The sequence below is a fragment of the Hemitrygon akajei genome, chromosome 3, assembly GCF_048418815.1.
Source record: "Hemitrygon akajei chromosome 3, sHemAka1.3, whole genome shotgun sequence".
Lineage (NCBI taxonomy): Eukaryota > Metazoa > Chordata > Chondrichthyes > Myliobatiformes > Dasyatidae > Hemitrygon > Hemitrygon akajei.
The window spans coordinates 79,197,288-79,774,003 of record NC_133126.1 but is presented as its reverse complement, the minus strand read 5'-3'; the positions used below and the strand labels follow the sequence as shown (position 1 = coordinate 79,774,003).

The following is a 576,716-nucleotide window of genomic DNA, read 5'->3' as shown; positions in this document are numbered from 1 at the left end:
TTCTGCAGGCACTCATAAACAAACATACAGAAAATGAAAAATCCCTAAATCTCTTTGGCCATCTGTCCGAATGGCTTGTTATTATAGCTTAATTCAACAGCACACTAAGATGGCTGCTCAATGTTTTTGACTTATAGCACTGGTGAAGTCTTTGTTTATTGAAATATTTTATTTTATACATATGTTTAGAGAAAGATATTCATGTGCTCCTTTCTCATTTGAATGTAAAAGCCATCTTCTCCAACACTGCTGATGACATCCTGCAACATGAATTTATGATTAAAACAGCAACAAATATATCATAAAGGATACAAGAAAGATATCAATCATTCATAAATCTTTAAGTCAGCGTTACTGTTACTATTACAGCAACAACTACTTTAGTGATGAATTCTATTAATGTGAAACACTGTAGCATTTGTCTTTGCAGTCTAATTTTCTGAATTTATTTTATAGGAAGCGGTTTTATCACATCTTACTTGGAGCACATTCTAAGCAATACGGTTAAGTTTTAGTTCGGTTCAAAAGTAATGTAGTTTAGTCGTCAGAGCACAGTGATAATTCAGGGAACAAATACCTTGATAGCCAGAAAAGGATTATTGCTGAAAAACCTCTCTTTTTCTTTCATAAAAATAAATCGTTATTGATGGTACATCCTGAATTCCTGGATAATTAATGTAAACCTGATTTTTTCTTCTCTTCCTACCTTTATCTATCTTTAAATCTTCACTGGCATTTCTTTCGGACTTGCTTGGTTGACTTGGTGGCAAGCTCAACTTAACTGCTTTTGAATTTTATACATACAGGAGAAATAGAGCCTAGTCTTTTGACTAAAACTTTTATTTACTCTGTTGAAGTGATAACTACATTTAATTAAATAATTTTGAATTTTCACAAATGGCCTTGAAGTTGGTACATTCTTATTAACTTTTTTTATTGGTTCGCTGGTTCCATTTATTATCAGAGAATGTACACAGTATACAGCCCGAAATCCTTACTCTTCACAGGCGTCCACCAAACAGAAGAAAAGCCCCAAACCATGAATGACAGAAAAGGTTAGAACAAGAAAGGCCCTCTCCCCATTCCCATGCACAAGCAGCGTCAAAACATCAACCTTCCCCCTGCCCCCATTTGTTGCAGCAGAAAGCATCAGCCTCCCCCCACCACCTGCCATACAAGCAATAGCAAAGCCCCAAAGAGACCATCAAAAAAACACTGTTCATCCCAACATCCCACTCACTAATGAGGGAGAGCGAGGTATCACTCCTGCCACAACAAGAGGGAAGGTCAGCAGCTCGCTGTTATATCTTATCTTTCAATATAAATTTCAAAACATGGTTGGAAGTATTTGGAAGGAGAAGAATATAACATTTTTCTGCTTAATTTCACTCAAGTGGAAGACATGAAATTAATCCAACTAAAGACTTGCCCTTCGGTAGATATGTATGTAGGAATGTAGGAATCCAGATGGTAATCTTAATATTCAGAAGTTTACACAAATAAGTCTGTTAGTTTATTTGTATCACATTTACCCATTACTGAAATGAGAACAATTTAATGATATTTAATTTTCCCGAAGTCAACATTTGAAGTTTTTTTCTAAATGTTTTGTTAAATGCTTTGGGCCAATCTTACTATTTGTGTGTTTTTTGAAAGGGTCATCACTTTTCCAAGAAACAGTGTTAATAAGATGACAAAAACATGATATCATGACTCATGTTTAAGAATTCTGTTGATTATACTTTATCATTCAAGATCTCAATATGTTTTCAATAAACTTGCTGACTGCCTAAAACTGATATAAATTGTAATTTTGCAACAGGCTAAACAAAAATGGTAACCTTGATTTAAGCAACATTCAAATTTTTTTGTTTCTACGTACATTTGGAGTGCATTTAAATTCCATGGCAATATATGTGCGCATTTCTACATTAGAATATTTATGTACTAACCGTGTCTCAGAGCAGCAGGAGGCTCCTCTGACACTGGAGATATATTTTGTTACTTTTATTTTCAATTCCAAGAAAAATGTACTTAACTATCATGGAGTATCAAATAACATGAAAACCGAATCTACTGTCTTATAGAAACATGGAAACATAGAAAATAGGTGCAGGAGTAGGCCATTCGGCCCTTTGAGCCTGCACCGCCATTCAGTATGATCATGGCTGAACATCCAACTCAAAACCCTGTACCTGCTTTCTCTCCATACCCCCGATCCCTTTAGCCACAAGGGCCATATCTAACTTCCTCTTAAATATAGCCAATGAACTGGCCTCAACTGTTTCCTGTGGCAGAGAATTCCACAGATTCACCACTCTCTGTGTGAAGAAGTTTTTCCTCATCTCGGTCCTAAAAGGCTTCCCCTTTATCCTAAACTGTGACCCCTCATTCTGGACTTCCCCAACATCGGAAACAATCTTCCTGCATCTAGCCTGTCCAATCCCTTTAGAATTTTATACGTTTCAATAAGATACCCCCTCAATCTTCTAAATTCCAGTAAGTATAAGCCTAGTCGATCCAGTCTTTCTTGATATGAAAGTCCTGCCATCCCAGGAATCAATCTGGTGAACCTTCTTTGTACTCCCTCTATGGCAAGAATGTCTTTCCTCAGATTAGGGGACCAAAACTGCACACAATACTCTAGGTGCAGTCTCACCAAGGCCTTGTACAACTGCAGTAGAACCTCCCTGCTCCTGTACTCAAATCCTTTTGTTATGAATGCCAACATACCATTTGCTTTTTTCACCGCCTGCTGTACCTGCATGCCCACCTTCAATGGCTGGTGTACAATGACACCCAGGCCTCATTGCACCTCCCCTTTTCCTAATCGGCCACCATTCAGATAATAATCTGTTTTCCTGTTCTTGCAACCAAAGTGGATAACCTCACATTTATCCACATTAAATTGCATCTGCCATGAATTTGCCCATTCACCTAACCTATCCAAGTCACCCTGTATCCTCTTAGCATCCTCCTCACAACTAACACCGCCGCCCAGCTTCATGTCATCCGCAAACTTGGAGATGCTGCATTTAATTCCCTCATCTAAATCATTAATATATATTGTAAACAACTGGGATCCCAGCACTGAGCCTTGCGGTACCCCACTAGTCACTGCCTGCCATTCTGAAAAGGTCCCATTTACTCCCACTCTTTGCTTCCTGTCTGCCAACCAATTCTCTATCCACATCAATACCATACCCCCAATACCGTGTGCTTTAAGTTTGCACACTAATCTCCTGTGTGGGACCTTGTCAAAAGCCTTTTGAAAATCTAAATATACCACATCCACTGGCTCTCCCCTATCCACTCTACTAGTTACATCTTCAAAAAATTCTATAAAATTCGTCAGACATGATTTTCCTTTCACAAATCCATGCTGACTTTGTCCGATGATTTCACCTCTTTCCAAATGTGCTGTTATCACATCTTTGATAACCGACTCTAGCATTTTCCCCACCACGGACGTCAGACTAACCAGTCTATAATTCCCCGGTTTCTCTCTCCCTCCTTTTTAAAAAAGTGGGGTTACATTAGCCACCCTCCAATCCTCAGGAACTAATCCAGAATCTAAGGAGTTTTGAAAAATTATCACTAATGCATCCACTATTTCTTGGGCTACTTCCTTAAGCACTCTGGGATGCAGACCATCTGGCCCTAGGGATTTATCTGCCTTTAATCCCTTCAATTTACCTAACACCACTTCCCTACTAACATGTATTTCCCTCAGTTCCTCCATCTCACTAGACCCTCGGTCCCTTACTATTTCCGGAAGATTATTAATGTCCTCCTTAGTGAAGACAGAACCAAAGTAGTTATTCAATTGGTCTGCCATGTCTTTGTCCCCTATGATCAATTCACCTGTTTCTGACTGTAAGGGACCTACATTTGTCTTGAGCAATCTTTTTCTTTTCACGTATGTATAAAAGCTTTTACAGCCAGTTATTTAATTATTTAATAATTATTTACACGCTTAAAGTCTGTGATTTATTGTGGTCATACAGTGGTTTGCTAACAGATGAATGTTTAGGCTGCATATTTTAAAGTTGTTATTGGGTTCCTTCTCTCATAAGTCCCTATACCCCTACTGGTGCATAGGCTGCCAACAGTAGCTCGCCACAGTCCTCTGTCCTGGGCCAGTCTTTCAGTTGTCTTCAGGTGTAGCCCATCTTCATCCCTCTCCCAGGGATGAGGTATTTAGAGCATATGTTGGTGTTTCTGTAGCACCGGGTTTTTAACGGGATGGGTTTGCTAGCCCCACGCGCAACCATCCTCGTTTCGCAGCCGGGCTTGGGACCGTCCATGGCGACATTATTCTGCTTGTTATAAATAATTTTATTTGTGCCATTTCAGGGTGTTTTTACAACATTTAAGTTGATGCATTTTCATTCTCTTTGTCTTTCAATAAATTTGATAGCATAGCTGGATGTGTCTGGAAGAGAGAACTATAAAGTTCCATTGTTTAACTTCATTCAAGTGAAGTTGTCAAGTGAACACTTCCCCATCAGTAGGTATGTCTGTAGAAATTTTATGTTGATGCATTTGAATTGCCTTTCTTATCTTTCAATATAAATTTGATGGTAATGTTGGAAGCATTTGGCATGCTGGCTTTTATAGCAAGAGGAATTGCGTATAGGAGTAAAGAGGTCCTTCTGCAGCTGTACAGGGCCCTGGTGAGACCCCACCTGGAGTATTGTGTGCAGTTTTGGTCTCCAAATTTGAGGAAGGACATTCTTGCTATTGAGGGAGTGCAGCATAGGTTCACAAGGTTAATTCCTGGAATGGCGGGACTGTCATATGTTGAAAGATTGGAGCGACTGGGCTTGTATACTCTGGAATTTAGAAGGATGAGAGGGGATCTGATTGAAACATATAAGATTATTAAGGGATTGGACACACTGGAGGCAGGAAGCATGTTCCTGCTGATGGGTGAGTCCAGAACTAGAGGCCACAGCTTAAGAATAAGGGGTGGACCATTTAGAACAGAGATGCGGAAAAACTTTTTCACCCAGAGAGTGGTGGATATGTGGAATGTTCTGCCCCAGAAGGCAGTGGAGGCCAAGTCTCTGGATGCATTCAAGAGAGAGTTAGATAGAGCTCTTATAGATAGCGGCGTCAAGGGATATGGGGAGAGGGCAGGAACGGGGTACTGATTGTGTATGATCAGCCATGATCACAGCGAATGGCGGTGCTGGCTAGAAAGGCTGAATGGCCTACTCCTGCACCTACTGTCTATTGTCTATTGAAAGAAAATAATCTTACTATTCTTTCTAATTTGATTCATGTTAATGTGAAACTGCACTAACTGTTCCAGAGTCAGAGAAGCCTCCTGCTGCTCTGAGATGTAGTTAGTACATAAATGTTCTAATGTAGAAATGCTCACACATATTAATAGTTTGTTCACATTAATAAAAAAACTAATTGCAAAGCAATAGGCATAATAAGATAATCTTTATTACAAAACTGGAAAATCCATTTGAAGCAGCAGGTACCTCAATTAGAAGGGTCTTCCTACAGTGGCGTAAAGGACATAGGTACAGGATTCCATATATGAAGACAGATGGAACAACAAAGGCAAAACAGCTCGTTTCTCTGTAGTTGTTTAATACACTAAATTGCTTCAAGTTGTTTCCCATGAGCAACGTTAATGAAAGTTTTATGCCCATTGAAAAAATGACCTTTATAGTGCATGATAATAGCCATGTATTATAAATCAAAGTGTTGTTTCCACTCAAAGTTTTAAAGCAGTATAGAAAATACAGAAATATAGAATTTGGGGACAGGATTTCAGAGATCAAAATCCATAGAGTTGAAGTCTACCACTGGTGAATTGTTTAAAAGTGGGGATGCCCAAAAGAAAAGAATTGGAGGAGTACATTGAGGGTTATTGGCTTGGAAGAAACCTTTGTAACTTTTTCTAAGCCAATAACCCTCAGTGTACCCCTCCAATCCTTTGTAAGGAGGCTTGGGGTTATGGACAGCATTAAAAGCAAGGATGAGAATTTTAAAATCAAATCATTGCTTAACACAGAGCCAATGTAGGTCAGCATCCAAGGAGATGACGTGAAGGGAGCCTGAAATGAGACAAAGTAAATGGTCAGTACATTCTATTCTAGACAAATATATATGTTTTCTAACTTGGCTTCTTCTATCAGAACTGAATTAAACCAATGATTTCAATCTGGAACACTTGAAACTTTTATACAATTATACACTATACAATTGGAACACTATACAATTATTCTTTTAGCTTAATTGCCTTTAAGCTGTGTGAAGTTCTATTATTAGAAATGCAATGAAACTTTTCCCATTTCCTTATGAATGCTCAAGGCCATTTGACGGATTGAGTTAATGCTGGGGGTTCACAGTGTCATTCCATAACTCTACTAATTTTCCTTCTGACTGATTTTCTACAGATTCTCATCAATTTTACCATCCAAGTACAGTAAGGAAATTTACAGTGACCAATTAACCTAAAACCTGCATATCTGTGGAATGTGGAAAAAGACTCGGAAGTCACAAGGAGAATTTGGAAGCAACAGAGTCAGCACTGTACCTTTGAACTAGTTAACTCTAAAACAAAATTAGCATTGTGAATCAGAAGGTCTCGTAATCTGGAATTTCCAATATGACATTATTTATTTTCTCTTCAAAGCCATTGACAAGTGGTCATACATTTCAGATCTGACCCATATGATAAGTAATATCTAGATCATACTGATATCAATTATTTTAAAGTAATAAATTAAACTTGTACAAGATTAAACCTGAAACAATCCTTTAAGGTGTGGTTGTTATGAAAGAATATGTTCAGCTTTCTGAAGGCTAAATTAAGAATAGATTGAGAGAAAGCGATTAACAGAGAGCTTGTGTTGTGAGGACAGCCAGGACAATGAACTGCAAAAAAAGAGATTAACTTCATGGTAACATATTTATTAGCAATAAAGGGCATTGAGTGTGCCATATTTTGAATACATTCATTTTGCTTTCATGGCTTGCATAGCAGAATTTACAGAACCTTGTTAATTTTACTCAAAGTAACTTTTAACCAAAAACCTTTGTAACAGTTTGGAAAATACTGTTTAGAAATTACGCTTGCACTCTGTAGGGCATATTTAACGTGTTAGTGTAAAGTTCCACTGACCTCTATTTTTAACTGGTTGATGGCCTCACGAAAATAGGACACAAAATTATAACAAATCATGGTGTTATGTACGTGTCCACTAATAAATGACTGCAATAATATTTAGGTTTCTAAATCCTTCTTCTCAAGATATTCTGTGCTCCTGCATTACACTGGCTTATTTCAAGAATCATATGAGATGGTGCTACTTCAATTTACTTGGAATCAAGTCTCCAATGATGCAGAATAAAGTCAAGCAAGTTTCATTCTACCAGTTGTAATCTGAATGTTCCTCACTGCTTTGAGTGCTTTAAGAAGTTGGTCATGAAACATATCAACTTCTGCCTGGGGAGTAACTTGCCCCACTCCAATTTGCCTACCATCACACCAGCAGTACCACAAGGCTGTGTGCTTAGCCCTCTGCTCTACTGGCTTTATATTTATGACCATGAGGGATATTGTAAGTACAGCTCCAATACCATATTTAAGTTTGCCGATGACACCAATGTTGTTGGCCGAATTAAAGTTTGTGATGAATCAGCATATGGGAAGGAATTTGGAATTCAGGTTGAATGGTGCCACAATAACAACTTCTCTCTCAAACTCAGCAAAATCTGATTTTGACTGCAATACTTCATGTCACTTCCATCAGTCTCCCCAATGGAGCTAACACATAGGATGAGTGCGAAGTTTTCAAATTCCATTACTTCTAGCCCAGGAGCAAAATCACTCCAATCTCAGTCTACAAGACCTCTGTATTCATGCACACTCAGAGACTGAGGTCCAAATAAAGTGAATTTTTTTTAAATTAAAGAAAACATATTAAAATAAAAACATTACTAAGTAAATAATTAAAAGGATTGTAACTGGATTCTTTTTCTCCCCCTTACTAGCCATAAAACACTGAGTGAAGCAAATGGATTCCAGAATATTGCACCAGCTTTTCTTCAGGGGCAAAATCTGAGAGAAGGTATCCAAAGATAATTGCAGGGTTCTTCACAGGATTTGCTGCTGAATGACATGGAATATTTCAACTGAGAAATTTACATAGAGGTGTCAAACCCACTTGTGGAATGGCAGCAACTCCATCTGGATCACTATATTGGCCAGTTCCCGTCTAATGTACAATATAAAGCTTTGATCATTAAATTGTTGCATTGGATTGAGCAACCAAGATTGGAAAAGAAAACTTGAATTTTGTCTTGAAATTTTCAGTGTTATGAAAGAGACTTCACAAAGCAGATCCAGGCAAAACATTATGGCATGAACAGCAAATAAGTGAGAATTAAAAACAAGGAAGTAACTAGCAAGAAAGGAAGTCAAGGAGATTTATTTTACAGTAAAGGAAACAGACTTGTGGTATGTGTAGCCAGGGCAAGTTCTAAAATGGATATTATATGGGAGCCAAAAGAACTATTTTTGTAGAAAGAATAGAGGGAAAAGTCAAAAAGATGGTTTTCAGAAAAATTGACTCTATCTAAAGATTGCTTCAGATTATTATGTGCAGTGCTTAATGAAGTGTTGTAGTCATGATGCATGTTTAAATTTATATAAAGAATTGTAACATAAATGATGTTACATAAATAACATTTTTACTTGAAAATTTTCCAAAAATGTTCTCGAATGTTTTTGGTTAAGTTCCTAATGAAGGTTTAGATATAATTTTACCTATTTCAAATTCAGTATTTTGTTATTACAGTTGTAACAAGATTGCAGATAGAAGACACATATTTTCCATAAAAAGACTTACCATAAAATTTTTCACATAGCAAGTAATGAAATGCAACAGATGTATGCCCTTCCCTTTATAAATGCTATATTGCTTGAAGATATGAAATTACTGTCTGAACAGTCTGCAAAGTGCAGTCAGCTAATAATTAGCTTCTGAACTAAACTAGTGTGAAATGCTGTAGGTACATTCTTTTTCTGCCTATGCCTCACCATATTTAAAATTGCAAACACTAAGGAGTAGAGTTCAACCATCAAACCAGAAAAATGCTATGTTAGATTTATGAATTTATTTATAGCTCATATTTGTATGTGTCAGGTCTACAAATCAGACAAATTCTTGAATTTATAAAAAATCAACACTTTTTGGAATAGCAACCGAATGCAGTTTCCTCATAACAGCTGGAAATAAGTTTATCAGAAGATGATGGCAATCTTAATAAGGCTGTTTGGTTATCCACCTCTGGGGCTATTTTAATTACTTGATAATATATTACCTATGCAGGACATATAATATTTCATTGGAGTACAGCAGTCAATACTTTTGTAGATTAAATACTTCTAATATCAAAAGGTTTTCAATAGTTACATAATAATGTTGATGCACCTAACAAATTCATAATTTTATGATTATTGTTGAAAGTACACAAATGATCTCAGTTAGTGGAAACATTCTGTGGTGTGACTGATTTTGTGGATGAAGCCAGCACCAGATATGATTTTTATCGTTGTGCAAAGGAGCATGGAAACTTGATCCTCACTATCCTAACTTACTTTTGCTATTTTTTAACCATTAATTTTTGTGAAATCCCAATTTAATGAATACACACTTAGTCTGACTTTGTGAATTGCCCTATAGCAACCCCAGAAAAAGCTGCAGTGAAGAAGATAATGCATGCTGGTGACTTTGATAGCATTAGTCTTTACTGCAACAATCAAACTAGCATAGTTGCAGGTTCCCTTTAGATACATCTTTTCATAGATGTCCAAAATATTGATTCTAGCCTGTAAGACCACGTGGCTAGATGAAACCACTTTATCTTCTATTCTTAAACAGGCACACTTACTTGCTTTATCTTTTCCATCAACTGTTTGCCCATCTGAACAAAGCTGCCCAAAGATGACACACAAAATGGAGGGGTGCTTAATCAAGTGAAGAAGAAAAAGCTCTGAAATTATTTAGAAAGCCACCACTCATAATCATACAAGGATCATAATTTTTAAAGAACTTGATGGGGAGTTCCCTGTTTTATTCAACTTGTGGGACTTTTAGTCATTTTGGGACTTCTGACCTGGTGAGAAACAGGTCCTATTAATATTACAGAAAGCAATTTGCATTTAATAATAAGGCTTTTACAAAGTGAAATTGGTAGCTGATGGGAATAGAAAGCAAGCAGTTTTCAAGTTTGGTATTTAATATTGTAATTGAGACTTATCACAGTTTAACAAAAGATACTCAGGTTTTCTTTCACTTAATTTCCTCTTGTGTATACCAACACAAGGATGTGGCTTTTGTACTTAACTTTAACTTACATGTGTTAAAGTTTATACGCTAATAACAACATTTGTTTCACATTTCTTGCATTCCTTCCAGAATGTTAATTAACTTCCAAAGCCTCATAACATTTTGATTGAAAAGTGTGTAAACTCTGGGTAAAATATCACCAGAGAAGGTTTATACATTCGGTACCTTTTTGAACTAATTGGTAACTTGGAAAGTCATAGTTGAAAATATAACATTTACGCCTTGGAGCAGTGAAGGCTGGGTAACATATGACACTGCAAGATACTTGATTTGTTCTAATTACAATCATATGTTCCTTCCTATTTAAAATATAATCAGAGTCTACCTTATGTGTTAGATTTAACACACAGCTGGATGCTGGACAAATATTTTCAATGTCAACTGCTCAGATGGAGGGTTCAAGGTGGGGGAAGGGGTTAGCATTTCTGCTGTCAATGTTTTTGATTTACAGTTTATAATTATTAATTAATAACTATTAATTTTAATATTACTGATGTAGCTTTAACTAGAGAAGCCTCATCTAAAGAAAGAAGACCCATTGACCTTCTCAAGCAGGAATAAATTGAAGTAATGACTAGAGATGTTCCTTCAAAACAAAAATTCCCATTAGTATTGCTATTTTAGTTCACTATGGTAGAATGTCAAATTAAATCCTGCATGTCAGGTGGAAACTGTGTTTGTTGGTGTTGGTTCAACTTGCTCCAAAGGTGTGCCTGCATTGATCCAATTGTTGCTCTCCTGCCAGGCTAATCCAATAAAAAAAATTACCAAAATTGTGTCAAAAAGGAAAGTATATCTCTTTTTCTTTTACTTTAAATGGTGGAAGAGTGTTCCTTCATGATTTACAAGAGATGCTGAGGATTTCTGGAGCAGGGTTTTCCTTTGTTCCCATGTGTAGAAGGCTCATCAGAAGTCTCTCCACAACTAGACATCCTTATTCCTGTAGTGCTCCAACATTTCCTGGCCAGTTGCTGTTTCCCTCTGGATTTGTGTAGAAGAGACTCGAGGATCTACCCACCACATCCTTTCTGAGCCCAGAAATAACTCACCCCAAGTTTAAAATCAGGATGTAGGTTTCAGAAATCTACACTGAGTTGAGGCATAGTTTTAACAACTGAAAATCATTTCATAGCTTGAATTAAATCTGAGTGTTTAATTGTAAAGAAAAAGTTTACACCAAGCCATTTAATACAATCATAACTAGAGAAGATATTTTAGGATATCATAGGCCTGAAATATTCCAAGTATGTTTTCCAGAATAACTGATTAATAATTTAAAGAGATCAAGTTTAAAGATGGTTGACTTGAGATGTTAACTTGCTTATTCACTCCACAGATGCTGCCTGACCTGCTGAATAATTTTCTGGTATTAGTTCAGATTTCTGATATCTGGATCATAGCATTTTGCTTTTGTGTAATAACAACTAGCTATACTGAGACAAGGATCATCTTTGAAGGACCTACCATGAACAAGAATGGGTCCAATTTGACAGGGACGTTTTTGCAGGTTGGGCATGTGAATGGGGCCTTAAGGTATTACAGATGGTAGTTTCAATGTGCTGGCAAATTGATATAAATGGACTTTAAAAGCTGGAAAAGTATTTAAAAATTGGGGGCTCTTGTATCGCTTACTGTTTATTAAATTTATTTATGTGCAAGGCTGTCTTAAAAAGGTATAGAAAAGTTACTTTGTAATTTGATTGTTAAATGGCCATTCACAAATGTATACAGGACTTTATGGTATAAAGACAGTAAAAATAAGAACATAAGGCATAGGAGCACAATTAGGCCAGTTGGCCAATCCATCATGACTATCCCTCTCAACCCCAATCTCCTTCCTTCTCCCTGTAACTCTTAATGTCTTAACTAATCAAGGACACATCAATATCCACTAAGTATACTGAACAGCTTAGCCTCCAGGCTGTTCATGGGGACGTGGCAATGAATTCGACAGATTCACCATGCCCTGGCTAAAGAAATTCCTCTGTTTCGTTGTTCTAAATGAATGCCCCAATATCCACTCTATTTTAGTCTTTATATAACAGAAAAAAACCTTTGGTATTCTCTTTTATATTATTGGATAGCTTACTTTTATAAATCATCTTTTCCCTCCTTTTGGTTATTTTAATAGCCACCTGTTGGTTTTTTAAAGCTTCCCAATCCTCTAACTTCCCAGTAAGTTTTGTCATATTATATGCCCTCTCTTTTGCTTTTATGCTGTCTTTGACTTCCCTTGTCAGCAATAATTTCCCTCATCCTCCCTTTACAATACTTCATCTTTGGGTTTATCTATCCTGCATCTTCTGAATTACCCCAAGAAACTCCAGCAATTGGTGTTCTGTCATCATCCCTGCTAGTCTCCCCTTCCAACAAACTTTGACCTGCTCCACTCTAATGCCTCAGCAATTCCATTGACTCCATTGTAAAACTGACACATTTGACTTGAACTTCTCCCTCCGAAACTGCAGGGTCAATTCTATCATATTATGATTATCTGCTCCTAAGGATTCCTTTACCTTAAGCTCCCTAATCAAATCAGGTCCATTACGCAACACCCAATGAGAATTGCCTTTTCCCCAGTGGGTTCAATCAGAAGTTGCTCTAAAAAACAATTTCTTAAGCATTCAACAAAATTTCTCTCTTGGGATCCAGCACCAATCTGATTTTCCCAATCTACTTGTGTATTGAAATCCCCCATGACTGTTGTAACATTGCGCTTTTTACACACCTTTTCAATGTCCCATTGTAACCTATGTCCCGCATCCCGGCAACTATTCGGAGGCTTTTATATAACTTCCATCGGTATTTTTCACCCTTTGCAGTTTCTTAACTCTACCTGCAAAGATTCTACAACTTCCAATCCTACATGATCTCTTTCTAAGGAATTTATAGCATTTTTTTTTACCAACAGAGCCTCCACACCCCCTCCACCTACCTGACTATCCTTTCCATATAATGCGTATCCTTGGATGTTAAGCTCCCAACTATGATCTCCTTTCAGCTGCAATCAGTGATGCTGACAATGTCATACTTGCCAATCTCTAACCGCATTATAAGATCATGTACCTTATTCCATATATTGTGTATATTCAAATATAACATCTTCAGTGTTGTATCCATCACCCATGTTACACTTCAACTTATCCCACTCTTGCCTGCATCTTTTCTCACTTAAGCCTGTTGAGCTAAAGCCTAACCACTTTAATACTGGCCTTACCAACGAATGACCTCTCGCGATGATTGTGAAACGGAACTCAAGGGCAGGCCACAGTGCTTGGTTTAATGAGTGGGAACTTTGATACTCATCAGTACAGCTTGTATTCTGTAGGGCAGGGAAATGGCAATAACGCTGTAGCTTCTGCATTCTCTAATCTGTAGGGGTTTATGATGAAAGCAATCATTTTGGAATACTTCGTTATTGCTAAATATCAAGATCTATAAAATTGACTTTCCATTACAACAGCCATTGCTCTCTGAAAGTTGTACATATTGAAGAGAAAGCTCATTCATATAAATGTGTATCTAGCTGTTTAGGTCTTATACTCAAAAGGTCCCTTCCCAAACCTGACTGCCTCTCCCTCCTTCATTATAATGTTTCTTAACATTTTAAATTCACTGACATTCCCTAATGTGGCTTCGTATGTATCAAATTTGCCTTGTCACTCTTGTGATTAATTTTAATATTTTTTATTTTGTTTATATCCAATACATATATAAATTGCTATTTTATAGTGACTTCAACATGATTTAGGCATCCTAGAGTCCTTAATAACCAGCGGCATGCTTTGAAATTACTGACACAGTTATAACGTAGAAAGGTCTTTGTATGCTGCAGACAGATGGCTTCACTGTAGCAGGATCTCTGCAAAACCATATCTTTATATAAAATCAAAATTCTTTTTATCTAATTTATTTTCACACTTTGTATATTTATTACTTTTAATTATTTGCTTATCATTTTTGCATTGGAGTTGCATTCAAAGTGCACACTTGGAATCGCTCTATTCACATGTGTCATACATGGATGATTGACCTTCACTTCCAACTACACCTAACCCTCAAATTCACTTGGCCCATTTCTGATGCTTCTGTCCCCTTTTTGAGCTCCCTGTCTCCATCTCCAGAGACAAATGATCCACCTACGTCATTTACAAACCCATTGACTGTCAGAGTTATCTTGACTACAACTCTTCCCGCCCTGTCACTTGCAAGTATGCTAGACCCCTCTCTCAGTTCTCCTGTCCCTGCCACATCTGTTCTCATGCTGAGGCTTTCCATTCCAAAGCATCTGAGATATCCTCTTCTATTTTCAGAAAATGGTATTTCCCCTCCACTGCTATCAATGAAAGCCTCAACCCATATGTCTGCCCTCACTCCCTTCCCCCTTGACATAAAGGGTAAAGGGTTCTCCTTGTCCTCTCCTACCACCCACAAGCCTCTACATCTAATATATCATTCTCCACAACTTCTGCCTTTTCCAATGGTGTATCCTATCACGAAATACATCTTTCCCAATCCTACTCTCTCTGCTTTCTGTAAGGATTACAGAAAGTTTGTGAACCTGCAGAATTGTCTCTATTTCTGCATAAATATGACCTAAAATCATATCAGATCTTCATGTAAGTCCTAAAACTAGATAAAGAGAATGCAATTCAATAACTAACACAAAAGCATTATATTTGTTCATTTATTTATTGAGAAAAATTACCCAACATTACATGTATTAGTTGGAAAAAGTACATGAACCTTTGCTTTCCGCAACTGAGGTGACCCCCTTGTACAGCAATAACTTCATCCAAACTTTTCCAGTAACTGTTCGTCAGTCCTGCACATCAGCTTAGAGAAATTTTAGACCATTCATCCTTACAAAACTGCATTGTCTCTGGTATATTGGTGGGCTTCCTTGCATGAACTGCATACTTCAGGTCCTTCCACAACATTTTTTAGGATTAAGTCAGGACTTTAACTCGGTCATTCCAGAACACAAACTTTCTTTTTTTTAAACCATTCTGTTGTTGATTTACTCTTGTCTTTCCGATCATTGTCTTGTTGCATTATTTAGCTTCTATTGAGCTATAGGTGACAGACTGTGACCCTAATATTGTCCTATAAACTGTCCTGATACAATTTTCAATTCATTGTTCCCTCAATGATTATAAGCTGACCAGGCCCTGAGGCAACAAAGCAGTTCCAAATCATGATGCTCCTTCCACCATGTTTCACAGCTGGGATGGGGTTTTGGCATTGGTGTGAAGTGCTCTTTTTCCTCCGAGTATAGCAATGTGCATTTCTGCCAAAATGTTCAACTTCTGGTCTCATCGGTCCACAGAGTATTGTCCCAGAAGCATCTTTGCAGGATGCCCACTCCTGGGGAGAGTAGTGACAGTACGGAGTTTCCTCCGTTTGTAAATAATTTCTCTTACTGTGGACTGATGAACACTTAGGTCTTTAGAAAAGCTTTTGTAGCCCTTTCCAGCTTCAGGCATTTCTACAATTCTTCTTCTAAGATCCTTTGTAGGTTGCTTTGATCAAGGCATGGTACACATAAACAGATCTTTCTTGAGAAGGGCAGGCTCTGAGAGTAACCTGACATTATGTCTTTTTTATAGGGCAGGGCACCTCAGCAACCCACACCTCCAATCTCATCTCGTTGATTGGAACACCTGACCCCAAATAGCTTGTGTAGAAGAGGTTCACATACTTTTTCCACCAAATATATGCAATATATATGCAATATTGGATCACCTTTCTCAATAAATAAATAAATGTTATTTATTTAATTTGGTTTCCTTTATCTAGTTTTAGGACTTGTGTAAAGATCTGATCACATTTTAGGTCAGATTTATGCAGAAGTAGAGAAAATTCTACAGGGTTCACTAACAGCCTCCTTGAAATCAGTGAGACCCAATGCAGGCTGAAGGATCACTTGATTGAGTACCTTTACTCCATCCTCCACAGCAGCCAGGATGTCCAGGTCACCAGCCACTTCAATTCCATTTCCTAACCTGCCTCTGTGACTACTGTCCAGTAGCACTTCTGTCCATTGTGATGAAGTACTTTGAGAGATTGGCGATGCAACATCTCAACACCTGCCTGAGAAGTGATTTGGATTCACTCCAATATGCCTACCATCGCAACAAAAGATGCCATTTCATTGGCTCTTTGCTCAACTCTGGAGCATCTGAACCATGAAGGTGTACACATCAGCGTGCTCTTCATTGGCTACAGCTTTGCATTCAATTCTATCACCTCTCAAAACTAATCGATAAACCCAAGACCTAGAGCTCAATACTTTCTTGTGCAACTGGATCCCCAATTTCCTCACTTGCAGACCCCAGTCAGTTCGGATTGGCATTAGCATCTGCTCCACAATCACCATCAGCACAGTTGTGCCACAAGACTGTGTGCTTATCCTCCTGCTGTGCTGGCCTTATACTGTGAGGCCAAGTACAGCTCCATTGCCATATTCTGACACCACCACTGTTACTGGCTGGATCAAAGGTGGCAATGAATCACTATACAGGAGGGAGATATAACAAGAGGAATTGAGTATAGGAGTAAAGAGGTCCTTTTGCAGCTGTACAGGGCCCTGGTGAGACCCCACCTGGAGTATTGTGTGCAGTTTTGGTCTCCAAATTTGAGGAAGGACATTCTTGCTATTGAGGGAGTGCAGCGTAGGTCCACAAGGTTAATTCCCGGAATGGCGGGACTGTCATATGTTGAAAGATTAGAGCGACTGGGCTTGTATACTCTGGAATTTAGAAGGATGAGAGGGGATCAGATTGAAACATATAAGAATACTAAGGAATTGAACACGCTGGAGGCAGGAAGCATGTTCCCGCTGATGGGTGAGTCCAGAACTAGAGGCCACAGTTTAAGATTAAGGGGTAGGCCATTTAGAACAGAGATGCGGAAAAACCTTTTCACCCAGAGAGTGGTGGATATGTGGAATGCTCTGCCCCAGAAGGCAGTGGAGGCCAAGTCTCTGGATGCTTTCAATAGAGAGTTAGATAGAGCTCTTATAGATAGCGGGATCAAGGGATATGGGGAGAGGGCAGGAACGGGGTACTGATTATGTATGATCAGCCATGATCACAGTGAATGGTGGTGCTGGCTAGAAGGGCCGAATGGTCTACTCCTGCACCTACTGTCTATTGTCTATTGAGATTGAAAATCAGGACAAATGGTGTCACAACAACATCCTCTCACTCAATGTCAGCAAAACCAAAGAAGTGCTTGTTGGCTACAGGAGGAGAAGATTGGAGGTCCATGAGCCAGTGCATATCAGGAGATCAAAGATGGAGAGTGATTTTAAATTTCTCAGTGTCATCTTTTCTGAGGATCTGTCTTGGGTCCAGCACATAAGTGCTATTACAAAGAAAGCACAGCAGCATCTCTACTTTCTTTAAATTTTACGAAGATTTGACATGTGATCTAAAACCTTGACAAACTTCTATAGATGCATGGTGGAGAGTATACTGACTGGTTGCAGCTTGGCCTGGTATGGAAGCTGCCATTGCCCAAGAACTGAAAATCCTACAAACATAATAGATACAGCCTAGTTCATCACAGGTGAAGCCCTTGCCACAGCTGAGCACATCTGCAAGGAGAGCTGTCAGAAGAAAGACCCCAAAATCCAGGCCACGCTCTCTTCTCACTGCTACTATCAGGATGGAAGTACAGGTGCCTTAGTTCCCACTCCACCAAGTTCTGGAACAGTTATTACCCCTAAACTATCAGGCTCTTGAATCAGTGTTTAACTTCACTCACCCAACACTGAACTGATTCAACAACAATGGACTCACTTTCACGTGCTCTCCAGCTCATGTTCTCGACTCAATATATACTTTCTAACTCCATCGTGCTGAGCACTGGTGCTCCCCAGTGCTGTGTGCTCAGCCTGCTGCTGTTCATGCTGCTGATGCATGACTGCATTGCTAGATCCAATTCAAACCAAATCGTCAAGTTCACTGGTGACGCAATAGTAGCTGGTCTCATCAGCCATGATGACGAGACGGTGTAGGCAGGAGGTAGAGCAGGTACGAGCATAACAACTTGAGTTGAATGTGGACAACACCTAAGAGATGATTTTGGACTTTAGGAAGGTGCAGGCTGACTACTCCTCACTGCACGCACATGGTTCCTCCATGGAGAGTTAGGAACACCACGTTTCTAGGAGTGCACATAATGGATGATCTCACCTGGTCCCTCAACACCACCTCTCTGGTCAAGATAACTCAGTAATGTCTTCACTTCCTGAGGAGATTGAGGCAAGTGAGGCTCCCCTCCCTTCCCATCCAACCAATTTTGCAGGAGCACATCAAGAGTGTTCTGACCAGCTGGGTCAGCATCCGGTATGGGAATTGCAAGCCATCTGATGGCAAGTCCCTACAATGGGTTGCAAGAAGCACTAAGAAGATCATTAGGGTCTCTTTTCCACTCATCGGAGATATTTATCAAGAGACCTGCGTATGCAAGACTCTTAGCATTCTCCCATCCATCCAACATTCTTTGACCCCCCTACCATCAGGCAGAAGGTGTGTAGCATTAGGACTAGATCTGTTAGGATGGGAAACAGCCTCTTCCCCCAGTCTGTAAGACTACTGAACTCCCTGCTAACACCCAGGTCTCATCATGCAAGAAGCACCAGTAGCACTATACTGTTTACTTTTTAACTTGTGTTGTACCCACACCTTATTATTTGTTAATTTATTAGTGGTAATATTACTTGGAGGTGGATACGATAGGGTCTTTAGAGAGACTTTTGGATAGGTATATGAAGCTTAGAAAAATAGAGGGCTATAGGTAAGCCTAGTAATTTCTGAGGTAGGGACATGTTCGGCACAACTTTGTGAGCCGAAGGGCCTGTATTGTGTTGTAGGTTTTCTATGTTTCTATGTTTATGTGTTATGTGTGTGAGTTACGTGTACTGTGTTGTGCGCCTTGGTCCAGAGGAATGTTGTTTCATTTGCCAGCAGACGTGTATGGTTGAATGACAATAAACTGAATTTGAACTTGAACTTGATTTATTACTTGTATATTTATTATCATTTTTTCTTTTTGTTATGTGCACAATTTTTTGACTTTTGCACATTAGTTGTGTCTGTCTTTGTTGTGTGTAGTTTTTCATTGATCATATTGTGTTTCTTTCTACTTACTATGAATGCTTGCAAGAAAATGAATCTCAGGGTAGTATATAGTGACATACATGGTATGTACTTTGATAATAAATTCATTTTTGAACTATTCGCACACTTAAGTGTCAGTCTATGGTTTCCTCTACTACCACATTGAGGCCAAATGCAGATTGGAAGAGCAATATGTCATATTCCATCTTAGTAGTCTCCAACCTGATGGCATCAACATTGATTTCTCCAACTTCTGGTAACCTCACCACTCTATTCCTTGCTCACCTCACCAATTTTTCCTTATCCTTGTGATCGCTATGTCCTTCTCTTCCCCTCTCCCCCTCATGATTTGCCTGTCTTCACTTTCCTCCCTCTCTTTCTCCACCTCTTTTCCTTTATTCCATCATGTACTACCCTCTCCTATTAGATTCATTTTATCTTCAGAGCTTCCACCTACCACCTCCCACTTTCTCAAATCTTTCCCCTTTTTCCCCTCCTTGCCCCATCTGCTTTTCCCAATACCCGGATTCACTGATCACCTGCTATCCTCCCCCTCCCATTATCTTTTAATCCTGGCTTTTTCCCTCTTCCTTCTCAGTCCTGATGAAGGGTCTTGGACCAAAGAATCGACTGTTTATTTCCCTTCATAGATGCTATTGTGTTCCTCCAGCAATTTCTGTGTAGGCACAAGTATCTTTAGCTTAATGACCTTCTTTGCATCATAAGGTTATAAGTTAGGATGTTTGTTGATAGTTGCACATCATTCAATTCCATTCACGGCTCCTTGGAAGATGTAGCAGCCTACACCCAGATGCAGCAAAACTTAGACAACGTTGAGGTATAGGCTGACAAGTGACATGTAAAATTTGCATCACAGGAGTGCCAGGTAATGACCATCTCCAACCATATTGTGTCTTACAACCTACCCTTGACCTTCAATAGCAAAACCTTTACCAATACCACTCAAAATTTTTGGGTTCATCATTGAACAGAACCTGGATCAATCACACAATCACCACGGCTATAAGAGCAGGTCAGGGGCTGGGTTATTCTGCAATGACACCCCAAGGCTTTTCCACCATCTATAAATCAGTAATTAAGAGTATGATAGATTACTCTCCACTTGCCTCGATGAGTGCAGCATCAGCAGTTCTCCAAAGGCCTAGCAACATCTGGGATAGTGCAGACCATTGGATCAGCACCCTATCAACTATCCTAAACATTCATTCACTCCACCACAAGCTCAAGTGGATCATTACTGAGTCTCAATGCTGTAATACCCTCCCCACCAAGATCAAGGCAACACGTCTACTGAAGGATGGTAATGGCTCACCAGCACCTTCTCAAGGGTTAATAGGGATCGGCAATAAATGCTGATCCTGCTAGCAACATTCAGATACTGAGAATGACTGTAAGAAATCATACATAGTTTATAAATAAAGAAATACAAAGTAGCAATTCGGTTTATCAATATATTTTCCTTTTCATAAAAATTTCTTCAGATTGAGAAAAAGAAGCCAAAATAGTATCACTTACATTCTGCGACAAATCAAGGATTCTATTTGCCTAACAATACTATTGTATTTCCATAGGTCTTCTAAATTTGACAAACTTCAAGTAAAGGGAACGTTTCTATTTGAGACTTTGCATTAAAAAAAACTAAAAGGACAACTCCATAAGATTTTTCATTGCAATCTGGGAAATCTATTGGTGGCAAATGTCATGTTGATCAATTGTGAGATACAGTACTCTCACCCACATCTCCATGCCTCACAGTTATGGATTATAAAATGTTACTTGAAATCCAAAAACAGAAAGAGGCATATTTGTTTAGTATCAATAGTTGGAAGACCTCAAGTAGCCAAGTAATAGAAAACTAGAAGCAGGTGGCAAGAGCTGTGCTACTGCTAATTTCAGCATTTGGTGCAGAGCCATGCAAAGTTGTAGGATATTTAATGACCTTTTCAGGACTAGTGAGGTAAGAAGAGCAAACTGCAACTTCCAAATTTGGATTCCTTGTACTTGTCTACCCACTCCAACTATTCCCCCTTCTTATGTTAGCATAAAATATGCTTTAATAGTGATGTGCCCTATAATTTCCCCAGCATTTATACGTAATTATTCCTCCACCCACAATGTACGGAATCATTTGATTTCAAGCCTTCCATGTCATGACATTGCTGCTTCAATTGCTTCACACAAGTTTTTGGGTTTTTCATCATCTCATAGTTACTCAATTTAATTTGGACCTTTAGCTTTGCTTTCTGGAGGAAGTACCAAATCTCCTGGTGACACTGAAACTTGGAGAAGGAATTTCAGGCAGCCGGAATCAGCTGTATTCTGCCTCACTTCCTTTTGTATCCCAGATGACCTGTCTGAAAATCGACCCATGAAATTCTCACGTTACTCATTCTGAAAGTGACATATGAGCTCTGCTAAAAAGCAACTTGGCATCGTTCCTCTCATTTCCCTTCTAACCATGTCAAAGGAAGAAGAAATGGTTACTATCTTTAAAACTCAATACATCTTTTATTCCATCAAATACCATTGCAAACAAATCAAAGGACTTGCTGTCTATCTGCTCTTGTCAAAAGTTCAAAGGTTAATTTTATTGTCAAAGTATGCATGTGCAATACAACTTTGATATTCATCTTCTCCAGATAGCCATGAAATACAGAAAAAAATGAGTATTGTTGAAAGAAAAGATATCAACTCCCCACCCCAGCACAAAAAAGAAAATAAACAAAACTTGCAACCTCAAGCCCTCCCTTGCAGAAGAAAACAGTGACAATAACATCAAATTCCCCCACCCCTCACCCAGAAAAGAACTACAATAGCATCAAATACTCAACCCCCTCTCTCACACAAAGACTGACATCACCCACACAGAAAAACACCAACATCTCATTTGGGAAGGATCATGTGTGAAATTCAGTATTTAGTTTTCTGCATGGAATAAAAGTTTCATTATTTCACCGTAATTTCATCATAACTTCTCACACTCTATCTCAGAATCTCCTTTACTCACTCTCCAAGATTCTGGAAATGGCTCTTTAAAATACCAGCTTTCACTATTTATGTAGCAGCTTACAGAACCAGCAAGCATTCTTACAGTTGCCTTTTGTCAAAAACTTCCTTCTGGAACATTTATTACAAACTTTGTAACATTAACATGCAATTAGTTACATTAAAGTGGTGACAGCAATTAAGGAACAACTATTTTTAACAAAACTACTCCCAACAGATCAATCCCATATTCTTATTCATTTCTCCTCATTTCCTGGCATACTTGCAACCATTTTTGTTTCACATTCCCATGAGGCCTCCTTTAATTGTTTTGCCACTCTTCTGGGTAATTTACAGTAGATAATTAACTGCCTGGCACATTTTGGGATGTAATGGAAACTGGAGGAAGTCCATATTGTCCCAGAGAGAACGTACAAACAGGAAGCACCTACATCATTGAACCTATATCCCTGGCGTTTTGAGATTGCTGCACGACCATGCTACCAATTTGAAATTCCTGGACGCCTGGATACACTAGAGACTACAGATGCTGGAATATGGAGTGAACAAAAACCCCAACAAACTCAGTGGGTTGGGCAGAATCTGTGGAGGGAATGCCCAAGTGTAGGGTCTCGATCTGAAATGTTGACTGTCTATTTCTCCCCACAGGTGCCTCCTGGCCTGTTTGTTTTTTAATTCCAAATTCCTGTTTTACACAGGCATGAAAGGTACTAAATCTAGCTGATTGGTAATGATTAAATTCTTGGATACATGTGACAATACCATTATCTGATCATTGAAATATTTTCTTGTTTTTGTGATTGAGATATGATTAAATATTGGTACAGTAACTACTATCAATTAGATGTGGCAAATTTTTTTGACAGGTAATAATGTGGACAGAAATAAGGTATAATATATCCCCATTCTGTTGAACAGTATTTACTGAGAAAACTATGTTTAAACTTTGTGAGTTTTCTCACTCTAACGAAGTATTTCCTTCCACCTACGTATCATGTAATGAAAGGATTTGACAGAATATGCAAGTACTGATTTTCTGAAGGCTCTCTCAATTCTCTCTGTTCCTACCACTGTCGAAAGTTGGCCTACAACATACTTGGCAGTTCTCTCTCAAAGTATCTTCATGTATATTACACACAGCATTTATTTAAGTATTTGCTTATTGTAAAACAGAAGATCCCTAATATTTTTTTCATAAATAAACCAATTCAACATGTTGAAGTAAGATGATTTTTCAGTGGCTCCTCAATAGCTCTGATAAGTGTATACCCCATTGGTGCCAAAACCTTTCATCAGTCTCACAGGTGTCCACTTGTTTTCAAATAACACTGGTAACTATTTTAGCTTATGTTAGACATCAAAACATTTTTACTGAACATAAGAATATGGAAAAAATGATTGGAGTCATGAAATGCTCTGCTTGTTAATCCAACAATTTGTGCTGCTTTGAAAGTACTACTTTACTTTTCCTTTTATGGTTTGGAAATCATATACTCAGCCTCGAATTAGATTCTGTTCTATTATATTCTACTCTAGTTGGTGCACAGCACAGATAATATATCACAATTTATCAGCTACAAATCAACATTGTGTCTCCTGCAAGAGAAACGTGCTGGAACATAACTTATCAAGAAATGAGGGGATATATACAGTAAATTGTAAAGTTAAAAATTGAACTTACTGCCACTCATAAAGGTTTTAGAAACACAATGTCCACAATATGTTTGACTATTTTAAAATGCCGGTAATTGAACCAATGTGGTTTGTTTCTTGATGAACTTTTGCTACAATCTCTTGTACAGAAATTGAGTTAAATTCAGAGATAATTTTAAAGTGAATTACTTTTTCTAAAAAAAAGTCTAACTTACATAATTAGCCTCAAGGTATTTAAGGAAGAAGTTGAAGCTATTGCTAGGATCAGCCTGCATTGGTTGTGTGTGAAGAGTTTTGGCATGTCGGTAGTTTACTTTGAGTTATTTTATTTGATATTCTCTTTTTACAGTTACAAACTTGTCCCTCACACCATCTGAAACATTGAGAACATCAGGAAAATTCCACTCGATATCCCCTATAGGCCTTCACAACTGCAGGTAATGCACTGGTGAAGTTCTCCGTCTTTCTAGACACAAATTCTACCAGACTATGAGATTTTGCCACATGATCTGTTGTTTATGCTTTTCTGTGTGTGCAGAATTACAGAGGCATGCTGCAGAAAAACAAGTCCACACTGATATGAAACATCCATTTTATTCTCCCCACCTATCCAGATTCTGACACGAGGGGCAGTTAATTTCCAAGCTGTACATCTTGGGGTTGAGAAGGGAAGCCAGGACACATGGAGAAAATTTACGTGGTCACAGAGAGTACACACAGACTCAAGAGCAGGAGTTTCCAACTTGGGCTCCACTGACCTCTCGGTTAAAGGTAAGGGTCCATGCATAAAAATGGTTGGGAACTCCTGCTCTGGAGATCAGGATTGAACCTGGATCATTGGAGCTAAGAGGCAGCACTTGTAATAAATGTGCCATGATATGATTGTTTATATGTTCGCACAAGCTGTATGGATGTGCAGCTTGATAATGTGAGGACATCCTTGGTGCCAGATGATTTATCTCCTTAACAATATAATTAAAGAAATGAACAGAGGACAGATTGATAAGAGGCACAGATTATATTGAATTTATTGCCTAGCTATTACAGAAAGTGAAATAAAACAAAGAACTGAAAGGGTGGATTAAAAGACAGAGGTCAATCAAAGATAGAAAGTGGAGTTATAGTTATTGTAAATGAAGATGTAGTTAAGTTAAATAATTAACATTTTACTTTTGATTCTAACCTTAATAATACTTCACTGCCCAAAAGAATAAGAACTCCAGTGACTTAAATTGTTGGCTCTTTGGGTCATATAGAGTCTGCCCTTTAGTAACCTTATCTTGCCGGCCATGTTTCCCTGTCCAAATCCACCCTCTTGTTGGAGATTTTAGATCTTGCTATTTATTAAATATCCCTAACATTGAAATTCAATGTCGTTCATAAATGATTAAAGCAAAAAATCAGTATTAAACAAAAGTTATACAGGTAGTACAAATAATTAAACATATTAAAGCAATTTTTTAAAAGAAGTAACTTACTTACTTCTAATTCGATGCTCCACAAACTTTCTCAAAATAAGTGTGATGTTGGATCTTTTGAGGTCTATGTGGTGATTCTCCATGTAATGTTTGGGATTCCCGGTACGATAAGCCTCTGCCTCTGTACTTGAAGTCTCCAGCTGACAGATGTAGCCTGCTGGATCAAAGGCTTCCACATTTGACAGCACATTCACGAAAAGCTGAATTAATTGACATTTAAGTGGTTAAGTGCTACAGTTCCATTCACACCTGCCAACTTTAGCCATCAGGATCCATGCTGTCGCATCACTGGGTTTCTAATTGCTGGGCTGAACTGTCTGTGGTGAGCTTAATGATCAACTAATGTGCAAGTGAGGCAACAACATTAAAATTGTGGGGCAGCTCATAGCAAGATGCTGTTTTCGCAGTTAATGACAGAGCAGTTCAACTAGGTACAATTCAGAAATAACAAGTCATCTCCTCTTCACTGCAGATTGCTGGATGATTTCAACATGAATTATGGTGATCACATTGAGAATAAACCTATAATTAATATCTCCAAAATTATTTCACACCTTACTCAGTTAATCAATGATTGTTGTACCTTACTCAGTTAATCAATGATTATTGTTATTTTAAAAACATGCACTTAACGTACTTATTTTCATCTGATACCTAAAGATCAAATGTTTGAACATTTGTCTACATTTTTTATAAAACAATTCTTGCTCAATACGATCTTTGGTAGCGGGGAATGCGTTTTCATTTCCAAGGTCAATGTCAGCAAAGCCAAGCACAAATTAGACTTGATCAATATTCTTTTTGGAAGACCTTCTGACTTTTTATCCTCAATAAAAATATCAATATGCCCCACAACAGCCAATCAAAACAAGCTTGCATGAGGGCAAACTGACTCCAGTTCCATGCCATTGCTAACAGAAATTGTACTGATATCTTTGAAACAAAATAAAGGGGTTACTCAGTTCACACTTTGCACTGGATTTAAATTCAAGTACAACTACTTACAGTTGATGATTAAAAATATTGAAGTGCCCTGTTGTATACAAATGCAATTCTGACTTACCAAGAGATCAGTGCCACAAAAATAATGATTGCGGATGGACTGTACTATGTTCATTCAAAGCTATGAATCCAATAGTCTGTGTTGTGCTGGAGATGACCAATGCCTCCAGTTTGCCTCCATACTGCTTCTGTGGCTACTCGGCTCCCAATCTCCTTGCAGTTTTGCTGGTGTGAGCAGCCTGTGATGGGTGAACAGGTCTCAGAGAGTATATCCTGAGGCTTTGTTCACCTGCGACCCTGACAATGTTTTGTACTGTTGGAGTTCTGTTCAACTCTCTACAAATCTTAACGGAGAAGCAAATAATATCTAATTAAAAATAATAAGAAATTAGAAACAAATGACTAAAGATAAATCAAACTTCTGTAAAGTGATTAAACTTCAAAATAAGTATCGATAGAGAACCATATAAGCTCATCCTTCACTTAACTTTTTGAAAATGGTAGGTAGCTGCATTTAAATACGTGGCGACATATTACATACTCTATAGAAGATAGAAGAGTACAACACAGGAAAAGGCCTTTGGCCTGTAATGTTGAGCTGAACCAACTAAAATGTAAATCATAAACACCGAAAAACTAATCCCTCCTACCTACATAATGTCCATATCCCTTCATCTTCCTCACATTCATATGCCTATCTAAACATCTCTTAAACACCTCTAATGTATTTTCCTCTATCATCATACCAGGCAGCGCATTCCAGGCATCCACCGCTCTCGAGTAAAAAGATTCCCCCTCACATCTCCTTTGAACCTACCCCCTCTCAACTTCAATGTTTGCCCCCTGTTATTAGACATTTCTACCCTGGGAAACAGATACTCCCTGTCTACTCTATCTATGTCTCTCATATTCTTATAAGCCTCTGTCAGGTCTCCCCTCCCATGCTGATGGATCGGAGGTGTTACAATCCCTGGACTCTGTGGTGGCAGATTGAAAGGTCACATCTGATCGCCAGTGCTCTTCAGTATTTGCATGAGTGATAGGTCCAAAATTCATGATAAAGCTGATCAGTAAGGACAGAGTCAATCTTCCCTTTATTGGTATCAAACTGGCACCAACATATAGCAGGTCAACAACTTTCTATCCCAAACACGAGGAAATCTGCAGATGCTGGAAATTCAAGCAATACACACAAAATGCTGGTGGAATGCAGCAGGTCAGGCAGCATCTATAGGGAGAAGCGCTGTCGACGTTTTGGGCTGAGACCCTTCGTCAGGACACTACCCTGACAAAGTCCTGACGAAGGGTCTTGGCCCGAAACGTCGACAGCGCTTCTCCCTATAGATGCTGCCTGACCTGCAACTTTCTATCCCATACCTCTTTAGAATGTTGGAGGGGGGAGTTGGGTGAAACTGGAGCCCCCAGAGGAAACCCACACAATCATGGGCACAATGTACAAATTCCTTACAGACAGTGGCAGGAATTGAACCCTAACCCCTGGCACTGTAAAGTGTTATCCCAACTGTTACACTACCATAAATAGTGGCAACTGCTCTTCACTCCACTAAACATCTGGACTGGATTTCTGTTTTAAAAAGGATGTGCAGAAAGGCAAATGGATAAAATGAATAACCTTCCAGTTAGCCCAGAAGAGGTAGCAAAAGGGGTCGTGTCTGTTATTGTGGAACAGTAGATGCAGAAGATGGACTCAGATGTGTCACTGAGGACACTGACTGACTAGTCCTTGTTTCCTCTCCAGTGTGCTGTTGGCCCACTTTTCACTCAGATGTGAGCAAGCAAGGAAGCATTTCAAGGCTGAAGTTCCACGGAGACACCATATTTTCTGAAAATGCTTGAGGCAGAGTGACCTACCATTACCTACGTAGTAAAAACAAATGTTGTGCTGTTCTCATACTTTGGTGAGAAGATGCCCTTTTGGCCTCAAGTGATTGGCCATTATAAATTGCAAGATCCTGAACCCACAGCGGGTTAACCCATAGTGTTTTTATTTCCATCTGGTGATGTAATTGTCCCATATATTTTTTTACATTGTCTTCATACTTTAAATGATTGCAAATCTAGAACAATGCAACATAAACTTTTAACTACTTCCTTAAATACTGGTGAAGCTAAACCTACTGACTTTCGAAAAAAGCTTTAGCGCATTGCATTGTTATAAATCTCTTGCATGGACAACATTCCATTCAAAATACTCAACACCACAGTTCAATAATGTTCAACACTATTGCATTGACATCACAGAACTTCCTTATTAAAATAAATATTTACATTCCAACTCAGCTGCCAAGAAAGTTGTATTTTGTTGTCCATCCTTGCTTATTTTTTTAATCCTGAACATTTTATTCAAATACTCTGATACTATTTAGCTTTTTCTACCAACATGATCTTTTCAGTAAATAGGAACTAATACTGAAAGAATGAGGAATGAATTACTTAATTAAAATGCTGCTCCACCAGACTTCATCAAAATTCAAAATCAATACACAATGTTTATTTGACTAGCTAACAAACTCTTAAGGTAAACAACAATGATTTCATCCCAGTAAAAAAAATGACTAGATCTTCAGTGAGAGTATTTCTCAATAAACACAACTTTCTTTGAGGTGGTAACAGAATTGACCCAAGGCATCAAATAAAATTTGATATCACACCACAGATGATCAGAAGTTGAGGCAAATAGGGAGATTTTAATGTGCATCCTTCCAGGAGAAGAGAATCAGAAGGAGTCAGAGTTATAAGGAATGAATTCTGCACCTTGAGACTGGCAGCTTAAGGCCCCATGGTGGAATTCTGAAATATGGATAATTACAAGGGGCCAGAACTGAAAGGGAAAGAGCAGTCGAGGGTTGGAGGTGGTGAGGGATGGAAGGTTATGGGGCAGATTTGGAAGCAAGGATTTTAGAACATAAATTCAGAGGACCACAAATGTATCAGCCTCTGATAAAATGTACAGGGAACCTGAGCCAATTTGTCAGCTTCTTAGTCGTGTTTCCAGGAACACAAATGTTTTATTATTAGACTATTGTTGATGGTGTATGATGCACACACAGAGAAGTATAAACATTTCCAAAGCTGTTTAAAAAGCTAAGTGCATACAATTGCAATTCTAGACTGAGGGACTCATACAATTTATTTTTAAATTTGGAATAAATTTTATGAGAAATCTGGTATGGAAATGTATTAAGCACTAATCCACAAAGTATATCAGTAACAGAATCAAGTTTAATATCACTGGCATATGCCGTAAAATTTGTTAATCCTATGGCAGCAGTACAATGCAATACATGATAAGTAGATATATAAAAAAAAACTGAATTACAGTAGGTATACATATGTCCAATAAATAGTTAGGTGCAATAAAAAACAAATAGTAAAGTAGCGAATTTGTGTTCATTGGTTCAATGTCCATTTAGAAATTGGATGCTGAGGGGAAGAAGTTGTTCCTGAAGCGCTGAGTGTGTGTCATCAGGCTTCTGTACCTCCTTCCCAATGGTAACAATGAGAGGACGGCATGCCCTGGGTGGTGGGGGTCCTTACTGATGGATGCTGCCTTCCTAAGGTACCACTCCTTGAAGATGTCTTGGATACTACAAAGGCATACCAAGTTCCAAGTTCCTGGGTATCAATATCTCTGAGGATCTAACCTGGTCCCAACATATTGATGCAGCTATAAAGAGGGCAGCTATATTTCATCAGGAGATTTGGTTTGTCACCTAAACCACTCAAAACCTTCTACAGATGTACCATGTAGAGCATTCTGACAGGCTGCATCACCGTCTGGTATGGGGAGGGGGAGGTGTGGCCACTGCACAGGATCGAATGAAGCTACAGAAAGTTGTAAAATTAATCAGCTTCATAATGGGTACTACCCTCTGTAGTATTCAAGACATCTTCGAGGAGCGGTGTCTCAGAAAGTCGGCGTCCATTGTTAAGGACCACCATCACCCAGGATTTGCCTTCTTCTCATTGTTACCATTAGGAAGGAGGAACAGAAGTCTGAAGACGCATATTTTGTAATTCATGAACAGCTTCTTCCCCCCAACATCCAATTTCTAAATGGACGTTGAACCCATGAACACTATCTCACTTCTTTGGTTATTTCATTTTTTGCACTATTATTCTAAATTTAACTATTTTATATATACACTTACTGTAGTTCATTTATATTATTTATTTTTCTATATTTATAATGTATTGCATTGTATTGCTACCGCTAAATTAACAAATTTCACGACACATGCCAGTGATATTAATCCTGATTCTGAGGCTAATACCCTTGATGGAACAGACTAATTTTACAAGTTTCGGCACTTACCTCGATCTTGTGCAGTAGCCACCCCCCCCCCCCCCCATACCAGACAGTAATGCAGTTAGTCAGAATGTTCTCCATGGTACATTTGTAAAAGTTTTTGATGTTTTGGTTGATAAACCAAATCTTCTCAAACTCCTAATGAGATATAGCCCCTGTCTTGCCTTCTTTATTGCTGCATCAATATGTTGCATTTAGTTTAGGTTCTCAGAGATCTTGACACCCAGGAACTTGAAATTGCTCACTCTCTCCACTTCTGATCACTCCATGAGGATTGGTTTGTGTTCCCTCAACTTATCCTTTCTAGTCCACTATCATCTCTTTGGTCTTGCTAATGTTGAATACAAGGTTGTTGCTTCGACACTACTCAACTAGCTGGTATATCTCACTCCTGTATGCTCTCTCATCACCATATAAGATTCTACCAACAATGATTGTATCATCAGCAAATTTATAGATGGCATTTGCACTATGCCTAGCCACACGGTCATGGGCATAGTGAGTAGAGCACCATCCCAGAGGTTCGCCAGTGTTGATTGTCAGTGAGGTGATGTTATTTCTGATCTGCAGATTGTGGTTTTCTGGTTAGAAAGTCAAGTGTCCAGTTGCAGAGGGAGGTACGGAGGCCCATGTTCTGTAGCTTTTCGATCAGAACTGTGGGAATGATGGTGTTAAATGCTGAGTTAAGGTTAATAAACAGCATCCTGATATAGGTATTTGCTTTGTTCAGGAATGCTCTTGAGATTGCGTCTGCTGTAGACCTATTGTGGCAATAGGCGAATTGTACTGGATCCAGATCCTTCCAGAGACAGGTGTTCATTCTAGCCATGACCAACTTCACAAAGCATTTCATCACCGTAGATGTGGGTGCTACTGGACAATGGTCATTAAGGCAGTTCACACTGCTCTCCTGAAAGGAATCCTACCCACAGTATATGTCTCAAATTACAGATGATTGGAAGGTTTGTTAAGACATGGCTCAGACTTAGTTATTTTCTTTTTGCTTTGTAGGGATGGTTTTGGGGACAGAGTGGGGAATTAGGGGTCAGGTTAGGGTTAATGGGGATCAGACCGGAGTCCAGTTCACAGTGCTCTGTGGTCGAAGACCAGTGATTGCTTTGGATGGAGGTCGGGTCAGCAAGCGCTGTGGACAAAGCCCAGTGATCCCTGCAGCCAACGAGCGAGGTAGGGGGCCCCATGGACAAGGGCTGGTGACCTTCAGGAGAGGGGCTTGTTTTACCATTGTGGTTTTTGTTTTGTTGCTGTGCTTGCGTTGTTCACTGAACATCATGGGCGTGTGTGGTGAACTACATATACCTGTCTGGACTGCTCCTGTGGCTCCTCCCACAGACCCCTGTATAAAGGCGATTGAGGCCTGAGCCCGGCCTCATTCTCCAGGATGTAGTGTTGTTCATTCTTCCAGTCAATAAAAGCCGATATCTCGCTTCTTATGTCTCAGAGTGAGTTATTGATGGTGCATCAATTTTATTGACTGGAAGTTAAAACATGGAAACCATTTTACGTCCGGAAAGATTGGATTTGGACCCCCAAGACCCTGAAGCAGCTCTTGCCTTTGAACTCTGGCTTGCATGCTTCCAATCATACTTGGAGGAGGTTCGTGCAACTGACCCCGCAATTAGGCACAGAATTCTCCTCTCGAGAACCATCAGCGTGCTATGTTGGTGCCTGAAGGTGTGACAACACTCGCGGGCAGCACCCAGCACATCCTTAGGTTGTGTTGGTTGTTAACACAAACAATGCATTTCACTGTATGCTTCGAATCTGAGCCTTAACCTTTCTGGTTTCTCTATTCTATGATTTCACCGTTGTAGACCTGTGTTGAGGGTAATGGTTACCTGGTTGGAGAGCATCCTGCAGGGAAAGTAATACTAGTCCATGCCTTAATGCTGCTTCTATATCTATTGTATTTTTGACTTAACTTCCCTTTATAAGTCAAACATTAAGGAGAGAATTTGAATGAAAACTCATTGATCATTATTCCCTGCAACAATCAGATTTCTGCAGAGGCTGATGGCAGTATGAGAAACTATAAAAGACAAAATAGTGTAAGTACTAACACATTCAAAGCAGACTAACTTCCATTGCATTTACTTTCAATCAATACCTCCCCACACTTCCCAATGAGCGTGCTTCATTTGGATCTGAAATAATGAAAGCATTCTTCAGCTGTATTCTTGCAACATTTTGTGCATAACTTTGAATAGGAAAATTCAATCAGTTTGGAGATTAACAATGAGGAATTTGCTAAGAAATGGAGGCAGATGAATAGCACACACCGCAATTAATTTGCAAATGGGCTAGCCCTTTTAGAGGATTAATTTGCGAGTGTTGAAACAGCATTGTATGGCATGAATGCTAACAAAGGCAGCATATAGGCATTCCTGGCAGAAGCTTGCTCTCAGCTAGGAGCGAAATGATCATGTGTTTTCCGCTTATACTTTTGGGAAGCCTGAAATACAGGCAAATATCAAAGCAGGCAGATATGTTAGTCTGCATCGGCTTCTGGGGTGTCAAAAAAGTAGATGAAATTTTCTCGCATTGAGTATAGAACTTGGATGATCTCCTTAAGGCAGTTGAGATTTGGTAGAGATCAGCTTTTATGGCCCGGAATGATCCTGAAGCTGGGAAGCTGAGAGTGGCGGAGATTTTGACATGAAGCGTGAAGGCAGTTTTTGGCATGTGCAGGAGGCTGTGAAGTTTGCAGGACGTTGCTTATCTCAGTGAAGTGTGGTCAACAAAGACATTGCTTCACAGAGAAGCCTTGAAAAGAACATGGGTTTCTGAAAATCCTTGGAAAACTAGTCAGATAATCATTCTTCATAACTAAAATTCTCCAGCCCTAGCAACATCCTCTTAAATCTGTCTCTTTCCCTGAGGCCCTTGACCTGCTCATTATCAGAACAGACTTTGAGAAAGCTAGGGCACAAATGGATTTATTGAAGTGTGCAGGAGAAAGAATAAATTAAAAAAAAAATCAAGATCTTGTGGTGTATTCTGCTTCATCAAATTCTACTCTATTATGGAATATTCAGATCTGCAAAACCGTACACGTAAGCTTCAGCTGTATGCAAGCATTCTTTTGTCAATACACAAAAAGATAAAAGCACATGATTACTATTTACTTCTGGCAGGACTCTAATGAATTCAGTTAAACAGCTTCTCAAATGCAACTGTATTTCCATTTCTGCTATTGTTTACAAAAAAAAAGAATCTTTGCTTTAATTGAAAGCATATTTTCACTGCCGGCTGTTTGTAATGGCTGGTTATACTAAGCATTCTTAGATTATGACATCAAGCACTAATTTCCTGCTCATCCAAGTCAATGATATGTTAGAATGCAATCTGTTCCATTTCATTTATTCTTTCTGAATCCTCTGGTCTCACTTTCTGGTATTCAATTCATAGTTCTGGTCCTGTCTGTTCAACAGTAGAAACTACATCAAGAGCAATAATTTCCTTTCCCATTCTGTGCTGTTACTTCTATAGTCCACAGACCTATTCCTTCTCATCACCACATGTATACTCCCCCTTGGTAATATTACCTCATAAGGTGAGATTCTGCATGACTATGATTTATTCCTAATCCATAATGACCTCTGTGCTTATGAGTTATCATCATTGTTGGGTCAAAATATCTTTCAAAATGAAAACAGTACTGGCAGCAATGCAGTGGATAGCACAGCTCTTTACGGAACCTGTGACTCGGGATCAGTTCCCACCGCTGCCCGAGAGGAGTTTGTACGTTCGCCCCGTGACTGTGTGGGATACCCCAGGGGTTCTGGTTTCCTGCCACAGTCCAAAGACGTACTGGTTGGTAGGTTAATTGGACATTGTAAATTGTCCCGTGATTGGGATGGGATTGAACCGGGGATTTCTGGGCGGCCTGGCTCAAAGGTCCGGAAGGGTCTGTTCCATGCTCTATCTCAAAAAAAAATTCTCAGATTTTGCTATAAACTGCTAATTGGGGAGTGGGGATGACTAGAAGAATTGGATCAGCCCATGATTGAGTGGCGGCGCAGACTCGAGAGGCCGAATGGCCTACTTCTGCTCCTATATCTTCTGGTCTTATTCAGGCTGAACCTGACCCCTTGCAAAAGCTGACCATACTCACCAGCTGCTTTAGACTTAGCTCACCAAAGACATTCATGTCCACTTGCACCATGCATTCATGATACCGTTAGTAAAACACTTTACAGCTCCAGTGATCTGGGTTCAAAAGGAGGTTGTAGTTCTCCCTGTGTCCGCATGGGTCCCCTCTGGGTGTTCCAGTTTTCTTCCACATCCCAAAGATGGATGGGTTCGTAGGTCAACTGGTCACATGGGTGTAATGGTGTGGTGCAGGCTCGTTGGGCCGGAAGGGCCTGTTACTGAGCTGATTCTCGAAATAAATGAAATAATTTCACCATCAATGAAACCTTACCATGCTTTTGTTATCCTTTCATATAGTTCCTGCCACGTACTTTTGGTTAACTCAGCTTCTTTGTTTAGTTACTGGATCTGCAACCTCTCAATAACCTCTATTTATTTAAAGTTCAATCCCTGATTTCCTTTCTTTTCTGAGCTTCTTTGGCTTCTTATATCCCAGTGAATTCACTGTCCTTGTTGATGAATGAATCAGTGGCTTCACACACCCCCCACCCCGTTAACACTTCCAGCACTATATCCTTTCGCAGGCCCCTCAGTCCTCTCTCTCCAGCCTTTATCATCTCCTACCCTCATACCCCTCCATCAGCATTAGCAGTTGCTGTCCTTTCTTCTGAATTCCACTCCACTTTTGAATGTACACCAGGAGCAACAGCGCTGCTGTTCCTCAAAAATGATGTGGTACTGTAGTAGGTGAACCCTCTCGACCAGCGGGGAGTATCAGGGGGCGTAGGCATACTGGGGGTTTGCATGTAGTAGGTGAACCCTCTCGACCAGCGGGGAGTATTTATTACTCCTCACATGTTTCCGGAGCAGCACTGGCCCTGGGGACATCAGCCAAACTGGTAGGGTGGTCCCAGTGGCAGACTTCCTGGGAAAAGAGAATAGGCGCTCGTGAGGGGTGGCATTGGTGGACGTACATAACAGGGAGCGGATAGACTGGAGTGTCTCAGGGAGGACCTCCTGCCATCGAGAGACCGGCAACCCTTTTGACTTAAGGGCTAAAAGTGTGGCCTTCCACACTGTGGCATTCTCCCTCTCCACCTGTCCATTTCCCCGGGGATTGTAACTCGTGGTCCGACTAGTAGCAATGCCCCTAGCCAGCAGGTACCGGCGCAGCTCGTCACTCATAAAGGAGGACCCTCTATCACTGTGGATATAGTAGGGATATCCGAACAGAGTGAAGAGCTGGCGCAGGGCTTTTATGACGGACGTGGCAGTGGTGTCGGGGCAGGGAATGGCAAAGGGGAACCGCGAGTACTCGTCGATAATATTGAGAAAATAGACATTGCGGTCAGTGGAGGGAAGGGGGCCCTTAAAGTCAACACTCAGTTGCTCAAAAGGGCGGGTGGCCTTGGCAAGTTGCGCTGTTTCAGGACGGTAGGAGTGCGGTTTCTCTCAGTCTCCAGGATGTAGTATGGTGGTCACTCACTGCTTGTTCCTTCTTCCAGTCAATAAAATTGATGCACCATCAATAAGTCACTCTGAGATGTAAAAGTGAGGTATCAGCTTTTATTGACTGGAAGAAGGAACGAGCAGTGAGTGACCACCATACTACATCCTGGAGACTGAGAGGCCGGGCTCAGACCTCCATCACCTTTATACCGGGGTCTGTGGGAGGAGCCACAGGAGCAGTCATCAGGGGGCGTGTCCAGACAGGTATATGTAGTTCACCACAGGTACGATCTTTTGCCTACAGGACCTTCAGGGAGTATCTCTCAGTGGTGAAATGTTATTGAGCCATCTGCGCCACAGTATGTGATGTCCTCCCGATGTAACTCCCACTAAATGGCCGGGCAAACACAGCATTGCTGCTGGTTGTAAGGTGATCATTATTTTGCCAGCTTGGAGTTCAGACATTTATAACGTAGAGCCGTACAGCCCTTTAGCCCATCATGCCCATGCTGAACACTTATATCAGCTTTTGTTCCAATAGACTTTCAAGGCTTGGTAATCCAACTGCTCTCCTAGATATTCCTTACCTGGTGTAAGATTACCGTTCTCCACCAACATCATGGAACAGTTTGCTATTCATTGTTCCTAAAACACCTCATTCAGGCAGAGACAACTGCACTTCGTTCACACTTCTCAGAAAGTTGCAGCCAGAGTGATCGTGTGGCTCTGCAGGCTCCTGCACCTCAGGGGGCCCTTAATCACACGAGTTCACCTCCTGGGTGCCACATGTCCCCTCGGAGTTTAACTGTGACCAATCACCATACAGTATGTGAGTAGCAAGGCCGGTGTTCCAGCCGCAATCCTGATCTGGGCATTTGGGCTTGGACAGAACCGCAGAGCAATCTCTGGGCAATGTTCCTTCAGTTATCTGCTCACAGCCCGCTTCTTGAATGTTGTATGCAACCCCTCCACAGAGGTTGTGCACATAATGGATGGCGTGTTGTCACAAACATGGCAGCAGAACGGAGGGTTGAAATGCAGCCACAACGATTCCTGTTCAGACCACTTTGGAGAAGCCTTCTGATGCACCATCAATAACTCTGAGACGTGGGTTAAGGTCGGCTTTTATTGGCTGAAAGAAAGCACAAGCAGCAAGTGACCATCACACAACATCCTGGATACTGAGGAAGGGTCTGTGGCTCCAATTGCCTTTATACCGGGGTCTGTGGGAGGAGCCACAGGAGCAGTCAGCCGGGGGGGGGGGGGGCGTATCCAGACAGGTATATGTAGTTCACCACACCTTCCTACTCATTAAAGAGGGGCTCCAGGTTTGTGAAGTAAGCTGTGTAGCCATAATATCACATGATGCAGCTGTTGAGCAGGAGAGGGTGGGGGAAAGTGGAAGAAGAGAAGGTAGGAGGGGAAGGCAAAGAACTAAACCATAGTTTCTTTCAACCTGAGCTGCTCATAACCAGCACACTGCTGTGCCACTAACAAAACATTCTGTCTAAAGACTTTGTTACCAACAGCAGATATCCTTGGTGCAACTTGAAGAATGTTTAAATATACTATTTATGAAGGGAATCTTCTTATTCACTTGGAGAATGAAGGTGTTGGCTTAGTTTGAGTTATTTTCTGAAGTCTACAGTAACAGGTTTCACAATGTATTTTGTTTCAGTGATCTCCATTGTAGAGTTCAAAGCCAGCAGATCTTCTATTTATCTTAAAGGTGGGCCTGGCCCTGACTTTGGACTCTGCACTTTTTCCAGCTGACTTTTTACAGTCCTCCTTCCCACACACACAAAAAAAAACAAAAAAAAAAAAGAAGTAAGACAGCCAGCTCTCAAACTTGGTCTGATTTTCCACCTTAAGCACCATTTTTCTGCCTTATACCCTATTCCTTGATTCGCCTGATGTCCAGAAATCCTTTGATATCACTTTTAAAGGCATTCAGTGACTGAGCTTCCACGGTCATCCACCCCCTTTAATTTAAGACTGTGACTTCAAGTTCTAAAATCTTCAACCGGGGAAATATCCTCCACGTATTTATCCTGCTGAGTCCTCTAAGATTTTTTTTTTAACATTTCATCATGTAACATCTTCTATGCTTATTCTTCTAAAGTCTGAAGAATTGAGACTCAGATGCAGGAACTTGATAGTGGAGATGACCCGAATCAAGAACGATTTCTTCCCTAGTGCTATCAGAATTCTGAACCAATGACCTTCTTTACACCCTCTTCCCAGAGATGCTGCCATATGCTCAAACCTTTATTTGACCTCATTTGTTACTGTAACCATGGCTCTTCTTCTTGCACTATACTTCTCACCATTCAGCTTTTTTGTGTGCATCACTATATTTATTATTGTACTTATTATTACCATGTATCCTGTTTATTCTTTGAGTCAGTGTATACACGAGCAGGAATTGCTTTACACCCTTTTGTATATCACCATAAAGCAATCTGAATCTGATCTCCTCAAATGACAGACTTGCCATCCCAGGAACTCGTCAGATGCACTCTCATTTTCAGGTAAGGAGATCAAAATTATATACTGCACTCTAGGTGTGATCACATCAAGGCCTGGTGTTATTGTGGCAAGGCACCATATTGTGGTCTTCTCCTCCAAGAGGAACAAGAGGACCATAACCGTGTTTTAGAGTTTAGAGGCTTGTACGCCTCATTGACCTGGAGAGCTACTTTGGCTGGAGTCAGAGCCTTGTGCTTTGGCTCTTGGTAGGATAACCCATGCCGAACAAGTCAAAGGGTAGAGGCCAGACTAAGAGTGGTCCACCAGTCCTCCAGGTTCAGGGGTTCAGCCCTGACTGGTAAAATAAAATTGTTACTGAAGCAGCATTGAAGAATCCTTCTACACCTGTGCGTGCCTATGTGGACAGGCCGAGATGGAGGGCCTGCGTTGCTGCCCTACACATCAGCAGCATAACAGGCAGTGAGTAAATAAAATACCCTAGTCTTCTGTTCAGATCCTTCAGCAATATATGCCAACATTCCTGCTGCATTCCTTGTTCCCTACCGCATGTTAGCTTTCAGTAACTTGTGTACAAGGTCGCTGGTGCATCGATGTTTCCAATCTCTTACAATTCAATTTTTTTTTTCGCTACCAAAGTGGACAACCTCTTATTTTTCCACATTCTATTCCTTCACAGTACAGCCGATAGTAGAGCTGTCCCTGAATCGTTCACTCCTGACCTCCAGTGGTCTTGCACTTTCACCTGTGACCCTTTCATTTCCTCTGGTTGCTGTGGCTTCCTCCCACGTAGAAACCCATGCTGGCTGTTGGATATTGCAGATGCACTGAGTGTGTAAGTATGAGGTAGAATCTGGGAGGATTTGATGGCAATGTGGGAGAACAAAAAAGATTAGTGTAAGAATACTGCAAGAGTACAATATACTTGATGGTTAGCACGGACAGACTCAGTGAATTTCTTTGCTGTATAATGCTATAACATCAGCCAAGCTGTTGCTCACTCATTTGTCTTGTCTTATATCCCTTTGAGACTTCTTTGCGTCCTAATCACTCCTCATATTCCTGCGCTTCGGTGATATTTGGGGAACCAGGTCAAAATTAGGGGAGCTGGCCACAAAATCATGCAATCACTGCATTAACTTGATCATTGGTTCTCTGAATCCTACCTTACAAAGGCAGGGGCCAGACACCTCCATCACAATCCCTGGGCATGTCCTGTCACAGCAGCAGGGCCATCCTACCAGAGATTCGGCAGGTATATGGGTGAGTAGGTAGGTATGTAGGAAGGCATTGAGATGCATAGATAGGTATATAGGCAGGAGGGAACAGTTCTTTGAAACCTTGAGACTGACTTCAGACTCCGTGAAGTTGTGTGGAATTCGGTCAAGCACAGACAAGAAAACCTCCAGTTGCTCCCTACTGTCCACCCTCAGCTGACAAAACATTCCTGCTCCACGTTGAGGAACACTTGGAAGAAGCACTGGAAGTAACAAGGGTGTAGAACATAGCTGGGAGGGGAACACTGGGAGTGGTTTCATTGTACCAACACTGAGAAAACTAGTTGACTCCTGAAAGACAGAGCTGCCAGACTGGGTCTCCAGTGGTTGTGACTGATGGACAAAGCTATTTGTCTTTAACGGCAATTGCTCATGGTAGAATTGGTGGAGGTGATGACCATACAATCCTGTGGACATAAAGTCCTATTTTCACATCACGAACACCTTCCATCATGTTTAGGGAATGGACGTATGGGATAGACAGAGAACAGATCTGACAACTCCGGAGTGGTTATCCATGGTGCTGTAGACCATCAGCAGTAGTGGCGACGTTCGTCACCACAATCTGTGACCTTAAGTCCTGGTATACCCCTCACCCTACTATAATCAAAACAGGAATCTAGCCCAGATCTTATGAAGAGTACGGAAAGGTTTGAGAGGATAAGAAGGAATCAAGGAATCATATGTAGAAATAAGGTGCTAGTCTAGTGTAGGCCCAACATTGAACTGCGTTTGTGCTAAACAGCAAAGCAGCATGGAACAGACAGAGCTGAGTGAACACACAACTGACAGATCAGATCAAAGATCTGTAGTCCTACCATCTTTACACATGAACGGCTGTGGCCTTTTAAACAGCTTAATAAGAGGAGGAGGAGACTCTGAGGAAATCTCCACCTTCAGCAGTGACAGACCCAGCATGTGAATGCCAAAGACAAGGCTGAAGTAATTGCATGCTTGTTCAGCAAAGATACTGAGTGGATGATTCCATTTAGCTGTCCCCCCTGAGATCCCTATCATCACAGAAGCCAGTCCGCAGCAATCCAATTCACTTCACATGCCATAAAATGGCTGAGAGCACTGAATTCAGCAAAGGCTGTGGGACCGGTCCTCATCCCGGCTGTACTATTGAAGACCGGCGCTACAGAACCAGCTGCAGCTCCAGCTAACCTGTTCCAGTACGGTTACCATACTGGCATCTGTCCATCGATGTTCACAAGAATACCAGGCAAATATAATTCAGCTAAATACCAGCCAGTCTTTCTATTTTCAATGATTAGCAGAGAGATAGCAGGTGTTGTTGAAAATGCCCATAAATTGCTATCTTCTTGCTGAAGCCCATTATGCTGTTTTGCCAGGAGCACTCTATTCCAGACGTCATCAGAGCCTTGGTCCAAAACATGAACCGGACAGCTGACTACCTGAGGTGGGGTGAGCCTGCTGCAATGGTGCCACATTGATTACGCCAGTTCAAGAAGGTGGCTCATACGTGGCCTTTTCAAGACCAGTCAGGGATGGCCAAGAAATGCTGGCATTTACAGGAATGTCCAGAGCTTGCAAACTGAATAAGTACATTTATTTACTCGCATTGTTCCAGGAAGTTCTTGGTTGTGTCTCAACTAGTCAGTAAACATGCATCTCTCCTTGTGTTATCTTGAAATAATAGTCAATTCCTTCTTTGTCATGAATCCCAACTATCTTTATAATGAAAGAGGGAACATGGTGGCAGTAGGCGGTAATGTTTAGAAGAACTCTCACTTTATTTTTGCAAACGTCTTGGAGCTGATCATATCATGTGACAGTTGCTTGAAAACTTAACAACATGCATGAATTTCAATACAGTTGCTTTAGTTTTACTCTAAATAAAAGTCCATTTCTCATCTGTAATAAATCTCAGCTGCTTTACAATTAAAAAGGAATTGATGCAAGTATGAGCATGCATGCTAAGCAGGCTGAACTTGGGTGTTAGGAATTTGAGCTCCCTCTGCAGTGTTCAGCTACTGGGTGTAATGCAAGCTGAGGCATTTACTGTTGAATCTGCAAATGTGCTAATGGTTTTCCACCACTCCTGACCATATACTGAGTGGAATGAACTCAAAACTCTAAGCAAATATACTGCCGTACTGCTTGATATTACTTGCAGGCTTTCTGACAAACCTACTAATGTATCAAACTTTTCCTATGTGCATCACCTTTCTTCTGTAACTTGATGTATTAGAGTTCACCCTGGTCCTTCTCCAAGCTCACCCTTTCTCCCTGGTCATTCACTACAATTAGATTGTGACTTTACGCCGAGCCCAGTATATAGTTGCAACAAAAAGCTTGTGAACCCTTTGCAATTACCTGTTTTTCTGCATTAATGTGGTCTGATCTTTATCTGAGTCTCAATAGCAGACGAACACAGTCTGCCTAAACCAATAACACACAAACAATTGTACTTCTCATCAATACTGAGTACACTGTTTAAACAATCACAATCTAGGTTCAAAAAAGTATGTGAACCTCTGGGGTAATGCCTTCTACAAAAGCTATTTGGAGTCAGGTGTTCCAATCAATGAGATGAGATTGGAGATGTGGTTTGTAGAGGGGCCCTGCCCTATAAGAAAGACACACAAAGTCAGGTTACTGACAGAGCCTGCTCTTCTCAAGAAAGATCTGTTCATGTGTACTGTGCCTCGATCAAAACAACTTTCAGAGGACCGTAGAAGTATTGCAGAGATGCAAGAAGCTGGAAAAGACTACAAAAGCATTTCTAAAGACCTGAGTGTTCATCAGTCCACAGTAAGAGAAATTGTCTGCAAACAGAGGAAATTCAGTACTGTTACTACTATCCCTAGGCATGGGCATCCTGCAAAGATCACACCAAGAGCACAACGTGCAATGCTGAAGGAGGTGAAAAAGACCTGCAGAACACTCTAGAACTTGTTAAATTCTCCGTTCATGCGTCCACTATAAGAAGAACACTGAAGAAGAATGGTGTTCGTGGAAAGACACCACAGAGGAAACCACTACTCTCTGAAAACAAAAATATTGCTGCATGTCTCAAGCTTGCAAAAGACCACATGGATGTTCTACAACACTTCTGGGACAATGTTCTGCAGACAGATGAGACAAAAGTTGAACTTTTTGGCAGAAGTGCACACAGTTTGTCATGGTCTGGTCCATGAAGTCTGCATTCCGGTTCACAGTCCGGTCCGTTGATTCCATTACTCTGGTTATTCCGTTTTTCCCTTGTTCCGTTGGGTGCCTTAATTGAGGCACCTGATTTCCGTTTCAGGCTGGCAACATAAATAGCTCTGGGAACCAGTGATGGTTGCTGGACTATTCCCGTCAGAACCCCGTGAGTTACCTTGTCAGCAACCTCATCTGCAACTTCGCCAGAATCCCTGTCAAGTTAACCTGCCGGAGTAAGACTGGAGCCTTGTCGCATCAAGATAAGGAACAGTCTATCATAGTGTGGTCTTGTCTCTTTGTGTCCTCGCCTCCGCTGGGTAGGTCTGGATGTTTGCTGCTACCTTGAGTGAAGATTTGTCTCTTTGTGTTCTGTGTATAAGAAGAGTCCTGGCTCTATGTCCTGTACCCAAGGAGGGGTCCTGACTCTGTGTTCCCTGTCTAAGAGGAGTCCCAGCCCCATGTCCTATATCCAAGGAGGGGTCCCGGCTCTGTGTTTCGTGATTCAGTCCAGTCCTAGTCGAGGTTTCGTGTTCCAGTCCGGTCTGAGTTGAGGCTTCCATGTTCCTCGCCTGGTCCAAGTCGAGGCTTCCGCGTTCCCCGTCTGGGTCCTGTGCTCCGAGTCCAAGTTCTAGTCCAGGCCCTGTATCCCTGTCTAATCCAGGGCCTGTGTCTGTGTCCAGCTTCGTTTCTTCCCGCTTCTGCTTTGCACTGTCCTGGATTTCCCTCTGATCAATCCTTGCTTCCCAACTTCCCTTGCATTCTTGATAAACTTTGTCCAGCTCCTAGTACTTCAGTGTCTGTGTCTTGCATTTGGGTCTGCTACCAACGCCCCCTTGCAACACTGTTATGTTTGGAGGAAAAAGGGCATTGCACTAACATCAAAACCTCATCCCAACTGTGAAGCATGGTGGGTGGAGCATCATGGTTTGGGGCTGCTTTGCTGCCTCAGGGCCTGGACAGCTTGCAATCATTGAGGAGACAATAAATTCAATATTGTATCAAGACCTTTTACAGGGGAATGTCAGGCTAGTGGTCCATCATCTGAAGCTTAATAGAAGTGGATGATACCACAAGACAATGATCCAAAACACAAGAGGAAATCAATAACAGAATAGTTTACAAAGAAAAAAAAATTGTTTTGTGTTTTGGAATGGCCAAGTCAGAGTCCAGACCTTGATCCACTTGAGATGCTGTGGCATGACCTGAAGAGGAGTGTTCTTACAAGGTATCCCAGAAATATTGATGAACTGAGACAGATTTGTATGGGAAATGGTCTAAAATTTCTCCTTGCTGTTGTGCAAGTCTGATCAGCAGCTACAGGAAATGTTTGGTGGAGGTCATTGCTGCTAAACGAGGTTCTACCAGTTATTAAATACAAGGGTTCACATACTTTCTCAAGCCTGTACTGTGAATGATTAAACAATGTGTTCAATAAAGACATGAAAAGTGCAATTGTTTGTGTGTTATTAGTTTAGGCAGAATGTGTTTGTCCGTTATTGTGTTTGCTTATTGAGAAAGTAAGGAGGCATGGGACCTAAGGGGACCTCGCTTTATGGATCCAGAACTGGCTTGCCCACAGAAGACAAAGAGTGGTTGTAGATGGGTCATATTCTGCATGGAGGTCGGTGACCAGTGGAGCGCCTCAGGGATCTGTTCTGGGACCCTTACTCTTTGTGATTCTTATAAGTGACCTAAATGAGGAAGTGGAGGGATGGATTAGTAAATTTGCTAATGACACAAAGGTTGGGGGTGTTGTGGATAGTGTGGAGGGCTGTCAGAGGTTACAGCGGGACATTGATAGGATGCAAAACTGGGCTGAGAAGTGGCAGATGAAGTTCAACCCAGATAAGTGTGAAGTGATTCATTTTTGTAGGTCAAATATGATGGCAGAATATAGTATTAATGGTAAGACCCTCGGCAGTGTGGAGGATCAGAGGGATCTTGGAGTCTAAGTCCATAAGACACTCAAATCTGCTGTGCAGGTTGACTCTGTGGTTAAGAAGGCATACCATGTATTGGCCTTCATCAACCGTGGGATTGATTTCAAGAGCTGAGAGGTAATGTTACAGCTATATAAGACCCTGTTCAGACCCCACTTGGAGTACTGTGCTCAGTTCTGGTCACCTCACTACAAGAAGGATGTAGAAACTATAGAAAGGGTGCAGAGGATATTTACAAGGATGTTGATTGGATTGGGGAACATGTCTTATGAGAATAGGTTGAGTGAACTTGGTCTTTTCATGTTGGTGCAACGGAGGATGAGAGGTGACCTGATAGAGGTGTATAAGATGATGAGAGGCATTGATTGTAAGGATAGTCAAAGGCTTTTTCCCCAGGGCTGAAATGATTAAGGGCAGTTTTAAGGTGCTTGGAAGCAGGTACAGAGGAGATGTCAGGGGTAAAAATTTTTAGGCAGAGAATAGTGAGTGCATGGAATGGGCTGCCGGTGATGGTGGTGGAGGTGGATACAATAGGTTATTTTAAGAGACTCTTGGATAGGTACACGGAGCTTAGGAAAATATAGGGCTATGGCTAACCCTGGGTAATTTCTAAAGTAAGGACATGTTTGGCACTGTTTTGTGGACTGAAGGGTCTGTAGTGTGCTATAGGTTTTCTATGTTTCTATTATTGTGATTTAGATGAATATTGGACCACATTTTATGAGTAATTAATGCAGAAAACCAGGTAATTGTAGAGATCAGAAACTTTTCCTTGCAACTGGTATATAGAGGCAACATCTTGCAAGTTAAACTAAGTGAAGGTGAACCTTCACTTGCTTCTTGATCTTTCTCTTCACGACCCAACCAAGTTAGGTTTCCTTCTGAATTTTCTCACTTCTTCTTTACTTCTCTTTAATTTGATGAACTACTTGTTGTAAAGGGATGTAACAATTCTACAAAGCCTGCACTTGTGCCAGAATTTTCCAGAACAGATTAAGGTACAAAGGAGCTTGAAGCTGATCTGGACAAGTTGAGTGACATAGTACAATACTGATTAACGTAAAATTATCTACTTTGACAGGAAAAGAAAAGTCTTATTTCAATAATGATAGGCTAAAAATCATTAATGTAAAAAAGCGTTTGGGTTTCCCCACGTAAGAAGGGATATTCTTGCCATAAAGGTATTGTGGTGAAAATTCAGGGGACTGATTGCTGGGATGGATGGTCTGTTGTTTGTGGATCAATTGGATCAGCGAAGTGTGTCCTCATTAGTGTTTAAAACAATGAAAGATCTCAATGATGTGCAGAAAATCCCAACATTATTGACAGGCTGGGTGCAGGGAGGACGCTTTCTCTGGCCGGCAAGCCCAGTAGTAGTGGTCGTAGTTCCAGGGTACAGAATATGCAAAATATTTCTTCATTCAGAGATGATAAACTTGAGGAATTCTCCGTGGAGGCCAAATCAATGAAGATCTTTAAGATACAACGATTGTTATATTAATGTTTTTTAAACCAGTGTTTCTCAGCAGATGGAATTTGATTTTAACACTAAAACTAAATAATTAAGTGAATTCAAAATTAGTATGGAAAGCAAAATACATTTGAAATATTCAACAGGTTCAGACAGCACCTGAAAACAAAGCATAATAGGGTAAATGTCTCAGTCTATAACTAGTAGAGATAAAAAGATTGATTTTACTGATAATGCATTGGTAACATTCAATGCTTATAGTCAGGACCATGTGCACTCTATATTGCTTTCCTGAGTATCACAAGCTACATCAACTGTAATTTTGACAATTGTTTCATGCTGATGTAACTTCCCGTCACCAATACATATCATTTTGTCTTATTCAGAATAGTTAACAGTGAAATTGATGCCTAATTATAATATTTTTCTCTGCTACAGCTTGCTGGGTACTGGAGGTAAATTATGACTGTCCCACTCATTAATAAAGAAAACCTTTCAACTAATTCATCTCATCTGTTCTCAAAACTCAGTACAGGAATGAAAAGCACAGTGTTCATACTCCAGCCAGTATCTATTTATTTCAAATTTGGCATTTGTTTCAATTTGTATAATCAATGGAGTACAAGTTTATTTTCATGGCGTGTGATTTTTGTATGTTCTGAGTCATGTTTTGTTTAAAATAAATCATAATTTTTTGTGGGTACTAAGTAGTATACCTCATTCATAATGAAACATTCAATTCCACTGTTCTGCGTCCATCATTCATACATGGGTGAACAGTTGTGATGCTAATCATTGTGAAATATGCATTCAGTGTTTTAACTACAATATTAATTTAAGCACATGCAACAATGAAAAAGCAGGGGCTGGGCCAAAGAAAGCATCTCTTCGTCCTGCTTTCCCGCTTCTGCATAGCTTTTGGGGATATACAATTATATGCATCTTTGATGAGGCGAACATTAATGAGGTCAGCTTGGCTGTACTTCAGGCCTGTAACAATTGAAAAGATTTTTTGCTACTTATTCAGTTGAATCTTCTATACTTTTATGGGCTGATTAATATTTTTGGTCCTTTCTCTGCCTTTTCCATGATCTCAAAGTCAACATTGGAATAATGCCATGCTCACTCCCGTATCTGCATCACGACCCTTTCAAGTAATTCACACTAAACTAGTATTGGTTGTAGTTGACATTACCACATAAGGAAATCCAGATGAAATGTCAAATTGTATCGGCTTTTCTGATGTGGTGAGTGCCACCCCTTGAGATTAATAGTAATGACCGTATCAAAAAGCACATAGCATATGTAAAATTATATATTTGCAGATTGTAAATCTACAGGTTCTGCAAACCCCCATAATAAAATATTGCATATTATCAGGTATGAATATAAGGGAAAAGCTACAAAAGTTCACCAGACTTGATTTTGTGACAAGCATGATGTTTTTCCTATGAGGAAAGTTGAAATAGACTGGGTCTATCCTCTTTTGGATTTAGAAGAATTTAGAGGTGATTCCATTGAAACACACAAAGTTGTCACAGAACTTGACAAGGTCAATGCAGAGATTGTGTTTCACCTGGCTGAAGTGTCTGGAACCAGGCTTCACCATCTCAAACTGAAGAACTGAGATAAGAATTTCCTCAACCAGACTGTAAGTAAAAATTTGGAAATCTCAACCCCAGAGGCTCAGCTGCTAAATATATCCAATACAGGGATTGATAGTTTTTGGGATATTAATCAGAAAATAAGCAGCTGGTCAATTAGCTGGTGCTGAGCTGAAGGGGTGGACATTCGCATTAAGTGGCAGAACAGGTGTGAGGGGCCAAATGGCCTATGCTTGCTTCAATAATGTTGTGTTATTTCTATTGCACCATTAGACATGTGGTTGCATTGTCGTCATTGTGACTTCATATCAGAAGTGCTGAAATTGTTACTACATGGCCCCTATATCCAATAGCATTGAAACTTTGAGATCAGCCAATTCCAACTGAGCATTTACTTTGTAGATCTCTGCGCCTCCATTTAATTATGATCATATGCTTTTGATTTGTTTATAATCAATGACAGTCACCAATCTGTGAAGCAGAGTCAGTGAGAGGAGTTAGCAGAGAGGAGATAGGATTTACAGATCAATTGAACATCATGAATCAAATTTTACGCACAAAATGAGTATGAGTTATTTAATAACAGTGACAACCTTAGAGAATGGGACTACTGGAACAATGCAACCGCTTGGAGAGATCTGGGCACAGGGTACTGGTGAAACAATATCTGGAGTGTTGAAGATCGACTCTTAATTAAAGGTGATATACTAGTTTTCAATGGTTCAGTGGTTCAATTTAATATCAGACAATGCATCGAGTATACATCCTGAAGTTCTTATTCTTTGCAGACATCCACAAAACAGAAAAAAAACAAAGAATGAATGACAGAAACGTCAGAACCCCCAACCCCTCTCCCCCTTCCTCGCACAAGCAGCAGCAAATGCATTAACTGTCCCCTCCCCCCACTTGCTCCAGCAGAAGTACTGACCCCTTCCCCCATCATGCAAGCAATAGCAAAAGCCCCCAAAGAGACCATGATTTGGAGTCCATCAAAAATCTACAGGCAGGCTCTCGTCTTTGGAATTCAATATGCCAGAGAGCTGTGGTGACTGATTCACTGACAATATTCAATGCTAAGACAAGCCAACGAGGAACTATGTTTCATTTAGCTCTACACGTGTGTATGGTTGAATGGCAATAAAATTGAACTTGAAACAGAATTTTGACCTTTACCAGAGTTCAAGGTTATGGGAGAAGAGCAGAAAAGTTGAATTGATGATCAGATTAGCTATGACCTTGTTGAGGTATTACATATTGAACGACTGAGAACTGAGCCTGAATTCACGTTGAGAACCAACAATGTAGTAAATAGGGCTCACAGCCTTTCAGATTCCTCTGGCAAATTCATGCTGAGAGAAAAATGCTTCCATATGGCTAATTTCAAAGATAATTCAATATTTCAGATGGTAACATAACTTGATTAATGTGTATTCATCCAGTTTGAAGTTCAATCACTTGGTTGAAGCCTACAAACAGAAGCTCAGAAGTAGTGCTTACTATAGACACTTCTGCAGATTTCAGAGTCTTTAGTGAAAAGTTTGGTAATAGGCAGCTGAACTTGCAGGAGTGCTAATTACAGGTGCTCACTGTAAGCTCACATGTTTATTGTTTCAGCACTTTTTAATTCATCAGTCTTTTATGTTGACTGCACTGAATTATATTTGAACTACAAACTAATGCATAAGTTATTGACAATTCTGCAGTTAAAACATTGTAAGTTTGCCTCAGGTCACACACTAGGACCAAATGTCTATTGGGTCGCCCTGGGAAAATGATTTTGTTTTCATTACATAGGTCCAAAATCATGTCTGGGCATGATGAGTTGGAGGTCTGGATAAGAGGATACACCAAATGTTGGGGATAAAACCATTAAGATTATTTATTATTTAATGAGAATTTAGCTTTAGGCTTATAAGAGAGATCAGTGTTCTCGTGAATCTTTCATTAACAAAAACCCACAGGGAGGATGGTTACAAAACAGCATCTGTACTGAAAAAACGTAACTTACTGCCAATGAATAAGTTATTGATCTATGTCAATCTTTTGAAAGATTCAAGTCAGAATTTACATATATTAATGCAATTTTTTAACAGTAAAAGAAAATGAAGGCCTGAATTTTGTGGTTAGTGACACAGTGGAGACACAGTAGTGACACATTTATCAGGAGGACTGCGGACGCAGAGCCCTTAGTATCATCAAGGATCCCACCCATCCACTCAGCATCCTCTTTGACTTCCGACCATCAGGCAAGAAGCTCCGATGCGTAAGCATAAGAACGGTCAGGATGGGAAACAATTTCTTCCCTGGAGCCACTGAACTCCCTACTGCGTTGCATTCAAAGTTAAACCAGCTAATCTATTCTGTACCTTACAATATTTTATTTATGCACTTTTCTTTGTTTATTTATGCATAATTCATTCATACTTTCCTAAATTATTGTGTGTTATGTGCACTACTGTGCTTTACGTCTTGGTCCAGAGAAATATGCTACAGCTGGTCAGTCCAGAGAAAACCTACATTCCCTGTTCTGGGCCATTTAACTCTGTTTCTTTCCAATTCGAAGGTGCTGGGTCAGTCCTGGCACCAATACACCATCACCAAGCCTGACACTAGTGTTAGGGACAGGAAAACCAAGAGCATTGTAAGAGGCTGTGTTCCCTGTTTATTGTGACTACCAATGGATGCCATTTGAGATCCAAGTGTCTGGGGTGAGCTCAAAGCAATTAACATTTCTGTACCTGCTGTTTATTTATGTACCTTAATACTGTCATTATAGGGTACTGAAGTGTTTGGTATAACTCCAGCTTTGATTTGCTTCTGCCTTCTATATTGCATACTGTCAAGAAGTAGAAGGGGAGCCCTGGGAATACCACCAGCTATCTCAATGGTATGCTTCCAATGCATCTTTGTAAAGGTAGGAAGATCACCCTCATATTCCTAACGTGTCTGTCACATTCCTCAAATTTGTAACCTCTAGAAGCCTGAATCATGTTTTATTAACAATGTGGTTTATTAAGTACAACAAACAACACCCAAATGGTATTAAAAACTATAGGTATATACAATTAAATGGGGATACCCATTTAAACTTTGAACATTCCTTTGATGATACACAAGGGCAAATGCTTGACTTAGATGCCAAGAAAACTCTGGTTTCCGAAAGATGGATTTCATCTTTATTAAATACCAGTATCTCCTGGTATAATTAACATTCATCTGTTACCAGCTTTTCCATGTCAGATCCACTGGTAAAGAAATACTTGGGGGCTTTTAGTTGTGCATTTTAACTGTTCTTATTTAGCCTAGTGCCACAGTGGTTAGAGTCTTGTCAATCAGAAAACCAGATGAAACATCAACTTGAAAAAGCCATTCAAATTCATTATAGAGCAAATTGAAATTCATTCACAGTTAATGAGTGGGCACGAAAAGGTGAACAAATGAACTTAAAGACTGAAAAGGCTGGAGATAGCGGGTAAAGCAACATCTGTGGGGGAGTGGGAGGGGGGGAGGAGAGAGAGAGAGATTGACTTCAGTTGTTTAATGCCATAATTCTGAAACCTAACTTTGTTTTCCCTCTCCAACGGTGCTGGTTGACCTACTGAGTTGCTCCAGTATTGTCTGTTTTTATATCAGATTTTTGGCATCTGCAGTCCTTTTGCATTTCCAAACAAATCAACAGAGCAAGGCAGCACTTCAGACTCCAGTAGCATCAGATTAATATAATTATGACTCATAGTCATAGAGTCTCACAGCACAGAAACAGACTTCTTGGCCCATTATTATTATGCTGCCCTTCAAACCACCTATACTATTTCCATTTACCCATGTCGTTTTCTGCTTCACCTTGCTGGTCCAGGCACTCTTCAGATTGCCTAATCTATGTCCAGTCACCTCTCTCACTCTGCGGCCAACTTCTGTTGCGTAGTCCTTTGTTGACTTCCCCTTTGATCTGTCCTTTCCTGCTGCTGGTTAGGCCATCATCCTTTTAGGTCCACTTGAGATGTATTGTGCCTTTCTGGTTCCACCCAGCCAGGTCCACAACCAGTTTGCCAGATACACCCCAACATCATTGCACTGCCTCTTCACTTCTCTTGGTCACCCCTTACCTGTGTGCCTGCAAATGGTTCACTCTGCCTTCTCAGCCTACTTTCATGCTTTCCCTCACCTGGTCCACTTACAAACCCTGTGGCTGATTACTGTTGTGCATTTCCAGGTTAGTTGCTCTTTCATTCCATCCATCTCTACCCTTGGTTCACCTTACACAGTCTGCTTGCCCAGCTCCCCTTCAGGTCTACTTGAGGACCACCTTGCCATCTTTGTTGGAATTGGAATTGCTTTATAATTGTCACATGAACAAAGATACAGTGAAAAGCTTGTCTTGCATACTGTTTGTAAAGATCAAATGACTGAGTGCATTGAGACAGAACAAAATCAAACAATAACAATGCTGAGTAAAGTGCAGTGCAACTAAACAATAAAATACAAGGCCATAACAAGGTAGATTGAGAACATAGAACTGTAGAATTGTGGTGAACTACATATACCTGTCTGGACACGCCCCCCCCCCCCCCCCCCCGCTGACTGCTCCTGTGGCTCCTCCCACAGACCGTGGCTCCTCCCAAGGACCCCGGTATAAAGGCGATTGGAGCCTGAGCCCCGGCCTCAGTCTCCAGGATGTAGTGTGGTGGTCAATTGCTGCTTGTTCTTTCTTCCAGCCAATAAAAGGCTATATCTCGCCTCTCGTCTCCGAGAGTTATTGATGGTGCATCAAGAATATAGGAGCAGAATTAGCCCAGTAAGTCCTTCGAGTCTGCTCTACCATTTTATCATGGCTGACCCAATTTTCTTCTCAACCCCAGTCTCCTGCCTTCTCCCCATATCCCTTCGTGCTCTGACCAATCAAGAATCTATCATCCTCTGCTTTAAATATACATTAAGACTTGGCCTCCACAGCTGCCTGTGGCAAGAATTCCACAGATTCCCTACTGTCTGGCTAAAGAAATTCCTTCTTCATTCTAAAAGGACACCCCTCTGTGTCCTCTGGTCTTAGGCTTTCTTGCCATAGGAAACATCCTCTCCACATCCACTCTATCAAGGACTTTTGCCATTCGATAGCTTTTAATGAAGTCACACCTCATTCTTCTAAACTCCAGTGAGTACAGGCCCAGAGCCATCGAACACTCTTCATATGACAAACCATTCAATCATGGAATCATTTTCGTGAACTTCATTTGAACCCTCTCCAGTTTTAGCACATCCTTTCTGAGATAACGGGTCAAACCTGCTCACCATACTCCAAGTGAGGCATCACCAGTGCTTTATAAGGTTTCAACATTACATCCTTGCTTCTATATTCTAGTCCTCTTGAAATGGAGGCCAATATTTTATTTGCCTTCCTCACCACAGACTCAAACTGCAAATTAGCCTTTAGGCAATCCTGCACAAGGACTCCCAAGTGTCTTTGCACGTCAGATTGTTGTATTTTCTCTCCATTTAGAAAATAGTCAAACCTTTAATTTCTTCTACCAAAGTGCATAACCATACACTTCCCGACAATTTATTCCCATGACCATTTCTTTGCCCATTCTCCTAATCTGTCTAAGTCCTTCTGTAGCCCCTTGACTTTCTCAAAACTATTTGCTCCTCCACCTATCTTCATATCATCTGCAAACTTTGTAACAAAGTCATCAATTCCATCATCCAAATCATTGACATATAATGTAAAAAGAATCAGCCCCAACACGGACCCCTGTGGAACAATGCCCGTCACTGGCAGCCCCCAGAAAAGGCTCCCTTTATTCCCACTCTTGTCTCCTGCCAACCGGCCACTGCTTTATCCATGCTAGAATCTTTCCTGTAATGCCATGGTCTTGTAGCTCATTAAGCAGCCTCATATGTGGCACCTTGTCAAAGGTCTTCTGAAAATCCAAGTACACAACATCAACCGATTCTCCTTTGTCTATCCTGTTTGTTATTTCTTCAAAGAATTCCAACAGATTTGTCAGGCAAGAATTTCCTTTGAGGCCTATTTTATCATTTGTCTCGGAGCATCTTAAGATCTCATCTTCCCAAACACTGAGGTCAGACTAACTGTTCTATAGTTTCCATTCTTCTGCCTCTCTCCCTTCTTGAAAAGTGGAGTGAAATTTACAATTTTCTGGTCTTCCAGAACCATTCCAGAATCTAGTGGTTGTTGAAAGATCATTACTAATGCCTCCACAATCTCTTCAGCCACCTCTTTCAGAACTCAAGGGTGTACACCATCTGGTCCAGGTGACTTATCTACCTTCAAACCTTTCAGTTTGCCAAGAACCTTCTCTCTAGTTGTGATATCTTCACATACTTCATGACTTCTAACACCTGGAACTTCCACCATTCTGCTAGTGTCCTCCAGAATTCAGATTAATGAAAAATACTTATTCAATTCATCCACCATTTCATTGTCCCCCATTACTACATCTCCGGCATCATTTTCCAGTGGTCCGATATCCACTCTCGCCTCTCTTTTAGACTTTATATACCCAAAGAAACTCTTGGTATCTTCTTTAATATTATTGGCTAGCTTACTTTTGTACTCCACCTTTTCCTTCTCGATGACATTTTTAGTTGCACTCTGTTGGTTTTTAAAAGCTTCCCAATCCTCTAACTTCCCACAAACTTCTGCTCTACTATATGTCCTCTTTTTGGCTTTTATGTTGGCTTTGACGTCTCTTGTTAGCCACAGACGTGTCATCTTTCCTTTAGAATACTTCTTCCACTTTGCGATGTATATATCCTGAGCCTTCCATATTGTTTCCAGAAACTTCAGCCATTGCTGCTCTGCTGTCATCCCTGTCAGTGTTCTTTCCCCATCAATTCTGGCCAAGTCCTCTCTCATGCCTCTATAATTCCCTTTCCTCCCCTGTAATACTGGTAATAACCATATAACCATATAACAATTACAGCATGGAAACAGGCCATCTTGGCCCTTCTAGTCCGTACCGAACGCTTACTCTCACCTAGTCCCACCGACCTGCACTCAGCCCATAACCCTCCATTCCTTTCCTGTCCATATATCTTTCCAATTTTTTTTTAAATGACAATATCAAACCTGCCTCTACCACTTCTACTGGAAGCTTGTTCCACACAGCTACCACTCTCTGAGTAAAGAAGTTCCCCCTCGTGTTACCCCTAAACTTTTCCCCCCTAAATCTCAACTCATGTCCTCTTGTTTGAATCTCCCCTACTCTCAATGGAAAAGGCCTATCCACGTCAACTCTATCTATCCCCCTCATAATTTTAAATACCTCTGTCAAGTCCCCCCTCAACCTTCTACGCTCCAAAGAATAAAGACCTAACTTGCTCAACCTTGCTCTGTAACTTAGGTGCTGAAACCCAGTAACATCCTAGTAAATCTCCTCTGTACTCTCTCTATTTTGTTGACATCTTTCCTATAATTCGGTGACCAGAACTGTACACAATACTCCAAATATGGCCTCACCAATGCCTTGTACAATTTTAACATTATATCCTAACCCCTATACTCAATGCTCTGATTTATAAAGGCCAGCATACGAAAAGCTTTCTTCACCACCCTATCCACATGAGATTCCACCTTCAGGGAACTTTGCACCATTATTCCTAGATCACTCTGTTCTACTGCATTCCTCAATGCCCTACCATTTACCATGTATGTCCTATTTTGATTAGTCCTACCAAAATGTAGCACCTCACACTTATCAACATTAAACTCCATCTGCCATCTTTCAGCCCGCTCTTCTAACTGGCCTAAATCTTTCTGCAAGCTTTGAAAACCTACTTCATTATCCACAATGCCATCTATCTTAGTATCATCTGCATACTTACTAATCCAATTTACCACCCCATCATCCAGATCATTAATGTATATGACAAACAACATTGGACCCAGTACAGATCCCTGAGGCACACCACTAGTCACCAGCCTCCAACCTAACAAACAGTTATCCACCACTACTCTCTGGCATCTCCCATCCAGCCACTGTTGAATCTATTTTACTATTTCAATATTAATACCTAACGATTGAACCTTCCTAACTAACCTTCCATGTGGAACCTTGTCAAAGGTCTTACTGAAGTCCATATAGACAACATCCACTGCTTTACCCTCGTCAATTTTCCTAGTAACCTCTTCAAAAAATTCATTAAGATTTGTCAAACATGACCTTCCACTCACAAATGCATGTTGACTGTTCCTAATCAGATCCTGTCTATCCAGATAATTATATATACCATTTCTAAGAATACTTTCCATTAATTTACCCACCACTGACATCAAACTTACAGGCTGATAATTGCTAGGTTCACCCTTAGAACCCTTTTTAAAGAATGGAATCACATGAGCAATACGCCAATCCTCTGGCACCATCCCCGTTTCTAATGACATTTGAAATATTTCTGTCAGAGCCCCTGCTATTTCTACACTAACTTCCCTCAAGGTCCTAGGGAATATCCTGTCAGGATCTGGAGACTTATCCACTTTTATATTCCTTAAAAGTGCCAATACTTCCTCTTCTTTAATCATCATAGTTTCCATAATTTCCCTACTTGTTTCCCTTACCTTACACAATTCAATATCCTTCTCCTTAGTGAATACTGAAGAAAAGAAATTGTTCAAACTCTCCCCCATCTCTTTTGGCTCCACACATAGCTGTCCACTCTGATTCTCTAAGGGACCAATACTGATACATCTGACCTTAGCTTCTTCTTCTCAAATTTCAGGGTGAATTTGATCATATTATGATCACTTGCCCCTAAGGGTTCTTTTACTTTAAGGTCTCTAATCAATCCTGATTCATTGCACAACACTCAAACCAGAATAGTTGATCCTCTAGTGGACTCAACCACCGGCTGCCCTAAAAAGCCATCTTGCAGGCACTCTAGAAATTCCCCCTCCTGTAATCTAGCACCAACCTGATTTTCCCAATCTATCTGCTTTTTCAAGTCCCCCATGACCTTTGAACAATGCCCTTTTGGGATGCATTTTCTATCTCCCATTGTAATTTGGTGGCCACATCCTTACTACTGTTTGGGGGTCTGTATACAACTCCCATCAGGGTCTTTTATTTTATCTTTGCAGTCCCTTAGCTCTATCCACAATGTTTCAACACCTTCTAACCCTATTTCACCCCTTTCTAATGATTTGATTTCATTTATTTACCAACAAATCAACACCACCCCCTCTGCCTTCCTGCCTATCCTTTTGAATCAATGTTTTTCCTGGATGTTAAGTTCCCAGCTATAATCTTTCGGTCGTGATTTACAACATCATACCTGCCAATCTGCAACTGTGTGCAAGTTCATCTATCTTATTCCGTATATTCACGCATTTCAGTCCTGTATTCACCCTTATTGATTTTGTTTGCTTTTATATTGCAACTCATCCAGTTGAGTGCAATTTTTCCCTATCAACAGCCTCTCCTCACTACACCTTGCCTGTAAACCAGCTACCTCATCTTCAGCACTATCACCCGCATTTCCTACGATACTTCTTGCTTTGAAATACAGGCAGCTCAGGACACTAGTCGCATCGTGCTCAATCTTTTCATTCCTAACTTTGTCTGAGGTCTCACCAACGTCTGCCTCTAGAACTTCTCCACTAACTGTTCTGGCACTCTGGTTCCCATCCTGCTGCAACTCTAGATTAATCCCCACTGTGGGCAACACAAAATCCATCTTCTTATTCTCGGGCACCATTTAATAGTCTTATAACAAAGAGGTAGAAGCTGTCCTTGAGCCAGGCGGTGGGTGCTTTCAGGGTTTTGTATCTTCTGCCCGATGGAGGAGTGAAGAGAGAATGTCTGGGGTGTGTTACGATGGCTGCCTATTGAGGCAGCAAGAATTATGGACAGAGTCCATGGAGGGGAGTGTGGTAAACTATGTATACCTGTCTGGACACGCCCCTCTGCTGACTGCTGCTGTGGCTCCTCCCACAGACCCCTGTATAAAGGCGATTGGGGCACTGCTCCTCCCTCAGTCTTCGACATGTCGTGCTCCTTTTTTGCTGTTAATAAAAGCCTATCGTTCACTTCCTGTCTCCGAGAGTTATTGATGGTGCATCAGGGAGGCTGCTTGCTGAGTTGTGTCCGCAGCTCTCCAGAGTTTCTTGTGGTCACTTGCAGAGTAGCTGCTGTACCAAGCTGTTATCCATCCAGATAGGATGCATCTGTGGTGCATGGATAAAAATCGGTATGGAGCAACATAGATGCACCGAATTTCTTTAGCCTCTGGAAGAAATAGAAGCGTTGCTGGGCTTTCTTAGCCATGGTATTGACGTTTATCTGATCTACATGAACTGCAAAATGCCATGTCCCTTCTAGGTCTGTTCCTGCTCCACTCACTCTTTTCCCTTTCAGTCCCCATATGCTCCACCACAAATCCATAAATAAAATAGACTCTTTTCTTGGTACCAGTTGCTTCTGTTCCACTGATTATTTATCAGGATTGTATGCATCCAAGCATAATAAACTCATATTTTTCACTATTATTCTGATGCCACTGTGGACCTTAATTAAAGACTTTGTTTAATGGAACTGGCTGATAAGTTTGTATCACTGACAGCCAGGGCCATTTGGAGTCTTGTTGTTTAGCTACGTGCCAGTTTTGGGACTGCTGTTTAAAGATAACTAAACGTCCTGTCTCCTGCTTTCTTTCGGATTCATTTCAATGCACTGAGTCATGAGACTTGGCGCAGGACCTCTGGGCTTTCTGTTGTGAACACAGGATGCAGGAGTGAGCAAGGTATAATCAGAGGTTACTGTAAATACCTCAGCGCAGAATGTTGACGGAGCAAGTCACTGGTGTTGGCGAGGAATCTAACACTGAAGGGAGAAAGGAGCCAGTGATGTGCAGGTACAGGCTTTTACGAAACAGGCAGCCACAGAGGAGGCAGCATGTAAAAGAAGCCTTTGTGAAAAGAAAGCTGGAAACTCCACAAGAGGGAAATGACTGTTTTCCAGGAGAGAACGTCCCATGCTTATAGCACAATGATGTCACTGTAGTACTGAATGAAAAGTAAATACTGCCAAGAGTAAATCTTTCAGATCACCACAGCTAAATTAAACTGATTTCTGCAAGTTCAGCCAGGATGTAAGACCATAAAATGATGCAATTGTGCAGAATATCCCTGTTCTCAGGAGTACTTTATGAACTGCATACACTTTATCATTAGTGAAACCCGTGTTTCTTCAGTAATTTTATTTATTTATTGAAATACAGATTGAAATAGACCCTTCCTGCCCTTCGAGCCGTGCTGCCCAGCAATCCCCAAATTAATCTGAACCTAATCATGGGACGTTACATTGATCAGTTAACCTATCCACCGGTATGCCTTTGGACTGTGGGAGGAAACCAGAGCACTTGGAGGAAACCCACCTGTCACGGGGGAGAATGTACAAACTCCTTACAGGCTGTGGTGGGAATTGAACCCATGTGCCTGTACTGTAAAGTGTTGTGCTAACCACTATGCCACTGTGCTACTCCATGAGCTTGTTGATAGAAAACAATAAATATAGGACGTTTCCTGAACATCTGCGCTCAACGCCTCTTCCTGCCTCCTTAACAGTTTCTCTTGTTCTCACCTACCACTCCATGAGCAATTGTACAATAAGCAGCTCACACAATAATAAAGCAAATAATTTCAATTAATTAATAATTTCAAAGATTTATATGATAAATATAATCTCTGTTTAAATTGGAATTTCTACCAATAAGTCACCTGATCTTAATTTAAGAATAAGACACCACTCGTTTAACAGGCAAATCCAAACAAGAATGAATATCTCCTTAAGATTACATGCCTCATGCCATCCTTCTCAGTCTGATTAATACCCCATGGAGCTTTGCCGTTTCATAGGAGGCAAATGATAACGCTCATTTCTTCACTCTGACACTATACACATTGATTTCCTAGGTTCATTAGGAAAGCATCAAATGGTGCAGAAACTGAGAAGTGAGTCCCCTCTGCGCTCCTCAGGAATCCATCCGAGCCATTGGTTTGCATGTGATGGCATCTGTCACTCAGTAAGAACTACTCTCATAGTGGGACCACATAATGGTGTTTGGGCACAGCTGATCACTGGTGATTCTTCAGGAAACAACCTGGAAGACTCGGCTCAGTATGGCTGACTCTGAAGAGGTCTAAAAAGAGGTCTAAGGAGACCTATACTGTGAGTGATCAACACTTATACCACTGGACTACAGAACTTAACGTATTTCACTTAGGGATGTGGATTGTAGCTACAAGATGTGAGGGCAGGTTTCTTGGGTACTTAAGAATGCCAATAGATAGGATGAAGTGACTTCCATGGTTCCTGACATAGCAATGCAGGCCTTGATGAAGGAGATGGAAATGGAAGAGATAGCCTTACTCCAAATGGGGATCAGTTGGTCCTTAGACATACAGTACACCACCAAGATGTAGTGATGAAATATCAAAGACAGTCAGTGCCTCTACTTTCTGAGGACAATGAAAAGTGCTGGACTATGCACATCCACACTCATATCATTCTACAGATGCGCAGCAGAGAGCATCTGTACAAGCTGCACCACTGCTTGGTACAGTAATGTCACTACAGCAGACAGGAAGGCTCCACAAAACTTCCCAAAAAGTCACCGGCACCAGCCAACTTGCTATCAAGGACATACATGCAGAAAGGCCAGAAAAGGGCTAGTAGTATCATAAAGGATCCCATACACCCTGCTCATGGGCTGTTTGCCCCACTCCCATCAGGGAGGAGGCTGTGTAGCATCTGCGCCAGGACTACCAGTCTCAAATACCGTTACGTTCCTCCTCCCATTAACTCCACTTTGTTATTTCCCATGTCACCTTATGTACAGCCTTGGGTCATTTTATGGACGTACAATCAATCTATGTGTACAAGATCTCTTACATATTTATATTTATTGTGCTTTTATTATTATTGTGTTCTTTATCTTTCATTTTTTGTGCTGCATCAGATCTAGAGAAACTATTATTTCATTCTCCCTACATCTGTGTACAAGAAATGACATTAAACAATAAAGTTAAACAATAAACAATGCCAGGTATCAAAACACCAATGACTTGGGATGAGACTACAAGAAGTTCAAAGAGTTCACATGTATAAGGTTCAAGGCCAGTGCAGAGCATTTCAAATGCCACTATGACGCTATCACAGCACGTACAGAACCATCAATGGCCAGGATAGGAAAAGGCTATAGAAAATGATGGATGCATCCCAGTCCATCATAGGCAAAGCTGTCCCCAACATTGGGGCAATGACACAGAAAGGCAGTATCTGTTATCAAAGACCACCACCATGCACTGCTGCTCACTGCAACCATTGGGTACGAGGTGCAGAAGCCTTAAGTCCCACACTGTTATTTTCAGGAATAGTTATTACCCTACAACCATCAAACTCCTTAATGGGCATGGATAATCTCATTCACCACTACTCTGAACTGATATTGTGACCTACAGACTCACTTTCAAAGACTACAACGCATGTTTTCCGTATTGTTTTTATTGCAGTCTGTCTTCTTTTGCATGTTTTTTTTTTGTCAGTCTGTCCTGATGAAGGGCCTTAGCCTGAAACGTAGACTGTTTATTCCTCTCCGTTGATGCTGCCTGACCTGCTGAGTTTCTCCAGAATTATATGTGTGTTTGTCTGTTCATGTATAGTTTTTTTTATAGCATTCTATTGTATTTCTTTGTCTCTATAAATGCCGGCAAGAAAATAAATCTCAAGGTGATGTATGGTTCCATATACTGAATGTCCTTTGCTAATAAATTTATTTTGACCTTTGGCATTGATTGATTGATTCTCAAAATGAAAATGACATCAATCTCAATCAGGCAGAATTTGTACTAACCATTAACACTATGTTCCAACAAACCCTCACACACATGTGTTTGCTGTCATAGTCTGAATCTGAATCTGAATCTGAATAAAGGGTAAGCCACATTATTGCAGTTCTTAGTTTTATTTTCTGCCCAAGTGGATGCAGTGTGCTATGATGGTGCAGCAGTTAAGCTACTGAATTTTGAGTAATTCAAAAGTCTGCAATCTGGAAACCTGAGTTCAAATCTGAATTGCCAGAGGTAAAACGATATCATGACCAAACGATGAGACTAGGTCCTGTATTCACACCACATCCAGTTATGAATGGTGATAGACAATTAAACAGCTCATGGGGAGAGCAGGATCCTGAACAGTGGTGAACCCAACAGATGAACATTAATTACTAGGCTGAAGCAATTGCTGCCTTGTTCAGCCAGGAATACTAAGTGGATGGATCATTGCAGCTTCCTCTTGAAATCACCATCATCACAAGTGCCATCCAATTTAATCTACTCCAGTGATAGTCCAGAGATACCAGGGAGCATTGGCTGTGGGACCAAGCAGTATCTCAGCTGTAGCACTGAAGTCCTCACTATCATTCACACTACAACAATCTGCCTCTTTAACCAAGCTGTTCTAGTAGAGTACATGATTGAGTCTATTTGGCAATTCTGAAAAATTGCCCGGTTATGTCCCATTTACTAAAATCTGGACAAATCCAATCTGGCAAATGACCACTCAATTAGTCTATTCTCAGTCATCAACAAATATTAAGGGATGCAAAAGATGGTGGACATAATCAATCCTTCTCAGATGGGTAGCATCAATGGCATCTCTACTACAACAGTGGTTGACACACTGCAATCTTTCCAAAACCACCTCAGCACTGGCTCAGAAGATCCACAAAAGCATTGAAGCATTGGCTTCATAGCAATGAGGTCAGTGTTGAGGTTGTGGCAGACCACAATCTTCAGTGTGGTCACCTTTGTCTAGTACTGACCCCTTGCTGCATTACTGAGGCTATGGAAAGTAAGCCAATTAATCTCCCTAAAGCAACAAGCAGATGATCTGGTTTTCAGCATCTGCACTCTCTTGTGTCCTTAATGTTTTATGTAAATCTTTGGTAGATCTACCTCCCAAATGATAGCTTATGACCCCTTCCTTCCTTTCTGACAGCTGTTCTACTCTGAATTTTCTAATCCCAGTCATCCCTTATTCGAAAACAGAATTATGCTCCCAGAACTGAAGTAATGCTTGTGAAGAACCCTGAAGTCAGGCCAAAGCCCCCTAGCATCAGCCACATCATCACTCCCAGAGGACTTTACCCACATTGAACAATTCAAGAAAGCAGCAGACCCTAGGCCAGGAATGTCAGATACAGTAGTGCTGGTGCACCATTCTATCTGTTGCTGATGTTGTTCTGCTGTGTGAGGTTAACAGAGAGCATTAAATCCACAAGGACAATGCTATCAAGTCAGCTTTCACAGGTGATGATGTAGTCTGTCTACAAGTGCCAGTATTTTTATCATAGTGGCATTGAACCTCGATGCTTTTAGTGATCTGTGGTGCCAAAGCAAAAATTCTTCTGCCTTAAAGGTGCTCCAGTATTAACTGAGCGTGCCCTACCTTGTGAATGGTAAAAGCCCAAAGCACACATATTCCTGCTGGCAAGAAAGATGAATTGGACTCCCAGGAGCACAACACAAACATCACTGAAATTGCCCTGGAACCAATTGCCCTCTTGTTTGTTGGAGGAAGTTTTCCAAGTTAGAGTTTCTCCAAAGATCAGAGAAGTGACCTCCCTGCATACTTTATCTGGACCAAGAGTCACCCTAGAAAGGTTGGGCATTGTGAATCAGGGGGACATTGTGATCAGAGATGTGTCTCAGAGAGACAGAGAGATCAACACAGTGACGGTGCCCAGGGCAAAGTAAGGTAGTTAGTATAGATGAGCTAAATCAACAATGGTGGCAATACAGCTGTATCAGTGACAGAACAAATACAGGATGATGCAAATTTGGTGTGGGTATCAGAGAATGCTGGGGCATAAATATGTCTATTAGGAAGAGTTTGGCCTTTAGGAAAAATTAAGGTCAGAGTTTGTGAGATCAGAGGATCAATTGTTTGGAATTAGGGAGAGACAGGACAGGAATTGTAAGCTTGGGAGTAGATGGTAGCAGATTTGAGGAAAAGGGTCAATCAAACCCAAGATTAAAATAGGGGTCTAGCAGGTGGTTGTAGGGTCATTAGAGGTTTATAATGGCTGGCTAAATGAAGGGTTTAATCAAAAAGCTATTGACAGCTGGATAGTCTACGATACACCAGTTGTGGTTATAGTGAGGAGCGAGTGATCTCAGGGCACTGGAAATAGTGGTGTGTGATGACCTCCGGGTGTGGGTTGGGTTCATTTCACAGGGTGGTTTGCCTAATGAATTGGGAAAAATGTTCCTGCTCCTCCTTCCGCACAGGCCATGTTGGCTTCACCCACAGTTTTGCCAGGATAATATGAATTTAAAAGAGCATCCTATTCAAATATAGTCAAGATGATTTGTTAAAATAATTTTAAAATCACCCAAAGTAAATTTAATTTCTAAGAAACTGTTGCTTTTATCACGTTATTGCAGCTTGGAATGTTCCAGAGTTCAGAGTTCAATTCCACTGCCATTCTGGACGTGTTTTTCTGCACGTCCTCCCTGTGGAATGCATGGGTTTTCCCGGGACCTCCGGTTTCCTCCCACAGTCCTGAGATGTACTGGCTAGGTTAATTGGTCACTGTAAATTGTCCCGTGATTAAATCGGGGTTGATGCTGGTCGCTGGGGCTGGAAGGGCCAACTCTGCGTTGTATCACTAAATTAAAAAAAAATAAATTGCATTGAGGTTAACCTGTTCAATGCAGCAATTACATTAACCTGTGACTTCACTCATTCCTCGCCACCACTTCTCTCCATTAAAATGCACAGAGTTGCTACACCTAAGTGGGTCTAACCTGGTGCATGTTCAGTCGGGAAGACTTTGCACTATAACTTGAATGCAAAATTACGAAATTCACGAGACCTCTAAGGAAATTCACAACTTCCACATTCACAATGAGAGCCCCTAACTTCCTGACAGTTAGGTTAGGAAGTTACAGCAGCTACATCTAGAACTGTCAACTGTTCTCAGGAAAATCCTGGCCATTGTATTATTGTTACTTAAATTCTCTTGTGTACTGACAGTGGTGAGGTGAGGCAAACTCAAAAAGAATAGATTAAGGGAAAGAAAGACCAGTGAGACAATACTTGAAATACATCTACAAGTTTCAATTTGCACTGATTAAAGCTCTGAAAATATCTGGCTCCCATAGACTCAGTTATTAATCAAACATTTTTATGCTTTTATGAAACAAATTAAATTGAAGTTCAAAGGACTATAAATATATTAAAACAAAAAACTTCAAAGGGTAAGGAACTGAGAGATATAAGTGCCTGTTTTACATAGATACTTCTCACAGTGCTGCTGCAAGGCAAATCAAAAAAAGTTTGGAAATTATTTTATTTCTGTTATTTATTGAAAACATTATAATACAATGCCTTCAGAAATATCTAAAAGCCAAGATGGTACTTTGTCACTGAAATTAAATTTCTACTCAGTTTTGAACTGAATTACCCAACATGAAGCTATCAACATTGTGGGCAATATTTCTTCAGAGGTAATTTAAATAGTTTTTGTAAACATCTCTGATATTGGCAGTTGATGTTTTTGTCCTGCTTTAACAATTACTTGCATGGGGGACCTTATCAAATGCCTTATATGAAAGATTCATTCAGCAAGTAAGGAGGCATGGGATCCAAGGAGACCTTACTTTGTGGATCCAGAATTGGCTTGCCCACAGAAGGTAAAGGGTGGCTGTAGATGGTTCATATTCTGCATGGAGGTTGGTCACCAGTGGTGTGCCTCAGGGATCTGTTCTGGGACCCCTCCTTTCTGTGATTTTTATAAATGACCAAGATGAGGAAATAGAAGGGTGTGTTAGTAGGTTTGCTGATGACACAAGAGTTGGAGGTGTTGTGGCAAGTCTGGAGAGTTGTCAGAGGTTACAGCGGATCATCAATAGGATGCAGTACTGGGCTGAGAAGTGGCAGATGGAGTTCAACTCAGATAAACGTGAAGTGGTTCATTTTGGTAGGTCAAATATGAGAATAGAATATAATATTAATGGTAAGACTCTTGGCAGTGTGGAGGATCAGTGAGATCTTGGGGTCCATGTCCATAGGACACTCTAAGCTGCTGTGCAGGTTGACAGTGTTGTTAAGAAGGCGTATAGTGTGATGGGCTTCATCAACTGTGGAAATGAGTTCAAGAGCCATGAGATAATGTTAAAGCTATATAAGAACTTGGTTAGACCCCATATGGAGAATTGTGTTCATTTCTGGTCACCTCACTACAGGAAGGATGTGGATACTATAGAGAAGGTACAGAGGAGATTTACAGGGATGTTGCCTGGATTTGACAGCATGCCTTATGAAAATAGATTGAGTGAACTTGGCCTTTTCTCCTTGGAGCGATGGAGGATGAGACGTGACCTGATAGAGGTGTATAAGGTGACGAGAGGCATTGATCATGTGGATGACCAGAAGCTTTTTCCCAGGGCTCAAGTGGCTAACATGAAGGGGCATAGTTTTAAGGTGCTTGGAAGTAGGTACAAGGTGATTAGTGGTGTTCCTCAGGGACCTGTACTGGGTCCAATGTTGTTTGTCATATACATTAATGATCTGGATGATGGGGTGGTAAATTGGATTAGTGAGTATGCAGATGATACTAAGATAGGTGGCATTGTGGATAATGAAGTAGGTTTTCAAAGCTTGCAGAGAGAATTAGGCCAGTTAGAAGAGTGGGCTGAAAGATGGCAGATGGAGTTTAATTCTGATAAGTGAGTGGCTACATTTTGGTAGGACTAATCAAAATAGGACATACATGGTAAATGGTAGGGCATTGAGGAATGCAGTAGAACAGAATGATCTAGGAATAATGGTTGTTAGTTCCCTGAAGGTGGAATCTCATGTGGATAGGGTGGTGAAGAAAGCTTTTGGTATGCTGGCCTTTATAAATCAGAGCATTGAGTATAGGAGTTAGGATGTAATGTTGAAATTGTACAAGGCATTGGTGAGGCCATATTTGGAGTATTGTGTACAGTTCTGGTCACCGAATTATGGGAAAGATGTCAACAAAATAGAGAGAGTACAGAGGAGATTTACTAGGATGTTACCTGGGTTTCAGCACCTAAGTTACAGAGCAAGGTTGAGCAAGTTAGGTCTTTATTCTTTGGAGCGTAGAAGGTTGAGGGGGGACTTGACAGAGGTATTTAAAATTATGAGGGGGATAGATAGAGTTGACGTGGATAGGCCTTTTCCATTGAGAGTAGGGGAGATTCAAACAAGAGGACATGAGTTGAGAGTTAGGGCACAAAAGTTTAGGGGTATCATGAGGGGGAACTTCTTTACTCAGAGAGTGGTAGTTGTGTGGAATGAGCTTCCAGTAGAAGTGGTAAGGCAGGTTCAATATTGTCATTTAAAGTAAAATTGGATAGGTATATGGATAGGAAAGGAATGGAAGGTTATGGGCTGAGGGCAGGTTGGTGGGATTAGGTGAGAGTAAGCGTTCGGCATGGACTAGAAGGGCTGAGGTGGCCTGTTTCCGTGCTGTAATTGTTATATGGTTATATGTTCTATGTTCTATGTTCTAGCTATTACCTTCAAGGTGGATTGAAACAACTATCAACTTTTTAGGAATAGTTTCTCACAAGAAACCAATGGCAAGTGGAAATGTATAAAGAGAGAGACTGAGAAGCAACCAGAGCAGAAAAAAGAGGATTAGTGAGAAATACCAAGGAAGATTGAGGATTATGGTAGTGAATGAAGACAGAAGAGAGTTGGGAGAGTCTGTTCAAATGCAGGATAGAGATGGTGTCTAGCAAGGGATTGTGGGTCAGGGTCCACAGTGGGTGGACCCAGCAATGACAGAGGGTTGGTGATTGCTGGATATTCACCAGCAGTCTGGTAATTATGGTCGACTAGTGAATGCGGGTTGTGGTGATCTCTGGACATCGGTTTATTTCACGGAGTAGTTTATTTAAAGGAATGAGGTATGTACTCCTTTTCCTGGCCCATAGTCAACATTGAACAAACACTAATCTGCAGAAATGTTTAATGCTTTTGCTATAGTTTCTCCTAAGCCCATTGACTCAGGTTTAGTCCTGATTTTCTGTGCTGTTTTTGTGGAGTTTGCACACTCTTGCTCCTACATTCCAAAAATGTGCAGGCTGGTAGGTTAGATGGTGAGAGTAAATTGTACCTGATGTGCTAATGGGTGGTGGAACACTGAGGAAGAATAAATGGAATTGAGGGTCTCCGTTAGTCAGGGTTGCCCATGGATATTGTGTCCTAGCTGTCTACATGATATGCCAGTCATGACAGTATGATATGGAGAGCAAACTGTTATAATGGGATTAGTGTTGGATAACTACAAATGAGTGCTTGACAGTCAGGTTGGACATAATGGGCAGAAGGGCGAGTTCATGGGCTAAGTTTGCATCCTCGTTTTCAATTGGCTTACTTCCCAAGAGCTCTTAATCTATCCTGCCTCCTGTATACTTCCAGTGATATCCAGTTGGACCGTCAGATGATGAAGCTTTCTCAAAATGCAATTTTTTTCTATTCACTGTTGTGGATGGTGTAGAAAACTGGCAAAGAATTCAGCATGATATAGATCAATTGCTGATATGGGCAGAGAAATGACAGTTGGAGTTTCACCCAGGTAAGTGTGAGGTGTTGCACCTCGCTAGGGCAAATGCAAGGAGAGAGCACTCCATTAAGGGCAAGATCCTTCCTTATCAGTGTTGCTGAGCAGAGAGATCTTGGGATCCAAGTTCATTGTTCCTTGAAGTAGTTACACAGGTTGATAAGGTGGTTAAGAAGGCTTATGGAATGCTTGTTTTTATTAGTCAAGGAATTGAGTTCAAAAGGCAGGAGATTATGTTACAACTTTATAAAACTCTGGTTAGGCCTCATCTGGAGTATTGGCCATGCCACTATTGGAAGGATATTGAGGCTTTGGGGAGGGTGCAGAAAAGGTTTATCAGGATGCTGTCTGGTTTAGAGGGTATGTGCTATCATGAGAGGCTTGTTTTCTCAGGAGTTTCGGAGGCTGAGAGGAGATCTGATAAAGGTTTACAAGATTATGAGAGGCATAGATTGAGTGGAGAGAGAGTATCTGTTTCCCAGAGTTGAAATGTCTAATAGCAGAGGGCATGCATTGAAGGTGAGAGGGGGTAGGTTCAAGGGGGGTGTGAAGGGTAAGTTTTTTATTCAGAGAGTCGTGGATGCCTGGAATGCACTGCCTACTAAGGTGGTAGAGGCAAATGCATTAGAGACTTTTAAGAGATGTTTGGATAGACACATGGTTATAAGGAAGATGGAGGGATATGGACATGGTGTAACAGGAGGGATTAGTGTTTGGATCTTTTTGATTCGCATTTTAGCTGTTTCAGCACAACATTGTGGGGTCAATGGGCTGTTCCTGTGCTGCACTGTTCCTTGTTCTATGTTCTATGTTAATTAGCTTTTGGAGTTCAGTGTGCAGTTTTGGTCAATTTGCTATTCAAAGCACTTCATTAATAGAGAGGGTGCACAAATCATTTATGAGGATGTTATTGGACTGAAGGGCTTGAATTATAAGGAGAAGCTGGATAGGCTGGGATATGTTCCCAGGAATATAAGAGGCTGGGGGGTGGGGCTGTAAATTTATTTTTAATGTACACGTATGTCACCATATACTACCCTGAGATTCATTTTCTTGTGGGCATTCACACTAAATACAAAGAAACACAATAGGATCAATGAAAAACTACACACAAAGACAGACAGACAACCAATGTTCAAAAGACAACAAATTGTGCAAATATGAAGAGAAAAACAAAATAATTATAAAATTAAATAAGTAATAAATAACATTGAGAACATGAGCCCTTAGGTTGTGGAATCAGCTCAATGTTGGGGTGCTTGAAGTTATCCATTCTGGTTCAGGAGCCTGATGATTGAGGGGTAATAACTGTTCCTGAATCTGGTAATGTGGAACCTAAGGCTCTTGTACCTCTTCCCTGATGGCAGCAGTGAGGAGACAGCATGGCTTAGATGGTGGGAGTCCTTAATGATGGATGCTGCTTTCCTCTGACTCTGTGACTCCATGATTCTAGTTAGCTCTCCTCTTCAGGCATACCGGCTACTCACGTAGATATTCCTGCTGCGGAGTCTAATGCTGGATTCTTGGCATGCTTCTGCTGCTGTTTTAGTATTTCACCTCAGAAGGAATGTGCCCTCTGCTTTGGTGTTTACTGTCCTGTTGCATGTGGTTTTAAAAATATATTCTTCACCAATATTAGATGACTTGGCTGAACCTTGTCCTGTTTCTTCCTCACATTTACCTTTCTTTCCAGAGAAGCAGCCAACAATATTTGACTTTACTTCCTCCAACTTTGATCAACAGATCTTAACCACAGACAAACCAAATACACCCCGGCTGTGCTTCAAGTTAAACAGCAACTATCAATTACATTATGTTTAAACAAACAAAATGTGTTATAAAGGGCGTACCTTAAAATTACATAGACAGTAAGTCATAGTGAAAGACTTGGAAAGAGCGGTGACAGAACTGTTGGATATAGTCATGCGTTTTTTAAGTCTGAGGAGTTAGAACGGCACAAGGAGGGTGTTCCAGTGAAGCTTACAGACTTGACTTCAAAGACTCTACAACTCCTGTTCTCAGGATTATTTTTAATTGCACAGTTTGTCTTCTTTGTTAGTCTTTGTCTATGCATATTTTTCAGAAAATTCTATTGTACTTCATTCGTTTCTGTAACTGCCTGCAAGAAAATGAATCTCAAGGTAATATAAAATGATAATAAACTTACTTTGAACTTTGAGAAATGTTGGATTTGAAGACTTTGCCACTTGAAGAGGGTGCTGAGGAGAATGTAGAGGAAGAACAAAGTCAGGGAACTGGAATGCAGAGGTTTGGGGCTGGTTGTAAATGGATGTAGTGTTGGGAGGAAATGTCAAAGAGTGACTGAGATATGGAATAATTGGAAGTATGAAGATTTTAACTTCATTCTGTTGAAAGGAGTACCATTAAAGGGAACAAAATGGAACATTGTGCATTCATTAGTAAATTCCCCCATGATGAAAAGAAGATCATTGTTTGGACTGAAGACATGGCCCTGAGGAGTTCTTGTAGTGATGCCTTGTGCTGGAAGTATTGACCTCTAACAGCCTTAGGTGTCTTCTTTAGTGCAAGGAATTACCCTGGCAACTGGGATGCTTTCTCCTAATTGCCCATTGTTTCCAATTTTACTCAAGTTCCTTGATGCTAATCTTGATCATTACATCCTCAGTGTCAAGGGCACTCACTTTCACTTTGATGGAATTCATCGCCTTTCTTCACATTTGGATCAAGACTTAATGTCACCTGAAACCATATTGATTCTGGTGAAACACGAACTGAGCATTGGTGATTTAAGTTAGAAATGCGTGAGTGCCACTTGTTAGCCTTGCTAATGAATATCGTTTACAATTGCTAACCCACTGCTGGAAGGGCAATTATGCAAAGTGGACTTCTCCTGATTGTTGTGGACAGGACACACATTGTCAAGTAGATGCCAGTATTCTGCTCTACTGAACAGTTCAGCCAGAGCTATGGCTATTTCTAGTACTTAGCATTACAGCTGGGATGTTTGTATTGGCTTTGCTGTAAGGCTATATTAGGCAATTTCCTGACCATGCTATGGGACAGCTTTCCCAATTTGATGGCTCTCCCAATTTAGACATCAGATGTGCTACAAAGCTAATTCAATAGGACATTTTTCTTCTGCCTTGGCCAAATCTGGTGCATAGTTAATACTAAATGGGTGGTCTGGGCTTTTTTATTCTTACTGTGTTTACATGTAGCTGTTTAATGGAATTGGGCAAGTCATATTGGAGTCAATTACATCACTGTATTTTTGGAGCGCATTTCAGCAAGTCCAGGTAAGAAGACATCCTTCCCTGAGGGTGTTAATGAAATTGTTGGGCTTTTAAAGCACTGTCACCTGGTGATAGTCCGTCAATGATATCTCTTTATAATAACATTACAAATCATTTTATTAACTGACTTTAAATTCTCCAACTGGGGCTTGATCTTCAGTGCTCAGATCATTTTTCTGTGCTTCCAAATTGCTAAACCAGTCACAACCAATATGCAACCATGGGCCACTCTCTTGAATTCTCTCAAATACATTGAAGTCAATTCATTTTCTGAAGCAGATGAAAATTCAATTTATCAAAAAGACTCTAAAGGTACAAAAAAGTAGAGATTTAGACCATTATTTGATTTCTTTACATAAATATAAAAATAATTCACAGAGCAGCAGCAAACTAGAATCTTTTGTTACTCTGTGCTCCACTGTCATCCTATGTTATTTGATTATGAAAACAATTTTAAAGGATAAATTTTATTTTTAAACAGGATGCTCAATCTTTTACAAATTTGTTTATAAATGCTTATAGTCTTTTATGTGTGACAAGGTGTGCAAGAAATGATAGCAAACAAGAACAAAAGTGAATGACTGGTAGGCATCTTTTTGTGAATTAACCCTCCTCATCAATAAGATGGGATCAAACCACTAAGGCGTCATTAATGTAGGATCCTCTTCTCTGGTTTAATTGAGCCTCCCACTGTGTGAAGGGAATGGAATGACGCCTAAAGCAGCAGATGTGTGAGAATATTGTCTTGCAATACAAGATGGATGACATTGAGTAGGCATGGGGATTTTGCCAACCTCTGAATCCAGAACTGATTTCATACCCACTTTCTGAACAGGTAATCCTTGTCAAACCTTCTGAGAAAATCCTCAGGATCACACTTAACTCATTTCCCAAGTGTACATATACCTTACAATGTGCCTATAATTATCAAATTGCTGAGATAAATAAACACTTCAACCTCAGCATCACCGACGACAATGCATCCCTTCACTGCGAGCTTAATGCATTCTATACATGCTCTGAACAGAAGGCAATTGAAATGTTACCACCCACCCCCACAGCTTCCAGTGTACCTGAACCGACAGTCACCACTGCAGACGTAAAACTAGTCGGCCGGAGAGTAAACCCAGCAAAGAATCTGGCTCAGACAGTGTCTCTGGCTGCATGCTTAACTTCTGCGCAGATCAGCTGCTGGAGATGTTTGCAGGCATTCTTAATTTTCCTGTTACAATATGAGGGTTCTGCCTGCTTTATGAAGACCATTATCATTCCAGTATCTAACATGCCTTAATGGCTACCACCGGTAGCTCTGACATCTACCATCATGAGGTTCTTTGGGAGGCTGGTCATAGTTTGCATTAACACCAGCCTCCCACACAACCTCAATCCACTGCAACTTGTCTGCTGCTGAAACAGGTCCACAGCAGACACTACTTCCCTAGCCCTATACTCCCCACTGGACAGCAAAGACACCTTTGTTAGATTTTTGATTATTATCTACAGCTGTGCCTTCTATACTATAATTCCAATCAAACTCATCTCCAAACTGCTAGTCATGGGAGTCAATGTCTCCCCTTGCAACTTTGAGCTTAAGAGCTGAGAGGTAATGTTGTGGCTATATGGGACCCTGGTCAGACCCCACTTGGAGTACTGTGCTCAGTTCTGGTCGCCTCACTACAGGAAGGATGTGGAAACCATAGAAAGGGTGCAGAGGAGATTTAAAAGGATGTTGCCTGGATTGGGGAGCATGCCTTATGAGGATAGGTTGAGTGAACTCGGCCTTTTCTTCTTGGAGTGATGGAGGACTGGAGGTGACCTGATAGAGGTGTACAAGATAATGAGAGGCATTGATCATGTGGCTAGTCAGAGGCATTTTTCCGGGGCTTTAATGGCTAGCATGAGAGGGCATAGTTTTAAGGTGCTGGGGCGTAGGTACAGAGGAGATGTCAGGGGTAAGTTTTTTACGCAGAGAGTGGTGAGTGTGTGGAATGGGCTGCCGGCAGTGGTGATGGAGGCGGAAACGATAGGGTCTTTTAGGAGACTCCTGGATGGCTACGTGGAGCTTAGAAAAATAGAGGGCTATGGGTTAAGCCTAGGTAGTTCTAAGGTAGGGACATGTTCGGCACAGCTTTGTGGGCCGAAGGGCCTGTATTGTGTTGTATGTTTTCTATGTTTCTATGCTTCTAACTAGGAAAATTAACTTTCTGATCAATATACCACAATCAGCAAGAATTAGCAGCAACACGTCTGCCATGATTATTCTCAACACTGGTGTCCCATTGAGCTCCCTGCTCCCTGCTCCCTGTACACTTCTGACTGTATAGTTGGATTCAGCTCCACCTCTGTCTCCAAGTTTGCAGATGATACTCCCATAGTGGGCCATATCGCAAATAGAGATGAATAGGAGGGCTCAAGGAATGTTGTTGCCTTGAACACAACCATTCCCTGAATGTAAGGAAAAGAAAGCAGCTGGTCATTGAATTCAGGAAGTGGGGAGGGGGCGCACATGGTCCTGTTAGCTGTGCTGAGGCTCAGAGTGATTTGAGCTTCAAGTTCCTTGGAGTGGACATCACCAAGAGCCTGCTCTATTCCAAACATGTCTAGTCAGTAGTCAAGAAAGCTCACAGTGCTTCTACTTCCTCAGAAGGCTGAAGAAATTTGGCATGTCCCCTTTGAACCTCTTCAGTTCTTAACCATGCACCATTGAAAGCATCCTATCTGAATGCATCACAGCTGATAATGGCAACGGCTCCAGCCATGACCACAAGAAACTGAAGTGAGTTGTGGACACAGGTCAGCACATCATGAAAACTAGTCTCTCTTCCATGGACTCTATCTACATCTCTTGCTGCCTTGGGAAGACAGTCAACATAATCAAAGATCTCACCCACTCTGAACATCCTCTCTTTTTCCCATCCTTCCCATCAGGTAGAAGATGCAAAAGCCCAAATGCACATACCACCAGGCTCAAGGACAGCTTCAACACCACTGTTACAAGATTATTGAATGGTCCCCTAGTATGATAAGATGGAATTTTGACCTTTCAATCGTACCTTGATTTGGCCTTGCACCTATTGTCTACCTGCACTGAAACAGTAACATTTTATTCTGCATTGTGTTATTGTTTTTACCTCGAATTACCTCAGCGAACTTTTGCAATAAAATGGGTGGCACACAAAACAGTTCAGTACATGTAACAATAATGAACAATAAGCCAATAACAAAGCAATACGCACAAGGTCACACATGTGTCCAGTAAGAGAGCATTTCCCTGCCAGGGTAGTGTTTGCACTGTTCCCCAGTCATTCACACCTACAGCTTATTGTTGTAAGTGACTGCAATTGAATTTTAGATACTCTGTTTAACTAATCACATTTTTAAGGAGAATTCATTTTCCTTTTACAAAGATAGCTCTTGCACTGTCAGTCAGGAGTTCTGTATGCAGTAGCTAGTGGACTTTCTATAAACAGATTCTGTAGACTGTTTGTTGTAGCACCTTATCTGAACATGTACAAACAAATAAATATTTGCTGTAAAGTATATTGTTTATACTATATCTGGTTGCAAATTCTGCCCTGCCTTCAATTTATTGACTGACATACCAGTGGCCTATAGATTCCCTGCCAACATATTCTCCTATGGTTGATGGCCAGTTCTTGCCTGTTTGAAAATGAAACAGCTTAGAGTGAGGACTTGTGTCTCTTTCGTGCAGGACCTTTGCGGACATCTTCAAATGAGCACAATGTACAATGGGCTGGATGTGCATATGCCATCAATCCTGCATCTTCTACAAACATTCAGATGTCATCTGCCTCCATGTTGGGAGCTTTTAAAGCAAGGAATTGCCCAGAGAGGCAGAGGAGCCAATTTATGACAGCTTTGATGAGGTCACATTGACTCCATAAACGTATCATACTTCTGATGTTGAAGCAAACAAGACCATTTTTGATGTAACCAGACCCTGCCACCTTGAAAAACGCATCAATAATGACAAAAGTAGAAATGGGCCCTTACAGTTATACTGCATCCTGCCTCATCTCTCCTCATTTAAATTCCACACTGTCATTTTGAGCTATTTTATACATTGTAATATGACACAGCAATGGCAGTGAAATATTGCATCCATCAGCATTTGTGCAAAGGTGGATCATTCACCTGGAAAACTGATATAATCTGTGGTGTGTGAGTGGCAGATAAATTGATCCCACTTTGATAGTTCCAGCTCAAGAAATCTCTTTTCTTGGATTGAAAATTCATGCCCATTTTTGCCTTTTGATAATTTAGTAAATGATGAGAGAGAGAAAAAACAATTTTATGCTTGAAATTATTTCTCAGTGAATAATATGCTACGTTATATTTTACAGTTTTACTGTTTTGCCAAAAAATTAACAAACATAGAAGTACAGATGTTAACAAGTATTTTTAAAAATAAATGTTGGATTTCACCAAATCTAATTTTATTGGATAGTTAGTGTAAAAAGCATGTAAATTTACAATTGTAATCCCCTCCTTTGACTCCCTTCCAAAAGTGCCCAGAAAATAGACATTACTTTTTATTTTTTTCTATTCTATGGTAATAGCTTCAAGCAATTGCACTGTGTAACACAGTGGTTAGCGTGCACCGTTACAGCTTGTGATGTTGCAGTTTGGAGTTCAGTTCTGATGTCATCTGTAAGGAGTCTATAAGTTCTCCCTGTGAAATGTGTGGGTTTCTCTGGCTCGTCCAGTTTCCTCCGACAACCCAAAGTAGCTGATTGTAAATTGCCCTGTGGTGAGGCTAGGGTTAAATTTGGGGTTGCTGGGTGGTGTAGTTCAAAGTGCTGGAAGGGCCTGTCTCAAACTCAAAATCAATCAATCAATCAATAAATTAATTAATTAAATTGTCTACCTTGCCTCAAGCAATAGAAGCACAATTGGATGTGTCTTTCAAACATATAGATAATCTGGAAATAACTAGACTGGCTTGTGGTTATCCTTCCCATTGCTTGTATGTTGTAACTATCGATTCTGAGTGAAGAGCTCGGAGGTTTGCTTCACTCTAGAACTTGCTTTGTGTGTTTTAAGGGAATGTTACATTGCTAAAAGTTAAGTCGTTTGGTTGAGATCGTAGATTTCTGTGATTCTATGATTCTATCTAGTCTGAATTTCTGCAGAATCATTCTTAAAAAAAACATCCCATTTACCTTGCAAAGATGTTAAGTGACATTAATTTGGGCTTGTTTGTGAAAATGGCATCAAATCAAGTTCTATACTTGGGAGCAAATACAAATACTGGCTCTATCAGATGAAATGCATCTTATTAATGTATGAATATTACCAAGGAGAGGAAGTTTTTCTGTATCGGAAGTGTGATGTCATATTTATTTATTAACTCATTTCACACATTCCAATCTACAATCCTAGGCTATACTGTGACAACAAAGGAAAGTGAAAGGAACTTACCATCAAAAAGCTGGCAAATGTCTTTTTCATGTGAATGATTATTAATCCACCAAAATACTTTTCACAGGATGTTCTAAAGTCTGCATTGCTTTGAACTGGTCATGGCTGTCATTGGTTTTCTGAAGTTACTAGAGCCCATTTCTGGATGCATGTGATTGTGGACATTGTTCTGGAATCAAGATAACATGAGCAACCAAATTGTTTTGGTTACTACCATTGGGAAGAAGGTCCAGGAGTCTGAAGACCCACACTCAATATTTTAGAAACAGCTTCTTCTCAGCCACCATCAGCTTTCTGAATGCTGCTTGAACCCATAATCACTAACTTGTTTTTTTCTTTTCTCTGACTATTTATTAATTTAGTAATTTACAGTAAATTGTATATCTTTGCACTGCACTGTTACCGCAAAACAACAAATTTTACTTTATCTATGTCAGTGATAGTAAACCTGATTCTGATTCTGGGATACTTGGCAGTCAGGTCTTGTAGACATACACAATCAATTGGGAGAGTGGGAAAGCATGGACAGTTGGAGTTTAATGGAATTTAGCTCAGACAAGTGTAAAGTAATGCATTTTGGGAAGTTAAACTTGGACAGGACATTCACAGTGAATGGCAGTAGTCCCAGGAATTTTTGGAGAACAAATACATGCAACACAACTAGGCAGGGTGCCAATGAAGGCATACTGCCTTCATCAGTTGAGTGCTGAGTACAAGATTTGGGATGTAGTGTTGCATCTGTAACATTACTAATTGTTGCAGGTGTAACATTGTTCGAAATCAACTTGAGGTATTATGTATAGTCCTGACTGTCTAGCTATGGACAGAATGTGATCAAGCTGGTGAGTCTGGCAAACAAAAGGTATTTACAAGAATGACAGAATCAGAAATGGAATCAGATTTACTGTCACTGACTTAAATGAGATGAATCTTGATTTTTTTTTGTAGCAACGGTACAGTTCAGATATATAAAAATCCTATAAATAACAAAAAATAAATAAATCATGCAAAAGGAGGATTAATGGGACAGTGTTCATGTCTTCATGGACTTGCTAGGTATGGAGGATTGAGTTGTAAGGACAGACTGGATAGACTGGGACTAGTTTCCTTGAATGTAGGAGGCTGAAGGTTGTCCTTTGATGTTTACTAAATCATGAGGAACACAGATAGCTGGAACGCCACAGTCTTTTCATGAGTAGGGGAGTCTAAAACTAGAGAGCATAATTTGTAGGTGAGAGGGGAAAGGTGTAAAGGGAACCTAAAGGGCAATATTTTCACACAGAGAGAGGTGGGTATCTGTAACAAGCTGGAAGAAAAAGTGCTAGAGGCAGGTACAATTACAATACTTAAAAGGCATTTGGACAGCTGCATGTACAGGTATAAGAAAGCTTTAGGGGGATATTATCTAAACAAGAAAATGGGACTGACTGAGGTAGGCACTTTGGTTAGTATGGATGAGAAGGGCCTATTTTTGTGCTGTACAGATCTGCAACTCTATGACTCCACAACTTCATTTATGTAGCTCATAGATGCATGATGTTGTGCCAACCTGGAGGGATTAATCTATCCCTTCTCTCCTACACACCCCATAACCCTCCATCTTTATTTATATCTATGTACCTATTCTTTTGTTCTTTGAAATAGTTAAATCAGTTATTACCACCACCCCTGGCAGTATGTTCCAGGTGTAAAAACCCCTAAAGTTTCCTCCACTTAACTTAAAGGGATGCCCTCTGTTAACGCCACTACCGCTCTGGGAGAAGGCACTGGTTGTCTACTTTGTTTCCATTACAATATCCAGCCACCAGTTGCCACAGTGGAAAGCTCTGGAAATTTAGTTAGGCATGTGAACAATGTGTCTTGGCCAATGCAACTGGACGTGTTTATCATGATCTTAATTCCAGTCATATTATGGAGTCTCATACATTAGCCATAGGCATTTCACTCAAGTCAAAAAGAACATAAATTGAAATAGTTGTCAGATGATGAGACTGTGGCTGAAGATTCATGCCTTCAATACATATGTTAGGGTGATAAAGGTAACAAATACATAAAACATTTTGTTAGGAGATCTGATCAATGCTTTTGTTGGTGAGAGCTTTGATTATTTTTATCTGTGAGGAACTGTTGCTAGATAATGATTCTCAACCAGGATTATAACTGATAAGTTAATGACTGTAACTAGAGGGGGAAAGTGCATTTACAGTTGTATAGCAGTTAATTATATTTTCTTTTATGTCCAATTAGATTATATGATCTGCACTGTTTGAATAAAGCAATTCAAGGAGCAAGAAAACCGCGAGTGAATGACTAAGGATTTCTGGAGTGAAGGCATTTTACTACTCGAGGTTAAAAAGAGGCAAGACTGCGCAGGCGCGTGATGTCAGCCAGTAGAGCAGGAAAGGTTTACAAAGAAGACCACCATATCCAGCGGGCAGCAGAGTGAGAAGTGACAGAGTGATAGGGCTTTGGCTCTTGGGCTTAGGCGGTAACAAGGCGAGGTAGGTCTACCTCTGATAATTGCGGAAAGGAGGTAGTATGTGTGTGAGGCCGGTGTTCTGTGCTCGGTGTCAGATGTGGGAGGTCCTGGAGTCTCCCAGCCTCCTGGACGGCCATATCTGCACCCGGTATGTCGAGCTGCAGCTCCTGAGGGACTACATTAGGGAACAGGAAATGCAGCTCGATGACCTTTGTCTGGTCAGGGAGAGCAAGGAGGTGATAGAAAGGAGTTATAGGCAGGTGGTCACACCGGGGCCACGGGAGACAGACAAGTGGGTCACGGTCAGGAGAGGGAAGGGGAAGAGTCAAGTACTAGAGAGTACCCCTGTGGTTGTTCCCCTTGACAATAAGTACTCCTGTTTGAGTACTGTTGGGAGTGGGGGATAGCCTACCTGGGGGAAGCAACAGTGGCTGTGCCTCTGGCACAGAGTCTGGCACTGTGGCTCAGAAAGGTAGGGAAAGTTACCCTAGAAAGGGGCACGAGACAGGGTTGTGCATGGTCACCACTACTCCGCATTATATCTGGAACCATTAGCTCAATACATCAGACAAAATGAAGATATCAGGGGAATTACTATTAAAGGGACAGAACATAAATTGGCTTGTTATGCGGATGACATTTTGATCTATCTAGGGCAACCAACATACCTTTTACCTAAATTGATGCAATCCTTTGAACAATATGGTCAATTATCAGGATACAAGATCAACATAGATGAAACCCAATTACTTTCATATTACTGTAACCCACCAAGAGAAATTGAAAGTCGATACCCCTGGGCATGGCACACAGAATCTTTCAAATATTTGGGCATCATTATGCCCAAAGATTTGGCAAAATTATCAGAATGTAATTATCAGCCTTTATAAAAAAAAATTAAGGAAGATGTGGCAAGATGGATCCTGATTCCTTTTTTTAGTCTCAGTTCAAGGATTGAGTCTATTAAAATGAATATACTGCCCAGACTGTTATATCTCTTTCAGACCCTACCAATGTAGATTAATCAAAATCAATTCAATGAATGGAACAAGATACTATCAAGGTATATTTGGCAGGGTAAAAGGCCTAGAGTTTGTCTCAAAACTTTGCAATTAGCAAAGGAAAAGGGGGGATGGGGCTTGCCTTCTCTTAGAGATTATTATTTTGCAGCACAGTTGAGAGCTGTGATATGTTGTTGTAACCCATCATATGACATTCAATGGAAAAACATTGAGGAGTGGGTACTTCCCATCCCCATAGAAGCAATTTTGACTGATAACAACCTGCAAAGGTACATAAATACTATTGATAACCCATGGGTGAAATTGACTCTTAAAATATGGAAAACCACTATAAAAGAATATAATCTAGAGAGAGATATTGCAATTCTTAAATGGTGTGCATATGACTCAGATTTTACACCAAATAAATTGGATGCTAGATTTAAGGACTGGACAGCTAAAGGAGTAACAGTTCTTTGCAACATAATGAAAGAAGGAACACTGTTCAGTTTTGAAATGCTTAAAGAGAAACACTTATTAGAAAAACAAGATTTTTATCAGTATTTACAGATGCGACAATATGATAATAAGACGCTTAAAAATGTAACCAAGGCAAGTACATGCTTGATAGAGCTCTTTAGAAAAGCATATAATTCAGATAATGGTAGTAGAATCATTTCAAGTATGTATAAGGGGTTGTCAAATCTTAAAACAAATTCGACTTCATACATTAAAACAAAATGGGAGAAGGAAGGAGGGATAATTATATCTGAGGAAGAATGGACAATAATATGGAGGTATCAATGGAAGTGTACCAGTTCACAGAAATGGAGGGAGTTTGGATGGAAAAACTTGATAAGATATTTTATTACATCCTCTCAGAAATCCCATTATGATAGTAACCTCCGTGTTTTCTGGAGAAATTGTGGAAATTAAAATGCAAATCATTATCATATTTTTCAGGACTACCCTGTTATCAAAAACTATTAGAGGGAGATACACAATGCCCTATAAGACATCTTTAAATGTGAAATACCCTTAGAGAGTAAAACCATATATTTTGGATATATACCTCAAGAATGGTTTAAAAGAGATGAATATTTAATGAATATACTGTTGGTGGCTGGTAAAAAGACTCTTACTAGGAAATGGTTATCACAGGAGAGCCCAACTTTAAATACATGGATGGAAATTACAATGGACATTTACAAAATGAAGAAGATAACAGCATCTGTTAATCATAAGCTGGAACAATTTGATTCATACTGGGAAAAATGGTTTAACTACATAATGCCTCATAGGCCTGATTTTATTCTCACAAATCAATGAATCTGTTGTCAAAAAAATCACTCCCTACTTGTACTCCCTACTTTTTTCCTTTTGCTTGTTTTTTTCTTTCCACTCTTTTCTATAAGTGTATACCTCAGATAAATACTTTGTGGAGATTTGTGACATATATGATTATATGATATTTATGTACAATGTCTGAAATACATCTTATGGAAATATTTGTTTGATGATGAACTTCAATAAAAAATAAATTACAAAAAAAAGAAAGGTAGGGAAAGGCAGAGGAAGGCAGTAGTGATAGGGGACTCTATAGTTAGGGGGTCAGACAGACGATTCTATGGACGCAGGAAAGAAACTCGGATGGTAATTTGCCTCCCAGGTGCCAGGGTCCAGGATGTTTCAGATCACGTCCATGATATCCTGCAGTGGGAGGGAGAGCAGCCGGAGGTACAAGTGACATAGGTGGGAAAAGGGAAGAGGTCCTGAAAACAGACTACAGGGAGTCAGGAAGGAAGTTGAGAAGCAGGACCGCAAATATAGTAATCTCGGGATTACTGCCTGTGCCATGTGACAGTGAGTACAGGAATAAAATGAGGTGGAGGATAAATGTGTGGCTGAGGGATTGGAGCAGGGGGCAGGGATTCAGATTTCTGGATCATTGGGACCTCTTTTGGGGCAGGTGTGACCAGTACAAAAAGGACGGGTTGCACTTGAATCCCAGGGGGACCAATATCCTGGCGGGGAGGTTTGTTAAGGCTACTGGGGAGAGTTTAAACTAGAATTGTTGGGGGGTGTGAACCAAACTGAAGAGACTGGGGAAGAGGGGGTTGGCTCACAAATAGAGAAAGCTTGGAGACAGTGCGAGAGGGAGGATAGGCAGGTGATAGAGAAGGGACGCACTCAGACTGAAGGTTTGAGATGTGTCCATTTTAACGCAAGGAGTATTGTGAACAAAGCGGATGAGCTTAGAGCATAGATCAGTACTTGGAGCTATGATGTGGTGGCCATTACAGACACTTGGATGGCTCAGGGACAGGAATGGTTAATTCAAGTGCCGTGTTTTAGATGTTTCAGAAAGGACAGGGAGGGAGGCAAAAGAGGTGGGGGTGTGGCACTGTTGATCAGAGATACTGTCACAGCTGCAGAAAAGGTGGACGCCATGGAGGGATTGTCTATGGAGTCTCTGTGGGTGGAGGTTAGGAACAGGAAGGGGTCAATAACTTTACTGGGTGTTTTTTATAGGCCGCCCAATAGTAACAGGGATATCAAGGAGCAGATAGGGGAACAGATCCTGGAAAGGTGTAATAATAACAAAATTGTGATGGTGGGAAATTTTTATTTCCCAAATATCAATTGGCATCTCTCTAGAGCAAGGGGTTTAGATGGGATGGAGTTTGTTAGGTGTGTTCAGGAAGGTTTCTTGACACAATATGTAGATAAGCCTGTACTAGAAGAGAGGCTGTACTTGATTTGGTATTGGGAAATGAACCTGGTCCGGTGTCAGATCACTCAGAGGGAAAGCATTTTGGAGATAGTGATTATAATTCTATCTCCTTTACAATAGCATTGGAGAGAGATAGGAACAGACAAGTTAGAAAAGTGTTTAGCTGGTGTAAGGGGAATTATGAGGCTATCAGGCAGGAAATTGGAAGCTTAAATTGGGAACAGATGTTCTCAGGGAAACATACAGAAGAAATGTGGCAAATGTTCAGGGGATATTTGTGTGGAGTTCTACATAGGTACGTTCCAATGAGACAGGGAAGTTATGGTAAGGTACAGGAACTGTGGTGTACAAAGGATGTAGTAAATCTAGTCAAGGAGAAAGGAGAAGCTTACAAAAGGTTCAGAGAGCCAGGTAATGTTAGAGATCTAGAAGATTATAAGGCCAACAGGAAGGAGCTTAAAAAGGAAATTAGGAGAGCCAGAGGGACCATGAGAATGCCTTGGTGAGCAGGATTAAGGAAAACCACAAGGCATTCTACAAGTATGTGAAGAGCAAGAGGATAAGACGTGAAAGAATAGGACCTATCAAGTGTGACAGTGGGAAAGTGTGTATGGAACCAGAGGAAATAGCAGAGGTACTTAATGAATACTTTACTTCAGTATTCACTATGGAAAAGGATCTTGGTGATTGTAGTGGTGACTTGCAGCAGACTGAAAAGCTTGAGCATGTAGATATTATGAAAGAAGCTGGAGCTTTTTGAAAAGCATCAAGTTAGATAAGTTAGTTAAGTCATCAGGACTGGATGAGATGTACCCCAGGCTACTGTGGGAGGCGAGGGAGGAGATTGCTGAGCCTCTGGTGATGATCTTTGCATCATCAATGAGGATGGGAGAGTTTCCGGAGGATTGGAGGGTTGCGGATGTTGTTCCTTTAGTCAAGAAAGGGAGTAGAGATAGCCCAGGAAATTATAGACCAGTGAGTCTTACTTCTATGGTTGGTAAGTTGATGGAGAAGATCCTGAGAGGGAGGATTTATGAACATTTGGAGAGGTATAATATGATTAGGAATAGTCAGCATGGCTTTGTCAAAGGCAGGTTGTGCCTTACGAGCCTGATTGAATATTTTGAGGATGTGAATCAAACAGATTGATGAAGGAAGAGCAGTAAATGTAGTGTATATAGATTTCAGCAAGGCATTTGATAAGCAACCCCATGCCAGGCTTATTGAGCCAGTAAGGAGGCATGGGATCCAAGGGGACATTGCTTTGTGGATCCAGAACTGGCTTACCCACAGAAGGCGAAGAGTGGTTGTAGATGGGTCATATTCTGCATGGAGGTTGGTCATCAGTGGAGTGCCTCAGGGATCTGTTCTGGGACCCTTACCCTTTTGTGATTTTTAGAAATGACCTGGATGAGGAAGTGGAGGGATGGGTTAGTAAGTTTGCTGATGACACAAAGGTTGGGGGTGTTGTGGATAGTGTGGAGGGCTGTCAGAGGTTACAGCGGGACATTGATAGAATGCAAAACTGGGCTGAGAAGTGGCAGATGGAGTTCAACCAGATAAGTGTGAAGTGGTTCATTTTGGTAGGTCAAATATGCTGGCAGAATGTAGTATTAATGGTAAGACTCCTGACAGTGTGGAGGATCAGAGGGATCTTGGAGTCCAAGTCCATAGTACGCTCAGAGCAGCTGCGTAGGTTGACTCTGTGATTAAGAAGGCATATGGTGTATTGGCCTTCATCAATCGTGGAATTGAATTGAATTTAGGAGCTGAGAGGTAATGTTGCATCTATATAGGATCCTGGTCAGACCCCACTTAGAGTACTGTGCTCAGTTCTGGTTGCCATATGGAAAGATATGGAAACCATAGAAAGGGTGCAGAGGAGATTTACAAAGATGTTGCCTGGATTGGGGAACACGCCTTATGAAAACAAGTTGAGTGAACTTGGCCTTTTCTCCTTGGAGAAAAGGATGAGAGGTGATCTGATAGAGGTGTACAAGATAATGAGAGGCATTGATCATGTGGATAGTAAGAGGCTTTTTCCCAGGGCTGAAATGGTTGCCATAGGAGGGCACAGGTTTAAGGTGCTGGGGAATAGGTACAGAGGAGATGTCAGGGGTAAGTTTTTTAGAGGGCTATGGGTAAGCCTAGTAATTTCTAAGGTAGGGACATGTTCAGCAAAACTTTGTGGGCCAAAAGGGCCTGCATTGTGCTGTAGGTTTTCTGTTTCTATTACTTTATTGTTACTTAAGTTCTCTTGTGTACTGACAGTAGTAAGGTGAGGCAAATTCTAAGTTTCTATGTAAAGGAGACAGCAACATTACTGTTAAAGGCATGTACTGTCTGTGGGATCAGTTTTGTACTTCCTTTAGTAACTTGGCTAAGACATACAAAACTTATATGAACCCACCGATATTGCACATGATTCACTGAACTGAATACTTTGTCTGAGAGAGTCATTGAACAGTGAAACAGACCAGTCAGTCTAACTGCCCTGTGGTAATCTCCTTGCCAGCCTTCCAAATTAATTCAAACCTATCAGCATAACCTTGTGTAACAACCTACTTCACAATGTTATCCAGCTTTTTCCTAAAACCCTCTATGCTATTCCTCTAAATCACTCCTTTTGGTGACAAGTTCCCCACTATAACCACTATTGGCTTCGTCTATAATCTCTAAAAGATTTAGGACTGGTTATCTTCTATTTGTGATTAGAACCAGGATTCCATTGCACTTCAACTTCAAAATGGCAGCTGGTTGCCATATACCTGTGGCCCTTCTGCAGATCCAATGACTGTCTATATCTTAAATCAGTATCTATTGCAGCCTGATACATCTCCATCAAGTTATTACTCAGTCTTCTCTTTTCCACACAGAAGAAATATGTTCTATTTTCCTTGATGAGCACAGCTTCTCAGTATTGGTATCATGTGATAAATATTGTTCGCTCCAAATCTAGACTAGAATACCACAGTGTATATAAAGTGCAGTCTAACCAATACTGTCTACCGGTTGAATATATATTTCAATTGCGTCCCTCAATGAATGAACACCATGGTATTGTATCTGAATTGGCCTGTGCTGCAGCTTATAATGACTGGTGTATCTATAGCCCTCCACCTCTGTACTATACCAGCTTCCTTATTCTCATTTTCTGAAGAGTATACAGTACTGCCTCCTTTCCCTTCTGTCAAAAATTTCAACTTTTCTAAAGTGAAATTAATTTGCCATTTATAAGCTTATTAAGATTTTGTGTTACTGTCCTCAGGTTAATTAACCTTTTTCAATTTTGCTATCCATAAACCTTGGATTTTTTTCTGCTTCTAGAGTCCAAATCATTTATAGATAAAAGAGGCTAATTGTGGAAACTCATTGCCCACTTTAATAAACTATCTTTAGTCCCACAATGTCTACTTAATCTCTCTTCATTTAGCAAATGCAACTTTCCTGGAACCATTCTGCTAAATCTCTTCTGCACTCCCTTTTATGGCAAGTGCATCTTTTCTTAGGGAAGGGGACCAAAGATGTGCTTAATATTCCTTTTACTAAACTTCCTTCCTCTGTATTAAAATCCTCGTATAATAACATAGCTCACTCATTTAATTATTCACAGAACTTGTATCCTGCCTTCCATCATAAAATGTTTACAAACATGCATTTGAACATCAGCACAATTCATTTGTCATATTTAACAAATGCTCTGCTTTTCTGTTCTGTGCACTGGTGGTTGACTTCAGATTTTTCCATGCTGTTTTCCATATTCTTGCACACTCACTTAGCATGTCTATATCCCATTGAAGATTCTTTACATACTCCCCTGTACTGAAAACCCTACCTAGGTTGGTTTGATCACCAAACTAGGAAACAAGATACTTCACTCCCTCAGCCAAACCATTGATATAGATTGTGAAAAGCTGGGCCCAAGCAACAACTCCTGCAACACCCAAACTGTTAATCTGCCAATCCAAGAACAATCAATTTATCCCCACCATTTTGCTTTCTTCCCAATAATTAATTCTTATTATATAACTTTCCAATTCCATGCTCTCTAACCTTAAAGGCCTCATTGAAGGCCTTCTGACCATTGCCACATTCAATCGGTCCCTCAATCTATTCTACTTGTCACACCTTCTAAAAATTCCAGTATATCAGTGAAACTTGATTTTCCTTTCATAAATCCATGTTGGCTCTGCTCAATTATATTATTCTTCTCCTGGTATTCTATTACTATGTCCTTCATTAAAGACTTCAATGTTTTCCTTATCTCCGATATTGAACGAACAGGGCAGTTTCCTGGGTTTTTTTCTCGGGCTCTTAAATAGTAGTGTCACATTTGATACTCTTAAAATAGCAATACCAGTTCCAGAATATATACAGAAGTTCAGAAGATGACAACTAATACATTCACTACTTCTAAAGCCTCCTCTTGCAAAAGTCTGGATGGAATGTTAATATTTGTATCTTTGGTCCTTGGGATTTATCACTAAGTTCTTGCTAGAAATTTCTTGATGAATACTTTAATTTTTAAAAATTCCTTATTTGTGCTAGAAACTTGATTTACTAACTTATCTATCAATTTGTATCCATGAAGGTAGGCACTAAGGAAATGTTTACTTCTTCTGCCATAGATCCCAAGGAGAATACCTATCCTGATAAGCATAAACTAGCAGTCAAAGCCCTTGCACTAACCTGCACAGCATAGAGAAAAAAATTATGTGCAATGACTAGTCAGCCAAAGAAATATAATACACTTCTGAAACAAAATAAAGGATGCCAGGGCCAAGAGGATAAACTGGTTAACTGGCCAAATGGAACAGTTACGTACTAGAACCTTTATATCCCTCTGCAATATCTGAACAGCATGTTGCTATTAAATCTGCAAAGCCAGTTTGCTGTCCAGCCTGGAAATGTTCAAATTCTAAATGATGATCAATCAAATATCAGTTGGAGAAGCTGATGGGTTTAACATGGTGATGTCTTTAGTGACTGATTTCTGAGAAAGCAAAACAGCCACTGTCAATTTTCATTAAGTTAGCAACTGACACATTAATAAACTTTGAAAATTAAGAGATCACTCACTGCATTTAATCTGCACCTTCCCATGGCCTAACCTCAATTTATATTCGTTGGCACAGTCCTTCATGTACAGTAGATAAATGTCCAGGGGGCAATCTACCAGACTTCCAGGTAAAACTTCTGTAAAACATCTCACTTACCTTATCCTCTTTGAGCTAAATGCCATATTTCAAGAGGCAAATTTATGTCAGACAATATAGTGTTTCTATTTAAATTTAATAACAACTTGAAGCTATGTGCAATTAAATTTCACAGAGAATACTGCAAAATTTCTGTGTCTCAGTTGAAGGACTTGCATGCAAAGCACTTCAAAGGTCATTAACAGTTAAAAGAGATAGCTAAAATACACATGATACTGTGATACTGAATCATATGGTTGGTACTATTGCGTTACAATTTTCTATGTAATGAGATATCAGGTTATGAATCAACAATTAATAAAATTTGCAGTCAATGATGATTGTACATAACTTCTCATTTCGTGAAGAAAATATGTAGTTCTTCTCACTCATTTGGAATCATAATTAAATGATTTATCAGAAATATACCTCTAAATTATAAAGTTTCACTCCTGTCATTCAAAAGCAAATCCAAACTGCCAAAAAAATGAAATCATGGATATCATATTCATTATTTTAAAAAATCATACCTAATAGGAATATTTAATAATTATTTCCCATTTATGACATCTTCATTAAATCATATGTGATGTCTTGGTATATCAGCTTAAACCCCAAAACCTGATAATTGTTTACCTTGTTTTGCTAATTTTCTCTTATCAATAACATTTGCTCAGCAACTCAAAACTAATTTAGAGAAAAGAAAACCTTTTGCCAGCTTGAAAGAAGTTTGGATCCAAGTATATACAAATAGAGCTTGTGTATGAAACTAGATTAAAATACTTGCTCACTTCTTGTCCCACAGAACATGCCAATGTGTTTATCTGACTTGCCATTTGATACTCTTTGGGACAGGTTTAGTTTACAGAATAGGTGTAATGTAAATAGTAGATTGGACTTAGTCCAATTGAACGTAGTCTAAACAGTGACTTGAGCCTTCGAGACGACTGACCTAGATATCACAATGTTGTCTGTGTGAACCTGTCAAGAATAAAAATAAGGTAACTTGCTCATGTAAAATATGAGGGAAACATTCCCAAAGCTCATGGTTTGTGGATGATTATTTGAAAATGCATGATTTGCTGCCCACAACTGAATTTATTCCCATATGTTGGAGGAGGATTATTATAGGTAGTCAGGTAAATTTCTTCTACTAATTTGTGTGGTATCAGATGGAGCATATTCTGCCTGGTGCAGAATATGCTAGTGGTGATCAGCAGGGATCTGTTCTGTTTGAAATTTTTATAAGTAACTTAGATGAGGAAGTGGAAGAGTGGGCAAGTAAGTTTGCAGATGACACAAAGGGTGGTGGAAAGTATAGAAGATTGTCATAGGTTACAATGGGACATTGATACAATGCAGATCTGGGCTGATAAATGGCAGACTGGGAGACTGTTTCGCTGAACACCTATGCTCTGTCCACCAGAGAAAGGAGGATCTCCCAGTGGCCACACATTTTAATTCCACGGCCCATTCCCATTCTGATATGTCTATCCATGGCCTCCTCTACTGTCAAAATGAAGCCACACTCAGGTTGGAGGAACACCTTATATTCCGTCTGGGTAGCCTCCAACTTAATGCTCTTCCTCCCCTTCTTACCCCAGCCCTTATTTATCTATCTATCTATCTATTTATTTATCCCTTCCCCCCTTTTCACTCCTTTTTTCTCTCTCTGTCCCTCTCACAATCACTCCTTGCGCCTGCTCTCCATCTCCTTCTGGTGCTCCCCTCCCCCTTTCTTTCTCCCTAGGCCTCCCGTCCCATGATCCTTTCCCTTCTCCAGCTCTGTATCCCTTTGGCCAATCACCTTTCCAGCTCTTAGCTTCACCCCTCCCCCTCCTGTCTTCTCCTATCATTTTGCATTTCCCCCTCCCCCTCCCGCTTTCAAATCTCTTACTATCTTTCCTTTCATTTAGTCCTGACGAAGGGTCTCGGCCCGAAACGTCGACAGTGCTTCTCCTTGTAGATGCTGCCTGGCCTGCTGTGTTCCACCAGCACTTTGTGTGTGTTGCGAGAAATGGTAGATGAAGCTCAATCTGGAAAAGTATGAAGTGATTCGCTTTGGAAGGCGCAATACAGAGTTAATGACAAGATTCTTAGCAATGTAAAAGACCAGAGGGATCTCGAGGTCACTTGCTTCTATCCCTGAAAGTTACCGCGCAAGTTGATAGCATAATTAAGAAGGCATATGGTGTTTTGGCTGGGAGATAATGTTGCAGCTCTATAAAACTCTGGTTAAACCACATTTGGAGTATTGTGTTCCATTCTCATCGTCTCATAGGAAGGTTGTGGAAGTTTTAGAGAGGGTGCAGAGGAAATTTACCAGAACGCTGCTTGGATTAGAGAACATGCCTTTTGTGGAAATATTGAGTGAGCTAGCGTTTTGCTCTTTGGAGTGAAGGAGGATGAGAGGTGACCTGATAGAGATATATAAGATGATAAGAGACATAATAGACTGGACTGCCAGTGCCTTTTTGGAGTTGCCATGTGACTGGAGGAAAGTTTAGAGGGAATGTCAGAGGTAGCTTTTTTTTCCACACAGAGTGGAAAGCGTGTGGAACGAGTTGCTAGGAGCAGTGATCGAGGCAGATACATTAGGGACGTTTAAAGGACTTTTAGACATGGATGTAAGCAAAATAAAGGGCTGTAGGGGTGGGAAGATTAGACTGATCTTGGAGTAGGTTAAAAGGTCAGCACTATATTGTGGGCCAAAAGGCCTGTAACGTGCTGTACTATTTTATGTTCTATGTAAATCTTATGATTTATTTCTATCAATAATGCTCATTCCATATTTTCAAGATGGTCCACAGGTTTTACAAAATAAATTAGTAAGCATGAAACAATCTCTCTGCATAATTCTGTCATAATTTATAAGTAAACCAGTTCAGTAAACATAATGTAAAATTAAAAAAGGAAATTTAACAATGCATCTAAATTTTTGAAGGCTGTTGTTAACTAGTATAAAGCTAATATTTGAAGTGTACTTTTTATTCCCCTAAAGAGAAGCCTATGTGTGAGGGCGATGATGGGAAAGGTATACTCAAAATGATAATGACGCAAGCAGTGAATTTGGAAATATTGAAGGTAAAATGAGGAAAAGTGGAACAAATTCAGAAAATTTACTTAAAGCCCAACACTTGAACTCGGCCCGAAACGTCGACAGTGCTTCTCCCTATAGATGCTGCCTGGCCTGCTGCGTTCCACCAGCATTTTGTGTGTGTCACTTGAACTAAATCAATTCAACTTGTTGTCATGGCTCCAAAGGATTGCAGTACCTAGTCTTTTCTGCTGCACCGTACCTCTGGCAAGGATTTGGTGAACAAAAGGTTTGCTTCAGTTGAAAATACACAGCAGGCTGAAAGTATATTACACACACATATCTCAACTTAATAAAATGTTACAATTTAATATATATGTATGATATCTATTATGTGTAGTAGCACATCAGAAGATTTAAGGTAGTCATTAAACAGCAAAGTCACAACCATCACACGCTTGCTAAGGTACCTCCCAACCCATGAGCTTGCTGATTCCATTGCACCTGCTTCTATAATTGAAAGTATGACTAATTATAAGGGTTCTAATGTTTCCCTCCCAGTTACTGATCAGTTTACAAAAACAGACAGTAAAGTTTCAATCCAGATGTAAGCATACTTTCTGATTTTAATGTTTCAGAGGTGCACTATGATTATTAGATATAAAGGTTTTGGAATTGAGGACCGCTGTTTGAAGTAGATGTGGTCCTTCTGCGAATCCAAATAAAAGTGGAGGCCTTTCACTTTAATATGGATGTGCCTAGAAAGTGCTGTTGTAGAGCCGTACTCGTAAAGAAATACAACACGGAAAATCTTGGTCCACCTAGTCCTCCCTGACTGTCACCACACATTACACCAATATTACACTAAGCCCATTCTATTCTCTTGGCATTCCCATCAACTTCACCTAGATTCTACATATGGGACAATTTACAACAGTTAATTAATCTATCTAACTGAGATGTGGAATGGAACCAGAGCATCCAGGGTAAACCTATGTATTCATAGTGAGGATGTGTAGGGAAGGATTGAACCTGGGTCTTTGGAACTGCAAGGCTGTGGCTCCACTAGCTGTGTCACTGTGCCACCCTGAATTGGCATTTGACTTTTTATTGGCGTGCTAAAAGTGTACTAAGTATAGCAAAGGGACCATTTGTGGGCCCCACACATAATCGTGAAGTTGGCTCAAAGTACCTGGGAACAAAGCTTTCACAGGACAGTCAGATAAAAGATGACACAGTCTTCATGGGTTAGATTATGTTAGATTAGATTGTCATCTACACCAGGCCGCATGAAGCTGACAGTGTGAACAGCATACATTGTAAACTAACAGAAGTAAATTCCATGGTGAGTGCTGAAGAGCAGAGTGGAAGATAGACTGTGGTGCAAAAATAAGTGATAAAATGGTAATGATGGAAATCTAAGAGAGGTAGAGTTAAGATAATGAGATTGAGGTAGCACCACTGGGAAGGTGATGTGAAGGAGGTGATTGGCTCAGAAGTCGTTAGCAGTGGGGAAGAAATGGTTCTTAAATCTGGATGTACAAGCTCTTCTGTCTTCACCTAGGTCATAGAAGACAGAAAAGAGAATGGCCAGGGTACCTTGATGATACATCCAGCCTTCGAAGAACATACCATGAAGATGGTCTGGCTGATAGAAAGTGACAAGCCTGTCAAGTATTTTATATGGTTCATCGGTAGAAGTCTGGCAGAAATCTTGCGGCCATACCAAATCTTCTCAAATGCCTAAAGAAGTCTATACAGTGATATGCCCTATTGATCACCATATCCATGTAAAGGAACTCGGTGAGATTGCAGGTCACGTGAATGGCAAGTAACCTGAAGCCATTCACAATCTCCACAGCAGAGTGTGCATCCCACCCCAGCTCCCTTAACGTCAACACTATGAAGACACGGGAAGAGGGAGGAAATGGTAGTTTTTTATGCTGTACGTGTGGGCACTACCTGCCGTGATAAAACTCTGTGCCATGAGTGGCCCCATGTCAATACAAGGTGCTGGATGATCAGCATGCCAGAATATTAACACTAATATCCATCATATAAAACAGCTGTGATCAACAATGGTACAAACAGTGATGAGTGCCCTGAGAATTGTAAACTGGGGTCAGCAGGTGCCAAGACCAAGATATCAATGTGAAAATGGAAACCGGATCACCCAGAGGAAACCCATGCGGAGAACGTATAAACTCCTTACAGGTAGCAGTGGGAATTGAACCTGAGTTGCCTGCACTGTAAAGTGTTGTGCTAACCACTGTGCTACCATGCTGCCCATTTTAATGATGTTGATCTTGAGAAACTTCCAGTTTTGAAATCACGTCAGCCTATTGCAGCTCTTTGTAGTGTGTGGAAGACTCGGCACTGAATTCAACAATAATGCTAGAAAATACTGGAAGTGCTCAACCTGCTTTTTCACCTTTACGGATACTGTCTTCCTGGGCTTTCCTGATATTGTCTGTTATTTCAGATTACCAGCAACTGTAGTGTATCTCATAGTTCAATCTTGTTTCACTTCTTCTCTCTCCTTTTAATCCATTCACCTTGCTCTATTTACATCCCCTCCCATGGGATCATCTACAATTCATAAACCTTCATCACACCCTCTCAGCCAGTACAACCATTGCTTACACCACTGTCTCTACTGGTCTTCACCTATTGTACACCATCTCCACCTTCTCTGAAACTTTCCTCTTCTTTAAGACATGCTTGCTTTCTGACTGCCTAGTATGGATGAAGTGTCAGCTCTGTTTTTCTCTTTACAGAGGCTCCTTGATCTGCTGTATATTTCCTGCATTACCTGCCTTTATTTGAATTGTAAATACACTTTACAATGGAGGTTCTATGGATTTACAATGCAGTTTCTATATAAGAAAAGCTATGCTTACGGGTTTGGCAATCTACAGTATACCTTCTATTCGGGAGGAAAGAATATTTTGGGAATCCACACTTCTGTACGTTAACCAGGATGTTACGATTAGTGCTTACATGTTACATCAGGTTATATTAACATATATTGCACCTGATTGCAGATTATGATTCCTGTAACATTTAATTTTTGTATTTACATTGATTTTTAGCCATGAACACCCAGGTTGAAAATTTCAGGTCTAGATCTTGATGCTTTTTGATTGGTTGATTGCAGTTGGCACCACTATGATTCCAAAAGGGCATCTAATGGTCTATTAATAGCAAGAATAATACTGAATGTCATATTGGTGAGGCAGTTAGTATATATCTGGATCAAACTGCTTGGAATAATGCAGAATACTCATGCCACATCATTTTAGAGCTACACATCCTAACTACAGTAGTCTCTCATTTATCTACTATTTATGCCTTTGGACTTCTCAAGCAACATCTGAAAATTCCCAAGAATTAAATTTTTTCAATAATGTATATTTGAATTTTACACACCAGGCTCTAATGCAGTTTTGCTGACCTACAGACTCCCATTGCATACAGCTTGTCAGTCCTCACCTCTCTCCTTAGTCCTTTATGTCTAATATTGGAACTGTTGACTCCTCAACAATTGACAAAATAAGACTTTGCATTTCATGATTTAAAGAGTTCTTCCTGACCTCAAAGAGTGATAAAAGTGTTGAAAGGTGCCAGATGGTACATGGATTGATGCTTGATGACTTTGATCACACTTTATATGACTGGCTTTCCTTAAAGATTCCAGGGTGTAATATTAGAGGGCCATTGCTAGTGGTAAAAGTGAAGATTTGATGAAAAAATGTTAATCATAGAGAAGTGTGTGCCGTTTCTCAAGGATATCTCATTTACTTCCCATTCTAAATAAATATGAAAAGACATTTTCAGCTGATATACATTCCAACATAAGAGCATTGAAATTGCAGGCTGATGAGAAGCAACATCGTCTTTGAAGATTTGGCACTTTATGTGATGGTGAGTACTGAAGTCCATTTAATTTATTTTCACTACATTTTACAATAATATTGTTTAGTCTTAAAATATAGAATTCCTGTGTAAAATATTGCTATTTAAAAAGGAGAGGAGATAACATAGTTTGGCATTTAAAGGTCTGCATTGAATACCAGTACACAAGATATTCTGCAGATGCTGGAAATCTTGAGCAACACACAAATGAACAGTTGATGTTTTGGGCCCAGACCCTTATCTGCCTGAGCTGTTGAGTTCCTCCAGTATTTTGTGTGTTGCTGAGTACTAGTGTGCAATGCATAGCAGTGATTTTTTTGAACAATTATCATGGAGTTGGCATATTCATGCAGCTGACATCATTAATCCCCATGGTTTAAGGTGACTGAGAGCCTACTATCCTACTAAATCCCCTGTAGAGGAACATGCTTTCATCAAGTGAAGAAGCTTCTACAGGTACTTATTGAATATCTCACTAAATATTGTTATGTTAGTTGATAATTGATTTCTATTGGCTTCTGCCATGAATTTTGGTCTTCTAGTGTTCTGTAGGAATGGTGGGAATGCTGAGAAGAAATTTGTCTGAGGTCAAGCCTTTTGCACAGTCCATTTGCTATCAGACAATGAAAGACTTGTACAATATTTCTTACAATACACTTCAGATGGGCTAGTGAATTGAGGGAGCACAAGACTGTATGGATTGGAAATAGTATCTATTCCTTGCTGACATTCAAAACCAGTGCACCTTAAGGATGCATGCTTAACCCACTGCTCTACTCTCTCTGCACCCATGACTGTGTGACTCACACAGGTGAAATGCCATCTCTAAAGCTGCCAATGACACAACTATTGTTGGCAGAATTTCAGATTGTGATGAGGAGGCGTACAGGAGTGAGATAGATCAGCTGGATGAGTGGTGTTGTAACAACAACTTTGCGCTCAACGTTAGTAAGACCATGTAATTGATTGTGGACTTCATTGAGGGAAAGTTGAGGGAACACAGACCAGTCCTCATCGAGGGATCAGCGGTGGAAAGAGTGAGCAGTTTAAGATCTATCCGAGACCCAACATATTGATACAATTACAAAGAAGACATATTTAATTTGGAGTTTGAGGAGATGATATGTTACCAAAGCCACTCTCAAAATTCTACAGATGTACATTCTAACTGTTTGCATCACTATCAGGTATGGAGCGGCCACTGCACAGGATTGGAAAAAGCTGCAGAAAGTACTAAACACAACCAGCTCCATCATGGACACTAGTCTGCCCATCATTGAAAATACATTCAAAAGGTGATGCCTCAAAAAGGCAGCATCCATCATTAAGGTCTCAAATCACCCAGGACATGCCCTCTTCTCATTGCTACCATCCTGGAGGAGGTAGAGGAGTCTGAAGACATACACACAACATTTCAGAAATAGCTTCTTTCCCTCTGCCATCAGATTTCTGAATGGACAATGAATCCATGAATACCTCACTATTTTTTCCTCTCTTTTGCACTACTTATTTAATTGTTTTTGTATCACAATTTATAGTTTTTAAATGATTATGTATTGCAATGTACTGCTGCCTCAAAACAACAGATTTTATGATATATGTCAGTGATATTAAACCTGGCTCTGATTCTGATTTCGACAGTCTGCCAGGAAATAGAAGCAGAGGAGGTGGAAGGCTCCCAAGACAAGGCCACGAAATCTCTTCAGGGAACAATTCCACCTGAATCTCATTCAGATGAGAGCAGTTTAAAACCTGCAATGGATTTCCACTTTAAGAAGTGCAGGGTAACATTACGAGATGCCCACACATAGTGCCGTGACCCGTAGTGAGACGTGCAGACAATTGATCTGTGTTGGCTTCACTCCAATATCATGTTAAGTAGCAGTCTGCACAAAGTTAGCACACTGTCTGCACTGGAATTATTGGCAGATTTAGTTCCCTCTTTGCAATTTTCATGATTGTTTACAGAATAAATAGAATTTAGCTTCCATTTACTGAAATAAGCTCATGAAAATACCTGTCATGACATGTCAGATCTGTAAATGGGAGTACATCGGGTCAATTTAGATATCTCTATCAGATTATAGTAACTGTGTCATGATTTCAATGTTGACAGGTTATTTTTCATACATAGTATAACTTGCTTTGGGTCGGAAAAGGTCTTGGTATACTGTAAGTTTACACTGATTTCATTACTTCCTACGCACCAGTGAATTTTTTTCCATTGAATAAAAAGGCGAACACTTCATTTAAAATGTTAAGTATCTCAGGAATGCCCCGTGAGGAGAATTTTAAGTCCATGTAGTTGGAAGTCAACCACCACATCACCAAGTTACTGCAGCAAGCATTCCAAAGGAAAGTATCCTCATCTGAACCACCTTTGCCTATTTATCAATGATCTCTGTGTTTATAAGACGGGGATCTGTTGGCGGAATTAAATTATACACATAGCTCCTCCAAAGCGAATCATGCCACCGTCCATTAGTACCTTGACAAACAGCAGTTAAGTCCCTACCACACAAGTGACAGCTAAAGACCATTTCCAATATGAAAAGTCTCAACTATACCAAGATAGCTTATTGTTATCAAAGGAATTCTTATTGCTGGAATCCACCCTGTGAATCACAACTATTCTGAGTTTTAACAAAACTGACCAGATCAATAACTTGCTTGCAAAGGCTGGACAGAGACATTGTATGACGTGGAGAGTGGTTCAGGTTACAAGCATGGGAGCTTCAATGTAGTCCAAGCCATTCAGAATATGATTCTTGATGGTTTGAACTCCGCCACAGTAACATAGCGGTTAGGCGACATTATTACAGCTCAGGGCACTGGAGTTCAGCGTCCAGTTCCAGCACCAACTTTGAGGAGTTGAAGTGACCGCCCCATGGGTGCTTCAGTTTCCTCCCACAGTCTTGAGACACACCGGGCAAGTAAATTGTCCTGTGATTAGGTTAGGATTAAATTGCGGTTATCAAGGGTTTCAGGGGTGCCGTGGCTCGAAGGGCTGGAAGGCCCATTCCACATTGTATCCCTAAGTAAATATATATATGAAGATATTTGTATGTTTATTGCACTGGAAGGGTGATGTTAGAAAACTCCTCAAGGATTTCAACCCCATTCTAGAGGAATTTACTTTGGACTCACATTCACCCCATCTCGTGCTGGCGTATCATGGATGAAGTAAAGACTACTCACTATATGTATTACTCTGTCAACACCCTCCAGGCTCACGATCTTTATGTCAGGGAAGACAAGTTAGATCAATTATAGTGACATGCTGGTCAACATTCTGACTTGGACAACTACTCTCCTTCCTTCATAATATCCCGGCTTAACGCAGTGCAGTAAAAATGTCGGAACAATGTTTGCAGCAGTCAAGGGAAAGGGACTTCTTGATGCAACAAGAGTATCTCTTTTTATGAATGCCTCTTTATATCTGATCATAAAGGTGAAGAATGTTTTTCATTGGAAGAGCAGCATATTTTCATCCCTTCCAAAAAATATCCTCCACACCAGAGAAAACAAGTAATTATTTCTTTACTTGATGTTCCAAATAAATAAACTCAGGAAATCTTTCTTCTGAGGGAAATGATTTTCTAAAGGAATTCTCTTTGATCTTGATTTCCAGGTGTGAGACTCTAAAGAATTTGTTTTCATATTTTAAAACATACCAACATTTAGAGACTTGCTTCAACTTACTAACTCCACCTTAAATAATTTGATTTCAGCCGGCTCCATTTGTCTTCCTCATGTTTGCTCAGCTACATTTTAAAATGGTAGTTTCTATAAGAGAACCCCATTGTTTCCAACATGCCATTTCACTCCTGTTTCATTGAATAATAACACCCCCAGCAGACAACACCTACTGAATGGGCAGCTAGGAAAGATGGCTTATTTCTCACTCATTAAGTGCAATATCCATTTTAACTCTGTCGAGTAACATCTTTGAATCTTGCTCCTTCTGGAATTTAGCTGTGATATATCATTTGAAAATTCTTTGAAGATTTGATCACATTAGTGGATCGCAAAATGTCTATCAATATTCTTTATGTGGATTCCTAGAATGAATTTGGTCAAGCTTCTTTTGCGATAGTATGAGCTGAAGGCAAAAGTTGTGTACTTTGAGGCAATTGTGAGTCAGAAGGCAGATAGAAGAGAAAATGGGGAAACATCTTAATTGATGAGACATGACTGACTATCTTTCCTTTGGATCTGTGATTAGGGTGCAGCAATTGTCAATAGCATTTAAGAACAATTCATGACAAAAAAACCACACAGAATAAGTTTGGTGATAACATAAGAAGCAGTGTGAGCCATGGGCTTCCAACCTGCGGTTCACGGACTGATGCACCATCAATAACTCTCGGAGACGTGAGGCGAGAGATAGGCTTTTATTAGCTGGAAGAGAGCAATCAGCAGCAAGAGACCATCACACAACATCCTGGAGACTGAGGGAGGAGCAGTGCCTCCAATCGCCTTTACACAGGAGTCTGTGGGAGGAGCCACAGGAGCAGTCAGCGGGGGGGGGGGGGGGGGGGGCATGTCCAGACAGGTATATGTAGTTCACCACACAGACCCCACTGTTAATGGTAGGGATTGGCAGCCCCTGGTGTAAGCAATGCAGATGAGAACATTGTATCATAGAATTGTTCACAGATTAAGACAACCATCAAAAATGGTAAAAATGGATTTCTGCATGAGTGATGTCGTCCAGTTTGTATTGAAGAAGGAGAAAACTAAAAGTTATCTAAATGGTGAAAAGCTAGGCATGAAATGGCAGGACATAGCAGGCAGGAGAAGCATAAATGCAGGGTGGTGAAAATATTTTAAAAGGCTAATGAGATGTTGGCCTTTATAATTTTGAATACAGACTCTAATGTAATTCAAAGATAACCTTATTTTAGTTTTTCAGTTCTGATGAAGGGTCTTTGAGTTCAAACTTTATCATTCTCATGCTGCACATTTCCAGCATTTTTGTGGCTTTCATTAGAGCGATAACTGAAAACTAATGCTAAACCATGAGAAGAGTATCCCCTGCAGTTTGAAAGGTTAAGCAGGTTAATATAGAGTCCTGCTGAAGGGTTTTGGGCCAAAATGTCAGCTGTACTCTTTTCCACAGATGCTGCTTGGCCTGCTGAGTTCCTTTAGCATTTTGTGTGTGCTGCTTGGATTTCCAGCATCTGCAGATTTTCTCTTGTTTGTAATACAAGGTTGCTTGATTTTGTTTCTAAGATAGTAAGGAGAAAAATGCGGAGAAAATTATTGTGGCAAGTTGGAAGGTCCCTTACTGTAAGACATTGTCTAACAATTACAGTATGGCTTTTCGCACAAGAACTGCAGAGGCATCTCTACACACACAGCAAGGTAATTTTTTGTAAATAACAATTCACACAAGGTCAAGTTTAGATTTTAAATCTGAGATTATTAATATTTTTATAATCTGAGGGAATTAACAGGTTCACAGATTTAGATCACAGGCCAGCCATTAGCTCAGTGTATAGGCCTGCAGATTAAATAGTCAATTCTTGGTTCAATATTCCTACAGTTTTCCAACTTTTCTATGAAATCCATTTATCTCTAATGGATCGAAAGGGAACAAGTTGCAGAATGATCAGTCTGCTAACTTTGTCACCCTCAGTTATCCAATTGTAACGTATCAAAATTTGCCAAAACTTTCACCATTCATTTAACATCTTTTTGGAAAGCAATGGACAAGTGCTTAATTGACTAACTCTACCAGCTTATTAAACCTAATTTCTTTTAGTTGTTCCAGTTAGTAGTTTATCCCTTTTTAATCAGAAATTTTGTGTAGGCGAGTTGCCAGCAAATCCTTTCCAGACATTCCATGCCTTGATATAGCAAAACACATGTACAGAAACATTTATAAACTCAAGTGAAATATTAAGATCCTGCTGGTGTGAAGAGCAAAGCTATATTTTAAAGTCCTGTAGATTCTAATATTACCAATTATTTGGAGCTCTAGATGAATTTTCTATGTATGCTGTATGTATGTTTGTACTTCTTCGAATTGTCATAACACAATAGTTTTGAAGTATAGTATCTTAACAAATATAATGGTTAATACCACCTACATTCACGTTGTGCAAAAATGTACACTGAATGCCAATCTCATTTATAACATGAATTTCAAATAGCTGCTGGATTGTCTCAGGTTTGAATCTCACCAATATTAAACTGGAAACCCTCCATGAAGAAGTTTCAAGTAGTTCAGATTTGTTTTAGGGTGTGACAAGACATATTTCCTGTTCTAAATCGTTCTTCAGTCTTGCAGTGCAGAATACACTAAGTTTAGTATGGACTAATGAATGAATAAGCCATTTTCCATTACATACAAGGGTGAGTCATCATTCCTACCTTCTGCTTCAGGACACTCTTGATTCAGTTGCTCATATACTTCCAATATTTAGCTGGAAGGATTCTATTGTGTATTTTATTTTTGGCTAGACTTTGTCTGACTCTATTTCCTCTCTTCATGTTTGCAGAACATTGCAATCGTAATAAGAAAGGTCTTCAGTGCATAAAAGCAAAACATGACAAAACTTGGTCAAAGCAAACTCTTGGTATACTTAACTGCTGTTTAGGAACATGTTCACTTCTTGCTTGACTTGAAGGAAGATACCTGTTGCTCCGTTGTTTTGATACATGATTTAAACATGGCACAATTACTATTCACCTCCAAGAGAAGAGTCAGTGAATTTGCACCTGAAAACAGTGACTGTTGTTTGCCATGAACCAGCCATTGTCAAGAGATTATCTTGATCATAGTCTCATTGAAAAAATGGTATCATAGGATTGGTATGGTATCTGGAACAGAATATGAATATCAAATGGTGGAACCTGAAAGAAAGATGAATAGAATCCTTTTTTTCATATAATTTTCAAATTATTTTAGTTTGAACTTCAGCTAAAAATTAGATGCAATTCCATCTGATCATTTTAAAATTCAAAGCACATTTATTATCAATGAATGTAGGCAGTATACAACTGAAGTATGTATGTGGTATACAACCTTGAGATACATCTTCCCACAGACAGCCATGAAGCAAAGAAACACCATAGAACCCATTCAAAGAAAACATTGAACACCAAACATGAAAAAGAACAAATTGCACAAAAATGATCCATCTCTACGGAGGTATTTTCTACCTCTTCTCTATTTTTCTATTGCTCTCTGTTTCTAATTCCATTTGTCAATCTATTGTCACTTTCTTTCCATTTCTTTTCCTTTTTTTTGACTGCTCAAAGATTTTTTTACACACTAAGCTGCCTGAAGTGGCAGGATATGCTGATGGGATAAGGTGAAGGGGGTGGGAGGAGGCTAGTGTGGAGAGGAATTTTCTGGTTTGAGTGATCAGTTTGTGTGCTTTTGGGTCTTGAAGTTCTACATAGTCCAGGGGGACTTGAGAGGCAATATTTCTTCCACATAGAGTGTGGTTGGTAAATGGAACGAGCTTGCCAAAGGAAGTGTTAGTAGTAGACACAATCACAATGCTTAAACAACAGTAGCACAGGTTTTTGGCAAGGAAAGCTTTGGAGCGATATGGGCCAACTTCAGGCAAATAGGACCAGCTCAGGGAGGTCAGAGTCAGAAGGTTGCAATCAGAGACCCACCAAGCTTAAATGATGAGCAGAACAGTAACTGGAACACATCTCTGACTATTCCCATGTCCAGGGCATTGATCTTTCTCTCCCTTTCATTTTCTTCAGCTCGCTATGCTTGAGAAGCCTACTTGCTTTGTGATATGCCACAGAAACCCCTATTAAATCACACTTTCAAGCCTCAACTGAAACAAAACTTGTTTGAATGCTGATTGCCTTGAACTCTCAAGCCTTATTAAACCAAAATTCTACCTCTAATCCTTAGACTGTCATCAGCTAAGACTGAAGCAGATACCTTGATATCCCATCATCTGATTATAGTGAGAACAAATATGTTACAGTTACTCCTGAGTTCTATGTTTTGTCTGCATGATATGGTTGATTGGTATCCCTTCCTGATCTTGATGCTGTTGGACTTTGAAATAGGACTTTTATCAAGATGAGTGGCATCATCGCCACGAGGCAATCATCTCAATCCAACCAACCTGAAGAAATTCTCTCAATCTTTCTTTGCATTGCTGCATTTTATGCTAAATTGAAAGAGCACAGATTCGCAGCCTTGTTCCCAATGCAGCAAATAACTGTTGACTTATTATCTGCAAAAATGGGACAATGGCAAAATTAAGTGCTGATGTTCTCACCACTGTTACAGTGAAGGCATTGCCTTTGGTGGATTTCATTTGTCACAGCATTTCATCAGCCTGCCTATTCCCATGAAACATTAAGTAGAAAACATAATCTTCTTGTTCTCTGGCTCAAATAAAGCAATGAAACTTCTTCTGTGGCAAGTCAGGAATTGCCTAGCTACATTCTTTCCTCCTCATTTGCCTTTGCTGTGCACAGGAACAATGGAATCTCCAGAGAGAAGTCACTTTCTTCAGTGTGCAATTTCCTCTAATTTCATAAAGCAATTAACTTCTGAGAAAGCTATGGATTCAGGGTAACAGAATCGACTTCCATTGTTGTAGAAGTGAACACTGCTGCAACACTTTTCATCTACTGTGGGCACTAAGATTCAGCTCTGGCTCCCCTGCTGACTGGCGCTCATCGATATAACTATGGTCAACGTGAACACAGAAATACTGATTAAAAATACAGAACAGAAGAGCAGGAGTGGGCTTCTCAGCTGTTAAAGCCTGCTCGGCAATATTTATAATCATGTCTAATAATACAAAATCATTTCTCCTGTTTTTTTTCTCATAACCCTGAATATCCATATCCTTTATAATAGCACCTAACTCTTCTTTGAATAAATTAATTGATAATGGCTCAACAATTACACAATTTTGCCATCTTTGAGTGAAGAAATTTCTCCTCATTGTAATCCAAATCCTACATCCTGAGGCTGTAACCCTTGATCTTGGATTACCCTCCCAATGGAAACATTCTTTCTACTTTACACTGCACTGCAGATGCTGGGGTCAAAGCAACACGTACAACATGCTGGAGGAACTCAGCAGGTCGAACAGCATCCGTGGAAACCTGACGAAGGGTCTCGGCCTGAAATGCTGACTGCTTGTTTCCACGGATACTGTCCGACCTGCTGAGTTCCTCCAGCGTGTTGTACGTGTTGTTTCTGCTTTACATGTCTTTACATGTCTCTTAAAGCCAGCTCCACCATTTATTAAAACTGATTATAAAACTCTGTATTCCTCAAACCTACAGTAATCTTCCATCCTTTGTTTATCAAGCATTCATCCCTCTATCCCTGCCTCGGAAATATTCCAAGATTCTGCTTCTACGGCCTTTTGAGGAAGAGTTCAAAAGATTCTCAGCCTCCTGAAAGAACAAGAGTCCCCGTTAATCTACCTTGGATATGATTTAGTGCAGTGTGTTTCAGTGACACTATGGTGCTGTTTTCCAAGATATACATATTTCATGTCTTAACAGAATTTGTAAAGTTGATCGTAAGTGAAGGAAACGTTATGACAAAGAATAAATTGGCCTTCCCTTTCCCTCCAAATGATAAATAGCTGTTGATTCTTTTTATAGATTGATATAAAAAGCAAAAGCGAAACCATACAAGTCCATCATCTCTCAGAGGAAAAGTCCTGAGGTTATCAAAATATATTTGCTGATTAGGGCTAACATTTTAATCTGATCTGCATTCCCCACACTGTTAATTATGAAACATGCTTGCTGGAAAGAGAGACAAAACAACAGTTTAATTTGATAGCTTCAAAATAAAATTAAAGATTTACTGCAGAACCTTGTGCACGCAGAATTGAAGAAAAATGGCAGAAAATGCCCATACTACCTGCCCCACCTATGACACAATCCTTGGATTCATAAACATTTCAGGACTTAGGGAACTGAAATGAAAGCAAGTTTCCCTCGATCCTGAGTCACAGTCTTGGAAGAAGAGGCACCACGTGTGTGGCACCGTGGCAGGACACAGCAACACCTTACTTACTTTAAACAAAAACAGAAAATGCTGCAAATACTCAGCGGGTCAGGTGACATCTGTGGGGAAGAGAAACAGAGTCAATATTTCAGCCTGAAGACCGTTCATCAGAACTTGATGAGGGTGACTTTGTCTTTTCACTGAAGTTGAGTTTATGCACGGGGCGATGAAAAACCTACTCGTGGTAGCATCCCAGGCACAGAGCGTCAGGTGCACTTGGAGTTTGGTACCTGATTTAGTGGTCTGGAGGTAAAGTAACAAAATAGGAAGTATAATCCCACCTTAACAGCAGGGGAATTAAATTAACCAGATCAATTTAGAATTTAAAAAAAGGTGAAATCAAAATAAAGGTGCTGCAGCCATCAACCTGAATAAAACCAGAAAGCATTCTGCATCTGTGAAAATGCAAAAATACTTCAGGCTGAAGATCCTTCATCAAAATTGAGGAAGAGACAAATTGATTTTAAACTGTAGAGAAAGTGAGAGGATGAGGAAAGGAGGGAGAAAGGGGATATTTTAATTTGACAACTGCAGATAAGTAGCCTTTCCAATTTGCAACATAACTGGACAAGTTTGAATCTAAGGTCATCAACCTCCAACATTAACTGTTTTTATCTCCATATTGCTTGACCTGTTGGCTTGTTCCAAAATTCTGTTTTATTTCAAGTTTACAGCAACTACTTTGTTCCTCATGACATGGCTCTGCCATTGTTTGTGTTTATCCCCGCTCTCCATCCCATTCATTAAACTGCAATCTCTGGATTCACACTTAAGCAATAACAGCAAAAGGTGCTGCAGTATCAGCAGATTCAGCATTAAGTAAGCAATTTGTCCTTTGGTTTAATGGACTGAGAAATTGAGGTGTGATTATTTTCAGTGCATGAACACCCAGTATACCCAGTATTCAGTATTTCAGGAGTACTGCATTGAAACAATTAAAAAATGTCACATCTAAATTTAAGAGGTTTGGAAGTCCAAAGATGGCAATTAAATAATTCTGCAACTTCAGCATTGTTGTAAATATAACGTTATGATCCTCTGTGGCCCTGAACAGTCTGGTAATCCAAAATTTAATAAACAGGCAATTACCCCCTCACAACCTCTCTGCATGATGCTGTGAGAGTCTGCTCACTAAAAGCTTCAGATTGAAGCTAAGCCTTCCAGATATGATTACAAGTCAACTTCATAGTGTCCTTTGACTCCCATTTATAGGAGAGTTTTTTTGTTTACAAGGGAATAGGCTTTTTAAAGAGGCTTTGATACTGATCTAGAACACATGTAGTGAAGCGCTGGTCACAAAGTGACTGTTAAATTATGCTGTTTTAATTTGAGGCTCTTTCTAAGAATGGGACCAGAAATAGCGTACTGAATATCCTAACAGGAGAATGCAATGTCAGCATGTATTTGTGCAAGTGCATTTCATGTTTATTTATGACGTAATTTTAAAAACTATGATTAACGTACTCACCTCTTCACTTCTCTGCATAAGTTCTTTCTTTATGACCCCAAGACTTTGGACTAAGTTTTAATACAACTGTCAGCTTTTGACTGCCACTTAAAAGCTTCACAGCTTGCATTAGCATTCCTGAATTTCTGACACATACCAAAAGCATCTGGTTTCATGGTATATATGTTTTGGGTGACTGATCAGGGGTTAGGTTATAAGAGGTTTTTGTACAAAATTGATATGTTAACGATGGATTCCAGCAGCGAAGGCTTCTTGATGAAAATATTGCTAAAAAGATTAGTTGCATAATTAGTTGCAAACACGAGACTTTTTTTCTGAGGAACTTTCTACACCTGAAGAAAAATGTGTTCATGAACTAGAAGCTGGAGTATCAGCAGGTGCAGAGAACTACACTACCAATGAACGATGACAAACAACAGTCAAGAAACAGACAAAATATTTCAGTTAGTTCAGTTCTGTATTTACTAATGTTGAAGATACAGAATCAGCACTGCGGTTTCTAAGGGGAAACTCTTGCCTCTTTGTGAAATATTTAGGAAGAACCACGAATCAATAATCAGGCTTCAGAGAAATGGAACTCTACACAAAGCAGCAATTTTATTTAATTATGGAAATGATGCTTGTGTGCATACTATGGGACTACCCCCAAATGAAAAATATCGTACTCAGTAACCGTGTCTGCATGGCAGGTACTCAGTATTCCATTTTAATGCAGGTGTATGCACAGGAATTTAAACCTGGCAAGATTCTTATTTTTGTGGATGAACGTAAAGGGACAATATCCCTGTTTTTCACTTTTAAGCATACCTTATTTGAGCATCACTTCCCAATACCATTGGAATACCTGCCACAGGGAAGGTCATTTGGGACACATTCTATAATGGGCTAAAAGGAGTCAAAGAGGCTGATAATGGTAAAAACAGAACTCTTTCACTCCTTAACAAATGTCACCTGGTAGCCAACTCACCTTACTTTTTCTGATTTAAAATCTGCTTCTCTGCTTTCATAGGTCATGCAAAAGAACTTGCCCTAACCTGCAATCAACAATCAATGTAATGCTTGTTTCAAGGAGAAATTGTAAAGTGTCTCAGAAGTGATTCAGATTCAGATTTATTTATCTATTTGTCACATGTACATTGAAACATATGGTAAAATGCGTTGTTTATATCGACAACTAACGTACCCAAGGATACGCAGGGGGCAGGCCACACGTGTCACCACACGTTCCAGCACCAGCATAGCATGCCCACAATATTTAACACAACAACAGCACAACATAACACAACACACAATGCTGAACAACACCGGCACCAGCAACAACAATAACAACAACAACAACAAGACAAAACAGCAACATCAAAGCTGACAGGCCGCCTCTGGTCTCTCAATCTCACTGCTTCCAGTCTCTATCCTCCACGCCCAGGATAGCAGACGTTGTTGGGTCTCCAACCTCCAGGCTCTCACTCAGATCTGTCCTCTACCTCTGGACTCACCAGATCTGGTTTTTGACCTTTCAGGCTTTCGATCTCCAGACTCTCCAAGCTTTGAACTTTGACCTTTGGCTTTGTCCTTCAGATTTTACTGACCTGTGAGTATCAACCACAGGACTTACTGGTCATGGGTTTGACCTTTGAGACTTGACCTATAGGATCTTTGATCTCCAGTCACAGAGCACCTCTGTCCTTGACTTCTTGACTCGCACAGACCGATCCTGGTGAATTGGGGAGTCACTGCTCCTCGTGTCTTGGAATCCCATTAGCAAGCCTACATATTGAGAATGGAAGCAAATATTTTCTTTTTAACTATAAGTGCAAAGCAAATTTATTATCAAAGTACATAAAGAAGAGGGACGCCTCACGTCTTAATAAGCTGGTAAGGAAGGCGGGCTCTGTCGTGGGCAAAGTACTGGAGAGTATAACATCGGTAGCAGAGCGAAGGGCGCTGAGTAGGCTACGGTCAATTATGGAAAACCCTGAACATCCTCTACATAGCACCATCCAGAGACAGAGAAGCAGTTTCAGCGACAGGTTGCTATCGATGCAATGCTCCTCAGACAGGATGAAGAGATCAATACTCCCCAATGCCATTCGGCTTTACAATTCAAACGCCAGGAGTAAGATATGTTAAAGTGCCGGGGTTAGGACTCAATGTATTTAAGTAAACTACCTAGGAACTTTTTAAAAGCTATTATTAATGCTTTTTGAGAGGGTGATTTTAGATGCATATCATAGTTTTACTGAGTTAAGTATTGTATGTAATTAGTTTTGCTACAATAAGTGTATGGGACATTGGAAAAAATGTTGAATTTCCCCATGGAGATGAATAAAGTATCTATCTATCTATCTATCTATCTAAATGTCACCACATACTACCCTGAGGTTCATTTTCTTGTGGGCATTCATAGTAAGTGCAAAGAAACACAATATAATCAATGAAGAACAGCACATAACAAAGACGGACAAGCAGCCAATGTGCAAAAGACAACAAATTATGGAAATACAATAAAGAACCAATAAATAAATATTGAAAACATGAGTTGTGGAGTGTTTGAAAATGAATCTCTAGGTTGTGGAATCAGTTCAATGTTGGGTTGAGTGAACTCATCCACCCTGGTTCAGAGGCCTAATGCTTGAGGGGCAATAGCTGCTCCTGACCTGGTAGCGTGGGTTTGAGGCTCCTGTACTCCCTTCCTGATGGCAGCAGCAAGAAGAGAGCATGGCCTGGATGCTGCTTTCCTGCAACAGCGCTCCTTGTGATCATAAGACATAGGAACAGAAGTAGGCCATTCGGCCCATTGAGACTATTCCACCATTCCATCATGGCTGATTCATTATCCCTCTCAACCCCATTCTGTCTTCTCCCAGTAACTTTTGTTACCCTGACTAATCAAGAATCTATCAACCTTCGCTTTAAATATAGTTAATGACTTGGCCTGCACAGACTCATCACCTCTGGCTAAAGATATTCCTCCTTATCTCTGTTCTAAATGGGCATCCCTCTATTCTGAGTCTGTGACCTCTGGTCCTAGACTCCCCCACTATTGAAAACACCCTCACCACCTCCACTCTATCTAAGCCTTTCAATACTTGATTGGTGATGCACTGGGCTGTATGCACTATTTTTTGTAGGTATTTCCATTCAAGGGCATTGGTGTTTCCATACCAGGCCATGACACACCAAGTCAATATACTCTCCACTGCACATCTATAGAAGTTTGTCAGTGTTTTAGATGACATGCCAAGTCTTCGCAAGCTTGTGTTTGTATGGCACTTGTGTGCTGGCTCCAGGACAGGTCCTCTGAAATGATAGGACCGAATACTCTAAAGTTGCTGACCTTTACCATTTTTGATCCCCTATTGATGACTGGCTCATGAACTTCCAGTTTTCTCTTCCTGTACTAAATAATCAGCTCTTTGTTTGTGTTGACATTAAGTGAGAGGTTTTTGCTGTGGCACATTCAGGCAGATTTTCAATTTCAATTTCCCTCCTCTATGCTATACTGTATATTGTCACTATCTTTAATTTGACCAATGACAGTGGTGCCATCATCAAACCCAAATATGGCATTGGAGCTGAATGTAGACTCTTGTTCATAGGGATAAAGTGAGTAGAGCAGGAGGCTAAGCACACAGGCATGTGGTGCACCTGTGCTGATGGTGATGGTGGAAGAGATATTGCTGGCAATTCAAACTGACTGGGATCTGCAATTGAGGAGATCAAGGATCCAGTTACACAAGGAGGCATTGAGGCCTAGGTCTTGGAATCTATTGATGAGTTTTGAGGCGATGATAGTGTAGTCAATAAAGAGCATCCTAATGTATGCATCTTCACTGCCCGAGTGTTCCTGGGTTGAATGTAGAGCCAGTGAAATGGCAACGGCTGAGGACCTGTTGTGATGGTAGGCAAATTGGAGCAGATCCAAGTCATCCCTCAGGCAGGAGTTAATCTGTTTCATCACTAACTCTCAAAGCACTTTACAGGGGATGTAAGTGCAACTGGGTGAAGCCAATGAGGCAGGTTACCATGGTTTTCTTAGGCACCAGTATACAGAGCAGGTGGGTACGTTAGACTACTGAAGGGAGAGGTGAAAGATATCAGTGAACATTCCAGCCAGTTGATTAGCACTGGTGCTCAATACTCATCCAGATATACCCATTGTAATTAGGATGAGCTCAGCCAACGAAGGGTGACTTCAAATGAATTTTAGAATGCTGGTTTAAAAAATTAGACTGAGAAAGAAAGAGCTCCTTTTCCAAATTTTGTTTTGGATTTTCTTGACCGCTTTGACTAACAGCTCATTTTAGGACTATCAACTGCCTCTTTCAACCAGCATCATTAACTGAGTGGATCACTTCTCCACATGAGTGCAGTGGAGAATCTGACCTAGTGTCCATAGACATAGATTTAGCATCTTGGCTGGAAATTATGTCTCCTGTATTTATTCTCCTTGTTACTATTGATTAGGCTGGTGTAGGATGGACATATATGAAATATGGATTAATAATATGTTGGATACACCTAAGCACGTAGCACAATCTCACATTTTTTTGTGGAATTAACCTACTAAATTTTTTATTCAGTTTATATAAGGTACAATATCAGAGAGGAAAAAAAAGCATCTCACAGCTGTAGTTTAAATCAGCAGAATTCTTATTCCCAAATTCTGGATTAAGAATCTGATCCAATGCTTTAGAGTGGAATTGGGACCGTGTGTGTCCTTTGTTTCATGGAATCCTGGTTAACCCCTTCCATACCAGATGCAGCGATCCAGATCAACAGGTTTACTATGCACCGTCAGGATAGATCTATAGAGTCTCTCAAAAGCAGATGTGGAGGAGTGTGCCTCATGATCAACTCTTCTAGGTGCACAAATATATCAGTGCTGTCCCAATTCTGCTCACCAGACCTGGAATATCCGGCAGTAAAGTACCGTCCTTTTTATCTACCACGGGAGGTCTCTAGGGTCATTTTGGTAGCAGTTTACAATCCACCTCAGGCCAACGTCAAGCAGGCTTTAGATGATCTGAGTAATGGGATCGACATGCACGAAACAGCGCACTCTAATGCCTTCACCATTGTTTTGGGAGATTTTAGCCAGGCAATCTGAAAAAATCACTAAGCAACTACCATCAACAGATCACTTGCAACACCAGAGGAAACAACACACAGGATCATTGCTACACCACCATCAAGAATGCCTACCGTGCTATTCCATGCCCTCACTTCGGGAAGTCTGATCACCTGGCTGTACTTCTACTCCCTGAGTATAGGCAGAGACTGAAGACTGCAGCACCAGTAGTGAGGACCAAGAAGGAACGGACAAGAGAAGCACAGGACTGCTTTGAATCGGTGGACTGGACTGGATTCAGGGATTCATCTTCAAACCTGGATGAGTATGCTGCAGTTGTTACCAACTTCATTAAAACCTGTGTGGATGAGTGTGTGCCTACAAAGACTTACTGTACATTCCCAAACCAAGAGTTGTGGATGATCCAGGAAGTTTGTCGTCTGCTGAGGGCTAGATCTGTGGCATTCAAGTCTGGTGACCCAGGCCTGTACCAGAAAACCAGGTATGATTTGCAGAGGGCTATTTCAAGGGTGAAGAGACAACTTTGAATGAGGTTGGAGGTCACCTCAGATGCACAGCAACTCTGGCAGGGTCTGCAAGACATTACTTCCTACAAAACGAAACCCAATAGCTTGAATGGCAGCAATGCTTCACTACCAGATGAACTCAATGCCTTCTATGCCTGCTTTGAAAGGGAGAACACAACTACAGCTGTGAAGATCCCTGCTGCACCTGATGACTCTGTGATCTCTGTCTCAGAGGCCGATATTAGACTGTCTTTAAAGATAGTGAACCCTCACAAGGTGGAAGGTCCCAATGGAGTATCTGGTAAGGCTCTGAAAACCTGGGCCAACCAACTAGTGAGAGTATTCAAGGACATTTTCAACCTCTCACTTCTACGGGTGGAAATTCCCACTTGTTTCAAAAAGGCACCAATTATACCAGTGCCTAAGAAGAATAATGTGGACTGCCTTAATGATTATCGCCTGGTGGCACTCACATTGACAGTGATGAAATGCTTTGAGAGGTTGGTTATGACTAGCCTGAGCTCCTGCTCAGCAAGGACCTGGATCCATTGCAATTTGCCTATCGCCACAATAGGTCAATGGCAGACCCAATCTCAATGGCTCTTCACATAGCTTTAGACCACCTGGATAACACAAACACCTATGTCAGGATGCTGTTCATTGACTATAGTTCAGCATTTAATACAATCATTCCCACAAACCTGATTGAGAAATTGCAGAACCTGAGCCTCTGTACCTCGCTCTGTAATTGAATCCTCGACTTCCGAACCAGAAGACCACAATCTGTGTGGACTGGTGATACCATATCCTCCTCGCTGATGATCAACACTGGTGCACCTCAGGGTTGTGTGTTTAGCCCACTGCTCTACTCTCTGTATACACATGACTGTGTGGCTAAGCATAGCTCAAATTCCATCTATAAATTTGCTGACAATACAACTATTGCTGGTAGAATCTCAGGTGGTGATGAGAGGGTGTACAGGGGTGAGATATGCCAACTAGTGGAATGGTGCCGCAGCAACAACCTGGCACTCAACGTCAGTAAGATGAAAGAGCTGATTGTGGACTTCAGGAAGGGTAAGACGAAGGAGCACATACTAATCCTTATAGAGGGATCAGAGTGGAGAGAGTGAGCAGTTTCAAGTTACTGGGTGTCAAGATCTCTGAGGATCTAACCTGGTGCCAACATATCAATGTAGTTATAAAAAAGGCAAGACAGCAGCTATACTTTATTAGGAGTTTGAAGAGATTTGGCATGTCAACAAATACACTCAAAAACTTTTATAGTTGTGCCGTGGAGAGCATTCTGACAGGCTGCATCACTGTCTGGTATGGAGGGGCTACTGCACAGGACTGAAAGAAGCTGCAGAAAGTTGTAGGTCCAGTCAGCTCCATCTTGGGCACTAGCCTACAAAGTACCCAGGACATCTTCAGGGATGTGGTGAACTACATATACCTGTCTGGACACGCCCCCTGCTGACTGCTCCTGTGGCCCCTCCCACTGACCATGGCTCCTCCCACAGACCCCGGTATAAAGGCGATTGAGGCCTGAGCCCAGCCCTCAGTCTCCAGGATGTCGTATGGTGGTCAACTACTGCTTGTTCTTTCTTCCAGTCAATAAAAGCTGATATCTCGCCTTCACGTCTCAGAGAGAGTTATTGATGGTGCATCAAGGGAGCGGTGTCTCAGAAAGGCAGCGTCCATTATTAAATTCCTCCAGCACCCAGGACATGCCCTTTTCTCACTGTTACCATCAGGGAGGAGATACAGAAGCCTGAAGGCACACAGTCAACAATTCAGGAACAGCTTCTTCCCCTCTGCCATCTGATTCCTAAATGGACATTGAATCTTTCAACACTACCTCACTTTTTTTTAAATATACAGTATTTCTGTTTTTGCACATTCTTTTAATCTATTCAATACTCATAATTGATTTACAGTACTTGTTTATTTATTATTATTTTTATTTTATTTATTTTTTTCCTCTGCTAGATTATGTTTCGCATTGAACTGCTGCTGCTAAGTTAACACACCGGTGATAATAAACCTGATTCTGAATCGGGGGAGTGACGTGCGTGGGTGTTGTTATCTGCTGAATGTGATATTAAAACATGGTCCTACGTGCTCTGAGATGAACATGATGGGTCCTTTTGCAGTATTTGAGGAGTTATTCATGCCGTCAGAGACAGCAGCTATCCCTTCTTTCTTTCTTGGAAGAAAGTCTGGCCATTATTAAATTGTGGTTTGTGGGGAGCTTCTGCTTGCATACAGACATATATTCCCAAAATTACGAAAGTAACTGCATTTCTCAAGTCCTTAATAAGTTGTAAACTGCTTAGGGATATTCTGAAAGAGATGTGAAACACATTAAATGATTGGAAATATTTCTAAGTATACACTCTTCTAAGAAACCTAATCTCTCAAACCATTTTTATTGTGTGTCTGTGCACACAATGTTCCTCAGAGGCCTTTCATAGCCTTTCAACAGGATACTTTGTTTTAAGTTAAGGTAGTTACAGCTAATTGGAACTAATTGAGCTGTAGGGTGTGCAGGCACTTATTCAAAACGTATGTTAATTATAACATGTGGAAGATCAGTTCCATATGGGTGAACTAGTAATGTGAAATATGTATGCTTGATTTTATTTTGAAAAAGTAGCTTCTCCAGGCAGTCCTTTGGGGTTGACAATTGCAGCATGGTGATTTTGCATGAGTTCTAAGCAGATATTGCCACAGTCGGGTGTGTGGAACTTGATGTGACAGGAGGGTGGGTTGATTGGAATGTTGTGTATTTCCACTGTTGGCTCCTGATGGAGAATCTATGTGCCCAATGCCTTCCTATTTGATTCTCCGACAGTTTTCTGGGCACTGGGCCACAGATTCCCTGCAGTTGTTGCGAATGATAGCTATTTTGAAGGGCATTTTGAGAAAATCCTTCATATATATTTTTCTTTTCCTCCTGGGAACTGGTCGCCATGGAAAGAGCCCAGAATCAACCACCTGACCTCGGGCATGCGGTTGACGTGACCTGTCCAATTCATCTGGTTGAGTGGGATTATAAGCTTGTTGCTAGGGAATGTTGGCTGCAGAGAGGTCGCTATCAGTGGGTTTGGCTGAGTTTGCAGAGACAAAGAATATCGCCAGGAACCATTTTATATCCCCTTCCAGTCCAAAAAGCCCAAGGCAAACGCATTACCCTTGGTTTTCTGTCCATTTCATTAGGCACTCGGTTAAATGTGGTGCTGGTATAATCACTAAATTATTCTTCATTGGCATTCTCACAAAAACACAATGTTTTCTTTCAGCAAGACTTGCTGGTCCATTTCCATCTTATTGATTACCTTAAGCAACAAGACACCCGCTGGTTTTCTAATGTGACAAACTATTGACATGATAACCAATTACTTCCATTATGCAAATTACTGACTTAATGAAATAATGATTATAAATTAAACATACTCTCTAGTTTCACCCTGTGCACTCAAAATAATCACTGTTCTTAAATAATATTCAGTGCATGCATGTTTAAATTGTGATTAATATTTTAATGTCACCAGATAGCTTTTAATAATAAATTTCACATAATAAAAATATTTCTGTATACAGTTCAAGAAGATTATGAATTTTAAAACTGATTTCTGCCTGAATATTGCCCTCTAAAAACATCAATACATTGTCAGAGATAATATGTGGATATTGTAAGTTAGTCTTAGGGGTCAAAAAGACTCACTGCATGCGTTGTACTGTTACTGCCAAACCAGTTTTGCAATATTCTGCTGAGAAAACAACTATGCAAATTCCACATTATGATAAAAAGTAGAACATTTTGCCTATATTTTCATGATGGCTTCTCATACCTAGAGATTTTAGTTATATATCAGCTAATTGCTTGTACGTTCATGTTGTATGGGAAATAATATCTGTTAGATTCAGTTCTCCATCAAAGTGCAGATCATCTACAACTACACACTTACTGTTGCTGTGGTATAATCCTTTTCACTCAGTAGTTGGAGATTTTGCTTTACCTGGATGAGCAAATTGTTTCCTCAAAAGGATGAAAAAATGGACTCAATCATCACAGATCATCCACAAGTATTTTGTTTACATAATACCCAATGTTCTAATACCCTACTGAAAATAACTTACTCAGCAGCATGCTTTTAAAGCATTTTTTTTCTTTTAAGCATAACTTAAATATAGCAGTCATTCTTTTGGCTGACCATATGCCATAAACAGTAGTCAGATAAAGGACAGGTCAGTTCAGGAAAGGAGAGACAGAAAGCAGAAAACATATTTGAGCCTATGGTATATGTGGGTCAATCAACCTAAAATATATGACTGTGAACTGCTGGAATCCATTATTATGGAGGTAATGGCAGGGTGCTTGGAAAGCCATGGGGCAATCAAGCAGTTTAGTGAAAAGCAAGCCATTTTTGACAAATTTGCAAGAGTTCTTTGAGGATGCAAAAAAAATAGGGTGCACAAAGGGGAGTAGCAGATGTAATGTATAAAGCCATTTATCCCAGCACATTATAGAACTGTTGATATTTCAAATCAGCTTCTTCCCTTCCTTCTTCATCCAGTTCCATCATCAAATCCTTACATCTTTCGCTCTAATTGTCAAATGCATGAACTGCTTGACATTCTGTAATATCTATAGCATTTATAACAGAGAGAAACAAAGTCAAAAGTAGAGTGAAGTTCTCAGGGGCATCTTTTGCAATTCCCTTGTGCAAAGAGGAAATCAGTCTGTTGGTCTATCAAGTATTTTTTTACTGAAAGGAGAGAACGTGGGAGATAACAGTGTCTGATATTCATTACAACTAACTGCTGGACTGGTCTTTCTATCAGATAGTCAGATACAGAAAAGCAATGGTAAAGTCCTGACCCGGGAATTAATGATATTCAACATCTTTATGGAGTCAATACATTCTTTGTATCCTATAAAGTATTTGTGGGAACTAATATTTGGACTCTACAGCAACATAAAAAAGCTGATGACTAGTTTAATGGCATTAGCTGAAGAATAATTGGTAGGTTACCAGAAACAAATATGCCTGTTCTCTTTTAAAATAGTTCCACTGGATTCTATGCTCACCTGAGAGAGCAGATATGGCTGTGTTTTAAAGTCAGCTCCTATAACAGTTCAGCTTCCCTTAGAGCACTACCAACTGAGAAGGTAGCATCTACTTACTTGAGAAAAAATTGGAGTCTTGTGTGGAAATACCAGGAGTTTGTACGTCAGTTGAGGGGAACTTTGGGAAAAATTTGGCAAAAATATAAGAATTTCTCAGCACATTCACTAAGGAATTTGGTTGAAGAACTATTTCTAGTGAATGAAGGCCATCTCCAAGAGGATCCTACCACCAAGCGCATCTTTCCCACCCCCACTTTCTGCTTTTGCAGCGATCGCTCCCTGTGCAACTCCCTTGTCCATTCATCCCTCCCCACTGATCTCCCTCCTGGCACTCAACCTTGCAAACTGAATAAGTGCTACACCTCCTCCCTCGCTACCATGCAGGGCCCTAAACAGTCCTTGCAGGTGAGGTGACACTTCACCTGTGAGTCTGTTGGGGTCAGCTACTGTATCTGGTGCTCCTGATGCAGCCTCCTGTATATTGGTGAGACCTGCCGTAGATTGGGAGACCACTTCGCCGAGCACCTACACTCTGTCTACCAGTAAAAGTGGGATCTCCCAGTGGCCACCCATTTCAATTCTACTTCCCATTCCCATTCTGATACGTCTGTCCATAAGCCTCCCCTACTACCGTGATGAGACTGCACTCAGGTTGGAGGAGAAACACCTTGTATTCCGTCTGGATAACCTCCAAACTGATGGCATGAACATTGACTTCTTGAACTTCTGGTAATTGACCCCCAACCTTTTCCTTCTCTATTTCCCATTCCCATCTCTCACCTTATCTGCTTACCTGCCCAACACCTCTCTCTGGTGCTTCTCTCCCTTCCCTTTCTTCCACGGCTTTCTGTCCTCTCCTATCAGATTCCCCCTTCTCCAGCCCTTTATTTCTTTCAGCAATCGACCTACCAGCTCTTAACTTCACCCTCTCCTCTTCTCCCGGTTTCATCTATCATATAATACCTTGGGCTTCTTCCTCCCCTCCCCCCACTTTCTTACTCTGACTTCTCATCTCTTTTTTTCCAGTCCTGATGAAGGGTCTCGGCCTGAATCATCGACTGTTTACTCTTTTCCGTAGATGCTACCTGGCCTGCTGAATTCCTCTAGCTTTTTGTGGTTATTTTCAGCATCTGCAGATTTTCTTTAATTTGTGAAGAACCATTTATTTGACATATTTGTTAAATTCCTGGACAAGAATCCAACTGCTTGAGTTATTGATCTAAGGATATTAATGTAAATCCCAGTATAAATAGCCAGGGAATTCAAATAGAAATAACTAAATACATATGAAAGTAAATGGCAGATATCAGTAATGGCTAGAAAATAATGGATAGTCATAATAATCCATCTTGTTCATTGAAGCCCTTGAAGGAAGAAACACTGCCAAACTTACCAAGTCCGATCTGTATGAGACTCTATGCTGACTAACTTGGTTTACTCTTCTTGTCTCTTTTAGAAAACCGTGTAGTTGAAAGTGCAAATAGTGCATCCCCTACCCTCTCTACACATACACCAGCTCCTATCCCAGTAATGTCACGTGTACGAGGAAAAGATGAAGAAGAAAGGCTGTAAAGGATGAGAATATTCTTAGATTTTCTTTAATCAAGTTCATTTAAAATGTTTGTGGTTTGTTATCTTTTCAAAATCTCAAAGCAACTTTCAAAACTTGTGAGTTTTCAATATTTGTTGAATGTCAAACCCATTTGGAAACTTAATTTTTTTTTTGCCAGCTTTGATGGTTGGCTAATTAAAATGTTTTCCTGGTTTTTGTTGGTGAACTTTGTTCATATCCCATCATGTTGCCAAGGGCCCTAGTGACATATGGACTCAGTTTAAAAATTGAGCGTAATCTATTCTTTAGATCAATTTCTTGTTGTGTGAAAAATCTATGGTATTTATTGTCTTCTTTTGTAGCTCAGTAACAAAGGCATATGGTTTGCTGTTGTCTGCATTGATTCCCACTTCTAATCTAGTATTACAGCTTAGACTGTTCATTTCCATAAGGTTTTCAACAATTTTGTCTGTTTCAAATCAATATGGAAGAAACATTTCGATGTAATTTTCCCGTTTCTGCTCTTTTCTCCTGCTGACTTTTGCCCTTAGCTGCATTTATGTAGCAGAAATTCAAACACAGACTATGCCTATTGAAACTGAATTTCATCTTCACAGATCTCAAGATTATGATATCCTGAGGATGTAAATGTGGAAAGACTCAATGTTGAAAAGAATGAGATCTCTCATAATATCTACCAAAAAATGATTGCGTTAGATGTTCCCTGCAGCTAATGGTCAGGACTCTGACCGCCACCACTGCTACAGTTCCCTCAACAACCTATTAGCTAGATGGCCCAGTAAATGCTGGAGTCACCTAGAAAGCCATAGACTCCCCTATTGGAGATATTTCCTATGTCCTATCCACCTATCCCCTAAGCTCTGTCGATAAAAAGCTAAGTAGATTTTTCGTTGTGCCAGTCCCAATGGAAGGCTGATGATCTGAAACACTACCTCCATTTCTCTTTCCACACCCACTGCCTTACTTGTTAAGTACTTTATTGCATTTTCTGATTTACCTGATGAGTTTTAAGAATGTTCCTACTGAAAGAGTGAAAACAATAATTTCTAAATTATGCAGGATCAGTGGCAGATTTCGAAAGATAGGTTTCTCTGAGTAGAATTGCAGTTACGTGTAAGGAGAGAGCTTTGTTCTGATGTATACACTATATCATGAAGTCATAGAGAAGTACAACACAGAAACATTCTCTTCAGCCCATCTAGTCCATGCCAAAACCATTTACACTGCTATTCCCATGTGTGAAGCATGAAAGTCCCCGTAAAATTTAATGGTGAAAGGGCACATTTAAATTCAAATCCATTGAGGCAGAAATATCCGTTGATAATATGAAACAGTTTAGCAGTTAGAAATATGTAAAATGTCCAAATACAAATAAAGAAGGAGGAGAATGAATCCTATAACACCAGATTTAGAGCCAACAGATTGGTTCAGCTTCTTTTGTCTTTCCAGCTCACTGTTGAACGTGCTATTAGGTTCTCTTCCAGCAGCACTCTACATGCAGGGTACTCTCGATCAAAACTATTGTCTGCGTTAAAAAATGTTTCATCTTCCTCTGGATTTTATTGTATTTCATTTTATGAAACAGGTGAAAAATGACCCTCTGGACGGTGTTTTTCCTTATTTATTGTTTCAAATCTCTTCATAACTTCGAATATAGACAATAGACAATAGGTGCAGAAGTAGACCATTCGGCCCTTCGAGCCTGCACTGCCATTTTGAGATCATGGCTGATCAATTCCTATCAATACCCGGTTCCTGCCTTGTCCCCATATCCCTTGATTCCCCTATCCATAAGATACCTATCTAGCTCCTTCTTGAAAGCATCCAGAGAATTGGCCTCCACTACCTTCCGAGGCAGTGCATTCCAGACCCCCACAACTCTCTGGGAGAAGAAGTTTTTCCTTAACTCTGTCCTAAATGACCTACCCCTTATTCTCAAACCATGCCCTCTGGTACTGGACTCTCCCAGCATCTGGAACATATTTCCTGCCTCTATCTTGTCCAATCCCTTAATAATCTTATATGTTTCAATCAGATCCCCTCTCAATCTCCTTAATTCCAGCATGTACAAGCCCAGTCTCTCTAACCTCTCTGCGTAAGACAGTCCAGACATCCCAGGAATTAACCTTGTGAATCTACGCTGCACTTCCTCTACAGCCAGGATGTCCTTCCTTAACCCTGGAGACCAAAACTGTACACAATACTCCAGGTGTGGTCTCACCAGGGCTCTGTACAAATGCAAAAGGATTTCCTTGCTCTTGTACTCAATTCCCTTTGTAATAAAGGCCAACATTCCATTAGCCTTCTTCACTGCCTGCTGCACTTGCTCATTCACCTTCAGTGACTGATGAACAAGGACTCCTAGATCTCTTTGTATTTCTCCCTTACCTAACTCTACACCATTCAGATAATAATCTGTCTTCCTGTTCTTACTCCCAAAGTGGATAACCTCACACTTATTCACATTAAACGTCATCTGCCAAGTATCTGCCCACTCACCCAGCCTATCCAAGTCACCCTGAATTCTCCTAACATTCTCATCACATGTCACACTGCCACCCAGCTTAGTATCATCAGCAAATTTGCTGATGTTATTCTCAATGCCTTCATCTAAATCGTTGACGTAAATGGTAAACAGCTGTGGTCCCAATACCGAGCCCTGTGGCACCCCACTAGTCACCACCTGCCATTCCGAGAAACACCCATTCACCGCTACCCTTTGCTTTCTATCTGCCAACCAGTTTTCTATCCATGTCAATACCTTCCCCCCGATGCCCTGAGCTTTGATTTTACCCCACCAATCTTCTATGTGGGACCTTATCAAATGCCTTCTGAAAATTGAGGTACACTACATCCACTGGATCTCCCCCGTCTAACTTCCTGGTTACATCCTCGAAAAACTCCAACAGATTAGTCAAGCATGATTTACCCTTGGTAAATCCATGCTGGCTCGGCCCAATCCTATCACTGCTATCTGGATATGCCATTATTTCATCCTTAATAATGGACTCTAGCATCTTTCCCACCACCGATGTCAGGCTGACAGGTCGATAGTTCTCTGTTTTCTCCCTCCCTTCTTTCTTAAAAAGTGGGATAACATTAGCCATTCTCCAATCCTCAGGAACTGATCCTGAATCTAAGGAACACTGGAAAATGATTACCAATGCATCCGCAGTTTCCAGGGCCACCTCCTTTAGTACCCTAGGGTGCAGACCATCTGGACCTGGGGATTTGTCAGCCTTCAGTCCCATCAGTCTTCTCATCACCGTTTCCTTCCGAATGTCAATCTGTTTCATTTCCTCTGTTACCCTATGTCCTTGGCCCATCCATACATCTGGGAGACTGCTTGTGTCTTCCTTAGTGAAAACAGATCTAAAGTACTCATTAAATTCTTCTGCCATTTCTCTGTTTCCCATAACAATTTCACCCAATTCATTCTTCAAGGGCCCAACATTGTTCTTAACTATCTTCTTTCTCTTCACATACCTAAAAAAAAGCTTTTGCTATCTTCCTTTATATTCCTGGCTAGCTTGCGTTCATACCTCATTTTTTCTCCCCATATTGTCTTTTTAGTTAAGTTCTGTTGTTCCTTAAAAACTTCCCAATCATCTGTCCTCCCACTCACCTTAGCTCTATCATATTTCCTTTTTTTTTAATGCTATGCAGTCTCGGACTTCCTTTGTCAACCACTGAGGCCCCTTACCCCCCTTTGAATCCTTCCTTCTCTGGGGGATGAACTGATTTTGCACCTTGTGCATTATTCCCAAGAATACCTGTCATTGCTGTTCCACTGTCTTTTCTGCTAGGCTATCCATCCAGTCAACTTTGGCCAGCTCCTCCCTCATGGCTCCATAGTTTCCCCTGTTCAACTGCAACACTGACACCTCCGAGCTGCCCTTATCCTTCTCAAATTGCAGATAAAAGCTTATCATATTGTGATCACTACCTCCTAATGGCTCCTTTACTGCAAGATCGCTTATCAAATCCTGTTCATTACATAACACTAAATCCAGAATAGTCTTGTCCCTGGTCAGCTCTCATACAAGCTGTTCCAAGAATGCATCCCGTAGGCACTCTACAAACTCCCTATCCTGTGGTCCAGCACCAACCTGATTCTCCCAGTTCACCTGCATGTTGAAATCCCCCATAACTACTGCGACATTACCTTTGTCACATGCCAATGTTAACTCCCTATTCAACTTGCACTCAATATCCATGCTACTGTTTGGTGGCTGTAGACAGCACCCATTTGGGTCCCTTTTGCCCTTACTGTTCCTCAGTTCTATCCACACAGACTCTACTTCTCCTGACCCTATGTCCCCCCTTGCAAAGGACTGAATCTCATTCCTCACCAACAGGGCCACCCCACCATCTCTGCCCACATTTCTGTCCCTACGATAGCACGTATACCCTTGTACATTCATTTCCCAGGTCTGATCTCCCTGCAGCCATGTCTCCGTTATCCCAACAACATCATAGTTACCCATTCGCACCTGGGCTTCAAGCTCATCCGCCTTATTCCTGACACTTCGTGCATTCAGATATAGAATTTTTAACCCATTTCTCCTCTCTCTGTTTGAATCGCTGTCTATTGTGCTAAACCCAGCTCCCCGAACTTTCATCGGGCTATACGCCCCTAGAATTTTGTTGTCCTTCCTACATTTACTTATTCTTTCAACACATTTAACTCCATGTTCCGTCAGACCATCCCTCTGTACACGAGTCCTCCTTATCACTTGTTCCGCCTCACCTTTCTCTACTACACACTTAATATTCCGGAACCGTGTAGTCCCCACCTGTCCTTTATTCTTCCTCTCGCTATCCTCTCTCACATTCTGGATCCCCGCCCCCTGCAAATTTAGTTTAAACCCCCCCAAGAAGCTCTAGCAAACTTCCCTGCAAGAATGTTAGTACTGCTCCAGTTCAGGTGTAAACCGTCCCTTCGGAACAGATCCCACCTTCCCTGGAAAAAGGCCCAATTACTTCTACTAATCTCACTTGTGCAGTCGCTGTCTTGGGAACTTATCCCATTTATCTAGTTTTATACCCTGAAATGCTATTGTAAGCTTTACCTATTTATTAGGAGGCCATTCAGCCTGTCAGATCAATGCTGACCCCCCAGCATTGCCACTCTCCACATCTCCCCTCTGAAACCTATTCTCTCCCATCCACTCTGGTTTGAATTTTTTTTGTTGTAGCCTAAATTAATGGATAATTTGCCATTGCCATTTAATCTATTGACACATCTTGGGACTTGAGAAGAAATGGGAGCAGCCAGAGGAAACTCATGTAGTCATTGAGAGAATGTGCATGAGTCAAGATCAGAATTACAGCAAGCCCCTTAACTGCCGTGTTACTGTGCACCATTTTACTGGGCATCGTCAGTACCTTACAGAAATTGCAAGAACTTTTAAAATTGCAGCTAATTTGATTCCAACATATGCCCTGTCCTTTAATAATCACCAAAATGTAATTAAATTTCTGAAGTCTGAACCGCTTGTCTAGGTATGTGCTCACCTCCCGTCTTATTTGATTCATAAGTGGTGCATAGGTAAGGTCTTTGAGGATGCAGTTACCTCAGTTTTACAGGGTCATTTTAAAAAATAAGCATAAGTTCTATTCCTCCCCACATATAATGGAGCAATCTTTACCAGGTGGTGTAATGTGACCCTGCATTAAATGGTCTCAGGTGAAATGGTGTTTAAATAACTGGTGCCAACTGTCAAAAGGAGGGGGATTTGTTTAACCAGAGAGAAAGCTGTCTGATTACTGGTTGCTCTGCTTGGTTGACACCAGGAAAAAAAGCTCCTTAAGATTTTGACTGGTCTGAAGCCTTATAATCTACATCCAGATTTGTATGAGCTTGCAAGGAATGACAGGTGGTTGAAGAGGCACGCAAACAATACCACAGACTGTAGACAGGATTCTTCTGTAATTGATGGGTGGCAAAAAAATCTTTTAAAACAGGAAAAAAGTATTAGAATACTGGAATGTCAATGTCTGTGAGCTAGCCTTGGGTGCCGCCTATGTGTGGTTGGATGGGTTTCACCCCCCACCTTCTCCCAAGTACTGCAGTTGCATCCCAAAGATCTGTCATTTGGTTACTTGGCCAATGTGAATCACCTTTTGTGTCTCAGGGTGGGTAGACCATCTGGGTAGCTTCCAACATGATGGCATGAATATTGATTTCTCCTTCCGGTAAAAAAAATCCTTCCCTCTCCTCTCTTCTATTCCCCACTCTGGCCTATTACTCTTCTCACTTGCCTATCACTTCCCCTGGGTCCCCTCCTCCTTCCCTTTCTCCCATTATCCACTCTCCTCTCCTATCATACTCCTTTCATTTCAGCCGTTTACCTTTCCCACCCACCTGGCTTCACCTATCACCTTCTAGCTCTCCTCCGCCACCATCCCCCACACCACCACCTTTTTTATTCTGGTATCTTTCCCGTTCATTTCCAGTCCTGAAGAAGGGTCCTGGCTTGAATCGTCGATTATTTATTCATTTCCATAGACATTACCTGACTTGCTGAATTCCTCCAGCAGAATGTAAGTGTGAGTGTGAGTGTGAGTGTGAGTGTGAGTGTGAGTGTGAGTGTGAGTGTGAGTGTGTGTGTGTGCGCGTGCGTGCGCATCTTTTATGTCGAAGGCTGGCAGAAGAACCAGGGCAAGCAGAAGGGAGGTGAAAGAGAACCTGGAAAGGGATTAATGGGCCAGATAGCCTCTTTTGACATTAAACTTGAGGCAAGAATCCACCATCTTGATCTCTGACCTGTCTCAATATCTACCTTGCCTGCTCTCAAGGGAAATCCATGGGAACTCCAAGGGAAGCTCCAAAACCAATTTTGTGAAAACTGCTCCCAATCAGCATTCACACTAAATATGCAGTTTCTGTTCTCATAACTAGAGGCATAAAAATCATTGTAATCGCCGATCAGTCTCAACATTGTAGGCTTTTCACAGTTCTGTCTTGTTAGCACAGAATTAATTTAAGTACTGCTTTACATTCTCTCCTCCCTATGGTTGATAAGCAGAAAGTGGATGTAAAGGAAAATAAACTGTGGACACTTCTGTCTGAGACCCTACATCATGAAGATACTGATGAAGGGTCTCAGCTCGAAGAGTCCACTATTTGTTTCCCACCAGGGATACTGCCTCACCTGCTGAGTTCCTCCAGAATGTTGCTCAGAACAACAAACACAATCTTTAACAAAGTAAACCAATCCTCAGCACTTAAAACAGTACATGCTGCATTTCAGAAATCCTTTTGAATTTGCATATCCAAAATTAGATCCAGTTAGTGCATCTCATTAGGACATCAGCTAGCATTGCATAAAGTTCATACTGTGACTGTCATAAAATGTGTGATTATCTACTCTAGCATACAGATAATTTCCAATTAGAAGTATTCATTAACATATTATCCTTAATAACACACTCTGAAGCTTCAGAAAACCAGGTTTTGGGGATTTATGGTTATTATATGTAGCAAGAGTGGAATTGCCAATTCCCAGATATACGAAAGGGATGGGCAGTGAAGTGGGAGGTGGTATTTCATGAGGTGTGGGGCTGCAGTAACAACAAGATAAATAATTCTGTGACCTAGACTAGGTTTTGAGTTCAAACCCTAGCCTTGCAGATGGAAAACTTAAATTCAAAACTTCAATTTTTTTTTGAATTGTAAAGCCAGCATCAGTAATAGTGAAGTTAAACTGTTGCACCTAATTCACTGATACCTTTTTGAGAATAAATTATCTTTACCTTGTCTGACCTATTTATGTGAATTCAAAGGGAACTTGTGCATGAAATTACACAGACATTTGTTGAGATTTTATTAATGAAATAAAATCTGGTCTGAGTAAAAGCTTTGTTTTATAGTCCTGATTAAGAAAAGTATTACGAGGGCAGGAAGGTTTGATTTATTCTCTCATTAGGGCTCTTATTTTCTTGACAATGGCTTTCAGGAGTAAGAAACCATCTGCTCTGGAATGCATGAGAGAAGGCTGCATTCAGTGCTGTACAAGGAAGTGATAAATTATTGCAGGGGTGATAAGACCATTTGACCCATCAGGTCTGGTCCTCCATTTTATCTTGACTGATCCATTTCCCTCTCAATCCCATTCTCCTGTCTTCTCCCTGTAATCTTTCATGCCCTGACTAATCAGGAACCTATCAACCTCTGCTTTAAGTAAATCCAATGCCCTGGCATCAGATATGGCTGACAGGCAGGAGGCAGTGAGTGCGAATATAGGGGACCTTTTCTGGTTGGTGTTCCTCAGGAGTCAGTATTGGGACCACCACTTTTCACATTGGCTGTCAGTGATTTGAATAATGGAATTGGTGGCTTTGTGGCAAAGTCTGCGGATGATACGAAGATAGGTGGAGGGGTAGGTGGTGCTGAGGAAGCAATGCGATTGTAGCATGACTTAGGCAAATTGGAAGAATGGGCAAAAAAGTGGCAGATGGAATACAGTGTTGGGAAATATATGATAAGGTATTTTGGTAAAAGGAACAATAGTGCTGACTATTATCTAAATGGGAAGAAGGTTCAAGCATCAGAGGTGCAGAGGGATTTAGGAGTCCTTGTGCAAGACTCCCAGAAAGTTAATTTGCAGTTGACTCTGTGGTAAAGAAGGCAAATGAAATGTTGGCAGTTATTTCAAGGGGAAAAGAATATAATAGCAAGGAGATAATGCTGAACCTTTATAAGACAATAGTCAGGCCACACTTAGAGTATTATCAACAATTTTAGGCTCCATATCTCAAAAGATGTGTTGTAATTGGACAGAGTCCAGAGGAAGTTCACGAGGATGATTCTGGGAATGAGTGGGTTAACATATGAGGAGCATTTGGCAGCTTTGGGCCTGTGCTCACTGGAATTTAGAAGAATGTGTGAGGATCTCATTGAAACCTACTGAATGTTGAAAGGACTATATAGGGTGGTTGTGGAGAGGATGTTTCTTATGGTGGGGTTATCCAGAACTAGAGGGCACAGCCTCAAAATTGAGGGGCAACCCTTTAGAATGGAAGTAAGGAGGAATTTTTTTCGCCAGAGAGTGGTGAATCTGATGAATGCTCTGCCACAGAATGCAGTGGATGCCAATTTCATGGGTATATTTAAGGCAGAAATTGATAGTTTCCTGATTGGTCAGGGCATCAAAGGATATGGTGAGAAGGCAGGTGAATGGGGTTGAGCGGGATTCAGGTTCGAGCTGGATTCGGGATCAGCCATGATAGAATGGAGCAGCAGACTCAATGGGCTGAATAGCCTAATTCTACTCCTATGTTTTATGGTCTTATATAAATAAATAGAGTCTTTCGGCCTGATTGGGCATTTGCACAACACTGGTACAAAGCTTCTCCAAATATCCTGACAAGTATTTCTTTCTCAATTACACTGTAATATCATCTAAAGCCATTTTACTTTTGTTTACACCATTGCTAACTGTTGGTTCTTGCTGGAAACAGAATAGCAATAATATTTGGCAGCATTAAAACAATGATCACATGAAAACATTGTCCACATTGCAACATCTTTTTCTTTGGTACGTGTTTTGGGACATGATCATAATGTGAAAGGCTTTCATTAAGTACAATGTTCTATTTGTATTACAAACATTTATTCTCACAAATAATCAATATTGAAGCTATATTTTACCTGCTTATCTGGGTTCATTTTGGCATTTGTAAAGAATTATCATTGGCTAGTTATCCATCAATGCCTAAACTTTGCAGGCTTTTGTGATACTTTGTCTTCCTTTCATAGACAACATAGAAACATAGAAAACCTACAGCACAATACAGGCCCTTCAGCCCACAAAGTTGTGCCGAACATGTCCCCACCTCAGAAATTACTAGACTTCCCTATAGCCCTCTAAGCTCCATGTACATATCCAAAAGTCTCTTAAAAGACCCTGTTGTATCCGCCTCCACCACTGTTGCTGGCAGCCCATTCCACGCACTCACCACTCTCTGAGTAAAAAACTTACCCTGACATCTCCTCTGTACCTACTCCCCAGCACCTCAAACCTGTGTCCTCTTGTGGCAACCATTTCAGCCCTGGGAAAAAGCCTCTGACTATCCACACGATCAATGCCTCTCATCATCTTATACACCTCTATCAGGTCACTCTCATCCTCCATCACTCCAAGGAGAAAAGGCCAGGTTCATTCAACCTATTCTCATAAGCATGCTCCCCAATCCAGGCAACATCCTTGTAAATCTCTTCTGTACCTTTTCTATGGCTTCCACATCCTTCCTGTAGTGAGGCAACCAGAACTGAACACAATACTCCAAGTGGGGTCTGACCAGGGTCCTATGTAGCTGTAACATTACCTCTCGCCTCCTAAATTAATTTCCATGATTAATGAAAGCCAATACACCATATGTCTTCTTAACCACAGCATCAACCTGTGCAGCAGCTTTGAGCGTCCTATGGACTCAGATCCCAAGATCCCTCTGATCCTGCACACTGCCAAGAGTCTTACCATTAATACTATCTTCATATCATAAATGTTGGTCTCTGGGCTGTTTTGCTGCTTTGGACGCCTCACGTCTTAATAAGCTGGTAAGGAAGGCGGGCTCTGTCGTGTGCAAAGTACTGGAGAGTTTAACATCGGTAGCTGAGCGAAGGGCGCTGAGTAGGCTACGGTCAATTATGGATAACTCTGAACATCCTCTACATAGCACCATCCAGAGACAGAGAAGCAGTTTCAGCGACAGGTTACTATCGATGCAATGCTCCTCAGACAGGATGAAGAGGTCAATACTCCCCAATGCCATTAGGCTTTACAATTCTACCGCCAGGACTTAAGAACTTTTTAAAAGCTATTATTAATGCTTTTTGAGATAGTGATTTAGATGCATATCATATTTTTACTAAGTTAAGTATTGTATGTAATTAGTTTTGCTACAACAAGTGTATGGGACATTGGAAAAAAGTTGAATTTCCCCAAGGGGATGAATAAAGTATCTATCTATCTATTGTAGTACTTGAACCTAAGCACCTTTCAATACCTCATAAAATTGATCTATGCAGGTGAATAGATTAATAAACTTTGATAGTGAGGCTTTCCCATCACTCCCCCGCCCTTCTCTTCAACTTAAAACTTACTTGTTTTCTCCCTTTTCTACTTCTGACTAAGGGTCTTTTTCATTAACTCTGCTTCATTTTTCACAGTTGCTGCCTAACCATAACTTGCATTTGCTGCATTTATTCTGGATTTCCATCATCTGTAGTTCTTCAGTTTTTTAATAAAACTTGTTATTAATATATACTATGCACTATGAGTGACAGAATGTGCAAGCTGATTGCTATATTTGCTCTGCGCTCAGTAGTTAGTTACTTCCTGTTACACCACTGGCATTTAGCGCAGCACCGTTTCTGCAACAATTTTTTTTTGACGCATTAGGTTTGTTAGCCCTGAGCTGAACCCCCGAACCACCGAACCAGGGCCACTCGTTTGACCTGTTTGGTATGGGTCAAGAGCCAAGAGTCAAAGATCAAGGCCAGGACTCCAGCTGATATAGATCTCAGAATCAGAATCAGGATCAGAATCACCAGCACATGTTGTGAAATCTGTTAACTTAGCAGCAGCAGTTCAATAATACAGTATTAGTGCAGCACTATTTCTAAGGCACACAAGCCTCCAAACCCTACGACAAGGTTGTGTTCCACCTGGACGTCTGCACTCAGTGTTGAATGAAAATTAATTACAATTATTATGCTCATCTGCAATAACATCATTTGTATTTCGTTACAAATGTTTTTCATTGCTTTGATTCTCACTAATTGGAACCAGAACGTCGTATAACATGATCTGTTTACTTTTAGACTTTTTGAGGCTCTGAGGTCACGGTATCCAAGGACAGTTTTATTAGTAATTGATATCATTGTCTGAGCAATATTCCACATGAAGCCTCGATTAGAATTTGACATTTTACATTATCACATACGATATATACTGTATTTAATTGATGCACCTGTCCTTAATGATTCTATGCCAATCTAAGACATTTCACGGTTCATCTGATAAAGAATTATTATAGAAGGAAATCAGTGCGGAAGTCCAAAATGTAGAATATGAACAAAAAATGTGGGAAATATTCAGTGGGGCAAGCAACATCTGTGAAAAGAAAAACAGTTAACTTTACTGGTCAGTGATAACACAGTAATGTCATGCTGTATCTCAAATTAATGTAGAACAATATACTGTGCTTCACAATTCCGAGCTATCATAGAATTATACGTAGGACATGAAAAGATGGTAAAATAAATAAAATAGGAAATTAAAGAATGCGTGAGGCATCTTTTTCTTTGTAAGACAAATTACAGAGCAATAGGAAATTTAACTTTATTGGTCTGAGGCAAACAAAATTGTCCATTTATTTTGTCATGGACAATTGCACCAGGGAAAGTGAAAGTCTTCACTATCACATTGACCTCCATTGAGAGTCTACTAAGGGCTGGTTGTTAACTTCAGCAGAAGGCTAAATCCAATAGTGTCAAGTTTCAATTCTGTTAAGTGCTGAAAAGCTGACAGATCTGAAGAAGCAAAGTAGCACTCTGTCAAGTTCTGGCAAATAAGTTGATACGTGAAGAAACCTCTGCCTAATATGAATTAGAAGAGTATCTATTTTATTACCAAAATGCTGCCAGCTCTACCAGGGTTGGGTCTCTCATTTTGTGTTGCGACAACCTGGGAGCCAGTCTGCAATGATGAAAGTTGGGCTTGTATTTCTTGTATTGCCTGCCCACATAAATACCCAAAGAGTTTGGGGGCATTAAAGCAATGTTAATCTGCAGAGGTGGATCACTGCATGGTCATAGGATACAGCAGAAAATTCCCATTTTTACAGAGTTTCTAAGTTGATCATCAATGGAGCAAACATAAAAGATGAATAAAATATGAATGGGAGCCAAACATTCTTATTAACAATTGGCAAATCTTCAGCTTTACTCTTGTTATAATGCACAGTTCAGCTATTGTTTTAGTGGACTCAGACACAGCCAGTAGTTTCTGGTTCTTATCTAGTGCTATATTGAAATAAACAGACATTTGTGAGTTTGGCATGTCACACTTTTATGACTAGTACCATTTAATTAACTTCTAAATCATTCCTCTAGTTAGTTTGAATAGCCAGTTGTAACTCGAGCAAGTTAATGAATTCCACCATGTAGAATGATGTAAATGATAGGCCCACCAATCTATGATTAATTACAGCAAAATATAATGTTTTAAATACACATATTTCTCAACTCTTCCAGCATTCTTATCCCCCCTTACCCCCACCCCCCCCCCCCAAGATCACAGGACTCAGCCTTTATCATCAATCCTGGTTGAATCCAAAGCAAACCTCCCACTGATCCCTTGCATAGAACTCTAGCTCACTTCACACACCGGACAGACAACTTAATACTTCCTGGAATACGAACAAACTTGGGACAGGCCTCATTATAAACTGTGATTCACTCTGAAAGCTATCTCAGCCTGAGCCAATGAAGATGGACATATAAATGGGAGCTCAGGTTATTCTGCAATGGCTGGGAGCAAACAGTACTGAAAGTTGACTGGTTTATTCAATTGACTGTTCAAAATGTTAAGTTATGAGCAAATGAGTAAACTATTTAAATGACTATCCATTGTGGAGATATTTAGAAAGTAGAAATAGTTGGAACACACCAAGGAGAAAGTGACTATTTTGAAAATATGTGAGGTTCCTGATCCCCCTGTGTAATTAGTTTTGGGGCTGCAACCCAAATAATAAATAATAACCAAATCAACCCAAACAGGTTCTCATGAAGCAGGCACTTTTCACTTTCCTAGTTGCTTTGTAGCAGTGCTAGAGTCAATTGTTACTCAATATTGTAAAGTCCCAAGAAGATATTCGTACCCTTAGTTAAAAGCTACTTTTAAGTGATACAATTAAATTAATGTTATTCCTCTTTATTCTCACATAAACCATTTCAATGCTTTATGTAGTGTGGTGAAGAGGAATTACAAGGTTGCTGCCATGAGTCAACCCTTGACAGCAATGACTGTTGAGAGTAGGTGCAACAGAAACTCAATCATAAATTTTAAGGTACCTTTCTGATATTAGGTAAATTGGAACCTTTGAGCATGGTCTGAATGTTTTCCAATCTCCCACACTAAGTTATTTCTAATCTCCAAACTGCAAACTCAAGTCCTTAAGAACTAAAAATGGAAATGATCTGTGGCAACAGTGACAGCATTACAGAGGAGCTCCTGCTCCCAGTCACGCATAGCAACTAACAGCCAATCACATGCCTCTGTCTAAGAAATGAGGAGCTGTTGATCCATCATGGCTTCAATTTGGACTATACATAACCTGGGAACAGAAACAGCATCATATTTTAATGATATCTAAAATTAGAGTATGCAGAAGTAGAAGCATAGGGCACAAAGAGACAGATTAAAAAGGTTAACACTCTCATTCCCTGAGGTTTATCGCAGCAAAGAGAAAATTTCTCATTGAAACCAATTCTCTCCATGTTTCAGGTCTGCTTTGCATGTTGTTGGCTGCACAGATGATATCCTTTCCAGTAGGTGAACTGAATATCTTAAGCCTAATATCTAACAGTACAATTGTGCTACTCAGAGAGTAAAAAAAAATTGATACTCCATGATCAGAAATAAGGTTTTTACATCAAACTTTTACAGTAAACCGGCCTAAATAGCAAGGAACATTCCAGGTGACGTAAACAACCCCGGCTGCAGATTCCCTTGAAAAGTATGGTGGGTAGTGAGAGGAGCAAGGAATGATAAAATTTTGTGCCTACTTCATGCTGTGAGGTCTTCCACTTTGTATAACTTCTAATTGAAAGATCTTGCCCGTAATATTTTTAGCTCTATGAACTGGGCCAAAAATTATTGCCTAAACATTTTAAAACCTTTCTGCTATATGAAGCTGAATCGTCCCTTGGCCTCTGATGATGGGAGGCTGAGGTTCTGTTCTTGTCACCTTCCTTGGCAGGGATTTGCCAGCACCTGTCAATCAAACCAACTCCCTCTCTCCCAGGAATATACTGTCAATAGAAACCATGCCACACACATAAATCCTCACGATGTAGAATGTTGTTTTCTCTTGGCTGTCTCTGGAAGTCTGACAAATTACTTCATAGCTCTCATCATCCGAGTTACTCAGACTGAGAGAAGCCAAAGATAGTTTTCAGGTTAGTTTGAAGCATATTGTGGATTGTGACATTAATGAATAATCTTCAAACGTATAGTCTCTTAAAACATTTGTGAATTAATTTAGTTTTAAAACATAATCCTCAAATATAATTCAGTCCCTAAACTGTTTATGTGAAGAAAATATTCATGGCATGAGATCTCTCCTCTATTGAAGAGACTAGCTGGATTAGTTTTACGGGCAACATGTTCAAAAAGACCTCACAACAGGTGTTAACCTGGTGGACAGTGACTACATGAGAAACCTCCTCTATGAAGTCAGAGTCTCAGTTTTATTCCAAAGCTCAGGTACCCTTAGTTTTGCTAGTTTAGCCAGGTATTTTACTGCCTCGAGATTTCTTGTGTTTTGCTGGGGAACCAAGATTACAACTTATATGGAGTTGTACTTAAGAACTGTAGTCTGTCCCTATTACAGCATTAACTCTTTAATGCACCCAAAGTCATTCAATGGTGGAGTTAAGTGATCAGGCATTTCATTTGAGTGGTATTTGTTCAGAAGTACTGTAGGTGTTCACAGGATCCTCCAGAAAACTATTCTGTATTGCAGGATATTTCATTTCTATCTGAGGGGGCAGATGTGGCCTCCATTAAACAACCTAACTGAAATACTAGATGTTGATGCAACTGCCTTAGCATTGGCCTGAGGTGCAAAGCTTGATGATGACTCTGGTGTGGGATTCGAACTCAGGGCCTTTTGGTTCAAAGGTGCTCTCTCCAGCCCAGCGTTACAGGCAGTCAATTTCAATGTAAAATAAAGGTGAGAGTGCCTGGTGGCAGTGGTCCAGTCACACTACTCTTCTCCACAGCTACATGGCCAGTTGTTGTCTGAATAGATTTCTGAAGCTGTTTCAGTGAACCGGCCAACTTGAAGCTAATTAAGCAGAGGATTTTTTTAAAATATTAATTACTTAGACTAGAAAGTAAGACCATTTCTGGAACATATCCCACAAAGGAAACATATTATTTAATTTACTTTCCAAAGAAAATGTAAAACCATGACACCCCTCTAATACGATACATTACTTTCTATTTTTCCCAGTGTTGAGTGACTTTTCTTCAGATGTTTAAATGAAGTGCCTATATACAGTAAAATTCTGCTAATATATTACTCAACTATTCATAAATCTCATGCTCCCTTTTGCTCTTGTTCCTGAGCCCCCTTTAAACTCACTATGGCCTTGGTTGCCCTGCTCTTAATAAGTTCACTGGGGGCCTGATTACTGTGGTCCTTGAAAGTCACTATTTCCAGTCTGTGCATTTCAAAGTCATTGTGCCCAATTCCAACACTACCTTGAGATTCACCTGGTTCTCTTACTGCCATGCCATTAAAACTCATCAGGACTCCAGGGACAGTGCTCTCTTTAAACTTACTGAAATTACTAGAATATTTATGATTCTGCCGTATAACATTTAAAGAAAATAGAATTAACTGTGTATTGGAGTGTAAATAGAAAACATCCTATATCCATGAAAATCTGTTGGTCCAGCACTGAGAAAGTCCAAAGTATATTTGATTAATACAGTTTTATTGTAGTTGAAAGCCACAGTTGACGGCTTGTCTTTCAAGAGCAAAATACTGCAGATGGAGACACCTTGTTAAAAACGGAAAATGATCGAAACACTCAGCAGTTTAAGCAACGTCAGTGAGGAGAGAAACTGAATTAATATTTTGAATTGTTTCCCTCTGGTTAAATGCTACCTAACTGAATAGAACATACTGTTTTTATTTCTCATAATGACGGAGGCTGCACCTACAATGATACACAATAGCTAATAATTCTGCAATAACAAGCCTCTGCAGTATAGACGAGATCATCTAACCTGCTCTGTGCTCCCTCCTGCTCACTCCCAATTTTTCTGACCTCCACCTCAGCTGTGCCTGGGCTCTCTCACTTCCCTCTTGGTCACTCTTGTGGTTTGCCTTCTAAACCCAGACTCCATCATCACCTGCTTCTGTAACAGACCCCATGAACTAAACCAGTCAAGGCCCTGGAAGGAAGCAATAAACTTCAATAAAACAAGGATAAATTAAACAGTTACCGAGGTAAAATAAAATACTGAAATTATTTAATGATCCAATTTAAATATTTTAAAGTATGGATATTGACTTTGTACTTTAAGCTGTAGTTTTCCTCAAAAATTATTGAATTATTACAATTAAGACAGTAAATATTTCCTCTCTGCAATTTTGATTACACTGTCCACAGGTCAGCTACGGTTTTATTTAAAGCTCAGCCCACAATTTAGGTACAACCTGATTTAGTACTGGATGTATCATTGAGTAACTTGATAAATTATGTCCGTTATTTCAGGACCTGGTGGCTTTCGCCCTGATTAATGCTCCTCTTGCAGATACACAATTAACCACGTTTCATTGGGAATTGCAAGGGAGCTGGAGGCTATAACATTGAAATACCAGGGACAGTTACTACTGGAAGAATCTAACTGAAAGTATCCAGAATGTCCAAGGAGAACTCAAATGAAAGATAAATCTAACCAACAACTGCTAGTTCTCCAACCTAACCTGGGGTATTCAAAAACATCTCTCCATATCAATTTCCCAAGTCACCAGATGTTTTATTGCCATTGCAGATGTGAATTTTTTTTAAATGTTTGATCAACTGTAGCACAAGATATAAAAACAAAGATAGTCCATTCATCTCCTCATACCTGCTCTTTCATTCAATATAATCACAGCTGATTTTAACTTCAGAGCCACTTTCCTTCCCTTATCCCTATAATCCCCTAAATACGTAGATGTTTATCAATATCTTTTTGCATATTTCTGTATTTGAAACATGACAGGAAAGGATGTTATCTAACTGACGTTCCATCATGCTGGATACTGATTGAGCATGGCATTACAGCAAGTATCCCTCAAATGGATGTGAGCATCCCAGAGTGGCTCATCTGGGGTATGTTTTCAAAAATTGTATCACTTGGACTCAAGAGATCTCAAGTCTAGGTACTGATTTCATCTCATCTCTGGCTTACTGGCTGTAATTGAGTTAGGGTTTGTTTCCGTTGAATGTTGCCCATTGCTAGAAATGTAGATGAGTGAAGATTAACGGTGAGCTTAGGTTGTCTTCACACTATATAACATAAGACACACTATATGGTTTCCCCACTGAAACAAAGATGCAGCCGAGAACTGTGCTAAGTAGTTGGCCCCATCATAAAGCATTTTTTTTCCAGTGGTAATATTTTGCATGAGATGGTTTTGTTTTCTCCATATTTAAAACAGGAGTGTAAAAGTCATAAGAAAAAATGGAGACACGATACGATAATGAAAATTTGTCTGAGCGTCAATGTTGCTCTATTCATCTTTCCCCCACTTTCCCACACCACTCCCGCCACACTACCTGCCAACCATCCTTACTGAAAAGTGAAGAAGTAATTTACAGAAGTCAATGATCTAAGTGTAGAGAAAATCTGAAACGTCAGATGTCAAAATGTATGTCACGCCTGCCGGTGTGTATTGGCATCAGCACTGGACCTTGAGGTGAGTGTTCCTGGGTTCGAATCTAGCCGGCCCCTTGCATGCTTTCCATCCGTGCTGGGTTGAGCATCAAGCTAACAACTCGACCTCGTAAAAAACAGACAAAACGCTGAAGAAACAGCAAGGATGTTGCCCAATGTGCCACAAGGCGCGAAGGGGAATAACAACAACAAACAAAATGTACATCAGCCAGTGGCTTGCAGTCATGGGGAAGGCTACATTTACTCAAGTGGGGATAACCATGAGGTTATGGGATGTAATGTGTGGGGAATCTGGCCTGTGGACCTCCACAGGATGTGCAACGCTTTGTCTAATATGTTCTCATACTGGTTTAGAACCCACAATGCATCAGCTTTTCAACCTGTGACTAGTTATAAATCTGAAATAAAAACAGCTTAGCCTTTATCAACACAAGAAATTCTGCAGATGCTGGAAATCCAAAGCAACACACACGAAATGCTGGAGGAACTCGACAGTTTCAGACAGCATCTATGGAAATGAAAGCCTTCTTAGTCCTGAAGCCCAAAATGTCGACTGTCTATTCACTTTAAGAGGAGAAATCCAGTGCATTCTTATCCTCTACCAATATCCCTCTTTATGTTTCACTTTACTAACGACAGCTCAGTGCATCATGAAAACCAGCTTTCTCTCCATGAACTCTGTCTACACTTCATCAGCTTGGTCAAACAGCCGAAAGAATCCAACATTTCACCACCTCGAGCATGCTTTATTCCCCCCCCCCCCCCCCAATGGGGCAGAAAAGCTTGAAAGCATTTTGCACCAGGTTCGAGGGCAGCTTCTACGCCACTGTTCTAAGACTATGACACCTCATCTCCTAGCTTGCAACAGCCTTGCGCCTTGTTATCTGCCTGCACTAACTTTCTCCGTCACTGTAATACTTTATTCTGCATTCTATCATTGTTTTCCCTTGTACTAGTGTTGTAATGTAACATGCAAAACCCATGTTTTCACTGTCCTTCAGTACACCTGATGATGATAAACTAACTCACCTATTTACCATCATAAATTACATCCCCCTGTTAAGTGGAGTGCTCTAATTTTTTTTGATTACTCTTTTATAAGCATGGGGAATTAACATAAGCCTGTAACACAAATCATAAGTAGTCCAATGTACAGACACAGCAAACTACACAAGCCCTGATATGTTGCCCCTCCCTCACCACCCAACTACTTACCCATCCTCACGAGCACAAATTAGCCAACAGGCTACCCTGCATTGCACAGCCGCATACTGTAATGAAATCATAAATTTGAGAAGTCTAAAATTACTTACTTAAATTGAATAGACCTCACAAAGAAGGCCATCCTGATTTTTACTTGCAAAACTAGCTAAGTTCACCGGTGGATTGAAACCAGTTCCTCCACTCTCACCAGGGAGCATTCTTTAATCAGTAAGGAACAAGGAAAGCTTGATCTAAAGGTACAGCTCCACAAACTTCTTTTGTGGGCAATTTAAAGCTGCAGTTGTTTAAAAGATGTTTTAACATTTGCATTAACTCTTGTTGATTACAATCTAAATAAACACAAACAATAGATTTCAAACTTGTTCAAAATCAATTGAAGGAGAACAGAATTCCTTTAGCAACCTCAGTACTGCAGTCAGATTTGTAGAATCTGACAAGCTCTGATTTGGTGTGTCAGGTAACAGGTGTAGATGTAGTAGCGGAGGGTGGACGTGCCACAAACCCCTTGGACCAGTAAAAGGTGGTGGCAGGTCTCGACGCACCTGAATGACATTTTTTTTTAGTTCTGTGCTTCTCGTGACTCCTTTTATTTGAATACAGTTTCCTTATGCTTCTCATGAGACGTGAAACGGCAGTGGCCAGTGACTGTGGCTGGAAACTGAAGGGAGGAAGAAGAAACTGCTTCATAAACAAAAGAGACAATGCTAAAGAGGTCTTGAATTTAAAAGTTCACATACATAGCCTGCACGGTGAATTAGGTTTGAAATGTTCAAGTTAAACAGCTTGAAAATACCTGTTTTAGAAATCGTTTTATTTTATGTTTACACAATAGATAGAGTAGTTCTAAGGCTAAGTGATAGGCTGAAACAATAGAAGAATGGATGGAAAAACAGATTGTTACATTCAACAAAGCATAGACTGTGCTACTACGTCAGACAAATCAAAAGTAATGCGCCTCTCGAAGAGCCAGGGTGGATTTATGGAAAGCTATACAAACCCATTCGGAACCCATCACATAGAACACATGTTCACGTTCCACAACTGCAAAGGGGTTCATGAAATACACTTCAATCGGGTCATTTTTGCTTTTCCTTTAATTAGTAATTGGAAACAGATGTGTATCTAGAGAAAGGTGTAAATCTCTACGGAAAAAAATTGAACACATCTGATTGTTGGAAAGTAACAACTGCTTTTTGGAAATAACTTTTATCAGGAACAAATATTAGAATGAATGAAAGACCTCGGGCTGTTCTACAAGAACTGTAAAACTCAGTGATGGAACTGAAGGATATGCGGAGACTAACTGAAACAGCAGCTGGCTCGGATGATTGTGGCAACTGAAAATAGGAGTTTAGCCTGCTGGTCAGACTATAACAACAAAGGAAACCTGACATTATTAGTGAAAAGACAATCGGCCTTTAATAGAGCATCTGTTGTTATATTTATGTTGTGTTGAGGGGACAAAATGTGGCAGCTTCTGCCATCTGGACTCAATAAGCACCTGCTAGGATAGCCTGTTGGGGTAATCCCCAAAGAACTTAGTCAGGGTTTCATCAAATATTAAATTGGTGCGACTCAAAGAGGAACCATACAGATAATAACTCTTCTTGTTCCTCCAGCATTCTGTGTGTGGAATAAACTCCATCACTTCTTACTGATGAAATCAGCATTTTTTTAAACAAAATGATCCAAAATTCTAAATGTTTTCATATTCAGTGAAAAGGAAAAAGCATTGGTTCACAGAAGGGCAACAGCTTGGATTTTTGGCTAATGAATTTGATAATAAAGTTTGTTTATGCTGAACTTGATCAGCAATTGTTTTCCATTTAGTTGACTCAGTTGTTGTTTATTAATCAATTCAAGGCAATATATAGAAGCATGGATTTGCACAACACAGAAACAATCCCTTCAGCGTTGAACCATTAAACACACATTACACTTCTTCTCCATCAATACCTCTTTATTACTCCTCACAGTCCTATCAGATTCTCCTCTTCACTTATACAGCAGGAGCAATTTAAAGTGGACAATTATTCTACTTGCCACATATCTTTCAGGTGTGGGGAGAAACCAGAGCACCCAGAAGAAACACAGGGAGAATGGTAGACCACTCTGGTGGTACCACAGCTCAGTATTGAACAGGTCTGAAAAACTTTAAATGATAGAGAAAACTTTTTCTTCAGTTGCCATTACAGCTGAACTAATGGTTGATTTGATGTAATTTTGTTCTTTCATAGGATGCAGGAGAGGTGGACACTTTTGCCTGATTCCTCATTGTCCTTGAAGTGGTGGATGTCACCTTGAACAGCTTATGGGAAAGGTGCTCTCACTGTGCAATTGAGTCAGGACTCTTCGTGCTTGGACCCAATGATGGTGACAGATCAGTGATATATTTCCAAGTCAGGGCAGTGTGTGACATGGAAGGAAATTTGCCGTTGGTGCTTTTTCCATGTGGTCACCATATGGGAGAAAAGACTCATGGGGTGGTTATTGACCAGGTAGGAGTCATCCTGTTTTTCCCACACGAGGTATAGCAGGGTAATTTTCCACTTTGTGGAAAAGTGCCAGCATTTTAAATGTATTTTATAATTTAGAAATTACTTTGTGCTAAAACATCATAAATCTTGTCAGCACAATTTTGTTGTTGCATCAATGAAAATGAATGTCTTCGTAAAACGTGCTTGTGAACGTTTATAGGGCAGACAAATAATATTAGTGCAAGCCAAGCTGCATTCTTCACGGCCTGCAACAGAAATGAGATTGCAGATACAACAGAAATGAGATTGCAGATAACCATATACCACAGTACATTGCCAAAATGTGGTCAACCATTAATATTGTCATGTACAGTTAGAGAGAAGTACAGACACGGAGGTCTCTGCACTCTGTAAGTAGCCTATTCCTATTACAGCACACCTCACAGAAGCTCTCAGATTTTGCAATTCATTAAAAAAATTTGCTCAGTTTCTAGCTGGACTGGATGAAGTGTATATAATTCAGATCCTTTACGAGCTTCTGGTAATTAAGTATTACCAGTGGTGCTGGTGGTAAATCACCATCCCTTTCCCTGATATAAAGTGCAATACTTGACTCCTGATGGTTCACTGAACCTACTGTTTTGAAGATGCCTGGCTGGGCCACATCGGTTTCAGATATAGCTGATTTTTACAGTCACCCCACCATCATGTGAAAGCAATGGCTTCGACATATGGCTCATGCTCTTTGACTGTCTTTTCCCCAACATTTGGGTTTGTCATACAAAGGAATACTGAACATAAAATCAATTCCAGATTAGGGACAATGTTGTACTTGGTTAAGGGGTTCTTCCACATAAGTTGGTTTATTCCAAAATGCATCTCAATAAGAATAACAAAATGTAACTGAAGAGTTGCTGCAATGTGTTACTTCAGCTGGTGGACCATTTAATGCTCAGATCAGGAACAGCCAACAGAAACTATGCTTCACTTCTGACATCTGCCCCGAAGTAATCCAATTCAGAAATGTCACTTTTTTTTCCGAATCATCAAGAAGGTAAGCTCAATAGACAACTAAGAAACACCAAGGAAAAAATTCATTTGTTATGTCTTACAGTTACAAAAATTAAAAAAAGGTAATCCTTATCACAGCTTCCCAGCTCTTGGAAAGAGGAATATTCACAGTTTGCCTCTGAGACCATATACAAGTCCACTAGATTCCTTTGATGCTAGTCTTGGTTCAGCAACTTACCCTGAATCATTCTGTTCAAGCTATTTCTCAGCCACATTCAGGCTTAGCCATCAATTGTGATCACCTTTCTCAATAATGTTTTCGCTGCTACATAGACAAAAATTCAACTGATGGCCTTTTCTTTTGTGTCACTGTACGTGCTCACAGGACTGGACCCAAGTTCGGAGGAATGGCAGACTCCCTCTGTCACAGCAGTTGCTGACACCGATTGTATCAGTTGATGAGGGGCATTGATCGTGTGGATAGTCAGAGGCTTTATCCCAGGGCTGAAATGGCTAACACGAGAGGGCACAGTTTTAAAGTGCTTGGAAGTAGGTACAGAGGAGATGTCAGGGGTAATTTTTTTTATGCAGAGTGTGTGGAATGGGCTGCTGGCGACAGTGGTGGAGGTGGATACAGTAGGGTCTTTTAAGAGACTCCTGGATAGGTACATGGAGCTTAGAAAAATAGAGGGATATGGGAAACCGGGGTAAGTTCCTGTTTGGCACAGTATTGTGGGTCGAAGAGCCTGTGTTGTGCTGTAGGTTTTCTATGTTTCCAACCCAGGTGCGGTGGAAGGCTGCGAGAAGTGCTGGCAATTACTCAACCCCAGGAGCAGAGAATGGCAGATTCCCCAACAAAGAGATGGAAACAAGAAGATAGACACAGGAACACCAACAGAGCCGTGGAGGAATGACTGAGCGACACCACGGGACAAATCATTCTCTCCAACACAATAACTCCATTAAGGCACTAATTGAAAGTCCTCCTTAAATAACTATAGAATATGGGGAAAAGATTAACTTGACAAGATTAAACCCAAAACACAAGGACGTAATGGCTCTAGTTAAGATAGCAATTAGTAAATACAGGTACTTGAGAACCCTAGAAGCTCAACAAGCAAGCCGAGAGCTCCTGACATTTTGAACATTGTATATGTTTTGAGTCTTCGCCTCCTCTTTCATGTTAAGCTGCATTTGGATACCCCTGTTGAACTGGAAAAGGATCCCCATTACTCCATGAAAACGTGCAGAAATCTGCTAGTGTGACCTTCTTCCTACTGGAATCGTTCAATCCAAGCTTTGAAACCAGCCTCAGCTGCAAACTTTGGCTCTTGATTTTAATTACTGATAACATTTTCACCTAATTTTTGTATTTTTTCTAGAACCATTGTAATTTGCAAGAGTTAAGTATAGTTGTCCAGAAATTAAAAAAACCATTTTAACGAACTTCATTCTTGTTACATAGTCATTTTCCAAATCCATTTATGATAGTTTTGATGACATCATGGTCCAATTAAGAGTGACTCGTAATACTCACTATCCAGGTAGGAGGCTCAGTAAAATTCTTGCAGAGGACCCTGAATATTTTAAACCATATAACCATATAACAATTACGGCATGGAAACAGGCCATCTCGGTCCTTCTAGTCCGTGCAGAACACTTACTCTCACCTAGTCCCACTGACCCGCACTCAGCACATAACCTTCTATTCCTTTCCTGTCCATATACCTATCCAATTTTACTTTAAATGACAATACTGAACCTGCCTCTACCACTTCTACTGGAAGCTTGTTCCAAAGAGCTACGACTCCCTGAGTAAAGAAATTCCTCCTCGTGTTACCCTTAAACTTTTGCCCCCTAACTCTCAACTCGTGTCCTCTTGTTTGAATCTCCCCTACTCTCAATGGAAAAAGCTTATCCACGTCAACTCTATCTATCCCCCTCATAATTTTAAATACCTCTATCAAGACCCCCCCTCAATCTTCTACGCTCCAAAGAATAAAGGTCTAACTTGTTCAACCTTTCCCTGTAACTTAGATGCCGAAACCCAGATAATATTCTAGTAAATCTTCTCTGTAGATCCAGTAAATTTTCTTTCTTTTCTGCTGATACCTTTCACTGTGACAGTCTGACCTTTCACATTCCTACACCAATGCAACAGTATCTTCAGGCTTTTAGCAACTTTAGCTACATTGCCTGATTTCATACGGTTCCTACTGAAACTTTGGGTCAGGATGATTATTATTTTTATTGCAGGTCCAACGTGGTTGAGTGAATTTATCCAAACTGGAGCTGAATGGGCTCCTTGGTATGCCTGGTAAAGGTCTTCACCCCAAGCACTACTTTTTACATCTGGTAGACTCCAAATGATGATTTCTTCAGTACTGAAACTTCCTTCAAACGTTAGACATAGTGATCTCTTACTGCATCAATGAAAATCATTTGTGACACATATTTCAAATAATTTTCCTCTGTTTAGCCACAAGTTGAAATATTTTGATTGTCCTTTTGCCTCCTGTGATTAAACTTTACCTATTCAGCAATAAATTAGTCACAAATCCATTTTGTTCATGTGGATGTAATCTTAAATTTATCTTGAAATAAACAGGAACAATGTTTAATTAATGTCTAGTTTGCATTTGTCTCTAGTCCAATGATAGAAAAATGGACAATTTCTCTTTCTGGATCTCTACTACAAGTTCATTTAATTACATAATTAGATAATTATCAAATAATGTAATCAAATAATTACATTTCTCACATACTTCCTTTAACTCTACTCCAGATAACATGTTGACTTCTCTAAATAATTCCAATCAAGAGTCAAAGATCAACTTTATTTGCCATATAGGTTTACATGATTTAGAATTTGCTGTGGTGTAGTGGCACAACATTCAACAAAAATCAACAACATTCAACAATGAGAAAGAATAAAGAATTATATAAAATAAAATTAAAGGTTAAAGTACAGATATGAAATAAAATGTACATCAATACCATAAATACCATGAGGTTTTTGTTTTAATGGTCCTACAGCACTTTGTAGAATGGAGCTTTGGAAAAAGCAGTTTGCTGGGCGGGTGGGGTCTGCAATGATGTTTCCTGGACCCATACAAGTCCTATAGTGGTGGTAGACTGCAGTCCTTACTGCTGTCCTGACAGTTTGCTGTAGTTTCCCTGTATTGTGAGAGGACGCTGAACCAAACCAGACAGTAATGGCTGATGTGAGGATGCTCTCTGTGATGGCAGCATGGAAGATGCAATTTTATCAACTGCTGCAAGGAGTAGATCCTCAGCTGAGCCTTTTTGTTCATGAAGGAGATACGGTTCTGCCACATGAGGTTCTGTGAAACTATCATACCCAGGAACCTGAATGTTGAGACAGTGCTGAGGGAGATATGGTTCTCCCACATGAGATCCTGTGAAATAATGATACCCAGGAAACTGAATGTTGAGGCGGTGCTAACTGTAGAATTATTGATGATGCGTGGGTAGAGACCTGACATGCTTTTCCTGAAGTCGATATGCATCTCCACTTGTTTGAGGATGTTCAGCTCCAACTTACTGTGATTGCACCAGGACACGAGCTTATTTTCTTGCTGGTGATACCTGGATTTGTGCCTTCTGGTGACCAGTCCAATGATAGTGGTGTATTCTGCAAACTTTATCAGTTTAACTGATAGATCACTGGAAATGCAGTTATTGGTGTACAGAGATAATAAGAGAGGGGAGAGAACATACCCCTGTGGTGCACCAGTGCTGACTGAGTGGGATGTGGGCATGTGCTTGCCGCATCTCATATACTGCTTCCTGTCAGAGAGGAAGTTTGTGATCCACCTGCAGATGGGACCTGATACATTACATTTGCAGAGTTTTGGGGATAATGGTGGCAGTACTGGAATCGGCAAAGAGAACCCTGACATATGTACCCAGAGAGTTGAGATGCTCAAATATGAAGTCCAGATTGATGCTAACTGCATCATTTAGAAAACATAGAAAACCTACAGCACAATACAGGCCCTTCGGCCCACAAAGTTGTGTCGAACATGTCCCTACCTTAGAACTACCTAGGCTTACCCATAGCCCTCTATTTTGCTAAGCTCCATGTAGTCTCTTAAAAGACCCTATCGTTTCTGCCTCCACCACAGTTGCCAGCAACCCATTCCACGCACTCACCATTCTCTGTGTAAAAAAACTTACCCCTGACATCTCCTCTGTACCTGCTTCCAAGCACCTTAAACCTGTGTTCTCTCATGCTAGCCATTTCAACACTGGGGAAAAGCCTCTGACTATCCACACGATCAATGCCTCTCATTATCTTGTACACCTCTATCAGGACACCTCTCATCCTCCATCACTCCAAGGAGAAAGGCCGAATTTACTCAACCTATTCTCATAAGGCATGCTCCCCAATCCAGGCAAATTCCTTGTAGATCTCCTCTGCACCCTTTCTATGGTTTCTATGTCCTTCCTGTAGTGAGCCAACCAGAAATGGGCACAATACTCCAAGTGGGGTCTGACTAGAGTCCTATATAGCTGCAACATTACCTCTTAACTTTTAAACTCAGTCCCACGATTGATGAAGGCCAACTCAGGGTATACCTTCTTAACCACAGTGTCAACCTGCTTAGCAGCTTTGAGTGTCCTATGGACTCGGACCCCAAGATCCCTCTGATCCTCCACACTGTCAAGAGTCTTACCATTAATGCTATACTCTGCCATCATATTTGACCTACCAAAATGAACCACCTCACACTTATCTGGTTGAACTCCATCTGCCACTTCTCAGCCCAGTTTTGCATCCTATCAATGTCCCGCTGTGATCTCCGACAGTCCTCCACACTATCCTCAACACCCCCAACCTTTGTGTCATCAGCAAATTTACTAACCCATCCCTCCACTTCCTCATCCAGGTCACTTACAAAAATCACAAAGAGTAGGTGTCCCAGAACAGATCCCTGAGGCACACCACTGGTCACCAACCTCCATGCAGAATATGACCCGTCTACAACCACTCTTTGCCTTCTGTGGGCAAGCCAGTTCTTGATCCACAAAGCAATGTCCCCTTGGATCCCATGCTTCCTTACTTTCTCAATAAGCCTTGCATGGGGTATCTTATCAAATGCCTTGCTGAAATCCATGTACACTACATCTACTGCTCTACCTTCATCAATGTGTTTAGTCACATCCTGAAAAATTCAATCAGGCTTGTAAGACATGACCTGCCTTTGACAAAGCCATGCTGACTATTCCTAATCATATTATGCCTCTCCAAATGTTCATAAATCCTGCCTCTCAGGATCTTCTCCATCAACTTACCAACCACTGAAGTAAGACTCACTGGCCTATAATTTCCTGGGCTATCCCTACTCCCCTTTTTGAATAAGGAAACAACATCCGCAACCCTCCATTCCTCCGGTACCTCTCCCATCCTCATTGATGATGCAAATATCATTGCCAGAAGCTCAGCAATCTCCTCCATCGCTTCCCACAGTAGCCTGGGATACATCCCATCCAGTCCAGGTGACAATTTATCAAGCTATTGGCTGTGTAGGTGAACTGCAATAGATACAGAAAATTTTGAATTATGTATTTGATAAAAGACATGACCAGCCTTTCATAGGACTTCAGTCAATGTGATAAAAATTTAGAGGCAACGTGGCTGATGAACAAGGGTGACAATGGTGATGAGCCAATGTGTTTAATTATAAAAAATAAAACTTTTAGCATAAGCAGTTATATTACTGTAGGGAATAATTAAATACATTTATTTCCAATACACTCTAGAATTCTCTTGTCAACAAAAATAATGATAGGGAAAGTATAATTTTTTAAGCTCATAGTCCTAATTGGGAAGTATTTACTCTTCATCCAATAATATCCATGTCTAATACATACCAGAGCGCGATTTCCGCGTTAATATTGAAGTTCATGAAGCAATATGATACTAACCAATCAATAAAAGGATATACTCATCCAAAGGTGCAGGAGAGATGGTAGTGAAGAATCCGTAGTAATTCTTCACCTGCACTTTATTACAGTTTTGTGAAAGTATCTGATACTCATGCATTGACGGTTATTACAAAACTTGGTGAAATAATAAAGAATGCTCACGTATAATATAGAATAATAAAGAATAATAAAGAGATACTAGCACAAGGAGTGACAGTTAAGGACCAAATCTCTTCTTCCCCAAAGTAATAATTTATTCCAACCTTTTGTTTCCGCAACAACACACACAAAATGCTGGAGGAACTCAGCAGGCCAGGCAGCATCTGTGGAAAAGGGTAAATAGTCGACATTTTGGGCCAAGACCCCTCATGAGGATTGGGAAAAATGAGGAGAAGTCAGAATGAGAAGGTGGGGGTCGGGGAGGAAGAAGTACAAGGTGGGAGGTGATATGTGAAGCCAGGAGAGGGGGAGTGGGTGAGGAAAAGATTTGAAAAGTTGCTTGGTGAAAGAGAAAAAGGGCATGAGAAGGGGAATCTGAGAGACGATGACAGAAGACCATGGACGAAAAGGAAGGGGGAGGAGCAGCAGAGGAGATGAGGCGAGAGAGGGAAAGGGGAATGGAGAATGGTGAAGGGGGGGCAGGAGCAATTACTGGAAGTTTGAGAAATTGATATTCATGTCGTCAGTTTTGAGGCTACTCAGATGGAATATAAGGTGCTACTCCTCCACCCTGCGTGTGGCCTCCTCGAGAAGGTCGTGGCCTCACATGTCGGAATCGGAATGGGTAGCCGGGGGAGATCCTGCTTTTTCTGGCAGACAGAGTGAAGGTGCTCGGAGAAGCGATCTGCCAATTTACATCGGGTCTCACCGATATACAGGAGGCCACACCGGGACTCGCAGGTGAAGTGGCATCCACCTCCCCTGCCCATCACCTACCTCTGGTGTTCCTCCCCCTTCTCTTTCTTCCATGGTGCCCTGTCCTCTCCTATCAGATTCCTCCCTCTCCAGCTCCTTACTTCACCCCCCTCCCCTTCTCTTGGCTTCACCTAACACCTCGTACTTCTTCCTCCCCTCCCTCCACCTTTTTACTCTGTCTTCTCCCCTTCCTTTCCAGTCCTGATGAAGGGTCTCAGCCCAAAATGTCAACTGTTTACTCTTTTCCATAGGTGCTGCCTGGCCTGCTGAGTTCCTCCAGCATTTTGTGTATGTGGCTTGGGTCTTCAGCATCTATAGATTTTCTTTTGTGTTTGTGGTTTTGTTTCTGCAGTAGCATCAGATTTCACTGACTATTCATGTCCTTTAAAAGTGTTCGATTAAACGTGAAGCATTTCCCTTCGTGGTGAATAAATACACCGATGCTACTGAGTTTATACTGAAATCATTCATCTCAGCTTAAAAGAAAACAGCATCAATTCCCATGCAAAAGAGGGGCTTGTCTTCATAAAGTGCCTTTCCCAGCTCACAGATGTTCTGAAGAACTTATGAAACGTAATCACTGTGATAGGACATGTGGCAGCGGTGAGGTACAATGTCAAAACAGCGCTGGTGAACCATGGCAATGTTCCGTAGGCTGCTAACAAAACTTCTAAGTATACCTCTTCTGAATTATTCTCACTGCAATTTGCAGCGTGTAATTTCTCCTTAGGCAATGTACTTTTGAACTGACTTATCTGCGGATTTCAGTCTTCTGAAGGACTCAGGAGGACTTAACTCTAAAGCAAGCAGGTACGACACCATTAAGTAGATGAAGGTTCATTGCCACGGCTGGCGGTGAGGCAGGAGAGGGAGACTCCAAGCCAGGCTGAAATGCAGAGGGATGAGGCCCCCTCTACCCAGCAATTTAGAAACATAGCAAATGTTGCAGTGACTGGGAAACAAGATAGAGGACCTGAGGGCAAGATTGCTGTATCATAGGGAAATGAGGAATTGCTGTGTTCTGTGTTTTACTGAGGTGTGGCCTACTCCGAGCACACCGGACATGAAGGCTTCTGAATACACAGGATGGACCGAACTGCTGACTCAGAAAAGGCAGAAGGTGGGAGTGTGTGTTTCATGATAAACTCTCTGCGTGCTCCAATGATTTAGTATGATGGGTGTGATTTGGTAGCCATTACAGAAATGTGGTTGCAGGGTGGAGAGAATTGGGAATTAAATATCCAAGGATATCAGGTAATACAGAAAGATAGGCAGGAAGGTAAGGGAGGTGGGGTATCTTAATGAAGGATGAGATCAGGGTGACAGTGAGAGATGATATAAGATCTGAGGAGCAGAGTGTTGAATCCATCTGGGTAGAGTTTAAGAACAGAAAAGGGAAACAGATCACTGGTGGGAGTTGTCTATAGATCACCAAATAATAACTTTACAAGTGGCACAGGCAATAAACTGAGACTGAGGTGTGTAAGAATGGAACAGCAGTTATTGTGCATGTAGATTGGGTGAATCAAGTTGGACAAGGCAGTCTTGAGGAGGACTTCATAGAGTGCATGTGTGATAGCTTTCTTGAACAGCGTGTTACTGAACTTACAAGGGAACATGCTATCTTGGATCTGGTCCTGTGCAATGAGACAGGTAAAATTAGCAATCTTGTAGTCAGGGATCCTCTTGGAAAGAGTGATCACAGTATGACTGAGTTTCTCATACAAATGGAGGGTGCAATAGTTCAATCCAAAATCAGTGTAATATGCCTAAACAAGGGAGACTACAATGGGATGAGGGAGGAGTTGGATAGGATAGACTGGGAACACAGGCCATATGGTGGGATGGTTGAGGAACACCAGAAGACTTTCAAAGTGATTTTTCGTGGTGCTCAACAAAAGTATATTCCAGTTAAAAGCAAGGACATCAGGGCGGGGAGAGCCAGCCTTGGATAACTAAGGAAATAAAGGAAGGCATCAAACTAAAAGTTCATGCGTACAAAATCACCAAGAGTAGTGGGAAACTGGAAGAATGGGAACAAGGAACTACTAAGTGAGCAATAAAGAAATGGAAGATAGATTATGAAAATACACTAGCAAAAATATAAAAATGGAGAGTAAAAGTTTTTACAATTATATAAGGTGGAAAAGGGTGGCCAAAGTGAACACAGGTCTCTTGGAAGACAAGAAGGGAGAATTGATATTGGGTAATGAAGAAATGGTCAAGGCTTTGAATAACTATTTTGTGTCAGTCTTCACGGTGGAGACAATGGCTAACATGCCGAAGAGAGATGATATGGATGTGATGGGAGGTGAGGATCTCGATACAATAGCTATTGCAAAAGAGGTTGTGCTGAACAAACTTGTCGGCCTAAAGATAGACAAGTCCCCTGGTCTTGTTCAAATGCATCTCAGGGTACTGAAAGAAATGGCAGAGGTTATAATAGAGACTTTGGTGATAATTTACCAAAACTCTCTTGACTCTGGGCAGGTCCTGGCACATTGGAAGATGGTGAATGTCACATCTCTGTTCAAAAAAGGATGCAGGGAAAAGGCAGGTAACAATAAGCCAATTACTTTAACATCTGTAGTTGGGAAAATGCTTGAGGCTATCATTAAAGAAGAAATAATGAGGCTTCTGGAAAGAAATAGATCTATCAGGCAGACACAGCATGGATTCAACAAAGGTAGGCCCTGTTTGATGAATTTACTGGAGCACTTTGAGGATATAACAAGCGCAAAGGATAGAGGGGAACAGATGGATGTTATTTATTTGGATTTCCAGAAGGTGTTCGATAAGATGCCACATAAAAAACTTATCCATGAGATAAGGATGCATTAGAGTTGGGGGTGATGCATTAGCATGGATAGAGGATTGGTTAACTAATAGAACACAGAGAGTTGGGATACATGGGTGTTACTCTGGTTGGCAATCAGCGGTGAGTGGTGTGCCACAGGGTCGGTGCTGGGCCCGCAACTGTCAATGACATACGTTAATGATCTGGAAGAGGGGACCATATGTGGTTTATCTAAGTTTGCTGATGATACTAAATTGAATGGAAAAGCAAATTGTGCGAAGTATACGGAGAGTCTGCTGAGAGATACAGATAGGTTAAGTGAATGGGCAAGTGTCTGGCAGATGGAGTACAGTGTTGGTAAATGTGAGGTCATCCACTTTGGAAGGAAAAATGGAAGATCAGATTATTTAAATGGTAAAAAATTGCAGCATGCTGCTGTGTAGAGGGACTTGGGAGTGCTTGTGCATGAATTGCAAAAGGTTGGTTTGCAAGTGCAGCAGGCTATCAAGAAGGCAAATGGAATGCAGGCCTAGAGGGATTGAATTTATAGCAGGGAGATAATGCTGCAACTGTGCAGGGTGCTGGTGAGGCCGCACTTGGAGTACTGCATGCAGTTCTGGTCTCCTGACTTGAGGAAGGACGTACTGGCTTTGGAGGCACTGTAGAGGAGTTTCACCAGGTTGATTCCAGAGATTAGGGTGTTAGACTATGAGGAAAGATTGAGTTGCCTGGGACTGTGCTCATTGGAATTCAGAAGGATGAGAGGAGATCTTATAGAAACATATAACATTATGAAAGGGGTAGATGAGATAGAGGCAGGAAAGTTGCTTCCACTGGTAGGTGAGACTAGGACTAGGGACATAGCCTCAAGATTCGGGGGAGTAGATTTAGAATGGAGATAAGGAACTGCTTTTCCCAGAGAGTGGAGAATCTGTGGAATTCTCTGCCCAATGAAGCAGTGGAGGCTACCTCAGTAAATATATTTAAGACAAGGCTGGGTAGATTTTTGCATAGTAAGGGAATTAAGGGTAATGGGGAAAAGGCAGGTAGGTGGAGGTGAGTCCATTGTCAGATCAGACATGATTTTATTGAATGGCGGAGCAGGATCAACGGGCCAGATGACCTACTCCTGCTCCTATTTCTTTTGTTCTTATGTTCTTGTGTTGGCGCGTGGCCAAGTGGTTAGGGCGTTCGTCTAGTGATCTGAAGGTCGCTAGTTCGAGCCTTGGCTGAGGCTGCGTGTGTGTCCTTGAGCAAGGCACTTAACCACACATTGCTCTGCGACGACACTGGTGCCAAGCTGTATGAGTCCTAATGCCCTTTCCTTGGAAAACATCGGTGGTGTGGAGAGGGGAGACTTGCAGCTTGGGCAACTGCTGGTCTTCCATAAAAAAAACCTTGCCCAGGCTTGTGCCCTGGAAACTTTCCAAGGCACAAATCCATGGTCTATCGAGACTAACGGAGGCCTACCTACCTTATGTAATGCAGCAGTTTTGTTGTACTCACGTTCCTCTAACCTGGGACACCTAATGATCAAACACATCATTGTATTTACCAAGATAGTTCTCCTCCATGATCCTGACTGCAATTTACATACCAGCATTGGCCAAATATAATCAAGCATTTGAGATACTGCATGATGCTGTCTCCAAACAAGAAACAAGTCTATCCTGATGTATTCAAAATCTTAGTCGAGGACTTCAACCAGGCTTGATTGAAGAAAACCCTGCCCAATTAGCATCAGCATACAACCTTTAGCATCAGAGGTCCCAACACACTAGACTACTGCTATGCTCTGATAAAGAATGCCTATCTTCCATGCCGAGACTGTATTTTAGGAGATCTGATCACTTGGCTGTCCATCTCCTACCTGAATACAGGCAGAACTTAAAGAGCAAGGGTGTGGAGAGTAGGACAACAAAGGGGTGGTCGTGGGAGACCGAGGAGCGGCTTAAGAATTGTTTTGAGTCAGTGAACTGGGCCGTGTTCAAGGGTTCATCAGTGAATCTGAATGAATACACCATGGCTGGCACCCACAAAATCATTCAGTCTTCCCCAACCAGAAGCCGCTCGTGAACCATGAGATCCACAATCTGCTGAGGGCCAGATCAGAGGCATTCAGGTCTGGTGACCAAGGAAGATACAAGAGGTCCAGGTATGATCCCCAGAAAGTCATCTCATGGTCAAAGTGACAATTATGGACTAAACTTGAATCAACAAAGGATACTGACAGCTGTGGCAGGGCTTGAATGATATTATAACCATATAACAATTACAGCACAGAAACAGGTCATCTCGGCCCTTCTAGTCCGTGCCGAACTCTTTTAGAAAGTGAAGTCAAGTGAAAAGGTGACAACAGGACTTCACTTCCAATGAGCTCAATGCTCACTTTGACTGTCAAAATATAGAATAACCTTCACTAACTACCACAGCCCCCGATGATCCTGTGATTTTGGTCTCTGAGGCCGATGTGAGTGCATTCTTCAGGAGGGTAAACCCACAGAAAGTTCTGGCCCAGACGGGATACCTGGCTGAGTACTAAACACTGTGCTGATCAACTGGCTGGAGTGTTCAGCAATAGTTTTAATGTCTCACTTTGGCATTCTGAAGTACCCACCTGTTTAAAGCAGGCTTCAATTACACCAGAGCCCAAGTAGAATGTGGTGACTTCCCTCACTGTCTATTGTCCGCTGTGGTAAAGTATTTCGAGAGGTTGGAGATGAAGCACATCAACCCCTGCATGAGAAGTGAGTTGAAGCATCCTGAAGAAGGGTCTTAACCTGAATTGTCGACAGTCTATTCACTTCCACGGATGCTGCCTGACCTGCTGTGTTCCTCCTGCATTTTGCCACAGCAACAACCTCTCACTCAATTTCAGCAAGACCAAAGAGCTGATTACCAACTTAAGGAGGAGGAAACAAGAGGTCCATAAACCAAAGGTCCTTTGGGGGATCAGAGGTGGAGAGGGTCAGCAACTGTAAGTTCCTCGGTGTTATCATTTCAGAGAACCTGTCCTGGACCCAGCACGTAAGTACATTTATGAAGAAAGCATGGCATTGCTTCCACTTCCTTAGAAGTTTGCAAAGATACAGCATGACATCTAAAACTTCAATGAACTTCCAAGAACTATGTGGTGGAGAGTATATTGACTGGTTGCATCACAGCCTGGTTTGGAGACACCAATGAAAACAGACTACAGGGAGTTAGGAAGGAAGCTAAGAAACTGGACTTCAAGGGTAGAAATCTTCGGATTGCTGCCTGTGTCATGCAACAGTGAGGATAGGAATAGAACGAAGTGACCGATAAATGCGTGGCTGATGAATTGGAGCAACGGGCAGGGATTCAGATTTCTGGATAATTGGGACCTTTCCTGGGGCAAGTGTGAATTGTACAAAAGGAATGGGTTGCATTTGAATCTGAGGGGGGCGATATTCTTGTGGGCAGGTTTACTAGAGCTTTTGGGAGTGGTTTAAACTAATATCACAGGGGGATGAGAACCAGGATGATAGAGTTGAGGATGAGCCAGCAGGTAACATGGATAGGTGTAACATGGATGTAAGAAATTACAAGCCAATGATTGGATACGAATGCAGACAGAGCAAAGAGTTAAACTGTATCACAGAGGCAAAATTCAAAAGGTCGAAGAATGCGGGACTGAAGTAGCTGTACTTAAATGCGAGTAGCTTTCAGAATAAGGTGGACAAACTCGTGGTGCAATTAGAGATTGGTGGGTATAATGTTGTGGGCATCACTGAATCATTGCTGAAAGAACGCTATAGTTGGGAGCTTAACTTCAAAGGATATACTTTGTGTTGTATCAAAAGTACAGACAGGAAGACATAGGTGGTCGTGTGGCTCTGTTCGTAAGAGATAGAATTACATCTTTAGAAAAAGGGGACATAGGGTCAGAGAAACCTGCTGAAGGATCTCAGCCTGAAATGTCAGCTGTACTCTTTTCCATAGATGCTGCCCTGCTTGCTGAGTTCTTTCAGCATTTTGTGTGTGTTGCTTGAAATTTCAGCATCTGCAGATTTTTCCTAGTTTGTGATAGGGTCAGAGAATGTTGATTCTTTGCGGGGAGAGTTAAGAAACTGCAAAAGTACAAAAAAAATGTATAGGAATCATATATAGGCCTCCAAATAGTAGCCAAGATGTGGGGTTGAGGTTGCAAAGGGAGCTGGAAAAGGCATGTAATAAGGGTAACGTCACATTTGTAATGGGGGACTTCAATATGCAAGGGGATTGGAAAAATCAGGTTGGTGTTAGATCACAGAAGAGAGCATTTGTTGAATGCCTACAAGGTGGGCTTTTCAGAACAGCTTGTGCTTGAGCCTGCTAGGGGAAAGGCTATCTTAAATGGGTGTCAGATCTTATTAGGGAGCTTAACATAAAGGAACCCTTAGGAGGCAGAGATCATAATATGATTGAATTCATCCTGCATTTTGAGAGGGAGGAGCATAAGTCACATGTATCAGTATTGCAGTGGAATAAAAGGAATTACAGAGGCATGAGAGAGGAGCTTGCCCAGGTGGATTGGAGAAGGATTCTGGTGGGGATGACTACAGAACAGAGATGGCTGAAGTTTCTGGAATAGTTCACAAAGCACAGAAGAAAAAGTTCTTAAGTGGCAGGGGTAGGCAACTGTGGCTGACAAGGGAAGTTAAGGACTGCATAAAAGCCAAGAAAAGGGCATATAAGGTAGCAAAAGTGAATGGGAAGTTGGATGATTGGGAAGCTTTTAAAATCCAACAAAACACAACTAAGAAAGGTATAAGAAGGGAATAGATGAAATATGAGGGTAAACTAGACAATAATATAAAACAGGATACTAAAAGCTTTTTCAGTTATATAAAAAATAAAAGGGAGGAGAGAGTTGATATTGGACCATTGGAAAATTTTGCTGGTGTGATAGTAATAGGGAACGACGAAATGACAGATGAACTTAATGAATACTTTGCATCAGTCTTCACTGTGGAAGACACTAGCAGTATGCCAGAGGTCCATGGGTGTCAGGAGCAGGAGTGAGTGCCATTGCTATTACAAAGGAAAAAGTGCTAGGCAAGCTGAAAGGTCCTAAGGTGGATAAGTCCCCTGGACCAGATGGACAACATCCCAGAGTCCTGAGAGAGGTTGCTGCAGAGATAATGGATGCATTGGTCATGACCTTGCAAGAATCTCTTGATTCTGGCATGGTCCTGGAAGACTGGAAAATTGCAAATGTCACTCCGCACTTTCAGAAGAGAGGAAGGCAAAAGAAAGGAAATTATAGACCAGTCAGCCTGACCTCAGTGGTCAGGAAAGTGTTGGAGTCTATTGCTAAGGATGTTGTTTTTGGGCTACTTGGAGACTAATGATAAAATAAGTCAAAGTCAGCATGGTTTCTGTCACAAGAAATCTTGCCTGACAAATCTGTTAGAGTTCTTTGAGAAAGTAACAAGCAGAGTGGACAAAGGAGAGGCAGTGGATGTCATTTACTTGGATTTTCATTTGATAAGGTGTCACACATGAGGCTGCTTATCAAGATAAAATCCCAAGGCATTACAGGAAAGATGCTGACATAGATAGAGGAATGACTGACAGGCAGGAGGCAGTGAGTGGGAATAAAGGGAGCCTTTTCTGGTTGGCTGCCGGTGACTAGTGATGTACCTCAGGGGTCAATATTGGGACCACTACTTTTTACATTGTTTGTCAGTGATTTAGATAATGGAATTGATGGCTTTGTGGCAAAGTTTGTGGATGATACAAAGATAGGTGGAGGGATAGGTATTACTGAGGAAGCAAGGCGATTGTAACAGGACTTAGACAAATTGGAAGAATGGGTAAAAAAAGTGGCAGATGGAATACAGTGTTCAGGGAAATGTATGATAATGCATTTGGGTACAATGAACAGTAGTTCAGACTATTATCTAAATGGGGAGAAAATTCAGACATCAGGGTTGCAAAGGGACTTAGGAGTCCTCGTGTAAGGTTCCCTGAAGGTTAATTTACAGGTTGAGTCTGTAGCAAAGAAGGCAAATGCAATATTGACAATTATTTCAATGGAAATAGAATATAAAAACACTAGTCAGGCCACACTTGGAGTATTGTCAACAGTTTTGGGCCCCATATTTAGGAAAGGATGTGTTGTTGTTGGACAGAGTCCTGAGGAGGTTCACAGGGATGATTCTGAGAATGAAGTGGTTAACATATAGGGAGCGTTTTGCAGCTTTGGACCTGTACTCACTGAAATTAAAGAATGTGAGGGGGAGGGATCTCATTGAACCCTACTGAATGCTGAAAGGACTAGAAAGGGTGGGTGTGGAGAGGATGCTTCCTCTGGTGGGGGTATTCAGAACCAGAAAGTGCAGCCTCAGAATTTAGGGGCCACCTTGTAGAACAGAGGTAAGGAGGAATTTTTTTTACCCGAGGAGTATTGAATCTGTGGAATGCTCTTCCACAAACTGTGGTAGAGGCCAAGTCCATGGGTATATTTAAAGCGGAAATGTATAGTTTCCTGATTGGTCAGGCATTAAAGGATATGGTGAAAAGGTATGTGTATGGGGTTAAGTGGGATCTGGGATCAGCCAATCAGCCATAATGGAATGGTGGAGCAGGCTCAATGGGCTGAATGGCCTAATTCTGCTCCTATGTTTTATGGTCTTGTGTCCTTGAATGGAAAATCCTACAAAAAAGTAGTGGATACAGTCAATTCTATAAAGCCCTCCCCATCACTGAGCACATTGATGCAGCATTGTCCCAGGAAATCAGCGTCCACCATCAAGGCCCCCACCACACAGGTCATGCTGTCTTCTTGCTGCTGCCATCAGAAATGTGACACAGGAGCCTCAGGACTCACACCGCCAGGTTCATGAACAGTTATTACCCCTCAACCATCAGGCTCTTGAACCAGAGGGGATGACTTCAGTTATATTCACCTCCCTCATCACTGAAACATTCCCACAACCTGTGGGCTCACTTTCAAGAACATATCTGATGCTCTTGATATTGATTGCTTCTATATTTATTGTTATTATTATTATTGTTATTATTTATTTTTTATTTTGCATTTGCACATCTTGTCTTTTGCACATTGGTTGTTTGCCTGTTCTGTTTGGCAAGGTCTTTCATTGATTTTTATGATCATTCTTAGATATACTGAGTCTGCTGCACGAAAACGCGTCTCAGGGTTGTATATCGTGACATATTTGTACTTTGATAATAACTTTACTTTGAACTTTAAACAAAAAGCAGCAAAGAACCTCTTAAATGTGTTCTTATACACTGACACAAAGATTTCAGAATTCAGATTCCATGAAAATGATCATTCCAGACACATGATCATATATATTCTAGAATGTTTTTGCATAATTGTTTTGTTTTAATAGTTGAAAGCAGACAGTGAAGCATGCTGATAAGAGTTTCTAACTGATGTCTTTCCCGGGGACATCTGGGATTTGAAATGCTGAATTCCATTGCACAATTAATGAGGATGGTGTTGATGCCCGAACATGACCTTCAAATTACAATGCTAACATTGAGACTAACCTTCATTTCAACATGTCAGACATGCCTCACTGAACGCACCAAATGATTGCTGATTGTTAGGAAATGCAAATTTAGCAAAACAACTTTCTTGAGCAGTCACGAAGACCATTCTTTTCTGCATTGCTACTACTGGAGAACAAGAAAGGGATAATGTTAATGACAATGCAGATTTGAAGCTGGCAGCAAAACAGACAAAATGCGAAATGTGCTCAGAAAAATAACATTATCATGTCAGCAACAATTGATGCATTTAGCTTGAGGCTGAAGTTCAACAGGTGTAGTCTGGCTATTTTGATGTTTTTGCATATAAAACGGGGTCACATTTAGCCTGGAGTTACAACATCTGGCTTGAAAACATTCTTCTGACCAAGCTTTGCAAAACAGAACAAAACTATTAACAGCTTAATTGTCCCTTGACATATCACAAGAATACCTCTGACAGAGCTGCCTGATAAATGGCAAGGTGCCCTCCAAGGGCTTGTTGGTACCTGCAACTACGCTGCATTTAGATAAACAAAAATAACTTAGTATGTTATCACAAATGGAGTTAAGGTAGAAAAGGTGAAATTAGTTACCTTCAAGAACAAAAATCAAATATAAATGCATTTTATAAACTACATATTGATTATAGTTCAATGCGTTATAATGACCAGAAGATATTAAATGGGTTTGGAATGGGTATATTATACAGCAAGCAGACAATCAATATCATGAGGGATACCTGACCAACTCATTGATTTAGGCAAACTATTTTAAACTATTTAAAACTGGTGGGGTAGGAGCTTCAGGGATGTGATTAGTATGTCTGAAATCTTTAAGCCTCATTCATTGGGTGCAATCTATTCCTTCCCAGTGGGTTTGTGTGGATGAACACTGGCCATCTTGACATAAAGCTCCCGAATTTAACAGAAGCTAATATCTTCCCTGTTTGTGGAGCCTATAATGCCACATTTGAAGCAAAGGGTTAACAACAGCACTCTTGAAAGAGATGGGAAATATCCCTGAAGAGTTGTTAAGGTCAACAGCTGAAAAAGGACTGGAAAGTGAAGTTGCTAGTCAGCATCTGGGAACAAAGTTAGAAGAGAAAGAGTCAGGTCTCACAGACTAAAGGTGATAGGTGAAAGAACCCACACCATCTTATTCCTTGAGCCACCTGTTTGGTTTCTGCCAACATTTTTGACCTAGGCTTTAACTCCTGAATGTGAGCTCAGGCTTGGTATAGTGAGAGTGAAATGTTGCTTTCTTTCAGCTGTGAAATGAGCTTTTTAATCTCCCATTGGTCATCTGCCAGGACCACATTCTTCTCCAGCCACGTGTCCTTGCCCACAGCTCAGTTGCTCTGACTCTAGCCTATTGCTCCACCAGAGGATGATCTCTCAGCCACTGTTCCTTGTTCTCTGAAATTCCGTCCCAAACCATTTGGCTTCGCACCCTTCCCTCAAACATCCTCTTTCCTGACTTGGTACTTATCAATCCCCTTTCAAAGGGCTCTGAGACATTCCTTTATGTGGGGACACTACATAAACACAAGTAATTGCAGTGGGATTGAAAATCAAGCTATGTGTTTTTTTTAAGTCTAAACACACCTGAGGCATTTATTTATCTGTCTTTGTGGCTTGAAGATCTGAACCTCAGCCTACACTGCCATCTATGGATCATTTCTATAAATTAAAAGACAAATTGGGAGTACACTATTCCATCCTTCTCAAGTGCTGAAAATAGTTTTCAATTCTCCTTTTCTGCATTTTTCTGGAAATTTAAAATGTTGTAAAATTGTGTATCTTGCCATCAACCACCTTAGGCACTAATTTCTAATCGATAACAACGGTGCTGCTCCACTCTCATTCTCTGGGTCTGAAATTCCTGATGAGGCCAATGTGGGAACTACAGACTCTACCACAGATGGAGAGGACATTGTTGGCAGGGTGTGGGTGGGGAATTTTGTAAGGTGATTTATTCCTCTTGCTGTTTATGTGGGGTCTACATGCTTTCAATGCATAGTCTTATGTTTTTCAACACCATTCCAAAATATTCTTCTCCACTTTGAGTGATCATGAGCCAGAGATTCCCAGACATTAGTGGAGATGCTGCACATTTTCCAAAAAAAAAAGACTTTACAAGCATCCTTCTCTGTCTTCTTAATAATCCTCTGCATGGCCAGAGTACAGAGCCCACAGGCTCTTTTGGCCTGTTCATCAGAACTGGGTGAATGATGATGCTGGAGATGTTGGCTTGCAATTGGAGGTCAGCACAGGTTCACCTCTGGATTTAGAGAACATTGCAGTAATGACCATGACTACTCCAGTGCCTTCATGTGTTGACTGTGGGTGGTCCACATCTCCAAAGCAAGAAGATCAGTGATCACTACTACCTGATGGACAATGAGCATTATGCTGGGTTGAGATCATTACCTTTGAACCTACTTTCCTCTCATGGCCACTGGTTGTGTTGGTACATTGGAGGTAGTGATAGATATCATCACAAATGTCAGTATTCACTAGAAAATGGCTCCCAAGAAATAAAGTGTAATTCATATTGTTCAAAAGTCAAAGTAAATTTACTATCAAAGTATGTACATGTTATCATATACTAACTTGAGATTCATTTTCTTGGGGGCATTTACAGGAAAGTAAAGTAATACAACAGAATTTATAAAAATATACATAAACACAGACTAACAAACAACCTATGTGCTAAAGAAGACAGATAGTGCAAATAAAAATAGATATAGTATATAAATAAATCAATAATACTGAGAACAAGAGTTACTGAGTCCTTGAAAGTGAATTCAAAGTTGAGGTGAGTGAAGTTATCCACATTTGTTCCGGAGCCTGATGATTGTAGAGCAATAACTTCTTCTGAACATAGTGCTGTGGGACCTAAGGCCCCGTTACCTCTTGCACGATGGTAGTAATGAGAAGAATGCATGGCCTGGATGGTGGGGGTCCTTGATGATGGATGCTGCTTTCTTGTGACAGCACTCCTTGTAGATGGGCTCAATGGTGAGGACAGTTATGTCTGTGATAGAGTAGGCTGTATACATCAGTTTCTGTTGACATTTTTCATCTAGGGTGTCGGTGTTTCTTTAACAGGTCATGATGCAACTAGTCAGGATACTACACACTCCATCCACAGAAGTTTGTCAAAGTTTTAGTTGACATGCTGAATCTATGTAAACTTATAAGGAAGTAGTGGTGCTTGTGTGCCCTCTTTGTTATGGCATTTGCCTGCTGGTCCCAGGATGAATCCTCTGATATGATAATGCCCATGATTTTAAAGTTACTGACCCTCTCCACCTCCAGTCCCCTAATGAGGAAAGGCTTCTTCCTCCTATAGTCGAGAAATAGCTCTTTGGTTATGCTGACATTGAGTGAGAGATTGTTGTTGTTTCGATCTCCCTCCTGTTTGCCAGTTAGACTCTACCTTTGGTTTGGCCACAACAGTGATGTCATCAGCAAACTTAAATATGACATTAGTGCTATACTTAGACACACAATTGAAGGATTAAAATGGGTAGAGGAGGAGGCTAGGCACCCAGCTTCATGGTGCACCTGTGCTGATGGTGAGTGTGGAGGGGATGTTGTTACCAATCCTTACTGACTGGGATCTGCACGTGAGGAAATTGAGGAAACCAGTTGTACGGGGAAGTATTGAGGCCTAGGGCCTGGAGCTTAGTGATTAGCTTTGAGGGGATGATAGCATTGAATGTTGAGCTGTAGTCAATGATGAAGCCAAATGGCTGTGGCATATTTATTTGAGATTTGAAGCCCTGAATGTGTTTCTGTCCACTGATGTAAAGCAGTCCTGTAAGTGCTTCTCTCCATCTCTTGTCTATTCCTTGACTGTCCTTACTCTTGCTACTGCAGTCCTCAATCTCTGCCTACTCGCTGGGGGTAGAAGTAGAATCAGATGGTCAGACTTGCCAAAGTGAAAGATCCATAGCAGGCTGAGTTCACATCTATTATACAAACTCAGCAACTACAAACCACGGAATGAACTTTAGTGGTAAAATTAATAGGAAGATACCATTTACATGCAGCTAATTGGGACTGCAACTCAGAAAACAACTTTCTGATATTGGCCTCCTATCCAATGTGTGCCTCTCACCTGAAGTTGCTGTACCACTGAGCCCCATTAACCTCACTATTATTTGGACTATAAAACCTGGCCGCTGGTTTCATGGAACTTAATGGGCAGGTTTTTACAGCCTTATCAACTAACGCAAACCAGCTGTTAGTAATGGTACACATTTAGGGAGCTTAACAACATCCTTTACTGCCAATTAGAGGCATATTCTTTTAATGGCCTTTACTTTGAAATGCTCAGATAAAGGGAACATTTTGCTTACCATAGGGCTGTTTACATTCAGTGCTTCAAATATGTGGCTGCAGCAAGGAGCAATCGGAAAAAGTTTAGCATTCAGAAATGAAATTCCTTTTGCCCAAGAGGCTGGCAGAATATGATTCTGGTGTAGGCTTCAAAGCAACATTTTTACAAGAGATTTTAAAGGGATGAAACTTTAACAGCAACATATGGAACTGGATCTCTTCAAAGAGGCAGACTAAGGTACAGATTGATTAAAATTACACCCATGTTGTTCTTACGAAAGAGCATTATATATATATATATTTCTAAATGGTTTGCTTAATATGAAAACTGGCTGTACCGTGCCCCAAATGGACTTCTAAGTAAAGTATAATTTTGTATTAAGAAAAGTAAAATACTAAGGGGTAAACAAAATTTTGTCCTTAAAATTTCCTGCCAATATTCTGCATAACTTTATTATTTCCTTGGATCATTCATATTTGGTTTGCACACTCCTAGACTGTGCGATTGTTCGTTTTGCTTGCGTGTCCTCAGCCACACTATTAGCGCACAGTTAGTTACAAGTAGAAACCGAAAAAGTGAGAGCTAGATCTTGTGTCATTTTGAGCTGTGACTGTCATTGACAATTGCTTGGTGGTGGTAGTTATGCAAATGAGCTTTTCTTCTTCAAGCCATCCACCTATGTGAATGTCTACTTCTACCCCCAGCTATGTTGAATGTCACATAGCTAGTGCAAGACTCTCCATGCAGTTTTTGGAGGTATACATTGAGTTTCAATTTCATGTGGGTGCTGATTGTAAATGACAGAAATCCAATAAAGTTTTGCTTGTTTCAAAGAATTGGCAACATTCCCTAACTATTCAAACAATTTCCTGCAAAGAAGCTATTTAAGTAGGGATTCACTTTGGTCTGGAATGCATATGTAGGGACAATTGTTTTAACATTTAGCAGAAACGTTGAGGGCTTGAGGAAAGTAACAAGACATAATTTCCAGTTAATAAAAATTTATTCCAGTTGAAATATCCTGAACAGATAACAGATCACTGGTTCATTCTTTTGCTTCATCAATCTGTTTGAAGTATTTTCTACCGATTTAACCCAGGCAACCTGTTCATATTCTATACCTTCACAGTATGGTCCGGGTCAATTTTGACCCAGCCCAAGAATTCCCTCATTACAAGTGTCTATACTAAATTTTGAACCACAGATCTATTTAGAATATATAAATAGCCTATCTGACATTAATAAATGGGTAATTAATCCTTAATTTATGTTTCAAAATCCATTTCAATAGATTCCGGTCAAATTTGACCCGGAACAGACTCAATGTAAAAAAATTTGTAGCACCTGTACAAATGTATAAAATGTTTAAATATTCTCATTTTTGCATGTTTTGGGTCACTTTAAGAAAGTCATCAAATTTTGGCTAAAAAAATGGCATTAAGGGTGTTTTTACTGCTGTCAAATGTCAAAACGGGTCAAATTTGAACTGAATAGTATGTAAGGGTTAAAAATGTTTTTTGATTTTTTTTTGAAAGCAGTGAAAATGTTAAAACACTTTTCTTGAATCAGTCAAAAATTGCATCAATTTGTTAACCACTTTTATTCCTGTGGTTTTCATATAAAGACTAATTAGTTCCTAACAAGGAACACCTTCACTTTCAGTTCAGAAATCTAACAAATCTATCCTTCGCAGTCAACGTATTCTGTACATTTAAGGTACTGGTGCCCAATATCCCATCTGATCAGTGAGGCCTTTATTTCAGGCCAGATCAAAGAAGCAAAAAGGCTAACAGACTGTTGGTCTTGCCACAAGGTGACTGAAATGATCTCGTATTACATAAAGCTGTAGTCAGTATTGGGCTGAAAGTGCTCTAAATGATACGTTATGAGATGATCTAATTCAGGTAATTACAGGGAGATGGTGGAAATGTGTTTCCTCTGGTTGGGAAAAAAACGCAAAATTAGAACTAGTCAGTTCTGAGCTACGTTAAAAGGTGTTGAGTTGTAAATTTTTAAAAAGATTGAGGTAATCTATTTCTTAAAGATATGAATAAAAATGAAATACTTGATTAAAATTCTGATTTATTCTTTTTGATAGAGATACAGTGTGGAATAGGCTCTTCCACCCCTTTGAGACATGACGCCCAGCAATCCCCCGATTTAACCCTCACCTAACCATGGGACAATTTACAATGACAAATTAACCTACCAACCGATACGTCTTTGGACTGTGGGAAGAGACCAGAGTACCTAGAAGAAACTCACACAGTCATGGGGAGAACTCCTTGCAGGCAGTGGTAAAAATTGAACATGGGTCTCTGGTAGTAAAACATTGTGCTAGCCGCTACACTCCTGTGCTGAATTATAAAAAGACTTGAGGATCTGACTGATTTACAGCTGAATCAATGTTCCTATAGAGATACAGAAATGCTGCTTATTAATAATTATTTTATTAATTTCAATATATATAATATATTTTCATGGAGACAGAAATCTCTGAAATAACATCTCATTGACAATATTAGATACTATATCGGAGTAGTTAAATCCTTGGGAGGATAAATGATGACAGGATGAATAAAGATGAATGTTATCATCTTAAAGCATATCACACTCATTAGCTGACTCTATGAACACGTAATATTCCATTACTGTATAAATAATTATGATTTATCTTGAACTTAGTAAATGACTAATGTTGTCTAATTATTTGGTATTACCTGCATAGTGAGTGATCTATCTTGTGATACATATGGTGACATCAGCTTGTTTGACTAAAGGCTTTCTTCTCTCAGACGTAATGCAATTTAGGAAAGGAAGATCAATATTATAATAGTCACAAGAAGGATATGCATTCTCGTGAATGTTCCATCAACCGATCTATGAGTATTTTGATACCAAACATTTTTTTTCAGAAATTCATTAAAATACACTCAGTGGCCACTTTAGTAGGTATCATCTGTTCTTAATAAAGTGGCCACTGAAGGTGTGTTCATGGTCTTCTGCTGCTGTAGCTCATCCACTTCGAAGTTCGACGTGTTGTGTATTTGGAGATCCTCTTCTGCACACCAATGTTGTGACACACGCTTATTTGAGTTGCTGTCTCTTTCCTGTCACTTTGAACCAATCTGCCCATCTCCTCTGACATATCTCGTTAACAAGGTGTTTTTGACCAAGGAACTGTCATATTCCCTTGATGTTTCCTTTTGGTTGTATTTTGCACCTTTCTCTGTAAACTTAAGAATGCTGGGTGTTTTGTTTTTTTAAATCCCAGATCAGTAATTTCTGAGATATTCAACCCACTTGGTGTGGCACCAAGAATCATTCCATGGTCAAATGGAATCACATTTCTTCCCCATTCGGATGTTTGGTCTGACAACAACTGAACCTCTTGACCATGTCTGCATGCTTTTATGCATTGAGTTGCTACCACATGATTGGCTGATTAGATGTTTGCAGGGGATACAGCTGCACCTAATAAAGTGGCCACTGAAAGCACATCTAAGGGCCTTCATAGTTAATTTCCATTAAAAATCATTCAGAAATACTCTTTGTTCACCCATTGGCCTGTATCATAACACACCACTTTCTTTCAAGTGATTTATACACAAATGTCTGGTTAAATAATAATATAATTTCCAAGCTGTTAGCTGGACACCTGTCTACCATTTTTTTAAAAAAACATATGAAACTACCTTCATGAGAAATATGGCTGAGCAATTGATTAAACCAGCCCTGGAAATATTGGGTCCAAGGATATACCCATTGACACATTACTTGGCAGAGAACTTTTCTAACCATTTTATCAAGGCTCTACATAAGCCCAATGTTAAACTAATTTAATCGTCAACGCAGCTTTAATTGAACAGAATTAAAATATAGCAAACTAATAAAATCTCACATCTCCTCCTCTGTGATCCTTGCTGCTCTCTGACTCTTTGACCATGTGCTTACCCAGACCCACTACCACAGCCATCTATCCTTCCTGGGAACATGTCTTCTCTGCCAGCTTGCACCATACGGTTTCCAGGTTCATTTTCAAGCTTCTTGATTTGGACCCTTCGAGGACTCTAGGTACTCACATTCAATTGACTGCTTCTCTCACCGCATTCTACACACCACGCTTTCCACCATCAGGAAATACTTGATGTCCCTATCTTAGTCACATCCACAACTCCAGGATTCTCACTCTGCCACCGGGATTTTCTTTCTGCCGCCTGTCCGCCACTTTGTCCTCCGCTGGATCCACGTTTTCAGTCACCAGTTCTTTGACTTTCTCATGTTAGCAAGGATTGAAAGGTCGCCTGTCTACAGACCACAGAATCTGCTGACTCCAACACCGGTAGGCCCGGATGTCTCCAGACCATGACCCCTGCTACCGAGCTCAGTGGCTGAAATGATCCCAAGCAGATTCAAAACCCAGACTCCACAGATACAAGTTGTGGGTTCCAATGAGCTTGGACATCTCCAAAATGCCGATTGCACAACCTCCAACTCCAGCTCCGGCCTTGACCACCAGCCCGGGTCTTCACATGCGTCTCCTCTTCCTCCACCACCATTCCACAATCCAGTCTCTCTCAGGGCACATCGTCACTCTTGGGCCCTCGGAGATTCCATCTTCCTCTCACCCCACCTTCCCTGAACACCCCAAACCGCCCTTCTCCTCAGAAACTACCAACTCCCTTTCCCCCCCCCCCCCCTTTGATCCCAGTTCTCTTTCATGCCAGGTCTTTACCATTCCTTTTGATCTTCCCCTCTCTGAAGCAGAATGTTCTGTCCTCCGTTAGGGCCTCACCTTTGTCCCCCTTGCACTCACACCTCAGCAAGTTCTGCACCCGCCATGATGCTGAGCTCTTCTCCGCTGCCTCCAGCTCCAAGGAATCTCCACCCTGCACCGATGATTCCTTCTCCTGTCTTCAACTCTCCTCCTCTTCCTAGACGCACCCTCCTGGTCTTCTGCCTGGCTCTGGAATTTTTCATTGCCAACTGCTGACTGACTTCAACCATCTAGACTTCAACACTCCTCTCTCCTATTCCAACCTCACCCCTTCCAAATGGTCTGCTCTCCTCTCCCTCTGCACTAATCCTGACCTCACCATCAAACCTGCAGATAAGGGGGTGCTGTATTAGTCTGGCGTACTGACCTCTGCCTTGCTGAGGCCAGGTGGCGAATCTCAGACACCTCCTCTTACTTGCCCCTTGAATAGGACCCCACTAAGGAGCACCAGGCCATTGTTTCCCATACCATCACCAACCTTATTGGCTCTGGTGATCTCCCATCCACTGCCACCAACCTCCTGTTTCTACATCCTACCCAAGATCCACAAACCTGCTTGTCCAGGTAGACACATTGTTTCAGTTTGTACCTGCCCCACTAAACTCATATCTGCATACCTGGGCTCTGTCTTGTCCCCTGGGTTCAGTCCCTTCTTACCTACATCTGTAACATCTCACACGCTCTGGATCTTTTCAATGATTTCAAATTCCCTGGCCTCAAGCATGTTATTTTAACTATGAATGTCCTGTTCATATACACCCCCCCCCCCCCCAACAGGAAGGCCTCAAAGCCCTCCATTTCTTTCTGGACACTAGACTCAACCAGTTCCCCCCACCGCCACTCTCCTCTGTCTAGTGGAATTTGTTCTCAATATTAATAATTTCTCCTTTGGCTTCTCCCACTTCCTTCAAGCAAAAGGTGTAGCCATGAGCACTCACATGGGTGCCAGCTATGCCTTCCTTCTTGTCAGCTACGTGGAACAGTCAATGTTCCAAGCCTACACTGGCGTCCATCCCCCACTTTTCCTCTGTTACATCGTTGACTGCATTGGTGCTGCTTCCTGCACCCGTGTGGAACTCGTCAACTTCATTAACTTTGCCTAAAACTTCCACCCTGCCTTCAAAATTTACCTGGTCTATTTAACACCTCTCTCCCCTTTCTGGATCTCGCTGTCTCTATCTCTGGAGACAGCTTATTTACTGATGTCTGTTATAAACCCACTGACTCTCACAGCTACCTGGACTATACCTCCTCCCACCCTGTTACTTGTAAAAACGCCATCCCCTTCTCTCAATTCCTTCATCTCTGCAACAACTGCTCTCAAGATGAGGCTTTTCATTCTAGAATGAAGGAGGTGTCCTCCTTTTTAAAAGAAAGAGGCTTCCCTTCCTCCACCATCGATGCTGCCCTCAACCGTATCTCTTCCATTTCACACACATAGAAAACCTACAGCACAGTACAGGCCCTTCAGCCCACAAAGTTGTGCCAAACATGTCCCTACCTCAGAAATTACTAGGCTTACCTATAGCCCTCTATTTTACTAAGCTCCACATACCTATCTAAAAGCCTCTTAAAAGACCCTATCGTATCCGCCTCCACCACTGTTACCGGCAGCCCATTCCATGCACTCACCACTCTCTGAGTAAAATAACTTACCCCGACATCTCCTCTGTACCTACTCCCCAGCACGTCTGCTCTTATCCCATCCTCTCACCACCCTACCAGGGATAGGGTTCCTCTTGTCCTCATCTACAATCCCACCAGCCTCTGCATCCAGTAAATAATTCCTCAGAATTTCTGCCATCTGCAACGGGATCCCACCACCAAGCACATCTTTCCCTCCCCCTCCAATTTTCTGCTTTCCTCAGGGATCGCTCCCTATGCGACTCCCTTGTCTATTTGTCCCTCCCCACTAATATCCCTCCTGGCACTTATCCTTGCAAGTGGAACAAGTGCTACACCTGCCCCTATACCTTCTCTCTCACTACCACTCAGGGGCCCCAAACTGTCCTTTCGGGTGAGGCGACACTTCACCTGTGAGCCTGTTGAGGTCATTACTGTGTCCAATGCTCCCAATATTGCCTCCTGTGGATCAGTGAGACTCAACATAGATTGGGAGACTATTTTCCTGAGCACCTGCGCTCCATTTGCCAGAAGAATCAGGATCTCCCAGTGGTCACCCATTTTAACTCCACTTCCCATTCCAATATGTCCATCCATGGCCTCCTCTACAGTCTCGATGGGGCCACATTCAGGTTGGAGGAACAACGCCTTATATTCTGTCTGGGTAGCTTCCAACATGATGGCATGAATATCAATTTCTCGAACTTCCGGTAATGACCCCCCTCTCACTGCCCTCTCCTTCACCAGTCCCTCTGGTGCTCCTGTCCCCTTTTCTTTCTTCCATGGCCTTCTAATCTCACCGATCAGACTCCTCCTTCTCCAACCTTGTATCTCTTTCACCAATCAACTTCCCAGCTATTTACTTCATCCCTCCCCCTACCAGTTTCACATATCACCTTGTTTTTCTCTCTCCCCTTCCCCATCTTTTATATCTGCTCCTCTTTTTTTCTCCAGTCCTGCCGAAGGGTCTAGGCCTGAAACGTTGACTGTACTTTTTTTCCCAGAGTCGCTGCCTGGCCTGCTGAGTTCCTCTAGCATTTTGTGTGTATTGTTTAAATGGAATGTTTTGGAAGTTTTATATATGTATAATTTTGACGATGTGTTTGGTCAGGATGCAAGGTTTTGATATCCAACCTTGGGATACAAATCGCATCATGAAATTTGATCACCTTGAGTTTTTAAATTCTGACTAGTGTAGATGGCAGCAAAATATCACAGTACAATCAGATTTCCTGCCTTGAAGTCAGGATTTTCTATTCTCAGTCTTTGATGTTTTAATGTATTTTTATTGCTGATTGTTATATTTTAAATTTAAATATCCTTTAATGGCAAAAAATAAAATTTAATAATAGCATTCTATTATCTTGTGATGTGCATAGCTGGTTGTGACTTTCTACCTAGTTTACCACCGAATAATGCCTCTAAACATATGTGTTGCATTGTTGTCCACAATTTTATTCAGATTTAAAATCAATTAATGTACTTCTATAACCAAATGATACAAACAATATATAAGTTGCACAGATCATTTGTGAAATCAGTAAACACATTTTACATAAATTTAATCTGATTAAAATCTGAAGGCTAAAACTGTCATTCACATGTGATTTATATAGAATATATTCCTATGATAATATTCTGTGATGTAGTATACAGAGTTGGACCATATAATATAAATGCTTGTAAATTTAGAACTCTAACAACAGATCAGACATATACAATGCATGAGAATTCTGCAAAAACTAAATTTATCTACCAGTAGTATAAGGAGTTTTGATGAAAGCAATATTTATTCTGAATTCCCAATCTTAAGCATCCACGTTTGAAAATGGAAAATGTTACATCATGCTATTCCTTCCTTAAGCAAGTTTTTATCATGAATACGAGAGTTACAGCACTTCAGGAATTTGTAAGTAAATTGCTGTATTTAACTTGTATGATTCACAATCAAATAGCAGCACAGGTTATTCATTGACCATTAGCCATCACAGAGTCGATTTGAGGTTTAAAAATACTGCTTATGATTGAATCAATTTTTCTTTCTCAATACATGGAAAAACAAGAATGGCTGACTTTCAGATGATCACATCTGAAAGTGATCACATTCCTGAACTCGCATCTCAGCAAACAAAAGTACAAGAAAATCACTCGAGCATATTCACTTTCACACAGAAATGGAGAAATGTAGAAGCAATAGGTGAAAAATAAATATTGACAAATGAACTGTGATCGTGGCATTACAGAACATGTTTTATTCTATCAATGGCTGTTACACCAATTTACACATCAGTAAAACATAGAATCAATACATGGCCTGCCTCAAAAACAATCAAATTCTTTCCTGTCTACATCTTTTATTCAATAAAACTGAGTAACATTTTTGATCAGAAGTTGGATTTTGGAGAAGTAAATGTGACGTTGCAAAATGTACACATGTGCAATATAGTATAAATGAAGTGAATGGAACAATATTTTCTGTCTGAATAAGAGGACTTAAAGTCGATTAAGTTATGTTTGACTATAAACATTTATGAACAGTATGCCTTATTCAGCTGTTATAATTTAAATGTATGAATTACTTCGAATTTTTATGACATCAATCTTCAAAGGCAAACATGTATGATACTAATTCCATTATTTTATTTTTATTTGAGATTCAGTGCAGAGTAGGGTCTTCTGACCTGTCGAGTTGTGCTGCACAGAAATCTCGTGATTTAACCCCAGCCTAATTATGGGACAATCTACAATTACCAATTAACCTGGAAACCTGTACGTCTTTGGACTGTAGGAAGAAACCAGAGCACCTGGAAGAAACTCTCAAGGTCACAGGGAGAACATTCAAATTTCTTACAGGCAGTGGTGGGAATTGGACTCAGGTTGCCTGTACTGTAACATGGTGTGCTAACCACTACGCTACCATGCCACCCCCACTAATTTCAAACCCTCCTCTTCAGAGAATTCAAATGCATCTTGCTATAAAATGAACCCTGCCTTTTTTTTTAAAGAGAGGAGCCTTTCCATTGTATTGAAGCATTCAGCTTACAATAGTTTTTATTCATTAATGCATTTTGCTTAATGGTCCATTCAATTAAACCTTTTTCTATTGGGCCACGATAAATATTAAAAGTTCATTGCAATTATGAAGGTTATTATATCTTGTAGAATTACATTACAGGAGGAGGCCATTCACATGCCTCAGGATGTCTATAGCACAGAGATATATGACACATAATTGTGAAATTCTCCTGGACCTCATGAAAATGAAATTAAAGGAAGCAAATAAGGAACATAAACCACTAGAATTGTCCTGCTGTCTTCCATATTTGCAACATACTAATTTTGCTGGCTTGTTTTTTATATGTAAGAAGGGTCTTTCATTATTACATATTAATTATTTAGGAGTCTCTGGCCCAAACTTTGGCTTTGATATCGACAAATAAAATTGCTATCAATCTGACTCATCTTGGAGCTAATACCTGTTGAGTACTTTGGCTTCATTTAAATATTACTATTGCAGACAACGGGCTGCCATGTTGGTTCGTATACTGCCTTCGCTCCAGAAGCTGGATTGGATATTGAGTAAACAGATGGGATAAAATGCCTGGCTGCAATTCCCTGGGAATGCATATCCTGATTTGGAGCAGCTCTGGGATTCAAAGATATTCATTATTTGAGTCAAATTTATAAAAGAACTCATGAATGTCTGGTATAGAAATCGGAAAAGAGCAAAGGAAGCTTGTTCATATGATAGGTTGATAATATTCACTTGAGTTTCTGGTATGGGTTCAAATTTAACTACTGTTTGTTAATCAAAGTTTTCGTACTTACTATAAATAATATTTTTGAAGATAGCCTCACCCAGTTCCACCTGGGTTAAAAATAGAAAATAGAAAACTTCCTATAATTTGGCACTAAAGTGGCAAACTCAATTTGCCATAAAGGTGTGGAAAGTGAAGGAAAAAATCATCTGGGTATATAATAAAGTGCTCTTTGAAGTTTGGGTTAAGGCACATTCTTTGGGCAGTGTAGAGGAAGAACTAATTTCAGACAGTGATGAAACTGACCAAGGATAAAGCTAATTGCTGCCTTATTAAATACTAGAGAAAATAAGAGTTAAATTTTCTAGTATTGATAGATTTCACTAAGGCAAGCAGAAAATTCCATGCACCAGAATATCTGAATATTTTAAAAAGTGCCTGATAACCAGTGCTACCCACTAACATGGGAGAACATTTACTTTTGTTTCTCAATTTCATTTTATACAGAAAGCCGAATATAAATATTGCTTTATCCAAGAACTGGGCACTGGCACATTACAGCCCCTTGCATTATTTGATCATAAACCATCCAAAAAACCTCTCCTCACCTGACCATTTTAATTAAATTTGCATCATAATATTTTGTTTAAATTCCCTGCCTGACTAATTATTCTGCTTAGGAAATAAGAGAATGATCTTCTACCCTGCTTACAATCTGCACTTCCATTTAACACTTAAGTTTATGCCAGAAAAGTGTGAAAAAATTCTGCTAGCTCCTGAACACCTCTGGTATTGGCTACCACTCTGTGGCAATAGATAACATTACATAGAAGCCCAGAAAGCTCTGGTGAGATGCATCTGAACATTTGTTAGAGACAGAGAACACATTCACTGCTTAAATTTTAAATAGGTTAGTTGGGTCAATAGCAGAAGCCAACTTTCTATAGGCTTCTCTTTGCAAGTGTGACATCAGTTAAACAGACTACAGCAACCAAACTGCAACTGCTGCTTCCTTGAAAATCAAAGGAATATGCCTTAGATCTAGTCGTACCTCATTATGTCAAAGTGCCTCTACCATTATCATTTTGTTTTGTTCTGGACAAAGTTATCTTAATGACCACAACACCAGGGTGAACATTTGATGACAGTCTCAGCATTATAATATTAGTTCATGTTTGATCTGACTTTGAAGGACCAGAAATTTTAAAGATTGCTGAGAATCAGTAAATAGGTCCTGCTTACAGTAAGTCTATAAATGAATGGGAAAGATCGCAACAAGTATTGATCTATACTTGGACTGTAAAATCAAAGTAATAATGACCTAAACAAATCTTTGTTAAGAAATTTATAAGATTAATCTATAGATTTGTTGAATTTGATAGAATGATAGACTAGACAATGCAATATTCACAACAAAAGTACAATTCAACCTAAAAATTAAAAATCATCGCATGCCACATTTGGTTTTGAAAAAGACTTTTAAAAAAAATTCAAACCAGTAAAATATCAAATAGAATGGAGTGTACAATTGAAGAAAAATTAAAACAGAACATTTTTGTACATTTTTTTTCTCAACTGCTTCCGGTATGTGTAATTGAACTAACATACTGAGTGGACTTCGACATTGCGTAGTCCAAGAGCACCTGGTTGGAAATGTTTAATAGTTTGAAAACAAAAGTCAGTTATGCTTTTTTTTAATGAAATATAAATGCTGTTTTAAAGCGACTACTTTGCTAGCAATAGCTGGTAGCAAAAAAAACACTATTTATAAAATAAATTGGCAATACTTTCTCCAGTCACTGTGTGTTGACATTGTGCATGTTGAAGATCTTCTGGAAGATATTTGATTATGCCATTAATAAGGAACAGATAAGATCTATAAATAGTTTATGCAATAAACGGTGGCTCAAAGTACTTCTGTACCATGAAGGCAGTAGAGCAAAAAAAATCAGTGACAAAATGCTTAATTTGCTAAGAACATAATGTACATGGCAATACTATAGAAATACATGCCAAAATGTACATACTTGCCTCCAACTGTTGATCTTCCAGTACAAATTTGGCAATTTTAACCATTTCCAAGATGAAACTATAATATTTATCAATCTTACATGGTTATTTGTTGAATAATATTGTAATTTATTTTAATTTTGAAAAATTGGCCTTTACATATAATTATTATATAGTTTTTTTAAAAAAATATTCTTTGGTGATGACAATTTGGTTTAAATATAGTGTACTTATAATTGTTTCAAAGTATGTTTGAGTGACCATGCCAGCAGGAGAACAAATACTAACACATGATGGCTTAAAGTGGCTGATCGCATACCTCACTGTGATCTTAAAGCTCTACCTAATCTAAATCTGCATTTCTCAGCCATTAGCAAGGGCTATATGAATTTGGCATGGTACATGTTATAGTTTTTGCCGAAGTCTGTGAAGAATCAAAATCATCCCAAAAATAATTTTCATGTGGGAAGATGCACATGGTTTCAGTAAATTAATAAAACGTGTTACTCTCTTTACACACTCTATAAAGATTAATTATGTATTTACACTTGCAGAAACTAGCATTATCTCAGTGGTGTAGATTAAACACTGCCACCTCTTTGTAAATTAGGCACTACAACATTTTTTTCCTGGTTTTAATGATAATCATTTCTTTTTTGCAAAAATGTTGAATCTTTTTTCTTTGTCCTTTTTGCCGGGACTCGTTTCTTGACCAGTCACAGAGGGGAGAGGGAGGGTATGTCCCCTGACATCTCCCTGATATGGACTCTGTGACTTTTTATGTTCTGCAATTGCTACATTGAGATTGTGGATCCAGTTGTGCATCTCCTCCTGCAAAAGTAAAAGAAATTTCCATCAGTGCACCACTCAACTTTGTTATCTGTGATACGTGAGAGAATCAGTTGTGGGATTTCATCCATGCCAATGGACCAGATGTTGCTTGATCCAGCGTGTGCCTTGTGGTCCATCCTCAAACTAATCTTTCAGCAACTTGTGTTTTAAATCAAACCCTAAGTCTTGTTGCTTCAGTGAAGCTGTGGAGTGGTCGGTGAGCAGTGTCTGGGCAACAGGCAGCAGACCTGCATCCCCATTGCCTCTGGTGCTATTGCTATCAGGGGGTTGATGACTGCTTGTCAATGTATCTGATGTTCACAGAGACTTAAAAACAGTTTGCAAGGATTGAATTAATAAGGTATGTAACTTAAAAATAATTTTATTTAAAACATACTTAAGTGATAATAATGTTTGAAAATCCTGCGCTCTTGAGGCTTGTGTGCCTCAATGACCCAGAGAGCTATATTGGCTGCAATCAAGGCATTATGCTTTGGCTCTTGGCAGGGTCACCCTTGCCAAACAGGTCAAAGGGTAGAGGCCAGACTAAGAGTGGTCCACTGGTCCTCCGGATTCAGGGGGCTCAGCTCAGGGCCAACAACCCTGACTGGTAAACCAATGATGTTAAGAAAACAGCAATGAAGAATCCTTCTACATCTGAGTGCAATCGTATTCCTGAGTCTCCACCTGGGACTTGTATGACTGAAACTAGTGAAAACCGAGTAAGCTACTGACATGATGAAGGAAGCCCTGACCACCACCAGAGAAGGAGGACCTTCATTGCTGTCCTAAATGCCAGTGGTATAATGGACAGTAACAATGTTTGGAAATAATTTATAAGTAAAAGAAATAACTTCCCTGCATTTAAAACTATGGGTCCAAATATGACGTGTCCAACCTTCATCTCAGTAGTATATCTTATCCCTCAGCTCAATACAATGCAGCTCTGCCACTGGACTCAGGATTGGGTCTACTGGCAGACTGGAAGTTCAGTTGCTGGCCTACAGCATGCTTATGATTTCCACAGGCTTGAGATTCTAGACACAATGACCAGCGGCTTCTATGAAACCACCACAAACACAAGAGAGTCTGTAGCTGCTGGAAGTCTTGAGCAACACATACAAACTGCTAAAAAGTTCAGCATGTCTGGTAGCATCTTTGGAGGGGAATAAACAATCAACGTCTTGGGCCAAGACCCTTCATCAGATCCAGAAAGAAAGGGAGCAGAACCCGGAATAAGATGACATGGGAAGGGGAAAGAGTACAGTTAGCAGGTGAGAGGTGAAATCAGCTGAGGGGGAAGAGGGATGAACTCATAAACTGGGAGGTGATTGGTGAAAGAGGTTAAGGGCTGATGAAAGGGAACCTAATAGGAGCAGACAGTGGACCATGGAAAAAAGGGAAGGATGTGGGAAGCAGAGAGGGAGGTGATGGGCAGTTGAGAAGCTAGCCAGGAATATAAAGGAAGATAGCAAAAGCTTTTTTAGGTATGTGAAGAGAAAGAAGATAGTTAAGAACAATGTTGGGCCCTTGAAGAATGAATTGGGTGAAATTGTTATGGGAAACAGAGAAATGGCAGAAGAATTTAATGAGTACTTTAGATCTGTTTTCACTAAGGAAGACACAAGCAGTCTCCCAGATGTATGGATGGGCCAAGGACATAGGGTAACAGAGGAAATGAAACAGATTGACATTCGGAAGGAAACGGTGATGAGAAGACTGATGGGACTGAAGGCTGACAAATCCCCAGGTCCAAATGGTCTGCACCCTAGGGTACTAAAGGAGGTGGCCCTGGAAATTGCGGATGCATTGGTAATCATTTTCCAATGTTCCTTAGATTCAGGATCAGTTCCTGAGGATTGGAGAATGGCTAATGTTATCCCACTTTTTAAGAAAGGAGGGAGGGAGAAAACAGAGAACTATCGACCTGTTAGCCTGACATCGGTGGTGGGAAAGATGCTAGAGTCCATTATTAAGGATGAAATAGTGGCATATCTAGATAACAGTGATAGGATTGGGCCGAGCCAGCGTGGATTTACCAAGGGTAAATCATGTTTGACTAATCTGTTGGAGTTTTTCGAGGATGTAACCAGGAAGTTAGACGGGGGAGATCCAGTGGATGTAGTGTACCTCGATTTCCAGAAGGCATTTGATAAGGTCCCACATAGAAGATTGGTGGGTAAAATCAAAGCTCAGGGCATCAGGGGGAAGGCATTGACATGGATAGAAAACTGGTTGGCAGATAGAAAGTAAAGGGTAGCGGTGAATGGGTGTTTCTCGGAATGGCAGGTGGTGACTAGTGGGGTGCCACAGGGCTCGGTATTGGGACCACAGCTGTTTACCATTTACGTTAACGATTTGGATGAAGGCATAGAAAATAACATCAGCAAATTTGCTGATGATACTAAGCTGGGTGGCAGTGTGACATGTGATGAGGATGTTAGGAGAATTCAGGGTGACTTGGATAGGCTGGGTGAGTGGGCAGATACTTGGCAGATGGCGTTTAATGTGAATAAGTGTGAGGTTATCCACTTTGGGAGTAAGGACAGGAAGGCAGATTATTATCTGAACGGTATAGAGTTGGGTAAGGGTGTAATACAAAGAGATCTCGGAGTCCTTGTTCATCAGTCACTGAAGGTGAATGAGCAAGTGCAGCAGGCAGTGAAGAAGGCTAATGGAATGTTGGCCTTTATTACAAAGGGAATTGAGTACAAGAGCAAGGAAATCCTCTTGCATTTGTACAGAGCCCTGGTGAGACCACACCTGGAGTATTGTGTACAGTTTTGGTCTCCAGGGTTAAGGAAGGACATCCTGGCTGTAGAGGAAGTGCAGCGTAGATTCACGAGGTTAATTCCTGGGATGTCTGGACTGTCTTACGCAGAGAGGTTTGAGAGACTGGGCTTGTACACGCTGGAATTAAGGAGATTGAGAGGGGATCTGATTGAAACATATAAGATTATTAAGGGATTGGCCAAGATAGAGGCAGGAAATATGTTCCAGATGCTGGGAGAGTCCAGTACCAGAGGGCATGGTTTGAGAATAAGGGGTAGGTCATTTAGGACAGAGTTAAGGAAAAACTTCTTCTCCCAGAGAGTTGTGGGGGTCTGGAATGCATTGCCTCGGAAGGTAGTGGAGGCCATTTCTCTGGATGCTTTCAAGAAGGAGCTAGATAGGTATCTTATGGATAGGGGAATCAAGGGATATGGGGACAAGGCAGGGACCAGGTATTGATAGTAATTGATCAGCCATGATCTCAAAATGGCGGTGCAGGCTCGAAGGGCCGAATGGTCTACTTCTGCACCTATTGTCTATTGATTGTGAGGGTAACCAGAATGGGAAATGGAAAAAGGGAGAAACAGGGAAGGTGAGTAATTAACAGATGTTCAAAAATGGATACTTATGCGATCAGTTTGGAAGTTGTCCAAACAGAATATGGGGTGTTGCTCCTCCAACATGAGTGTAGCCTCATTATGGCAGTAGAGGTAGCCATGGATATGCATGTCAGAATGGGAATGGGAAGTCAAGTTGAAACTCGTAGCCACTGTGAGATCCTGCCTTTCGTGGCAGACAGAGGAAAGGCACTTGACAAGGCAGTGCCCCAATCTGCATTGGGCCTCACAGATGTCAGTAGGAGAGGAGGCTACACTGGGAGCATCGGTTACAATAGATGACCCAGAGACACTCGCAGGGCGAACCGTTGCCTCACTTGGAAGGACTGCTGAGAGCCCTGAATGGTGATGACAGAGGAGGCATGTAAGTGCCAGGAGGGTGATCCGTGGGGAGTGCTGAGTGGACAAGGGAGTCACATAAGGAATGATCCCTAAAACTGGCGGGGGTTGGGGGCCTTCATCCTACAATGTCTATGTTGACTGTCAAGAACCTATCTGTACTAATCTTATTTACCAGAATTTTGTCCATAGCTTGCTATGCCATGATGTTTCAAATGCTCTTCTAGATAATTCTTCAATGTTGTGAGACTATCCACTTTTACCACCTTCTGTGGCAGTGCGCTCCAGACTTCAACTAAAATCAGGCTGACTATTTTCTCCACCAGATCCACTCTGAACCTGCACTTATCTAAAACCTATGCACTCTGGTCTTGGATGCTTCCACTCTATTTATACCTCTTATAGAATCGAGTATAACAATAATCATTTTATTCACCTGCCACCTCCCTGTACCACTGCTTTCACTCAGCAAGTGAGCACTAGCCATGTGTGCAATAAAATGTTAGCAGCTTTGACTTGTGCTCATTTGTGAAATTCCTTGCACTTATCATGCTTTTCAAGTACGGCACAGAACATAAGTGAACCAGCGTGAGCTTTCCCACAAAATGTGCCAAGATATTAAACTGCATATTACTGTTTTTTTTCACATCATGTAAATGAAAGAACTTTTTTCCTGGAGAGCGGTAGAATAACTACTGGCTCCGGGTCATTTAGCTCCACCCTGAAGAGTCAACTGGCCATGAGTTGCCCTTGGACTGCCCAATGCATGGGATGAAGTATTAAAGTGACAGGCAACTAGCGGCTCAGGGTTCATTGAAGATTGAACTCAAGATTTAATGAATCAATACTTCTATCTGAAAAAGTACTTTGGTCCTCAGATGGTGGAAAGTGGTGAGGTAAAATTTCCATTTTCATGGTCCCTACCAGCTCTATTTCAATTGGCTGAACTTACTTTCACATTCAGCAACTTCTTAAAGTCCATAACTTTCTCCAGATCATAAGTGTGGCTATGAGAACTTGTTAACTGGTGCATAAAGGCAATCATGAAGAAGGCATGTTGGTGGTTTGATTTTCACTGGGAGCTTGAGAAGTTTTGGTACATCACCAAAGACTCTTAGAAATTTCTGCAATGTACAGTGGAGAGCATTATGAGTATTTGTGCCACATCCTGGTATGGGGCCTTTGAAACACAAGGGACGCAGAGGATGTAGACTGAAATGACCTGGGCACAACTCTATCCACCACTGAGGCCATCTTCATGAGGCAGGGCCTCAAGAAGGCAGCATCCATCATTAAAGACCCTCTCCATTCAGGGCATAGCCACTTCATGTTGTTACCATTGGGCAAGGAGGTACGGGAGCCTAGAGGCCCACACTCGATATTTTAAGAACAGCTTCTTCTGCTCTGCCATCAGATTTCTAAGAAGTCCATGAACTCTATCTAACCTGCTGTTGGTCTTTTGCACTATTTATTTTGTAACTTACAATCATTTGATGCCTCTCACTGTACTGCTCCTGCAAGACAATACATTTCACGATACAGATCAATGATAATGCACCTACTTCTGTTAAGGCTGCCACATTGTGGGATACAAAGGTTAATTCTTGTTTCAGTGATACTCAGCCCTCCCGCCTCACCTCTCTATCTAGTGCACGGATAACTGCATTGGGCCCCATTCAGAGTTGAAAATTTTATCACCTTTATTGTCAATTTAAAATTCAGTTTTACTTTCACATGGTCCATTTCTGACAGTTCGCTTTAGAATCCCACAGTCCGTCACAGATACTTGGCAATACTTTTTCTACTCTTCACTCTGTAAGGACTCCACACCACTCCCTTATTTTCCCTGCTCTGTCAAGTTCGTTTTGAGCCCAACACCATCCACTCCAGTGCTTCTGGGATGACTTCTGATTGCCTTAATCACAGTTTCCTTTCTCCACCAATAATGACACCACTCCCAGCTGCTTCTATGTCATTTCCCATAGTTCTCCTTCCTCACTCCTGAGACCAAAATCTTGTATAGCATTTCTCCTATTATCATGCAACTGCAGGAGATTCAAACTTGCCCTTTTACTCTTTGCCTTCCACCATCCAGGGACCAATCTTTACTTCATCAGCTACTACATCCATTTCCACAATATCTGCCACATTTAACATAACCAGAAACATGTTCCCAATTCCTCCTGGCAACCCAATGATTCCCGTCTCAAATGTCTTGCTCTTTCATCTTTGCTAAAACCCACTCACCACTTAGACTACTTTCCCACGCAAGCTGGAAGATGCAGGCTTGCCCGTTAACTTCTCTCAACATTCAGGCACCCAAACCTCTTCCAAGTGAAGCAGGGATTTGCTTGTACTTATTCCATTTTAGCATCGAGCATTCAATGCTCACAATATTATTGCCTCTTCAGTGGAGTGTCCTCTACAACAAAGAAACCAGATGTAGATTGGGTAGCTTTTGTACAGAACTGTTCTAATATTATAAACAAAGTGGTAACCCTGAACTTTCAGTTGCCTGTGAGTTTAATTGTCCATACTTTAGACTCCACACTGTTCCAACCAAGCCTCACACAAGCTCAAGGAGAAGCCGCTCATCCTTCATTCAGGCTCATTGCAATCCTTCGGAATCAGTATTGAATTCAACTATTTCAAGCAGCCAGACTTTCCAATTCATTATCAGCATTAGCTAGTTCTGATGAAGGTCACCAACCTGTAATATTGACCAATGCCTGCCTGTCTCTCTCCTGCCTGACCAGACCAATGTTCCAGAGTGCTAGTTTACTTTGGATTTGCAGAAAGTTCAATATTTTGTATCTCTCAGTACCCTTCATGTTTTACTCTCCTCAATTTTATATTCATCACCTTCTATCTACACCTCCTTCAGATATTCACCACCCTCTCTCAGCCAACACCACAACCTTCTGTGTCATCAGTCTCTGTAAGCCTCCGCCCCACCACAGACATCCTTCATTTTCCCCAATCCATCACTTCCTTTGCTTCTTAAATGTTTTTAGTTTCTTTTATTTTTTTTTGGTGAAATGTCATCAACCTGCAATGCAAACAGATGTTTCCTGATATGCTGAATCATTCTGCCATTTTTAAAAATTTTTATTTTATGTTTATTATTTTGTTCTGAAACCTATGATGCCTCCTTAAAATGATTGTGAAATCAGTATGAAGGCTGTGAGTGGATTTGTAACCATAAATAGCCTGAACATGACTAAACGCCATGTTCAGTCCGCTTAAAGGATTATTTAATGAGCCAGTAAAAGATATTTGCAAATATCTTATATTCTCTACGTATATATTTGGAAATATCTTATGAAATATCACATATATTAGGAGATCTAGGCCTCATATGGAGCCAGTGATCATTAATGGAGAATGTGTGGAGCAGGTTAAGACCTACAAGTATCTGGGAGTACAGTTGGACGAGAAGCTAGACTGGACTGCCAACACAGATGCCTTGTGCAGGAAGGCACAGAGTCGACTGTACTTCCTTAGAAGGTTGGCGTCATTCAATGTCTGCAGTGAGATGCTGAAGATGTTCTATAGGTCAGTTGTTGAGAGCGCCCTCTTCTTTGTGGTGGCGTGTTGGGGAGGAAGCATTAAGAAGAAGGACGCCTCACGTCTTAATAAGCTGATAAGGAAGGCGGGCTCTGTCGTGGGCAAAGTACTGGAGAGTTTAACATCGGTAGCTGAGCGAAGGGCGCTGAGTAGGCTACGGTCAATTATGGAAAACCCTGAACATCCTCTACATAGCACCATCCAGAAACAGAGAAGCAGTTTCAGCGACAGGTTACTGTCGATGCAATGCTCCTCAGACAGGATGAAGAGGTCAATACTCCCCAATGCCATTAGGCTTTACAATTCAACTGTCAGGACTTAAGAACTTTTTTAAAGCTATTATTAATGCTTTTTGAGTTAGTGATTTAGATGCATATCATATTATTACTGAGTTAAGTATTGTATGTAATGAGTTTTTGCTACAACAAGTGTATGGGACATTGGAAAAAATGTTGAATTTCCCCATGGGGATGAATAAAGTATCTATCTATCTATCTATCTATCTATCATATATACACTACACATTTAGTCTGAGAGTTTTTAATGAGGTAACGTTTGAGCATGCTGCCACCAACCAAAGCTTGTGGGAGCTGCATCAGATCTGTCACCACTTGGGGAATGAGATTAGCAGGAGCAAATTACAGACTGGTGACTGTGTTTCTCCTCACAAAGAACATAACAAGGCCTTATCAGTTTCCAAATCAAGCCCAATAGTTACAGACCGTTGTCTGGAATTTCCTCAGTAATAGTAATGGTATATGCCACAAACCAGAACCTGGTAGATCTTGTTCTACTGTTTGCAAATTCGACAACTCCTGATGACAAAGTATCAGGCATTACAGAATTATCCCCACGTGAAGAAATGCCTTTTATGTCCTTTTCTGCGCTTGTGCAGTGTGCAAAGACCATCGTGAATGTGTAGGGTTGTAGCCGGTTGTGGGGGTGTTGTGGAGACGCGGTCAGCTGTATTCTCTCGGTTTTCCTACCTTTTCCTGTGCTATTGCTCAATGAGTAAGCAACAGAGTAAACATTACTCCACAATTGAATATTGAAAAAAATTACAATGGTGCCCATAATTTTTTAAATCTCACTGTCATTACAATGAAGTCAGCTACGAGATCTTTGAGTTTAACATCTGAACATTTGAATCCCACCAGATCAACTTAATTGATGATTAAAGACACAACTAATACCTACACACAGCCCCCACAACCCTGCATCTTACCTGTCTTATTCTCTTGAAACCTAATAAACTCTCCCAGCTCAAATCATTCCCCATTTCCCCAGCTATTCACCCACTCTCAATTTCCCCTGGTGTTTGTTATCATTCTATTTTAAATAACTATTTATTTATTTAGAGATTCAGTGTGGAATAGATCAATAGATTCTTTGAGCCATGCCGTTGAGCAACTCGCCAACAATGCTGATTTAACCTTAACCTAACCATGGTGCTGGAGGCGTGTATCCTGTGCTGTGCATTTATTCACCTTTTTATGGTAACTAATCACATTACTGGGGGCATCGTAAAAGCAGGCAAATAAATTACGTATTTCATGGTGGTTTGTAGCTTGGGGCTGGCAGAGTTCATGTCTTTGTTGACCACTGAGGTAACGTTCAATAATGGTTCATTGCATGTTTGCTAATCACTAATAAAGGATCTAAGTAGTGAATTTGATGCTTTGGAGCAATCATTCGAGCTGTGGGTGCCTCATGCAAATATAACAACTCCATCTGGGGTCGCAGGAGGCGACAATTTTGTCTAGATTTTGGATCAATTTTGCCACAACACACGGGATAATTTAGAATGACTGATTAGTCTACCCATATGTTTTTAGACTGCGGGAGGAAGCTGGTGCGCCCAGTGAAACCCGTGCATTCCACGGAGAAGATGCACCAACTCCTTACAGAGGATGCCAGGATTGAACTCTGAACTCTGACGTCCTGAGCTGTAATAGCATCGTGCTAACCATAACTTTACTGTGGTGTCCATATGGACACCAAAATATTCGTCATCGACACACTCATTACAGGAATTGTTGAAAATGGATGGATAAAACAAATGAACTCCAAAAATATACAAGATCATTCCAGTGAAAAATTATATTGATTTGTTAATCATCACTGGTGAAGAATTATTTCAATATTGCCAAAGGAATACTTGTTCTGAAGTGAATAGTTGAGGGTCAATATGACTTACCTCATCTCTGCCATGGAATAGGTACTCACACCCGTTGTTCAACCTGAAACAAGCCCAAACACACATTGTTTAAAATGGGTACTTTCCTGTAAAAGGACGTTGGTGGAACATCATCAACAAATACTCTACTTTTAGTTCTGCATTGATAATAGATAATTGGAAGGACTTTAAAGGCTGTAACATAAACTGGAATCACAAAATGTACATAACCATCACAAGCTTTTCTGTCCTGGCTCCTAATGTTGTTGCCTATTTTAAAACTTTGCAAATCCATCAGTTTTACTCCATAACAGAATCAGTTGTCTCTCATTAGAAAAGTTACCAAATATGTGTGGACTTAGAAGAAAGAGAGGCAACCTATAAGGGGAACCAAAAGAATTATTTTTCCCATCACTGACAAATATTGAGCATGAAAGAGTGAGTGAGGCCTCTGTCAGTCAGGGTCGCCCATGGACGTTGCATCCTAGCTGTCTAGATATGCAGGCCTGGCAGTACAATAGGGTGAGCCAGCTGTTGCCCGTGTAGCAAGTTCCCTCTCTCCATGCATCTGATGAGCCCAAAGGAATGGCAGAGCTGCATCGCAGGAGTTGCCAATCAGCGTTGAACTCAACATAGGGCTGCCTTAGGGACTCCAGCTCCGGAATCTTCCCTCAGGGTTTACTCCTGAAGCCCTACCCATGAATGGGTGCAGCTGCAGGGCAGCTGAGGTTTGAGATCAGAGTTTTCCTTCTCCTAGGTAAGCTGCCAACCACAGCTGACAAGCTCCATCTGCCCAGAGCCCTGGTTCTATGGCACCAGTAACACACCTTTTCCCCTTTTCCCGTCAGTAGAAACGTTTCCACCAGGCTGATTAGCTAAACCATACATGTAGATCAGGATCTGGTCTTGGTTGCCAGGGGCCATTTGAGGTGCACAGTATGAACACTGCCAGTGCTAACGGGCCACGGTAATTTCCTTTCTGTTCAGGATTGCTGAAAAAAGAATGGATCCAGGCACTGATTGTTGTCCTTTCCCTGATGACCAGTGTCTTTAAGAAGCTCTCAAAATATACTTTCTGACAAGAATGTGGCAGAAACACACAGATTAACCATACCACATATATATATGCTTTGGAATAATTAAATGATGCCAAGGAAGAGTTGAAGACCTCTTTCCAAATAAAAACTATACTTCTGAATCATAGTTATCAATGATTTTAAGAAATGTGTTGTGTAAGTTTTGTAAGACATGACACTTCAGTAGAAAATATGACTGGGTTCCTAGGTCATATGTAAGTGGATGATATATCAGCAATATCATGCAAGACTGTAGACTACCTTCAGTGCTTATCGTGGAATACAAAATACTTATGCAATCAATTATTTTGAGTTTTATACTTATAATTAATTTAGGTCACTCTGTAGAGATCTGTTTTCTCCTTGACACGAATGAGTCCTTTTCTGTTATAAAACTAAATCCACTGTGATTCAATGTTGTAAAACAATAAAACATGAAAACTCTGTCTATAATTTTTGCTGTCTCAATACAGCAAATACAGTGTGTATGAGCAATGATCCTACCCACCATGGGCATACTGTCTTCTCCCCTCTCCCATCAGGCAGAAGATAAAGGGCTGAAGCATGTACCACGAGGCTTAAGGACCGCTTCTGTCTCACTGTTACCTTGAGCAAACTACTGATACTATAATGTCGACTCTTGGCCTCACAAACTAACCAGTTATGATCTTGCACTTTATTGTTTCCCTGCGCACATCTTCAGTTGCTTTTACACTTTATACTGCATTACTATTGTTTTGCCGTATTCTGGCTCAATGCACTGTGGCATGACTTGATCTGTACGGACAGTATGAAAGGCAGGGTTTTCACAGTCTCTTGGCACGTGTCACAATAATAAACCAATACCAATAATGAGTACATAGCAAGGTCCCACAAACAGCAATTCATGAATGCTTTATGAGGTGAGGGATGTATGTTGTCCAGAGCACCAGGATTAAACTCTTTGCTCTCTTTCAGATGAGCTACATCAAATCTATTACTTGCACTGAGGAAACCAGGCAGGTCGCCTCATTATTAATCATCTGAATGATGGCTCCTCCAACTTAACTGCATTGGAGTTTATGTGCTCAAATCTCTATCATGGGATTATACCCACAATCTTCAGACTTGAAGACTACAAATAAAGCCATGTCTGAAACAGATACAGCAGTGGTGATACAAAAGATAATCGTGTTTATATTTAGATTTTAGATTATGAGGACACTCAGTCCTCGTTTATTGTCATTTAGAAATGCATACATGCGTTTAAAAAAAAAATGATACAATGTTCCTCTGGAGTGATGTGTTCTGTACTGAAAACAGGATTATGTTTAATATACATCTGCAAAGTCAAAATTCAATACATCAAGTGTATGCTCCAGCCAAATATTGCAACGCTTTTGGAGTATGGGTGGAAGATATTAGTAAGACAGACAGGAGATGCAAAATTTTGTTAAGTGCTGTGACAAATTTGTTTAAGATTTTACAGTTATCAAATGCAATTAGTTATCTAATATGCTTGAAATAATACTTGCTGGTTGACTTCCATTTGAACTTTTATTTGGCACAGAGAAACATATCCTATTTTGATGATGCCCATTTGCCAACACCTATACATTCCAGGAGCATAATGGCCTAGGAATGTTGTTTGGTATTTTTTTCCCATTGCCTCACATTGACATTACTATTGTGGACTATTGTCCCACTTTGGGAGCTTAGCTGAATATTTCCGTTAGTGATTTGTTTTTTATGATCTAATTCTGTTTCAACCATATGAGGAAAAAAAATCTTAACTACCATCCAACAACACAAAATCAGCACAAAAACTTACATGAAGTGATCACTCACCGCAGTTTAAATACATGCTTTTTCTTCTTGTAATCAGCAGCCACTTCACAAATAGCATCTTTCAGATTCAGTGGCTCCTCTCCGTGGTATGTTACACCCGCACTATAATTCTTTGTGTCTTTGTAGAAGTAAAATTCACCACTCTTCAGGGCACAGTACAAGGTGATCCATGACCTAAGTTCCACAAACATTAAGAAAAAATGTTCTCTTTCATTAATAATCAGGCCATTCAATGCCAATTACTTCTGTGCTAAAATACGAAATGATGCTAAGTATAATTTTAATTGATTTCAACGGTTCCATTTTTTTTTAAAAAAAGGGCATTCTTCACCTGCAAACCTTACAATTGATGTTGCATGCATATAGTATTTCTGGAAAAGGATTTAAACTGGTATTGTTATCTTTGTACATGAACTTTCCATCAGCTGTCAGTAAGAAAGGAAGCGTGTCAACTCTGCCCCGGGGTACTGGGACTACGTGTATCCTTCACTCCCATTCAGGCTATTACAGAGAGCATAAACAAGATGTCATTAATCTTCCCTGCTTGGACATTTCAGCACCAAGTAGTGCAGGAAAGGAGTAATTGAACCTGCAAGTGATAAAGATCTTCCTAAATGTTCAACATTGGAAGAACTGACATAGGTAATACTGTGAAAGTGGAATTAAAACAGTTTTGGTGATAGATGAAATTTGGGTTTGTAGTTCTGCTCAGGGACAAAGAGGACATCTGACTGATGCTCTGCGGGAAAAAAATGAAAGGATTAAAATTAGGGATGACTGGTTCATGGGTAGACATTAAAGGCTTCTGAATTTTCAAGGTTGAGTTAAAAGACAACTTTGAATTGAACAAGTTATCAAGTAATCAATAAAAACAGACAAATAAAACTGATATAAACAGCTGAGAATTTATTCTGGGAGCTACACAAGGAAAGATGTGCATCATTTTAAATCAAATGAGTTTCCAGTCAAAGTGAGTGTTTATTAGAGAATGCAGCATAGTTTAAACTTTGAGATTCTAGTATTAACGTAGCGCGCCAAAGGTTTAAAAGAAAGACCCCCATATACAGCGGCCATCATCGGAGAGGACTGAGGCAGAGTGGGTCAGCTTTGGCTCAATCAGGCTTCGGCGAGAACAGGCAGAGGTGAGGCTGAACGGGGCACGACTGCGCAAGTGCGTGAAAGTCGGTCTCTGAGATCAGCGGGGGAATTTAAAAAGCGAGCAGAGGCCGAGTACGAGCTTCATTCCAGGTGAGGTAAGGCCAGGTAAGCTCCTTTAATTAATCTAATTAGCTTAGGAGTAGGTAATGGAGGCAGCAGTTAGGGCAGTTGAGTGCTCCGTTTGCAGTATGTGGGAAGTCAGGGTGAGCACTGTTGTCCCTGATGACTACACCTGCAAAAGGTGCATCCAGCTGCAGCTCCTGACAAACCGAGTTAGGGAACTGGAGCTGGAGCTGGATGAACTTCGGATCATTCGGGAGGCAGAGACAGAAATAGACAGGAGTTTCAGGGAGATAGTCACCCCTAGGAGTCAGGAGACAGGTAGTTGGGTGACTGTCAGGAGGCGGATGGGGAATAGACAGGAAGAGCAGAGCACCCCTGTGGCCGTTCCCATCAACAATAAGTATACCGTTTTGGATACTGTTGGTGGGGACGACCTACCAGGGACACGTTGCAGTGGTTGCGTCTCTGGCACCGAGACTGGACCCTCAGCTCAGAAGGGAAGGAGGGAAAAGAGGAGAGCATAGTGATAGGGGATTCGATAGTTAGGGGGACAAATAGGAGGTTCTGTGGAAGAGATCGAGAATCCCAGATGGTCTGTTGCCTCCCTGGTGCCAGGGTCTGTGATATCATGGATCGAGTTCTCAGTATTCTCAAGAGGGAGGGTGAGCAGCTGGATGTCATGGTCCATGTAGGGACCAATGACGTGGGTAGGCAGAGTGAGGAGGTCCTGAAAGGTGAGTTTAGGGAGCTAGGTGCCAAGTTAAAGGACAGGACCTCCAGGATAGCAATCTCAGGATTGTTACCAGTGCCACGTGCAGGTGGGTTTAGAACTAGTAAGATAGTGCAGATCAACACGTGGCTGAAGACATGGTGCAGGAGGGAGGGCTTCACATTTATAGATAATTGGGCAGTTTTCCAGGAAAGGTGGGACAGTTTACATCTGAACTGGAGGGGGACAAATATTCTTGCAGGTAGGTTTGCTAGAGAGGCTCCAGTGGATTTAAACTAGATATGAGGGGGAAGGGGAACCAGAGTGTAGGAACAGATGTATGGGAGAAGAAAGAAAAAGACAGTAATGTTCTTTGTACTGTTAGAGATAAACAGAGGAAGAGGTGGAGAATTTCTTAAATGCATTTATTTTAATGCTAGGAGCATTGTAAGAAAGCTGGATGAGCTTAGAGCATGGATTGATACCTGGAAATATGATGTTGTAGCTATTAGTGAAACATGGTTGCAGGAGGGGTGTGATTGGGAACTAAATATTCCTGGATTTCATTGCTTCAGGTGTGATAGAATTGGAGGGACAAGAGGGGGAGGTGTTGCGTTGCTTGTCAGAGAAAATATTACAGCAGTGCTCTGGCAGGATAGATTAGAGGGCTCGTCTAGGGAGACTATTTGGGTGGAATTGAGGAATGGGAAAGGTGTAGTAACACTTATAGGGGTGTATCATAGACTACCTAATGGGGAGCGAGAATTGGAGGAGCAAATTTGCAAGGAGATAGCAGTTATTTGTAGTAAGCACAGGGTTATGATGGTGGGAGATTTTAATTTTCCACACATAGACTGGGAAGCCCATACTGTAAAAGGGATGGATGGTTTGGAGTTTGTAAAATGTGTGCAGGATAGTTTTTTGCAGCAATACATAGAGGTACCGACTAGAGAAGGGGCAGTGTTGGATCTTCTGTTAGGGAATGAAATAGGTCAGGTGACGGAGGTATGTGTTGGGGAGCACTTTGGGTCCTGTGATCACAATGTCATTAGTTTCAATATAATTATGGAGAAGGATAGGACTGGACCCAGGGTTGAGATTTTCGATTGGAGAAAGGCTAACTTTGAGGAGATGTGAAAGGATTTAGAAGGAGTGGATTGGGACAATTTGTTTTGTGGGAAGGATGTAATAGAGAAATGGAGTTTATTTAAAGGTTAAATTTTGAGGGTACAGAATCTTTATGTTCCTGTTAGGTTGAAAGGAAAGGTTAAAAGTTTGAGTGAACCATGGTTTTCAAGGGATATTGGAAACTTGGTTAGGAAAAAGAGAGATATCTACAATAAATATAGGCAGCATGGAGTAAATGAGGAGCTTGAGGAATATAAAGAATGTAAGAATAATCTTAAGAAAGAAATTAGAAAAGCTAAAAGAAGATACGCGGTTGCTTTGGCAAGTAAGGTGAAAATAAATCCGAAGGGTTTCTACAGATATATTAATAGCAAAAGGATAGTGAGGGATAAAATTGTTCCCTTAGAGAATCAGAGTGGACAGCTATGTGTGGAGCCGAAAGAAATGGGGGAGATCTTGAACAATTTCTTTTCTTCAGTATTCACTAAGGAGAAGGATATTGAATTGTGTGAGGTAAGGGAAACAAGTAGGGAAGTTATGAAAACTATGATGATTAAAGAAGAGGAAGTACTGGTGCTTTTAAGGAATATAAAAGTGGATAAATCTCCGGATCCTGACAGGATATTCCCTAGGACCTTGAGGGAAGTTAGTGTAGAAATGGCAAGGGCTCTGACAGAAATATTTCAAATGTCATTAGAAACGGGGATGGTGCCAGAGAATTAGCGTATTGCTCATGTGGTTCCATAGTTTAAAAAGGGTTTTAAGAGTAAACCTAGCAATTATAGGCCTGTCAGTTTGACGTCAATGGTGGGTAAATTAATGGAAAGTATTCTTAGAGATGGTATATATAATTATCTGGATAGACAGAGTCTGATTAGGAACAGTCAGCATGGATTTGTGCGTGGAAGGTCATGTTTGACAAATCTTATTGAATTTTTTGAAGAGGTTATGAGGAAAGTTGATGAGGGTAAAGCAGTGAATGTTGACTAGATGGACTTCAGTAAAGCCTTTGACAAGGTTCCACATGGAAGGTTAGTTAGGAAGGTTCAATCGTTAGGTATTAATATCGAAGTAGTGAAATGGATTCAACAGTGGCTGGATGGGAGATGCCAGAGAGTAGTGGTGGATAACTGTTTGTCAGGTTGGAGGTTGGTGACTAGTGGTGTGCCTCAGGGATCTGTACTGGGTCCAATGTTATTTGTCATATACATTAATGATCTGGATGATGGGGTGGTAAATTGGATTAATAAGTATGCAGATGATACTAAGGTAGGTGGCATTGTGGGTAATGAAGTAGGTTTTCAAAGCTTGCAGAGAGATTTAGGCCAGCTAGAAGAGTGGGCTGAAAAATGGCAGATGGAGTTTAATGCTGATAAGTGTGAGGTGCTACATTTTGGTAGGAATAATCCAAATAGGACATACATGGTAAATGGTAGGGCATTGAAGAATGCAGTAGAACAGAGTGATCTCGGAATAAGGATGCATAGTTCCTTGAAGGTGGAATCTCATGTGGATAGCGTGGTGAAGAAAGCTTTTGGTATGCTGGCCTTTATAAATCAGAGCACTGAATATAGGAGTTGGGATGTAATGTTGAAATTGTGCAAGGCATTGGTAAGGCCGAATTTGGAGTATTGTGTACAGTTCTGGTCACTGAATTATAGGAAAGATGTCAACAAAATAGAGAGAGTACAGAGAAGATTTACTGGAATGTTAACCTGGGTTTCAGCACCTAAGTTACAGGGAAAGGTTGAACAAGTTAGGTCTTTATTCTTTGGAGCGTAGAAGGTTGAGGGGGGACTTGATAGAGGTATTTAAAATTATGAGGGGGATAGATAGAGTTGACGTGGATAGGCTTTTTCCATTGAGAGTAGGGGAGATTCAAACAAGAGGACATGAGTTGAGAGTTAGGGGGCAAAAGTTTAAGGGTAACACAAGGGGGAATTTCTTTACTCAGAGTGGTAGCTGTGTGGAACGAGCTTCCAGAAGAAGTGGTAGAGGCAGGTTCGGTATTGTAATTTAAAGTAAAATTGGATAGGTATATGGACAGGAAAGGAAAGGCGTGTTATGGGCTGAGTGCGGGCCAGTGGGACTAGGTGAGAGTAAGTGTTCGGCACAGACTAGAAGGGCCGAGAAGGCCTGTTTCCGTGCTGTAATTGTTATATGGTTTATATGGTCATTGGGCTTATTCAAGGTGAGATGGGTGAGGGTGGGGTGAGATTTTATCAACACATTATGAAATGAAACTGGCAATTGGTTTATGATTTAATTAACATATAACCAAAAAGAAATCTTTCCTTAGTGCATCTAAAGGATATCTTTGAAATGCACAGTTTGTGTGTTACAATAATTGCCCCTATAGCTTCTCAGAATTAACCTAGTACTACTTTACGGGTAGGTAAATGGTATGTGAAATCGTGAACATCAGTTCACACGAGTTACTTACAGTTGAAGACAAAAGATCTGAAATATATTCCTACTTAGATCATAAGGGTGAAAATTTAAAGCTTTAAAAACTCACCTGTTTGATGCCTTCTTGTTAGGTCCTTCCAGTTCATGTTTACGTCCCAGATATCCCTCCAGCTGGGCAATTTCTTCTCTTGTGGTAAAACTGGGAAGTGTAGCTGATGTTCTGGGCTTGTCTATTTCCATTGCAGGCAATATCAGAGGTTGAAGCTTGGAGGACCTTTCATAAGACTGCTCTTCAAACTCTAATTTTTCTTCACTCTCCAAAGTTTTATCTTCTGGGCTGTCAGTACCATTTACCATGTTGGACAAATCCTCGGATGTAGTTATCTACGGAGGGTGCAGATAACATCAGAGACTGAAACACCAAGGACTTTTTTTTTTAAAAAAAAGTTATGACCTCTATTGTTTTTGAATTAACTCAATAACTCTGATTTGGTGATCAAAAAGCAACCATCAGAGATCCACATAATCAAGAAAATATCCTGGAATTGTATATTTTCAGCTCACGGTTAGCTTTACCAAAGTGCAACCAAACCAACAAAATATCAAATAGTTCTCACATCAGCAACTATTGATCTTAGTGTTAATATGTCAGCATGGCATTTCTTTGTTTATTAAATGAACTGCATTTTAATCATTTTAAATGAAAATGTATTTACTGAAAATAGGAAGAGAGCATTGTGTGTTTAGAGAGTAACAGCGAATATGGAAATTTCACTTAATATGTCTGAAGGAAAGTGATCCTCTAAAATTGCCCATGGTCTTCATTCCCTTTTGATCCTCCTGCCTCACACATTTCTCAATGGCTCTGTGCTCTAGTGTTCACTTAAGTCAAAATTAGCACAAAGGAACGCCCACCTCGCGGCATTACATTTTAATTTCAGCTCTAGCTGTCACCCCCACATCTGCTGCAACACCACCACCACTACTTAACCTTGGAAATTCCTGCACTTAGATGTCAGGAAATCAGTGGAATCAAGGAAACGAACTTTAGTTTCTATGTTTAGTAGTGACCAAATATCAGAGAGGTTTGTTTGCAAAGAGCGTTTCTAATTTTAAGCGTGGTGTTATGCTGTTGCATGTGTAACCAGCCAACAAAGAAAATACAGTTGGTAATATTAGCAAGCATTTAATAAATTGCCTCCTACATTAGCACAGGCATTTAAAATATTAGCAAGCTGATAAATGTGTTAAAATATACACAAGGTAAACATGTTGGAGTTTCTTTGTAAATATTACTGAAAGTAACCTCTGGGTTATTTATTAGTTCTGATTTCTTGTTGCAAATATCACAAATTTTTGGTAAATGGAAAATACAATGATTTTATTTTTGTTAGTGCTGCTAAAAGGTTATGTGAGTGCCTGAAAAAATTGTTAACAGACTTCTCAAATCATGAAATGAGATTATCTAGGGGTTTTTAATATGAGTCTTGGATCACAGAATAATTTGAAATCTCAAAGTCTGCTCCTTCTGTGGAGAAAATGTGCAAACTTCCCCTTGTTTCTTATGTTGATTCATAAAAATTGGAATCAACTCGGTCCAAATCTTTGCATTTCTTTTCATGACCTTCTTGCTGTTCCAAATAGAAATGCATCCTCCGGATTACTTCAGTCTGCTGTCACAGGAAATCTATTAATTCAAGGGAAACATATCAGGTTCACATAACAGTTCAGTTCACCATTGATTTTATGCTTTATGTCATGATACAGCATCTGTTGACAAATTACAGGCAGGTGCGGTCTGCTGAATGAAAGTGAAAGGAGACTAAGTTCAGTAGACTCGTTGTTCTTTATTTAAGGGCTGGCATTTAAAAGAAAACATTATTTCCTTTTATCCTCCTTGCACTTGCAACTCAGAATGCAAAAGGATGCCATCACTAAGAATTTCTGCAATATTTCTTCCCAGTTTAATTAGAAGAACTAAAAAACTTACCTGTTTTCCTGTCAGGGCTACCCACCTTCGTAAGTCCATGGCAGGGTTTTCCAGGGTTGGGGTTTACCATTGATCGACGCATGTAGTTTCTTCTATAAAGATTTTAGCTTTTATTTATCAAGCACGCGGAGAAAATCCACCCATTCCAGAGTGCGGATGTACAGACTCCTTACAGAGGACGCTGGGACTGACTCTGAACTCCAATACCCCAAGCTGTAATAGTGTCACGTTAACTGCTACACCATCATGGCCCCCTTAATGCTTTCCCTCCCCTCTAAGCCTTTAAGGAGTTCTGAACTAGAAATTGTTAACAACAAATTTCATGACATCTGCTGGTGATATTATACCTGATTCTGATTAATAAAATTAAATCTGTCATTGTGCATTGCAGTGATAATACTTAAAATCCCAGCTAAGCATCTTGCCTTGCTTGGTTTAGTTTCATGACAGGGTAAAGGGAGGACTGGAAGAGAATAGCTACTGAAGCAGCAGTGTTGGAACGTGGAGCAGCTTCAACACTTTGGACCCAGGGAAGGGGCAGTGAGAGGGGGAAGCTCCTGGAGGAAGAACAGAATAAGAGGATATTGGTCTAGCTGTATTGTGGTATATTCTCAAGATACAAAAGGACATAGGGAGTGTAGAGAAACCAGTAATCAATATAAAATGGACAAGAACTGTGTGAGGAAAGATCGGTTAATAATATGAAAGAGGGACCCATTTGAAATAATCACATCAATCAAAAGTAAAGAAAGAGTAATAGGGTTAATTTAAATCAAAAAAGAAAAACTTCAGAGAGTAAACAAAACCAAAATACTTTACATCCATCTTCACAGAATTGAATATCTTCGATGTCAGAGCAGAGGAAGAAAGCATTGAGATAAAAATAGATTAAAGGGAGGCCTTAAATAGATTAGCTTCACTCAAAGGTAATGTGACCCTGTCCGGATGGGTCACATCTCGGCCAGCTCAAATGGATCTAGGAAACTTTCTGTCCATAGCCTTTCAAGTACTAACAGAAAGGGAAGGCTGCAACAATAGGCAATCAATTTAATGGCAATGGTGGAAAGCTCCTTGAGACCATTTCTGAGGGAAGCATTGACTAAGAAGTATGGATGTTCTAGAGGGTCGGTAAACTTTGACAATCCTGATTGAGTCTTGGATGCAATTAACAGGGAAGGTTGGTGAAAAATGTTGCATTAATATTCTTTCAAGAAGAATTTGGGGAAACTGCCTCATTTTTGTTGAACGTAGTAGGAGAGATTTAAAAGGAGTCGTTAAACTATCTTTGTAAAGAGGTGTGTTTCACACAAAAACAAAGAGATGATAGTCTCTGAGCAGGCCTTAGTGAGGATGTACAATTCAAGCTCTGTATTTCGGGAACGGCAATCAGGCGCTGGAGAGGGTGCAGAGGCGGTTTACCAGGACGATATCAGGGAAGAGAAGCTGAAGAACCTGTCAATGCCCGCTTGCACAGTTAACGCTGGTGAGAGCTACAAAGCTGCCCAGAAATTGTAAGATGCTTCAACACAGCAAACAGTGAGAAGCTATTTCCTCTGTGATAATCAGAGCTGATAGACATAAAAAATATTTTAAAAGACAGTGGGGAAAAGAGCAGTTATTTTATTACCCTGAAAAATCTTCAGATCTGATCTAATAGTGCAATGAGATTCAAAGGGAATGTTTTAATCATAATTGGACACATTTGAGAAGAAGATTAATCTGCATCTTTAGGGGAAAATGTGAGAGTATGGAACAATGTTGAAAAGACCTTTCAAAGAGATGGCTTGTGCATGATCCTGTTTGGTTCATGATTCTATAAAGCCATTTACAAAGAACAGGATTATTTGGCAGATGAATGTGGGCTGAAGTATTGTTGTAGAGGGCAGAGTTTTAGATTTTTAGATCCATGGGGTCTCTTCTGGGGAAGGTTGAATTGTGTCTATTTTAATGTGAGAAATATGAGAAATAAGGGTGATGTACATGGGGCTACAAAATTGTGGCCCTTTCATGGGTGTTGAAAGGGCAGGAACAGCTGCTGGGACTTACTATTTTCTAAAGTAACGGACAGAGGTTAAAGAGATGAGAGAGTGGCATTGCTAATCATGGATAAAGCAGCTGCAGAAAGGGTGCATGTCCAGGAGAGATTGTCTACTGAATCAGTGTGAGTGGATGTCAGAAATGGGAAGGGAGCACTCACTGGATTGGGAATATTCAATAGACCACCCCCACCCCCCACTCCCTTAACAACAGAGGAGCAGATTGGGGGTCACATTTTGAAAGGATGCAAGAATGTTGTCACGAGTGACTTCAACTTTCCAAATATTGATTGGCATGTCCTCAGGGAAAAAAGATTAAATGGCGGAATTTGTGAGCTGTGCTCAGGAAGGATTCCTTTTAGAGTATGTAGACAGGCCAAGTGGAGGAGAGGCCATGCTGGATTTGGTACCAGGCAATGTATCTGGTCAGGTGACAGATCTCTTGGTGGGTGAACATTTCAGAGATGGTAACCACAAGTCCTTGATGATGATTACCTGCCTTGGACAGGGATAGGAGCAGATGGTATGGGAAAGTATTTAATTGGAGGAGGGCAAATTATGATGCTATTAGACAGGAAATTAGGAGTGTAAATTGTGAACGGATGTTCTCAAGGAAATATACAATGGAAATGCACGACCGAAATGTGGGGGTTGTAGATGCTGTTGACTGAAGTGTGGCGGGAGACTGAAACATTGAGACAGCAGACGGTGTGCGCTGCTGTCGGAAGAAGACCCTGTAGTCGAGTGATTCCCCCTCTCTCTCTTTGGTGAGTGAGAGCCTGTCGGACCTCAAGTCAGGGGGCTAAGAGGAGCAAGGTGGAAGATTGTAACAGCGGAACAGCGACCCTCTTGTTGCAGGAGTGATCTCTCTCTCCCTCACTGGTGAGCGAGTGCCTCTCTGAGATACCAAAGTGTTGGGTTGTGGACTGTAGATTTTTAATGGACTCTAGATCAAGGTCTCTTTGGAAGCTTTTGCTACTGCTTGCATGATGGTGGGTAGGAGGTTCGGTGCTTTTGCTGGTGCAAGTGGGGGTTGGAGGAGTAGGGTCATGCTTGTGCATGAAAGGGAGGGGGTCTTTGTGGTTCTGGTGTTTCTCTCATTCGTTCTTCGGGGTTTCTTTTTGTTTCATGGATATAAGACCATAAGATATAGGAGAAGTAGGTCATTTGGCCCATTGAGTCTGCTCCGCCATTCAACATCTGCAAAGAGTAAGTGTTTCAGGTTGTATACTGTATACATTCTCTGATATTAAATTGAACCATTTATTTTGGGAATACTTGCATGGAGTTCTGGATAGGTTTGTGCCATTGGGGCAGGGAAAGGTTGGTAGGGTGAAGGAACCATGGCTGACAAGAAATGTGGAACATCTGGTCAAGATGAAGGAAGAAGCATACTCAAGGTTTAGGAAGCAAGGATCAGATAGAGGGTCTCAACATTTACAGGGTAGCCTTAGTGGCGCTGAAGATTGGACTTAGGAAAGCTAGAAGAGGCATAGGAAGACCTTGGTGAGTAGGATTAAGAAAAAAAAAACAATGCATTCTACATATATGTGAAGAGCCGGAGGATGGCCAAAATTTAAGTTAGATCAGAGATAGAAGAGGAAATGTATACCTGGAATGGGAGGAGGGAGGGGAGGTCCTTAATGAATATTGTGCGTCTGTATTCCCCAGTTACAGGGGTTCCCAACCTTCTTGATGCCATGGACTGTTACCATTTACTGAAGGGTCTGTAAACGCCAGGTTGGGATCAACCTGATGAATATGAACAGGCTGAAATCCTGGAACATGATGACATCTAGAAAGAGGATGTACTTGAACTTTTGGAAAACATTAGGATAGACAAGTCCCCGGAGCCAGAAGGGATATACTAGATGTTATGACAGGAAGTGAGGGAGGAGATTGCTGCATCTTTGGCAAAGATCTTTGCATCCTCACTGGCTTAGGAGTAGTACCAGAGGACTGACAGATGACAAATGTTATTCCTTTGTTCAAGAAAGGTAATGGGGATAATTTAGGATTTATAGACCACTGAGTCTTACATCAGTGCTGGGCAAACTATTGGAGCGGATTCCTAAAGACAGGAGCATTTGGAGAAGCATAGTCTGATGAGGGATAGTCAGCATATTTTTGTGAGTGGCAGGTCATGCCTCACAAGTCTGACTGAATTCTTTGAGGAAGCGAAAAAATAAATGTTGATGAAGGCAGAGCAGTGGATGTGGTCTATTTTAGTAAGGCATTTGACAAGGTTCCCTATGGTAGACATATTCAAAATGTCAGGATGCACTGGATGCAGGGACACTTGTCTGTGTGGATACGGAATTGGCTAGCCCATGGTTGGTAGAATAGGATAGCAGATGGAGAGTATTCTACCAAAGTAATTTTATAAATTACTTTGAGGAAGTGGAAGGGTAGTTTAGCAACTTTGCATATGACCCAAAGGTTGGTGGAGTTGTGGATAGGATAGGAGGTTGTCATAGGTTACAACATAACATTGTTAGGATGCAGAGCTGAGCTGAGAAGTGGCAGACGGCAGTTCAATCTGAAACATGTGAAGAAGACTGGGTTAATGGCAGGATTCTTACCAGTGTGGAGAACAAAGTTCCTTAGTGTTCATATCCATAAATTCCTCAAAGTTCATTGCAGAGTACTGCAGGCAGTGGTGTGTCGGCCTTTGTTGGTAGGGGCATTGAGTTCAAGAGCCACAAAGTGATGTTGCAGCTCTGTAAAACTCTGGTTAGACCACACGTGGAATATTGTGTTCGGTTCTGGCCGTCACATTATAGGAAGGAAGTGGAAGCTTTTGAGTGGCGCTGGGGAGATTTACCATGACAATGACTGGATTAGAGAGCATGTCCTATGAGGATAGGTTGAGTGAGCTAGGGTGTTTCTCTTAAGAGAGGAGGAGGAGGAGGATGAGAGGTGACTTGAGAGGGGTGTAGAAAATGATAGGAGGCATAGATCAAGTGGGTATCCAGAGAGTTTTCCCCAGAGTAGAAATGGCTAATACAAGGGGACAATAGAATATCTACAGATGCTGGAAATTCAACTGACACACACAAAGTTCTGGAGGAACTCAGCAGGCTGGGCAGTATCTACGGAAAAGAGTGAACAGTCAATGTATCAGGCCGAGCCCCTTCATCAGTACTCGAGGGGTCTGCATTATTGACGGGAATACAGGGGGATATAACTTCAAGGAGAATGTAGGGAAGAGGTCATAGGCAGATTTTTTTTTAAAACACACTGGTGAAGACAGTGTGCACTGCCATTGGTGGTGGTAGAGGCAGATACATTAGGGACATACAAGAGATCTTAGATAGGCATGTGGATGACAGAAAAATGTAGGGCTATGTGGAAGTGAAGGGTCAGATTATATGGTTGACACAACAATGTTGGCCAAAAAGCCTGTAGTGTGCACACTCTATGTGACTATTCATTCACAGAGTCTTTAACTGCCTAATTACTGAATACAAAATAATTAATAACTAAATTGCTGTATATTTTTACAGCAGCAAAGACAATCAGAATAGAAAGAGTTTCCCTGTGCTTCCGTTGAAATGTTCGTATCAGACAGCCGTGAAGAAAAATGCCTGAAATCGGTAACAAAAATGAAATAGTAGAAAATTTTGATAGGTCTGGCAGCATCTGTGGAATGAGAAGCATCGTTAGTAATTTACGCAAACGACTTTGATCTCTTTCCACACATGATGCCCGACCAGTTGAGCATATCCAGCATTTTTTTTGTTTCGCTTGAAGGGCTGTGACTTGTTCAAGTATTTTATTCATTTCTTTTGAAGATTTGCTTGAGGAGATAGGACAATGATTGTATGCAACACTAGAATATCAATCTTTTGTTTTCCTGGATGCTTCATTCATGTAAATTGGCTTTATTTTCTCTCTGTTGGCAACAGCTAGATTTACAAGGCATGGGAATGAGAAAATTCAGGGGATCATTGTTGCTGATGGGATTTAACATTGGAAAGGACATTAAAATTGAAAGATTACTTTGGACTACTTTAATGACATTACATTATCCTAGCCATTTCACTCACACATCCATAATCACATCATTGAACATTCAAGAAAATGTCAAGAGCTGATTCACTTAGAATGATTTGTTGGTTTTTTAAAAAGAAAAACAGGCATGAAGAAATTGCAAAGATCAATTTAAACCCTGAAAAGAACAGAGATACGTTATATTATTTATTTCAGTTTGATTCATTTGGTAGCTCTCTTACCATTGGGTTCTTAATTTTGGATTGGTTTGGATAATCTGTGTGTGATATCTTGATCACATGCAGATAATGTCATGAGTAAATGCTGTATTGTTGGAAGAGCAATACTGAGGGTGTGCTGCTTTAGGCAGGGGACTGGTATTCTATTACCTTAGAGGAGTAGTTTTGGGGCAGTCTGCATTGTTGATAGGGCAGTATGAAAGAATGAAGAGTGAGGAAAGCAGTACAGAAGGTGGGCTGCACTCTCAGTAGTTCTGAAGAAATGCTCCATTATTGGGATTTATTAAGAGTTATTAGGCCCTTCAAAGGAAAAATCTCTATTTCTTTTGACTTCAGTCCATGTTCAGGACATCCACACAGGAACTTTACACCACATAGTTCTCTGGGATTCTTGTACACAAATCAGGAGCAAGTGCAATACAATAGTAGATTGTGTTTACATAACGAACTTCGATCCTGCACTCATAAGTTTCCGCTAAACCGTAGTTGTCTGGATACTGAACTTCACTTTTTGTTGCACTTCAAGATTGCTGTGCTTAGCATTGAAGCCAAACTGATCACCCCCAAAAGACAATGAAAACAGCTTTAACTGGTGCATAGCAGCATGAATATAGTTTCCACCCAAAAAACGTGGTTTAAGTTACAAGTTGCATGGGTCCCAATGGGATAATTTAAAATTTGCTGCAGAGCAGAGAACAGTGTCAGCTCTTAAAGGCAGACTCCTCATGAATGACAGCAGCAAACTGTATGCTACCATGGAGGAGATAACTGGAGAAAGAACCAGTTTTCTTTGTAAGGCATTGAATAAGTTACATTCCAGGAGGGAACAAGACACACCAGAAGGGATAAAGATGAAGCAATGCCAGAAGAAAATATGAGGACATCTCTCAAGATGTCAAGGTGACCTTTACAACACTGGCTATTCAATGCAATAAATAGCAATTATAATTTAACACTGCCATTCACACTCACAGGTAGACAGGCATGCACACATCTTCATAATTTACTCCTATAGTTTCCTATATATTGAGTTTTATAGGATGTTTATATTGTGTTTTCTTTAATTATGTTCTTTATGCTTAAGCAACACAGCCAGAGTAATAATCATTTTATTCTTCTTTCAGATACTTTCAGGAATAGGGGGAAGAATACTAGATGGGAATAGGCTTCTTTTGAAAATGCAGCACCTCGCTAAGCTCAAAGACAGAGAGACCGTGAGTCACACATTAAATGAGTCCAAATGAGGCACCCACAAAATAACATTCTCAAACAAAAAAAATACACATTGCTAGTTCTAACAAACACTGAATATGTTGGATTGCGTGTCACAAGTCTGAAATTGCCTTGTGAGTTGCTCTGGTGTGAACCAAGTAGTTGTTTTAAACAGCATCTAAATATAAGTTTCAGCAGCTTTTCATCATGTCATTTGTGCTGACAAATGGTGACCGTTTTTGGACCCAGGATCTGCTGTTTAAACTAGAATGCTTCAGATATGCATTCCAGAGCAACTGATTTCATTAGGTGGACACTTGATGCTGTGGATCCTAGCAGCATGTGGCCCAATTTCAGCTGGAAATGATCCTAACGGAATTTAGTTGATGTCTTTAGGAAAAAATATGAAGGTGTAAGAGAGGGTGCAGGTGAGATTTATCAAAATGACTCAGATTGCAATGATTGCATGTCACTGGAAAAGAAGGTCCAATGTAACCCAATTTTGTTAGCAAGTGAGTGCTGTTATCCTCAGAATTGTTTTCATACTCTATTTTGCACGGTTAACCATAGATCAATTTGTACTTTTTATTGGACAGGTCAGTTTCCCTCTGAGAAATCTCATTCTTAGCCTTTAAACCTTCTCAGTTTTCTGATGTAGATGAAAACAAGGGTCATCGATTTTAAAATACCAGTTCTATTTCTTACTTTACTAATGCTGCCTGACTTGTTGAGCATTTCTGGCATTTTCTGATTTATTTCAGATTTCCAGTATCTGCAGTGTTTTTTTTCAATCTCACTTTTCTTTTACTGCATCATCTTTTCCACTGCCCTGTCTTTTTACATTGATGAGATGGGAATAGTCAAAGCCCAGCTTCATCACAATAATTATTAACATCCTACTATTAATAAAAAACTAGAAAGATTGCTCAAATAAATGACAGCAAAGATCAATAATTTACAGATACAGAAGCAAAACCATTTATGTACTGTAGTAAATCACATGCACAAGAAAATCCAAATATGCTGGAAATCCAAAGCAACATGCACTAAGTGCTGGAGGAACTCAGCAGGTCAGGCAGCATCTATGGAAATGAATAAATTGTTGACATTTCGGGCCCAAGTCCTGAAGAAGGGTCTCGGCCCGAAACATCGACTATTTACTCTTTTCCAAAAGTGCTGCCTGACCTGCTGAGTTCCTCCAGCATTTTGTGTGTTGCTTTGTACAACAGCGACTTCATTTCAAGTTTCCCACTTTATTAATCTCTGCATTTTTATCATGCTCCATCTCATTTCCTCGGTGGCTCTCCCGTCTAATTTTCTCCATTCATGTATGCTTCATTCACTATTCCTAAGTCTGCCTCTATCTCTAGTTAATAGTCTGAATTAAAGTTAATATAAAAATTAAAATAGGAAAATGGTTAAGCATTCACGACTGACAAGACATTGTCTTCTTTCCATGCACAAATGCATTCTGAGAGCTTCTGCCACTATAGAGAATGAGCAGCCAAACATTGTACACAATCATTGCAATATGTGTTAAATGACATGTACCCTAACTGGAATTATATTACTGTGATGAGAGTTTGGTATCATGTGCATCATATAAACTTAACATCCTGCAAAGAATATTAATGTAAATAGTTTTCAATTGTGAGAACAATTTTCCACAAACAAATTCTGAGAATGGCAGGACATTAAAAGGCCTGACCAAGACATTAATGGAAAGCATTTGCTGAAAACAGGAAGCATTAAAAATGAGAGCATACTTTTAGCCAAATGGCTCATATCCCAAATAAACAAACAAATGGGAGGACAGAACATAATCCAGTACAAAATTATTAGCATAAAGTATAAATGCCAAAAATACAGAGAAACAAAATCCATTATGTCTGTCACATTTTCACTCCTGCTTTTAAGTTCTGGGGAAGATTTATACTGCACTACAACATTTTCTTAAATTTACTTCACATATAGCCAGCAATTATCTCAATTAGACATCTGTTCCTTTCTTTGTGCTGATAATGCTACAGTTTTGTCGAAGTTCTTCAATGCTTTTACATCAAAAACACATTTCTCTCCAGTAGAAATCTTATGACTTGCTCCTCTCCTCTTTAGATCTAATGACACACTCCCATGAGGCTATTTTTCTGGTCTTTACCTTGATTCTAAGCCATGCCCCGAAAGACAATAGACAATAGGTGCAGGAGTAGGCCATTCAGCCCTTCTAGCCAGCACCACCATTCACTGCGATCATGGCTGATCATACACAATCAGTACCCCGTTCCTGCCCTCTCCCCATATCCCTTGACCCCGCTATCTATAAGAGCTCTATCTAACTCTCTCTTGAATGCATCCAGAGACTTGGCCTCCACTGCCTTCTGGGGCAGAGCATTCCACATATCCACCACTCTCTGGGTGAAAAAGTTTTTCCGCATCTCAGTTCTAAATGGCCTACCCCTTATTCTTAAACTGTGGCCTCTAGTTCTGGACTCACCCATCAGTGGGAACATGCTTCCTGCCTCTAGCGTGTCCAATCCATTAATAATCTTATATGTCTCAATCAGATCCCCTCTCATCCTTCTAAATTCCAGTGTATATAAGCCCAGTTGCTCCAATCTTTCAACATATGACAGTCCCACCATTCCGGGAATTAACCTTGTGAACCTACGCTGCACTCCCTCAATAGCAAGAATGTCCTTCCTCAAATTTGGAGACCAAAACTGCACACAATACTCCAGGTGGGGTCTCACCAGGGCCCTGTACAGCTGCAGAAGGACCTCTTTACTCCTATACTCAATTCCTCTTATTATAAAAGTCAGCATGCCATTAGCTTTCTTCACTGCCTGCTGTACCTGCATGCTTGCTTTCATTGACTGATGTACAAGAACACCTAGATCTCATTGTGCTTCCCCTTTTCCTAACTTGACTCCATTTAGATAGTAATCTGCCTTCCTGTTCTTGCCACCAAAGTGGATAACCTCACATTTATCCACATTAAACTGCATCTGCCATACATTTGCCCATTCACCCAACCTGTCCAAGTCACCCTGCATTCTCATAACATCTTCCTGACATTTCACACTACCACCCAGCTTTGTGTCATCAGCAAATTTGCTAATGTTACTTTTAATCCCTTCATCTAAATCATTAATGTATATTGTAAACAGCTGCGATCCCAGCACCGAACCTTGCGGTACCCCACTGGTCACAGCCTGCCACTCCGAAAGGGACCCGTTAATCGCTACCCTTTATTTCCTGTCAGCCAGCCAATTTTCAATCCATGTCAGTACTCTGCCCCAATGCCATGTGCCCTAATTTTGCCCACTAATCTCCTATGTGGGACTTTATCAAAAGCTTTCTGGAAGTCCAGGTACACTACATCCACTGGCTCTCCCTTGTCCATTTTCATTTTCATAGAAAGCTCCAGATACCCACATTGAAATAATCAGCTCAAACCGTGTAACATCATAAGCTGAGAGAAAGAAATAACAGAGACAAGCTAAGGAATCACAATGAGTTTGCTCAGAGCTGACATTTGATGAAATTTGTTCTTTTTACAGCAGCAATACATAATCAATAACAATTAGAAATACATATCTAAAACAAATAAATAAATGGAGCTAAAAGAGAGGAAAATATTGTCCATGGGTTTACGGATCGTTCATGGATAGTGGAGGGGAAGTAGTTGTTCCTAAAATGTTGATTGTACGTCTTCAAGCTCCTCCCCTTTGGTAGCAGTGATAACGGGTATGTCCTGGATGGCGAAGGTCTCTAATGGTGGATGTATTAAGGCATTGCCTTTTGAAGTCATCCTGGACGGTGGGAGACTAAGCACCATGATGAAGCTGGCTGAGCCTACAAGCCTCAGCAGCTTTTTTTTTCAATTCTGTGCATTGGAGCCTCCATGCCTTAGTGATATAACCAGCCAGAATACTCTCCACGCTACATCTGCAGAAATTTGTTAGAGTATTTGGTAATATACTGAGTCCAGGGCAGATCATTGGAGATACTGACGCTTAGGAACTTGAATCTGCTCACCCTTTCCAGTGCTGATCCCTCAGTAAGGGCTAGTGTGCATTCTCCTGACTTCCTTTTCTTGAAGTCCATGATCGATTCCTCAGTCTTACTGACATCAAGTACTTTGAGTTGTGCCACCACTCAACCAGTCAATCTCACTTCCGTATGCCTCCTTGTCACTGATCAACAACAGTTGTGTCATCGTTGAATTTATAGATTGTGTTTGAGCTGTGCCTAGCTACACAGCCATGAGTGTAGAGAGAGTAGAGTGGTGGGCTAATTATGTATCTTTGAGGTGTGCCTGCGTTGATTGCAGTGAGGAGGTTATTTTTGATCCTATCGACTGTGATCTCCTGATGAGGAAGTCAAGGATCCAGTTGCAGAATGAGGTACAATTTGTTGATTGGTGCTGAGGGGATGATGGTGTTGAATGCTGAACTGTAATCAAATATCAGCAACCTAACATAAATATTATTGTCCTGGTGATCCAAGGCTGAGAGAAGGACCAATGAAATTGAATCTGCTGTAGACCTGTTGAAGTGGTAGGCAAATTGCAGCAGTTCAGGTCCTGGCTCAGGCGGGAGTTCATTGAAGCCACAATCAACCTGTCATAGTACTTCATCACAGTAGATGTGATGCCACCAAGTGATAGTTGTTGAGGCAGCTCTCTCTGTACTACTTGGCCACCAGTATGACTGATGCCCTTTTGAAGCAGGTGGAAACCTCTGACTGCAGGCAGCAGTGAGAATTGCAGATGTCCCTGAACACTCCAGCCAATTTGTTGGGACAGGATTTCAGTACCCTGCTGGGTAACACCATCAAATCTTGTGTGTGTTCACCTTCTTGAGATATGTTCTGTTGTTGGCCTCAGAAACAGATGGCCAGGTGCTCATTGGGGATCACAGACATTATGATGTTAGGCTTCACCTTAAGGGAAGTAATGGCATGCAAACCTTGCCACAGTTGATGTGCATCCAATTGCATCTCTAACTTGATTTCGGATTGCTTTTTCACTCTTACAACACTGCACCTCGTACCTGGACTTTTGTAGAGTTCTGGATCACCGGTCTTGAACATTACATTTGAGAGAATAACTTAAAATCAAAGTTGGAAAGATTAAATGTAGGTACCCTGAGTTGCACAATTGTTATAGCAGGGAAGGAGTTCCTTTGGCCTGTTTTATATATCTCTCTATATCTCTAAAATTCAGCAAGCTACCTTACCCTTTGCCTTTTGCTTTTGGACCCTTAGTAGTTGCTCTTTGAAATATGCCTTCACTATTATCAGTGGCAGTGCATTCCAGACTTAAACCACCTGCTGGTTCTCCTCTCATGTCATATTTAATAGATGAAGAATGTTAATGAATCTGATTGTCATTTATCAATCACCTTCATTCTTGTTCTCGACACCCTCCCCCCACCCCCATGGGAACAATTTCTCACAATCTACTGCCTCCATACACTTAATGATTTTAAATGTCTTTGTTCTAATTTCCTCACAGTCTCTGCCCCAAGGAGAACAATCCCAGCTCCTGCAGTCTCTCTATGTAGTTGAAGCTCCTCGGCCAAAGAATCATTTTGGTAAATCTTATCTGTATCTGCTCCAAAGATTCTATATCTTTGTTAAAGAGAGATGCCCAAGAACTGGCCACAATCTTGCTGAAAAACTGTTTAATAAAGGTTCATAATACCTTCTTGTACTTTGTATATATAATCCCTACAATATCATATACTTTTGTAAACAATTGAAACTTTTCACTTTCAACAAACAATGAACATTTTCTCCAAGATGTCTTTCCTTGCATCTCTTTCAAAATTGTGTTTACCAGCTAATATTGCCTCTTTTCATTCTTCCTACCACAATATAACATTTCAAAATTGTCAGTATTATATTTCATTTGCCATCTATCTGTTCATTCTACCAGCTTTTTTACTTCCTTGAAACCTAGTACCATTGTTCATTAAGCCTCCATGTTCTGTATCATCTGTATATTTGGAAACTGTGCCCTATTTACCAAGTCCAGATCAGCATAAGGAAATCAATGGTCCCATCATTCCACTGTGCAACGCCACCTTCTTCAACTAAATTTCACTCCTTTCTTTGTTTTCTGCCAATTGTCTAACTGCCATCTATTTTTTTGCATCAGTAGCAACATGAGATTTTAGAAATAATCAGGAGAAAAAATTATCTAGCACTTGAAGGTGTTTTGGTTGTTAAGTTGAGCCAGGAACAGATTTGTAAAAGGCAAATTGCATTTGACAAACCAAAGTTTTTGATGAAGCTACTGAGAACATACTTGAGGAGAATGCAGTAGATGGTATGTTGTCCATATGGATTTTGAGAAAACATTTCAGAAGGCACTATATTTCTTACTGGCAAACAAAATTGTTTCCTATAGCATAACAAGGTCAAAGTCATCTTGATACAGTGGAAAGAACTAATAAGTTTTAAGCCTGTTGAGTTAAGCAGTCCATGGCAGGCTTGGTACCTGAGTGTTATTTACTTGAGAAATTTTGGAACATCAATTGGTAAATATTTTAACATTCTTAGTTTCACATGGCAGACTCTGCATTTTTGCTGATGAGAAATGTTTAAGGAGGCAGGTGAAGTGGATGCTTGTAGTTCCATGCCTATGGCACTGTTGAAAAACACCTATGGTCTTGATGTACACAGCAGAGAAGCTGAACTATGTGGAGCAACTGCATTGCCATCTCTGACACTTCAAATTTCACAGTGCAGAATTTAGGGCTGGAACAAAGTTGCTGCAAAAGGCTGTCTGTGTGAGAGTGAGAAGTTGCCAATATAAATTTATGATCTCTGTTTGAGCAGAAAGCAAGAGGGAGACCCAAGATTCCTGGCAGTTGAACCAGATTGGGAGCTGCCAGCAACCTTTGTAGGCCAGATGTGGCTAAAGTTCTCCACTTCAGCATGGAGGAGAGCCTCTGGTCTCACTTACTCTTGGATGTGATTGCACTGGAAGGGATGTTTCAGGATATTATCAGGATTTCTACTGTGAGAGAGAATGTTTCCTTTGAAAATGGAGAGGGTGACCTGATTAAGATATACAGACAGAAGGAGGATGTAGATCAGGAAAAAACATTTCCCCTTCACGTGGAGATCTACAGCTATACATGAGGGGCCAGATTTAAGGTGAGTGTAGGAACTTTAGTGGGGATTTGAGGAAGAATGTTTCCCCACTCAAAGCATGGTTGAAACCTGGAATACTATAGATAACAGATAATATATTAATATTTAAGTATTAAAATGAACAAGATAAAGTTAGCTATGGGCTGAACACTAAAAAATAAGACTAGTTAAGTACCTGTTGGGCAGAATAACACTGGGGGCATACTTCCACATACTTCTTCTTTGTCAACCCAAGCCCAAGTCTGATCTCTACCCTCATTTACTTGGACTTCATTCTCTTTCATTAAAGGTTGATTTCTAACCTTGTTGGCCTCAGCATAGATAATGAGCGACTATTTTGCCCTACATTGGCAAAATTATCATGAATAGAGAATAGAATGATTGTGACTCCTTCAACAAGTGGAAGAATCTGGGGGAGCACGAACAATGCCACTCAGAAATGTTAGGATAGGGTCTGTGCATGAGTATTTGAATGAAAAAGTTGAAAGCATAAGGCTGGAAGCATTCTGATAAAAAGCTCTGTAAGCTGCTTGAATCAGTGTTTCCTGAATATTAAACAAATTTTTAACCACTGCTCCAAAATAGGATGGAAGAAAGAGCAATTGACTGACATATAGATTTTTCCTCTGATCCACAGGTAGTATCGAAAAGCGAGCTAAACAAAATTTGGGAATCAGTAAAGAATTTACAACTTTCAATTTGCATAATCTTTCAGATTTACTCATTGCTCGTTGGTTGGAATATATTTATATTCATGTATTTTTTCCTCATCATCGCTATTCCTTTGTTTTTATGTTTTCCTCTGAAAGGAAGCTTGGCACTGGAACACAATATAACATTGAATACTTGGTCCAAGTAAAAACCAGCAGCTTTTTCTTCCCATCCAAATCCATTTAAAAATCATGAAATGTGGAATTATCATAAAATTCAATAAACCCAATGAACTTTGGAACGAAAATCAGCAGCAATCTATATCAAATCACTGAGGGCCTTAAAAAAATAAAACACAATTTGGCACAGACACACAACTTCACATCCTCAGTGGACAAATACAACACATACCAGAAATTTCCTTTTAACCTTTCTGTCCCTGTCCCTTCCTTCCCGATATTAATTCTTAATTTTTTGTAGAGACAACAAAAGTAAATAAGATTAAAATCTACATTCATTCTGACATTTTTTTCTAGGTATATCAAATCTAACAATTTAGTTTAAATGAAGCAATGTAAGAGCTTTTATGAGGAAGGTCGTTATTCACCAAGGATATGATTGTGAAACACAACATTTAATCAGGTGTCAGCTTGAAAAGAGGATATGTCTGAACTATACTTTTGAAGGATCTTTAATAATGCTGGGAACATATAAAACAAAATCAGTTTTAAAGACATTTAATGTGTATAAGCCAGGACCAATTTCACTAGCAGTCCCTCTGAATTATTTCTTCCATCTGAAGACATGAATTTGATGCAACTTTTTTCTAAATTAGCATTTATCAACCAAAGAAAAAAATATTTGATCAAATTCAAGACAGCTTTCCTTTCCTCCAACCCAGTGAAGAAATCTATTACAATGTTACACATTGTGCAAGTAATACAAACATTATCCTTTATCATGCCTTCAAAATCTTTAAGTTATGATTTACGAAAAAATCAAGAGTCACAAACTTCGATAGGAGAAAAGACGTACACCTGATTTGGTAGAATTATTCTTCCTGTTATGAGAATCGATGTTTCAATATTCATTCTAAACTGGAGATAATTTTAATTTTACTTGAACATAAATGCATCGTTTCCTTCTCTTAAACACTGAAATGTGTAGCTCTCTGTGTTTTTACAGTTTTAATCATGCATGCTAATTGCAAGCTTTATTTTATTTTAGTTTCAAATCTAGAGGTGTTATGTTTAAACATCTTACAGAATAAGTACTAGTAGATGATCTACTGCTTAGATGACTTGTAAGTGGACTCTTGATTTTTGTAATTGATATGCCCAAAGACAGCCCCTCCAGAAATATTTCCCAGAAATATAAATTGGACCATTTCTTTCCAAAAAAAATAATTTTGATCATGAGGCTGCTCAGATATTGGACCCCTTTTTCAGATACAACAGCAGTAATAGATTTTATGGTTTGCTCCTTCATTATTTATTGAGCAAGTCAAGGTGCCTTCCATTGTAATCAACACAGGAGATTACTTGTTTATTGACTGCTAATTGATCTTACTGTACATCAAAGGTATTATTTTGTGTTTTTTTTAGCAGTTATGTGGCCACAATGCCTTATCTCAACTCGTATCATAGGCCATATTCCATGTTATTTAAAATTTAGTTGTCAATTTCATTCATATTAAAAACTTACCAGTTTTGCTTCATGATAGACACTTTTCAACTTCAGTTACCTCTGCAAAGGCAAGGTGTTCCAGCATATCTTCATCTGGGTGTTTCAAACAAAATAGGGCCCACACTTATGGTCTTCCTTCCCGAGTGCTGAAGACCAGTGAGCATTGGTGATGCATTTGAAAACTTGTGCCTTTAGGTCTGTGAGTTGGGTGGGTTGAGGGCTGTATTCAATGGTCAACACCACATCAAAGTTAACACTATTCAGACAATGCAAAGGAAGTTTTTTTTGGTAATAAGTTTTAAACGAGTTTTGAAAATTTAAATCGGGATACCTGGATTTCTTAACTTTTCAGTATTCAAGAAGTCCTAATCCTTTAATCTTATAATATCAGATTCAAATTGGAACATCAGTGAAATATAGAAATACCTTCTTACACAAAAGGTACTGAAAATGTTGAGGTCTTTTGAAGCCTTGGATGCACAATCAAGGAAATTTTCAAGAAACAAATGAAGTTTTTGTATATAAGGGATATCAATGGGAATAAATCTAAGCAGATAAATGGAGTTAAGCCAAGAGCAGCCATTATCTATCGAATTGTGGCAGGACAAGCTCAAGCAGCTGAAAGATCCATTCCTGTTCCTAAGTTCTTAACTGTGTGGTTTAATTTCATAAACCGTCACAGTTCAAAGAGAATGGGTTGTTTCTCTGATAATCATAAACTCTTGACCAACTGCTTACTCTGCAGAAACTGATCTGAAGAAAGTTTTAAAATCTGTTGCATCAGATATCTGCCTGATTGGATAAGGTAATTGAGGATAATGCAATCTACCTGAAAGTTAAGACTGCCCACGACATTGTAAACGAAACTATTCTTCTTGCAACACCAAGTCGGAATTTGACTTTTTTTTTTAATGCTTTTTAGCTGTATCTATTTGCTGCTAACATTAGCTTTAGATGTAGCTTGATTACCTCATACGTTTATCACATATACCACAAATAAGTCTTATTTTTCCTTTTTATCTGCTCAAACTGCTGTAATCATTGGAACAGTCTACTGATTGCATAGGATCACTATACATACATGCTGAAATATGAAGATTCATTTAGTCCATTGGAAAGTTGCATCTACAATATGTCTGATTCCAGAAGTAACTCAGATGTCATTAAGTCAAACAAGGTTGTCTGAAATGATATAGACCTAAGCACTGGGTACTTTTCAAAACTCAGCAGAACAAAATGATAAACAAATGCAAGATTGCATAGTAAACTACCAAGTAACATTAAAAAATTAACTGAGTGCGCTTTGGTAGCATATTAAAAGGAAAAGACAAGCAAGGATAAATACTGAAATTACTTGCAGACGGAATTGGGGAGAATTTATAATATATCATCCTTTTGCTTTAAGTCTTGCTGCTATTTAGTTACATATTTGTTCTTTGAAATGCACTGACTATTTGGAGCCAAATAGTATAGTCTCATCTAAGAGACCAGTACTCCCACGTCAGGAACTGATTTCATGCATTTCACTGCATGTTTCAATGTTTTCGATGCACACGTGATAAATAAAGCTAATCTTCGAAAAATTTCCCCTGCAATGTCCTAAAAAAAAGAGCATTTCACAGCAAACAGCATAATTTTCATACATGCCTGAACTAAACCTGTTTCCCATGTGCAAGTTCCATTCATGTTGGAGTGTAGTTGATCAAACTTCTGAAGAAGTGCAAAACGTTCTGCTGGTCATCATTGTGTTTCAAGCCATGTTGAGTCAAGGAGCGTGAATCAAAACAGCAATCCAATTTCTCAGAACAATATTTCCCAAAGACTTCTGTCCCTGAATATCAGAATTTTAAAATATGTATTTATAGAAACGTGGATGCTGCCAGTTTACTGTCCACCTTCATGGCCCTGAATTGAGCATCTTGCCAGGCTATGTCACAGGACTTGAAAGTCAACCGAATTGGTAGGTTGTCAGACAAAAAAATAGTGGTCTAATAGCCATAATTCTGGGTATCTGATCTGAGAATATCAGTTAAAATTCAATGGAAATATGGATAGCATAGATAATAGCCAACATTTCCCGTCAGCTGAATCTAGAGGATGTAGACTGAAGGTAAGGGGTAAGAGATTGAAGTAAGAACATTTTCACTCAAGGTGACTGTGGAGGAATATACTTCCATGGCATTTCAAGTAACTGGACTTAAATCATCAACACACAAAAAGGGCACAGATCAACTACTGGTATAGATAGGTACCTGATGGTAGCCATTGACATGATGGGCTGAAAGGTCTGTTTCTGTAATGTAAAGCCCTGTGACAAATGGATCAGGACTTGATATGGATGGCAGATCTCTGTCCCTGAAGGACATTAGTGAATCAGTTGAATATTCACAATTATCCAGTCGTTTCAGTGCTTTAAAAAATCCCAGCAGTTCAAGATCAACAATATAGACTAGTGGCTAGAAATCCAGAAATTTACCCACAAGATTAAACTGACTGTTTTGAAAAGTAGCTTATATCTGGCATGTATATAAGCTGCCATATACTGGGTGCCATATTCACGTTAAGTTAAACGAGTAGCACCACTCTAGGTGCAAGTATTGTTCTTCCAGGTTCTCTCTTCCTCATGTCAAGTGTCCAGAGATACAATGGACAACAGTGAGGACAAAGTGAGTCTTTCCAGATTGACTTCTATCTTTAATTTTCCACAATTTATTTTAGATTTAAAATTTAGAACTGCATTTGCTTGCTTGGCAGTATTTATACAATTTATTTTCTGTAATCTTCTTTTGCTTTTTGAATTGTTGTGCAACTTCATTTTCTACACAATAGTCAATGAAGAATGAACCATGCCGATGTAAATTGAAGGAAATGGCAAGTGACAAAATTAGGTTTTCAACAGCAGAGCAGCGGATCAAAATAAAAAGGCAAGCAACACAAACACATTTTCAACAAAAATCATGTCAAGGAGCAAGACTTTTATTTAAAATCTCTGGAGGAAAAACTGAACAGGAACATTTTTAAGAGAACATTGTGGCTGGATTGAAAATACATTTATATCAGAATGCAAGGAAGGGAAAGTAATTGGGAAAAATACCAAAAAATACAAAGAGCACAGCAGAATGAATAACAAAATCATAAGCAATTCAGGAGAGAAAACTGAACAGTGCGAATACATGTGTATGTGCAACCAAGTCGGGCTCTGGCAGCCATAACTAATAACAGAATATATTAGAAATAGTCAGCATATCAGGCAGAAACTGTAGAGAGCGAAAGAGTAAATATTTAAGGTTAATGACTTTGTTTTGATCATTTCTGATTGGGGGGAAAAGTCATTAACCTGAAATAGCCACTCTGTTTCTCTTGCCACAGATGCTGCCTGACCTGCTGAGTATATTTCCAGCAGTTTCTGTTTGTATTTCAGTTTTTCAGCATCTATAGTTTTCTTTTTGTTTACAACTGTTAAAATCAGAGAATAAGTTTGAAAACGCTATCTGGATGAGTTTATACCCTCAGTTCCCAGGCAATATTACAGTCTGCAATGCAGTCAGCAGGATAATTTTGTGTTGTATTAATGTTTTGTGTTAAACACAGCTTGCTATGAAGCTCACATTAGTGTTTCAACATGGGAGGAATTTCTGTTCTTCCATTCACACTCAGTGAGGAGAATAAAAGTACTAAGCCCATTTAATTAATATTCCATAATTAATCAAGTCACTCACTTCTGGAATTAAGAAATCTAAGACCAAAGGCTAATACTAGAAAACAGACTAGACAACAACACGGTGATAAGAAAAGGAGAAGGGTGGTTAAATAATTTGTGATTGAGGACACTGACCAAAGTCAAAGTTAACAAGCCTTAGTAACAAGCTGATAACTCCACATATAAAAATTTTATTCTTATAGTTAGACTTTCAAGATGCAGAGACTATTTACATAATCCCATTTCTGTAATTTCATTAGGGTTAAAATGCCGACAATAATTAAAGAAAAAGCACAATTTCATTGATGCATTGCTTCTTGATATTTTTCTTTCAAATCTGATTGTGAAGCAAAGTAAAAGTTTAAAAAACACACACACACCTCAATCGACCCACAACCAATTCCTTGTAAGAAAACCTTGTCTTTTTTGCATCACTGCCAAAATTAGGCTTTGTTGTACTACCATCTACTGGTTGATGAGGAACTATCAAATATTTTAATTTTGGCCAAGGAATTTTGCCCTCAGGAAATGTAAAACAATAATGGCAAACTTTCAGTTTTCCTTTGAATATTTTTGAAGCTGGTAGCTGAATAAATGCTTTACTTGTTTTTGTCTGTTTATTCCACTATTTATATATGAATTAACATTATAAGTAGTTCTGTATGTATCAAAAGTAATAGAGATATTGAAAAGTAAGGCTGTAAAATCATGAAAGACACAATGGAGTTAAAAACCATCATTTGAATCCCAGACTCAGTCTACACCACATTTGTTCATCTCATCATAAATTTGTACATAAAGATTGTGATCTGAGAGAAATTCCTGTCCCAATGTCATTTTATCTATCTGTACTGAAAAGATGAAGACCAGTGTTGATAGTAATGAAGGATTGTGGTGGTAATCCATGCATTTATATTTAGTGATAACCAAGAAATAATTATCAGACCATTTATCTAACTCTAAATTGAATAAGATTTAATTTAACAGTGAATATACAGTATTTCATTTGCAACTTTCTATGTACCTTTCTAATCACGGCTGGATTGCAGAATGCTCATATATGGGGAATTTTCTATTGCTGTATTTAGTTTAGAGATTCAGAGTATTAATTGATACTTCAGCTGAGAAAAGCATACATGGAACACAGACACTGCCAGATTGGCCTGTATCTGTACGGTAAATCCCACTGTGATTAGCAGCTGTTGTGGAAGTTAAGGTCTGATCAAGACTTTGCTGAATAAGCTGATTCAGCCTGAGCTACGTTACCCACGGAGAGAGAAACTGAGCTGTAAAAAAGAAAAGCTTTCTACGCTTGGTTATGCTGTCATTTGGTGAACAGTTTGGATATAAACCTATATGGACACTGGTTAAATCAGGATCATGTTTGGCTTCAATTCCTTTTGTCCTATCAAACATCCAGTTTGATGTACTTGAGTAAGGATGCCAGCAAGGAATCATTTACTGGAAATTCACACCCCTTCAGTAAACTCATGATATTTTAAAAGCTACATACTCTTCACTTCTGAAATCTGGTTTTATTGACAACCATATATTGCTACCAACTAGCAATACATTTTAAGCACAATATTAAAATGTATGGGGAAATAAAGTGCATTGAATTAAAGAACTGCAAAAAGATTGGATTTGAGTTCATTTTTCCATTTTTTTAAACTAAGAAATTGGGACCACATTTCTTTACATGGATCTCTCACAGTAAATTTCCATCTAGCAGATGACCTTTGGACAATTGACCACTTTCATGGCATTAGCTTTAATACAGGTTATTATCAATCATCACACCATTTCTACAGGCTTGTGTGTCTCATTGTGGTGAACTATAAATAAAGTGAAGTAAAATCAACCTTTATAAAATGGATTTAGACAGGGTTGGATAACCTCGATTCATTTCCCTTATGACACACAACAGGTTCTGTCTACAATTTAGCACAACTGAAAGATCAATAGTAAATGAGTGAGCTGGAGGTACAAGAAATCACAAATCAGAGAAACCACAAAATCACATTCAGGACACTTTTTTAGCTGGCAGATCAACTTTAATCCAGCCTGACAGATGGAAATTGCTCAGGAAGGCAATTGGAATTGATCAGCAAGTAATTTACCTCCCAATGTCCTGCCTTAATCCCTCTGTCTACAAGGTAGCAGAGACACCAATCCTCCTTCATTTCTGCAGGATGCACATCTGTTTAAACTAACATGCTCCAAATCCAATCTTAACTCCTCACTGGGAGGAAGGAACTGTGATTTTCACACAAGCTGAAGACAACACAAAGAGAAACCTAGACTTGGAGCAGAAGTAGCCAAAGTATGATTTTTACTTTCTTCTTTGCCTGTGGAAAAGCTGAAGTGCTCCTCCGTAGAGATCATTAAGAGCACCAAATTTCTTGGTGTTCACCTGACGGAGAATTCTCACCTGGTCCCTCAACACCAGCTCCATAGCAAAGAAAGCCCAGCAGCATCTCTACTTCCTGCGAAGGCTGAGAAAAGTCTATCTCCCACCCTCCATCTTCACCACATTCTACAGAGGTTGTATTGAGAGCATCCTGAACAGCTGCATCACTGCCTGGTTCGGAAATTGCACCATCTCGGATCGCAAGACTCTGCAGCGAATAGTGAGATCAGCTGAGAAGATCATCGGGGTCTCTCTTCCCGCCATTACAGACAGTTACACCACACGCTGCATCCGCAAAGCAATCAACATTATGAAGGACCCCATGCACCCCTCATACAAACTCTTCTCCCTCCTGCCATCTGGGAAAAGGCACCGAAGCATTCAGGATTTCACGACCAGACTATGTAACAGTTTCTTCCCCCAAGCTATCAGACTCCTCAGTACCCAGAGCCTGGACTGACACCAACCTACTGTCCTCTACTGTGCCTATTGTCTTTATTGTACTGCCTGCACTGTTTTGTGCCCTTTATGCAGTCCTGGGTAGGTCTATAGTCTAGTGTAGTTTTTGTGCTGGTTTACATGGTTCAGTGTAGTTTTTGTACTGTTTCATGTAGCACCATGGTCCTGAAAAACATTGTCTCGTTTTTACTGTGTACTGTACCAGCCGTTATGGTCGAAATGACAATAAAAAGTGACTTGACTTGACTTGACTTGACTACAGATTCTAGCTTCTTCTGCCCATATCCCCTATACACACCAGTGTATGTATATACACACACACGCACACACACACTCACTCATATGTGTATCATTACATTTTTCCACTTATTTACTGGCATTCATTTCAAACTGAGGTGTCCGATGAAGCCAATGTGGGAACAGTAGAATCTACCACAGTTTGGAAGTGATGTATTCCAAAGAATAAAACAAAATTCTCAGCACCATCATGAGTGCTTCTCCTCCAGTCTGAGCAGTCATGGGTCAGAGATTTCCACAAGCTGGTGGGGATGTTACACTTCCTTGAGGTGGTTTTGAGAGCATCCTTAAATGTTTCCTAAGTCCAGCTGGTAATCTCTTCCCATGACTGTCAGAATAAAGTATCTGTGCCAGGGTCTAGTGATGGGCAGGGAAATGACATGATTTGCCCAACTGATTTGACTGAGTTTAATCAGGATGTGGAACACAGAAATGTTGACCTGGGAAGGATATTGACTATGCTTTCCTTATTCTGCCAGTGGATTTAGAAGATTTTGCAGAGATAGTGATATGGTACCTTTCTGGTGATTTGAGATGCCTGCAGTAGGTAGTTCATTTCTCAGAAACATATTGAGGGATTAGGTAACTGCTGGTCATACGACCATGAGCTATTGTGCCAGGTTTCAAGTCTTAATCTTTAGACACACTTTTCCTTAGTTGATGCAATGGTGAATTTCATCATCAATGTCTGTCTCCATTGAGAGGTGGCTCCTGTGTCAGGAGAAGTAGCCCACGGGTTCCAAATCTCATCCTGGACCTTCATTATCTGGCAGCCGTGTTGTTTAATAGATGCAGGCTGGTTGAGCATGTTGTTTTGCTGTGGTCCTTCACTTCTGTCCATGAATGAGGCAGTAATGACTTGATCTTGGTCCCTGAACATTCATATAACGGCATTATTATGCCACTTGATGAATGAAATTGGAGTGATCTTGGAACTGAAGTTGAAGTTGATGTGATTAGGTTTAGCAATTTCCTATTTGCCCAATAGATGAGTTCCCCTAGTACAGCATATTGACAAAGAAGTTTGATTGGAATATTGGACCGATGATGCAGTTTTGCATGATACCAGTCTGAACTTAAATTGGTCTGTTGTGATCATAGCTTGCAAAACCAGCAAATGTCAAATGAAGTCATATTTGCTGACATGGAGGCAAGATCTTGGAGTTAAAACAGCCCGAGATCACATTATTAACTCTAGGCATCCCTGATGCTTGTCTCAAAAGCACCCATTTGAATCTTGTTGCTGGTTATAACTTGTCCTTGGATGCTATTGTTATTTCTCTTGAAGCAAGGTAGACAGTACAGTATATGAAATCCCAAATGTTTCTCTATGGATCAAAGGCTTTTTTTAAACTGGGTTTAAGGAACTATTCTGCTGAGTGATGGAAAACAGGCTGAAGAATGTTTACAGAAGTTTAATACCCATTACTCTTTTGAAGAGCATGCCTTTCCCTCTTTCAGTTTCATAGCTGAAACATCAATTTTGATTGTGTACTCTGCTTCTACTGTTGAAACTTAGTATGCTCGTTGTAAAAAAGAGAACATCTACAGCATGCATACTTGCCTCAGCCTCATCCCATCATATTGCTTCATGCTCCCAAAATGTAAAATGGCACATTAAGCGATCCTGCAGTTCTGTGGGTTCCCACCTTAAAGCCAGTGGGCATTGTGGATTACTGCTTCAATATCACACCTCTTTCTTTGATGACTGACTTCCTCACTAGAGTGCATTTCATAGATCTTAGGAAGAGCAGAATGCTGCACTTCCATGATCTCTGAATTAGTGACAGACTATTAATTTCTCAAAAGGCCAGAATTCCTGAACTTGTATATCCAAAAATTATTGCGATCCATCCCTGAAAATCTTTAAAGCAAAGTATAAACGTGCATCACATTTGTATTACTGAGGAACAGCTAAGCAAGTCTGCATCTGATGGTTTGTAAAGGCAGAAGGTTAATGAATACAAATAACATTGTAATTATTATTAATTTCCCAAATAACCACCAGATTCTTGTTCCAATAACTCTTGCACTAAGTCTGTGTGAAATAAACAAACAGGAGTGCCAGGCAAAGCCGTTTCTCCAAAATCTTCATTGTTCCTTGTCATATTATAAAAATACAAGCAGAGCCAGCGATGATAATGTTACTTGGTTAATCTGGAGCAAAAGCCATCCCAAAACAATAGATTGTTATGCAAGACAAAGCAAGGCAGACTGAGAGCAGGAAACCAAAGGGTACTGATTCAACAGGAACTGTGGTTGCTATGACAAGTCTCATTACCAAATATGAAGCTGTTTCCATCATGGTGTACAAACGATTAAAAAAAATCTACACTTGGCAATCACTCTATCACACCTATTTGTACCTACCGATTCAATCAACCACTTTGGTGTACTATCAAAAGCATTTCATCTGCATGAAGTACAGTACATTGATCAGCATTGGGTTTGGAATGGAACAATTTTCCATAATATCTTGCAGGAATCACTAATTTAGTTGTGTTAACAAAAATATCCCACAGACAAGTTTCACAGAGAGGAAAAATAAATCTTCTTGGACTCAAGTAACCTTTAAAGCTGCAGTATCATTTCCCCTTCCCCTCAATCAATGACATCTTCAACAAAGCAAGCCCAGAGTGGTAATGGAAATTTCCTCTGGTTGCTCTGAACCAGTGAAGACAGAAACAGAATTTGATTGATTCATTTTGACATAATATCAACAGAACTGACAAAATGTGAAATTTTCAAGCTGCATTCATAACGTCACTAATGCACAGCAACCAAAAGTAACTTTGCTCCCTCTCCCCATTTATTAAAGTCATATATATATATATTTCCATTCAGACAGGAATCGCTTGTACTTGGCCCAGTTTTAAAGTAACACCACAAAGATCACCATCATCATTCTTAGATATTTCAGATATATCATTGGAAATTAAACAACAAAACATGAAAGGGTACTGAAAGCTTTAGTTGTGTAAATGTACCTATGGAAACACTACTCCAGTACCCAATCCCAGAAAAATGAATACTGCAACTTTAATCAGCTGTACACCTCTTTTTTTTTTTTAGCAAATTGATTACCAATCTGCTCTTAAAGAATCTCATAGTTTGACCTCCACTTTGTGGACACTACCAAATTTTGGATTAAAAAGATGCTGAGCATTGCAGAATTCTTATTGAAATAGAATTATAAAAATATGACATAAATGCTCTTGACAGGTTTTGATTGGTCTCCCTCAGTTAATGCCAGAACTCTGTTATATCCATGAGGCACTGTCCCATGTGGATTTATAACTATAGTCAGTTGCTGCGTCCTTTAAGTGGAAATTCCTGCTTCATCATTAATATTACTTGTGAAAGCTATTATTTTCAGTTGAGGTAGCAGTGAAGGTGGGGCTAGTGTCCATATTTTTCTTTCTCTGCCACATAAGCAAAATGCAAAATTCACCTCCATTCAACCACGCGCCAGGCTGACTGTCTGGTGTGACACGCTAAAAGAAAAACCCTCCATTCAAGCAAGACACAGTGCTTTTATATTCCATTGTTTTATACAATGTCCAGAACTCCAAATAGAGACATTCATAACTCATCGGCATTCCTTAACTTCACTCTGCATGAGTGAGAGCAGTCTGCATTTCTGAGGGTGCCCACGCTAATATAGAAATCCAGGAGACACAGTTTATGGTTCCGTGCTTAGGAGCAAACTTCATGGAGATCAGATTGGGAGGCTGTTCCTGGAAAGAAATTGTTTTTGTTTCCCCTTGGCTTTATGGTTACAAAAGTCTGAGGTATTTTTCTCAGCATGAACGTTTAGTTGATAAGCTCTTGGTGTAAAAATACTTTTCAATGAACTCTTGGTAAAACTATGCATGAAAGGGTATGGGAAGAAGGCAGGAGGATGGTTGAGAGTCGATGGGCTGAATGGCCTAATTCTGCTCCAACGTCTTATGGTCTAATTGGTGAAACACTATTGCAGCTATTTTACTTAAAATTTACGTTTTACAGTTCCACTTTAGTCAAAGGAATGGGATGAACTTCAAGATTTTTTTCAAAATTATTACTAAGTGATGAAATGTGTTTAAAGTGAGTTGAAGAGCTTAGCAGGTCTTTTATTCATAGATTTTCAGTTGTAATTTTGTTTCTTGTATTTTAAAATTTGTTCTACATTTTTACTGTAAGTGGGTTTGTACATTTACATGATATAAATAATATCATAGTTTAGAAACAATTAGCTTGACAACAGCCAAACAGCTTAGAAGTATTTTCAGTATTTGGCTACTATGTCAGAGAATGGTAGAAGGTCTGGACTTAGCTGGCTGCAGTCTTTTTCTCCTTCCTTTGGGGGGGGTGCTTGGTCCAGCCATGCACCTTTATCCCCTCTGAATGGAGCTCCCCCTTGCCACAAGGTTTGAAACTGAGAATCCTGCATTTGGGGGAACATTGTTTTCAGCAGCACAGCTGAAGTGGGAAAGCCTGGTCTTGGGAGACCAGCCATAGTGATCACTGAGACTCTCCCATCAGGTCATGTGCTGGGCATCACCACCAAGCATTTCTAGCAGCAGTTTTTGGAAATTCCCTGTAGGAGGACAGTGAAATTAATGGCAGCAGTATTTCAAAGGTTAACAAACTAAAGTCACAAATCCTGCCAGATTTTATTGATGGCTTCACTAAATTAGGAACACGCCTAAGATGCTTTCTGCAAGCTGTTTTATAAATTAAGGGCAACTGCTTAGCACAACAGTAGAGACAAAGTGCCCTGTTGCCCAAACAGGTACTGTATGGTGTCACACCCGTGACTATTGACATGCTATAAGCTGGTGCAAAAGAGGGCTGCTGTCCAATGAGCTTTCTTGTGAAAGGGGGTAAATAGAGATAATTTACAGTGGACATTTCCTCCCTCATTCACGGACTTCGGTTAAAACCCAACTGATTGGCAGATATTTTCCTGCCATTATTGTAGGTAAAGTAAAAAGATGAATTATGGAAATTGATTTACAAAAGTAAAAATCCACACAGAGCAATAAAGATCTAAATGCCTCATGGATATAACACAGGCACCACACTTCGTGACCGTTATATAGAATTAACTCAAATTTTATAACCTCTGTGCATTCTCATATGCATATATGAAATGGAATAAGATACATGTCACGTATATGAGAAGGCTATGCATTTGACTAGAGCTGCTCTAGGTTATGTTTCCACAATGATGCAATTTACTGATGATATTGTAAATTTCTTGGGGGGTGCGTTAACTTTATTATTCATCATACCCCCAACTTCAATGGGTGGAAATTCACCTTGGATGGTAAATTAAAGCAGGCAAGAATGGAACTGAATATTAGACAGAGAACATAATGGACAGCTAGGGCTTTGGCTACCAACCAAGACAAATTCTTGTTCTGAAGGCATCAGTGTCCAATTCAGAGAATCATTCTTATTTATTTTCATTTTTAATTTTTATCACTGCATGGTCATCATCTTTTCTTTAAATTTTAAAACACTTTTGTAGCTGAGGAAAATAGGTGAAGGATTAAAATAAAGGAAAAACCGGCAAAACAAGAGGGGCTGAGAGAGGATGACGGTTGGCACTCTAGGTTGCCTTGAAACGATGAGAACTATGACAGAATTTAGATTGGTAACTGACCAGTGATGGTTCTTCTGTTACGTGAGGGGTTATTTCTGCTGCCTCCTGAACTTCCATGTTCCACCCCTCTTTCTGTGCCCTAAGGGAAAGGAGAAAGCATTATCAACATGGCTCTGGCACATTTCTATTCTGCGTTTTTTGTCTGAAAAGAAAATAAAGAAAATTAATTTCAAAAGGTTAAGTGCTTAACATCTAAATACAGTAGAATTGATCAGATTTTAGGAAAAGTTCTAATTCAGGCAATTGGGATTGGTGTACATGGACAATAATATTGGCACGGCCATGGTAATTGACAGGGACACTTCTGTGCTTTACAACACTATGACTTGCTTTAGTGACATAGTCTTATAGAATACTGCCGGAGGGAAACAGGCCCTTTGGCCCATCTAGTCTGTGTTGAACTGTTATACTGCCTAATCCCATCAATCCGCACCTGGACTATAACCTTCAATACCACCCTCATCCATGTACCCATCCAAACTTCTCTTAAATGTTGTAATCAAACCCCATCCCCTACTTCTGCTGGCAGATCATTCCACATTCTCACCATCCTCTGAGCGAAGAAGTTCCTCCTCAGGCTGCCCTTAAATATTTCATCTTTCACACTAAACCTATGAACTCTAGTTCAACTCTCTCCCAATCTCAGTGAAAAAAAGCCTGCTTGCATTTATTCTATCACTATCTCTCATAGTTCTGTCAAATTTCCCCTTATTTTCCTCTTCTCTAGGGAATAAAGTCCTAAACTTGTGGCGACCCACTTCCCAGCACACTCGAACCGGCTCACAAAGTGGCGCGCGCCGGCATTGAGGCCGGTCCCAAAGAGGGCGCCAAGCCTGCTTCACCAGCAAGGGGAAAAGCCCGCGCGCGGGATGGGACTGTGAATACATGCCCCCTACAGCATTCCCGCCCGGGGAGGGCGGGATCAGGAAGGCTTCAAAGCGAGGCCGCGAAGTTTGAATAAATCTCTTTCGCAACTGCAACTCACCGACTGCATGTCGTTATTTCAGCGCTGCGTGTAGCACACCGCTACAATTGGTGACCCCGACGGCCCAAATAATATTTGGACCGGAGATGAACGACGCCGCATCTGTTCATGCAGTTTTGTTAAAACTGCCAAGCTTCTGGATGCTGCGACCTCACCTATGGTTCCAGCAAGCAGAAGCCCAATTCCACGTTCGGCAGATAACCTCGGATGCCACATGTTACTACTACGTGGTGAGCTCCCTCGACCAGGAGACGGCTGCCCAGGTTGAGGAGTTCATACAGTCGCCGACGCGGATTTCAGTGACCCCCGGAAGGTGGCGGCCCGGGCAGACGTGCTGTGGAAAGCCAAGAAGGAGAGTGGGGTGTCCGTCGCACAGATCACCAGGCCACGCTCCCAGCAGCAAACCAGACGAAGCCCGGCTGCAGAGCCCGCTCACCCCAGAGGCAGGAGTGAGAAGACCAATGAACAATGGTGTTTCTACCACCAGCGGTGGGGCGCAGAAGCCCGCCGCTGTCGCCCGCCTTGCAAGTTCCCGGGAAACACCAGGGCCAGTCGTCGCTGATGGCTATGGCGGCTGGCCATCGGGATAGCCTCCTGTATGTCTGGGACAAGCAATTGGGACGCCGCTTTTTGGTCGACACCGGAGCCAAGATCAGCGTCTTACCTCCGACGAGTTACGACACCCGCAACAGAGAACCAGGTTCCACCCTGAGGGCTGTGATCGGCAGCACAGTAAGGACCTACGTCACCCGTACGGTGCGGCTACAGTTCGTCTCCAGCTGGTTCATGTGGGACTTCACACTGGCTGCCATAGCCCAACCACTCCTGGGGGCGGATTATTTGCGAGCTCACAGCCTACTGGTCGACCTGTCCAGGAAGAGACTGGTTCACGCCGAGACCTTTCAAACGTTCTCCCTGGGTGAAGCCCAGTTGCCGGCCCCACACCTAGACTCCATCACCCTGTCCGACAACAACTTCACCAGAGTCCTGGCGGATTTCCCATCGGTTCTGGCACTGCAGTTCACGGCAGCCATGCCCAGACACGGTGTACAGAACCACATCCCGACCCAAGGACCACCCCTCCACGCCCATGCTCGAAGGCTTCCCCCGGACAAGCTCCAACTGGCGAAGGAGGAGTTCAAGAGGATGGAGGAATTGGGGATCATACGGCAGTCTGACAGCCCATGGGCCTCCCCCCTGCACATGGTGCCCAAAGCAGCCGGGGGTTGGAGACCATGCAGCAACTTCCGCAGGCTGAACGAGGCTACAACACCGGACCGCTACCCTGTGCCACACATTCAGGACTTTGCAACAAACCTGCACGGTGCACAGATCTTCTCCATGGTAGACCTCGTCCGGGGATACCATCAAATCCCGATGAATCTGGACGACGTCCCCAAATTGGCAGTCATCACCCCGTTTGGCCGTTTTGAGTTCCTCTGCATGCCGTTCAGCCTAAAGAATGCTGCACAGACGTTCCAGCGGTTAATGGACGTGGTGGGACGCGACCTGGACTTCGCTTTCATCTATTTGGATGATATCCTCATAGCCAGCAGTAGTCGTCAGGAACATCTGTCCCACCTCCGTCAACTCTACGCCCGACTGAATGAATACGGCCTAACAATCAACCCGGCCAAATGCCAGTTCGGGCTCGACACCATCGACTTCCTGGGCCACAGGATTACTAAAGACGGGGCAACCCCTCTGCCCGCTAAGGTAGACACGGCCCACCACTTCCCCCGACCCAACACAATCAAAGGCCTGCAGGAATTCGTGGGTATGGTGAATTTCTACCACCGCTTCCTCCCCTCAGCAGCCCAAATCATACGCCCCCTGTTCGCCCTGATGTCGGGTAAGGGCAAGGAAATTACCTGGGACGAGGAGTCCACAGCTGCTTTCGTTAAAATCAAAGAAGCCTTGGCAAATGCCGCGATGCTAGTGCACCCCAGAACGGACGTCCCTATCGCCCTCACAGTGGACGCATCCAACACGGCGGTCGGTGGGGTGCTGGAACAACTCATTGAGGGTCGCTAGCAACCCCTGACGTTCTTCAGCAAACACCTATGACCAGCCGAGCTCAAATACAGTGCTTTCGACCAGGAGCTGTTGGCATTATACCTGGCAATCCGGCACTTCAGGTACTTCTTAGAAGGTAGGCCCTTCACCGCGTTCACAGACCACAAACTGCTTACCTTTGCTTTCACGAAGGCATCCGACCCCTGGTCGCCCCACCAGCAGCGACATCTGTCCTACATCTCTGAATACACAACGGATGTCCGGCATGTCTCGGGAAAGGACAATGTCGTGGCGGACGCTCTCTCCAGACCTAACATTCAAGCTGGGGGGTAGACTATGAAGCTTTGGCGGAGGCGCAGCAGGCAGACGAGGAGATCCCAAGTTACAGAACCGCAGGCTCCGGTTTGCAGCTCCAGGACCTCCCCGTAGGCCCAGGTGAGAGGACCCTACTCTGTGACGTTGCCACCGGCCAGCCCCGTCCCATTGTCTTGGCAGCCTGGCGGCAGTGTGTTTTCAACTCCATTCACAACTTAGCGCACCCCTCCATCAGGTCAACCATCTGGACGGTAGCCAACAGGTTCATTTGGCACGGACTCTGCAAGCAGGTCAGTGAATGGGCCAGAACATGCATGCACTGCCAAACAGCCAAGGTGCAGCGGCACACCAAAGCCCTGCTGCAGCAGTTCCACCCCACCCGCCAGCGTTTCGACCACATTCATGGTGGGGGGGTTATGTGGCGACCCACTTCCCAGCGCACTCGAACCGGCTCACAAAGTGGCGCGCTCGGTGTAAAGCCTCCACGTTCTTCCTATAATAAGGTAGACTGAACTGAACATAATATTCCAAGTGTGGTCTAACCAGGATTTATAGAGTTGTAACATTAACTCGCAGCTCTTGAACTCAATCCATTGAAGGGCAACACACCATAACAACCCTATCAACTAATGTGGAAACTTTGAGGGATCAATGGATATGGACCTCAAGATCTGTTCCACCAGACTGCTAAAGATCCTGATATTAACCCTGAATTTTGCTTTCAAATTTGACCTTCCAATGTGAATCACTTCACGCTCTGCAATGTAAAGGATGCGCCTCCTTGAAGCTACTTTATACAAGTGACATTATCCAGAAAGAGATGGGCTCATTCAGCTGGTGGGCAGTAAACCTACATTGATCCATTTTTGACAGGAGGAGGCAAGTCAAAAGTCATGATTTGGTTTAGAAATGTCATCCTCAATAGAGCTACAACCAATTTTCCATACCTAATCCTTTCTCTACATTCCGTGACATCAATTTCTACAGAAACTACAAAGTTGTCACCCGAAATATTAACACTCACTTCTCTTCATGAGTTGCATCAGGTGTTTTTTGCTCATGAACTAGTTGTGCCTCAGGCTGGGCTTGGGCTTTCTGGCTCTGCCTGGCAGCTTCTTGTCTTTTCCGAATCTCCAGTAACTCCAACTATAAGACAGAAACAGCATAAGTGTATATCATATTGAATGTTCTGCAATGTCACAAAAGAACTGATTATGATTCAAGAAAAATACCAAAGGCAGGAAATTCTTTGGTATAAAATTATTTTCATTATTTTACACTGGACAACAAATATTTTGGGTATTTATCATATGGATTTTAGGTTGCTGATCATGAAATTTCACTATCACACACCATTTCTTTTTTTGAACTCACCTATATTTGTTATTTTAATTCATAATTCAAGTCAATTATAATCTTGACTGCAATGTATGTTGAAGAGTTTTCCATCTTGTCCAGGCATGCTTAGGCAGGGTAAATGATGCATGGTAGGACAGGTTATAAGAAAGGCTATAAAATTCCACGAAGGATTTCAATAGCTGTTTCCCAGAATAACTGATGCCAAAACTAAGGAAGCCATCTTTGTCAGTCCACAAATGAAACAGGTCATCAATGATAAGCAATTTGAATAACTTCTAGTGGAAATGGAGAAAATCAAATGGAAGCCATTCAAGGATACTGTTGAAAATTTTCTTGCCAATTACAGTGCATCAAACTACATGCGGCTGGATGATGACATGCTTCAAGCATACTAAACCATGAGTGCAACATGTCACTAAAGATTCATTCCCTGCATTCCCATTTAGACTTCTTCCCAGCATTGAGTTTGTGGAGAAACTGTATCAGGGCAACTAGAATCCATCAATACTGGCTGATTATTGTTGGACACTTAAGCAAGAAGTCTCAGATACTGAGCACAAATGAAAATCATCAAAAAAAAACATTTTGGCTTTGTTGAACTATTGCAAAGTGTCAGCACCATTATGCAATTAAACACATTATATCCAATAAAAGTAAATTTCTTGTTTCTCAAAATTCCTAAATGATACGAGTAGTCTGAAATTATGTTTGTGTTCAGCTTCAAATGGTCTACCAGAAACAAAGAAATGTTGAAGAAACAAGATTTCTGAAAAAAATGTTTGTAATTGGTATAATAGAATTGTTGACGAGTTCTCAGCCAACCGACAGATAACCACTATTTAAAAAGGCTAATTCACTCCTTGTGAGGTCATTGTAACTCAAATGATTTAATCCCAACAAACATGTATCAACTCTCAAGAGGGAGAGAAAGAGTAAAGTAGAAGAATTAGAAATAAAGAAGCATCGACTGTATTCTTTTCCATAAATGGCTGCTTGGCCTGCTGAGTTCCTCCAGCATTTTGTGTGTGTTGTTTGGATTTCCAGCATCTGCAGATTTTCTCTTGTTTCCAATTCTCTTAGGTACACTGTTATGCAGTTTTATAAGAAAATCGGTCAGTCGGTTGTTCCAAGCATCTTGAAGAACTTGCTACAGTTCTTCTGCAGACTTTGGCTATCTCACTGGCTTGTCTCTCCAGGTAATCCCAGAAAGCCACGATGATGTTGAGATCAGGGCCCCATGGAGGCCATACCATCTGAAACCCATATCAAAAAAATCTAAGGTGCCGAAGACTCTTGCACAGCACTGCACAGTCTGGTGAACTGCATAAGCATAATCTCCAGTAAATATCGACCAGGTGATTATGGAAGCCAGCAGCAAGTTGGAGGAATTAAAGGAAACAAGTACATTTAAAGAAAGTTATGGACTTACAGCTATGTAATTGTCTATAAAACCAAAGCAATATCTAGAACAGGGATTCCCAACCAGGTGTCCATAGACATTTGGATCTCTAACTAGCAATACATGCATTTAAGCTTTTTTTAATATAGCAGAATGTCTCAAGGCACTATTATATCACAACATTTGACAGTAACCTACAAACAAGAGCAGCTTGGTGAAAGAATTAAGAGTGTTGTAAAATACAGAAAGAACAGTGGAGTGTGCAGAGTTTTAGGAAAGGAATACTCAAGCCAAGACCCTGGCAGCTATAAAAGGCAAGGCTACAGAAGTTGGAGAAATTAAACTTACAGATGATCAACAGGCCACAATTACAGGAAAACAAGGGGACGACTCTGTGTCATGTCTCCCACAGCACAGATGAAGCTGGCCAAAGAAATCAATGCCAGAAGTGAGTCATTCAGGAGCTCAGAGCAATACTGTAAAAATTTCCATGACCCCACGGTTTTACAGGAAAGATTCTAGCATGAATAAAACAGTGGCTGATTGGCAGGAGGCAAGGAGAGGGAATAAAGGGACCCTTTTCTGGTTGGCTGCTGGTGACCAGTGATGTTCCACAGGGGTCTGTGTTGAGACCAATTTTTTTACATTATATGTCAATGATTTTGATGATGAAATTGTTGGCTTTGTTGCAAAGATTACAGATGATATGAAGATAGTTGGAAGGGCAGGTAGTTTTGAGGAAGTAGGCTACAGAAGGACTTAGACAAATTAGGAGAATGGGCTAAGAAGTGGCAGACAGAATACAGTGTTGGTCTTGCACTTTGGTAGAAGAAATGAAAGGGCTGACTATTTTCTACATCGAGAGAAAATACAAAAAACTGAGGTGCAATGGGATTTGCAGAATTTGCAGAATTTGCAGAATTTCCTAAAGATTAATTTGTAGGTTGGGTCTGTGGTGAGGAAGGCAAATATGATGTTAACATTCATTTCAAGAGGAAGAATATAAATATAGAAACAAAGAAAACCTACAGCACAATACAGGCCCTTCAGCCCACAAAGCTGTGTCGAACATGTCGTTACCCTAGAACTACCTAGGCTTACCCATAACCCTCTATTTTTCGAAGCTCCATGTATCCAACCAGGAGTCTCTTAAAAGACCCTATCGTTTCCGCCTCCACCACCGCCGCCGGCAGCCCATTCCACGCATTCACCACTGTGTGTGTAAAAACTTACCCCTGACATCTTCTCTGTACCTACTACCAAGCACCTTAAAACTATGCCCTCTCGTGCTAGCCATTTCAGCCCTGGGAAAAAGCCTCTGACTATCCACACAATCAATGCCTCTCATTATCTTATACACCTCTATCAGGTCACCTCTCATCCTCCGATGCTCCAAGGAGAAAAGGCCAAGTTCATTTAACCTATTCTCATGAGGCATGCTCCCCAATCCAGGCAACATCCTTGTAAATCTCCTCTGCACCCTTTCTGTGGTTTCCACACCCTTCCTGTAGTGAGGCGACCAGAATTCAGCAGAATACTCCAAGTGGGGTCTGATCAGGGTCCAATATAGCTGCAACATTACCTCTCGGCTCTTAAACTCAATCCCATGATTGATGAAGGCCAATGCTCCATTTGCCTTCTTAACCACAGAGTCAACCTGCGTAGCAGCTTTGAGTATCCTATGGACTTGGACCCCAAGATCCCTCTGATCCTCCACACTGCCAAGAGTCTTGCCATTAATGCTATATTCTGCCATCATATTTGACCTACCAAAATGAACCACCTCACACCTATCTGGGTTGAACTCCATCTGCCACTTCTTAGCCCAGTTTTTCAACCTATCAATGTCCCACTGTAACCTCTGACAGCCCTCCATACTATCCACAACGCGCCCAACCTTTGTGTCATCAGCAAATTTATTAACCCATCCCTCCACTTCTTCGTCCAAGTTATTTATAAAAACTCAATAAGAGTAGGGGTCCCAGAACAGATCCCTGAGGCACACCACTGGTCACCGGCCTCCATGCAGAATATGACCCATCTACAACCACTCTTTGCCTTCTGTGGGCAAGGCAAGTCTGGATCCACAAAGCAATGTCCCCTTGGATCCCATGCCTCCTTACTTTCCAAATAAGCCTTGCATGGGGTACCTTATCAAATGCCTTGCAAAAATCCATATACACTATATCTACTGCTCTACCTTCATCAATGTGTTTAGTCACATCCTGAAAAATTCATTCAGGCTCGTAAGGCACAACCTGCCTTTGACAAAGCCATGCTGACTATACCCAATCATATTATGCTCATAAATCCTATCTCTCAGGATCTTCTCCATCAACTTACCAACCACTGAAGTAAGACTCACTGGCCTATAATTTCCTAGGCTATCCCTACTCCCTTTCTTGAATAAGGGAACAACATCACCAATGCTCCAATCCTCCGGTACCTCTCCTGCCCTCATTGATGATGCAAAGATCATCAACAGAGACTCAGCAATCTCCTCCCTCACTTCCCACAGTAGCCTGGGGTATATACTGTCCTGTCCTGGTGACTTATCCAACTTGATGCTTTTCAAAAGCTTAAGCACATCCTCTTCCTTAATATCTACATGCTCAAACTTTTCAGTCTGCTGCAAGTCATCCCTACAATCACCAATATCCTTTTCTCTACTGAATACTGAAGCAAAGTATTCATTAAGTACCTCTGCTATCTCCTTTGGTTCCATACACACTTTTCCACTGTCACACTTGATTGGTCCTATTCTCTCACGTCTTATCCTCTTGCTCTTCACATACTTGTAGAATGCCTTGGGGTTTTCCTTAATCCTGTCCACCAAGACCTTCTCATGGCCCCTTCTGGCTCTCCTAATTTCATTCTTAAGCTCCTTCCTGCTAGCCTTATATTTTTCGAGATCTCTATCATTTCCGAGTTTTTTTGAACCTTTTGGAAGCTCTTCTTTTCTTCTTGACTAAATTTACAACGGCCTTTGTACACCACGGTTCCTGCACCCTACTATTCTTTCCATGTCTCTTTGGAACGTACCTATGCAGAACCCCACGCAAATATCTCCTGAACATTTGCCACATTTCTTCTATACGTTTCCCTGAGAACATCTGTTTCCAATTTATGCTTCCAAGTTCCTGCCTGATAGCCTCACATTTCCCCTCACTCTAATTAAACATTTCCCTAACTTGTCTGTTCCTATCCCTCTTCAATGCTATGGTAAAGGAGATAGAATTGTGATCACTATCTCCAAAATGTTCTCCCACTGAGAGACCTGACACGGTTCATTTCTCAATACCAGATCAAGTACAACCTCTCCTCTTGTAGGCTTATCTACATATTGAATCAAGAAACCTTCCTGAACACACCCAACAAACTCCATCCCATCTAAACCCCTCACTCAAGGGAGATGCCAATCAATATTTGGGAAATTAAAATCTCCCACCACAACAACCTTGTTAGTATTACTCCTTTCCAGAATCTTTCTCCCTATTTACTTCTTGATGTCCCTGTTACTATTGGGGTATCTATAAAAAACACCCAGTAGAATTATTGACCCCTTCCTATTCCTAACTTCCTCCCACAGAGACTCTGTAGATAATCCCTCCACGCCTTTCTCCTTTTCTACAGCTGTGACACTATCTCTGATCAACAGTGCCACACCCCCACCTCTTTTGCTTCCCTCCCTGTCCTTTCTGAAACATCTAAAGCCTGGCACTTGAAGTAGCCATTCCTGCCCCTGCACCATCCAAGTCCCTGTAATGGCCACAACATCATACCTCAAGTACGGATCCACGCTCTAACCTCACCCATTTTATTCATAATACTCCTCGTATTAAAATAGATACATCTCAAACCATCGGTCTGAGTGCGTCCCTTCTCTATCACCTGCCTATCCTCCCTTTCCCACTGTCTCCAAGCTTTCTCTATTTGTGAGCCAACCTCCCTTTCCTCCATCACTTCAGTTCATTTCTCACCCCCCAGCAATTCTAGTTTACACTCTCCCCAATAGGCTTTGCAAACCTCCCCGCCAGGACTCAGATTCAAGTGCAACCCGTCCCAGAAGAGGTCCCAGTGATCCCTGCCCCCTGCTCCAATCCCTCAGCCATGCATTTATCCTCCACCTCACTCTATTTCTATACTCACTGTCACATGGCACACACAGTAATCCCTAGACTACTACCTTTAAGGTCCTGCTTCTCAACTTCCTTCCTAACTCCCTGTAGTCTGTTTTCAGGACCTCCTCCCTTTTCCTACCTATTGGTACCAACAACATATGTACCACAACCTCTGGCTGTTCTCCTTCCCACTCAAGATATAATGGACGTGATCAGAAACATCCCGGACCCTGGCACCTGGGAGGCAAACTACCATCCGCGTTTCTTTCCTGCATCCACACAATCGGCTATCTGACCCCCTAACTATAGAGACCCTAGGACTGCTGCCATCCTCTTCCTTTCCCTACCCTTCTGAGCCACAGGACCAGACTCTGGGCCAGAGGCATGGCCACTGTTGCTTCCCCCAGGTTGGCCGTCTCCCCCAACCATACACAAACAGGAGTACTTATGGTCTAGGGGTACTGCCACTGGGGTACTCTCTAGCATCTGCTTTTTGTCCTGCTCTCTCCTGACTGTTACCCACTTATCTGTCTGCCCAGGCCACAGAGTGACTACCTGCCTATAGCTTCTCTTTATCATCTCCTCACTCTCCCTGACCAGATGAAGGTCATCGAGCTGCAGCTCCAGTTCCCTAACGTGGTCCCTAAGGAGCTGCAGCTCGATGTACCTGGTACAGATGTGGCTGTCCGGGGAGGCTGGGAGTCTCCAGGACCTCCCATATCTGACACCGAGCACAGAAAACCAGCCTCACACACATACTTTCTGTCTGTATTCTAAACAGATAACCTACCACGCCTCGACCCTTTATTGCTGAAGGCCTGTTGAGCCAAAGCCTTCTTACTCTGTCTCCCACTACTCTGATGCCCGCTCCTCCGATGCCCGCTCTGTACCCGCTCTGTAAAGCTGTCTTCTTTTTAAACTCTTCCTGCTGTTCTCACTGGCTGACCTTGCGCAGTCATGCCCTGTTCAAGCCGCTGAAGAAATAACCATCACCTTTTCAACTCTGTTCGCTTTTAAACTAGAATATAAAAGCAAGGATGTAATGTTGGGCTTTATAAAGCATGGGTGAGGCCTCAATTGGAGTATTGTGAACAGCTTTGGGCCCCTTATCTTAGAAAGGATGTTCTGAAAGTGGAGGGGATTCAGAGGTGGTTTACGAAAATATTTCCAGGATTGAATGGCTTGGCATGTGAAGAACATTTGTTGGCTCAGGGCCTGTATTCACAATTTCAGAAGAATGAGGAGTGATTTATAGAAACCTGTTGAATGGTGAAAAGTCCTGATAGAGTGGATGTGGAGAGGATGTTTTCTATGATGGGAGAGTCTCAGACCAGAAGACACAGCCCCAGAATAGAGGGGCATCCTTTTAAAATGCAGATAGGAGAAATTTCTTTAGCCAGAGTGGTGAATCTATGGAATTCTTTGCCACAGGCAGCTGTGGAGGTCAAGTCTTTATCTACAAAGTTTGTATATTTAAGGCAGAGGTTAATAGATTCTTGATTGATTAGGGCATGAAGGGATATGGGGAGAAGGCAGGAGACTGGGGCTGAGAGGAAAATTAGATCAAGTAGATAGTAGATATTAGCACTTTAGTCCAAACAAAAGGTAGCAATGCTTTCATCACTGCAGAACGCCACTTTCATAATCAATCCTCATGCATCAAAATGAACTGCCAGGGAACTATTACTAGACTGTGCAAGGTAGATAAAAGCATTTGGGTGAAGCTGAGTGCACCTTCTAGTTTTTACTTACAGTGGTGAGTCTTTCCAGTGCAGCAAACCTCTCATCCCACGTAGCCGTTGATTTTTCAAAGGCCTCATGTCTCTTGATCAGTTTTTCAACTGCATCCACACTGTTGCCAATATCACGGCTGATGAGATAGGACTCCTGAGAAATCAGCCATGATTCAGCAACTGAAGCATCCCTTGCAAACTGACATACCTCTTGTACTAAAAAGGGGAAAAAAAACAAAAGTTTATCATCAGTTAACATAGGGATAGCCGCATGCATGATAATTTTCAGAATATTTATTTGTTCATGAACGTGGAGTTTCGGGAGCATAGCAGGTATGTCACCGGAGCAGTTTACAAGGGATTTGATACTATCCCATGCATGAGTCCAGACCCAGAGCAACTTAAAACAGGAACAGAATGTTTGTCCACTATGTTATGCCAAACTAATTAAACTGGTAATTAAATGGCTAACCAAACTAATTTCTTTTGTCTACACATGCTCCATATCCCTCCATTCTTAGCAGATTTATATGCTGATCTCTGAACATCTCTCTCAAAATATCTCTGTCACATCTGCCTCCACTACCAACTCCGTTTAAAAAAATTTTGCCCCACACATTTCTTTTGAACTTATTCCTTTCATCTTAAATACTTTCCCTCCAATATTAGATGTTTCAACCCTTAGATAAAGATATCTACTCTGTCTCTCACAATCTTATAAAGATCTTCCCTCAGCCCCTGCTGCTCCAGAGAAAGCAATCCAAGTTTGTCCAACCTATCCTTAAAATCATCATCATCATCATTATCACGTGCTGTGTTGTATGATGTGGGCGATCATTGTCTTCAATCTGAGAATTCTAATAAGCTCATCAAAACCTCTGCTTGTGCATCCCTTGATGTAATTCATGAATGGCAGGTGCTGTCAACCATCACTCCTTCCTTTAGTTTTTACCGTCTCTGCAAGATGTTTGAGCTTCTCCTTCCTCTGTATAGAAATTCCATCCGCTATTTCCTAATCGACAATTTCAGCTCTCTTCTTATTCCAACTTTTTGCAATACTTCCTCATTTGTTACTCTGTCCTTCCAAAATATTTTTATCATTCTTCTCAAAAACCACATGTCTGCAGTTTTGAGTCTTCCCTCATTTTGTTTTGATATTGTTGAAGTTTCACTTCCATACGTTACCGTGGATTGAACATAGCTCTGCAACACTGAGTTTTGTACCCATAGAAAGTATGTACAGATTTCCTCCGCTATCTGAAGGTAGAGCGTTCCTATGAAACCATTTGTAAGCTGAAATGCCGTAAAGCGAAGAAGCAATTACCAATAATTTATATGGGAAAAATTTTTGAGCATTCCCAGACCCAAAAAATAACCTACCAAATCAAACCAAATAACACATAAAACAACTCGAACATATAGTAAAAGCAGGAATGATATGATAAATATACAGCCTATATAAAGTAGAAATATTGTATGTACGGTGTAGTATCACTTATCGAAATTGGGTAGACAGCGAGCCGAAATCGATTTGTAGGGAAAAAAAATCGGCATGTACGCGCATACGCACGTACACGCATGCGCCCACAACTGCCCGCACAAGGCTTCACAGTCATGGTAGTCTTTCTCGGGGTAAACACACGTATAAAGCGGGTGTCTTTTTTTCATAAAAGTGAAAATCCTCTTTGGTTAGGGAAACCAGGTACTAATGTAGGTCTTTCGTAACAGCGAGCTGTCGTAAAGCAAATGTTCAAAAAACGGGGGCCACCTGTATATTCTTTAGTATCTTGCTCAAACGTGCATTTAGCAATCTCAATCCTTCTAATTTCAACATCCTTATAGTATATGCATCTAATGCAGGCAGCATCCTGATAAATGCCTTCTGCATCTTCTCCAAAGCCTTGAAGTGGGTCCTTAAATACCCTTGACAATAGCCCAGCAAGTCACACAGTTCAAAGTTTAATTAGAAATGGAGAAAAAATACAGCCTTTGACAGCCATACTCACTGCAGTTAAGTATGTAAAGCATAATCAGCCAATCACAAGCCAGACAAACTGTAAATGGATTTATCGGTCATTAGTTACCACTTGGTAAAGTCAAAGTAAATTTTATTTTCAAAGTGCAGATATGTGTCACCTCATTCAACCCTGAGATTCATTTTCCTGCAGGTGTATTCAGCAAAACTACAAAATAGTAACAGGATCAAAGAAAGATCAACCGACGTGCAGAAGAAAACAAATGGAAATACAAATAAATAGCAATAAATAATTAGAAATAACAAGATAAAGAATCCTTAAAGTGAGATCACTGGTTGTGGGAACATCTGAATGGATGGGCAAGTGAATGTAATTACCCCTTTTGTTCAAGAGCCTGATGGTTGAGGGGTAGTACCTGTCCTTGAACCTGGTGATGTGAGACCTTCGGCTCGTGTAGCTTCTACCTGATGGCAGCGGCAAGAAAAGAGCATGGCCTGGGTGGTGAGCATCTCTGCTTATGGATGCTGTTTTTTGCTTTCTTATGACAGTGTTTCATGTGGACATGCCCTATAGTTGGAAGGGCCTTACCCATGGTGTACTGGGCTGAATCCACTACCTTTTGTAGGATTTTCCGCTCAAGGGCACTGGTGTTTCTATACCAGGCCACGATGCAGCCAATCAATACACTCTCACTACACATCTATGGAAGCTTGTCAAAGATTTAGATGCCATGCCGAACCTCCGCAGACTCCTAAGGAAGTAGAAGCAGCACCATGCTTTCTTTACAATCACACTTAAGTCCTCTGAAATGGCAACATCCAGGAATTTAAAGTTGCTAACCTTCTCCACCTCTGATCCTTCAATGAGGATGACTCATGGACCTCTGGTTTCCCTCTCCTGAAGTCCACAGTCAACTCCTTGGTCTTGCTGACATTGAGTGAGAGGTTGTGGTTATGACACAACTCAGTCAAATTTTTTAATCTCCCTCCTGCATGCTATTCATCACCACTTTTGACATGATTCACAACAGTACTGTCATCAACAAACTTGTATATGGTGTTGGGGCTGTGCTTAGCCACACAGTCATAGATGTAAAGTGAGTAGGGCAGGGGGCTAAGTACACAGACCTATGGTGCATCTGTGCTGATGGAGATTGTGGAGGAGATATTTTTGCCAATCTGAACTGACTGGGGTCTGCAAGTGAGGAAGTCCAGGATCCAATTGTATAAGGAGGTATTGAGGTAAGGACTTGGAGGTTATTGATTAGTTTTGAGGGGATTATGGTATTGAATGCTGAACTGTAGTCAATAAAGAGTATCCTGATGTATACACCTTTGGTGTCTAGATGTTTCAGGATTGAGTAAAGAGCCATTGAGATTGCATCTGCTGTGGACCTGTCGCTCTGGTTGGCAAATTGGAGCGGATCCAAGTCATCTCTCAGGCAGGAGGGGATATGTTTCATCACCAGCCTCTCGAAACACTGTGCATGTAAGTGCAACTGGATGATACACATTGAGGCAGGTCACCACGCTCTTCTTGGGCATCAGTATAATTGATGCCTACTTGAACCAGTTGGGTACCACTCACTGCTAAAGCAAGAGGTTAAATGCAGCAGTGAAAACAGCAGCCAGTTGGTCAGCACAGGTCTATAGTATATGGCCAGGTACGCCGTCCAGTTGAGATCCTTTCCTTGGATTCACCCTCTGAAGGCGGCCCGTACGTCAGCTTCAGATACTGAGGTTAAAGGGTCATCAGGAGATGTGGAGGTTCACAATGGTTCCTCCATATTCTGCCAGTCAAAGCAAGCATGGAAGGCATTGAGCTCAACTGGAAGCAAAGCTGTACTGTCCTCTATGTCGCTTGATTTAACTTTGTAGGAGGTTATAGCATTCAGACTCTGCCATGGTTGTCAAGCAACTCTCATTGATTTCAGTCTAGTCTGGAATCTCCACTTCACCTGTGAAATGGCTTTCCAGAGATCATACCTGCACCATTTGTAGCATTCTCGGTCTCCAGACTTGAATGCTGATCTGGCCTGAGCAAATTTCATCCAGGGCTTCTGATTGGGGAAGCCTCTGGATAATTAGTGGGGACACACTCATCTAACAGCTGTATTAAGTCCATCACAGCCCTGGTGTATTCATTCGGAACTGTAGCTGAGTGCTTAAACACAGTCCAGTCCACTGATCCAAAGAAATCCTATAATTGTTCCTCTGTCTCCTGCGACTACCTCTTAGTTGTCCTAATCTCTGGAGCCTATATTCACAGCTGAAACACAGTCTTGGGGTTGGTGGCTTCTTGTGATGCAAAACCAGTCTGCACCAAATTAAATTTCTAAACAGATTGAAATTGAAAGCATTTTGGAAAATCTGCTTCAATCATTTATAAAGTTCTCTGAAGTTATTTACAAATCTAATTGAATTTGCCTCCCCCTGATTGGGCTTGCCTTCTCTTAGAGATTATTATTTTGCAGCACAGTTGAGAGCTGTGATATGTTGGTGCAACCCATCATATGACGTTCAATGGAAAAACATTGAGGAGCAGGTACTTCCCATCCCCATACAAGCAATTTTGGCTGATAACAACCTGCAAAGGTACATAAATACTATTGATAACCCATGGGTGAAATTGACTCTTAAAATAAGGAAAACTACTATAAAAGAATATAATCTAGAGGGAGATACTGCAATTCTTAAATGGTGTGCATATGACTTGGATTTTACACCAAATAAATTGGATGCTAGATTTAAGGACTGGACAACTAAAGGAATAACAGTTCTTTGCAACATAATGAAAGAAGGAACACTGTTCAGTTTTGTAATACTTAAAGAGAAACACTTATTAGAAAAACAAGATTTTTATCTGTATTTACAGATGCGACAATATGTTAATAAGACACTTAAAAATGTAACCAAGGCAAATACATGCTTGATAGAGCTCTTTAGAAAAGCATATAATTCAGATAATGGTAGTAGAATCATTTCAAGCATGTATAAGGGGTTGTCAAATCTTAAAACATATTCGACTCCATACATTAAAACGAAATGGGAGAAGGAAGGAGGGATAATTATATCTGAGGAAGAATGGACAATATGGAAGTGTACCAGTTCACAGAAATAGAGGGAGTTTGGATGGAAAAACTTGATAAGATATTTTATTACACCCTCTCAGAAATCCCATTATGATAGTAACCTCCCTGTTTGCTGGAGAAATTGTGGAAATCAAAATGCAAATCATTATCATATTTTTTGGGACTGCCCTGTTATCAAAAACTATTGGAGGGAGATACACAATGCCCTACAAGACATCTTTAAATGTGAAATACCCTTGGAGAGTAAGACCATATATTTTGGATATATACCTCAAGAATGGCTGAAAAGAGATAAATATTTAATGAATATACTGTTGGTGGCTGGTAAAAAGACTCTTACTAGGAAATGGTTATCACAGGAGAGCCCAACTTTAAATACATGGATGGAAATTACAATGGACATTTACAAAATGGAGAAGATAACAGCATCTGTTAATCATTAGCTGGAACAATTTGATTCATACTGGGGGAAAAATGGTCTAACTACATAATGCCTCATAGGCCTGATTTTATACTCACAAATCAATGAATCTGTTGTAAAAAAAAAGATCACTCCCTAGTTGTACATAGTTCTTTCCTTTTGCTTGTTTTTTCTTTCCACTCTTTTCTATAAGTGTATACCCCAGATAACTACTTTGTGGAGATTTTGTGATATATATGATTATATGATGTATATGTACAATGTCTGAAATACATCTTATGGAAATGTTTGTTTGATGAACTTCAATAAAAAAAATTACAAAAAAAAAGTATTTGCCTCCCCTACTACCTTGTATTAGATTCAACAGTTGATTTATTAATGAATTTATTATTTCTGCCACTTGTTCCCTTGCAGTGGATAAAGGTTGACAGAGGACCCCGGCAATTTGCATGGCAAAACAGGGCTTTAGTTTACTACTCATTCCGCAGAGCTGTGCAAATATGGTTAATTGTCCCAGCAACGGGGGATATCCTTTGCTAGGAAATAATCCCTCCAAAAGAGAACTTTGAAATTTATTAAAATTCTGGATCAGTTCAAGTAATGTCAATTTGTGAGTAAGTGATAATCCTTCCCCTTCCCTCCTCCCCAAGACCGGAAACAATTTAACGCTCAAAAAAGTCATGCACACTGCTACTGGGGTGATTCTGAAATTCAGGTAATCCAGATCCTTCAGTTCAAACAAAAGCAAACACTTTTGGGGTGCAAACCAGGCTGCCATGTTGGGAAGTATGGCGGATAGGCACGGAGCTCAAGCTTTGATGATCTAATTACCTGATATTCAGTTTTAGTGATAACTGAAGGATTAGTACTGACTGGAACTCAGAGAAAACTCCTTTGCTGTTCCTTATTATAGTGCCCTGAAAGCTATTATATCCACCTGAGAACATACACAAGCCCTAGCTTAACATTTCATCCAAAAGTCAGCACACTCAACAATGAAGCAATCCCTCAGCATTGCATCAATATGGCAAAAAACATAGATCTGAGAGTCATTCACTTACAAAGGTCTAACCACTTCCAGCGTTCATCCCACTTATCCATCATCAATTTTCTGTTCTCCGTGAGTTGTACCAGCTTCTCCTTAATCTAAAATGATGAACATTTGTCTACGTCAGTGTACATATTTGATATGTTGAATTTTTACAGAAAGTTTTGAAGATGACATATTATGAGACAAAAGAGGATAAGACATCAAGTTGACCAGTTAGGAATGTTCCAGAAGAACAAAGAATCAGCCACTAATTACATTTTATAAATTATATACAGAACAGTAAAGTCTAGGCACAGAACAAGTGTGCTTTAAATAACACACACAAAATACTGGAGGAACTCAGCAGGTCAGGCACCATCGATGGAACTTAACAAGCGGTTGATGTTTAGCTGTTGAACCTCACCACAGAATCAAGCTTGAATAAATCTTAGCTTGCAGGATGGTGAGGATGGTGCAAAAAGTCAGTGAAATGTAATAGGCATCTTCAAAAAATAAATACTTCCTGCTGCATTATCCATCTAGCAGCTTTGCAGACACACTTTCAGCTCAGGTACATTCCTTGCATTCTTAGCATTGCACTCTTGTGATTTGAATATGGCACAGACCTCATAGCAGATTAAGAGCATGAACGTAGGAGCAGAAAACTGGCTCATCCAATTTTCCTCTCAGCCCTAATCTCCTGCCTTCTCCCTCATGCCCTGACCAATCAAGAACCTATTAGCCTCAGCTTCAAATATGCATGAAGGCTTGACCTCCACTGCTGCCCGTGGCAAAGAATATCATAGATTCATCACTCCCCAGCTAAAGAAATTCTTCCTCATCTCCATTCTAAAGGGACACCCTCTATTCTGAGGCTGTGTCATCTGGTCTTCGACTCTCCCACCATAGGAAACATCCACTCTATCAAGACCTTTCACCATTCAATAGGTTTTAGTTCACCCATCAGTCTTCTGAATTCTAGTGAGTACAGGCCCAGAGTCATTCAGTGTTCTTCATGTGACAAGCTATTCAACCCTGGAATCATTTTTGTGAACCTCCTTTGAACCCTGTCCAGTTTCATCATATCCTTTGTAAGATAAGAGCCCAGAACTGCTCATAATACTCTGAAGTGAGGCCTCACCAGTGCTTTATAAATTCTCAGATACCCTGCATGGCAGCAAACAAGGAAGTTACTAATTTATTTTGGACGCCGGAATTTTGTTTTGCTTCTATTTTAGAATTGTTTTAATACGTATTGAAATACTCATTTCAAAGTGGGTGATAAGCATAATAATCTGACAGGTAAAGGGTTAAAAACAAGATGCTGAGGGCACCTATAATGCACGGATCAGGCCAACATGTAACTATAACCTAGAACACAAATCAGCCTGTGTTTAAAAAAAGTACCATTCTGTAATCTACAACGTTTGTTCATGCTCACTGTATATTTTACTCCAGACAACAGTCTATCAATTAAATGTGTTTGTTACCATGATAACCATCAATGCATATCAGCAAATTATTTTCTAACACGTCAAAAGTGGATGATGAATTCACCAGAAGTACAGAATACAAAAGTTTACTGTAATGTGTTAGCTTATGACTACCAAACATACAAGTCTTCTGCATGCAGATTTTATTTCCGTTCAGCAATAAACAAACATCACTTTATTTCATTCAGCTTTAAGAGATCTAATGTTGGAAGCCAATCCACTGTGCATCAAAAAAAGGAAAGCAAGCTTAAAAGCCATGATAACATCTTCCTCATCCTCACCTCTTCAGAAGCATGATGTTTGCGGGCTAACATCATCTTGCCCAAGTCAATACAGGACACAAAATTTCTGTTTCTGGCATCAATTTCTGCTCTGATTCCTTGATGGTACTTCTTCAGTAGCTCCACAGAACAGACATCACTGTGATCAAACATAACGTTTAATTTAGCTGGAAGTATTGCCAAAGCGATAGATAATTGACTAATGGTATATATCCTAAGGTTAACTGTAAAATGAAGACTGGGAAATTATCTGTTAACAAAAAGACCAGAAGTATATTGGGCCAGAGAAGTTTTCATGTATTCAGTGATTTTAAATGACAGATTTTCTGGGTGAATTATATGCAAGCCTTTCTCTGTACATGATGCTAATGTCAATTGCACTGTATTTTTGTGTGCATATGAGGCTCACAAAAACATAAGCCATTCATATCCAAACTACGAGTGGTGAGGCCTGCTTTTGCATTGATTTAAGAGGTCTCAGCTTACTGGTATGTGATGTGTTAGGCATCTGTTGTTTTGCTGTCAACAACTGTCCTCAATGCCATTTTCTACACTGACCAATTAGCCTGCTAACTGCTATGTCCTTGAAATGTGGGAGGAAAACAGAGCACCCAGAGGAAACCGGTTTCCTCCCTCAATCCAAAGGCATACAAGTTAGTAGGTTAATTGGTATTTGCATAGCGTCCTGTGATTAGGCTATGGTTAAATAGGGCAGCACAGCTCATTGAGCTGGAAGGGGCTGTTCCCTGCTGTATCTCTAAATAAATAAATACAGATGCTGATGGCAACTCCAACTAAAGTATTACCACGTCAGATTTGTTTTGAATTTTGAGTATTGTTTTTGTAACTCTGAGTCCTTATATTTGCACTATTCCAAATCTGAATTTCATACTGAATTGAATTATCTTTATTTCTTACATCCTTCACATACATGAAGAGTACAAATCTTTATGTTACGTCTCCATCTAAATGTGCAATGTACAATCATAGCAATTTATAATGAATAAAACAGTCAATGCAATATAGAGAGCACTCAAGTCAGCGTGAGTTCATCAGTCCGATGGCCTGGTGAAAGAAGCTGTCCCGGAGCCTGTTGGCCCTGGCTTCTATGCTGTGGTATCACTTCCCGGATGGTAGCAGCTGGAATAGATTGTGGTTGGGATGGCCCGGGGTCCTCAATGATCCTACGGGCCCTTTTTACACACCTGTCCTTGTAAATGTCCTGAATCATGGGTAGTTCACAACTATAAGTGCGCTGGGCTGTCTGTACCACTCTCTGCAGAGTCCTGCGATTTAGGGAGGTACAGTTCCCATACCAGGCAGTGATGCAGCCAGTCAGGATGCTCTCAATTGTGCCCCTGTAGAAAGTTCTTAGGATTTGGGTGCCCATACCAAACTTCCTCAATTGTCTGAGGTGAAAGAGACACTTGTTGTGCCTTTTTCACCACACAGCTGGTGTGTACAGACCACACGAGGTCCTCACTGATGTGGATGCCAAGGAACCTGAAGCTGTTTACCCTCTCAACCCCAGATCCATTGATGTCAATAGGGGTTAGCCCATCTCCATCCCTCCTGTAATCCTGCTGTAATGTTTTTGCGATATTGAGGGAGAGGTTGTTTTCTTGACTTTTTCTATTACTATGTATTGCCACAAAACAACAAATTTCTCAACATATGCTGGTGATATTAAAACTGGTTCTAATTCCCTTTACCCAGCCTGAGAGGAGGGGTGTTCCCATTGTTCTGTTGCTAAACATCCGTCATCAATGCTTTCAGGGCTGATGAAGCAAGGGTGATCAGTTAAATCAATTGCAATCTTCCGAAAATAATATTTTTGAACAGCCAAGACATACAGTAATGGCCATTTTGAGGCGTGAGATTACATGGCTAAGTGTCTGTACAATACATATATTCCAATCACGAACAGTTGAGCTGAAGTAAGGGGGGGTGGGGTGGGGAGTGGCATTGCTAATCAGGGATAGTACCACAGCTGCAGAAAGGGAGGATGCAGTGGAGGGATTGTCTACTGAGTCAGTGTGGGTGGATGTCAGAAACAGGAATGGGGGCATTCATTCTATTGAGAGTATTCAGTAGACCTCCCAGTAGCAACAGAGACACTGAGGAACAGATTGGGAGGCAGATTCTGGAAAAATGCAAGTATAACACTGTTGTTGTCATGGGTGACTTCAACTTCCCTAATATTGATTGGCACCTCCTTGGTGCTAAAGGATTAGATGGGGTGGAATTTGTTACCTGTGTCCAAGAAGGATTCCTGACACAATTTGTAGACAGGCTGAATACAGAGGACATACTGGATCTTGGAATCAGAATCAGAATCAGGTTTATTATCACTGGCATGTGTCATGAAACTTGTTAACTTAGCAGCAGCAGTTCAATCCAATACATAATATAGAAGAAAGAAAAATAATAAAAATAATAAATAAGTAAATCAATTATAGTATACTTTTTTATTGAATAGATTAAAAATCGTGCAAAAAACAGAAATATATATTTAAAAAAGTGAGGTTCAATGCCCATTTAGGATTCGAATGGCAGAGGGAAAGAAGCTGTTTCTGAATCACTGACAAGAGATGTGGAATAGCTTGCCAAGATGAAGAAGTAAGCTTACTTATGGCTTAGGAAGCAAGAATCGGACAGGGCTTATGAGAGTTACAACGTAGCTAGGAAGAAGCTGAAGAATGGATTTAGGAGAGCTCGAAGGGGGCATGAGAAGGCCTTGGTGAGTAGGATCAAAGAACAGGAAGATGGCTAGAGAGAGGGTAGGATCAATCAAGGATAAAAGAGGAAATATGTGCTTGGAGTCAGAGGAAGTAGGGGAGGTCCTTAATGAATACTTTATGAATACTACCACAAAACCGGTTGATATGCCAGAATATGTTGCCATTCATAAAGAGGAAATGCTGGATCTTTTATAAAACATTAAGACAATCCCCAGGGTCAGACAGGAAGTATGCCAGGTTACTATGGGAAGTGAGGGAAGAGATTGCTGCAGCTTTGGTGATGATCTCTGTATCCTCATTGACCAAAGCAATAGGACCAGATGATTGGAGGGTGGCAAATGTTATTCCTTTGTTCAAGAGTGGGAGTAGGGATAACCCTGGGAATTACAAACTAGTGAGTCTTACTTCAGTTGGTGGACAAATTATTGGAGCAGAGCCTTAGAGACAGGATTTATGAGAATCTGGTGAAGCATAGTCAGATTAGGGATAAGCAGCATGGCTTTCTGAGGGGAAAGTCATGTCTCCTGAGGCTGATTGAATTCTTTGAGGATGTGACAAAGCATCTGGATTAAGGATTAAGGTCGAGCAGTGAATATAGCGTATTGGGATTTTAGAAGGGGTCTGACATGGTGGGCTCATTCAGAAGGTCAAGAGACATGGGATCCAGGGAAATATGGCTGTGCAGATGCAGAATTGGCTTCCCCATAGAAGGCAGAGTGTGGCTGTAGATGGAGCATGCTCTACCGGGGTGGGGGGATGGGTCAGTAGGGTTCTGCTGGGAGCTATTCTGGGACACCTGCTCTTTGTGATTTAACTTGGACAAGGAAGGGTTAGTGTGGGTTAGTAAGTTTACAGATGACACAAAGGTTAGTGGATATGTGGATCATGTGGAAGTTTGTCATAGGTTACAATGGAAGACTGACAGAATCCAGAGCTGGGCTGAGAATTGGCTGATGCAGTTCAACCCGGAGAAGTGTGAATCAATTCTCTTTGGAAGGTAGAATTTGAAGTCAGAATACCAAGTTAATGAAATGATCCTCGGCAGTTTGGAATAACAGAGGGATCTTGGTGTGTGGGCCTTCGTTCGTTAGGGGACTGAGTTCAAGAGATGCTGCAATTCTATACTTGGAATATAGTTCTGGTCATCTCAATATAGGAAGGATGTGGAAGCTTTAGAGAGAGTGCAGAAAAGATTTACCAGGAATCTGCCTGGATTAGAGAGCATGTCTTGCGTAGATAGGTTGAAGGAGCTGAGGACTTTCTCTTTAGAGTGAAGGAGAATGAGAGGCAACTTGATAGAGATGTGCGAGAAGATTAGAGGCATAAATCAAGTAGATAGCCAGAGACCTTTTCCCCAACGTGGAAATTGAAAATACAAGGGAGCATAATCTTAAGGTGATAGGAGGAAAGTTTAAGGGGGATGTCAGAGGTAATTTTTTTTTAAAGCAGAGTTCACGGAAAGTACTGCCAGGCGTGGTGGTAGAGAGAGATATGTTATGAGCATTTAAGAAATGCTTAGAGAACTGGTTCCATTTAAAACTGTCTGCCCTGTTTTCACAAGAAATGCAGTTTTTCATTTTAGTCACGTATGCACTGGACTGTAACAGTGCATGTCAGAAAACATAAACAAACAACACTAGGGTGTAAATTACTTGAAGTTAACAACAAATTATTTCAGAGCAAATATAGAAAAAAAATCAACAACTTTGCTCTCACATTTGCCCCAAAAGCTCCATGAATATCACTTCATGTGCACGTTTAATCTCCGGGCTAAATGTCTGCTGGCACAGAATACACAATTTTCCTCAGTCTAGTTAATTAATTTTATGATCCAAAGCAGGGGGTGTCAGTTGGACTTTGATTTTACAATAGATTTAACTAATCTATTCAACTCTTTGCATATAAATTAATTTCTTACCTCAGAAGGCTACTTGCTGCAGCATAACCAAATCATTTAATATCATTTTAATCATTGAATAGCTTCAGACTGTATTTTAGACCTACTTAATCATGTATGGGATCTGACCCCTGTCCTCAGCCCTGAATTAATTTCTCATCCCTCTGTGCCCTTAAGAAGATGGTGTTGTTGCTTGGGACTAGTGCAGATCTTCAGTTGAAGGCATGCAACTCTGATATTTACAGAAAGCAAGTTATAGCTTCATGATATACTTAAATGATAGCAAAGATTTCACTTAGAACATAGAACAGTACTGCACAGCACAGGCTCTTCTGCCCTTGATGAGGTGCCAACTTTTAACCCTTACAATATTGTTCATATTCTATACTCTCACAGTATGGTCCGGTCAATTTTGACCCAGCCCAAGAATCCCCTCATAAGTGTCTATACCAAATTTTGAACCACAGATCTATTTAGAATATATAAATAACCTATCTGACATTAATAAATGGGTAATTAATCCTTAATTAATGTTTCAGAGATCTAAAATCCATTTCAATAGATACGGGTCAAATTTGACCCAGAGCAGCCTCAATGTAGCACCTGTACAAAAGTATAAAATTTTTAAATATTTTCAATGTTTGTGTATTTTGGGCCACTTTAGGAAAAGTCATCAAATTTTGACTAAAAAATGACATTTATGGTGTTTTTACTGCTGCCAAATGTCAAAACGGGTCAAATTTGACCCAAACAGTATGTAAGGGTTAGCCTATTCTAAGGTCAATCCAATTCTTCCTTCCTACACAAACCTCTGTTTTTCTACCATCCATGCAAGTGACAGCCTCGGGATCAGTGAGAAAGAAATTCCAAATTACCGTGGTTTTTCTTCTGTTTCGATCAGCCTTACGATACTCTCCATCCACGACATCAAATCCCGGACCATACTGAAAAAGCGGAACTTATCAGCGGTATCAATTAACTGGGTGCGCCGACCATCGCAAGCATCCAGAAGTGCCTTCCAGGCCTCTACCACCTCTTGCTCTTGTTTCTGGATTGCTGCAGCTTTATCCCCTGCGTAAGCCGCTTGCAAACGTCCTGCATCATCTTGGAACTGCTGAACCTATTAAAACAAAGGCCCATTGTTATGTTAAGACATGATGTTTTGCTTATCCTGCTTTTTTTCCCTAACTCTAACTGGACATCCAAGTTTAATCACATATGTTCTAAAGAGATGCTGGTTATCATCTTCCTACTGTCCTTAAGGTATATAATAACTTTTCATTAAATGAATCTATACTAATGACAACAAAATTACACCAGAGCGCAACATAAGTGAGAGCCTATTGTTCACTATGTAAGGCATCAATTAATTTCTAAATTATAAGTTAATGGGGTTAGCAATGAAGCCAGCTCAGAGCTAAAATTTCAGGATGTTTTCATTAAAGAATAATATTCTGCTGGGTTTCTGATTTGCGCAGAGTCATCACAACAGAACACAAAATAAACCATAATACAAGTGTGTGCAAGTTGTCCTTTATGATTCAAAATATAAATATGTGCTAAAAAAATTACCCTCTGGTGTACAAGGCGACGTACACCTTTATCGCGATGTATAGGAAAATAAGAAAGAGTAAACAAAAGTAAAAGCAAATTCAACCTGGTTTGTAATCAGACTACTAGACTAATGGAGTTGTTGACTTATAACTATCAACCATTCTCAAATAGGCTATAACAGACCCAACTATGAGATGTTCAAACCATCAAATGGCAGCAAGCTGAGAGAAATAGGGCCTGTCTAGGCCTGTCACACTTACCATAAATTATATCACAAATTACTTCAATATGGTTTTATCAGATAAATGAAACTAATATCATTTTCACAAGGTCACTTTATTTCTATTTAACTGAGCTTATGTATTCATTTCTATCACAGTAACAATATGCAGTACCTGTATTCCCAGGGAATGAATGTCACGTTCAAATGCATTGTGCATCCTGTGGAAAGACTCTGCCGTGTTCGCATCGCGGCCAAGCTCCTCTGGCAACTCCTTGTGCTTTTCCTGGATCAGGCTCAGGAGCTCTTTACCATCATAGAAATATTTGTGGAGTTCATAGGAGGCAGCCAGCAGCTGTGTCCTCGTGTCTATCAGTTCCAGCAGATCAGCCCAGGCTTCGTTCAGGCTGTCCTTCCACTCTGCAATGTCAGCCGCCTCGGAGTGACCCGCGTCAATGAGGTCATCGATCAGATTGTTCACGTTGTCCACTCTTTCCTGACCAATTGACCCTGTTTTCCGGGCAAACTCACGGAACCTTTCCCTCAGCATCTGAAAGTGAAAAGTAGAACAAGGTGAGCCAGCAGATGTTTTATTACTAAATAAAACCCGGTTCTCTTTAACATCACGGACCCGGATTCTTCACAAGTTCTGAAAATACTGTTGTGATTTTATAACCAGAATCTGCAGTCGTCACTTTAACTGATCACTTCATTAACTTTCTCTAACCAAATGGAGTTAATATCACAAATTTATGAGATTGATTTTTAAAATTTTGTTATGGACTAACTTTATTAGAAGTAAAGGTTGTGCCATTTCTGTACAAAATATTTTATTTTTCCCTTGCTTCACCAACATTATTACTTTTTGTTTTCTACATTGCTTGTTCTGGTATCAACTTGGGTGCACCCGATATCCATAAAAGGAAATAAAATAAAATAGAACTTCTCTCAGTAAATTGACTGCAGGCTTAGCTTGAAAGCTTACAGTTTGATACACTTTATTAAGGTGTCTTTATTGATGCTGCCAACTAATTAAGAAATACTCACTGTAACTTGATCAAAGTCTTGTCCTAGCTCCTGTGAAGACGCTGCTAGATCTCCTTCTGCAATCCATTGCTCCAGGTCCGTTACCTCACGGTTCAACTGGAAGAGATTGTGCATATCCTCCAATTTTTTGTTACGCTCACTTGCTAGATCTCTGAGTCCTGCATACAGCTTGTCCACCTGCCCCTGACGCCTAATGATCTGTTCACTGTAAGTGAATCAAACTATCAATTATTATTGATTCCAAAAATACTTTGTGATTTATATCATATTGATAAAATAAAGATGCTTCATTTGGTATGTCAACAAAACACTCAAAAACTTCTATAGATGTACCGTGGAGAGCATTCTGACAGGCTGCATCACTGTCTGGTATGGATGGGGGTGGGAAGCTACTGCACAGGACTGAAAGAAGCTGCAGAGGGTTGTAAACTTACTTGGCTTCATCTTGGGCACTAGTCTACAAAGTACCCAGGACATCTTCAAGGAACGATGTCTCAGGAAGGCAGCGTCCATTATTAAGGACCTCCAGCACCCAGGACATGCCCTTTTCTCACTGTTACCATCAGGTAGGAGGTACAGAAGCCTGAAGGCACACACTCAGCGATTCAGGAACAGCTTCTTCCCCTCTGTCATCTGATTCCTAAATGGTCACTGAACCTCACTTTTTAATATATATTATCTCTGTTTTTGCACAATTTAAATCTATTCAATATACATATACTGTAATCGATTTATTTATGTATTTATTTATTTTCTATATTATGTATTGCATTGAACTGCTGCTGCTAAGTTAACAAATTTCACGACACGTGCTGGTGATAATAAACCCGATTCTGATTATTGTCTGGAAAATCCAGGTGAAGAGACTCCTGAGTATTGAGTAACCGAGTGCAATTAACTTTGAAGATAATTTGAATCTAAGGGCTTTAGAACTGGAATAGCAGCTATCAATCTGATCAATAAATTTTAATCATTAACCCCTTAGCAATTAGTATGACAGAGCTAATAGACCTGTGGGGTGTGACCCTTGCTTAAATATTCTTTCTCTAAGTGAGGATATCTAGAAACATCTCCAAATGAAAACAGATTTTAAAAATGTGCAGAAGGAATGAAAAAGATAGAGAAAGAACACATCATTCTGGAAAGGAAGTCCTAATGAAAGACCACACCCTTAAAAATTCAGCCATATCACACAAAAATACATCTTGGAAATAAAAACACAAAATGGTGGAAATACTCAGCAGGTCAGGCATCATCAATGGGAAGAGAAGCAACTAATGTTTCAGGTCAAAGACCCCCTCATCAGAACTGGGAAGATGTGAAAATAAGCTTCTTAAGCTCTGGGAAGTATGGGGTGGGGGAAGTGCCTAGAAAGGGGTCGACCATGGGGATAAGCAGTAAACAATGTTACCTTGTCAGTGAGTGAATGGGAGCAGTAAGAGAGTGTGAACATTAAAGCAAAATCAGGTTCATTCTCTCTGACATGTATCATAAAACTTGTTGTTTAGTGGCAGCATACAGTGCAATACATTAAAAAATTACTTTAACTCACAACAAGCTACATAAAAATAATTAATAAGCTGTGCAAAAAGAGAGCAAGAAGTGAGGTCATGTTCATGGGCTCATGGTCTGTTCAGAAATCTGATAGTGGAGAGGAAGAAGCTGTTCCTGAAACATTGAATGCGTGTCTTTGGGCTCCTGTACCTCCTCCCTGAAGGTAGCAACGAGAAGAGGACATGCCCTGGGTGGTGAGGGTCCCTGATGATGGATGCAACCTTCTTGAGGAATTGCCTATTAAAAATGTTCTCAATGGTGAGGAGGCTTACTCCCATGGCTGAGTTTACAATCTTCTGCAGCTTTTCCCAGTCCTATACATACCAGATTGTGATGCAACCAGTTAGCAAGCTGAGCCAATATCTCAGAGGGACAACGGATGGCAGATATCAAGTTACTTGAAGCTATAGAATTCAATATCAAGGCTGCAACATGTTTGTATGGAAGATGAATTGTTCTTCAAAGCTGCATTGGGTCTCATTGTAACAATGCAGAAAACCACAAACCAGTAGTTCAGAATGGCAGTGGGATGGAGAATAACAATATCAGGTAACAAGAAGCTCGGTACCACCGCAAACTTAATGTAGGTGATCCACAAAGAGTTTACCGAATTTTCCTCTATTGTAGAAAAGACAGCTTTGTGAACGTTGAATGCAGTACATTAAATTGGAAAAAGGCAGCTTCACCTGGAAAATCTGTTTTGATCCTGGGATGGTGAGAAGGGAAGAGGTGAAAGGACAGGAGGTGCTTCATTTGCTGTTGCAAGAGAGATCTCAGCAGAGTGGGGAACATAAGAGTTAACCAGAGTCACCAAAGGTGATAATCCATGTGAAATGCTGAAAGGGAAAGAGAGGAAGATGTGTCTGGTAGTGGAATTTCTTTGAAAGTGGGAAAAATTATGGAGAATTACCTGTTGAATGTGATGGCTGGGAAGAAAGAAGAGGACAAGGGGAGCTCTACCCTTATGTGTCCTGGTTGAGAGAGTGTGTACAAGAAGATAGACACTGCTACAGAAATCTTCATGGTTGGAGCAAATGTGATGAAGACAATGGAACTGGAAGAATAGAATACAGTCCTTACAGGATGCAGGGTTGGGTGAAGAGTAGCCTAAATAGCTGTGAGAACCAGTCAGCTTGTAATGAATGACAATACCTAGCCTATCTCCTGAGACAGAGAATGAGAGATCCAGAAAAATTCAGATGTGGAGATGAGGGCTGGATGGAAATTGACCACAAAAGTAATGAAATTGACAAGTACTGCATCAGTAGAGGATGCAGCACCAATAAAAACATTAATGTACTGAAAAATGTGCTGAGGGTTGGACTGAAACAACAACCGTTGCTCAGATCCCTTAAAAAGGCAGGTGTAACTTGGGCCTGTAAGAAAGTTCATAGCTATATCTTTGATCAGGAAGAAGTGAATGGTGAAGAAGTTGTATAAACAAGTTCGGTAGGCAAATTAGCATTTGATGAAGAAGTCTATCAACATGTTGGTAGAATTGGTTGGGGTTCTGCTCCAGGAAGAAGTGGAGGGCCTCCTGCGATGGTGATGTAAAGGACTGTATTTGGTACAGATAACACTGTTGGAATCAGGCAACTGGAAATAGTCAAAATGGGGCTGGAACGCAAAGGTATCGCAGATATAAGTGGGAAGGGACTGAACCAGAAGGGAAAGAAAGCTTTGAGTCAATGTAGGCACAAATAAATTTTGGGGGGCAATGACAGACTGAAACAATGGGAGAAAGGGAGTGATTGTGGGAGTGGGGGTGTGGTGGGGAGCTATACTGCATGCCACTCCAAATCCTCATCTTGTACAGACCCCGGATGAAGATGCTTGTAGAAATACTGAGGTAGACTATTAAAACAATTGTAGGGCTATTAGGCTACATAACCTGTTGCTGTGATGCAGACTCATTGTGCTTGGATATTACTCAGGGGTGGAGGGTCTTACAAAGAGTCTTTGATTTGAAACATTCACTCTCTTTCTCCTTCCACAGATGCTGCCTGAACTGCTGAGCGTCTCCGGCATCTGCTTCTACTTTAACTTGAGCAAACACAGCAAATATAGTGTGGAAGCAAGGGCAGACAAATGGGAGTTCGTCACTGCTAAAAATAATACAGCTGGCTCAATGCACAAAACAGGATATTTCCGTTCCTCTGTTTACACTTTGATAACCAGGTCACTACAGGATTCATTCAGGTATTTTAGCTATGCAGTTAACGGCAGGCACAGTGGGGTAGATGGAAAAACAAACAAAACATGCCTTCAAGTCAACAGCATTCCTAACTCAAGGTCAATGATGTCATTAGCCCTCTGTTTGACCAGAATATCGTAACAGCACTCTTGAGTACAAAATGTTAACTGTATGTACTTTGTTAAATTGAAGCTAATGGCTCTTCGTTTTTCTATTGGTTGACTAAATGTCCTTCAACAATGAAAATCAGATCCTATTATTTCTCCTGACTCACTGGTGTCACCCACCCCCGTTCATGGTTAATCATCTGAGACCCCACCCACAGATTCCCCAGATTCACTCTACTGGCATCTATTAGCCCATTGCAAAGTGTTCTTGCCTGGGGATCAAACACCTAATCCTATCCTCGCATACTCTATCACATGATAATAGCTCTTTGTCCACCCTCCACCCATTACTGCACAGAACCCAATTGCAGATCCTATCTCAACTACCCATTCTCCCAACCAGTGATTTCCAGTATTCCAAACTCCACCTTCACACTTACTCCAGTGGCTATAAGGCCTGGCCCCATTTACCTTCATGCACCCTTCACTGTACAACCAAAGATAACAACTTCCCTGACATAAACCTGATACCTTGAGCCTCAAGCTCACAGCCAAGTTTTTAGGGTGGAACTGCAAAGGTGTGCATCAAAAAACTGCAACCCTGTCACAACACAGGTCTCACATTTTCCAAAAACAGGACAGTGATTAACCAGGTCTTTAATTTACATGTGGACCCCTGATGGATGACAACTCTTCAAACAGAAACATGCAGAAAGGAGTTCCTTTTAAAAGTATAATTACTTTTCTCCCCCCTCCCCCCCCCCCCCCCCCCCATATTTCCTCAAGAAACCCAGTTTTCATTCTACACCAATGACATGTTGGAAAATGTGATTCTTTGTGCTGGATCCAAGGAAAGTTACACCAATGTCCACCAGACAATTACTTTACTCCCTTCTGATCATTTCTAGTCTACAAACATCAACAATAAAACATCTAAATCACTGGCACAATTTTGGCAATAATAGACATAAATAATCAAATATTTTGGTAGACCTTTGAAGATCTGGTAGACTTTTTAAGATTTAAGACCATTACAGCATGGCTACTCACCCCTCTGGGTGGTCTTCAGCAAGAAGCTTCTGGGCCCTGTCAGCAAGCTCCTGAATAGTCTTTCCATAATCCATTATAGCCTGCTGCACGGTCATGTGTTTCTTCAACATTGAAGTTGCGCTGGCTTCATCCTGGAGAAAAGATAAATAGTGGACATGCCTTGGACGTTTCTAGCTTGGATGAGAACGTTCAAATGTTACATGTCAGTGGAAGATTTTTCAGGCTTCTCTGACTGGTGATTACTGCAAGCTACCCTATCCAAAAGACGAGTTTAATTGAGCCGAGTAAGGTTTAACGAGCACATCAAATATGGACATAGAAATAGCTGAAGAATGCAAGTTGATACTACGACACCATATGGGTATGAAAACCATACAGCTATGTGGTTCCAGACTGGCCTGTTAGATGGAGTAGTTCATGGAAATGCAAAGTCAGGTTGTTCATTCACCCAGCATTCAACAACAATACTTACGAGGGGTCTGTAAACAACAAGTTATATCCCAGCCGGTTCAAGTAAACAGCCAGGGAATAAACCAGGATTTTCACTGGAAAAATCTTTTCATGCTACACTATATTAACTAAAGCTAATTATCCATTCCTCCAAGTTATAACTTCAGCGAGTGTAACATGACCTTTAAATATATAACTATATTTAGATTTAGTGACTTCCAAAAATAATATAATTTATGGATTAAATATAATGATAGCTACTTAAATCTCAAATGACATAATTTATACAAGATGCTGGATGCAATGCCCATTTTTAAAGATCAGGTTGGAAACCCTGTAAGAAAGATCAACCAGATCGAGTCTTATGGCTACTCTTACCTGTGAGGGTTATTGAATCTATTTGCAACTTTCTCAGTAATCTTTATGAATTTTACTCAGATATTCACAGTGTTTTATTTGTTGGTGACTGCCAACCAATTGGATATTTGGATGAAATAATGATAAGGAACTGATGAGTAAATTACTTGCCTACTTTCTTTAGTAAAACAAATTTATGTACAAATGGGCGACCCGAAAGTGTGTCCTAAATGCATCTTTCCGATCTGTCTCTGTAATGCCAGTGCATATATAATATAAAACTAACCTGAGGGACCAGGGATAAAAGTTGAAAGTAAATTTATTATCAAAGTACATTTATACAACCCCCGAAAATTCTTTTTCTTGCAGGTATACACAGCAGCAAGGAGAGAGCATGGCCTGGATGGTGGGGGTCCTAGATAACGGATGCTGCTTTCGTGCAACAGCGCTCAGTGTAGATGTGCTCAGTGGTGGGGAGGGTTTTGCCTGTGATTGACAGGGCCGTATCCACTACTTTATGTAGGGTTTTCCATTCAAGGGCATTGGTGTTTGCATGCTAGGCGGTGATGCAACCAATCGAAATACTACACATCTATAGAAATTTTAGATGTCATGCCGAATCTTCATAAGCTTCTAAGGAAGTACAGGTGTTGCTGTGCATTCTTCATAACTGCGCTTACGTGCTGAAATGAAATGAACACCAAGGAATTTAAAGTTGCTGACCCTCTCCACCTCTAATCTCCCAATGAGGATTCATGGACCTCCACTATCCTCCTCCTGTTTTGGTCAATGGTGTTAGTGTGCTCAGCAAACAAAGGGGATGGTCTCCTTGTGGTGATTTACACCACTTTATGACCAGTGGAAGTCAAGTCATCCCTCCTGATATTCTGAGGGGAGGGTAGCATGAGACCAATTCAAGAAAACATGATTTAGATGAAAAAAGAACCATAGTTTTCAACATTTCTGAAGATAAACCAGAAGCTTTGTGTATAGTTGGGCCAACACTTGGGCTAAGAATTAGTAAAACAGGTTTTAACAACAAGTGCTAAGGTATTTGACCTCCTACTCCATCACTGAGCTCTCTGTTGGGTCGAGTAGCAGAGCTCTAATGTGACGAAAGGGGCAAGCTTCACTTCACATCAGGTTCCTCGTTTCTGGATTTGGATATGGATATCTGTGCCAAGCTGGCTCGTTTGAATGGAGTGGCCAGCACTGTGGAAAAGTCTAGGTAGGTGTTTGCGTTAATTTAACTCAAAGTTTGCAATTATTTTCAGCATTTTAGCATCTGTTCTGATTATATATACCTAATCCTTTTTATTTTTCTAAACATACTAATCATTTAGAGATCAGCTATATCTATTTGCAGTTTTCATAGAACATAGAAATCTACAGCACATTACAGGCCTTTTGGCCCACAATGTTGTGCTGACTGTGTAACCTACTCTAGAAACTGCCTAGAATCTCCCTACCACATAGCCCTCTATTTTTCTAAGCTCCATGTACCTATTTAAGTGACCCCATTGCATCCACCTCTACCACCGTCGCTGGCAGTGCATTCCACGCACCCACCACTCTCTGTGGGAAAAATTTACCTCCAACATCCCCCCATGTACCTACTTCCAAGCATCCTGAAACTATGCCCCCTTATGGTAGCCATTTTTCAATAACTTTGTCCACCAGAAACATTTTAAAACACTTTGAAATCCTTCGACATTGATGAGCCACCCAAATCCATCATAGTATCCTGATGATGGACTCAGAAATACAAAACCTTACTTTTGATATTTTTTTCATGTTATAGGAAGAGGCTATTCATCCCATCAGGTCTGTGCTGGCTCTCAGAGCACTCCCGTCAGTCCCATTCCCCTTTGATGTACTGCCATCTTTCATCTCTCATATGTTCATGAACTCTGATCAGATTCTCCTGCTACTCACCCAGTTGATGAGCTAAGTTACTTACAATAGCCAATTAACCCACCAATCAGCTCGTCTCTGGAGCGTAGGGGGAATCTGAGGCACCCACAATCACAGGGAGAATGAATAAAATCTGCATAGGCTTCACCAGCTATCAGGATAACTGGAACTGGGAAGCAGCATCAGTAACTGCAGCACTGAGGTCCACATAGCGCTCATTCTACTCTGCCCCACTTGATGCCTCTTGGAGGAGAGTCTGAGCCTTTTCAGATCCTTACATGGAGAGAAATTCTGAGCAGGAAGGTGGTGAGTCCAGGAGGCACATGAAGTCCAGGCTGATAAAGCCCGTTGTGTTTATATCAAAGATGCATAACACAGATAAGACGCATGAGATAACTGTGCCCCAAAACCTTTGAAGGTAGTTTATTCACGCAAAGAATTATAAATGATTTCAATTTCTTTACTCATAAGTTTCCTGGCTTGAATATAGAGAACATAAACAGGAATAGAACCTTTAGCCCACAATGTTGTGCCAAACCAATTATATTAGTAATCTAAAGGTTATCTAAACTAATTTCTTCGGACTACACAATGTCCATATCCTTCCATTTTCCTCACAATATCTCTTAAAAGTCTCTAACGTTTCTGCCTCTATCACCACCCCAGGCAGAACTTTCCAGGCACCCACCATTCTCTGTGTAAAAAAAACTTGCCCCTCACATCTCCAGTGAAATTACCCTCTCTCACCTTAAATGCATGCCTGCGGGACAAAGACACTGTTTGTCTACTCTGTCTAGGCTTCTCATAATTTTATAGATCTCTATCAGTTCTCCCCTCAGTCTCTGCTCTAGAGAAAACAAACCAAGTTTGTCCAACATTTTGTGATAGCACATGCCCTCTAAACCAGGCAACATCCTGCTAAACCTCCTCTGCACCCTCTCCAAAGCCTCGACATCCTTCCTACAATGGGGCGACCAGAACTGTGTGCAATACTCCAGATGCGGCCTAATTAGAGTTTTATAAAGTTGCAACATAACTTTCTGACTTTTGCACTCAATGTCTAGTCTAATAAAGGCAAACGTGCCATATGCTTTCTTAACCACCCTATCAACTTCTTTCAGGCACCTCTGCTAATCAGTTTTGTGAAGAATCTCGCCCTTAACAGTGCACTACCTCATTGCATTTGACCTACCAAGGTGCAACACTTCACATTTAGCCTGGTTAAACTCCATCTACCATTTCTCAGCTCGTATCTACAAATGATCTAGATTGTCCTGTCTTCTTTTTCAGTCTTCTACTCTTTCTGCAACACTGCCAACCTTCGCATCATCTGCAAACTTCCTAACCCATCCATCTACATTTTCATCCAGACCATTTATATACAACATAAACAGCAGAGGTCCCAGTACAGATCCCTGCGAGACACCACTAATCACAGACCTCCAACCAGAATAAGTTCCTTCAACTACCACCCCCCGTCTTCCCTGGGTAAGCCAGTTCAGAATCCAAACCATTGATCCTGTGCATTTTAATCTTCTGGATGAGCCCACCACGTGGGATCTGCAGCTCGATCTTCATCAATTACCCTCATCATTATCTCATCAAAAAATCAAACTAGTAAGACACGACATGCTCTCCCTAATTAAGCCATAGTTTTCCAAAAGCTCATAAATCCTATCCCTAAGAATTCCTTCCAGTAACATCTCGACCACTGACCAGTCTATAATTTCCAGGGTTATCCCTGGTTCCCTTCTTGAATAATGGAACATTAGCTATTTGCCAGTCCTTCAGGATCTTGCCTCTGGCTAGAGAGAACATGAAGATATTGATCAAAGCCCCAGCAATATCATCTCTTGTCTCTCTCAATAACCTGGGGTATTTACCATCAGTCCCTGGGGACCTATCCATCTTAATGCTCTTTAGGAGACCCAACACTATAACCTCCTTTACCTCAAAAAGCCCCAGTATATCAATATCCTCAGAACTAATCTTCCTATCCTCCACACCCTTCTCCTGATATAATATAGAAACCTCATCCACATCCTCCGCTTCCAAGCAAACGTTCCTTCTTTTATCCTTGAGTGGTCCCACCATCTCCCTAGTTATCCTCTTGCTACTGATGTATCTATAGAATGCCCTGGGATTCTCTTTAAATCCTACTTGCCAAGGACTTTTCATGGGCCCTCCTGGCTTTTCTAAAGTTTTTTCTGGCTTCTTTGTGATCCTCAAGGGCCTCAATTCAACTCTAGTTTCCTAAGCTTTACATATATTTCCTATTTCTTCTAGACTCCATTCATCAAGTCTGTCGACATCCAAGGTTCTCTTACCCTGCAATCTTTGCACAACATTCTGACAGGAACATACCTGTTCTCTACTCTGTGCAGTTGGTCTTTATACACCCTCCACATGTCAGCTGTGGGCTTACCCAAAAACAGCTGTTTCCAATTAACTCTGCCTAGTTACTGCCTAATACCTTTGCAATTTGCCCTGCTCTAACTTAATCGTCACTCGCAAGGTTTATCTTTATCTATAGCTATCTTAAACTTAAGGAGTTGTGGTCGCAGTTCCCTAACTGTTCACCCATTGAAAAGTCAGTCACCTGGCCAGGTTCATTACCCAACACCAGGTCCAGATCAGCCCCTCCTGTTGTTGGACTATCTACATAATGATTTAAGGAACCCTCCTGAACGTACCTAACAAACTCTGCCACATATGACCCTCTTACACTCAGAAGGTCCAAGTTAATATTATGGAATTCCTTCTTCTCCTGCCCTTTTACCTTTCCCACCCACCTGGCTTCATCTATCACTTTCTAGATGTCCTCTTTCCCCTCCCCCTACCTTTCTATTCTGTCGTCTTCCCCCTTCCTTTTCAGTCCTGAAGAAGTGTCTCAGCCCGAAACGTCGACTGTTTATTCCTTTCTATAGATGCTGCCTGGCCTGCTGAGATCCTCCAGCATTTTGCATGTGTGGCTTTGGATTTCCAGCCTCTGTAGACTTTCTTATGCCTATATTATGGAAGTTGAAGTCCCACATGACAACAACCCTATTGATTTTACAGCTTTCCTTAATTTGTATGCATATCTGTTCCTCAATGCCATAGTGGCTGTTGGGGGGATAATATGTCTGAATTGTTTTAATCAATGATTTGATTACTAATCATTTTAAATTTAATATTTAACACCCATATTTAAAAGATCATTCTTTGTTTGATCCCAGGGCTGAAGATCAGCCATGCTTGATGCCATTACTTTCATTTGTTTCCTTTCATAAATATTCCTTTACATAAGACAGGTTTTGTTTTTATTTTCAGGATGTTTCCAAGTCCTCCAATTTATGCTGGATGCACGTTTTAGCGAAACAATTGAAATCCGACTATGAACACTTTAGCAACCGACTCCCCTTGGGTACCCAGAATGCAACAGTAAGACAACAGGCAAAAGTTAAACGGGTACCTTTGGTTTATCATCAGAGATCATGTAGAGTTCCTGTTCACTCATCCAAACTTCAGCTTCTGCAGCATCAAGATAATATTGCTGGGCTTCATTTGTTCCTTCCAGACGCTTTTGCCTTTTCTCTGCTTCTTCCTGTAGTTTTTCCCACAATCCTTTCAACTCTTCCAACTGCTCTTCAATAGTAGCTGCATCGGGTCTTTGATCTGCAATCATCTTTTCTCCCCTTTCTAACACATCATCTATACGTGGCTGATGCCCTTGAATCTCCTTCTGCAAAGTCTGTGGAAACAAAAGAGAAGTCATGGTAGCAACATAATGGAGGTAACCAAGTGGACTTCTGAAGCCCAAATAACCATAAACTTTAATTTGCTATCAATTATTCTCCCAGAAGAAGGAAAGACAAACAAAATCAGGCGTATTGTGTTTTGAAGTTTTTGCTTAAGTGGAACAGTAATATTAATTGTTCACACTGCAAATTTTCATCAAGCGCAGGCTCAAATCTTTCTATAGACATCCCACACTCCCGCACTCTCTCACAGTTGATTTCCCTGGACAACAAAGATTTTGCTTCCTGAATACTTTTGGCTGTAATTTTTCGGTTGCTAACCATGAAAATGAATGTGAAATTTTCCTATCACACACCATTTTTTTGAAATTGTTTACATTTGTTATTTCAATTCATAATTCAAGAGGGAAGGCAGTTTTTTGGTCCACAAATCAAACAGGTCATCAATGACAAGAAAGATGAAGAATTTCTAGTGGGTTCAAACAAAATCATATAGAAGGTATTCAAGGATGTTGTAGAAATTTTTCTTGGCAACTACAGAGCACCAAACTATGTGCAGCTGGTTGACAACATGCTTCAAGCATACAAAACCATGAAGTGCAACATGTCAGTAAAGATTCATTTTCTGCATTCCCGTTTAGACTCCTTCCCTGCAAATCTTGGTTCATGGTGAAAGGCTTCACCAGGACATTGTAGTCATGGAGAAATGCAGGGCAACTGCAAACCATCAATGCTGGCTGATAATTGTTGGGGCGTTTAAGCAAGAAGCCCCAGACACTGAGTACAAATGAAAAATATCAACAAAACATTTTTAGCTTAGTTGAAGTATTGCAAAGCATCAGCACCATTATGCAATTAAACTCATTATATTCAACAAAAGTTAATTTCTTGTTTCTCCACATTCTAATGTGATACAAGTAGTCTGAAATGATATTTGTGTTCAGCTCTATGCGGTCTATGAAGAAGAAGAAGAAAGCCTTTAACTCCGAGTGAAGTCATGTACAACTGCAAGAATCCTGTGGGTGGTGTGCTGGGCGTTGCCAACCACCTTAGATCTGGTTTACCTGTAGGGACATGTTTGGCACAACTTTGTGGGCTGAAGGGCCTGTATTGTGCTGTAGGTTTTCTATGTTCTATTGTGAGATGTCTGTGGAAATTTCAGTGGATTTAATCTACAGGAATGAGTGTTATGGTATGATCATAAAGGAAAAGACTTCCCATCACTTAATTCTCTGCCTAAATTACCCTACAGCAAGTATAACTAACAAGGAATTATGATGAAAACCATACTGCTTCAAAGTCCTTTACATGATGATTTAAAAGCAGTAGTGGGATACAGGTGGCCCCCATTTTTCGAACGTTTGCTTTACAACACTTCGCTGTTACGAAAGACCTACGTTAGTTACCTGTTTTCGCTAATGCAGTGTCCGCCCAGAGCAGCCGAGCTCCTCCCCCGGAACTGCATTCTAGCCACCATAGCTTAAAAACTTGCCTGTGAGCATCTGTGCTTTATGTCGATTTATTTTGTGCATCCGTTAGCAAGATGAGATCTAAGGTATCGGAAGAGCCTAAAAGAGCTCGTAAGGCTGTTACACTTAGCGTAAAACTAGACATAATTAAGCGTTTCGATTGTGGTGAATGAAGTAATGACATCATCCGCACGTTGAACCATTCACACTATTTATACGCAGAGAGAAAGAATCTTGAAAGCTGCCGATGTTACTGCTGGTTCTGCTCGTAGCACAGTGGTCTCTCTTAGTCAGCATCCAATAATGGATAAAATGGAAAGTCAATTGCTTGAGTGGATTGATGGGTGTACAAAGCGTGGTGTTCCATTAAGTTACCTTATACTCAATAAACTGAAACAGAAAGCACTGGACGATGATGATGAAAGTGTTGCAAAAGTGGAATTTAAAGGTAGTCATGGGTGGATTGATCGGTTTCTGAGGCGAGGGCAGCTTCATAGCTTAAAGTTTACTGGAGAGAGGCTGATACTGAAGCTGCTAAAAAGTTCCCAGCAGAACTGAAGGAAATAATTAAAGGTGGTTATTCATATAAGCCAGTGTTTAACTGTGACGAAACTTCAATTTATCGGAAAAAATTGCTGAGCACCCCAACCTCCGACAACTCAGCCTAACACACCATCATCAGTGTGCTCGCTGTCTTCCCGATTCCGGTAAGTGAAACTACACTGTACATACATTATTTCTACTTTATATAGGCTGTGCATTTTATGTGTTATTTGGTATGATTTGGCAGCTTCATAGCTTAAAGGTTACTGGAGAGACTGCTTCCGCTATGTAGTGAGATTTTTGCTATGCTAGACAGTGCTGCAATGATTACAAAAAAGTATTTCTACTTTATATTTCTACTGTGTATTTATCATATCGTTCCTGCTTTTATTATATGTTACTGTTACTTTAGGTTTTATGTGTTATTTGGCATGATTTTGTAGGTTATTTTTTGGGTCTGGGAACACTTACAAATTTTTCCCATATTAATAAATGGTAATTGCTTATTCACTTTACGACATTCCAGCTTACGAACTGTTTCATAGGAATGCTCTACCTTCAGATAGCAGGGGAAACCTGTATCAGACTCTACCCTGAGGTAATTTGTAATATGAAACAACTCAAACATAATGATGAAATAAAATAGACCTTAGCTCTGGCCAGTCTAGTGTCTAAACTTCTAGTCAAATATACGTTAATTAAAATTATCATTTTAAAAGCAACTGACAAATAAAGGTTATTCTTTGAGTTCAATTTTCCATGTACAGAACTTCATTGAAATGCTTGATGGAAGTTTTCAATTAATATGACCTACCTTATTCTTTTTCATTAGGAGCTGCACTGCCTGTAGATTGTGGCCATGGTCTGTGCTCGTTGCTAAGGGCATTCGTTCCTTCACCCAAAGCTAAGAGAGAACACGTGGAGGGTATAAATATTCAAAAATGACTTTAATCAATATCTGTGCAATTTATGACTTTAGTTAATCTGTCTGAAAAAAATTACTGTTACTTCTTACAGATTCGTCTTCCAGATCCCGAAAAAACTGAAAACTCCTCTTTGATGAGAGAAGACTTTGACGCCGTTTCTGCAGTGGGCTCATCAGCTGTAAGAACCTCTTCTCTATTTTCTTTTCCTTCCCATCAGTCTCCAATTGTCTTTCTTGGGAGAGAATTGTGGCCTGACTTAGAAGATCCTCCACCTCTTTCTGTCGCACTTCCACTTGATTCTCCGTCATCTGTTCACAAGTAAAACAATCCATTCATACATTTAATTGGAAATAAGACCAAGACTGCTGGCCAATGGTTAGACATCACTTCACACGTTTGGTTGATGACAAATCAGGTTTTATCACATCCCATATTCTGGTGTCTTTATGTGAAAGTCATCAGCTCTTCCATAATTTGAAATGAAATTTTAAAAATTGGCAAAAAGACAGAAATAACAGATAGGGCTGAAGGACTTTCAGAGAAGAAAACTTGAGAGCTACAAAATTACTTTGGAAATAATGTTTTTGAATCATTCTTAAATATAATAATGGATATGTTACATAATTTAAAAATTAGTGTGATCACCAACAAAAGGCCAAGTGGAGTTTAATTCAGCAGTTCATGACTATCAGTTCCTGAAATACTTTTCTAAATCTAGGTGAGCAAAATCAAGAGAGAATATTTTTAGGTTATAATAAATTGTTCTTATTTGAATAGGACACTGTCTAATATCCAAATGTTATGAAGCAATGCAGATCATAGACATACATCAACTCAATGTACTCTCAGCAAATTCATATTGCTGGAATTTTCATAATGAGTGCCATAGCAAATGAGGACTGATTATGTACCAATGAATCTGGATTCTTTCCTTTTGCTTGTTTTTTCTTTCCACTCTTTTCTATAAGTGTATACCCCAGATAACTACTTTGTGGAGATTTTGTGATATATATGATTATATGATGTATATGTACAATGTCTGAAATACATCTTATGGAAATGTTTGTTTGATGAACTTCAATAAAAATATAAATTACAAAAAAATATTAAGCATAAACACCTGAGAGGGGATTGAAAAATAATTATTCTACTTAAGTATAACTCCAATGCATAAATACGATAATCTTTAAACTATTTTTGATTGTGTGCACAGTTTGTCCACTAGTGGGTGCTGTTTGAAGTAGCAAGTGAGAGAGTGTCATTGCTGCAAAGTTGCACCCATTTGAAAAGAACAAGTCTTGTCAGGAGTGAGTTTTATTTGCACCAATAAAAAGAGAGGAGGTGTATGTGGTGTGACCATTGCTGGAGCAGGACAGTATTAGATGGGAGGCTTTGGCTCAATAGACTTGGGTAAAAACAGTCGGAGGTTCTAAATTAGTTTCTAATAATTTGTCTTTCTTTGTCTATCAGTATATAGCTAGTGGGCAGAGAATGGGTACAGAGTTAGTGATATGTTAATTGTGTGAGATATGGGAAGACTGGGAGACCTTCAGTCTCCCTGATATCAGCATCTGCACTAAATGCATTGAGCTGGAGATTCTTAGTGACCACATTAAGAACCTGGAGCTGCAATCTGGGACCTTTGGCTCATATGGGAAAATGAGGAGATGATTGATAGGAGCTACAGGGAGGTAGTTACTCATAAGCTGCAGGAGGCAGGTACCTGGGTAACTGAGGGGGACAGGGAATAGGCAGCCAGTGCAGGGTACCCCTACAGCTGTTACCCTCAATAATAAGTATACTATTTTGGATACTGTTGGGGTGGTGGTGAGGAGTTGATCTGCCAGGGAGAAACTGCAGCCCGCAGGTCTCCAGCGCTGAGTCTGGCTCAGAAGGGAAGGGAGGAGGAGAGGAGTGATAGGGGATTCCATGGTTAGAGGAGCAGACAGGGGATTCTGGGGGTGTGAAGAAGAAACCCAGATGGTACTTTGCCTCCCAGGTGCCAGGGTAATTTATTGATTGCTTCTGTTTACATTAACATTTCAGAGTTGAAGGCTTAAATCAGTTGAAGAATTAAATAATTGATATTTAAATCTGAGATTGATAAGTTTTATTAATTGCAATGCCTGATGGAAGGAGTTGGGTCACGGTTATGCTCATCTTTGAACGGTAAACAAGAGAAAATCTGCAGACGCTGGAAATCTGAGCAACGCACACAAAATGCTGGAGGAACTCAGTAGGCCAGGCAGCATGTATGGAGAAAAGTACCGTCAACGTCTCGGGCCGAAACCCTTCGGCAGGACTCTGAATGGTAATGTCTTTTTAGCGAGCAAATTGGCCCATCCTCTTTCCTATGTGAAGCTTCAATTTAGCCATGAAGATAATTTAGGGAGAGATATGCCAATGCTTTTTCCAGTCAGGAAAGAGAAGAAAATCAATTGTTTAGCTGCACTTGTCATTAATTTCAAATCCACTTACAAAACATCCAGTGGAACCTAGTTGAACTAGCCAGTTACACTAGTTTACATACAAACAAGAAATGCAGGTCAGGAACCATCCATGTAGAGAGAGAAATAGTAAATAGAGTCATAACCTGTAGCTTTTTCAGCAGGATATTGACACTGGTCAAGTCCTTTCCAAAGTCTTCAGAATGCAGCTGTGACTCCAGGTCATCCATCCACTTGTTCAAGTCTTCACAGCCCTGTGAGAAAAGCTCTGATCGATTTGCTTGGAACAGCCGGTGTGCCTTGTCTTTAGTGGTGGAATCCAGGATTTCCCACTGATCATGCAGTTCCTTCAGTTTTTCGGAGACAACCGGTTTAAAATCTGGCTTCTCATCCATCAGCTGCTTTCCTTCCTGATAATGGTACAGCAGAAAAGAAAATGTGTTATGATAAATACAAGCAATCCTGCAGATGTTGGAAATCCAGAGCATCACACACAAAATTCTGGAGGGATTCAGCAGATCCCAGCCTGAAATGTTGACTCTTTATTCCCCTCCATAGATGCTGTCTGACCTGCTGAGTTCCTTCAGCATTTTGTGTGTGTTACTCTATATGTCTAATGAAAAGTGCATTGAAATCACTTCTGAGTCAATCTCTCTCCTATTATATTAATAGCCAAATATAATTCAGAGGCAGTCAAATTCTTCCTTGGTGTGTGGACATGTCAGAAGAAATTCCTTAACATTCAGCCTAGCCCTGGATTGGGATAAGAGCAGACAGTATAGGTAAGTATTTAATTGGAGAAGGGCTAATTAAGATGCCATCAGGCAGGAAATTGGCAGTATATCGGAAATAGCTGTTCTCAAGGAAATGTACAATAGAAATTTAAAGGTTGTTTAGGGAGTACTTACATAGGGTTCTGGATAGTTTTGTTCCATTAAGACAGGGAAAAGATGGTAGGGTGAAGGAATCATGGTTGACAAGAGATGTGGAACATCTAGTCAAGCAGAAGGAGGAAGCATCTTAAGGTTTAAGAAGCAAAGAGCTCTCAGGGCTCCTGAGAGTTATAAGGTAGCCAGGATGGAGATTAATAAGGGACTTAGGAGAATTAGAAGGGGACAGGAGAATGGATAAAAGAAGAAACGTACCTGGAGTCAGACAAGTTATGAGAGGTCCCAAATGAATACTTTGCAGCAGTGAGAGGGACCTTGATGAATATGAAGTCAGCGTAGTACAGGCTAATATACTGAAACATGTTGAGGTTAAGAAAGAGGATGTGTTGGAAATTTAGAAAAACATGACAATAGGTAAGTCCCTGGGGAGAGATGGGATATACGCCAGGTTACAACGGAAGCAAGGGAAAAGACTGCTGTCCGACTGGCATCTTCACTGACAGCAAGAGAAGTACCAGAAGATTGGAAGTTGGCAACAGTTATTCTTTTGTTCAAGAAAGGTAATAGGATAATCCTAGGTATTAGAGACCAGTGAGTCTTACATCAATGCTGGGCAAACTATTGGAGAGGATTCTTAGAGACAAGACTAACAAGCGTTTGGTGAAGCATAATCTGATTAAGGATGGTCAGCATGGCTGTGTCATGCCTCACGAGCCTGACTGACCCTTCTTGAGGAAGTGAAAAAACAATTTTAAGGAGGAAGAGCGGTGGATGTGACATATATGGATTTTAGTAAGGCTTTCTACAAGGTTCCCCATGGTAGGCACATTCAGAAGGACAGAGGACATGGGATCCAGGGAAACTAGGATGCATGGATTCAGAATTGGCAAGCCCACAGAAGGCAGAGGGTGGTCATAGTTGGAGCACATTCTGACTGGAGGTCAGTGACTAGTGGTGTTCCACGGTGATCTGTTCTGCAAACCTGCTCTTTTGATATTTATAAATGATTTGAATGAGGAAGAGGAGGGATGGGTTAGTATGTTTGTAGGCTGGTGGTGTTGTGGATAGTGTAAAATCAAAGTTAGAGGAAGGGGTCTGTTTGATCTTGGAGTAGGTTAAAATGTTGGCACAACTTTGTGGGCTGAAAGGATAGTACTGTGCTGTACAATTCTATGTTATATTTTAAATGGGGAAAGAAATACATTATTAGCACTGCTAGAATATTACTGGAGGTGTAATTTATTATAGCAAAAGTTGAATGCAGATGTGACTAAAGCCAATAACATAAAATTTTATTAATTTGATCAGGCCGACTTGGAACTGTGAAAGCAATCTCAAACCCAAATGAGAAGAATTCCTAAATATCCTACACTAATCTTAAAATATTTACATGCTGCACTACTTAGAGATCTTTTAAATTGTTTTTAATGTGAATATAGGATTAAGAAGATTAAATCCACTATTTGTCTTTAGTATATATATCATTTGCTTAGATCATCTACAATTTCCAACTGAAGTTGCTGTGTTTTTTTCCTTAAAGATAAGCAAAAGAAAGACAAATTATGTAAATAAGTGTGTAAATACATCATAAGAATTGGTGGGATTTTACTTATAATTATCAAAAGGATAATTAATGAAACTGAAGATTGAAGTTAAGTTGTGGATGATGTCAGAAATGAAAGATGAAATGTTACTCGGCTACTTGACATACTGTACCTTATATAATTTGGATATAAAGTAAGTCACTAAAAACAATTTGCATTCCATTTAAAATGCAAACGGATTAGCACATTGGAGAATGATTTCCACATGATTTAAAAGAATTGCATTATTATTTTGACTGGATGGAAATATTTACTCTGTGGATAATGGATAATAAACTATTGGCAGCCTCCATTAAGTTTATAAAACACAGGTTCTCAAAATCTATTTACAGCAAAAATTACTTCTGTTTTATGTTGCACTTCTTTTCATGTAGTATAAACTTTCTTGCCACTTGAAAAGCCATTTATTAAGAAATTTTGGTAGTGACCTACACAAGAGTAAATGACTAAACATTATTGTACAAGGTAGAGATATTGAGAAATGTCTTAAAGGTGGAGACAAAAGACAGCGGTTCAGCAGGAAACTCCAAAAAGTAAGGCCACGAGTGTTGAAAGTACATCTACCAAGGGCAAACACGGGCCAAAGGTGAGAGTTGGAGGAACACAGGTATCTCAAAATGTTATAGAACTAGAAGAACAATGAGAAAGACAGGGGTGGGAAACATCAGAATGAGTTTTAAAATTGAACTGTTACTGAACACAAAATTAATTTTGATCATCTATCTACCAACATAACAAGGAGAAGAAATTTTCTAAAACAGCTCATCAAAATAGAAAGAGTTTCAGCAAAACCTAGGCAAAATACATGATTTAACAACCTTATCTGATTTTTCCGTGTGATTTTTCTGAGATTATTGATTATGAACAATCTAGAAAATCTTGTCCATATATTATTATGTCTAAGTACAATGGTGTTTAAATGCCCTGTGTTATGTCCTACTAAGTAGGGATTTATTCCCAGGAAAAGACATGACATAAAAACCAGCACTGACAATATTTGAACAAGATATTTAAGTACATAGTACAGTCGGCCCTCCTTATCTGTGGGGGATTGGTTCCGGATACCAAAAATGCGGATGCTCAAGTCCCTTATATAAAATGGCGTAGTATTTGCATATAACCTACGCACATCCTCCCGTATATTTTAAATCATCTCTAGGTTACTTATAATACCTAATACAATGTAAATGCTATGCAAACAGTTGTTACACTGTATTGTTTAGGGAATAACGACAAGAAAAAAGACTGTACATGTTCAGTACAGACGCAACCATCGTAGCTCTTTTGGGAACGCTGATGCCGCCTCAGCATCAGCCGATCCCGATTCTCCAGTGATCTTTAAGTTCTTGAGGCTATAGCGCCTTGACATAACTAGCCAGCCATCCGTTACTAGCCTTAAACTCCTTCCTCTCGCTCAGAACACAAGTAGCGAACGAACGAGACGAGAGGCGAACAATGCTGAACGGCTGGGTTTTCCCGATCCGCGGTTGGTTGAATCTGCGCATGCGGAACCCGCGGGTAAGGAGGGCCGACTGTAACTCAGTAACAACACGAGGAGGAGGAAATGGAGAACAGGAAAGTTGCTCTATTAGGCACATTGTCACAAGTCTTTCGTACGTATTTACATCCCTCAGCCTCGCTTCACCTCGTCAATTTTGTCCAGCCATTCCTTGTTTGATGCCAGCTCAGCCATAAATGCTTGATGTTTCTGCCATTTTGTGTGGAGATTGCGAGCCTCGTCATAAGTAGTGTCCTGGGCTGTTAGCATCTTCTCATTGATCCAAAAAGTAAGCTGGAAGGAAAAACAGGTAAAACAATTTCTATATTAATTACAGCTTGAAAGATCACAGCACAATAAGAGGTTGGATGCTGAATTTTGTCTTGTTCGTTCATTCGTTATGTATCGTGTCGGTATGACATGGGCAATCATGGCCTTTCCGTGACCATGATTCCTCTTAGGAATTTTTTTCTACAGAAGTGGTTTGTCTTCTTCTGGGCAGCACCTTTACAAGACGAGTAAACCCAGCCGTTATCAATACACTTCATCGATTGCCTGGCATCTGTGGTCACATAACCAGGATTTGTGATACGAACCGGCTGCTTATACCACCATCTACCACCTGCTCCCATGGCTTCATGTGACCCTGATCGGGGGGATAAACACCCTGCCCAAGTTTGACCTGCAGGCTATCGGAGGAAGGAACACCTTACACTGCCTTTGGTAGAGACGTATCTCCACCCCACCACCCAATTCATCTAATTGGTAATGTCAATTGCTTAAACATTGTTTTAAAGACTATATTCTAGTTTGACTCATGCAGAGATGATCACACTGCTTACTCTAGACCTATCAGATTTAATTTAATTGCTTAATTAAACTATATTCATTGGATTCAGGAGCAAAAAGAGCTGTGATTTTCTTCTTCCTATCTCACAGCATGAACCATTGGCAAGAATATTAAATGGTTTCTTGGTTATTAATGGAGTAGGGCATTGAATGCACGTTTGCTAAATGACACAGCTTCAGAATGATAAGCTGATAGAGATGATTGAACAGTCTGTGACAGCATTAGTCCAGATATAATGATCATTGCTGAATGATGCTCTAATCGGCTGGATTGCTTTTTACACAGGGTTTAGGAAAAACCAGAAAACGCTGATGAGATGACGAACATGAAACATTACCTATTTCACTCCACAAATGTTGCCAGACCTTCCAAATATTTCCAGCAATTTTATTTTTGATTTCAAAGAGCTTTATTCTTGGTTCAGTGGCATTAGAGTCACAGAGTTGTAATTCCGTGCGGTGTAGAAACAAGGCCCTTTGACCCACTGAATCTATGCAGATCATCATGTCTATCTATACTAATTCCACTAGCCTAAAATAATTCAATATGCCTTAATGCCTTTGTCTTTCAATACCTGTCCGGATGCCTCTTAAATATTTTAATTGTTGCAGCCTCCATCACCTCCATTCCAGACGTAGATGACTCTGTGTAAAAAATTTACCCCACAGAATTCTACTAAATCTTCTCCCTCACACATTCAACTCAAGTCCCCTAGCTTAGATATCAGTAGCTTGGGAAATAAAGACCCTAGTTATCTACCCCATTCTATGGCTCTCATCACTTTATACACTTCTGTTATTTCACTGCCCAGCCTCCCTTGCTCCTGGGAAAATGAACCCAGTCTATTCACTATATCCTTATGACTCAAGCCTTCCAATCCAGGACCCAACATTATGAATCACTTCCTCTAGTTTAATCACATGTTTGCTGTAGTACGGCAACCAGAACTGCACACGATGCTCCAAGAGTCGTCTAACCAAAACTTTTGTACTACTGTAAAATAATTCCCCAGCTCTTATACTCTGTGCCTCAGTTGATGAAGACAGGCATACCATATGCCTTCTTCACTATCCTACTACTATGTTCAGGCAGCTATGCAAGTACTCCAAGGTTTCTCTGTTCACCAATGTTCTCCAGAGCCCTTCCATTTGCTGCGTATGTTCTGCCCAGATTTAACATCTCAAAATGCATCATTTCACACTTGACTGAGTTAAATTCCATCCACCATTCCTTGTTCACTTTCTTAGTTGATCAACACCTAGTTGTAACTTCAAACAACTTGCTTCACTGCTCAACAATACTGGTGTCATCTGCAAACTAACTAATCAAGCTACTTACATTCTCATCCAAATCATTACTATACAGTTGATTGCAGTTAATTGGGCCTTTGGTTAATTGGGGCAGCACTGATCTGGGACAACTCCTTAAGAACAAAAACTAATCAAGAAAATATTTGGGATTCCCCTTGCTATTTCGGACACTATGCTACTTAATTGTTATGGGAAAAAGTTGCCAAGCAGTTTGCAGCTAGCATAAGACATTTCAAAACTGTTTTGCTCACTGTGGTTTCAAGCATTCAGGCTTGAAGATATCAGAAACAGCCGAGAGTGAAAATGAAATGATTTCACTTCAACAAGCTGGGAACTATGAAGAATTTGAAGGTTTCTTGAATGTTGCAATTCTGGAATATTACATCTTGAATGAAATTCTGGAATTTTAATAAAAATAAAGATTTGGAGGATACAATCATTGAAATTATTATATCAAAACACCAAGGCAGGAAATATGAAGATGAGGAAAGTGATGAAGATGATGCATCTGAACTTGATCTAGTGACAACACAGAGTCAGGAAATTTACTATTGGATTACAACATTACTTCATACAGGAAGGCAATGAGTACAGTCTATTTTCTGCACTAGGTGACTGTGCTGATTTTGTTTGTATACAAGTCAATCAAAAGAACACAACAGCGTATACAGGATGAATTACTCTATTGATAACGAATAGGAACTAATACACAGATTTATAGTACTGTAGTAGATTGATAGTATTCTGATTTGTCTGTATTTCATTTAAATACATAATTTGTTACTCAGTTAATTGCTAGTTTATCTTTTTTATACCTTTTTAACAATGTCCATGAAACATTGGCTAATTGGGCAGCAATTTAATTGGGCCAAAATATACTGGTACTCGACATCCACTGTATCCACTGAATCCACTGTATAGACATATAACAAAAACACAGCACCAATCCCTACAGCACACAATTGGTCATAGGCCTGTAATATGAATAACAACCCCCCGCCCCCATCACCTTCTACTTTCTTCCACCAAGCAAATTTTGTACCAAAAAGCTCGCTCTGGGAGAGAGTGAGCAGCTTCAGGTTCCTGGGTGTCAAGATCTCTGAGGATCTAACCTGGTCCCAACATATTTATGTAGTCATAAAGAAGGCAAGACAGTGGCTATACTTTATTAGGAGTTTGAAGAGATTTGGCATGTCAACAAATGGACTCAAAAATTTCTATAGTTGTACTGTGGAGAGCATTCTGACAGGCTGCATCACTGTCTGGTATGGAGAGGGCTACTGCACAGGACTGAAAGAAGCTGCAGAAGGTTGTAAATCTAGTCAGCTCTATCTTGGGCACTATCCTACAAAGTACCCAGGATATCTTTAGGGAGCGGTGCCTCAGAAAGGCAGCGTCCATTATTAAGGACTTCCAGCACCCAGAGCATGCCCTTTTCTCACTGTTACCATCTGGTAGGAGATACAGAAGCCTGAAGGCACACACTCAGTGTTTCAAGAACAGCTTCTTCCCCTCCGCCATCCGATTCCTAAATGGACATTGAAGCTTTGGACACTACCTCACTTTTTAATATATGGTATTTCTGTTTTTGCATATTTAAAAAATATCTATTCAATATACCTAATTGATTTACTTGTTTATTTATTATCATGTTTTATTTTATTTTTTTTCTCTCTGCTAGATTATGTATTTCATTGAACTGTTGCTGCCAGGTAAACAAATTTCACATCACATGCCGGTGATAATAAACCTGAATCTGATTCTGATCTGTTCAGGGTGGCATGGTAGCTTTGCAGTTAGTGTATCACTTTACAACACCAGTGATTAATTCCCACCACTGTCCGTAAGGAGTTTATACTTCCTTTCCATGGGTGCCCGGTTCCTTCCCACCTTCCAAAGATGTGCATAATTAGGATCAGTGAATTGTCGCCATGCTACGTCAGTGCTAGAAGCATTGTGTCAGTTGTGGGCTGTCCCCAGCACAACCCTTGGACTGTGTTGGTCATTGATGCAAAAAAGATGCATTTCAATGTGTTTCAATGTTTTAATGTACACGTGACAAACAAAGCTAATCTCTTAACGATCTTCTGGAGCAGACAATCACATGGGACCTTAGCAACCTTGCAATTAGCCTGTCTTTCTTAATTCTCTTAGCCACCTCCTCAAAAAATTCAATTAAGTTTGTGAGATATTATTTCCTATGCACAAAGCCATGTTGGTTATCCATGCTTGTGTTTCCAAATGCAAATAAATCCTGTCACTTAGAATCCCTTTCAATAACTGCCCCACCACTGACATGAGGTTCAGAGGCCTATGCTTTATCCTTGCTGCCTTTCTTAAATAAATTCACAACAGTAGCCATCCTCCAGCCTTCCAGTACCTTACTTGCATCTAATGAAGTTACGAGAACACAGGAAAATGCCGCCTCTAAACTCTTCTTATCTCATTTTTAAAGGCCTCCCACTTGCCAGACATCCCTTCTGTGCAAACAGCCTCTCACAATCAATAATGAAAAGCTCCTGTCTGATACCAATTTCGGACTTTAAATTGAAGACCAGTCATAACTTTTTCTATGACTATCTTGAAGTTGATAGAATTGCAATCACTGATTCCAAAGTACACACCGTGACCTCACTGTTGCTATTTTGCCTCACTTCTATAGACTGTGTCCATCTCCCAGGTAAATACAGATGCAAAAAATCCAATTAAGAAATCTCCTATCTCTTTAGGCTCCATGCTAATGTTCAAGGATGACCAATTTTGTTTTTTGAGATCCTTTTGTTCTTAGTACATCTGTAGAAGCCTTGGGATTCTCCTTCACCTTGTCTGCTAGAGCAGCCTCATGCCTTCTTTCAGCCCTCCTCATTTCCTTCATAAGTATTCTTATTCTCAAGTACCTCATTTGTTCCTTCCTGCCTGTACCTGCTATGGCTCCTTCTTAACCAGGGTCTATCTCTTTAAAACCAAGGTTTTCTAAGCTTGTTAGAGTCACAGAGAAGTTCAGCATAGAACCCGGCCCATCCTGTCCATGTTGAAACCATTTAAACTGCCTACTCCTATCAGCCTGCACTGGGACCATTGTCCTCCATACCCCTACCATCTATGTACCTATTCAGACTTCTCTTAAACATTGAAATTGAGATCACATATGCACACTTGTGCTGGCAGCTCATTCCACACTCCCTTGACCCTCTGAGTGAAGAAGTTTCCTTGCCTTTTAATTCTGACAGGAACATACATATTTTGTATTCTCAAAATTTCACTTCTGAAGGCCTCCCACTTACCGAGTACACCTTTGCCTGAAAACAACCTGCCCCAATCCATACTCACCAGATCCTTTCAATAGCATCAAAATTGTCCTTTTTCCCATTTAGAATTTCAACCCAAATACCAGACCTACCCTTGTCCATAATTATATTGAAACTAACAGCATTATGATTACTAGATGTAAGTGTTTCCCTAAACAAAGTTCTGTCACCAGCCTGTCTCATTCCCATAGGAGGTCTAGTATCACACTCTCTCTAGTTGGGACTTCCATGCATTGATTAAGGAAACTTTCCTGAACACATTTGACAAGCTCTCCCATCCAGCCATTTCATGGTACGGGAGTCCCAATCAATATATGCTAAGTTTAAAATCACCTACTATCACAACATTATGTTTTCTTTGCAGAAGTCTGCAATCTCTATACAAATTTGCTCCACTAAATCTGCTGACTATTGGGTAGTCTATAACATAATCCCATTAACGTGGTCATCCCTTTCTTATTCAGAGTTCCACCCATATAGCCTCACTAAACAAGATCTCAAGTTTGTCCTGTCTGAGCATTGCTGTAACATTTTCTCTAATAATGCTACCCCTCCCCCTTTAATCCCTCCTGCTATATCACACTAAAACAATGGAATCCCAGAACAGTGAGCTGCCAGTCCTGCCCCTCCTGCAACCAAATCTCACCAATGGATATAGTGTCATAATTTCATGTGCTGATCCATGTCCTAAGCTCATTTGCCTTTCCTACAATTCTCTTTGCATTGAAGTATACACAACTTAGAACATTCTTCTCACCATGCTCAATCTTTTGCTTCCTGATTTTGTACACAGGCTTAACAACATCTTTCCCTATAAACACTTTATTATCTGCTCTGACTCTTGTTCCCAACCCCATGCAACTCTAGTTAAAACCCACCTACCCCCGTACGGTGCTAGCAAACCTTCCCACAAGGATATTACTTCCCCTCCAGTTTAGGTGCAAACCATCCTGCTTGCACAGGTCCTACCTTCCCTGGAAGAGAGCCCAAAAATCCAAAACTCTGAAGCCCTCCCTCCTGCACCATCTGCTTAGCCATGTGTTAAACTGTATTATCTTCCTATTTCTGGCCACATCTGCACATGGCACAGGTAGAAATCCTGAGATCACAGTCCTGCAACTTAGCACCTAAGTCCCTGAAGCCACTTTGCAGGACCTCGTCATCCTTTCCACCCATGTCATTGGTACCAACATAGACCACGACCTCGGGATACCCACCTGCATACTAAAAAAAGAATGTGGACTTGATTTATGATGTCCCTGACTCTGGCACCAGCAGACAACGTACTATCTGGGAAGCTTGTTGTCCTCCACAGAACCTCCAGTCTGTTCCCCTAACCATTGAATCACCTATCACTACAGCTCTCCTCTTCTTCCCCCTTCATTTCTCAGCTATAGAGCCAAACTCAGTGCCAGAGACCTGCTGGGTCATCCCCTCCAGCAGTATCCAAAGTGGTACACCTGTTATTGAGGGGATCAGACACAGGAGTACGAAGCACTGGCTGCCAATCCCCTTTTCCCCTTCCTGACAGACACCCTGTGTCCTGCACCTTGAGTGTAACTACCTCTCTATATATCCTGTCAATCAGCCTCTCAGCCTCCCTAATGATCCACAGTTCATCCAGCTCAAACTCCAGTTCTTTATCACGGCATGTAAGGAGCTGCAGCTGGATGCACTTCTTGCAGATGCCGTCACCAAGGACACTGAAGGTCTCCCTGCCTTCCCACATCCTGCAAGAGGAGCGCTCCACCTTTCAGCCGGGCATCCCCACTGCTCTAACCGTGCAAGAAAGAAAGAAAGAAAAATTAAATGGAAAAAGATAATTAATTAAATTAATTTTTCATTTAATGAAAAATTAAATGAAAAAGATCTACCTGCAGTCTCCACCTCTCTTTGCTGAAGCTTCTAGGAGCCACAGCCTGAACTCCCCACTCTAAAACTGGCTCACTCACACGATGGCCATTCCATATAAACCTCATTTCTTTTTATTGGAGTTTACCAATAGAATTATGCACACTCCAAAGTCTCCTAGTTGACCCGACTGCCCCCTTTTGAAATCTCTCTCTAGCTACACACACTCCAATGTCTCCTAGTGATGTGTGATGCACAGAATCTCCTGACTCACTCCTTTTGAAATCTAAAAGTGCTTGAATTAAACTGTACGAATTGTGATGAAAAGTTACAGGCATAATTTGTTCTAATCACAAACCTCTTGGCAGTTCTGTAGGAAATGCTGAAGATCTCGGTTATCTTTAAGATGTGCAGTCACCTCTTCAGCTTGCTTCTTATTATTTTTGTACCTAGAGCAACGATGGTATCATATTAGAAACAGGATACCAAAATGCATCTTGTTATTGAATCTCAGCTATTGCTTTAACAAATTCACCTGTTTTCTAAAAGTTTACTTACCTTTCATTGATTGATTTGACCTTGTCAACCACCTTGTCTTTAAAAGTATTTCCATCTTTAATGAGCTTTTCTCCTTCATCAATTGTCCCAATGATTTTGTCTTCATTGGCATCCATGCTTGTCATAAAACCCTCTTGCTTTTTTAAAGCATCTTCAGCTGCCTCCAAGGTTTTTGGCATTTCAACATGCATTAAGCTGTACTCCTATTGGAAATATTATAGTTTACTCAAAAATACTTCTTGAAACCTTTAGGAATAGCTATCATCGTTTCACACTCATAAGCTTTCTCCTTCCTTCATTTTCAATTTCTTTCCCAAGTCACAGTGTATTATGCACAATTATGAAACTAGTAAGCTATCTAACTTCAGGTCTTGCCATTGTCACACTCTAACCAACTGATAAAAAGCACATAACTGCTGCAGGAAACTGGTCAATGACATCCCTCAAAATCTAGATCATGGGGCTGGACATATATATTAATTATTATTGTGGTGATTTTCTCTACTTAAATGCTTACAACTCTAACACCACTTGCATTGTGTACTGCTACATTATGTAATCATTTATTCTGAATATTAGCATTCTCAGATTTCATATGTATAAACAGTTTCTTTAAAATAATTGCTGTTTAGTCAATGGTATATAATCAAAAACATTATCGGATTATGCAATGAATGTCATAAAATTATTTTCATTTGCCGCTACTTAGGACTGTATTCACTTTTAGCTCTGAGGCTAAAACCTACGTTGCAGAATGGAATAAAATCAAAATGGTTGAAATATTTAAATAACTAAATCAATGAATAAAGGATTTCAGATAGATTCCCAGGTTAAGGTCCAAAACCTTATGATTCTAGTGTTTTTTCAGTTAAACTTACCATGGAATAACTTATAGAATGCAATATCCTGGAAGGATATTTTGTAATTAGAAGCAGAATATATTATCAATGCATTCCCAAAGTTTGCTCTGATAGAAAAGTAATAAAATACAGTCAGTGCCCACTTTATTAGGTATACCTGCTCATTATTGCAAATATCTAATCAGCCAATCATGTGGCAGCAACTCAATGCATAAAAGTGTGCAGACATGGTCAAGAGGTTCAGTTGTTGTTCAGACCAAACATCAGAATGGGGAAGAAATATGATCCAAGTGACTTTGACTGTGAAATGATTGTTGGCATCACACAGGGTGGTTTTAGTTTCTCAGAAACTGCTGATCTCCTGGGATTTTTCCATGCAATAGTCTTTAGAGTTTTAAGAGAATGATGCAAAAAACAAACAAAAAAATCTGTGAGTGGTAGTTCTGTGAATGAAAATGTCTTGTTAATCAGGGAGGTTAGATCCAGACTGGTTCAAGCTGACAGGAAGGTGACAGTAACTCAATTAACCATGCATTACAACAGTAGTGTGCAGAAGAGTATCTCTGAATGCACAACACGTTGAACCTTGAAGTGGATGGGCTACAGCAGTGGTGGACCAGACTGTGTTGAGTTCTAACCTATAAAGTAGACACTGTGTATATATACACTAAAACCTTAGCAGAGATGGTCACTTTACAAATACCCTATTTGTACAAGTGTGGTAGTATTCTCAGCTTGAGACAAAAACTAAGCAGAATGAAACTTCCTAATTTTGTTTTGTGTCATAACCACTTGTACTATTATTTTTTTTTTTACAGGTGATTTCCACCACGTTTAATATTTGCATTAATGTTAAGTCTATAGGTGTATTACAAATTATGATAATAAAATACCTGATTGGTGAGAATGGTGTCTGCTTGTTTGCTGTCCCTGAGGAACTGCTGATATCCATGAGACTGAGAGAGAAGATCTTTTCTGTTTTCCCACATCTGTTGAAGCTCTTTCCAACCAGTCTCCAATCCCTTCAATCGTTGTTCTAATATTTCAAACTGTGGGTCTGTTTCTTCCCGAGTTATGATATTTCCACTATCTCTGATCCTTTGGTAATCTTCCTCATAGCGCTCTACTTCATTTTTAATGGCATTGTGTTGCCTGAGGAGCATTTCTGCTTCAGGTAAGGAGTTTGGCTCTTCCTGAGAAGCAATAGCTTTTTGTGTTTTGGATAACCACAGCTGAAAGTCATCTAAGTCTTGCAGAAATTTCTGCAATTTGCTTGCCTCGCCAAGTGATTCCTCATGACCTTGAACAGTGTGTTTCAACTCATCCCAAACATCATTGATTTCCTTAAGCCTTTTCAGGATTTCAGGAGCATGATTGGGATATTCATCTGCCAATGTATGAGCTACTTTCTGCAATTCTGGGAGTCTGGAATCAATGGCAGCCAAGTCCCTCTCAATCCCACTCAATTTCCTTTGAATAGTCATAACACTAGCCAAGTCAGTTCCCAGATCCAGAGTTGATTCAATGAGCTTGTTTTTCTCACAGATCCAAACTTTTGTCTCATCACACTCAAGATAATAATTCTGAAGGCTTAATGCAGAGTTCACATTGCTCTTCTTCATTCCAAATAACTTCTGGAATATCATCCATCTGTAAAGAATATTAACAAGAATCTTATAAAAGATGCATGCAGCTCCTTCATGTCAGAGAATCTATTAGTACTGAAGGAGACCATAAGAGATTCACCAGGTCGGTCCCTGTGATTAGAGGGGTGCCCTATCATAAACAGCCAAATATGTTAGACCTGTATTATTCAGAGTTTATGAAACATACAAGGTCCCATGACATGGTAAATGTTGAGATAGTTTCCATTAGTGAGATCTGAAAAAGATCACTCATTTAAAATTGAGGTATTCATAGGAATTGCTTCTCATGGAAGGTGATAAATCTCTAGAATTCTCTTCTGCAGAGGGTTGTGGAGTTTGGATCACTGGAAGTACTTAATAAGGAGACAAGAATTGCAGCCCCCCTGGTGCTGAGGACCATTTTGATCCATTTCCCAAGACGGCAGGGTCTGTTTGATGAATCCTGAGATTCAGTTGTGAACTTGTGCTTGGTCATGTGCCGGAGAAGCGGCTCAATGACTTTCACTTGTGGTTGAATTTGGTGGTCAGTTACATCAATGGCACTGGTTGATTTCAACTGTGATTTAAAACGCATGAAACTAACTTGTGCTTTACACAATCTAATATGATAATGAATGTGATTTGCATTTCAAACATGCATACTCTTTCACTCAAGGTATGTGCACAAAGATTGCAAACCAACCACATTTGGACAAAGAGGCATACTTTGTAGAGCAGGGTATTTAATGCATATTTTATGAGCATATGAATTTCCAGTACAAGAGGCTTAATGAGATTTGAGTTTTGAATTGGAATATTAACCAAGAGATAGTATATTTACACAGAATTTTACAATTTCCTGATGTGTAGAAATGAGTTCAAATCTCACCTATGTCAACAGGGCAATTGAAGGCATAGTGTTAAACTGCTGCTGCTCTGGTATCCTGGGTTGAATCCTCTCTTTGGGTACTGTATGGAGTTTGCAAATTCTCCCTGTGAAACATGGGTTTGCCCTAGGTTCTCCATTCTCCTCCCTCATCCCAAACACATGGTGGTAGGTTAGTTGGCTACTATAATGTACCCCCTAATGTAGGTCAGTGGCAGGAAAGCTGGAGGAACTGATGAGCCTAGGATAGAGGTCACTGGGAAATAAGCGGGTGAATGACGCAATTGTGTTAATTATGCCAACAGTAACCACTACTATTCCACGTTGATAGAGTGGTTAAGAAGGTTGGCCTTCATTCAGAGGGGGTTGAGATGCAGCACTATAAAACTTGACCACACTTGGAATATTGTGTTCTGTTCTCATTATAGGAAGGATGTGGAAGCTCTAGGGAGGGTGTAGAGGAGATTTACCGGGATGATGCCTGGATTAGTCAGCATGTCTTATGAGCTTAGGATCAGTAAACTGGGCTTTTCCCTTTAGAGTGAAGGAGGATAGACGATAAGAGGATTGTAGATGATAAGAGTCATCAACGGAGTGGACAGCCAACACCGCTTAGCCAGGGCAGCAATGGATAGTGTGAGAGGGGATAACTTTAAGGTGATTGCAGGAAAATATAGGGGGAGTCAGAAGTAGGTTTTTTATACGTACAGAGAGTGGCAAGTATTGAAGGGTGGTGGTAGAGGCAGATACATTAGGAGTGCTTAAGAGACTCAAAGAGAATTGGAGGGAGGGAGGGGCTAAGTCGATCTTGGAGTAGGTTAAAGGGCCAGCATAACATCTTGGGCCAAATGATCTGCACTGTACTATGTTCATGTCAGACGCTTTGATATTGAAATCAGAATATCTCCAGTCAGGTAGTAAACTGGAAAATCTCTAGCCCTACAATCAAATGCCTTTTTTTTTGCACTTGGCTGCAGTGTGAAGCTGCAATGCCTAAACATATTGGGACCAACCATTATCAGTGAATAAGTGTTCACGTTATTCAAAGCTCTGAATGCCAGCAAGAAAAATGAAGCAGAGTTAACGTGCAACAATTATTTTGTTGCAGGCAGCACACCAACTTCATATAGCCCAGCCAGCTTCATGCAATTGACATTATGCTCTGCCTGCATCAAGTTCTTCTGGGGGATATGTACTGTGCACATAATAATCTCTCACTCTTCCTTGCATCGTTTTTAAAATTGAGCTCAAAACAAAAACAAAGTTGAATCAGATCAACCAGGAAGCTGCTATAATATATATTGAGAAAGGTTTTGAATTTAGAGAGACGTTTGATTTATATCCATAAGGAACTGTAAGTTAGAAAAGTGGTGGCAGATGAGTTTCAACCTCAGAAGAATCAAGTTATTAAAAATGTTGAAAATCTTCCCTTTTTCCCATGGCCTTCAGTCCTTTCCAATCAGATTCCCCCTTCTCCAGCACTTTATCTTTTTCACCAATCGACTTCCCAGCTCTTTACTTCACCACTCCCCTTCTCCTAGTTTCACCTAGTACCTACTAGCTTGTACTTCTTCCATCCTCTCCCCTCATCTCCTTACCCTGACTTCTCATCTCTTTTTTCCAATCCTGAAGAAAGGTGTCGGCCTGAATCATCAACTGTTTTCTCTTTTCCACAGAGACTGCCTGGCCTGCTGAGTACCTTTAGCATTTTGTGTGTGTTACCTTGATTTCCAGCATCTGCAGATTGTTTCTTATTGTAAATCTATGTAGTTTATAAAATCTAAATAAAAGCCTTATACTTGGCCCAAATTAGTGCCAACTCACACCTCCATACTTAGGCAAATGCTGGCAGTCAACTGCTTCCAGATACAGCCGAGCATTATAGTGATGCTGGCAATCCCCAAATTAAATCCCTTTACTTGTACAACCTTGGGCATGGGGGTTCACCGACCTCCCCAAATAAAGAGTTAAAAGAAAGCTACAAGATGAAAATAAGGAGCTACGAAGAGTGGCCTCATTGAAAACTAATGAATGTTGAAAGACCTTGATAGAGTGAGTGTGAAGCGAATCTTTCTGATGGTAGGGAGTCTAAGACCAGAGGACATACCCTCAGTGTAGAGGGATGTCATTTTAGAATGGGGATGAGAAAGAATTTCTTCTGCCAGTGAGTGGTGAATCTGTGGAATTCACTGCCACAGGCAGCTGTTGAGGCCAAGTCATTGGGCATATTTAAGGCAGAGGTTGGATTAGTCGGAGTATGAAAGGATATGAGGAGAAGGGAGGAGAATGGGGCTGAGAGAGAAAATGGAACGGTCATGATGAAATGGTGGATCAGATTCGATGGGCCAAATAGCCTAATCCTGCTTGTAAATCTTATGATCTTATCGTCTAAAATAAATCACAGAGGAACTCAGTAGTTCAGGCAAAATTTGTGGTGTTTAATGTACAATCAATGTTTTGGGTTGGGAACCTTTATCTGGATCAGGGTGAAAATAAGCGAATTTCTCACACAGTTCACGAGTCAAAAACAGCAACTATGTGGAGATCCCCGAGATCAAACATCAGTTGTGAATCAGCAATCTCCACTGACCATCTCATTGCTCAAGACTAAGCCACCACGGCATTTCCAGCAACAGTGTCTCTACTGAGTTTCCCATGCAGGACTCTCTCCATTGCCAATACAACCAATCCTGTCAATGATGGACTCTAGGCACTCCTTCCCTTACAGGAAGATCCAAGATAGAATGGCTATTCCAAAGCTGTGTGTCACAGGTTTGTTAAGTCAAATTTCCCTTCGAGTTCCACTGCATAATGCCACCTTTTTCAGCAGTGTCATACCGGTACTTGCTAATGACCATTTCTGATGGTTACTCTGAAAATTCAAACAACTTTTACTGGCTTTAATCACCTTGTGCCACTGATGTCATTTCTGAAATGAGGTAGTTTCCCCATTCACTCTCTTTATGGAGCACTGGAGGGGAACTTGGACCACGTTGCCCAAGAAGTGCCTAACTTTGGGCAGTTCCCAGAGCACAAGGTCTTCCCATCATGGTACTATCATGAGAAGCCTACAGGGCAAAGAAAATATTGAAATATTGACCTCCATCCAATCTCAAGTACTGGCCTTCCACCTCCTACCAGATGTATCCACTCCCTGAATATCTGTCATTCCTCGGCCTCTTCCCTCCACAAATCAAATCATACAATATCTGACTTAGCGGTGTTGTGGATAGTTCAGAAGTTTGTTGTAGGCTATAAAGGGATGTGGATAGGGTGCAGAGCTGGGCTGAGAAGTGGCAGATGGAATTCAATTTGAAAATGTGTGGAGTGTTTCACTTTGGGAGATCAAACTTGAAGGTAGAATACAGGATTAATGACAGGATTCCTAACAGGGTGGAGGATCAGAAAGCTCTTATGGTTCATGTCCATAGATCCCTCAGTTGATTGAGTGGTTAAGGTGACATATGGCACGTTGTTCTTTGTTGGTCAGGAGTTTGAGTTCAAGAGCTGTGAGGTAACGTTGCAGCTGCATCAAATTCTGGTTAGACCACATTTGGAGCATTGTGTTCCATTTGGTCACCTCATTATGGGAAGGATGTGAATCTCTAAAAAGGTATAGAGTCTTACCAGAATGCTGCCTAGTATAGCGGGCATGTCTTATGAAGATAGGTTCAGTGAGCTAGGGCTTTCTCTTTGGAGAGGAGGATGAGAGGTGACTTGATAAGAGGCATAGATAGGATGGAGAGCCAATGATTTTTTCCCCCTTGGCGGCATTGGCAAATGTGAGAGGGCATAATTTTAAAGTGATTAGAGGAAAATTGGATTGGGTGTCAAAGGGAGTTTTATTTTAGACAGAGACTGGTAGGTGCCTGGAAAACACTTCCGGGGAAGTTGTAGAGGCCAGAAATATAAGGGATATTTAAGAGAATTTTGGACAGGCACATGGATGATAGAAAATAGAGCTTTATAAAGGAGGGAAGGGCGAGATTGATTTTGGAGTAGGTTAAAAATTCAGCACAACATCACGGGCTGAAGGACCTGGACTAGGTAACACTGTTCTATGTTCTAAGTCCTGGTGCTTCTACCCTTCCCAATCATTGTCCAATGGTCTTTCCATAAATGTTACCTATTCTGCTGAGAACTTGTAGAACTTTCTGTTTTATCTCAAATTTCCAGCAACCACAGGATTTTGCTTATATACTTAGATAACCATCTGCCTACTGTGACAAGGTAAATATCCTGTGAAAAAAATGTACAGCTATTCAATAAATGTGATGAATTCATGCTTGCTGAAGAATACAAAAGATAAAGGGAAAGATCCATTGAAAAGAAGAAGTTAGGCACCAAATGCGGAAGGAGAAATAATCTGTGCGCATCTCTCAAGTAGAGTTAAATAGGATAAATAATCTTTCCACTTATTTTTTGAGGCTTGGAACATTCTTTCTCAGGTCAAAAAAATACTTCAGAGCCTATCTTCTGCAACTGAAAAGAAATTAAAGAGGTACCTTTGGTTCACATGATCCTGACATGTTTTAACTTCCTGAGTGCTGGGATGACCACTCTCTATCAGATGGTTTGCTGCCTTATTTACTTCATTGATCCGAGACTCCAGATTGTTCATTTCTTGTCCCAGTGTTTCAAATCTAAAAGCAGTATGGAACAGCGTTAATATAGATTACAGCATCCTTTTAAAATCACAACAAACAAAAGTGCACTTTCATGGAAATGCATAATACAATACCATTAGTGTTTTATCAATTATATTATGCCACGGAGATGTTGAATAACACTGAATTAACTTGCTGTGAAAGCAGTTCATCATAAACATAAGAGATACTGCAGATGCTGGAAATCTTGAACAACACACACAAAATACTGGAGGAACTCAGCAAGTCAGGCAGCATCGATGGAGGGGAATAAATTGTATATTCCCCTTCATAGATGCTTCCTGACTTGCTGAGTTCCTCCATCATTTTAAGTGTGTTGTGAAAGCAGCTTACTATGTCATCTGTCAGTAGTAAACTACCCTTCATAATGGTCAACCTGTAAAAGTGACTGAGTGCCATATAGCTGTAATATCCTCCTTTGATAATCTTTCAGACCACTGACTGTCTATGTGATAATTGTTAAAGCTCCTGGAACAATTGAAATCCCTAAGTACCCCGGAGGCTTACATAACTTGCACTGCATGTAGGCAGCAGAACAACTTTAGTTAAATCTATATTCAACATGGAATAATTTATACCCAATCAACAAATATTTAAGGAGGTCATCATCATCGCCATCATTATGAGCCGTGTTGTATGATGTGGGCGATCATGGTCAATGACCATGATTGATCTTGGCAAATGTTTCTGCAGTAGTGCTTTGCCATTGCCTTCTTCTTGGCAGCGTCCTCACAAGACAGGTGACCTCAGCCATTATCTATACTCTTCAGATATTGTCTGCCTGCCAAAGGTACACACCTGCTGCTCATGGGACCATCCACCACCTGTTGCTATGGTTTCATGTCACCCTGATGGGGTTGTTTTGTGGGGGGGGGGGGACTAAGCAGGTGCTACAGCTTGCCTGAGAATGACCTGCCGGCTAGCGGAGAGAAGGAATGCCTTACACACCTCTTTTGGTATCGGTGTAAGGATGTAGGATCTCTAAAACTTAAATTTTAAAAGAATTTGCCTTCATATAGAGCAACTGAACCCAATGCACCCATGAGAAAATGGATGAAACCGGGTATAACGCCATCCTTAAGTCCTAGTTGATTTTGTTCCAATTCAAGTAAATGGGGAGTCATATTGAGTGGAGAGGAAAACGTGCTGGTTCCCCATCAGGTGAGTTAGCCTAAAATACCCATATTGTGCTTTTTCAATAGAAGCTCTGCGGTTAAATCTACTTTATCCTTGCAGCCTTTCAAATGCATTCTTTCCAAATGTTTATCCAGTTTCATTTTAAATTGCTTCTCTATAAAAGCATTTTGAGGCAAAATATTCCAATAAGTGGAAATAATGTTTCACTATTTATCCTTCCACGTCATAATTTTGAAAATCTCTTTTTGTTCCCTTCTTAACCATTCATATTCCAGAGATGATGTTACTGACACAGAAATGCTTTCTGAAGAGCCCATGTGTTGCTTTATCTGCACTTGGCAAATATTCAGGACTTTAAAATGTGTCATTTAAATGACTGTGAGACTGGGAGTCAGCGGGAGACGCTCATGGAGTGAGTACTGTTTCAGATCCGCTCCATAATCTTTACTTATTTTAACCTTTGATCACCCTTATTCAACTTATTGTTACCTACACCAAAAGACTTTTGCTACTTTCTCGGGCTTATTGTTAAGATTTTATCGTGAATTTTGGAAGATATGCAAACAGAAATGGCTCTTAGATCCAAAGGACGAGAACCGGGGCGAAACCCGAACGGTAATGGAAAGAAGCCAGCTCAACCTCAACGCACTGAGTTAACTTATGAACTGCTTATGGAGCTTTTGGATAAAAAATTTGAGGAACAACGTCAGGCTTTTCAACGAGACATAAAGGTTTTTCAAGATTATATGGTTAAGACGGATTCAGTAATTAACCAGCAGCAAGCGCTTATCTCATTGCTGCAAGAGGAAGCGCGGAAACGAGATTCGACAATTGAAAAATTGCAACAGGATCTAATTTCGACTATTAAATTGGTGGAGACACTTAAAGCCAAGAGTGTCGATTTGGAGAATCGGTCCAGAAGACAGAACCTACGCATACTTGGTCTCCCAGACGGCATAGAACAAGGCGATCCTTCGAAATACTTTGCTCAATTTCTAAAAGATGCGTTTCCGTCGGTTTTTCCAGTAAACCCTCCGCTACTTGACCGAGCACATAGAATTTGGAGTCGATCACCGACGGTTTCAGATAAGCCCCCGGTGGTAATCGTCCGATTTCATTACGTACACGATAAAGAACAACTCATTCGTGAAGCTCGAAGGGCTGGGATGATTAAATTTCGTGATTATTGTTTTCGCTTGGTCCAGGATTTTAGCCCAGAAATCATGAGAAAAAGGCTGCTTTTTAAACCTCTGATGTCTGAATGTTATGAGAAAAATCTAAAACCTGCGCTCTTATACCCGGTGAAGCTCAGGATCTCCCCCCCGAATGCTCCGCGTAAAGTATTTTTGTCTACCTTTGAAGCGAAAAAGTATTTGGAAGAGAACTTCCCTACTGATACAGTTACTACTCTCCAGTAAATGAGTGATTCTGATCGTGAAAGATGGTTTTTGATTTTTTAAACCAGGGTTAGTCTCTGGTTATTGGTGTAGGTTTATCCTATACTTCATATTTAAGTTAAAGTGTGTTTTCGTTATATTAATCGCTCTGTCTTATACACTTTAACTACTATACTATATTTTTGTCTACTATTTTTGTTCCCTTGAAGGTATATTTTTAACCTTTCGAAGTGAATTTTTTGTTTAATATCAAGATAATGGTTTTTTGTAAAGTATTGGTTTAGTTTAAGATGGCGTTATTGCTTCTTTTTTCGTCTTCTTCCTATAATGCATCGCTTATCATAGTTTAAATACTTCTTGATTTGTTTGGGTTATAACCCGATTTATAAACTTTTAATGATTTTATTCCCTTTTTCTTTACAACTCAGCATATTAAGAAGCGTAGTTTTTAGTACTGTGATCATAATTCTTAAAGTTCGGGTGGTTTTTTATATATATCCGTTAAACACGGAGTGGTCTGCCGCTGATATGGGGTTAGAGTTAGTTTCATTTTTTCTTTTTTCTAGCCATATTTTGGCTTTTTTTCCTTTTCATATGGGGGTGGGGGTTGGTCTGTTCTCCTTTTTAATTTTTTTCTTATCAATTTGTTTTAGTTTTTTTACTTGGGCTGTTCATGAACTACAAATATGTCTATGATGTCGTCACTTCTGGGTCCGCTCTTTATTTTTGTCCCTCTTCCGGATGCATGAGTTTATAACATGGTTAACCCTTTATATACCAAAGGGATGACTTTGGAAACATGGTTCAAACCATTAACTTTGTGTCTTGGAATACTAATGGATTAAACCATCCGATTAAACGAAAGAAGATTTTCAAAGTATTCCAAAGACTTAATGCTCATATTATTTTTGTACAAGAAACTCATGTGAGGAAGGAGGACAAATATCGCTTTTTTAGGTCTTGGCGGGGTCAACAATATCATTCGAATTCGAATGCCAAAGTTAAGGGAGTTTCAATTTTTATTGACTCCTCTATTACATTTGTTCAACACGATATTCTTTCGGATCCGAATGGTAGATTTTTGTTAATTACGGGTTTACTCGGTAATAAAAAGGTTGCTGTGGTTAATGTTTATGCCCCAAATGTGGATTGTCCTGACTTTTTTAAGTCCTTATTTACTTCTTTACCTAATTTAAATGAATATAAATTAATAATGGGTGGTGACTTTAATTGTTGTTTAATTCCTTTGATGGACAAATCTACAACTATTCAGACTCTACCCAATAAGTCGGCCACTTGTATTAACTCCTTTTTGACTGATAATGGAGTTTTTGATATTTGGAGATTTCGTCATCCTAATGACAAAGAGTTTTCTTTTTTCTCACATGTTTATCACTCCTATTCGAGAATTGATTATTTTTTTTATTGACTCTTGTTTTATTCCATCGGTAATTGGTTGTAATTATGATATTATAGCTATTTCTGACCATGCTCCATTAAAACTTTCTATTAATTTTACGGATACAGCTTTAAATGCTAGACAATGGCGATTTGACTCTACCTTATTGCAAGAACCGGACTTTATTAAATTTATGAAGGAACAGATTGATTTCTTCTTTTCAACTAATTCCACGGAGGATATCACATGCGGAACACTTTGGGACACTTTAAAAGCGTATATACGTGGACAGATTATCTCGTATTCTGCTGGTCTGAGAAAACGCACTAAGAAGGAAACTCTTTTACTGGTTGATAAAATTTAAGAGATTGACAGGAAATATTCGACTACTCCTAGCATGGAACTTTATAAACAAAGGGTTGAACTTCAAATGGAACATAGTTTATTCCTTACATCTCCGATAGAAAATCAATTAATGAAAACCAAATCTGATTTCTATATACATAGTGATAAATCAGGAAAACTGTTAGCTAGTCAGCTGAAGAATGTTTCAGTTAAACGCCAGATTACTAAGGTTCGACAGCAGAATGGGGATTTGACAGTTAACCATGATGACATAAATAAGTCTTTTCAAGACTTTTATACCTCCCTGTATAAATCTGAATTCCCTCAGGATCATAATACCATGTGTGATTTTCTCGGGAAATTGAATTTTCCAAAACTATCATCTGATGATATTTCAGTAATAGATACTCCGTTTACAGATGTGGAAATTAAAGGGGTTATTTCCTCAATGAACTCTGGGAAAGCACCAGGTCCAGATGGGTTTACAGTAGAATTTTTAAAATGTTTTTCTGATACTCTATCTCCTTGGCTATGCAAGGTGTTTGAAGAAGCAATTAGATTGGGGAAGTTGCCACAATCTTTTTATAGAGCTTCCATTTCTTTAATACTGAAGAAAGATAAAGACCCTATTGATTGTGCATCCTACAGACCAATATCTTTATTGAATGTGGATTCTAAGATTTTTTCCAAGTTGCTGGCTTCTAGGTTGGAGAAGGTATTACCCCAAATTATTTCGGAAGATCAAACCGGTTTTATTAAAAATCGCTATTCTTTTTTCAATGTTAGGAGATTATTGAATATTGTTTATACTCCTTCACATAATACTTCAGAATGTGTTATATCATTAGATGCGGAAAAAGCATTTGATAGAGTTGAATGGCCCTACTTATTTTATGTGTTGGAGAAGTTTAATTTTAGTCCGACCTTCATTTCTTGGATTAAACTGATATATCAAACTCCAGTAGCCTCGGTGTTTACTAATAATCAAAGATCTCCATTTTTTCGTTTATTTCGGGGCACTAGACAAGGTTGTCCTCTTAGTCCATTACTTTTTAACATCGCCTTAGAACCTTTGGCAATTGCCATCAGAGAATCACATGATATTTTGGGTATTAATCGTGGAACAGATATTCATAAGGTATCTTTATATGCAGACGATTTATTATTATTCATCTCTAATCCTGAGAAATCTATTCCAGCAGTCTTATCATTGTTGGCTCAATTTAGTGAGTTTTCTGGGTATAAGTTAAATCTTAATAAGAGTGAATTGTTTCCTCTGAATAAACAGGTCCCAAATTATGGTATTTTACCTTTTAAATTAGCTAACGATTCTTTTACTTATTTAGGGATTAAAATTACCAAAAACCATAAAGAATTATTTTGGTTTAATTTTTTACCCTTAATTGATCAGATTAAAGGTTTGTTTACTAAGTGGTCACCATTATCTTTATCTCTGATAGGTAGGATTACTGCTATTAAGATGGTTATTTTACCTAAATTTTTATATGTTTTTCAAGCGGTACCAATTTTTATTCCGAAATCCTTTTTTACTAATGTTGATTCAAAAATTTCTTCATATATATGGCAGAATAAAAATCCCAGGTTAGGTAAAATATACTTACAGAAGACAAAGAAGGATGGTGGGTTGGCATTACCCAATTTCAGATTTTATTATTGGGCAGTTAATATTAGATATTTGATATGTTGGTTGAAAGAATGGGATGGTCCTTTTGGCCCTCATTGGGTGAGTTTGGAAACCAAATCGGTTTCTGCTTATGCTCTGGGTTCTATCTTAGGGACATCTCTCCCTTTTGCTCTTTCTAAATTGCCGAAGCGAATTGACAACCCGATAGTTAAATATACCTTACGTATATGGTTTCAATTTCGGAAATTTTTCGGGTTGACTCAATTCATGTTAAATAGTCCTATTATATCTAATTGTTTTTTCCATCCCTCAATTATAGATCATGCTTTTTTGGCTTGGAAAACTAAGGGATTATTAAGATTTTCCGACTTATTTTTGGACAACTGTTTTATGTCCTTTGAGCAACTAGCTAATAAATATAATTTGCCTAGATCTCATTTTTTAAGATACTTACAGGTTAGGCATTTTTTAAGTACGGTACTTCCTTCGTTCCCAAATTCTCTGTCTTCAGATACTTTGGAAAGTTTGTTTGAACTAAACCCTTTTCAAAAAGGGCTTATATCAAAACTTTATAATATAATTATGAAGATACGTTCAGTGCCCTTTGATAAGACCAAAAATGATTGGGAAAGAGAACTTAATCTTATTATTCCTATTGAGAATTGGGATAGAATTCTTAAATTAGTTAATACATCATCTATATGTGCCAAACATTCATTATTACAATTTAAGGTTGTACATAGGGCCCATATGTCCAAGGATAAATTAGCTCATTTTTATTCTCATATAAACCCTATTTGTGACAGATGTCATTTAGAAATCGCTTCTTTAACTCATATGTTTTGGTCATGTCCACTTTTGAGAAAATATCAGAAAGATATTTTTGATATTATTTCGGCGGTATTGAACACTGATTTACAACCCCATCCTATTACCGCAATTTTTGGTTTACCGATGATGGACTTACTTCACTTATCTCCTTCCGCCTGTCGAATGATTGCTTTTCTCACTTTGATGGCTAGAAGATCTATTTTGTTGAATTGGAAGGAAATTAATCCTCCCACGGTATTTCATTGGCTTTCTCAAACTATGTTATGTCTAAATTTAGAAAAAATTAGAAGTGCTGTATTTGATACTTCTATTAAATTTGAAAAGATATGGAGACCATTTATTCAATATTTTCATATGATGTAATGGCCCTGTGCCGGGCTTATTGGTTTTTTTTTCAGCTTTAATCGTATGTATGTTGAGAGGATCGGAGTTGACGTCATTGATGTTTATGTATACTCGTGAGATACTATGAACAGCCCTTTTTTTTTCTCTTTTTAAAAGTTTTTTTTATTTTTTTTTCTTCTTTGTTTTTTTTTCTTTTTCTTGATACTAGATTAGTAGATTAGCTAACTTCCTTAGATAGATTTTTTTTTCTCTTTTTTACACTATATATTATGAAATATCTAAACTTACCTTGTTCATATATATACTATACGGTTTATGTTTTGGGAAACTTACTTATGCTCTATTCATTGTTTATGTAATACTTTATGTATAATGGGAGTCTATATATTTGTAATCCCTTACCATTATTTGAATTGTATCTCATTCATAATATTCTAAATATTAATAAAAAGATTGAAAGAGAGACTGTGAGACTGATATATTTGATCTGAACAGTCTTACTGAAAGTACAAGATAAATAATCAGCTTGTACCTGTGTTGTACCACTTCCAAATCCTCTATTTTATTTGGAATCTCGATTCCCTCCAGCCACTTCTCTTTCTCAGTCATCCACAAATCACATGCATCAGCTTCACGAAACATCACATAGAGAGCGAGAGCATCCTGGAGCTGCTGCCTCCGTAGATCTGAAAGGGCCACCAGGTCTGTATAGAGCTCCTTTATCTCCCTCTGTCGGTCCACTATCTCTGGTAATTTTCTGAATTCGTCTGGGAGGCTCTGAAGCTGTTTATTTAGACCATCAATTGCTGTCGCATACTTCATGATTTCATCTGTAAGGTCTCTTTGTTTCTTCACCAATGTCTGTGTTGAAAATTCGTCATGGCCGACATCATCTGAAGACATAATACGGTAAGTGTCCTGTAACCAGGTTTTGAGATCATCTGCATCCACTTGATACTGGAAGAAGCTTTGAGCATGCAGAAGATTTTGCCTGCGGAAAGCCGCCAATTCCTCCAAGTCCGTCCACATCGCAAGAACTTCCTCAATGCGTTTCTTGATCTTAGGTGAAGCAAAGTGGTTCTCTGTAATCATATCATTGCCCAGTTTAATTGTTTGCTGCAGTTGAGTCCTGAGACCAGCTAATTCATCTTCCAGTGTTTTATGTTTGTTTTGCAGAATCATAATGCTGGTAATATCTTTCCCATAATCTTGTGATGAGAAGATCTGCTCTCTTTCTCGAATCCAGCTCTCAGTTTCAGCCATCTCCCAGAAGAATGTCCAAAAACGGCGCGATTGCTCAAGGCGGGCTTTCCTTTCGGCTGCCAATGTACAAAGCTCCTCATAGCACAGTTCCAGATGATTGACACGATCCTTGATTATATTGGGATCACAGGGTGTGTAACCTAGAAAAAGAAAATCTTCGGTAATCAGTGGCTTTATTGTTGAAAATGCACTGGCATTATCTTAATTTGGTCAGATCTGAGAAATACATTTAGGTAGATACAACCTCCTCTAAACTGTAATCACCAAATGAGATAATATCGTAATATAATGTTATAACACAGTGGAAAGGTACTAAATAATGCAATAGCTGTACTTAATGCACAGGCCATGTTTCAGTAATAAGCATGTCAGTATAGAGAGAGAGAGAGAGAGAGAGAGAAGAAAGAGAGAGAAATTGCCTTTCAACTCACGAGAGAGCATAGGCCATCAACTTTTTTGCTGCTGATGTTTTTGTAGCAGGCAATTACTTTTTTACGAGGTCGAGTTGCTCAACCCAACACGGATGGGAACCGGCTGGAATCGAACTCAGGACCTTCCGCCCCAAAGTCCAGCACTGATGCCACTATGCCACCAGCCGGCACATATCAATAGAGAGAAACATGAGAAAATCTGTAGATGCTGGAAATCCAAAGCAACACACACAAGATGCTGGAGGAAATCAGTAGGTCAGGCAGCATCTACAGAAAAGAGTGAACAGTCGACACTTCAGGGTGAGACCCTTCATACTCTTTTCCATAGATGCTGCCTGACCTGCTGAGTTCCTCCAACAACAGTGTTGTCAGAGTCTCTCTACATAATGGACTGGATTCTGCCAAAAGGATGGTCATAAACATACGGTGTTCTCTATGGTCATTCTGTGAAACTGACATCAATTTCAGGACCTCCATTACATCTACTTCAACACAGGAGTTGCAGCATTGCATTAACCATTCAGAATATTCCATGCAGACTGCTCTGATTTTGTGAGCTCTGAGGTGGCTGATGTTGCAATGTGGAAACTGCCAGCTGTTCCACGGATGGGTCAGACGGGGCCTGACAGGACAGCGGAACGGGCAGTTTGTGTCATAGTCTGCAGGAGGAACACGGCCTTTTTGTGCTCCCCAAAAGCTTCTCACGGCCACCTCAATTATTCCTTCTCCACTTTACGTGGTCATGTGTAAGAGATTCACAGCAATCAATGGGAATGTTGTATTTTTTACCCCCAAAGAGACTTTGAAGTATGGCTAAATTATTCCATTTGTTCCCCCAGTAATATTTAGCCATGAAAAAGCCTGGCAGAGAGTATCTGTTAAGACCTGAGTTTCGGACACGTCATGTTATTCACACATACGCAAAGAGACACACACAACAGGCAAAGTCATGTAAGTATAAAATCAACGCTTGTGTCAATTACTTGAGAAGTTTTTTTTTAATCCGTTCAGGCTGATTACAATAAGGCTAAACAGTATGTGCAAGGTGATGCAGAGGAGGGGTGGACAGTACAGGAAATTAAAATTCACCTTCTCCTTCAGTAAACTTGAGTGCTCCTGCGTTGATGATTTTCATTCTATCTGCTTGAACCACAATGTCAGCTTCCTGCAGTGCATGTTTCTGGAGCAAGTCCTCTACACCCATCAAATGTTTACCACAATCCTCTGATAAAAGTCGTATCTGGAAGAAGAAATATTCATTAGCTTTCTAAAACAACTTGCCATTACAATGGGTACAATATTTTTTAATATCAGAATTTTCATTGTTTCTAAAAGCAGCATGGAATAGAGCCTTCAAGTCCTTTGACCGCACTGCCAACAACACTGCAACGCCTGATTTAATGCTAGCTTCATCACGGGACTACTTACAATGACCAGTTAATCTGCTAACCGGTATGCCTTTGGAGTGTGGGAGGAAACCAAGGCATCCAGAGGAAACCCACAGGATATACGAACTCCTTACAGAGGAAGACAGAATTAAACTCTGAATTTCAAACCCCCAAGCTATAATACCATCGCTCTAACCACTACGCTACTGTGGCACCCCAAAATGTATTATTTAACTAACCTATATTTACAAAGATCTTCAGACTTCTGAGTAGCTAATTATTTTTACATACTATTGTTCTGACGTGCTACAAATATTGCTGAGCAATACTTTAGTTAGTTTAATTTATCTGCTTCCCTGTCACATTTGCTGATTGAACAATGTGGCTCGATTCATTTATTTATCTCATCCTCATATTTAGATTCTGATTCTTCCAAAAATAGGCTGCTAAATTGAAATGGTTCACAAATGTTTTAAATAAGACAAGTGTCAGAATCAGAATTAATATTGCTGTCATGAAGTGTGCTGTTTTGTGGCAATACGTAACAAAATTACTATAACTTATAACAGGAAACACAAAAAAAAGTGCAAAAAGAGAACAAACTAGTGAGGTAGTCTTCATGGGTTTGTGAGCCATTCAAAAATCTGATGGTGGTGGGAAAGAAGCCATTCAGAAAACATTGAGTGTGTGCCTTCAGGCTCTGGTACCTCCCCCCTGATGGCAATCATTAAAAGAGGGCATGTCCTGGGTGATGAATGTCCTTCATAATGACTGTCACCTTCTTCAGGCATCATCTATTGAAGATCTCTTTGGTGGCTGCAATGATGGAGCTGGCTGAGTTTATAATCCTCTGCAACTTTTCCGATCCTGTGCATTGGTAGCCTCCAAACCAGAGGGTGTTGCAACTAGACAGTATGCTCTCTATGGTCCATCTTTAGAAACGTGCTAGCTTCTGGTGACATACCAAATCTCCTCAAACTCTGAATGAAATATAGCCCTCTGTAATTGCATCCGGGATGCTGACAACCTGGAAATTGAAGGTGCTCACCTTTTCCACTGCTGACCACTCAATGAGGACTGTTGTGTGTATGCTACACCACTGACCTCCCCCTCCTGAAGTCCACAATCAATCCCTTAATCTACTGGCTTTGAGTGCGAGGTTGCAACCAAACTCAATCCCACTCCTCGACACCGCCTTTTAACTACCGGATATTATGCCAACAACAGTTGTGACATCGGTGAATTTATAGATGGCGTTTGAGCCGTGCTGAGCCGCTCAATCACGAGGGCAGAGAGAGTAGAGTCGCGAGTTAAGCAAGCGCCCTTGAGGTGCGTCTGTGTTGATTGTCAGTGAGGCGGAGATGTTGTTTCTGATCTGCTCCGACTATAGTCCCTTGATGGACAGATCAAGGATTGAACTGCAGAGGCCTGGGTTTTGAAGCTTGTCGGTTAGTACTGGGGATATGATGGTGCTGAATCCTGAGCTGTAATTAATGAACAGCAGCATGACAAAGACAGTGTCCAGGTGATCCTTGGCCAAGAGGACAGCCAGTTAGATTGCATCCACTGTAGACCTAATGTGGTGCTAAGCAAATTGCAGTGGGTGCACGTGCTTGCTTGGGCAGGAATTAACTGTAGCTATGATAAACTTCTCAAGGCACTTCATCACAGCAGATTGCAAGTGCTCCTCTTAGGCAATGGTATGATTAATGTTCTGTTCAAGCACGTGGGAACCTTTTGACTTCAGTATGGAGAGTGTCCTTGAACACTCCAGCCAGTTGTTTGGGACAGGCTTTCAGTATCTGCCAGATGCACCACAGGTAGAAGTAGTCACTAAGATGCACATTTTTGAAGTACAATGCTTCTTCTGTTTAAAAAATCAAGCTTACTCTAAGACAGCAGAAAAGATTTTGGAATTACCTAGATATGACATCAGGTCTGAATGGGAAATGGTAAGAAAGAAATGAGTTGCATTTCAAAGTGTAGGTGTAACAACTATTAATTGAATTCTGCTAATACTGTTACTAACTGCCGTGCTCTAGCTCCGTCTTGGACAACAGAAGAATCATTTTACATAGAATACTAACACAAGGGAAGACGGCTGCTCAGCACAATAAGCCCATGCTGTCTTTTCATGAAGAATCCAGTCATTTCCATTCATGGACTCTTCCTGTGTCCTTACAAACTTGCTTTCTTCAAGTACCAATCCAGATTGTTGAGGAAGTCGGTACTGATCAACTTGCTACATCCTTTCAGGCAGTGAATTCCAGGGTCAGAACTACTTGGTTCATGAAAATAAAAGTTTTTTCCTCAAACCTTCTTTGGATCTTTTTCTAATCACTTGAACTCTAAGTAACCCGGTTATTAATGCTTCTGCCAATGCAAATATTTCACTTTATTTAACAACAGTATAGGAAGCAGGGTCTCCATGAACTGAACATTGTAGGAGATTGAAGTTCAGTGTATTTGAAGAAAAATCCAGTAAAATTCACTGAGGGAAGTAAAATAGTAAGTAATTCATAGAAAGATTTTTTAAGTCATTTGTTATTGGTTAACCTCAAACAAGCATGGCAGGATGTCTCCGATCTAAGGAATTCAAATTCTGAGCCTTGTGGGAACTCATTTGATGCTGCAGTGTCATCAAATGGAGGAGCACTTTTTATGCTTAAGAGGATCCAGACAAAAAAAAAGGAACAGACAAACACAAGAAAATCTGAAGATGCTGGAAATCCAAAGCAACACGCACAAAATGCTTGGGGAACTCAGCAGGCCAGGTAGCATCTATGGAAATGAGTAAATAGTCAACGTTTCAAGCTGAGACCCTTCATCAGGACCAAAAGCGGAATGGATATTTACTGTGTGGACAAAAAAGACCAGGCAGGTAGCTTTGGAGACCAGAGGGTATTTTGCTTTTAACCAGAATTAGTTTTGTGGGTACTGCAGTTGGAGTAAACACTACAGCACCCTATTAGTTCAAGTGTACGGGGTGGTGGGTGGGTCGGAGGGGGAAGCAGATGAGATGCAGCTATCTGAGACTATAACCTTGGAAGCATTAAACATTTCTGTGATGAGAGGATGGTATGTTGTCTCCCTGGTATCAGGATCAACGAAACCAACAAGCTGCAGGAGAACATTTCAAGGGAGGAGGGTGAAGAACCAGACTGATAAATTGATACTTATGGCATAGGGAGAAAAAGGGACGATGTCCTTGGGTAGATTTTACAGAGTTAAGAAAGTGATTAAGAACCAAAACCTCAAAAGTAGTAATCTGTGGATAATTTCCCAAGTTATGTGCCAGTGACCATAAAAGATGGACAGTACTGTTGATGGCAAGAGCAGTGGAGCTTGAAGATGAACTTTAAAGTCTTGGGGACCAGTTGAGAGTGGTTCAGAGAAAATGGGATCAGACGCAACCAGGCAAGTTCCACCTCAAAAGAATCAGGACTAAAGTCCTGACGAGCAGGATCGTTCGTGCTGTATGGAGGTTTGAATAAATTGGATTGGAGGGTAACAAGAAGCTGAGCAAGCATTCAGAAGGAAGAAAAGCCAATGTAAAAAACTAAAGCAAAAAAAAGGAGAGAATTTGGAAGGCAAAGCAAACAGACACCCCTTGGAAAATGGTAATTGAAAGGAGACTGCATGTGCTCATGGATGATGGTGTTATATACCTCAGGGGCATGAATAGTAGCTTGATATTCCTAATTACACAATGTTTAGTTGGACAAAAATGAGAGTCCATCGATAAAGAAGAATCAAGTTGTTCAGAATAAATTTGCTTTCACAAAAAACAATAGGATTGTCGAATCCAAAACTCACTGGATATCTAGGTTCATGGGAGGGCTTGGCCTTGCCAGGGAACAGCATTATTATAACACAGACACTCTGAGAGTGCTGAGTAATGGGAAATAATCTACACACAGCATCGAACAGTGTTACTTGTAAAAATTTCTCAACCACTGAATTTACTGCATGCAGTGCTTTGAAGCATAAAAGCAATTGTAATGTAAATAATATTTTAAAAAAACAAACAGGTGCAATGGAAGTTTATTTTTGATAAACGTTGTTGGTAAAACTCTGATAATCTCCACCCATAGGACTTTGGCAACATGTAAAAATAGTTCAAAGGGAAAGGTAAATATACAGACACTGTGGACACCAATTCACAGTTGCAAAACTATTCAACATTCCAGACTCCAGCCACAGTTCCAGTCACAAACCAAGCCTACAGTCTGGACTCCAAACTCACTGCATTCAATCTCCCTGGCTCTGGTGACATACTCCATTAACAGTCCAAATTCCATGGTTCACATTCAGTGCTAAGGGAGTCAGCTGTGATCAGAATTTCCAACTAGTAGGATGCTGGATTACACTGGACGACAAAGATATTGCTGCCTGAATACTTTTGGGTGTGACTTATGGATTTTGGGCTGCTGATCATGAAAATCATCATGATTATCACCATTATTTTGAAATTGCCTATATTGGTTATTTCAACTTATAATTCAAGTCAATTAAAATGTTGCCCACAATGTAAGCTGAAAAGTTTTCTATCTTGTCCATGCATGCCTGGATATGCTTAGGCAGGACAGATGCTGCATGGCAGGACAGATTTTAGAAAGGCTGTGAATTTCCATGAAGGATCTTAATATTTGAGACAGATGGTTCTCAGAATAACTGGTGCCAAGATTAAGGAAGGTATTTTTGTTGGTCCACAAATCAAACAGGTCATCGATGACAGGCGACATGAAGAACTTCTAGTGGGAACCAGAGAAAATCAAATGGAAGGCATTCAAAGATGTTGAAAATTTCCTTGGCAAATACAAGGCACCAAACTACATGCAACTGGTTGACAACATGCTTCAAGCATATAAAACTATGAAGTGCAATATGTCACTAAAGATACATTTCTGCATTCTCATTTAGACTTCTTCCCTGAAAATCTTGGCACTGTCAGCGGTAAATACAGTAGAAGGTTTCATCATGATATTGCGGTCTTGGAGAAACAGTACCAGGGCAACTGAATCCATCAATGCTGGATGATTATCACTGGACATCTATGCAAGAAGCCTCAGACACCGAGTTCAAATGAAAATCATCAAAACATTTTAGCTTAGTTGCAAAGCGTCAGCACCATTATCCAATTAAATGCATTATATTCAATAAAAGTTAATTTCTTGTTTCTCCAAAGATGATACAAGTCATCTGAAATTATATTTGTGTTCAGCTTCAAGTAGTCTATCATAACCAAAAAAATATTTCTGAGGAAGCAACGCTTTCGAAAAAATTGTTCTCCAGTGTTATTGCTGTTTTACTATTTTGAAATAGAATCACAGTGAATACAGCAAGAAAACAGGCCCTTTAGTCTAACTCGTCCAAGAAGACTAAGATGCCTATCTTGGTTAGTCCCATATTCCCATATCTGGCCTACATCCCTCCATTCCTCTACATTTCCTATTCATACTCCTGTCCATAAAATTTTCCTAAATGTATACTAAGAACTTTCTATAGGAGCACGATTGAGAGCATCCTGACTGGCTGCATCACTGCCTGGTATGGGAACTGTACTTCCCTCAATCGCAGGACTCTGCAGAGAGTGGTGCGGACAGCCCTGCTCATCTGTAGATGTGAACTTCCCACTAATTCAGGACATTTACAAAGACAGGTGTGCAAAAAGGGCCCGAAGGATCAATGGAGACACGAGTCACCCCAACCACAAACTGCTCCAGCTACTATCATCCAGGAAGCAGTACCACAGCATAAAAGCCAGGACCAACAGGCTCTGGGGCAGCTTCTTCCACCAGGCCATCAGACTGATTAACTCATGCTAATGCTACTGTATTTCTATGTTATAGTGATTATCCTGTTGTACATACTATTCATTATAAATTACTATAAATTGCACATTTCAACAGAGACGTAATATAAAGACTTTTACTCCTCATGTATATGACGGATGTAAGTAATAAGGTGAATTCAATTCAATTCATAAATCTCTCCTGCCTTTATATTTTGTCTTCATTTTGCTCTAAAAATAACAAAATCACATGTTACAGAAACATAAAAGACCGGTATTTTTACATACTTTCATTTCATCCATCCAGTCAATAATATGAAGCATCTCCTGGAAAATCTTCTGAAGGGCTAAATTCATTTCCAGCCTTGCTCGCCGAGCATTAAGCAGCTCCAAAAGATACTCCCATAGGCGCATGATGTTTTCTTTTCTGGCATTAATACGTGTGATGTCATGATAATTCTCAGCCTCCAGCTCCTGAGATACATCCACAAGGGTTTGCACACGTTCCTCATAGGCAGCGATATCTGTCTCAATTGCTTCATGCTTCTTCATTGCTGCTTCCACAGCTGGAAGATCATAGCCAAAATTATCCTGTGGATAAATTGTACAAAGCAAACAATAAATACATAAGTGACTGCAAGAACTCGGGGACGAGTCACATTCCAATGACAGCATCTTACTGGAGAAAGCAGGCATGTACATGGACTATGGGAACTTTTCAGGCAAGGAGAAAGATGCTTGGAAGGCAATATATCGGAAACATGCTTGGTGCTATCGTACAATGACAAGAATCTTAAACACTTGTCCATTACTTTTGGTTCTAATTTTATAATAACATGCAAGAGCAAGACATTAGAAGCCAGAAACATCAGCAGACTGAAACAGCCATTAGAAGTAATTGGCTAAAGAAAGAACTCAGCACAGCTATGAAACACAACACCAACTACAAGATGAGAATATTTTAAAAAGCGAAGTTTTTCTAAACCAAAATACATACTTTCCAGACCTGAATAATTGAATATATGCATTTAGTACCTCAGCCAATGTAATGAAAGTAAAATAAACACAAAGCACCTTTATCCAGGTTATAGGGTCTGAATGAACAGATTCTGTAGTGACAACAGGAAGGACAACTGATCGGTGCATTGTTCAACACCCAAATGTCATGATCAGCTCCAGATCCTGGACCAGAACTGAACTTATATCCAGACAATATAACCTCTAGTAGATAGTTGTATTAGAATGTTTTTATTGCTATTTGGAATCTGAAAAGTTTCTTTAATGTCATAAGAGTTTAAAAGGCATTTTAAAAGCACAAAGGGCCAGATATTGCTGGAAAAGTAACATATTTAACAGCAGATGCTAGAATATTAAAATGAAAAGTAGCTAGTGAATTCACAGAACTCAGCCTGGGTAATGTACTGAATATCTGTATAACTTGACCATTCATTAGCTTCATCTCAGAAAGTTAAGCTAATATTCAACAGCACTCTTTAGACAATGTGATCTCTGTTAGTGCAAGTCAAAACTATTCTTGCCAAAAAGGAAACAATTTAACTTGTTCAATTTCATTCCTGTATTCTCCTTCCAGTAGCTGGTTTGACTCTAATTCAGTCACCCAACTCCATTACCCTGTATTCCTCTGCTTCCTATTCGGTTTTTTAAAATTCACTGTTAGGGAGATATATAGAGAAATAAGAAGGAAAGGAATATGGGATCAGGATGGAGAAAAGAGAATAAAAATAGCTTAATGAAAAATTAATGATTTTGGCAGTGGCATGCATGAGAATATAAATTTGACATTTTTTGCAGGGCATACTAAAATACACAATGTAATGTGCACATGTACATACTTGTACATTCTTAATGGTTATTGGGAGTGAGCCAAACACATGCTCTTCACTCCACTACTGCACGCATCCAGCTGAACTTTTATTGGGATCCAAGATGACCTTTTGTCTTACAACAGCCTTAACAACTCATGTGTTCTATGTAAGCCTGCATTCAACTGAAAGTTGCAGGACAAGTGTAATTAGTGACATGCATCACATTATGCCGTGGTCCAGCAAGATCTAGCCAATTATACTAAATTATATGACTCATGTTAGGAATGCAACCTATAGACCCAGTCAGATTAGTAAATTCCAATCAACTACCTACTAGTGTAAAGCAAAACACAGCTTCATTTAAAACTGACAAAGAACTTTATTAATACTTTGCCTTCACCATCCTGAATTGCTGCTACACAAAATAATATTTATTGTGAAAAAATCTCTGGGTAAGGACAAAGAGTTAGAGACAAGACAATAATACAGAATTCAATATTAAAGGTATTCGCTATTAATGTAAATCCAAGCTAATGCAACAAATATATTGAAGTTTAATCATGTTGACAACCTCCACAGTCTGAATGGTTGCAATACAATTTATGACGAGCAAATCACATTGTTCAGCAACGGCAAGACAGAACAGAAGTAGCAGCTGATCTGCTCCTTGGTTCTGTTCCACATGTTCACCTTCCTATTCCTCATCAAAACAGTCACAGACATTCGATAACAAGAAGGCAAGACTGGTCAGTGTCGGAAAATGGTTAGAAAACAAAACAGAAGAACATTGATAATACATTTCCTTCAAATAGCTGACTCTAAGGTCCTTTGTGAAAATTTTGCACTCATCTGCACTTAACAGTTTTGTATGAATAACTGCTCCACAGCCAAAGCAAAACATTTTTCCAGAACATATATAGCAAGCTAAGGATGTCTGCAATTTGTCAGCCAAGTGTATTAATTTTGTTTGAAGCACATCATGCATAGTACAGCTTTCTCTAAATGTCTTTGTATTGGGAAGAATGCATTATTCCACTACTTTTACTTCTCTCTCTCTCTCTTTCAATCTTTTTATTAATATTTAGAATATTATGAATGAGATACAATTCAAATAATGGTAAGGGATTACAAATATATAGACTCCCATTATACATAAAGTATTACATAAACAATGAATAGAGCATAAGTAAGTTTCCCAAAACATAAACCGTATAGTATATATATGAACAAGGTAAGTTTAGATATTTCATAATATATAGTGTAAAAAAGAGAAAAAAAAATCTATCTAAGGAAGTTAGCTAATCTACTAATCTAGTATCAAGAAAAAGAAAAAAAAAACAAAGAAGAAAAAAAAATAAAAAAAACTTTTAAAAAGAGAGAAAAAAAAGGGCTGTTCATAGTATCTCACGAGTATACATAAACATCAATGACGTCAACTCCGATCCTCTCAACATACATACGATTAAAGCTGAAAAAAAAAACAATAAGCCCGGCACAGGGCCATTACATCATATGAAAATATTGAATAAATGGTCTCCATATCTTTTCAAATTTAATAGAAGTATCAAATACAGCACTTCTAATTTTTTCTAAATTTAGACATAACATAGTTTGAGAAAGCCAATGAAATACCGTGGGAGGATTAATTTCCTTCCAATTCAACAAAATAGATCTTCTAGCCATCAAAGTGAGAAAAGCAATCATTCGACAGGCGGAAGGAGATAAGTGAAGTAAGTCCATCATCGGTAAACCAAAAATTGCGGTAATAGGATGGGGTTGTAAATCAGTGTTCAATACCGCCGAAATAATATCAAAAATATCTTTCTGATATTTTCTCAAAAGTGGACATGACCAAAACATATGAGTTAAAGAAGCGATTTCTAAATGACATCTGTCACAAATAGGGTTTATATGAGAATAAAAATGAGCTAATTTATCCTTGGACATATGGGCCCTATGTACAACCTTAAATTGTAATAATGAATGTTTGGCACATATAGATGATGTATTAACTAATTTAAGAATTCTATCCCAATTCTCAATAGGAATAATAAGATTAAGTTCTCTTTCCCAATCATTTTTGGTCTTATCAAAGGGCACTGAACGTATCTTCATAATTATATTATAAAGTTTTGATATAAGCCCTTTTTGAAAAGGGTTTAGTTCAAACAAACTTTCCAAAGTATCTGAAGACAGAGAATTTGGGAACGAAGGAAGTACCGTACTTAAAAAATGCCTAACCTGTAAGTATCTTAAAAAATGAGATCTAGGCAAATTATATTTATTAGCTAGTTGCTCAAAGGACATAAAACAGTTGTCCAAAAATAAGTCGGAAAATCTTAATAATCCCTTAGTTTTCCAAGCCAAAAAAGCATGATCTATAATTGAGGGATGGAAAAAACAATTAGATACAATAGGACTATTTAACATGAATTGAGTCAACCCGAAAAATTTCCGAAATTGAAACCATATACGTAAGGTATGTTTAACTATCGGGTTGTCAATTCGCTTCGGCAATTTAGAAAGAGCAAAAGGGAGAGATGTCCCTAAGATAGAACTCAGAGCATAAGCAGAAACCGATTTGGTTTCCAAACTCACCCAATGAAGGCCAAAAGGACCATCCCATTCTTTCAACCAACATATCAAATATCTAATATTAACTGCCCAATAATAAAATCTGAAATTGGGTAATGCCAACCCACCATCCTTCTTTGTCTTCTGTAAGTATATTTTACCTAACCTGGGATTTTTATTCTGCCATATATATGAAGAAATTTTTGAATCAACATTAGTAAAAAAGGATTTCGGAATAAAAATTGGTACCGCTTGAAAAACATATAAAAATTTAGGTAAAATAACCATCTTAATAGCATTAATCCTACCTATCAGAGATAAAGATAATGGTGACCACTTAGTAAACAAACCTTTAATCTGATCAATTAAGGGTAAAAAATTAAACCGAAATAATTCTTTATGGTTTTTGGTAATTTTAATCCCTAAATAAGTAAAAGAATCGTTAGCTAACTTAAAAGGTAAAATACCATAATTTGGGACCTGTTTATTCAGAGGAAACAATTCACTCTTATTAAGATTTAACTTATACCCAGAAAACTCACTAAATTGAGCCAACAATGATAAGACTGCTGGAATAGATTTCTCAGGATTAGAGATGAATAATAATAAATCGTCTACATATAAAGATACCTTATGAATATCTGTTCCACGATTAATACCCAAAATATCATGTGATTCTCTGATGGCAATTGCCAAAGGTTCTAAGGCGATGTTAAAAAGTAATGGACTAAGAGGACAACCTTGTCTAGTGCCCCGAAATAAACGAAAAAATGGAGATCTTTGATTATTAGTAAACACCGAGGCTACTGGAGTTTGATATATCAGTTTAATCCAAGAAATGAAGGTCGGACTAAAATTAAACTTCTCCAACACATAAAATAAGTAGGGCCATTCAACTCTATCAAATGCTTTTTCCGCATCTAATGATATAACACATTCTGAAGTATTATGTGAAGGAGTATAAACAATATTCAATAATCTCCTAACATTGAAAAAAGAATAGCGATTTTTAATAAAACCGGTTTGATCTTCCGAAATAATTTGGGGTAATACCTTCTCCAACCTAGAAGCCAGCAACTTGGAAAAAATCTTAGAATCCACATTCAATAAAGATATTGGTCTGTAGGATGCACAATCAGTAGGGTCTTTATCTTTCATCAGTATTAAAGAAATGGAAGCTCTATAAAAAGATTGTGGCAACTTCCCCAATCTAATTGCTTCTTCAAACACCTTGCATAGCCAAGGAGATAGAGTATCAGAAAAACATTTAAAAAATTCTACTGTAAACCCATCTGGACCTGGTGCTTTCCCAGAGTTCATTGAGGAAATAACCCCTTTAATTTCCGCATCTGTAAACGGAGTATCTATTACTGAAATATCATCAGATGATAGTTTTGGAAAATTCAATTTCCCGAGAAAATCACACATGGTATTATGATCCTGAGGGAATTCAGATTTATACAGGGAGGTATAAAAGTCTTGAAAAGACTTATTTATGTCATCATGGTTAACTGTCAAATCCCCATTCTGCTGTCGAACCTTAGTAATCTGGCGTTTAACTGAAACATTCTTCAGCTGACTAGCTAACAGTTTTCCTGATTTATCACTATGTATATAGAAATCAGATTTGGTTTTCATTAATTGATTTTCTATCGGAGATGTAAGGAATAAACTATGTTCCATTTGAAGTTCAACCCTTTGTTTATAAAGTTCCATGCTAGGAGTAGTCGAATATTTCTTGTCAATCTCTTTAATTTTATCAACCAGTAAAAGAGTTTCCTTCTTAATGCGTTTTCTCAGACCAGCAGAATACGAGATAATCTGTCCACGTATATACGCTTTTAAAGTGTCCCAAAGTGTTCCGCATGTGATATCCTCCGTGGAATTAGTTGAAAAGAAGAAATCAATCTGTTCCTTCATAAATTTAATAAAGTCCGGTTCTTGCAATAAGGTAGAGTCAAATCGCCATTGTCTAGCATTTAAAGCTGTATCCGTAAAATTAATAGAAAGTTTTAATGGAGCATGGTCAGAAATAGCTATAATATCATAATTACAACCAATTACCGATGGAATAAAACAAGAGTCAATAAAAAAATAATCAATTCTCGAATAGGAGTGATAAACATGTGAGAAAAAAGAAAACTCTTTGTCATTAGGATGACGAAATCTCCAAATATCAAAAACTCCATTATCAGTCAAAAAGGAGTTAATACAAGTGGCCGACTTATTGGGTAGAGTCTGAATAGTTGTAGATTTGTCCATCAAAGGAATTAAACAACAATTAAAGTCACCACCCATTATTAATTTATATTCATTTAAATTAGGTAAAGAAGTAAATAAGGACTTAAAAAAGTCAGGACAATCCACATTTGGGGCATAAACATTAACCACAGCAACCTTTTTATTACCGAGTAAACCCGTAATTAACAAAAATCTACCATTCGGATCCGAAAGAATATCGTGTTGAACAAATGTAATAGAGGAGTCAATAAAAATTGAAACTCCCTTAACTTTGGCATTCGAATTCGAATGATATTGTTGACCCCGCCAAGACCTAAAAAAGCGATATTTGTCCTCCTTCCTCACATGAGTTTCTTGTACAAAAATAATATGAGCATTAAGTCTTTGGAATACTTTGAAAATCTTCTTTCGTTTAATCGGATGGTTTAATCCATTAGTATTCCAAGACACAAAGTTAATGGTTTGAACCATGTTTCCAAAGTCATCCCTTTGGTATATAAAGGGTTAACCATGTTATAAACTCATGCATCCGGAAGAGGGACAAAAATAAAGAGCGGACCCGGAAGTGACGACATCATAGACATATTTGTAGTTCATGAACAGCCCAAGTAAAAAAACTAAAACAAATTGATAAGAAAAAAATTAAAAAGGAGAACAGACCAACCCCCACCCCCATATGAAAAGGAAAAAAAGCCAAAATATGGCTAGAAAAAAGAAAAAATGAAACTAACTCTAACCCCATATCAGCGGCAGACCACTCCGTGTTTAACGGATATATATAAAAAACCACCCGAACTTTAAGAATTATGATCACAGTACTAAAAACTACGCTTCTTAATATGCTGAGTTGTAAAGAAAAAGGGAATAAAATCATTAAAAGTTTATAAATCGGGTTATAACCCAAACAAATCAAGAAGTATTTAAACTATGATAAGCGATGCATTATAGGAAGAAGACGAAAAAAGAAGCAATAACGCCATCTTAAACTAAACCAATACTTTACAAAAAACCATTATCTTGATATTAAACAAAAAATTCACTTCGAAAGGTTAAAAATATACCTTCAAGGGAACAAAAATAGTAGACAAAAATATAGTATAGTAGTTAAAGTGTATAAGACAGAGCGATTAATATAACGAAAACACACTTTAACTTAAATATGAAGTATAGGATAAACCTACACCAATAACCAGAGACTAACCCTGGTTTAAAAAATCAAAAACCATCTTTCACGATCAGAATCACTCATTTACTGGAGAGTAGTAACTGTATCAGTAGGGAAGTTCTCTTCCAAATACTTTTTCGCTTCAAAGGTAGACAAAAATACTTTACGCGGAGCATTCGGGGGGGAGATCCTGAGCTTCGCCGGGTATAAGAGCGCAGGTTTTAGATTTTTCTCATAACATTCAGACATCAGAGGTTTAAAAAGCAGCCTTTTTCTCATGATTTCTGGGCTAAAATCCTGGACCAAGCGAAAACAATAATCACGAAATTTAATCATCCCAGCCCTTCGAGCTTCACGAATGAGTTGTTCTTTATCGTGTACGTAATGAAATCGGACGATTACCACCGGGGGCTTATCTGAAACCGTCGGTGATCGACTCCAAATTCTATGTGCTCGGTCAAGTAGCGGAGGGTTTACTGGAAAAACCGACGGAAACGCATCTTTTAGAAATTGAGCAAAGTATTTCGAAGGATCGCCTTGTTCTATGCCGTCTGGGAGACCAAGTATGCGTAGGTTCTGTCTTCTGGACCGATTCTCCAAATCGACACTCTTGGCTTTAAGTGTCTCCACCAATTTAATAGTCGAAATTAGATCCTGTTGCAATTTTTCAATTGTCGAATCTCGTTTCCGCGCTTCCTCTTGCAGCAATGAGATAAGCGCTTGCTGCTGGTTAATTACTGAATCCGTCTTAACCATATAATCTTGAAAAACCTTTATGTCTCGTTGAAAAGCCTGACGTTGTTCCTCAAATTTTTTATCCAAAAGCTCCATAAGCAGTTCATAAGTTAACTCAGTGCGTTGAGGTTGAGCTGGCTTCTTTCCATTACCGTTCGGGTTTCGCCCCGGTTCTCGTCCTTTGGATCTAAGAGCCATTTCTGTTTGCATATCTTCCAAAATTCACGATAAAATCTTAACAATAAGCCCGAGAAAGTAGCAAAAGTCTTTTGGTGTAGGTAACAATAAGTTGAATAAGGGTGATCAAAGGTTAAAATAAGTAAAGATTATGGAGCGGATCTGAAACAGTACTCACTCCATGAGCGTCTCCCGCTGACACTTTTACTTCTTAAGGTCTGAAGAAATATTTGTCAATATTAGAAAAATATTAACTACAGATGACAAAATCTTCTTGGCTTAACTATTATCTCCCTCAGAGTGAGCTATTTGATGAAGGGAGGTTTTGACTAATGCCACAAAGCACTCTTTAAGACAACATAATTTATTTAGAGGTACTTCTGCAAATAGTGTGTTTGAAAATAGAACTAGCTACACACACAAAATGCTGGAGAAACTCAGCAGACCAGGCAGCATCTAAGAAAAAGACTAAACAATCGACATTTTGGTCCAAGACCCTTCATCAGGACTGGGAAACAAAAGATGAGATGTTAGAGCAAGAGGAAGTAGTACAAGGTAGCAGGTGATAGGTGAAACCGGGAGAGGGGGAGGGGTGGAGTAAAGAGCTGGGAACTCAATTGGTGAAAGAGGTGAAGGGCCGGAAAAGGGGGAATCTGATAGGAGAGGATAGAAGGCCATGGAAGAAAGGGAAGGAGGAGGGTGTATCCGGAGGGGTTGATGATGCAGGTAAGGAGATAAGATGGGGGGTGCGGAGAAGCGGGAGTGGAGAATGTTGGGGGGGGTGGGCGGCAATTACTGGAGGTTTGAGAAATCGATGTTCATGTCATCAGGTTGGAAGGTACACAGACAGTTTATAAGGTATTGCTCCTCTGACCTGAGTGCAGCCTCTTCGCGGCAGTAGTGGAGGGCATGGACTGGCATACCAGAATGGGAATGGGAAGTAGAATTGAAATGGGTGGCTACTCGGAGACCCTGCTTTTTCTGTCGGTGCTTGGCACAGTGGTTTCCCAATCAACGTTGGCTCTCACCAACATACAAGAGGCCACACTGGGAGCACTGGATACGGTAGATGACACCAACAGATCCACAGATGAAGTGTTGCTTCACCTGGAAGGTCTAATGGGGGTCATGAGTGAAAGTGAGGGGGGAGGTGTAGGGGCAGCTGTAGCACTTGTTCCGCTTGCAAGGATAAGTGCCAGGAGGGAAATCAGTGGGGAGGAAAGAATGGACAAGGGAGTTGTGTAGAGAGCAATCCTAATGGAAAGCGGAAAGTGGGGTGGGGGTTGGGGGAAGGGAAAGAGGTGATTGGTGGTGGGATCCCATTGGAGATGGCAGAAGTTATGGAGAATTATGAGCTGGACGTAGAAGCTAATGGGCTGGCAAGTGAGGACAGATGGGCAGCGTTGATGGTAGGAGGAGGAAAACCCATTTCTTTGAAGGAGGAGGACATCTCATTAATTCTGGAATGAAAAGCCTCATCCTGGGAGCAGATGTGGAGAGGAAGAGGAACTGAGAGACAGGGCTAGCATTTTCACAAGCGACAGAATGGGGAAGATGAATAGTCCAGGCACCTGTGAGAATCAATGGGTTTATAAAGGGTATCTAGATAAACTGTCTCCAGAGGTAGAGACAGGGAGACTGAGAAATGGGAGGGAGGTGTTGGAAATGGACCAGGTAAATTTGAGAGCAGGGTGGAAGTTGGAGGCAAAGTTGATGAAGTTGACGAGCTCAGCAAGGGTGCAGGAAGCAGGACAATGAAGTCGTTGTTGGAGCATAGGGAAAGTTGAGGAGTGATACCATTGTGGGCTTGGAATGTAGACAGTTCCACGTAGCTCACAAAACGGCAGACATAGTGTGAGTGCCCATGTGAGATGTAGCCATTCAAGTACTTGCAGCTACACCTTTTGTTTGAAGGAAATGGGAGGAGCCTAAGGAGAAATTATTGAGAGTGAGGACAAGTTCCACCAGATGGAGTAGAGTGGTGAAGGAGGGAAACAGGTGGGGTCTGTTGTCTAGAAAGAAACTGAGAGCTTTAAGGCCCTCCTGGTGGGGGATGGAAGTGTATAAGGACTGGACATCCATGGTGAAAATAAGACGATCAGGGCCAGGGAGTTTGAAGTAATTGAAAAGATCTAGAACATGTGAAGTTCATAGATGTAGGTATGAAAGGACTGAACCAACGGGGATAAAACAGAGTCAAAAAATGCAGATATACATTTGGTGGGGCAGGAACAAGCAGAAACAAGGGGTTTACCTGGACAGGTAGTTCTGTGAATCTTGAGTAGGAAATAGAAACGGGGTGCGGGAACTGTGAAGTTGGTGGCAGTGAATGGGAGATCCCTAGAGCCAATAAGGTCAGTGATGGTGTGGGAGTCAATGGCCTGCTGCTCCTTAACGGGGTCCTGTTCAAGGGGTCAGTAAGGGCAGGGTCTGAGAGTCGCCAGACTACGACAGAACCCCCCCCCCCACCTTACCTGTGGGTTTGATGGTGAGGTTAGGATTAGTGCGGAGAGAGTGGAGAACAGCGCATTCAGAGGGAGTGAGGTTTGAATTGGAGAGAGGAGTGGTAAAGTTGAGACAGTTGATGTCTCATTGGCAGTTAGCAATGAAATGATCCAGGGCAGGCAGAAGACCAGGGTGTGGTGTCCAGGAAGAGGAGGAAGGTTGAAGATGGGGGAAGGGATCATTGGTACAGGGTGGAGAGTCCTCGCCAAAGAAGTAGGCATGGAGACAGAGGCGACAGAGGAAGAGCTCAGCGTCATGGTGGGCACAGAACTCGCTGAGGTGTGGGTGCAGGGGGAGAAAGGTGAGGCCCTTACTGAGGATAGAATGTTTTGCCTTACAGAGGGGAAGGTCAGATGCAATTGTGAAAATCCAGCACAGATGAGAGTTGGGATCAGAGGGGGAAGGGGGTTAGTAGTCTCTGAGGAGAGGGGATGGTTGGGGTTTTCAAGGAAGGTGGGGTGGGAGGACCCAAGAGCTGATGGTGGGGCCTGAGACACACAGAACTGTAAATTGGTGGTGGGGGAAGGGGAGACTGTGATTACTAGAACTAGATTGCTGGTATTTACAGCATGGGCAGAGATGTGTTGATGGCAGTTTGCCCAGTAAATATTTTGCCTGAGGAGAGGCACTGATTTACAATTTTGGAAGTAAGCGACATGTGCGAGTTCTGTGTGTATTGTAATTCTTGGTTTGGAACCACACAGGAACTTTGGCCTAAAAGTTAAACTATTTCTCTTTCCACAGTTACTGCCTAATCTGCTTGTCACTTTTACAATTTTCTGCTTTCAGTTTAGATTTCCAGCATCACTCCTTTGTTTTTATTTTCATATTTCAAATCTGATTTTGTATATGTTAATATTTCAGTGTTGTAGGGAATTCACAATTTGTACCATTGTCAGAACAGGATGCGAATTGCAAAGTACAGTAAGGTTAAGAGAGAGCACAATCATAAGAATAGATTTCATACTATAATTAGACAGAGGGAGAGGTCATTATAAAAAATTTAATTTCCCTGTCTTATACAATTTGAAAATATAACATATTTAATGTATGCTTTTCTCATGAATGTTGTGTCTCTAATCTTACATGCTTGTGATGCTACAGCAGGTAAGATTTTCATTGCACCCCTGCATACACATGTGCGGATGACAATAAGCTTGAAATGAGCTGAAGAGGCATCTTTGAACATTATTGATAAGGCTGCACTAGTTACTGACTCCTGCTTATGCATGCACATTTCTGTAACATCATGGATTTCTGCTTTACCTGCGACACCAGTCGTTGATTCTCATACAGCCAGGTCTCCCTCATAAAGGCCTTGCGATCAAAACGGCGGGCTAGCTGCTCCAGTTTCTCCTGCCTGATCAGTTCATTCCTGAGGACCAGCTCACGTTCGTGCTCTGCCTTCTCCAGTCTTTCCCAGCCCTATCCAAAAATCACAGGCAATGACACATTGAGATTAATTTTATTGAAAAGGATTTGCTTTCTCTATATGGCTCTGATTTTATTCATGGGGTGCAAGTCTTTAGCCTAGTTGGACAGCACTTTCATGATTTTTGTGAAATAAGCAAGCAGGAGCAAAATTGAAGCGTGTTGTGCTGCAGGCCCATCATTGATTGATCGGCTGGGGAAAAAATGGCCACTTTACTTCCCTTCCTCTCAGTTCATTACGATCATTGAGGAAAATTCCCAATTGCACAGCTTAAACAAGCTGCTGTAGAGCAACACAGGCTTCTAACTTTATAAATAAACTGTAAAAGTACATAAGTATTCAGGATAATCCAAACATTTTCTTTTAATAGTTATTGTGACTGTGTGTAATTTCATGTTCAATTTACTTGTTTTTTCAAACATAAAAGTAAACCAAAATCTCCTGTGCTGTTCAATTACATCAGGACTTAAAGTTGGTAATCAAAACATTATCTAGGTTCCTGTTTCTCTGTATTACCTATGGTGTGCCTAATTAACGATGTTCTAAAGTTGTTCATGAAATGTCCTCACAATGACTGGTTAACCTTATAAATAGCATCATAGAGTCATAGAGGAGTGTAGCACAGAAACAGGCCTTTCAGTCCATCTAGTCCATAGAGAACTATTTAATTGCCTACTCCCATTGACCTCCACACCGCTACCATCCATGTACCTATCCAAAGTTCTCTTAAACATTGAAATTGAGCTCGCATGCACCACTTGTGCTGACAACTCATTCCACACTGTCACGACCCACTGAGTGAAGAAGTTCCCCCTCACGTTCCCTGAAACCTTTCACCTTGCACCTTCAACCCATGACCTCTAGTTGTAGTCCCACCCACCCTCAATGGTAAAAATGACATAGCATGCAAAACGGAAGTTTTACGTGAAGCACTGCTGAATGGTTCATTAATCTCTGAGCTGCACATGGGGAGGAGTAGTAAAGGCTCTCGCAGGATGTTCACTTAAATCAACTACAAAAAGGCCACCGATTGCTGTGTCATAAACCCTCTGCAAATAAAAACACTTCATCCAGAACAACAGAAGACATATATATCCAACAGTTAAACTGGGTTAAAGCCCATTGAATTTATTAAGCAGAGAGAATTAACTTCTTACTCTATTAATGTCCGAGATAAGTTTGCCCTCATGCGGTGTGTACACTTTCTGGTTGTTTGCCCTCATCCTGCTCTGGATGGAGAACAGCAGCACTTCAAGGTTCCCCTTCTCCTGGAATCTGTCGAGAGATCGCAACTTCAATAGCTGCTTTACAATTTAAACAGAGCTGCTTCTGAAATTTGGCATTGGCAATACGATTGTGAAAAGCGTGCTGTGCACTGGAAACTAAGCACTGTCAGCGTTGCGTAGAAGAAAGTCACAAAGCATAGAAAGAGATGCCGCAGATGCCAAAGCAATGCCGTGCAGCTCCACCAGCTTGGCTTTGTTATTATTAAAAATCTATTTTTAGGTCATTGTAAGTTACGTTCAAGATTCCACTGACAGGTACTTTAACTAATATTAAAAATACAAGCCAGCATCAACAACTATTTAATCAAACAGAGTTAGAAATTAGCAATGATATGATTTAAGTTTTGTTTTTAACTATTTGTTCTTGGAATGTGACCTACAATATATGATGCTGAGAGAGGTCATTTGGCCTACTGAGTCAAGAATGGCTGTGAGAACATCCCATTTCCCCACTAATCTTCCTGTAACCCTGTATCACTAGGCCTATCAATAGCCTGATTCTCATATCACCCACCTACACGCAGGGCATCTTACAGTGTCCAGTTTACTTACAAATTGGCACACCATTTGGGATATGAGTGGAAACTGGTGCATCTGGGGAAATGCATGCAGTCACAGGTGGAATGTTCAGACTCCACTGAGATAGCACTGGAGGTCACAATCAAACCTTTTTCTGTGCTTCTTCCTCTCAAATTGCAGGGTGAATTCTATCATATTATAATCACCGTCTCCTAACGGTTCCTTTACCTTAAGCTACCTAATCAAATCTGGTTCATTACACAACACCAAAATCCAGAATTGCATTTTCTCTAGTGGGCTCAACCACAAACTGCCCTAAAAAACCATCTCATAGGCATTCTACAAATTCCTTGTATTGGTATCTGGTACCAACCTGACATTTCCAACCTACCTGCATAGTGGAATCCCCCATAACTAATGTAACATTATCCTTCTTGCTTGCCTTTTCTATCTCCCATTGTAATTTGTACCCCACATCCTGGCTACTATTTAGAGGCCTGTCCATGATTCCCATCAGGGTCTTTTTACTCTTGCATTTTCTTAACTTTGCCCACAAGAATTCTACACCTTCTGATCTTATGTCTCTTCTTGCAAAGGATTTCATTTTATTTTCTACCAACAGGGACAACCCACCCACTCTGCCCATCTCCATCTCTTCTATAAGATATGTATCCTTGGGTATTCAGTATCTAGCTGGGTTCTTCTTTCACTATGACTCTGTGATGCCCAAAACATCATATTGTAGCCTATCCCATTGAAACAGCTCCCTCCTTCCCCAATACGGGTGACAATATCCCACAAATTCGAACACATTTCTCCTACACCAATCTCTGAGTTATGCATTTAACTCTCTGATCTTATTAACCCTGTGTCAATTTGTACATGCCTCAGATAACAAACCAGGAATTATTCACTTTTAGATTCTGCATTTTAATTTAGTTCCTAGCTGCACAAATTCCCACAGCAGAACCCTCTTTCCTTGTTCTGACAGCCATATGGATTGCAATGACTAGATCTTTCCTCTCCCACCCCAAACACTTCTGCAAGTCAGGTGAGCGGTCTCCACCCTGGGCACAGCTTTTGGGACCTTCAATCCTTGCAACAGAGAGTTGTGTTATTCCCCTGCCAATACTAACCCCGATTACAACTATAATTTTCTTCTCTCCCTGAATCACAGTTCAGTTGCTTATCCTTCCTACAGGTCCCACTCCCATCTGCACAGGGAATAAGAATCTCAATCTGTTGGACAAGTTCCAGGACTAAGATCTACCTCTCAGGATACCCCTACCTGCTTCACTCAGAGTCAAAAGCTCTTGCCCCTGACTACAGTCTGATTGTGAAACACCTGGCCCTCTCAAGCTTGCTCAATCATTTAATGATCATGGCTGATCTATGCTGACCTCAATTCCCCTTCTCTTCTCTATACACAGTTCCATCATAAATACTTCCACAAGTCTAAATTCCACAATCTTCTGGGACAGTGAATTCTAGAGATTCACCACCCGCTACAAAAATAAATTTCCATTTTAAATGGCCAGACACTTATCTCGTAGCTACATCCACTTGCTTGATACTCTCCTACTGGGGAAAGCATTTTCACACCGACTCAGTCACTTTATTTATTTGTTGAGATACAGTTCGGAATAGGCCTTTCTGGCCCTTCGAGCTGTGCTATCCTGCAATTACTGATTTAATCCTACCCAATCATGGGAAAATTTACAATGACCAATTGGCCTACTAACCGGTAGTCCTTTGGACCATGGGAGGAAACCGGAGCACCCAAAGGAAATCCACATGGTCACAGGGAGAACGTACAAATTCCTTACAGGCAGTGGCGGGGATTGAACCCGGATGTCCAGTGCCATAAAGTGCTGTGCTAACCACTATGTTACTGAGCCACCCTTGGGATTTTATATATCTCAATAAGGACACCCCTTACTCTCTAAATTCCAAAGAATATAATTCCAATCTGTTAAACCTCTCTTGTTAGGTCAGCTCTGTCATACCAGGAATTAACTTGGTGAATCTATGATCTATGAATCACTCAATCTGTGATTATCTAATGCAGAGGTGCCATTCTCAAACAATGCATATTCAATAACTCCACAGCATGATCATAGGTCGATAATGATCCCCTTCAGTGAGATATAAGAAAGCGTGTAAAAATGGTAGCTGTAAGTGAAAACATTTAACATCCCAATTCTACAACTGACTTTGAAGGTTTTTCCACTGTGCGGTAAGTGTTAAAGGCCTGTAGCTGCTGCTGCACTCCGGTCAGTGAGTTGGCAAACTTCCGACTGTTGAGGACAATGATGGTTTGCTCGATCCACGTTAGCAGGTCAGATGCCAACTCTTCATATTTCTCAATCATTTTCTGGGTTTCAATTGCATTGTCCAGCACCTAAGAAAAGTACAATGTCTGGGTAAACATACACTTCTCAACATTTTCTTCCCCTCCATCATCAGATTTCTGAATCGACAATGGACACTACTTCAGTAATTTTTCAGTAATTTTTCCTCTCTTTTTGCACTTTTTTTTATATATACTTGTAATTTATAATTTTTTATTATTTATTGCAATGTACTGCTGCACTAAACAAATTTCATGACATGTGCTAATGATATTAAACCAGACTCTGATTCTTCACATACTATGAGCTCACAGAGAAATATTTACTCATAATAGCATAAGGGTTAGCTTCAATTGAGATAAAAAGTAGTCAAGTGAATTTCTATCTTCCGGACCTGTATGACCTTGTCTGGGAAAAAGGTAACTCAGAGGGAAAGAAGCAATCCTTTCAAGATGCCTCAGTGCTGCCAAGATACCTACCTCCTGCTGCAATTTGATTGACTGCAAGATGTACAATATATCCACACTGTGCTGGAAAAACAGGCTTCTGCAAGCTACTGTTCTACAAAAAACCTCACTTTTGTTACTGGCAGTTACATGGCATGTACGGGGTCGTATGGACTGTTTTTAGGGCAGCTCCAGTATTCGGTACGTCACCAAGGACTCCTGCAAGATTCTGGCTGGTTGATCACAGCCTGGTACGAAGGCTCCAATGCATAGGATTGCAAGAGGCTGCAGAGGATTGTAGACACCCCCAGGCTCCATCATACACACTGCCCTCCCTACTGCGAAGAATATCTTCGTGAGACAGTACCTCGAAGAAGGCAGCATCCATCACTTTTAAAATGTTGTTAAGGTGCCTTGTAAACAGTTTTGGCATTACAGGATTGTTTTCCGATTACAAACAGCATCCATCGCTAAGGACCCTCACTAGTTGGGACAAGCCATTGTCTTGTTACTACCATCAGGGAGGAGATACAAGAGCAGTTAATAATTTAAGAACAGCTGGTTTAAAACTGCTCCTGATACTTGTATTGGTCTACAAGAGATTTAAGGTAGCCAGATATGATTTAGCTTTGGCTTGTGTAGAGGCATAAACCACATGTACACAAAAACGACAGGTTACAAACTTCAATTAATGCTTTGTTCTAATACCCCTGCAGTCTTGGTCTAATATCCAAAAAGAGGCAAAGTAAAGGGCAAAATTCATTGGTGTCATTGCATCTGGTACAAGCTATCTGTTTCCACAAGGCTACCAGGTTGGTTAGAGCTAATTCAGCAGAAGATAAATTGCATTTGGAGGTTTTGTCTGTGTGATTCAATGATTCACTAGTCATTTGAGTCACCAGGCCATAAATATGTTCTACAAAGCTTTCTGTATCATTGGGATATAGAAACCATGGTCAGGAGTGTTGCTGTGAAGAGTGCTCAATGTGAGATTATTTTGAGACCAGAAGGCCTGAAAGCAGTTTTTTTTCTCAAGTAGGAGTTCCTTCCAGTTTTTGCTTTCCACTGCTGGCTTTGTGCTTGCAAACCTAATGGGTCAGGGCCATCAAGTGGCAACGTCCATAGCTCAATGCAGTAACCTGGAAAGTTTGCTATGGGAGGTGCAGAGGGGTTAGAAAGAATCGTGGGGTACCTAATTATTGGGGTGAGGGGGGTGGATGGTGAACAGGTCATGGTTTCAATGATAGTCTTTGGAGCAGGCTGAAGGGAAAAGGTGATGGGGAATCCCTTTCCTGCTCAACAATGCTCCAGGGTACTTGAGGGAACAGATGGTCAGATTTGTCCAGAGGTGGGCAGGGGATGGGGAAAATGAGAGGTAGTTCATCCTGTAGGAATCACTCTTGGCTTACTTTCCATACGAACTGCATTATGAAGGACTTAGCTCATTCAACCTACTCTTTGCTACTGTGTATTCTAAGACCTGGGAGGTATATCCAATAATTGAAAAAAGGAAGAACTACTATACTGAATGCACGAGTACGAGGGGTGATTGATAAGTTTGTGGCCTAAGGTAGAAGGAGTCAATTTTAGAAAACCTAGCGTATTTATTTTTCAACATAGTCAGAGGTGATTGATAAGCTCGTGGCCTAAAGTAGGAGATGAGTTATACAGCTCTCGTTACATGCATGTGCAGTTCAACTCTGAGTGATTAGGCAGAAAGTTTGAAATTAATAACTCATCATAAGGCCATGAACTTATCCATCACCCCTCGTATCTCCCACACAGGAGATTAGTGTGCAAACTTAAAGAACACGGTATTGGGGGTATGGTATTGATGTAGATAGAGAATTGGTTGACAGACAGGAAGCAAAGAGTGGGAGTAAACGGGACCTTTTCAGAATGGCAGGCAGTGACTAGTGGGGTACCGCAAGGCTCAGTGCTGGGACCCCAGTTGTTTACAATATATATTAATGATTTAGACGAGGGAATTAAATGCAGCATCTCCAAGTTTGCGGATGACTCGAAGTTGGGCGGCAGTGTTAGTTGTGAGGAGGATGTTAAGAGGATGCAGGGTGACTTGGATAGGTTAGGTGAGTGGGCAAATTCATGGTAGATGCAATTTAATGTGGATAAATGTGAGGTTATCCACTTTGGTTACAAGAACAGAAAAACAGATTGTTATCTGAATGGTGGCTGATTAGGAAAAGGGGAGGTGCAACGAGACCTGGGTGTCATTGTACACCAGTCATTGAAGGTGAGCATGCAGGTACAGCAGGCAGTGAAAAAGGCAAATGGTATGTTGGCATTCATAGCAAAAGGATTTGAGTACAGGAGCAGGGAGGTTCTACTGCAGTTGTACAAGGCCTTGGTGAGACTGCACCTAGAGTATTGTGTGCAGTTTTGGTCCCCTAATCTGAGGAAAGACATTCTTGCCATAGAGGGAGTACAAAGAAGGTTCACCAGATTGATTCCTTGGATGGCAGGACTTTCATATGAAGAAAGACTGGATCGACTAGGCTTATACTCGCTGGAATTTAGAAGATTGAGGGGGGATCTTATTGAAACGTATAAAATTCTAAAGGGATTGGACAGGCTAGATGCAGGAAGATTGTTTCCGATGTTGGGGAAGTCCAGAACAGGGGGGTCACAGTTTAAGGATAAAGGGGAAGCCTTTTAGGACCGAGATGAGGAAAAACTTCTTCACACAGAGTGGTGAATCTGTGGAATTCTCTGCCACAGGAAACAGTTGAGGCCAGTTCATTGGCTATATTTAAGAGGAAGTTAGATATGGCCCTTGTGACTAACGGGATCAGGGGGTATGGAGAGAAAGCAGGTACAGGGTTCTGAGTTGGATGATCAGCCATGATCATACTGAATGGCGGTGCAGGCTCGAAGGGCCGAATGGCCTACTCCTGCATCTATTTTCTATGTTTCTATGTATGAATACAATAACCGATTGCATCAATTGAGGCTTTGCATTTCTCATCCAAAGCTTAGTTGAGAATAATTTCTGCTGAAGTGACACTAAATTTGTTCTACAGTTCTGAACAGTGGAAGCAAAGGACACAAAACCTGAATCTTCTAGCCACAATGTTTGAGCACCAATGATATCAAATATACAGTCATACATGCTTGAATACTGTTGTGTCACAGCCTGATACTAAACAGATGAGAAAATGGACTTGCACAGCTACTGATCTCCGAAATATAGCAAAAGCAGGTAGACCGTGACCCCAAATCACCAATTCAATACTGACTTGATGTCAGCACTAACAGCTACCAGCTGAGCTGTTTTTATAAAAATGCTTGATTATAGTTACTAATTCTTGATCATATTTCCTACTTCATAACCTCCATCCCCCCCGAATGAAAAAAAAGTGAGCTTGTGACCATCAGAAGAAATGTGTGTTGAAACTTCGCTCTGTTTATAATGATGCAGCAAATTGTTGGTATGGAATCTGTACAGAAATCATCCAGATTAGTTCCTCTACCATCTTTAAACAGTTCCCCTTTTTTTTTTCTTTTATAGCTATTGCTCCAATTATTTTTGAAAATTACCACTTCTTCCATTGCCAGTTCAGGTTATGCATTCTAGATCTCAACTCCCTGCATTGGAAGAGGTCCTGCCCCTCTTTGACCATTCTTTCAGTGGAAGTAAGTTCTGTTTATTCTCCTCTTACCAAAACAGCATTGTATTGAACAGCTTTACTTTTTCACTGCTCTCAGGAACAAAAAATAAATCCCATTTTCTTGAGTGCTCTCTGACTAGCATCTTAAACAGTAAGAGTTTTCCAGGAAAAGGCAAAAATGGCAACTCTCAAGAATTTCTCACAGGTAATGGGAGATCAATCTTCTCGTCAGTATACCAGAATTGTATTCTGCTACCATTACTTTATTGGATGAAGCCTGTTACCTAAGCATAGAACCATGGAACATTACAGCACAGAAACAGGCCTTTTGGCCCTTCTTGGCTGTGCCAAACCATTTCCCTGCCTGGTCCCACAGACACTCTTTACGACACAAACCTTGCCAATCCTTTTCCCCTCCACTGCTAATGCCTTCATCTTGGAGAAATAATGGTAAAATGCCACCACGTAGGTAATGATTGATTTTTCATCTGGATTCTCTGTAAAGACATCTGGGAGGGGAAAGAAATAGGAAAAAAAAGAATGCTTACTTTTTCTTCAAGATCAGTCAATAAAAGGGAAAATGCACTTTGATCACAACAATGAGATGTTATTCAATCAATCATGCAAATTGCACTATCTGAATTGGATCAAAAAGATTAGCTAAAATAAAAACCTAAACACATTACCTAAAAAGTTGAATAAAGCCTTTGAATTCCGTGGTCATTGAGGAAAAGAAAGCCAATCAGAGTTTTGCAAAAAGGCAAAACTAGGGTTTTTTTGAACAATAGGATGTGTTGTTCTGAGAAATGCCCACATTTACTGTGCTTTCCTAACTGCCCCTGAAGTGAGTAGGCAGTTATGAATATTCATGTGCTCATTTCAAGGGCACTTAGGAATGGGTCTGTACTCATACTTAGGATGGAGTAAAGATGGCAGATATCCTTTGAAGGACATCTCAATGAAAATGGTGGAGTTTTAACTATAATCTGGTGGTTTTGTAATTACCATTACTAAGGCTTCCTTTATATTTTTAAATTACCTATCTACTTAGTTACTTGAATGGTGGAAATCAAATTCATGCCCTTGTATTAATGCCAAGAATTTTGGCAGCATCCAGAAACTTATTATTAACATATTAGATTACTTACATTATGCTACTGTTGCCACCCATAAATTTTACATTTGGTAGTTTTACTCACAAAGCATTCAGACAAAAGGCTGCTAATGTCACATTACTTCAACTTTGTAAATACAAACAAATTTAAAGCAATCCTAGCCTAACAGTCAGAGAATTGGGGCTTCTAAATATTGCTTCCCCTTCAATGTGATGTGTGTTCTGAACACCTGAAATGGAACATATTTTACAGCCCACTGATCATGGAAGCCTATTTGGCTATATACACCCATAATTGTCTGGCAAGTTTTTCATGAAACTTACCCTCAGGATCCAGCAGTTTGGTCACATTCAGATGCCTCTCGGAGACATCAAAGGCATTCTGTAAGTTGTGCATGGCATTAGACTTTTTCAGTTTGTCAAACTCAATCAAATCAGGCCTGATGAAGAAAAACACATTGTAAGTATTTCTGATTTTCTATTTGTTGTTATTGTCGAATAAAACTAAGCATGAATTTTCATAGTGTCCTGACATTTTTGCCAAAATGCCCAATAGACAATCCAGATCCATTTTAAAACTACCTTACTGTGTTGTCCACACAATTTCAAAAGCCGGCTCCTAAAACTAAAAGTTATGCACCCCACTGGCAACAGTGACTTATTGTAAGTGGTTTAAACCAAGTTTGAACCCAAATGCTCCTCTTTCCTTTGTTATAGCACAGGTTCGAACATGAGCATAAAATCTAAATAATTCAATTAAATAAATGAATGAGACTCTGGCACGAGTGGCGTTTTTTCTACTTAGTATATATGTTATCACTGATGACACAGGAGGATAGAACGCTTAGCCCACTGACAGTACTTATCGGTTCAGCATGGGTGGCCGCTACAGTTTATGGCATTATCTAAAACACAAAATCTTTGGTTTAAAAATCAGGGTACCATTATACCAATAAAAATGCTATGATGATTTTGCATCAGGTACTTGGGCCAGAGTTGGACAGCACTGAACAGGAGAAAATCCACTGGGCACACAAAGATAGATTAATCAAGCAGAAATTATATTTGACAGGAAATTTAAGATATAGATATTATTTCTTGAGATAATATTAAGTCTCACTTTTAAAAGGGTTCTTAAAATTATTATGTAATGCCCTGGTTCATATTTTTCCCCGTTATGCTGTATGTATTTTATTTAGTAGTTCTGTAAGACCAGCCTGTTCTGTTTTCATACTTGTTTGGGCTATTGTCGAAGATGAGAGATGAGGAGAATGTGTGCCATCTAATTAGGATGGTCGGATTGAGGGGAGGTTTCTCTGGTGAGGGACACTAAGGTTGGGCTTGGAGCTTTTGTTCGAGAGGAGATGGAGAGGGAAGACATAAGAGAGAAGAGGTCGTAGGATTTGACCCAGAGTGGGACTGTGATTTGACGAAGCCAGGGGCATTGAGGAGCATCGACTGTGGACAAACTTCGAGCTCCAACTTGCGCACATTTGACTGTTTCATTAAAATGGCCCCTTTTCTTTTCCTTGTTGCTCTTTTCCTTATCAACCCTTTAGTTGAATTAAGATTCATAAATATAATCTTTAAATCGTAGGCGGTGTATTGTCTGCTATTTCGTGGCACTGATGTGTAACAGGGTAGCAACGTACACGGCATCCACACAAACAGGGGTTTGGGGTGGGAGAGCGCCTCAGTCTCATGAGCCTGTCGAGGCTGGAGGTTGTCTTCCCTGGACTTACGCAGCCAAGGAAACCAGGGCTTTCAATGATGATAGAAAAAGATGATTTCCTCTGTTTAGACAAATTCATGTCATCTCCTATGAGATGTTTTCTGAAAATCCCAGCTATATTACTTCTGCATCTTCTAAATTCAACAAATGCAAGTTAACTTTGATAGATTTTTCCTTGATTATCCCACATAGCTGAACCTTTGCTCATGTGCTAAGCTTTATACAATGGAGACACAAAAGATGCTGGAACCTGGAGCTATAGACAATCTGCTGGAGGATCTCAGTGATCAAGCAGTATTTGTGAAGCAAAAGGAATTAAGTTTCAGAGTGAAGAAGCCTTGCATCAGGACAGGTTCTAAGTGTTACTTATTTTCTCTTTTCCTTCCCATTGAACTCCTGTCCTCATCCAAGTGTACATTTGTTTCCCTCTTCATATGTGAAGAGAATGTAGATCAGAGAAATGAAGCTGCTCGTGCCTGCCTCCCTCTCAATGTGTTGTGAAAACCAGAATGGGCAATTCAGCTTCGCAGTCCTTTATTTCATTACAAGCTCCACATCCTTAAAGTTCATTTAGCTCTAAGTAATTTTCCTCCTGTTCCAAAGACGTACCAGTTGGTAGGTTAATTGGTCTTTGCAAATTGTTCCATGATTACACTAGGGTTAAATCGGGGATTGCTGGGCAGCACGGCTTGAAGGGCTGGAAGAGCCTACTCTGTGCTGTATCTCAATGAATAATAAATCCTGATGAATCAGTTTCTCATCTTTAGTGACCTCCAACAATTGCTCCCTGACTAAAGTTAGTTACATCCTCCTAACTAGTGATAGACAAAGCCACACATTACCTGTGTTTGTGGATAAGGGCATTAAATGCTAAGCCATCTTTCCAACTTGATGTGAAGTTTCTGATGTTTACATTAGGGTATCTAGGTATTATAAAAAAAGAAAAAAAGAAATTTAATTTGAGATCATTTTACATTTCATCTTTGATGGAAGTTCAGATCAAAGTTTGCAGGTGTTTGCATTAAAGGTTGGGTCCACTGTAAGCTTCACACAAAGCAGCAGAAGTAACTCACTCTGCTGTTTTCATCTGACACCAAAGGAGAAGTGCGTCCTTTGCTGACCGAGTCTCACTATAGTCATCAGTTTCCACGGTGATATCCTGGATCTGAAATGACAGATTAATCAACAGCCTTTTTTAAAAAAAAAATTAGAATGACATTTGAACTGCATTCACAAGAACTATAGTAAGAACAATTGAAGTGGAAAATACATTTGTAGTCCAATCTCCATTTAAAACTCTGGAAAATTAAAACAAATCTAATTTTTACAGTGTTGCAAACTGAAGGTCAAACTGTCTAGGAAGTCAACAACTTAAAAATTATGAAGAGAATGAAAGAAAACAGCAAGTGAGGGAGAAGGGTAACGAACTGAGGGAAAGTGGAAAGGGTTAGTGGGTGTAATGTATTATGTGAGTATTCGTAGGTCAGAGTGCGTATGACGTCAGAACACGGGGTTTTGTAAAATGGAAGTCTGGTGAATAAACGTGTGTGTTTAATACTGCGGTGTCCGAGTCACATTAACGCTACATGGTGTCAGAAGTGGGATTCAAACCCATGCCTCCATTTGGAGACCAGAAACACCATATCCAGATTAATCCAATTGTTGCACCAGTCGTGCATGCTCCAAGGAAGGTTCCTGTAGCTCTCGGGGATCGAGTAGTGGAGGAGCTACACAGAATGGAACAGATGAGAGTCATAACGAGAGAAATAGAACCGACCGACAGGGTGAATAGTATGGTGACAGTGGTCACAGAGAAAAAGATTAGGATTTGCATGGATCCACAAGATCTCAACCGAGCCATCAAAAGAGAGCACTATCCGTTGCTCACAGTTGAAGAGGTTGTCTCCCGCATGCCTAATGCAAAATACTTTTCAGTATTGGATGCAAATCAAGGTTTCTGGCAGATCAAGCTGGATGAAGAAAGTTCCAAATTATGCACTTTCAACACGCCCATAGGGAGATATCGTTTCCTGCGTCTACCCCTTGGGATTTCTTCTGCATTAGAGGTAGTCCAGAGGTCAGTGGCACAAATGATTGAAGGCCTGGATGGAGTGGTCAGTATCATTGATAATTTGCTGATATGGGGTGACACCATTGAAGAGCATGATCAGAGATTGAGGAAGCTTCTGGAGAGAGCACGTGAGTACAACCTAAAACTGAACAAATGTAAATATAGGATCAGAACTACAGAGGTCAAATACATAGGTCACGTACTCAGCGCTGATGGGCTAAAACCAGATAATGAAAAGGTCAGGGCTGTGGTACAGCTACCACCACCCGAAGACAAGCAAGGACTTTTGAGGTTCATGGGCATGATACAGTATCTTGCTAAGTTCATTCCCAACTTATCAGAGGTCAGTGCTCCACTTCGAAAGCTACTAGAGAGCAACACCGAATGGCATTGGGAAGATGAACAAAAGAAAAGTTTTGACACATTGAAGCAGTTGGTTACCAATGCACCAGCACTCAAGTTCTATGATGTCAATGAACCGGTGACAATGTCTGTGGATGCCAGTTCGGAAGGAATAGGAGCTGTTATACTGCAGGATGGGAGGCCTGCGGCGTATGGATCACGAGCACTTACAGACTGTCAATGCCGATATGCTCAAATCGAGAAGGAATTACTTGCCATAGTTTATGGGTGTGAGAAGTTCCACCAGTATGTATATGGCAAAGAAATCCAGGTTGAGAGTGATCACAAACCACTTGGGAGCATCTTCAAAAAGCCCCTTCACCAAGCTCCTATGAGGCTGCAAAGGATGCTTCTCAGGCTACAGAGGTACACTCTCACAGTCACCTATAAGCCAGGAAAAGAACCGTACATCGCTGATGCTCTGAGCCGTGCTTACCTCAAAGAGCAAAAGGAAGAGTTGCTAGGAAGAGAGCTGGAGGTCAGCTGGGTTACACCTCAGCTACCTATTTCTGAGGAGAACAGATATCACGAATACAAATGGAAATGCAGACACAGAGGTTACTCGAGAGACTGACTCTGAAGGACAAGCACAGTCACAGTTCTATCGCACAAGGTCTGGGAGACAAGTCAAACTTCCAGCTAGATACAGAGACTAGATCTACCTACAGTCTCGCACAGTTTGAGACAAAATCACACATGTTATAAGTTCCAAGGTGTGAAATAAAAGGTTTATTAGTCTATGTTAGTAAAAGAAAATATACTGCTGTTAGTATTGTAAGATACAATGTAGAATACAGTATAAGAAGTTAAGATTTTTATTAGTTTATGTCATGGCTGTTGTAATGTTAGAAAGTCATACCTAGAGGCATTGTTTTGGTAATTCACAGTATTGTAAAAAAAACTTGAGAAGGGGGATGCAATGTATTATGTGAGTATTTGTAGGTCAGAGTGCGTATGACGTCAGAATGCGGGGTTTTGTAAAATGGAAGTCTGGTGAATAAACGTGTGTGTTTAATACTGCGGTGTCCGAGTCACATTAACGCTACAGTGGGTATAGAAAATGAGGAAAGGGAAATTTCAGTATGAGGGCTTGGAGGAAAAGTGGATGAGGAAGGTAGCCTGGAGAGGTGAAGAAGGAAACAGTGAATGGAAGAGTGGGAAGTGGAGGGTAGAGGAGAGGGATAAAGGAATTTAGCGAAGAGAGGACATTAATAAGAGGAAATCATGTGGAGAAGGTAATGAATTGAAAGGAGAAGGAAAATGAAGTGAAGGGAAGAAACAAAGGAGTGAGGAAAAATGGTAAATGGAGATCAGGGAAGTGGAAAATCTGAGGGTGGAAAAAAGGAGGAAGGACTGAGAAAAAGCACAAGAATAGAATATTGGGGAGCAATTTGATAAAAGGAAAATCAGAGCTGCAAATATCTGTGTCAATAGTAAAGATTTATCATTAGCATTCTAGTCTCCCATCATCCACGAGGATATGATGAATGGTTGAGACTGTAGCATGGATCTCAATCTCCTTGAAATAAGCACTGTGGGAAGAACAGCTGACTTACAATTGGCATTGCTTTAAATCTTTCTTCTAAGATGCAAATATCGGAGCTCAGGAAGCAAATACAGTATTGGAAAATACTCACTGACAGCAGGTCAGTTAGATATCCCATCCCACAGATACATTTTCCCAGAATAATCCCCATTTTTAACATTCCCAGTTACCTGGAAGCGAAGAATGATGGTCCAAATAAGTCCGAGTGTCAGTCGGTGGCTCCCATCAACAATATCGTGTGACCCCATATTTTCCAGGTGCACCTTCTGTTCCTTGAGAAACTGGAGAGCCTTGTCAACATTTTCCAAGCAATGGATTCGCATCCGACCTCTCGTTGGCTTTGGCTGATCAGGTAGAAAAGAACATTTTCAGTGCAAAGAAATATTCACCGCTGTCTGCTATCAAATTAAAGGAAAGCTGTATAAAGACCAGTGGTTATTAAATGAAGTCCATCTCCTTGCCATCGTATACAAAACCGAGCTTTCAATCCCCTTCTCATCATTCAACCTCCCATCCCCTAACCACCAACCACTTAGACTACTTCATGCCTCTGTCACTTCTCAAGGCAGTATTCTCTACCGCCAAGTTTTTGTTCTTACTGTTTCAACTGTACAAAGAGGGTATGAATTGTATTTCCCCTCACCATGATAAATACTCCTCCCAACAGCATACAGGGAAAGACCAAGTGATGGGAAATTTTTAAATGCGACCCCTTACTCAACTCAATGTGAGTGTCTGCTGTCAGTTTTATGGTTTGTGTGTTTTATGCATGATCCTACATCCTACTATAAACAATTCATTAATACATTTAATTCAGTACTGAATGTAATTGGGAGCCTTATTTAAAATTCATATTTAGTAATGTGATTTCTCAAAGCACAGGAAACCCATGTATGAAAGGCAAATAAGAGTTGTTGGAGCAAGATGGTTAGAGAATTCTGCAGCATTCTCTAATGCCTCCATCTTTGCCAGGTCCACACCTCTTACTTGTCCGCTTCCTACCAGCTTCTGCAGAGGACTCCCGAGGTATGTTTTCCTGCCAGGACAGTGAACAGCCAAGTTAGCTGGCTGCTGTACTTCAAATGTAACAAGAATCTTAATCTGACATTAAAGTGTGCTGGATGTCTGTATCCTGAGCACTGACAAACATGCAACATCCACTCTGCCAATGCTTAAACTCTGGGGCCAAATATTTTCATGACCATTCATTGGTTGGAACTTTATACTTCGTGAAGATAAGACTGAAGCAATTAAGCAACATGTAAGGTGAATAGATAGAGCTGTTCTATTATCAAGTATATATTTTCAGAGCTAATTTTTCACAATTCTGAAGCATAGTTGTATAAAACCACTTAATTTTCATGCGTTTTTGGAAAGCAACACAGATTATAAATGCTTGCAGAGATATTCGGAACTTAATTATTCCATGTCAAAATCAATCCTCAACACTCCATTACAGTCAAAACCATAAACCATGAATTCCATTAGAGTGGAGAACGTACCAGTAGCTCCCCTGAAAGAACCTCCAGCAGTTTAATGAGCATGCGGCCATCCCGAAGATCGGTGTACAAGTCAGTAATGCGGCAAGTCACACGTGCCAAATGAGAGTTCACCCATTTGGTGAAGGTCTTCTTCTGCACAACTTCACGTTCATCTGCAAAATGACCAATCAAATCAATTTCCTGCGTGCCATCTTTGTATTTGGCTCCTACACTTATTTACTGCTGGTACCTGGTCACAGTTTGGACTGCATATTATTGGCGACAGGAATAAATAGTTCAAATTCAAGTGATTATTACACCAGACAGAAAATATCATAAAGCAGTTCATTATTTCTCTCCAAGCCTTCAGCCAGCTGCAAAAAATCAAACTAAGTTGATCAGTTTTATATTTAAAGTTGCAAGAGCCATTGTTCCTGATGATGTAGTGAAGCCCGTGGAGCACAAACCAACCTGGTGAGTGGGCTGTCAAAATGTGTGCTGTTGTTTGCATGCTCTGCCACTGTTGGTTGGATTATCTCAGAACACCAAGTGACTACACCGTGAGCTTAACCAGTCTGGAAATGGTTAAGAAGCTCTCGTTGTGATGCAGCAGATCAGTTCCTGATGGCTGAAAAACTAATGATCTGAGACAAGGAACAATTTGCTGGTTTACATCAGGTACCAGCCTTCCTGCCAAAAGTCCCCTGCTATTACATCCGAGCAGCATTGTGCACAGAAGGTGCTGAAATGCAAGCTGTACAGCTGCTGGGCGGCAAACATCAATGGACAGAGGCACGCTTGAATTGGCAAATGCCTTCTTAATTGCAGGAGGAAAGGAGATGGGAAGGTGATCGCTTATTGACATCCAATTATTTAAGGATTATGCTGTTCTAAAGAAAAATTATTGTGGAAATGCTGAATTACAAAATGTGGTGCTCAAAGTTGTGATCTTTGCTTCAAATACAAAGAATCCATTAAATGTTGTCAATTCATATCAGAATATAATTACCCATATAGATCCTGAACTCAGCCATGTAACATATTGATGGCAAAAGCTTTATCTGGATATCTATCAGCCAAATATCATGCTTAAAAGTTCACTTGATAATGCCGAAGAACCAGACACTTTGTATAGCTTTGAGAGCATAAAGATAATGAAATTGATATTTTTAATAATATTGGAGTTTGTATTAATACAAACATATTGAAGTTATTTACAGAGAAAAGGCACCAGGAATTAATCTTTGCTAAACTGGAATTAAAACAATGTTGATTTCTATCAGCTGCAGAAGCTGGATATCATAGTTCTATTCATTTCCCTTTTACAATGACGGCCAGAAATTGTCTCAAAAATTTAATTTTTCAGTTTATCAGAATCAGGTTTAATATCACTCGCATATGTTGTAAAATTTGTGCTTTGCAGCAGCAGTACTTGCAATACATAATAATGATAGACTATAAATTACAATAAATGTGTATATATATATATAAATAAATTAAATAAGTAGTGCACAAGAAGAGGAAATAGTTGTTTGTTAGTGTTCATGAGTTCACTGTCCATTTAGAAATCTGATGGTGGAGGAGAAGAAGTTATTCCAAAACATTGGGTGTGTGCCTTCAGACTCCTGTATCTCCTCTTTGACGGTAACAATGAGAAGAGAGCATGTCCTACGTGATGGGGGTCCTTAATGACAGATGCTGCATTTTTGAGGCATCACCTTTTGAAGGTATCCTCGATACTATGGAGTCTAAACCACATGATGGAGCTGGCAGAGTTTACAACTTCCTGCAGCTTTTTCCAATCCATTGTAGTGGCTACTCCATACCAGAGAGTGATGTAACCAGTTACAATACTCACTAAGGTACATCTGTAGAAATCTGTGAGTCTCTTTGATGACATACCATGCCTCTACAAACTCCTAATGAAATATAGCCACTGCCATGCCTTCTTTCTAATTGCATCAATACATTCAGCCCAGGATAGATCCTCAGAAATGTTGACACCCAGCAACTTGAAACCATTCACTCTTTCTACTACTGATCCCTTGATGAGGACTGGTGTGTGTTCCTTCGAGTTCCCCTTCCTGAAGTCCACAATTAATTCCTTGGTCTTACGGACGTTGAGTGCAAAGTTGTTGTTGTGACAGCACTCAACTAGCTGGTATACCTCGCTCCTGTACGCCTCCTCATCACCATCTGAAATTCTGCCAACAATGGTTGTGTCATCAGCAAATTTATAGATGGCATTTAACCTGTGCCTAGCCCAACATTCATAGGTGTAGAGGGATTAGAGCAGTGGGCTAAACACACATCCTTGAAGTGCACCAGTGTTGATTGTCAGCGAGGAGGAGATGCTACCTCCAATCCGTACAGACTGTGGTCTCCCATTGAGGAAGTCAAGAAACTTTTTTGCAGAGGGAGGTACAGAAGCCCAGGTTTTGCAGCTTGTAATGTAATGACCCCGAACTTGAAATTAACATGGTCCATTAAGTCCTGATATAAGTATCTCACATAATTGTACGTACACTATTATTACAGCAAAGGCTGGTGTACAGATTGGCTAATTTTCAATCATGTCATTCAACATTTATTAACATTTAAATAGGTTTTAAGATATTCCATTAATTCTACATACATCTCCTATGTTCCTTGCAAATTTTCTAATTTCCATTCTCAACATATTCATATCTTACCAATTAGGATGTAATGATGCCTTAACTTTTCCAGAGTTTCAATATTAACTGTATTTCAAAGATACAATTTAGAGTTGAATATCCTGGAGGCATTAAAGTGTTTGTCTTTCACTTCTCATGATAGAGCAGATAAATTTTGTTTTATAACATCTGAAGTGTTACATTATGTAATATATATTACATCATTATACAAATGTTAGATCTCTCCCATGGCATGAATGACACAGGAAATTGAGACCAATTTCAGCTTTCAGGGTAAGGATAAAGAAGCCAGAAATCTGAACTGGAAATGAGGGTTAACAGTGTAGCGAGTGTTGAGGAAAATGAGGCAAAATCCTGCATGCCCCAACAGGATATTTGACTAATGTGGAGTTTGTGATTCAGTTGTGATGGGAAAGAGAGAAGTGGAAAAGTGAGAAAGTATTTTGCAGAACTGAATGAAGAACAAAGTTTCAATTGCAAACTTCCCCTCTACATCTTCTATCCACCATTACATCTGAAGTTGTTAAGCAAAGTAAAATCTAACCCATATACCGTATCAAAATCAGAATCAGGTTTATTATCACCGGTATGTGTCGTGAAATTTGTTAACTTAGCAGCAGTTGTTTAATGCAATACATAATATAAAAGAAAAAAATAATTAATAAATAAGTAAATCAATTACAGTACAATATACATATATTGAATAAATTAAAAATTGTGCAAAAAACAGAAATAATGTATACAGTCGGCCCTCCATATCCATGAGTTTTGTATCCGAATAACCTACCAAATAACACATTAAACTTAAAATAACAACATATAGTAAAAGCAGGAATGATATGATAAATGCACAGCCTATATAAAGTAGAAATAATGTATGCACAGTGTAGTTTCACTCACCAGAATCAGGAAGACAGCGAGCACACTGGAAGGTTCACGCATTTTTCTATCATACAGTTCTTTGTAAGCACTCAAAACATCCTGCAATCCTGCCCTAAACCTAAGTGCCCTTTCAAAATTAAAGTCATACTTTTCTGCAATCATTGCAGCGTTGTCAATCGTAGTGAAAATCTCATGCAGTTCAAAGCCATGGCGGCTTGATGCTGAGATGCTGAGTGTTTGTTTTGCTGAGAGCAAGACAAACGCTGAACGCTATTTTCACTTTTCGCCACTCTCGCTGCTCGGGGTGCACGCTGCCTCTATAACAGCTTGCTGCAGAACAAACGCTGAACGCTATTTTCGATTTTTGCCACTCTCGCTGCTCGGGGTGCACGGAAGAGCTACAATGGTTGCGTCTGTACTGAACATGTACAATCTTTTTTTCTTGTCATTATTCCCTATACAATGTAGTATAACAACTATTTACATGGCATTTACATTGCATTAGGTATTATAAGTAACCTAGAGATGATTTAAAGTATATGGGAGGATGTGTGTAGGTTATATGCAAATACTACGCCTTTTTATATAAAGGACTTGAGCATCCACGAATTTTGGTATCCACGGGGGGTCTCAGAACCAAACCCCCATGGATACAGAGGGCCGAATGTATTAAAAAAGTGAGGTAGTGTTCAAGGGTTCAATGTCCATTTAGAAATTGAATGGCAGAGGGGAAGAAGCTGTTCCTGAATCACTGAGTTTATGCCTTCAGGTTTCTGTACCTCCTACCTGATGGTAACAGTGAGAAAAGGACATGCCCTGGGTGCTGGTGGTCCTTAATAATGGACGCTGCCTTTCTGAGACACCACTCCTTGAAGTTGTCCTGGGCACTTTGTAGGCTAGTACCCAAGATGGAGCTGACTAGATTTACAACCCTCTGCAGCTTCTTTTGGTCCTGTACAGTAGCTTCCCACCCCCATCCCCACGTACTAGTGATGCAGCCTGTCAGAATGCTCTCCACACTACATCTTATAGAAGTTTTTGAGTGTATTTGTTGACATATCAAATCTCCTCAAACTCCTAATGAAGCATAGTTGCTGCCTTGCCTTCTTTATAACTGCTTCGATATGTTTGGATCAGGTTAGTTCCCCAGCGATCTTGACACCCAACTCGATTCAATATTAAATACTCTGAGATACCAGAAAGTCTTCCTTTCAAGATAAACAAATAGGATTTTGCTTCTTTTTTCAAGGCAGATTTTAAGCTTACAAGGTATTGATAAATAAGCCTGCACTAGATCAACTAATCTGTTAGTGTCATAAGGGGACGTGAGACTGGACCCAAGTGCAGGACACAGGCACTGAAGTACTAGGGGCAGGACGGGACAACTAAACGATAGACAAGATGTGGAGACCGTGGCATGTGTGAGGGACATGGCATTCAAGGTGATGCTGGGGTTCAGAGAGAGAGTCACAGAGTTCAGGCAGGATCTAGAAGTTCTCTGGGCAGGGCCCAAACCTCCCAGGCAGGAACACGGGGGGCCTGGGCAAGTCACAGGGCACCTGTGCAGGTTGCGGGCACAACCCATCGGCAACAAAGGATAGAAAGGGTCAGAATCCTCTGGGCAGGCCGCATAAAACCTGGGCAGGGCCCGGACCTCCCAGACAGGAACACAGGGGGCCCGGGCAAGTCACAGGGCACCTCAGCAGGTTGCAGGGCACAACCCATTGGCAGCAAAGGATAGGACAGGGCAGAGTCCCCCACTGGGCAACGGCAGTCCAGCCTGGCTTACCCGACAGAGGCAAGGAATAGGAAGGGGCAGAGTCTTCCACTGGGCAACAGCAATCTGGCCTAGCTTACCCAATGGAAGCAAGGGATAGGAAGGGGCAGAGCCCTCTGCCAGGCAACAGCAGTCCACCCAACAGAGGCAAGGGATAAGAAGGGAGCTCAGTCCAGGGTGGCTGCCAGACTTACAGAACTCATCTTGACAGTGGGTGCTCCAAGCCAGTAAGAGCAAGACTACCCCACCCCCAACTATGCTCAGTCCCAGAGCCCTTTATATATACCGTCAGCCGATAGGCATCAGGTGCGTCTCCTTGAGCCAAAATGATCCTCAGGTGACTAATTGGGCTCAAGGATGAAACGAGGGATGGCTACAAGACCCAGAGTCCGGAGTCCGCAGACCGGATCAGGATCTGGAATGCGGGCTCCGGACCGGACCATAACAGTTAGCCTCTCTGATAGATCAGAATCATGTTTAATATCACTGGCATATGTCATGAAATGTGTTGTGACAGCAGTACATTGCAATACATAATAATACAAAAACTATAATTTACAATAAGAAATACATATAGAATTAGATTAAATAAGCAGTGCAGAAAGAGAACAGAAAAAAGCGACTTAGTGTACAACGGTTCACAGTCCATTCAGAATTCTGATGACAGTTGGAAGGATCTGTTCCTGAAATGTTGAGTATGTGTTTCTGGCTCCTGCAGATCAATATATGTAACAGAATTATGAATCAAAAACTATGAAATTGTGTCCATTAATGTAATATATGTCAGCCAGACAATGCCAGCTAAAAGTGCACAGAGTCTGAAATTGCTGCAGTAGACAAATGACATAACTTGGGCACATTAATCCAACAGAAACTGTCTGCTTCTGTCTTTAGTTCAATGGGAAAAAATACCTTTTCTGCTTTCTGTCTGAAAATCTTCTTGAGTTGCAACTGTAGCTCCGTAAGAAATTTTTGTTTCCATTGTCTTATTGCAGACATATAAATACAAACTAAAGTGACAGTAACTCAGTACGAAAGGATTGTTGCACTTTAGGGGTGAAGGAGAAGAAAGAGCAGTGTCGAATGTTGGATGAGATGTTAATCCAATGGTTTCATTTATCCTTCAGGTGGACACAATGGATCCAATGGTGACAGTCAAAGAACTGAGAGAAAGGTCTTCCAGGTTGCTTGGTGAATACTTATCCCTCCACAGATAGACTCAACACGAGGAAATCTGCAGATGCTGGAAATTCAAACAACATACACAAAGTGCTGGTGGAACACAGCAGGCCAGGCAGCATCTATAAGGAGAAGCACTGTTGACGTTTCGGGCCAAGACCCTTCGTCAGGACTAACCGAAAGGAAAGATAGTAAGAGATTTGAAAGTAGTAAGGGGAGGGGGAAATGCAAAATGATAGGAGAAGACCGGAGGGGGTGGGATGAAGCTAAGAGCTGGAAAGGTGATTGGCGAAAGTGATCCAGAGCTAGAGAGGGAAAAGGATCATGGGATGGGAGGCCTCGGGAGAAAGAAAGGGGGAGGGGGAGCACCAGAGGGAGATGGAGAACAGGCAGAGTGATGGGCAGAGAGGGAGAAAAAACAACAACTAAATATGTCAGGGATGGGGTAAGAAGGGGAGGAGGGGCATTAACGGAAGTTAGAGAAGTCAATGTTCATGCCATCAGGTTGGAGGCTACCCAGCCGGTATATAAGATGTTGTTCCTCCAACCTGAGTGTGGATTCATCTTGACAGATAGACTTAAACAGTTTATCTGGTAATTTATATAATCTATGCTCGTGCAACCCTACTGTGTGCAATCTCCTTCATTACAACAGCTAAAGCCATTCATGACCTCAAATGCACTTTGTATTGATCTGTAAACTATAGAAATAACTATGAGACACACAAAATGCTGGTGGAACACAGCAGGCCAGGCAGCATCTATAGGGAGAAGCACTGTCAACGTTTCGGGCTGAGACCCTTCATCAGGACTAACTGAAAGAAAAGATAGTAAGAGATTTGAAAGTGGGAGGGGGAGGGGGAAATCCGAAATGATAGGAGGAGACAGGAGGGGGAGGGGTGAAGCTAAGAGCTGGAAAGGTGATTGGCAAAAGGGACAGGAGGGGGTGGGGTGAAGCTAAGAGCTGGAAAAGTGATCATTTTGGATATCCCCCCCTCCCCCTCCTACTTTCAAATCTCTTACTATCTTTTCTTTTAGCTAGTCCCGAAGAAGGGTTTTGGCCTGAAACGTCATCAGATATTTGCATATTACACGTGGCATCATTTCTTAAAACAAAACAAAACAATTGGCCCCAAGGCACAGACCAACTAACATATGTTGAGGCAAATTCCAAGATAAGATGTGTTACTGAAACATCGGTAGACATCATGTTACACACAAGAGTAATTCATTACAGAAGTACCAACAGAAATATTTGCAATTATTTTTGTATAACAATTGGGAGTTCAAATGGATCAACTGAAATTGATTATGTCATAGGTTACTTATTATTACACCACACCCATTTTAGACTGTGGTGTAATGATTAAGTACATCTGTTTAATAGTCAGTGATCTCAGATTATTGATCTGTGGCTGAGATCCTTCAAGATCCATTGGCATTGTGAACTAATCAATAATCCTAGAGATGAACCCAAGGAAATTATTACGAAAGGAAGATTCAGTGGAGGCCACATGGTTCCTAATGATTTATTCACAATACTGGTCTAGTAGCACAAAGGTCAGACACTCAAAACAAGTCCATCAATTTGTTAGCTGCCACGGGAAATGGCCACTTATAGTCACTAAATAATAAAATCAACCATTCCTAATCAATCCAGTCAACGTGTGGCTACTGTTCCATACAGATAGGATTATTTTTAATGCATGGTGCCATTAGCAATGGAAAAAATATTGCCTTTTTTGAATGCCACCTGCAATCCAAGGAGATATTTGTTTTAAAGCTATGAACACATATTTATGTCATCATTGATACAGACCACATATTAAAAATAATCCGAGCAAACAATTGAATTGTGACCCCGAAAGTGTCAATACCAACACTCTAGACAAGTCAAAATGTTGTACTGAAAGCAGGCAGATAAAGTGCAAAGATCTGTTGAAAAATATTGAATCCGCCTACATTTTTGTTTGGAGGGCAGTACGTTGTGGAAGGATATGCAAAGACTCAAATAGTGGGAGGACTGCAATGCTCCACTAACTACCTGCCTGCCCATTTCGTCAGGCAACTCCTGTCCCATGTCCAGAGTTCCCACATTGATCATCAGTTACCTCCGAGCACACAAAACTAGAGTGGGGCAAACTATCCTTGATCCCGAGGGCTTGCCAAATGTGTATGCAGTGCAACATGTGGCATTAATAAACAGAATACACCAATAACAAACAATAAACAAGCTAACAGATACGCAGTATATTTAAGTGCCTTAGCACAGGTATCTATCTCAAAATAATGATGGTCTTGGTTTACATTATTTCAATGTACTACCTTTTTTTACATATTTAAAACAATTAGAACATATTTAGAATTTTTTTTGAGAATTCTGTAAGAACTAATGTAATTTTACAAGGACTTTTTATATAGTTGTTATTTTGTTTGGCAATTTTTCAGCTCAATCCCCACTCTTTCCTATCTGGACATGGTTTGTTGTTTCCATGTAATAAAGTGGGACAGTTGCTGATATCAAATGTAACATGTTGTAATGTTTCACTGCTGATGTAATGGTTTCTCTGTAGCAGCAATGTTTAGGTTATAACTAGAGATAATGGGGCTTTGGAATGTGGGGGTTATCCAATGAGAGAAATGTTGTTCTTTCTTGTGAGTCTGGAAGAGAGATTTTCACGGTCTTTTGCTGGGGAGAGATGAGGAGAGAAGACACAAATGGAGAGAGCAGGTAGACCGCTGGACGAGGTGGACTGAGGAGGTAGGTCCAAAGGTCAGCAACAATCGGAGGAGGTCAATGGTGGACGAATGACCTTATCAGTGAGCTCCAACCTTGTGCATTAGACTGTTTCATGAGAATGGGCCCTTTTCCTTTTTTTGTTTTCTTTACTAACCATATAGTCAAATTAAGAATTATAAAGCTCAACTGTTTAATCGCATATTGTGTACTGTTTGTTATTTCACGGTACTGATTTGTAACAGGGACACATAACGTAGCATCCACCCAAATGAGATTTCTTAAGTTTGGCTGGGCCAGGGGGGCTATCATCCCCTATATTAAGTCGTTAGCTGAACCAAGAGTTACACAAAATAGAACTTTTACAGCTGACATTGGAGCTGACTTCCTGTTTGATCACAATGACTTTTGCTACAGAAAAAAGGACCGTGTAAGTAAAAGGCAGAAGCTGCTAACTTGAGAGACCCCAGAAGAACTGCATTATTTGTTACCACTTTGTTATTTTCTGTTTATTCATGGAGAGATTCGAGACTGATAACTAAAATACAATCCAATGAACTCTAAGTTCAATGGTACAAGGCCCTGGGGTCAAGACCATAAGATATAGGAGCAGAATTAGGCCATCTGGCCCATCGAGTCTGCTCCACCATTCAATCATGACTGATCCTTTTTCTTTTCTCCTCTTCAACCCCAGTTCCCGGCCTTCTCCCCGCAACCTTTGATGGCATGTCCAATCAAGAACCTATCCATCTCTGCCTTAAATACACCCAATTACCTGGCCTCCATAGCTGCATGTGGCAACAAATTCCACAAATTTACCACCCTTTGGCTAAAGAAATTTCTCTGCATCTCTGTTTTGAAAGAGCGCCCCTCTATCCAGAGGCTGGGCCCTCTTGTCCTAGACTCTCCTACCATGGGAAAATTCCTTTCCACTTCTACTCTGTCTAAGGTCTTTCAACATTTGAAAGGTTTCAGTGAGATCCCCCCTCATCCTTCTAAATTCCAGCGAGTACAGACCCAGAGCCATCAAACATTCCTCATATGATAACCCTTTCATTCCTGGAATCATCCTAGTGAACCTCCTCTGGACCCTCTCCAATGCCAGCACACTTCTTCTAAGATGAGGAACCCAAAACTGTACACAATACTCAAGGTGAGGCCTCACCAGTTCCTTATAATTCCTCAGCATCACATCCCTGTTCTTTTATTCTAGACCTCTTGAAACAAATGCTAACATGGCATTTGCCTTCCTCGCCACAGACTCAACCTGCAAGTCAACCTTTAGAATGTTCTGCACAAGGACTCCCAGGTCCCTTTGCATTTCAGATTTTTGGATTTTCTCCCATTTAGAAAATAGTCTGCACATTTATTTCTACTACCAAAGTGCATGACCATGCATTTTCCAGCATTATATTTCATTTGTCACTTTCTTGCCCATTCTCCTAATCTAAGTCCTTCCGCATCCTACCTGTTTCTCAACACTACCTGCCCCTCCACCAACCTTCATATCATCTGCAAACTTGACAACAAAGCCTTCTATTTCATCATCTAAATCATTTATATACAGCATAAAAATAAGTGGTCCCAACACCGATCCCTGCGGAACACCACTAGTCACTGGCAGCCAACCAGAAAAGAATCTTTTTATTCCCACTCGCTGCCTTCTTCCAATCAGCCAATGCTCTGACCATGTTAGTCATGTTCCTGTAATACTATGGGCTCTTAACTTGGTAAGCAGCCTCAAGTGTGGCACCCTGTCAAAGGCCTCCTGAAATTCCAAATATACAGCATCTCCTGCATCCCCTTTTATCTGTCCTACTTGCAATCTCCTCAATGAATTCCAACAGGCTTGTCAGGCAGGATTTTACCTGAGGGAAACCATGCTGACTTCGTAGTATCACCAAGTACTCCATCAACTCATCCTTAACAATTGACTCTAACATCTTCCCAACCACTGAGGTCAGGCTAACTGGTCTATAATTTCCTTTCTGAAGATGGTATGGATCATTATTTGAGCAGTGGGTAGTGGACAGTCCTTTAACGACCAAGCCAAAATCCATTGGCATAGATTAACTGTATTACCATTAAAAGGCACTTGTATGGCTGTAATAAACAGTAGAATTAAAAAACAGCTTTTGTTCAAGCTGAAGGTAACAAAATATGTGAACAAATGAAATAACTTACCTATTGCATTATCATGTCATTTCTACAGGAAGAATGCACAATTTTAAAAAAAATCTGAATGCATCCAAACACTTCTGAGATTTAGACTTAACATTGCTTTTTGAACAACACAATGCAAAATGGTCAGTCATTTATTCAGAGAATAATGTACAAAAATTACTTCTTGTACACACACATACATATATAATTATATAATATAGTCTTGAGACAATTTAGAAAAAAAAGACACTATCTGGTATACTTTTCCTGTGTCAGATAGGCTAGGAGAAGCAGTAATCAAATAGTTACAAAGGATCTGTACTATAATGAGTAATGAGAAACCTGGATCCTAATAATCATGTATTTAAGTATACACAAGTATACTGTACTTAAACAATGTGTGTTTAAGCATAAAAAGGACCAGCACAGACTCAGTGGAGAAAATCTCTCCTTCAGTGTCACTCTAAGGGACTGGATATTTAAGTATTTGGATAGACAGGGATAGTCAACAAGGCTTTGTGTGTGGTATGTCTAACCAATGTTTTAGAGTTTTTCAAGGAAGTTACCAGGAAAGTTGATGAAAGCAAAGAAGCAGATGTTGTCTACATGGACTACAGCAAGGCCTTTGACAAGGTCCCACGTAGGCGGTAGGTTCAGTTGCTTGCATTCAAGATGAGCTAGTAAATGGGATCAGATATTGACTTCAGCTGGTTGCCTCTCTGACCGGAAGCCTGAGACCAGCGCTGTGCCACAGATATCGGTGCTGGGTCCATTGTTGTTTGTTATCTATATCAACCACCCTGGATGATGGTGTGGTAAACTGCATCATCAGATTTGCAGATAATACCAATATTTGGGGTATAGTGGACAGCGAGGAAGACTATCAAAACTTGTAGCAGGATTTGCATCAGCCTGAAAAATGACAGGTGGGATTTAATGCTGACAAGTGTGAAGTGTTGCACTTTGGGAGGACAAACCAGGGTGGGACTTCAAAGGTGAATGCTAGAGAGGAGTGCAGGAAAACAGAGGAATCTAAGAATGCAATTACTTGAAAATGTCATCACAGATCAAAGTATTGAGTACAGGAGTCCGGATTGCATGTTGAAGTTATATAAGACATTGATAAGGTTTAATTTGGAGAATTATGTGCAGTTCTGGTAACCTATCTATAGGAAAGATGTCAATAAGATTGAAAGCGTACTGAGAAAATTTACAAGGATGTTCCCAAGACTTGAGGACCTGAGTTAAAGGGAAAGGTTGAATAGGTTAGGACTTTATTCCCTAGAGCGTAAAAGAATGGTGGGAGATTTGTTAGAGGTATACAAAATCATGAGAGGTATAGAGAGGCTTTATACAAAATCGTGAGAGGCTTTTTCTACTGAGATTGGGTGAGTCTAGAACCAGAGGTCATGCATTAAGGGTGAAAGGTGAAATGTTTAAGGGGAACATGAGGGGGAACTTCTTCACTCAGAGGATGGGGAGACTGGTGGAATGAGCTGCCAATGCATGTAGTGGATGTGGGTTAGATTTCAACATTTAAGAGGGATTTGGATAGGTGCATGGATGTGAGCGGTACAGAGGGCTAGGGTCTGGGTGCAGGTCAAAGGGACTAGGCAGATTAATAGTTTAGCACAGAATAGATGGGCCAAAGGGCTTGTTTATGTGCTGTAGTGTTCTCTGACTCTAACCAAATCTTTGTTTTCATATGTATATGTTAAATAACCCCTCCACAAACAGTTAAATCTAAATCCACCTGCATGCCATTGCCAGTTATTTGTTGTTTCCATATCTTCACAGCCTTTCCACGAGGGAGTGGGACATGTTGTCGGCAGATGGATTTGCTGCTCAGAAGGGTCTAACCAACAACCACAAGTTACCACGGAGGCAACAACTGGAAATTCAGAGCCTCCGTGGTAACTTCTGGCTCTCGTGCAGCACATCCATCTGATGACACTTCCTGCCACTCCTTCACCCTTCCATCCAGCAGTGGGCTTTCTACCACATTGTCCCTAAATTAACAACTGAATTGCCACTGCAAAGCCAATGCACACCGTGATGCAGAGATAGCTTTATAAATAGACAGAAGTTCAATAAAGGATAACCAAGAAACCTATAACTGGTGACCATTTTGACTAAGATAAATTTCCAAGCATTGATTCACTTATCATTTTTCTAATTTTCGAAAGTGCTTGAAAATGGGTGTTAAAGCTGTCAATGAACCCTTTCACCAATCCTAATAATTTGGGGAACTTTTGTTCTTGAGGAGAGGAGAGTGCTAGAGGGTCAATCACCATGCATTTCTTATGCCCAATGGTATTGTTGTCTTGGAGGTAGGAATGTGCAGCAAGGGCCATCAGTTGAAGAGATCACATCACCTCAGGCGAAAGCCTGCTTCAACTTTCAAGGCTCATGCCATTGCTATACATGTAGATGCGCTGTAAAAATTTTCATGCATGTGGCATCAGATGCATGACACGCAACTGACAGTGTTTCATAGGTCATCTACCCCTGTGATTTTCTGTTCCATGCATATGACAAAGCTTGGCTAGGGCTTTGAGGGAAGAATAAATTACCCAACGAGGTAATTTTACCTGAAACAACGAGGTATGGGATGGAAATGTGACGGGGACATGTAAAGTTACTGAAATGCTGTGCAGCAGCCGAAAATAGACTACGAAAATAGACTGTACATGAAAAAACACTTAAGTGGAAATCCACGTGACATTATAAACATTTGATGTCTAAATAGCACTGAACTGGTGAATAGACAATGGAATGGGAAAGGAAAACTAGTTAAATTCCCATGTTATCAGTAACCAATAAGACTGGGATGGAATTGAGGTGGATCATTTCTCTGCTTTTGTGTTAAATGGTTGAATTTAACCATTATTTATGGGATTGTCCTGCATATAAAGCTGAAAGTAAATGCCAGGAGATATGAAACATTGTGACATCTCACAAATTCCCTGAGGATCTTCAGTATATGAAAGCATAATAAGACAATGTATCTAAACAAGGGATAGGTAGATATACATCTCACAGTCATTTCCCATTCCAGTATTATGTTCAGCCAGTGATGTTCCTTTCAGTGAATGCTGTGGCATTATTAGCCCTAGCTATATGAAATACTTATGCCCAAGACCTTGCAACTATAGTAGATTTTAACTAATTCCTTACTTTAATTATTAGTTGTATTTTTAAAAATCGCATGCAAAGACACTCAAAGATGAGTATTGTCCAAAACACTATTTGAAATAAAACTTGGAGTCCAAGGTAGAATGAATGTTAATATTTAGTAGTATTCCCTGGACAGGACATTGATGGAGCAAACATAGATAGAAAGTGATAGGTTCTTGATTGGACACGGCATTAAAGGCTTTGGGAAGAAGGCCAGTGTGTGGAGCTGAGAAAGGAAGGATCAGCCATGAATGAATGGCAGAGCAAACTTGATGGGCCAAATGGCCTAATTCTGCTCCTTTGTCCTATGGTCTTACGCAATGGAACATCGAAATAAAATGGTGAAGGAAGCCTGATCCTGGTGACTTACAAAATTATCCGAGTCCCCAGGTTACAAAAAGGTTCCTGTTCTGAGAATTGTTGATAACCCAAGCTGTTTGTGAGTTTAAAAGAACAAAGAACATTGTGTGGGAGAGCACCACAGAAACGGCTGCAATGGGAGAGTGAGTAGGCACAGGAAAAGCGGCTGCCAGCTGGCCTCAGTGACCCAGCAAGTGAGCCTGTTTACCATCCCCAGCTCTGCTGGGCTTGACCCTGATCCCGAAAGTTGTGGCTCAGAGACGTGGTGGGGATGGGGGAGAAGGCAGGCAGAAGTGGCCCATTCCCACCTGGTAGATGATGTTTGCAACTAATCCATCACCATCCATCCTGTTGGTCTGGCAAACACTCCTTCAAATGTACAGGCTGTCCATTCGTAACCAGTAAAATTAAATTAAAGATTAATGGCTTCCTTTATGGAGATTGGTGAGGCCTCTTTAATGGAAACCAATTAAGTGAGAAAATACTTCTTTCACAAAAAGAAATTAACATGTGTCCTTTTCTTCATTACCATAGGAAAGCAAGCTTTTGAAATGTATGGCCATGGAAGGGCTTTTTGGTGAATTGCCCATCATTTTGAAGAATGAAAGATGCCATATCATGACTAAGCTCCTCTGCAGGTCACAAATGTAGACAGGATCATGGCAGAGAATGGAGATGGTTACACAGAGCTAAGACCAACCAGTCCAATTAGGAATTCCTTCCACTCTTTCTGAATTGCCACAAGCCTTCCCTTCCCTCCTTTGCTTGATGTGTGCAAATTGCAGCGGGGAGTGATTTCCTGACCACCACTTCCAACAGATATCGTACAGAATAGTGGTACAGCCCACAGAGTTGTCTTTTTAAAAAATAATTGTAAGATCTAAAACCAACATTTATTACCCATTGCAAATTATCCTCATGACTACTGGTCTCCTACAGTGGGGAGCGCTAGGGTCAGAGCAGAATCAGAAACAGTTTTAATATCACTGGCATACAGTACATGGAGGCCTGACGAAGGGTCTCGGCCCAAAACGTCGACAGCACTTCTCCCTATAGATGCTGCCTAGCCTGCTGCGTTCCACCAGCATTTTGTGTGTGATGGTGAAATTTGTTGTTTTGAAGCAGAAGTACAGTGCAATTACATAATAGAAAACTATAAATTACAATTAAATATACAGAATATATAATTAAATTTAATGTCATGCAAAAAGAGAGAGGAAAAATTAGACAGTTTACATCGGTCCATTGTCCATTCAGAAATATGATGGCGGAGCGGAAGAAGCTGTTCCTAAAACACTGACTGTGTGTCTTCGCACTCCTGTATCTCCTCCTTGATGAGGAGCGGACAGCAGTATACTTTCAAATCACAAAGGCATATGTCTTAAATGGGAAGTTAGGGAGTAGTAAGGAATCTGACCCAGGCCACATGACAATCTCCTCCGCCATACAGCCACCCCAGCACTCAGCTAGTCAAATCCTCCAATATGGCGAGAGTCTGTGTAAAATGCTGATGGCTGGCTTTCATTTTGGCAAAGTCCCTACAATTTATGAGGATAGGAAATGAGATAGTATAGTCAATGTGCCATAGCTCAACCATCCATTATTAACTTTCATTTACCACGGGGTGGCGTGGTAGTGTAGTGGTTAGCACAACGCTTTACGGTACAGGCGACCCGGGTTTCATCCCGCCACTGCCTGCAAGGTGTTTTACATTGTCCTGATGACCACATGGGTTTCTTCTGGCTACTCCAGTTTCCTCCCGCAGTCCAAAGACCTCCCAGTTGGTAGGACTCTGATTAGGCTAGGATTAAATTGGGACTGCTCTCATCCAAAAAAGCAACTCAATTTTATTAAAGCATGCCGACAAAATTCTAACCCTAGGAAACATTCATATCTTTCCCTGTAATATGGAACTTCCTGCAGCAGTGCCAGGCATGTACTGTGCATAGCTCCAGTCACAATTCTATAAGAAAGATTTACGTCCACATGAGGTGAGGGACCCGAGCTTTTTGTTCATATGACACATTAAATTGAGGTCCCTCTGCTCTCAAATAAATGGAAAAGGTCTCAAGGCACTCTTCTGAAAATCAGATGCATTATTAAAGTCCTGGCCGACATTCAACCTTCATTCAGCATTACTGAAATAAATTACCTGATCATCACCACATCCCTGTTTATGAGAGCTTGCTCTGCTCCAACTGCTGCACCATTTCCTACACTTTAAAATTACTTCAATGTCCACAATCTGCCAAGCGACATTCTCAAAAGGATGTCAAGATGTCATTCTGAATAATGATTCCAATATCAGACACATATACCATCTTCAGGATGAGTCAAATCGAAAAAAAGAATTACCAGGAAAGAGAAGAAACCCAGATAATTTATTCTAGCTTGTTCCAAAGCAGAACAGTAAATACAAAGAACCCAGGATTTCTGGAAAATGGGATTCTATGGCTGGACCACTAACAGCTCAAGGCTGATATAGATATTCAGCTGGTGTCAATGGCTATACACTGATCTGCTGTCAGTGCTAAGCAGCACAGTGCACGGTCCAAAGTACTCATGGTGCTGACAATCCTGGTACACAACTCGCCAAAGCTCTACTTATTTAATTTTTGAAATGCATGTTGTTCAGCCTAAGACTGCTACTCAGATGAAAGAATTGCGTCCAGTCTCAGAGTGATTTATGTAGTTCTTCACCCTGCAATCTGTGACACATCCCATTTTGCATTTTTGTTAAACTTGCTTTGGAAGTCTCACTACCTCTTATGTATAAATTCTAGTCCTTAGAAACATCACTTGCTAATTTTTAAAAAATGTATCTCAGAAATGCTTTATGCTCAAGTACAGTTAACACTTACTTACAAGCCAAGCCATTGATTAAAGCTGACAATTCCTTTCAATGTATTTTCAGAATGTGTTGCAAACAAGCTCTGTACCACCTTCCCAAGTCCTGAGGATATTATGAACATCGTTTTTTCCTCTTTCATTTTACTATAAGATATAGGTTACAATCAAAGCAGTGAACACAGCACATAGAGTACCTTGCAATTTTTTGAAACGCCCATCCATGATATTATAAGGCTTCTGATGAGATGCAATGCAACCAGAAGGTATTCCTGACAGGGCAGACATGAGTAGAGAAATTCAGTCACCAGTACAGAGAGGAATATTGCCTTGTACACTCCTGATGAGGTATGTAGGTGAACTGGACAGACTGATTTTCGCAGGCTGTTCAGCGGAATGTAAGATGCACTTCCACAGCACTGCTGGGTGGAGCCTCTGGCTTGATCTGTAATTCCTCTCTCCCAGGTTAAAAGTGTTCCAGCTTTGCTTGAATGAATCCCACCGTGGTCAAAATAATCCTCCAAGCTGACTCAGTTCAGTGCAGAGGCCCCATTATCAGCTCAGCCCTACTCAGTGCATGCACTAGGAAAAGTTACACATGAATCAGGCTTTTATTTTATCCTAGCCCAATGGTAATAATCGGCCTAAGTGATGTCACTTTCTGTTTGCTCACAGAGGCGTGTAGGGGTAAAAAAAATGTAATGCTCCAAAAACACCAAATGGAATACTACAGTGCAAATATTACAGTCTGCATCCCCTTCCTTTGTTTAAACAAATCACATGTATAATCTTTTAATGTAGCAATCAAAAAGTGATACAGTTTAGTATAAAACAATGATTATCACTGTAGGCAGGAAAGTAAAGTATATTCAATCATTCTTGCATCTATCATACAACTCCTCTGGCGACTTTCAAAAATTTAACATTAAATCACATTACGAGACAATGTTTTGAGCTTCTATATTTTGGAACAAAGCGAGCAGACAAGAAACAAAAAGAAATGTTTTTAAAATAAGGGCATCGGGGTTCTGAGTTCTTTTTAAAATATATAGCAGAGATATTTTTCAACTTACTTAAAGGGATTTTAGCTTTCACACATTTTGAGTCCAGGGTGTTATTTTAGTGTACCTGCAAGGACAGCGGTTGCCTTGCAGAAGATTGTAAGGCATTTTACTTGTGCTCCAATAACTCAGAACTTATGGATGCTCAGTAAATGTTTTATAACACTGGCAGCACGATGAAAAGGGATTTTTAGCTGATATAATGATGTGGTGGCTACAGTCCTAAGGCCAGCTTAACCAGTGGAACACCCTTGATACTGCAACAGTATTTTGTCATAAATTGGAAATTACAATAAGTCACTTGGTATGCTAACTTCACCTTCACAATATTGTAAAAGTGTTCATGTTAATTATTCTCATCAACATCAATTAATTACTTCCTCTTACCCAGTTACAATGTTACAGAATTGGTATGCCTCACATTCTGTGTCTGCAGTTGATGGCTGTCACATTGTTTAAGAGGGTATCATTGCAACGGTATCAAAAGAAGTGATTGCTTTTCAATTTCCAAAGCAAATCTCTTAAGTGGCCTCCCATGGTGAAACTGGGAGCCTGTGTTCTCAGGAGACCATGGGGTCTGATTACACAAAAACAGGGCTTTCTTCACACCCCACCAGACTGATTTGTATTCAAACTTCAAGATAAGTATTGGAGTTTGTTGATACGCAATGATAAACACAATGTTCAATACGTTCGTTGATAAGGCAGTCGTAATCCAGGGTGGGCCTGTAATGAACATCTACAGATTAAGCAGAACAATTTGTTTTCAGGTTCTTCCTGATCTTACAAACTTTCTGGTTGAATTCTGTTTCGATCAACATGGTTCAGGATCTAAACTCAGTGAAGGTTTATTTCTTTGGCAGACTTGCTTTGGTATTTTACTTCCTGAAGTTGGCACTGACAGATCTTGGTGGCTAAGTGGTTCACCATCCTGATTAGGCTCATGTCTCATGAAGATTGTTTCATTTGTCTGAACATGTCAGATTTTTATCAACTATTATCATCCATAGCTCTTGGTTCTGCAGATTGGGGCAAAATTTTTGCTACCTCCAATTCTATGAGTTTGATTTGCTGTGTTGTTAAAGGAAATACACATTCTTTTGTCTGTTAGCTATTTTACTTGGCTGTTTCTGTCTAATACAGAGTGAACTTTCATTGAAAAAGACTCCAAGCCTGGTTGCAGTCTTCACTTAGGTGTTCACCAGGAATAGACCCTCCATTAATTTGCAGAATTGTTCTGTATTTAAGCAAGAAGTTAGGCAAGCAGATTTTATGCTGTGCTGGAATTCTCTTGCTCACCTTCCATTTGAAGCAGCAAGAGGAGATCTGATCCATTACATCTCAAAACAAATATGGACTTCAAGATGCTAAAAGAAAAGAAAATGCTGTACTTCCAAAATAAATGCAGAAAGTACTTTAGTCTCCACATGGCCTTGGATCACCTGGATAACAGCAATATCTACATCAGGCTGCTGTTTATAGGTTATAGCTCCGCGTCCAACACTATCATGCCCTCAGTACCAATCAACAGGCTTCAAAATCTCCCTCGGTAACTGGATCCTTGACTTCCTTGAGAGACCACAGTCAGTGCAGATTGGAAACAACATCTCGTCCTTGCTGACAATCAGCACTGGCGCATCTCAAGGATTCATGCTTAGCCCACTGCTCTACTCTCTCTATACCCATGACTGCATGACTAGACACAGCTCAAACACCATTTATAAATTTGCTAATGGCACAACTGTTATTGGCAGAATTTCAAATAGTGTCAAGGAGGTATACAGGAGTGAGATATAATAGCTGGTTGAGTAGTATTGTAACAAAACCTTGCACTGGAAGACAGTGAGACCAAAGAATTGACTGTGGACTTCAGGAAGGGGAAAGCAAGGGAACACACACCAGTTCTCAGAGGGATTAGAAGTGGGAAGGATGAGCAGTTTCAAGTTCCTGGTTGCCAATATTTCTGAAAATCTATTTTGCACAACATTTTTATACAATTACAAAGGAGTCATGACAGCAGCTATATTTCATCAGGAATTTGAGGAGATCTGTATGTCACTGAAGAGACTCGCAAATTTCGACAGATGTAATGTGGAGAACATTCTAACTGGTTGCATTGCTCTCAGGTATGGAGAGGCCACTGCACAGTACTGGAAAAAGCTGCAGAAAGTTGAAAACTCAACCCCATCACAGGCCCTAGCCTTCTCAGCAACATCTTCAAAACGTGATGCCTCAAGAAGGCGGCACCAATCGTTAAAGACTCTCATCACGCAGGACATGCCTCCTTCTCACCTTTTCATGGCTACCACCTAGGTGGTGGTACAGGAGCCTGGAGACACACTCTCAATGTTTTAGGAACAGCTCCTTCCCCTTCACCATCAGATTTCTGAATGGACACTACCTCAGTGGTTAATCAAACACCGAAGAAAAGAGGGACCCAATAAAAGAACAGGCTGGCATTTTGGAGAGGATACGTTCCAATCAGTGTATCAAAAAAAATACCAAAATGCAAAACATTATTCCTGAAAGTTTAGTGGGACCAGGCTCTGATGTATCGATAAGGATTGAAGGTGCTTATATTAGAGCCACACTGGACACAGATTCTCATCACTTAGCTGTATAGATCCTTTTGATGCATTCACCATTGACAATGGTCGGTTCCCTTGAGAGTCAAGGACTTAATACTGATGAGTACCCAAGCGGTGGTTACTTGTTGTTGAAACTGGAGTTTTTGGAAGCAGATGTTGGAGTAACTGAGGCTATTGACACACCAGTGTTGATCTACCCAGATCTAGTCAAAAATGATGGAGCTTCTATTATTGTGAGAACAAATACTGCTGTTGTGAGAATACTCATGGGAGAATGCAAGGAGAGAAATGAAGAGAACTTTTTGCAAACCTTGTCCATTCACCCTGTGTTCAGAGCTGCTTTTGAGAAGGTGCAAGTTCCTCCTAATCAGGATGATGAGCAGAAACGAGGAACTGTGTGGCACACCTAGTCTAAACCTTTCATGTTATGTCATGTAGCTCAAGTGATGGGAACCCCCAAATTTTCCAGAATGCTCAATGCCATAGCCATCCAGGTTGATGCCCCCTCCCCTATCGTTTACCAAGTTACTCAGAGAAGTTAGAGAGGAGGAAAACGTAATTGAGAAGCTGGACATTTTCAAAAGCCATGCAGTGTCTTCAGTGGGAGCCTCTGTTGCTAACGTAGCCCCTGATGCCATGGAGACAGAGCTTCTGAGGAATGAGGTGGAAAACCTTCAAGCTGAGCTGATACATTGGATGTCTGCTGATGTTTCAGCAAAACATGATACATCCCAATGTCCCACAGGACATGGGGAAACCCAATCCACCTGTAGGACTTACAACACAGCAGACTGCTGCTGTAAATGGTCTCTTGACGAGAGAGGAGACTGTTTTTTTCTGTCAGGAGACCAGTCACAAAGGTGGCTGAAGCACACATGTACATGTCTAATCTTTTGGGCATAGGGAAAAGAGGCAGACTTGAAATGTCGAATATGAGGTCAAAATATTGCTGATGGCAGAATCTGAATGAAAAGTGGGAAATGCTAGACATCCAGATTGTTTGGAAGAAACTGTCCAAAGATAGTTAAGGTTACAAGGTCTTTAACTGGAAATGGAGAAGAAAATCCTTTAAATAAAAACAGAGACGTAGTTGGAAGTGTTATACTATACAGCATTGCAAATAAGGATGAAAACAACCAGTCAACATACTGTGATTTACAACCATGAGCGTACTACTGTCGTGATTCTGAGAAATTCTTTGAACTAAAAACACAATGATTTATTTTCTGGTTAAGAGCCTGTAATTTGTTCTCCATTTACATTCTATTATTACAGGAGTTCTGATGACCAGCTAAAATTGATACCTCCACAAATTGACATCTCCACTAACAAACTTATAAGAATACTGAATTTTTATAAAGAAAGTAATAGTGTATGATCTACAACAAATTTAGGTTCACAAAATATGACACTTCCCATATAATCTACTTATAGACAGTATTTAAAAGGGAAATTTCCACTAGATTAGTTGACTGCTGCTAATTTTCATGGATGGTATTATGTAATATAATCATCAATATTCACAGAGACAACCACACAAAGTAATATTCACATATCAACTCCACCTCAAATGGTTACAGATGACTAAGATTTTCTAACTAGACAATGGTTTACTTTGAAAAATATATGACAATATTATTGCTGATGATGGATTTGTGTTGCTTACATCAACTTAGTGATTTATTTGTCTTTCATTGTGTAACTGCAATTACTCAGTCCCCTTTCACCACCATGAACATGCTTCTAAAGCTGCAGATATAAAGTATAAAGTTACTGCAAGTGCATACCACTGTAATCAACCCCATCACCTTAATCTACCAAATGATAAGAAATGTAGTCAGAGCCACACAGTACTGAAAGTCACCCCTTAGCCTTTTGCTTTGAAACTTGCCCTATAGATCATCAAGCACCCACTTACATTAATCCTACACCAATCATGTTTTATTCTTTCCACATCTTCATCAATTCCCTCAAGAATCAATCACTTACCTATACACTAGAGGCAATCTAGAGTGGCCAATTCACATAGCTATACACACCCTTGGGATGTGGGAGGGAACTGGATTGCCTGAGAGAAACCAATACAAGGGAACTTGAAAACTCCACACAAACAGCACTGGAGGTGAGGATTAAACCCATTCAATACAAGAGGACTTGGAAACTTCACACAAACAACACTGGGTGTCAGGATTAAACCCATTCAATACAAGAGAACTTGGGAACTCCACACAAACAGCACTGGGTGTCAGGATTAAACTCATTTCACTGGACCTGTGAGTCAGTTGCATCATTATGTCATGAGACAGTTTACTTCGATTTATTTTGGGTTTTTTTTAAATTTTACAATGTCTTTTGTTTTATTAAAAAGATTGCTCTACAAAAGAAATATCACTGTGTGATATTCTCTTGCATTATGGCAGGGCCAGCACATTAACAAAATCAAACTTGCTTTGCTATGTCATTTTCTATCTAAGCAATCATCAGTAGGTACATATTATAGCTTATAGACAGACAATCCACAAAATGCTAGAGGGACTCAGCAGATCAGCCAGCATCAATGGAAATGAATTTGGGCCAAGACTTTATCAAGACTGGAAAAGAAGGGGAAAGATGCCAGGATAAGAAGGTGGGGGGAGGGGACGGAAGACAAGCTAGAAGGTAATAGGTGAAATCAGGTGGGTGGGGGGAGGGGAAATGAAGTAAGAAGCAGGGAGATGATAGGTGGAAAAGGTACAGGGCTGGAGAAGAAGGAATCTGATAGGAGAGGAGAGTGGATCATGAGAGAAAGGAAAGGAGAAGGGGCACCAGGAGAGGTAATAGGCAGGCAAGGAGAAGATATAAGAGGGAAGGAAGAAGGAAGCCGAGGGGAAAAAATTAACAGATTGGAGAAATTGATGTTCATGGCATTTGGTTGGTGGCTGCCTGGGTAGAATATGAATGGAGATAAGGATTAAAAGGGTTGGCTGCTGGAATATTTCAGCAAATGGGGCAGAGGTACTCAACAAAGCAGTTCCCCAATGTAGAGGATGCCGCATCAGGAGCAGACTCTAGGTGGGCACCCACATGGGCCCTAGCCACTCCTGCCTTTTTGTTGACTAAATGAAACAGTCCATTATTGAACCCTTCACCGATAATGCTCCTGAACTCTTCCTCTCCCACATTGACAACTGCATTGATACTGCTTCATGCACCCATGCTGAGCTTGTCAATTTCATCAACTTTGCCTCCAACTTCCACCCTGCCCTTAAATTCACTTGGTCCATTTCTGACACCCCCCTCCCCTTTCTCAGTCTCTCTGGAAACAAACTGTCAACCAACATGTTTAATAAACCTACCGATTCCCACTCTTATCTTGACAATACCTCTTGCCACCCTGTGTCCTGTAAAAATGCTATTCCCTTTTCTCAGTTCCTTCATCTCCACCACATCTGTTCCCAGGATAAATCTTTCCTTTCCAGGTTATCAGAGTCATCCTCCTTCATCAAAGAGCGGGACTTCACTTCCTCCACTATTGATGTTGCCCTCGCCCGCACCTCCTCCATTTTCCAGACATCCATGCTCACCCCATCTTCCCGCCACCTTAACATGGATAGAATTCCTCTTGTCCTCACCTAGCACCCCCCACCCCCGTCCTGCATGAGTCTCCGCATCTAACACATCGTTCTCTGCGACTTCCACCATCTTCAATGGAGTCCTACGTCAAACACATCTTTACCTCTTTCTCACTCTCCACTTTCCACAGGGATCACTCCTTCTATGATTCCCTTGACCATTCCCTTTACCCTCCCCCCACCCCAATCCCCACTAATCTCCCTCCTGGCACTTATCCCTTCAAATGGCAGAAGTGCTACACCTGCCCATTTACCTCCATTCAGGGCCCCAAACTGCCCTTTCAGTTGTAGCAACACTTCACTTGTGAACCTGCTGGGGTCATCTATTGTACACGGTGCTCTGCATTGGTGAGACCCAGTGTAGATCAGGGGACTCCTTTGTTGAGAACCTCAGCTGTATTTGCAAAAAGCTGAGTTTTCTGGTGGTTAACACGAAGAAATCTGCAGATGCTGGAAATTCAAGCAACACATACAAAATGCTGGTGGAACGCAACAGGTCAGGCAGCATCTATAGGGAGAAACGCTGTTGACGTTTCGGGCCGAGACCCTTCGTCAGGACTTCTCTGGTGATTGATCGTTTCAATTCCTATCCCCATTCTCTTTCATCCATGGCCTCCTCTTCTGCCAAGATGAGGTCACTCTCAGGTTGGAGGAGCAACACCTCATATTCCGTTCAGGTAGCCTCCAACCTGATGGCATGAACATCGATTTCACCTCCCTTCAATAATTCCTTCCCTCCCCCTTCCCTCTTTTTTTTTCCCCAGTCTGGTTTCTTAACCCCTCTCTTCACTGCTTATCACCTTCTAGGTTGTCCTCCTCCTCCTCCTCCTCCTCCCAACTTCGTATTCTGGCATCTTCCCCCTTTCTTTCCAGTCCTGATGAAGGTTCTCTGTCCAAAATGTTGACTGGTTATTCATTTTCATTGTTGCCTGGCCTGCTGAGTTGTTCTAACGTTTTGTGGTGTGTTGTTTTGGGTTTCCAGCACCTGCAGAATCTCTTATGTACAGAGATGTTTCATTCTGTTTCATGCAAAAGCTTTCAAACGTTAATCAAACATTTGAAGTTCGGCATTTTTTTCTTTTATATTTTAATACTGCAGTATTGCTACTGGTTTACTTCAAATATTTTCTTTTGGAAACAAAGATTCAAAGTACATTTATTTTCAAAGTATCTATGTATCATAACCAAATGTCAATGAGCAAGCTTCCACAACAGATCAGGGTTGATCATTCAAAATAGTCAGCACCCTATTAAAAAGGAAAACTCCCTTCAGCTCAGTTCTAAACGCTTTACCTTTTATTCAGAGACCATGAACTATGTTTTCATAGTTCTATGCCAGGGCAAACATCCTCTCATATCCAGCCAGTCAAGGCCTGTTAGAATTATGTTAAGTTTTGTTGAGATCAATTCTCAATTTTCTAAATTCTAGAGTGTAGACCTGGTTTACTCAATCTTTCTTCATAATGATATTCCAACATCCAAAGAACCGTTGAAGGTGAAGCTTTGTTGCATTCTTTGAATGGCAAATGTGCCTTCTCTTAATGGCAAACAATACTCTAGGCACAGTCTCATCAAGGATCTACATGAATTCAGTGATCCATCTTTACTCCTGCACTCAAATCTTCTCAGAATGAAAGCCAACATGCCATTTACAACAAAGTGTACAACAAAAGTGAATGGGTGCACATTGGAAGAAGGTCAACATCAGGTTGAGTAACATCTCCACGGGATGTAGTGGTCAGAAAGCGGGTTAGAATAATTTCAAATAGAGAAGATGAGTCAGAACTTGGCAAGATGCTCTCAAAGCAGCTAATATTTTTCTTACTTTCCATTTCATGCCTTGAATTCTGTCCTGCACACATGAAAATCTGATGCCACTCTGTACTGTCATGTATTTGCCTTCTCAAACCATGTTATTTTGTTCAGTTTCTAACTCTCTCTCTCAAGTAGAAAGCCCAGTTGTACAAATGACCAGGAGGATGGAATTACTGAAGGTGCACCACCACAAATTTTAAGCCAACTGTACTGTGGAGCAAGTTTCATTTAAGGCCAAGCAGTTTAAAATTTATTTGCAACTGTGAAAAACAAATAAAATATGTTTTAAAAATCTCTTCTAAAGTAAATTTAATGATTAATAGTGCTTTTTTGAGTAGTGGTGTAGTTGCATGTTACACCAGTAACACTTACATTGATGGAATTCGAACCCTCTTTTTCCACATGAGAACGAATGCTTATATCATGACATAATTTCTGTGGATACAGGCTTTAACGTTGTCTGGACTAGGTGCTAATTAACAGTACGTGTTCATAGCTCAAACCTATACCATCACAGTTAGTCAGTAGATTCTTGGGTTAATGCAATAATCACAGCTATTTGTTGACACATAAAATATCTCACCAGCACCTTCAAATATATGAAAGAACTTGCATGTTCCTTCCTTATTGTGTCCCAGAAAGAGAGAAAATACGTACATTATAACGTGACTGAATATTGTGCTTGGCAAGCAGTACTCATGTACTTAGCTGCTGCTACATTTCTAACGCTTATGCTCTGGCACTCTGGAGATTTTAGCTTTTATTAACTTTGAGGTCAATATATTCACTTCTACAACAACATTTTCTGATCATATTTTTTCTTTAGGAGAAAAAAGGCAGACAGAGATTGGTTAAAACTAACCAAAATGCTTGAAATCTAGTGCCCGAAATTCAGAAGTGTAGATGTGATATCAGGCTGCTGAAACAGCCAGCTTATACATCATTGATCTGTTTTGTTCCAATTTTCTTATCTATTCATAAATTTATGTATATCTGCAGAATTCAGAACTCAGCAACAGAAGCACTTGGGTATAAAATGAAACCAAAGTATCACTATTGAAAGAAACACTACAATTAAGCACAATAACTTGAAGAAGAATAAATAAGTTTATGCTAAAAACTGTTTTATTTAGTATTTTTAATGTGGGAGCCAGATCTTTTCAAGTTCGATAAAGATCTATGAAAATAATACTTTGCAACAAAATTAACTTTAAGGGGGAAGAAATTGCAGGAATGCAATAGCTAAAAACTTATACCCATAATGGCAAATTTCACAGTTCAGCTCTATTTTAGTTTACAAATGGTTCATTCCAAAAATTTACATGTTGAGAAATATTTCACTCTATTGAAGTCAATATAAGCACCTTATAAACTATTAGCTTTTGCATTAGAAATTTAGCACAATGGGAAAAAGCTTAATGGCGTCATCACACCGGAGAGATAAGTATTTATATCGCTATGATTATCTTAATGGCAACAGCATTGCTTCTGTTGTTGATATTTATTACACATTTAGTTCCTTAATTTTCATTTTAACTCAGTTGTACTAAACATAAACAGAATTACATGTCAGTTTTGCAGGAAAGGCTAGCAGTTCCATGGAGAATAATCAATTTTTTCCATGTAAATGTAGTCAATTTTGGGATTACATATATGCTCACAAGGGCTGAACTTTCTAGCCAGACGTTGGCAACCTTTACTAAACTGGGGTCCAGCTCCTGAGTGGGAAGTTGACAGCAATTCCCCAGTACGTGAACTACAGAAGATCTATATCCACAAGATCTGTTTCATGTTGAACCCAGCATTTAAAACAAATCACCTTCATGCACTTGGCCAGAGAGGTACAGCTGCAAGGGACTGTAATTCACAAATAATTTAATTGTTTGATCTTCAGTAAGTATAGAATAATTCAAATGTTTCTGCATGTCAGTGGCCTTTGTGATTTTTGAGTGATTGCTCTGTTCGAAGTAATTTCACAGCTCTCTCAATAGCAGGGCGTATTCTAACAGTCACATCTTGAATTCCCCACTGATCCAACACAACAGCTAACCTACAACATGGGAGGCTTTACGAAGCAGCACGTTGCCATCATGTTATTAAAAATCAGGAAAGTACTCCACATGAAGTTTTAAATAAGAACAAACTTACAGTGTAGCTCAGCTTATGTGTGCAACATGAGTTTTGGGCCAGATTAAACTGCAAAAAAAATGCAATTTTTAGTAATTCTGGAATGAGAACAAATGTCAAATATTGTTGCTACACTCAGAATAATTTCTTTTTGGCAAAGCTTCTCTGAATTCATTGGGTTGTCTTTCAAGAGAAAGACGCATCCATTAGGTTGACTACTTCAAATTGGGTCTGTGGCCAGGGACAAGAGGATGTGGCTGCAAGTGGGAGATCCGAGAGATAGCACTGGAGGAGTCTCAGCCCTGAGCTTGCCTAACAGGTCTGAAGTGTTTGCTCCCTGAGAGGATGAGAGTGGTGATGAAGGGAAAGGTAAACTTAGGTAGAGGGGTAGGTAGATGGGGGAATGGATTAAGGGGTATGGCGCTATTGCATTGGGTCGATCCGCCTTTGACAGTGTGGGCTGTAGGAAGAATCTGCAACTAAATGGTTCAGAGGGGAGAGAGAAGGGAAATGTAACTGTAATTGGGAATATTATAGTTAGGGGTATTATGGTCAGGGGAATAGACACAATTCTCTGTTCCAAAGAGTGAGAGTCCAACAGGCTGTTTTATCTGGGTTCAGGACATCTCACCTGATCTGTATTTGTCTAAATTTTATGTGCGAGGGGAAGATTCAGATATTGTGGTCCACATGGGTACTAACAACATAGAAAGACCAAGCAAAGAAGTTCTGCTAAAGAAATTTGAGCAGCTAAGGACTAAGTTACACTGCAGAATCAAATGGTAACAATCCTTGGATTGTTATCTGATTCATGTGCAAATTGGGACAGTGCAAACAAAATCAGAGGGTTAAATGCATGGCTCAAATATTGGTATGGAAGAAGTGGATTCAAATTTAAGAGATATTGCCATCAGCATTGGAGAATGAAGCTGTTCTGATGGAATGAGCTCCACTTGAACCTAGCTGGCAGCAGGGTCATGGTGAATCACATAATTGAGACTGTTGATAGGGCTTTTACTAAATAGTAGGGATGGTGGGTGGGTTCAGGAGCTTGGAAAAGTTTGGATAAAGTAAAAGGGAAGGAGAGTGCAAGAGTGGTTGCTGAAATCTCAGGAATAAAGAATAAGACAGAAAGTTTAGAAAGTGATAAGAACTTAACTTCAAGCAACAGCGACACAAAACTGAGAAGAAGGATGGTGAATAGAGGACGGAAGGTGGTACAGTATATTTGAATGCAGGTAGTATACAAAATAACGTGGATGATCTTATACTGCAGTTATAAGTTGTCAGGTATGCTGTGTTGGCATCATAGATGTGATTGAAAGAAGATCACAGCTGGACCTTAACATATTGATATTGAACATATAGATGTTGATATTGTCATTTAAAGTAAAATTGGATAGGTATATAGACAGGAAAGGAATGGAGGGTTACGGGCTTGGTGGGACTAGGTGAGAGTAAGCGTTCGGCATGCACTAGAAGGCCAAGATGTCCTGTTTTCGTGCTGTAGTTGTTATATGGTTATCAATAATACACATCGTATCAAAAGTGCTGGCAGATGGGCAAAGGGTGTGATGGCTTCATCGGTAATAAATGAAATCAAATGCTTAGAAAGAAATGACATGGGATGAGAAGATGTAGAATCCTTCGTGGCAGAATTTAAAAAACTACAAGGGTAAAAAAGACCCTGATTGGAATTATACACAAGTTTCTGAACATTAGACAGGATGTGGGGTACAAATTACAAAGGGAGATAGAAAAGGCATGTAAAAAGAGCAATGTTACAATAGTCATGGAGGATTTCAATTTGCAGTAGATTGGGATAATCAGGTTGGTGCTGGATTCCAAGAAAGGGAATATGTAGAGTGCCTCTGTGGTGAGTTTACGGAGCATCTAGTGGACTGAGCCCAGGAGAGCAAAGACAATTCTGGATTGGGTGTTATGTAATGAACCAGATTTGATCAGGGAGCTTACGATAAAGGAAGCTTTAATCATAATATGATAGAATCACACTGCAGTTTGAGATGCAGAAGCTAAAATTGGATGTATCGGTATTACAGTTGAGTAAAGTAACCACAAAGGCGTAAGAGAGGGGCTGACAAAAGTTGATTGGAAGGAGGCACTAGCGGTGATGACGGTAGAGCAGCAATAGTTGGAGTTTCCTGAAACAATTTAGAAGATTCAGGAACTGTTCACCCCAAAGAAGTAGTAGAATTCTAAAGGGAGGATGAGGCAACCATGGCTGAGAAGGGAAGTCAAAGTAGCATAAAAGCAAAAGAAAGAGCACATAGTAGAGCAAGAATTATTGGGAAGCTGAGGACTGAAGCTCTTGAAAACCAACAGAAGGCAACTAAAAGATGAAATATGAAGGTAATACTGGACAAAAAAAATTTCCAATAGTGTTGCTACTCAGAATTTTTTTTGTTTACGTAGACAGCTTGAAGCTGAACACACATATAATTTTAGACTACTTGTATCATGTAGGAGCAAGAAATTAACTTTTATTGAAAATAATGCTTTCAATTGCATAATGGTGCTGACACTTTGCAATTGATCAATTAAGCTAAAAATGTTTTGTTCACGATTTTCATTTGTACTCAGTGTCTGAGGCTTCTTGCTTAAGTGTCCAACAATAATCAGCCAGCATTGATGGATTCCAGTTGCCCTGATACCACTTCTCCATGACCGCAATGTTCTGGTGAAACCTTTCATCATGCTCTGCACGGAAATCACCAAGATTCGCAGGGAAGAAGCTGAAGTGGGAATGCAGCGTATGAGTCTCCAGTGACAAGTTGTACCACATGGTTGTGTATGCTTGAAGCATGTTGTCAACCAGCTGCACGTAGTTAGGTGCTCTGCAGTTTTCAACAACATCCTTGAATGATCTTCCATGTGATTTTTTGCCAGTCCCACTAGAAGTTTTTCAAATTGCCTGGCATTGATGACCTGTTTGATTTCTTGACCAACAAAAATGCCTTCCTTAATCTTGGCACCACTTATTCTGATCTGAATTATGAATTGAAATAGCAAATAGAGGTGATTTCAAATAAATGTTTTTGATAGGGAAATTTCTTGGAGATGTTCATGATCAGGAGCCCAAAATCCATAAGATACATTCTAAAGTATTCAGGAAGCAAAACCTTTGTTGTCCAGTGTAGGCAATTCAATAATATAAGATACAAAAGACTTTTCAGATAGAACATAGAACAATATAGTATAAGTGTTTCAGTCCAGGATGCTGTGCCGACACTTTAACCTCCTCTAAGATCAAACTAACTCTTCCTTCCCACATAGCATCTAATTTTCTTTCATCCATGTGCCTAAGTTTCCTTAATGTATCTTCTTCTAACACCGCACCTAGCAACCACGCTCTACGTAAAAACCTGCCTCTGACATTCCCCTTTCTGTTCCTCCCAACATCTTAAAGTTGTGCACCTTTGTATTAGCCATTTTAGTGTGATAAAGTCTGTGATTCAATCAATGCCACTTATCATCTCGTACACTTAAGACCATAAGACATAGGAGCACAATTAGGCCACTCAGCCCATCGAGTTTGCTCCACCATTCCATTATTATTATTGCTCTCAACCCCATTCTCCTGCCTTCTCCCTGTAACCTTTGACGCCCTGACTAACCAAGAACTTATCAACCTCCTCTTTAAATATATTCAATGCCTTGGCCTCCAAAGTCATCAGTGGCAATGAATACTACAGATTCACTACCATCTGGCTAAAGATATTCCTCCCCATCTCTACTCTAAATGGATGCTCCTCAGTTTTAAGGCTGTGCCCTCTGGTCCTAGACACCCACTACTGGAAAGATCCTCTCCACATCGATTCTGTATTTGCCTTTCAATATTTGAGAGGTTCCAATGAGCACCCTCCCCCTCTTTCTAAATTCCAACAAGTACAAACCCAGAGCCATCAAACGCTCCTCATATATTAGCGATTTCATTCCTGGAATCATTCTTGCGAACCTCCTCTGGACCCTCTCCAATGCCAGCACATCTTTTCTAAGATAAGGGGCCCAGAACTGCTCACAATACTCCAAGTGTGGTCTGACACTTATGAAGTTCTTATGAAGTCATCCTCCTCTCTAAGGAGAAAAGCCATAGCTCAGTCAACCTTTATTTATAAGGTGCTTTCTAATCCATGCATTATCCTGGTAAATCTTCTCTGCATCCTCTCTAAAGGTTTCAAAGGTACATTTAATGTCAGAGAAATGTATACAATACACATCCGGAAATGCTTTTTCATTTCAAACATCCACGGAAACAGAGGAGTGCCCTCAAAGAATGAACAACAGTTAAATGTTAGAACCCCAAAGTCCCCCCCAGCTCCCATCCCTCCTGCGTGAAAGCAGCAGCAAGCAACAATCCCCCCTTCCCCCGACCGGTAAAAAAAAGCATTGGCACCCACCACTGAGCATTCAAGCGTGAGCAAAGCAATAGCAAAGACACAGACTTGCAGTTACCCCAAAGACTACCTGTTCACCTGGTATTCAACATACCACAGGCTGTCTCTCTCTCTCTCTCCCCCCCCCCCCCCCAATAAGGGAGAAAGAGATGTCTCCATTTCACAGTGAGAGGGGAGACATAACAAACAACTCGCTGGTTTAAAGCATCCAAATCCTTTGTCTAAAGAGGCAACCAGAATTGAACATAATACTCCAAGCATGATATAACCCCTCAGATATACAAAGAGCAAAAGAGAGGCAAGAGTTGACATTGGATTACTGGAAAATGATGCTGGAGAGGTCGTAATGGGGAACAAAGAAATGGTGGATGAACTGACTAAGTCTTTGGTGTCGGTCTTCACTGTGGAAGATATCAGCAGCATGCCAGAAATTTGAGAGTGTCAGGGGACAGAAGTGGGTGAAGTTGCTATTACTGAGGAAAAGGTGCTTGGGAAGCAGAAGGGTCTGAAGGCAGATCAGTCACCTGGACCAACTTGTCTACACCCCAGGATTCTGAAAGAGATAGCCAAAGATATTATGGAGGCATTAATAGGAATCCTTCAAAATCCCTGGAATCTGGAATGGTTCCAGAGGACTGGAAAATAGTGTATATCACTCCATTCTTCAAGAAGGGAGGGGGGCAATAGACAGTAAATCATTGGCCTTTGCCATGACATTGATGGTTAGCAAGATGTTAGAATGCAGGTTTCAGGGAATTGTAGGTACACAATAAAACAGGGTGAAGACAGCATGGTTTCCCTCATGGGAACTCTTGTCAACAAATCTGTTGGAATTCCTTAAAGAAATGACAGGCAGCATGGGCAAAAGAGCATCATTGGATGTTGTGCACTTGGAGTTTCAGAATGCTTTTGACATGGTACCACACATGAGGCTGCTAAACAAGATAAGAGCCCATGGCATTGCAGGAAGGATACTAGAATGGACAGAAATTTGGCTGATTGGGAGGAAGAAAAGAGTGGGGAAAAGGGGGCCCGTGGAGTAGTGGTGTTCCACAGGGAACTCTACTTTTCACATTATATGTTAATGAACTGGATGACAGGATTGCTGGTTTTGTGGCCATGTTTGAGGGAGATACAAAGATAGGTGGGGGGCAGGTAGTGTTGAAGAAGTAGGGAGTTGGCAAAAGAACTTGGAGAGTTTAGGAGAAAGGGGAAAAGAAGTGACAGATGAAATTGAAGGGTATGGTTATACACTTCGGTAGAAGGAATAAAGGTGTAGATTATTTCCAAAAAGGGGAACAAATTCAGAAATCAGAGGTACAAGGGGACTGAGAAGTCTTAGTGCAGATTTCCCTACAGGTTGAGTTGGCAGTAGGGAAGGCAAATGCAATGCAAACAACGTTACTACGGGTAACATTCTCCAGATGGTCCACAAAAGTATTTATTTGTCTTCAATTATGGCTTCTTTTTCTTTCAAAGATGATTCCAGTACTGCTGCAGCCAGCAATCTACTGTTTGGTAGTGCGTTTTCAGGCTGATTGAGCGACCTGTCACTTTACTGTCTCTGAGAATGTTCCGGGAGGTGAGCAGCCTTGAGGCCAGTAAGTTTAGAGACGGGGCGCAACTCCATGATTGACTCCATTTCTTGCTGATTTCACCGATTGAAATGTTGAAGGAGGTTGAAACATCGAGGTGAGTGCGTAAAGTGAACGAGTGTTCAGTGCTGTCGACCAGCCTCTCACTCGCTGCTGCTGGAGGAAGGTGTCTGCGTGTGATGGACTCTCTCCCTCTCACTCACTGCTCCTGAGGGAAGGTGCCTGCATTCAAGTGGTCCCTCTCTCTCTCTCCCCCTCAATGCTGTCGGAAAATGGTACTGAAGTTCTGGGTCTGCAGTTTGTGGATTGGACTGAGTTCCTGGCCACTCCTTTATCTGTAGCTATTTTGCTGTTTTTGGCAACTTTGAATCAAGGTGGCCTGCAGATAATGAACACTGGGCTGAACTGAATACGGACTCTTTCAATGTTGTTTTTTATATTTTGTGTTCTCACTTGTGCTTACATATTGCCCTTTGTGTAATTTGCTTTTTTTTTGCACGTGGGGACGTTGATGTTCTTGATGCTGTTTGTGCTATTTGTTTTATTGTGCGTGGGGAGGGGTTGTTGTTCTTCTTTGAACTTGTTCTATGGTTTTCTTTGTTTCGTGGCTGTCTGTGGAGATGGTGAGTATCGGGGCTGTTATGTACTTTGATAATGAATGTACTTTGAATCCTTTGCATATTAGCATTCATTTCGAGAGGACTGAAATATAAATAAGGAGGTCATGCTGAGGCTTTATAAAGCATTGGTCAAACAACATTCGGTGTCCCCTGAGCAGGTGTGGTGTCCCCTGTCTAAGAAAGGATGTACTGACGTTGGAGACGTTCCAGAGGCAGTTTACAAGAATGAGCCCAGGAATGAATAGGTTAATATATGAGGAGTGTTTGATGGCTCTGGGCCTGTACTCACTAGAAATTAGAAAAATGAGGGGGATCTCATTGAATCTTACCAAATATTGAAAGGTCTAGATAGCATGGATGTGAAGAGGATGTTACCAATAGTGGGAGAATCTGGGACTAGAGGGCATAGACTCAGAATACAATGACATCCCTTTAAAACCATAATGAGAAGGAATATCTTTCGCCAGAGGAAGGTGAACCCGTGAATCTGTGGTATTCACTGTCACCACTAGCTGTGGAAACCAAGTCATTGGGTATACTTAAAACAGAAGCTGATAAGTTATTGATTAGTAAGGGTGTCAAATGTTACAGGGAGAAACAGGAGAATAGAGTTTAGAGGGAAAATCAAATCAGCTATCATTGAATGGCAGAACCAACTCAACGGGCAAATTGCTTTAATTTGTTCCTATGGCTTATTGTCGGATCATCTTTTTTAAGGGCATAAAAGCAGAGAAGGCAAGTACAGTACATTTCTGGAGAAAATATGGCCACTGTAGATTTCATCAGATCTTCTTTTGTGGTTTCTATGATCACAACTGTAAATATCTGCTACCTGGGTGGATTTGGAAAGTTCTCCTGATGACCACGTGGTTCTTCCAAGGTGCTCCACTTTCGTCCACTTCCCAAAGGTCTCTTAGTTGATTAATTGGTTACTGTGAATTACTGCTCAGTGTAGACAGATGTTGGGTGTTTTGGTTGGAGTTAATGGGCATGAGAGAGGTTACAGGGGTATTTGTGGGATGTTGGAAATGCTGTGAGAACTTGCATAGACTCAATGGGCTGAGTAGCCTCCTTCTATGTCTTAGTCTTTAAATTGTTAGCTCTGAAGTTACTTAGATGCTAATCACATTTATGTTAGAAATCTTAGATACACAGAAATCAGGCATGTTTCACTGAACGTAAGAAAGTTCTAACATAATTTAAAGCATCCTGTATAAGTGCTGCATCCCTTCCATTCTCCAACACCCTGACAGTCTCACAGTGCACAGTTTGCTAGTGTGTTATGCTCACTTTCAAAATTAGTAATGTAAATGTCCCACTATTAATAGCTATTGTGATGATAATGCAATAACAATGTTCTAAAGAGCAGCTCGGAAACAAAGAGCAGCTACCATAACTTTGGAACTGCAGATAGTACTACTCAGCATTCCTTCTGAAATTCTGTAAATAAAAATTCACACAGGCCACTAGAAGCAGGAGATTAGAAAATCAAAAGTCATAGATGTGATTAAGTTAATTGGACTTTGAACATCAACTCAAATGTGAACAAGTACATTTCACCATAGCAACAAAATTTGAGAGTGAAAGCCAATTAATGGGCAAAATGGATTAAGCCATGAAAGCGGGATCCAGGTTTCCACACCTTGTGTAATCAGAATACTGCCCCCATCTGTAAACAGAACCAAAATCAAATCCTGTTACTTGTTTTTAACATGAAAGAACACAGGGAAAGAAAACTTAGTAAAATTCATACATTTGTTTTTGTACAAATCTAAGATTAGTCAACTCCATCATTAAAAAGATCAGTGATTAAAAAGATCCACAACCTTATTAACTCATAGCAACCCTTCATACCACTGCTTGTTTATGAACAATCTATCTTCCTCTGCCTTAAAAAAATTCCAAAATTCTACTTCCTCTGCCTTCAGAGAGAGAAAAAAAATCACGACTTCTCTAAATTAAAGGGAAGCCTGTTATTTTTAATCAGTGGCCCACAGTTCTAAATTCTCTGATTAGAAGATGCATTCTCTCTACAACCACAATGCCAAGATGCCTCAGAATTCAGTATGTTGCAATCATGTTGCCTCTCTCTTTAAAACTCCAGCAGAAATAAGCCTAGTCTGTCGAACCTTTGCTTCTCTGAACTGCTTCCAACACATCAATGTCCTTCCTTAAGGAGACTAGTAAATTACGCAGCTCTTTAAATGTTGACTCACTGGTGCCCACATAGTAGAGCCTCTCTGAATTTATTTTCAATTCTCCTTACATTCTGTTAGCTTGCTTTACCTGCATACTAGCCTTCAGTGCTTTGGGACACCCAGAACTCTTTCATCTTTAACCATTCTGATTTAACGTTTCTTTTTCATTTTGTGCCAAAATGGATGATTACCCATTTTCCTGTTTCATATCACATTTGCCAGATGTTTGTTAACTCACAACCTAACTCTATCCATTTATAGTTTCCTTATTCCCTCTTCAACGTTCAAAGTAAAGTTATTATCAGAATATATGTACGCCACTGAATACAACCCTGAGGTTTGATTTCTTGCTGGCATGCTCAGAAGGTCTCAGAAACATAATAGAATCAATGAAAGAATACCCCCAACAGGACAGACAAATGACCAATGCGCAAAAGACAACAAACTGTGCAAGTGCAAAAGAAAAAGGAAATAAATAATAATAATAATAATAATAATAATAATAATAATAATAATAATAAATAAGCAATAAATATCAAGAACATGAGATGAAGAGTCCTTGAAAGTGAATCCATAAGTTGTGGGAAAAGTTCAGTGATGGGCCAAGTGAAGTTGCGAGGTTACTCCCACTGATTCACGAGCTTGATGGTTAAGCAGTAAAAACTGTTCCTGAAAGTGGAGGTTTGGGTCCCGAGGTTCCTGTACCTTCTTCCTGATGGCAGCAGTAAGAAGAGAGCATAGTCAAGGAGGTGGAGTGATTGATGATGGATGTTGCTTACCTGCTTTCTGCAATCCGTGTAGGCGTGGTCATTGGTGAGGAGGGTTTTACCCTTCGTTGACTGGGCTGTACCCATTACTTTTTGTAGGATTTCACATTCAAGGTAATTTGCGTTTCCATACCAGGCCATGATGCAATCAATATACTCTCTACTGCACATCCATAGAAATTTGCCAACATTTTAAATACCCTGCTGAATCTTAGCAAGCTTCTAAGGAAGCAGATGTGCTGCTGTGCTTTCTTCAAAATTACACTTACGTGCGGGACCCAGGAAAGATCCTCTGAAATGATAACATTGAGGAATTTAAAGTTTTCCTCTAATCCCCTGATGTGGAGTGGCTCATTGTCCTCTGGAAGTCTACATACAGCTCCTTGATCTTGCTGACATTGAGTGAACTGTTGCTGCTATGGCACCGCTCAGCCAGATTTTCAATATCTATCCTATATGCTAATTTATACCACCTTTGATTTGGCCAATAGCAAGGGTGTTGTCAGCAAATTTAAACATACCTTTGGAGCTGTGCTTAGCCTCACAGTCATAAGTATAATGCAAGCAGAGCAGGAGGCTAAACACCAGCCTCATGGTGCACCTGTGCTGATGGAGATTGTGGAGGAGATGTTGTTGCCAATATGAACTGACTGGGGTCTGCAAGTGAGGAAATCAAGGATCCAATTGCACAAAGGGGTATTGATGTCCAGTTCTTGAAGCTTATTGATTAGTTTTGAGGGGATAATAGTATTCGATGCCAAGCTGTAGTTAATAAAAAAACATCCTGATATACTTAACTTTGCTGGCCAGATGTTCCAGTGCTGAGTGAAGAGCCAATGAAATGGCATCTGCTGTGGACCTGTTGTGCCTGTAGGCAAATTGGAGTGAATCCAAGTCACTTCTCAGGCAGTAGTTGATATGTTTCATCAATCTCTCAAAGTACTTTATCATTGTGGATGTGCAGTGCTACTGGATGATAGTCATTGGGGTAGATTATCACGTTCTTATTAGGCATTGGTATAATTGAAGCTTGCTTGATACAGGTGGGTACTTCAGATGTTGAAGTGAGAGGTTAAAATCAATTAACACACTAGCAGTTGATTAGCATAGGTCTTTAGTACTCAGCCATCTGGGCCAGATGTTTTCAGCGGGTTCACCCTCCTGAGGGATGCTCTGATGTCATCCTCAGAGACTGAAATTATAGGGTCATCAAGGGTCATGAGAGTTTGTGAAGGTTCCTCCATGTTCACAGCCAGGCTATCAAGGATACCCTTTTGGGTATCTTTCAGTCATTAGCATATTTAGCAACCAGTATCTTGGGTCCTTGTATCATTCACAGAAATTGAAAGGAAGTTGAGTTCCCAGTTCCCAATCCCTGTGACAAACTGCCCTCTTTATGATTGGCCAACTTCAAAATGACCAAATCTGTTGCCTGTTTGTCAGTCAATCTTCTCTCCATATTACCTCTTCCACCATAGCATTTATTTTTCCCAATAAGCTTTGACATACTACCTTAACAAATACCTAATAGAGAGCCAAGCATAGTGTGTACCTGCCTCTCATTTATCCACAGTATGCATTATTGCCTTGCCAACACAATTTGTTAAAGTATTGTTTCATAATTAGCACAGTAATGATAGCCAGAACCTTTAACAATAGGTTTGGATTAAATATTTGTTGATTGTTAAAGGCACTTCCCGACACTGTGAGGTGCAGCCTGGCCACAATAAACTTTGTACTTAAAAATTCCAAATAGGTGCCACAGCCCAGTTTTCTGGAACCACCCTCAACAAATCAATGTTCAAAAAATACAGAACTGGGAGTAGATCCCCTGTTGCCATTTGAGGTGGTGAATTTAAGAATGAACCTGATGTAGCACAGGAGAATCATAGCAGTTCAGTGATTTAATAATGGCTCACTTTCTCCGGTGTGACTGGGCAGCTAATTACTAAGTGGTGGGTTAAAAGTAGCAGCCCATACTATAGGAGAATCAACTGGAATTCAAGTGTAGTGTATATAAGTGTATGTGCCTCTTTAACGGCAAAATATATCATGTAACATGACCTTGATGCCTTGAACCAAACACTGCTTATCTAGTAAGATTTGCTTCCTTCACTAAAAAGATGCTTCACTTCATGTGCTTATGCAAACAACAGCCCAAAAGAAGCAATTGATACTGCATAGAGGTTATAGAAAGACAAAGCCCATGCAGGAGCTATCATGCAAAGATATCAAGAAGAAAAGAGAGGATTTAGAGTGAGAAAATTGGTCAAAGTTTGATTATCATTTTTCCCCAAGAATTAATAGCTTGACAAGGACTGCATGATAAGCAGCTATAAAGACAAAGAAAGACTACAACTAAATCTCCATGATTGATGATTAGTTGCCTACAGAAGCCAGTAATTTTTATCACTAGTAATTGTTTTATTGAAGACAAGCTGCCAACAGAAGTAGTAGTGGTTGTTAGGCATCCATCTGTCTCAAAGGACCATGGGTGATAGTCATCTTCATCACAAGCCTGACTGGATGGTATGGAGACCCTGAGATGCCCTGTCATCAAGATCCCTCTCTCGGCCTCACCAGTGTAGTCCAAAGGAAAGCTTATGAAGCAATAAGTTTGGCACGAGCTTGGCTACAGGAGCTGCTGGAAGGATGTTCGATGATGTCCAGCTGCCTTAGAGACTCTGCTCCGGATTTGCCGTCTGAGTTTACTCATGTAGCCTTCGTCTCTCCCAAGGCTGCCCACAACAGAAGTAGTCATCCTCAAGAAAAAGCTCTGAGTTCTAGGAATCAATAAAACTTGAGCTTTGATGACCCTGTATGCTTTTTAAAGTCTGGAAAGCAGGAGATAGGCCACACATTCAGAGTACAAGGCCAAATATGTCTTCCTACTTAACCCTCTGATACTCTAATTTCCCAGTCCACTGACCTTCCATCAACTTGACCATCAAATCACCTACAAGCTCCCCACTTTTCCAATGTGCCTAGCCACTCATTAACCTCCAGCGGCCTTGAGTCTTTCATTGGACTCTCTATCCCTCCCAACCCTCTTTATCCTTTGCCCATTCAAAACAACAGTCCCAATCCTCTACCTATTCCCCACCCCACCAATACACACACTTCAAACCCAGTGCATACAACCAAAATTATCACACACAGGCTAATGCAACACCCATGTAGTTCAGGGGTAAGTTTTTCACACGGAGAGTGGTGGGCGTGTGGAATGCACTGCCAGCGAAGCTGGTGAAAGTGGATACAATCGGGTCTTTGTAGAGACTCTTAGATAGGTACAAGGAGCTTAGGAAAATAGAGGGCTATGTGCTAGGGAAATTCTAGTCCGTTTCTAGAGTAGGTTACATGGTCGGCACAACATTGTGGGCCGAAGGGCCTGTAATGTGCTGTAAATTTCTATGTTCTCTGTTCTATCTTAAGAGTTCACAAATAATCAACAACTGCTTTAAAAATACCAGGCCATGGAGGTCAAATCTATATTCAAAGGCGGCCACATCAATTTCTATTTCCCCCTTGAAAGAACATCTCAGAATTAATATCAAATAATTGGCAATATTTTGTCACAGACTCATGCCAATTTTGAACTTATTTGCTACTCAGAATTCATAGCATTTAATGCCCCGACAATTGATGCAAAGGTAAATGCCACCTAGATCACTGAAAAAAATCATATCCAGGCCATGATGATGGAATGGCATTATTAAAAGCCACTCTATTACTTAGTTCTTGGACACAGCTCTTTTACTGCTGCCAGTTTTTACATGGATAAGTGATTTATTTTAGTGAAGTGTCCTTGAGCAAAGGAAATCTACCTTCCTTATTCATTATGGTCTTTGTGACACCAGATGCACAGAAAAGAGGTTGGCTCTTAATTGCCTTTAGAAATGGCATACTTGACTCTTGACCCACTTGAGCAAGACTCGTCTGTTGCAGAGAAATTCATCTGCAGTCGGCAGTGAGTGACAGCTTCCAGTAGCGGTAGGGCATTGGGCTCTGACTGCAAAATTGCTTTCAGAGGCTAGTGAGAGCATGACAATGGAATATGTTGACTTTCCAACAGGGATGAGTCATCAATCGATATCCATTGTCTAAACATCTTTAAGTTTTGTACACAGTGAAAAATAGAGGAGATCATTTGATTTCTGCCTCCATCAGTCAATATAAGGATTAGAACAGATGGATTACCCAATATTAACCTTGAAAATACAAAAAACAAGGGTACAGTCCAGTAAAAACTTCAAAGTCTTTCTAATGTATATATATCTGGGAATTAATGCCAGAACCGGAAGTGTTATCCTCTAGCTTAATCAAGCAACAGCCAAACATAATCACCAATACAGCTAATTTTGCAAATACACCTTATTCTCTTATGAGGGCAGACCCACTAGGCATGATGCCAATTTGAGGAGCAGAAGTTCTAGAAATCCTCAATATTTCAGAGTTGTGCATCTTGATAATAAATCAACCTTTGATATTGATTCCAGTCACCTTGAAGCCACATAGTGTTGGGTCAAATGCTTACGAAGAAACCTCCTGCTGATTACATTCTACTGCTCTCTTTCAGCTGCTGAATCATCACTCCCCCAGTTTGATACCAATTGTAAGTTGCCAAGGCATAGAATGTACTCCGGGAAAGAGCTATCAATATCCATCACTCTCAAGCTGGCCGAACTCTGAAGGACAAAGTCAACCAAAGGCAATGATGTGATCCATTGTAAAGGGTAGATAGGATTTGTGACCAGGGCATCCATGAGCAAATTGTCCCATTCCATAACACAACCTTGATGAGTGTTAAAGGCATAACTAGTTCCGGACAGTAAGACTTCCATACCTCAGCCAGAACTTTGCCTTCTCCACTAGGTTTTGCTCAATCCAGTGTTGTCAGCAGTTTCTTGATGTGGAACTACTTTGGTTAAATACTGCTTTCTGTAAAGTTTGGGACTTCAGAAAGAAGGTAAGATAAATGATCCACACAAACATCTGACCTAACATGGATGTGAAAGGTTCTAACTTGTCTTTAAAGCCTATATACTGGCCTCTGCCATCAAGCATGAACATATTTTTGAAGCCTTCCTCTTCTCTTCTTATCACTTCTATGATCAAGTACTTTGAGAGGATGGTCATGGCTATAATTAACTCATGCCTAAGCAAGGGCCTGGATCTTGAAGAGTATTTCTGAATGCACATGTCGAACCCTGAAGTGGATGGACTACAGCAACAGAAGACTATATGGGGTTCCACTCCTGTACCTAATAAAGTGGCCACTGGGTGTATAAGAGCAAGGTAATTGTGCTATTGCTTTGTAAAACATTTGCGATCAGAAATGAAATACTGGATGCAGTTTTGGATGTCTCATAAAGAAAGGACATGATTGAGCTGGAGGAGATGCAGAGGAAATTCACCAGGATTTTACCTGAAATTTGAGTGCCTCATTTATAAAGTGAGGCTTCTGGAGATTAGTAGACTCTGTTTGTTTTCCTTGGAGTTGGGAAGGCCGAGAGTGGGCTTAAGAGAGATACACAAATGTTGACGGTCATAGATCGGATGGACAGCAGTCAGCTGTTCCCTATAGCAGATGTGCTGTATCTGTAATGTATAAGTTTAAAGTATGGAGGTTCAGAGGGGAGATGAACCTAGAGAATGGTTGGAGTTTTGAATCTATTGCCTGAGAGGGTGGTGGAGGCAGGGGCTCACACAACAAGCTCTTGAATTGCCAGTGCTAAAGCTATGCTGTGTTGAAGACCAGGAATAGATGAATACTTGATGATTGGCTGAAGACTCCGTGCCTTTGCGATATGATTCAATAGATGAAATCACTTTGTAGCAAAATCACTGCCGCAAAGTTAACATAACATAAAATGAATGGCTCTGATTAGTTCTCCTGTTCACTCCCACAGAACTAGGTGTTTTTATATTTAAATATGATATGTGCTTTTTCCTTATACTAGGTTTTACTGAAACTTGGATAATACAATTTAAAATGACATTATTCTACCAACATTCTGTGTAAAGTACAACATTGGTGACAAAGTTAGCTCCTGCTGTTGTAACATTAGCAGTAGTTTTGCATCACTGCTCATTCAACACACAAACTGAGCGATTTGGATTCCCAGCATGAGAACAGAAACAGTTAAAGTTACTGTTGCTGTAGCCAAAACAAGATGCATCGAACAGTATAACATCTCAGCATCGTGGTAATATGACATCAACTAAAATCAATATGTATTAATGGCCTGAGTTCATTTGTTGGGGTTCCGGAGCCACACTACACAACAATTTTTTGCAATATTTGCTCCCAGGAGGGAGCTTTGCCACTGGTCACACACGTCAATAAGTTATGGTCAAGCTGTCCATCATTTTCTTTCCAGTTACGAATGAGAAATGTGGTCAATGTGCCTGAATGTGTCAGGTGTATGTGCTTGGTGAGTGAATCTTCATGTAAAACCATTAAGATGAGCCTTAGTGACACTATCTTCAGTTTATATAGCAACATACCTTTCATGGGCCTAAGTTCTCAAATTAACAAGGGATTTCTTATGAACAGTATTGAAAGATCTTCACTCTAATTGTACTCATACTGAGCCTAAATTGATGATTTTCCTGTTACGTGTTGATTATAACATTATATATATTCTTTTGGAAACCTTTCACTATTGATCTTCCTTTGGGTTGCCTAGGTGTCTTTTTTGTTTTATCTTAACTGTTCATTGATATTTTAGACTTGGAGAACCGGTGCGAATGCAACCTTATCATTCCTGCAAAATACCTCTCTGACCAAGATCAGTACTTTTCATTTCTAGAGCAAGTAACAGCTACTATTCTGGATCTCTCCAAATACAACAAATCTTACTGAAGAATTGTCTCCTTTACTTCCCAAAATAAAAAAAAACTCAGTTAAATCAATCCATAACCAAAAGAATGCCACTCTGATTAATTTTGTATACTGAAACTTTCAACCTTTCTATATATGCAAATCATAGTTTCCACATGATCTGTTTCTGGACATCCAAATACTGGAAATCCAAACCCCCTTTGGATAATTATCAAGCTTTGGATTCTCCTTTCTGTTAGTACACTTTCAATAAATCATGCAAGCTTATGGCTGCAGAAAAAGGCTTGCATTCATTACAAAAGAAATTACGAATATCCATTCACTATAAAATGGCCATCTCACCATCCCATAGTTTCAAAATCATTCAATAACTTCAGAGTTCTTATCAATAATGAACAATGGATTCCATTTGCTCTATATTCTAATTTTAAGGTCTACGACTTTAAATGCAGTGCATTGAGTATTCATTACCCAGAACCTAAGCAATTGGGCAGCCAGCATTAAAACTACAAATGTCCACAAGTAGCATGTAAGATATTGAAGCACTAGAAAGTAACATGATTGCATTCACAATAACAGTAGTTTCCCATTTATTTCTGTAGCATCGTCTCCTTTCAAATGGATTACATTTGGTCATTTCATTTCATTAGACATTTAGTCTATGTTATTAATCCCCCATTAACAATGTCAAGTTAGGCAGCAAATGCCTCAGACTTAATTAATCTTATTTGTTGTTACACGTTTCTGTTCGATATGAGGTTAGTGCAAGCAAAAGGAATTCTTCCCATTCAAGGAATCCTTTAATCTACTACTGTACCATGTCTGAAATATAAAATCAGAAAAGGAACTTTCATTGTACTTTGTAGTTTTTTTCCTCTTTTCTCCATCCACGTTTTCACTCAATCTCTCCCAGAAAAAACACCCATTAAATTGGGGATAATTTTTATTGCTGTCCCATTTCTGATAAAAACTGACTGAAGATTGTATTAATTTATTTATACTGTGCTCATTGAAGCAAAAGGCTTTCATCCCATTTATTTGGCTAAGATTATTTGTTTAACGTAAGTCCTAATTCACCTCTCTATTCAAGAATAAGATGTAATATCATCTGTAGAAAATGGTCTACTTAACATCAAGTGTAAATTACTGCTTCAGAAACAAAGGTATAGCCATAAGTGGGATCTCTGAATATGAACATATTTTAATGATAGAAAATTAATTTTTGATTCAAGGAAACAGTATTTATTTGAAGGGGGAAGTATTTATTGGTTTTTACTGAATTAAAAAGCAGCAGGAGATGAGTTTCAGTTTGATTTTTTTAATGCCTTCTGGTTCAACAATATTGAATCAACAGTAATTAAAATAATCAAACTGAACCAGAACAGAGATTAAACAGTCTGAAGGTCACTTGAATGAATTTCCAATGCCCAGAGATAAACCTGTGGAAATTGTTTAGTGGTGGAGGTCACGTGGGCTGATACATGGGGAGAACCAGGCCAGGTAGGATAAGCTTAGCAGGTCAGTGTTAAAGTGCCAATGAAAGTGTTGCAAGAACACACACCAGTGATGTTTTATTTCCTCACTGAACACCTGACTGTTTGCAGGGTTAAATCTTTCATCAAGTGAAAATTGGACACAACACATTATATAAAACTGAACTGGGAAACTTCAAGGTTCAGACTGTTCAGCTAACCAGTTTGAAATGTAATACATGAGAACATATTGAAGATCCAATATTGTTTAACCTTTCCAGTATGCAAGTAGGCAAACAAAATAATTGTTACTCTGGATCCAATGCAGCACAATAAAAACTACAATAAGATAAAGAACACAATAATTTTAAAAACACAAAAAATATAAATATATAAGATAGCTCATGATAGATTGATTGTATGTACATTAAGTAATGCTAAGCACAGGAGCTTCTACACGTAAGGTGACTCCAACAGGAAATGATAAATTAGTGCTGGTGGGTGAAAGTGCTGATCAGCCTTACTCCTTAGGGAAAGCAACTGTTTATGAGTCTGGTGGTCTTGGTGTGGATGCTAGATAGCATCCTCCCTGATGGGAGTGGAACAAACAGTCCATGAGCAGGGTGTGTGGGATCCTTCATGATGTTACCGGCTCTTCTCTGGTACCTTGATGCTGGGTAGGCTGGTGCCAGTGATGCATTGGCAGTGTTGACTACCTGTTGCAGAGCCTTTCTTCTGTCGCAGTGCAGCTTCCATACCGTGCAGTGATGCAGCTTGTCGGAATGCTTTCTACTGTGCATGTGTAGGTGGTGGGGAGTATTAATGTGCAAAGTCTGGCTCTCTTCAGCATCCTCAGAAAACAGAGGTGTTGGTGAGCTTTCTTGATTGTATGGGATGTGTCCTGGGACCAGGAGAGGTTGTACAAGGTGTGCACCCCTAGAAGTTTGAACCTGCCACTGATGTAAAGAGGCATGCAACTCGTGTGAGTGTTCCTGAAATCAAGAACAATCTTCTTTGCCCTGTTGACATTGAGGAAGAGGTTGCTTGCCTGGTACCAGGCCTTGAGCTCTTCCACCTCCTCTCTGCAGGCCTTCTCATCACTGACATGCCATCGGCAAACTTGATGATGTGATTGCTCTGGTGTTTGACCACGCAGTCAGGTGTGAGCAATGGGGTCATCACATAGCACTGGGGTGGGGGGAGGGCACCCGCACTGAGGATGATGGAGAGGGAGGAGCGGTTGTGCACCCTGACCATCTGAGGTCTGCTGGTTAGGAAGTCCACAGTGCTGTAGTTAGACTGAGGAGTAGGAGTTTGTTCACCAAGGTCTGTGGGACAATAGTGTTGAATGTTGAAATGGAATCCAGAGACAGTGTTATTGAAGTATGCTTTGTTTTCTGGTGCGTCAAGGCCAGGTGCATGGCAGGTACTATAGCACCTGTCGTAGAGGGTTCTGCTGGTAAGGATAATTAACTGGGTGATATATAAAAATATTGGTGGGGTCAATGAAAAACACTGCTTCAAACATAACTTCCTACAGGTGATGTAAATCTATTTGAGAAATGATGGAAGTGATGACCTTTACTCCTAAGTGTAACAGCAAGAATAAACACTAGATCAGCAACAGTGAAATTTATCACTTTCATTTGCTTTGGGCAGCATGGCATCGTACAAGAAGCCTTATAACTTTCAAATTCCCTGCAACCTGAAAAAAGGTGGTTTCGATTGATTGTACGGCAACAAAGTTTTTTTTTGTTCTGTCACATACACAGCCTAAGGTGGTGAATGGCCTCCCTGAAGCAAACCCCACACCACTTTAGAAAACAAATGCATCTCACAACTAGCTCATTATTTGCCCAAAAGAGTTCAAGGGGTTAGATTTGGGGTCAGGGGAGAGTGGTGGTTTGGGTGATTTTGATGTTTTTTGTAGGGCAAGATAAGGAAGTGAAGGTTAAAAGGCAAGGTGAGTCTAGTAAAATTATTGAGAAGAGCATGAAGACTTTAAGAGGTTGGATCAGGGTACGAGGGTCAGAATCCTGATGGATTGGCGCAGGAGGTTAGGTTTGTGATGATATTTGTCCAGCTGCTTCGTCAAAGGCGACATGGTTAGGCTGGCATAATTCAGCCTTATAGATCAATAATGTCTAATTTCATTAGTAATCACCATGTTACTTGACATACATATGCTGGAACAACTGCAAAGCTACAAATATTCACGATGGCTCTGAAGGTACTGTGGGACATGTTGTGGGACCAAGACAAGTCATGAGTTCACACATGCAAAAAAATCTCACTTATCCCAGGATCTCCCAAATATATTGAGTTTTCTCACCCAGAGGTTCTTATCTTGACCTTATACTCAAATAACATTTTGCTTGCTGTACTCTACAGACCCCTGTAGAGTCATTGTTCTGCACTAGGAAAGCTGCTTCCAATTGCTTTTGACTGAAATGTCTATGTGTAAGTGATGGGTGAGAGTCAGACTGGACATAGGTGGGATATCTGATGCAGGTGAATAGCATGCAAATTAACTCACAGACTGGAGTTCTGTGTCACAGTTTATTTTAATGACACCAATACGCATGCTCCCAAGAAGAATCAAAAGCCGATATTAAAGGAATAGACACAGGTAGGTATCATAACTTTGCCGATCTGGGTGAAGTGAATAGTCCAGATACTTTCAGTCCCAAATATACAGGCAGAGCAAAAGCATAATAAAAAAAACTTACCTTTTGCATGTCACTCAAAAATTGCTTTTGTAAATGATGACAGGAGCTTGCAAAACTTCTTGCAGGATTTGAATTACTACTAATCATGCAGAAAACTAATCATTCAAAGCAATTTTAAGTATGAATGCTGAAGTATAATATACGTAAATCTTTTTTATTTTTCTCTCAGGAGGGATTTTCTTTTCTTATTAACTACTACTCATTTACTGAAAGAAATTACCTCCCTGTAGATGAAGGATATTCATCAAATAATTAAAAGATACGGAACATGAACCAAAATAGCTGAGAACATGAGCAATATCCAAACAAATTCTCAGAAAAGAAACTGGAGTTCAGACACCTTACCCGCAAGAGCTTTGATCCTGGAACGTTCAAACAATCTCGCCGAGCTGTTGTCATTATCGAGTTCACCTTCATCAGAGAGTTCCCACCGAGCATTGACGTGGCTATACTGCTGTTGAATCTCTACATTATCAAAATCTGTGGCCGATGTCATTGTGTTGCTTTTGCTGTCGTTCTCCTCTCTTTCTCATAAGGCCTATCTGTAAGGAAAAAAAGAATCCACTGTAACACATGAGAAGGGTTTCTTGAGAAAAGAAATCTAGCAGCAGGTTATGGGCTACATTTTGATCCCTACTACTTTGGGTAGCTTTGGCCAAAGATGGTACATTTCTTTTGACTGGAGACGTTCAGCTGTTGTGATAATAATGCACCAAGAATGGTGCAAGCGTCTCTGGATATTTCACAACACACTCTGTCCAGTAGATGGAGGTCTTGCATGATCATATATACTGTAAATTAGTGTCTAGCTATCAAATCAGCAATGTTCAACAGAGATATCACAGATAAACTGGTACATACAACAAGCTATTAATTGTCGAGTATAGTCAAGCAAGTAAACAGAAGCTCTCCTCACTGCTATGTTTGTCAAAGTTTTATAAAATAATTAGTCTCAAAATTTATTTTCAGAGGATTTGTTTGAAGCTCAAGACTTGATCAAGATTAATTGATTCACAGCTGCGGAACAATATATTGTAGTTGCTAGGGTGACTTGCTCATCTGCATTTGTGCATCAAAATAAACTCATGGCACACATGTATTCTGACTGCTTGTAAAACACCAGCTGCACTGGTCACGTGAGCTCACTGGTTTTGCTGTACTGGCCGCATGTGACTGTCACCTGACCACTACATTTAGACACAGTGCCAGATGATGTACTTCCAGTGCTGAAAATGTCTTCAAGAAGAGGGCAGCAGCAGCATTTTATTAAATAACTCAAGTTCTGTTTCAGAATAGAACTAATCACAGCACAACAATTTTAATTTCAGTACTGTAAAATAAAATAGGAAACACTGAGGTGACTAGAACATAATCATTTACTTCTGCGCTTATTGGCTCAAAGTTGAGTTTCTACTACTGAAAAGTTTGATGTCAAAGTTGCCAGATTAGTGTAAGGTAATCAAGTTTCATTCTCATTTTGACAGAAATGAAAGGCTGTGATGCAGAACTACTCATTCAACACTATAGTGAAATACTTTTGGTGACACCTTGGAAAGTCATCTACTCTTCCCAACTGCAGTAAGTTCATCTGGAGGAATTACCAGAAAGAAATTTAGGAAAGAACTCTGAAGTAAAATGATATTGCTAGTCAAAAATATAATGTTTAAACTTTGCTTAGTGTTGCCAAGTCCTCCAACTGAAGTCAAATTTCTTAAATTAATTATGACTCAGCACTTATTCCAGGAGATGATTCACTGAATCCATTCTTGTCACTTTATAAGGAGCTTGACTGAAAACATCATCAATTGACAGCAAAACAGCTATCAGGTGCTCAGCCCAGCTTTTACAGTTTGCTGCTCACTGTTCAGAGGGCAGTTACAAAGCACAGTGCTCAAACCTACAAGTTAATCATAGCACTGGGAGAAATTGGATCTTTGTAGGAATCTATACAACACCCATTCAGAGCTCCACTGGGCAAATAATGATCCAGTGTACAACTATCTTCTCAGTGGCATCTTGAAACATGAGTATTTCTTTCATTTCTTTATCCAATTTTCACTGCCACACTGAGACAAAGGTGAACTGTAATGTTTTCCTAGATTATTTGGGAGTACAGGAGCAACAGTCCTAGTAATAGAAATGTATTTTGTTGAATTAACATTGGTGAATTTTGAAAGCTGCAAAGCCAGGCTGCATCCTCTTTATAAAGGGAATAATGTTGATTGAATTAGATTAAGGAAAAAGGAGGGAAGATACAAGTAGTCAACTATACAAATCAAAGTTGGCAACATAGACTGTAAACTGTAACTTAGACAATACTTTTTATATTCTAATCAAGGATGAATTTTAATTTCTTGATTTAAAAGTTAATCATTAAAATTCTCCTACAATAGCCTACCTTTGCAGTATATGATGGGACAGTTAATTTGTTTCCTTTGAAGGTATAATTGGTGATTACATTGTTTAAAATATCCACTGAAAGCAAGTTATGGTTCATTTGCACTGCAATGTTTGTGAACACAATAGAAGAAAGGCAAACACGAGGAAGTCTGCAGATGCTGGAAATTCAAGCAACACACACAAAATGCTGGTGGAACGCAGCAGGTCAGGCAGCATCTATAGGGAGAAGCACTGTCGATGTTTCGGGCCGAGACCCTTCGTCAGGACTAACTGAAAGAAGAGATAGTAACAGATTTGAAAGTGAGGGGGGGGAGATCCAAAATGATAGGAGAAGACAGGAGGGGGAGGCATGAAGCTAAGAGCTGGGCAGTTGATTGGCAAAAGGGGTATAAGGCTAAAGAAAATTGGCAAAAGAGATACAAGGCATTGAAGGTGTCATTTCCAACCCTTCAGTTAACAGAATTAAAGCAGAACTGAAAGCTAGAGCAAATAAGTAAATAAAATAAAGGCAAGACTCTTCCCAAATTTTTTTTGGCACTGAGGCATTATCCTCCCATTTCCAACCATACCGCACAAGAACTCGTGTGGGAATGTTCCTGCATATCACCTCCAGCCCTTTCCATACATCTGCGATGATTAGATATACAAGTCAGTATGCACTGACATATACACTGCAGATAATCAATGGCTCAGTACAGAACAATGGGCTAACCAGCCACATATCCCATTCTACTTGTTAATGTGGTGCTCTCCAAGACTCCTTTGCATGAGTAGATTTCTCTCAAAAGGTCCACTGCATGGGTCAGATTTCTCTTGGATGCACCCAAAGGGGTTTGGAAGTGCATGAAATAACAACTGCTGGTCACGGCAAGGCAAGCAGGTACACGTACTGCCAGAAGGCCAACAGGTTTCAACCAGACCAAGGGGGCTTTTTCATACGTTCATGGTCGTCCAGCAGAGGGGATGTTTTATTTTCAATCAGCACCCCTGGGAACTGCCTGTGGAGCACAGAGTTCTGCTGTTTCAAACCACTAGAACAATTCTCTCCACACCTTCCATACACTGGTGTCTTGGAGCAGGAGGTGTGGGAGGGTCTCTGACCATTTACAGCTTTGAGCTCAGAATGCAATAGCAGGACCACACAGATTGGACTTCTTTTGCCATTATCAAAGTTGCTTATTGGTGCCAAGACACTTTACCAAATGGCTGTGTGGTCAATGAAAAAAAACAAATCAGATCCAGTATTTGCTGGACCAAAAGCTACTGTTATCTCATCAGGTAACTGAAGAGAGTACGCTGGTGTGTGTCGCAAGTTTAGAGAAGTTAAATGGAGGAGAAAGTGATGGATGAAATTCAAGCAACACACACACAAGATGCTGGTGGAACGCAGCAGGCCAGGCAGCATCTATAGGAAGAAGTACAGTCGACATTTCAGGCCGAGACCCTTCGTCAGGACTAACTGAAAGAAGAGATACTAAGAGATTTGAAAGTGGAAGGGGGAGGAAGAGATAGGAAAAGACAGGAGGGGGTGGGGTGAAGCTGAGAGCTGGAAAGGTGATTGGCAAAAGGGATACACAGCTGGAGAAGGGAGAGGATCATGGGACGGGAGGCTTAGGGAGAAAGCATGGGGAAGGGGAGCACCAAAAGGAGATGGAGAACAGGCAAGGAGTGATTGTTAGAGGGACAGAGAGAGAAAAAAGGAAAAAATAACAAACAAACAAATAAATAAATAAGGGATGGGGTAAGAAGGGGAGGAGGGGCATTAACAGAAGTTAGAGAAATCATTGTTCATGCCATCAGGTTGCAGGCTACCTAGACGGAATGAAATGATGACCACTTTTAAACAGAGCATACAGTCTAGGAGGAAGACGATGATTTCCGTTGCTCAAAGCTAATCTGTCCATTACAGACGCTATTCATTGCTGTCACTCTCCCCCAACCTCTCTCACTGCTTACTGCATTCTCCTACACCATGCCCTGTTCTCCTATCTCCACAGGCACTGAGCCTTGATCACTTCTGATTGCTGAGAACTCCACTCTACGTCCAGCTTTAACAAGCCACTGAAATTTTCATTATGCCTTCTGACAGTTCAATAAACTGATTTAACCTTGCAGCTCAGCCCTCTATTTGTTTGCTTATTGGTGTCTAATTTGCAGTAACTTATTTATTCTTTCTTCTTTCTCTTGTAATATTTGTATATCTGTGCACTTGTAATGTTACTGTGACACTGTAATTTCCTTTGGGATTAATGAAGTATCTGTCTATACTTTATTGACATAGTAAGTGACAAATTGATTGTTACCATCTATTAGCTCTATATCATAACTGAGTAATTACAATTATTAATTATTTTAATTCTAAAAAGCAGTACCATGGAATGAATATATATATATATATATATATATATATATATATATATATATATATATATATACACACATACATACATACATACACACACACACACATACACGCACTTCATATTGCATTACTCAATTGAAAGGTAGTAAAATAATTATCTTCAGAGGATGCAGAATAATTAAAATTCTTCTAATTTCTGCAATAGTCATGCAACTTGGAATGATTTAAATATTATTATAACTTTAAAATGCACACATTTTAAAAATATCTCTTCTTATAAATGACTAGTAAGGTCTACCTTGTAAAAGTAGTGATGAATGAAATTCCAGGATTAGAGGAGGATTGCAACACATTCCTATTGCCGGCATAGAGAAAGAGATATTGAAACCGTTCAAACTACGTGGGATGGTTTGAATTCCTGAAGCAAAATTTCATTGGTAATTTTTATAATAGGGCGGGACATACTAGGCAGCTTAGTAAATATATCTGGTATATCGCAAGTACTGACTGCAAAAGATAATTACCCAAAGAATTATGTCAGGCAACTACTTTTGCATTAAATGTCCCTTCCAAATGTTTATAAATGCACTGATGTGAAATAAAATAATAATAAACCACCAAGGAGCTGTCATAAATTATATACTTTACCTTTATGTAAAAAGGTAAAGTTCTAAAATGGCTCCCATGACGAACAGCTATCGTAGGTTGATAATTATGCATTCTAGAACTAAAGTGTGTAGGAGTAAAGTAGTTCAGGGTTTCTAAGAAAGTGCTTAGAGGCGTGGTTCATTGATAAGAGTATCACTGAACTAACTGCCAATACACAATATCTGAAGTGACCAGCTGCTAAAGGATCACCACAGTCCCAGCACACTGTTAGAGTTGCATAGAAAGAAGACTGATTTCCACATAGCTCCAACTCCTTCCAGTCTGAGAATTAGGGGTAGACTGATGGTGTCACACCAGCTGCGGAATTCCTGCCTCCTGACTTTAAATATCACACTTACTGCCATGTCAGCAACAGCTGCTAACTATCTCGGTCCTTGAACGTCAAACAGGGAAAGTCAACGTTGGAACATTCATTCACTTGGTCACTCTCTAACTATGCAATGATTCACGCCTTGGTCATTTGCTTTCAGCAGTGGAGTTGGTAGAGTGTTATGTACCAATTTTACAAATCCACCTTAAAACAGCAAAACACCTCCACTTCTTCAAAATTAATGAAAAGCTACTATTGCACTTCAGAGTCTAAAATATTGGGGTTTTCAGTTCTTAATACTTGATCTCTAAACAGATTTGCAATATCTACCACACACCTTTAATTGAAGGAAAACAAAGTGTCTTTGTTCACATATACACAGTAGGAAATGGACACTGGGGTGTTCTTAATACTCAAATGAAGGTAACCACTGCAGGGGTTTGTCTCATCAAATCTGATGGGAACTGGTGAAAAAAGTTACTCTCAGTGGGCCAATCTGTGAAAAGAGAATCCAAGGAATCATCAGGATAAAGACCATCAAGACTTTCCATTTTTGGCAAAATATCACCGGCATATTTTGTGAAATCTGATGTTTTGTGGTGGAAGTACATAATATATAAAAATATTAAATAAGTGGTGAAAAAGAGAGGAAAAATAGTGTTCATGGATTCATTGTCCATTCAGAAATCTGATGGTGGAGGGGAAGAAGTTGTTCCTGAAACATTGAGTGTGTGCCTCCTTTGCGATAAAGCAATGAGAAGGGTATGTAATGGCTGATGGGGTCCTTAATGATGGATGCTGCCTTTGTAAGGCATCGCCTTTTGAAGATGTCCTCAATGCTGGGGAGGCTGGTGCCCGTGATGGAGCTGGCAGAGTTTGCAATTTTCTGCAGCTTATTTTAATCCTATGCAGTAGCCCCTCCATACCAGACAGATATGCAACTAGTTAGAATGTTCTCTATGGTATATCTGTAGAAATCTTCTAGAGTCTTTGGTGATGTAGCAAATCTCAAAATCCAGCTGTGGTCATGCCTTCTTTGTAAGTGTAACAATATGTTGGGACTAGGACAGAGCTTAAGAGATGCTGACACCCAGGAACTTGAAAATGCTCACCCTTTCTATTGCTGATCCCACGATGAGGACTGGTGTGTGTTCCATCGACTTCTCCTTCCTTAAGTCCACAATCAATTCCTTGCTCTTACTGACATTGGGTGCAAGATTGTTATTATGACACCACTCCACCAGCCGATCTATCTTGTTCCTGTACTCCTCCTTGTCGCTATCTGAAATTTTGCCAACAATAGTTGTGTCATCTGCAAACTTATAGATGGTGTTTGATCTCTGCCTAGTCACACAGTCATGGTGTAGAGAAAACAGCGATGGGATAAGGTGTGCACCCTTGAGGTGTGCCAGTGTTGACTGTCAGCAAGGAGGAGACATTATTTCTGATCTGCATTGACTGTGGTCTCTCGGTGAGAAAGTTAAGGATCTAGTTGCAGAGAGAGGTACAGAGGCCCATGATTTGGAGCTTGTTGATTAGAACTGAGGGTATGATGGTGTTGAATGCTGAGCTGTAGTCAGTAAACAGCAGCCTGGTGTAGGTATTGGTCTTGTCCAGGTGATCCGAGTGTATCCAGAGATACCGGCCACGTGACAGATGCACTGCCACCTGGCTGGTCGGAGGACACACCACATGCCAATCAACATTTGGTCCCTCCCAACTAATCAATGCACACCTAAATTATTGGTCACCTTAATTGGATTATCTCACCCAGCCCCATGCTATAAAAGGTGAGACATGTGCCTGGCTTGGTCTCTCTTACAGACCACCTCACTGAAGGTAAGTGCATTGATTTATGTTTGGGAAGGTGATGCACCATCAATAACTCTTAGAGACATGAGGCAAGATATAGGCTTTTATTGGCTGGAAGAAAGAACAAGCAGCAATTGACCACCACACTGCATCCTGGAGACTGAGGCCGGGGCGGTGTCTCCAATTGCCTTTATACCGGTGTCTGTGGGAGGAGCCACGGTCAGTGGGAGGAGCCACAGGAACAGTCAGCAGGGGGGGGTGTGTCCAGACAGGTATATGTAGTTCACCACAGAAGGTTTATCGTTGGTCCTGGTAAGGGAGCCACAGCTATCCAAGGTCAAGGGGGATAGCTGTCGTAGTGCTTTTCCCTTGTTCTTTATATGTGTAACTGTACCCTGTCCCCACACCTCTTTCTGTGTATTGTACAGCCAAACTGACCTTCCCCACACGCGTTAACCCTAAACGTTTTTTTGTTAGAATATTGTAGTTGCTTGTGTTGACCCGACTTCCCCTTGTAAATAAATTCCTTATTATTAAAACTGTGTGTGTCCAGGCCTCTACTGTTGAGACTCAAAGAACCAGTTATTTTCCATCACAACACCGAGGCTGAGTGGGAAGCCAGTGAGATTACATCCACTGTAAACCTATTGTGGCAATAGGTAGATTGCAGCAGGACCAGGTCCTTGCTTAAGGAGGAGTTGTTCCTAGCCATGACCAACCTCTCAATACACCCTGTCACAATAGATATGTGTCACTGGGTGAGGCCATTCACCCTGCTCTTCTTGTGCACTGGTACAATTGTCACCCTTTTGAGGCAGGTGGTAACCTTTGACTGTAGCTGTAAGAGATTGAAGATGTCCTTGAACACTCCCATCAGTTGGTTGGCAAAGGTTTTCAGAGCCCTACCAGGTACACTATCGGGGCCTGATGGCTTGTGAGGGTTCATCCCCTTGAAAGATGTTCTGATGTCAGCCTCTGAGACAGAAATCACAGGGTCACCAGATGCTACAGGGATTCACACAGGTGTAGTTTTATTCTCCCTTTCAAAGCGTACATAAAAAGTATTGTGCTCATCTGGGAGTGAAGAACCACTGCCATTCATTTGCGTTTTAGGAAGTAATGATCTGCAAATCCAGACACATCTGCTGTGCATTGGATTTATCTCTAACAGCAATTGGAATTGTTTTTACACTCTTAACATAGCCTTCCATAGGTCATACCTGGACTTCATGTAGAGTTCTAGATTGCATAGTCATTGATTGCAGCAGATTTTTAAATTTTATTTATTATTCTCTAGGTCAGTGCTCTGGATGTACCTGTTTTTGGATTAGTTATAACTTACTAGTCATCCCTGTGAAAATGAACTTCTTTCTTGTTTAACAAAGCAATTAACTTGGTTTTATTTAGTTCTACCAATCTGAGACAAATATGTGGCTTACTAAGCCACTTCAGAGGGCAATAAATATTCAGAAGGTAACTGCTGTGGTACTGGAGTTAATATACAAGTCAGACCAGGTAGAGATGGTAGGCTTCCTTTGCAAACAACCTTTCTTTATACCACGAACCTCTACCATTAACTGGTTGGAAACCCCTGACCTCGAGTGTTCCAGGCTTTTACAACTGAACTGCTTTAATGCTCCCTCAGAATTGTCATTCCAGATATTTTAAATATAATATTTCAAATAACCATGATAAGACTTAAATTCACCTTCCCTGAATTGATCCTTCCATGAGTAGGGATTATTGTACAGTTGTGGTCATTGCTGTAAAATAAACTTGTCATGGGCTATCATAAGCTGTCACCTGAAATCATGGACAATAGATTTACTGAATCTGAAGGGAATCTAATGACAGCACCAATCTAAAAAAAAAGCTGCTTACATTGAAAGATGAGGCTTTGCAGAACGAACATGCATTGATGTGCTTAGTATCTAAAATACTCATGACTCACAAAGGTTATTCATCCTGGTGTACTTCATCCATAATATGCTTTTTTTTAAATCATTCTATCACCTTTAGCAGCCTACTTCAAGTCCTGAGTTTTCTCCCTGGGAAGACTTGCACCCTAAAGTTAACTTTTAGTAGTTTGAACCTCTTCTTTTCATCAACCAATAAACTTTGCAACCTGGGTATTTGTGCAATGAAAAATTGTTGCTCAGATTTTGAAGACCAAAACTCATAAGCTGTGTCTGCTGTAATCCTACCAATCATTAACTAAATGACAGAAATCAAGTGATATGTGTGTGTCAAGCCAGCATTTTGTATTCACACACATTAAGAAGAAGAGTTAAATAATTTTGTATTGTTTCATGGTTATTTTGGATCTTCTCTGCTTCCTTTTCTCGGTCCATTCATCTTGGTGATGCACGTGAAGAGTGCACCGTTCTTGGATGAGAAACCGAAATGCCAGTTTGTTTTTGAGCTCCTTGCAATACCAGCCTGTAACAACTGCCAAAGAAAGTCAAGGAGAAGCATCCAAAACCCTGCTGTGTGTTACAAGCAACACACACAAAAAGCTGGTAGAACACAGCAGGCCGGGCAGCATCTATGGGAAGAAGTACAGTTGACGTTTCAGAACAAGACCCTTCGTCAGGTCTAACTGAAAGAAGAGATAGTAAGAGATTTGAAAGTGGGAGGGGGAGATCCCAAAATGATAGGATAAATGAGAGAGAGTGATGAAGCTAAGAGCTGGAAAGTTGATTGGCAAAAGGGATGCATAGCTGGAGAAGGGAAAGGATCATGGGATGGGAGGTCTAGGAAGAAAGAAAGGGGGAGGGGAGCACCAGAGGGAGATGCAGAGCAGGCAAGGAGTGATTGTGAGAGGGACAGAGAGAGAAAAAAGAGAGAAAAGAAAAAAGGGAGAGGGCGAGAAGGGGAGGAAGGTCATTAACGGAAGTTAGAGAAATCAATGTTCATGCCATCAGGTTGGAGGCTACCCAGACGGAATAAGGTGTTGTTCCTCTGACCTGAGTGTGGCTTCATCTTGACAGTAGAGGAGGCCATGGATAGACATATTCCCTTCCCACCAATCTCCCTCCCAGCACTTACCCTTGTAAGTGGAACAAGTGCTACACCTGCCCTTACACTTCCCTCCCTCACTACCATTCAGGGCCCCACACAGTCCTTCCAGGTGAGGCGACATTTCACCTGTGAGTCAGCCGGTGTGGTATACTGCGTCTGGTGCTCCCATTGTGGCCTTTTATATATTGGTGAGACCCAACGCTGACTGGGAGACCATTTCGCTGAACACCTACGCTCTGTCCGCCAGAGAAAGCAGGATCTCCCAGTGGCCACACATTTTAATTCCACTTCCCATTCCCATTCTGATATGTCTATCCATGGCCTCCTCTACTGTCCAACCTGATGGCATGAACATTGATTTCTTTAACTTTCATTAATGCTCTTCCTCCCCTTCTTATCCACTCCCTTTTTTCTTTTCTCTGTTTTTTCTCTCTCTGTCCCTCTCACAATCACTCCTTGCCTACTCTGCATCCCCTTCTGGTGCTCTCCTCCCCCTTTCTTTCTCCCTAGGCCTCCCATCCCATGATCCTTTCTCTTCTCCAGTTCTGTATCCCTTTTGTCAATCAAATTTCCAGCTCTTAGCTTCACCCCTCTCCCTCCTGTCTTCTCCTATCATTTTGATTCTCCCCCTCCCTCTCTCAAATCTCTTATCTCTTCTTTCAAGTTAGTCCTGACAAAGGGTCTCGGCCTGAAACGTTGACCGTGCTCCTTCCCATAGATGCTGCCTGGCCTTTTGTGTTCCACCGGCATTTTGTATGCGTTGCTTGAATTTCCAGCATCTGCAGATTTCCTCGTGTCTGTGTGTTACAATCTTCTTTACGTGACCAGTCAACTGGCCTGCATCACTACCTTCCTTGCCCTTTAATCCCACCAGCTTTGCACACACTTTTAGTGGTTTTGAGCCAACTACTTGAAACTACAGCATTGACAAGATGTCAAAAGACTTTTAATGGTTTTTGAATGAATTATAGTTTGATGAATATTCCAGTAAAAGTGTCTAGTTATTTCATAAGCAGAAGTTTTTAAAAAAAATAACTGATTAACCAAAACTCATTTTTGAATAAAAACCCAAATAATGCAAAAGACTATTTTTCTGTAGATTGCACAGTTAACTTTGATCCATGTTAATTTGTGCATTACAGTGCTGAACCTTTCCATGAAAAAAAACCTCAAATGCACCTATTTTAGCACAGGTGCTGATTCGTAACTGGAGAAAGAGCAGGAATTTTGTATCTCAGGTGAACCTGTAGCTTCTGGAGAGTTGATAACAGCTGGCTTCATTTCAATGTTGAAGGCAAGATTTCTATCCATGCCTAATTGAAAACTTACCTCACAAATGTGTGGAAGTGGGACTGTTGAAGACAGGAGGTATCTGTTGTGTATTTAATATATCAGTAATATTTGAGTAATATTATAAAAATATTGTTTGATTAAGCATTCTTGTTCATTTAAATAAGTCATTATGAGTTATATGTAAAAGTATGTGAATGACATATGTCATAATGCCACGATGTTATATGTGCAGGTATTGCTTAAAGTAAAAATGAAACTTAAGACTCGCATTCTGGACCCTCCGTGTTCTTCTTTCAATTATTTTGATGTTTTGGAGTTGTGAATCATGAAAATTGTCATAAGGGAACAATGGTAAAAGGCAAACGTAGTGATTATGGAGACAGTTGTATGTGGAGGGTGTTGTCAGGAAGACAATATGGATTCTGAAACTGAAAGGCCCAGAACAGGAAAGGTCTTGACTTTCCCTACTGGACTCACAGCAGCATAATTGGAACAAAATTACAATATGTATCTGCTTCCTTTAGCCTTTCCAGACATACGGAGTGTTTCCCAGCCAGACAGTTCTCATTTGAGCTTATGCTGGTTAAACTGGCATATCCATGAGAAAGTCAGACACCTGGAGCCAGCACTCCCGTTGTCCCTTGGTAGGGTCGGGTGGCAGAAAGTATAAGTTTATTTTTAAGCCCCCCATCCCTATTTCTTTTTTCCATTGTGGAAATTGTTAAAATAAGGGCTAAAATGTTTTCATCATTATGTGTGAACCAAGCATATAGTAAGGATTGGAGCTAAACAACTCGCACACTGCTATTTTTTCCAAATAAACAAGAGTAATAATGAAATGAAGTATGCTGTACAGTGCCAGCTGGGAAGTAAATCATATATTTGTTTGATGTGCAGAATTAAGGCGTGTATACCCAAGTAAATGCTGGCATTTATCAAAGGCTGCACAGAATACTCTGTTGATTGCAGTCAACTGTGGTGCCAGTTAATACCATGGCCTCACGCTGCCTTTCACACTGACACACGGACAGGCAAAAGGACATCTTTTCCTAGTGCTCAGATCCAAAAGTAGGAGCACAGACTGAGGTGGAGAGAAGATGTCAGTTTTCTGCCCGTATTATTTAGCAACTGAGACAAAGCACCATCAGCACTTCCCTCCTTCACAGATGGACTCAAGAGCAATGCTTTATTTAGAGCCTTTCACATTGCTCCCTGGATAATTTTCCATGAATATTTGCCAAGAAAGTTTTAATGCTGAGCTGATTTTTGAATGTTGAAGCACTTTTATGCTGAATTTCCCCAGAGATTCAAATAATTTAGCATCAAGCAGGCGAGAGAAAAAAAAACATTTAGATGAATAATAATACAAACTTCTCAATCAGGCAACATTTATGCCAACAACATCTTTCAATTCTTACACCTATTCTGAGTCATCACATTAGCATTCAAAAATGGGAGAACAAATAAAGGTATAAGGATTTATGAGTTGTTTAGATTTGTAAGAAACATATCTAAGACTGGTGAGCATAGGTTTAAGATGAGGAATAAGATATTTAAAGGGGGTACGAGGAAGAATATTTTCCACTTATATGAAAGTGCTGTCAGAAAATCCGGTGGACAGGGGCACTGTCACAACATTCAAGTGTCTGGACCATCAATTGAATCATCAAAGCGTGGTACACTTCAGACCAATGGGAGAAGTACAAAAACATTTGTTAATAAGAATAGACATAGTGGGCTAAAGAGTCTGTTTCTGTTCAGTGAGTCTCTGAATGAGAGAAGAAGGGTAGTTAAAATAATTACCAGAAATAGTTATAACAATAAATTTAAAAATTAACAGGTCCATACCACCACGTGCCTCTCACCTCAATTATTCTTTAATGGCCTCCTTTCCCTAATTTGATATCTTCTGCTTTCCTTTTTCCTTTGTTCCATGATAATTTTTGGTTTTACTTCACAGTCCAGTTTTTCTGTGGTATAAACCTGCTAATTTACGAACTGCCCCTGTCCCCTCAAGCATTTACCTCAGACTGTCCATATTTTGGAATACATGCTATTTCAAATAATCATGTGTTTTCTGGATGCACTGCCACCCTGTTCAACTGCATAATAGAAAATTAGCATTAGTGAAACAGTATAACTAGGAAGCACATTTATAAAATGACTCTGAACCATCAGAATTCCTAATAGGACAACAATACAACATGATTGCAAAGGCAATGTACAATAAAACAAAAAAAAATCCTGAATGAGATAGCGGTGCAGTGATTTTGAATGAGTTAGTAACTGCTTTAGCCGTGCTGTGATTATGAATGGGATAGCAGTGTTGTGATTACAACTAGGTTAGCAGTGTGGCAATTATGAATGAATTAATAATATACTGATTTTGACTAGGATAAGAGAGTGTAGATTATTTCTAGGTTACCAGTACACTGATAAAGATTGAGATAGAAGGACAGTGATTATGAGAAGTTTAATGATTATAAATGTAATAGCAGCACAGTGTAATAAGTGAAGAGCTTATGAGCAAGTTAACGTGCAAGAAAGCAATGCAGTGATTAAGAACAGGGCAGCAGCACAATAATCAGGAATCCAATAGCAGTAAAGTGATTACGAATGGAAAAGCTTTTTAAAAATAGAGTCAGAGTGCTCTAGCACAGAATCAGGCCTTTTAGCCTGTCTAGTCCATGCCTTCCTAGTTCCAATAAACTGTACCTGCTCCATAGTCCTCCATATCCCTCCCATCCACTTACTTTCTCTTCAAAGTTGCAATTGAACCCATGTTCACCATTTCCAGAGGCAACTCGATCCCCACTTGACCACCCTCTGAATGAAAATGATCCCCCCTCAGGTCCCTTAAATATTTCACCTTACACCCTTAACCTTTAACCTCTAGTTCTAACCTCACCTAGCTTGCATTTACCTTAACTGTACTACTCACAATTTTGTATATACTATCAAATCTCCCTTTATTCCCTTACGTTCCTAGCCTTTTCAACCTCTCTCAAGTCCTGATAGCATTCTATCTGTTACTTTTCAGTTCATTTTTCAGCTGGTCCAGATCCTGCTACAGGCTTTCATAGCCTTGCCTCGTTGCCCACTACACCCCCAATCTTGGTGTCAACTGTGTACTTGCAGATCCAGTTTGCCACATTAGCATCCAAATAATTAACACAGATGACAAACAAATATGGATGCAGCACCAATTCCTACTGCACACCACTAGTCACAAACCTCCACTCAGAGAGCAAACAATCTGCTATCACTCTCTGGCTTCTCCCACTTAGTCAATGTTGAATCCAGTCTATGACCTTATTCTGAATGCCAAGTGACACAACCTTCTTGACCAACCTACCATGAGGGACATTGTCAAAAGCCTTGCTAAAATCCACGTAGACAATGTCCACTGCCTTTCGTTTGACAACTTTCCTTGTAAACTCATTGGAAAAACTTTAGATTGGTTAGACACAACCTACCACGCACAAAGCCATATTGACTATCCTTATTCAGGCCCTGTCTATCCAAATGCTTACATATTCTGTCCCTTAGAATACCTTCCAATAATCCACTATTGATATCTGGCTCACGAGCCTACAGTTTTCCATTTTTTCTTAGAGCTAATCCTGAACAACAGAACAACTCTCCTCCTCAACATCAGCTGTATCTAAGGATCTTATTCATACCTCTGCCAAGGCCCTGCAAGATTTGCAGTAGCTTCTCACATAATCTGAGGGGATATCTTCTCAGACCTTGGGCACTTATTTGCCATAATTTGCCTCAAGACATCAAACACTTCCTCTTCTATAAGCCAGATACGGTCCAAGACCTCACTACTGTTTTGGTTTGGAAGTGGAGATGTGTTCATCTCCCAAGTAAATATAAATGCAAAAAAAAATCCATTTAAGATCTCTCCCATCTCTTTCAACTTCATTTATACATGCCCATGCTGATCTTCAGGTGGACCAATTTTGTCCCTCGCTATTCTTTGGCCTAATGTATCTGTGGAAGTCCTTGGGCTTCTCTTTCACCTTGTCTGCTATAGCAACCTCATGCCTTCTTTTAGCTTTCCTGACTTCCTTCTCAAGTGTTCTCTTCATTTCTTATTCTCCTTAAGCTACTCACTTGTCTCTTGCTGCCTATACCTGCCATGCATCTGCTTCTTCTTAACCAGGCCCTTAACATCCATTGAAAACCAAGGTACCCTAAACCTATAAGTCTTGCCTTTTATTCTACAGAAACATACCAGTTCTATACTCTCAACATTTAACTTTAGAAGGCATCTCATTTATCAAGCATCCCTTCACTAAAAACAACCTATCCCAAACACAATCGTGGTGCCATCAAAACTGTGCTTTCTCCAATTCAGAATCTCAACTTGAGGACCAGACCTATTTTTCCTCCATAATTATCTGAAACTATTGGAATTATAATCATTAGATCCAAGATCACCTCCTATCACAACCTTATTTTTCTTGCAAATGTCTGTCACCTCTCTACAAATTTGCCCCTCTAAATTCCACTGACTATTGGGTGGTCTATAATATAATCACATTGATGAGGTCATCCCCTGCTTATTCCTCAGCTCCGCCCATATAGCTTCAGTAGACCAGCTCTCCAGTCTGTCGTGTCTGAGTACTGTGTGACAATTTCCCTGATAAGTAATGCCACCCCTCCTCCTCCATCATGTCTAAAACAACAGAATCCTCAAACATTAAGCTGACAATCCTGCCCCTCCTGCAACCAAGTCTCACTATTGGCTACAATGTCATAATTGCATGTGCTTATCCATGCCCTAGGCTCATCTGCCTTTCCTATAATACTCCTTGTACGGAAATAGACACAACTCAGAACATTAGTCTCACCCAGCTCAGCCTTTCGGGTTCTGTCTTTGTATGTAGGCTTAACATCTGCTTTCTCCATAACCACTCCACTAGCTACCCTCACACTCTGCTTCCTATCCCCTTGAAACTGTAGTTTAAACTTCCCAGAGCTGCGCTAGCAAACCTTCCCGCGAGGATATTGGTCTCCATCCAGCTCAGGTGTTCACCGGTCCCATTCGTTCAGATCCCACCTTCCCTGGAAGAGAGCCCAATGACACAAAAATATGAAGCTCTTCTCTCCTACACCATCTCCTTAGCCACATTTTAAACTACATTATCTTCCTATTTTGTTCCTCAGTAGTATGTGGCACTGGTATCAATACTGAGATCACTGCCGTGGAGACCCTGTCTTTTAATTTAGCACCTACTTCTCTGAACTCACTTTGCAGATCTTTTTCATCCTTTCTGCCCTTGTCACTGGTACTGACATGGACCACAACCTGTGGATTCGATTCATGATGTCCCTGATCCTGGTCATCTGGGAATCAGCTGTGACCACCCAGGAATCTCATCTTCATCCACAGAACCTCCTGTCTGTTTCCCTATCAGCTCCCCTCTTCCCCCTGCCCCACCCTTTCCCTTCTGACCCACAGAGACAGGCTCAGTACCAGAGATCTGGCTGTTGCAGCTTTCTGCTGGAAGGTAATCCTCCACCATCAAAAGTATCTAGAACAGTATAGTTGTTGAGGGGAATCGCTGCACTACCTGCCTATTCCCTTTCCTTCTCCTGACAGCCGCCCAGCTACCTACCCTCCTGTAACTTAGGTGCAACCACTTCCCTGTATTTGATATTGTAGTTGAATAGCAGGAGAATCAGAAACAAGAGAACACCTGCAGTTGCTGGAAATCCAAGCCACACAAAAAAACGCTGGAGGAACTAAGCAGGCCAGGCGGCACCTGTAGAAAAGAGTACAGTCGACGTTTCGAGCCGAGACCCTCCAGCGGGACTGGAGAATAAAAGGTGAGGAGTAGATTTAGAAGGTGGGGAGAGGGGAGGGAGAAACACCAGGTGATAGATGAAACCGGGAGGTGGAGGAGTGAAGCAAAGAGTTGGGAAGTTGATTGGTGAAAGCGATTCAGAGCTGGAAAGGGGAATCTAATAGGAGAGAACAGAAGGCCATGAAAGAAAGAAAAGGGGGGAGAAGCACCGGAGGGAGGCAGAGGGCAGGCAAAGAGATGAGGTGAGAAAGCAAATGGGGAATGATGAAGGAGAGGGGTGGAGGGGAAGGCATTACTAGAAGTTTGAGAAATCTATGTTCATAACATCAGGTTGGAGGCTACCAAGATGGAATATAAGGTATTTTTCCTCCAAACTGAGTGAAGGCCTCATCACAACAGTAGAGGAGGCTATGGACTGACATATCCATATATGGAATTAAAATGGTCACCACTGGGAGATCCCACTTCTTCTTGCAGATGGAGCATAGGTGCTCAGTGAAGCAGTCTCCTAATCTACATTGGGTTTCACCAATGTACAGGAGGCCACACTGGGAGCACCAGACACAGTACATGACACCAACAGACTCACAGGTGAAGTGTCCCCTCACTGTTTGCGGCCCTGGATGATGGTGAGGGAGTAGGTGTAGGGGCAGGTGTAGCATTTGTTCCACTTGCAAGGGTAAATGCCAGAAGGGAGATCAGTGGGGAGGGATGAATGGACAAGGGAGTGATCTCTGCGGAAAGCAGAAAGTGGAGGGGGGTGTGATGGGAAGATGTGCTTGGTGGTTGGATCCCCTGGGAGATGGCAGAAGTTATGGAGAATTGTGTGCTGGAGACAGAGGCTGGTGGAGTGGTAGGCGAGGATGAGAGGAACCCTATCCCTGGTAGGGTGGCGGGAGGATAGGGTGAGAGAAGACGCGCGTGAAATGGAAGAGATGCAGTTGAGGGCAGCATTAATGGTGGAGGAACGGAAGCCCTTTTCTTTGTAAAAGGTGAATCAGAGGCAAGTTGATGGACATGTAAAAGATAATAGATTGCTCACAAGTGTGGAGGTAATTTATGCAATTTGTGGTATTATCCCAAATCTGCTATAGACTTGCCAAAGTTGTAAGGAAATATGAAATATGCAATTGCTCAAAACCCTTAAAGATTCAAATGGCTGGGTTCCAGGTAAAAAGTTATCCACCCACATAATATGCTCTTTAAAAAAAATCACATTTCTGAATATTGTCAGAAAAGATCAATCAAATAAGTACCATAAATGGGCTCTACAGAGCAATGGGTTGAGTCAATGTAAGGACAGGTGGTTTGGTATCAAGATTAATCTACAAAAAAAAGGCATGTTTATCTCACATACCCATCAGTTCCAGAGGAGTCCATCTGTTCCATTATTAAATGCCTTCCAATTTATTCGCACTGATTTTATTGAGATTAATGTATTTTTCAGTGAGATGAAAATCATGGATTGACAATAATGTATTTAACATGTGCCTCAACCATTTCACAAAGCAAGAATTAACCTATCTGTGTTAGTTAACAGATAGAAAATGATAAAGCCAGTCTGCACTGCCAGTTGTGTTGGCGCGTGGCCTAGTGGGCAAGGCATCAGATTAGTAACCTGAAGGTCACTGGTTCAAGCCTTAGCTGAGGCAGCGTGTTTGTTTCCTTGAGCAAGGCACTTGACAACACATTGCTCTGCGATGTCACCGGTGCCAAGCTGCATGGGTCCTAGTGCCCTTCCCTTGGACAACATCGGTGGCATGGAGAGGGGAAGGCCTGCAGCTTGGGCAACTGCCGGTCTCCCATACAACCCTGCCCAGGCCTGCGCCCCGGAAACTCTCGAGACCGACTGATGCCACCACTGCCAGCATAAAACCCAGGTTACAAACTAAAATCTGTTTTAGACAAGGGACTGAAGGAGTAAGGTGTTAATCATTTACTAAACTTCACTTTAAGTGTAAGGAGCAGCTGAGTCACTGGGACGGGACAGCTGTCAGTAGAGTATTTGTCTGCTTCATAAATTGGTGTTAAGAATGAACAGCTGTTACCTGTGAAATGAAGAAACATGATTAGCTGCTGTTGTCATTCTCTGAGATGGACCCATTCATACATTATGATTAAACAAACTGGTGTTACGCTTTGCTCCGAAAGATGGAAAGCCTTTTGGAATGGGTCTAATAGCCCTTTGGTAAAATCTTTGACATAATGGTCATTACATTCACTTCATTAGTTTCAATGAAAGAACTTCAATTAAAAGTTAATATAATAGACTCCTTATATTCCATTTGGGTAGCCTCCAACCTAATGGCATGAACATTGATTTCTTCAACTTCTGGGAATTACTCTCCCCTCCCCCATTCTGCATTCTGGATTCTGGATTACCTCTTACCCATTCTTTTCTCCTCACATGCCTATCACCTCGTCCCTACTCCTTCCCTTTCACCCATGGGCCACTCTCCTCTCCTATCTGATTCCCTCTTAATCAGCCTGTTACCTTCTCCATCTATTACCTCATGCTTCTCACTTTATCCTTTCTTGCTCACCTGGCTTCACTCATCTCCTTCCAGCACGTACAACTTCCCTTCCCCCCACCTTCTTATTCTGGCTTTTTCTCCCCATCCTTTCTGGTCCTGGGCCAAAATGTCAACTCTTTATTTCTCTCCATAGATGCTGCCGATATCGACTCTTTATTCCTTCCCATAGATGTTGTTCCTCCAGCATTTTTTGTGCATTACCAAATGTTTCTGACACTCCAGTCAGTTGATCAATCACAGGATATGATAAGAAGCAGAGGAGAACAGTTTCAGTTCCAATGAGCCATTCTTGGTGCTAATTGGAAAGGATAAATGTATAGATGAACGAAGATCGAATGTCAAAGGATTCAGAATTTCTAACTTCTCATTCAGATCAAGGTAGAATGATCCCAGAAGAACGGTTCAAAAAGTCGCATGCAAGAAATTAATTCAATAGCGTCAAGTTCATTTTGAAGTTACCATTTAAAGAATTTCTGCTTGTAAACTATTAAGGTAGTTAGCTGTTGAGTAAATTGAAGTGAGATATTTTGCATAAACTCTTAAAAATAATTTATTAGAAAAGGATTGCAAGTCAGTGCACTTGTCAAAACTGTTAATACAATTTCCATTACTCAATCTGTGTCAATTTCTCCAAAGTCTTACTGGCATTAAGGTGACATGACATGGATTCCTTTCTGCCATGTAATTGATCAAATGCTATTTAATATGATGATGCTATTTTAGTTTCTGGGTTACTATACATCAGTGCAAATGTTGACTGGCAGCAACAGAAGGGCTTCTGTTCTCTGAACACAAAGGAAATACTTTTGAGAACCTTTATAGGCTCTTTTCATATGTCGAAACAATACAGGACAACGTGGAATTTTGTAAGTACTATAGTAAATACCAGAAGCATTGATATTTCAATTTATACTTTACTTTGCTTCTGCAGCCCTTAGAACCATAACCAATTTCAGTCTTCATTCAAATACTATGGATAGAAGAGTAGAATTAGTATTCTAACCATGAAGTAGAAATGCTGTTCTGTTATCAGAGCATACAAATAATCCTCTCTGTTTCTGCTGACTCCTCCTGCCACATACCACCGTTCCATAAATAAGTACACTTGAGAAGCTATCATGGGAATAAGGCCGCCATGGGAATAGAGGGAAAGGCAGCAGGCAGACAGCAGGACAACTGGTGCAGGCAATATTTCCAACAAATCATAAGTCACAGGTATATAGAAAATGTGCACCAGCTCCCTCAGATCTGACCTTACACCCACCACAAAGCATGTCAGACCTTCTGTATCATACACAACTTGCTTTTTTTAAGTTTCATGTTGATACTAATGGTTTAGTGTTAGTTTGTGTTCAGTTATAATTGGTCAAGAAAGTTGAAGTAAACCTGCAAGAATGGGGCTGAGATGTCAATTCATTTTTGGCGCTGTTGAAAAAGTCAGTCATTGTTGGCCATCTACAATTGGAATCGAGAGGAAATGATGAGCCACTTCGTGAAACAACAACAGACCAAGTGATGAAAGAATTCCTACAAAACTATTATGAGGGGAGTATATGGATTTTAAACCAGCAGCAATAAAAGATTGTATAGAAATCTCCAAGAAATGCAGGCATGTACTAACTACAAATGGCACTGTGGTTATTTACCCAGATTCACGGACAGCATCTCCTAAACATGAAATCTCTTCCAAAGTTGTCCTCTAAATCACTCACTATCCTGACTTGGTCCTTCATTGCCCAAATCCTGGAATTCCTGGCCCAAACCTCAGTTGAAGGAAACAAAATTTAGAGAGGATTTGAGAAAAAAAATGTTCACTCGGATGGAGATTGAAGCCTGAGTATGGTTGTAGATATTCTGACAACATTTAAGTGTATAGACAAACAGCTATAATGCTGGTATAAAAGGCTAAGAGCCAAGAGCAGGAAAATGGAGTTGCAAAGATAGGCAGTTGATGGCAGCAAGGTCACTGTGGGCAAAGGGCCTGTTTCTCTTCTGTCTGACTCCAAGCTGGCTGAGTGACTCACTACCATCTTCACAAGGGCCTTTAGGGATGAGCAACAAATCTAGCCTTTCCAGTGACATTCTGTTCCCAAAGTCAATTATGAGAAGTTTGTTACTTGGTGAGAGTTCACAGGTTCCTGGGTCCTGTTTGTCTTTTTTCCTTCCAACTGGTGGAGATGGAGATTTTGAATGAGACATTGTGGCAGGTGATAATTCTTGGATATGACCTGATACCAACTGAGTTCCTGAAGGAACCCTGATGCCAAGTATTTACCAATGTATCATCAGCTTTGGTAAGCTTTGTCTTGATGCTGACAGAGGAGTCTGGTGCACAGCTTGAAATGTATAGTTCTAGAATGATTTTGTTGTTGACCAGGGAACAGCTCACCCAATTTCGGTAGAGGTTTTGAAATGTACTCAAAGGTGAATTTGTATGAATGACTGGGCAAGATGTACCTTTGTCATATCGAAATCCAGTGCTCAGTGAATTCCAGTCAGTCTGCTGAATTTAGTTTTTATTTTATGGTTGTCTCCAAGAACAGATTGTAATAAGCAACATCTACATAGACCTGGAGATGTACAGAGGCCAGATTGGTATAAGGGAATCTGGCAGCTTATGACCATCAGGTAGATAGATAGATAGATAGATAGATAGATACTTTATTCATCCCCATGGGGAAATTCAACTTTTTTTCCAATGTCCCATACACTTGTTGTAGCAAAACTAATTACATACAATACTTAACTCAGTAAAAAATATGATATGCATCTAAATCACTATCTCAAAAAGCATTAATAATAGCTTTTAAAAAGTTCTTAAGTCCTGGCGGTAGAATTGTAAAGCCTAATGGCATTGGGGAGTATTGACCTCTTCATCCTGTCTGAGGAGCATTGCATCGATAGTAACCTGTCGCTGAAACTGCTTCTCTGTCTCTGGATGGTGCTATGTAGAGGATGTTCAGAGTTATCCATAATTGACCGTAGCCTACTCAGCGCCCTTCGCTCAGCTACCGATATTAAACCCTCCAGTACTTTGCCCACGACAGAGCCCGCCTTCCTTACCAGCTTATTAAGACGTGAGGCGTCCCTCTTCTTAATGCTTCCTCCCCAACACGCCACCACAAAGAAGAGGGCGCTCTCCACAACTGACCTATAGAACATCTTCAGCATCTCACTACAGACATTGAATGACGCCAACCTTCTTAGGAAGTACAGTCGACTCTGTGCCTTCCTGCACAAGGCATCTGTGTTGCCTTCATCAACATTATTGAGTCAAGTTTGAATCTAGCTTAGTATTATTTAATTATTCTAATGCAAAAGATTAAACATTTTAAGAAGATTAATTTCAGTAAAATCTCCTAATCACTTTAATGAGGTGAAAATTAAACACTGTTCTGCTGCTGCTGGAAAAAGTCTTTAATGATACAGACGACAACACAGGAGTTACATCACTGGTGAATTGTGTTAAATAATGCAAAATACAGACAAGAGTACAATAGGAACAGAGAGGATGTTACCCTATGTCCGGGCAACATAAAATCAATGGAATTGGAAAATTAAACAATAAAACAATCTTGTGACTAGTTCTTCATTTAAAACAGTTTAAGGACAGGGTTAACACAGTAAGAATGTCACAATCAGTAGAAGTAGAAACTTCACTCCAAAGAATGTGAAACTGCTATATCAAAATGGTAATGGTAACGATGGGAGATTTCATTCATACAGTGTTAAGGATTTGTCCCTGGAAAGCAGTGCCACAACTAAACATTTCAGAGTCTCATACTTGATGTTTTTTTTAAGTCAGCAAAACTGTGAACTTTTCAGCCTCAGTAGGATGTTATTGAGATGATTGTAAGGTAGCAAGCCTATTACAAAAGTTCAATGCAATAAGGTGTAACAAACTGAAATGAAAAGATATTGCAATGGAATGTGGTGTCGAACTGGAGTCATAGATCCATAGAAAAATACAGCACAGAAACAGGCCCTTTGGCCCATCTAGTCTAGGCCAAACTGCATACTCCCATCGATCTACACTGGGACCATATAACCCTCTGTATCTCTGTCATACATGTGCCTATTGATGCACCATCAATAACTCTCGGAGATATGAGGCGAGATATAGGCTTTTATTGGCTGGAAGAAAGAACAAGCAGCAATTGACCACCACACTACATCCTGGAGACTGAGGCCGGGGCTGTGTCTCCAACTGCCTTTATACCGGGGTTCGTGGGAGGAGCCACAGGAGCAGTCAGCGGGGGGGGGGGGGGGGGGGGCATGTCCAGACCGGTATATGTAGTTCACCACACCTATCCAAACTACTCTTAAATGTTAAAATTGAGCTTGCATGCATCACTTGTGCTGGCAGCACATTCCATACTCACATGACCCTCTGAGTGAAGAAGTTTTCCCTCACATTCCCCTTAAACTTTTCACCTTTCACACTTAACCCATGACCTCTGGTTGTAGTCCCACTCAACCTCAGTGGAAAAAGCCTGCTTGCATTTATTCTGTCTATACCCCTCATAACTTTGTATACTTCTATCAAATCACCCCTCAATTTTCTACAATCCAATGAATAAAATCCTAAGCAAGTCAATGTTTCCTAACTCAGGTCCTCCAGACCTGGCAACATCCTTTAAATTTTTCCCTGTATTCTTTCAATCTTATTTATATCTTTCCAATAGGTAGGTGACCAAAACTACACACAATACTCCATATTAGGCCTCACCAGTGTCTTGTACAACTTCAACCCAACATCCCACCTCCTCTGCTCAATACATTGATTTAAAAAGGCTAATGTGCCAAAAGCTTTCTTTACGATCCTGTCTACCTGTATCACCATTTTTAATGAATTATGGATCTGTAGCCCAGATCCCTTTGTTCTGCCACACTGCTCGTGTCCTACTGTGTAAGACCTTCCTCTGTTTGGTCCTACCAAAGTACAACACCTCACACTTGTCTGTATTAAATTCTATCTGCATTTTCAGCCCAATTTTCTATGTCCAGATCCCACTGCAAGCTCTGATAGTCTTCTTTGCTGTCCACCACACACCTAATCTTGATGGCATCTGCAAACTTGCTGATCTAGCTAATCACATCATCCAGAAGATATAGATGATAGACAAACAACAATGGACCCAGCACCAATCCCTACAATACTCCACTAGTCTCAGGCCTCCAGTCAGAGATGCAGCCGTCTACTACCGCTCCCTGGCTTCTCCCACAAAGCCAATGCCTAATTCAATGTATTACCTCATTTTGAATGCTGAGTGATTGAACCTTCTTGACCAACCTCCCATGCAGGACCTTGTCTAATGCCTTGCTAAAGTGCATCTAGACAACATCCACTTCATCAGCTTTTCTGGTAACTTCCTTGATGAACTCTATAAGGTTGGTTAGACATGACCTACCATGCTTAGACATGCTGACTATTCCTAATGAGTTCATGTCCCTCCAAATACTCATATATTCGGTTCCTCAGAATACTTTCCAATAACGTTCCCACTACTGATGTACTGAGTAGTGTTCCCACTACTACTCTCCGGCCTATAATTTTCTGGCTTATTCTTTGAGCCTTTTTTAAACATTAGCTACTCTTCAATCCTCCTGCACCTCAGCCATGGCTAATATCTCTGCTGGGGCCTCTACAATTTCTGCACCTTCCTCTCAGTGTCCAAGGGAACGTCCTGAGGATTTATCTACCCTAATTTGTCTCAAGATAGCAAACATCTCCTGCTCTGTGATCTGTATAGGGTCCATGACCTTGCTCCTGCTTGGCCTTATTACTGTAGACTCTATGTGCATCTCCTGAGTAAACACATGCAAAGAATCTAGTTCAAGACCTTCACCGTCTCTTTTGGCTCCATTTTGATTTTCTAGAGGACCAATTTTGTCCCCTGCAATCCTTTTTCTCTTAACATATCTATAGAGTCCCTTAGGATTCTCCTTCACCTTTGTCTGCTAGGGCAACCTCATGCCTTCTCTTAACCCTCCTGATTTATTTCTCAAGTATTATCTTGTATTTCTTATACTCCATAAATACCTCATTTGTCCCTTCCTGCCTATACTAACTATGCACCATTTTTTCCTTAACTAGGGCCTCAACATCTCTTGAAAACCAAGGTTCCCTAAACCTGTTATCTTTACCTATTATTCTGACTGACACATACAAGCTTGGTACTCTCAAAATTTCACTTTTGAAAGCCTCCCACTTACAAAGTACACCTTTGCCAGATAACAGCCTGTCCCAATACACATTTGCCAGATCCTTTTTATACCATCAAAATTGGCCTGTCTCCAATTTAGAATCTCAACCTGCGGACCAGACCTATCTTTTTCTATTCTTACTTTGAAACTAATGGCATTATGATCACTGGATGCAAAATGTTCCCCTACACAAACTTCTGTCACCTGCCCTGTCTCATTCCTTAGCAGATCAAGCATTGCACACTCTCTCACTGGGACTTCTATGAACTGATTAAAGAAACTTCCCTGAATACATTTGACAAACTCTATCCCATCTAATCCTTTTACAGTATGGGAGTCCCACACTGTGTGCAAAGTTAAAAATCACCTACTATAACAACCCTGTGTTTCTTGCAATGGTCTATGATCTCTCTGCAAATTTGTCACATTAAATTCCTGGACTGTCGGGTGGTCTATAATATAGACCCGTTAATGTGGTCACACCTTTCTTATTTCACAGTTCCACTCATAACGTCTCACTAGATAAGTTCTCCAGTCTGTCCTGATGGAGCACTGCCATGATATTTACTCTGACTAGTAACACCACCCCTTCCCTTTTAATTCCTCCCACTCTGTTGCATCTAAAACAGCAGAACCCTGGAATGTTGAGCTGCCAGTCCTGCCCTTCCAGCAACCAAGTCTCACTAATGCCTACAATATCATAATTCCAGGTGTTGATCCATGCCCAAGCTCAACTGCCTTTCACACAATAGTTCATGCATTGAAACAACTCAAGACATTAGTTGCACCATGATGAACCGCTTGATTCTTGACTTTGCGGTCTTAACAACATCTGACTCCACAACCTGTCCACCATCTGATCTGGCACTCTGGTTCCCAACCCCCTGAAACTCTGGTTTAAACCATGTCCACCCCCACCACCATCCATGCAATTCTACCAAACCTTCCTGCTAGGATATTAGTCCCCCTCCATTTCAGGTGCAAACAGTCTCTTCTGTGCAGGTCCCACCTTTGCTGAAAGTGAGCCCACTCATCCAACTATATGTCCTCCCTTCCACACCAGCCCCTTAGCCAATTGTAAGAATCTTCCTTCTTCTGGCCTCACCAGCACTTGGCATGGCTAGCAATGCAGATATCACAGCCTGCAAGATCCTACCCTTTAATTTAGCATCTAAGTCTCTGAACTCACTTTGCAGAACCTCGGCACTCTTCCTACCTATGTCATTGGACTACAATAGGTGCAGGAGTAGGCCATTTGGCCCTTCGATCCAGCACCGCCATTCAATGTGATCATGGCTGATCATCCACAATCAGTACCCCATTCTTGCCTTTTCCCCATATCCTTTGACTCCGCTATCTTTAAGAGCTCTATCTAACTCTTTCTTGAAAACATCCAAAGAATTGACCTCCACTGCCTTCTGAGGCACAGCATTCCATAGATCCACAACCCTCTGGGTGAATTTTTTTTTCCTGAACTCCGTTCTAAATGGCCTACCCCTTATTCTTAAACTGTGGCCTCTGGTTCTGGACTCCCCCAACTACGACCCCTGGCTACTCGTCCTCCCACTTAAGAATGCTGATTTGATCTGAGACATCCCGTACTCTGGCATCCAGGAGGCAACATACCATCTGGGAATTTTGTTCTCATCCACAGAACTTCTTTTCTGTTCCCCTAACTAATGAATCTCCTTTCACAAGAGCTTGCCTCTTCTTCCCCGCTTCCCTTCTGAGTCACAGAGCCAGACTCAGTGCCAGAGACCAGACCACTGTGATCTTGCTCTGCTTGATGATCCCCTCTCTACAGTATCCAAAATGGTACAACCTCTCATTGAGAGGGATGGCCTCAGGGGTACACTGCATGGCTGTTTAACCCCTTTCCCCTTCCTGACTGTCACGCAGTCTCGTGTGTCCTGCCACTTCAGTGTAAATACCCCTCTCTATGTCCTATCTATCATTCCCTCAGCCTCCCAAATGATTTGGAGTTCATCCATTTACAGTTCCAAATCCTTAACACAGAGTGTTAGAAGCTTCTCACAGGTGAAGTCATCAGGGACACGAGTTTCCCTGCCTTCCCACATCCTACAAAAGGGAAGCAAGGAAAGAAAAGTTTGTGACTGATAATAGAGAGCTCTTTGCATACTAAAGAAGTTAATAGTCAGATTAGTGAAGGATAGTGATGGAGTTGTTTAAAAGTAGAACAGTGCATAGTGATAGTCAGAGAATGGACATGACAAGTGCATTTTTCTTTTGGGTTGGAATTTGTCTGACTCATGAACTAAAGTAAAACTTCTTTGCAATCGGTGACATTTCTGTGAAATTCTAAAATCATACCAAGAAGGAATGAATGATTTGAAAAATAAATTAAGTGCCTTGTTGGTAACTTGGCAGAGTTTTCAGACCTCTTGAGTTTATCTTATTGAAATCGGAGGTAAAAGACAAGGTTTCCAAGCCATGATGATAAGCTCACCAACAAATTTAAAAGCTATACAAAGTATATCAACTTCTGTACTTTGAAGGTGCATTGATTTTCAATGAACAACATTTTTAACAAAGACTACATAAAGGATCAAGGCTCGCAGTGAAGATAAATTATCTGTGTGAGACAGCAAAAGGTAAATTAAATGAGGAAATAACTTCAGCAATGGCAAATTTGAATATTAAATTCTGTACTGCAACATTCTGATTGTTTTAGTATTCTGAGAAATTATGATTGGAGTAGGAGAAGGATAACGAGCTTTAGTGGTGCAGGGAGGATATTTAATACAAGTTGCAGCAAATTGAGGATATTACTCAAAATGTTACTCAGAAGTTAATCATTTTCAAAGTAATTAAATGATACACTAAGCTGTAAGCACATCTATCAGAGACATAAAGCAACTTTCTGGTAAAAATAACAGAAATGAACATAGGAAGAGTTATTTAAATACAATAACAGGTAAACAGTATTAATCTTAAAGTTGACATGAAAACAGTGCATTTTTCTTTTGAGATGGGTCCTAAAGGTACTGGAATCTTTCCATTCTAGTCAATGAAACCAAAATAATTTGTTATCTGATCTTTTATTTATTCATTCTTTATTTTTGATCAAGGCAGCACTGGTGGGACCAACATTTATTTCTTATATTCTACTGCCTTTGATGAGCCAACTTCTTGAACTACAATTATCCCCTACAGTGAAGAACCATTTGGGTCAGGAGTTTCAGAATTTACACCCACTGACGATGAAGGAATGGAAATATATTTCCAAGTTAAAATGTAATGTTTACCGTGATGATGTTCATATTGGTGGAGGGGTTACGGATTTGGGAGGTGCTGTTAGACTATTCTTGGTGAGTGGTTATAAAGCATTTTGCATTCTAGTCACGAAATGCTTGTGGTAGGGAATTAATGTTTAGGGTGATTCTTGAAGACCATTCAAGCAGGTTGCTTTGTCATGGATAGATCTGAGCTTCCTATGGATTTTTTGGGGCAGCATTTACCCAGGCAAGTGTTCTATGGCAGACACAATCTCAATGGCCCTTCACAAGGCCTGAGATCACCTGGGCAATACAAACACCTGTCAGGATGCTGTTCATTGACTATAGCTCAGTTTCTTAACACCACCATTCCCACAGTTCTGATTGAAAAAATACAGAATCTGGGCCTCTGTACCTCCCCCTGCAAATGGATCCTTGACTTCCTCACCAGAAGACCACAATCTTTGCAAATTAGTAATAACATCTGCTCCTCACTGACAACTAAAACTGGTGTACCTCAGGGATGTATGCTTCACCCACTGATCTACTCTCTCTGTACTCATGACTGTGTGGACAGGCATAGGTCACGTGCCATCTATAAATTTGCTGATGATATTAAGTTGTTGGCAGAACCTCAGATGGAGATGAGAGGTCATACAGGAGCAAGATATATCAGCTGGTTGAGTGGTGTCACAGCAACAACCTCGAGTTCAATGTTAGCAAGACCAAAGCACTGATTGTAGACTTCAGAAAGGGTGAGAAGAAGGAACATAAACCAATCCTCAAAGAGGGATCAGAAGAGGAGCAAATGAGCAAGTTCAAGTTCCTGGGTGTCAATATCTCTGAGGATCTAACCTGGTCCCAACATATTGATGCAGCTACAAAGGAGGCCAGACAGCATCTATATTTCATTAGGACTTTGAGGAGATTTAATTTGTCACTTAAAACACTTGAAAACTTCTACAGATAGACCATGGAGAGCATTCTGACAGGCTATAAGACTGCATCGGTGTTTGGTATGGGAGATGGGGATGCTGCTGTGCAGGATTGAAAGAAGCTAAAGAAAGTGGTAAAATTAGTCAGGTCCATCATGGGTACTAGCCTCTGTAGTATCCAAGACTTCTTTAAGGAGTGGTGCATCAGAATGGTGGTGTCCATTATTAAGGAGCCCATCACCCAGGATATGCCCTCTACTCACTGTTACCATCAGGAAGGAGGTACAGAAGCCTGAAGGCACACACTCAGTGATTCAGGAACAGCTTCTTCCCTGCTGACATCAGACTTCTAAATGGACATTAGGCCCATGAACATGACTTCACTTTTTAAAATTATTTCTGTTCTTGCACTATTTTTGATTTAACTATTTAGTATACATATTTAGTTACTGGAATTGACTTTTTTAAAAATATTTATCTTGTATTGCACTGCACTGCTGCCACTAACTTAATGAGTTTCACAACATAGGCTGGTAATATTAAACCTGATTCTGATTCTGAAGTGAAAAATCCATTACACACCTACCTGGTGCCTTTCTGATGGTGAAAATGCTCTGGAGTGTCAGAAGACCAGTCACTAGACACAGAATACTCGGTCTCTGACCTGCTCTTGTAACCACACTATGTGGCTCCTTCATTCCGTCCCTAGTCACTGATGACTTCCCCATGACGGGTTGGGGACACTGGTGATTCTAATGCCATTGCATGTCAAGGATAGGTGGTTGGACTCACTGCTGTTGGAGATTTATTTACTTATTGAGATACTGTGTGGAGTAGGCCTTTTCGGCCCTTTGAGCCACGCGGCCCAACACCCCACCAATGCAACACTAGCCTAATCAAGAGACAATTCACAATGACCAATTAACCTAACAACTGGTATGTCTTTGGACTGTGGGAGAAAACCAGAGCACCCAGAGGAAACCCACGTGGTCACGGGGAGAACGTATAAACTCCTTACAGGCGGTGTGAGGAATTGAACCCAGGTCACCTGTACTGTAAAGCGTTGTGCTAACCACTACACTACCATGCCACCCATGGGATGGTCAATGACGGTCAGATCTTGGCTCAAATTTTACTTTCCACTTGTCAGCCCAGACCTGAATGTTATCTCATTTCTGTTGTTCGCAGGTATGGATTATTTCATTTGCTGAGGTGAGTGAAATTTAACATTTATTAACAAATATCCTGACCTTTTAATATAGAAGGAAAATCATTTATGAGGCTGATAAAGATGTACGGGCCAAGGACACTGCCTAGAGAAAACCTTGAGGCTATAATGATTTACCTCCTACAAGTGCAACTATTTTCCTTTGCGCAAAGTATGATTTCAGCCATTGGAATAGTTTTGATGATTGATAGGACTGACTAAATCAGTCTGATCATACTTGATCTGCCTTTCTGTGAACAAGGCTCACCTGGGCAATTTTTCACACTTTTGGGGAGGTGTCTGTGTTGCAAAGGAAAAGCCAGGCTGGAGTTTCAGAGAGTTTTGGTTCACGAGTTATCACTGCTACAGCTGAGATGCTACCTAGTGTCAGACTTTCTTTCATCCTGTACTCTCAGCTGTTGCTTGATATAACAGAATTAAATCAATTGGCTGAAGAATGGGTTCTGTGATGAAGTGCATCTCAGAATTAAACCAAGATTGCTTCAACACTGCAATACTTCACCTTTGAGATAATTAGAGATTATGCTAAAATCTATGGAAATTTTTTATTAAGAGTGAATTAAAACAGTACTTTGATCATTACTTAATAAATACATGACTTTTTAAAAAATATTATTTTGCAGGGGCAAACAAGTAACTTCAAGTAAGTGAGTGGATAACTTCACTCACCTCAGCTCTTAACTGATTCCACAACCTATGGACTCATTTTCAAAGACAACTCATGGTCTCTATTATTTATTTATATTATTACTTGTATTCTCACAGGTAGTCTTCTTTTGTACACTGTTGGTTGTCAAAAAAAAGTAGCAAGGTAGTGTTCAGGGATTCAATGCCCATTTAGAAATCGGATGGCAGAGGGAAAGAAGCTGTTCCTGAATTACTGAGTGTGTGCCTTCAGCTTCTGTACCTCCTACCTGATGGTAACAGGAAGAAGAGGGCATGCCCTGGGTAGTGGGGTTCCTTGATGATGGAAGCCACTTTTTTGAGGCACCACTCCTTGAAAATGTTTTGGATTCACCACCTTATCCAAGATGGTGGTGCGACACAGCTTGCAGCGGCCACTCCGGAACTGATTATCTGTTATTTGTGAAGTGGGGTGCCGTGCACAATCATAATCGATTGAAAACGAACGTGGGAGCACGGAGGAACATCGGGAAATCTCCAGGAAGACCTTCTTAGTTGCTGCTGCTGTGAGGTCCAGGACTCTGCTGGGAAGAACAGGCCCTCAGTCCTTGGGGTCGCGTTGCCAATGGCCGTTGGCGGGGCCGTCTTAATACGCTCGGCAGAGGATGGTGCTCGGAGAAGCTGTGCCAGAGGGGATGGTCGGAGTCCACTGCGGTCAGGACACTTTTGGTGTGTGTGTCTGCGAGGCTGGGTTCGACGGAGCTTTCACTGTGTGCTGCGTCTGCGAGGCTGAGACGGGTGGCGCTGTGGAAGTCCATAGCAGGGGTACTCCCTTCTGCCGCCGGCGTGGGATGGCGAGTCTGTCGGGACCCTGGGGACTTGTGGAAACTGTGTGGTGATTTCTTTTGAACTTGCGGTCCTTTAACATCTTTGGACTATTTTTACTGTGCCCATGGTCTGTTTTTTATCAATTATGCTATTGTTTGCACTGTTGTAACTATATATTGTAACTATGTGGTTTTGTGCAGGTCTTGTAGCTTTAGTTTTTGGTCTTGTTTGTCTGGGGATTTGGAGCTCCTTTTTGGGGAACGCACTAAGACGGTAGCGCAATATTAATACGCAGCAGCCTCTCCGGACTCTGGATTGGGGATTGCCAAACTTAATGTGGATTTTGTAGTGTAGTCTGTTTTGTCATATGCTTTTGTGATATCATTCTGGAGGAACGTTGTCTCATTTTTTAACTGCATTGCATTTGTGATTTCTAAATGACAATAAACTGAATCTGAATCTTTTCAAGCACTATTCTCCAGATTATAATGCCTCAGTAGGGAAAAGAATATTTCCCAATAGCTTCAAATGCTTTGATTATTGACAGATGAAATAGATTATCACTACTTCGTCTACCAGAGCTCTGAATTATGTATTCCCCTACTAAATCTCACATAAATATTCATTGTTCAATGGAGAATGATTCCAATTTGTCATATCTTTTTGCTGAAGTCCCTCAACTTGATTCCATTCCGGTAAACTTCCGTTGAATTATCCCCAAGCCCTTCACATCCTACCTTTGTCACACAATGCTGGACACCATTGAAGATTTATGAAGTACAACATAATTTAATTCCTTTTATACTCTTTGGAGTGGACAACTTTAACTCCCATCCTCACACCCACTACACTCACTCTTAAGAGCAGAACAATCACATCGTCATGCTTACTGATGACACAACAGTGGTGGGGTTCAACAACAACAATGATGAAATGGCCTACACAGAGGAGGTGGGAGAGCTTGAGGCCTGATGCCAGGCAGATAACCTCTTCCTTAATGTCAGCAAGACAAAGGAGAAGGTTTTCATCTTCAAGAGATCTCGTACCCCCTTTAGATCAGTGGCGAAGTGGAAACTGCAAGCAGTTTTAAACCCCTGGGAGTGCACATTACATACAGCCTCTCAAAGCTGAAGAACATATCCTACACAGTCAAGAAAGCTCAGCAACGCCTCTACTTTCTGAGGAGACTGATGAGAGAGCTGGACTTTGTGCATCTGTACTCGCGTCATTCTACAGGAGCACAGTAGAGACCACCCTGACAAGCTGCTTGGACCTGAACTGCACTGGGATGGGTGAAAAGGCTCCATAATGGATTGTCAAAACTGCCCAAAACATCACCAGCACCAGCCTACCCATCATTAAGAACAGTTGTACAGAAAGATGCCAGAAAAGAGTCAGTAACATCATGAAAGATCCCACACGCCCTGCTCAAGGACTGTTTGTCCCACTCCAGTAAGGGAGGAAGCAGTGTAGCACCTGCAGCAAGACCACCAGACTCAAAATCAGCTAACTTCCTTAAGCAGTAAGACTGATCAACACCTCCACCCTCTAACTCCACCACTACATTGTTATTTCCCGTCAGTCACTTTGTGTACAGCCTAGTGTCACTTTATGGGCATACAATCAATGTATATAAGCTATCTTACCTATTTCTATTTATTGTGTGTTTTTGGAATTATTATGTTCTTCATCTTTTATGGATGTTTCTGTGCTGCATCAGATCGAGAGTAACAACTAATTTGTTCTCTTTACATTTGCGTACAGGAAGTGACATTAAACAATCTTGAATCTTGAAATGCATAAAGGGAGAATAAAGTTAAATTAATAAAAATGAAAAATGGAATACCTTTCAGAGGCAAAATTCCATCCATTTTCCATTTTCTGACTTGGGAGCCAGAGCTTCTTATTGCCTGTAACTTTGCCACCCAGCTCCCCCTCTAACCTATAGGTCTGAGGCATCCTGCACTGCTACAACAAAGACCAATGCAAGCTAGAACAGCACCTTATCTTCCATCTGGCCACAGTACAGCCATCAGGAGTCAATGTTGAATTCTATAATGGAAACTGCAAATGATAGAAAATGGAGCAAAAAAAAAGAACGAACTGCTGGAGGAAACCTGGGGGTCAAACAGCAGACAGTATGTGCATCTGTTTTTGCTTATTTTTGCATTGGATTCTACAACCTTGGATAATTCCTCTGTGTGAGTTCTCCTTCTGTGATATTGGTTCAGCTTTTATACTCCTTTTCCCCCTCTGGGAAAGGAGGCTGCGCCCAGCCTAACCTACCAGGCATGTTTTCCTGCTCTTCCTATATGTTTCTGAGAACTAAAGCACCTCAAGGCACTGGAAAAATAACATCATTGCTGGTTACAAAGAAGAAATGTGCAGCGTGGTATAGAGTTGCTTCCTCCATCAGTAGCCACATAGAATGCTGTGAAATATTTCAGTGTTATTCGTATCATGTTGCCTGCAAACCAGTAAATAACAGGACAGTTAGTCCTGTCCTGTGATGAGCATGTTCATGGTCATTAATGAGCCAATAACCTGAGGTGGAACTACACAGCTGGCATTTATGTCTACTCATCATTACAGGTAGAGTAACAACATTTAAAAGACATTTGGATTGATACACGGATAGGAATGGTTCAGAGCGACATGGGCTGAATGAGGGCAAATGGAACTAGCTTAGATAGGCATTTTGGTCGGCATAGGCACGTTGGGCTCAAGGGCCTGTCTCCATGTTGTATGACTATTAACTGGTATCATATGAAATTGTACAATTTTACAAATTTGCAATAAATACACTGCTTTTTAGCACTTTCTTTCTTCAACCCTGAATTTACTCAAAGTTCAAAATAATCCCACAGTATTTTATTAATGAATTAATTCTGATGAGTAATTCAATCCAAAAACTTTAAGTCAGCTTTTAACTAGAAGTAAACTTCCACAGGTCCATGACTCATGATAGAGGCTGATAACTATCAGCAATTATTTTAATAGTTATTATTGGAAATCCACTATGCTATGGCATTGAGCTTTCAATACAGACTAATTGAACAAAACAGAATGCATGACAAATTACATGATGTCAAGTTAGACATCTTTTGAAGGTTAACATCAATATGAATTAATCCAGCTTGGTTCTACTATAACTTTCATAACACAGACTCATTATTGTCCAACCATGGATCTGAATCTGAAATTGGTTGGGGCTACATCATTAAGTCAACTTAAAAGACAGGCCGAAGATACATATTAACTGCATGATATACATTGAGTATCTTGAAGGACTTAAACCATAAGACATAGAAGCAAAATTAGGCCATCCAGCCCATTATATCTACTCCGTGCTATTCAATCACATCCAATTTATTTTTTTCTTTCAACCTTATACTCCTGCTTTCTCTCTGTAACTTTTGACATCCTTACTAAAGAATCAACTTTTGTTTTAACTATGACTTGGCTTCCACAGCACTCTGTAGCAATAAATTCCATAGATTTGATACTCTCTGGCTAAAGAACTTCTTCCTCACCTACCCTTCTATTCTGAAGTGTGCCCTCTGGTCTTGGACACTCCTACAGCCTCTGCATGTCCACTCTATCCAGACCTTTCAATATTTGATAGGTTTCAATGAAATCCATCCTCATCCTTACAAAGTCCAATATATACGGGCCCAGAGGCATCAAACACTCTTCCTTTGTCAACCCTTTTATCTCTGAGATAATTCTTGTAAACCTCCTCTGGACCCTCTCCAACACCAGCTCATCCTTTCTTTGATATGGGGCGCATACTCTACACACAACACTCCAAATATGATCTGACCATTGCTTCATAAAGCCTCAGCATTACATTTTTGCTTTTAAGTTCTAGTTCTCTCAAAATGAATGCTAACATTGCATTTTCCTTTCTTGCTGCTGACTCCATCTACAAGTTCACCTTTAGGGCATCTTGCCCTAGGACTTCCAAATCCCTTTGCATCTTTAATTTCAGAAATCTGTCCCCATTTAGAAAATGGTTCAGTCCTTTATTCCTTCTACCAAAGAGCATGACCATACCCTTCCCAACACTGTATTCAAACTGTCATTTTTTGCCCATTCCTCAATACTACTTGGTCTTCCACCTACTTTGCATCATTGCAAGCTTATCCACAAATCCGTCAATTCTGTCATCCAGATCATTGACACATGACATGAAAAATAGCACAGTTAACCCCAACCCTTCCAGATAATCACTAGTAACTGGCAGCCACACAGAAAAGGCACCCCTTTATTCCCAATTGTCAATCTACGATCAGGCAATCGCCTAACCATGCTAGTAACTTTGTAGTAAACGAGCCTGTTTTGCAGCCTCATGTGGGGTACCTTGTCAAAGACCTGCTGAAAATCCAAGCAAACAATACCCTCTGGCTCTCCTTTGTCGATCCTACCTGTTACTTCTTCAAAGAATTCCACTCTTAAGTGACATTTGTGATTTTCCAGTCCTGGAACCATATGTTTCTTGAAAGATCACTACTAATACCTTCACAACCTTATCAGCTATCTCTTTCAGAACTATTTGCTGCATTCCATCTGGTCCAGGTGATGTATCCACCTTTAGAACTTCCAGCTTCCCAAGTACCTTCTCCTTACTTACATTGACCACCCTCACTTCTGCCCTCAACTCCCGGATTCCTGGTATACTGTTGGCATTTTCCACAGTGAAGATTAATGCAAAGAACTTATTCATTTCATCCACCCTTTCATTTTTGCTCGTTGCTACTTCTCCAGCATCATTTTCTAGCAGTCCACTTTTTATATATCTGTAAAAACATTGTATCTTCTTTTTTGTACATTATTTACTAGCTTGCCTTCATATTTCCTCTTTATTGCCTTCTAAGTTGCCTTTTATTGGTTTTTAAAAGCCTCCCAATTCTATAATTTCCTACTAACTTTTACTATATTGTATACCCTCTCTTGGACCTTTATGCTGTCTTTGACTTCCCTTGTCAGCCACAGTATCACCTTTCCTTTTTAGAATGCTTCAGAAGGTGAGCAGTTAATAGTATGTTGCACAGAATCACTATCGCGAACAGATAGCTCTCACCAACACACCTGATCAGGTATATTATCAGATCCCGCAGGCTTTATGTGGGTTGATGTGGCTAGGGTCATCATCACATCAGCTGTGGCCAGACAGAGTGCCTGCTCATTGGGTGGGGGGGGGGCAGGGCAGGGGGAAGAGGTACATTCCTTGCCAGCACATCAAACCAAATGGAAAAGACATTCAGCCTATCAGGAAGAGAAACATCACTGTCATTGATGCACAGGATAGTCCATTCTGATCTGAATGTCCTGCCACATGGCCTCATATCTCCAGTGTCACAGAAATGCCTCTATATTCTCTTGTGAATAAACCTGTTCTGCCTTCCTGATGGCATGGGAAAGCACAGCTCTTGCTGACCCAAAAGCAGTCCCAATCTGAAGGCAGAATCCCGATCTCTCAGCCGTACTCGGACCTCCGCTGTCAACCATGGTTTCTGATTTGCCCTCTCGTTGATGTGGTTAATGATGATGACATCCTCAATTAACTTCTCTATGTAGCCAGTCACAGATTTCACATATTCATTGATGTTACATCTCCTCTGTGCCTACTTCAAGCACCTTAAAACTGTGCCCTCTCGTGCTAGCCATTCCAGCTGTGGGGAAAAAGCCTCTGACTATCCACACGATCAGTGCCTCTCATCATCAAGTCACCTCATCCTCTGTCGCTCCAAGAAAAAAAGACCAAGTTCACTCAGCCTATTCTCATAAGGCATGCTCCCCAATCCAGGCACCATCCTTGTAAGTCTCCTGTGCACCCTTTCTATAGTTTCCACCTTCTTCCTGTAGTGAGGCAACCAGAACTGAGCACAGTACTCCAAGGGGGGTCTGACCAGGGTCATATATAGCTGCAACATAGCCTCAGCTCCTAAACTCAATCCCACGATTGCTGAATGCCAATACACTATATGCTTTCTTAACCACAAAGTCAACCTGCGCAGCAGCTTTGAGTGTCCTAAGAACTCGGACCCCAAGGTGCATCTGATCCTCTCCTCTCCTGTCAAGAGTCTTACTGTTAATACTATATTCTGCCATCATATTTGACCTACCAAAATGAACCACTTCACACTTATCTGGGTTGAACTTCATCTGCCACTACTCAGCCCAGTTTTGCATCCTATCAATGTCCCGCTGTAACCTCTGACAGCCCTCCACACTATCCACAACACTCCAACCTTTGTGTCATCAGCAAATTTACTAACCCATCCCTCCACTTCCTCATCCAGGTCATTCATAAAAATCAGGAAGAGTAGGGGTCCCAGAACAGATCCCTGAGGCACTCCACTGGTGACCGATCTCCATGAAGAATATGACCCCTGTGCAACCACTCTTTGTCTTCTGTGGGCAAGCCAGTTCTGGATCCACAAAGCAATGTCCCCTTGGATCTCATGCCTCCTTACATTCTCAATAAGCCTTGCATGGGGTACCTTGTCAAATGCCTTGCTGAAATCCATATACACTACATCTACTACTCTTCCTTCATCAATGTGTGCAGTCACATCCTCCAAAAAAATGCTTTCCAAAAGCTTCAGCATATCCTCTTCATTAATATCTACATGCTCAAGCTTTTCAATCTGCTGTAAGTCATCCCTACAATCGCCAAGATCCTTTTCCATAGTGAATACTGAAGCAAAGTACTCATTAGCTACCTCTGCTATCTCCTCCGGTTCCATACACTTTCCCACTGTCACACTTCATTGGTCCTATTCTCTCATGTCATATCCTCTTGCTCTTCACATACTTGTAGAATGCCTTGGGGTCTTCCTTAATCCTGTCTGCCAAGGCCTTCTCTTGGCCGCTTCTGGCTCTCCTAATTTCATTCTTAAGCTCCTTCCTGCTAGCCTTATAATCTTCTAGATCTCTATCATTACCTAGTTTTTTGAATCTTTTGTAAGCTTTTCTTTTTTTCTTGACCAGATTTACAACAGCCTTTGTATACCATAGTTCCTGTACCCTACCATCCTTTCCATGTCTCATTGGAACGTACCTAATCGGAGCTCCACGCAAATATCCCCTGAACATTTGCCACATTTCTTCCGTACATTTCCCTGAGAACATCTGGTCCCAATTTATGCTTCCAAGTTCCTGCCTGATAGCCTCATATTTCCTCTTACTCCAATTAAATGCTTTCCTAACTTGTCTGTTCCTATCCCTCTCCAATGCTATGGTAAAGGAGATACACCTTCACTGTGAATCTTGCCAGAGATAGCAGGAATTCTGTCGGCCTGAAAAGAGAGGAGACCCTCTATCTGGATAATCGCTTCAGGGGTGGTCTCCTGGAGCTACGTTTCTGTCAGGATGAGCATGCAGCTGTCCTTTGTCTCACATTGCACCAATCTAGTTTATTTTCTAGCGATCATATGCTTGAACACAGAATTGACGAGAGAGCTGGCCTGAAGGGTTTTGCCTTCAGCCTTGCATGAATACCAGTGCACTTTCCTCGCTTTTGTTTCTTTGCATGCTGCTTCTGTCTCCCCTGGGTGGCTGTTGCTGGCGATGACATGGTGCTCAATAAGCCCACGTTGCAGAGCTCAACTGCTATCCAACAACTTGCTAGTTTGGTACGCTTGCAGTTTTTTTGTGTTCTTAATATCCAGAAGGGCCTTGTGATCATAAGAAAAGCATAAAGGATGAACATTACAACATGAGCTGGGACTGGAGTGACTGCTGTGACTGGACACATCACCATCTTGGACACCACTATCTGCAGTCTCTTTTTGTCTTCTCTTAGGTCAAATTCGTGATAGTGCTTTCTCATTATCTAGTAACTAGTAACGAGAAGCTAGACTGGACTGCCAACACAGATGCCTTGTGCAGGAAGGCACAGAGTCAACTGTACTTCCTTAGAAGGTTGGCGTCATTCAAAGTCTGTAGTGAGATGCTGAAGATGTTCTATAGGTCAGTTGTGGAGAGCGCCCTCTTCTTCGTGGTGGCGTGTTGGGGAGGAAGCATTAAGAAGAGGGACGCCTCACGTCTTAATAAGCTGGTAAGGAAGGCGGGCTCTGTCGTGGGCAAAGTACTGGAGAGTTTAACATCGGTAGCTGAGCGAAGGGCGCTGAGTAGGCTACGGTCAATTATGGATAACTCTGAACATCCTCTACATAGCACCATCCAGAGACAGAGAAGCAGTTTCAGCGACAGGTTACTATCGATGCAATGCTCCTCAGACAGGATGAAGAGGTCAATACTCCCCAATGCCATTAGGCTTTACAATTCAACCGCCAGGACTTAAGAACTTTTTAAAAGCTATTATTAATGCTTTTTGAGATAGTGATTTAGATGCATATCATATTTTTTTACTGAGTTAAGTATTGTATGTAATTAGTTTTGCTACAACATGTTCCATGTGTATGGGACATTGGAAAAAAAGTTGAATTTCCCCATGGGGATGAATAAAGTATCTATCTATCTATCTATCAGATGAACAGAAGTTTCCAGTGTTAGACAGACAAAGGCTCATATACTTGGTTTCAGCCCATCACCATTTCCAAGCCACCAACTTTGTCTATCGGAAGAGAGGATTTAAAAAATGGGTTCAGCCGCCCATTATCTAACTACATTACCTTCTATTCTCACACCACCCTTGCACTCACAAGTACACACTGACTTCCCATTTAGCAATAACACAATTCTAAAATTGCTTGTAACCGAAGACGGAATTCTGTCTTTGCTCAGGACATCTGGATTGGGATGCTGGGTGGGGTGGGGGGTGGAGTTAAGGGTGAGAGCAGAAGTGTGGAAAGTAAATGAGATGACTTGAAAAGGAATCTGTCAACTGTGGCTATTTCCTGCGACAGTCATTCCAGGAGGAGCAAGGTCAGAGTTCTTCTGCTCCTCAGTTTCCAACCAAAGATTTTCCTCCAACAGTCATCCTTCACATTTTAGAAACATAGAAAACCTACAGCACAATATAGGTTCTTCGGCCTACAAAGCTGTGCTGAACATGCCCTTACTTTAGAACTGCCTAGGCTTACCCATAACCCTCTATTTTTCTAAGCTCCATGTATCCATCAAGGAGTCTCTTAAAAGACCCTATCGTTTCCGCCTCCACCGCCGCTGCCTTCTCCAGGATTCCACCATCACAAACCTTCTTCCCTCCCCTTTCATCAGTCAAATTAATTAATCTGCCTCTTATTCCCACAGCGATCCCTGCCTCAACCTACATTCCTCTTTTAGTATCCATCCCTCCCCTACAAGTTAAAACTAACTTGATATCCCTCTTTTCCAGTTCCTGCAAAAGGTACTTTGAAAAGGTACTCTATTTTTCTCTCTCTCTAGAAGCTAGCTGACCTGCTGAGTGTTTCAGGCATTTTTAGATTTCATTTTAGACTTTTGGCAACTGCAGTTTTTGATTTTCTTGTTTATTTAACTATTTGAGCTATCTTGCTGTCATCATGTTTCATGACTCCTGTGTACAACACAGACACACATGAGCAACACAAACAACAATTCACAAGGTGTTATATTACAGATGGCAGAGCAGACCATGAAGATGACTCTACCGGTCAGACTACTCTACCTAGGAGGTACAGTAGCCTGTAGACCCACATCATCAGGTTCAAGACTCAGGAAGGTGAGAAGTTAATAGTATGTTGCACAGAATCACTATCATGTGCAGATAGCTCTCACCAATAGCAGTATGACAAGCAAAGGAGCAGAAAAATGAGGAGAAGGAAAATGAAAAAGGGAGAAGACAATATAGGAATGTCTATTCCATCCAGCTTTCTAAGCTGAAGACCAGATCCGTAACTCTCATTTCTGTTCAACAATAGTCCACGACTTTCCTTTCTATCAATAATATCATAGCATCATTTCACCAAACCAAACATTGTAGCCCTAGTAAAATAAATATTTGTGTCCATATTTCACATTGAAAATATTCCAATTAACAGAACTAATCCTTCGATGCTGTGATTTCCGTGTGCATATGTTGAACCTATTCCTCCTACTCAAAGCTAACCAAGAGGCTGGCGGATGGTTACTGAATTTCAACCAAGACAGCTCCAAGTGACCTTGCAGAATGACTCTGAGCATATGTGGACCTGGATGCCTCAGCTCCAGACTGCAGCGTCTCAGCGTGTGCAAGACCAAACCAGGCTAAGCAAGGACATTGCCACACTGGCAGGGGTCAGAGGATGAAGGACATCATGAAGGAATACTGTTGTGTGTGGACCAGGCATGCCGGAATACTTTTCAGACATCATCAAATGGATGCCAGTCTACGGCTGCACTGAATTAGTTGGCCTGCAAATCCAAATAGTCCCACTTTGGTCATGAGTCTATATTATACCCAGCACAATATCCTTGCCTAAACGTTTCATATTTTCATAATTTTTCTCATGATAGAAGGTAAGAAAGCATCATCTCTCAAAGATCCCACCATCCAGGCCAGGCCATCTTTATGCAGCTACTATCAGACAGGAGGTACAGAAACCTGAAGTCCCACGCCATCAGGTTCAAGAATAATTACCTCCCTTCAACTACGCAGCTCTTGAACCAACTGGCACAACTCTAATCACTACACCATGAATACTTTGACAACTTTGCGCTAAAGTGGACTTTGCTTTTTATATTCCATTTGTGTTTACTTGTATAATTTATGTTTATTTTGCAAATTTTGTTATATGATGTTATGTGCCTGTGATACAACTGAAAGTTCTTCATTGCATCGCTACTTACATGTACAGTACAATAACTCAACTTTGACTTCAAATGATTGGATAATATTAATCAAATATAGCCTTCTTTTCTTAAATCCATGCCAATCTATCTTTCTTCAATATTTTTGATTAAAATACTATATTTTCTATGGTACTCATCTTAAGCTAACTAATTTAAACTCCCCTGGAATTATTGGAGTGGATTACTGAATAAGGAAAATTCTAAATCTTTTTCTGGATCAACAAACAGTGGTATTAAACAAATCATGGTACCATTTAAAGATGTTCGTTCATCAATAAGCAGTCTTATTACCTTAAACACCCACCAACACTAAAAGGCCACGTTCAGGTTTCAAAAAGGCACCTGGATGGAGGAAAGCCACTGTAGTGAAAAAAACATATACAGGTGTTTCCCCCCCCCCCCCTTTACAAAGGTAGAGCGATCCTATGAAACCTTTCTTAAGCCGAAATGGTGTAAAGCGAAGAACCATTAACTTATATGGGAAAAATTTTCATAAAAGCGAAAATCCTCTTTGTAATGCAAAAACAGGTTACTAATGTAGGTCTTTTGTAAAAGCGAAGTGGCGTAAAGTGAACATTCATAAAGCGGGGGAGACCTGTATTATCCAGATATTAAAATGGTGGAATCTTTTCATCTTGATAAATGCACATCAATTGTAGTATTACCTTCACTTAAGTGGAGTCTTACTGTGAAATGACCATCTTAAATCAATAATCACACTAGCTTTTGTAATAATACTCTTGTCAATGTAGACAATAATTGTGCCTATTTGTCTCCCAAATGTATCATACTATAATAGATATTTACCCAAAACACTGATGCTACCCTATCACTGAATTTCTATATTCAGGGAAGCACCCTTCTAGAGTAATACAGTTCTGTTGTGGCATGTAAAAGTCATACTGTAATATACTATTATTGAAAAGATTGCAGTTTAATTGATGTTTTTGTGGATCTCATGAGATTAGCTGTATACATGCTATGTTGAACACTGGAAAACATAATTGTGTTAGTTTCTTTGCATAGTGCTTTGCAAAGAATTTCTAACAGAAGTAGCTTTCATATATGTAATCTCAGGATCTTCAAAAATTAAATTGGATTGAACGAGAAAGCAGGAACTCAAAAGTTCGAAGTAAATTTATTATCAAAGTACATATACTCGATGTCAGCGTACAATACCCTGAAATTCATTTTCTTGCAGGTAATCACAGTAGAGCAAAGAAATACAATAGAATCAACAAAAAACTACACGCAAAGAATGACAAGCAACCAGTGTGCAAAAGAACTGGCAGCAAACCAAAATTAGTCACGCCTACCTAGCTCAGGATAAGATGGACACAAAACTCGTGCACAAAGCTCGCAGCCATGATTGCTTGCCCTGGCTGGTCAGCATATCAACAGAAGGCTGAGGCCTTCTTTAAAGGCTGATACAGACTCAAAGTAGCTAGTACAGATTTAAAGCAGTCGACATCCCTTAAAGTAGTTTTTGTGTCCCTGAATAGAGAATGTGAGATCACTCTCTAACCTTGGGGCAGTGACTCCATTGCAAGAGAGTGACAGTGAAGGTCGCCATCGCTCAATCTGACACCCACAGCACCATTTTGTAGAAGGTGAATCTGTACATAAATAAATAGTGGCATGCCGGCAAGTTAGAAGGGGGAATACTTATTTATTTTGACACAAGAGGGGGACAGTAGCCTGAGATGGCTCCCAATAAAGCAATCTCCTTTGTACTTTTATCTTCCTCACTGCCCTACTGCCCTTTGATTCATTTTTCATTTACCTGCTCCAATGTTAAGTTACAGCAGCTACTTTACCCACTGACACACCTTGGGATGGGGGAAGTGGCTGGCAGCACGCATGGTCAATGGAAGAACGTGGAAAGCTTCACACAGATATCACCCGAGTTCAGAATCAAACCCGGGTCCCTGTGAGGCAGCTGTGAGGCAGCTGTGTAGACTGCTGTGCCAGCAGCCTCAGAATCAGGACCAGGTTTATTACCGTATTCTTATAGGGCATGAAATTTGGTGCTTTGTGGCCGCAGTACAGTGCAAAGACACAAAAAAAATCATTATAGATGAAAAAATAAACAATGCAGAAAAAAGGAAGAATGGAGTAATGCTCACGGAATATTAGAAACCTGATGGCAGAAGGGGAGGAATTGTTCCTGAATTGTTTCCAGAGGACGAGGATGCACCGGTCTTCAAACGAGTACCTAAGTGAGGACTTTGACAGAGCAGAGATGCGTACAAACCAAAATGCTGGACCCATTGGCAGACCTGCCTGGAATTGCATGTACAACGGCAAGGAGCAGGAGGGAGCGCCCCATCAGCTTAGCATGGGATTTTGTGGACAGAATACGGTACACGTCAATGAACATGTTCACTGAGAACTGCTCCTTCAGTAATGGCAGCAATGCTCTTCCTTTTCTTCTTCATTGCCATTTGGTTGATTGGATCTGCCTAAGGCCTATTATCTCCAAATTCTTCCTCCTAACAGGTTACCCTGTTCTTTGGGTGCTCTCCTCACTCACTCCCATCATATATAACCCAAGGAAATGCATCACCAAGGACTCTACCGCTGGAAGTAACATGGCTTAGAGGAAGCCTAATAGGTCAGGACATAATTTAAGCCTTTGACACAGTTCCCTAAAATTGACAACGTCTGCAAACAAAAACTGGTGGCACTTGACAACCACTGACATTTCAATCGTCACCTACACATAACTGAGAGTTCTTTAAATAGTGTTTCTATGGATAGATGGTGCTGGACAGTGGGGGGGGGGGGTGCGGTATGGCTTGTCACTGCTAAATATTGGGATCTCTGTGTCATTTGAACAAATGGCATGAGAAGCGCTGCTTATATCCAGTTTTGGCAATGCTGGAATCAAATTAGCATTGTACAAGCATTGCAATCATGATCTGCCTGCTCTGCATAGCTTTGGTCTATATAAACACTCCCAGTGATACCACCCTGAGCAGTCAAGCAACTGGCAGTGAACATGTTGTGTCTTTGTACCTTGTTCAAAATATCCAAAGGATATCAACACCCAGAGCATTTAAACAATTGGCACTACAAAGCCAGATTTCATGGCTTATAAATATATCACAGATTCTTCATGTCAGTACAAATACAGTGAGATAATAGACATGATGTTTTGCATCAAATAGCCTTCTTGTCATTTACTGTGCTAATTCTATAGAACTCATTGGTACTTTATACTTAATAAGATGCTATTAACACCCATGGAAGTGATGTTTGATAGATACACACAAATGAGAATTAGTCATTCACTCCTTCTACCCTCCACTACCAACCCGAAATGCTGCCCCAACCCCACTCTCAAACCTTCCCCACCATCACCATCCCACCTCCCCCATTCCACTTGTTATGTCACGTCATGAAAGTTACGTCTTACACCAATTGAAATGAAGTGCCATCTATTTTGGATCAACAATTGTATTCAATTCCAGCTTTGAGATACAACATTTTCTGCACCTGTCCTCAATTCCATAACAGCCTCTGTTGTTTTTATACTAAGATGTCAGTTTAATATTGTGACACATTATTTATCCAAGTACATCAGGCTCTGGATCAAGATCACACAGCTCACTTCATAAATTATCACAACAGCCGGGGGAGATTTTCACCGCCTCATTCCATGTAGATACCGTGCCAGTGCCAGGTACACCGAACCATCTGCTTTCTGGAGATCAAGGTTATCAGTTGCACAATTGCAATGACTGCTTAACTAACCAACCTCAGTTCAGAACCTCTGCTTTATGAAGGCTAAATCTCAGCTTAGGTCTATGCTGAGCCTTATCATGCGTGACTGGACACACTGATATAAAAATAAGGGAGCTACTAACTACTATCTTTCTTTTATTGCTCGATTTGCATACAATGTGTAGGGAACTGAGGCTGAGGCTCTGGGCCTGCTCTGGGCATTGCGTCTATGGACTCACTTGAGTTCTGAATGCCGTTGTTTGCTTTTATTGTTTACATGATTTGTGTTTTTTTCTCTCTGTGTTCTAGGTGTGGGTTAGTCTTTTTTTATGGGTTCCGTTGGGTTTCTAGTTTTGTGGCTGCCTGTGAGGAGACGAATCTCAAGCTTGTATAATTTATACATACTTAGATAATAAATGTGCTTTGAACTTTGGAGGAACTCAGTCTGCACGCAGGGAAAACGTAAGGTTATCATGTGGACTCGACTCTCTGATTTGTGCGTACAAGCAAAATAAAACAGGACAGCAAAACATGCCTGTTAAGGAGATAGGTCCCACAAACCAAGATTAAAGCTGTCTCAGGATTCAGTTTAACAATAAAAACTTACTAGTGTTGAAAGTAATCTGTTGCTTTGCATTTCGCAACGTTCCAAAAGTCAAAATTATCCTCATTTGGTTGCCCTGAAGGTGCCCTCCAACCTTACGCCTCAAGTCCAGTATTGACTGTCAAAAAGCAAAGAAAGGGTCAGCTGATTTGTATATACCCTGCTAATGACAGTGTAAAAGACAGGATTGCTGTGTCAGTGGGGAAGTGGTAGGAATGGCCGAGAGCAGTTTAAAAGGTGGCCTTTAAAGATTGGAAATCACTGTAAGCTGTTGACAGCAGGCTTCAGAAACAGTAGGTGCATGGTGAGTCATCACCAGTCTACAGGATATGAGAATCATTGAAATCAAACATCTCATGTTTACTTTAAAGTATGTCTTCTACTGCAAAGAAGGGATCAGCTAACACAATAAGAACTAATGAAAAAGCATTATTGAGTCTGACCATCTACAGCTGAAATTCAGCAAAAGCGAGACTGTAGGAAATTAAGGCTTGGAAACAGCTGGGTGTAGGACAGTCAGAGCCTGGCTGTCAGGTCAATGGGGACTGTTCATGCAGCTGTTGCTCTTGAGCTTTCGAAATCTAAAAGCAGGTGGAAGACAAGCCCTCTCATAATCAGTGGATGAACTGAGCTGAGCGCAAGGGGAAAGGCACCATCTAGGATCATTTTGCAGCGATGGGGGGCTCTTTCTCAGTAGACTGATAAATATTAGGGAGCCAGCCTAGTGGTGCAACTCTATTACAGCTCAGGGCGACAGAGCTCGGAGATCAATCCTGGTGTCCTCTAAAGGGCCTGTATGGTCTCCCTGTGGATTGCGTGGGTTTTCTCTGGGCTCTCTCTTGGGTAGTGCTCCCACAAGTCCAAAGATGTACCAGTGACTAGGCTAATTGGTCATTGCAATGTGTTCTACGATTAGGTTAGGGTTAAATTGGCAGCACTACCCGAAGGGCTGTAAAGGCCTAGTCCGCACTGTATCTCTAAATAAAAACAAAGTCAGGGCATCTTCTGAATTCCAGGCAAATGATCCCGATTACAGCATGTGGCCTGCCCTTCCCTACAACCAAGGGCAGACATGTGGTTCCCAGTGGCTCAGAATGCAGACACACAGTGCCAGCTTTACAAAGTATTGGCCCCATTTTATCTTTGATTTTACAGAAATTAGAAGTAGTTCAACAGAAGTATGACTTCATAGAATGACAATGCATAGAAACAGGTCACTCCTCCCTGTCATATCTATGCTGTTTCCTTATAAGATCCTATCTAATTAATTGCAGTTCCTTGGTTTTTTTTTATCTCCATCACCATGGAAATATTGCCTCAAATGCTTAAGAAATGTCTCTTGATAAAGTATTTGTTTTCACTGCCTTCAAAGCAATGTCCTCCAGTGCATCATTACCCGCTGCAAGAAAATATTCTATTCTCCCCTTCCACTGGAAATATTTTCATCGAAACATAACCAAAAACCTCTATAATTCTGAACAAGTCCAACAAAGCTTTCTGAAAATCTATAATTTATGGAAGAAAGAGAATAGCAGCAGCTTTTCTGGTCTTTCCAGGGTTGTCATGTGCACCATGAGTAGTGCTGGAATTTCGGTGTCTCTTGACCTGCAAAATCTTAAATGTCATACTTTTGGAATGACATCTCAGGGTCTTACAGAAGAAAAACAATGCTGAGGGGTTTGCTGCACTCAGAAGGGAATATTGTAGAACAACACTTTACTAAAGTTATTTCCAATTTATTTTATTTATAATCTCATAAATTTAGATTGTGATTGCAAACGATCCCCTGTAATTTTCCAACATGTGATACCATATAAAAAAATCAAGATTGCCAACTTAGCAAAACCTTTGTTCTCTGTGCACTCAGATGCATGAAATGCTGCAGTTGTGTTAAAGGTATTGATAACTCCAATCCTACAATAACTACCACAAAATCACTACTGCAGATTCTATAAATAATCAACAAATCAGAATACGGTGAATTCCAGTTAATTGGGACACATTGACCCAATGAAGTGGCTGCTCATGGAAATACTTGGGAAGGTATAAAAAAGACTGAGTAACAAATTATGTATTTAAATAAAATACAGAAAAAATTAGAACACCGCCAATACCACTGAAGTACTATAAAACTATATTCGTTGCTAATACTTACTGATTTATCTACATTGTGTTCATTAGACTGTAGATGAACAAAATCAATGCAGGCACCTAGTGCCTTCACAAAATGCTGACAACAATTGCATCCTCCAAATCTTCATTTTCATTGTAACATTCAAGATGATTGTTGATACCTTCAAATTCGTTGTAGTTTCTAACTTGTTGAATTTGTGAAATTGATTCCTTTTCATTCCCAACCATTTCAGGCATCTCCAAGTCTAAATGCTTGAAACTGCAGTAAGCAAAACATTTCTAAATTGTCTTATTTCTCACCAACTATTAGTAACAAAAATCACTGCTTTTTGAACACAAACATGACTAACGCTAGTTAGAAACTGTTCAGCAACAGTCTCCTGCCCCAATTAAGCGGCACAGTGTCCCAAATAAATGAAGGGAATCCTGCCTATTTTCTCAATTAGTTTTTGGTCTTCAAGGTTTGTTCCAAACAAGCGGCTTTCCAGATTAACCAACAGCCCAATGAACCATAATCCACTGTATCAAAAATGCTGGCTACAAAGATGCTGCCTTATTCAGAAATAACTGTTGTTTCTTTTGAAGAAAATCACCTTTACAGATTAATTACTTAAAATACTGCTTGTGCAATTTATGACTAATTTACAAGCTCTGGCTGAGAATCAAGTGACCTCAAAACTTTTCTGCATCAAGAACTAAAATAATAATGCAAGTGAAAAAGGAAGGGAATGACAAAAAATGAAAGAAACGGGACATGAAATGCCATTGTAGTAAATTATTAACGAGCACTCAGTCAATGTCTGGGAATGAACAGAATCGCAAAAATGAGAAGAGCAGCTGCAACACATTATAGTGGGAAGGTAAGCTGGGAGCTACCATTGTAAGACAAGCTTCTAGTGAGATGCACTATAGGCAGTTTTGCATTCCAGTGAAGTTAGAATCAAGAATGAAGCAACTGCTTTGACTGGGGGATGGAATACACATGAAATTAAAATTAATGAAATAGGGAGGAAGCTTTTCATCTCCAAGAACAATTAACGGAGACAATCAGTACTTAAAAACCTAAAAGAATTTACGATGTTAGCAGGTGTGAAACTCAAGTTTTATTTGTTGATATGTTGTATACTGCTCTTTGATGTTGCCTCTTCTACCTTCTCCTGTATGTTTCTTGTCTGAAGAGCATGCACCCAACTTTCATTCCCTCCTAGGTTATGAAATGCACAGCACATCATCACTGCTTTTGACACACTAATAGGAGCGTACAGAAGATCTTTCAGAGTGATCAAAAATCCTATAATCGCAGCAACAACTCCAGTAGGTTGCTGTGTAACATGGTGTGGAGAACAGCTTCAGTGGCCCCACACTTTCACTGGGGTTAGGGACCAGAATTCCAATGGATAATTTTTGTCTCCCATTTGTTACTTCCCAAAGATGATTGGAGAGTTGGATCCATGGGCCATGGGCCACATAAAATACAGGAAACATGAAAGCTCACTAGGTCTTTGACACACACCTGGAGAAACATCTTAATGTGGTTGTAAACCAACTTCATGCTAATGGAAACCACTCTAAATTACGAAAATTCCAGCATGACAGAAATCGCCACGTGTAATCCAGCTTTGGAAATTCATTTGGAGCAGCAAACCGATTTGCCCCCTCGTCCTGGCTGGAGTCACAGGGTCAGTGAGAGATACAACACAGAAACAGGCTCTTCTCCTCACAAGGTTTATTCCTGTGCATTTACTCATGACACTTATCACTCTCTACTCTATACAATTCTTCCAGCCACAACCCTAATGTGCCTTGCACATAGTTCATTCAATAATCCAGATATTATTGCTATGTTTTGTAACTCCCAAAGCTGATCGATAGGAAAACATGGGAGTCTGGGAAAACATGGCTACTTTATTTTACTTTAGTGAGATGCTCACATATATGACGTGGAGGAGTAACGATATATGCTATTCACATACATCTTACATATAACCTATAAACAATTATGTAACTGAAGAAAGCTTAATCAAAATATATATATATATATATATATATACAATAATACTCAGACACAACTGAAATATTAAATACACAACTATTATAATTATTGAAATGTGCTTTTTAATGTAGGTCCTACCTTATCAAATTCTCCACTCAACACCTCTTGCCTGCTCCTTCCAGTGCTGTCAGTCTCAACATGAACCACAATGTGCTGATCTTACCCCACCCACTCCAATACCTAATCAAACTGGTTCAAGATTTTTCTTACCCAGTCATCTGATGAGCAATATGTTATGTAAGCTTCTTGACCCAATTTACAAAGGATATTCACAGTTAAATCATGCAAAACTGCCATATGAGCAAGCCCCTTCCTTCTGTGCATCCTCAGTACCCATCTCACTTTGTGCATTGTTGGTCTACCAATCCTGTTCTTGTATTTCTGTACAAGATCTGGGGTCAAGGTGCATCTCCACCAACCCCCCCCCCCCACTTCCCCCCTCCCCACAGTACCAATTCCAACTCAGTAACCCTGCAGGAAATATTCAAGGCAGGGGTATCAACTATAAACATATGTGTTACGGATAGGCTCAACTGACACAATCTTCAACCTACTGCAGTCTCATACAGAAAATGTGTTCATAGATCAAGATTATGGCCATTTATTTCTACTGCACTAAGTGCTAAAACAAAAAGTTTGACTGTCTCAAGTTTACCCAAACCATTACAGCAGCACAGGCTAAAGGCAACCCCTCTTTCCTGTTTGCACCAAATTTCCACTCAGTTTCGCACTGTGAATGATCCTAAATGTTTAATTGTTCTGCATCACCACTTTTTGATATAATTATTTAGAGGTATCAATCAAACAAATAGAGCAAAGGGTAAAAAGTAAACACAAGTAGTAAAACGTTTCCAAAAATTAGTGTAATTTGTGATATAGCTAGACTGCATCCAAGTTTAGCCTTTTTCTTGTTAAATTCTGCAAAAATATTGCCCAAAGTCTTTATAGATCAGTAAAATCCTGAAAGTCAGTGCTGATTGTGCTATGGTTAACTATACTCCAAATATTATAAACTTGAACAGAAGGTTGAACATAAAAATGCTGATACTTTTAAAACCCCTGATATCTCCAGGCATTACATCTGGGCACATGAATAGACAATGCTGTACAGGGGAAAATATGGCCACAAGCTTAAACAGCCATCTGGCACAGGTCACAAGCAGAAACAAAACGTTCCGGTTAAGATCAGAAAGAATGCATAAGCGTTGAGCTAACTTACATCATTGTCACATATACACTGGCAGCCATTTAAATGTTAGCAATGGGAAAAGACAGAAGTTAACTAACCACCTTCTCAATCATCAGCTAGCTCACAATGCAGTTGAAACTAAAATGGTAACAGAGAATACAACCAAATGAAAGGAAAGAAATACATTAAGACATAAACTTAAATTTGTTGAAGCTATAACATCTAAATTCCACTAAGTCAGACTGGTGAACTTCACTATGCACAGCTTTTATGCTTTCTAAAATCAATTAATTAACACAAATAAGTAACTAAAACAACAGTGCTCTCATAATTAATGAAGAAATTTGAATTACATACATTTAACTGATGAAAATTGTAAAATATTCCTTCCCAATGTTTCCAGTGACTGTAAAATCCTCTGCCCGTTCCTTTTGTGTGCATGTGTGTGGTGTGCGAATGTGCGTGTGTGACTGCTGTGATGACCCACGAAGTAACATTCACATTAATATCACCAGGAGGAGGGTTTGGGTGTTGACTGGGAGTGATCAGTTGGCCTTTGCTTCAAACAGCTGCTGGTAAATGTTAAAACGGCTGGGATGAAGTGCCATAGTCATTATCAGTCAGCAAAGAAGCTCTAATTACTAATATGGATCTTAAGAAGTAAATGCAATACAGAGGCTTTGACTGTCAAGACTTGAATAAGAACTCATTGTCAGTATAAAAATGCAGCAGTTTCATATTGACCTATTTAAAACTTGCTTTCCACTGCAAATACAGTTTGCATAAACAAGTTTCTTTCAATGGCATTGTAGTTATGATTATGACATCATTACTGGGTCAATAATTTGTTCTTCTATTAAAATACATGAGTATGTCAAGATTTTCTGACTACCACAACTATGTAGAGTTCAGAAAGATGCTGGAGTTCAGATATTTTCCATTCATTGCCCCACTTCATGCTATCCACAGATGGTCCATTCATTTCAGTTCACCAAAAACTAACTTAACTTGTTTAATCTTTCTTCAGAGTGCAGCCCACTCATCCTAGTCGTCAGCTTAGTAAACTTCCTCTAAACTACATCCGATGTATTGACATTCTTAAATAGGGAAATTAATACTGTGTGTAAAACCCCAGAAATGGTATAACTCAAACATAACTGCTCAACTGAGCAACAATAAGGCAAATTCCACCCACTTGACTCAATCCATATTTCACCTTGAAAAGTAGGAATATAGATTACAGTTGTTTTTCAACTATGTACAGAACTTCATTGTAGTTCAATTGCACATAATCAAAAAAGTCTAATTTCCAAATGCTTATCTTTTCCAAATCATGCAAAAGCTCAGATTTATCTGTACTATGACCAATTCACAAAGTCAGCTTTATGAATCAAAATCTACATTTTGGTATCCTGCATCTTATATTATAATCCTCTCCTATTTTTGACATTTTTCCTATTGAATTACAAAGTTCAATCACTTCTAATAGTATTGAATTGCAAGCAGATACATACCAGGCAATTGATGGGATTCTGCTCTTTCAGAATTTTGGCCCAAGAACAGCTTTAGTCCCACTTCCCCTTGTTAAAAACCTGATTATTTATCTGTCCCTTTCTGCTGCACTACCTCAGAATCATGATGCTGACTTAATCCCTTCATCATAACTAATGCAACCAATTCATCTAATTTTCCCACTCATTCCATCACTTTAACTTTCGACAACTTGTGTTAAAAGAGCAAACCCTGCTATTTTCATTACTGAAAACAAATCATCAATTCAAAAGTAATTGGAATGACACAAAATGTAGCAGCTCTAATATTCTTTATATTACATGGCACAACTTGCTTCCACAATACCTGCAGATTCTTCCGGAAGTTACATACAAATTCCAAAGCCCATTCACAAAGAAAACAGAAGTCAAAAGAATCTACTAAACAACAACTACTGGGAGTATGCCTACACATCCCGAAAATAATCCATCGTAGGTTCTTGCGTTATCAATTTCCCTATGAATTATCCTCCTATATAATTTGTACAGCAGTTTTTTTTAATGTCAAAAGGAACATTCCAACAAAGCAACCCCTTACAGCTTTTAAATGGAACAGGAGAGTTCTTTCTGAGCAATCTATACATGAAGCATATGAATAAGCAGATAAATGCTTTCTCTTTTAGCAATCTAGAATCATTTGTCGTTCAGATACACACGGGGAGAAACACTTGGCACTTGTTCTGTATCATGGTTCACCTCTAAATCTACTCTCACTCCCCATTTCAAGGAAAATATCCATTTCTGTCCTGCATTTAGATATTTTGAAATTTAATTTTCAATAATCTCCAGCTATAGTTTTGTTTACACAAAGAAACTTCTATATAAATCTGAATCAATAATATATAAAAATCATGTCAATATAATAGGGTTATAAAAATATAACCTAGTTCTTCCTTGATTATACATTACATTGATAATATAATCTGTACTATTACTATAGATTACATTGATAAAATTGATTATATTCTATAGCCTTTAATTAGACAGTAAATCACTGTAAAATCATAGATGAGTTTCTATATTTAAAATGCTTGATTTGACTTATAAATCAGGTAATTACACCATGAGGTAATCTATGAACATTTACTTCATAAGTGCCAAATAAATGGGCATATTATTAATTTTATGTGACTTAATATCACAATCTGAAAGCAGATAAAGTAATTTGATATCCATGCCTTAGATATTCTTCCATAAACGTGCAACAGCATAATTTTCAGCGCTCTGGCTCAATTAACTTTTAATTCTGGCAACTAATTTGACTTTCAACAAACTATTAATCATTCACTACATGCAACTAATCAGAAATCCAGATGTGGCTAATTACATTTTTGATTAATTGGTGATGCAAAGAATACAAGGTTAGAAGCATGGAGAGAGATCAATGAAGATCAGTAAGGTTATAAGCAGTTTGATTCAGCCTTGGATAATGGCTGTGGACAAAGACCAATTCAGTGTGGCAAAGTAACATAATTTATTCCATAACTTTGAAGGTGATGATGATACTGCTTAACACTATTCAGTTACTTCAGTTCTCAGTGTACAATACTTCGACAAACAAATGATAGATGTGCTCTAATCCAAAACCACATTAACAATTAGAGAATTGATTTGAACCAGCCACGAAGAACAGGATTTTGTTTCTACACCATAACAACAAAAAGGACAGTTTGCAGCCAAAATGTTACAGCAAAATAATTCACTTCTGTACAAGTGGTGTATGGCTCGATGCAAGAGAGATGCAGCTCTAGTAGGCAGATGTAGAAAACTGCAAGCCGACTGTGCATAGAAGCCATATACGGGTAGAACCTTGCTGCTGGAGGTCAGTGGTTGAGATCATCCACTCATTCTATGGTCCCTTTCTCTAGACTCCACAGAATCACAGCATGACCTGACACCCTGCTTCACTGGGGCTTTTCCAGCAACAAGAGGAAGAAGGCTGCTTCTGATTTTAAATTTTGCTACTATTGAAATAATTTTAAAAATGTTATGTTTTAATTATTATTTGTAAAACAAAGAAATGCATTTTACCCATTCAGTTAAATGTTGCAAATTATTAAAAGTGTGCATGAGAAAGACGTTTAAAAGCTTAAAATCCCTCAGAGGCTTGACAGACAGCATTGCTCCTTCCTTCCCTAGCTTTGCTTTCCATCTGGATTGCTGTGGAGACACCAGATCTGTACCAAAGGGAGCAAAAGGCCAGTGAGATTATTCTTCTGGATGCTGCTCGACTGAGAGTGGCTGCATGAAGAATGCAGTCTGCCACTTCCAAAGTCCTGAGAGCTCTGCGCCTTTAGTGAAGCTCCGTCACATTTACACCAACATCATACTTCAAAGCCATCATCATTCATTTTGTGTTTCTTTTAGTGCAAAATAGCCAAGACCCTTATTCATTCTCAATATAGGGGTGCTTTGAGAAGCCCAGCTTTTAATGACCATCTCAAATTGCTCTTGACAAGTGACTACCTGAAACACAGCAGTTTAAGTGTTAAAGGAATTCAAACAGTGCTGTTTTTAGGCATTCTGAGATCTTAATTTGGTTATAATGACATCAAGTTAATACCGTCTGTGATTGGGTGGGGAAGGGGGTGGTGGGTGTTAATTTGCAAATGGTGTTGTTCCCATGGGCCATGGTACTTCCTCCAATGCAGAAGTCATGAAGTTAGGATACGCTGAAGAGGAAAAACATTGGCAAATGGCTGGTACAAAGTTCAGCCATAGGGATGAACAGGGTGAACATTTAAAGAAATGATTGCTATGCCAGTCAAGCAGGACGTTTTGTTCTTGATGTTGCCTAACTTTGCGGGAGCTGTTGGAGCTACAATTATCCAAGTTAGCGGAGACTTAGCTGGAATAGATCCCTCTCCTCCACTTTCTTTCTAAGATGAATGTAAGAATTTCCCTTGCTTTATTAACAGATCAGAGGAAAAAAATCTTTGTGGCATCAAAGGCAATATCTATCCTCAGACACTACCACTGAACAGGTTATTGAGATATTATCATACAGTTCTTCACAGCGGCTTGTTGTGGGTGAACATACTTGTGGGTTATCGTTCAACATGATTAATACAGACAATGTCTCAGTATTGAAGTTACTTGTGAAATATGCAGAAGACTCTGAAACCATGAATGCTTTACTCGCGGCTTACAGATCACATGCCGTGCCACTGAGTATCAGTCCCAAAATGCCCTGGCTCAGTATTTATACAGTGCAGGCAACCAAGCATCTCCCGAGGCCAGAAATGCAATATCATATTTTTAGGAGGTTGCAAGTCTCTAATTATAGCTCCATTTTAAATTTCAGACTGGTTGGCTGAACGTCAGTGTTACAGAAAACCAGGGAGTTGAAAAAAGGTGTGAATAGTGGAGAGAACATTTCAGTGTCTTTCAGCACAACCAGTTGCCCAAATAAAGGGTGCTTGCTTCCTTTCAGACCCTCACCATTAGTCTGCCCACAAGATTTCATATGATATGAAGATTAAGTAGCAGTCCAACCCCCATCCCTCCTCATATCTCCTCTTAGTGTCCAATACTTTCCAATACCTGCTACTGTCCTGTCCCCAATCTTAGCTGAAGTGACAGGCTTACTCCACACAATATATAGCTGGCCTCAATCATTAATAATAAAAAACAGATCAGTGTTAGTTGTTATACATAACTTATCAATGTAGATTAATACCAGATGTTAAGTAATGAAAAATCTTAGAGATACTGAGGAGGAACGTCAACATCTGTTGGAAGGGAAACAGAGTTAGCTTGTCAGGTTGGTGACCATTCATATGAGCCGGTGAATATTTCCAGCAAATTCGGAACTGATTTCAGATTTCAGTATTGGTAGTATTTTACGAGAACAGAGGGAAACAAAACATTAAAGGACTCCTATAATTCAAGGTGCCCTGCAATATTGCAGTTTCATCCACCCATTTTAATTTATGTTCCTCAACCAAATCCACGTGTAAACAAGGTCAGTTAATAAACAGCAAAGCTGTAAATCTACAAGCCAGTTTATGCAGTTTTAAAATCCAGTTTGAGCTTGTTTAAAAGTGATATTTCTTTTTCTCCTTGCGCTACTCAGTATTTTAATATGCATGGTAAATTGTGTGGCGTGATGTAAATAAGTAGGCCTATCATCTGGCTGAAGGTTAGAACACTTCTGGGTCAGCTCTATGACAAGCACAGTGCTGGTACCAGGTTCACTTTTACTTTATCTTGCTCGAAGCATTGTCAACAGATACTGTGAGCAGCCATGATGAATTAACAATTCTCCCCCCTCTGTACCCCACCATCAACCCTCCGCCCCAAATGACAGATGCTGTGCAACCCGCTGAGATATTCCAGCAGATTGTTTTTTTTGTTCCACGTTCTAGCATCTGAAGAATCTTTGTTTCCAAGTCAACATCTCCATCTGCCAAACATTGTTGGCTACAGAATGTGTACAGTTCACTGATCATTTCAGTCAAGATCTTAGGCCTGATCAGATATAAATAGACACGAGTACCCTCACTAAGGGAAGATTACACTGTAACTACTCAAAGACAAGTTTACTTCCCTCTTTATTCTCCACGGCAAGTTTTAGCTGCCAATGCCCACTACTTGAATAGTGGGTCCCTCCTTCCTACCAAGGAGAAGATACTTCCAGCTGACAAAGTAGTTGTAAATTTATTTATACTGATACACTTTTAAATCCACTTTTCAAACACTTTGAAAACTCAGAGGATTTCTATCGTAAGGGTTTATTTCCCAATTACAAAGCATTTCAAAGTTCAAAGTAAATTAATTATCAAAGTACATATATGTCACTATATACAACCCTGAGATTTATTTTCTTGCAGGCATACTTAAAAATCTATAATAAAATAATAACCATAACAGAATCTTTCTTTCTTTCTCAATCTTTTTATTATTGTTATTAATATCAACAAAATAAAATTAAAATTAATACAAAGATAATGGGATTACAAACATACACATTTCGACTAAACATGAAAGAATACATAAGCAATGATCACAGTATAAATGAGTATTCCCAAATCATGAATGATACAATATACAAATAAACAAAGCAAACCTAGGTATATCATAGTATATATTTTAAAAAACAGAAAAAAGAAAAAGAAAAAAAATATGCAAAAGAAAACTAATCTAATAATCTAATAACTAATAAAGAAAAAAAGAAAAAAGAAAAATAGAAAAAATGGGAAAAAAGGCTTTTTATAATATCTCACAAAAATACAAAATCATCAGTGTCGTCAACTCCGATCCTCTCAACATATATAAAATCGAAACTGGAAAAACAAATAGGCTTGGAACAGGGTCATATTACATAATATTGAAAATATTGAATAAATGGTCTCCATATCTTTTCAAATTTAATAGAAAACCATAACAGAATCAATGAAAGAGCACACCAACTTGGGTGTTCAACCAATGTGCAAAAGACAACCAGCTTTCCAATATAATAAAGGAAAGAAATAATAATAACAAATAAATGATCAATAAATATTGAGAACATAAGATGAGTTCATAGATTGTGGAAACATTTCAATGATGGGGCAGATGAAGTTATCCCCTTTGGTTCGAGAGCCTGATGGTTGAGGGGTAGTACCTGCTCCTGAACCTGATGGTGAGAGTCCTGAGGCTCCTGTGCCACCTTCTCGATGGCAGCAGTGAAAAGAGGGCATGACCTAGGTGGTGGGGGTCCTTGGTGATGGATGTTGCTTTCTTGCAACAATGCTTCATGTAGATATACATAATAGCTTTATCCATGATGGATTGGGCCGTATCCACTACTTTCTGTAGGACTTTCCATAAAACACCATTAGTATTTCCATACCAGGCAGTGATGCAGCCAGTCAATATACTCTCCACCACACATCTATACAAGTTTGTCAAAGTTTTAGATGTCATGCTGAATCTTTGCAGACACCTAAGGAAGTAGAGGCTCTGCAGTGCTTTCGTCATAATTGTAATTAAGTGCTAGGCCCAAGGTAGGTCTTCTAAAATAGTAACATTAAGGAATTTAAAGTTAGTGATTTATTCCACTTCTGAGCTTTTGAGTATCCAAACACAAAGCTTATTCCTATAAGCTAAAATATCATATCATGATGTGGATGAGGTAGTCATCCATCACAGAAACCAAAGCTAGAAGAATGGATTCTATTCACCCCACCTTCCTATCATTCCTTGTGATATTCTTCTACAGCTCTTAATAATCCTGAACTGCTCTCTACACTTATATCCTTTTTCTACTACTTCAGTGACTTCATACACATTTCATATTTCCGCAGATGTCTTTTCAACTCAGTCTAAAAGTATTTTGGAGACATGGTCCTTCATCTACCTACCATTAATGCTGTAAAACTGTGAAGCTAGCTAAGTTGAGCACATGAAAGCTTCCTACTGTAAACACACCACAGTGATATGATGCTATCCATCTGTTCTGCAAGCTTCCTTGAACAAAACAACCCAAGAGTCAGCACATCTGTTTGAAACAACCTGAATTAAACAACCCATTCTCTTATACTGCATCTTGAGCAGGTGTAGTGAGCTAAACCTTGCTACTTCCAGGCAGAACGTCTACTATCCACAAAATTTGTTTGCAAAGCAAGTCTTTAGACAATACTTGCTTTAACCTCAGTGTGATTAATGCTTACTATTTACATTTCAATAACAGAAGACTGACATTCCTTTATGACTACAAGTCAAATAACTATTAGCTGGAAATTTACTTACATCTGTTTGCAATCTTACAAGTGGCAGGTGTTACATTTAGAAAGCAAGAATAGCAAACAACCTAGAAAGAGGCCTAGTAGCCAAGAAGTGAATATCCATCACATGTATGGTGATAAACATCCAGGGAAACAAATATATCTGAATTAGGGATAAACTCTTGCGCCAAATTTATTTAAAAGTAAAAAGAAATGGTCAGTAAATCCTTGATCAGTGGTGCATGTAGACTCTGACCTAACACTTATTGTCTTAAAACGTGTGATAGGATTTTATAAATACTCCATCCTGCAGCCTTCCTTTGCTAAATACAGCATTAATTACCCTCGTTGAAAAGTAATTGATCAGGTTGGTGGGCCGGCTGGTGGTGTAGTGGCATCAACACTCTGAACTTCAAGGCAGATGGTCCAGAGCTCAAACACAGCTGGGTCCCTACCTGGGCAGCAGCAGTGTCTGCGTGGAAGAAAGGCCTGGCAATCTACTTCCATATCTTGCCATGAAAACCCTATGGACTATGAGATCACGAAGAATCAGACTCAACAACAAAATATTTTAATTTCAAAAATTAATGAATTCATAAGTTATATAAACATTGAATACAGAACTTGGGACACTATGATGGCCCAATTCATGTAGACAATTATCAGTTGAGTTCATGAATGTTCAGTTTCCTGATCCCCCATTGAAGGCTCAGTTCCATTATAACATACAGGGTGTATTTGAATCATCCATGATCATAGTAAGTGCTGTAAGAACATCATACAATTGTGAAATACATCATGATAAAATTGCTTAAATGGTTTCCCTTTAATATTAGTGATTTTCAGGTAGTATTTATATCTGTAGACTGGGTAATAACTCTCTAGCTTTGGTTCTGAAGTCAGAAGGGAAATAGCATCAGTTCATTTGGAAGCAGTGACAAGACATTCTATTGTTCCATGATCAGTTGTTCTGTTTTCATCACTCATTCCTATCTCAAAAATTTAAATTCAATAGTTTAAATGTATAAATACACCCAAACCTAACACGCCCATAATTTTAACAATGCTTAAAGTAACTATAATTAGATATCTACCTCTTAACACAAAATGCTCAAAGCAAAAAAAAAATCACACTTGGTGTGTTTTTACATTTTAATTCTATATGGAAAAACATACAGAGAACACAAACATGTTTAAAAGTTTTCAGAAACTGTACTTCTGGGCTCTTTACAAATCATGGCCTTTTACTTAATGCATGCTAAAAGCATTAGTTATGTGCTTGCATGATGAAGATGGCGCTAAACAACTGAAAGAGCAACAGATCAAATCAATACTCCGAAGCCCTGCCCCATCCAGCCATTAACTGTAGTGGACAATTAAACAGTTACTATGATGAGAAGGGTTCACGTACACCCCAATCCACAGTAATGATTCAGCCCAAAGTACAAGACAAGACTGAAATTTTGCAAATGTCTTTTGTCAGAAAGTACAATGTGGATGATTCCGCTCAGCCTCTAATCTAGGTTGACATCATCTGAGGCCAGCGGATTTTTTCCGTGATTACAAGTAGTACCAGAATCAAGGATGCTTCTGATTGGCTGCAGAAAATTCTTGAGGGGGAAGGTGAAAAGCCAAAGGTCATTGTAAATGTTGCTACAGGTGACATAGGTAGAATGAGGGGTGAGATCCCGTAGAATGAGTACAGGGAGTTAGGCAAGTTATTTCTTCCAGTGCCATGTACAATGAGGTCAGAAATAAAAGAATATGACCATAAATTCATGGCTGAGCAGGGGGCAGAGATTCAGGTTCTTGGACCATTAGGATCTCTTCTAAGGTAGGGACAATCTGTACAAGAGGGACAGTTGCACTTAAAATCATTTCGGCCTCATCAGGGGATCGGTGGTGGAGAGAGTCAATAACTTAACATTCCTCAGTCACCATATCAGAGGACCAGAGCACAAGTACCATCACAGAGAAGGCACAAGAGTGCCTCTACTTTCTTAGAACTTTGTATAAATTGACAAACTTCTATAGATGCTGTGCAGAATATCCTAACTAGTTGCACTACAGCCTGAAATGGAAACACCAATCCCCAGAAACGAAAAAGTCCACAAAAAAGTGGTGGATACAGCCGTCCACAACAGGCAAAACCTATCCCATCACTGAAGACATTTACAAGGAGCGCAATCACAAGAAGGCAGCATCTATCAAAGACCCCAATCATTCAGGCGACACAGTCTCCTTGTTACTACCATTGGGCAGGAGCTACAGGAGCCTTAGATTCTAGACCACTAGGCTCAGGAATAGTTACTACCCTACAATCAGGCTCCTACACCAGCATGGGTTACTGCACTCAACTCAATGCTGAACTGGCTCCACAACCAATGCACTCTCTTTCAAAGCTCATCAAGTCATCTTCTCAGTATTATTATTTACTTTAATTATTTACATAATTTCTCTTCTTTTGCACATTGGTTGTTTGTCAGTCTTTGCTATTTACAATTTTTCATAAATTGTGTTGTATTTTTTTATTTTCCTGCAATTGCCTGGAAAAATAATCTCAAGGTCATATATAAGGATAGCAAATGTACTTTGAACTCTGAATCACAGAGGGACCAATATCCTTGCAGGGAAATTTGGTGATGCTGCACAAGAAGGTTTATAATAGATGGGCGAGGGAGTGTAGTCTAAATAGGAGCAAGCAACGGGATAAAGCAGTGGTCAGCAAGAACAAGTTCAGTAATCACCATAGTCAGGGACAGAGTAAAGGCAGGGAAATAAATACTTATTAAACTACATTTATTTCAATGCTCAAAGTATAAGAGCAAATTCCACGCATGGTTGGGCCCTGAGGACTGGGATGGAATAGCCATCACAGAAACATGGCTGAGAGAAGGGCGGGACTGGTAGCCCAGTATTCCGAGATACAGGTGCAACAGTCATGACAAATGTGCAAGTATGTGAGAAGGATGTGTTGCCTTTTTCATAAGGGAGCATATAACAGCAATCTGTAGAGATGTCATCCCTGGGGGATCATCAGTGAGGCCACATGGGTGGAATTCAGAAACAATAATGAGAGAGTCATTCTAATGGTGCTTTATTATAGACCTTCCAGTGGTTAGCTGGAACTTGAGGGGCAGGTATAGAAACATAGAAAACCTACAGCACTATACAGGTCCTTCAGCCCACAAAACTGTGCCAAACATGTCCTTACCTTAGAAATTACCTAGTATTACCCATAGACCTCTATATTTCTGAGCTGTATGTACCTGTCCAGGAGTCTCTTAAAAGGCCCTATCGTATCCGCCTCCACCACCGTTGCTGGTAGCCCATTCCACCTCCTCACCACTCTCTGAGTAAAAAACTTACCCCTGACATCTCCACTGTACCTACTCCCCAGCACCTTAAACCTGTGTCCTCTTCTGGCAACCATTTCAGCCCTGGGAAAAAGCCTCTGACTATCCACACGATCAATGCCTCTCATCATCTTGTACAGCTTTATCAGGTCACCTCTCATCCTCCATCACTCCAAAGAGAAAAGGCTGAGTTCACTCAGCCTGTTCTCATAAGCATGCTCCCCAATCCAGGCAACATCCTTGTAAATCTCCTCTGCACCCTTTCGATGGTTTCCACATCCTTCCTGTAGTGACGTGACCAGAACTGAGCACAGTACTCCAAGTGGGGTCTGACCAGCATCCTATATAGCTGCAACATTACCTCTCGGCTCCTAAACTCAATCCCATGATTGATGAAGGCCAATGAACTGTATGCTTTCTTAACCACAGAGTCAACCTGTGCAGCAGCTTTGAGTGTCCTATGGACTCAGACCCCAATATCCCTCTGATCCTCCACACTGCCATGAGTCTTACCATTAATACTATAATCTGTCATCATGTGTGTACAGAAATTACTCATAGTTGCAAGATTAATAGGGCTGTGTTGGTGAGAGATTTTAACATCCCCAGTATTGGCTTGACCATTCAAAGTGTTAAGGGCCCGTGTTGACCAGAAGAAACTACAGTCTACAATTAGTGGATTTGATGAATCAAGGACAGGGGAAGCTGACAAACCAGTTGTCTTTGTTCCCCCACCCCCACCCCCCCCCCCCCCCCGCCACCCCCGTTTGGTGGACTCTGAACTAATTCTTGCTTTGGGATAATCTAATCAGAGCAATTGAATGTGGACACAAGGAGCTGTTAACCCTGAGACCATTCTCAGATGAGTAGTGACTTATGTAAAATGCCAGATCTACGAAAGATGCAATCTAATCTTGTTAGACTATGTCTGGGCCACCTCAGTTAACTGGTTTGGACCTGTTGGGGTTGAAAGACACAAATTCACAAGGCTGGGTTGGGAAGAACCATGAAACAATGTTGGTTGTAGCCCTGGACTCAGTAAGGTTGTGAGCCAGGTAGTTCAGGTGCCCTTGAGGCAATGGGATGGACATCCACCAGTTCAACTGATTAGGAACACTGTAAGAGTCAGGAGCTCCAAATATGTAGGAGTGATAACTCGCCAACGACCAGTGATCAAACATTGTGGATAAGGAGAACCCAATAGACACATGGAGGTCCGGAGCACAAGGAACACCTGGCCAGCATAGAGTCTTTTCTTGGGTAATATGTTTTCTCTTCATTGACTGTTCATGGAGAGTCAGGGATTAGAGTCGAGTGCACACAGGTAGTTAGTTTGTGAACCTACTAGCTTTTTAGTTTTGATAATAAAAATAACTTGTCAGTAAATACAGATTCTCTGTGCCTCACTAATCATTAACACAACGGGTGATTCTTGTAACACCCGGAAGGGAATTTGTGAAATATATCCAGTAAAGTTTCCTTTGACAATACATAGAGTGTCTTACTAGTGAGGATGCAAAGCTGGATGTCTTCAAAGGAAAGGAGGCAGGCCAGGTAACTGAAATGACATCCAGGGAGGACTTTGGCTCTAGTAACCTTAATTCTATCAGTTTTAAGATAGTGATGGAAAAGGATAGGACAGGTCCACACGATAGGGCCCTAAATTGGAGCACGGTTAATTTTGGGGGAACTAGATAGGATCCAACAGAGATCGATCAGGGGAGCCTATTTGAACAGAAAGGATTGAATAGCAAGTGGGAAGCTCTTTAATCAGAATCAGGTTTACTATCACCGGCATGTGATGTGAAATTTGTAAAGTGTGTGACGTCAAGAGTCCAAGAGCAACATGTTCCTGTTAGGATGAAGGGAAAACCTGGCAAACTTAGCGAACTTTGGCTGATGAGAGGTATTGAGACTCTGGTCAAAAACAGGAGCATAAATTGTCTTTAGGATTAGGTCAAGATCAAGCTAATGCCTCAAGGACTGTAAAAAGATTCAGAGTACTCTGAAGAGGTAAATCTGGAGGGCAAAGAACAGGTACGAGTTGGATCTGGCAGTAAGCGTTAAGGAAAATCCCAAGAGGTTTTAAGTAAAAGGGTGGAAAGAAAGAGAGGAGGTTGCCTTAGAGATCAGCAGAGACACCTTTGTCTTGAGCTGCAAAAACTAGGTGGGAATTTTAACAAATATTTCTCTACAGTGTCTACAGAGGACAAAATCGTGGTTTTTCCAAGGGATAAGGGAAACAAGAGAAGATGCTATGGAGGACATTCACATTACTAGGAGTCAAACACAGCATAAACAAAGCCTGAAAGGAAGATAACTGTATTATCCTCCAGTTTTAGTGCTGGACTGCAGAATTAATTTGTGCAGATTATAAAATGGAAAAGCATTAAAGGATTTGTATCTAGTGTATCATTTGATCACTTTGGTAAAAGTCAGTAGCTGTCCTTCAACCTCTCCACTCACTTATAAAAACGGATTGCATGTTTTTTTGTGCAGATCTCTTGAGGCAAACTTGTTGGTTGAAGCAAGAGCCAAGCTCAGTGAAAAGACCCTCTGTTAATTCATTGCAATTTTCAATTCTTCTTGAACCTTTTGAGCATTGAAGGAATCCAAACTCCAATAATTTCAACCAAATCAGCTCATTTGACACTTATCAGTTAAATTGGGAGTTCCCAGTGATTTCAGTTTCAACAAGGTTATTTAATGTCACACTTGGTCATGCATACAGCTCTCATCTTAACTTTCATATTCTGATCTGTGATCCATGCTTAGACCAGGCTAGTCCAAGGTTGGGAGGAACATATAACGACCACCATGCAAGGGGGGGGTGCAATAAGGCAGACCATCGTCCTCTGAAACAGCAGCTGGCTGAGTCATGCAACATGGCAAACTGGTAAAAATTAATTAAAATAGTCACCTTTTAAATGATAAGAAATTACACAAAATCCCTTAAATAAACTCAAAAACCTTAAAACAATTTTTTTTTTAATGAAAGTTAACCACAGGTAGCCTTGGTTCCTCACAGACATTACTTTCTATTTTAATAGATGGAGACAAAGATTCTCGCTTAACCTCGCACAGGTTGTTTGAACCTGAAGAGGCAGTAATAGAGAATATCAAAAACATGCTGGCAATTACCAAAAAGTTGAGGACATCCACATTCGTAGGCACCCCTAACTTATTTGCACGTGAAAGGGCAAATGCTGACATGTTCACTCAAATTCCATGTCAATATAGCAGACAAAATATCAATTATATTTTTATTTTTATGTGCTATATTTGTTGGACTTCCTTAAGGAAATAACAGACAGATAGACAAAGGGGAGTCAGTAGATGTTGTACTCTTGCTTTTTCAGAAGGTCTTTGACAATGAGCCACTCATGAGGCTGCTTAACATAAGCGCCCATGGTGTTATGGGAAAAATACTAGCATGGATGGAAAATTGGTTGACTAGCAGGAGGCAAAGAGTGGGAATAAGGGGTCCGTTTCTGGTTGGCTGCTGGCGACTGGAGGTGTTACACAGGGGTCAGTGTTGTGGTTGTTTCTTTTCATGTTATAGGTCAATGATTTGGACGAAGGCTCTGTGGCCAAGTTTGGGGACAACACAAAGATATGCAGAGGGGCAGGTAGCGTTGAGGAGGCTGGGAGTCTGCGGAAGGACTTGGACAGATTAGAAGAATAGGCAAGGAAGTGGCAAATGGAATATAGTGTAGGGAAGTGTATGATCATGCACGCCGGTAGAAGGAATAAAGGTGTAGACTATTTTCTAAAGAAAATTCAAAAATCAAAAGGTGCAAAGAGACTTGGGAGTATTTGTGCAGGATTCCCAAAAGTTTAACTTGCAGGTTGAGTCAGTGGCATGGAAGGCTAATGCAATGTTAGCATTCATTTCGAGAGAACTAGAATAAAAATAAAGGATGTAATGCTAAGGCTTTATAAGGCATTAGTCAGACTGTACCTGAGGGTATTGAGAGCAGTTTTGGACCCCTTATTTAAGAAAGGATGTGTTGGCATTGGAGAGGGTCCAGAGGGGGGTTCATAAGAATTAATCTGGGAATGAAAGGGTTAATATATGAGGAGTTTTTGATGGTTCTAGGCCCGTACTCACTGGAGTTTACAAGAATAGGAGGTATCTCATAGAAACCCATCAAATATTGAAAGGCCTAGATAGAGATGATGTGGAGAGCATGCTTTCCATAGTGGGTGTGTCTAGAACCAAGGAGCACAGCTTCTCAATAGAGGCACATCCATTTAGAACAGAGGAGGAGGAAATACTTCAGCCAGAGGGTGGAGAATCCGTAGAATTCATTGCCCAGACTGCCGTGGAGGCCAAGTCAGTGGGTATATTATGTGAACATTGATAGGTTCTTGATTAGTCAGGGTGGCAAAAATTACAGGGAGGGGCAGGAGATTTGGGGCTGAGAGGGATAAGAAATTAGCCATGCTGGAATGGTGGAGCAGACTTAATCGGCAGAATGGCCTAATTTTTCTCTGATGTCTGATATTTTTAAAAGCAACTTCTACTGTTTTTGAGTCATACAGAAGGTACACATTTATGCAAATATTACTTAAATATTTTTGACAGCAATTATGTGATAAATACCTTGACAAATTGATAATCTGTTTAAGATCTTACCTGAAGTTACTGTACCCATGTTCATTATCAAAATAAATAACTTACATTAATTGTAATTTTTATAATAACTGTTAGATATTATGCAATTAACCTGGAGAATGAGGTGTAAAGTTACTTCATGAGGAAACCTATTATAACCCACTCCATTCATATCTGGACATCCTGTAACTCTGTTGTTTAATTAATTCAAAAATTAGTAGATTCACATAGAATAGAGTCAATCCTTTAGCTCCTCTTGTCTATAATGACCACCAAGTATTTTTATGTTAAACTGGTAATCAAATGATAAATTATGTGTAAGCTAAAATACATAGCAATCAATTATTAAATTACTTTGAGACACTTTCATTGTTGGAATTTGGGAAGTAACTACTTAAATTGAATGAATCTGAGACTTCGCTAATAAATCCTTTGCATTTGATAAAGTACGAATGGGTACAAAAATCTATCACCGGAGAATGACATAAAGCTATGTGGCTTGAGAATACTTTTTTATTTAAATTATATAAATCTTCTGGAAATGAGACAAATTTTTTTTCCATGTTTACATTTCCATTCTTTTTGTTGAACTTTCCTGTTTCCTCTTGCTGCAGACATTCCATTGTTCTGAATTCAATGACTGGGTATGACGTATACAAGAATATTCAAAAAGCATGCAGAAAATTACCAGCCTTGCAAGGAGAGCCAAATCTTTTTCAGAGCAGGATTACCATAATACTGTGTGGATTCAACATTTGTAATTCACAGGAAATGAAATGACCACTTCAATCTAAAATGGGTCAAATGAGGTGAATGTTGAAATGGACCATAAATACCTGACAGGACTGACAAATTACATAAAGTTCTAGATTTTTTTAAAATGGTGGCATTTCTTTTAGCACTAAAGACTTCAATGTATGGAGGCTTGCAACAAAGCAGGACTTTGGCATAGCTGTCTATAGAACTCAGGTTCATTTTAGACCATAAGACAGGAGCAGAATTAGGCCATTTAGCCCATCGAGTCTGCTCCACCATTCAATCATGGCTGATCCTTTCTCCCCTCCACAGCCGCACTCCCTGGCCTTCTCCCCATTACTATTGATGCCGCGATCAATCCAGAACCTATCAATCTCCACCTTAAATATGACCAATGACCTGGCCTCCACAGCTGCCTGTGGTAACAAATTCCACCAATTCACCACCCTCTGGCTAAAGAAATTTCTCCATATCTTTGTTTTGAATGGATGCCCCTCTATCCTGAGGCTGTGCCAACTTGTCCCAGACTCCCCCATCATCCTTTTCACTGATTCTCTGTCTAGCCCTTTCAACATTCGAAAGGTTTCAATGAGATTCCCCCCCTCATCCTTCTAATTCCAGTGAGTACAGACCCAGAGCCATCAAACTTTCCTCAAATGATAACCCTTTCATTGCCAGAATCATCCTTGTGAACCTTCTTTGAACCCTCTTCAATGCCAGCACAGCTTTTCTTAGATGAGGAGCCCAAAACTGTTCACAATACTCAAGGTGAGGCCTCACCAGTGCCTTATAAAGCCTCAGCATCACATCCCTACTCTTGTATTCTAGTCCTCTTGAAATGAATGCTAACATTGCATTTGCCTTCCTCACCAACAACTCAACCTGCAAGTTATCCTTTAAGGACTACATAAGGACTCCCAAGTTCCTTTGCATCTCAGATTTTTGGATTTTCTTCCTGTTTAGAAAATAGTCTGCACATTTATTTCTTCTACCAAAGTGTATGACCATGCATTTTCCAACATTGTATTTCATTTGCCACTTTCCTGCCCATTCTCCTAATTGGTTTAAGTCCTTCTGCAACCTTCCCGTTTCCTCAACACTACCTGTCCCTCAACCAATTTTCATATCATCTGCAAACTTGGCAACAAAGCTATCTATCTATTCCATCACCTAAATCATTGATATACACCATAAAAAGCGGTCCCAACACCGACCCCAGCAGAACACCACTAATCACAGGTAGCTCCAGAAAAGGATCATTTTATTCCCACTCACTGCCTCTTACCAGTCAGCCAATGCCCTAACCATGCCAAGAACTTTCTGGTAATGTCAAGGACTCTTAAGTTGGTAAGCAGCCTCATGTGTGGCACCTTGTCAAAGGCCTTCTGAAAATCCAAATATACAACATCCACTACATGCCGTTTATCTATCCTACTTGTAATCTCCTCGAATTCCAACAGGTTTGTCAGGCAAGATTTTCCCTTAAGGAAATCACGTTGACTTTGTCCTATCTTGTTCTGTGTCACCAGGTACTCCATAACCTCATCCTTAACAATCGACTCCAACATCTGCTCAACCAGAACTAACTGGACTGTAAGTTCCTTTATGCTGCCTCCCCCCTTTCTTAAAGAATGGAGTAACTGCAATTTTCCAGTCCTCAAGAACCATGTCAGAGTCAAATGATTCTTGAAAAATATTTTTTAATATCTCCACAATCTCCAGAGCTACCGCTTTCAAAACACTAGGGTGCAGTTAATCTGGTCCGGGTGACTTATGTATCTTTAGGTCTTTCAGCTTTTTGAGCACCTTCTCCCTTGTAATAGTAACTGCACCCAATTCTCTTCCCTCACACCCTTCAACACTTGGCACACTGCTAGTCTCTTCCGCAGTGGAGACTGATGCAAAATACTCATTTAGTTCATCTGCTATCTCCTTGCCCCCAGTTATTATTTCTCCCGGCCTCATTTTCTAGTGGTCCTATATCCACTCATCTCTCTCTTATTTTTTATATACTTGAAAAAGCTTTTTCTATCCACCTTCATATTGTTTGCTAGCTTGCTTTCATATTTCATCTTCTCCCTCCTAATGATTCCTTTAGTTGCTTTCTGAAGATAGATTTCCCAATCTATCTTTCTGCCAATTTTTACTTTGTTGTATGCCTTCTCTTTTGCTTTTACATCAGCTTTGACTTCCCTTGTCAGCCATGGTGTACTGTTTTAGCATTTGAGTATTCCTTTGTGTTTGGAATACATCTATTCTTCACCTTCCTTATTTCTCCCAGAAGCTCAAGGCATTGCTGCTGTGCTTTCATCCCTGCCAGCATCTCCTTCCAATTTACTCTGGCCAACTCCTCTCACATACCACCGTAATTTCCTTGACTCCACTGAAATACTGCTACATCAGACATCACTTTCTCCCTATCAAATTTCATTTCATTTTTCAATCTTTTTATTGATTTTCAAATAAAGAATATACAAATCAGAGGAGTTTAGCAAACAGATATTATAAAAGACATATAAACAGCAATAATAAAAACAGAAAGTATATAATGTCAAAATCAAATAGGTAAAATATTATGCTGTTATATATACAATGGTAAAAAAAAACTACAACTCCTCATAGCAATCATAAAAAAAAAGATTGGAAATTTTATTGATAAAGGAAAAAACCCTACTAACTAAACTGAAACAAAAAAAGAGAAAGAAAAAAAGAAAGAAAAAGAAAGATTGGGCGGTCCAATTGAGGATAAAATTTAAAAAGAGGAAAAAAACATCCTTCCAGTCATCTTCGAACCTTCATGGATAAGGATTTTCCCCAAAGAGAATAAAGAAAAATAAATAAATAAAAATAAATTAAATCATGTGAAACTATTGAATAAAGGGTCACCAGACTTGTTCAAAATTAAAGGATGTCTCAAATGTCCGGCTTCTAATTTTCTCCAAGCTTAGACATGACATAATGGAGGAGAGCCAATAAAAAACAGTAGGTGGGTAAGATTCTTTCCAGTGTAACAAAATAGCTCTCCTAGCCAGTAAAGTTGAAAAAGCTATCACATGTTGAGCGGAAGCAGACACTTTGCTTGCTTCTTCTGGAATAATCCCAAAAATTGCCGTAAGTGGATTAGGTTGAACATCCACATCTATAACTTTAGATAATATTCCAAACACATCCCTCCAAAAATTGTTTAAACTTACACATGACCAAAACATATGAGTTAGAGTAGCCACTTCTGCGTTACATCTGTCACAAATAGGGCTTATATTAGGAAAAATATGCGCCAATTTATCTTTGGACATATGGGCCCTGTGTACTATCTTAAACTGAATTAAGATAATGGCGTGCGCAGATAGATGACTTATTGACTAAATAATAAATTTTACTCCATTGATTATCTGAAAGTGAATGTTGAAGTTCTACTTCCCAGGTGCGTTGAACCCTATCATTAGGTGACATGTGAGCATTCATTAACTGTTTATAAATGATAGCTATTAATCGTTTTTGAAAAGGTTTAAACTGAAAAATAGCATAAGCCAAATTTAAAGAGCAGGCCGAGAGGTAGTTCGGTAAAAAATCATGTAAAAAATTCCTAACCTGTAAATAGCTGAAAAAGTGTATTAGAGATATCATATTTATCCACTAACTGTGAAAAAGACATTAAACAGTCTTGTAAAAACAAATCTAAAAAAGTTTTTATTCCCTTAATTTTCCATGTTAAAAAAAGCCTTATCCAAAGTTGGTTTAAAAAAGAAATTAGAATAAATATTACTAGAAAGTAGAAAATCATTTAATTCAAAAAATCTATGAAATTGAAACCAAGTTTTTAAAGTATGTTTAATAATAGAGTTGAGAGCTTGTCTACCTATTCTGGAAAACGGAAGGGGAGCTCCTAATAAAGAAGCTAACGAAAGCCCCATTACTGAATTTTCCTCCAACTGTAACCACGAAAGGCGATCTTGGTCATTTATCAAATTTCAAATTGAGTTCAATCATATTGTGATCACTGTCCCCAAAGGGTTCCTTTACCTTAAGCACCCAAAGTACCTCTGGTTCATTATGTAACACCCAATCCAATATGGCTTATCTGCTCTAAAAATCCATCTTGTAGGCATTCAACAAATTTACTCACTTGAGATCCATTATCAACCTGATTTTTCAGAATCAGATTTATTATCACTAGCATGGGTCATGAATTTTGTTAACTCAGCAGCAGCAGCAGTTCAATGCAATACATAATATAGAAGAAAAATAATAAATAAAATAATAATAATAAATAAGTCAATTACAATAATATATATTATATATAATATTTAATATAGTATATATATTTAAAATCATACAAAAACAGAAATAATATATTAATAAGTGAGATAGTTTTCACGTGCTCAATGTCCATTTAGAAAATCGGATGATAGAGGGGAAGAAGCTGTTCCTGAATCGCTGAGTGTGTGCCTTCAGGTTTCTGTTCCTCCTACCTGATGGTAACAGTGAGAAAAGGGCATGCCCTGGGTGCTGGAAGTCATTAACTGCAGACACCACTCCTTGAAGATGTCCTGGGTACTCTGTAGGCTAGTACCTAAAATGGAGCCAACTAAATTTACAACCCTCTGCAGCTTCTTTTGGTCCTATGCAGTAGCACATCCATCCTCCCCCAACCCCCGCACCACCAGATGATGCAGCCTGTCAGAATGCTCTCCACGGTACATCTATAGAAGTTTTTGAGTGTATTTGTTGACATACCAAATCACTTCAAAATCCTAATGAAGTATAGTCGCTGTCTTGCCTTCTTTATAACTACATCGATATGTTAGGACCAGGTTAAGTCCTCAGAGATCTTGACACCCAGGAGCTTGAAGCTGCTCACTCTCTCCACTTCTGATCCCTCTATGAGGATTGGTATGTGTTCCTTCATCTTACCTTTCCAGAAGTCCACAATCAGCTCTTTTGTCTTACTGACGTTGCAAGGTTGTTGCTGCGACACCACTCCACTAGTTGGCATATCTCACTCCTGTACACCCTCTCATCTCCATTTGAGATTCGACCAACAATGGTTGAATCATCAGCAAATTTATAGATGGTATTTGAGCTATGCCTAGCCACACAGTCATGGGTATAGAGAGAGTAGAGCAGTGGGCTAAGCACACACCCCAGAGGTGCAACAGTGTTGATTGTCAGCAAGAAGGAGATGTTATCACCAATCTGCACAGATTATGTTCTTCCGGTTAGGAAGTCGAGGATCCAATTCCAATTTACCTGCATGTTAAAATCTCCCATGACCATCAAACATTGCCCTTTTAACACGCCTTTTCTACTTCCCCATTGTAATCTGTCATCCACATCCCAGCTACTGTTGAGAGGCTTGTATAACGGCCAACAACGTTCTTTTACCCTTGCAGTTTCTTAACCCACGAGGATTCAACATCTTCCAGTCCCATGTCACATCTTTCGACTGATTTCATGCCATTCTTTACCAGCAGAGCCATGTACACCCTCTGCCTGGCTTCCTATCCCCCAATAAAATGTTTAAGCATGGACAGTCAGCTCCTGAATACAACCATCCTTCAGCCATGATTCAATGATGGCCACAACATCATACCCAACAATCTGTAAAAGTGCAACAAGATCATCTATCTTATTTCTTATACTCCCGGCATTGAGATATAACACTTTGTATTTGCCACCCTTTTTGATTCTGCATCCCTAATGCACTGATACTCACCCTGCTGGCTGCAATTTTGTCCCATCACCTGCCTGCCCTTCCTGACAGTCTGACTGCATGCTATCTTTGCTTTTTTACCATCCATCCTATCCTGAGACCCTTCTCTCCAGTTCCCATCCTCCTGCCAAATTAGTTTAAACCCTCCCCAACAGCTCAAACAATCCTGTCCGTAAAAATATTGGTTCCCCTCGGGTTCAGGTGCAACCCGTCACTTTTGAACAGGTCATACCTTCCCCAGAAGAGATCCCAATAATCCAAGAACCTGAAGCCCTGCCCCCTGCACCAGCTTCTCAGCCACGCATTTATCTGCCAAATCCTGTTTTTACCCTCACATGCATGTGGCACAGGTAGCAATCCAAAAATTTCTACTCTGGAGGTCCTGCTTCTCAGCTTTCTGCCTAGATGCTAAGTTCTCTCTTCAGGACCTCTTTGCTTTTTCTTCCTGTCATTGGTACCAATATGTACCAAGACATCTGGTTGCTCTCCCTCTGCCTCCAAAATGCTGTGGACACAATCAGTAATATCCCTGACCCTAGCACCCGGCAGGCAACATACCATCCAGGTGTCCTGTTCATGTCCACAGAATCTCCTCTCTATTCATCTGACTACTGAGTCCCCTATCACTACCAGTCCCGTTCTCCCTCTTTCCCTTCTACACCACAGGCCATGCTCAGTGCCAGTAACCTGGTCTCTGTGGCATTCCTCTGGGAGGTCATCCCCCACAACAGTATACAGTACTTATTGAGGTGAATGGTCACAGGGGTGCTCTGTGCTAACTGCCTATTAGGTAGTGATAGGTTCATCTCTTCACCTACCACAATACAAGGCCCATCAATGGATCGCTTTCACAAATATCATGCCTTTTTCAAAAAAAATGCGTATTTTAAGGAATTGGTTACATAACAGCACAGACTACATCAGCTCCTAAGACATTTTACAGGTTATTTGACTCATCAACACCAAGAACATTAAAACATACAGGAGGAAAACTTGTCCTTTGGCCCATCAAGTCATTCTAACCATCAGAACCTATTTACATCACAGCTATATGCTAATGCCATTTTATCCTCCCCACATTCCCATCATGTCCCTTGGGGTTCTACCACTCACTTACAGGTGAGGGGCAATGTACAGTGGCCAATTAACCCACCAGTCTGCATGTCCAAGTGATATTTGAAGAAATTGGAGGAAACCGATGTGGTCACATGGAAAACATGCAAATTCTACAAGGACAGCACTGGAGATCAATGTTATAACCAGGTTACTGCAGCTGTTGTGTCTGTACCAGCATGCTGTCTCAGGGCACAGGATTCATCTACTGCAATATTTTGAACTGCGGGTTCTACCACTGTTTGTGGACCCAAGTGTACATAGAACATAGAATAGTACAGTACATTACAGGCCCTTCGGCCCACAATGTTGCGCCGACTCTCAAAACCTGCCTCCTATATAACCCCCCACCTTAAATTCCTCCATATACCTGTCTAGTAGTCTCTTAAACTTCACTAGTGTATCTGCCTCCACCACTGACTCAGGCAGTGCATTCCACGCACCAACCACTCTCTGAGTAAAAAACCTTCCTCTAATATCCCCCTTGAACTTCCCTCCTCTTACCTTAAAGCCATGTCCTCTTGTACTGAGCAGTGGCGCCCTGGGGAAGAGGCGCTGGCTGTCCATTCTATCTATTCCTCTTAATATCTTGTACACCTCTAACATGTCTCCTCTCATCCTCCTTCTCTCCAAAGAGTAAAGCCCTAGCTCCCTTAATCTCTGATCACAATCCATTCTCTCTAAACCAGGCAGCATGCTGGTAAATCTCCTCTGTACCCTTTCCAATGCTTCCACATCCTTCCTATACTGAGGCGACCAGAACTGGACACAGTACTCCAAGTGTGGCCTAATTAGAGTTTTATAGAGCTGCATTATTACATCGCGTCTCTTAAACTCTATCCCTCGACTTATGAAAGCTAACACCCCATAAGCTTTCTTAACTACCCTATCTACTTGTGAGGCAACTTTCAGGGATCTGTGGACATGTATCCCCAGATCCCTCTGTTCCTCCACACTATCAAGTATCCTACCATTTACTTTGTACTCTGCCTTGGAGTTTGTCCTTCCAAAGTGTACTACCTCACACTTCTCCAGGTTGAACTCCATCTGCCACTTCCCAGCCCACTTCTGCATCCTATCAATGTCTCTCTGCAACCTTCGACAATCCTCTACACTACCTACAACACCACCAACCTTTGTGTCATCTGCAAACTTGCCAACCCACCCTTCCACCCCCACATCCAGGTCGTTAATAAAAATCACAAAAAGTAGAAGCCCCAGAACAGATCCTTGTGGGACAGCACTAGTCACAACCCTCCAATCCGAATGTACTCCCTCCACCATGACCCTCTGCCTTCTGCAGGCAAACCAATTCTGAATCCACCTGGCCAAACTTCCCTGGATCCCATGCCTTCTGACTTTCTGAATAAGCCCACCATGTGGAACCTTGTCAAATGCCTTACTAAAATCCATGTAGATCACATCCACTGCACTACCCTCATCTATATGCCTGGTCACCTCCTCAAAGAACTCTATCAGACTTGGTAGGCACAATCTGCCCTTCACAAAGCCATGCTGACTGTCCCTGATCTGACAATGATTCTCTAAATGCCCATAGATCCATAGTGTAAACGTTCTACGTTCTGAAAGTTCACCTGCTCACTTTGGACTTCCACATTCAATTGAGCACTCCCAGAGATCCAAGATGAAAAAACTGACAGCTGCCAGTCCTGCTTTGGAACAGTTTGCCACTCAGCTAGTTTTAATCCCTTTCACCGTGGAGGAAATCAGCATATTCTGAAAATGTATAAAACAAAACCAGGGTAAGCAAACTAAGATGTCACCAAACCACCATTAATGGAACAATGGCTGTTTTTTCAGCTCAGTCCTGGTATTACTTCCTTTTAAATAATTTAAAGTGAAATTGCTCTGCAAGTCTACCAATGTTTACAACTTCAGATCACTCAGGGAGTTTGTGAATGAATGACATCGCAGCCCCAGCAGCTGCAGGGCCAGAGCCGGTTTGAACTGACAGAAGTTTCATCTAAAGAATGAAAAGATTCAAATATTTTTATAAATTCATTTTCTTCATTTTATATTCATTCAATTACAAAAAGAAATTCTGTTCTTAGCAGAAGCTTCAGCAGCAATTATCTCAAAGATAATTTTCGTTACACAATTTTAGACTATTTGTCAGCAACATAAAAATACCAAATAATGTTGCTCTGACAGATGGAACATTTCTTAACACAATTCATACAAAATAATCATATTTGCTTAAATTGTTTTTCCACACAATGTTACTTTTCTGTTTAACAAATGATCACTTAATTCTACTCTTGAAGATTTAATTTGAGGTTGGGACAAATGTGAAATGGATTCAGAGCTGTCATGAAATATTATAACAACTGCATAGCTTGATAAATAACACTGTTATTCTGTTTGTGTTCGAAACAGAAATATAGATAAACTATACCCACCATTTTTTTCTAAGCTCATGTACCTATCCAGGAGTCTCTTAAAAGATTCTATCGTATCTGCCTCCACCACCATCAGCAGAAGCCCATTCCACGTACTCACCACTCTCTGCGTGAAAACTTAACCCTGACGTCTCCTCTGTACCTACTTCCAAGCACCTTAGAACTATGCCCTCTCGTGTTAGCCATTTCAGCCCTGGGAAAAAGCCTCTGACTATCCACACAATCAATGCCTCTCATCATCTTATACAGCTCTATCAGGTCACCTCTCATCCTCCGTCGCTCCAAGGAGAAAAGACCGAGTTCACTCAACCTATTCTCATAAGGCATGCTCCCCAATCCAGGCAACATCATTGTAAATCTCCTCTGCACCCTTTCAATAGTTTCCACTTCCTTCCTGTGGTGAGGTGACCAGAATGGAGTGCAGTACTCCCAGTGGGGTCTGACCAGGGTCCGATATAGCTGCAACATTACCTCTTGGCTCTTAAACTCAATCCCATGATTGATGAGGATCAATGCACTGTATGCTTTCGTAATCACGGAGTCAACCTGCGCAGCAGTTTTGAGTGTCCTATGGACTCGAACCCCAAGATCCCTCTGATCCTCCACACTATCAAGAGTCTTACCATTAATTCTATAATCTGCCATCATATTTGACCTACCAAAATAAACCACCTCACACTTATCTGGGTTGAACTCCATCTGCCACTTCTCAGCCTAGTTTTGCATCTTATCAGTGTCCCACTGTAACCTCTGACAGCCCTCCACACTATCCACAACACCCCCAACCTTTGTGTCATCAGCAAATTTACTAACCCATCCCTCCACTTGCTCATCCAGGTCATTTACAAAAATCACAAACAGTAGGGGTCCCAGAACAGATCCCCGAAGGACACCACTGGTGACCAATCTCCATGCAGAATATGACCCGTCTACAACCACTCATTGCCTTCTGTGGGCAAGCCAGTTCTGGATCCACAAAGCAATGTCCTCTTGGATCCCATGCCTCCTTACTCTCTCAATAAACCTTGCATGGGGTACCTTGTCAAATGCCTTGCTGAAATCCATATACACTACATCTACTGTTCTACCTTCAATGTGTTTAGTCACATCCTCAAAAAATTCAATCAGGCTCGTAAGGCATGACCTGCCTTTGACAAAGCCATGCTGACTATTCCTAATCATATTATACCTCTCCAAATGTTCATGTCCTGCCTCTCAGGATCTTCTCCATTAACTTACCAACTACTGAAGTAGGACTCACTGGTCTATAATTTTCTAGGCTATCTCTACTCCCTTTCTTGAATAAGCGAACAACATCTGAAACCCTCCAATCCTCTAGAACCTCCCCTGTCCCCAGTGATGATGCAAAGATCATTGCCAGAAGCTCAGGAATCTCTTTCCTCAGCTCCCACAGTAGACTGGGGTACATCTTGTCCAGTCCCAGAGACTTACTAACTTGATGCTTTCCAAAAGCTCCAGTACATCCTCTTTCTTAATGTCTATATGCTCAGGCTTTTCAATCTGCTGGCAGTCATTCCTATAATTGCCAAGATCCTTTTCTGTAGTGAATACTGAAGCAAAGTATTCATTCAGTACCCTCAGCTAACTCCTCCAGTTCCATACACACTTCTCCACTTGATTTGTCCTATTCTCACACGTCGTATCCTCTTGCTCTTCACATACTTGCAGAATGCCTTGTGATTTTCCTTAATCCTGTCCACCAAGGCCTTCTCATGGCCCCTTCTGGCTCCCCTAATGTCATTCTTAAGCTCTTTCCTGCTAGCTTTATAATCTTCTAGATCTCTATCATTACCTAGTTTTTTGAACGTTTCGAATGCTTTTCTTTTCTTGACTAGATTTTCAACAGCCTTTGTACACCATGGTTCCTGTACCCTACCATCCTTTCCCTGTCTCATTGGAATGTACCTATGCAGAACACCATGCAAATATCCCCTGAACATTTGCCACATTTCTGCCGTAAATTTCCCTGAGAACATCTGTTCCGAATTTATGCTTCCAAGTTCCTGACTGATAGCTTCATATTTCCCCTTACTCCAATTAAACGTTTTCCTAGCTTGTCCGTTCCTATCCCTCTCCCATGTTATAGTAAAGGAGATAGAATTGTGATCACTATCTCCAAAATTCTCTCCCACTGAGAGATCTGACACCTGACCAGGTTCACTTCCCAATAGCAGATCAAGTACAGCCTCTCTTCTTGCAGGCTTACCTACATACTGTGCCAAGAAAGCATCCTGAACACACCTAACAATCTGCACCCCTTCTAAACTCCTTGCTCTAGGGAGATGCCAATCAATATTTGGGAAATTGAAATCTCCCACCATGACAACCCTGTTATTATTACATCTTCCCAGAATCTGTCTCCCTGTCTGCTCCTCGATGTCCTTGTTACTATTGGGTGGTCTATTAAAAACACCCAGTGGAGTTATTGACCCTTTCCTCTTTCTAACTTCCACCTACAGAGACTCACTAGACAATCCTGCCATCATTTCCTCCTTTTCTGCAGCTGTGACGTTATCTCTGATCAGCAGTGCCACGCCCCCACCTTATTTGCCTCCCTCCCTACCCTTTCTGAAACACCCAAAGCCTGGCACTCGAAATAACCGTTCCTGCCCCTGAGCCATCCAGCTGTCTGGGTCTTACACGGAGAAAAGAAAAATATTGAAGGAGGCAATAATTGGATTTATGCAGCACCTTGCACAACCTCTGGATGTCCCAAAGAACTTAATGTCCATTAGATAAATAGTTTTAAATTCTTCAGCTTTTGCTTTTAAAGCTCCCAACAGGAGTTAGTCTTCATTTGGGAGCTTTAAATGTACAATGCAGTAGTAGCTGCACCTTCATTTCCAGGTTCACACTTAAATCATAAAAGTCCTGACGAAGGGTCTCGGCCCAAAACGTCGACAGTGCTTCTCCCTATAGACGCTGCCTGGCCTGCTGTGTTCCACCAGCATTTTGTGTGTGTTTCATAAAATCAAATCTTGGAAAGGAACACAATGACTACTATTCAACTACATTTTGCACTTACTGACTATGGACAACCACACTGCTGTTTAAAACCAGCCCATGCATTATCTCTGTGATAGACTGGACAACAAGAGTTGTCAAGACTGTGATAGACTGGACAAGAAGAGTTTGCTTCTTGATAGCTTTTGGGTGTATCTTATGGATCTTGGCAGCTGATCACAGAGGGAAAACTCTGATTACAAACGTCCGCTGCCTTGCGGCCATACCTACTTATGGGAAAGGCTTTGGGAGTAAACCCTGAGGACAAATCCAGAGCTGGAGTCCCTAAGGCAGTCCGACGTTGTCTTCAACCTCACTCTGGAATGCCTGCGATGTCACTGGTGTCAAGCTGTATTGGACAACGTCGGTGGCATGGAGAGGGGAGACTTGCTGCTTGGGAAACTGCCAGTCTTCCATACAATCTTGCCCAGTCCTGTGCCTTGGAGAGGCTTAAACAAGACTTTCCAGGCACAGATCCACGGTCTCGCGAGATTAGCAGATGCCATCCTATCCTATCCTATTTGATAATTCAATTCATAATTCAAGTCAATTAAAACATTGCCCACAATGTAAGCTGAAAAGTTTTCTATTTTGTCCATGCATGCCTGGATATGCTTAGGCAGGATAGATGCTGCATGGCAGCACAGGTTTCAGAAAGGCTGTGAATTTCCATGAAGGATCTTAATATTTGAGACAGATGGTTCCCAGAATAACTGGTGCCAAGATTAAGGATTTTTGTTGGTCCACAAATTAAACAGATCATTAATAACAGGCATTTCAATGATCTTGAAGCGGGACTGGAGAAAATTGCACGGAAGACTGTTCAAAATTTTCTTGTTAACTTCAGAGCACCAAACTATGTACAGCAGGTTGACAACATGCTTCACACATACAAGACCATGAAGTGCAACATATCACTAAAGATTCATTTTCTGCATTTCCATTTAGATCTTCTGCCCTGAAAACCTTGGCATTGTCAGTGACGAGCATGGTGAGCACGGGACATTGCAGTCATGGAGAAACTGTATCAGGGCCACTGGAATCCATCAATGCTGGCTAATTATTGTTCAGCACTGAAATAAGAAGCTTCAGACACTGAGTACAGATGAAAATCAACAACAAAACATTTTTAGCTCAGTTGTACTCTTGCAAAGTGTCAGACCATTATGCAATTAAACTCATTATACTCAATAAAAGTTAATTTCTTGTTTCTCCAAATGCCTGTGATACAAGTAATCTGACATTATATTTGTATTCAGCTTCAAGCAGTATATCATAAACAAAAAAACATTTTTGAAAAAGTTTGTTGTCCAGTGATATCTGCAGTCACCTCCCCTGTGAACTACGATGAAAATATTGCTTTAACTGACTTACTAATTTCCTGTTATTAATTCTCCCATCTCACCTTCCAAAGGTCTCAAATTTAACCAGTTTATCCCCTTCCTTTCTATACTGTATAGCAGTAGATTTCCTGTTGTTTGTTTCAATACAACTTTCCAGTTTTCTCTCTCAATCAGCTTTTTACTCTCTCACTGCTGGACTTGTCTAAAATTCCCACTCTTCTGGTCTACCAGTCGCATTTGGCTATTTTTAGAATTGGTGTTGGAGTATTGTTATCAAACAGATCATAGAAGAGTAAAGTACAGTGTGGGCCCTTCTGCCCATGGTGTTGTGCTGACCTAATGGAGAATGTGTGGAGCAGGTTAAGACCTACAAGTATCTGGGAGTACAGTTAGACGAGAAGCTAGACTGGACTGCCAACACAGATGCCTTGTGCAGGAAGGCACAGAGTCGACTGTACTTCCTAAGAAGGTTGGCGTCATTCAATGTCTGTAGTGAGATGCTGAAGATGTTCTATAGGTCAGTTGTGGAGAGTGCCCTCTTCTTTGTGGTGGCGTGTTGGGGAGGAAGCATTAAGAAGAGGGACGCCTCACGTCTTAATAAGCTGGTAAGGAAGGCGGGCTCTGTCGTGGGTAAAGTACTGGAGAGTTTAACATCGGTAGCTGAGCGAAGGGCGCTGAGTAGGCTACGGTCAATTATGGATAACTCTGAACATCCTCTACATAGCACCATCCAGAGACAGAGAAGCAGTTTCAGCAACAGGTTACTATCGATGCAATGCTCCTCAGACAGGATGAAGAGGTCAATACTCCCCAATGCCATTAGGCTTTACAATTCTACCGCCAGGACTTAAGAACTTTTTAAAAGCTATTATTACTGCTTTTTGAGATAGTGATTTAGATAGATAGATAGATAGATAGATAGATAGATAGATAGATAGATAGATAGATAGATACTTTATTCATCCCCATGGGGAAATTCAACTTTTTTCCAATGTCCCATACACTTGTTGTAGCAAAACTAATTACATACAATACTTAACTCAGTAAAAAAAATATGATATGCGTCAAGGCAGATGGTCTGGAGTTCAAACCCAGCCAAGTCCCAAGCTGGGCAGCAGCAGTATCTGCGCAAAAGAAAGGCCTGGCAATCTACTTTCGTATCTTGCCAAGAAAACCCTATGGACCCTATGGTCCATAAGGTCACAAAGCGTCGGACTCGACTAAACAACAACACACTAAGTGTGGTCAAACCAGAATTTTAGACAGCTGCAACATAACCTCACAACTCCTGAACTCAGCCTGTTGACAAAGGAAGGCCAGCACACCTTATGCCTACTTAATGACCCTATTAACTTTTGCAGCAATTTAGAGAGATCTGTGGACTTGAACTCCAAGATGCATCTGTTCTTCCATACTGCAATTGACCTTGTACTCCAACTTCACCTTCGATCTTCCAAAGTATATGACCTCATCCGTTTCTGGATTGGGCGCCATCTGCCACTCTCCAACCAAGTTTGCATCCTGTGGTGACCTATGACATCCAACCTCCATGTCATCAGCAAACTGAATAATCCTCCCCTCCTCTTCGTCATCCAAGTCATTTATAAAAATCAATCATGTATAAAATTTTAAATTTGATCAAATTATTAACAAATTATTCAAAATCCAATTCCTTTTCAATAATGATAGCTAACCTGCATTAAACCAAATTTAAACAAGCACAGTTCAACTACAAATAAATCTCATTCATAGATAGATGTAATTCAGAATGAAGGTGGTTTAATTCTGGTTTCTTTTTCCAGAAAACCATGTAAAATACCTCAAAAATTTTCGTATTGCAAACAGACACCTTTTTCTTTCATCCAGCTTCTTCATTACTTCCATGAAGGATGCCCAACACTAATATATAGACTTACGGGAGCACCTAACATTTACAGTATATCTGATCTTCATATCTAGACCTACAGAAGTGGGAACCTTGATTAATATTTTCCCCTCCTCCTCTTGAAATTCCTAAACCAATGCTCACCAGCCAAGAATAGCTCAGTATAGACCCCAAGTCAAAAGGGTTATAAGCAACTTATGTGTACAAACTATCCTTTCCTCACTCTATTTCAATGCAGAAACTATCCAGCTTTTACTATGAGTAGCAGCAGTATGTATCTTCTGCTCATTATGTGGTCTGTTGACTAAACAAAATTGGTTTTATTTGCAGTAAAACCAACAGTTTGCTATGGTAATGACATTAAATGACACTAAGGTGCTTTGACTCATTTTGGGTTAACATGCTCATAACATGTCAGCTGAGTGGCACCAATGGTTACTAGTTATATCCCATCCCAACTCTGGACTGTGTCTAATTCTTGCTGTAAACAGACACGGGCTACTACATTACATGAGGAACTAAGAATGGAACTGAACACTTCCTGATCCTCAGTGAATATTCTTTTTCCGACCTTTTTGGCAACAATGCCCACTCAACAAAACACTAGAAGCTCAGTGGTTCCACAGCACTGCCATGACATTGTGCATGGCACCTTCACGTTGACTTAATCCCAGTGTGGACAGTGGAAAAATACTTTTATTGAGTGAAGGATGCAAATTTCAAACAAGATTGCAAAGGTGACTTTGGGCTACATGTAAGCATTTTGCATTATTATTCATCACTGGAAGGAAAGAAATGTTCACCAGTCAAGGAAAGTTCAAAGCCTAAAAAGTAAGTGCCAATTGGCCCCAGATAAGCTTAATGTGACCAATGCAGTGACACCATGGTAAGTATAATATGTCACTTGTCCTGAGAATGTGAATTATTGAAACCAATTTGTCACTCTATAGAAGAGTTCTTTCATAGATTAAAATTTGTATTAATTACTAGTTGCAGACAGTGATACACCCCTAAGTGTGCTGTTTGCAAACCTTTGTGGTTTAAACACAATTGAAACAGCGTACTCCATTGTTGTAGGCTTCCCTTGTTCTTCATTTCAATAAAACAAAGGAGGCAAGCTGTTTCAGTTTTGCTTTGCCTTTGAATCCAGGCATCATACACTGATTAACTGCATGCACCAACAATACCTTTACAAGGAAGCTTGAGCTGCAGAGTCCCGAACGATTGTTCTTCCAGTTCTCTCAGGTCCTTTATAATTAATCTGTGTTCAACTACTGACCAGTAGAATAACTCTGCAAAGATGTAGACATCTCATTATTTGTTCCCTGTTGCTATTTTCAGTTTCCAGCTGAAAGGGGGTCCATTTTAATAATTTTCCAATATTAGGAGAAGGTACTCAGTGTGTAACCGAAAGTTCTCCAAAACAAAACGGATTATCTGATGATGTATTTCATCTGCCATAAGGTCTTTATGAGTACATGTACCATTTTCAGTAAAACAAAATTAATTTTACTTTTCACTGTTTACATTGGCTTCAGTTATAACCAGATTAGTATTCAGACTTGGGACTACTGAGTTAGCAACACAAGTTCAATTGGCTTGTGTCAGCTGGGACTATTAACTCAGTTAATCAAATAACATGGAAGTAAATAAGGAATAAGCATTAGCAATACCATCATGAAACTACTGAACTGTTAGTGGAATCCAATTTCATTATGTCCTTTAACTTGCCATTCATACTTACAGCTGATTCCAAACTTAAGCACTGTATTTGACATTTCACCGAATTCTGAAGCAGCTTTGCTGGTGGTAGAGCAGATTGAAATGTCAACAATCCCCACATCCAAAGAATGAATTTTTAAAAAGGGGATGGCGATATCACTTCACTGGCCATCAATGATTTTTGAACTGGTGGCTAGCTGCCTTCTCATGTCACCGTTATTAGAAAACAGAACTGTACACAGCACAGTTCGAACCCTATGGTCCACAATGTTGTACTGACCTATACAAATCTGCTCCATGATCAATCTAACCCTTCCCTCCTACATAGCCCGCCATCCTCCATTTTTCTTTCATCCATGCATGTATCCAAGTGTGTTGTAAATGCTCCTATTACATCAACTCTACCACCACACTGAGCAGTGCACTCCAGACACCCACCACTCTGAAAAGAAAACACGTTCCTCCACTCACTTTGAATTCGGCATCGTCTTCCTGGGAAAAAGATGCTGGCTGTCTACTCCATTTATGCCTCTCAATCTTATACAGCTCTATCAAGTTGCCTCGCATCCTCCATCTGTGCAAAGAAAAAAATCCTAGCTCGCTTGCCCTTTCCCCATAAGTCATGTTCTCCAATCCTGGTAAATCTACTCTTCAACCTCTCTAAAGTTTTTACACTCTTCCTATAATGAGGTGACCAGAAATGAACACAATAGCATTTGTCTATACTTAGTCATCTAACCAGAGGTTTGAACTCAGTCCCCAACTAATAAAGGCCACCACATCATACACCTTCTCATCCACCCTATCAACTTGCACAGCAACTTTGAGGGATCTATGGACATGGACCCCAAAATCCCTCTGTTCCTTAAAAGTTCTAAGAATCCTGCTGTTAACCTCATAGTCCATCTTCAGGTTTGATCTTCCAAAGTGAATGACGTACTTCAGACTTTTCTAGACTGATCTCCATCTGCCACTTCTCTGCCCAGCTCTGCATTCTGACTATATCCCCTTGTAACATAAGACAGCCTTCTGCACGATCCACAACATGTCCAACCTTCATGTTATCAGCAAACTTTCCAAACCACCTCCCCCCTTTCACTTTCGCACCCAAGTCATTTATAAAACTCACAATGAGCAGAGGCCCCAGAATAGATCCCTGCGGAGCACCTCTGAGGCAGAATACTACCCTTCGTCTTCTGTAAGCAAACCAGTTCTGAATCCATGCAGCCAAGTGTCCCTGGATCCCTTGCATCCTAATTTTCTTAATGAGCAGAGCATGGAGAATCTTTGGAACACCTTACTAAAATCTATATCCACCACATAAATATCTTTTATCAACTTGTTTTATCCCCTTCTCAAAAAAACTCAATTAGACTCATGAGGCACGAAATAACACTCACAAAGCCAATGCTGACTAGCCCGAATAAGACTAGGTATCTCCAAATACAGGGCATTCCAGTTAATTGGGACACATAGGGTCCAGTACTTATTGCCCCAATTAAGCTGAGGCCCCAATTCATTTACATTTCATGGAAATAGTTTAAAAAATATAAAAAAGACAAACTATCATTTAACAGAGTAATAAATTGTGTATTTAAGTACAATACAGAAACAAATTAGAACATTTCATTGACTGTAAATGAACAAAATCATCACAGGCACCTAGTGCAGATAATAGACTGCCTTCATACAATGCTTCCAATGATTGCATCTTCCAAACCTTCATTTCCATTCTAACATTCAGGATAATTGTCCATACCTTCAAATTTTTCATAGTTCATAATGTTGAAGTAATAAAATCATTTCATTTTCACTCTGGACTGTTTCTGGCATCTCCAAGACTGAATGCTTGAAACCACAGTGAGCAAACCATTCGGAATTGTCTTACAGTTTATTTCTCAGTAACTATCAGTGACAAAAATCACGGCTTTTGAACACAAACAAATGAAACTGATGCTATTTAAAAACTGTTTGCTCTAAGTACGGTGTTGTGTCTAAAGGCCATGCTAGCGCACATGACAGACGCTATTTACAAACTGTTTAGCAACACTGTCCTGTCCCAATTAAGTAGCACAGTGTCCCAAATAAGTGAAAGAACTCCCAGCTATTTTCTAATCTATACAGATCCACGCCTCACTTCATCACACTCATTCTTAATACTTGTCATCTTTAAGTAGATTCTGTACACTTCAACCCATCCAGCTGATTGCATTTATGCCCTATACACTGCCTGTCCTTTCTCACTGTCTCTCTGCACGCATTGCGCTAACTTTACATCAACTGCTCCATCATCTGACCTAACATTCCAATTCCAATTTCCTACCAACCTAGTTTAAATCCTCCTCAACAGCTCAAGCAAACTTACCTGCATGAATATTAGTCCCTTGAGCTTCAGGCGTAATCTTCCTTTTTGTACAAGTCATACTTTCCCCAAAAGAAATCTCAATGATCCACAAATCTGAAACCCCACACCTTGCACCAACTCTTCTGCCATGATATCCTGTTCTTACCCTCATTGGTGCATGGCACACACACCAATCCAGAGATTACTACCCGTGAGGTCCTTCTAACTCCCAAATCTATAAGGAAAAGGAAGATACATTGCCAAAGTCATTTAAGTAAGCATGTTTAGTGGAAGCTGGCCACATTCAAATCAACTTTGGATTCCATTTTCTCTGCACTAAAATACCTTATTTGCAAAGAGAAATCTTACTTTTCTAACTTTGCAAAGTAACTGTATTGGCTCCTTCTGATGACCAACTCACACTTTTCCTTTGTCCATCTGCCTCAATGGTTCAGTACTGCATCTACCTCTTACTTACCATGCTGAACCTTTGTCTTATTATTCCTTAACACAAGAACATAAGTAAACAGAGACAGGAATTGGACATTCACCCATTTAATAAGATTATGCCTGAGACATCAGTGTCTCATTCCTGAACTAAAAATTGATCAATCTTTCTCTTAGATGTACACATTAACTGAGCCTCCTCATGCTTCTCACCTTCTATAGCCTTCACAGGTAGAGAGTTCCAAACATTCACTACCCTCATCTATGTTCTGAATGGCCATCCCCTTATTTTGAGACTACAATCCTTGGTCTGAAACATCACAATCATCATCAATTTTGCATCTATGATGTCAGGTTCCTGGAAATATTTCGTACTGTTTGAATTATATCACTTTCATTCTGAACTCAAGCGATGTTCTCATTCTGCTCTGCTCAATTTCACCTTCATATTTCTTTTGAGTATTTTTCCAAAGTGTCCTACTACTCTACCTTCCAGACCCTTTCACAAAAGCTTTATTATCTACAAAAATGTAGCAAGAAGAACTAAACCCACCAACGATACACAAACAGCAGTAATACGTTATGAAATAAACTGTTCTGATGATACTGGTGAGGAGACAAATTTTGGTTAGAGACTAAAGAATTCTACTGCTCTATGAAATTGGTGTTCATGTTTATTACGGGAAAGATTCTAGCATGAATAAAGCAATGGCTGATTGGCAGGAGGCAAAGAGCAGGAAGAAAGGGAGCCTCTTCTGGTTGGCTGCCGGTGAATAGTGATATTCCACAGCTGGCTATGTTGGGACCAATTCTTTTTACGTTATATGTTAATACTTTAGATGATGAAATTGATGGGTTTGTTGCAAAGTTTGAAGACAGGTGGAGGGGCTGGTACTTTTGTGGAAGTAGAGAGGCTACAGAAGAACTTAAGCAGATTGGGAGAATTATCAAAGAAATGGCAGATGAAACACAGTGTCAGGAAGTCTACGGTCACAAGCTTTGATAGAAGAAAGGAAAGTGTTGGATATTTTACTAAATGAGGGGAAATACAAAACCTGAGGGGCAAAGGGGCTTGGGAATCCTTGTGCAAGATTCCCTAAAGGTTCATGAGCAGATTGAGTCTGTGATGAGGAAGACAAATGCAGTATTGCTAATTCCTTTCAAGAGGACTAGAATATAAAAGCAAGGATGTAATGTTCAGAATTATTGTGAGCAATTTTGGGTCCCTTTTCTAAGAAAGGATGTGCTGAAACTGGAGAGGGTTCAAAGGTGGTTCAGGAGAATGATTCCAGGATTGAACGGCTTGTCATATGAAGAGCATTTCATGCCTGTGGCCGTATATTCACTGGGGTTCAGAAGAATGAGGAGTAACCTCATTGAAAGCTATCAAATGGTGAAAGGCCTTGATAGAGTGGATGTGAAGATGATGGTTCCTATTTTGGGGGAGTCTAAGACCAAAGGAGATGGCCTCAGAATAGAGAGGCTCACTTTTAGAATGGAGATGAGGAAGAACTTCTTTAGCCAAAGAGTGGTGAGTATGTGGCCTTCTTTGCATCTGGCAGCTGTGGAGGCTAAGCCTTTATGTATATTAAAGGCAGTTGCTGATAGATTCTTGATTGGTTAGGGCATGAAGGGATATGGGGAGAAGGCAGGAGACTGGAGCTGAGAGGAAAGTTGCATTAACCACGATGAAATGGTGGAGCAGACTCGATGAGCCAAATGACTTAATTCTGCTCCCATATCTCATGATCTTATAGCCAGGTCCTCTGATCATGCACCACTCCCTCAGTAGTAACTTGGCCAGCCAAGATTACACTTTCAACTCTTCAGAATGGAACATGAATTCACAACCATCTAACTTAGAAAAAATTACTACCAGTGAACCAAGACCAAAACTAAAACATTGTTAAATTATTCCTGGTACTTCTCAGTCTCACAGTGTCTCACTGTGTCTTCTATAACCTTTATATACCTACTTTGCTTCCAATTATTAATTCCTGACTAAACATTTTTTTTATCCCAATGGATATTATTTTAAAATCTTCTGCAATTCCAGACTTACAGTGGTAACAAGACCATTTTAAATTTGGAAATGCTGCTCCAAAACCTTGAACTGATTACAGATCACAAAACAGAAATATACCTAAAAATATACAATATCCACTGAATCATAACTGGCAGTTTCTTCAGTATAGCAGCACTAAGCAGATATAATATTTAATATTTGGTATCACCAATTCTGGAAGAGACAGTTTGAAAATCTGGATACCTATTAAACCAAATATATTTTCTCCACTAAAAATATTTAATTCCATTTCCTTCTTTTCTGCTGTTAGTCTTGGTTCAAATATCTACCACATTACATTCCCTAATTTTAGAAACATAGAAAAGCTACAGCACTATACAGGCCTTTCAGCCCACAAAGTTGTGCCAAACATGTCCCTACCTCAGAAATTACTAGGCTTCCCCATAGCCCTCTATTTTAGTAAGCTCCGTGTACCTATCCAAAAGTCTCTTAAAAGACCCTACCATATTCGCCTCCACCACCGTTGCCAGCAGCCCATTTCACGCACTCACCACTCTCTGCATAAAAACTTACCCCTGACATCTCCTCTATAGCTCCTCCTCAGCACCTTAAACCTGTGTCCTCTTGACTTTTTTTTGGTTTTTTGACCTCTCCAGTGCATTCAACACCATCCGCCCTGCTCCGCTGGGTGAGAAGCTGACAGTGATGCAGGTGGATGCTTCCCTGGTGTCATGGATTATTGATTACCTGACTGGCAGACCACAGTACATGCGCTTGCAACACTGTGTGTCAGACAGAGTGGTCAGCAGCACTGGGGCTCCACAGGGGACTGTCCTGTCTCCCTTTCTCTTCACCATCTACACCTCGGACTTCAACTACTGCACAGAGTCTTGTCATTTTCAGAAGTTTTCTGATGACTCTGCCATAGTTGGAAGCATCAGCAAGGGAGATGAGGCTGAGTACAGGGCTACAGTGGGAAACTTTGTCACGTGGTGTGAGCAGAATCATCTGCAGCTTAATGTGAAAAAGACTAAGGAGCTGGTGGTGGACCTGAGGAGGGCTAAGGCACCGGTGACCCCTGTTTCCATCCAAGGGGTCAGTGTGGACATGGTGGAGGATTACAAATACCTGGGGAAACGAATTGACAATAAACTGGACTGGTCAAAGAACACGGAGGCTGTCTACAAGAAGGGTCAGAGCCGTCTCTACTTCCTGAGGAGACTGAGGTCCTTTAACATCTGCCGTACGATGTTGAGGATGTTCTACGAGTCTGTGATGGCCAGTGCTATCATGTTTGCTGTTGTGTGCTGGGGCAGCAGGCTGAGGGTAGCAGACACCAACAGAATCAACAAACTCATTCGTAAGGCCAGTGATGTTGTGGGGGTGGAACTGGACTCTCTGACGGTGGTGTCTGAAAAGAGGATGCTGTCCAAGTTGCACGCCATCTTGGACAATGTCTCCCATCCACTCCACAATGTACTGGTTAGGCACAGGAGTACCTTCAGCCAGAGACTCATTCCACCGAGATGCAACACTGAGCGTCATAGGAAGTCATTCCTGCCTGTGGCCATCAAACTTTACAACTCCTCCCTTGGAGTGTCAGACACCCTGAGCCAATAGGCTGGTCCTGGACTTATTTCCACTTGGAATAATTACTTCTAATTATTTAATTATTTATGGTTTAATATTGCTATATTTCTACACTATTCTTGGTTGGTGCGACTGTAACAAAACCCAATTTCCCCTCGGGATCAATAAAGTATGTCTGTCTGTCTGTTTTGTGGCAACCATTTCAGCCCTGAGAAAAAGTCGCTGACTATCCACACGATCAATGCGCCTCATCATCTTATACACCTCTATCAGGTCACCTCTCATCTTCCATCGCTCCGAGGAGAAAAGGCCGAGTTCACTCAATCTATTCTTATAAGGCATGCTCCCCAATCCAGGCAACATCCTTGTAAATCTCCTCTGCACCCTTTCTATGACTTCCACATCCTTCCTGTAGTGAGGCGACCAGAACTGAGCACAGTACGCCAAGTGGGGTCTGACCAGGGTCCTATATAGCTGCAACATTACCTCTCGGCTCCAAAATTAATTTCCACGATTGATGAAGGTCAGTACACCGTACGCCTTCTTAACCACAGAGTCAACCTGCGCAGCTGCTTTGAGTGTCCTATGGACTAGGACCCCAAAATCCCTCTGATCCTCCACACTGCCAAGAATCTTATTCTTTCTTTTATTTTATTAATTTTATTCTTTATTCATAATTTAGCTAGTCAATTGCATCAGTGAGTCTTAATTCTTACAATAATCATCCTTTTGCAAATACTTTACTTTTAGAAAATGTGAATTATCTCAATGACAGGACAAATATGCTCGTGGAATATAAAGAATGTAAAAGGAATCTTAAGAAAGAAAATAGAAAAGCTAAAAGAAGATATGAAGTTGCTTTGGCAAGTAAGGTGAAAATAAATCCAAAGGGTTTCTACAGTTATATTAATAGCAAAAGGATAGTGAGGGATAAAATTGGTCCCTTAGAGAATCAGAGTGGACAGCTATGTGTGAAGCCGAAAGAGATGGGGGAGATTTTGAACAATTTCTTTTCTTCGGTATTCACTAAGGAGAAGGATATTGAATTGTGTAAGGTAAGAAAAACAAATAGGGTAGTTATGGAAACTATGATGATTAAAGAAGAGGAAGCACTAGAGCTTTTAAAGAATATAAAAGAGGATAAGTGTCCAGGTCCTGACAGGATATTCCCTAGGACCTTGAGGGAAGTTAGTGTAAAAATAGCAGGGGTTCTGACAGAAATATTTCAAATGTCATTAGAAACAGGGATGGTGCCAGAGGATTGGCGTATTGCTCACATGATTCCATTGTTTAAAAAGGGTTCTAAGAGTAAACCTAGCAATTATCGGCCTTTAATTTTGATGTCAGTGGTGGGTAAGTTAATGGAAAGTATTCTTAGAGATGGTATATATAATTATCTGGATAGACAGGGTCTGATTAGAAGCAGTCAACATGGATTTGTGCGTGGAAGGTCATGTTTGACAAATCTTATTGAATTTTTTGAAGAGGTTACTAGGAAAGTTGACAAGGGTAAAGCAGTGGATGTTGTCTATATGGACTTCAGTAAGGCCTTTGACAAGGTTCCACACGGAAGGTTAGTTAGGAAGGTTCAATCGTTAGGTATTAATATCGAAGTAGTGAAATGGATTCAACAGTGGCTGGATGGGAGATGCCAGAGAGTAGTGGCGGATAACTGTTTGTCAGGTTGGAGTCCAGTGACTAGTGGTGTGCCTCAGGGAGCTGTACTGGGTCCAATGTTGTTTGTCATATACATTAATGATCTGGATGATGGGGTGGTAAATTGGATTAGTAAGTATGCAGATGATACTAAGATAGGTGGTGTCGTGGATAATGAAGTAGGTTTTCAAAGCTTGCAGAGAGATTTAGGCCAGTTAGAACAGTGGGCTGAAAGATGGCAGATGGCATGTGGGAGCCCTCCAATATCCAGGCATTCCTTTTTTTCTCTCTCTTATTTTTTTTTAATAGGAATGTTAGGGGGGAGGGGTTAAGGGGAGGGGGGCTGGGTAACACATTTTTTTATACACATTTATTCTGTAACTATTTGAAAACAATAAAAAAAGTTTTTTAAAAAAAGATGGCAGATGGAGTTTAATGCTGATAAGTGTGAGGTGCTACATTTTGGTAGGAATAATCAAAATAAGACATACATGGTAAACAGTAGGGCATTGAGGACTGCAGTAGAACAGAGTGATCTAGGAATAATGGTGCATAGTTCCCTGAAGGTGGGATCTCATGTGGATAGGGTGGTGAAGAAAGCTTTTGGTATGCTGGCCTTTATAAATCAGAGCATTGAGTATAGGAGTTGGGATGTAATGTTAAAATTGTACAAGGCATTGGTGAGGCCAAATTTGGAGTATTGTGTACAGTTCTGGTCACCGAATTATAGGAAAGATGTCAACAAAATAGAGAGAGTACAGAGGAGATTTACTAGAATGTTACCTGGGTTTCAGCACCTAAGTTACAGAGAAAGGTTGAACAAGTTAGTTCTTTATTCTTTGGAGCATAGAAGGTTGAGGGGGGACTTGATAGAGGTATTTAAAATTATGAGGGGGATAGATAGAGTTGACATGGATAGGCTTTTTCCATTGAGAGTAGGGGAGATTCAAACAAGAGGACATGAGATGAGAGTTAAGGGGCAAAAGTTTAGGGGTAACACAAGGGGGAACTTCTTTACTCAGAGAGTGGTAGCTGTGTGGAACAAGCTTCCAGTAGAAGTGGTAGAGGCAAGTTCGATTTTATCATTTAAAAAAAAATAGGATAGGTATATGGACAGGAGAGGAATGGAAGGTTATGGGCTGAGTGCAGGTAAGTGGGACTAGGTGAGAGTAAGTGTTCGGCACAGATTAGAAGGGCTGAGATGGCCTGTTTCCATGCTGTATTTGTTATATGGTTATATGTTATAAAAATGGCCCCCAAACTTGTGTGTGATGATACCTCCCCTGATTTAAAATCCATTAATTACTGCCCTTTGTGTGCAGCAACAGCCTTGTTATGAATTAGATAAAGGACCTCTTGTCTGCAGAACTCTGACTTCAGCTCAGGGTTTTTGTAAAGTTAGGACATCGTTTATTTAAGACTTGCCAATATGGTTAGCTGTTCAAAATCAAATGCTGTGTACTTTGGAATTACTATTATTATTTGAAATACCCCCAGGAAGATATGTGGGTGTCAGGGTGGGGATACTGTACGTCTCTACCAAAGGAGGTGTAAGGTGCTCCTTCTCTCTGCTAACCTGCGAGTAACCCTTATGCAAGGTGTGGTACCCGCTCAGATCCCCTCCCAGCCTGATCAGAGAGATGGCTTCGTGTGAAGCCATGGGAACAGGAGGTAGGTGGTTGTCTGAGCAGCTGGTACTTATCACAAATCCTAGTTATTTGACCACTGACACCAGGCAGACAATCTCTGAAGAGTAGTGTAATAGATGAAGTCACCCGTCTTGTTGGGACACCGCCCAGAAGGCAATAATGGCAAACCACTTCTGTAGAAAAATTTGCCAAGAATGATCATGGTCATGGAGAGATCACAATCATTCACATCATATGACACAGCACATGATGATGATGATGATGATGAAGGAGGTTTTATGTGAGAGTCCAAAGTTATGCAAGATAAACTGAAACAGATTTTATAAGATAATTGATGATCAATTACCTATTTCTGCCAGCACAGAAAATGGTATCCATGACTTTTAACGTATTATAATAGTTGCTCGTTTAAAAATTTTGGATATTGCTGCAAAAGTGTTCTTTGTTTCCTTTTATATTTTTACTACTTTTGCTCTTTTTTAAAAAACATACCAGTGCCCAAGAAGAACATGGTAATGCACCTCAACTATCATCCAGTAGCATTTACCGTATATACACAGTGACGAAGTTTTTGAGAAGCTGGTGATGAAACATATCAACTCCTGCCTGAGAAGAACAACAGGTCCATAGCAAATGTCATTTCATTAGCTCTTCACTCAATCCTCAAACAATTTTAGCTAGATTCACATTTGGATTTCAGGTGTCACTGCCTTCAACCCCTCAACATACATCAGAATGCTATTTATTGGCTACAGCTCAACCTTCAATATTACCATCCCTTCAAAACTAATCAATAAGCTCCAAGACCTTGGCCTCAATATCTCCTTGTGCAATTAGATTCTCGATTTCCTCTCTCGCAGACCCTAGTCAAATCATATTGGCAACAACATCTCCTCCACAATCTCCATTAGCACAGATGCACCACAATGCTGTGTGCTTAGCCCCCCGATCTGCTCGCTTTACACTTCTGACTGTGTGGCTAAATGCAGCTCCAATGCCATATTCAAGTTTGCGGATGACACCATTCTTGAAGACCAAATCAATGGCGGTTTTTTTCTGCATTTGCGCAGTTTGTTGTCATCTGCACACTGGTTGAACCCTCTGGCTGGGTGGTCTTTCATTGATCCTGTTATACTTACTCTATAGGTCTATTGAGTATGCCCAGAAGAAAATGAATCTCAGGGTTTGACATATACAATTTGCTTAGAACTTTAAATGATGGTCATAATTTTCAGTTATTTTCATTGGTTTTACTTTTTAAAATATTCGTTTGGCTAAGGTTCTTCTATACACTTGCTTAATATTGAACCACTTTTAACACTTCATTTTGGAAGCAGATAAAGTCACGACTCTGAACCAGAGCAGCGATACTTTACAGTTAGTTGATTTTAATTATTCCACGGGACCCTGCAACAATTAGAAAGTGCTTGATAGGTTGAAATGCAATGCAGTTAAATCAGTCAAAACAAATAAGCAGTGATGATTTAATTGCACAGTGACAGCGAGAACAATTAATTTTCAGATTTGGATTGCGGGTGTCACTGCCTTCAACCCCTCAGCAAATTAACAACAGGAAACATACTCCCCAAGTGATTTACTGTATCATATGAGCATGAACAATTTCATTCAACCTTTATTTACAACCTGAAAAGATAAATGGCACCACTTTGCTCAGATAAACATTATTATGCAAGATCATTACTCACAAATCTTTCTACTCAGGACCTACTTCACAATATTGTTGTAAATGCATATCAAGCAAGTTAAACTGCCACATTTCTAGCATCAGACCTTTGAATAAGTGGCATGCGAATCATTTTTTAAATTCCACTGGCCACAGTTTTAACGAGCTGTAATGCATTTACTTTAAACAGGCTAGTGTACCTGCTTATATCACTAAAGATTTCCGATCAACATCCAATGCCAATGATCCATGATATAATTTTGCAAATGATGTGTTTATTACTTACATTAAGGTAAGCTGGGAACAATGTCAGTTATCCAAGTTAGAATTGATAAATGTTTGTATCATTTCCTTCTGAGCGCAATAGCTAAAGTTGTGGAGATTGCATCAGCCAGTCACCAAAAAGTAATTCCGAGATGGAAGTGTAGAGTAATTCACCACTTCTGTCGATGTCATTACAGAAAGCTGTGCTTCTTGATAAGATGGGAGGTCCACAATTGCATGATGATAAGAAGACTGAAGAAGTGACCGTTGGCAATTTCTGTTCTGACTCCAGAGAAAGGAGTTGCAATATAAAAACCAAAATAATTTATTGATATTTAACTGGCATAGGAGGAACTTAAGGATCTAGGGCATAAAGACCTGGCTTTAAATCTTGGGTTAACCATGCCAGCAAAATCAAGATTGAGAAACATATTTAAATTACTGTAAATTGCACTCTTATATACGAAGTTCAGAATTATACAACAGAAACTGCTCCCTCTCTCCCATTTTTAAAACTGTTTTTTGGAGTTACATTTCTGATAGGGGAGAGTGCCACCCATCTCAAATAAAACAAAATGTTCTTGTGTGTTTGTTTCTTTAAGAAAAGGTCTAATTTTAAATAGAAAGAAAAGCAAAACCATGCCTTTCTGTCAGAGAACCAATTCCCACTTTGCATGTTGCAATTGTTACTTTCACCTAGCCACTAAAGCACACTCAGCAAAAAAAAAACAAATTTGCTTTGCTCAGCTGACAGACAAATAAAAAAAATTCAAGGAATAAAACTTTCTTATACACCTTCATAAACACAAGAGATTCTGCAGGTGCTGGAAACCTTGAGCAAAACACAAAACACTGGAGGAGTTCAGGAAATCATGCAGCATTTATGGAGGAGAATAAACAGATGACATTTTGTGATGCAAAACTATGACTGATTATTCCCTCCATAGATGCTGCCCGACTTGCTGAGTTCCTATCCTACAGCATTTTGTGTGCTGTCCTTACACTAGTTGACAAGCTGAAATGTAACACGGCCAAAAAGGTCAAAATAAATAGCGGTTTTTTTTTAATTGTACAGTGAAACAATTGTGGGCTGCCACTTGTTACTTCTGAAAAAGTGGGAGAAATTACATTCCTTTTTGTGATCACTTCAGCAATCCGAGTGCAGAAGAGCCTTCAGTTTTGTTTACAAGCTAATGCAGTGCACAATTTCAGTGCTAATTGCAGAAAACAGAAATTGGGCAGAATTGATGACATCCATGTGAAATGCAGATTTGATGCCTGGTTTGCCAAACTGGCAATGTACTTCATAATCATGCCTCTTCATTTAAAAACACAGAAAACACCCACACTTTATTTCCATAACATTTTCATTCCTATCCAGCAAAGACAAAGACCAGCAACAAATATAATCATCATGTCCCTGCAGTTTCTCCATCTATTCAATCACTGGACCTGGGTAATCGTGGCTAGCCCAACATTTTGTTCATTCCTAACTGCCCTTGGAGAACACTTATAAGAACTAAGATCCTGCAGATGTTGGAAACTGGGCAATAATCTACTGTAGAAATTCAGCTGGCTGAGCAGCATCTACAGCGGGGGTGAGTGGCAAGTTAGGATCTGTTGACATTTCAGCTTGGAGCTCTGCATCCGGTCAGAGAGTGGAAGGGGAGATGGCCAGTATAAAGAGGAAAGGGGCAACAGTGCTAAACTCAATGATGATTCAAGATCTATCTGTATTCATCTCAGCTAAGCACTGATATTTGCTATAAACCCACTGACTCCCACAGTTACTTAAACAACAACTCTCCCCACCACATCTCTTATAAGGATGCCAACCCTCTCTCCCAATTTCTCCATCACTACAGTATCTGCTGTCAAGGTGAAGCCTTCCACTTTAGGACATCTGAAATAGAAACACAGAAAACCAACAGCTCAATACACGCCCTTCGGCCCACAAAGCTGTGCTGAACATGTACTTACCTGAGAAAATACCTCGGGTTACCATAGCTCTCTATTTTTCTGAGCTCCATATACCTGTCGAGGAGTCACCTAGAGCACCCTATCGTATCTGCCTCCACCACCGTCACCAGCAGCCCATTCCACGCACTCACCACTCTGAGTAAAAAACTTACCCTGACATCTCCTCTGTACCCACTTCCAAGCACCTTAAAACTGTGTCCTCTCATGCTAACCATTCAGTACTGGGGAAAAGCCTCTGACTATCCACATGATCAATGCCTCTCATCCTCCATCGTTCCAAGGAGAAAAGACCAAGTTCACTCAACCTACTCTCATAAGGTATACTCCCCAATCCAGGCAACATCCTTGTAAATCTCCTCTGCACCTTTTCTATTGTTTCCACATCCTTCCTGTAGTGAGGTGACCAGAACTGAGCACAGTACGCCAAGTGGGGTCTGACCAGGATCCTATATAGCTGCAACATTACCTCTTGGCTCCTAAATGCAATCCCACGATTGATGAAGGCCAATGCATCATATCCCTTCTTAACCACAGAGTCAACCTACGCAGCAGCTTTGAGTGTCCTATGGATTTGGACCCCAAGATCCCTCTGATCCTCCACACTGCCAAGAGTCTTACCATTAATACTATATTCTGCCATTATATTTGACCTACCAAAATGAACCACCTCACACTTATCTGGGTCGAACTCTACCTGCCACTTCTCAGCCCAGTTTTGCATCCCATCAATGTCCCGCTGTAACCTCTGACAGCCCTCCACACTATCCACAACACCCTTAACCTTTGTGTCATCAGGAATTTTACTAACCCATCTCTCCACTTCCTTATCCAGGTCATTTATAAAAATCACAAAGAGTAAGGGTCCCATAACAGATCCCTGGGGCCCACCACTGGTCACCAACCTCCATGCAGAATACGACCCATCTACAACCACTTTCAAGCCAGTCCTGGATCCACAGAGCAATGTCCCCTTAGATCCCACGCCTCCTTACTTTCTCAATAAGACTTGCATGGGTACCTTATCAAATGCCTTGCTGAAATCCAAAAACAATACATCTGCTGCTCTACCTTCATCAATGTGTTTAGTCACATCCTCAAAAAATTCAATCAGGCTCGTAAGATTGCTTTTTCAAGATTTGTTGCTTCCTTTCTGCTGTGGTTGATTAAGAACACTCACACACCTCCTCTGTTTTTCACCTTACCTTCCTCCAGACCAAACAGTGGTTAAAAATCCCCTAGTCCTCTCCCTTTACTCCACGAGCTTCACATCCAGAACATCATCATTCATTATTTCCATCAGCTACAACAATATCCCACAATGTCTTCTCCTCACTCCAGCTTTCCTCCTTCTGCAGGGACCACTCTCTCTGTGACTCCCTGGTCCACACAGCCCTCCCCACCCACATATCCCTGACCCCTGGGACTTGCTCTTACACTCCTCCCTCACTACATCCAAATGAGGCAAAGATTCATGAACATCTCCTCCCTCACCTCAGCTACTGCATTTATTGCTCCTGATGTGGCCTCCTCTACACTGGTGAGACCAAGTGTAGATTTTTGAGCAACCATTTTTCAGAGCATTTCTACTTTCCAAAATGGCTATCCCAAGCTCCCAGCTGCATGCCATTTCAATTCTCTTTCCCAGTCTTTCACAAACGTGTCCATCCTTACACTTCTCCACTACCGTGGTGAGGCCTGACATATACCAGGGGAATACCACCTCATATTCTGGCAATGGCGTGAATATTTTCCAACTTTAACGTTCAATAAGATCATCACTGATTGGAACTGAGCTTCAGCACTTTCCTGCCTGCCCTCAACTTCCCTGTAATACAAAAATAATTTGATCACAACCTTCCACCTATTCAGTGATTCAATGCCTTCAGCTCTCTGGAGTAGATTCGTGACCTCTAAGAGAAAAAAATCTTCCACATTTCTGTCTTAAACAGAAGACACCTTACTCTGAAAGATGTCCAAGGTTATTGGTCCTCTCAAAAAGAAATTTGCTGACGATACAACTATTGTTGGTAGAATCTCAGGTGGTTACGAGAGGGCGTACAGGAGTGAGATATGCCAACTAGTGGAGTGGTGCTGCAGCAACAACCTGGCACTCAATGTCAGAAAGACAAGAGCTGATTGTGGACTTCAGGAAAGGTAAGATGAAGGAACACATACCAATCCTCAGAGGGATCAGCAGTGGAGAGAGTTGAGTAGCTTCAAGTTCCTGGGTGTCAAGATCTCTGAATATCTAACCTGGTCCCAACACATCGATGTGGTTATAAAGAAGGCAAGACAGCGACTATACTTTATTAGGAGTTTGAAGGGATTTGGCATGTCAACAAATAAACTCCAAAACTTCTGTAGTTGTACCGTGGAGAGCATTCTGACTGGCTGCATCACTGTCTGGTATGGAGGGGCTACTGCACAGGACCGAAAGAAGCTGCAGAAGGTTGTAAATCTAGTCAGCTCCATCTTGGGCACTCGCATACAAAGTACTCAGGACAGCTTTAGGGAGCGTTGTCTCAGAAAGGCAGTGTCCATTATTAACGACTTCTGGCACCCAGGACATGCCCTTTTCTCACTGTTACCATCAGGTAGGAGATACAGAAGCCTGAAGGCACACACTCAGCGATTCAGGAACAGCTTCTTCCCCTCTGCCATCCAATTCCTGAATGGACTTGAAAACTTTGGATACTACCTCACTTTTTAAAAAATTACACATTATTTCTGTTTCTGCACATCTTTTTAATCTATTCAATATGCGTAATTGACTTACTCATTTATTTGTTTTTTAATTTATTATTTTTTAAATTTTTTTATTATTTTTTTTCTCTCTGCTGGATTATGTATTGCATTGAACTGTTGCTGCCAGGTTAACAAATTTTGCGTCACATGCCGGTGATAATAAACCTGATTCTGATCCTGAATAAAACACTCTCAGCATCAATTATATCAAGTCCCCTAAGAATCTTTTGTTACTGTAAAATCACACCTCATTCTTCCAAAATCAAATGAGTATAGACCTAATCTTGCCATTACAATTAATAAGACAACCTCTTCATCCCAGGAATCAACTTAGGGAACCCTCCTTACAAATCATTCAGTCCAATTGTTTTCAGTTTTGGTAAGGAGACCAAAACTTAATGATTTATCCTGATGCAGGCTCACAAGTGCATTCTCGATTCTGTACTCCACCTCACCTTGCCATGAAAATCAACATTCAAGTTACTTTCTTCATTCCTTGTATCTACAAAATGGCCTTCTGAGTTTCATATGCAGAGACACCCGGATCTCTCTGTACTGCAGCATTCTCCAGTTTTTCTCCATTTAAACAATAAACTGCTTCCCTATGCCATGCCTCAATAACATCATATTTTACAACACAACAAACGAAGTGTTTGTCCACTTAGCCAATCTAATGATATCCCATAGCAGTATCTACAGTGCTGTGCAAAAGTCTTAGGCATGTATACTTAGCTATGGTGCCTAAGACTTTTGCACAGTACTGTAGTAATTTTATGTATTGCACTGTACTGCTGCCACAAAAAATAAATAAATTTCATGACTTATGTGAGTGATAATAAACCTGATTTTAATAGAACATTAGAAAGTTTTTGATGAGAACAGGCCATTTGGCCCAAAAAAGCTTGCCAAATTCCTATTCACATAGTGTGATAAAATAATTATTGGGTTTAGGTTTCAAAGTCTCTGAGGTACTACTCTCAACTGTAAAACTAGGTACTTTATTCCATGTGTCCACAACATGCTGTGTAAAGAAATGCTTCCTGATGTTAGTCTGAAATCTTTTAGACAGTCTTCACCTATGGCCCCATGTCCTTGATGATGGAATTTTGAAATAGAAGCTGGAATTCAAACACTTCTATCAAGACTCCTCTCACTCTATGTCTACCTAGGCTAAAAAGATTTAATTCTTTCAATCGTTCTTCATAGCTCATATCCTGCAGACCTGGAGTGTGTCTCGTCACCTTTCTTTGAACTCTCTCCAGTGTCCTTACATCCCTCACAAAATATGAAAACCAACATCATACACAGTGTTCAAGGTGTGACCTCACAAATGCATTATACAGCTTAAAGAGAACGTCTCTAGACTTGAATGCCACTGAGTGCATTATATAACCCAACATTTATTAGCCTTCCTAATGGCATCTAAGCATTGTCCAGATGTTGACAGTGATGAGTCTACCAGGACACCCAAATCCTTCTCATACAGTGCACTTTCTAACTCAAGACCACCCACTGTATAATTATATCTCATATTTCTACTCCCTGTGTGTAATATTTTACATTTACTTACATAAAATTTCACCTGCCATTTATCCCCTCACATCTGGATTTTGTTTAGATCTAACAGTATTGATTCTGCTGTCAGAATGTTATCAGCCTATCCCCCTAATTTTGCATCATCTGCAAATTTTATATGGGTCTCTATTGTGGATTGAGAGGGGGAAGGGGGCAGGGAGAGGGGAAATCATAGTTGGGAAAAGGGGAAGGGAGAGGGGAGGGAGAGGAAAGCACCAGAGAGACATTCTGTAGATTGGAATCAAATGACCTTGCCTGATGTCTCCGGGCTAGGTGAGTCTGCATTCAAACCAGACCCTGCCCTGGCATTCCTTCTCTGCCACCTGCCCCACAGCGCTCCACCCTCATCATTCCCAACATCCTGCCAGATTTGCAAATTCACTCTCCACTACACATTGACAAAGATAGTACTGTACAAAAGTTTTAGGCACCCTAGCTATGTGTACATATGTATTTCTAAGATTTTTGCACAATACTGTATGTCTTCACAAATTACTTTCCTACCCAACTGCAAACTGTCAGCAAGCTATTTACAGTACATGGTTCCCTCAACTACTATATAGATTGAAAACAGGTGCATCCCTATGATAATCCCTGTAGCAACCCAATAATTGCAACCTGCAATCTGGAAACGATCTATTTATTCTGACTGTTCTCAATTAGTTAGCCAATACACTGCCAACTCTAATAAATCACCCCCATTGCCTTGAGATCTTAGCTTGTACTCTTTGATGTGGCATCTTATCGAATACCTTTTGCAAATCTAAACTCAGTATATTTACTCCTTTATACATCAATGAGCTCCATTAAAATGGAGATAATGTTGTCAAACACCACTTCCAAAACATGGACTCTTGCATGGGTCCAGCTATGCCAACCTTTTATCCTTTTCGTCAGCTACATGGGAGAGTCTACACCGACATCACTCCCCAATTCTTCCTACACTACATCGTCAAATGCATTGATGCTACTTCATCCACCCATGCTGAGCTTCAATTTCAAATCATTGCCTTCAACTTCCACCCTATCCTCAAATTTACTTTGTCCGCTTCCAACACCTCTCTCCCCTTTCTCAATCTGTCTCCAACTCTGGTTGATATATTGATATATTTTGCAAACCCACTGACTCTCATAGCTATTTGGACAACACCTCTTCCCACCCTGTCACTTGTAAAAAAAAAATGCCATTCCCTTTTCTTAGCTCCTCCATCTCTGCCACATATGCTCTCAGGATGAGGCTTTTCATTCCAGAACAACTGAGATGTTCTGCTTCTCATACAAATGGAGGGTGCAATAGTTTGATCTAAAACCAGTGTATTATGCCTGAACAAGGGGACTACAGTGGAGGAGTTCAGTAGGGTAGACTGGGAGCACAGGCTATATGGTGGGATAGTTGCAGAACAGTGGAAGACTTTCAAAGAGACTTTTCATGGGGCTCACCAAAAGTATATTCCAGTTAAAAGCAAGGACAGTAAAGGTAGGCAACTAAGAAAATAAAGGAAGGCATCAAACTAAAAGCTTGTGCGAACAAAGCTGCCAAGAGTAGTGGGATACGGGAAGGTTGGGAAAACTTTAAAATACAACAAAGAACCAGTAAACGAGCAATAAAGAAAGGGAAGATAGATTATGAAAATAACTAGCACAAAATATAGAAACGATAGTAAGAGTTTTTATAATTACATAAACTGGAAAAGAGTGGCCAAAGTGAACATTGGTCCCTTGGGAGACAAGCAGGGGGAATTGATGTTGGGTAATGAGGAAGTGGGCAAGGCTTTGAATGACTATTGTGTTGGTGTTCATGGTGGAGTGCATGCTGAAGAGAGATGATATGGACGCGATGGGAGGTGAGGACCTCAATATCACTAAAGAAGTAGTGCTGAGCAAGCTTCTGGGTCTAAAGATAGACAAGTCCCCTGGTCCTGATGGAATGTATCCCAGGGTACTGAAAGAAATGGCAGTGGTTGTAGTTGAGGCTTTGGTGATAATTTTCCAAAATTCTCAGGACTCTGGGCAGGTCCCGGCAGATTGGAAGGCAGCAAATGTCACACCAGTGTTCAAAAAATGATGTAGGCAAAAGGCAGGTAACTATAGGCCAGTTAGTTTAACACCTGTAGTTGGGAAAATGCTTGAGGCTATCATTAAAGAAGAAATAGCGAAGCATCTGGAAAGAAATGGATCCATCAGGCAGACACAGCATGGATTCAGCAAAGGCAGGTCCTGTTTGACAAACTTACTGGAGTTCTTTGAGCACATAACAAGTGCAGTGTATAGAGGAGAACAGATGGACATTATCTACTTGGATCTCCAGAAGCCGTTCGATAAAGACGTAAAAGACAAAATCCATAAGATAAGGATGCAGAGAGTTGGAATGATGTATTAGTATATTAGAGGATTGGTTAACCAATAGAAAGCAGAGAGTTGGGTTACATGGGTGTTACTCTGGTTGGCAATCAGTGGTGAGTGGTGTGCCACAGGGGTCAGTGCTGGGCCTGCAACTGTTCACAAATTACAAATGTTTGTACATTAACGATCTGGAAGAGCGGACCGACTGTAGTGTATCTAAATTTGTTGATGACACTAAATTGAGTTGGAAAGCAAATTGTGCAGAGAGATATAGATAGGTTAAGTGAGTGGGCAAGAGCCTGGCAGATGGAGTACGACATTGGTAAATGTGAGGTCATCTACTTTGGAGGGAAAAATAGAAGAAGATAATTATTTAAATAGTAAAAAATTGCAGCATTCTGTTGTGCATAAGTACTTGGGAGTGCTTGTGCATGAATCACAAAAGGCTGGTTTTCAGGTGCAGCAGGCTATCAAGAAGGCAAATGGAATGTTGGCCTTCATTGCTAGAGGTGTTGAATATAGGAGCAGGGAGGTTATGCTGCAACTATACAGGGTACTGGTGAGGCTGCGCCTGGAGTACTGTGTGCAGTTCTGGTCTCCTTACTTGAGGAGGGATACACCAGCTTTTGAGGCAGTGCAGAGGTGGTTCACCAGGTTGATTCCAGAGATGAGGGGGGGTCAGACTATGAGGAGAGATTAAGTCACCTGGGACTGTACTCAATGAATTCAGAAGGACAAGAGGAGATCTTGTAGAAACATAAAATTATGAAAGGGATGGATAAGGTAGAGACAGGAAAGTTGTTTCCACTGGTAGGTGAGACTAGAACTAGGGGACATAGCTTCAAGGTTCAGGGGAATAAATTTAATACAGAGATGAGGAAGAACTGCTTTTCCCAAAGAGTGGTGAATCTGTGGATTCTCTGCCAATGAAGCAGTGGAGGCTACCACAGTAAATATTTTTAAGACAAGGATAGATATTTTCATAGTAGGAGAATTAAGGATTATGGGGGAAAGGCAGGTAGGTGGAGATGAGTCCATGGTCAGATCAGCTATGATCTTATTGAATGGTGGATCAGGCTTGATGGGCCAGATGGCGTCAGGAGTGCTTTGGAAAGTCATAATGCATTCGCCATCTCTGCAGCCTTTTCTTTTAACTATGAGGGCCATCAGTTCCTGGATTTTGGGGGGGTACCTTTAGTCTGCCTCATATTTTACTTCTGATGAAAGTTGCTCACATTCCTTCATCACATCAAAGTTATGAGCAGTCCTTTAAACTTCACAGGTGCAAAGGAAACAGTACAAAGCAAACCCTTCAGTGGTGACTAATAAGAAAGGAGCTTCTGGAAAAATGTAAATAAAATTAATTCAAAAGTGAAAAATTGATGTCACATAGATGGGCCAGTATGACTAAGAAAGGCACTTCTGAGACAGTACAAAGAGCTAGGATTGGAATTACAAGAAGAACCATAAAGGTTATATTTTTAGAGTATCATCTGAGGCACATGCAGATTAGTTTAGGTTCGACATGATCAAAGAGTTGAATGTATGGCACAAAGATTGATGATGGAGAATTTAATTTTTCCAATGCACGGGTCACTAGAGAAAGTCCTGGGGAAGGAAGGAACTATTCTTTTGGGACAGGCTCCACTTGAACTGACCAGAGTGAAATGGATCTTGTATTGCTTAAAGAACTTTCAGCAATATCATAGGGTTGGGAGAGGATTCAGGTGTTCCTTCTTCTTTCACTCTCCCTCTCCAGCCCTATGAAAATATGCTTAAACCGGTACTGAACAGGCAGTGTGGTTTCCTGGATTCACACTTCCAGCTGTAAAGTGATTGCCTTGATTATAATGTGCTCTATCACGGCTGCATTCCTCTTCCCTCATCTACCAATTCGAATGACCTCATCCATCCCTCACATGTAGTTGCACCCTCCTGTATCTAATCACTCCTAAATTGACAGTACAAAACCTAAGGGGTTGACTAAAGTGTTCAGGTAACTTTCTCCCTCCCTGATACAGCATGTCCAAAGCTCAGTTTCAAGATCGAAGCGAGTGAAATCTCCCTGATCTGCAAGCACCTACTGCTGATGTAGAAGTATAGCGCAGTGATGTGGTCGGACAGCCCCAAGTACTACATCTTCATCGTATCATCATCATCATCATCATGTGCCGTGTCATAAGACCTGGGTGATCATGGTCTTTGAACATGATTGTTCTTGGCACTTCAACATATGGTCTCTGAATTATTAAGTAAATCAATTATGTTTCGCAATTTATATTTTCATTCAGCTAGATTATGTTTCTGGAGGGCTGTCATTATTATTGTGACCTTTTTCAAGGTGTGTGGGAGGAGGGGGCAGGGGAGGAACAATCCATAATCAACAGGTAATTCTTGCCCTCTCCCACTTCACACTTGTTTTCCAATCTTTTGATTTAGATTTTTCCTTTCTTTTGTGTCTGTTCTCCTGATCAGCCACCAGACTGGACTGCAGTCAGTGGAATAAAGTTCAGTACCATTTCAGCCACCAAACATCACCCCTTTAAAAGGGCACAAACCTCAGACTGGTTATTTTTGTTGCTATCCACTCCAGGCTAGTAATTGCCCAGGCAGTGATGCATAGCTGCTGCAACATGGTAAACTGCACAAGGTTTTCCTGCAATCTCTAATGTTTTCAGATGCACGGGGACCACCAATTACACAACGTCCATCCATGTCCCCCAGGTCTTAAACTCAGAATTTATTTTAATGTAAGCCAACTGTCAAAAGAATAATGGTGCATTTATACAGATAATTCTAGAGGAAAGAAAATAAATAAAAGCTATCTAATATTGGGTATAAACAACTGCAAAGATAATGCAATGTGCCTGTATGCTGAAATCTTTACACAATGTGGTGTTATACTAACATCTGAAAGCGGGAGCTGAAAGAGAGTTCAGAGAAGAGGAAAATCTTGCCCTGCTCCAGGGGTAAGTCACACTCTTGCCTCCAAAAATCATGATTCCAAATCAGAGCAACAATGTTAACTTAACGCACAATTTATAACTCAAATTATGTAGCTCAGTATGTACAATAGTACGGTTTCTTAGCTGATCTCTGTTGGGAGTTGAAAACTGATCACCCATTTGAATTCACTCTTTGAACAGAACATACTTGAAAAAAAGCTTTTCAGAAAAATAATTTTATCTTATTTTGTCATTTCAAATATTTGAATTAAAATATGCTACAATATAATCACAGAGCTTTAAAAAATTTTTAAAATTGCTTTGAACAGAAAGGGCAGTTCACTCTAAGATTCGAATATCAAATGAACATGAGAAAAAATGATAATATTTATAGACATAATAGGAAATAAACAGATTCTGCAGTAGAGCTTAAGACAGCTGTTGACAATTTTTTTTACTTCAGCTTGGGAATCAATTTCTGATCTAAATTTATAAAGTACCAGGCAAATTTTTAATTAACTGATTTTTAAAAAACTTTATCAAAAGCATTTTCCCATCCCCCCCCCCCCCCCCCCCCCAAATGAGCTGTCCAGCAATACGAAGCTTCTAAACCCAGCATGATGGCCTGATTAGGGTGCAGCAGAGACATAACAATTACCTAAACAAGGCAAGGGATCAAGGAACATCAGCTGAAGACGGTGGAGCCTTGGCGGTGGTGGCCCTATTCACAGATGAAATCACCCAATGCCTTTCAAAAGTCTGTCTTCTAATGGGGGGGATACAAAAACTACTCTAATATTTAAATATGCAAATAACTCAATGAGAAACTAGGATATCATCATGTAGTTCAAAACTGATCAAGTCCAATGAAAAATTCATATCTGCAATTTCTAACTTCTAACAGAAAATAAATGCATTATGCTGCAGAGCTTCAGACAGCTCAAGGCAGAGTATTAATAAATAGTGCAGCTCTGCACATTTTGTTATTTTTCCAGTTCTCTGCATATCATTATGTGGAAACCAACAGATATTATAACTTTTTTTTAAGTTCTGTGCCATGTTTGTTTTCATACCATATTAGATAAGGACAACTAAAGAAATTCTAAAAATTGTTGGATCAGCACTTACATTGCTATTTTAAATTCTGCTTTATTACTTTATCACCTATTAAACAGCATTTATTTGTGCTGCAATAGCATTCTTAGACTTCATTATCCAAGCTAAGACACATCAAAATGTCTCTCCTGAGGTAGGCACTTGGAATTACCGGAACATCTGGTTATGTGCAACTTGGAATTACTTGAGTGTGACAGCAAGAACTAAATTAATTTTTTTTACATAATTAGTACCCCAATTTGCTTCAATGGGATATATAGTAGACACCTTCATAGTTTATAAAAGGGATGATGTTTCCCTGAGCTAAGTAGTCTGGAATCAAGTCTCAAGTCTGGATACAGAAATCAATTCCAAAAGCAGTGCCTTTTTGGAATTCTCTACCAAGAGAGCTGAAGAGGCAGAGAACAGTAAATTGTTAGATAAAAGGGAACAAGAGATGTGAGGTTAGTGTAGGAAAGTGGCACTGAGATAAAAGATCAGTCATGGTTCTGTTAACTGGCACAAAAGACTCAAAGTGCTACATGAACAACCCTGCTATGTCCTTGTGAAGGACTTTAATTTTGTGGATAGAGTGGAGAAGTCAGGGCTGTTCTCCTTGCAAATGAGGTCATCCATGAAGGACCTAGTAGAGGTATTTAAAATCATGAAAGATTTGGACAGAATATGTAGAGAAGAACTGTTTCCATTCATTAAGAACCAGAAAGTAGGGAATGGAGGTGACAAAGAAATAAAAAGTTGGGTGGCAAGTAATAGGAACCAGAATTAACGGCAGAGGCAGCATCAACAGGGACCTTAATAAGGAAATTATTTTCAAGTTTATGTGGAAAGGTCGGGGGAGCAGAACTAACTAGATTGCTGTAATATAGAGACAATATATACATACTCAACAGACTGAATGACGTCCATCAAAGCCCTAATGATTCCAATGACAACTAAAGACTTGACCTATAAATGAGATCTGGAAAAACAGTGATTCTTTACACACTAAATGGCAAAGTAGGCTCATAATAAACAGGCAGGGTTATGCCAGAGAAAGGCAGAGAATTACAGGTTAGCTCCCTGAACATGACTTCAGCCGGATGAATTTTAGTAGATTCAGCCATGTGTTTTCCAGGTATTGTTTCATTCTGAATTAATGATGATTGCTGAATTCCAATATCTCCTTTTGTGGTCCTGTTCCATTTCTTTTAATAATATCTGTGCAAAACAACTGTAGAATTTTGCCATTTTCAAAGCCTTTCCTGTATGGAACATAATAGTGTTTTTGAATGGGGCTCAATGACATTTTTGTGTCAAAGACAGTATTTTAGATTTCTCTGGCAACTAGACACTCTGCTTATGTAATTTGCTCAGCGGCCTGCAGAGTATTAAACAATGCAACTTTCCCAAAGGTCAGCAATCCAATTATTTGAGAAAACAGCTGAGCAGGATTCACCATACATATGTACACTGTGGAACACTTTCTGTTGATCACACAATTCAATTTCTTTTCATACATGCTAAAATTGGGCAACAAAGTTAAACCATCACTAAGTTTTATTTTCTACTCATACACCAAATAGGTAGGAGCATTAGTACACAATTTGACCCTTTGTGCCGGCTCCATCTTTCAGTGCAATAGTACTATCTATCACTATTACCCAGTCATGCCTTTTGTATCAAGAAATCTTTGTCCTCTTCTTAAATATGTTCGGCAACTTGGCCATTCTAGCCTTTTTGTGGTTGAAAATTCAAAAGGTTCGCCACACTCTTGGTGAAGAGGTTCTTCCTTACCTCAGTTACAAATGACTTTTTGCTTTTCCTGAAACTGTGACTCCTTATTCTGGTGTTCTCCAAGGGAAGCACCCTTTCTGCATCTAGCATGTGTGTTTCAATGAAATCTCTCATTCTAAATTCTAGTGAATATAGGCATAGTCAATCCACTCCCTCCTCGTATCACTTCATGAGTTAAAGTAAGATATCCTTGCTCTTTAACTCCAAACCTCTTGTACTGAGAGTCATCATAACATCCATCTTCATCACTTTGGCATCTGCCTTCAGTGAATGGGGTACAAGGACCACATTGTCGGTACGTCAATTTGCCTGATTTATCACAATTTAAATAATATTTCATTTTCTGTTTTTATTATGTATTTAGAGAAATAAGATAAATCTAGATAAATGTAAATACATGCATTTACTATGTATTTAGTCATTCACTCAACTTGACAAAATCACCTTAAAGCCTTTTTACATTCACCACACAAATCACAATCCACACAAGTGTTGTCATAAGGCTTTGAATTTATTACCTTGGGTTTCACATTTGAATCATTCATTCATACTTTGAATAGATGGGACTCGAGGACTGATCCCTGTCTTCCATGTCAATTCCTACTTATCCTCAAAAGGTGGTGATGAGCTAACTTCTTGAATCAATGTTGTCTTTGTGGTCATAGGGCTCCCACAATGGTCAAAAATTTGACCTAGCAACAGTAAAGTCTGGTGATACATTTTTAATTCCAGAAAGAGAGATGATAGGTGAAGCCAGGTGGGTAGAAAAGGTAAAGGGCTGGAGATGAAAGAATCTGATAGGTGAGGAGAGTGGACCATGGGAGAAAGGGAAGGATGAGGGGCACCAGGGGGAGATCATAAAGAGGTGAGAAGCGGTAAATTTTATTTTAGTGGAAGGAGACATTGATGTTCATGCCATCTAGTTGGAGGCTACCCAGAGGGAATATGAAGAGTTGCTCCTCCACTCATAGTGGTACAAGAGGAGGCCATGGACCAACATGTCAGAATGGGAATGGGAATTGGAATTAAAATGTTAGGCCACTGGGACATTCCACTTTTGGTGGAGGGAGCAGAGGTGCTCGATGAGGCGATTCCCTAATTTACAACAGGTCTCACCAGTGTAGGCAAGACCACATTGGGAGCACTGGATACAGTAGACGACCCCAGCAGATTCACAGGTGAAGCGTTGCCTCAACTAGAAGGACTGTTTGGCACCCTGAATAGAAGTGAGGGAGGAAGTGAATGGGCTGCTTGCAGGAGAGACATTAACAGGGAGGGACAAATGGATAAGGGAATCATGGAGAGATCAATACCTGCAAAAAGCGGAGAGTAAGGGGGGGGGGGGGAAGAGATGTGTTTGTAAAGATGTGTGTAACACCCTGGGAAAGGTTTCACTGCTAACGTCTTTCTGTAGAAGCAGTGTTTGGGTTATGGTTAGAGATGACGGATGCTTTGGAATGTGAGCTGGGTCTTTTGCTCGGTGAGAGATGGAGAGACGATGCTGGAGAGAACCGGGCACAGGATACGACCGGGTGGCGAGATTGTGATTTGATGGAGTCAAACGGTGAGATCAACTGAGGATCAGTGAATTGAGCTCCCACTGGTGCACATTTGACTAATTATAATGGGCCCTTCTTGTTTTCTCTTTCCTTTCTTTACTAACCCTTTTGTTAAGATTCATAAATATAATTCCTTTAATCATATGCAGTGCGCTGTCTGTTATTTCTTGGCACCAAATTGCGCAGCATCCATACAAACCTGGGTCTGCGGTGAGACAGCCATCTCAATCTCACCGGTTTGGCGGACCCGGAGTGTGTCCTCCCTGGACTTACGAAGCCAAGGAGACTAGCAGGGTTTTGCGTGTTTGGTGGTAGCATCCCTTCGGACATGGTGGAAGTTGCAGAGAACAATGGGTGCAAGCGGAGACTCATGGGGAGGCAGGTGTATCACTGTTAAGGCAGTGGGAAGATGGGGTACGTGTGGACGCCTGGGGAATGGAAGAGATGAGAGTGAGGGCAGCACCAATGGTGGAGGAAGAGAAACCCCGCTCTTTGAAGGAGGACGACATCTCTGATATCCTGGAAAGGAAAACGGCATCCTGGGAACAGATGCGATGGAGATGAAAAGGGAATAGCATTTTTGCATGAGACGGGGTACGAAAAGGTATAATCAAAATAGTCACAGGAATGGGTAGGTTTATAAAAGATGTTGCTCAACAGATTGTCTCCAGAGATGGAGAAAGAGAGACCTGGAAGGGGAGTCAGAAATGGAAAAAGTGAATTTAAGGGCAGAATGGAAGTTGGAGGCGAAGTTGATGAAATTGATGAGCTCAGCATGGATGCATGAAGAAGCACCAATACAGTCGTCAATGTAGCAGAGGAAGAGTTGGGGAGCATTACAGGGAATGACGTCCTCCTATCCTTACCTAACACCCCACGGATATCCGCATCCAACACATCATTGTCCACAACTTCCACCATTTCCGAAGAGATCCTACCACCAAACACGTACTTACCCTCTCCCCCCTTTACTCTCCACTTTCCCCAGGTTCTGATCCCTCCATGATTCCCTTATCCATTCATCCCTCCTGCTACTTGCCCCTGCAAGTAGCCAAAGAGCTACATCTGCCCCATTCACCTCCTGCCTCCTTTCCATTCAGGGCCCAGACAGTCCTTCCAGGTGCGGCAACACTCCACCTGTAAATCTGCCGGGATCACGTATTGCATCCAGTTCTCCCGATGTCGCCTCCTCTGCAATGTGAGACCCGTCGTAAATTCGGGGACCACTTCATCGAGCACCTCCACTCTATCCGTCAAAACCAGAACGTCCTGATGGCCCAGCATTTTAATTATGATTCCCATTCCGACATGCCCCCTCAAGGTGGAGGAAGAACACCTCATATTCCATCTATGTAGCCTCCAATCCAAGACCATGAATATCGATTTCTCATTCTGGTTAAAACATTTTCCCACCCCCTGCCCTCCGCTCTTCTTCTTTTCCCCACTGTGGCTTCTTACCCTTTCTTGCCTGCCTATTACCTCCCTCTGGGTCCCTTCCTTCCCCCCCCCCCCCCTCTGCTGTAGTTCACTCTCCTCTCCTGTCAGATCTATTCATCTCCAGCCCTTTACCTTTTCCAACTATGACCTTCTCGCTATCCTTCTTCCCCTCCACCCTCCCCATCTTTTTATTCGGCCGCTCTCTCTCTGTCTCTTTCTCCCCCTCCCTTTCCTGCCCTGATGAAGGGTCTCAGCAGGAAATGTTCATTCCATGGATGCTGCCTGATCTGCCGAGTCCTTCCAGCATTTTGTGAATGTAACTTTGCGAGGTGTTGTTAAGGAAGCTGTGACAGGTTACTCCAGTGCTTTTTAAAGATAATAAAAGCTGAGAGCGTGGTGTGGCAGAAGGGCAGTGAGTGAATATTAAGAACAATAATTGCGAAATAGTTAAATAAGCTATTTTATCCTGGATTCACTTCTGAAGTGCTGCTGAAGTTCCACTCAGCAACTGGGAAATCTTTGAGAAGTCAAGAAATGAATCACTCACACTGTGCAAACGTACTTACGCCACATCTGAATGTTGTCTAGGTCATGCCCGCACAACTATGGTCTACAGTATTTCATTATTTGTGGAGTTGCAGATGGAATCGATTATCATACAAACAAATATAGATCAGTTTTGAGGGCAGGCGATATATCATTTGCAGTCAATTGTAAATTATTCCTCTATATTTAAAGGTTACTGTCAGCTTAACGACCCAACACATGGATTTTTAAGCAGTTTCATTTCAACAAAAGTCAAGAGCTCTCCTCTGGATTCAAACTAAGGAATAAATGTTCGGAGAAGGTGAGATTGACAGGAAAATACTGAAAGAGGTTTCTAAAATTAGCTCTGAAACTATTATTGTGCCCCCGTAAAAAGATAACTTACCGACGTCAATCCGAGCAGCAAATTCAACAAAGCCACCTTACTTTCTCTTTTCACACAACGATAGTCTAATATTACTGCAATTACATTAATTTATACCACAGTCTTCAGACAAGCAATCGTATTTAGCGCTTAAACAATCAGCGGATTCAAAGACTGCATTTGTCAAACTGTTACAAATAAAACGTGTGTCAATTAATTCCTACCTTTCCTGGCGAGTGAAGTCAGTTTTCTACTCAAATTGAAAAACGTTGGGAAGGTAGGCAAGGAGTTTCTCTTTTCCCTGTCCTTCAAACAGCTTGGTGTACGCAGAGTGCTTTACAGAGATTGGGAAGGTGCTGCTGCCTCCCAACCCAGACCGAGTCCGTTCGAGCAATGAAGCAAAACTGAGCATCAGTCTCGTCCAGTCCCAATGTCACCCACCGATCGGACGCGGCACTCAATGCGCGCCGCCGGCACCAATGCCGCCAGTCTCCTCTAAAGGCGTCTGAGCCCGACCGGATGTAGACCGGGAGTGCGTATGCCCGTTAACTGGAGAGTTCCAAAAGCTCTTAATCACTCAGGTATTAACGATTGCCAGCATAATGATGCCGTGACCTCCCTTCACTTCCAATAGGCACCCAACAGTATTCCTAACAGCCCATATATTACCTGATCTAAGTGGTTTGGCGATTGAGTGAAAAGAGGTCTCACAGAAAAGACGAAGCTACTGCTTGCTGGAATACCGATGTTCTCTCACTTCCAGTACCCGTCTCTTAGCTTCTCTGCATCTCCGAGCTCAGCTTTGTGCACTGTTCAAAGGTACAATTTAATGTCAGAGAAATGTATACAATATACATCCTGAAATGTTACAAAGAAGCTGAGCGTAAGTTCCCCAAACAATGCCTTCCAAGTAAGCAACTGCGACCTTCCAGATCTAACATTGGATGAAACAACGTGAGAAATTAGACCAAGTAGTAATTCTTGAATTAGCTGCGCTAATAAATGACTGATAATGATAATGATCATGGCTGATAATGATACTGGCCTCAGCTCCACGTTCCTGCCTCCACTCTCCAGCGGAGCAAAACGTCCATCTGACTCTGCCCTGAAAATGTTCAATGTTTCAGCCTACGCAGCTCCCTGTGGTAGAGAATAACGAAGATTCGTGAACCTCTGAGGTGAATGATCCTCCTCAAATCTATCCTAACATGATGACAAATTATTCTGAATATGTATTGCTAAGTTCTAGATTCCCCCAGAAGAAAACGTTTTCTCAGCATCTACCCAGTCTAGCCCTTCAGGATTATGTAACTTCCCAGAAGATCAGCTCTGGTTCTAAACTCCAGTGTGGGGACCCAATTTTGTCTCCAATCAATCACTTCATCATATAGTGATGCTATTGAGAACTTGCAATGTAGGTACATCCCTACTTAAGGGAGGAAATAAATACTGCTGTCATGGTCCTGGTTCTGATTCTACACTTGCTAAGGAGATTCAGCCTCCTGATCCTGCCTCCCTGTTGGAGTCCTGCACTTGGGTCTGTTTTCCTGCCACGTCTGTGTCACAACTGCCTGTTACATTACAGGTATGGTCCCTGTATTTGTATGTGCCAACCACTTTGTAATAAAGGCTAACAAAATCAATCATTTTAAGTTGCAAACCTACCATTCCTATTTCCACTTTTGCTAAATCCATTTTTGCTTCGTTATATTTCCCACCATAGTCTGCTTTTGATTTAGACCACTGTGACTTCCAATCACTTGCTCTCTCCTGGTTTCTGCCCTGAAGTTGCACTTGGGTTTGTTCTTCCTCCCACCATCTTCCTGACCCCCTCATCAAACTTTCACTTCACAACTTAATATTTGTCAGCAATGTTTTCCTATACAAATGGAGGATGATCAACCAGAATAATTTTAACTTGATTTCTTCCTCCACACATGCTGATTTGACTGCTGAATATTACCTTTTTTTGTATTCAGTTTTAACCTGCATTTGAAAGTTTAAAAGATTACTTTTTATGTACAGTTGCAGTAGAAGTCAATAAATTTAAATACAGTTTGTGCAGCAGTTACATTACAATGTGTTCAAACCCTGCTGTGGTAATGTCTGGGTGTCTAACAAATTTTCACTTTGCTTCCCTTGGTAATAATGAGAACAGAAACTAACTAATGTTTTCCATTGCAAAAATCGTAAGCACCCATCATTTACAGGGTAAAAATTACAAACATTATTAGAGTCCATGCTAAATATTGCACACACCAAAGGAGAGTAGCTAATAAATGTGTGCCGCCTCCTATAGTTAATAAAATGTGAGAGGAAACTCAATCATCTATTTCCCAAACAGAAAGGAAATACAAATGAGATGGAGAGGCTCAGAGAATCAACTTCCAGTTCTTTACACTGAACTTGAGGAAAGAAAATTACTCATTGTGTTAAAGAGTGTTACAACCACCAACATATTAAATTTAATCATTCAAAACAGAATCAGACTGAGATTCAGCAAGGAAGATATGGTTCAAAATTAGGAACGGGGCCAGAAATATTCCTGAAGCAGGGCTCCTGACGGATGAGTTCTTGTGTCCCAAATGGAGGTAGCTTCTCAGGAAGACCTATGGTGCTCAGCGTGAAAAGCCAGCTGCTGTACCTCCAAGACCACATGCCAGTTTTTACCAAATGTCTGACAACTATCATTCAATAGTCTTGAACTAACAAAATAAAAGTTTGATAGCAAGCTGCAACCATTTGTGGGAAGATACTTTCAACAAACATTTTGTGAAGTGCAATACTGATGATCTAAATTGCACTATTTTGAACTACAATCAGTACATTCCGCTACATCATGCATGCCAAGCTTTTGCTTTTAACCTAATCCTTAAATGTCAGGATAATCTCCAGTGTTGTTGAGGCAGGTCACTGAAAGGTTGAAGCCAGTTTGCACCTAAGGTGTTTTTACTTCCGAAGAAAATCTTAAGCAAGACCAAGACGTAAAAGAAAATATCCCATAATCTAAACTTAATCTGGAAATTATTTTCTTCATTCAGTTTCAATTGGAGTAAAGGGTTTCAGCTTAAAGTCTGAACAAAATGCTTCAGTGCTGGCCAGCCCCAGTTTTCCAAATATATTGCATCAAACATTCAAAACTAAACTTGTTATGTGGGCAGAAGGGAGTTGTTACATTGATCTGTAAGGAGTTGTTGATAATACCTGTCTCCTAATCAACAGCTGTATACACAGGGTGGAGGAGCTTCATTTCTCAACTGAGGCTTCTTTTAATAGTGCACTACATCAAATTAATTTTCACCTTGAGAAGATATGGTAGACATTATGAATTCTGACAAAATAAGAGGATGCCAGGTTAATTACCAGACTCAGTTGGAGAGTTCCAAAATTTAGCATAAAAATCTAGGTTGGTGCTTCAGCATACCACTGAGGGAGATGCTTTCTTTCAGATGAGATATTAGAATGTCAGCTTTCTTACATATCTGAGTCCCATGGGCACTAATCCAAAGAAGAACAAGGAAGTTATCTCTAATCTCGAGTAATATTTTGACCTCAATCAAACTTACTCAAGCAATTTTTTTATTAAACAATATATACTTTATTCAAAAATAAAATGATGTACAATAAACCATTCAATGACTCTCAGTCCTTTACAAATGTTTCCATTACAGTCTTTACATTCCCACACTTTTGCCACCCACGTGACATTCTGTTATTCCATATTTACATACACTTGTTCAGGGGTATACACCCTGCCCCCCTACCCCTCAAACTCCCACGGGAGAAGAACCCTAGACTGTGGTTCTTCCCCACTGGGCCCTTGCGGTGGCTGCACCAAGTTTGAATGCGTCCCTCAGCACGTACTCCTGCAGCCGAGAATGTGCCAGTCGGCAGCATTCCCCCACGGACATCTCCATGTGCTGGTAGACCATCAAGTTTGAATCAAAAATGGTTAAAATCTTATAACTTTTGTGGGACCTCCTGCAAATTTGCTGCACATTTGCAGCGACTACACTTCAATATTAGGGGATATTGCAAGATGGTGAAAGTTTATTATAAATTGTATACATTTTTCAAAGTTAAAATTCTCCACTACATGCATAGTATGCATGTATTTGTGTGTCAGAATAGGGTGGTACATGTGACATGTACGTATGTGTGTGTGAATGCAAGTGAATTTTTCTGATGGAGGTGGGGTGGTAACAGGAACAGGTCACATGAGGCACTCCATACAAACACCTCTATCAAACACCCTTCAAAGGAAAGCTGTCAGCATACCATAGTTAGATAATTTCTCAGTTCTCTCCTGGGATGTGGCTCAGAGAGTCTGTAAAACAAAAATCAGGGAAAAACAGTTCTAATTTTCTAAATATTGCATACAGCACAAAATGCCTGTCCTTCAAATCTTGAGGACTCATAGGGATATAACTTACACACGCTTAGAAAAACATCACCTAATTAGGGATCATCAGTGTGATTATGTTTGATTGATTTCTTTGAGGAAATGACAAAGATAATTGATCAGGGTAGGGCAGTGGATAATGTCTATATGGACCTTAGTATGGCATTTCACAACGTCACTCATGATAGGCTAATCCAGAAGATTAAGGTGCACGGGATTCATGATGACTTGATAGACTGAAATCAAAACCGTTTTGGCCATAGAAGACAGAGGGTGGTGGTGAAGGGGTGTTATTCCTACTGGAGGACTGTGATTTGTGTTGTTCCACAAGGATCAGAGGTGGGAGCACTGTTAATTATGAAATATAGAGTCTTGGAGCACTACAGCAGTGAAACAGGCTCCTTGGCCTATCTAGTCCATACCAACCTGTTTTTCTGCTTATCCCATCTAGCAGCACCCACACCATTGCCCTCCATATCACCCTCATCCATGGAACTAATATATAAAGGAGTTAAATGAAAATGCAGGTGGGCTGATAAGTAAATTTGCAGACAACATTAAAATTGGCGAATTGTAGATAGTGAAGAACATCTGTCAAAATACGCAATGGATTATAGATCAGTCCTAGATAGGGAGCAGAGAAATGGCAGATCAAGTTTAGTCTTCTCAAATCTGAGGGGTTGCACTTTGGGAGGTCAAATATCAGGGGAAAATGAAACCGGCAGGACCCTTAACAGTACTGATATACAGAAAAGTTTGGGAGTGAAGGCTATAGCTCCCTGAAAATGGCAAGGAAAGCACCTGGCATACTTACCTTCATCAGTTGGAGCATTGAGCATGAGTCAGAAAGTCACGTTGCAGCTATGTAAAACTTTAGTTGGGCTGCATTTGAAGTATTGTGCTCAGTTCTGATCACCCCACTGGAAGAAGAATGCGGAGGGCTTTGGAGAGGGTGTAAAAGAGGTTCACTGGGTTGCTGCCTAGTTTAGCTGCAAGGGGAGACTAGCCACAATTGGACTGTCTTCTCTAGGGTGTTGGAAACTGAAGGGGGATCTGATAGATACTTTTTTAAAAATTGAGAGGCACAGACTGAATGGGCAGTCGTGGCCATTTTCCCAAATGTCAAGTTCTAGAGGACACAGTTTTAAGGTGACAAGAGGAAAATTTAAAGGAGATATGTGCGGCAAGTTTTTTACAGAGTGGTTGGTGTCTGAAATGTGCTGCCTGGGGTAGTGATGGAAGCTGACACTACTGTGGTGTTTAAGAGACATTTAAAAACAATAGGCATATGAACACTTAGGGAATGGACGGATATAGATCATGTGCAGGCAGATGGGGTTAGATTAATTTGGCATCATTGTCAGAACAGGCACTGTGGGTCGAAGGGCCTGTTCAGCAAAAAAAAACATATATCTGAAAATACTGGAAATCTGAAATAAAATCAAAGAATGATGGAAGCATTCAGCAGCTCAGGTAGCATCCATGGAGAGAGAAACAAGACTTAATGATTCAGCTTCATGATCTTTCATCAGAAGATCAGATCAGGTCATCTTTGTACAGATTCAGATTTAATTTTATGGAATTTATCTAAAAACATCGTCTGATCCCTTGAGCTAAGTTATGGTGTTTTATCAATGTGACTCATATTTTGTATCTTTTTCTGACAAATGGTCTCCTTTAACTTCATTCAAATGCTTTTTTTAATGGGTTAGTTTAATCCCCACCAACAAGTCATCAATCAGTCACTAGGAAAGGATAATAACTCACTGAAATATCAGATGACAGATAAATGACATCTAGGAAACAGTGCGCTAGTCTGAGGATTACTGAACTAAATATAAATTATTATTTATAAAACTCACAAGTACAATGATTAATGATGTAATACTTGTGGGCTATTGTGTCCTTCTAAAATAGTCTCTGGTAGGAATAAGCGTAATTATTTCCTTTGAAATAATTTCCATAGAGCATTGCTTCTGTGAATAAAGGATTATACATTGTAATGTATAAAGAATGTTCCTGCCATTGCAACTTATTTTATGCATAAAATATTGCCTGCCAAGAAGTATTTGATCAGAGGCTGGGAATGTGGAGAATTGCAGAAAGCCAATGTAAGAATGATGATATGCATTTTGTTACATTAAACTCTTCAGTACTGACCAATATTAAACATTGAAATTGTTCTGCGGTTGTGAGATCAAACTCGATTTCTAGGTGAGGTGTAAACATTGGATATCAAGAAAAGAAACCTGTACTTGTATACTATATTTCACATTTCTTTCGGGACCTTAAGGTGATTTATAGCAAATCTGGTTGTTTGAATTGTAATTGCTATTGAAATGTAGGGAATAGCACAGCTAATTTGATCTCACATTAATAATATAATGATGAATAAACAGGGATTGGTACTACCAGGGTAATGGTTGGATTTATGTTAAAACATGCCAGGCTCCTGTGTTGCACCAGGGTAATCCATCATTTATCATTGTAATCCTATTTATTGCATGTTCCTGTTGCAAAGATGATTTGTTTTCCTGTGCCCATATTAGGAGACTCAGACTGTTCTGCTCACCTCACCACTTTCTATGTGGAAGCCATAGAAAGGGTGCAGAGGAGATTTACAAGGATGTTGCCTGCATTGGGGAGCATGCCTTATGAGGATAGGTTGAGTGAACTCAGCCTTTTCTCCTTGGGGTGCTGGAGGATGAGAGGTGACCTGACAGTGGTGTGTAAGATGATGAGAGGCATTGATCATGTGGATAGTCAGAGGCTTTTCCCCAGGACTGAAGTGACTAACACGAGAGGCATAGTTACAAGGTGCTTGGCAGTAGGTACAGGGGAGATGTCAGGAGTAGGTTTTTTATGCAGAGAGTGGTGAGTGTGTGGAATGGGCTGCCAGCGACGGTGGTGGAGGCGGATACGATAGGGTCTTTTAAGAGACTCCTGGATAGGTACACGGAGCTTAGAAAAATAGAGGGATATGGGTTAACCTAGGTAATTTCTAAAGTAAGTACATGGTTGGCACAGCATTGTGGGCCGAATGGCCTGTATTGTGCTGTAGGTTTTCTGTGTTCCTATGAGTGACCGGGCAGTAAGCAAGTCCATACAGAACGGCCGTTAAGGACCACTTGCTTATCATTCCCCCTTCTTCTATTACTCTGCTCAGAGCAAGACCTATGTTTAAAGCACACAATAATAAAGCAGGAGACTCTCTCACTTGTGCTCCAGAGCTCCTCCTCGAGTGTCTCCTGTACCACAACCCCCATATGCATATTTCTTACATGGACAGCAAACTTCAGTGACCAGCTGTGTGCCTCAGAATAAATGAATGCCGTAAGTCCCACAGGTAAGTACTGAGCCAGGAATATTTTCCGACTGTGTTATATGTTTGCTTGGATAGACGGGGTGAAGTAGATCATTCTGTTGATAAATGAGGCTGGGTTCACACATGGAGGACTCAGCAGAGCATGTGTGCAGCCTATTCGTTCCTGAGCCTACAGTTCAGAAAAATCCTCATGTCCAAACTGAAGTAGAGTGCACGGTAAAAAGTTTTCACCTCCCCCCCCCTTGGAAGTTTTCATGTTTTATTGTTTTACAACATTGTATCACAGTGGATTTAGTTTGACTTTTTTGATACCGATCAACAGAAAAGATTCTTTCATGTCAACATAGAAACAAATTTCTACAAATTGGTCTAAATTTATTACAGTTATTAAACACAAAATAATTGATTGCATAATTACTCACCCCCTTCAAGTCAGTGTTTAGTAGATTCACCTTTGGCAGCAATTACAGCCTTGAGTCCGTGTGGATAGGTCTCAATAAGTTTTGCACATCTGGACACTGCAATTTCCCCCCCATTCTTCTTTACAGAACTGCACAAGCTCTGTCAGATTGCATGGGGATCATGAGTGAACAGCCCTTTTCAAGTCCAGCCACAAATTCTCAATTGGATTGAGGCCACTCCAGAGCATTAACTTTGTTGTTTTTAAGCCATTCCTGTGCAGCTTCGGCTTTATGCTTGGGGTCATTTTCTTGCTGGAAAGCAAATCTTTTCCCAAGTTGCAGTTCTCTTGAAGACTACATCAGGGTTCCCCTGTATTTTGCTGCATTCATTTTACCTTCTACCTTCACAAGCCTTCCAGGGCCTGCTGTAGTGAAGCATCCCACAGCATAATGCAGCCACCACCATACTCCATGGTAGGGATGGTGTGTTTTTGATGATGTTCAGTGTCTGGCTTATACCAAACATAATGTTTAGTCTGATGGCCAAAAACTCAATTTTGGCTTCATCAGACCATAGAACCATTTTAAAGCTGACTTCAGAGTCTCCTGCATGCCTTCTGGCAAACTCTAGTCGAGATTTCATGTGAGTTTTTTCAACAGTGGCTTTCTCTTTGCCACTCTCCCATAAAGCTGTGACTGGTGAAGCACCTGGGCAACAGTTGTTGTCTGCACTGTCTCACCCATCTCAGGTATTGAAGCTTGTAACTCCTCCAGAGATGTCATAGGTCTCTTGGTGGTTTCCCTCACTAGTCCCCTTTTTGCAAGATCACTCAGTTTTTGAGGATGTCCTGCTCCAGACAGATTGATGATTGACAACTGTACTCCAAGGGATATTTAGTAACTTGGAAATTTTCTTTTATCCTTTTCCTAACTTGTGCCTTTCAGTAACCTTTATACGGAGTTGCTTGAAGTGTTCTTTTGTCTTCATAGTTTTATTTTCTGCCAGGATACTGATTCACCAGCAGTTGGACCTCCAGGCACAGGGGTACTTTTACTACAATCAATTGAAACACCTTGACTGCACACAGGTCTCAAAAACAGATATCCATTTAACTAATTATGTTACTTTAAAATCAATTTGCTGCACCAGTGATGGTTTGGTGTGTCATATTAAAGGGGGAGAATACTTGTGCAATCAATTATTTTGTGTTTTATATTTGTGATTAATTTAGATCATTGTGTTTTCACTTTAACACAAAAGTCTTTTTCTGTTGATTCAATGTTGTAAAAATTAATCTACTGTCAGTAATCTCACAGAATGTCCCACAGGAGTGTTAATAAATGAAATTTGACACAGTTACATGAGATATCACATCAAATAAGAATGCTAATGAGGGCATTATTTTGGACATTGAGAAAAATGTTCATTAAAAGCAATGTCAGGTAAGAAAAGAATTACAAAATATTTTGACTGTATGCTGAAACGTAGTGACTAGTCTGTGCAATGATTTAAAATTATATCTCGGTATATTTTAAACAAGTGCTGGTGTGGGTGAGAGTGGCTGTTTTCCTGTGAATCCTACTATCATTTCAAGGAAAGGAAAGTTTTAAAAAGTATAGACTCAAGAGATACTGCAGATGCTGGAAATCCAGAGCAATGCCCACAATGTGCTGGAGGAGCTCAGCAGGTTCGGCAGCATCTATGGATGGGAATAGCCAGTTGACGTTTTAGGGCAAGACCCTTCATCAGGACTGGAAAGGAAGGGGGAAGTCAAATAAAAGAAACAAGCCATGAATCAGACGTGAACTCCGTGTGCTAAATATGCTTATTTATTTTCAGGATATTTGCGTCACTGGCAAGATCAGCATTTATTGACGTCCCCTCATGGTCTTGAGAAGTTGGTGGTGAGCTGTCATCATGTACACTGCAGCCCTTCTGATGTTGCAGTTATAGTGACGATGGTGGCACAGAGAAATGTTTTCAGTGTAGATTGGAATAAAACTTTATGTGAACCTGATGTTCCCATCAAAATGCTGGCTTTGTGCTCCTCCAAAACAGATTGTGGATTTGAGAGGTGATGTCAAAAACGTCTAACTAAGTAAGTGCTGTGCATTTTGTTAACACTGCACAATACAGACAGTGTATGCCAGTGGTGTGCAGAATAGATGTTTGGGATGGTTGATGGGAGCTAATCAAGTGGGTTATTTTGTCCTCGAGCTCTTTGAGTGTTATTAGAACTGTCCTTATGCAGGAAAATGGATAAGATAATCCCATCAGAAGTAATACAATTTATAATAATTACAATCCCTAAACCAAGTTTAAGAGGCCTTCTCATATTCAGACATGAACTTTAACTCTGTACATTACAGTGCCACCCAATGGCCAGGCTAAAAACCTCTAAACTGCAAGGACCAGATTTTGAAATGAAGTAATGGTTAAAACTGAATCCATGTGTCACAGCAACAACTGCAGAAATAATGGCTGTTACAAGGAATTGTGGACACGGTTGGAATGATCAGTCAACATAGAGCATTTATTTTCAAAAACTAGTGGTTGGCATCATGCTATTACAGAGCCAGTAACCCAGGTTCAATTCCGTCGCTGTTGTGACCACCTAGTTTTTCTTCGGCAGCTCCAAAGACTCATAGATTAGAAGGTTAACTGGTCACACTGGTGTAACTGGGAGGCACACTCAATGGGCCAAAGGTGTCTGTTACCATGCTGCTTTGCTAAAGAAAAAGTGAACAACATTAGGAGGCGTAGGCCACTCGTCCCTCCCGTCTGCAACTCCACATTCCTGCCTACCGCAGCTAACCTTTCACTCACTTGCCTATCAAGAATCTAATCAACTCTGCCTTAGAAATATTCTAAGTTACTGCTTTCATATGCCTTTTGAGGAAGAGCTTCAAAGACTCTTGAGTCTCTGAGAGAAAGTAAAGTTCCCATTTCTGTCTTACAGAGGCAACCATTTATTTTTAAACTGTTCTAGATTCTCTCATAAGGAAACATCTTTCTCACATCCATCTTGAGGAGGCCCTCTTAATCACAGATGTTCCAATTACATGGCTTCTCTTTCAAATCCAGCAGGTACAAGCCTGCACTGACCAAACTTTCCTCATTAGAATGCACACAAGTTCCCAGTGGTAGTCTGGTAACTCCTTCCAATGCATTCTCTGCAGTCTTTCACCTTTCAGATAACATGCATCTTTTTAAATTTTTCTCAACAAAGGTAACACACCTACTGTTTTTAGAAACTAAAGGAAAATACATTCTCAGAACTCTTTCCCAACTCTGAAACGGAAAATGTGTGCCAATCAACATCCCAGAGACATAAAGTCATAGAGCTTTAGAGTCATAGAGTAAAAGAGAAGTACAGCACAGAAACAGGCCCTTCAGCCCATCTGGTCCATGTCAAAACCATTTAAACTACCTATTCACATTGACCTGCACCGGGACCATAGTCCTCCATGCCTCTACTATCCATGTACCTACCCAAACTTCTCTTAAATGTTGAAATCAAGCTCGCATGCACCACTTGTGCTGGTTGCTGATTCCACACTCTCATGACTTTCTGATATTCCCCTTAAACTTTTCCCCTTTCACCCTTTACCCATGACCTCTAGTTGTAGTCCCACCCAACCCAGTGGAAAAAGCCTTCTTGCATTTACCCTATCTACACCCCACATACGTTTTGTATACTTCCATCAAATCTCCTCTCTGTATTCTATGTTCTAAAGAATACAGTCCTAACCTTTTCAACCTTTCCTTATAACTCAGGTCCGCCAGATCCGGCAACATCCTTGTAAATGTTCTCTGGGCTCTTTGTTTACATCTTTTATGTAGGTAGGTGACACAATACTCCAAATTAGGCCTCATCAACATCTTATACAACTTCAACATAACATCTCATCTTCTGTACTCAGTACATTGATTTATAAAGGTCAATGTGTCAAAAGCTTTCTTTGCGACCCTATCTACCTGTGACACCACTTTCAATGAATAATGTACCTGTATTCCTAGATCCCTCTGTCCTACCACACTGCTGTTCACTGTGTAAGAACTAACTTAATTGTCCTACCAAAGTGCAAAACTTTGCTCTTGCCTGCATTAAATTCCATCTGTCTTTATTCAGCCCAATTTTCCAACTGATGCAGATCTCTTTGCAAGCCCTGATAGCCTTCCTCACTGTCCAGCACATCCCCAATCTTGGTGTCATCTGCAAATTTACTGATCCAGTTCACCACATTATCATCCAGATCATTGATGTAGATGACAAACAACAAAGGACCAAACATCGATCCCTGCAACACTCCACTCATCACAAGCTTCCACTCAGAGTGGCAATCCTCTACTACCACTCTCTGGCTTCTCCCACAAAGCTGATGTCTCATCCAGTTTACTACCTCATCCTGAATACCGAGTGACTGAACCTTCTTGCAGGACCTTGACAAATGCCTTACTAAAGTCCTTGCAGACAACATTCACTTTCTTGGTAACTTCCTCAAAAAACTCTAAGATTGTTTAGACATGACCTACCACACACAAAGCCATGCTGAATATCCTTAATAAGTCCATGTCTATCCAAATACATATATATCGTTTTGCTTAGAATACTTTCCAATAACTTTTCCACAACTTTTGCAGAAGTTGTTAAGACCTCAGACAAAGTCAGGTGTCAAAAGGTTGAGCATGGTGCGACTAGTGTCCTGAGCTGTGTATATTTCGATGCAAGAAGTATCGTAGGAAAGGCAATGAGCTCAGGGCATGGATCAACAACTGAGGCCATAAGTGAGACTTGGCTGCAGGAGGGGCAGTACTGGCAGCTCAGTATTCCAGAGTTCAGTTGTTTTAGACTTGACAGAGTGAGAGGAATTAAAGGAGGAGGAGTGGTGTTACTAGTCGGGGAAAATGTCACGGCAGTGCTCAGTCAGGACAGACTGGTGAACTCGACTAGTGAGGCGTTATGAGCAGAAATGAGAAATAAGAAACGTGTGGTCACGTTAATGGGGCTATATTACTGACCACCCAACAGTCCTAGGAATTTAGGGAACAAATTTGTAAAGAGATAGCCAACTGTTGCAAGAAACATAAGGTCGTTATACTAGGTGATTTTAATTTTCCACATATTGACTGGGAATCCCAAGCTGTAAAAGGACTGAATGGGACAGAGTTTGTCAAATGTGTTCAGGGAAGTTTCCTTCATCAGTACGTAGAAGTCCCAATCATTGTTATGATGACCAGATACTTTTTATTTGTGATTTAACTTTAAGGATAAGTGGTGGTCCTCCTCTGCAAAGTAGATCCCTGGGATCATTGGCACCAAGCTCCACTGGGAAGAGCATAAAGATTTTCTGCTGAAGTCTCTTGAATGGGACTTCAACCACAACTTTCTGAATTTGCAGCTGTTGTCTATCTTCTCTGTGCCTTGTGGCCCATCAGGCAGAAACCTTGCCATTCTTTAGTATCTGTCTGTTTTTACGAGGTCGAGTTGCTAGCTTGACGCAGTGCGGATGGAAAGTGTGCAAGGAGCTGGCAGGATTCAATCCTGGGACCACTCACGTTGAAATCTAGTGCGAGTGCCACTACAGCACTGGCTGGCTTTTCTGAATTTGAGGACATGGATAACGAGGCACAACTGACTTTATAAAGTTCTAGCATGTAGATTCATGAATAATGTTTAAAGATATGCACATGCTTGTGGCATGTTATAGTTAATGGGCATATTAATTTTCTATCAAGCTATTCTGCTTAATCTCCTTTAATACACTGCTCCGTGTTTTATTGTTTTCATCATTAATCCAATCCAGCTTCATAAATGAAAATGTTTCTAAACATGCAAAATCTGTTAAAATCCGCTACATTACACAGCATTTCCTTGGCATCAATTTCCTTCTTTACATTTCGTGACTTGTTGCTACTCTCGCAACTTCACCCAACTTTCCAGTGCTGGAAGTTCAATGTGTCTGGGAACAGTCTTGAACTTGTTTAGCACATTCTCCTAGAGGAAAAAAAACATGCAAACCTCTTAAAATTCAGAAAAACAACTTTTTAAATAGCTATGTCAGAGTTCCCTGGAGGGTTTCTTGAGTTGATTTAAAGTGCATATGCTAAATTTAGCATCTGTTCAGCATGGTTTTAAATAACAGGCGCCCGTCTTACTGCTTGGAAAGAAGAATCATCTGAAGATGGAATAGTATTAACAAGGGCTTCTTTGCTTTACTTTCTTATGTCACTTTCTCACCCACTCATTGCTCCCCACTCCTTTATTCCCCCTCAGAAATATAGGAAGATACTACATAGAAACAAGCCTTTCAGCACACGGAGTCTGCATCAACTTCCTCTCATTTTCAACCTGACTGCATATATATTACCCTATTCTGTTATGTTTTGTAACCTGAAAACACATATCTAATTTAAAGGAAAACAAGGGGGCCAGGAATGCGAGTCTAACTTTGTTTTTAATTTAAGCAAGGTGTGCAAGTATCACATGGTAGTATGATGTGGTATGTTACCAATATACTTTTACATATAACCCATAATGAATTAAAAAAAAGAATGCTTAAACAGCATTTACAACTAATATATAAACATGTACAGCATTGTAAATTTTAAGCTGTACCATTCAGGCCTAAAGATATAATCACTGTGAGGACTTCTTACTCTTGTGGAATAATGCCTTTGCTGACAAGGAGAAGGTCTCTCTGCTCAGCAGGTGAGACTTGTGGCTGTGAAACAATCTCAGGTCTGCTCCATAGTGGTTGTAGGATTTGACTCAAGGACTGCAGGAAGTGGTTGTGACAGTTTCTGACACATTTTTTCTCTTTTTCAACTTCTTCTCTTTCATTTTGTCGCCTTCATTTTTCCTCTAGTTTCTTGTGAGTACCGCTGAATTTGCTAATTCCTTGAGAAATTAGGTCTTGTTTATCCTTTTCCATTTCTGTAGCACTTACAGTATGTCATCCTCTTATTTCTTCGTTCTAGAACTTGCATCTTAATCTTGGGAAGGTGCATTTAGTTTCTTCTATTGTTCCCTTTACGATTGGATCTCTCCACTTGGTTTCCTCATCCACAACATCATCTGAAGGATCCTCTATCTTAATATCTCCATTTACTCCTCTCTTTTTGGCTTTCTATTTATACAGCCGGGCTTTGATCTTTGCATCTATTTTTACAAGCAGTTTCTTGTCTCCCATTTGAAGTTCATGCACCAGTTAGAATGCATCCAGAGTAGATTCTGGTTCATTATACTCACAAAAGCGGTAAGGTTGCAAATTTCCTGAACCTCTCTTCCAGCTTAAAACTAAGTCGCATTTTGCAAGTAACTGACTGATTAACATGTCAGAAGCTTTCTCAGATATGCTGCTGATGTAAATTGTTGTAGTCAGACCACTGCTTTCACCACTTTTACGATTGCTCTGCGCAGCACAGTCCTTCATTGGTCCAATATAATCGCCAACCAAAGGCACAGAAGTTAGCACCAACACCTATTTGCCCTCTGTTTGGCAATGGTTCATGATGTACAGCATGGAGACAGTTGTGGCATCAACCAGTAACCATCTTACTTTGCTTTCAGTTGACTCTATTACAGGGCATGTGGCATGCAAAGGTGGATGTATCTCCAATTATCTGTAGTTGTCACAGCCACTTATGTCCTCTCAATGCTGGCACTCCTGTTTTTACCACATACAAACCCAATGTCACTTGCTGGTATTTCACTGTTACGAATCTCATTCCCACGGTAATTAACTTCTCTCCAGTATAGGTTCTTAGCTGGAAATTTCCAGGCTACAATTCAGTGTCTTTGAAATGCCATTCAAACTCATTTTGTGGAATGATTGAAACAGCTGAGCCGGTGTCCAATTCTATTTTAATTAATTTTCCTTTCATTTCTGGTGTAAGCCATGTTGCTTGTCTGTTTTTAGTTTTCACATTATAAATCTCAAGGCTACTCAGTCCTGTGTCACTCTCTTCACTATCAGATTTTTCATCAACAGCAGGCAGTTTAGTGCTCTTTTTGAAACTGCAATTTGACCTTTTATCTTTTTCTCTTCCCAACTGCTCAACATGCTCTTTGTATGAGTCCTACTTTGTGGTATTTTCTGCAAGTTCTGCCTTTAATCTGCATTAGTCTGGTGTATGTGAGCCCCTGCCACAACGATAACATAATTTGTTCGGCCAGACCTGTTTCTGCTTAGACATTGCAATTTTATTTACTCTCAGTTTCATTCCTGACTGTAACTCAATTACATCTGTCTGCTGTTTCCATTGATACAACTTTTTCAGCTACTTCAACTGCTCTTTTAAACACAAGGTCAGCTTCCGTTAGGAGGTATTTTTGAATGCTTTCTTGTAAGATTCCAGAAACTAAGCAATCTCTCAGCACATCATTAAGCCCATCAGTGAACTGACAATGCTCAGGCAATCTCTTCAATTCATCCAGGCATGCTGAAAGAGACTCCCTTTCCTTCTCATTCTGCTTATGAAACTTAAAGCATTCTGCAATCAACAGTGGGTTTGGTTCTAAATGTTCCTGCATTACTTTCACAATATCAGCAAAGCTCATTTCAGCTGGTTTGGTTGGAGCAGTTACATTCCTAAGTAAACTGTAAATCTTTAAACCCAATGCATTCAGGAAAATTGGCACCCATTTCTCATTGGTTATTACATTTGCTTTAAAATACTGTTGTAGTCATTCTGTATGCAGAATCCATTTGTTGTATATTGAATCACAATCTTTCCAACCATTCCTGTTTTCTTTTCTCTTTATGATTATTATTACCTGGCACTCCCTGTTTTTGTCTGTTTTCTACCTTTTTTAAAACTCGAACATCTTCTCTTGAAAACAAACTGTGCTGCACCTTTGTTTTTTAACTTGAATGTCCCACTGCGCTTCAACAGGTAGGTAGTTGTTCCAGGTTCATTTAAAACTTTCACCGCACCACTGTTCTATTTTGTAACTCCAAAACATAAAACTAATCAAAAGGAAAACAAGGGAGTGGGGAATGCAAGACTAACTTTGTTTTTACTTTAAGCCAGGTACGCACGTATCACAATGTGGCATGATGACGTATGCCATTTATGTACTTTTACATATAACCTGTAATGAAGTATTTAAACAAAGAATGCTTAATCAACATATTTACAATATTACTCAAATATCATTTAAATATTGAATACACATATTCCATCCCTTATACTGTATACCATTGTTACTCTCTCTTCTATCCTATGTCTTTTCCAATGCTCTCTTCCCTGCTATGCCACTAAACCCATGATTACACACAATACTTTTCTCTGTAACTTCATTATTCACTGTGCAGGTACTGGAAGTACTTGGCAATTTAAACCATCAGTAGAAGTACCTAATTCAGGAAACAGTTTTGCGGCAGCAAGCATTCCAGCATCTCACTTTCTCTTTTAATTACTGTATTAAGTTGCTTACATTAAGTCCTGGTCAATAGTGGCCCTCCCCTAAATATTGTTAGGGGGCTTTCAGTGATCGTAATGTCATTCAATGTCAAGAGAAACTGGTTTGAATTTATTGCTAGAAATAATCATTGTCTTGTACTTGTGTGGCATGTTACAGATCACGTTTGTCCTTGCCTGCGTCTTGTTACATGCTAAAATAAATTCCTCCATTACATGAGTAGCTGTAAATGGAACTGAATTCTCTGAAGTCATCAGCAAACATTTCAAATTCTAGATGCCTGAGGGGCATTCAATGTTATTATGCATGTGGTCTAGTTGAAAACACATGTATTACAAGGGTTGGAACATACACCTTCCCATTGGAACTTACGTATTTTATTCATATTTGGATTGTAGTTACAGGGAACTTTTAAACCATGTGGTCTTAGCAATATGGGCAACAAAAAGCAGGTAAAGATTGTGAGTAAAGATTATTCAGTAGCACGATTGATGATTTCTTCCACCTTTTTGCTTGTGATAGTGAGTTAGCTCAAACTACAGAATAGAAAGACAAGCTATCTAAAGGTTGAGGTTGGAGCTGAGGCATCTTAATGCAGCAAAGTATCCACATTCAGATTTGTAGTATATTACTGCTGGCATTGATGCTCAACTTTGGCATTCCCTAGAAAGGACATTGGTCCCTTATTACTGTAGATTATTAGTGCATTGAAGGAGAACACACAAATTATCAGGTAAATGTCAGCTCCAGAAGAACAATCCTGTCAACTCTGTTTGCTTATTCTTTCTTGGTAATCTTCCGGATTAGTTTTTTTTACTGAATACCAGACAATTCTCTATTGAGGTTCATAATTCAATCTCTTTCTACCCCTGCAGACAACAAATTCTATAACTTAGCTCTTTTCAGTGTGAAAAAAAAGCTTTTCTTTACATCCCTTTTGCAATCTTTGCCTAAAATTTTAAACCTGCACCCCTGTTCCCATTAGAACTTCGGCTAAGCCTTTTACATCTATACTAAATCTCTTCAAGAGCAATCATGCATTCTCATTCTCATCTCATTCTCATCCATCATCAATCATCCACCCTTGTTCCCAAAGATTCTCATTCCTGGATCCATTCTGGCACTGTCTGTGAGACCTTCATGTTCTTTCAAACTTAAATGATCAAAATTGGTTGTGGCTTAATTGGTGATTTATACGGTTTCAACAGAAATCTCTTTCAGAATCACAGGATATCACATAATATTGAATATTCTAATTTTGTTCATTAAAATGTTGATTTAAAAAATCTCTTATCTGAAACCGTTTTTTAAAATACATAGCAAATATTTGCTTAATTAAATTACATTTTACAAGTTAGAATTGTTAGTTATTGGTGGAAGATCAGAATTTTAAAATTCATCCCATATTATTGCAAGCATTATTCAATCACTCTTCCATCTTAATCTTTAGTCCTCATCAGCAAATACATCAACAAAACTCTTTTTTTACTCTTTAGAGCTTGAATTGATTTTGCCTTTTTATTAGGAGAGATTGAATTAGAGGGACAAAAGACCTCGGAAAAAATTAAATGTAATTTATTTACACATCATTAGGTGGTGCTGTATGCTGACAAACAGATCTTTCCTCTAAAATACCAGGTTGCATTCTGTTTTGACTGCTGACTGGTTTCAGATATTATTGGCATGAATGATTTGATGAGAAAGTGTTTTGACTCAATAGATGTCACTTTATTGAAATGACCAATTAATTGTCAATCACCCACACAATAATATAATTGGTGTAGTAATATCCCACAGCTGCAGCAGGGGTTGATCCTGTCACATGGAGTAAAAATTAATTTTTTTACCGAAGAGTTAAAGTGGGAAGTGATACACCAACACTCATTTGGTTGGCTAATTACAGTGTCAGGTGTTAAATGATTCAGAGTGAAACGAGAAGTATTTATCTGGACACAGTTTAACAGCATTGGTGTACACATAAATACCTTTAAACACCATGCACATAATGGTGTGCACATAATGCACATAATTCCAACGGGATCCCACTACCAAGCACATCTTTCCCTCCCCGCCTCTTTCTGCTTTCCGCAGGGATCGCTCCCTACGCGATTCCCTTGTCCACTCGTCCCCCCCCCCAATCCCTTCCCACCGATCTCCCTCCTGGCACTTAACCTTGTAAGCGGAACTAGTGCTACACCTGTCCTTACACTTCCTCCCTCACCACCATTCAGGGCCCCAGACAGTCCTTCCAGGTGAGGCGACACTGCATCTGGTGCTCCCGGTGTGGCCTTTTATATATCGGTGAGACCCAACGCAGACTGGGAGACCGTTTCGCTGAACACCTACGCTCGGTCCGCCAGAGAAAGCAGGATCTCCCAGTGGCCACACATTTTAATTCCACGTCCCATTCCCATTCTGATATGTCTATCCATGGCCTCCTCTACTGTCAAAATGAATCCAAACTCAGGTTGGAGGAACAACACCTTATATACCGGCTGGGTAGCCTCCAACCTGATGGCATGAACATTGACTTCTCTAACTTCCGTTAATGCCCCTCCTCCCCTTCTTACCCTATCCCTGACATATTTAGTTGTTTGCCTGTTCTCCATCTCCCTCTAGTGCTTCCCCCCCACTTTCTTTCTCCCGAGTCCACCTGTCCCATGATCCTTTCCCTTCTCCAGCTCTGTATCACTTTCGCCAATCACCTTTCCAGCTCTTAGCTTCATCCCACCCCCTCCAGTCTTCTCCTATCATTTCACATTTCCCCCTCCCCCACTACTTTCAAATCTCTTACCATCTTTCCTTTCAGTTAGTCCTGATGAAGGGTCTTGGCCCGAAACGTCGACAGTGCTTCTCCTTATAGATGCTGCCTGGCCTGCTGTGTTCCACCAGCATTTTGTGTGTGTTGTTTGAATTTCCAGCATCTGCAGATTTCCTCGTGTATGCACATAATGTCCTCTTTTGCGAAAAATATTATTCAAGTAAGTTCCATTATTGTAAATCTCCTATCAAATTGACCCCATAACTCATAACTCAGACTTCAACCCAAGTGCTTAGAGTGTAGCTATCTCCAGTCAGAGAAAAACAACCAAATTTAGAGCAAAACTGCCAGTTTAATGCTGGGACTGCATTAATCAGCTATATCAATTTACCATAGGTTATGAGGGAGCACCCAAGTCAGACAGGAATTCCTGAAACTGAAGAAGAGTACCATTTTCGATCAATAAGGTTCTGTAGTTGCCCAGCACAAAACATGAACTAAGACAATGCACGTCTGAACCAAGAAATGTGAGGGAACCTGACCCTTCTGACCTACTCCCAAGGACCTGAGCACAGTAGTAACTGCATTTAGTTTCAAGCCAATAAAACTTGCTGCTGAAAAAATGCCAAACTAAATGCAAAATAAATTACAACAAAAAACAGGGGACAGAGAGTCATTAGGGTTACTTCCTACATTCGTGGATATGAAGGAGGCTTGAAGCAGTCTGTTGTTCCCATATAGTACAAGAACTACAAGAATATAAACTTGTCTTGCAGTCTATGTTTTTAAAAAAAATCTACATTAAAAAATATACAGTGATGCTTTGACTTCACCTCCCACAGATTAGCATTTAATGAACCAAAGACGTGAGAAAATCTACAGATGCTGGAAATCCAAGCAATACACACAACATGCTGGAGGAACTCAGCAGGCCAGGCAGCATCTATGGAAAAGAGTAAACAGTCAATATTTTCCGCCAAGACCCTTCATCAGGACTGGGGATTCCATCTTCTTACTCTGACCTCTCATCTTTTTCTCCCCCAGACCTGATGAAGGGTCTCGGCCTGAAACGTTGACTGTTTACTCTTTTCCATAGATGCTGCCAAGCCTGCTGAGTTCCTCCAGCATTTTGTGTGTGTTACTAGCATTTAATGACATTTTGCATCTCTTTAAATGTTATAATTTACTTTCCAAAGATTTAATTAATGTAAGGTTGATATTGGATAACTTGTAATAATTTTTAATCTATTATTCTGAGGGCTTCTATCAGATTTTGCTTTTTAGAAGGAAGTTTTCACAGTCTGGAAACTAAAAAGACATTTACTTATTCAGAGAAATGCTGGATCAGTGTTGCATTCCACACATATCTTTCTTTCCTCAACTTTTGTGTATGTCACGTTACAGAAAGTTAATTATTGGAAATGGTATTCTTACCAATTTCAGGAATCTGCTGTCAGGCTCAGAAGCTACTACGTCAGCCACAGCATGTTTAAGGTGTGTTTTTATGTCTGATTAGTGCAATTCCAGTTCCAGTCGAGAGGTGTTGCAGTAAATTTGTATATTAGGAGACAGTAAAGTCTATATCCAGCAGAGGAGCATCAGGATATCAGTATTCTCAGTCACAAATAACCCAGTAAAGGGGAGGAACAACACAGGGAGCAGCAGTAATGATCATATAAACTATTACAGCAATAGCAGAAGTGTGGTAAGTTCAGTTTTCCTAACATAGGTAGTGTAAAGGGTAAAGATGGGGGTTGGTACTTGAAATGTAAGCAGAAGGAAGTAATGTTGGATTTAGTTCTGGCAAAGGAAATACAGAAGTGCATGTTTCAGTGGGCAGTGATTGTAATAGGAGAGTGGAAGAGCATAAGAAATAATCAAGAGCAAAAGAAGGGTCATTTTTTCAATTGAACTGAGCAAAGATCAGTTCCAGATATGTCAGCTTGCTATGGCAACTGCTCTGCTCAAACCACAGGAAACTACACAGAGCTGTCAACGCAGCTCAGTTCATCACGCGAAGTAACCTCCCCTCTATCTACGCTTCCTGCAGCCTCAGGAAAGCAGCCAACATAGTCAAGGACTCCTCCAGCCCAGTACAGCTTACAGCTCCCCTTCTCTACCAGGAAGACAATAAAAGCCTGAGAACATGAACCATCAGACTGAAGGGCAGCTTCTTTCCCACTGCTCTCGGAGTCTCGAATGGACCTCTCATACGCTAAGAGATGAACTCCTGAACTCCCAATCCAACTCACGGCCATTAGACTTTGTTTACTGCACTGCTCTTTCTCTACTGTAACACTATATTCTGCAATGCGGTTCCTTTGTCATAATTAGGTATGGAATAATCTGTTTGGATGGCTTACAAAACCAAAGCTTTTCACTGCATTTCAGCACATGTGACTAAAATAAACCAATATCATAAGATCAGGCAATGTTTGTGGAGAGAGAAAAAGGGAACTGAGTTAATATTAGACATTACAGTATTGTGGACTTCAGGAAGAGGACAGGGGAACACACAACAGCCCTCGTTAAAGGGTGAGCAGCTTCAAATTCCTGGGCTTTTATATAAAGCCATAAGACATAGGAGCAGAATTAGGCCATTCAGCCCATTGAGTCTGCTCCATCATTCCATCATGCCTGATCCTGGATCCCACTCAGTCCCATACACCTGCTTTCTTGCCATATCCTTTGATTCCCTGACCGATCATGAAGTAATCAATTACTGCCTTAAATATACCCATGGACTTGGCCTTCACCACAACCTGTGCAGAGCATTCCACAGATCCACTACTCTCTGGCTAAAAAAACTCCCCCTTACCTCTATTTTAAAAGGTCGCCCCTCGATTTTGAGGCTGTGCCCATCTAGATCTGACATGACCTAACATGATGCAATGCTGAAAAGCCACACCAGTGTCTCTACTTTGTTGGAGGTTTGAGGAGATTTGGTAGGTCACCAAAGACTCCTGCAAATTTTTATAGATGTACAGTGGAGAGCATGGAGGCTCCAATGCACAGGATCATGAGAGACAGCAGACTCAGTCAGCATCTTCACGGGCACAACCCTTCCCACCATTGACAACTTCAAGAGGCAGCATCCATCATTCTGAACCTAACATCTGGGACATACCCTGTTCTCAATACTACCATCAAGGAAGAGGTACAGGAGCCTGAAGAACTTCACTCAACAATTCAGCAAGAACTTCTTCCCCACCATCATCAGATTTTTGGAATGACCCATAAAGCCATGAATGCTACCACATTACTCCTTTTATTTATTTTGTCATTTGTAGACTCTCACATGGTGGATTGGATAGTGGACTACTTGACAGATAGACCTCAGTATGTGCGGTTGGGAGACTGTAGGTCTGACACAGTGGTCAGCAGCACAGGAGCGCCACAGGGAACCGTACTCTCTCCGGTCCTGTTCACCCTGTACACATCTGACTTCCAATATAACTCGGAGTCCTGCCATGTGCAGAAGTTCGCTGATGACACGGCCATAGTGGGGTGTGTCAGGAATGGACAGGAGGAGGAGTATAGGAAACTGATACAGGACTTTGTGATATGGTGCAACTCAAACTACCTGCGTCTCAATGTCACCAAGACCAAGGAGATGGTGGTGGACTTTAGGAGATCTAGGCCTCATATGGAGCCAGTGATCATGAATGGAGAATGTGTGGAGCAGGTTAAGACCTACAAGTATCTGGGAGTACAGTTGGACGAGAAGCTAGACTGGACTGCCAACACAGATGCCTTGTGCAGGAAGGCACAGAGTCGACTGTACTTCCTTAGAAGGTTGGCGTCATTCAATGTCTGCAGTGAGATGCTGAAGATGTTCTATAGGTCAGTTGTTGAGAGCGCCCTCTTCTTTGTGGTGGCGTGTTGGGGAGGAAGCATTAAGAAGAAGGACGCCTCACGTCTTAATAAGCTGATAAGGAAGGCGGGCTCTGTCGTGGGCAAAGTACTGGAGAGTTTAACATCGGTAGCTGAGCGAAGGGCGCTGAGTAGGCTACGGTCAATTATGGAAAACCCTGAACATCCTCTACATAGCACCATCCAGAGACAGAGAAGCAGTTTCAGCGACAGGTTACTGTCGATGCAATGCTCCTCAGACAGGATGAAGAGGTCAATACTCCCCAATGCCATTAGGCTTTACAATTCAACTGCCAGGACTTAAGAACTTTTTTTTAAAGCTATTATTAATGCTTTTTGAGTTAGTGATTTAGATGCATATCATATTATTACTGAGTTAAGTATTGTATGTAATGAGTTTTTGCTACAACAAGTGTATGGGACATTGGAAAAAAAGTTGAATTTCCCCATGGGGATGAATAAAGTATCTATCTATCTATCTATCTATCTAATAATCTTTGTCTTTGCGCTGTAATGCTGCTGCAAAAGAATAATTTTCACATTATATAATAAAATTGATTCTGATCATATTGTCACATGGGTAAACAGATAGTGTCATGAATTTCTCAAAAAATAAAAAAGATCTGGTAGCCATAATCCTGCAAAGAGCTGAGAAGGGGGGCAGTGTGTGTGCTCTTGCTATCATCAATGGTGCTGAGATCGAAAGGGTTGAGGGTTCCAGGGAGTGGGCATCACCAATTGCCTATCCTGGTTCAATCACGTTGACACCGTGGCTAAGAAAGCTCACGAGTTCTTCTCCTGCCTCAGGGGTCTAAAAAAATTGGCACACCCCTTTGACCCTCACCACAGAAAGCATCCTATGCAGATCCATCACAGTTTGATATGGCAACTGCAAGCCATCAAGGAGGAGGCACAGGAGCCTGAAGACACACATTCAATGTTTCAAGAACAGCTTCTTCCTCTCTACCATCAGATTTCTGACCAGACCATGAACCCCTGAACACTACCTTGCTGTTCCTCTATTGCACTGAACAAATGTTAGTGATAGTAAACTTCTTCTCTGCCCATGGCCACAAGAAACTGCAGAGTGGTGGATATAGCTCAGCACATCTGCCTCCCCTCCTTTGACTCTGTCTATACCTCTTGCAGCCTCAGTAAAGCAGCCTGTATAATCAAAGACTCCACCCACTGTTAGGGATCGTTCTAGGGTTACAAATATATCAATAGTATCGATTAACTGAAAAGAGAACCAGTCTTCATGAAATAAAACCTGTACACAATTTAATTTCCATCATCTTCCCCCTTCCTTTCCAGTCCTGATGAAGGGTTTCGGCCTGAAGCATCAACTGTTTATTCCTCTCCATAAATGCTGCCTGCCATGCTGAGTTCCTCCAGCATTTTGTGCTTGTTGCTCAAAATGTCCAGTATCTGCAGAATCTCTTGTGTTTCACATCCAAATGATATCCAGTGGCTAATGAAACCAATTATTGGGTGTGGTACATTTCTGATTCTGTCCCATTGAATCTACATAGGGAAAGACAAATGATGAATGTTCTTGTTTTTAGAACATTACTAAATGTGTATCGCTGCTACTTAAGGCACAGTTTATTACAGACAAGAGAAAATCTACAGATGCTGGAGGAACTCTGCAGGCCAGGCAGCATCTATGGAAAAAAGTACAGTTGACATTTCAGGCTGTGACCAAAAATGATGGATAAATTTAAAAAGTTGGGAAGGGAAGAGAGAAACACAAGGTGATGGGTGAAACCAAGAGAGGGGGAGGGATGAAGTAAAGAGCTGGGAAGTTGATTGGTGAAAGAGATACAGGGCTGGAGAAGGGGGAGTCTGATAGGGGAGGACAGAAGGCTATGGAAAAAAGAAAAGGGAGGAGCTCCAGAGGGAGGCGATGGAAAGGCAAGGATTAGGTGAGAGAGGAAAAAGGGGATGGGAAATGGTAAAGGAGGGGGTTGGGGGCCATTATCATAAGTTTGAGAAATCGATGTTCATGCCATCAGTCTGGATGCTACCCAAATGGAATATGAAGTGTTGCTCCTTCAACCTGAGTGTGCCCTCATCACGGCAGTAAAGGAAGCCATGGACTGACATGTCGGAGTGGGAATGGGAAATAGAATTAAAATGGGTGGCCACTGGGAGATCACACTTTTTCTGGCGGACGGTGCATAGATGCTCAGCAAAGCATTTCCCAATCTACATCTGGTCTCCCTGGAGGCCACACTGGAAGCACCAAGCACAGTGCTGTCTCACCTGGAAGGACTGTTTGGGTCCCTGAATGGTAGTGCGGGAGGAGGTGTAGGGGCAGGTATAGCACTTGTTCTGCTTGGAGGGAGATCAGTGGTGGGGGACAAATGGACAAGGGAGTTGCATAGGGAGCAATCCCTCCAGAAAGCAGAAAGTCAGGGGGAGGGAAAGATGTGCTTGGTGGTGGGATCATGCTGGAGATGGCAGAAATTCTGGATAATTATGTGCTGGATGTGGAGGCTGGTGGGGTGGTAGGTGAGGGCAAGAGGAACTCTATCCCTGGTAGGGTGGCAGGAGGATGGGTAAAAACAGATTTGTGTGAAATGGAAGAGATGCAGTTGAGGGCAGAGTTGATGGTGGAGGAATGGAAGCCCCTTTCTTTTAAAAAAGGAGGACATCTCCTGCCAAGATGGAGGTATTGAGAGAAGGAGATGATGTTTTTACAAGTAACAGGGTGGGTAGAGGTATAGTCCAGGTAGATGTGAGATTCCGTGGGTTCATAATAGACATCAGTAGATAAGCTGTCTCCAGAAATAGAGAGAGTGAGATTGAGAAAGGGGAGAGTTGGAAGTGGACAAGGTAAATTTGTGGGCAGGGTGGAAGTTGGAGGCAAAGTTGAAGTCGACAAGCTCCGCATGGGTGCAGGAAGCAGCACCAATGCAGTTGTCAATGTAGCATAGGAAAAGTGGCAAACTGACACCAGTGTAGGCTTGGAACATAGTCTGTTCCACGTAGCTGACAAAAAGGCAGGCATAGCTGGCACCCATGTGAACGGCCATGGCTGCTCCTTTTGTTTGAAGGAAGTGGGAAAAGCCAAAGGAGAAATTATTGAGAGTGAGGACAAGTTCCGCTAGACAGAGGAGGATGGTGGTGAAGGGGAACTGGTTAGGTCTGGTGTCCAGAAAGAAATGGAGGGCTTTCAGGCCTTCCTGGGGGTGTATATGGACTGGACATCCGTAGTAAAAATAAAATGATGGGGGCCAGGAAACCTGAAATTATTGAAAAGATCCAGAACATATGAAGTGTCACGGATGTAGGTAGGAAGGGACTGAACCCGGGGAATAAAACTGAGAGATGCAGCTGTGAGTTCAGTGCGGCAGGAACAAGCCGAAACAATGGGTCTACCTGGACAAGCAAGTTTATGGATCATGGGTAGGAGGTAGAAATGGAAGGTGCGGAGTGCGAATTGATGAGTTAGTGGGGTCCTGTTCAAGGGGTAAGTAAGAAGAACTGTCTGAGAGTTGTCGCCCTGCCTCAGCAAGGTAGAGTCAGTCTGCCAGACTGCTGCAGCACGCCTTTATCTGTGAGTTTGATGGTGAGGTTAGGATTGGTACAGAGGGAGTGGAGAGCAAAGCATTTGGAAGGGGTGAGCTTGGAATAGAAGAGAGACATGCTGAAGTTGAGACAATTGAGGTCCTGTCAGCAGTTGGCAATGAAAAGATCCAGAGCAGGCAGAAGTCCAGTACAGGGTGTCTAGGAAGAGGAAGAGGTTTGAAAACGAGAGAAAGGGTCATCAGTGTGGGGTTCACTACAGATCTGTTTTATCACTTAACTTTCTGGTTAGTTGTATATTCATGGTGCAATCCTTCAACACTGTAACAAAAGGGATTTATATTTTGGTTGTCTGCAGTTTGTACTCAGAAACTAGTTGGGTTGTCCTGCAATTGTAAGTGTGTAATTTTGTAAAGTTTCCTGACTATATTCCAATTGTTAATGTCAATTGGAAGAAATTTTATAATTTACAATGATGAATTAACCCACCAGCTGATAGGTCTTTGGACAAGAGCATCCAGAGGAAGCGCACGCGCTTCACGGGAAGGACGTACAAGCTTTCTTACAGAGGATGCTGAATTTGAACTTCGAATTCCAATGCCCGAGCTGTAATAGCATCATGTTAACCATTACACTAACATTACACTACATTAACATGGTGCTCCATAAAATATTAAAATATGAGAAGAAAAATTGCAGCTTGAAATATTTACTTTCAAAATTAGAAGACACACAACCCATCTCTTTCTAATATACATGTATTCCTCTCCTGCAGTAATCTATCTGACAAATATTGAACAGCATTAGTAATATTCATGTTCAAATTGGATATTAAACAGCAGGAATGAAAAGGACCCACCTAATCTATTTGCAAAATATCACAGACTAGAAAATCAAGTCTTGATGCATTTCTCAAACAAAGAAGCCAGAATGAGGGGAGAAAACAGTAAGTATTTTTTTTGTCGATAGAGAGATATATTAAGTTGAATAGCCTGGCAGAAGAGCAAAGGCATATCTGGAAATAATTTATGTTGCAGATGAGTCACTGCATAATTAGAAATGACAGGAACAAGTGAAAGGTAAATTACATAAAACAGAAAATACAGCACACATTCTCAGAACTTTCATTGTGCTGGACTAGAAGATCCTCCAGATTATTACTGCCAGCAATATTACATCTAGTTTTCTTTCTCCATTAATTTCCTTCTCTCTCAATGGACTGACCTGCTGGGCTTATCCCACAGCCATGCTATTACAACACAAAATACATAATCACCTTCTCACTGTCCCTATTAACCCTTTGCTAAAGACAGATATTCTTTGTCCTACTGCTCCTCCACCACCTTTTCTGCAAATTTCTGACAAAGGCTCTCCAAAATTAAACATTATTCTGTTTGCTTTCATGGATGCTATTTGGCCCAATGTTCCAACGTTTTCTGTTTTAATTTCAAATTTTTAGCATCTGCTGTTTTTTTCCAATGTTCATTACAAAGCACATAACCAAATGAAAGAAACGAGCTTAATTGAATAGCATGCCATTCACCATCCAAACATTCATTCAATTCACTAGTGTTGCAGTGTACACTTTATTAAATGTCGAAGTCATGCTCAGCATGACCTCTTAAACCCACAGCCTCAAGCATTTAGAGAGACAATAGCAGCAGGTGTATTTGCAATTTACGCCCATTGTTTCTTGATTGTTGCTAGATAAAAATCACAGAGTTGCCCAGCAGCACTGCAGGATACCAATGATTTAAGCTGATTATCTGCCACCATCTTAAACAACAAACTAAAATCAGCAACTGCCCTAATAGCAATACAGATGGAAATTAAAGACCCACAGTATAAATATTGAAATAACAACTTTTTATTTTTCTGCAATTTAAAAGAGTCCTTTACCAAAATTACTCACAGGTAGAATTTAGCAGGTTAAATCAAGTATTACAAAAGCTATGAACTGTTCAGCAACAAACAGATGTTAACGAGGTACACCACACGGGAGTGTAGGCAGTGATAAACCACAATTATCTAAGGAATGATAACAGCCTCTTGGCTACAGGGCATATCCAAGCACAAACTAGATCACTAACAAAATTAATTTCAAATATTTAATCCCTCCTGCAGTCAAACCGAGATCAAAGAAGCTCAAGAGGCTGAGGATGCCAATAAATAAGTTAACCAGCATTCTCTTGCTGACTTGCACAGATAATTTTGCTCCCCAAGGTCCATCCCAATGAAGCTGCTCCAGAAAAGCAATACTTTAAAAACCAAAGTGTAAGATATCTAAAATGCCATGGTTCAGAAAATTCAGCAATCGGCTGATGCAAGAAAATATCACCTCAGTTTATTTTATGTATTATCTCACAAGAAACAATGACAAGCCAAGAAGCAACCTGGACTTTTGTCAAGACATGCCCAGTCAGTTGCCTGGTGACTGTTAAAACACTGTGTAGGTGTTAATTGTATCTGCTCCTGCAGTAATTGGATGTATCTGATGAACATCTTGGAAAATTCTTGGTCCAGTAATGACCAAGAAAGACTGACAGTCTAGTTTTAATTTGCTTTAAAATGCTTTCATTATTGCCCTAGTTAATGACTCTTTATATAATGTAGAGCAGTAATGAATAAAATAACCACATAGTGGATGGTACACTAGTTTCATTATTGCAGATTCAGCAAAATACATCAATTCCAAAAGAGAACAGATCTTGTGGTTTAGTGTGAATGAAAGCTATCCTTCATCAGAAGATAAAATTTCAATTTATTCAACAGATCAACTAACAAAAAATAATGCCTAGCGTGGTAGCTCGGTGCGGCAGTACCTCATTAGCCTGTTAAATGAAGTACATGTGAATATATTCCTAGCAGTTGGCAGCCCAAGGCACAGCATTAGGTGATCTTTGTGATGCAAACAAGTTTGCTCTAAGACAGAACACATATTAAAGACATTTGTTCAAGCAGCTACAAATATAATGATTTTTCTCCCTGACTTTCATATCCTCATTTATCGAACAAAGATAAGCTTTCCAATTCACTTCAATACAATTCTCAATTTAGCTTCAAAGGACAAGGAAGTTATCCAGAAACCCAATAATCTAACCCCAAATACTGATGAAGGGTCTCAGCCCGAAACATTGACTGTTCACTCTTTTCCATAGATGCTTCCTGGATTTCCAGCATCTGTAGATTTTCTCATGTTTGCGATCTAACCCCAAACTGTTTTATTGGGATTATATTAGAATATAATAGAAATTTTAGTATACTGCAATACTATGTATAAATTCTGGAGTGCTTGACAACTCCACTGGGTCAACGTAAAAACCCGCCTGGTTCAAAAATGCAAAAATTATCAGAGAAGAAAACATTCCATCCTTTCTGGCCTGCCTGTACTCTACTTCCACTCCACACAGTTGACGTTTAACTGCCTCATATGTCAGGAAAACTAGGATGGATAACAGATGGCAACGTTGCTGAAACTTCCACATCCTACAATTAATTTAAAAAAAGATGCAGCAAAAACTGATTGGCTTTGCACTGGGATAACATTCTCCTTGGATCTATTAAATACGCTGTCTCTGTAACTAGCACCCTAGCTCCCCCAGTACCCAAGAATGAAGAAAAAATTGGGTTGTGGACCCAATAGAAATTATTTCCCAAAGCAAGGCACACAGCCTTCTGAGGTGTTAAAGAGGAACACATAAATAGAATACAAATTGTTTTGGAATTATTCATGATAAAAGGGATTAAAAACAGAACCATCATCTCCTTTCGCAGTATGCTTCGGAAGATCAGGCAAGTTGTACATTAGGCAGAAAACTCCGCAGGTTAAAACAATTGAGTTGCAATTTAGTACTGATAAATACAATGATACAAGCAAAACTTTATTTTTGAGAAGTGCCGAAGAGGACTATTTACGGAACATCCTCTAGTAGCAAGTTTAAACGAAGGGGTTTCCATTTCAGCTTATCGTTCATTTCTCTAATTTGATATTGCATACCCTACACAAACACCTTCCCTGAATTGTACAGAAACATTTCAGAAGAGGGGAGCCATTTGCCGTGGATCATCTGGCAATACACTGATAGAGTCTTCCGCTTTTCCACACAGCATACACAACATGGTATATTCCTGAAGTAAAAAGGAAGAAAAGACTTAGTACTTCAAAAACATCAATACCGCAAAAATGAAACATCAATCTGCTCAGTGTTAAAGCAGTTTCTCGTCAAATAAAAAACTGAATTTCTTATTTCACCATTAGTGCATTTTCCAGGTGGGGGTATAAAGAGACCAAGGTGAATTTGAATTTAAAAAAACACGAAATGCTGGCAGAACTCAGCAGGCCAGACAGCACCTATGGGAGGAGGCAATAACGACTTTTTGGGCCAAAACCGTTCATCAGGAGTGAAGTAACATGGGATGGTCGAGGGGGGATAAGAAGTGGGGGGAGGGATAAAGTAGAGAGCTGGGAAGTGATAGGCTGGAGGGAAATGGGCTAGGGGAAGGTGGAGAATTATGGGAAATAAAAGAGAAAGAAAGGTAGGGCTGGGGGGAAGAGATTATAGTGAGGGGGGGAAAGAGAGAGAAAGAGAACCAGACTAAAATAATAGATAGGGATGGGGGTAAGGGTGGGGGGCAGGGGTATCAACGGAGGTCAGTGAGTTGGGTGTTCATGCCGGCAGGAAGGAGGCTATCTAGGCGGGAGATAAGGTATTGTCTAAAGCAGGAGCAAGCAGAGACAATGGGTCTGCCTGGACAGGCAGGTTTGTGAATCTTAGGTAGGAGGTAGAAACGGAAAGTGCGGGGTGTGGGAACTATAAGTTTGGTGGCCGTGGATGGGAGATCTCCCGAGCTGATGAGATCGGAAATGGTTTGGGAGACAATGGACTGGTGCTCCTAGTGGGGTCATGGTCCAGGGGTAGATAAGAGGAGGTGTCAGTGAGTTGTCGTCGTGCCTCCGCTATGTACAGGTCGGTGCGCCAGATGACAACAGCACCCCCCTTATCTGCAGGTTTAATGGTAAGGTTGGGATTGTTGTGGAGGGAATGGAGAGCAGAGCGTTCAGAGGGGGTAAGGATAGAATTGGAGCAAGGGGTGGTGAAGTCGAGACGGTTAATGTCCCGACGGCAATTAGAGATGAACAGATCCAGGGCGGGTAGAAGTCCTGGGCGGGGAGTCCATGAGGAGGAAGAGGGTTGGAGATGGGATCCATGAGGAGGAAGAGGGTTGGAGACGGGATCCTTGCTCCTGCTTTAGAAGTTTCTACCTCCTACCTAAGATTCACAAACCTGGCTGTCCAGGCAGACCCATTGTCTCTGCTTGCTCCTGCTTTAGATATAATCTCTCCCCCCAGCCCTACCTTTCTTTCTCTTTTATTTCCCATATTTCTCCACCTTCCCCCTAGCCCATTTCCCTCCAGCCTATCACTTCCCAGCTCTCTACTTTATCCCTCCCCCCACTTCTTATCCCCCCTCGACCATCCCATGTTACTTCACTCCTGATGAAGGGTTTCGGCCCGAAACGTCGTTATTACCTCCTCCCATAGATGCTGTCTGGCCTGCTGAGTTCTGCCAGCATTTTGTGTTTTGTTAAAAATTTATTTCCAGCATCTGCAGATTCACTCGTGTTGAAGGTGAATTTGAAGCACATTTAGCTGGCTAGTCAGGGAATTAACCACAATTAACACTCATTCGGCACCAAGGGGTAACTAATTTTGGAAGCAAGTTGTATCAATACAGGCTAAGACTGATTGTATGATTCTAAACCAAGGCAACATCTATGAAATTTTTCCATGTCATCTACTTTAACCATAGTATTAATAAAAGGTGAAATTCTACCCAGCTGTACCCAGCAAGTTTTAAATGTGCCCCAATCACCTTAGTTTTCCTTTATGCACACTTAAGTATTTGTCTCAAACTGATGCTATCTGATTAGGTATCTATGATGGATATTGTTTAATAGCAGACCTGACAAGTGCTGTCATGAGATAAGGAAATTATTCATTTATGTCAAGAGTGCTGACAGGCATGAACAACTGTTGGGAAACAAGTAATTTTTAAAATCAGTTTTGAAAAGAACAGAATGAAGATCTAGTTTTGCTTGATTTCCAGACAATGGATATATCAGAGTTGCACAGCATAGTAGCAGGCCCCTTGCTCTACCACATCCATGCTCATCATCATTTTTATCTATCGTAATCCCACTTATTTGATTAAATCCAAGTCCATAAATCAAGCCCTTCAATCCAAGAAACATCCTTGTGAATCCTTTTGCACTCTCTCAAGTTTAATACTTCGAGTGTGGCGACCAGAACTGTACACAGCATTCCAAGTGCAGCCTTACCAACACATTGTATAACTGTGAAATGAAGTTCCAACTCTTACCCACAATGTCTTAGCCAATGAAGGCAAGCTTGCCAAACACCTTCCTACTATCCTATCTACCTGCGTTGCCACTTTCCAGGAACCATGTACTTGTACTCAACATTCCCCAAGACAATAGACAATAGGTGCAGAAGTAGACCATTCGGCCCTTCGAGCCTGCACCACCATTCTGAGATCATGGCTGATCATCTACTATCAATACCCAGTTCCTGCCTTGTCCCCATATCCCTTGATTCCCCTATCCATAAGATACCTATCTAGCTCCTTCTTGAAAGCATCCAGAGAACTGGCCTCCACTACCTTCCGAGGCAGGGCATTCCAGACCCCCACAACACTCTGGGAGAAGAGGTTTTTCCTTAACTCTGTCCTAAATGACCTACCCCTTATTCTCAAACCATGCCCTCTGGTACTGGACTCTCCCAGCATCTGGAACATATTTCCTGCCTCTATCTTGTCCAATCCCTTAATAATCTTATATGTTGCAATCAGATCCCCTCTCAATCTCCTTAATTCCAGCGTGTACAAGCCCAGTCTCTCTAACCTCTCTGCGTAAGACAGTCCGGACATCCCAGGAATTAACCTCGTGAATCTACGCTGCACTTCCTCTACAGCCAGGATGTCCTTCCTTAACCCTGGAGACCAAAACTGTACACAATACTCCAGGTGTGGTCTCACCAGGGCCCTGTACAAATGCAAGAGGATTTCCTTGCTCTTGTACTCAATTCCCTTTGTAATAAAGGCCAACATTCCATTAGCCTTCTTCACTGCCTGCTGCACTTGCTCATTCACCTTCAGTGACTGATGAACAAGGACTCCTAGATCTCTTTTTATTTCTCCCTTACCTAACTCTAAACCGTTCAGATAATAATCTGCCTTCCTGTTCTTACTCCCAAAGTGGATAACCTCACACTTATTCACATTAAACGTCATCTGCCAAGTATCTGCCCACTCACCCAGCCTATCCAAGTCACCCTGAATTCTCCTAACATCCTCATCCCATGTCACACTGCCACCCAGCTTAGTATCATCAGCAAACTTGCTGATGTTATTCTTAATGCCTTCATCTAAAACGTTGATGTAAATCGTAAACAGCTGTGGTTCCAATACCGAGCCCTGTGGCACCCCACTAGTCACCACCTGCCATTCCGAGAAACACCCATTCACCGCTACCCTTTGCTTTCTATCTGCCAACCAGTTTTCTATCCATGTCAATATCTTCCCCCCAATGCCATGAGCTCTGATTTTACCCACCAATCTCCTATATGGGACCTTATCAAATGCCTTCTGAAAATCGAGGCACACTACATCCACTGGATCTCCCTTGTCTAACTTCCTGGTTACATCCTCGAAAAACTCCAATAGATTAGTCAAGCATGATTTGCCCTTGGTAAATCCATGCTGGCTCGGCCCAATCCTATCACTGCTATCTAGATATGCCACTGTTTCATCTTTAATAATGGACTCTAGCATCTTTCCCACTACTGATGTTAGCCTGACAGGATGATTGTTCTCTGTTTTCTCCCTCCCTCCTTTCTTAAAAAGTGGGATAACATTAGCCATTCTCCAATCCTCAGGAACTGATCCTGAACCTAAGGAACATTGGAAAATGATTACCAATGCATCCGCAATTTCCAGAGCCACCTCCTTTAGTACCCTAGGATGCAGACCATCTGGACCTGGGGATTTGTTAGCCTTCAGTTCCATCAGTCTACTCATCACCATTTCCTTCCTAATGTCAATCTGTTTCATTTCCTCTGTTACCCTATGTCCTTGGTCCAACCATACATCTGGGAGATTGCTTGTGACTTCCTTAGTGAAGACAGATCTAAAGTACTTATTAAATTCTTCTGCCATTTCTCTGTTTCCCATAACAATTTCACCCAATTCATTCTTCAAGGGCCCAACATTGTTCTTAACTATCTTTTTTCTCTTCACATACCTAAAAAAGCTTTTGCTATCCTCCTTTATATTCCTGGCTAGCTTGCGTTCGTACCTCATTTTTTCTCCCCGTATTGCCTTTTTAGTTAAGTTCTGTTGTTCCTTAAAAACTTCCCAATCATCTGTCTTCCCACTCACCTTAGCTCTGTCATACTTTTTTTTAATGCTATGCAATCTCTGACTTCCTTTGTCAACCACTGTGGCCCCTTCCCCCCCTTCGAATCCTTCCTTCTCCGGGGGATGAACTGATTTTGCACCTTGTGCATTATTCCCAAGAAAACCTGCCATTGCTGTTCCACTGTCTTTTCTGCTAGGATATCCGTCCATTTAGCTTTGGCCAGCTCCTCCCTCATGGCTCCATAGTCTCCTTTGTTCAACTGCAACAATGACACCTCCGATCTGCCCTTATCCTTCTCAAATTGCAGATAAAAACTTATCTTTGTATAAGTTTGTGTGACCTTTGTATCACCAGGTCCTATCCTGATTTAATTTCCTGAAAGGAACAATTCATACTTGTCAGAGTTAAATTCCATCCGCAATTTGCTTGCCAACTTCCCCATTTTCTCCAGTCCTGCTGAAGCGTTTTGGCCCGAAACATTGACTGTACTTTTTTTTCCATAGATGCAGTGTGGCCTGCTGAGTTCCTCCAGCATTTAATGTGTGTTCCCCACTGATCTATATTGTTGTAACTTTAGGCAAACTTTCTTCACTGTATGCTATACCATCAATTCTGGTGTCACCTTCAAACTTATTGCTCATCCCACCTACCTCCTACCCAGATCATAAGACCTTAAGACCATAAGGTACAGAAGTAGAATTAGGCCATTTGGCCCATCAAGTCTGCTCCATTATTTCATCATAGCTGATCTATTTTTCCTCTTAGCCTCAATCTCCTGCCTCCCCCCCCCCCCCATATCCCTTCATGCCCTAACCAATCAAGAATCTATCAACCCCTGCCTTAAATATACATAAAGACTTGCCTCCACAGCTGCCTGTGGCAAAGAATTCCACTGGCTTAAGAAATTCCTCCTCATCTCTGTCCTAAAGGGATGCCTGTCTATTTTGATGCTGTATCCTCTGGTCTTAGACACTCCCGTCATAGGAAACATCCTCTCCATATCCACTCTACCAAAGCCTTTCACCATTCAATAGGTTTCAGTTAGATCACCCCTCATTCTTCCACATTCCATTGAATACAGGGCCAGAGCCATCAAACGCTCTTCATATGACAAGCTATTTAATCTTGGAATCATTTTCATGAACCTAATTTGAACTCTCTCCAGTTTCAGCACACCCTTTCTACGCAAAGGGGCCAAAAACTGTATACAGTACTCCAAGTGAGGCTTTACCAGAACTTTATAAAGTCTCAGCATTACATCCTTACTTTTATATTCTAGTCCTCTTGAAATGAATGCTAGCATCGCATTTGCCTTCCTCACTACAGATTCAACCTGCAAACTAACCATAGAACATTACAGCACAGTACAGGCCTTCAGCCCTCCATGTTATGCTGACCCATATTATCCTTTTTTTTAAAAAGTACTAAACCTACACTACCCCATAACCCTCCATTTTTCCTTCATCCATGTGCCTGTCCAAGAGGCTCTTAAATACCCCTAATGTTTTAGCCTCCACCACCATCCCTGGCAAGTCATTCCAGGCACTCACAACCCTCTGTGTAAAAAACTTATCCCTGATATCTCCCCTAAACTTCCCTCCCTTAATTTTGTACATATGCCCTCTGGTGTTTGCTATTGGTGCCCTGGAAAACAGGTACTGACTATCCACCATATCTATGCCTCTAACCTTTAGGGAAACCTGTACAAGGACTCCTAAATCCCTTTGTGTCTCAGATGTTTGTATTTTCTCTCCATTTAAAAAATATTCAACCCTTTCATTTCTTCCACCAAAGTGCATGACCATACACTTCCAAATACTGTATTCCATCTCCCACTTTTTTGCCCATTATCCTAATCTGTCTAAATTCTTCTGTAACCTCCCTATTTTCTCAAACTACTTACCCCTCCACATATCTTCATATCGTCTACAAACTTTGCAACAACGTCATCAATTTCATCATCCAAATCATTGACATACAAAGTAAAAAGAAGCAGTCCCAACACAGACCCCTGTGGAACACAACTAGTCACCGGCAGCCAACCAGAAAAGGTTCCCTTTATTCCCAATCTTTGTTGCTTGCCAATCAGCCACTGCTTTATCCATGCTAGAATCTTTCTTGTAAAACCATGAGCTCGGAGCTTGTTAAGCAGCTTGTCAAAGGCCTTCTGAAAATCCAAGAACACAACATCAACCAATTCTCCTTTGTCTATCCTGCTTGTTATTTCTTCAAAGAATTCCAACAGGTACGTCAGGCAAGATTTTCTCTTGATGAAACCATGTTGACTATGATCTATCTTACCATGTGCCTCCAAGTACCCTGAGACCTCATCCTTAATAATTGACTCCAACATCTTCCCAACCACTGAGGTCAGACTAACAGGCCTACAGTTTTCTTTCTTCTGCCTCTCTCCCTTCTTGAAGAGTGGAGTGACATTTGCAGTTCTCCAGTCTTCTGGAACCATTCCAGAATCTAGTGATTATTGAAAGATCATTACTAATGTCTCCACAGTCTCTCAGCCACCTCTTTCAGAACCCTGGCATGTACACCATCTGGACCTGGTGACATATCTACCTTCAGAACTTTCAGTTCCCAAAAACCCTCTCTCTACTTATGGTAACTTCACTCACTTCATTACCGCTGACACCTGGAAATTTCACCATACTGCCAGTGTCTTCCATAGTGAAGACAGATGCAAAATACTTATTCAGTCCAGCTGCCATTTCATTGTCCCCATTACTACCTCTCCAGCACTGTTTTCCAGTGGTCTGATATCCACTCTTGCCTCTCTTTTAAACTTTATGAATCTGAAGAAACTTTCATATACTTTTTAATATTACTGGCTAATTACTTTCGTATCCCATCTTTACCTTCTTAATGACTTTTTTAGTTGCCTTCTGTTGGTATTTAGAAGCTTCCCAATCCCCTAACTTTCCACTAATTTTTGCTCTATTATAGATGCAAAAGTTTGGGCACCCCGGTCAAAATTTCTGTTACTGTGAATAGCTAAGTGAGTAAAAGATGACCTGATTTCCAAAAGGCATGAAATTAAAGATGACAAATTTCTTTAATATTTTAAGCAAGATTACTTTTTTTATTTCAAACTTTTACAGTTTCAAAATAACAAAATAGGAAAAGGGCACGAAGCAAAGGTTTAGGCACCCTGCATGGTCAGTACTTAGTAACACCCCCTTTGACAAGTATCACAGCTTGTAAGTGCTTTCTGTAGCCAGCTAAGAGTCTTTCAATTCCTGTTTGGGGGATTTTTGCCCAATCTTGCCTGCAAAAGGCTTCTAGTTCTGTGAGATTCTTGGGCCGTCTTGCATGCACTGCTTTATTGAGGTCTAGCCACAGATTTTCCATGATGTTTAGGTCGGGGAACTGTGACAGCCATGGCAAAACCTTCAGCTTGTGCCTCTTGAGGTAGTCCATTGTGGATTTTGAGGTGTGTTTAGGATCATTATCCTGATGTAGAAGTTATCCTCTTTACATCTCCAGCTTTGTTACAGACGGTGTGATGTTTGCTTCCAGAATTTGCTGGTATTTAATTGAATTCATTGTTCCCTCTACCAGTGAAATGTTCCCCGTGCCACTGGCTGCAACACAAGCCCAAAGCATGATCAATCCACCCCCTTTGCCTTTGCTCATTGCAGCCAAAAAGTTCTATTTTAACTTCATCAGTCCACAGGACTTGTTTCCAAAATGCATCAGGCTTGTTTAGATGTTCCTTTGCAAACTTCTGACGCTGAATTTTGTGGTGAGGATGCAGGAAAGGTTTTCTTCCGATGACTCTTCCATGAAGGCTATGTTTATGCAGGTGTTACTGCACAGTAGAACAGTGCACCACCACTCCAGAGTCACCTACATCTTCCTGAAGGTCTTTTGCAGTCAAATGGGGGTTTTGATTTGCCTTTCTAGCAATCCTACAAGCAGTGCTCTCAGAAAGTTGTCTCAGTCTTCCAGACCGCAACTTGACCTCCTTTGTTCCTGTTAACTGCCATTTCTTAATTACATTACGAACTGAGGAAATGGTTACCTGAAAACGCTTCGCTATCTTCTTATAGCCTTGTCCTGCTTTGTGGGCATCATTTATTTTAATTTTCAGAGTGCTAGGCAGTTACTTAGAGAAGCCCATGGCTGCTAATTGTTGGGACAAGGTTTGAGGAGTCAGGGTACTTATAAAGCTTTGAAATTTGCATCACCTGGCCTTTCCTAACAATGATTGTGGACAAGCCATAGCCCTAACAAGCTAATTAAGGTCTGAGACCTTGGTAAACGTTATCTGAGAGCTCAAATCTCTTGGGGTGCCCAAACTTTTGCATGGTGCTCCTTTCCTTTTTTTCACTCTAAAATTGTACAAAAATGTTGAAAAGAATGTTTCATCTTTAACTTTATGACTTTTGGAGATCAGTTCATCTTCTACTCACTTAACTATTCACAGAAACAGAAATTTTGTCCAGTGGTACCCAAACTTTTGCATGCCACTATATGCCCTCTTTTTGGCTTTTATGTTGGCTTTTTTGTCTCTTCTTGCCTTTAGATTATTTCTTCCTGTTTGGGATGTATATATCATGTGCCTTTCAAATTGCTTTCAGGAATTCCAGCCATTCTGCTCTGCCATCACCCCTGCCACTGTTCTTTTCCAGTCAATTCTGGCCAACTCCTCCCTCATGCATCTGGTAATTCCCTCTTCTCCACTGTAATACTGATACTGTACATCTGACTTTAGCTTCTCCTTCTCAATTTTCAGGATGAATTCAATCATATTGTGATTACTTTCCCTTAAGGGTTGTTTTACCTTAAACTCTCTAATCAATTCTGGTTCGTTGCACAACACCCAATCCAAAATAGCTGATCCTCTAGTGCGCTCAACCACAAGCTGCTCTAAAAAGCCATCTCATTGACACTCTAGAAAATCCCTCTTGGAATACTGCACCAATCTAATTTTCCCAATCTACCTGCATATTGAAATCCCCCATGACTATTCTATTTGGCATGCATTTTCTATCTCCCGTTGTAACTTGTAGACCACATCCTTACTATTGTTTGGGGGTCTGTATATATAAACTTCCAACAGGGTCTTTTTACCCTTGCAGTTCCTTAGCTCTATCCACAATGATTCGACACCTTCCAACCCTATGTCACCTCTTTCTAATGATTTAATTTCATTTTTTATCAACAGAGCCATGCCACCCCCTCTGCCTATCCTTTCAATATAATGTGTATCCTTGGACATTAAGCTCCCAGCTACAATCTTCTTTCAGCCATGATTCAGTGATGCCTACAACATCGTACATGCCAATCTGTAACTATGCTACAAGTTCATCGACTTTATTCCATATACTGTATAGCGCACATTCAAATATAACACCTTTAGTCCTGTATTAATCTTTTGATTTTGTCCGCCTTTTATGTTGCAACTCATCCTGTTGACTGCAATTTTGCCTATTATCAGCTTTTCCTTGCTAGAGATCTCATTACACATTGCTTCTGTTGTAAACCAACTATCTCAGCCTCAGTACTATCACTCCAGTTCCCATACCTCTGCCAAATTAGTTTAAATACACCCAAACAACTCTACCCAACCTGCCCCAAAGGATATTGGACCCACTTGGGTTCAGGTGTAACCCATCTCTTTTGTACATATCTTACCTTCCCCAGAAGAAAGCCCAATGATCCATAAATCTGAAACCCTGCCCCCTGCACCAGTTCCTCAGCCACATTCTGTAAAAACTCAGTGCTACAGAAACTCCAAAGACCTCATCCCTGGGAGAGGAAGGATCTTTGATGGGCTGCACCTTGAAAGACTGGCCCAGGACAGAGAACTCTAGCAAGCTGCTGTCAGTGGCCCATGCCCCAGCAGTTGGGGGGGGGGGGGGGGGGGGAGGAGGAGGAGGAAAATGTTGGTCTATATTGCTTGAATGATTAAAGTTAAGAGAAGGGAGCTTATCTTGCCACTGTACAGGGTACTGGTGAGGCCGCCACTGGAGTACTGTGTGCAATTCTGGTTTTCTTACTTGATGAAAGATACTAGCTTTGTAGGCAGCACAGAGAAGGTTCACTGGAGATGAGGGGGTTAGCATATGAGGAGACACTGAGTCACCTGGGACTATAATTGCTCAAATTCATATGACTGAGAGAGGATCCTAAAATTATGAAAGGGATAGAAAAGATGGAGGCAGTAATGTTGGTTCCATTAGTAGATGAGACTAGAATTATGGACATAGCCTCAAGATTCCGGGGAACAGGTTTAAGATGGAGATGAAGGGGAACAGCTTTTTCCAGAGAGCAGTGAATCTGCAGAATTCTCTTCCCAGGGAAGCAGTAGAAACTACCTCATTAAATATATTTAGAACATAGTTAGCTAGGTTTTGTTTAGCAGAGTAATTAACGATTATGTGGAAAAGGCAACATAGCTGGAGCTGAGTTCACAGCCATATCAGCCATGACCTCATTGAATATGGAACAGGTTCAATAGGCCAGATACAATAGACAGTAGGTGCAGGAGCAGGCCATTCGGCCCTTCAAGCCAGCCCCGCCATTCACTGTGATCATGGCTGATCATACACAATCAGTACCTTGTTCCTGCCCTCTCCCCATATCCCTTGACCCTGCTATCTATAAGAGCTCTATCTAACTTTCTCAGATGGCTGACTCCTGCTCCTATTTCTTGGGTTCTTGTGTAAAAACCATGCTCACTATCCCTAATAAGCCTTTATCTTTCCAAATACAAATAAAACCTGTCACTCAGAATCCCTAGCAATATCTTTCCCACCCCATGGTGAATGGCTCACCAGTCTGAAGTTCCTGGTTTATTTCTGCTGCCCTTCTTAAATAAAGGAACAATATTAGCCAACCTCCTCTTCACGTACCTCACCTGTGGCTAACAAAGACACAAAAATCTCTGCCAACCCCTTTGATCCTTCATTTAATATCCTCATGTACATTTGACCAGGCTCTGTGATTTATCGACTTTTATGGGTTTCAAGACCTCCATCACTACCTCCTTTGTCATGTCAATATGCTCCAGGATATCACTGTGCCTTCCCCTGAACTCACTGACACCCATGTCCTTCTTCACAGTTAATATTCATTTAAGATCTTGCCCATTTCCCTTGGCTCCACACACAAATTACCACACTGACCTTTACGGAACATCCTTTCTCTCTAATCACCCTTTCGCTTTTAATAAACATAATCTTTTAGGATTATTGCTAATCTTAACTATAAGGGATATCTCACAGTCCCTTTATGTCCTCCTAATTTCCTACTATCACTGATATAGATTCAGAATGACCTATCACATTTTCTGCAAACAAAACTACAATGGGTATGCTATTATTAAAAAATTGTGTTATTATTTACAATGTTTAATGAACAGGGACTAGTTCTTACCTGGTACTCATCAACAACAGTAAACGTGTATTCATGTCTTGCTATAATATGGTGGCAATTCTGACATACGTCTGAAAGAACACAAATGATGCAAACGGAGGTTGTTCAGCAGTGCAGTTAAGGATGATATATAATAAAGGCCTCTATATGCATTATTTAATTATATATAAATAACTTACTAAATAGATAAATAAATAACTGTATAATAAGGGCCTCTATATGCATCAGTAAATTACAAAGGCAAATCATAAACAATTGTTTTATATCTAAGGATCAAATTAGTGCCTTGGAATCTCTCTGGTTACTTGCTGAGAACATCACAATAATTTTACTATTTTGAGTTTTCTTTTTGCAGGTGATGATATATTAAACACTTTCAGTAAGTACAAATAATACAGATCACCTATTAAAGAACTGTTAATAGCCACTGAAGAATATAATGGTTTTCACGGAGTGTCAATCAAAAATAATTACAGGAAAATGTTAATTTATTTCACAATTTCTAGATCAATATTTTTCTCTCCAATGTCGCTTCAAGCTGTAAAAAGAAATCTGCAATGAAAAATCGAAGTTTATGTCATTCAGCTAATTCTGGGATCTTCAATAAGACACCAATGCTAATTCAACAAAAGCTTAAAACAGGTTACTATCTCAATTCAAACAGGTGGAATCTCGAACAGCTACATCAGCATTCCTTTACATTCTATTATTTCAGTGCTCTGGATCTATAAATTCCATTTTGTAAATCCAGACAAATGTATATAATGCATTCAATACAGCAAATTCTCGCTTATCCTGTATTCATTCATCTGGAATACTCATGCAACCTGAGCTTAGCAGAGAATTTTATTTCAAGCATTCTGCAAAAGGAGTGTGAAAAGATGCTTTCAGTTTATTTTCATTTACACATTTGGGTGTACAGTTACAGCATGTTCAGCAGCAATACTCTCTGAGGATTTGGCCCTTCATGTAATAGTAAGTACCAGTCATCCACTTACTTTCATTGCATTTTATATTTATATTGTTTCACAAAAAATATAGAATTGCAGTGTAAAATATTATTTAAAAGGATAAGTAAATGATGTACAGCACTTTTAAGGTTGATGCATGGCATACTAGTGTAATGGTCCACCAGAATTTCTTCGAGTAATTCTCATGCGATCAGTATTGCAACCCCCACTCCCCACTGATTGCTGAGAGTACATTGTAATAGCAAGAATTTAACAAGAGTACACTGGATACTAAAGTTCCCATACTAAAGTTCCCAAGTAAAGATTGCAAACATTTTTCTCCACCCTCTTTAATTCTTCTTCATAAAAGGAAAATTTAAGGGAAACCTGTTTCTAGTGTTATTGCATAAGAATTGCACTTTTTAAGCATAACGCTCAAATACTTTTGGCCACTTTTGTGTATCTTTTTCAATGTTTGAAAATTTAACTTCAACTTGAACTGAAGATTTACAAGCCAGTAACTTACGGTCATATGTAACAATTTCTTCTCCGTCATCATCATCCTGGGTTCTATTAGTAATCAGCACAAAGTCTCTTTTGCTGCACTTAGCACAACCCACATAATTCAGTAGATAGGAGCCATTCTCTAAGCATGTGTTACCCTGTTTGGAAAGAAAACAGAGTGAGCTTACAGAAGGACCTTTTATAAGTTTAACTGTTGTCTCATTATAAATATCTTTGCTACATGCAGCTCTCCATCGGAAAAACTATACAGAACACTGTCACTCCATTCCACTAACAGCTACTAAGAAGGTGAAACAAAGGAGATAACAATTTTGTTAAGCTTACAAGCCTACAAGTCTGAGACAGCAAGTCAAGGATTCAGGTTAAGGAAGAGAACTCATATAAGCCCATTGCTTGAATGAAGAACTTCCACAGCAATGTCATTGTTATTGGTACGGACTCAAAGGAGAAAATAACATGGCTAAAACTAACAAAAATAAATATACTTAATTCTGTCACAATTCCAAAGTGGATGCAGGGTAACACATTTATCAGTTTAACAAATGCAAACCACTGAAAGCAGAAAGTTGATAAAAACAAAGTAACAGAGATTCTTGGATTCCAATTAGATTATGAATCAACAGTTAAACTGCATTCCCACTTTTATGAGGCTTATCTAGACCTTGGAGAGGGTGCGCAGGAAATTTATTAGGAGATGAGGGATTCCAGTTAAGTGAAGACCCCAGAAAAGACTGAGAGGTTCTGCTTTCCAGCATAAGAAGAGCAGAATCACCAAACATTTTCAGAATAATAATGGTTTTGTGAGGGTAGGCAGGAAGTAAAACGATTTCCATTGGTATGAAAAGTAGAAGGTAGGCAAATGAACCAGAGGTATGATGTGAGCTTAAAAAAACTTTATTTTTACAAAGTAGAATGCCCTGCCTAAGTGATGAAGTATTTAATACGGAATTAAACAAATGACGCCCACGGGGAAATAGCAGGGGACTGGGACTAATTGAAAAGCTGCCATGAAGACCAGTTAGATTTTGACAAGTGATTGGCCATACACTTGTCATGGATGAGAGTGAAGGTGATAAAGTGGATCACTAGGTACAGTGCTGGGGAGTAAAACCTGATGCATTTGAAGCGAACACCAGACTGTGGTTGATCCTCTGTTTAAAAAAAAAGATTTAATTTGCAGCCACCAGTTGTTTTGTATGCAGTGTTGCACATGAACAACCAGGTTCAATTTAATTGCTTTCATAAAAATTCAGGATGATTTGTTGGGAGGGGAATAAGCTGATACAGAACTAGTCTTCGAAAGGCAATTGTAAAATGATGTGGGGAGGGGGACAGATTGAGAGATGAGGTTAGGAAATAATTTGAAAATTAGTGTACAAGTTCCCATCCAAAATTCCAGCAGCAAACACAGAAATCTCAGCTAGCATACGGTGAACAGAGTTGTAATGAAGATTTCGGCCTCTACCACCTCTTCAGGCAGTTAGATCCAGATCCCAGGTACCCTGTGTGATAAAACCCTTTCCTCACTTTCTTCTAATCTTTTACTCAGACACCTTAAAGGATTCACGAGGAAATCTGCAGAAGCTGGAAATTCAAGCAACACACACAAAATGCTGCCTGGCCTGCTGTGTTTCACCAGCATTTTGTGTGTGTTACCTTAAAGGATTGGCTGATGGGTTTTAACTCCCTGCTAAAGGAAGTTGATCTATTTATTCAATTCTATCAATGTCCTAAAAAATCTTAACACCATCCTCTCCAGCACAATATGATGACCATAAGTACAAACAATATTCTAGCTAAGCTAGTCTTGCTTATAATTCTACCACAACCTGTCTGCTCATATATTCTATAGCTCAACTAGTAAAGAATCCCTCTGGTGTTTACTTCAGCGCCTTATCAACTACCCTGTTTTATTTAAGCAGTTGTGGACATAGAATCTCTTTCCTCTACCGCACCACTCAATTTCCTACGTATTGTACATTTCCTTGTTTTATTGCACCCTCTCAAATGATGTACCTGACATTTCACTGGAAAGAATTCCATTTGCCTTTTTTTTTGGCTCAATTAACCATGCCATCTATAAAGCTGTGTTCCTCACTGTCAAGTACATGGTCAGAACTTTTGGAGAGAGAGAGAGGATGGATTGACAGTGTATATAATCTACAATTTACTGCTCTGGGCGGAGGTGAATCCAGGATCTATTTGTGTCAATTGCAATCTGTCATTTTACAATTTTCCCCATCTACAACTGTCAAAAGTTTCCTTGATTACCTAAAACAAAATGGCTTTTACTGTCATCTTTGCTTTGCCATTTTCTCCACTTGGTTTGTAAATGCACTCAAGATGGCCTTGCAGCAATGACATAACATTATTTGACACATCACTGTTTCCAATTTGTCACCTGCTGTTACCTTGACTATGCCATCCACAAATGTGGTATCAAATTCTATGCGCACACAGCACTTTTACTTTATTTTTGATGGATGCACAGGTAAAAGTAAATTTACCCTACAGTTGTTAAAATTGCTTTCCAGTAGCAGCAGGTTTAAACACAAAGAAAGTTATAACTTAGACTGATTATGTGACACAACTAGATGGTTCAAGTGTCACTGAAAATGACAAAGAGAGATTCAAAAAGCAATGATGCTTCATGCTATCATTTACAATGGATGTTAGGCTTCTCCTTTTATGCAGGAGTGTTCATTTCCATTCTGATGACTGTAACTCAACATTGGGCAACACTAACAGCCTAAGAGAGAGCTAGCATCTGAGAAATCAATCTTTGTTGTCCTTGACATTTTCTCACACAGGCCATAAACTCCATTCTACCCTCCCACTATATCCAAACAGTTAAGGTACATGAAGGAATCGTCTAGCATCATAAAATTTGGAAAAGTTTCTTATATGGTCAGCCTAGGTGCCATTCAAACTGGAAAGGATGATGGGAAATTGGGCTAATGGTGAAGACAGCTTGAAGTCATGTTAAGAGAAATAAAGCATTAATTAGGTTTAGGAAGTGTTTAGACTGTAAGGCATAGCAAGCTGGAGGAGCAGAGACAAATAGCAATTGAATGCAGGCGAAGTGTAGGAGAGCTGATCATCAGGTAAGTGGAGTCATGACATAAACACAAGGTCCTACAGTACAGCACCCAAGAGCAGAGAGAACAGAGAAAGTGGCTATCAAGCAAATGGCGGACAAGTCCCAGCTCTCAGGAAATGAAAGGCAACTTCCACAGAGAAAATTGCCATTGAAATACTGTGAACTTGTAAAATCTGCACATAACTATTGCAACATAATACTATAAATTGCTGGAAGTTTTTGAGTCAGTAGAGCATAGTTGAGCTCTCCGGGTGTTGATTTTGCTCAACACTTTTGATTTAGTTATTTGAAATTACTTTGTGGAAATTCGTTAAATGTAATCTCAGAGTTTGTCTTTTAAAATGCAAATAAGTAGCCAGGATTCTTGTCTCCTGGAATGTAAGTGTTCAAACTCAAATTCAAGTTTATTGTCAATTAACTGAGACAATCTGGACCAAGGTGCACAACACAGTACACATAACTCAAACACGTAACACATAAAGTAATATTACCACAAATAAATTATCAAATAATAGGGTGTACATAAAATACATGTTAAAAAGTAAGCAGTATAATGCTATTGATGCTTCATACATGATGAGACCTGGGTGGAGGCAGGGAGTTCAGTTGTCTTACGGCCTGGGTTAGAAGCTGTACTACGGAAGCCCTTGCTTAATGGTTGGGTGGGGGAGGTCAAAGGAATTGTTGGACAGATGGGAGGGATCATTGACAATGCTAAGAGTCCTGCATACACAGCCTTCCTGATAAATAAAATGCAATGCGTTTGGAGTTGAGCGTTTGGTGAAATGCACGTGAGAGTCCACAGACTGTTTTTCAAGTTCACTGTGTTGGGCTCCACCTTGCAAAGAGGAGGTGATGGAAGAATTCTGGAGGTACTTCTAATGAAGAAGTGAACAGGGAAGGGTTAAGAAAGATTTACTGGACACTGTATTGGATGGTGTTGGAACAAGATTGGATACAAGTCACGCCACTGATATTGAAACAATAGGAATGAAACTAGACTATTGGATCATGGAAAACAATGTGCACATGTAACATCAATGGAATTGGTTTATTGGGAGGATGAAAAATTTTACCAAACTACCAACAGTGTAATAATGCCATGATTCACAAATGAACTCAGTCTATTGACTTATCAGGAACAAAATGGGAACTCTTTCTTGTTAAACTTAACATCAACTTTGAGGGTAAAGTAGAATGACACAGAAGATCACATGAGGTAACTGAAGCATTGAGTGAAATCGCTAGGCTTCAGGAACAACTTTCTCTCCTCTGCTATCAGATTTCTGAATGGACAGTAATCCCATGAACACTACCTCAGTACTTGTCCACTTGTGTTTTTTACTTATTTAATTTTATATTTTACATATACTTACTGTGATTTAGTTTTTACTCTTTTGTATTGCAATGTATTACTGCAGAACAACAAATTCCACAACATATGCCAGTGATATTAAACCTGATTCTGCCTCTGAGTCATTGAGTAATTGTATTTTTTGTAATGGGGGCATTTGCATTGAAGATTGTTGTTCTGTATAAAGATCTTTTTAAAGTGACCTCTACAAGATTAAATGTTTCATGATCAAAAGGGGAGATATTGTGATAATATGGCAGTATTTAGCACATCCACACATCCAAGTATGGTTTAGTTTGTTAATAATATTCATTAATTTTTAAAATCAGGTACTGAGAAAGCTGAAATATATTGCCTAATCAATGAATGAACATTGTAATGACTATGTGAGAGAAAACCATTGGAGTCAAAGGTGCTGAATTGAACAAAGGGACTGAGAGGGTAAAAGAACATTTCATGTACAATGACCTAAGGAATGGATTGGAAAGATAACATTGCTTGAAGGAACAAATATGTATTAATTACTTTACTCACTTTACACTTATGATTGTGAGGCTAAGCACAGCTCCAATGCAATAGTTAAGTTGGTAGAATCAAAGGTGGTGACAAATTCTACAGACTGTATCACCGTCTGGTATGGGGTGAGGGGGGGCCTACTGCACAGGGTCAAGGTAAACTGCAGAGAGTGGTAAAATTAGTCAGCTCCATCATGGGTACTAGCCTCTGTAGTATCCAAGGCATCTTCAAGGAGTAATGCTTCAGGAAGGTGGTGTCATCATTAAGAACCCCCACCACCTAGGATATGCCCTCTTCTCATTGTTACCATCAGAAAGGACGTACAGAAGCCTGAAGGCACTCACTCAGTGATTCAAGAAGAACTTCTTCCCCTCTGCCATCCGATTTCTAAATGGACATTGAACCCATGAACACTACCTCACTACTTTTTAAAAAATTTAACTACTTAATATACATATATACTTACTGTAATTCAGGTTTTTCCATATTTATCATGTATTGTAATGTACTGCTGCCACAAAGTTAACAAACTTCATGATATATGCTGGTGAAGTTAAACCTGATTCTGAAATTAGCATATAGGAGGGGGATCAAAAATCTGGCTGAGTGGCGCCATAACAATAACCTCTCACTCAATGTCAGCAAACCAAAGAAATGATTATTGACTACAGGAGGAGGAAACAGAGGGACAATGAGCCAGTCCTCATTGGGCGATCAGCAGTGGAGAGGGTCAGCAACTTTAAATTCCTTGGTGTTATCACTTCAGAGGATCTGTCCTGGGTCCAGCATGTAAGTACCATTACAAGGAAAGCATGACAGCACCTCTGCTTCATTGAAAGCTTTCAAAGATTTGGCATGTTATCTAAAACTTTAACAAGCTTCTATAGATGTGTGGTACAGAGTATATTTATTGGTTGCATTATGGCTTGATAGGGAAACACCATCGCTCTCGAACAAAAATGCCTACAAAAAGCAGTGGATACAGTCTAGTCCATCCATCATGGGTAAAGCCCTCCCCACCATTGAGCACATCTACTTGGAGCGCTGTCACAAGAAAGCAGGGACCCCCACCATCTAGGCCATACTCTCTTCTTGCTGCTGCCATTAGGAAGGAGGTACAGGAGCTTCAGAACCCACACCATCAGGTTCAAGAACAGTTATTATCCCTGAAATACAAGACTTGTGATCCAAAGGGGTTAACTTCACTCACCCCAACACTGAAATGTTCCCACAACCTATGGACCCACTTTCAAGGACTCTTTATCTCATGTTCTCAATAGTTATTGCTTATTGATTGATTGATTGATTTAGTATTTAAATAGTTTGTTGTCTTTTACACATTAGTTGTTTTTTCATCTTGTGTGTGGTCTTTCACTGCATCTTTTGTGTTTCTTTGTATTTACTGTGAATGCCCACAAGACAATGAATCTCATGGTTATATATAATGATGTATATGTACTTAGATAATAAATTTACTTTGAACTTTGAGATATGAAGAATAGGTATGAAGCTGAGTTGCCATGCAAATTGGGAAAGAACGATGGGGAACAGGCCCAATATTGAAGGTAGTTTAAAAGAGCTTGAGAAGAGTTTAAACTGTACGACATAGCTAGCAGGAGCACAGATAAAACAAAATGCACTTGGAAAGCAGGCTGCACAGGAGAACTGATAAGATAAGCAGAGTCACAACAGAAAGACACCACTATAAATGGAAAAGGGGGGGGGGGGGGAAGTGGCTGTGTGGCAAATAAAGGTGAAGTCTCAATTGTTGAGAATCTCGCCACTGTCGAGAGAGTTTTGTGTGGTGTCCCAATCTGAACCAACAAAAAGGCAACTGGGTTCCAATTGAAAACCAAATTAAGGGAATCAGAATGAGAATTGTCACTTCCTTGTGCTGTGAAATCTGTTTTTTTTTCTCCACAGTACAGTGCAAGACAAAATTACTTCAACTTTAAAAACATAAATAGTGCAAAAGACAAATAACAAGGCAGTGCCCATGGACGTTATGGTGGAGGAGGGGAAGACACTGCTTCTGAAACATGAGTATGGGTCTTCAGGCTCCTGTACCTCCTCCCTGATGGTAGCAACATGAAAAAGGCATGTCCTGCATGGTGAGGGTCTTTAATGACGGGGATGCTGCCTTCTTTAGCACTGCATTTGAAGACATTTTTAATAGTGGAGAGATTTGTGCTCATGATGAAACCATCTGAGTCTACAAGCCTCTGCAGCCTCTTTCAATTCTACAAAACGGAGTCTCCATATTAGGTTGTGATCAACCAGTCTTTGGTGGCATATCAAATCTGTTCAAACTGCTAATGAAATATAGCTGCTGGTGTGCCTTCTTAGTGATTTTATCAACATGTTGGCACAGGATAGATCCTCTGAGATGTTGGCACTCCAGAACTTGAAGCTTCTGATCATTTCGACTGCTGAGGATTGCTGTGTGCCCTCTGAACTTCCCCTTTCTGAAATCCACAATCAGTTCTTTGGTCTTGTAGCTGTACAGTGCAAAATTGTCACTGAGGTGCAGGCCAAACACACATATTCCTCCATCGGTATGGCAATAGACAACCTGGGTGACACTTCATATTCATTTCTGCCAGCTGCAAGCTGGTGACACCAGTAGTGTTCTCAAAATGTTCTTGAGCACATAGATTCAAAAAGAAGTACATATCAGACATTCTGGTACTGGGAAAGTTCATCTGCACTGAACATCCATGAGCTGGTGAACTTCTGGGTTGAGCTGGTACAGGTGTAGCAGACTCCGGTCTGACTGTGTACGTTGTTTGGGAGTGTGTGAGATTAAGTGAGTGTGAGTGTGAGAAAGACACTTAGTTGGTTTGGCCTGTAACATTCTTTTATCCTATTTTAAATTTTGGTCGTGGCTGCTTATATAACTTGTGTTTGGTTGCCTTACAGGGGCCACAAAGGAATTTTTTTCTGGCTTATCCCTTATTCTGGGCGGCTGGTTTTCTTGCCTTTGCAGAAGCAGTTCGCTAACACTAGCAGGAACAGAGGCGCTTAGCGTGTTGTTCAAAGAAAAAAGCGAACTGATAATTAGAATAGTGGCACAGTTGCTGCAAGCCCAACAAGGCGGGACTAAAAGTTGCTTCACGGTACAGTTTACCAGTGGAGAGAGCTGAGTTTACTAACTTTGGCGAGGAGGCACAGCTGAGTAGTGGGTAAAGCTTTTGTAGTGGTTGAATAAAAAGTCACCAAACTACAGCTAATTAAATAAAGTAAGGGAGATGCAGGATCAGGTGATGAGCTGTAGCTGCATGATTTGGGAGCTGGTAGACCCCATTGTGGTTCCCCATTTTGTTGGCTGCTCAAGGAACTCACGCTCAAAGTTGATAACCTGGAATCTGAGCTTCAAACGCTGTGGTACATCAGGGCGGGGGAGAGTTGCCTGGATTCTCTGTTTCAGGAGGAAGTCACACCCATTAGATTAGCTGCCTCAAATTCAGTCTGTGGTCAAAGATAAGAGGGTGTGACTGCAAGTGAGGCAGATAGTGGGATCCAGGAGGCAGTGTTGGAGGAGCCTCGGCCCTTGAGTTTGTCCAACAGGTTCTGAGATTCTTGCTCCCTGTGTGGATGAGAGTGGGAGCTGTCAGAAGGATGAGCAAATCTAACTGTGACACCATGGTTCCGGGAGCCATTCAAGAGGGGGCAGAGAAGAGAAATGTAGTGGTAATTGGGGACAGTATAGTCAGGGGGATGGACAAAGTTTTTTGTTGCAGGGATAGAGTGTCCCAAAGGCTGTGTTGCCTGCCTGGTGCCTGGGTTCAGGACATCTTACGTGACCTGCTGAGAAATTTGCAGTGGAGGGAAAAGATCCAGTTGTCGTGGTCCACGTGGGTATCAACGATGTAAGTAGAATGTGGAAAGGGGGTCTGCTGAGGGAATTTGAGCAGCTAGAGACTAAATTAAAAAGCAGAACCAAAAGAGGTGGTAATCTCTGGATTACTACCTGAGCCACTTGCAAATTGGCACAAGGTTAAGAAGATTAGAGAGGTAAATGTATGGCTCAAGGATTTATGAGGGAGAAGAGGGTCTGAATTCATGGGAAACTGGCACCAGTGTTGGGGAAAATGGGAGCTGTTCCATTGGGATGGGTTCCACCTGAACCATGATGGGACCTGGATCTTGGTGAATTGCATAACTGGGGCTGTGGACAGGGCTTTAAACGAGCGGTGGGGGGTGGGTTCAACAGATTAGAGAAGTAGGGATAAAGTAAAAGAGAGAAGTCTGGATAAAGATAAAGTAAAGGCAAAAGTTAAAAAAGAGAAAAGTAAGGGTGGAGTGCAGAAAAGTCAAGTGCATAGGAGACAAAGATTACTAGATTTTAAAGGCACGATGAATGGAAGGGCAATTTATCTGAATGCCTGTAGAGTTCATAACAAGGTCAGTGAACCTGTGGCAGAAATCAGTATAAAAGGGTATGATTTAGTGGCCATCACAGAAACATGGTTGCAATGTGGCAAGGATATCAGGTAATACGGAAGGATAGGCAGGAAGGTAAGGGAGGTGGGGTATGCCCTTAATTAAGATGAGATCAGGGCGATAGTGGAAGACAATATCAAAATCTAAGGAGCAGAATGGTGAATCCATCTGGCGAGAGATTAGGAATAGTAAAGGGGGAAAAAAAAATCACTGGTGGTTGTTGTCTACAGGCCACTGAATAATAACATTATAGTGGCACAGGCAATAAACCGAGAAATATCTGAGGCATGTAAGAATGGAACAGCAGTTAACATGGGGGACTTTAACTTGCACATAGATTGGGTGAATCAGGTTGGTTGAGGCAGTCGAGGAGGACTTCATAGAGTACTTGCATGATAGCTTTCTTGAACCGGATGTTACTGAACCTACAAGGGAACATACTATCTTGGATCTGGTCCTGTGCAATGAGACAGGTAAAATTAGCAATCTTGTAGTTAGGGATCTTCTTGTAAAGAGTGATCACAGTATGACTGAGTTTCTCATACAAATGAAAGGTGCAGTAGTTCGATTTTAAACCAGTATATTATGCCTAAACAAGGGAGATTACAATGGATAGTGGAAAGAGTTGGATTGTGTAGACTGGGAACACAGGCTATATGGTGGGACAGTTGAGGAACAGTGGAAGACTTTCAAAGAGATTTTTCATGATGTTCAACAAACGTATATTCCAGTTAAAAGCAAGGACAGTAAGGATGGGGAGAGCCAGCCTTGGATAACTAAGGAAATAAAGGAAGGCATCAAACTAAAAGCTCGTGTGTACAAAGTCGCCAAGAGTAGTGGGAAACTGGAAGATTGGGAAAACTTTATAAGTAACAAAGAACCACTAAGCGAACAATAAAGAAAGGGAAGCTAGATTATGAAAATAAACTAGCACAAAATAAAAAAACAGACAGTAAAAGTTTTTATAATTATATAAAGTGGAAAAAGGGGGCCAAAGTGAACACAGGTCCCTTGGAAGACAAGAATGGGGAATTGATATTGGGAAATGAGGAAATGGCCGTAGTTTCGAACACTGAAGAGAGATATTATGGATGTGATGGGAGGTGAGGATCTTGATACAATAGCTGTCACTAAAGAGGTAGTGCTGAGCAAACTTGTCGGTCTAAAGATAGACAAGTCCCCTGGTCCTGATGGAATGCATCCCAGGGTACTGAAAGAAATGGCAGAGGTTGTAGTTGAGGCTTTGGTGATAATTTTCCAAAATTCTCTGGACTCTGGTCAGACCCCAGATGATTGGAAGGCGGCAAATGACATGTCACTGTTCAAAAACAGATGTAGGCAAAAAGCAGTAACTATAGACCCGTTAGTTTAATATCTGTAGTTAGGAAAGTGCTTAAAGCTATCATTAAAGAAGAAATAGCGAGGCATCTATTAAGAAATGGATGCATCAGGCAGATGCAGCATTGATTCAGCAAAGGCAGGGTCCTGTTTGACAATCTTACTGGAGTTCTTTGAGGATATAACAAGCACAGTGGATAGAGCGGAACAGATAGACATTATTTAATTGGATCTCCAGAAATCTTTCGATAAGGACATAAAAGACTTATCCACAAAATAAGGATGCATAGAGTTGGGAGTGATGCATTAGCATAGATAGAGAATTGGTTAACTAATCGAAAGCAGAGAGTTGGGATACATGGGAGTTTCTCTGGTTGGCAATCAGTGGTGAGCAGAGTGCCACAGGGTTGGTGCCGTGGACTGTGCAACTGTCCACGACATACGTTAACCATCCGGAAGAGGGGACCGAGGCTATCAAGAGGCAAATGAAATGTTGGCATTCATTGCTAGAGGGATTGAATTTAAGAGCAGGGAGGTTATGCTGCAACTGTATAGGGTCCTACTGAGGCTGTATCTGGAGTACTGCATACAATTCTGGTCTCCTTACTTGATAAAAGAAAAACTGGCTTTGGAGGTGGTGCAGAGGAGATTCACCAGGTTGATTCCAGAGATGAAGGGGTTAGACTATGAGGAAAGATTGTGTCGCCTGGGACTGTACTCACTGGAATTCAGAAGGATGAGAGGAGATCGTACAGAAACATATAAAATTATGAAAGGGGTAGATAGATAGAAGCAGGAAAGTTGTTTCCACTGCTAGGTGAGACTAGAACTAGGGGTCATAGCTTCAAGATTCGGGGGGGGGGGGGGGAGTAAATTTTAGATGGAGATGAGGAGGAACTGCTTTTCCCAAAAGTGGTGAATCTGTGGAATTCTCTGCCCAATGAAGCAGTGGAGGCTACCACAGTAAATATAGTCAAGACAATGTTGGATAGATTTTTGCATGGTAGGGGAATTAAGGGTTGTGGGGAAAAGGCAGGTAGGTGGAGATGAGTCCATGGTCAGGTCAGCCAGCCATGGTCTTATTGAACAGCAGAGCAGGCCAGCCAACTCCAACTGGCCTACTCCTGCTCCTATTTCTTATGTTCTTATGAACACTACCTCTTTATTCATCTTTTGCACTATTTATTGTAACTTATAGTAATTTTTATAACTCACATTGTAATGCCGCCACAAAACAAATTTCACGTCATAAGGCACTGATAATAAATCTGACTCTGATTTATACTTGCAATTCATAGTTATGAAGTACATTAACTACTAAACCCTACTTCAACAAACACTTGAGTCATCTTCAATCCTGCCATTATAATTTGTTTCATGATCATGAAACTGGGTACCATTATAGTTGGGAAACTGACCATGATTAGCTTAATTCTCAAACTGCATACTTATAAGTTTTTCCCCACTTTCCAGCTTCATGATTTGCTGAGTGAGATTATCAATTTATCCTGAATCAAGGATGGTCTTATGCTGTGTCCACTTGATGCGAAACTCGTGACCAGGTATTTAAGATCATTCTATGCAATATACTTCCATCTTATTTCAGAGGGCATTGAGGCCAATCCTAAAGGTGGAAAGAATGCACAACTCATCAGTACTCTTAATGTCTTCAACCATCTCCACATTCAAAAAAAGAAGAATGTGCACAAATGTGCAGTGTGACTTCAGAGCACTGTCAAAAGTAATTAATTTAAAATCTCTATGATTAAACCAAAAATGATCCAAAGCTGAGTTCAATGCACTATTACTCATACTAGTTCAGGCAGGACTACTGCTATTATTAATGCCAAAACCAACCACTTTAGTCTGTGGCTGACAGAGCAGATCGTCATACTGAGCTGTGATGACACACACGACTAAACAATCTGCAGCAAAGTTGCACAATTATAGAGAGATCTGACAACCACAGAACCTTCGCCAGGTCACTGAAGTATATGAGATTGAATTTCTATTCACATTGCCCTCAGGAATCCATATAGGACAGCACATCATGCCTCTGTCACAAAGTGACAGTTCAATAAAATAGTTAACAGATGCAACAAGTGATCTGGCTGCTGACATGGTTCTGAGTCTTGGTCTAGCTAAAACAGTTATATCAAGGATCTGAATGGATAACACTAAAATAGTCTTCGCAGATGTTTCCAAATCCAAATAGTAAGTCAATGCCAATAACCTTGCATTGACAATGAGCCTGACATAAACGATTACTCGCAATTTTCAACCTGAGAGAGTTTTAAGACCTGTCAGTGAACCATGGGAAGGTTTAAAACTAAATTACCAGCTGCAACCACTCTTTTTGTCATAACATAACCTGTTCTCCATTTTTCTGAGCACGCTGGCAGTACATTAACCCCAAATTCATCATTAACATAGTAATCATCAGCGGGGGGCGGAGGCAGTCATCTCTCACTGACAATCCAGGTTCCTGTCCTGATCCCACAGACTCCACCTCAACTCTTCAGAGCAGCGCAATCCTCTCACCCGTCTCCCCACTTGGTGGGGATACTGTACTACCCCTCCCCATTTCCCCCGCGCCCCTCCCGTCGCCTCTCACCCGGTCCGGGTACTCCCTCAGCACGCAACCCACACACATCACCGGCGCTTCTCGGGCTCCGGGCGCCGCGGGCTTCCGATTTCGGAGCGACCGTCGCATGCTAGTGACCTCAATCAGGGGGCGGCCAATCGACGTCCGCACGCCGCGGGCTCCAGCCCCGCGCTGAGTGGAGTCCACTGTGGCCATCCGGAGACATCGCCCCTTCTCAGCAATCAGCTTATTTCTTTTTAAAAATCGATGAACATTTTGTTTATAATATTATACCAGGTAATTTATGACACAATGTGAGGAAATCCCTGCCCTTCAACGTACACCATTTTGCTAAGAACTTACACAGTAAATGGTAGCGCTCTGGAGATTGTTGAAGAGGAACCACGGGGTACAAATATGCACAACTCCTTAAAAGTGGAGGGAGGCTAGTAAAAAAGGTGTTAGGAACGCTTGCCTTCATTAGCCTGGAGTCTGGGTATAAGCATTTGAACATCAGATTATAATTCTACAAAGCATTGGTGAGACCGCACTTGTGCGCTTTCACCAACAATGCGCGAATTTCTGCTCACCCAGCGACAAGAACAATGCCATTAAGCTTGAAAAGGTGCAGAACAGATTGTCACAGTCTTTTCCCCAGGTTAAAGGAGTCTGGGGTAAGGGCAAAGGTGAGCAGAATCATTTGAAGTGAATGTGATGGGCAACTTTTTCCTCGGAGAGTGATGGATATTTGGAACAAGCTGCCAGAGGAAGTGGGAGAGGCGGGTACCATTACAATGTCTAAAAAAAAATCATTTGGACAAGCATATGGATAGAAAAGGAATGGACTATTTAAATACAGGCAAATGGAACTAGGTCAAGTAAGCAATTTGGACAGTATGGATGGGTTGGGTGGTAGGGCCTGCTTCCATATAATCAAATTCTCTGACTGGGCTCATCCAGAAGATTAATATACAAGGGATCCACAGTGACTTGACTGGATTCAGAACTGGTTTGTCCTTTGAAGGCAGAGGGATTTGGTTGATGACCCTTATTCTGGCTATAAGTTTGAGACATACAGTGTTCTGCATGATCCATTCTGCAACCTCTGCTGTTTGTGATAAGTATTAATGAGTTAGATAAAAATGTCATGGGTTGCAGATGGCACAAAGATTAGTGATGCTTGTGCATAATGTTTAAAATTGCCAAATGATACAGTAGGATATAGATCAACTAGATGAAAACCACGGCAGAAACCATGGCAAGTGTGAGACTTTGAGAGATAAAGTGCACAGTTACATGCAGGACCCTGAACAGCTTTAATGGACAGAGGGAACTTGGGCCCATGCCCATTGCTCCCTGAAAGTGACCACACAAGTAGAAGGGTGTTAAAGAAGGCATATGGCATGCTGCCTTTATTGGTCAAGGCACTGAGTTCAAAAGTCAGGAAGTTATGTTGCAGCTTTATGAAACTGTATAGGCCGTATCTGGAATATTGCATTCAATTCAGCATCCACCCCCCCCCCCCCCCCATTATCTAAAGAATGGAGATACTTTGGTGAGGGTACAGAAGAGGTTTACCATGGTTACAGTCCCCACCACCTTCCCTTTATTCCATGGTTCCCTGTGCTCTCATATCAGTGTCTATCATCCTTAGCCCTTTGTCTCATCCACCCATCACCTCCCAGCTTTTTGCATCATTTTCCTCTCCTCTCTTCTTCACCTGCCTACCAGACCCCTCTCACCCACCAGCTCTTGCTCCACCCCACTTCTTCAATCCTGATGAAGGATATCAATTTGAAATGCAAACTGCTTTTCTCAATTAATGCTACTTCAGCCATTGAGTTCATTCAGCTCCTGTTACCACATAGATGGTTCGTCAAGCTAGGGTCGTTTTCTCTGGAGTGGCTGAGAATGATGAAAACCTGATAGAGGTTTATAAGATTATGAGAGGCAGCTGCTATTTTTCACTCAGAGTCAAATGTCTTTTACCGGGGAGTATGTATTTAAGGTAAGAAGGGGGAAAATCAGAAATGTGCAGGGCATGTTTCTTCACAGAGAGTAGTGGGTGCCTGGAATTTGCACTGCCTGATGTAATGGGGAAGGCAGATATGATAGAGGCTTTTAAGTTGCCTGTTTTCATATGCAGTTCACTTTGTATGAACATCACCTCCTGAAAGTAAGCTGTTTTTATATCATTTCCTGCGCAGATGAATTTGGATTTCAATTTGAAGTACATGGTGGAAAGATATATTCACCTTCATCCACTCTTTAATTGCCTTTAACACGGTAATATATTTTCACAAGTAATATTCTATTAAAAACACTGAATGAAGCCTCTGTTTCAGGTGATTATTGAGATGGTGTTTAACTCACTGCATAGCTTTGTATATCCGCACTGCAAGGGCAGTAGGGTGAAGTGATAACCCTTTTCCAAAGATGTCACCCATGGACGGGAGACGCGTATGTATGCCGTACACAACAATTTCAGCTTTTGACCCAAACAACATTGGTTGCTGAGACTTGGAAGTAAGGTCAGATTGTGGATTGTCACAACACTCGAGCGAATCCACAATTAACATAGCTGCATTACGAGCCCACAACAGAGGCGAAGCAGCGTGAATAAGAGCGGCTTATGCTAAACGCGAAGTTGAGATGCAAACGGAGAAAGCTCATTGAGAGGATGTGTGTAAAGCCTATATTAAGTTCACTCAGGGAAGAGCATAAAGGTGAGGCTGCCTCAGTAAAGACAAAGGTGTATGAAGAAGCAGCTGACTTAAACAGTGATTTTTTTCTTTACTACAGCACAATACAGGCCATTCAGCCCTCCATGTTGTGCCGACCCATATAATCCTTAAAAAAAATACTAAACCCACACTACCCCATAACCCTCCATTTTTCTTTCATCCATGTGCCTGTCCAAGAGGTTCTTGAATACCCCTAATGTTTTAGCCTCCACCACCATCCCTGGCAAGTCATTCCAGGCACTCACAACTCTTTGTGTAAAAAACTTACCCCTGATATCTCCCCTAAACTTCCCTCCCTTAATTTTGTACATATGCCCTCTTGTGTTTGCTATTGATGCCCTGGGAAACAGGTACTGACTATCCACTCTATCTATGCCTCTCATAATCTTGTAGACCTCTATCAAGTTCCCTCTTATTCTTCTATGCTCCAAAGAGAAAAGTCCCAGCTCTGCTAACCTTGCTTCATATGACTTGTTCTCCAAACCAGGCAACATCCTGGTAAATCTCCTCTGCACCCTCTCCATAGTTTCCACATCCTTCCTATAATGAGGTGACCAGAATTGAACACAATTCTCTAAGTGCGGTCTCATCAGAGGTTTGTAGAGTTGCAACACGACCTCTCTACTCTTGAACTCAATTCCCCTATTAATGAAGCCTAGCATCCCATAGGCCTTCTTAACTACCCAATCAACCTGTGCAGCGACCTGGAGCGATGTATGGATTTGAACCCCAAGGTCCCTTTGTTCATCCACACTCTTAAGTAACTGACCATTAATCCTGTTCTCAGTCTTCTGGTTTGTCCTTCCAAAATGCATCACCTCACACTTGTCCGGATTGAACTCCATCTGCCATTTTTCTGCCCCACTCTGCAGCCTGTCTATATCCTCTTGTAACCTTCGACAACCTACAGCTCCACCCACAACTCCTCCAATCTTCGTGTCATCCGCAAACTTACTCACCCATCCTTCCACCTCTGCATCCAGGTCATTTATAAAAATCACAAATAGCAGGGGTCCCAGGACAGATCCCTGCAGCACTCCACTAGTCACCAACCTCCAGGCAGAATACTTTCCTTCCACAACTACCCTCTGCTTTCTTCCTTTAAGCCAATTTTTTATCCAAACAGCCAAGGTTCCAGTTATCCCATGCCTCATGACTTTCTGGATGAGTCTCTCGTGAGGGACCTTGTCAAATGCTTTGCTAAAGTCCATGTAGACCACATCCACTGCCCTACCCTCATCAATTTCTTTTGTTACCTCTTCAAAAAACTCAATTAGGCTCATGAGGCATGATCTTCCCTTCACAAAGCCATGTTGACTATCCATGAGTAGACTGTACTTCTCTAAATGCTCGTAGATCCTCCCTTTCCAATAGTTTGTAGACCACCGACATAAGACTCACCGGTCTATAGTTCTCAGGTTTCTCCCCATTACCTTTTTTAAACAAGGGAACTACATTTGCGATTCTCCAGTCCTCCGGCACTTCCCCTGTAGCCAAAGAGGATTCAAAGTTCATAGCTAATGTTCCTGCGATCCGGCCCTGGGGATTTATCAATCTTAATGTTTTTAAGGAGATCCAGCACTTCTTCTTCCTTAATCTCCACATTGTCCAGCACACAGGCCCGCTCAACTTCGACCTCATCCTGATCAAGATCCTTTTCACTTGTGAATACTGAAGCAAAGTATTCATTTAGGACCTCCCCAACCTCCTCCGCCTCCAGGCCAATGTTGCCCTCTTTATTCTTTAGCAGTCCCACCTTCTTTCTCGTCATCCTCCTATTCTTCACATATGCATAGAATGCCTTGGGGTTCTCCTTAATCCTACATGCCAAGGCCTTCTCATGCCCCCTTCGAGCTCTCCTAAGTCCTTTCTTTATCTCCTTCCTGGCTACCCTATATTTCTTAAGAGCCCCTCCTACTTCCTGCTTCTTATATCTAATGTATGTTTCCTTTTTCCTCTTGACGAGTTGCCTCATGTGTTTTGTCAGCCATGGTTCCCTTTTCCTACCATTTTTTCCTTGCCTCAGTGGAACAAACGTATCCTGAACCCAGCTCAAGTGGTCCCAAAACTTCTACCACATTACTTCTGTGCTTTCCCCTTTGAACATCTGTTTCCAATTTACTCTCGCTAGTTTCTGCCTCATCCCTTCAAAGTTAGCCCTTCCCCAGTTAAGCACTTTACCATTTCATCTGATTTTATCCTTTTTCATAGCTATGCTGAAGCTAAGGGAGTTGTGGTCACTCTCACCAAAATGCTCCCCCACCAAGAGGTCTATGACCTGACCAGGTTCATCACCCAGAACTAGATCCAGTATAGCCTCTCCTCTCGTCGGCTGGTCCACATACCGTGTTAGGAATCCTTCTTGAACACACCTGACAAATTCAGCCCCATCTATCCCCCTTGCACTCAGAAGGTGCCAGTCAATATGAGGGAAGTTGAAATCACCCATAACTACTACCCTGTATTTCCTGCACCATTCTAAAATCTGCCTGTTTATCTGCTCCTCGGTGTCCTGAGGGCTATGTTGGGGCCTATAGACTACTCCCAGCACAGTGATTGATCCCTTCCTATTTCTGATTTCCACCCAGACTGACTCCGTGGACACTCCTTCTGCAGCGTCCTCCCTTTCTGTAGCTGTGATACTATCCCTGACCAGCAATGCCACTCCCCCCTGCCCTTTTCTACCTCCCATCCTATTCCTTTTAAAACACCTGAACCCCGGGACCTGCATCATCCAATCCTGCCCTTCCTCCAACCAAGTTTCAGTAACAGCCACAACATCGTAATTCCACGTACTAATCCATCCTCCTTGTTCCTAATACTCCTAGCATTGAAATAGACACATTTCAACCCCTTTAACTGGGTACAATTATGTTCTGTCCCCTACCTGTCCTTCCTCATCAACTCAGAACTCTTAGCATCATGCCCTTGTCCTTCTACCTTAATCCCTGCACTCACATTCTGATTCCCACCCCCCTGCCAAACTAGTTTAAACCCTCCCCAATAGCTCTGGCCACCAGGATATTGGACCCCTGGGATTCAAGTGCAATCCGTCCTTTTTGTACAGGTCACAACTGCCCCAAAAAAGGTCCCAATGATTCAGAAATCTGAATCCCGGCCCCCTGCTCCATTCCCTCAGCCACACATTTATCCTCCACCTCATTCTATTCCTATTCTCACTGTCGCATGGCACAGGCAGTAATCCCGAGATTACTACCTTTGAGGTCCTGCTTTTCAACTTCCTTCCTAACTCCCTGTAGACTTCTTTCAGGACCTCTTCCCTTTTCCTACCTATGTCATTGGTACCAATATGTACCACGACCTCTGACTGTTCTCCCTGCCACTGCAGGATATCTTGGATGTGATCAGAAACATCCCAGACCCTGGCACCTGGAAGGCAAACTGCCATCCGAGTTTCTTTCCTGTGTCCACAGAATCGCTTGTCTGAACCCCTGACTATAGAGTCCCCTATTACCACTTCCTTCCTCTTCCTTTCCCTGCCCTTCTGAGCCACAGGGCCAGACTCTGTGCCAGAGGCACAGCCACTGTCGCTTGCCCCAGGTAGGCTGTCCCCCCCCCCCCCCAACAGTACTCAAACAGGAGTACTTATTGTCAAGGGGTACAGCCACAGGGGTACTCTCTAGTACCTGACTCTTCCCCTTCCCTCTCCTGACTGTGACCCATTTCTTTCTACTCCGTGGCCCCGGAGTGACCACCTATCTGTAACTCCTCTCTATCACCTCCTCACTCTCCCTGACCAGACAAAGGTCATCGAGCTGCAGCTCCAGTTCCCTAACACGGTCCCTTAGGAGTTGCATCCAGATGAGTCTACAACCAGAATCATCATGCCTTGGTGTCACAACAGCCAATGCTGCTTACTAAAGCATATGTCCAAATGCATTTAGCTATAAAAGACAGTGCTCCAGCTCTACAAGAAGCTGTCCATACCACACAGCCAACATACCATTCACATAGTCCAGATGTTGACTGTCAAGGCCTACAGTAGCTAAGGCCCACAACACCCCTTTCTGCAGTTACATCAAGGCAAAAACCTCAGTCAATACGAGACCAATCTGAACAGACTGAGCTTCCATTTATCCCAGGACACATTTGGCAAACCAGTCTCCACAATGCCCTAATTCAGGAGCCGCAGGTGCACTAGATTTGGCTTAGTATCTAGTCCATCAAGACCTACTCATGGCAGGACTAAAACTGTCTGACAGTTACCTATTCTGAAAGTCAAGCTTTCGCAATGCTGTGGAGGAACAAAGTCTCAAACCCAGTGAAGAGTCTGGCCTTCTCTGTAAGTGGCTTGATGGGGCGTCACTGCAACATACACGAAGGGTTAGGGCAGTTCACATTAATAATCCAGCTATGGGTTTACAAATGCTGTGGCAGAGGCTGAACAAATGCTATGGCTCCCAAGAGACAATCAAAGAATCTCTCTTCAGCAGACATGGTTATTTTCCAAGCTCTCACACAGAGAACAGTGGAAGTTACTGGAGTAACGGTTCTGTTGTCAGAAATGCAAGCCACAAAAAACAAGTGTTATCCACCAGGACTGAGTTTCCTGGGCACAGCAAAAGCAATGAAGCCTGTAGTATAAAAACTACCAAAGAATATGCAAGAACAGTGGATTACTAAAGGGTTCAAGTATAATTTGAAGCATTATGTCCACTATCCGCCATTTTCATTCTTTGTGGAATCTGTCTGTCATCATGCAGAAATGCGAAATGACCCTTGTTTTATGCTCTGAACTTCCAGCAACACTTCATTTAAAGAAAGGTTGGGAAGCCAGAACCCCTATCAAGTAAGCAAAACTGAAGTGAAGAACTCTATCATGAACCCCGACAGACAACGCTCGGACAATAAATAATCTCACCCCTTAAGGAAATGCAGAGGGTGCAAACTGGAGCACTCTACGCGCTTCACCAGAGCACGAAGCAGGACTGTGAAGTGATCAGCATGTATCAGCACTTCATTCAGGGCCAGCGCCTTGAGCTACTACAGGTTCCATCATAGGCACAGCAGGGAGCTAGCTCAACATCCGTCAGATGTACCTACTTCCTCATGCACAGATGTATGCAATAAGTGTCCTAAGGCAAATCCTGCTCTAAAATAGGTCTAGCCAATATCTACCCAAAATGACATCCTGAGCAAACAATAAAGTCATTTGTGATATTGGATGATCAGAGTAGTGTATATTTGGCAAAATTAACATCCTTTGACACATTCAATATTGAAGTTTCTGTACTCCCATACACTGGAAGCAAGAGTTCCCAACATAGGGTCTACGGACCACTCTGTTAATGGTAGGGGGTCCATGGCATAAAAAAGGTTGGGAACGCCTGCTCTAAAGACATGATCTGGAACATCAGAAGTTGCTAGAAGAAAAGCCAGTGGATTTGTCGTGGAGTCAATAGGAGGGGAGGTCTCCTTACCACTGCCAACCTTCATTGAGTGCAACCATACTCCCAACACCTGGGATGGAATCACAATTCTGGAGGCTGCATGCAGTCACTCACATTTCAAGGTCATATCTGACAAGATTCTCCCACTTGACTCTTCTGTTAAGATTCTCCTGCTGCATAGCAGAGATACCATCCACGTACGTCATATATGTGAAGTGCGGTGGTCAGCACGATGAACCTTATGCCCAACCACTGTACCTGGGTTGGGTCATAGTGGATGAAGTCTGCCTTGATGCTGTTCATTAGCCCACTGTCAGCACACTTAAGACTAATGTTCTGGAGAACGGGTGCCCAAGTCAATTCAGATCATGTGAGAGTAGAATCTATATGATTGGGAAGATTGCAGATAAGTAAACCAGGGCAAGCTGATCTTCTGTAACTTGGAAGATGATCACAAGTTGGCACCTTCCATTGAAGATGAGGTCTTCTTTCAAATCATGAACAAAGGGTTTAACAAAGACGAGTCAAACTGTTGGGTAGGTCCCCTTCCTTTTCACTTTCCACAATTCCTACCAAACAACAGAGAGCTGGCCCTTAGTCAATTCATGTCTCTCAGTCACACATTGAGAAGGAAATCAGAAATGAAAGATCAATACACAGGGTTCGTGGAGAGATGCTTCAAAAACAAGCGTGCTGAGCTAGCTCTGCCACCAGATCCCAACAAAGAAAACTGCTATTTGCCTAACTTTGGTGTTTACCACCCCAGAAGCCTGAGCAATTACAAATTATCTTTAATTCAAGTACGCAGTTAAAAGGTGTATCACTGAACAATGTGTTCTTGTGGGGTTCAGGCCTCAATAACAGTCTGCTCGGAGTCCTCATGTGCTTCAGAATTGAGTCACTCGCAGTGATGGCAGACATCAAACAAATGCTCCACAGCTTCCTAGTGAAAGAGGATCATCAACCCCTTCAGATTCTTGTGGTTTCATGAGTACTGGATGAGAGTTTGTGCATTTGGTAACTGCCCCTTGCCAGCTGTGGAAATCTATGGTCTTAAGAGGACAGCTATCGAGGGAGAGAAGGAATTCAGGACTGAAGCATGGAGGCACACGGAGAGGCATTTCTATGTTGAGGGTGATCTTAAATCATTTTCTAATGCAGAAGAAGCAATCAGAGTGCTGAAAGTGGCACAAGACATAATGGCGCATAAGGCTCAGACTGTGTAAGATTGTGTCCAAGAGTGCAGAGGTCAGGCAATGTTTCCTGTCTGAAGACTTGGCCAAAGGTGTACAGAATCTTGATCTTGGATATGACCTCCCTCCTATGCAGCACAGTCTGGGCCTTGGATGGGACCTTGTTACCGACACCCTTCCTGTCCAGGCCGCTTTTATCGAAAGTCCCTTGGCATGTTGTGGCATGCTTTTGACTATCAATAGCCTGTTTGACCCTCTTGGATTTGCAGCTCCAGTCAGTACATGCTAAGAGAGTTGACCTCGGATATCTGCAGATGGGATATTCCACACATTAAAGAGAAACGTGAGCAGTGGTATTCTTCCCTTCAAAATCTTAAAGGTTTGAAGACTCCAAGAACTTACACAATTCCACTATCTACAACCCAGAAAAGCCAATGGAACTATGTTCTTACTGATCTCAACCCAGCTGATCATGCTGCAACAGGGCTCCAAGCTAATCAGTTCACCCTTTCCTCATGGTTAAATGGCTCAATATTTTCAAAGTCAGAATGGTTAAAGAATGTGTACTAAGATTGTTTTCAAGACCAGTCTTTGTCCTTCTTTTACCACTGACATGGTGAAATGATGTGTAAAATGATCATTGAACTTTTCTTTCAATAGTTAAGTTTGACATCTTATGGATGCCAGGCAGAGAGTGTTCTGGTCTCTAGAGGTGCAGTTCATTTCATATGCACTTTGTTTTGTATGAACATCACTTAAGCTGTTTTGTATATTATTTCCTACATGGGTTAATTTGGATTTCAATTTTATGCACACAGGGGAAAGACCTCCATCTCCATTTGCTCTTGAAACAGCAGATCTTTTCACAAATAAGATCTCATTAAAAACCTGAAGGAAACCGCTGTCTGAAGTGATTTTTGAGAAGGTGTCATAGTTGCATAGAGATTAGTATGATGCTGTTACAACTCGGGGCTTCAGAGTTCAATCCCAGCATCCTCCAATAGGAATTTGTATGTTCTCCATGTGGAATGCATGGGTTACCGCCCACAGTCCGAAGATGTACTGGTTAGTAGGTTAATTGGTCATTGTAAGTTGTCTGTGATAGGCTATGGCTAAATCAGCGGTTGTTGGAGGCATGGCTCAAAGGGTCCTCATTGTATCTTCAAATAAATTAACTCACTGGGGCAAACACAAAATGCTGGAGGAGCTCAGCAGGTCATACAGCATCTATGAAAAAGAGTAAACAGTCAACATTTCAGGCTGATACCTTTCTTCAAAGGGTCTTAGCCTGGAACATTTGACTCTACTCTTTTCCATTGATGCTGCCTGACCTGCTGAATTACTCCAGCGTTTTGTGTATGTTGCTTTGGATTTTCATAATCTGCAGATTTCCTTGTGTTTGAAATAAACTCACTGCATACCTCTGTACATCCACGTTGCAAGGGCAATAGATGCTCTTAAATAGGCATAAGAGAACGGAGTGTTATGGAAAATGTACAGGCAAAAGGGATTATTTTAATTAGGTGTCATTAGCAAGGGGCCTATTCCTGTGCTGCACTGTTCCGTGTTCTTCTAGCTTAACTCAAATTGACTGGACCTGGGAGGTTTCCAGATCCCTCTCTGATTATCTGGCATTTTATAAAAAAGTGTCTATGGATTTGGAGTAATTCTCCCACAGGAAATTAAAACTGCCAGAGCCATTAGCATGCAGAGAGTTCAAGGCCTGAGTGGCATCAAGCACAGAAGTTTCTTTGTTATTCTGCTATTTGTAATATCTGGATGGTGGGTCAAAAGGTGATGTGCGCCTTCTGCTGTGCTGAATGTTCCTTCTCCATTATGAACCGACAAGGTCAAGACACCTGCCAGGTTGTTGCACTTCAAGGAGGCTTTGAGTGCAATCTCAAATCTTCTCCTCTATCTTCCTCAATCTCCTATTGACAAGAATCCACGTCTAATGAGAGAATGACATGGCCTGCTGCATGTACAGTGGCATGCAAAAGTTTGGGCACCCCTGGTCAAAATTTCTGTTACTGTGAATAGCTAAGTGAGTAAAAGATGACCTGATTTCCAAAAGGCATAATGTTAAAGATGACACATTTCTTTAATATTTTAAGCAAGATTACTTTTTTATTTCCATCTTTTACATCTTTTTTTGCTCTGCTCCCAACCTACTATTTCTTATTTTATCCCTGCAAACGGAAGAAGTGCTACACCTGCCCCCACACTTCCCTCACCACCATCCCAGGCCCCCGACAGTCCTTTCAGGTGAGGCACAACTTCACCTACGAGTCAACTGGGGTGATATACTGTATCCGGTGCTCCCGATGTGGCCATTTATACATTGGGGAGACCCGCCGCAGACTGGGAGACCGTTTTGCCAAACACCAGCGCTCAGTCCTCCAGCAGTGGCGGGATCTCCCTGTGGCCACACACTTCAATTCCACAGACCACTCCCACTCCGACATGTCTGTCCATGGCCTCCTCTGCCGTCAAGATGAGGTTACACGCAGGTGGTGGAGCAAAACCTTATCTCCCGCTTAGGTAGCCTCCTACCTGCCGGCATGAACATTCAACTCACAGACCTCTGTTGATACCCCTGTCCCCACCCCCTTACCCCAACCCTATCTATAATTTTAGTCTGGTTCTCTTTCTGTCTCTTTTTTTCCCCCTCACTATAATCTCCCCCCAGCCCTACCTTTCTTTCTCTTTTATTTCCCATAATTCTCCACCTTCCCCCCCCCCCAGCCCATTTCCCTTCAGCCTATCACTTCCCAGCTCTCTACTTCATCCCTCCCCCCACTTCTTATCCCCCCTCGACCATCCCATGTTACTTCACTCCTGATGAAGGGTTTCGGCCCGAAACGTCGTCACTACCTCCTCCCATAGATGCTGTCTGGCCTGCTGAGTTCTGCCAGCATTTTGTGTTTTGATTCTTGTTCAGGCTGGCTTCATAAATAGCTTTGGATTCAGGCTCTGGCTGCTGGATTGTTCCTGTCCAAAGCCCCTGTCTGTATCCCATCCCTTCCCTTCCTGCCTGGAGCCTCGCCCCGCCTCTGCCTTGCCTCTACCTGAAGCCCTGTCTCGCCTCGCCTCTGCCTGGAGCCCTGCCTCGCCTCGCCTCTACCTGAAGCCCTGTCTCGCCTCGCCTCTGCCTGGAGCCCTGCCTCGCCTTGCCTGTGTCTGGAGCCTCACCCTGTTTGGAACTGTCTATCTGCGTCCACGCCTTTGCTAGGTAGGTCCAGCCATTTTGCCGCTACCTAGCGTTGGGAACTGCCTCTCCATGTCCACGCCTTCACTAGGTAGGTCCGGCCATTTTGTCGCTACCTAGCATTGGGAACTGTCTCGTCGTGTTCAGCGTTCTGTGTAATGAGTCCCGGCCCTACATCCTGTATCCAAGAAGTGGTCCTAGCTCTGTGTTCTGTGTAATGAGTCCCGGCCCTATGTCCTGTATCCAAGAAGTGGTCCTAGCTCTGTGTTCTGTGTAATGAGTCCCGGCCCTACGTCCTGTATCCAAGAAGTGGTCCTAGCTCTGTGTTCTGTGTATTGAGTCCCGGCCCTACATCCTGTACCCAAGGAGGGATTTCGGCTCGGTGTTCCATTTTCCTGTCTCTCCCTCAACCCAGGGCTCTGTGTTCTGTGCACCTGTTCCCCCTCGACCCAGGGCTCTGTGTTCTGCGCGCCTGTTCTCCCTCGACCCAGGGCTCTGTGTTCTCATCTTATCGATGTGCCTTGCCCAGCCCAGTGCTGGGGTTCCCTCGTCCTATGCTGGGGTTTCCTTGTCCTGTCCAGGAGTCTCACGTCCAGTTCCTCTCCTCGTCTGGTAGCCACATCTTGTCCTCGCCTGGGTCTGGAGTCCGAGTCCTAGTCAAGACCCAGGTTCTGAGTCCTTGTCCAGTCTCTGGCTCAGAGTCCAAGCCCAGGCTCCTAGTCCCCAGTTCCGCTGTCCTTGTCAAGTCCTAGCCCAGGTCCAGTATCCTTGTCTCGTCCCGGGCCTGTGTCATGTCCAGCGTCCTTTCTTCCCCACTTTCCTTGCTTCCTTCTCATGCCTAGTCCTGTTGCTGGTAGTTCAGTGTCTGTGTCTTGCTTTTGGGTCCACTCCCAATGCCCCCCATTATGACATCTAGTTCTGTGAGATTCTTGGGCTGTCTTGCATGCACTGCTCTTTTGAGGTCTATCCACAGATTTTCGATAATGTTTAGGTCGGGGGACCATCAGGGCCATGGCAAAACCTTCAGCTCATGCCTCAAGGTAGTCCATTGTGGATTTTGAGGTGTGTATAGAATCATTATTCTGTTGTAGAAGCTACCCTCTTTCCATCAGTTTTTTTACAGACGGATGTTTGCTGGTATTTTATTTAATTCATTCTTGCCACTGGCTGCAACACAAGCCCAAAACGTGATCGATCCACCCCCGTACTTAACAGTTGGACAGGTGTTCTTTTCATGAAGTTTCCGCACCCTATTTTCTCCAAACATACCTTTGCTCATTGCAGCCAAAATGTTCTATTTTAACTTCATCAGCCCACAGGACTTATTTCCAAATGCATCAGGCTTGTTTAGATGTTCCTTTGCAAACTTCTGATGC

At 40.6% G+C, this 576,716-nt stretch overlaps 2 protein-coding genes across 4 annotated transcripts; both read right to left on the bottom strand.

Moving 5' to 3' along the window:
- Positions 1 to 172,752: 172,752 nt before the first annotated feature.
- On the bottom strand, positions 172,753 to 504,875 carry LOC140725142 (spectrin beta chain, non-erythrocytic 1-like). 3 transcript variants are annotated; one of them, XM_073040207.1, is made up of 37 exons: positions 504,647 to 504,875; positions 386,774 to 386,970; positions 336,811 to 336,962; positions 335,479 to 335,652; positions 332,363 to 332,454; positions 332,132 to 332,212; positions 329,882 to 329,997; positions 328,840 to 328,952; positions 324,231 to 324,418; positions 321,370 to 321,487; positions 320,047 to 320,205; positions 309,778 to 309,798; positions 307,846 to 308,148; positions 301,465 to 301,615; positions 299,214 to 300,084; positions 291,421 to 291,558; positions 285,298 to 286,054; positions 283,545 to 283,747; positions 283,345 to 283,435; positions 275,815 to 275,961; positions 271,822 to 272,085; positions 269,318 to 269,536; positions 269,117 to 269,206; positions 266,005 to 266,283; positions 259,830 to 259,960; positions 254,925 to 255,129; positions 254,053 to 254,427; positions 252,979 to 253,223; positions 247,466 to 247,604; positions 245,723 to 245,807; positions 239,193 to 239,389; positions 231,586 to 231,707; positions 227,246 to 227,324; positions 195,868 to 196,142; positions 190,292 to 190,465; positions 187,410 to 187,452; positions 172,753 to 177,917 (listed from the first exon to the last, which is right to left on the bottom strand). In XM_073040207.1, the coding sequence occupies exons 2-37, from the start codon at positions 386,922 to 386,924 to the stop codon at positions 177,732 to 177,734; spliced, it is 7,134 nt and encodes a 2,377-aa protein (XP_072896308.1). In that variant the 5' UTR covers positions 386,925 to 386,970; positions 504,647 to 504,875; the 3' UTR covers positions 172,753 to 177,731. The 3 variants fall into 3 exon arrangements, with proteins under 3 accessions (XP_072896308.1, XP_072896309.1, XP_072896311.1); XM_073040208.1 differs by lacking the exon at positions 504,647 to 504,875 and adding an exon at positions 391,489 to 391,591; XM_073040210.1 differs by lacking the exons at positions 309,778 to 309,798; positions 504,647 to 504,875 and adding an exon at positions 440,530 to 440,639.
- A 29,119-nt stretch (positions 504,876 to 533,994) lies between these two features.
- churc1 (churchill domain containing 1) lies at positions 533,995 to 562,924 on the bottom strand. Its single transcript, XM_073040206.1, has 4 exons — positions 562,815 to 562,924; positions 549,451 to 549,586; positions 547,975 to 548,045; positions 533,995 to 536,271 (listed from the first exon to the last, which is right to left on the bottom strand). Exons 1-4 carry the CDS (start codon positions 562,911 to 562,913, stop codon positions 536,179 to 536,181), a joined length of 399 nt encoding a protein of 132 aa, XP_072896307.1. The 5' UTR covers positions 562,914 to 562,924; the 3' UTR covers positions 533,995 to 536,178.
- Positions 562,925 to 576,716: the final 13,792 nt, after the last annotated feature.

Coding starts and splice junctions, on each gene's coding strand:
- LOC140725142 (XM_073040207.1), bottom strand. CDS start 386,924: ATGACATCGGCCACAGATTTTGATAATGTAGAGATTCAACAGCAGTAT. Junction 320,206..321,369: donor TTATCTCGGACATTAATAGA/GTAAGAAGTTAA, acceptor ATTTTTGGATAG/GGCTGGGAAAGACTGGAGAA. Junction 286,055..291,420: donor CAGGATCATGTGAACCAAAG/GTACCTCTTTAA, acceptor TATTCTTTACAG/ATGGATGATATTCCAGAAGT.
- churc1 (XM_073040206.1), bottom strand. CDS start 562,913: ATGCGACGGTCGCTCCGAAATCGGAAGCCCGCGGCGCCCGGAGCCCGA. Junction 549,587..562,814: donor TGAGGGAGTACCCGGACCGG/GTGAGAGGCGAC, acceptor CTTTCCAAACAG/GGTAACACATGCTTAGAGAA. Junction 548,046..549,450: donor AGAAATTGTTACATATGACC/GTAAGTTACTGG, acceptor GTGTTCTTTCAG/ACGTATGTCAGAATTGCCAC.